This window comes from Scyliorhinus torazame, chromosome 14, assembly GCF_047496885.1.
Source record: "Scyliorhinus torazame isolate Kashiwa2021f chromosome 14, sScyTor2.1, whole genome shotgun sequence".
Taxonomy (NCBI): domain Eukaryota; kingdom Metazoa; phylum Chordata; class Chondrichthyes; order Carcharhiniformes; family Scyliorhinidae; genus Scyliorhinus; species Scyliorhinus torazame.
The window spans coordinates 224,935,940-225,415,511 of NC_092720.1; the positions used below are offsets into that span (position 1 = coordinate 224,935,940).

At 48.5% G+C, this 479,572-nt stretch overlaps 1 protein-coding gene across 1 annotated transcript; it reads right to left on the reverse strand.

The window, feature by feature from the left end:
• Positions 1-202,269: 202,269 nt before the first annotated feature.
• LOC140389188 (hemicentin-1-like) lies at positions 202,270-454,313 on the reverse strand. The gene is made up of 4 exons (XM_072473350.1): positions 454,058-454,313; positions 352,868-353,173; positions 261,452-261,715; positions 202,270-202,343 (listed from the first exon to the last, which is right to left on the reverse strand). Exons 1-4 carry the CDS (start codon positions 454,116-454,118, stop codon positions 202,270-202,272), a joined length of 705 nt encoding a protein of 234 aa, XP_072329451.1. The 5' UTR covers positions 454,119-454,313.
• Between the last annotated feature and the right edge of the window lie 25,259 nt (positions 454,314-479,572).

The window sequence follows — 479,572 nt, forward strand, 5'->3', positions numbered from 1 at the left end:
GTGCTAATGGCCACAGAAACCCAGGGAAACCGGGTGCTAACGGCCACAGAAACCCAGGGAAACCGGGTGCTAACGGCCACAGAAACCCAGGGAAACCGGGTGCTAATGGCCACAGAAACCCAGGGAACAGAGTGCTAATGGCCACAGAAACCCAGGGAAACCGGGTGCTAACGGCCACAGAAACCCAGGGAAACCGGGTGCTAATGGCCACAGAAACCCAGGGAAACCGGGTGCTAACGGCCACAGAAACCCAGGGAAACCGGGTGCTAATGGCCACAGAAACCCAGGGAACAGAGTGCTAACGGCCACAGACACCCAGGGAAACCGGGTGCTAATGGCCACAGAAACCCAGGGAACAGAGTGCTAATGGCCACAGAAACCCAGGGAAACCGGGTGCTAATAGCCACAGAAACCCAGGGAAACCGGGTGCTAATGGCCACAGAAACCCAGGGAAACCGGGTGCTAATGGCCACAGAAACCCAGGGAAACCGGGTGCTAATGGCCACAGAAACCCAGGGAAACCGGGTGCTAATGGCCACAGAAACCCAGGGAAACCGGGTGCTAATGGCCACAGAAACCCAGGGAAACCGGGAGCGAATGGCCACAGAAACCCAGGGAAACCGGGTGCTAATGGCCACAGAAACCCAGGGGACAGAGTGCTAATGGCCACAGAAACCCAGGGAAACCAGGTGCTAATGGCCACTGAAACCCAGGGAACAGAGTGCTTATGGCCACAGAAACCCAGGGAAACTGGGTGCTAATGGCCACAGAAACCCAGGGAACAGAGTGCTAATGGCCACAGAAACCCAGGGAAACCAGGTGCTAATGGCCACTGCAACCCAGGGAACAGAGTGCTTATGGCCACAGAAACCCAGGGAAACTGGGTGCTAATGGCCACAGAAACCAAGGGAACAGAGTGCTAATGGCCACAGAAACCCAGGGAAACCAGGTGCTAATGGCCACTGAAACCCAGGGAACAGAGTGCTTATGGCCACAGAAACCCAGGGAAACTGGGTGCTAATGGCCACAGAAACCAAGGGAACAGAGTGCTAATGGCCACAGAAACCCAGGGAAACCAGGTGCTAATGGCCACAGAAACCAAGGGAACAGAGTGCTAATGGCCACAGAAACCCAGGGAACAGAGTGCTAATGGCCACAGAAACCCAGGGAACAGAGTGCTAATGGCCACAGAAACCAAGGGAACAGAGTGCTAATGGCCACAGAAACCCAGGGAAACCGGGTGCTAATGGCCACAGAAACCCAGGGAAACCGGGTGCTAATGGCCACAGAAACCCAGGGAAACCGGGTGCTAATGGCCACAGAAAACCAGGGAAACCGGGTGCTAATGGCCACAGAAACCCAGGGAAACCGGGTGCTAATGGCCACAGAAACCCAGGGAAACCGGGTGCTAATGGCCACAGAAACCCAGGGAACAGAGTGCTAATGGCCACAGAAACCAAGGGGCAAGAGTGCTAATGGCCACAGAAACCCAGGGAAACCGGGTGCTAATGGCCACAGAAACCCAGGGAAACCGGGTGCTAATGGCCACAGAAACCCAGGGAAACCGGGTGCTAATGGCCACAGAAACCCAGGGAAACCGGGTGCTAATGGCCACAGAAACCCAGGGAAACCGGGTGCTAATGACCACAGAAAACCAGGGAAACCGGGTGCTAACGGCCACAGAAACCCAGGGAAACCGGGTGCTAATGGCCACAGAAACCCAGGGAACAGAGTGCTAATGGCCACGGAAACCAAGGGGCAAGAGTGCTAATGGCCACAGAAACCCAGGGAAACCGGGTGCTAATGGCCACTGAAACCCAGGGAAACCGGGTGCTAACGGCCACAGAAACCCAGGGAACAGAGTGCTTATGGCCACAGAAACCCAGGGAAACCGGGTGCTAATGGCCACAGAAACCAAGGGAACAGAGTGCTAATGGCCACAGAAACCCAGGGAAACCGGGTGCTAACGGCCACAGAAACCCAGGGAAACCGGGTGCTAACGGCCACAGAAATCCAGGGAAACCGGGTGCTAATGGCCACAGAAACCCAGGGAACAGAGTGCTAATGGCCACAGAAACCCAGGGAAACCGGGTGCTAACGGCCACAGAAACCCAGGGAAACCGGGTGCTAATGGCCACAGAAACCCAGGGAAACCGGGTGCTAACGGCCACAGAAACCCAGGGAAACCGGGTGCTAATGGCCACAGAAACCCAGGGAACAGAGTGCTAACGGCCACAGAAACCCAGGGAACAGAGTGCTAATGGCCACAGAAACCCAGGGAAACCGGGTGCTAACGGCCACAGAAACCCAGGGAAACCGGGTGCTAATGGCCACAGAAACCCAGGGAAACCGGGTGCCAATGGCCACAGAAACCCAGGGAAACCGGGTGCTAATGGCCACAGAAACCCAGGGAAAAGGGGTGCTAACGGCCACAGAAACCCAGGGAAACCGGGTGCTAATGGCCACAGAAACCAAGGGAAACCGGGTGCTAATGGCCACAGTAACCAAGGGAACAGAGTGCTAATGGCCACAGAAACCCAGGGAAACCGGGTGCTAATGGCCACAGAAACCAAGGGAAACCGGGTGCTAATGGCCACAGAAACCCCGGGAAACCGGGTGCTAATGGTCACAGAAACCCAGGGAAACCGGGTGCTAATGGCCACAGAAACCCAGGGAAACTGGGTGCTAATGGCCACAGAAACCCAGGGAAACCGGGTGCTAATGGCCACAGAAACCCAGGGAAACCGGGTGCTAACGGCCACAGAAACCCAGGGAAACCGGGTGCTAATGGTCACAGAAACCCAGGGAAACCAGGTGCTAATGGTCACAGAAACCCAGGGAAACCAGGTGCTCATGGCCACAGAAACCAAGGGAACAGAGTGCTAATGGCCACAGAAACCAAGGGAACAGAGTGCTAATGGCCACAGAAACCAAGGGAAATGGGGTGCTAATGGCCTCAGAAACCATGGGAAATGGGGTGCTAATGGCCACAGAAACCAAGGGAACAGAGTGTTAATGGCCACAGAAACCAAGGGAACAGAGTGCTAATGGCCACAGAAACCAAGGGAACAGAGTGCTAATGGCCACAGAAACCAAGGGAACAGAGTGCTAATGGCCACAGAAACCAAGGGAACAGAGTGCTAATGGCCACAGAAACCAAGGGAACAGAGTGCTAATGGCCACAGAAACCCAGGGAAACCGGGTGCTAATGGCCACAGAAACCCCGGGAACAGAGTGCTAATGGCCACAGAAACCAAGGGAACAGAGTGTTAATGGCCACAGAAACCAAGGGAACAGAGTGCTAATGGCCACAGAAACCAAGGGAACAGAGTGCTAATGGCCACAGAAACCAAGGGAACAGAGTGCTAATGGCCACAGAAACCAAGGGAACAGAGTGCTAATGGCCACAGAAACCCAGGGAAACCGGGTGCTAACGGCCACAGAAACCCAGGGAAACCGGGTGCTAATGGCCACAGAAACCCAGGGAAAAGGGGTGCTAATGGCCACAGAAACCCAGGGAAACCGGGTGCTAATGGCCACAGAAACCCAGGGAAAAGGGGTGCTAATGGCCACAGAAACCCAGGGAAACCGGGTGCTAATGGCCACAGAAACCCAGGGAAACCGGGTGCTAATGGCCACAGAAACCCCGGGAAACCGGGTGCTAATAGCCACAGAAACCCAGGGAAACCGGGTGCTAATGGCCACAGAAACCCAGGGAACAGAGTGCTAATGGCCACAGAAACCCAGGGAAACCGGGTGCTAATGGCCACAGAATCCCAGGGAAACCGAGTGCTAATGGCCACAGAAACCCAGGGAAACCGGGTGCTAATGGCCACAGAAACCCAGGGAACCGGGTGCTAACGGCCACAGAAACCCAGGGAAACCGGGTGCTAATGGCCACAGAAACCCAGGGAAACCGGGAGCGAATGGCCACAGAAACCCAGGGAATCCGGGTGCTAATGGCCACAGAAACCCAGGGAATCCGGGTGCTAATGGCCACAGAAACCCAGGGAAACCGGGTGCTAATGGCCACAGAAACCCAGGGAAACCAGGTGCTAATGGCCACAGAAACCCAGGGAATCCGGGTGCTAATGGCCACAGAAACCCAGGGAATCCGGGTGCTAATGGCCACAGAAACCCAGGGAATCCGGGTGCTAATGGCCACAGAAACCCAGGGAAACCGGGTGCTAATGGCCACAGAAACCCAGGGAATCCGGGTGCTAATGGCCACAGAATCCCAGGGAAACCGGGTGCTAATAGCCACAGAAACCCAGGGAAACCGGGTACTAACGGCCACAGTAACCAAGGGAACAGAGTGCTAATGGCCACAGAAACCAAGGGAAACCGGGTGCTAATGGCCACAGAAACCCAGGGAAACCGGGTGCTAATGGCCACAGTAACCAAGGGAACAGAGTGCTAATGGCCACAGAAACCAAGGGAAACCGGGTGCTAATGGCCACAGAAACCCAGGGATACCGGGTGCTAATGGCCACAGAAACCCAGGGAACAGAGTGCTAATGGCCACAGAAACCCAGGGAACAGAGTGCTAATGGCCACAGAAACCCAGGGAAACCGGGTGCTAATGGCCACAGAAACCAAGGGAAACCGGGTACTAATGGCCACAGAAACCCAGGGAAACCGGGTGCTAATGGCCACAGAAACCCAGGGATACCGGGTGCTAATGGCCACAGAAACCCAGGGAACAGAGTGCTAATGGCCACAGAAACCCAGGGAACAGAGTGCTAATGGCCACAGAAACCCAGGGAAACCGGATGCTAATAGCCACAGAAACCCAGGGAAACCGGGTGCTAATGGCCACAGAAACCCAGGGAAATCGGGTGCTAATGGCCACAGAAACCCAGGGAAACCGGGTGCTAATGGCCACAGAAACCCAGGGAAACCGGGTGCTAACGGCCACAGAAACCCAGGGAAGCCGGGTGCTAATGGTCACAGAATCCCAGGGAAACCAGGTGCTAATGGCCACAGAAACCCAGGGAAACCGGGTGCTAATGGTCACAGAAACCCAGGGAAACCAGGTGCTAATGGTCACAGAAACCCAGGGAAACCGGGTGCTAATGGCCACTGAAACCCAGGGAAACCGGGTGCTAACGGCCACAGAAACCCAGGGAAACCAGGTGCTAATGGCCACAGAAACCAAGGGAACAGAGTGCTAATGGCCACAGAAACCAAGGGAACAGAGTGCTAATGGCCACAGAAACCAAGGGAAATGGGGTGCTAATGGCCACAGAAACCATGGGAAATGGGGTGCTAATGGCCACAGAAACCAAGGGAACAGAGTGTTAATGGCCACAGAAACCAAGGGAACAGAGTGCTAATGGCCACAGAAACCAAGGGAACAGAGTGCTAATGGCCACAGAAACCAAGGGAACAGAGTGCTAATGGCCACAGAAACCAAGGGAACAGAGTGCTAATGGCCACAGAAACCAAGGGAACAGAGTGCTAATGGCCACAGAAACCCAGGGAAACCGGGTGCTAATGGCCACAGAAACCCCGGGAACAGAGTGCTAATGGCCACAGAAACCAAGGGAACAGAGTGTTAATGGCCACAGAAACCAAGGGAACAGAGTGCTAATGGCCACAGAAACCAAGGGAACAGAGTGCTAATGGCCACAGAAACCAAGGGAACAGAGTGCTAATGGCCACAGAAACCCAGGGAACAGAGTGCTAATGGCAGTCCCCAGAGAAAACAAAAGGTGTGAGTGACCAAACTTCAGAGAAACTAACATCAGAGGGTAAACTGTGACAGATGTAGATGTGGGGGGGGGAGGGGAAGGGGTAGCACAGAGGAGAAAGGGCAACAAAAGGTGGATAAGATATGGTGGGTTAAATATAAATAAAGAAAGACAAGAAAGAAAGAAATGGTAAATAAGAGTTAAAATGAAATGGGATGAAAACAAAGGGGTCGAGGTGGGGTCGAGCTAATTATCTGAATTGTTGAATTTGATGTTGAGACAGGAAGGCTGTAGCCTGCCTCACGGGAAGATGAGATGTTGTTCGATGAGGTGATGATAGTATTCTATGAGCCTTGTTGATCACAGGCTGCATGGAAAGTTTACATCCAGGATCCCTCTGCACCTCGCCGTTCTGCCATTCTCGATGTCAGCGATATTCTGTTTCTTTATACTTCCTCGCAAGGTGAACAACTTTACATTTCCTCACACTATATTACACCTGTCAGGTTTCTGCCCACTCCCTCAGCCCATCAGCCCCTTCCTGCACACTCTTTGTCTTGGTCACATTTACATTCCCACCTCTATTTGTGTCAGTTACAAATTTCTTCACTGCCCCCATCCACGTCATTGTATCAATTGTAAAAAGCTGAGACTGTGGGACATTGCTCATCGATCCTGCTAATCACAAAGACACACATTTATTCATTCTCGCCTGCCTGACAAACTGCAATCCAGGTGGAAATGTTACCCGCAAAAATAGACATTTTGCAATCTTCTGTTGTGACACTGATGTTTTCTGGAAATGTAAATGTATTAGGGCTACAGGCTCACGGTATCCACAGCACGTTTTACTCTTCCAAAGAGTTCCATTGCAAGGGTTGAGCATTATTCCCTTTAACGGATTCTTTCCAATTACCTTGAGGTTGCCGAAGTGCCCAGCTAGAACCTGTTCAAAGGTCAATTCTGATACACTCCCCCCACCCCCCTTAGTCAGGCTAACTTGTCCAGAAGTGCTGGTTTTCTGCATCCCTCACCCCTTGGACAAAGGGGTTATATTGGAGGAAGCAGACCAGAATCCAAAGACTGATGGAAAATTAACTACAACACACCGACAAGATCATTATCCAGCCTTTTTCACCCCAGGAGGGTGCGAACCTGAATCTGGAGACCAAGCAGATTCCTTGGGATACATTGCTTAGAGATTGTAATTTCCACAGTCAGCTGCTCCACACACACCAGGAGATAGATGGTCCGCACAGGTTATTCCCTTGACTGGTTTAGAGCAAGTGGAATGACAACTCACTCGCTTGGGTTCCTCTTTACAAACATAACGCACTTTAAACTGAAGTCATAATGTCACCTGTCCTAAAGAACAACTGCTAGAATGTGTTCATCTGACTGGAACTAATGTGTTCATCTGACAGGAACTAATGTGTTCAACTGACAGGAACTAATGTGTTCATCCGACTGGAACTAATGTGTTCATCTGACTGGAACTAATGTGTTCATCTGACAGGAACTAATGTGTTCAACTGACAGGAACTAATGTGTTCATCTGACAGGAACTAATGTGTTCATCTGACAGGAACTAATGTGTTCAACTGACAGGAACTAATGTGTTCATCTGACAGGAACTAATGTGTTCATCTGACAGGAACTAATGTGTTCATCTGACTGGAACTAATGTGTTCATCTGACAGGAACTAATGTGTTCAACTGACAGGAACTAATGTGTTCATCTGACAGGAACTAATGTGTTCATCTGACAGGAACTAATGTGTTCATCTGACAGGAACTAATGTGTTCATCTGACTGGAACTAATGTGTTCATCTGACAGGAACTAATGTGTTCATCTGACAGGAACTAATGTGTTCAACTGACAGGAACTAATGTGTTCATCTGACAGGAACTAATGTGTTCATCTGACAGGAACTAATGTGTTCATCTGACAGGAACTAATGTGTTCATCTGACTGGAACTAATGTGTTCATCTGACAGGAACTAATGTGTTCATCTGACAGGAACTAATGTGTTCAACTGACAGGAACTAATGTGTTCATCTGACAGGAACTAATGTGTTCATCTGACTGGAACTAATGTGTTCATCTGACAGGAACTAATGTGTTCATCTGACTGGAACTAATGTGTTCATCTGACTGGAACAAATGTGTTCATCTGACTGGAACTAATGTGTTCATCTGACAGGAACTAATGTGTTCATCTGACTGGAACTAATGTGTTCATCTGACAGGAACTAATGTGTTCACCTGACAGGAACTAATGTGTTCACCTGACTGGAACTAATGTGTTCATCTGACTGGAACTAATGTGTTCATCTGACTGGAACTAATGTGTTCATCTGACAGGAACTAATGTGTTCATCTGACTGGAACTAATGTGTTCATCTGACAGGAACTAATGTGTTCATCTGACTGGAACTAATGTGTTCATCTGACAGGAACTAATGTGTTCATCTGACTGGAACTAATGTGTTCACCTGACAGGAACTAATGTGTTCATCTGACTGGAACTAATGTGTTCATCTGACTGGAACTAATGTGTTCATCTGACTGGAACTAATGTGTTCATCTGACAGGAACTAATGTGTTCATCTGACTGGAACTAATGTGTTCATCTGACAGGAACTAATGTGTTCATCTGACTGGAACTAATGTGTTCATCTGACTGGAACTAATGTGTTCATCTGACTGGAACGAATGTGTTCATCTGACAGGAACTAATGTGTTCATCTGACTGGAACTAATGTGTTCATCTGACAGGAACTAATGTGTTCATCTGACTGGAACTAATGTGTTCATCTGACAGTAACTAATGTGTTCATCTGACTGGAACTAATGTGTTCATCTGACTGGAACTAATGTGTTCATCTGACTGGAACGAATGTGTTCATCTGACAGGAACTAATGTGTTCATCTGACTGGAACTAATGTGTTCATCTGACTGGAACTAATGTGTTCATCTGACTGGAACGAATGTGTTCATCTGACAGGAACTAATGTGTACATCTGACTGGAACGAATGTGTTCATCTGACAGGAACTAATGTGTTCATCTGACTGGAACGAATGTGTTCATCTGACTGGAACTAATGTGTTCATCTGACTGGAACGAATGTGTTCATCTGACAGGAACTAATGTGATCATCTGACAGGAACTAATGTGTTCATCTGACAGGAACTAATGTGTTCATCTGACAGGAACTAATGTGATCATCTGACTGGAACTAATGTGTTCATCTGACAGGAACTAATGTGTTCATCTGACAGGAACTAATGTGTTCATCTGACAGGAACTAATGTGTTCATCTGACTGGAACTAATGTGTTCATCTGACAGGAACTAATGTGTTCATCTGACAGGAACTAATGTGTTCATCTGACAGGAACTAATGTGTTCATCTGACAGGAACTAATGTGTTCATCTGACTGGAACTAATGTGTGCATCTGACAGGAACTAATGTGTTCATCTGATTGGAACTAATGTGATCATCTGACAGGAACTAATGTGTTCATCTGACTGGAACTAATGTGTTCATCTGACAGGAACTAATGTGTTCATCTGACAGGAACTAATGTGTTCATCTGACTGGAACTAATGTGTTCATCTGACAGGAACTAATGTGTTCATCTGACAGGAACTAATGTGTTCATCTGACAGGAACTAATGTGTTCATCTGACTGGAACTAATGAGATCATCTGACTGGAACTAATGTGTTCATCTGACAGGAACTAATGTGTTCATCTGACTGGAACTAATGAGATCATCTGACAGGAACTAATGTGTTCATCTGACTGGAACTAATGTGTTCATCTGACAGGAACTAATGTGTTCATCTGACAGGAACTAATGTGTTCAACTGACAGGAACTAATGTGTTCATCTGACTGGAACTAATGTGTTCATCTGACAGGAACTAATGTGTTCATCTGACAGGAACTAATGTGTTCATCTGACAGGAACTAATGTGTTCATCTGACAGGAACTAATGTGTTCAACTGACAGGAACTAATGTGTTCATCTGACTGGAACTAATGTGTTCATCTGACAGGAACTAATGTGTTCATCTGACTGGAACTAATGTGTTCATCTGACAGGAACTAATGTGTTCAACTGACAGGAACTAATGTGTTCATCTGACAGGAACTAATGTGTTCATCTGACAGGAACTAATGTGTTCATCTGACAGGAACTAATGTGTTCATCTGACTGGAACTAATGTGTTCATCTGACTGGAACTAATGAGATCATCTGACAGGAACTAATGTGTTCATCTGACTGGAACTAATGTGTTCATCTGACTGGAACTAATGTGTTCATCTGACAGGAACTAATGTGTTCAACTGACAGGAACTAATGTGTTCATCTGACAGGAACTAATGTGTTCATCTGACAGGAACTAATGTGTTCATCTGACAGGAACTAATGTGTTCATCTGACTGGAACTAATGAGATCATCTGACAGGAACTAATGTGTTCATCTGACTGGAACTAATGTGTTCATCTGACTGGAACTAATGAGATCATCTGACAGGAACTAATGTGTTCATCTGACTGGAACTAATGTGTTCATCTGACAGGAACTAATGTGTTCATCTGACTGGAACTAATGTGTTCACCTGACAGGAACTAATGTGATCATCTGACAGGAACTAATGTGTTCATCTGACAGAAACTAATGTGTTCATCTGATAGGAACTAATGTGTTCATTTCATTGAAACTAACGTGTTCATCTGACTGGAACTAATGTGTTCATCTGACTGGAACTAATGTGTTCATCTGAGAGGAACTAATGTGTTCATCTGACTGGAACTAATGTGTTCATCTGACTGGAACTAATGTGTTCATCTGACAGGAACTAATGTGTTCATCTGACAGGAACTAATGTGTTCATTTCAGTGAAACTAACGTGTTCATCTGACAGGAACTAATGTGTTCATCTGACTGGAACTAATGTGTTCATCTGACAGGAACTAATGTGTTCATCTGACAGGAACTAATGTGTTCATCTGACAGGAACTAATGTGTTCATTTCATTGAAACTAACGTGTTCATCTGACAGGAACTAATGTGTTCATCTGACTGGAACTAATGTGTTCATCTGACTGGAACTAATGTGTTCATCTGACTGGAACTAATGTGTTCATCTGACAGGAACTAATGTGTTCATCTGACTGGAACTAATGTATTCATCTGACTGGAACTAATGTGTTCATCTGACAGGAACGAATGTGTTCATCTGACAGGAACTAATGTGTTCATCTGACAGAAACTAATGTGTTCATCTGACAGAAACTAATGTGTTCATCTGACAGGAACTAATGTGTTCATCTGACTGGAACTAATGTGTTCATCTGACAGAAACTAATGTGTTCATCTGACAGGAACTAAAGTGTTCATATGACTGGAACTAATGTGATCATCTGACTGGAACTAATGTGTTCATCTGACTGGAACGAATGTGTTCATCTGACTGGAACGAATGTGTTCATCTGACTGGAACTAATGTGTTCATCTGACAGGAACTAATGTGTTCATCTGACAGGAACTAATGTGTTCATCTGACTGGAACTAATGTGTTCATCTGACTGGAACTAATGTGTTCATCTGACAGGAACTAATGTGTTCATCTGACTGGAACTAATGTGTTCATCTGACTGGAACTAATGTGTTCATCTGACTGGAACTAATGTGTTCATCTGACAGGAACTAATGTGTTCATCTGACTGGAACTAATGTGTTCATCTGACAGGAGCTAATGTGTTCAACTGACAGGAACTAATGTGTTCAACTGACAGGAACTAATGAGTTCATCTGACAGGAACTAATGTGTTCATCTGACTGGAACTAATGTGTTCATCTGACAGGAACTAATGTGTTCATTTCATTGAAACTAACGTGTTCATCTGACAGGAACTAATGTGTTCATTTCATTGAAACTAACGTGTTCATCTGACAGGAACTAATGTGTTCATCTGACTGGAACTAATGTGTTCATCGGACAGGAACTAATGTGTTCATCTGACTGGAACTAATGTGTTCATCTGACAGGAACTAATGTTTTCATCTGACAGGAACTAATGTGTTCATCTGACAGGAACTAATGTGTTCATCTGACAGGAACTAATGTGTTCATTTCATTGAAACTAACGTGTTTATCTGACAGGAACTAATGTGTTCATCTGACAGGAACTAATGTGTTCACCTGACTGGAACTAATGTGTTCATCGGACAGGAACTAATGTGTTCAACTGACAGGAACTAATGTGTTCATCTGACAGGAACTAATGTGTTCATCTGACAGGAACTAATGTGTTCATCGGACAGGAACTAATGTGTTCATCTGACTGGAACTAATGTGTTCATCTGACAGGAACTAATGTGTTCATCTGACAGGAACTAATGTGTTCATTTCATTGAAACTAACGTGTTCATCTGACAGGAACGAATGTGTTCATCTGACTGGAACGAATGTTTTCATCTGACTGGAACTAATGTGTTCATCTGACAGGAACAAATGTGTTCATTTGACAGGAACTAATGTGTTCATTTCATTGAAACTAACGTGTTCATCTGACAGGAACTAATGTGTTCATCTGACAGGAACTAATGAGTTCATTTCATTGAAACTAACGTGTTCATCTGACAGAAACTAATGTGTTCATCTGACTGGAACTAATGTGTTCATCTGACAGAAACTAATGTGTTCATCTGACTGGAACTAATGTGTTCATCTGACAGGAACTAATGTGTTCATCTGATTGGAACGAATGTGTTCATCTGACAGGAACTAATGTGTTCATCTGACACGAACTAATGTGTTCATCTGACAGAAACTAATGTGTTCATCTGATTGGAACTAATGTGTTCATCTGACCGGAACTAATGTGTTCATCTGACACGAACTAATGTGTTCATCTGACTGGAACTAATGTGTTCATCTGACACGAACTAATGTGTTCATCTGACAGAAACTAATGTGTTCATCTGATTGGAACTAATGTGTTCATCTGACAGGAACTAATGTGTTCATCTGACACGAACTAATGTGTTCATCTGACAGAAACTAATGTGTTCATCTGATTGGAACTAATGTGTTCATCTGACCGGAACTAATGTGTTCATCTGACTGGAACTAATGTGTTCATCTGACACGAACTAATGTGTTCATCTGACTGGAACTAATGTGTTCATCTGACACGAACTAATGTGTTCATCTGACACGAACTAATGTGTTCATCTGACTGGAACGAATGTGTTCATCTGACTGGAACTAATATGTTCAACTGACAGGGACTAATGTGTTCATCTGACAGGAACTAATGTGTTCATCTGACAGGAACTAATGTGTTCATCTGATTGGAACTAATGTGTTCATCTGACTGGAACTAATATGTTCAACTGACAGGAACTAATGTGTTCATCTGACTGGAACGAATGTGTTCATCTGACTGGAACTAATATGTTCAACTGACAGGGACTAATGTGTTCATCTGACAGGAACTAATGTGTTCATCTGACAGGAACTAATGTGTTCATCTGATTGGAACTAATGTGTTCATCTGACTGGAACTAATATGTTCAACTGACAGGGACTAATGTGTTCATCTGACAGGAACTAATGTGTTCATCTGACACGAACTAATGTGTTCATCTGACTGAAACTAATGTGTTCATCTGACAGGAACTAATGTGTTCATCTGACACGAACTAATGTGTTCATCTGACTGGAACTAATGTTTTCATCTGACAGGAACTAATGTGTTCATCTGACAGGAACTAATGTCTTCATCTGACTGGAACTATTGTGTTCAACTGACAGGAACTAATGTGTTCATCTGACTGGAACTAATGTGTTCATCTGACTGGAACTAATGTGTTCATCTGATTGGAACTAATGTGTTCATCTGACTGGAACTAATGTGTTCATCTGACTGGAACTAATGTGTTCAACTGACTGGAACTAATGTGTTCATCTGACAGGAACTAATGTCTTCATCTGACTGGAACGAATGTGTTCATCTGACTGGAACTAATGTGTTCATCTGACTGGAACTAATGTGTTCATCTGACAGGAGCTAATATGTTCATCTGACTGGAACTAATGTGTTCATCTGACAGGAACTAATGTGTTCATCTGACGGGAATTAATGTGTTCATCTGACACGAACTAATGTGTTCATCTGACTGGAACTAATGTGTTCATCTGACTGGAACTAATGTGTTCATCTGACTGGAACTAATGTGTTCATCTGACACGAACTAATGTGTTCATCTGACTGGAACTAATGTGTTCATCTGACTGGAACTAATGTGTTCATCTGACAGGAACTAATGTGTTCATCTGACAGGAACTAATGTGTTCATCTGACTGGAACTAATGTGATCATCTGACAGGAACTAATGTGTTCATCTGACTGGAACTAATGTGATCATCTGACAGGAACTAATGTGTTCATCTGACACGAACTAATGTGTTCACCTGACAGGAACGAATGTGTTCATCTGACAGGAACTAATGTGTTCATCTGACAGGAACTAATGTCTTCATCTGACTGGAACTAATGTGTTCAACTGATTGGAACTAATGTGTTCATCTGACAGGAACTAATGTCTTCATCTGACTGGAACGAATGTGTTCATCTGACTGGAATTAATGAGTTCATCTGACAGGAACTAATGTGTTCATCTGACTGGAACTAATGTGTTCATCTGACTGGAACTAATGTGTTCATCTGACACGAACTAATGTGTTCATCTGACAGGAACTAATGTGTTCATCTGACACGAACTAATGTGTTCATCTGACAGGAACTAATGTGTTCATCTGACTGGAACTAATGTGTTCAACTGACAGGAACGAATGTGTTCATCTGACAGGAACTAATGTGTTCATCAGACTGGAACTAATGTCTTCATCTGACTGGAACGAATGTGTTCATCTGACACAAACTAATGTGTTCATCTGACTGGAACTAATGTGTTCATCTGACACAAACTAATGTGTTCATCTGACTGGAACTAATGTGTTCATCTGACACGAACTAATGTGTTCATCTGACAGGAGCAAATGTGTTCATCTGACTGGAACTAATGTGTTCATCTGACAGGAACTCATGTGTTCATCTGACACGAACTAATGTGTTCATCTGACAGGAACGAATGTGTTCATCTGACTGGAACTAATGTGTTCATCTGACACGAACTAATGTGTTCATCTGACAGGAACTAATGTGTTCATCTGACTGGAACTAATGTGTTCATCTGACACGAACTAATGTGTTCATCTGACAGGAACTAATGTGTTCATCTGACTGGAACTAATGTTTTCATCTGACTGGAACTAATGTGTTCATCTGACAGGAACTAATGTGTTCATCTGACTGGAACTAATGTGTTCATCTGACAGGAACAAATGTGTTCATCTGACAGGAACTAATGTGTTCATTTCATTGAAACTAATGTGTTCATCTGACAGGAACTAATGTGTTCATCTGACAGGAACTAATGTGTTCATCTGACTGGAACTAATGTGTTCATCGGACAGGAACTAATGTGTTCATCTGACTGGAACTAATGTGTTCATCTGACTGGAACTAATGTGTTCATCTGACAGGAACTAATGTGTTCAACTGACAGGAACTAATGTGTTCATCTGACAGGAACTAATGTGTTCATTTCATTGAAACTAACGTGTTCATCTGACAGGAACTAATGTGTTCAACTGACACGAACTAATGTGTTCATCTGACAGGAACTAATGTGTTCATCTGACACGAACGAATGTGTTCATCTGACAGGAACTAATGTGTTCATCGGACAGGAACTAATGTGTTCAACTGACAGGAACTAATGTGTTCATCTGACAGGAACTAATGTGTTCATCTGACAGGAACTAATGTGTTCATCTGACTGGAACGAATGTGTTCATCTGACAGGAACTAATGTGTTCATCTGACAGGAACTAATGTGTTCATCTGACTGGAACTAATGTGTTCATCTGACTGGAACTAATGTGTTCATCTGACAGGAACTAATGTGTTCATCTGACTGGAACTAATGTGTTCATCTGACTGGAACTAATGTGTTCATCTGACAGGAACTAATGTGTTCATCTGACAGGAACGAATGTGTTCATCTGACAGGAACTAATGTGTTCATCTGACTGGAACTAATGTGTTCATCTGACAGGAACTAATGTGTTCATCTGACTGGAACTAATGTGTTCATCTGACTGGAACTAATGTGTTCATCTGACAGGAACTAATGTGTTCATCTGACTGGAACTAATGTGTTCATCTGACTGGAACTAATGAGTTCATCTGACTGGAACTAATGTGTTCATCTGACTGGAACGAATGTGTTCATCTGACAGGAACTAATGTGTTCAACTGACAGGAACTAATGTGTTCATCTGACAGGAACTAATGTGCTCATCTGACTGGAACTAATGTGTTCATCTGACAGGAACTAATGTGTTCATCTGACAGGAACTAATGTGTTCATCTGACAGGAACTAATGTGTTCATTTCATTGAAACTAACGTGTTCATCTGACAGGAACAAATGTGTTCATCTGACTGGAACTAATGTGTTCATCTGACTGGAACTAATGTGTTCATCTGACAGGAACTAATGTGTTCATCTGACTGGAACTAATGTGTTCATCGGACAGGAACTAATGCGTTCATCTGACAGGAACTAATGTGTTCATCTGACTGGAACTAATGTGTTCATCGGACAGGAACTAATGTGTTCATCTGACTGGAACTAATGTGTTCATCGGACGGGAACTAATGTGTTCATCTGACAGGAACTAATGTGTTCATCTGACTGGAACTAATGTGTTCATCGGACAGGAACAAATGTGTTCATCTGACTGGAACTAATGTGTTCATCTGACACGAACTAATGTGTTCAACTGACTGGAACTAATGTGTTCATCTGACTGGAACTAATGAGTTCATCTGACAGGAACTAATGTGTTCATCTGACTGGAACTAATGTGTTCATCTGACTGGAACTAATGTGTTCATCTGACTGGAACTAATGTGTTCATCTGACTGGAACTAATGTGTTCATCTGACTGGAACTAACGTGTTCATCTGACAGGAACTAATGTGTTCATCTGACTGCAACTAATGTGTTCATTTCATTGAAACTAACGTGTTCATCTGACAGAAACTAATGTGTTCATCTGACTGGAACTAATGTGTTCATCTGACAGAAACTAATGTGTTCATCTGACTGGAACTAATGTGTTCATCTGACAGGAACTAATGTGTTCATCTGATTGGAACGAATGTGTTCATCTGATTGGAACGAATGTGTTCATCTGACAGGAACTAATGTGTTCATCTGACAGGAACTAATGTGTTCATCTGACTGGAACTAATGTGTTCATCTGATTGGAGCTAATGTGTTCATCTGACAGGAACTAATGTGTTCATCTGACACGAACTAATGTGTTCATCTGACACGAACTAATGTGTTCATCTGACAGGAACTAATGTGTTCATCTGACTGGAACTAATGTGTTCATCTGACAGGAACTAATGTGTTCATCTGACTGGAACTAATGTGTTCATCTGACTGGAACTAATGTGTTCATCTGACAGGAACTAATGTGTTCATCTGACAGGAACTAATGTGTTCATCTGACAGGAACTAATGTGTTCATCTGACTGGAACTAATGTGTTCATCTGACTGGAACTAATGTGTTCATCTGACTGGAACCAATGTGTTCATCTGACACGAACTAATGTGTTCATCTGACTGGAACCAATGTGTTCATCTGACACGAACTAATGTGTTCATCTGACTGGAACTAATGTGTTCATCTGACAGGAACTAATGTGTTCATCTGACAGGAACTTATGTGTTCATCTGACAGGAACTAATGTGTTCATCTGACTGGAACTAATGTTTTCATCTGACAGGAACTAATGTGTTCATCTGACAGGAACTAATGTCTTCATCTGACTGGAACTAATGTGTTCAACTGACTGGAACTAATGTGTTCATCTGACAGGAACTAATGTCTTCATCTGACTGGAACGAATGTGTTCATCTGACTGGAATTAATGAGTTCATCTGACAGGAACTAATGTGTTCATCTGACTGGAACTAATGTGTTCATCTGACTGGAACTAATGTGTTCATCTGACTGGAACTAATGTGTTCATCTGACTGGAACTAATGTGTTCATCTGACTGGAACTAAAGTGTTCATCTGACAGGAGCTAATATGTTCATCTGACTGGAACGAATGTGTTCATCTGACTGGAACTAATGTGTTCATCTGACTGGAACTAATGTGTTCATCTGACAGGAGCTAATATGTTCATCTGACTGGAACTAATGTGTTCATCTGACGGGAACTAATGTGTTCATCTGACGGGAATTAATGTGTTCATCTGACACGAACTAATGTGTTCATCTGACTGGAACTAATGTGTTCATCTGACAGGAACTAATGTGTTCATCTGACTGGAACTAATGTGTTCATCTGACAGGAACTAATGTGTTCATCTGACAGGAACTAATGTGTTCATCTGACTGGAACTAATTTTTTCATCTGACTGGAACTAATGTGTTCATCTGACTGGAACTAATGTGTTCAACTGACTGGAACTAATGTGTTCATCTGACTGGAACTAATGTGTTCATCTGACTGGAACTAATGTGTTCATCTGACACGAACTAATGTGTTCATCTGACTGGAACTAATGTGTTCATCTGACTGGAACTAATGTGTTCATCTGACAGGAACTAATGTGTTCATCTGACAGGAACTAATGTGTTCATCTGACAGGAACTAATGTGTTCATCTGACAGGAACTAATGTGTTCATCTGACTGGAACTAATGAGATCATCTGACAGGAACTAATGTGTTCATCTGACTGGAACTAATGTGTTCATCTGACTGGAACTAATGAGATCATCTGACAGGAACTAATGTGTTCATCTGACTGGAACTAATGTGTTCATCTGACAGGAACTAATGTGTTCATCTGACTGGAACTAATGTGTTCACCTGACAGGAACTAATGTGATCATCTGACAGGAACTAATGTGTTCATCTGACAGAAACTAATGTGTTCATCTGATAGGAACTAATGTGTTCATTTCATTGAAACTAACGTGTTCATCTGACTGGAACTAATGTGTTCATCTGACTGGAACTAATGTGTTCATCTGAGAGGAACTAATGTGTTCATCTGACTGGAACTAATGTGTTCATCTGACTGGAACTAATGTGTTCATCTGACAGGAACTAATGTGTTCATCTGACAGGAACTAATGTGTTCATTTCAGTGAAACTAACGTGTTCATCTGACAGGAACTAATGTGTTCATCTGACTGGAACTAATGTGTTCATCTGACAGGAACTAATGTGTTCATCTGACAGGAACTAATGTGTTCATCTGACAGGAACTAATGTGTTCATTTCATTGAAACTAACGTGTTCATCTGACAGGAACTAATGTGTTCATCTGACTGGAACTAATGTGTTCATCTGACTGGAACTAATGTGTTCATCTGACTGGAACTAATGTGTTCATCTGACAGGAACTAATGTGTTCATCTGACTGGAACTAATGTATTCATCTGACTGGAACTAATGTGTTCATCTGACAGGAACGAATGTGTTCATCTGACAGGAACTAATGTGTTCATCTGACAGAAACTAATGTGTTCATCTGACAGAAACTAATGTGTTCATCTGACAGGAACTAATGTGTTCATCTGACTGGAACTAATGTGTTCATCTGACAGAAACTAATGTGTTCATCTGACAGGAACTAAAGTGTTCATATGACTGGAACTAATGTGATCATCTGACTGGAACTAATGTGTTCATCTGACTGGAACGAATGTGTTCATCTGACTGGAACGAATGTGTTCATCTGACTGGAACTAATGTGTTCATCTGACAGGAACTAATGTGTTCATCTGACAGGAACTAATGTGTTCATCTGACTGGAACTAATGTGTTCATCTGACTGGAACTAATGTGTTCATCTGACAGGAACTAATGTGTTCATCTGACTGGAACTAATGTGTTCATCTGACTGGAACTAATGTGTTCATCTGACTGGAACTAATGTGTTCATCTGACAGGAACTAATGTGTTCATCTGACTGGAACTAATGTGTTCATCTGACAGGAGCTAATGTGTTCAACTGACAGGAACTAATGTGTTCAACTGACAGGAACTAATGAGTTCATCTGACAGGAACTAATGTGTTCATCTGACTGGAACTAATGTGTTCATCTGACAGGAACTAATGTGTTCATTTCATTGAAACTAACGTGTTCATCTGACAGGAACTAATGTGTTCATTTCATTGAAACTAACGTGTTCATCTGACAGGAACTAATGTGTTCATCTGACTGGAACTAATGTGTTCATCGGACAGGAACTAATGTGTTCATCTGACTGGAACTAATGTGTTCATCTGACAGGAACTAATGTTTTCATCTGACAGGAACTAATGTGTTCATCTGACAGGAACTAATGTGTTCATCTGACAGGAACTAATGTGTTCATTTCATTGAAACTAACGTGTTTATCTGACAGGAACTAATGTGTTCATCTGACAGGAACTAATGTGTTCACCTGACTGGAACTAATGTGTTCATCGGACAGGAACTAATGTGTTCAACTGACAGGAACTAATGTGTTCATCTGACAGGAACTAATGTGTTCATCTGACAGGAACTAATGTGTTCATCGGACAGGAACTAATGTGTTCATCTGACTGGAACTAATGTGTTCATCTGACAGGAACTAATGTGTTCATTTCATTGAAACTAACGTGTTCATTTCATTGAAACTAACGTGTTCATCTGACAGGAACGAATGTGTTCATCTGACTGGAACGAATGTTTTCATCTGACTGGAACTAATGTGTTCATCTGACAGGAACAAATGTGTTCATTTGACAGGAACTAATGTGTTCATTTCATTGAAACTAATGTGTTCATCTGACAGGAACTAATGAGTTCATTTCATTGAAACTAACGTGTTCATCTGACAGAAACTAATGTGTTCATCTGACTGGAACTAATGTGTTCATTTCATTGAAACTAACGTGTTCATCTGACAGAAACTAATGTGTTCATCTGACTGGAACTAATGTGTTCATCTGACAGAAACTAATGTGTTCATCTGACAGGAACTAATGTGTTCATCTGATTGGAACGAATGTGTTCATCTGACAGGAACTAATGTGTTCATCTGACACGAACTAATGTGTTCATCTGACAGAAACTAATGTGTTCATCTGATTGGAACTAATGTGTTCATCTGACCGGAACTAATGTGTTCATCTGACACGAACTAATGTGTTCATCTGACTGGAACTAATGTGTTCATCTGACACGAACTAATGTGTTCATCTGACAGAAACTAATGTGTTCATCTGATTGGAACTAATGTGTTCATCTGACAGGAACTAATGTGTTCATCTGACACGAACTAATGTGTTCATCTGACAGAAACTAATGTGTTCATCTGATTGGAACTAATGTGTTCATCTGACCGGAACTAATGTGTTCATCTGACTGGAACTAATGTGTTCATCTGACACGAACTAATGTGTTCATCTGACTGGAACTAATGTGTTCATCTGACACGAACTAATGTGTTCATCTGACACGAACTAATGTGTTCATCTGACTGGAACGAATGTGTTCATCTGACTGGAACTAATATGTTCAACTGACAGGGACTAATGTGTTCATCTGACAGGAACTAATGTGTTCATCTGACAGGAACTAATGTGTTCATCTGATTGGAACTAATGTGTTCATCTGACTGGAACTAATATGTTCAACTGACAGGAACTAATGTGTTCATCTGACTGGAACGAATGTGTTCATCTGACTGGAACTAATATGTTCAACTGACAGGGACTAATGTGTTCATCTGACAGGAACTAATGTGTTCATCTGACAGGAACTAATGTGTTCATCTGATTGGAACTAATGTGTTCATCTGACTGGAACTAATATGTTCAACTGACAGGGACTAATGTGTTCATCTGACAGGAACTAATGTGTTCATCTGACACGAACTAATGTGTTCATCTGACTGAAACTAATGTGTTCATCTGACAGGAACTAATGTGTTCATCTGACACGAACTAATGTGTTCATCTGACTGGAACTAATGTTTTCATCTGACAGGAACTAATGTGTTCATCTGACAGGAACTAATGTCTTCATCTGACTGGAACTATTGTGTTCAACTGACAGGAACTAATGTGTTCATCTGACTGGAACTAATGTGTTCATCTGACTGGAACTAATGTGTTCATCTGATTGGAACTAATGTGTTCATCTGACTGGAACTAATGTGTTCATCTGACTGGAACTAATGTGTTCAACTGACTGGAACTAATGTGTTCATCTGACAGGAACTAATGTCTTCATCTGACTGGAACGAATGTGTTCATCTGACTGGAACTAATGTGTTCATCTGACTGGAACTAATGTGTTCATCTGACAGGAGCTAATATGTTCATCTGACTGGAACTAATGTGTTCATCTGACAGGAACTAATGTGTTCATCTGACGGGAATTAATGTGTTCATCTGACACGAACTAATGTGTTCATCTGACTGGAACTAATGTGTTCATCTGACTGGAACTAATGTGTTCATCTGACTGGAACTAATGTGTTCATCTGACACGAACTAATGTGTTCATCTGACTGGAACTAATGTGTTCATCTGACTGGAACTAATGTGTTCATCTGACAGGAACTAATGTGTTCATCTGACAGGAACTAATGTGTTCATCTGACTGGAACTAATGTGATCATCTGACAGGAACTAATGTGTTCATCTGACTGGAACTAATGTGATCATCTGACAGGAACTAATGTGTTCATCTGACACGAACTAATGTGTTCACCTGACAGGAACGAATGTGTTCATCTGACAGGAACTAATGTGTTCATCTGACAGGAACTAATGTCTTCATCTGACTGGAACTAATGTGTTCAACTGATTGGAACTAATGTGTTCATCTGACAGGAACTAATGTCTTCATCTGACTGGAACGAATGTGTTCATCTGACTGGAATTAATGAGTTCATCTGACAGGAACTAATGTGTTCATCTGACTGGAACTAATGTGTTCATCTGACTGGAACTAATGTGTTCATCTGACACGAACTAATGTGTTCATCTGACAGGAACTAATGTGTTCATCTGACACGAACTAATGTGTTCATCTGACAGGAACTAATGTGTTCATCTGACTGGAACTAATGTGTTCAACTGACAGGAACGAATGTGTTCATCTGACAGGAACTAATGTGTTCATCAGACTGGAACTAATGTCTTCATCTGACTGGAACGAATGTGTTCATCTGACACAAACTAATGTGTTCATCTGACTGGAACTAACGTGTTCATCTGACACAAACTAATGTGTTCATCTGACTGGAACTAATGTGTTCATCTGACACGAACTAATGTGTTCATCTGACAGGAGCAAATGTGTTCATCTGACTGGAACTAATGTGTTCATCTGACAGGAACTCATGTGTTCATCTGACACGAACTAATGTGTTCATCTGACAGGAACGAATGTGTTCATCTGACTGGAACTAATGTGTTCATCTGACACGAACTAATGTGTTCATCTGACAGGAACTAATGTGTTCATCTGACTGGAACTAATGTGTTCATCTGACACGAACTAATGTGTTCATCTGACAGGAACTAATGTGTTCATCTGACTGGAACTAATGTTTTCATCTGACTGGAACTAATGTCTTCATCTGACAGGAACTAATGTGTTCATCTGACTGGAACTAATGTGTTCATCTGACAGGAACAAATGTGTTCATCTGACAGGAACTAATGTGTTCATTTCATTGAAACTAATGTGTTCATCTGACAGGAACTAATGTGTTCATCTGACAGGAACTAATGTGTTCATCTGACTGGAACTAATGTGTTCTTCGGACAGGAACTAATGTGTTCATCTGACTGGAACTAATGTGTTCATCTGACTGGAACTAATGTGTTCATCTGACAGGAACTAATGTGTTCAACTGACAGGAACTAATGTGTTCATCTGACAGGAACTAATGTGTTCATTTCATTGAAACTAACGTGTTCATCTAACAGGAAATAATGTGTTGAACTGACAGGAACTAATGTGTTCATCTGACAGGAACTAATGTGTTCATCGGACAGGAACTAATGTGTTCAACTGACAGGAACTAATGTGTTCATCTGACAGGAACTAATGTGTTCAACTGACACGAACTAATGTGTTCATCTGACAGGAACTAATGTGTTCATCTGACAGGAACTAATGTGTTCATCTGACAGGAACGAATGTGTTCATCTGACAGGAACTAATGTGTTCATCTGACAGGAACTAATGTGTTCATTTCATTGAAACTAACGTGTTCATCTAACAGGAAATAATGTGTTGAACTGACAGGAACTAATGTGTTCATTTCATTGAAACTAACGTGTTCATCTAACAGGAAATAATGTGTTGAACTGACAGGAACTAATGTGTTCATCTGACAGGAACTAATGTGTTCATCGGACAGGAACTAATGTGTTCAACTGACAGGAACTAATGTGTTCATCTGACAGGAACTAATGTGTTCAACTGACACGAACTAATGTGTTCATCTGACAGGAACTAATGTGTTCATCTGACAGGAACTAATGTGTTCATCTGACAGGAACGAATGTGTTCATCTGACAGGAACTAATGTGTTCATCTGACAGGAACTAATGTGTTCAACTGACACGAACTAATGTGTTCATCTGACTGGAACTAATGTGTTCATCTGACAGGAACTAATGTGTTCATCTGACTGGAACTAATGTGTTCATCTGACTGGAACTAATGTGTTCATCTGACAGGAACTAATGTGTTCATCTGACAGGAACGAATGTGTTCATCTGACAGGAACTAATGTGTTCATCTGACTGGAACTAATGTGTTCATCTGACAGGAACTAATGTGTTCATCTGACTGGAACTAATGTGTTCATCTGACTGGAACTAATGTGTTCATCTGACAGGAACTAATGTGTTCATCTGACTGGAACTAATGTGTTCATCTGACTGGAACTAATGAGTTCATCTGACTGGAACTAATGTGTTCATCTGACTGGAACGAATGTGTTCATCTGACAGGAACTAATGTGTTCAACTGACAGGAACTAATGTGTTCATCTGACAGGAACTAATGTGTTCATCTGACTGGAACTAATGTGTTCATCTGACAGGAACTAATGTGTTCAACTGACAGGAACTAATGTGTTCATCTGACAGGAACTAATGTGTTCAACTGACAGGAACTAATGTGTTCATCTGACAGGAACTAATGTGTTCATCTGACTGGAACTAATGTGTTCATCTGACAGGAACTCATGTGTTCATCTGACTGGAACGAATGTGTTCAACTGACAGGAACTAATGTGTTCATCTGACAGGAACTAATGTGCTCATCTGACTGGAACTAATGTGTTCATCTGACAGGAACTAATGTGTTCATCTGACAGGAACTAATGTGTTCATCTGACAGGAACTAATGTGTTCATTTCATTGAAACTAACGTGTTCATCTGACAGGAACAAATGTGTTCATCTGACTGGAACTAATGTGTTCATCTGACTGGAACTAATGTGTTCATCTGACAGGAACTAATGTGTTCACCTGACTGGAACTAATGTGTTCATCGGACAGGAACTAATGCGTTCATCTGACAGGAACTAATGTGTTCATCTGACTGGAACTAATGTGTTCATCGGACAGGAACTAATGTGTTCATCTGACTGGAACTAATGTGTTCATCGGACGGGAACTAATGTGTTCATCTGACAGGAACTAATGTGTTCATCTGACTGGAACTAATGTGTTCATCGGACAGGAACAAATGTGTTCATCTGACTGGAACTAATGTGTTCATCTGACACGAACTAATGTGTTCAACTGACTGGAACTAATGTGTTCATCTGACTGGAACTAATGAGTTCATCTGACAGGAACTAATGTGTTCATCTGACTGGAACTAATGTGTTCATCTGACTGGAACTAATGTGTTCATCTGACTGGAACTAATGTGTTCATCTGACTGGAACTAATGTGTTCATCTGACTGGAACTAACGTGTTCATCTGACAGGAACTAATGTGTTCATCTGACTGGAACTAATGTGTTCATTTCATTGAAACTAACGTGTTCATCTGACAGAAACTAATGTGTTCATCTGACTGGAACTAATGTGTTCATCTGACAGAAACTAATGTGTTCATCTGACTGGAACTAATGTGTTCATCTGACAGGAACTAATGTGTTCATCTGATTGGAACGAATGTGTTCATCTGATTGGAACGAATGTGTTCATCTGACAGGAACTAATGTGTTCATCTGACAGGAACTAATGTGTTCATCTGACTGGAACTAATGTGTTCATCTGATTGGAGCTAATGTGTTCATCTGACAGGAACTAATGTGTTCATCTGACACGAACTAATGTGTTCATCTGACACGAACTAATGTGTTCATCTGACAGGAACTAATGTGTTCATCTGACTGGAACTAATGTGTTCATCTGACAGGAACTAATGTGTTCATCTGACTGGAACTAATGTGTTCATCTGACTGGAACTAATGTGTTCATCTGACAGGAACTAATGTGTTCATCTGACAGGAACTAATGTGTTCATCTGACAGGAACTAATGTGTTCATCTGACTGGAACTAATGTGTTCATCTGACTGGAACTAATGTGTTCATCTGACTGGAACCAATGTGTTCATCTGACACGAACTAATGTGTTCATCTGACTGGAACCAATGTGTTCATCTGACACGAACTAATGTGTTCATCTGACTGGAACTAATGTGTTCATCTGACAGGAACTAATGTGTTCATCTGACAGGAACTAATGTGTTCATCTGACAGGAACTAATGTGTTCATCTGACTGGAACTAATGTTTTCATCTGACAGGAACTAATGTGTTCATCTGACAGGAACTAATGTCTTCATCTGACTGGAACTAATGTGTTCAACTGATTGGAACTAATGTGTTCATCTGACAGGAACTAATGTCTTCATCTGACTGGAACGAATGTGTTCATCTGACTGGAATTAATGAGTTCATCTGACAGGAACTAATGTGTTCATCTGACTGGAACTAATGTGTTCATCTGACTGGAACTAATGTGTTCATCTGACTGGAACTAATGTGTTCATCTGACTGGAACTAATGTGTTCATCTGACTGGAACTAAAGTGTTCATCTGACAGGAGCTAATATGTTCATCTGACTGGAACGAATGTGTTCATCTGACTGGAACTAATGTGTTCATCTGACTGGAACTAATGTGTTCATCTGACAGGAGCTAATATGTTCATCTGACTGGAACTAATGTGTTCATCTGACGGGAACTAATGTGTTCATCTGACGGGAATTAATGTGTTCATCTGACACGAACTAATGTGTTCATCTGACTGGAACTAATGTGTTCATCTGACAGGAACTAATGTGTTCATCTGACTGGAACTAATGTGTTCATCTGACAGGAACTAATCTGTTCATCTGACAGGAACTAATGTGTTCATCTGACTGGAACTAATTTTTTCATCTGACTGGAACTAATGTGTTCATCTGACTGGAACTAATGTGTTCAACTGACTGGAACTAATGTGTTCATCTGACTGGAACTAATGTGTTCATCTGACTGGAACTAATGTGTTCATCTGACACGAACTAATGTGTTCATCTGACTGGAACTAATGTGTTCATCTGACAGGAACTAATGTGTTCATCTGACAGGAACTAATGTGTTCATCTGACTGGAACTAATGTGTTCATCTGACTGGAACTAATGTGTTCATCTGACAGGAACTAATGTGTTCATCTGACAGGAACTAATGTGCTCATCTGACTGGAACTAATGTGATCATCTGACAGGAACTAATGTGTTCATCTGACAGGAACTAATGTGTTCATCTGACTGGAACTAATGTGTTCATCTGACACGAACTAATGTGTTCATCTGACTGGAACTAATGTGTTCATCTGACTGGAACTAATGTGTTCATCTGACAGGAACTAATGTGTTCATCTGACAGGAACTAATGTGTTCATCTGACTGGAACTAATGTGATCATCTGACAGGAACTAATGTGTTCATCTGACAGGAACTAATGTGTTCATCTGACAGGAACTAATGTGTTCATTTCATTGAAACTAACGTGTTCATCTGACAGGAACAAATGTGTTCATCTGACAGGAACTAATGTGTTCATCTGACAGGAACTAATGTGTTCATCTGACTGGAACTAATGTGTTCATCGGACAGGAACAAATGTGTTCATCTGACTGGAACTAATGTGTTCATCGGACAGGAACTAATGTGTTCATCTGACAGGAACTAATGTGTTCATCTGACAGGAACTAATGTGTTCATCTGACTGGAACTAATGTGTTCATCTGACAGGAACTAATGTGTTCATCTGACTGGAACTAATGTTTTCATCTGACTGGAACTAATGTGTTCATCTGACAGGAACTAATGTGTTCATCTGACAGGAACTAATGTGTTCATCTGACTGGAACTAATGTGTTCATCTGACAGGAACTAATGTGTTCATCTGACTGGAACTAATGTTTTCATCTGACTGGAACTAATGTGTTCATCTGACTGGAACTAATGTGTTCATCTGACAGGAACTAATGTGTTCATCTGACTGGAACTAATGTGTTCATCTGACTGGAACTAATGTGTTCATCTGACAGGAACTAATGTGTTCATCTGACAGGAACTAATGTGTTCATCTGACTGGAACTAATGTGTTCATCTGACTGGAACTAATGTGTTCATCTGACTGGAACCAATGTGTTCATCTGACACGAACTAATGTGTTCATCTGACTGGAACCAATGTGTTCATCTGACACGAACTAATGTGTTCATCTGACTGGAACTAATGTGTTCATCTGACAGGAACTAATGTGTTCATCTGACAGGAACTAATGTGTTCATCTGACAGGAACTAATGTGTTCATCTGACTGGAACTAATGTTTTCATCTGACAGGAACTAATGTGTTCATCTGACAGGAACTAATGTCTTCATCTGACTGGAACTAATGTGTTCAACTGATTGGAACTAATGTGTTCATCTGACAGGAACTAATGTCTTCATCTGACTGGAACGAATGTGTTCATCTGACTGGAATTAATGAGTTCATCTGACAGGAACTAATGTGTTCATCTGACTGGAACTAATGTGTTCATCTGACTGGAACTAATGTGTTCATCTGACTGGAATTAATGTGTTCATCTGACTGGAACTAATGTGTTCATCTGACTGGAACTAAAGTGTTCATCTGACAGGAGCTAATATGTTCATCTGACTGGAACGAATGTGTTCATCTGACTGGAACTAATGTGTTCATCTGACTGGAACTAATGTGTTCATCTGACAGGAGCTAATATGTTCATCTGACTGGAACTAATGTGTTCATCTGACAGGAACTAATGTGTTCATCTGACGGGAATTAATGTGTTCATCTGACACGAACTAATGTGTTCATCTGACTGGAACTAATGTGTTCATCTGACAGGAACTAATGTGTTCATCTGACTGGAACTAATGTGTTCATCTGACTGGAACTAATGTGTTCATCTGACAGGAACTAATGTGTTCATCTGACAGGAACTAATGTGTTCATCTGACGGGAACTAATTTTTTCATCTGACTGGAACTAATGTGTTCATCTGACTGGAACTAATGTGTTCAACTGACTGGAACTAATGTGTTCATCTGACTGGAACTAATGTGTTCATCTGACTGGAACTAATGTGTTCATCTGACACGAACTAATGTGTTCATCTGACTGGAACTAATGTGTTCATCTGACAGGAACTAATGTGTTCATCTGACAGGAACTAATGTGTTCATCTGACTGGAACTAATGTGTTCATCTGACTGGAACTAATGTGTTCATCTGACAGGAACTAATGTGTTCATCTGACAGGAACTAATGTGTTCATCTGACTGGAACTAATGTGATCATCTGACAGGAACTAATGTGTTCATCTGACAGGAACTAATGTGTTCATCTGACTGGAACTAATGTGTTCATCTGACACGAACTAATGTGTTCATCTGACTGGAACTAATGTGTTCATCTGACTGGAACTAATGTGTTCATCTGACAGGAACTAATGTGTTCATCTGACAGGAACTAATGTGTTCATCTGACTGGAACTAATGTGATCATCTGACAGGAACTAATGTGTTCATCTGACAGGAACTAATGTGTTCATCTGACAGGAACTAATGTGTTCATTTCATTGAAACTAACGTGTTCATCTGACAGGAACAAATGTGTTCATCTGACAGGAACTAATGTGTTCATCTGACAGGAACTAATGTGTTCATCTGACTGGAACTAATGTGTTCATCGGACAGGAACAAATGTGTTCATCTGACTGGAACTAATGTGTTCATCGGACAGGAACTAATGTGTTCATCTGACAGGAACTAATGTGTTCATCTGACAGGAACTAATGTGTTCATCTGACTGGAACTAATGTGTTCATCTGACAGGAACTAATGTGTTCATCTGACTGGAACTAATGTTTTCATCTGACTGGAACTAATGTGTTCATCTGACAGGAACTAATGTGTTCATCTGACAGGAACTAATGTGTTCATCTGACTGGAACTAATGTGTTCATCTGACAGGAACTAATGTGTTCATCTGACTGGAACTAATGTTTTCATCTGACTGGAACTAATGTGTTCATCTGACAGGAACTAATGTGTTCATCTGACAGGAACAAATGTGTTCATCTGTCAGGAACTAATGTGTTCATTTCATAGAAACTAATGTGTTCATCTGACTGGAACTAATGTGTTCATCGGACTGGAACTAATGTGTTCATCTGACAGGAACTAATGTGTTCATCTGACAGGAACTAATGTGTTCATCTGACTGCAACTAATGTGTTCATCTGACTGGAACTAATGTGTTCATCGGACTGGAACTAATGTGTTCATCTGACAGGAACTAATGTGTTCATCTGACTGGAACTAATGTGTTCATCTGACTGGAACTAATGTGTTCATCGGACTGGAACTAATGTGTTCATCTGACAGGAACTAATGTGTTCATCTGACTGGAACTAATGTGTTCATCTGACAGGAACTAATGTGTTCAACTGACAGGAACTAATGTGTTCATCTGACTGGAACTAATGTGTTCATCTGACTGGAACTAATGTGTTCATCTGACAGGAACTAATGTGTTCATCTGACAGGAACTAATGTGTTCATTTAATTGAAACTAACGTGTTCATCTGACAGGAAATAATGTGTTCAACTGACAGGAACTAATGTGTTCATCTGACAGGAACTAATGTGTTCATCTGACAGGAACTAATGTGTTCAACTGACAGGAACTAATGTGTTCATCTGACAGGAACTAATGCGTTCATCTGACAGGAACTAATGTGTTCATCTGACTGGAACTAATGTGTTCACCTGACAGGAACTAATGTGTTCATCTGACTGGAACTAATGTGTTCATCTGACAGGAAATAATGTGTTCATCTGACTGGAACTAATGTGTTCATCTGACTGGAACAAATGTGTTCATCTGACAGGAACTAATGTGTTCATCTGACTGGAACTAATGTGTTCAACTGATTGGAACTAATGTGTTCATCTGACAGGAACTAATGTGTTCATCTGACTGGAACTAATGTGTTCATCTGACAGGAACTAATGTGTTCATCTGACAGGAACTAATGTGTTCATCTGACAGGAACTAATGTGTTCATCTGACTGGAACGAATGTGTTCATCTGACAGGAACTAATGTGTTCATCTGACAGGAACTAATGTGTTCATCTGACTGGAACTAATGTGTTCATCTGACAGGAACTAATGTGTTCATCTGACAGGAACTAATGTGTTCATCTGACTGGAACGAATGTGTTCATCTCACAGGAACTAATGTGTTCATCTGACTGGAACTAATGTGTTCAACTGATTGGAACTAATGTGTTCATCTGACAGGAACTAATGTGTTCATCTGACAGGAACTAATGTGTTCAACTGACACGAACTAATGTGTTCATCTGACAGGAACTAATGTGTTCATCTGACTGGAACTAATGTGTTCACCTGACAGGAACTAATGTGTTCATCTGACTGGAACTAATGTGTTCATCTGACAGGAAATAATGTGTTCATCTGACTGGAACTAATGTGTTCATCTGACTGGAACGAATGTGTTCATCTGACAGGAACTAATGTGTTCATCTGACTGGAACTAATGTGTTCAACTGATTGGAACTAATGTGTTCATCTGACAGGAACTAATGTGTTCATCTGACTGGAACTAATGTGTTCATCTGACAGGAACTAATATGTTCATCTGACAGGAACTAATGTGTTCATCTGACAGGAACTAATGTGTTCATCTGACTGGAACGAATGTGTTCATCTGACAGGAACTAATGTGTTCATCTGACAGGAACTAATGTGTTCATCTGACTGGAACTAATGTGTTCATCTGACAGGAACTAATGTGTTCATCTGACAGGAACTAATGTGTTCATCTGACTGGAACGAATGTGTTCATCTCACAGGAACTAATGTGTTCATCTGACTGGAACTAATGTGTTCAACTGATTGGAACTAATGTGTTCATCTGACAGGAACTAATGTGTTCATCTGACAGGAACTAATGTGTTCATCTGACAGGAACTAATGTGTTCATCTGACAGGAACTAATGTGTTCATCTGACTGGAACGAATGTGTTCATCTGACTGGAACTAATGTGTTCATCTGACTGGAACTAATGTGTTCATCTGACAGGAACTAATGTGTTCACCTGACAGGAACTAATGTGTTCACCTGACAGGAACTAATGTGTTCAACTGACACGAACTAATGTGTTCATCTGACAGGAACTAATGTGTTCATCTGACAGGAACTAATGTGTTCATTTCATAGAAACTAATGTGTTCATCTGACAGGAACTAATGTGTTCATCTGACAGGAACTAATGTGTTCATCTGACTGGAACTAATGTGTTCATCGGACAGGAACTAATGTGTTCATCTGACTGGAACTAATGTGTTCATCTGACAGGAACTAATGTGTTCAACTGACAGGAACTAATGTGTTCATCTGACAGGAACTAATGTGTTCATTTCATTGAAACTAACGTGTTCATCTGACAGGAACTAATGTGTTCATCGGACAGGAAATAATGTGTTCAACTGACAGGAACTAATGCGTTCATCTGACAGGAACTAATGTGTTCAACTGACACGAACTAATGTGTTCATCTGACAGGAACTAATGTGTTCATCTGACAGGAACTAATGTGTTCATCTGACACGAACTAATGTGTTCATCTGACTGGAACTAATGTGTTCATCTGACAGGAACTAATGTGTTCATCTGACAGGAACTAATGTGTTCATCTGACAGGAACTAATGTGTTCATCTGATTGGAACTAATGTGTTCATCTGACTGGAACAAATGTGTTCACCTGACAGGAACTAATGTGTTCATCTGACAGGAACTAATGTGTTCATCTGACAGGAACTAATGTGTTCATCTGACACGAACTAATGTGTTCATCTGACTGGAACTAATGTGTTCATCTGACAGGAACTAATGTGTTCATATGACAGGAACTAATGTGTTCATCTGACACGAACTAATGTGTTCATCTGACTGGAACTAATGTGTTCACCTGACAGGAACTAATGTGTTCATCTGACACGAACTAATGTGTTCATCTGACTGGAACTAATGTGTTCATCTGACTGGAACTAATGTGTTCATCTGACTGGAACTAATGTGTTCATCTGACTGGAACTAATGTGTTCATCTGACTGGAACTAATGTGTTCATCTGACTGGAACGAATGTGTTCACCTGACAGGAACTAATGTGTTCATCTGACAGGAACTAATGTGTTCATCTGACTGGAACTAATGTGTTCATCTGACTGGAACGAATGTGTTCATCTGACAGGAACTAATGTGTTCATCTGACAGGAACTAATGTGTTCATCTGACAGGAACGAATGTGTTCATCTGACAGAAACTAATGTGTTCATCTGACAGGAACTAATGTGTTCAACGGATTGGAACTAATGTGTTCATCTGACAGGAACTAATGTGTTCATCTGACTGGAACTAATGTGTTCAACTGACAGGAACTAATGTGTTCATCTGACAGGAACTAATGTGTTCATCTGACTGGAACTAATGTGTTCACCTGACAGGAACTAATGTGTTCATCTGACAGGAACTAATGTGTTCATCTGACTGGAACTAATGTGTTCATCTGACAGGAAATAATGTGTTCATCTGACTGGAACTAATGTGTTCATCTGACAGGAACTAATGTGTTAATCTGACAGGAACTAATGTGTTCATCTGACTGGAACTAATGTGTTCATCTGACTGGAACGAATGTGTTCATCTGACAGGAACTAATGTGTTCATCTGACTGGAACTAATGTGTTCAACTGATTGGAACTAATGTGTTCATCTGACAGGAACTAATGTGTTCATCTGACAGGAACTAATGTGTTCATCTGACAGGAACTAATGTGTTCATCTGACAGGAACTAATGTGTTCATCTGACTGGAACGAATGTGTTCATCTGACTGGAACTAATGTGTTCATCTGACTGGAACTAATGTGTTCATCTGACAGGAACTAATGTGTTCACCTGACAGGAACTAATGTGTTCACCTGACAGGAACTAATGTGTTCACCTGACTGGAACTAATGTGTTCATCTGACTGGAACTAATGTGTTCATCTGACAGGAAATAATGTGTTCATCTGACTGGAACGAATGTGTTCATCTGACTGGAACTAATGTGTTCATCTGACAGGAACTAATGTGTTCATCTGACAGAAACTAATGTGTTCATCTGACAGAAACTAATGTGTTCATCTGACTGGAACTAATGTGTTCATCTGACTGGAACTAATGTGTTCATCTGACTGGAACTAATGTGTTCATCTGACAGGAGCTAATATGTTCATCTGACTGGAACTAATGTGTTCATCTGACAGGAACTAATGTGTTCATCTGACGGGAATTAATGTGTTCATCTGACACGAACTAATGTGTTCATCTGACTGGAACTAATGTGTTCATCTGACAGGAACTAATGTGTTCATCTGACTGGAACTAATGTGTTCATCTGACTGGAACTAATGTGTTCATCTGACAGGAACTAATGTGTTCATCTGACAGGAACTAATGTGTTCATCTGACTGGAACTAATGTGTTCATCTGACTGGAACTAATGTGTTCATCTGACTGGAACTAATGTGTTCAACTGACTGGAACTAATGTGTTCATCTGACTGGAACTAATGTGTTCATCTGACTGGAACTAATGTGTTCATCTGACACGAACTAATGTGTTCATCTGACTGGAACTAATGTGTTCATCTGACAGGAACTAATGTGTTCATCTGACACGAACTAATGTGTTCATCTGACTGGAACTAATGTGTTCATCTGACTGGAACTAATGTGTTCATCTGACAGGAACTAATGTGTTCATCTGACAGGAACTAATGTGTTCATCTGACTGGAACTAATGTGATCATCTGACAGGAACTAATGTGTTCATCTGACAGGAACTAATGTGTTCATCTGACAGGAACTATTGTGTTCATTTCATTGAAACTAACGTGTTCATCTGACAGGAACAAATGTGTTCATCTGACTGGAACTAATGTGTTCATCGGACAGGAACTAATGTGTTCATCTGACAGGAACTAATGTGTTCATCTGACTGGAACTAATGTGTTCATCGGACAGGAACAAATGTGTTCATCTGACTGGAACTAATGTGTTCATCTGACACGAACTAATGTGTTCATCTGACAGGAACTAATGTGTTCATCTGACTGGAACTAATGTGTTCATCTGACTGGAACTAATGTTTTCATCTGACTGGAACTAATGTGTTCATCTGACAGGAACTAATGTGTTCATCTGACAGGAACTAATGTGTTCATCTGACTGGAACTAATGTGTTCATCTGACAGGAACTAATGTGTTCATCTGACTGGAACTAATGTTTTCATCTGACTGGAACTAATGTGTTCATCTGACAGGAACTAATGTGTTCATCTGACCGGAACAAATGTGTTCATCTGTCAGGAACTAATGTGTTCATTTCATAGAAACTAATGTGTTCATCTGACTGGAACTAATGTGTTCATCGGACAGGAACTAATGTGTTCATCTGACTGGAACTAATGTGTTCATTTGACTGGAACTAATGTGTTCATCTGACAGGAACTAATGTGTTCAACTGACAGGAACTAATGTGTTCATCTGACAGGAACTAATGTGTTCATCTGACTGGAACTAATGTGTTTATCTGACAGGAACTAATGTGTTTATCTGACAGGAACTAATGTGTTCATCGGACAGGAAATAATGTGTTCAACTGACAGGAACTAATGTGTTCAACTGACAGGAACTAATGTGTTCATCTGACAGGAACTCATGTGTTCATCTGACAGGAACTAATGTGTTCATCGGACAGGAAATAATGTGTTCAACTGACAGGAACTAATGCGTTCATCTGACAGGAACTAATGTGTTCAACTGACACGAACTAATGTGTTCATCTGACAGGAACTAATGTGTTCATCTGACTGGAACTAATGTGTTCATCTGACTGGAACTAATGTGTTCATCTGACTGGAACGAATGTGTTCATCTGACAGGAACTAATGTGTTCATCTGACTGGAACTAATGTGTTCAACTGATTGGAACTAATGTGTTCATCTGACAGGAACTAATGTGTTCATCTGACTGGAACTAATGTGTTCATCTGACAGGAACTAATGTGTTCATCTGACAGGAACTAATGTGTTCATCTGACAGGAACTAATGTGTTCATCTGACTGGAACAAATGTGTTCATCTGACAGGAACTAATGTGTTCATCTGACAGGAACTAATGTGTTCATCTCACAGGAACTAATGTGTTCATCTGACAGGAACTAATGTGTTCATCTGACTGGAACTAATGTGTTCATCTGACAGGAACTAATGTGTTCATCTGACGGGAATTAATGTGTTCATCTGACACGAACTAATGTGTTCATCTGACTGGAACTAATGTGTTCATCTGACAGGAACTAATGTGTTCATCTGACTGGAACTAATGTGTTCATCTGACTGGAACTAATGTGTTCATCTGACAGGAACTAATGTGTTCATCTGACAGGAACTAATGTGTTCATCTGACTGGAACTAATGTGTTCATCTGACTGGAACTAATGTGTTCATCTGACTGGAACTAATGTGTTCAACTGACTGGAACTAATGTGTTCATCTGACTGGAACTAATGTGTTCATCTGACTGGAACTAATGTGTTCATCTGACACGAACTAATGTGTTCATCTGACTGGAACTAATGTGTTCATCTGACAGGAACTAATGTGTTCATCTGACACGAACTAATGTGTTCATCTGACTGGAACTAATGTGTTCATCTGACTGGAACTAATGTGTTCATCTGACAGGAACTAATGTGTTCATCTGACAGGAACTAATGTGTTCATCTGACTGGAACTAATGTGATCATCTGACAGGAACTAATGTGTTCATCTGACAGGAACTAATGTGTTCAACTGACAGGAACTAATGTGTTCATTTAATTGAAACTAACGTGTTCATCTGACAGGAACTAATGTGTTCATCGGACAGGAAATAATGTGTTCAACGGACAGGAACTAATGCGTTCATCTGACAGGAACTAATGTGTTCAACTGACACGAACTAATGTGTTCATCTGACAGGAACTAATGTGTTCATCTGACTGGAACTAATGTGTTCATCTGACTGGAACTAATGTGTTCATCTGACTGGAACGAATGTGTTCATCTGACAGGAACTAATGTGTTCATCTGACTGGAACTAATGTGTTCAACTGATTGGAACTAATGTGTTCATCTGACAGGAACTAATGTGTTCATCTGACTGGAACTAATGTGTTCATCTGACAGGAACTAATGTGTTCATCTGACAGGAACTAATGTGTTCATCTGACAGGAACTAATGTGTTCATCTGACTGGAACGAATGTGTTCATCTGACAGGAACTAATGTGTTCATCTGACAGGAACTAATGTGTTCATCTCACAGGAACTAATGTGTTCATCTGACAGGAACTAATGTGTTCATCTGACTGGAACGAATGTGTTCATCTGACAGGAACTAATGTGTTCATCTGACACGAACTAATGTGTTCATCTGACAGGAAATAATGTGTTCATCTGACTGGAACTAATGTGTTCATCTGACTGGAACGAATGTGTTCATCTGACAGGAACTAATGTGTTCATCTGACTGGAACTAATGTGTTCAACTGATTGGAACTAATGTGTTCATCTGACAGGAACTAATGTGTTCATCTGACTGGAACTAATGTGTTCATCTGACAGGAACTAATGTGTTCATCTGACAGGAACTAATGTGTTCATCTGACAGGAACTAATGTGTTCATCTGACTGGAACGAATGTGTTCATCTGACAGGAACTAATGTGTTCATCTGACAGGAACTAATGTGTTCATCTGACTGGAACTAATGTGTTCATCTGACAGGAACTAATGTGTTCATCTGACAGGAACTAATGTGTTCATCTGACTGGAACGAATGTGTTCATCTCACAGGAACTAATGTGTTCATCTGACTGGAACTAATGTGTTCATCTGACTGGAACGAATGTGTTCATCTCACAGGAACTAATGTGTTCAACTGATTGGAACTAATGTGTTCATCTGACAGGAACTAATGTGTTCATCTGACAGGAACTAATGTGTTCATCTGACAGGAACTAATGTGTTCATCTGACAGGAACTAATGTGTTCATCTGACTGGAACGAATGTGTTCATCTGACTGGAACTAATGTGTTCATCTGACTGGAACTAATGTGTTCATCTGACAGGAACTAATGTGTTCACCTGACAGGAACTAATGTGTTCACCTGACAGGAACTAATGTGTTCAACTGACACGAACTAATGTGTTCATCTGACAGGAACTAATGTGTTCATCTGACAGGAACTAATGTGTTCATCTGACACGAACTAATGTGTTCATCTGACAGGAACTAATGTGTTCATCTGACTGGAACTAATGTTTTCATCTGACTGGAACTAATGTGTTCATCTGACAGGAACTAATGTGTTCATCTGACAGGAACAAATGTGTTCATCTGACAGGAACTAATGTGTTCATTTCATAGAAACTAATGTGTTCATCTGACAGGAACTAATGTGTTCATCTGACAGGAACTAATGTGTTCATCTGACTGGAACTAATGTGTTCATCGGACAGGAACTAATGTTTTCATCTGACTGGAACTAATGTGTTCATCTGACTGGAACTAATGTGTTCATCTGACAGGAACTAATGTGTTCAACTGACAGGAACTAATGTGTTCATCTGACAGGAACTAATGTGTTCATTTCATTGAAACTAACGTGTTCATCTGACAGGACCTAATGTGTTCATCGGACAGGAAATAATGTGTTCAACTGACAGGAACTAATGCGTTCATCTGACAGGAACTAATGTGTTCAACTGACACGAACTAATGTGTTCATCTGACAGGAACTAATGTGTTCATCTGACAGGAACTAATGTGTTCATCTGACACGAACTAATGTGTTCATCTGACTGGAACTAATGTGTTCATCTGACAGGAACTAATGTGTTCATCTGACAGGAACTAATGTGTTCATCTGATTGGAACTAATGTGTTCATCTGACTGGAACGAATGTGTTCACCTGACAGGAACTAATGTGTTCATCTGACAGGAACAAATGTGTTCATCTGATTGGAACTAATGTGTTCATCTGACTGGAACGAATGTGTTCACCTGACAGGAGCTAATGTGTTCATCTGACAGGAACTAATGTGTTCATCTGACAGGAACTAATGTGTTCATCTGACACGAACTAATGTGTTCATCTGACTGGAACTAATGTGTTCATCTGACAGGAACTAATGTGTTCATCTGACAGGAACTAATGTGTTCATCTGACACGAACTAATGTGTTCATCTGACTGGAACTAATGTGTTCACCTGACAGGAACTAATGTGTTCATCTGACAGGAACTAATGTGTTCATCTGACACGATCTAATGTGTTCATCTGACTGGAACTAATGTGTTCATCTGACTGGAACTAATGTGTTCATCTGACTGGAACTAATGTGTTCATCTGACTGGAACTAATGTGTTCATCTGACTGGAACTAATGTGTTCATCTGACTGGAACGAATGTGTTCACCTGACAGGAACTAATGTGTTCATCTGACAGGAACTAATGTGTTCATCTGACTGGAACTAATGTGTTCATCTGACAGGAACTAATGTGTTCATCTGACTGGAACTAATGTGTTCATCTGACTGGAACGAATGTGTTCATCTGACAGGAACTAATGTGTTCATCTGACTGGAACGAATGTGTTCATCTGACAGGAACTAATGTGTTCATCTGACAGGAACGAATGTGTTCATCTGACAGAAACTAATGTGTTCATCTGACAGGAACTAATGTGTTCAACGGATTGGAACTAATGTGTTCATCTGACAGGAACTAATGTGTTCATCTGACTGGAACTAATGTGTTCAACTGACAGGAACTAATGTGTTCATCTGACAGGAACTAATGTGTTCATCTGACTGGAACTAATGTGTTCATCTGACTGGAACTAATGTGTTCACCTGACAGGAACTAATGTGTTCATCTGACTGGAACTAATGTGTTCATCTGACAGGAAATAATGTGTTCATCTGACTGGAACTAATGTGTTCATCTGACAGGAACTAATGTGTTAATCTGACAGGAACTAATGTGTTAATCTGACAGGAACGAATGTGTTCATCTGACAGGAACTAATGTGTTCATCTGACTGGAACTAATGTGTTCAACTGATTGGAACTAATGTGTTCATCTGACAGGAACTAATGTGTTCATCTGACTGGAACTAATGTGTTCATCTGACAGGAACTAATGTGTTCACCTGACAGGAACTAATGTGTTCACCTGACAGGAACTAATGTGTTCACCTGACTGGAACTAATGTGTTCATCTGACTGGAACTAATGTGTTCATCTGACAGGAAATAATGTGTTCATCTGACTGGAACGAATGTGTTCATCTGACTGGAACTAATGTGTTCATCTGACAGGAACTAATGTGTTCATCTGACAGAAACTAATGTGTTCATCTGACAGAAACTAATGTGTTCATCTGACTGGAACTAATGTGTTCATCTGACTGGAACTAATGTGTTCATCTGACTGGAACAAATGTGTTCATCTGACACGAACTAATGTGTTCATCTGACTGGAACTAATGTGTTCATCTGACACGAACTAATGTGTTCATCTGACAGAAACTAATGTGTTCATCTGACTGGAACTAATGTGTTCATCTGACTGGAACTAATGTGTTCATCTGACTGGAACAAATGTGTTCATCTGACACGAACTAATGTGTTCATCTGACTGGAACTAATGTGTTCATCTGACACGAACTAATGTGTTCATCTGACTGGAACTAATGTGTTCATCTGACAGGAACTAATGTGTTCATCTGACTGGAACGAATGTGTTCATCTGACAGGAACTAATGTGTTCATCTGACTGGAACTAATGTGTTCATCTGACAGGAACTAATCTGTTCATCTGACTGGAACTAATGTGTTCATCTGACTGGAACTAATGTGTTCATCTGACAGGAACTAATGTGTTCATCTGACTGGAACGAATGTGTTCTTCTGACAGGAACTAATGTGTTCATCTGATTGGAACTAATGTGTTCATCTGACTGGAACGAATGTGTTCATCTGACAGGAACTAATGTGTTCATCTGACAGGAACTAATGTGTTCATCTGACTGGAACGAATGTGTTCATCTGACAGGAACTCATGTGTTCATCTGACAGGAACTCATGTGTTCATCTGACAGGAACTAATGTGTTCATCTGACAGGAACTAATGTGTTCATCTGACAGGAACTAATGTGTTCATCTGACAGGAACTAATGTGTTCATCTGACAGGAACTAATGTGTTCATCTGACTGGAACGAATGTGTTCATCTGACAGGAACTAATGTGTTCATCTGACTGGAACGAATGTGTTCATCTGACAGAAACTAATGTGTTCATCTGACTGGAACTAATGTGTTCATCTGACTGGAACGAATGTGTTCATCTGACAGGAACTAATGTGTTCATCTGACACGAACTAATGTGTTCATCTGACTGGAACGAATGTGTTCATCTGACAGGAACTAATGTGTTCATCTGACAGGAACTAATGTGTTCATCTGACAGGAACTAATGTGTTCATCTGACAGGAACTAATGTGTTCATCTGACTGGAACTAATGTGTTCATCTGACCGGAACTAATGTGTTTATCTGACTGGAACGAATGTGTTCATCTGACTGGAACGAATGTGTTCATCTGACAGGAACTAATGTGTTCATCTGACTGGAACGAATGTGTTCATCTGACAGGAACTAATGTGTTCATCTGACTGGAACTAATGTGTTCATCTGACTGGAACTAATGTGTTCATCTGACTGGAACGAATGTGTTCATCTGACAGGAACTAATGTGTTCATCTGACAGGAACTATTGTGTTCATCTGACTGGAACTAATGTGTTCATCTGACTGGAACTAATGTGTTCATCTGACAGGAACTAATGTGTTCATCTGACAGGAACTAATGTGTTCATCTGACTGGAACTAATGTGTTCATCTGACAGGAACTAATGTGTTCATCCGACTGAAACTAATGTGTTCATCTGACTGGAACTAATGAGTTCAACTGACTGGAACTAATGTGTTCATCTGACTGGAACTAATATGTTCATCTGACAGGAACTAATGTGTTCATCTGACAGGAACTAATGTGTTCATCTGACTGGAACTAATGTGTTCATCTGACTGGAACTAATGTGTTCATCTGACTGGAACTAATGTGTTCATCTGACAGGAACTAATGTGTTCAACTGACTGGAACGAATGTGTTCATCTGACTGGAACTAATGTGTTCATCTGACTGGAACTAATGTGTTCATCTGACTGGAACTAATGTGTTCATCTGACTGGAACTAATGTGTTCATCTGACAGGAACGAATGTGTTCATCTGACTGGAACTAATGTGTTCATCTGACTGGAACTAATGTGTTCATCTGACTGGAACTAATGTGTTCATCTGACAGGAACTAATGTGTACATCTGACTGGAACTAATGTGTTCATCTGACAGGAACTAATGTGTTCATCTGACTGGAACTAATGTGTTCATCTGACTGGAACTAATGTGTTCATCTGACTGGAACTAATGTGTTCATCTGACTGGAACTAATGTGTTCATCTGACAGGAACTAATGTGTTCATCTGACAGGAACTAATGTGTTCATCTGACTGGAACTAATGTGTTCATCTGACTGGAACTAATGTGTTCATCTGACAGGAACGAATGTGTTCATCTGACTGGAACTAATGTGTTCATCTGACTGGAAGTAATGTGTTCATCTGACTGGAACTAATGTGTTCATCTGACAGGAACGAATGTGTTCATCTGACTGGAACTAATGTGTTCATCTGACTGGAACTAATGTGTTCATCTGACAGGAACTAATGTGTTCATCTGACTGGAACGAATGTGTTCATCTGACAGGAACGAATGTGTTCATCTTACAGGAACTAATGAGTTCATCTGACAGGAACTAATGTGTTCATCTGACTGGAACTAATGAGTTCATCTGACTGGAACTAATGAGTTCATCTGACTGGAACTAATGTGTTCATCTGACTGGAACTAATGTGTTCATCAGACTGGAACGAATGTGTTCATCTGACAGGAACTAATGAGTTCATCTGACTGGAACTAATGAGTTCATCTGACTGGAACTAATGTGTTCATCTGACTGGAACTAATGTGTTCATCTGACAGGAACTAATGTGTTCATCTGACAGGAACTAATGAGTTCATCTGACTGGAACTAATGTGTTCATCTGACTGGAACTAATGTGTTCATCTGACTGGAACTAATGTGTTCATCTGACAGGAACTAATGTGTTCATCTGACTGGAACGAATGTGTTCATCTGACAGGAACTAATGTGTTCATCTGACAGGAACTAATGAGTTCATCTGACTGGAACTAATGTGTTCATCTGACAGGAACTAATGTGTTCATCTGACTGGAACTAATGTGTTCATCTGACAGGAACTAATGTGTTCATCTGACTGGAACTAATGTGTTCATCTGACTGGAACTAATGTGTTCATCTGACAGGAACTAATGTGTTCATCTGACTGGAACTAATGTGTTCATCTGACTGGAACTAATGTGTTCATCTGACTGGAACTAATGTGTTCATCTGACAGGAGCTAATGTGTTCATCTGACTGGAACTAATGTGTTCATCTGACTGGAACTAATGTGTTCATCTGACACAAACTAATGTGTTCATCTGACTGGAACTAATGTGTTCATCTGACAGGAACTAATGTGTTCATCTGACTGGAACGAATGTGTTCATCTGACAGGAACTAATGTGTTCATCTGACAGGAACTAATGTGTTCATCTGACTGGAACTAATGTGTTCATCTGACTGGAACTAATGTGTTCATCTGACTGGAACTAATGTGTTCATCTGACACGAACTAATGTGTTCATCTGACTGGAACTAATGTGTTCATCTGACTGGAACTAATGTGTACAACTGACAGGAACCAATGTGTTCATCTGACTGGAACTAATGTGTACAACTGACTGGAACTAATGTGTTCATCTGACAGGAACTAATGTGTTCATCTGACAGGAACTAATGTGTTCATCTGACAGGAACTAATGTGTTCATCTGACTGGAACTAATGTGTTCATCTGACTGGAACTAATGTGTTCATCTGACTGGAACTAATGTGTTCATCTGACAGGGACTAATGTGTTCATCTGACAGGAACTAATGTGTTCATCTGACTGGAACTAATGTGTTCATCTGACTGGAACTAATGTGTTCATCTGACTGGAACTAATGTGTTCATCTGACAGGGACTAATGTGTTCATCTGACAGGAACTAATGTGTTCATCTGACTGGAACTAATGTGTTCATCTGACTGGAACTAATGTGCTCATCTGACTGGAACGAATGTGTTCATCTGACAGGAACTAATGTGTTCATCTGACTGGAACTAATGTGATCATCTGACTGGAACTAATGTGTTCATCTGACTGGAACTAATGTGTTCATCTGACTGGAACTAATGTGTTCATCTGACTGGAACGAATGTGTTCATCTGACACGAACTAATGTGTTCATCTGACTGGAACTAATGTGATCATCTGACTGGAACTAATGTGTTCATCTGACTGGAACGAATGTGTTCATCTGACTGGAACTAATGTGTTCATCTGACACGAACTAATGTGTTCATCTGACTGGAACTAATGTGTTCATCTGACTGGAACTAATGTGTTCATCTGACACGAACTAATGTGTTCATCCGAATGGAACTAATGTGATCATCTGACTGGAACTAATGTGTTCATCTGACACGAACTAATGTGTTCATCTGACTGGAACTAATGTGTTCATCTGACTGGAACTAATGTGTTCATCTGACTGGAACTAATGTGTTCATCTGACTGGAACGAATGTGTTCATCTGACACGAACTAATGTGTTCATCTGACTGGAACTAATGTGTTCATCTGACACGAACTAATGTGATCATCTGACTGGAACTAATGTGTTCATCTGACTGGAACTAATGTGTTCATCTGACTGGAACGAATGTGTTCATCTGACACGAACTAATGTGTTCATCTGACTGGAACTAATGTGTTCATCTGACTGGAACTAATGTGTTCATCTGACTGGAACTAATGTGTTCATCTGACACGAACTAATGTGATCATCTGACTGGAACTAATGTGTTCATCTGACTGGAACTAATGTGTTCATCTGACTGGAACGAATGTGATCATCTGACACAAACTAATGTGTTCATCTGACAGGAACTAATGTGTTCATCTGACACGAACTAATGTGATCATCTGACTGGAACTAATGTGTTCATCTGACTGGAACTAATGTGTTCATCTGACTGGAACTAATGTGTTCATCTGACTTGAACTAATGAGTTCATCTGACAGGAACTAATGTGTTCATCTGACTGGAACTAATGTGTTCATTTCATTGAAACTAATGTGTTCATCTGACAGGAACTAATGTGTTCATCTGACTGGAACTAATGTGTTCATCTGACTGGAACTAATGTGTTCATCTGACTGGAACTAATGTGTTCATCGGACAGGAACTAATGTGTTCATCTGACTGGAACTAATGTGTTCATCTGACTGGAACTAATGTGTTCATCTGACTGGAACTAATGTGTTCATCTGACAGGAACAAATGTGTTCATCTGACGGGAACGAATGTGTTCATCTGACAGGAACTAATGTGTTCATTTCATTGAAACTAACGTGTTCATCTGACAGGAACTAATGTGTTCATCTGACAGGAACTAATGTGTTCATCTGACAGGAACTAATGTGTTCATCTGACAGGAACAAATGTGTTCATCTGACAGGAACTAATGTGTTCATTCGACAGGAACTAATGTGTTCATTTCATTGAAACTAACATGTTCATCTGACAGGAACAAATGTGTTCATCTGACTGGAACTAATGTGTTCATCTGACTGGAACTAATGTGTTCATCTGACAGGAACTAATGTGTTCATCTGACTGGAACTAATGTGTTCATCGGACAGGAACTAATGTGTTCATCTGACAGGAATTAATGTGTTCATCTGACAGGAACTAATGTGTTCATCTGACTGGAACTAATGTGTTCATCTGACTGGAACTAATGTGTTCATCTGACAGGAACTAATGTGTTCATCTGACTGGAACTAATGTGTTCATCTGACAGGAACTAATGTGTTCATCTGACAGGAACTAATGTGTTCATCTGACAGGAACTAATGTGTTCATCTGACTGGAACTAATGTGTTCATCTGACTGGAACTAATTTGTTCATCGGACAGGAACTAATGTGTTCATCTGACTGGAACTAATGTGTTCATCGGACAGGAACTAATGTGTTCATCTGACTGGAACTAATGTGTTCATCGGACAGGAACTAATGTGTTCATCTGACAGGAACTAATGTGTTCATCTGACTGGAACTAATATGTTCATCGGACAGGAACTAATGTGTTCATCTGACTGGAACTAATGTGTTCATCTGACAGGAACTAATGTGTTCATCTGACAGGAACATATGTGTTCATCTGACAGGAACTAATGTGTTCATCTGACTGGAACTAATGTGTTCATCTGACTGGAACTAATGTGTTCATCGGACAGGAACTAATGTGTTCATCTGACTGGAACTAATGTGTTCATCTGACTGGAACTAATGTGTTCATCTGACTGGAACTGATGTGTTCATCTGACAGGAACTAATATGTTCATCTGACAGGAACTAATGTGTTCATCTGACTGGAACTAATGTGTTCATCGGACAGGAACTAATGTGTTCATCTGACTGGAACTAATATGTTCATCTGACAGGAACTAATATGTTCATCTGACAGGAACTAATGTGTTCATCTGACTGGAACTAATGTGTTCATCGGACAGGAACTAATGTGTTCATCTGACTGGAACTAATGTGTTCATCTGACAGGAACTAATATGTTCATCTGACAGGAACTAATGTGTTCATCTGACTGGAACTAATGTGTTCATCTGACTGGAACTAATGTGTTCATCGGACAGGAACTAATGTGTTCATCTGACTGGAACTAATGTGTTCATCTGACTGGAACTAATGTGTTCATCTGACTGGAACTAATGTGTTCATCTGACAGGAACTAATATGTTCATCTGACAGGAACAAATGTGTTCATCTGACAGGAACGAATGTGTTCATCTGACAGGAACTAATGTGTTCATTTCATTGAAACTAACGTGTTCATCTGACAGGAACTAATGTGTTCATCTGACTGGAACTAATATGTTCATCTGACAGGAACTAATGTGTTCATCTGACAGGAACTAATGTGTTCATCTGACAGGAACAAATGTGTTCATCTGACAGGAACGAATGTGTTCATTTCATTGAAACTAACGTGTTCATCTGACAGGAACTAATGTGTTCATCTGACAGGAACTAATGTGTTCATCTGACAGGAACTAATGTGTTCATCTGACAGGAACTAATGTGTTCATCTGACAGGAACTAATGTGTTCATCTGACAGGAACTAATGTGTTCATCTGACTGGAACTAATGTGTTCATTTCATTGAAACTAACGTGTTCATCTGACAGGAACTAATGTGTTCATCTGACTGGAACTAATGTGTTCATTTCATTGAAACTAACGTGTTCATCTGACTGGAACGAATGTGTTCATCTGACTGGAACTAATGTGTTCATTTCATTGAAACTAACGTGTTCATCTGACAGGAACTAATGTGTTCATCTGACAGGAACTAATGTGTTCATCTGACTGGAACTAATGTGTTCATCTGACAGGAACTAATGTGTTCATCTGACAGGAACTAATGTGTTCATTTCATTGAAACTAACGTGTTCATCTGACAGGAACTAATGTGTTCATCTGACAGGAACTAATCTGTTCATCTGACTGGAACTAATGTGTTCATCTGACTGGAACTAATGTGTTCATCTGACAGGAACTAATGTGTTCATCTGACTGGAACGAATGTGTTCTTCTGACAGGAACTAATGTGTTCATCTGATTGGAACTAATGTGTTCATCTGACTGGAACGAATGTGTTCATCTGACAGGAACTAATGTGTTCATCTGACAGGAACTAATGTGTTCATCTGACTGGAACGAATGTGTTCATCTGACAGGAACTCATGTGTTCATCTGACAGGAACTCATGTGTTCATCTGACAGGAACTAATGTGTTCATCTGACAGGAACTAATGTGTTCATCTGACAGGAACTAATGTGTTCATCTGACAGGAACTAATGTGTTCATCTGACAGGAACTAATGTGTTCATCTGACTGGAACGAATGTGTTCATCTGACAGGAACTAATGTGTTCATCTGACTGGAACGAATGTGTTCATCTGACAGAAACTAATGTGTTCATCTGACTGGAACTAATGTGTTCATCTGACTGGAACGAATGTGTTCATCTGACAGGAACTAATGTGTTCATCTGACACGAACTAATGTGTTCATCTGACTGGAACGAATGTGTTCATCTGACAGGAACTAATGTGTTCATCTGACAGGAACTAATGTGTTCATCTGACAGGAACTAATGTGTTCATCTGACAGGAACTAATGTGTTCATCTGACTGGAACTAATGTGTTCATCTGACCGGAACTAATGTGTTTATCTGACTGGAACGAATGTGTTCATCTGACTGGAACGAATGTGTTCATCTGACAGGAACTAATGTGTTCATCTGACTGGAACGAATGTGTTCATCTGACAGGAACTAATGTGTTCATCTGACTGGAACTAATGTGTTCATCTGACTGGAACTAATGTGTTCATCTGACTGGAACGAATGTGTTCATCTGACAGGAACTAATGTGTTCATCTGACAGGAACTATTGTGTTCATCTGACTGGAACTAATGTGTTCATCTGACTGGAACTAATGTGTTCATCTGACAGGAACTAATGTGTTCATCTGACAGGAACTAATGTGTTCATCTGACTGGAACTAATGTGTTCATCTGACAGGAACTAATGTGTTCATCCGACTGAAACTAATGTGTTCATCTGACTGGAACTAATGAGTTCAACTGACTGGAACTAATGTGTTCATCTGACTGGAACTAATATGTTCATCTGACAGGAACTAATGTGTTCATCTGACAGGAACTAATGTGTTCATCTGACTGGAACTAATGTGTTCATCTGACTGGAACTAATGTGTTCATCTGACTGGAACTAATGTGTTCATCTGACAGGAACTAATGTGTTCAACTGACTGGAACGAATGTGTTCATCTGACTGGAACTAATGTGTTCATCTGACTGGAACTAATGTGTTCATCTGACTGGAACTAATGTGTTCATCTGACTGGAACTAATGTGTTCATCTGACAGGAACGAATGTGTTCATCTGACTGGAACTAATGTGTTCATCTGACTGGAACTAATGTGTTCATCTGACTGGAACTAATGTGTTCATCTGACAGGAACTAATGTGTACATCTGACTGGAACTAATGTGTTCATCTGACAGGAACTAATGTGTTCATCTGACTGGAACTAATGTGTTCATCTGACTGGAACTAATGTGTTCATCTGACTGGAACTAATGTGTTCATCTGACTGGAACTAATGTGTTCATCTGACAGGAACTAATGTGTTCATCTGACAGGAACTAATGTGTTCATCTGACTGGAACTAATGTGTTCATCTGACTGGAACTAATGTGTTCATCTGACAGGAACGAATGTGTTCATCTGACTGGAACTAATGTGTTCATCTGACTGGAAGTAATGTGTTCATCTGACTGGAACTAATGTGTTCATCTGACAGGAACGAATGTGTTCATCTGACTGGAACTAATGTGTTCATCTGACTGGAACTAATGTGTTCATCTGACAGGAACTAATGTGTTCATCTGACTGGAACGAATGTGTTCATCTGACAGGAACGAATGTGTTCATCTTACAGGAACTAATGAGTTCATCTGACAGGAACTAATGTGTTCATCTGACTGGAACTAATGAGTTCATCTGACTGGAACTAATGAGTTCATCTGACTGGAACTAATGTGTTCATCTGACTGGAACTAATGTGTTCATCAGACTGGAACGAATGTGTTCATCTGACAGGAACTAATGAGTTCATCTGACTGGAACTAATGAGTTCATCTGACTGGAACTAATGTGTTCATCTGACTGGAACTAATGTGTTCATCTGACAGGAACTAATGTGTTCATCTGACAGGAACTAATGAGTTCATCTGACTGGAACTAATGTGTTCATCTGACTGGAACTAATGTGTTCATCTGACTGGAACTAATGTGTTCATCTGACAGGAACTAATGTGTTCATCTGACTGGAACGAATGTGTTCATCTGACAGGAACTAATGTGTTCATCTGACAGGAACTAATGAGTTCATCTGACTGGAACTAATGTGTTCATCTGACAGGAACTAATGTGTTCATCTGACTGGAACTAATGTGTTCATCTGACAGGAACTAATGTGTTCATCTGACTGGAACTAATGTGTTCATCTGACTGGAACTAATGTGTTCATCTGACAGGAACTAATGTGTTCATCTGACTGGAACTAATGTGTTCATCTGACTGGAACTAATGTGTTCATCTGACTGGAACTAATGTGTTCATCTGACAGGAGCTAATGTGTTCATCTGACTGGAACTAATGTGTTCATCTGACTGGAACTAATGTGTTCATCTGACACAAACTAATGTGTTCATCTGACTGGAACTAATGTGTTCATCTGACAGGAACTAATGTGTTCATCTGACTGGAACGAATGTGTTCATCTGACAGGAACTAATGTGTTCATCTGACAGGAACTAATGTGTTCATCTGACTGGAACTAATGTGTTCATCTGACTGGAACTAATGTGTTCATCTGACTGGAACTAATGTGTTCATCTGACACGAACTAATGTGTTCATCTGACTGGAACTAATGTGTTCATCTGACTGGAACTAATGTGTACAACTGACAGGAACCAATGTGTTCATCTGACTGGAACTAATGTGTACAACTGACTGGAACTAATGTGTTCATCTGACAGGAACTAATGTGTTCATCTGACAGGAACTAATGTGTTCATCTGACAGGAACTAATGTGTTCATCTGACTGGAACTAATGTGTTCATCTGACTGGAACTAATGTGTTCATCTGACTGGAACTAATGTGTTCATCTGACAGGGACTAATGTGTTCATCTGACAGGAACTAATGTGTTCATCTGACTGGAACTAATGTGTTCATCTGACTGGAACTAATGTGTTCATCTGACTGGAACTAATGTGTTCATCTGACAGGGACTAATGTGTTCATCTGACAGGAACTAATGTGTTCATCTGACTGGAACTAATGTGTTCATCTGACTGGAACTAATGTGCTCATCTGACTGGAACGAATGTGTTCATCTGACAGGAACTAATGTGTTCATCTGACTGGAACTAATGTGATCATCTGACTGGAACTAATGTGTTCATCTGACTGGAACTAATGTGTTCATCTGACTGGAACTAATGTGTTCATCTGACTGGAACGAATGTGTTCATCTGACACGAACTAATGTGTTCATCTGACTGGAACTAATGTGATCATCTGACTGGAACTAATGTGTTCATCTGACTGGAACGAATGTGTTCATCTGACTGGAACTAATGTGTTCATCTGACACGAACTAATGTGTTCATCTGACTGGAACTAATGTGTTCATCTGACTGGAACTAATGTGTTCATCTGACACGAACTAATGTGTTCATCCGAATGGAACTAATGTGATCATCTGACTGGAACTAATGTGTTCATCTGACACGAACTAATGTGTTCATCTGACTGGAACTAATGTGTTCATCTGACTGGAACTAATGTGTTCATCTGACTGGAACTAATGTGTTCATCTGACTGGAACGAATGTGTTCATCTGACACGAACTAATGTGTTCATCTGACTGGAACTAATGTGTTCATCTGACACGAACTAATGTGATCATCTGACTGGAACTAATGTGTTCATCTGACTGGAACTAATGTGTTCATCTGACTGGAACGAATGTGTTCATCTGACACGAACTAATGTGTTCATCTGACTGGAACTAATGTGTTCATCTGACTGGAACTAATGTGTTCATCTGACTGGAACTAATGTGTTCATCTGACACGAACTAATGTGATCATCTGACTGGAACTAATGTGTTCATCTGACTGGAACTAATGTGTTCATCTGACTGGAACGAATGTGATCATCTGACACAAACTAATGTGTTCATCTGACAGGAACTAATGTGTTCATCTGACACGAACTAATGTGATCATCTGACTGGAACTAATGTGTTCATCTGACTGGAACTAATGTGTTCATCTGACTGGAACTAATGTGTTCATCTGACTTGAACTAATGAGTTCATCTGACAGGAACTAATGTGTTCATCTGACTGGAACTAATGTGTTCATTTCATTGAAACTAATGTGTTCATCTGACAGGAACTAATGTGTTCATCTGACTGGAACTAATGTGTTCATCTGACTGGAACTAATGTGTTCATCTGACTGGAACTAATGTGTTCATCGGACAGGAACTAATGTGTTCATCTGACTGGAACTAATGTGTTCATCTGACTGGAACTAATGTGTTCATCTGACTGGAACTAATGTGTTCATCTGACAGGAACAAATGTGTTCATCTGACGGGAACGAATGTGTTCATCTGACAGGAACTAATGTGTTCATTTCATTGAAACTAACGTGTTCATCTGACAGGAACTAATGTGTTCATCTGACAGGAACTAATGTGTTCATCTGACAGGAACTAATGTGTTCATCTGACAGGAACAAATGTGTTCATCTGACAGGAACTAATGTGTTCATTCGACAGGAACTAATGTGTTCATTTCATTGAAACTAACATGTTCATCTGACAGGAACAAATGTGTTCATCTGACTGGAACTAATGTGTTCATCTGACTGGAACTAATGTGTTCATCTGACAGGAACTAATGTGTTCATCTGACTGGAACTAATGTGTTCATCGGACAGGAACTAATGTGTTCATCTGACAGGAATTAATGTGTTCATCTGACAGGAACTAATGTGTTCATCTGACTGGAACTAATGTGTTCATCTGACTGGAACTAATGTGTTCATCTGACAGGAACTAATGTGTTCATCTGACTGGAACTAATGTGTTCATCTGACAGGAACTAATGTGTTCATCTGACAGGAACTAATGTGTTCATCTGACAGGAACTAATGTGTTCATCTGACTGGAACTAATGTGTTCATCTGACTGGAACTAATTTGTTCATCGGACAGGAACTAATGTGTTCATCTGACTGGAACTAATGTGTTCATCGGACAGGAACTAATGTGTTCATCTGACTGGAACTAATGTGTTCATCGGACAGGAACTAATGTGTTCATCTGACAGGAACTAATGTGTTCATCTGACTGGAACTAATATGTTCATCGGACAGGAACTAATGTGTTCATCTGACTGGAACTAATGTGTTCATCTGACAGGAACTAATGTGTTCATCTGACAGGAACATATGTGTTCATCTGACAGGAACTAATGTGTTCATCTGACTGGAACTAATGTGTTCATCTGACTGGAACTAATGTGTTCATCGGACAGGAACTAATGTGTTCATCTGACTGGAACTAATGTGTTCATCTGACTGGAACTAATGTGTTCATCTGACTGGAACTGATGTGTTCATCTGACAGGAACTAATATGTTCATCTGACAGGAACTAATGTGTTCATCTGACTGGAACTAATGTGTTCATCGGACAGGAACTAATGTGTTCATCTGACTGGAACTAATATGTTCATCTGACAGGAACTAATATGTTCATCTGACAGGAACTAATGTGTTCATCTGACTGGAACTAATGTGTTCATCGGACAGGAACTAATGTGTTCATCTGACTGGAACTAATGTGTTCATCTGACAGGAACTAATATGTTCATCTGACAGGAACTAATGTGTTCATCTGACTGGAACTAATGTGTTCATCTGACTGGAACTAATGTGTTCATCGGACAGGAACTAATGTGTTCATCTGACTGGAACTAATGTGTTCATCTGACTGGAACTAATGTGTTCATCTGACTGGAACTAATGTGTTCATCTGACAGGAACTAATATGTTCATCTGACAGGAACAAATGTGTTCATCTGACAGGAACGAATGTGTTCATCTGACAGGAACTAATGTGTTCATTTCATTGAAACTAACGTGTTCATCTGACAGGAACTAATGTGTTCATCTGACTGGAACTAATATGTTCATCTGACAGGAACTAATGTGTTCATCTGACAGGAACTAATGTGTTCATCTGACAGGAACAAATGTGTTCATCTGACAGGAACGAATGTGTTCATTTCATTGAAACTAACGTGTTCATCTGACAGGAACTAATGTGTTCATCTGACAGGAACTAATGTGTTCATCTGACAGGAACTAATGTGTTCATCTGACTGGAACTAATGTGTTCATCTGACTGGAACTAATGTGTTCATTTCATTGAAACTAACGTGTTCATCTGACAGGAACTAATGTGTTCATCTGACTGGAACTAATGTGTTCATTTCATTGAAACTAACGTGTTCATCTGACTGGAACGAATGTGTTCATCTGACTGGAACTAATGTGTTCATTTCATTGAAACTAACGTGTTCATCTGACAGGAACTAATGTGTTCATCTGACAGGAACTAATGTGTTCATCTGACTGGAACTAATGTGTTCATCTGACAGGAACTAATGTGTTCATCTGACAGGAACTAATGTGTTCATTTCATTGAAACTAACGTGTTCATCTGACAGGAACTAATGTGTTCATCTGACAGGAACTAATGTGTTCATTTCATTGAAACTAACGTGTTCATCTGACTGGAACTAATGTGTTCATCTGACAGGAACTAACGTGTTCATCTGACAGGAACTAATGTGTTCATCTGACAGGAACTAATGTGTTCATCTGACAGGAACTAACGTGTTCATCTGACAGGAACTAATGTGTTCATCTGACACGAACTAATGTGTTCATCTGACTGGAACTAATGTGTTCATCTGACTGGAACTAATGTGTTCATCTGACTGGAACTAATATGTTCGTCTGACAGGAACTAATGTGTTCATCTGACTGGAACGAATGTGTTCATCTGACAGGAACGAATGTGTTCATCTGACAGGAACTAATGTGTTCATTTCATTGAAACTAACGTGTTCATCTGACAGGAACTAATGTGTTCATCTGACACGAACTAATGTGTTCATCTGACAGGAACTAATGTGTTCATCTGACTGGAACTAATGTGTTCATCTGACAGGAACTAATGAGTTCATCTGACAGGAACTAATGTGTTCATCTGACAGGAACTAATGTGTTCATCTGACTGGAACTAATGTGTTCATCTGACTGGAACTAATGTGTTCATCTGACAGGAACTAATGTGTTCATCTGACAGGAACTAATGTGTTCATCTGACTGGAACTAATGTGTTCATCTGACAGGAACTAATGTGTTCATCTGACTGGAACTAATGTGTTCATCCGACAGGAACTAATGTGTTCATCCGACAGGAACTAATGTGTTCATCTGACTGGAACTAATGAGTTCATCCGACAGGAACTAATGTGTTCATCTGACTGGAACTAATGTGTTCATCTGACTGGAACTAATGTGTTCATCTGACAGGAACTAATGTGTTCATCTGACTGGAACTAATGTGTTCATCCGACAGGAACTAATGTGTTCATCCGACAGGAACTAATGAGTTCATCTGACAGGAACTAATGTGTTCATCTGACTGGAACTAATGTGTTAATCTGACAGGAACGAATGTGTTCATCTGACTGGAACTAATGTGTTCATCTGACTGGAACTAATGTGTTCATCCGACAGGAACTAATGTGTTCATCCGACAGGAACTAATGTGTTAATCTGACAGGAACGAATGTGTTCATCTGACTGGAACTAATGTGTTCATCTGACTGGAACTAATGTGTTCATCTGACAGGAACTAATGTGTTCATCTGACTGGAACTAATGTGTTCATCTGACTGGAACTAATGTGTTCATCTGACAGGAACTAATGAGTTCATCTGACAGGAACTAATGTGTTCATCTGACAGGAACTAATGAGTTCATCTGACAGGAACTAATGTGTTCATCTGACTGGAACTAATGTGTTCATCTGACAGGAACTAATGTGTTCATCTGACAGGAACTAATGTGTTCATCTGACAGGAACTAATGTGTTCATCTAACTGGAACTAATGTGTTCATTTCATTGGAACTAATGTGTTCATCTGACAGGAACTAATGTGTTCATTTCATTGGAACTAATGTGTTCATCTGACAGGAACTAATGTGTTCATTTCATTGAAACTAACATGTTCATCTGACAGGAACAAATGTGTTCATCTGACTGGAACTAATGTGTTCATCTGACTGGAACTAATGTGTTCATCTGACAGGAACTAATGTGTTCATCTGACTGGAACTAATGTGTTCATCGGACAGGAACTAATGTGTTCATCTGACAGGAACTAATGTGTTCATCTGACAGGAACTAATGTGTTCATCTGACTGGAACTAATGTGTTCATCTGACTGGAACTAATGTGTTCATCTGACAGGAACTAATGTGTTCATCTGACTGGAACTAATGTGTTCATCTGACAGGAACTAATGTGTTCATCTGACAGGAGCAAATGTGTTCATCTGACAGGAACTAATGTGTTCATCTGACTGGAACTAATTTGTTCATCTGACTGGAACTAATGTGTTCATCGGACAGGAACTAATGTGTTCATCTGACTGGAACTAATATGTTCATCGGACAGGTACTAATGTGTTCATCTGACTGGAACTAATGTGTTCATCTGACAGGAACGAATGTGTTCATCTGACTGGAACTAATGTGTTCATCTGACAGGAACTAATGTGTTCATCTGACTGGAACTAATGTGTTCATCTGACAGGAACTAATGTGTTCATCTGACAGGAACTAATGTGTTCATTTCATTGAAACTAACGTGTTCATCTGACAGGAACTAATGTGTTCATCTGACAGGAACTAATGTGTTCATCTGACTGGAACTAATGTGTTCATCTGACTGGAACTAATGTGTTCATTTCATTGAAACTAACGTGTTCATCTGACTGGAACTAATGTGTTCATCTGACAGGAACTAATGTGTTCATCTGACAGGAACTAATGTGTTCATCTGACAGGAACTAATGTGTTCATCTGACTGGAACTAATGAGTTCATCTGACAGGAACTAATGTGTTCATCTGACTGGAACTTATGTGTTCATCTGACAGGAACTAATGTGTTCATCTGACAGGAACTAATGTGTTCATCTGACTGGAACTAATGAGTTCATCTGACAGGAACTGATGTGTTCATCTGACTGGAACTAATGTGTTCATCTGACTGGAACTCATGTGTTCATCTGACAGGAACTAATGTGTTCATCTGACAGGAACTAATGAGTTCATCTGACAGGAACTAATGTGTTCATCTGACTGGAACTAATGAGTTCATCTGACAGGAACTATTGTGTTCATCTGACTGGAACTAATGTGTTCATCTGACTGGAACTCATGTGTTCATCTGACAGGAACTAATGTGTTCATCTGACTGGAACTAATGAGTTCATCTGACAGGAACTAATGTGTTCATCTGACTGGAACTAATGTGTTCATCTGACTGGAACTAATGTGTTCATCTGACAGGAACTAATGTGTTCATCTGACTGGAACTAATGTGTTCATCCGACAGGAACTAATGTGTTCATCTGACAGGAACTAATGAGTTCATCTGACAGGAACTAATGTGTTCATCCGACTGGAACTAATGTGTTAATCTGACAGGAACGAATGTGTTCATCTGACTGGAACTAATGTGTTCATCTGACTGGAACTAATGTGTTCATCCGACAGGAACTAATGTGTTCATCCTTCAGGAACTAATGTGTTAATGTGACAGGAACGAATGTGTTCATCTGACTGGAACTAATGTGTTCATCTGACTGGAACTAATGTGTTCATCTGACTGGAACTAATGTGTTCATATGACAGGAACTAATGTGTTCATCTGACAGGAACTAATGTGTTCATCTGACAGGAACTAATGTGTTCATCTAACTGGAACTAATGTGTTCATTTCATTGGAACTAATGTGTTCATCTGAGAGGAACTAATGTGTTCATTTCATTGGAACTAATGTGTTCATCTGACAGGAACTAATGTGTTCATTTCATTGGAACTAATGTGTTCATCTGACAGGAACTAATGTGTTCATCTGACAGGAACTAATGTGTTCATCAGACAGGAAATAATGTGTTCATCTGACTGGAACTAATGTGTTCATCTGACAGGAACTAATGTGTTCATCTGACAGGAACTAATGTGTTCATCTGACAGGAACTAATGTGTTCATCTGACAGGAACTAATGTGTTCATCTGACTGGAACTAATGTGTTCATCTGACAGGAACTAATGTGTTCATCTGACAGGAACTAATGTGTTCATCTGACTGGAAGTAATGTGTTCATCTGACTGGAAGTAATGTGTTCATCTGACTGGAAGTAATGTGTTCATCTGACTGGAACTAATGTGTTCATCTGACAGGAACTAATATGTTCATCTGACAGGAACTAATGTGTTCATCTGACAGGAACTAATGTGTTCATCTGACAGGAACGAATGTGTTCATCTGACAGGAACTAATGTGTTCATCTGACTGGAAGTAATGTGTTCATCTGACTGGAAGTAATGTGTTCATCTGACAGGAACTAATGTGTTCATCTGACAGGAACTAATGTGTTAATCTGACTGGAACTAATGTGTTAATCTGACTGGAACTAATGTGTTCATCTGACAGGAACTAATGTGTTCATCTGACAGGAACTAATGTGTTCATCTGACTGGATCTAATGTGTTCATCTGACAGGAACTAATGTGTTCATTTCATTGGAACAAATGTGTTCATCTGACAGGAACTAATGTGTTCATCTGACAGGAACTAATGTGTTCATCAGACAGGAAATAATGTGTTCATCTGACAGGAACTAATGTGTTCATCTGACAGGAACTAATGTGTTCATCTGACAGGAACTAATGTGTTCATCTGACTGGAACTAATGTGTTCATCTGACAGGAACTAATGTGTTCATCTGACAGGAACTAATGTGTTCATTTGACTGGAACTAATGTGTTCATCTGACTGGAACTAATGTGTTTATCTGACAGGAACTAATGTGTTCATCTGACTGGATCTAATGTGTTCATCTGACAGGAACTAATGTGTTCATTTCATTGGAACAAATGTGTTCATCTGACAGGAACTAATGTGTTCATCTGACAGGAACTAATGTGTTCATCAGACAGGAAATAATGTGTTCATCTGACAGGAACTAATGTGTTCATCTGACAGGAACTAATGTGTTCATCTGACAGGAACTAATGTGTTCATCTGACTGGAACTAATGTGTTCATCTGACAGGAACTAATGTGTTCATCTGACAGGAACTAATGTGTTCATCTGACAGGAACGAATGTGTTCATCTGACTGGAACTAATGTGTTCATCTGACTGGAACTAATGTGTTCATCTGACAGGAACTAATATGTTCATCTGACAGGAACTAATGTGTTCATCTGACAGGAACGAATGTGTTCATCTGACAGGAACGAATGTGTTCATCTGACAGGAACTAATGTGTTCATCTGACTGGAAGTAATGTGTTCATCTGACTGGAAGTAATGTGTTCATCTGACAGGAACTAATGTGTTCATCTGACAGGAACTAATGTGTTAATCTGACTGGAACTAATGTGTTCATCTGACTGGATCTGATGTGTTCATCTGACAGGAACTAATGTGTTCATCTGACTGGAACTAATGTGTTCATCTGACTGGAACTAATGTGTTCATCTGATTGGAACTAATGTGTTCATATGATTGGAACTAATGTGTTCATCTGACAGGAACTAATGTGTTCATCTGACTGGAACTAATGTGTTCATCTGACAGGAACTAATGAGTTCATCTGACAGGAACTAATGTGTTCATCTGACTGGAACTAATGTGTTCATCTGACAGGAACTAATGTGTTCATCTGACTGGATCTAATGTGTTCATCTGACAGGAACTAATGTGTTCATTTCATTGGAACAAATGTGTTCATTTGACAGGAACTAATGTGTTCATCTGACAGGAACTAATGTGTTCATCAGACAGGAAATAATGTGTTCATCTGACAGGAACTAATGTGTTCATCTGACAGGAACTAATGTGTTCATCTGACTGGAACTAATGTGTTCATCTGACAGGAACTAATGTGTTCATCTGACAGGAACTAATGTGTTCATCTGACTGGAACTAATGTGTTCATCTGACAGGAACGAATGTGTTCATCTGACAGGAACTAATGTGTTCATCTGACTGGAAGTAATGTGTTCATCTGACTGGAACTAATGTGTTCATCTGACAGGAACTAATGTGTTAATCTGACTGGAACTAATGTGTTCATCTGACAGGAACTAATGTGTTCATCTGACTGGAACTAATGTGTTTATCTGACAAGAACTAATGTGTTCATCTGACTGGATCTGATGTGTTCATCTGACAGGAACTAATGTGTTCATCTGACTGGAACTAATGTGTTCATCTGACTGGAACTAATGTGTTCATCTGATTGGAACTAATGTGTTCATATGATTGGAACTAATGTGTTCATCTGACAGGAACTAATGTGTTCATCTGACTGGAACTAATGTGTTCATCTGACAGGAACTAATGAGTTCATCTGACAGGAACTAATGTGTTCATCTGACTGGAACTAATGTGTTCATCTGATTGGAACTAATGTGTTCATCTGATTGGAACTAATGTGTTCATCTGACAGGAACTAATGAGTTCATCTGACAGGAACTAATGTGTTCATCTGATTGGAACTAATGTGTTCATCTGACAGGAACTAATGAGTTCATCTGACAGGAACTAATGTGTTCATCTGACAGGAACTAATGTGTTCATCTGACTGGAACGAATGTGTTCATCTGACAGGAACTAATGTGTTCATCTGACAGGAACTAATGAGTTCATCTGACAGGAACTAATGTGTGCATGTGACAGGATCTAATGTGTTCATCTGACAGGAACTAATGTGTTCATCTGACTGGAACTAATGTGTTCATCTGACAGGAACTAATGTGTTCATCTGACAGGAACTAATGTGTTCATCTGACTGGAACTAATGTGTTCATCTGACTGGAACTAATGTGTTCATCTGATTGGAACTAATGTGTTCATATGATTGGAACTAATGTGTTCATCTGACAGGAACTAATGTGTTCATCTGACAGGAACTAATGTGTTCATCTGACTGGAACTAATGTGTTCATCTGACAGGAACTAATGTGTTCATCTGACTGGAACTAATGTGTTCATCTGATTGGAACTCATGTGTTCATCTGACAGGAACTAATGTGTTCATCTGACTGGAACTAATGTGTTCATCTGACAGGAACTAATGTGTTCATCTGACAGGAACTAATGTGTTCATCTGACTGGAACTAATGTGTTCATCTGACAGGAACTAATGTGTTCATCTGACTGGAACTAATGTGTTCATCTGACTGGAACTAATGTGTTCATCTGACTGGAACTAATGTGTTCATCTGACAGGAACTAATGTGTTCATTTCATTGGAACTAATGTGTTCATCTGACACGAACTAATGTGTTCATCTGACAGGAACGAATGTGTTCATCTGACTGGAACTAATGTGTTCATCTGACTGGAACTAATGTGTTCATCTGACTGGAACTAATGTGTTCATCTGACAGGAACTAATGTCTTCATCTGACTGGAACTATTGTGTTCATCTGACTGGAACTAATGTCTTCATCTGACAGGAACTAATGTGTTCATCTGACTGGAACTAATGTGTTCATCTGACTGGAACTAAAGTGTTCAACTGACTGGAACTAATGTGTTCATCTGACTGGAACTAATGTGTTCATCTGACTGGAACTAATGTGTTCATCTGACTGGAACTAATGTGTTCATCTGATTGGAACTAATGTGTTCATCTGACTGGAACTAATGTGTTCATCTGACTGGAACTAAAGTGTTCAACTGACTGGAACTAATGTGTTCATCTGACAGGAACTAATGTCTTCATCTGACTGGAACTAATGTGTTCATCTGACTGGAACTAATGTGTTCATCTGACTGGAACTAATGTGTTCATCTGACAGGAACTAATGTGTTCATCTGACGGGAATTAATGTGTTCATCTGACACGAACTAATGTGTTCATCTGACTGGAAATAATGTGTTCATCTGACAGGAACTAATGTGTTCATCTGACACGAACTAATGTATTCATCTGACTGGAACGAATGTGTTCATCTGACTGGAACTAATGTGTTCATCTGACAGGAGCTAATGTGTTCATCTGACTGGAACTAATGTGTTCATCTGACAGGAACTAATGTGTTCATCTGACACGAACTAATGTGTTCATCTGACTGGAACTAATGTGTTCATCTGACTGGTACTAATGTGTTCATCTGACAGGAACTAATGTGTTCATCTGACAGGAACTAATGTGTTCATCTGACTGGAACTAATGTGATCATCTGACAGGAACTAATGTGTTCATCTGACTGGAACTAATGTGATCATCTGACTGGAACTAATGTGTTCATCTGACACGAACTAATGTGTTCATCTGACAGGAACGAATGTGTTCATCTGACAGGAACTAATGTGTTCATCTGACAGGAACTAATGTGTTCATCTGACTGGAACTAATGTGTTCATCTGACAGGAACTAATGTGGTCATCTGACAGGAGCTAATGTGTTCATCTGACAGGAACTAATGTGTTCATCTGACTGGAACTAATGTGTTCATCTGACTGGAACTAATGTCTTCATCTGACTGGAACGAATGTGTTCATCTGACAGGAACTAATGTGTTCATCTGACTGGAACTAATGTGTTCATCTGACACGAACTAATGTGTTCATCTGACAGGAGCAAATGTGTTCATCTGAGTGGAACTCATGTGTTCATCTGACACGAACTAATGTGTTCATCTGACAGGAACTAATGTGTTCATCGGACTGGAACTAATGTGTTCATCTGACAGGAACTAATGTGTTCATCTGACAGGAACTAATGTGTTCATCTGACTGGAACTAATGTGTTCATCTGACTGGAACTAATGTGTTCATCTGACACGAACTAATGTGTTCATCTGACAGGAACAAATGTGTTCATCTGACTGGAACTAATGTGTTCATCTGACTGGAACTAATGTGTTCATCTGACTGGAACTAATGTCTTCATCTGACTGGAACGAATGTGTTCATCTGACACGAACTAATGTGTTCATCTGACTGGAACTAATGTGTTCATCTGACACGGACTAATGTGTTCATCTGACAGGAGCAAATGTGTTCATCTGAGTGGAACTCATGTGTTCATCTGACACTAACTAATGTGTTCATCTGACAGGAACGAATGTGTTCATCTGACAGGAACAAATGTGTTCATCTGACTGGAACTAATGTGTTCATCTGATTGGAACTAATGTGTTCATCTGACTGGTACGAATGTGTTCATCTGACTGGAACTAATGTGTTCATCTGACAGGAACGAATGTGTTCATCTGACAGGAACTAATGTGTTCATCTGACAGGAACGAATGTGTTCATCTGACAGGAACTAATGTGTTCATCTGACTGGAACTAATGTGTTCATCTGACAGGAACTAATGTGTTCATTTGACTGGAACTAATGTGTTCATCTGACTGGTACTAATGTGTTCATCTGACTGGAACTAATGTGTTCATCTGACAGGAACTAATGTGTTCATCTGACTGGAACTAATGTGTTCATCTGACTGGAACTAATCTGTTCATCTGACTGGAACTAATGTGTTCATCTGACACGAACTAATGTGTTCATCTGACTGGAACGAATGTGTTCATCTGACACGAACTAATCTGTTCATCTGACTGGAACTAATGTGTTCATCTGACACGAACTAATGTGTTCATCTGACAGGAACTAATGTGTTCAACTGACAGGAACTAATGTGTTCATCGGACAGGAACTAATGTGTTCATCTGACTGGAACTAATGTGTTCATCGGACAGGAACTAATGTGTTCATCTGACAGGAACTAATGTGTTCATCTGACTGGAACTAATGTGTTAATCGGACAGGAACAAATGTGTTCATCTGACTGGAACTAATGTGTTCATCTGACAGGAACTAATGTGTTCATCTGACTGGAACTAATGTGTTCATCTGACAGGAACTAATGTGTTCATCTGACTGGAACTAATGTGTTCATCTGACAGGAACTAATGTGTTCATCTGACTGGAACTAATGTGTTCATCTGACTGGAACTAATGTGTTCATCTGACTGGAACTAATGTGTTCATCTGACTGGAACTAATGTGTTCATCTGACAGGAACTAATGTGTTCATCTGACTGGAACTAATGTTTTCATCTGACTGGAACTAATGTGTTCATCTGACAGGAACTAATGTGTTCATCTGACAGGAACAAATGTGTTCATCTGACAGGAACTAATGTGTTCATTTCATAGAAACTAATGTGTTCATCTGACAGGAACTAATGTGTTCATCTGACAGGAACTAATGTGTTCATCTGACTGGAACTAATGTGTTCATCGGACAGGAACTAATGTGTTCATCTGACTGGAACTAATGTGTTCATCTGACTGGAACTAATGTGTTCATCTGACAGGAACTAATGTGTTCAACTGACAGGAACTAATGTGTTCATCTGACAGGAACTAATGTGTTCATTTCATTGAAACTAACGTGTTCATCTGACAGGAACTAATGTGTTCATCGGACAGGAAATAATGTGTTCAACTGACAGGAACTAATGCGTTCATCTGACAGGAACTAATGTGTTCAACTGACACGAACTAATGTGTTCATCTGACAGGAACTAATGTGTTCATCTGACAGGAACTAATGTGTTCATCTGACACGAACTAATGTGTTCATCTGACAGGAACTAATGTGTTCATCTGACTGGAACTAATGTTTTCATCTGACTGGAACTAATGTGTTCATCTGACAGGAACTAATGTGTTCATCTGACAGGAACAAATGTGTTCATCTGACAGGAACTAATGTGTTCATTTCATAGAAACTAATGTGTTCATCTGACAGGAACTAATGTGTTCATCTGACTGGAACTAATGTGTTCATCTGACTGGAACTAATGTGTTCATCTGACAGGAACTAATGTGTTCAACTGACAGGAACTAATGTGTTCATCTGACAGGAACTAATGTGTTCATTTCATTGAAACTAACGTGTTCATCTGACAGGAACTAATGTGTTCATCGGACAGGAACAAATGTGTTCATCTGACAGGAACTAATGTGTTCATCTGACTGGAACAAATGTGTTCATCTGATTGGAACTAATGTGTTCATCTGACTGGAACTAATGTGTTCATCTGACAGGAACTAATGTGTTCATCTGACTGGAACGAATGTGTTCATCTGACAGGAACTAATGTGTTCATCTGACTGGAACGAATGTGTTCATCTGACAGGAACTAATGTGTTCATCTGACTGGAACTAATGTGTTCATCTGACTGGAACTAATGTGTTCATCTGACTGGAACTAATGTGTTCATCTGACAGGAACTAATGTGTTCATCTGATTGGAACGAATGTGTTCATCTGATTGAAACTAATGTGTTCATCTGACTGGAACTAATGTGTTCATCTGACTGGAACTAATGTGTTCATCTGACTGGAACTAATGTGTTCATCTGACTGGAACTAATGTGTTCATCTGACAGGAACTAATGTGTTCATCTGACTGGAACTAATGTGATCATCTGACAGGAACTAATGTGTTCATCTGACAGGAACTAATGTGTTCATCTGACTGGAACTAATGTGTTCATCTGACAGGAACTAATGTGTTCATCTGACTGGACCTAATGTGTTCATCTGACTGAAACTAATGTGTTTATCTGACTGAAACTAATGTGTTTATCTGACTGGAACTAATGTGTTCATCTGACTGGAAGTAATGTGTTCATCTGACTGAAACTAATGTGTTTATCTGACTGGAACTAATGTGTTCATCTGACTGGAACTAATGTGTTCATCTGACAGGAACTAATGTGTTCATCTGACAGGAACTAATGTGTTTATCTGACTGGAACTAATGTGTTCATCTGACTGGAACTAATGTGTTCATCTGACAGGAACTAATGTGTTCATCTGACTGGAACTAATGTGTTCATCTGACTGGAAATAATGTGTTCATCTGACAGGAACTAATGTGTTCATCTGACAGGAACTAATGTGTTCATCTGACTGGAACTAATGTGTTCATCTGACTGGAACTAATGTGTTCATCTGACACAAACTAATGTGTTCATCTGACTGGAACTAATGTGTTCATCTGACACGAACTAATGTGTTCATCTGACTGGAACTAATGTGTTCATCTGACTGGAACCAATGTGTTCATCTGACACGAACTAATGTGTTCATCTGACAGGAACTAATGTGTTCATCTGACACGAACTAATGTGTTCATCTGACTGGAACTAATGTGTTCATCTGACACGAACTAATGTGTTCATCTGACAGGAACCAGTGTGTTCATCTGACAGGAAATAATGTGTTCATCTGACTGGAACGAATGTGTTCATCTGACACGAACTAATGTGTTCATCTGACTGGAACTAATGTGTTCAACTGACACGAACTAATGTGTTCATCTGACACGAACTAATGTGTTCATCTGACTGGAACTAATGTGTTCATCTGACTGGAAATAATGTGTTCATCTGACAGGAACTAATGTGTTCATCTGACAGGAACTAATGTGTTCATCTGACTGGAACTAATGTGTTCATCTGACAGGAAATAATGTGTTCATCTGACTGGAACGAATGTGTTCATCTGACTGGAACGAATGTGTTCATCTGACAGGAACTAATGTGTTCATCTGACAGGAACTAATGTGTTTATCTGACTGGAACTAATGTGTTCATCTGACTGGAACTAATGTGTTCATCTGACAGGAACTAATGTGTTCATCTGACAGGAACTAATGTGTTCATCAGACAGGAAATAATGTGTTCATCTGACAGGAACTAATGTGTTCATCTGACAGGAACTAATGTGTTCATCTGACTGGAACTAATGTGTTCATCTGACAGGAACTAATGTGTTCATCTGACAGGAACTAATGTGTTCATCTGACAGGAACTAATGTGTTCATCTGACTGGAAGTAATGTGTTCATCTGACAGGAAGTAATGTGTTCATCTGACTGGAACTAATGTGTTAATCTGACTGGAACTAATGTGTTCATCTGACAGGAACGAATGTGTTCATCTGACAGGAACTAATGTGTTCATCTGACAGGAACTAATGTGTTCATCAGACAGGAAATAATGTGTTCATCTGACAGGAACTAATGTGTTCATCTGACAGGAACTAATGTGTTCATCTGACTGGAACTAATGTGTTCATCTGACAGGAACTAATGTGTTCATCTGACAGGAACTAATGTGTTCATCTGACAGGAACTAATGTGTTCATCTGACTGGAAGTAATGTGTTCATCTGACTGGAAGTAATGTGTTCATCTGACAGGAACTAATGTGTTCATTTCATTGGAACAAATGTGTTCATCTGACAGGAACTAATGTGTTCATCTGACAGGAACTAATGTGTTCATCAGACAGGAAATAATGTGTTCATCTGACAGGAACTAATGTGTTCATCTGACAGGAACTAATGTGTTCATCTGACTGGAAGTAATGTGTTCATCTGACTGGAACTAATGTGTTCATCTGACAGGAACTAATGTGTTAATCTGACTGGAACTAATGTGTTCATCTGACAGGAACTAATGTGTTCATCTGACTGGAACTAATGTGTTTATCTGACAGGAACTAATGTGTTCATCTGACTGGATCTGATGTGTTCATCTGACAGGAACTAATGTGTTCATCTGACTGGAACTAATGTGTTCATCTGACTGGAACTAATGTGTTCATCTGATTGGAACTAATGTGTTCATATGATTGGAACTAATGTGTTCATCTGACAGGAACTAATGTGTTCATCTGACTGGAACTAATGTGTTCATCTGACAGGAACTAATGAGTTCATCTGACAGGAACTAATGTGTTCATCTGACTGGAACTAATGTGTTCATCTGATTGGAACTAATGTGTTCATCTGATTGGAACTAATGTGTTCATCTGACAGGAACTAATGAGTTCATCTGACAGGAACTAATGTGTTCATCTGATTGGAACTAATGTGTTCATCTGACAGGAACTAATGAGTTCATCTGACAGGAACTAATGTGTTCATCTGACAGGAACTAATGTGTTCATCTGACTGGAACGAATGTGTTCATCTGACAGGAACTAATGTGTTCATCTGACAGGAACTAATGAGTTCATCTGACAGGAACTAATGTGTGCATGTGACAGGATCTAATGTGTTCATCTGACAGGAACTAATGTGTTCATCTGACTGGAACTAATGTGTTCATCTGACAGGAACTAATGTGTTCATCTGACAGGAACTAATGTGTTCATCTGACTGGAACTAATGTGTTCATCTGACTGGAACTAATGTGTTCATCTGATTGGAACTAATGTGTTCATATGATTGGAACTAATGTGTTCATCTGACAGGAACTAATGTGTTCATCTGACAGGAACTAATGTGTTCATCTGACTGGAACTAATGTGTTCATCTGACAGGAACTAATGTGTTCATCTGACTGGAACTAATGTGTTCATCTGATTGGAACTCATGTGTTCATCTGACAGGAACTAATGTGTTCATCTGACTGGAACTAATGTGTTCATCTGACAGGAACTAATGTGTTCATCTGACAGGAACTAATGTGTTCATCTGACTGGAACTAATGTGTTCATCTGACAGGAACTAATGTGTTCATCTGACTGGAACTAATGTGTTCATCTGACTGGAACTAATGTGTTCATCTGACTGGAACTAATGTGTTCATCTGACTGGAACTAATGTGTTCATCTGACAGGAACTAATGTGTTCATTTCATTGGAACTAATGTGTTCATCTGACACGAACTAATGTGTTCATCTGACAGGAACGAATGTGTTCATCTGACTGGAACTAATGTGTTCATCTGACTGGAACTAATGTGTTCATCTGACTGGAACTAATGTGTTCATCTGACAGGAACTAATGTCTTCATCTGACTGGAACTATTGTGTTCATCTGACTGGAACTAATGTCTTCATCTGACAGGAACTAATGTGTTCATCTGACTGGAACTAATGTGTTCATCTGACTGGAACTAAAGTGTTCAACTGACTGGAACTAATGTGTTCATCTGACTGGAACTAATGTGTTCATCTGACTGGAACTAATGTGTTCATCTGACTGGAACTAATGTGTTCATCTGATTGGAACTAATGTGTTCATCTGACTGGAACTAATGTGTTCATCTGACTGGAACTAAAGTGTTCAACTGACTGGAACTAATGTGTTCATCTGACAGGAACTAATGTCTTCATCTGACTGGAACTAATGTGTTCATCTGACTGGAACTAATGTGTTCATCTGACTGGAACTAATGTGTTCATCTGACAGGAACTAATGTGTTCATCTGACGGGAATTAATGTGTTCATCTGACACGAACTAATGTGTTCATCTGACTGGAAATAACGTGTTCATCTGACAGGAACTAATGTGTTCATCTGACACGAACTAATGTATTCATCTGACTGGAACGAATGTGTTCATCTGACTGGAACTAATGTGTTCATCTGACAGGAGCTAATGTGTTCATCTGACTGGAACTAATGTGTTCATCTGACAGGAACTAATGTGTTCATCTGACACGAACTAATGTGTTCATCTGACTGGAACTAATGTGTTCATCTGACTGGTACTAATGTGTTCATCTGACAGGAACTAATGTGTTCATCTGACAGGAACTAATGTGTTCATCTGACTGGAACTAATGTGATCATCTGACAGGAACTAATGTGTTCATCTGACTGGAACTAATGTGATCATCTGACTGGAACTAATGTGTTCATCTGACACGAACTAATGTGTTCATCTGACTGGAACTAATGTGTTCATCTGACAGGAACTAATGTGTTCATCTGACAGGAACTAATGTGTTCATCTGACAGGAACTAATGTGGTCATCTGACAGGAGCTAATGTGTTCATCTGACAGGAACTAATGTGGTCATCTGACAGGAACTAATGTGGTCATCTGACAGGAGCTAATGTGTTCATCTGACAGGAACTAATGTGTTCATCTGACAGGAACTAATGTGTTCATCTGACAGGAGCTAATGTGTTCATCTGACAGGAACTAATGTGTTCATCTGACAGGAACTAATGTGTTCATCTGACAGGAACTAATGTGTTCATCTGACTGGAACTAATGTGTTCATCTGACTGGAACTAATGTGTTCATCTGACAGGAACTAATGTGTTCATCTGACAGGAACTAATGTGGTCATCTGACAGGAGCTAATGTGTTCATCTGACAGGAACTAATGTGTTCATCTGACAGGAACTAATGTGTTCATCTGACAGGAACTAATGTGGTCATCTGACAGGAGCTAATGTGTTCATCTGACAGGAACTAATGTGTTCATCTGACAGGAACTAATGTGGTCATCTGACAGGAGCTAATGTGTTCATCTGACAGGAACTAATGTGTTCATCTGACAGGAACTAATGTGTTCATCTGACAGGAACTAATGTGTTCATCTGACTGGAACTAATGTGTTCATCTGACTGGAACTAATGTCTTCATCTGACTGGAACGAATGTGTTCATCTGACAGGAACTAATGTGTTCATCTGACTGGAACTAATGTGTTCATCTGACTGGAACTAATGTGTTCATCTGACTGGAACTAATGTCTTCATCTGACTGGAACGAATGTGTTCATCTGACAGGAACTAATGTGTTCATCTGACTGGAACTAATGTCTTCATCTGACTGGAACGAATGTGTTCATCTGACAGGAACGAATGTGTTCATCTGACAGGAACTAATGTGTTCATCTGACAGGAACTAATGTGTTCATCTGACAGGAACTAATGTGGTCATCTGACAGGAGCTAATGTGTTCATCTGACAGGAACTAATGTGTTCATCTGACAGGAACTAATGTGTTCATCTGACAGGAACTAATGTGTTCATCTGACTGGAACTAATGTGTTCATCTGACTGGAACTAATGTCTTCATCTGACTGGAACGAATGTGTTCATCTGACAGGAACTAATGTGTTCATCTGACTGGAACTAATGTGTTCATCTGACACGAACTAATGTGTTCATCTGACAGGAGCAAATGTGTTCATCTGAGTGGAACTCATGTGTTCATCTGACACGAACTAATGTGTTCATCTGACAGGAACTAATGTGTTCATCGGACTGGAACTAATGTGTTCATCTGACAGGAACTAATGTGTTCATCTGACAGGAACTAATGTGTTCATCTGACTGGAACTAATGTGTTCATCTGACTGGAACTAATGTGTTCATCTGACACGAACTAATGTGTTCATCTGACAGGAACAAATGTGTTCATCTGACTGGAACTAATGTGTTCATCTGACTGGAACTAATGTGTTCATCTGACTGGAACTAATGTCTTCATCTGACTGGAACGAATGTGTTCATCTGACACGAACTAATGTGTTCATCTGACTGGAACTAATGTGTTCATCTGACACGGACTAATGTGTTCATCTGACAGGAGCAAATGTGTTCATCTGAGTGGAACTCATGTGTTCATCTGACACTAACTAATGTGTTCATCTGACAGGAACGAATGTGTTCATCTGACAGGAACAAATGTGTTCATCTGACTGGAACTAATGTGTTCATCTGATTGGAACTAATGTGTTCATCTGACTGGAACTAATGTGTTCATCTGACTGGTACGAATGTGTTCATCTGACTGGAACTAATGTGTTCATCTGACAGGAACGAATGTGTTCATCTGACAGGAACTAATGTGTTCATCTGACAGGAACGAATGTGTTCATCTGACAGGAACTAATGTGTTCATCTGACTGGAACTAATGTGTTCATCTGACAGGAACTAATGTGTTCATTTGACTGGAACTAATGTGTTCATCTGACTGGTACTAATGTGTTCATCTGACTGGAACTAATGTGTTCATCTGACAGGAACTAATGTGTTCATCTGACTGGAACTAATGTGTTCATCTGACTGGAACTAATCTGTTCATCTGACTGGAACTAATGTGTTCATCTGACACGAACTAATGTGTTCATCTGACTGGAACGAATGTGTTCATCTGACACGAACTAATCTGTTCATCTGACTGGAACTAATGTGTTCATCTGACACGAACTAATGTGTTCATCTGACAGGAACTAATGTGTTCAACTGACAGGAACTAATGTGTTCATCGGACAGGAACTAATGTGTTCATCTGACTGGAACTAATGTGTTCATCGGACAGGAACTAATGTGTTCATCTGACAGGAACTAATGTGTTCATCTGACTGGAACTAATGTGTTAATCGGACAGGAACAAATGTGTTCATCTGACTGGAACTAATGTGTTCATCTGACAGGAACTAATGTGTTCATCTGACTGGAACTAATGTGTTCATCTGACAGGAACTAATGTGTTCATCTGACTGGAACTAATGTGTTCATCTGACAGGAACTAATGTGTTCATCTGACTGGAACTAATGTGTTCATCTGACTGGAACTAATGTGTTCATCTGACTGGAACTAATGTGTTCATCTGACTGGAACTAATGTGTTCATCTGACAGGAACTAATGTGTTCATCTGACTGGAACTAATGTTTTCATCTGACTGGAACTAATGTGTTCATCTGACAGGAACTAATGTGTTCATCTGACAGGAACAAATGTGTTCATCTGACAGGAACTAATGTGTTCATTTCATAGAAACTAATGTGTTCATCTGACAGGAACTAATGTGTTCATCTGACAGGAACTAATGTGTTCATCTGACTGGAACTAATGTGTTCATCGGACAGGAACTAATGTGTTCATCTGACTGGAACTAATGTGTTCATCTGACTGGAACTAATGTGTTCATCTGACAGGAACTAATGTGTTCAACTGACAGGAACTAATGTGTTCATCTGACAGGAACTAATGTGTTCATTTCATTGAAACTAACGTGTTCATCTGACAGGAACTAATGTGTTCATCGGACAGGAAATAATGTGTTCAACTGACAGGAACTAATGCGTTCATCTGACAGGAACTAATGTGTTCAACTGACACGAACTAATGTGTTCATCTGACAGGAACTAATGTGTTCATCTGACAGGAACTAATGTGTTCATCTGACACGAACTAATGTGTTCATCTGACAGGAACTAATGTGTTCATCTGACTGGAACTAATGTTTTCATCTGACTGGAACTAATGTGTTCATCTGACAGGAACTAATGTGTTCATCTGACAGGAACAAATGTGTTCATCTGACAGGAACTAATGTGTTCATTTCATAGAAACTAATGTGTTCATCTGACAGGAACTAATGTGTTCATCTGACTGGAACTAATGTGTTCATCTGACTGGAACTAATGTGTTCATCTGACAGGAACTAATGTGTTCAACTGACAGGAACTAATGTGTTCATCTGACAGGAACTAATGTGTTCATTTCATTGAAACTAACGTGTTCATCTGACAGGAACTAATGTGTTCATCGGACAGGAACAAATGTGTTCATCTGACAGGAACTAATGTGTTCATCTGACTGGAACAAATGTGTTCATCTGATTGGAACTAATGTGTTCATCTGACTGGAACTAATGTGTTCATCTGACAGGAACTAATGTGTTCATCTGACTGGAACGAATGTGTTCATCTGACAGGAACTAATGTGTTCATCTGACTGGAACGAATGTGTTCATCTGACAGGAACTAATGTGTTCATCTGACTGGAACTAATGTGTTCATCTGACTGGAACTAATGTGTTCATCTGACTGGAACTAATGTGTTCATCTGACAGGAACTAATGTGTTCATCTGATTGGAACGAATGTGTTCATCTGATTGAAACTAATGTGTTCATCTGACTGGAACTAATGTGTTCATCTGACTGGAACTAATGTGTTCATCTGACTGGAACTAATGTGTTCATCTGACTGGAACTAATGTGTTCATCTGACAGGAACTAATGTGTTCATCTGACTGGAACTAATGTGATCATCTGACAGGAACTAATGTGTTCATCTGACAGGAACTAATGTGTTCATCTGACTGGAACTAATGTGTTCATCTGACAGGAACTAATGTGTTCATCTGACTGGAACTAATGTGTTCATCTGACTGAAACTAATGTGTTTATCTGACTGAAACTAATGTGTTTATCTGACTGGAACTAATGTGTTCATCTGACTGGAACTAATGTGTTCATCTGACTGAAACTAATGTGTTTATCTGACTGGAACTAATGTGTTCATCTGACTGGAACTAATGTGTTCATCTGACAGGAACTAATGTGTTCATCTGACAGGAACTAATGTGTTTATCTGACTGGAACTAATGTGTTCATCTGACTGGAACTAATGTGTTCATCTGACAGGAACTAATGTGTTCATCTGACTGGAACTAATGTGTTCATCTGACTGGAAATAATGTGTTCATCTGACAGGAACTAATGTGTTCATCTGACAGGAACTAATGTGTTCATCTGACTGGAACTAATGTGTTCATCTGACTGGAACTAATGTGTTCATCTGACACAAACTAATGTGTTCATCTGACTGGAACTAATGTGTTCATCTGACACGAACTAATGTGTTCATCTGACTGGAACTAATGTGTTCATCTGACTGGAACCAATGTGTTCATCTGACACGAACTAATGTGTTCATCTGACAGGAACTAATGTGTTCATCTGACACGAACTAATGTGTTCATCTGACTGGAACTAATGTGTTCATCTGACACGAACTAATGTGTTCATCTGACAGGAACCAGTGTGTTCATCTGACAGGAAATAATGTGTTCATCTGACTGGAACGAATGTGTTCATCTGACACGAACTAATGTGTTCATCTGACTGGAACTAATGTGTTCAACTGACACGAACTAATGTGTTCATCTGACACGAACTAATGTGTTCATCTGACTGGAACTAATGTGTTCATCTGACTGGAAATAATGTGTTCATCTGACAGGAACTAATGTGTTCATCTGACAGGAACTAATGTGTTCATCTGACTGGAACTAATGTGTTCATCTGACAGGAAATAATGTGTTCATCTGACTGGAATGAATGTGTTCATCTGACTGGAACGAATGTGTTCATCTGACAGGAACTAATGTGTTCATCTGACAGGAACTAATGTGTTTATCTGACTGGAACTAATGTGTTCATCTGACTGGAACTAATGTGTTCATCTGACAGGAACTAATGTGTTCATCTGACTGGAACTAATGTGTTTATCTGACTGGAACTAATGTGGTCACCTGACTGTAACTAATGTGTTCATCTGACAGGAACTAATGTGTTCATCTGACAGGAACTAATGTGTTCATCTGACAGGAACTAATGTGTTCATCTGACTGGAAGTAATGTGTTCATCTGACAGGAACTAATGTGTTCATCTGACAGGAACTAATGTGTTCATCTGACAGGAACTAATGTGTTCATCTGACTGGAAGTAATGTGTTCATCTGACAGGAACTAATGTGTTCATCTGACTGGAACTAATGTGTTCATCTGACTGGAAGTAATGTGTTCATCTGACACGAACTAATGTGTTCATCTTACTGGAACTTATGTGTTCATCTGACTGGAACTAATGTGTTCATCTGACAGGAACGAATGTGTTCATCTGACAGGAACTAATGTGTTCATCTGACAGGAACTAATGTGTTCATCTGACAGGAACTAATGTGTTCATCTGACAGGAACGAATGTGTTCATCTGACAGGAACTAATGTGTTCATCTGACAGGAACTAATGTGTTCATCTGACTGGAACTAATGTGTTCATCTGACTGGAACTAATGTGTTCATCTGACTGGAACTAATGTGTTCAACTGACAGGAACTAATGTGTTCATCTGACAGGAACTAATGTGTTCATCTGACTGGAACGAATGTGTTCATCTGACACGAACTAATGTGTTCATCTGACTGGAACAAATGTGTTCATCTGACTGGAACTAATGTGTTCATCTGACTGGAACTAATGTGTTCATCTGACTGGAACTAATCTGTTCATCTGACTGGAACTAATGTGTTCATCTGACAGGAACTAATGTGTTCATCTGACAGGAACTAATGTGTTCATCTGACTGGAACTAATGTGTTCATCTGACTGGAACTAATGTGTTCATCTGACAGGAACTAATGTGTTCATCTGACAGGAACTAATGTGTTCATCTGACAGGAACTAATGTGTTCATCTGACTGGAACTAATGTGTTCATCTGACAGGAACTAATGTGTTCATCTGACAGGAACTAATGTGTTCATCTGACTGGAACTAATGTGTTCATCTGACAGGAACTAATGTGTTCATCTGACAGGAACTAATGTGTTCATCTGACTGGAACTAATGTGTTCATCTGACAGGAACTAATGTGTTCATCTGACTGGAACGAATGTGTTCATCTGACAGGAACTAATGTGTTCATCTGACAGGAACGAATGTGTTCATCTGACAGGAATTAATGTGTTCATCTGACAGGAACAAATGTGTTCATCTGACTGGAACTAATGTGTTCATCTGACTGGAACTAATGTGTTCATCTGACACGAACTAATGTGTTCATCTGACTGGAACTAATGTGTTCATCTGACTGGAACTAATGTGTTCATCTGACTGGAACTAATGTGTTCATCTGACTGGAACGAATGTGTTCATCTGACACGAACTAATGTGTTCATCTGACTGGAACTAATGTGTTCATCTGACTGGAACTAATGTGTTCATCTGACTGGAACTAATGTGTTCATCTGACACGAACTAATGTGTTCATCTGACAGGAACTAATGTGTTCATCTGACTGGAAGTAATGTGTTCATCTGACAGGAACTAATGTGTTCATCTGACAGGAACTAATGTGTTCATCTGACTGGAAGTAATGTGTTCATCTGACAGGAACTAATGTGTTCATCTGACACGAACTAATGTGTTCATCTGACTGGAACTAATGTGTTCATCTGACACGAACTAATGTGTTCATCTGACAGGAACCAGTGTGTTCATCTGACAGGAAATAATGTGTTCATCTGACTGGAACGAATGTGTTCATCTGACACGAACTAATGTGTTCATCTGACTGGAACTAATGTGTTCATCTGACACAAACTAATGTGTTCATCTGACAGGAACTAATGTGTTCATCTGACTGGAAATAATGTGTTCATCTGACAGGAACTAATGTGTTCATCTGACAGGAACTAATGTGTTCATCTGACTGGAACTAATGTGTTCATCTGACTGGAAGTAATGTGTTCATCTGACAGGAACTAATGTGTTCATCTGACAGGAACTAATGTGTTTATCTGACTGGAACTAATGTGTTCATCTGACTGGAACTAATGTGTTCATCTGACTGGAACTAATGTGTTCATCTGACTGGAAGTAATGTGTTCATCTGACACGAACTAATGTGTTCATCTGACTGGAACTAATGTGTTCATCTGACTGGAACTAATGTGTTCATCTGACAGGAACGAATGTGTTCATCTGACAGGAACGAATGTGTTCATCTGACACGAACTAATGTGTTCATCTGACTGTAACTAATGTGTTCATCTGACTGGAACTAATGTGTTCATCTGACAGGAACTAATGTGTTCATCTGACAGGAACTAATGTGTTCATCTGACTGGAACTAATGTGTTCATCTGACTGGAACCAATGTGTTCATCTGACTGGAACTAATATGTTCATCTGACAGGAACTAATGTGTTCATCTGACTGGAACTAATGTGTTCATCTGACTGGAACTACTGTGTTCATCTGACTGGAACTAATGTGTTCATCTGACTGGAACTAATATGTTCATCTGACTGGAACTAATATGTTCATCTGACAGGAACTAATGTGTTCATCTGACTGGAACTAATGTGTTCATCTGACTGGAACGAATGTGTTCATCTGACTGGAACTAATGTGTTCAACTGACTGGAACTAATGTGTTCATCTGACTGGAACGAATGTGTTCATCTGACTGGAACTAATGTGTTCATCTGACTGGAACTAATGTGTTCATCTGACTGGAACTAATGTGTTCATCTGACTGGAACGAATGTGTTCATCTGACTGGAACTAATGTGTTCAACTGACTGGAACTAATGTGTTCATCTGACAGGAACTAATGTGTTCATCTGACTGGAACGAATGTGTTCATCTGACAGGAACTAATGTGTTCATCTGACAGGAACTAATGTGGTCATCTGACAGGAACTAATGTGTTCATCTGACAGGAACTAATGTGTTCATCTGACAGGAACTAATGTGTTCATCTGATTGGAACTAATGTGTTCATCTGACAGGAACTAATGTGTTCATCTGACTTGAACGAATGTGTTCATCTGACACGAACTAATGTGTTCATCTGACAGGAACTAATGTGTTCATCTGACTGGAACTAATGTGTTCAACTGACAGGAACGAATGTGTTCATCTGACACAAACTAATGTGTTCATCTGACTGGAACTAATGTGTTCATCTGACTGGAACTAATGTGTTCATCTGACTGGAACTAATGTGTTCATCTGACAGGAACGAATGTGTTCATCTGACACGAACTAATGTGTTCATCTGACTGGAACTAATGTGTTCATCTGACTGGAACTAATGTGTTCATCTGACTGGAACTAATGTGTTCATCTGACAGGAACTAATGTGTTCATCTGACAGGAACTAATGTGTTCATCTGACTGGAACTAATGTGTTCATCTGACAGGAACTAATGTGTTCATCTGACAGGAACTAATGTGTTCATCTGATTGGAACAAATGTGTTCATCTGACTGGAACTAATGTGTTCATCTGACAGGAACGAATGTGTTCATCTGACTGGAACGAATGTGTTCATCTGACAGGAACTAATGTGTTCATCTGACAGGAACGAATGTGTTCATCTGACAGGAACTAATGTGTTCATCTGACAGGAACAAATGTGTTCATCTGACTGGAACTAATGTGTTCATCTGACTGGAACTAATGTGTTCATCTGACTGGAACTAATGTGTTCATCTGACTGGAACTAATGTGTTCATCTGACACGAACTAATGTGTTCATCTGACTGGAACTAATGTGTTCATCTGACTGGAACTAATGTGTTCATCTGACTGGAACTAATGTGTTCATCTGACTGGAAGTAATGTGTTCATCTGACAGGAACTAATGTGTTCATCTGACTGGAACTAATGTGTTCATCTGACTGGAAGTAATGTGTTCATCTGACACGAACTAATGTGTTCATCTGACTGGAACTAATGTTTTCATCTGACAGGAACTAATATGTTCATCTGACAGGAACTAATGTGTTCATCTGACAGGAACTAATGTGTTCATCTGACAGGAACTAATGTGTTCATCTGATTGGAACAAATGTGTTCATCTGACTGGAACAAATGTGTTCATCTGACTGGAACGAATGTGTTCATCTGCCAGGAACGAATGTGTTCATCTGACAGGAACTAATGTGTTCATCTGACAGGAACAAATGTGTTCATCTGACTGGAACTAATGTGTTCATCTGCCAGGAACGAATGTGTTCATCTGACAGGAACTAATGTGTTCATCTGACAGGAACAAATGTGTTCATCTGACTGGAACTAATGTGTTCATCTGACTGGAACTAATGTGTTCATCTGACTGGAACTAATGTGTTCATCTGACTGGAACTAATGTGTTCATCTGACACGAACTAATGTGTTCAGCTGACTGGAACTAATGTGTTCATCTGACTGGAACTAATGTGTTCATCTGACTGGAACTAATGTGTTCATCTGACTGGAACTAATGTGTTCATCTGACTGGAACTAATGTGTTCATCTGACACGAACTAATGTGTTCATCTGACAGGAACTAATTTGTTCATCTGACTGGAACTAATGTGTTCATCTGACAGGAACTAATGTGTTCATCTGACTGGAAGTAATGTGTTCATCTGACAGGAACTAATGTGTTCATCTGACTGGAACTAATGTGTTCATCTGACTGGAAGTAATGTGTTCATCTGACACGAACTGATGTGTTCATCTGACTGGAACTAATGTGTTCATCTGACAGGAACTAATATGTTCATCTGACAGGAACGAATGTGTTCATCTGACAGGAACGAATGTGTTCATCTGACAGGAACTAATGTGTTCATCTGACACGAACTAATGTGTTCATCTGACAGGAACTAATGTGTTCATCTGACTGGAACTAATGTGTTCATCTGACTGGAAGTAATGTGTTCATCTGACTGGAAGTAATGTGTTCATCTGACACGAACTAATGTGTTCATCTGACTGGAACTAATGTGTTCATCTGACAGGAACTAATATGTTCATCTGACAGGAACTAATGTGTTCATCTGACAGGAACGAATGTGTTCATCTGACAGGAACTAATGTGTTCATCTGACAGGAACTAATGTGTTCATCTGACTGGAACTAATGTGTTCATCTGACTGGAACAAATGTGTTCATCTGACAGGAACTAATGTGTTCATCTGACTGGAAATAATGTGTTCATCTGACTGGAACTAATGTGTTCATCTGACTGGAACTAATGTGTTCATCTGACACGAACTAATGTGATCATCTGACTGGAACTAATGTGTTCATCTGACAGGAACTAATGTGTTCATCTGACTGGAACTAATGTGTTCATCTGACACGAACTAATGTGATCATCTGACTGGAACTAATGTGTTCATCTGACACGAACTAATGTGATCATCTGACTGGAACTAATGTGTTCATCTGACAGGAACTAATGTGTTCATCTGACTGGAACTAATGTGTTCATCTGACACGAACTAATGTGATCATCTGACTGGAACTAATGTGTTCATCTGACAGGAACTAATGTGTTCATCTGACTGGAACTAATGTGTTCATCTGACAGGAACTAATGTGTTCATCTGACTGGAACTAATGTGTTCATCTGACACGAACTAATGTGTTCATCTGACTGGAGCTAATGTGTTCATCTGACTGGAACTAATGTGTTCATCTGACTGGAACTAATGTGTTCATCTGACTTGAACTAATGAGTTCATCTGACAGGAACTAATGTGTTCATCTGACTGGAACTAATGTGTTCATCTGACTGGAACTAATGTGTTCATCCGACAGGAACTAATGTGTTCATCTGACAGGAACTAATGTGTTCATCTGACACGAACTAATGTGATCATCTGACTGGAACTAATGTGTTCATCTGACAGGAACTAATGTGTTCATCTGACTGGAACTAATGTGTTCATCTGACAGGAACTAATGTGTTCATCTGACTGGAACTAATGTGTTCATCTGACACGAACTAATGTGTTCATCTGACTGGAGCTAATGTGTTCATCTGACTGGAACTAATGTGTTCATCTGACTGGAACTAATGTGTTCATCTGACTTGAACTAATGAGTTCATCTGACAGGAACTAATGTGTTCATCTGACTGGAACTAATGTGTTCATCTGACTGGAACTAATGTGTTCATCCGACAGGAACTAATGTGTTAATCCGACAGGAACTAATGTGTTCAACTGACAGGAACTAATGTGTTCAACTGACAGGAACTAATGTGTTCATCTGACAGGAACTAATGTGTTCATCTGACTGGAAGTAATGTGTTCATCTGACAGGAACTAATGTGTTCATCTGACAGAAACTAATGTGTTCATCTGACAGGAACTAATGTGTTCATCTGACTGGAACTAATGTGTTCATCTGACTGGAACTAATGTGTTCATCTGACAGGAACTAATGTGTTCATCTGACTGGAACTAATGTGTTCATCTGACAGGAACTAATGTGTTCATCTGACTGGAACTAATGTGTTCATCTGACAGGAACTAATGTGTTCATCTGACTGGAACTAATGTGTTCATCTGAAAGGAACTAATGTGTTCATCTGACAGAAACTAATGTGTTCATCTGACAGGAACTAAAGTGTTCATCTGACTGGAACTAAAGTGTTCATCTGACTGGAACTAATGTGTTCATCTGACAGGAACTAATGTGTTCATCTGACTGGAACTAATGTGTTCATCTGACAGGAACTAATGTGTTCATCTGACAGAAACTAATGTGTTCATCTGACAGGAACTAATGTGTTCATTTGACAGGAACTAATGTGTTCATCTGACTGGAACTAATGTGTTCATCTGACTGGAACTAATGTGTTCATCTGACTGGAACTAATGTGTTCATCTGACAGTGACAGGAACTAATGTGTTCATCTGACTGGAACTAATGTGTTCATCTGATTGGAACTATTGTGTTCATCCGACAGGAACTAATGTGTTAATCTGACAGGAACTAATGTGTTCAACTGACAGGAACTAATGTGTTCAACTGACAGGAACTAATGTGTTCATCTGACTGGAACTAATGTGTTCATCTGACAGGAACTAATGTGTTCATCTGACTGGAACTAATGTGTTCATCTGACTGGAACTAATGTGTTCATCTGACTGGTACTAATGTGTTCATCTGACAGGAACTAATGTGTTCATCTGACTGGAACGAATGTGTTCATCTGACACGAACTAATGTGTTCATCTGACTGGAACTAATGTGTTCATCTGACTGGAACTAATGTGTTCATCTGACTGGAACTAATGTGTTCATCTGACTGGAACTAATGTGTTCATCTGACTGGAACTAATGTGTTCATCTGACAGGAACTAATGTGTTCATCTGACAGGAACTAATGTGTTCATCTGACAGGAACTAATGTGTTCATCTGACTGGAACTAATGTGTTCATCTAACTGGAACTAATGTGTTCATCTGACAGGAACTAATGTGTTCATCTGACAGGAACTAATGTGTTCATCTGACAGGAACTAATGTGTTCATCTGACAGGAACTAATGTGTTCATCTGACAGGAACTAATGTGTTCATCTGACTGGAACTAATGTGTTCATCTGACAGGAACTAATGTGTTCATCTGACAGGAACTAATGTGTTCATCTGACTGGAACTAATGTGTTCATCTGACAGGAACTAATGTGTTCATCTGACTGGAACGAATGTGTTCATCTGACAGGAACTAATGTGTTCATCTGACAGGAACGAATGTGTTCATCTGACAGGAATTAATGTGTTCATCTGACAGGAACAAATGTGTTCATCTGACTGGAACTAATGTGTTCATCTGACTGGAACTAATGTGTTCATCTGACTGGAACTAATGTGTTCATCTGACTGGAACGAATGTGTTCATCTGACTGGAACGAATGTGTTCATCTGACACGAACTAATGTGTTCATCTGACTGGAACTAATGTGTTCATCTGACTGGAACTAATGTGTTCATCTGACTGGATCTAATGTGTTCATCTGACACGAACTAATGTGTTCATCTGACAGGAACTAATGTGTTCATCTGACTGGAAGTAATGTGTTCATCTGACAGGAACTAATGTGTTCATCTGACAGGAACTAATGTGTTCATCTGACTGGAAGTAATGTGTTCATCTGACAGGAACTAATGTGTTCATCTGACACGAACTAATGTGTTCATCTGACTGGAACTAATGTGTTCATCTGACACGAACTAATGTGTTCATCTGACAGGAACCAGTGTGTTCATCTGACAGGAAATAATGTGTTCATCTGACTGGAACGAATGTGTTCATCTGACACGAACTAATGTGTTCATCTGACTGGAACTAATGTGTTCATCTGACACAAACTAATGTGTTCATCTGACAGGAACTAATGTGTTCATCTGACTGGAAATAATGTGTTCATCTGACAGGAACTAATGTGTTCATCTGACAGGAACTAATGTGTTCATCTGACTGGAACTAATGTGTTCATCTGACTGGAAGTAATGTGTTCATCTGACAGGAACTAATGTGTTCATCTGACAGGAACTAATGTGTTTATCTGACTGGAACTAATGTGTTCATCTGACTGGAACTAATGTGTTCATCTGACTGGAACTAATGTGTTCATCTGACTGGAAGTAATGTGTTCATCTGACACGAACTAATGTGTTCATCTGACTGGAACTAATGTGTTCATCTGACTGGAACTAATGTGTTCATCTGACAGGAACGAATGTGTTCATCTGACAGGAACGAATGTGTTCATCTGACACGAACTAATGTGTTCATCTGACTGTAACTAATGTGTTCATCTGACTGGAACTGATGTGTTCATCTGACAGGAACTAATGTGTTCATCTGACAGGAACTAATGTGTTCATCTGACTGGAACTAATGTGTTCATCTGACTGGAACTAATGTGTTCATCTGACTGGAACTAATATGTTCATCTGACAGGAACTAATGTGTTCATCTGACTGGAACTAATGTGTTCATCTGACTGGAACTAATGTGTTCATCTGACTGGAACTAATGTGTTCATCTGACTGGAACTAATATGTTCATCTGACTGGAACTAATATGTTCATCTGACAGGAACTAATGTGTTCATCTGACTGGAACTAATGTGTTCATCTGACTGGAACGAATGTGTTCATCTGACTGGAACTAATGTGTTCAACTGACTGGAACTAATGTGTTCATCTGACTGGAACGAATGTGTTCATCTGACTGGAACTAATGTGTTCATCTGACTGGAACTAATGTGTTCATCTGACTGGAACTAATGTGTTCATCTGACTGGAACGAATGTGTTCATCTGACTGGAACTAATGTGTTCAACTGACTGGAACTAATGTGTTCATCTGACAGGAACTAATGTGTTCATCTGACTGGAACGAATGTGTTCATCTGACAGGAACTAATGTGTTCATCTGACAGGAACTAATGTGGTCATCTGACAGGAACTAATGTGTTCATCTGACAGGAACTAATGTGTTCATCTGACAGGAACTAATGTGTTCATCTGATTGGAACTAATGTGTTCATCTGACAGGAACTAATGTGTTCATCTGACTTGAACGAATGTGTTCATCTGACACGAACTAATGTGTTCATCTGACAGGAACTAATGTGTTCATCTGACTGGAACTAATGTGTTCAACTGACAGGAACGAATGTGTTCATCTGACACAAACTAATGTGTTCATCTGACTGGAACTAATGTGTTCATCTGACTGGAACTAATGTGTTCATCTGACTGGAACTAATGTGTTCATCTGACAGGAACTAATGTGTTCATCTGACAGGAACTAATGTGTTCATCTGACTGGAACTAATGTGTTCATCTGACTGGAACTAATGTGTTCATCTGACTGGAACTAATGTGTTCATCTGACAGGAACGAATGTGTTCATCTGACACGAACTAATGTGTTCATCTGACTGGAACTAATGTGTTCATCTGACTGGAACTAATGTGTTCATCTGACAGGAACTAATGTGTTCATCTGACAGGAACTAATGTGTTCATCTGACAGGAACAAATGTGTTCATCTGACTGGAACGAATGTGTTCATCTGACAGGAACTAATGTGTTCATCTGACAGGAACGAATGTGTTCATCTGACAGGAACTAATGTGTTCATCTGACAGGAACAAATGTGTTCATCTGACTGGAACTAATGTGTTCATCTGACTGGAACTAATGTGTTCATCTGACTGGAACTAATGTGTTCATCTGACTGGAACTAATGTGTTCATCTGACACGAACTAATGTGTTCATCTGACTGGAACTAATGTGTTCATCTGACTGGAACTAATGTGTTCATCTGACTGGAACTAATGTGTTCATCTGAATGGAACGAATGTGTTCATCTGACACGAACTAATGTGTTCATCTGACTGGAACTAATGTGTTCATCTGACTGGAACTAATGTGTTCATCTGACTGGAACTAATGTGTTCATCTGACACGAACTAATGTGTTCATCTGACAGGAACTAATGTGTTCATCTGACAGGAACTAATGTGTTCATCTGACAGGAACTAATGTGTTCATCTGACTGGAAGTAATGTGTTCATCTGACAGGAACTAATGTGTTCATCTGACTGGAACTAATGTGTTCATCTGACTGGAAGTAATGTGTTCATCTGACACGAACTAATGTGTTCATCTGACTGGAACTAATGTGTTCATCTGACAGGAACTAATATGTTCATCTGACAGGAACTAATGTGTTCATCTGACAGGAACTAATGTGTTCATCTGACAGGAACTAATGTGTTCATCTGATTGGAACAAATGTGTTCATCTGACTGGAACAAATGTGTTCATCTGACTGGAACGAATGTGTTCATCTGCCAGGAACGAATGTGTTCATCTGACAGGAACTAATGTGTTCATCTGACAGGAACAAATGTGTTCATCTGACTGGAACTAATGTGTTCATCTGCCAGGAACGAATGTGTTCATCTGACAGGAACTAATGTGTTCATCTGACAGGAACAAATGTGTTCATCTGACTGGAACTAATGTGTTCATCTGACTGGAACTAATGTGTTCATCTGACTGGAACTAATGTGTTCATCTGACTGGAACTAATGTGTTCATCTGACACGAACTAATGTGTTCAGCTGACTGGAACTAATGTGTTCATCTGACTGGAACTAATGTGTTCATCTGACTGGAACTAATGTGTTCATCTGACTGGAACTAATGTGTTCATCTGACTGGAACTAATGTGTTCATCTGACACGAACTAATGTGTTCATCTGACAGGAACTAATTTGTTCATCTGACTGGAACTAATGTGTTCATCTGACAGGAACTAATGTGTTCATCTGACTGGAAGTAATGTGTTCATCTGACAGGAACTAATGTGTTCATCTGACTGGAACTAATGTGTTCATCTGACTGGAAGTAATGTGTTCATCTGACACGAACTAATGTGTTCATCTGACTGGAACTAATGTGTTCATCTGACAGGAACTAATATGTTCATCTGACAGGAACTAATGTGTTCATCTGACAGGAACGAATGTGTTCATCTGACAGGAACTAATGTGTTCATCTGACACGAACTAATGTGTTCATCTGACAGGAACTAATGTGTTCATCTGACTGGAACTAATGTGTTCATCTGACTGGAAGTAATGTGTTCATCTGACTGGAAGTAATGTGTTCATCTGACACAAACTAATGTGTTCATCTGACTGGAACTAATGTGTTCATCTGACAGGAACTAATATGTTCATCTGACAGGAACTAATGTGTTCATCTGACAGGAACGAATGTGTTCATCTGACAGGAACTAATGTGTTCATCTGACAGGAACTAATGTGTTCATCTGACTGGAACTAATGTGTTCATCTGACTGGAACAAATGTGTTCATCTGACAGGAACTAATGTGTTCATCTGACTGGAAATAATGTGTTCATCTGACTGGAACTAATGTGTTCATCTGACTGGAACTAATGTGTTCATCTGACACGAACTAATGTGATCATCTGACTGGAACTAATGTGTTCATCTGACAGGAACTAATGTGTTCATCTGACTGGAACTAATGTGTTCATCTGACACGAACTAATGTGATCATCTGACTGGAACTAATGTGTTCATCTGACACGAACTAATGTGATCATCTGACTGGAACTAATGTGTTCATCTGACAGGAACTAATGTGTTCATCTGACTGGAACTAATGTGTTCATCTGACACGAACTAATGTGATCATCTGACTGGAACTAATGTGTTCATCTGACAGGAACTAATGTGTTCATCTGACTGGAACTAATGTGTTCATCTGACAGGAACTAATGTGTTCATCTGACTGGAACTAATGTGTTCATCTGACACGAACTAATGTGTTCATCTGACTGGAGCTAATGTGTTCATCTGACTGGAACTAATGTGTTCATCTGACTGGAACTAATGTGTTCATCTGACTTGAACTAATGAGTTCATCTGACAGGAACTAATGTGTTCATCTGACTGGAACTAATGTGTTCATCTGACTGGAACTAATGTGTTCATCCGACAGGAACTAATGTGTTAATCCGACAGGAACTAATGTGTTCAACTGACAGGAACTAATGTGTTCAACTGACAGGAACTAATGTGTTCATCTGACAGGAACTAATGTGTTCATCTGACTGGAAGTAATGTGTTCATCTGACAGGAACTAATGTGTTCATCTGACAGAAACTAATGTGTTCATCTGACAGGAACTAATGTGTTCATCTGACTGGAACTAATGTGTTCATCTGACTGGAACTAATGTGTTCATCTGACAGGAACTAATGTGTTCATCTGACTGGAACTAATGTGTTCATCTGACAGGAACTAATGTGTTCATCTGACTGGAACTAATGTGTTCATCTGACAGGAACTAATGTGTTCATCTGACTGGAACTAATGTGTTCATCTGAAAGGAACTAATGTGTTCATCTGACAGAAACTAATGTGTTCATCTGACAGGAACTAAAGTGTTCATCTGACTGGAACTAATGTGTTCATCTTACAGGAACTAATGTGTTCATCTGACTGGAACTAATGTGTTCATCTGACAGGAACTAATGTGTTCATCTGACAGAAACTAATGTGTTCATCTGACAGGAACTAATGTGTTCATTTGACAGGAACTAATGTGTTCATCTGACTGGAACTAATGTGTTCATCTGACTGGAACTAATGTGTTCATCTGACTGGAACTAATGTGTTCATCTGACAGTGACAGGAACTAATGTGTTCATCTGACTGGAACTAATGTGTTCATCTGATTGGAACTATTGTGTTCATCCGACAGGAACTAATGTGTTAATCTGACAGGAACTAATGTGTTCAACTGACAGGAACTAATGTGTTCAACTGACAGGAACTAATGTGTTCATCTGACTGGAACTAATGTGTTCATCTGACAGGAACTAATGTGTTCATCTGACTGGAACGAATGTGTTCATCTGACTGGAACTAATGTGTTCATCTGACAGGAACTAATGTGTTCAACTGACAGGAACTAATGTGTTCAACTGACAGGAACTAATGTGTTCATCTGACTGGAACTAATGTGTTCATCTGACGGGAACTAATGTGTTCATCTGACTGGAACTAATGTGTTCATCTGACAGGAACAAATGTGTTCATCTGACAGGAACTAATGTGTTCATCTGACTGGAACGAATGTGTTCATCTGACTGGAACTAATGTGTTCATCTGACAGGAACAAATGTGTTCATCTGACAGGAACTAATGTGTTAATTTCATTGAAACTAATGTGTTCATCTGACAGGAACTAATGTGTTCATCTGACTGGAACTAATGTGTTCATCTGACTGGAACTAATGTGTTCATCTGACAGGAATTAATGTGTTCATCTGACAGGAACTAATGTGTTCAACTGACAGGAACTAATGTGTTCATCTGACAGGAACTAATGTGTTCATCTGACAGGAACTAATGTGTTCATCTGACAGGAACTAATGTGTTCATTTCATTGAAACTAACGTGTTCATCTGACAGGAACAAATGTGTTCATCTGACTGGAACTAATGTGTTCATCTGACTGGAACTAATGTGTTCATCTGACAGGAACTAATGTGTTCATCTGACTGGAACTAATGTGTTCATCGGACAGGAACTAATGTGTTCATCTGACAGGAACTAATGTGTTCATCTGACAGGAACTAATGTGTTCATCTGACTGGAACTAATGTGTTCATCTGACAGGAACTAATGTGTTCATCTGACTGGAACTAATGTGTTCATCTGACTGGAACTAATGTGTTCATCTGACAGGAACTAATGTGTTCATCTGACTGGAACTAATGTGTTCATCTGACAGGAACTAATGTGTTCATCTGACTGGAACTAATGTGTTCATCTGCCTGGAACTAATGTGTTCATCTGACTGGAACTAATGTGTTCATCTGACAGGAACTAATGTGTTCATCTGACAGGAACAAATGTGTTCATCTGACAGGAACTAATGTGTTCATCTGACTGGAACTAATGTGTTCATCTGACAGGAACTAATGTGTTCATCGGACTGGAACTAATGTGTTCATCGGACAGGAACTAATGTGTTCATCTGACTGGAACTAATGTGTTCATCTGACAGGAACTAATGTGTTCATCTGACTGGAACTAATGTGTTCATCTGACAGGAACTAATGTGTTCATCTGACAGGAACAAATGTGTTCATCTGACAGGAACTAATGTGTTCATCTGACTGGAACTAATGTGTTCATCGGACTGGAACTAATGTGTTCATCGGACAGGAACTAATGTGTTCATCGGACAGGAACTAATGTGTTCATCTGACTGGAACGAATGTGTTCATCTGACTGGAACTAATGTGTTCATCTGACTGGAACTAATGTGTTCATCTGACACGAACTAATGTGTTCATCTGACTGGAACTAATGTGTTCATCTGACTGGAACGAATGTGTTCATCTGACACGAACTAATGTGTTCATCTGACTGGAACTAATGTGTTCATCTGACTGGAACTAATGTGTTCATCTGACTGGAACTAATGTGTTCAGCTGACACGAACTAATGTGTTCATCTGACACGAACTAATGTGTTCATCTGACTGGAACTAATGTGTTCATCTGACTGGAACGAATGTGTTCATCTGACACGAACTAATGTGTTCATCTGACTGGAACTAATGTGTTCATCTGACTGGAACTAATGTGTTCATCTGACTGGAACTAATGTGTTCATCTGACACGAACTAATGTGTTCATCTGACAGGAACTAATGTGTTCATCTGACTGGAAGTAATGTGTTCATCTGACAGGAACTAATGTGTTCATCTGACAGGAACTAATGTGTTCATCTGACTGGAAGTAATGTGTTCATCTGACAGGAACTAATGTGTTCATCTGACTGGAACTAATGTGTTCATCTGACTGGAAGTAATGTGTTCATCTGACACGAACTAATGTGTTCATCTGACTGGAACTAATGTGTTCATCTGACAGGAACTAATATGTTCATCTGACAGGAACGAATGTGTTCATCTGACAGGAACTAATGTGTTCATCTGACAGGAACTAATCTGTTCATCTGATTGGAACAAATGTGTTCATCTGACTGGAACTAATGTGTTCATCTGACTGGAACTAATGTGTTCATCTGACAGGAACTAATGTGTTCATCTGACTTGAACTAATGTGTTCATCTGACAGGAACTAATGTGTTCATCTGACAGGAACTAATGTGTTCATCTGACAGGAACTAATGTGTTCATCTGACTGGAACTAATGTGTTCATCGGACAGGAACTAATGTGTTCATCTGACTGGAACTAATGTGTTCATCTGACTGGAACTAATATGTTCATCTGACAGGAACTAATGTGTTCATCTGACTGGAACTAATGTGTTCATCGGACAGGAACTAATGTGTTCATCTGACTGGAACTAATGTGTTCATCTGACTGGAACTAATGTGTTCATCTGACTGGAACTAATGTGTTCATCTGACTGGAACTAATGTGTTCATCTGACAGGAACTAATGTGTTCATCGGACAGGAACTAATGTGTTCATCTGACTGGAACTAATATGTTCATCTGACAGGAACTAATGTGTTCATCTGACTGGAACTAATGTGTTCATCTGACTGGAACTAATGTGTTCATCGGACAGGAACTAATGTGTTCATCTGACAGGAACTAATGTGTTCATCCGACTGGAACTAATGTGTTAATCTGACAGGAACGAATGTGTTCATCTGACTGGAACTAAAGTGTTCATCTGACTGGAACTAATGTGTTCATCCGACAGGAACTAATGTGTTCATCCGACAGGAACTAATGTGTTAATCTGACTGGAACGAATGTGTTCATTTCATTGGAACTAATGTGTTCATCTGACAGGAACTAATGTGTTCATTTCATTGGAACAAATGTGTTCATCTGACAGGAACTAATGTGTTCATCTGACAGGAACTAATGTGTTCATCAGACAGGAAATAATGTGTTCATCTGACAGGAACTAATGTGTTCATCTGACAGGAACTAATGTGTTCATCTGACAGGAATGAATGTGTTCATCTGACAGGAACTAATGTGTTCATCTGACTGGAAGTAATGTGTTCATCTGACTGGAAGTAATGTGTTCATCTGACAGGAACTAATGTGTTAATCTGACTGGAACTAATGTGTTCATCTGACAGGAACTAATATGTTCATCTGACAGGAACTAATGTGTTCATCTGGCAGGAACTAATGTGTTCATCTGGCAGGAACTAATGTGTTCATCTGACAGGAACGAATTTGTTCATCTGACAGGAACTAATGTGTTCAACTGACAGGAACTAATGTGTTCATCTGACAGGAACTAATGTGTTCATCTGACAGGAACTAATGTGATCATCTGACTGGAACTAATGTGTTCATCTGACTGGAACTAATGTGTTAATCTGACTGGAACTAATGTGTTCATCTGACAGGAACTAATATGTTCATCTGACAGGAACTAATGTGTTCATCTGACAGGAACTAATGTGTTCATCTGACAGGAACTAATGTGTTCATCTGACAGGAACGAATTTGTTCATCTGACAGGAACTAATGTGTTCAACTGACAGGAACTAATGTGTTCATCTGACAGGAACTAATGTGTTCATCTGACAGGAACTAATGTGATCATCTGACTGGAACTAATGTGTTCATCTGACAGGAACTAATGTGTTCACCTGACAGGAACTAATGTGTTCATCTGACTGGAACTAATGTGTTCATCTGACTGGAACTAATGTGTTCATCTGACAGGAACTAATGTGTTCATCTGACTGGAACTAATGTGTTCATCTGACTGGAACTAATGTGTTCATCTGACTGGAACTAATGTGTTCATCTGACTGGAACTAATGTGTTCATCTGACTGGAACTAATGTGTTCATCGGACAGAAACTAATGTGTTCATCTGACAGGAACTAATGCGTCCATCTGACTGGATCTAATGTGTTCATCTGACAGGAACTAATGTGTTCATCGGACAGAAACTAATGTGTTCATCTGACAGGAACTAATGCGTCCATCTGACAGGAACTAATGTGTTCATCTGACAGGAACTAATGTGTTCATCTGACAGGAACTAATGTGTTCATCTGACAGGAACTAATGCGTCCATTTGACAGGAACTAATGCGTTCATCTGACAGGAACTAATGTGTTCATCTGACTGGAACTAATGTGTTCATCTGACTGGAACTAATGTGTTCATCTGACAGGAACTAATGTGTTCATCTGACTGGAACTAATGTGTTCATCGGACAGAAACTAATGTGTTCATCTGACAGGAACTAATGTGTTCATCTGATTGGAACTAATGTGTTCATATGATTGGAACTAATGTGTTCATCTGACAGGAACTAATGTGTTCATCTGACAGGAACTAATGTGTTCATCTGACTGGAACTAATGTGTTCATCTGACAGGAACTAATGTGTTCATCTGACTGGAACTAATGTGTTCATCTGATTGGAACTCATGTGTTCATATGATTGGAACTAATGTGTTCATCTGACAGGAACTAATGTGTTCATCTGACTGGAACTAATGTGTTCATCTGACAGGAACTAATGTGTTCATCTGACTGGAACTAATGTGTTCATCTGACAGGAACTAATGTGTTCATCTGACTGGAACTAATGTGTTCATCTGACTGGAACTAATGTGTTCATCTGACTGGAACTAATGTGTTCATCTGACTGGAACTAATGTGTTCATCTGACACGAACTAATGTGTTCATCTAACAGGAACTAATGTGTTCATCTGACAGGAACTAATGTGTTCATTTCATTGGAACTAATGTGTTCATCTGACAGGAACTAATGTGTTCATCTGACAGGAACGAATGTGTTCATCTGACAGGAACTAATGTGTTCATTTCATTGGAACTAATGTGTTCATCTGACAGGAACTAATGTGTTCATCTGACAGGAACTAATGTGTTCATCTGACAGGAACTAATGTGTTCATTTCATTGGAACTAATGTGTTCATCTGACAGGAACTAATGTGTTCATCTGACAGGAACTAATGTGTTCATCTGACTGGAACTAATGTGTTCATCTGACTGGAACTAATGTGTTCATCTGACAGGAACTAATGTGTTCATTTCATTGGAACTAATGTGTTCATCTGACAGGAACTAATGTGTTCATCTGACTGGAACTAATGTGTTCATCTGACAGGAACGAATGTGTTCATCTGACTGGAACTAATGTGTTCATTTCATTGGAACTAATGTGTTCATCTGACTGGAACTAATGTGTTCATCTGACTGGAACTAATGTGTTCATCTGACAGGAACGAATGTGTTCATCTGACTGGAACTAATGTGTTCATCTGACTGGAACTAATGTGTTCATCTGACTGGAACTAATGTGTTCATCTGACAAGATCTAATGTGTTCATGTGACTGGAACTAATGTGTTCATCTGACTGGAACTAATGTGTTCATCTGACTGGAACTAATGTGTTCATCTGACTGGAACTAATGTGTTCATCTGACTGGAACTAATGTGTTCATCTGACTGGAACTAATGTGTTCATCTGACAGGAACTAATGTGTTCATTTCATTGGAACTAATGTGTTCATCTGACTGGAACTAATGTGTTCATCTGACTGGAACTAATGTGTTCATCTGACAGGAACGAATGTGTTCATCTGACTGGAACTAATGTGTTCATCTGACTGGAACTAATGTGTTCATCTGACAGGAACGAATGTGTTCATCTGACTGGAACTAATGTTTTCATCTGACTGGAACTAATGTGTTCATCTGACAGGAACGAATGTGTTCATCTGACTGGAACTAATGTATTCATCTGACAGGAATTAATGTGTTCATCTGACAGGAACTAATGTGTTCATTTCATTGGAACTAATGTGTTCATCTGACTGGAACTAATGTGTTCATGTGACTGGAACTAATGTGATCATCGTGACGAATGTGATATAAGATAGTTACTTTAGAGATATTAGTTAATGTAATGTAGTGAGATAGGCCAGTCTAATTCTGGTTAGTTCACAGACAAAGGATTTCAGACCGCATGGAAAAGCAGGAAGAGGTGTGTCCACCAAAGCAGGAGAAAAGGATGCTGGGTAATAGGGGCCAGAGGAAGGGATTGGAAGTGAGCCAATCAGAATAGATCAACAGGTCAGGAGGGATATAGGATGACCTATGGGCATCGTGTATGTGAAACTTGATGCCATTTGAATGTATCAGTACAGATTCCTTTGTTCCATATCCTCACTTGATTCCAGAAGTCTACGAAGCAGGATGTGCTTCGTGCTCCTGAGAATTGAGGAACGCTTGCAAGCTGATTAAAATAACTAATGCTGTACCTGCAAATCCATCTCGACTTTTATTGAGGCCAGACTGACGGGTAAGGAAACTTGGGATTCAACACTTGTACGTGAATGGCAATGTCCCCATGCCTTCAAATACCTCCTGGTTGTGAGCAAGGAGGGAATGGAGATTTGCGTGGAACTCAGCATCCGGGAAGTCGGATATCTCATCTGGAGAGAGAGACATAATGCGCTGTACCAGGTGAAGGACCTTACACGCCTGTGCGCCCAGTAACGAGTCTTTTGATGAGCCGACAACTTCGAAGGGGAGTGTGGCCATGTGCATCTTGTGAGTTACCTGTAGCTGGCAAGATCCTATGGACGGGATGACGTTCCCGTTATAGTCAACCATCTTGAGCCGGGATGGCGTGATGGGTGGTTTGACCTTCATGGCCTGGAATGCAGAATATGCAATCAGGTTGGCGGATGCGCCGGTGTCCAGACGGAAGGTGACGCGCGATCGGTTGACCGTTAGGGTGGCACACCAGTCATCTGCTGGATTGATGGCATTGACCTTGTTGACATCGATGACGGAAACGCGGAAGGCATCCTGGTCATCTGCATCACTCAACTGGAAGTCTTGATGCGTGGGCTGGACGGTCCTGACTTGTCTGCGAGATTGTCGGGGATATGCAGGATCCATGTGTTGAGCCGAACGACAGTGGGCAGCGTAGTGGCCCATCTTGCCACATCTGAGGCACTGTCGGTTTTTAGCAGGACGTTGCCCTTTTAAGTGTACAGCTCCACAATTGCCGCACGTCATGACGTCACGGCGTTCGTTGCGCCACTGCGCATGCGCAGTGCGATCTTGCGGTGGGCGCGCCTGCGCAGTGCGTCCCTCGTTGTGGCCGTTATTTTTGGCGCGCACCAGCGCGGGAGACCGCGAAAAGCGCGGGAAGCGGCCGCTGTCGTCCGGGCCGTGGGTCGGGAAGTAATCGACGGCCTGGATGCGTTCGACGTCGTGTGCGGCCTGGCTTGCCGATTCGACGGCTGGGGACCCCCTCCGTGCCAACCCGGACGCCTGAAATCGGGCAAAACGGCAGGTTGCATTTTCATGGAGGACACAGGCTTCCACAGCAGACGCTAAGGTGAGGCTTTTTATTTTAAGAAGCTGCTGGCGTAGGCCACTAGAGGCAACGCCAAAAACAATCTGGTCCCTGATCATGGACTCTGTGGTGCTGCCGTAACCGCAGGACTGCGCGGGTATGCGGAGGTGCGTCAAAAAGGGTTGAAAAAGCTCCTCCTTACCTTGCAGGCGTTGCTGAAAGAGGTATCTTTCAAAACTTTCATTCACTTCAACATTAAAGTGCTGGTCCAGTTTGAGGATGACCGTGTCATATTTGGATTGGTTTTCCCCTTCTTCGAACACCAGTGAGTTGAAGACATCGAGGGCGTACTGCCCTGCGTAGAAGAGGAGCAGTGCAATCGTCGTTTCATCCGAGGCACTCTGTTTTTCGTTGGCTCGGATGTACAGGTCAAATCGCTGCCTGAAGAGCTTCCAATTGGTACCAAGGTTCCCCGCGACTTGCAACGGCTGCGGTTTGTCGGTGCGGTCCATGTCCAGAATGGCAGGTTAGTCGGCAGGTATCGATCCACTCCTGTACCATGTGGTGTTGGGTGTTCTGACACACAGATGAGCCAACACAGTTGTATTTGGTACAATGCTATTTTATTTAAACTTTCTATGTACAGTTTTGTCTTGATACTCTGCACGTGGGGATTCCCTGTTTGTGATGTTAAAACAGGTCGTGTCTGTGTCCTTGTCCCCAGACCTACTGTCCACCAGGTGTCGTGTTCGTGCTTTTATATGGTTCCTGTCTTTGTGTGTGATTGGTTGTGGTGTTGTGTGCTCTGATTTGTCTGTTGGTGTGTCCACCATGATGTGTGTGTTTGAATATCATGACACCATCTACAACCGTGATGGTTCGTTTGTGTATCGGAACACCCAACACGACACCCACATTTTCCACAATCAAATGGAAAAGCGGAGAGCGGTGTCCACATCATAAAACAGCTACACAGCAAAATCGAAAGAATCTGATTCTGATTTTTACTTCGCATTACTCAATTACAGAACATCTCCTCTATCAACCGGCTTATCCCCAACTCAATTGTTGCACAACAGAGTGTTGAGGGCAACATTACCTCAATTACACTTTCCTGATCAAGAACAACTAAATCCTTTTAAAAGATTGCAACAACACAAAATGAGTCAGAAAAGATATTTTGTGGGGATTTTATGAAGAGGGTGCGAGGGAAGATTCCGGACCTGGATTCACACAGGCTGATTATGGGTGGGGATTTCAACACGGTTATTGATCCAGGCCTTGTAGCCACCTGGGTTGGCCAAGTCCCGATTTAAAATGGAGAACAGCAAAGGCTGCAGGGAAATTCAGGCAACACAGGCAGAAACCAGCAGGTGCAAGTTACTGTGTATTAAACTCTGCAAAAGCCCAGACAGCATCGATCCAAGCAGCCATCTGCATAATAATGTAGCAGCCATCTACATAGTAATGAGCGATCCCCGGGAACAATGGCAACATTTAGGACAAACAAAGCAAAGCCAGACTCCTCGGCGCCAGCAGGAGCCAACACAAAAGAGGTTAACGGACACCTCAAGACCGCCCATCGATCAGGGAACCGTTCCAGTATTGGAGAAATCGAACCAAGCCATTGGAACAAAGTCCAATCACCTAGAACCAGGTACGGGGTCCGCCCCGAAAGGCGGAAGCCCCAGGGGACTATAAAGTTAAGCTCCCAAGTTCAAATCGTTCTTCTTGACCTGGTCACTCAGCAACGCGAACCAACCCCTGACAGTGACCGGTGCAGCTGCCGCCGCTATCCAGTAAGTCCTAAGTCAACGCTCGCTACAAGATAGGCGCTCCTAGCTACCAATCCGTACCAACTTCAAATTCCGCAGACTCAGAACCCGAACGAAAGGCCATTTGTTCCCCTGACCTGGTGGGCCAGTCCGAAAGTTAAGTATAGGCCTGTTAGTTGTAGAAGTAGCTTAGAAGTAGAATTTATGCATGAGTAGCGATTACTTTGTGTAATAAATGTGCTTTGATTTGAATCTTACTAATCGGTGTATTGAGTTATTGATCATTACTCGGACTTGAACCTCGTGGCGGAATCATAAAGATACCTGGCGACTCGAGAGCAAAGGTTAGAAAACAGAGCCAATTGAACCAACCAAAAGTTAGCAACATATTACTGGCGACTCCGCCGGGACCTGATCTAGAAGTGGCTTCACCACTCCGGGAGAACCCAAAAATTTGAATTAGAAATCCAATTGGGAACAGAAAAACCACAAATGTTCAAGCAGTTCTGATCAATCCTCATAATTCAGAAGTGTATTAATGCGTGCGTAACTAACAGGGCGATAAGATAAACTTATAGATTTTTTGTTGCGACAAAACTGTCGGGAGTTTGTATTCCGGAAAATAGCGAAAGCCGTACCCGTAATTACAGCACCACCATAGTACCCATTGTTCCAAATTTAAAAGAAGCAATCAGATAAGAAACATGGCAATGCAGGCAATGCAACGCCTCATGAACCCAGAAGAATTTGTGGTCGTAGCGACCAGCAGCAGTAGAGTAGGACAGTGTCCCATTTGGGAAGTAGAAATCAGGAAGTACCTCAAAGGGAAAGGATGGCCCCTTTGCAGCGAATTCTGTAACAATGAGGAAACAGGTCCCGGGAGTGTAGGACATACTTGGTGGGAGAACCTGAGCGAGATCCACAAAAAGAGCTCAGGGAAAGCTCGTAAGCCGATAGCAATCGTGTCCTGCTTGGCACAGTTGCGAGGCACAGAGGAGGGCGTTAGGACGCACCGAAAAGAGATAGAAGGCATACATCGAATGAGCAAGGTCGATGTTAGTGAGGTAGAAAGAGAGAACTTAGAGTTAAGGAGGAAGTTGGCAGCAAAAGACGGAGAGGTGGATGATGCCAAAAGGGCACACCAGTCTTGTCTGGCGCACTTAAGCAGCTTCCAATCCCAGTACGAAAAGGCCTATCAGGACACGCAACGTGCAGTCCTGGTACGTGAAGAAACAGAAAAACAGGTAGAGGCATTACAGAGACAGTGTAGTGACCTCAAGGCAGCATTAAGAGCACTCCATGCTGCCACCACAGAGCAAAGACAAAGCTCACTAGACCACGCAAAGTGCCGGAAGTAGATTGCAAAGCTGCAATCTCTGCTTTCAGTTCAAAAAGGATTCCAGGAAACCTTTGGAGCAAAATTAGATGAGGAAGACAGCCCTGATTGGGAAGAGTTACACGAGACAGCTCAGGAACATGTGCGCAGGGAAAGCCCCAAAAGAGGAAAGCGCCCCAACCCCCCACAGAGCAGATAGTTCAGGCTCCAATTAATCCAGTCACCACCCACCGCACAGCCACATCGGACGACACGGAATTTCTGTACACCCCCCCCTTAACAGTGACCCAATTACGAGACGCATGCGAGAAAATCAAACCGTTCCTCCCCACCTCAGACCCCCACCACTTCTTTGCCAGAGTAAAGCAGCAGGCGACCATGTACGGCCTGGATGAGCGAGAGCAGGTAAAGCTCACAGTTTTAAGTTTAGACCCTTCAGTAGCAGCAGCCCTTCCCGACCCACAGAATGTAGGAGGAGGGACCCTCGCAGAAATGCATACCGCGATCCTAGACGCGATCGGATATAACCGGGGTGACCCCGTAGATGGCCTCAATAAATGTAGGCAAAAGAAAACCGAGCACCCCACAGCATTCGCTGGACGCCTGTGGATTCACTTCGCAGCAGTCTTTGGAGACGTAGACCATGCCCATTTGTCCCCAGACAACATGGCCAAATGGACCCGCACCCTTATCTCCCATGCCACAGAAACAGGACAAAAAGCTTGCGCAAATTACGATCCCTCAGAGGAGGCTCATAATGAGAAATGGATCGTAAAAAGATTGTCCCGCGACTGGGAGCAGTCTGTACAAAACAACCCCGCAGTTAAAAATCCCGAAGAAAAGCAGGCAGAAGCAGACATACAAGCCGTTAAAACACACCAGAACCCTGCATGGGTAAATGAAAGCAAGAACAGCCCCCCACAAATGTCACAGGAGTGTTACAACTGTGGACATTTGGGACACTTTGCAAGAGAATGCAATGCCCCACGAAAGCCACAGAGAGCTCAGCAGACGGGCACTCTTGACAAAACATAAATTTCTTTACCCGTCAGTCTGGCCTCAATAAAAGTCGAGATGGATTTGCAGGTACAGCATTAGTTATTTTATTTGACTTGCAAGTCTGTCTCAGTTCACAGCGGCACAAAACACATCCTGCTTTCTGCGCCTCCGGAATCGAGTGAGTCTGTAGAACAAAGAAATCTCTACTGATACATTCAAATGGCATCAGGTTTCACATACACGATTCCCACAGGTCATCCTATACCCCTCCTGACCTGGCCATACATCCTGATTGGCTCACTTCCCATCCCTTCCTCTGGCCCCCTATTACCCAGCATCCTTTTCTCCTCCTTAGCTGGACACCCCTCCCCCTTGCTTTGCCATGCGTTCTGAAATCCTTTGTCTGTGAACTAACAGAATCAGACCGGCCTATGTTTACATTACAGTAACTAATATCTCTAAAGTAACTATTTTATATCACATTCAGCATTCCCTCCTTTTATCATTTCATGATAACCGAACTATTCAACCCATAGCTACGGTCCCTCATCTAAAAAGATTCTTTGCTGCATTTCCAATTCCTGTAGTAGCCCCCTTCATCCGCTGCACTCTCGTGGATTTTAACAGCCAAGATTCTTGGGGAGTCTATCTGTTCCAGTGCACCCCGCATTCTACCCATCACGCATTTAAGGATGGCTGGGCCCACAAAGATGCAGCCAATAGCCACTGCTAGATTATGCAGCATCCACGCCGAGGGGCAGGGGACTGTGGTAGGGACTAGAGTCCTAATAGCAATTTGGCGGGGAAATGGGGGTGACAAAACATTGGTCGCTGTGCCATTTTTTAAAAAGTAGTATCCTTGCTCCGTGTACAGGTGAGCATCACAATCAGTATATCGGTTGCGTAAGGACCCCCCAGTAGCCCAGTTTATCCAGCTTTGGAACGCCCATTCGGGCCGCCTAGCAATGCGGAAAGCCCTAGTCCCAACAGTGATATGAGAGACATTCGCCCAGCCACACAGGCGCTGGAGGTCGGCGTTCAATGGAACGCCGGTGGTGTTGTAACAAACGCATTTGCGAACTTCCGGGTCGCGGCGATGCGGAGCTGAGCCGCGCGAGTCGGCAGCTCCCGCAGAAACGGACTTTTGGGCCCACTAACGGAGTCCCAACGGACCTTTAAAAAAAACCCAACCCGTGGGGAAGAACGGAGGAAGCCCCCTACAGCCCTGCATGGACCGGACCCGCAGTGAAACGGCGAGGAAAGCGGCCCTGGAGCAGCGGGAGAAGAAAGAAGAAAAAAACAAAATGGCGGCGCCCACGGACAGAGAGGAGATGAAAGAGTTCATCAAGGGCTGCTTCGAGGAGCTGCGTAAGGAGATGGTGGCGCCTATACTGGCAATGGTGGAAAAACTTGGAGCAACCCAGAAAGCCCAAGAGGTGAAGATTCAGGAGATCCAGGAAAAAGTAAGTGAGAACGACGACGAGCTCGTGGGCCTGGCGGAGAGAGTGGAGCGGCACGGGGCGCTGCACAGGACGTGGGCGGGAAGACTCGAAGACCTGGAGAACAGGTCGAGGAAAAACAACTTGAGGATCCTGGGTCTCCCAGAAGGAGTGGAGGGGGCCGATGCCGCAGCATATGTGGGCACAATGATCGGGGCGCTGATGGGCGCGGAGGCCCCCCCGAGATTGCTGGAGCTGGATGGGGCACACCGGGTGCTAGCGAGGAAGCCCAAGACAAACGAGCCGCCAACGGCGATGGTGGTGAGATTTCACCGGTTTACGGACAGAGAGAGGGTCCTGAAATGGGCCAAGAAGGAGCGGAGCAGCAAGTGGGACAATGCGGAGATCAGAATATACCCGGACTGGAGCGCGGAGGTCGCTAAGCGGAGAGCGGGTTTCAACCGGGCCAAAGCGGTGCTGCATCGGAAAGGAGTGAAATTTGGAATGTTGCAGCCAGCGCGACTGTGGGTTACACATAATGGCCAACACCACTACTTCGAAACGCCCGAAGAGGCGTGGACCTTTATACTAGCTGACAAATTGGACTCTAATTGAGGGTTGGTGTGGGAGGGGGGGTGTTTGAGGGGTGAAGTATGACGGTTGTTGTACATAGGGGTCAAACACGCGCAGGAAATGCTATATGGGCTGGGGGAGAGGGACATGGCCACGACAGGAGCTGCGCCATGGGGGGCGGGGCAGGCTTTGGGAAGCGCGGGGCTGTCTTTCCCGCGCGCGGCAAAAAAGGCGGGAAGGGGAACAAAGGAATGTACATTGATTGGAGATTCCCACACGGGGGGGTTAAAGGGATGGCGGGGAAGCCGGGGTCAGCAGGTGTCAGCTGACTTACGGGAGGGATATGGGGGGAGCAAAAAAGCTAGACGGAGATCTAGCGGGGGGGGGGGGGAGGGAGGGGAGAGGAGGGAGGGGGGGAAGTGGGGGGGGAAAGGGTTGCTGCTGCACTGGCCGAAAGAGAACGGGGCGGGGGTCCCCCAGCTGGGGGACTGGAGAGTGAGGGAGACGCGGACAAGGGACTGGCCCAGAAAAGGAGATGGCTAGTCGGCGGGGGGGGGGGGGGGGGGGGGGGGGGGGGACAGGGGGGGGGGTGGCGGGGGTGGCGGGGGCGAGAGTCCCTCCAATCCGGCTGATAACGTGGAACGTGAGGGGCCTGAATGGGCCGGTGAAGAGGGCTCGAGTGTTCGCGCACTTGAAGGGACTGAAGGCAGACGTGGCCATGCTCCAAGAGACACACCTGAAGGTGGCGGACCAGGTCAGGTTAAGAAAGGGATGGGTAGGACAGGTATTTCACTCGGGACTGGACGTGAAAAATAGAGGGGTGGCAATATTAGTGGGAAAGCGGGTGTCATTTGAGGCCAAGACTATTGTAGTGGATAATGGGAGATATGTGATGGTGAGTGGTAGGCTGCAAGGGACGTGGGTGGTGTTGGTAAATGTATACGCCCCGAACTGGGATGATGCAGGATTCATGAAGCGCATGTTGGGGCGCATTCCGGACCTGGAGGTAGGAGGCCTGATAATGGGAGGGGACTTCAATACAGTGTTGGATCCAGCACTGGACCGCTCCAAATCAAGGACTGGAAAGAGGCCGGCGGCGGCCAAGGTGCTCGGGGGGTTTATGGATCAGATGGGGGGAGTGGACCCATGGAGGTTTGCAAGGCCGCAGGCCAGGGAATTTTCTTTTTTCTCCCATGTACATAAAGCCTACTCCGGGATAGATTTCTTTGTTCTGGGCAGGGCGCTCATCCCAAGGGTGGAGGGGACGGAGTATTCGGCCATAGACGTTTCGGACCATGCCCCGCACTGGGTGGAACTGGAGCTGGGAGAGGAGAGGGACCAACGCCCGTTGTGGCGGCTGGATGTGGGACTGCTGGCGGACGAGGTGGTGTGTGGGAAGGTGAGGGGGTGTATCGAAAGGTACTTGGAGGCCAACGACAACGGGGAGGTGCGGGTGGGGGTGGTATGGGAGGCGTTGAAGGCGGTGATCAGGGGAGAGCTAATTTCCATTAGGGCTCATAGGGAGAAGACAGAGGGTATGGAAAGGGAGAGGTTAGTGGGGGAGATTTTGAGAGTGGACAGGAGATACGCAGAGGCCCCGGAGGAAAGATTACTTGGGGAAAGACGACGGCTCCAGACGGAGTTTGACCTGTTGACCACAGGGAAGGCGGAGGCACAGTGGAGGAAGGCGCAAGGGGTGACTTACGAGTACGGGGAAAAGGCTAGTTGGATGCTGGCGCACCAGCTCCGTAAGAGGGCGGCAGCGAGGGAAATAGGGGGAGTCAAAGATGGAAGGGGAGCCACGGTTCAAGGGGCAAGGGAAATAAATAAGGTATTTAAGGACTTCTATGAAGAGCTGTACAGATCCCAGCCCCAGGGGGGGAAGGGGGGATGAGGCGATTCCTGGACCAGCTGGGGTTCCCGAGGGTGGAGGAGCAGGAGGCGGTTGGTTTGGGGGCACCAATTGGGTTGGAGGAGTTGAGTAAGGGTTTGGGGAGCATGCAGGCAGGGAAGGCCCCGGGGCCGGACGGGTTCTCGGTGGAATTCTATAGAAAATATGTGGACCTGTTGGCCCCGCTACTAGTGAGGACCTTCAACGAGGCAAGAGAGGAGGGAACCCTGCCCCAGACAATGTCGGAGGCGACAATCTCCCTGATTCTAAAGCGAGACAAGGATCCACTGCAATGTGGATCGTACAGGCCGATTTCGCTCCTCAATGTGGATGCTAAGCTATTGGCGAAGATACTGGCCACTTGGATTGAGGACTGTGTCCCGGGGGTGATTCACGAAGACCAAACGGGATTCGTAAAGGGCAGGCAGTTAAATACCAATGTGCGGCGGCTCTTAAACGTGATAACGATGACATCGGAGGAGGGAGAGGCGGAGATAGTGGCAGCTATGGACGCGGAAAAAGCCTTTGACCGTGTAGAGTGGGAGTACCTCTGGGAGGTATTGCGCAGGTTTGGGTTCGGGGGAGGGTTTATTAGATGGGCTAAGCTCCTTTACAGAGCCCCGGTGGCGAGCGTAGTGACAAACCGGCGGAGCTCGGAGTACTTTCGGCTGTACCGAGGGACAAGACAGGGGTTCCCCCTGTCCCCCCTCTTGTTTGCATTGGCGATCGAACCCTTGGCCATATCACTTAGGGAGTCTCAGAAATGGAGGGGGATAGTCCGCGGGGGAGAGGAGCATCGGGTATCGCTATATGCGGATGACCTGCTGCTATACGTGGCGGACCCAATGGAGGGGATGGTGGTGGTCATGCAGATTCTGAAGGAGTTTGGAGAGTTTTCGGGCTACAAGCTTAATGTAGAGAAGAGTGAGCTTTTTGTATTACAGGCAGGGGACCAAGAAAGAGGGATAGGGGACCTACCGCTGAGGAGGGCGGAGAGGAGTTTTCGGTATCTGGGGATCCAGATAGCCAGGAGTTGGGGGGCCCTACATAAACTGAATTTGACGAGGGTGGTGGAGCAAATGGAGGAGGATTTTAAAAGATGGGACATGCTCCCGCTCTCGTTGGCGGGTAGAGTGCAGTCGGTCAAAATGGTGGTCCTTCCGAGGTTTTTGTTCGTGTTTCAGTGCCTTCCCATCGTGATCACCAAGGGCTTTTTCAAGAGAGTAGGCAGGAGTATCATGGGGTATGTGTGGGCAAATAAGACCCCGAGGGTTAGGAGAGGGTTCTTGGAACGCAGCAGGGACCGAAGAGGGTTGGCTTTGCCAAAACTAGAGAGTTTCTACTGGGCAGCAAATGTGGCGATGATCCGCAAGTGGGTTATGGAGGGAGAGGGGGCGGCATGGAAGAGGATGGAGATGGCGTCCTGTAAAGGAACGAGCCTGGGGGCGTTGGTGACGGCACCGCTGCCGCTCTCGCCGACAAAATACACCACAAGCCCGGTGGTGGCAGCAACACTAAAGATCTGGGGCCAGTGGAGACGGCACCGGGGTGCAATGGGAGCATCGGTGTGGTCCCCGATCAGGGGTAACCACCGGTTTGTCCCGGGGAAGATGGACGGGGAGTTCCAGAGCTGGCATCGGGCAGGGATTGGAAGAATGGGGGACCTGTTCATTGACGGGACGTTTGCGAGCCTGGGGGCACTGGAGGAGAAATTTGAGTTACCCCCGGGAAATGCATTTAGATATATGCAGGTGAGAGCTTTTGTGAGGCGACAGGTGAGGGAATTCCCGTTGCTCCCGGCACAAGAAGTTCAAGACAGGGTGATCTCGGGTGTATGGGTCGGGGAGGGCAAGGTGTCGGAAATACACCAGGAGTTGAAAGAAGAGGGGGAAGCGCTGGTAGAAGAGTTGAAGGGTAAATGGGAGGAGGAGCTGGGGGAGGAGATCGAGGAAGGTCTGTGGGCTGATGCCCTAGGTAGGGTTAATTCCTCCTCCTCGTGTGCCAGGCTCAGCCTGATACAATTTAAGGTGGTCCACAGAGCGCACTTGACGGGGGCGAGGTTGAGTAGGTTCTTTGGGGTAGAGGACAGATGTGGAAGGTGCTCAGGGAGCCCGGCGAACCATGTCCATATGTTTTGGTCATGCCCGGCACTGGAGGGGTTCTGGAGAGGAGTGGCGGGAGCAATATCTCAGGTGGTGAAAGTCCGGGTCAAGCCAAGCTGGGGGCTCGCAATATTTGGAGTAGTGGACGAACCGGGAGTGCAGGAGGCGAAAGAGGCTGGCATTCTGGCCTTTGCGTCCCTAGTAGCCCGGCGAAGGATCTTGCTAATGTGGAAGGATCGAAGCCCCCTGGCGTGGAGGCCTGGATAAATGATATGGCTGGGTTCATAAAGTTGGAGAGGATTAAGTTCGCCTTGAGAGGGTCTGCGCAGGGGTTCTACAGGCGATGGCAACCGTTCCTAGACTATCTCGCGGAGCGCTAGAAGAAGGTCGGTCAGCAGCAGCAGCAACCCTGGGGGGGGGGGGGGGGGGGGGAATGAGAGACTGTTTGAGGGGATGGACGAGCGGGAGATGGCATGGAGGGTGGGGGGAAACGGTACGCGCGGCCAAGAGCCAGTGTATAAAGCTATCTAAATATACCATCTTGCCTTGTATATAGCTTGCTCAGGGAGAATTTGTGTTATTTTGTTACGGGGGGGGGGGGGGGGGTTGTTTGTAAGGGGAAAAAAGTTGTGTTGTTAAAAGACCTTAATAAAAAATATTTATTAAAAAAAACGCATTTGCCAGACGCCTGGGTTAACACCTCCTGTCCGTACAGGTGGGGAACAGACATGTTATATTCGTTACCACCTCTACCAGCAAACAGCCGTACCCGTCACTGCTGAAACAATTCTCGTATGACCGGGAATCCCTATTGGGAGTGAAGTGGCTAGGTATGTACGCCCTCCACCGTCGCAGCCTATCGTACTGTGAGTGGGGATTATCCCGAGGAAGGGGAAGGCAAATAGCCGGTGGTGCTGAACCCGGATCGTAAGGAAGAGTGACCTGATCGGGCAGTGATTCGGAATACTGACAATGAACCACCGCTTGGGGAGTGCCCCAAAGCGGTGAAACAGAAAATAACCGAGACACCGCTGCGGAGTTCGGGTAGCAGACAACCCGTCCCTGGCCATACAGACGGTGGTAAATCTGGTAGAAGAGATTCATACTACCCGGGTTTTCCTCAGTTTGGCCTTTAAATGAATTAAGTGTATCTCCTGATAACCTACGTTCTAGCTGTACTTCCCTTCTCACACGCCCCGTCCTCTCTCTAGTCCCCCTCTCTCTCTCACAGCCTCTTCCTACGCTCTCCTGATGGTCTGATGTTACCTTTATCGCACCAATCTTAACACATCCAAAATCAAATTTACATGTACTCCAAAACAAGGCAATGTCCATATAATGTTCCCTTCCCATCGCCGGGACCGGTGCAATTGCTTCATGACGCCTGCATTGTCCGTTAACCTGATGACCTTCCATGAGTCGATACCATGTCCTCGTATATGGGGGCAGCGAAGAACATCACCTCTGCATAAACAAAATGTCCTTGTTGTTTGGTTGGGGTTACAAATGTAGATAATATTTCCCTTTTCCATGTCCGTCGCCGATGTCACTCCAAGCGAGGTGAGGCCGAATATCACACAGGCGGTGCGTAGCCACCCCATCATGCTCCACACCTGTAAAATAGCACTGGAGAAGGGAGGCAGGTTAGTATCCGACCTTTTACAGTGATGGAGGTGGACCCAATTTACAGTGATGTAGGTGGACCCAAGAACTTCGCCCCTCCACTTTAACTGCTGTGGGGGTGGTAAGGAGAACTTGGAAGGGCCCGTCCCATCGCGGCTCCGACCCCTTCCTAGTCCAATTTTTGACCATGACATAACTGCCGGGCTGCAATGAAAGGGAGCTAGGTAATGGGGGCGGTGGCTGGTGAGCCGCGCGGACCTGGCCATGGAGCTCCTTGAGCACCTGCGTGAGGGCGAGAACATAGGTGGTCATCTCTTCAGTCATATGGTGAAACTGAACCAGTCTGGGAACCTGCAGGCTCCAGGGAGTTCTAAGAGGCCTGCCATAAAGAATCTCGGCGGGAGAGAGCCGGGCCGGTCCCGCAGGTGTAACCCGCAGCTGGAAGAGGGCAATGGGGAGCAACTTAAGCCATGTCAGTCCCGTGTCTGCTCTTAATTTAGCCAATTTAGTTTTGAGGGTCTGATTGTGTCTGTCAACCAACCCGGCCGCCTGCGGTCTGTAAGCACAGTGTAACTGCTGGCGTATGCCCAACTGGGAGCAAAACTCCTTGTTAATTTGTCCAATAAAATGAGGCCCATTATCAGAACTTAACTGAGCTGGTATACCGTACCGGGGAATGATTTCCCTCATCAAAACTTTAACCACAGTAGCAGCTTTATTATCGATAGTCGGATACGCCTCGACCCATCTGCTGAACACATCCACAATGACCAAAACATATTTATAACATTGACACCTTTCCAACTCAATGTAATCCATTTGGAGCGTCTCAAAGGGACCACTGGGCAACGGGGTTTGCCCCTTCCCACAAGGGATACCTTTTCCGGTGTTATATTGCTGACAAATCAAACACCGATTACTGATACTTTGGGCCAACCCCTGCATTTTAGGGTGCCACCAAGTGTCCAGCAACAAATCACTAGTCCCCCGAGCCCCACAATGAGTTGCAAAGTGTACGCATTCAATGACCCATAAAGCCAGTACATCAGACATACAAGTCTGATGTGCAGGCGTGGTCCATAAAGAGGAAACAGAATTATATGTACAACCTAACGTTTCCACATTTGTTTATCACTCTCAGGAGCGTCCTCCTGTAACCTTATGACGTCTTGGATGGTTGGCATTGACTTGTCAGAAGCAGACATATTTATAGTAGATCGTTTAGTCTGACTTAAAATTTTAGGCACCATCACTTGCTGAATTTGCGCGGCTGTTCGCGCTGCACGATCTGCTCGTTCATTACCAACGTCAACTGGGGTCTTACCGTTTGTGTGGGCAGCGCATTTAATAACGGAAATCTGCGCGGGCATAAGGAGGGCCTGTAGTAGGTCATTAACTAAACCCCGGTGGGATATTTGACCACACATAATCATGTCAGGTTGTTCTGACGAAATGTCACTCAAATCGCCCCTTATTGTGGTAGTTTCCTGAATCAAGGCTAAACAGTCGTGGCCAGGTGCGTCTTCATGGACAGGGGGACCACTAAGAAAACAGGCTGGATTGATAGTGGTACGTGTTTAAATGTCAGACGTGGATTGTTCAAAAGGTATATCTCATACCTATTCTGACGAGCTGCGGTAAGATGCTGAGTCTGCAGTTGCCTCAGTAGTGTGATGACCAAGTGGGAGCTATACACCGTAATATCCTGTTGGAGAGTGAGAGCATGTAACGGCTGTGCGATGGCATTGATTGAACATAAATCCTGTACTAATCGGTACTGGTCTGGCTTCGCTGGTTTAGGCACAGCAAGTATGGGGGTGTTACATTCTGATTGGCAAGGGACCAAAATACCCTGTTTCAACAGCTCTCGGATTAATTTGTCTATAGACGGAGCAGCTTGGGATTTCAGGGGGTATTGCCGAATGGAAGGTAGCTTTACATGATCCTTAATCATCACCTTAATAGGTGTAACATTCGTCTTTCCCACTTGTGATGGGTATTCCGCCCAGACCTGTGGATTGACATATTCCAAAACATCATGTCCCCTGTGATGCTGCAGTCGAGTGTTAATCGTTTCAGGGACCTCAAAATATTTTATGGCAGTGCCGTCCGGCATGACTTGAAGTGCGTACTCTGTTGGATCCGAATGATCCACTGCCCTCCTTACCATAGGCCCCAGATCCCTGGCATGGTACTGGTCGTGGACCTGACGTGTAATATGAGGGCTTACCGAAGCTGACTCTGGCCATAAATGTGGTGGTATTGTAACAAAATCGGCTGTACCTTCTTTTCCTGTGACTGTGGCTGTAACTTTGACTGGCCATTCGGTCTCAAGTAATGGCCGGTATTTGTCCTCCAACTCCCTGTTTTGTCCGGTTCTGTCATAGGCCAGGGTAACGTGATGCAGTGACTGTTCAACGTCTAACGTCCACCACTGGGGGGTGGTAGAAATATAGCACTGTTGTCTCATCCTCCATGATTGGACCGTTACCCCTTCGTCTCCGTACTCTAGCTGTAGCTGGAAGATACACAGTAAATCTCGGGCCAACAAGTTACAGTCCAATCCAGTAGTCACTACAAACTGATGATCTGCAGACTTATTCTCGTAAGTGGCTGTCACAGGTTCAGAAATAGGATACTCACACACCTGTCCTTGGAACCCCGACAAATGCTGGCTGTGGTCGGATAGCGGTAGTCGAAGTTCTGATTGCACAGAAGACATGGCTGCTCCAGTGTCGATTACAAATGGGTGATGTTGATCTCCTATCTGCAGAGAGATAATAAGTTCCCTGTCCGATTGGAGAGTCCTTATGACTAAATTAGCTAGTCAATCCTGTGTTGGAAAAGGGTTTGCCTGGGAGAAGTCAGTGTATCTTGTCTGTCCTCCCCTTGGTGGGTACCCCCTCCTTTGGGTCGGATAATCTCCTTCTGCTGCCTGTCTTTTAAAGGGGCATTCCTGTTGCCAGTGATCTGCACGGCGGCAATTAAAACATGCATTGCTCCCTCTATATCTGCCCCGTCCTCTTCTCCCAGTAGACCAATGGCCCCTCAGAGGGGGCGGCGGTTGTAAAGCTGTTGGTACTTATGGTGGGCCATAAAAAGGAGCTGAGGGTCCCTTTGGGTGGGTTTGATATCCTCCCCCTCGCTGATCCACCCACCCAAAGTCACAATATTGGGGTATTTTCCTAATCGGCAACTGTCTCAGAGTTTCACTAAGGGGCACTCTAGCTGGTTCCTCTGGCTCTTCCAAGACTTCGACGTCCCTCCCTGTCACTAGAGGGAGCTCCTTCTCCTCAGAACCACCCCTTTCTTCTCTCTTTGTTCTCGGAATTTTCTGTTCCCCCTTATCGGTCTGAAGGGATTTAGGTGGTATGCTTGATTGTTTCTGGATAGGATCAGGCCCTTCTCTCGCTGTCTGAGATCGGGTCCTAGAGCTAATTGGGCTTATGGAACAGAGCCCCCTTCTCTCTCAGACAGTGAAGATGGTACTGAAGGGGCTGGAGGGGCTGGCATGATTTGAATCTGAGGAGCAGTGACTGGATATAAATTATGATACTCTGGTGGATCTGGAATTAGTGCAGACAATGCTACAGGTGCAGTCGGAATCCTAGCCGACGTGGTCAAATTGTGCAATTGGTCATCTTCCTCTGTCAATGCAAGGCCAGCCATTGAACTACGTAGCCCATTGTTTTGTTTTTGTTTTTTTTTCACTAATTGGAATCCCCATTTTAAGGGCATTTTCTTGCCAACTTAATAACATGATCTTATCCCTCTCATGTTGACAATATTGTCTCCATAATCTAATTAACTCTTTAGCTTTCATACTTTGGCTCTTTCTTTTTTATTATTATATATATTTTTTTTATTTGCTTATTTATAACCAATGGCAATTTTTTTTTGCTCCTTGGCAAAATTATTAAAAAGGTTCTAACTGTGTTCTTTTAAAACTTAAAATGTTTGAAAATTCAAATTGAATTACTGCAACTTGCAAGCTTCGCTCTGATCTCAACTCAGAACTAAATTTACGATTTGCTTAACACAAACTTGTATAACATTTACAACTTAATTAATTCTTTATCTTAACAATTTTTCTTTTAACAAGTTTTTCTTACATTCTCAAAAATGTTGGCTGCTATCAATGAGGGAGCAGTTAGCTGCGGTGATTTATACCGGAGCAAAGTCAACTGTCATCTCCAGATTTACACTTTTTTAAATGGTGTCAGTGAGTTTCTTTAAGTTTCTATTAATTCACAAATAAAATGAGATAAACATTATTTCAAGTAAGTAAAACTTAAGATTCTGGCAATTTCAATCAATTGCTTTCGAAAATAATAACTTTTATCAAAGAGGTGGAGAAACCCACTGGTTTCCTTTAATTAATTCAAAACGTAACTTTGCTGGAGTTCACTGACTCAAAGGAAAGGTATCCGATTACACCACAGGCTGCCTGTTAACTCAAGCTGCTGTTAACCCTTTGAGAGACTTCTGCTTTAACTAACATGCAGCATCTAGTTTGTTTGAAAATTTATCGTTTCTCGCCATTTCAGTCCAAGGATACAATTTGAGCTTAATCAACTATAGTTTTAAAAACACTCGTGGAACTGAACCATCTTCCGATGTCCCATCAGTTCATCAACAACACAATTAACCCAAAACAGAACTATCAATTATGATATCCCATCAGTTTAATTTTCTAATCCCCAGACTGACCTTTGATTTCGTTGCGACGATCTTTCCTTACCAACCACGAGTGACCAGACTAATCAGACGATAAGAAGAGGGGGAAAATCAATGCGCGGTCATTTTCCAGCTATACATTGTGGGCCCCTTTTTTCACTCTCCCTTTGTCCATAATCAGTCTAATTCTGATTTCGCGGTTGGTCAGTACCGTCTTGAGAAATCCCGGGTTTCTGGCACCAAATGACAAAACATAAATTTCTTTACCCGTCAGTCTGGCCTCAATAAAAGTCGAGATGGATTTGCAGGTACAGCATTAGTTATTTTATTTGACTTGCAAGTCTGTCTCAGTTCACAGCGGTACAAAACACATCCTGCTTTCTGCGCCTCCGGAATCGAGAGAGTCTGTAGAACAAAGAAATCTCTACTGATACATTCAAATGGCATCAAGTTTCACATACACGATTCCCATAGGTCATCCTATACCCCTCCTGACCTGGCCATACATCCTGATTGGCTCACTTCCCATCCCTTCCTCTGGCCCCCTATTACCCAGCATCCTTTTCTCCTCCGTAGCTGGACACCCCTCCCCCTTGCTTTGCCATGCGTTCTGAAATCCTTTGTCTGTGAACTAACAGACTCAGACCGGCCTATGTTTACATTACAGTAACTAATATCTCTAAAATAAAATTTTATATCACATTCGGCACTCTAAGTAAGAATAAGACAGAGCCCATACATAGTGTGAGCACCCGTTCAGATCAGACGGACCTGAACGGAACGGACTGACGGTGTTCGGGCTCCCCCAGTTGGGTCTGCGACACCCTTTGGGATAGGTCCGGCCGACCGGTAGTTGCAGCGAAAATACGGGGACAGCCCATCGAGTTTCTCTGGGACACAGGAGGATCCCGCACCACAATAAATTCCTCCACCCTGTTTCAGAAAGACACGTGGTCCACTACAGCCACTATCACCCTCAGCGGCTTCACAGGCCACTCACAGCAGGGACACATCACAGCCCCTGTACCCATTCAAATCGGCAACATCACCACCAAACACCCCGTAGTTTTAGTTGACCTGCCCCACACAGCAGAACACATTTTGGGCATAGACTTTATGAATTCCCACCACCTATCATTCGATCCAGTCAACCAATGTGTCTGGAGAATGGCAAAATCCGCTAGAGCCCCCGCAACGCTCACAATAGGTGAATACGCCAACAAAATTAGCACAGTAGGCAAATTTTGGTTTAACCCGACGACAATTAGCACGGACAAGCAGGTTAGGGCAGTGTTACAAAAGAACAGGGCAGCATTCGCGACCCACAAACACGACTGTGGCCGGATGACTGGCTCCATACAAATAACAGGACCTGACCCTAGACCCCCAAAACAGTACGGATTTCCCCAAGAGGCAGAGGGAGAAATCTCCAAAGTAATAGAAAGCTTATTAGAGCAGGGCGTACTCAGATCAGTAGCCTCCACTAATAATGCCTCGATTTGGCCAGTGAGAAAGCCCGATGGATCATGGCGACTGACCATCGATTACCGGGAACTCAACAAAGTCACCCCCGCAGCAGCCCCTACGGTAGCAACAAGTCCCGAGACCATGCTCAAGCAGGGACTCGATTCCCGCTACTTCACGGTTTCGGACATCAGTAATGGGTTCTGGTCCATTCCATTGGCAAAGGCGTGCCAGTACAAATTTGCCTTCACCTTTAAAGCACAGCAGTACACGTGGACATGCCTGCCACAAGGCTTCCACAACTCCCCCTCCATTTTCCACCGACAGCTGGCAAATGGTTTAGCAAATTTCTCTCGCCCCGAATGTCTGGTCCAGTACGTAGACGACCTACTCCTGCAGACAGACACAAAGGAAGAGCACATCGAGCTTCTGTCCGAACTCCTGGAACTCCTACAAGCAATTGGATGTAAAGTAAACCCCAAAAAGGCCCAGATTTTGGAACACAAGGCGATATATTTGGGAACAATTATCACACATGGTAAACGCGAGATCGAGCATAAAAGGATTGACTCGATCGCTAAATTGCCCCTTCCCCAGAACGTTTCAGCCCTCCGGTCGTTTTTAGGACTGGCTGGCTACTGCCGAAACCACATTGACGGTTTCGCCAGCAAGGCCCCGCCCCTCTCAGACCTCCTAAAGAAAGGAGCCCCCCTGGGAATGGCTTCCGCAGCATACGGATGCTGTGGACTCTTTAAAACAGGCGCTCATAGCCGCCCCCGCACTACAAGTTCCAGACCCGCTTTCCCCTTACGCCATAGAGGCAGCGACCACAGACCGCACCCTTTCGGCCGCGCTCCTGCAGGAACGGCACGACCAGTTAAGACCCGTGGCTTACGCGTCCAGAGTTTTAGATGCTGTGGAGCAGGGATTTTCAGCCCCCTATGACAGATTTTAAAATGCTCTGACCACACATGACGGTGTGGTGTTAAAGGACACCCTTTATGTGGTTCCTGAACAGGACAGGAATCAAGTGATTTGTTTGTTCCATGACGGTCATGGACATCAGGGAATCGATCCCACTACAGCCCACCCCAGTTTAAAGGACGATGTTTAAAGGACGATGTAACTCACTACGTTGAGAATTGCCTTAACTGTGCCCAGAAGAATCCGGACAGGTACGCAAAAAAGGCTCAGCTTAGTCACACCCGACCCGTTAATGGCCCCTGGACTAACCTCCAGATTGATTATATAGGACCATTGCCCCCTTGCAGGAATGGCTATGAATATGTACTTGTGGTGATAGACACGTTTACGAAATGGGTGGAAGCATTCCCATCCAGAACTAACACGGCAAAGACCACAGCCAAGATTTTAACCCACCACATCTTTACGAGATGGGGACTCCCCCCGCAGCATTGAATCCGACCAAGGCTCCCATTTTACGGGACATGTCATGAAGAACGTCCTCACAATATTTGGCATTGCCCACAATTTCCACATAGCAAACCACCCCCAGTCGAGTGGTATCGTGGAGCGCATGAATCGGACCCTAAAATCCACCCTCAGAAAAATGGTCCAGCAGAACAACACCACTTAGGGACTCAGTCCTCCCCTTTGCGCTGATGTTTTTGCGAAATACAGTTTCAACATCCACAGGTTACACCCCCCACACCCTCCTGACCGGACGCCCCATGAAAGGCACAGAATCTTGGACTTCCGGTTGTGGTGATGCCGAGCTAGCCGCACGCTTCGGCGGCTCCAGCTCCGACGGACCTTCGGGCTCTTTTAAGAGCCCCAACGGGAAATTTTTTGACGACGCAACCCGGTGTGGGGTGAGTGAGAAGGGAGTCCCCCCCAAACGAAGGAGGAAAAAACCGGCGGCGGCGGCTGCAGCGCGAGGAATCGTCGACCAAAGGGTCAGAAAGAGAGAAGTACAAGATGGCGGCGGAGAAAGCGCAGGCGACATGGGGGCCTGAGCATGAAATCGTGAGACGGTGCGTGGAGCTGCTGAAGAGGGAGGTGCTGACCCCGTTGCTACAGGCAATTGAGGGGCTCAAGGAGACATTAAAGACCCAGGAGACAGAGCTCCGTGTGGTGGAGCAGAAGGTGACAGATATTGAGGACGAGATCCTGGGCCTGGCGGTTAAGACACAGACGCACGATGCACTTCATAAAAAGTGTACTGAAAGGATCGAGGCCCTAGAAAATGGAGCGCGAAGGAAGAACCTTCGGATACTGGGTCTCCCTGAGGGTGTGGAAGGAGTGGACTGTGGAGCGTACGCAAGTAAGATGCTGAGCTCACTGATGGGTGCTGAGGCCCCTACGGGCCCCTTAGAGGTGGAGTGGGCAAATCGGATCCCGGCGAGAAGACCAAAAGCGGGAGAACCACCCAGGGCGATAATCGTGTGATTTTACCGCCTTAAGGATAGAGAAGAGGTCCTGAGATGGGCTAAAAAGGTGCGGAATAGCAGATGGGAGAATGTAGTGGTACGGGTGTACCAGGATTGGAGTGCGGAGGTGGCGAGAAGGAGGGCGAGCTTCAACCGAGCCAAAGAGGTGTTGCATAAAAGGAAGGTGAAGTTCGGGATGCTGCAGCCGGCAAGACTATGGGTCACGTATCAGGAGAGACACTATTATTTCGAGACGGCGGAGGAAGCATGGACCTTCATCAAAGAGGAGAAATTGGATCGGAACTGAGGGACTGATGCTGCAGGAAATGTTATTGTTAATGTTATGGTTGAAGTTAATTGAGAAGTAAACAGGGAAGGGGGGAGACATTGGGAAATGTGGGCGCCGGTGAGGGGGGAAAGACGGGACATAGTTGGAGAATGAGGAAGGGGAGGGGGAGGGGAAAGGGAGCTGCGCCATAAGAGGCGGGTCAGGTAAAGGGATGTTCCCGCGCCAGAAAGAATATGGCGGGAAGACAGGCGCAAGGCGGATGGGAGTTCCCCACACGGGGGGGGTCGAGGAGTGAGCAGGAGTAGCCGGGGTCAGTTGAAGTCAGCTGACTTACGGAAGTAATATGGGGGGAGCAATCACGCTAGAAAGAGATCTAGCGGGGAGGGGGGGGAGGGGGGGGACAACTGGGTTGCTGCTGCGGAAATCCAAAAGGAAATGGCTAAAGAGTGGGTGAGCGGGGATGGTGTGTGACGCTGGGGGAGCGAGCGGGAGCGCGGAGGCGGGATATGGGACTGGCCTAGAGAAGGTAATGGCTAGTCGACACGGCTAGCAGGTAGCCCCCTAGTGAGGCTGATCACGTGGAACGTGAGAGGCCTGAATGGACCGATAAAAAGGGCCCGAGTGCTCGCGCATTTGAAAGGACTAAGGGCAGACCTAAAGGTGGCGGACCAAGTTAGGTTAAGGAAAGGATGGGTGGGACAGGGGTTCCACTCAGGACTAGACGCAAAGAACAGAGGGGTGGCCATTTTGGTGGGGAAACGGGTAGCATTTGAAGCAAAGAACATAGTAGCAGATAGCGGAGGTAGATATGTAATGGTGAGTGGTAGGCTAGAGGGAATGGAGGTCGTGTTGGTTAATGTGTATGCCCCAAACTGGGACGATGCGGGATTTATGAGACGGATGCTGGGGCGTATACCGGACCTGGAGGTAGGAAACTTGATTTTAGGAGGGGACTTTAATACGGTGCTGGACTCGGGGCTAGATAGATCCAGCTCAAGGACCGGAAGAAGGCCGGCAGCGGCCAAGGTACTTAAGCGGTTTATGGACCAAATGGGGGGAGTGGATCCATGGCGATTTCTTAGACCTAGGGCTAGGGAGTTCTCCTTCTTCTCCCATGTCCATAAAGTGTACTCCCGGATAGATTTTTTTGTTTTGGGAAGGTCGTTGATCTCTAGGGTGGAAGAAGCGGAGCACTCAGCCATAGCGGTTTCGGATCATGCCCCACATTGGGTGGACCTGGAATTAGGAGAGGAAAGGGAGCAGAGAACACTCTGGCGATTAGATGTGGGACTGATGGCGGATGAGGGAGTATGTGGAAGAGTGCGGGGGTGTATTGAGAGATACCTGGAGGTCAATGACGACGGCGAGGTCCTTGTGGGAGTGGTATGGGAAGCACTAAAAGCGGTGGTCAGAGGAGAGCTGATCTCCATTGGGGCCCACAAAAGGAAAACAGAGGCCAAGGAAAGGGAAAGATTACTGGGGGAGATTTTAAGGGTGAATAGGGAATTTGCAGAGACCCCGGAGGAGGAATTGTACAGGGAGAGGAGACGACTCCAGACGGAGTTTGACCTTCTGACCACCAGAAAGGCGGAGGTACTGTGGAGGAAGGCACAGGGGAGGAGGTATGAATATGGGGAAAAGGCTAGTCGCCTGTTGGCTCATCAATTGCGAAAGAGGGCAGCAGCGAGGGTGATAGGAGGAATTAGAGACGAAAAGGGAGACACGGTGCGAAGAGCAGGAAAGATAAATGAGGTGTTCAAGACCTTCTATGAGGGACTGTATAGGTCTCAACCCCCAGAGGGAGAGGAGGGGATGCGGCAGTTCCTGGACCAGTTGAGGTTCCCGGAAGTGGAGGAGCAGGAGGTGGCAGGCCTGGGGGCACCGATTGAGGTGGACGAGGTTATTAAGGGACTGGGAAGCATGCAAGCAGGGAAGGCCCCAGGACCAGACGGGTTCCCGGTGGAATATTACAGAAAATATGTGGACTTGTTGGCCCCGTTGATGGTGAGGACGTTCAATGAGGCCAGGGAAGGGGGGACTCTACCCCCGACGATGTCGGAGGCGACGATATCGCTAATTTTGAAGAGGGATAAAGATCCGTTGCAGTGCGGGTCCTATAGACCTATTTCATTATTGAACGTGGACGCCAAATTGTTGGCAAAGGTACTGGCATCGAGGATAGAGGACTGTGTCCCGGGGGTGGTGCACGAAGACCAGACAGGGTTCGTAAAAGGGAGACAATTGAATGTTAACGTGCGACGACTATTAGGGGTGATAATGATGCCCCCAGTGGAGGGGGAGGCAGAGATAGTGGCGGCAATGGACGCAGAGAAGGCATTTGATAGGGTGGAGTGGGAGTATTTATGGGAAGTGTTAAGGAGGTTTGGGTTTGGGAACGGGTTTATTAGCTGGGTTAGACTTCTTTATGGGGCTCCAACGGCAAGTGTAGTTACAGGTCGACATAGATCGGAGTATTTCCGACTATATAGGGGAACAAGACAGGGATGCCCGCTGTCTCCATTGTTGTTCGCATTGGCAATTGAACCTCTGGCCATGGCGTTGAGAGACTCCAGGAAATGGAGAGGGGTGATTAGAGGGGGAGAAGAACACCGAGTCTCGTTATACGCGGATGACCTATTGTTATACGTGTCGGACACAGCGGGGGGATGATAGAGGTTATGCGAATTTTGAGGAGGTTCGGGGATTTCTCGGGGTATAGGCTAAACATGGGGAAGAGTGAATTATTTGTGATACATCCAGGGGACCAGAGTAGAGAGATAGAAGGCCTGCCTCTAAGGAAAGTGGAAATAAACTTCCGATACCTGGGGATTCAGATCGCTAGGAGTTGGGGAACCTTGCACAGACTTAATCTGACACGGTTGGTAGAACAAATGGAGGAGGACTTCAAGAGGTGGGACATGCAGCCTCTATCGCTGGCGGGCAGGGTGCAAGCAATTAAGATGATGGTCCTCCCGAGGTTCTTATTTGTATTTCAATGTCTCCCTATACTAATCACTAAGACCTTTTTTAATAAAATAGACAGGAGCATCACGAGCTTCGTGTGGGCAGGGAAAGTTCCGAGAGTAAGGAGGGGGTTCCTTCAGCGTAGTAGGGACAGAGGAGGACTGGCACTACCGAACTTGGGCGATTACTATTGGGCCGCCAATGTGGCAATGATACGTAAATGGATGATGGAGGGTGAGGGAGCGGCGTGGAAAAGACTGGAGAGAAGGTCCTGTAAAGGGACGAGTTTAGAGGCTCTGGTGATGGCGCCGCTACCGTTCTCGCCAAAGAAGTTTACCACGAACCCAGTGGTGGCGGCAACATTGAATATCTGGGGACAATGGAGGTGACAGAGAGGGGTGCGGGGTGCCCTGGTGGGGTCCCCAATCAGGAACAACCATAGGTTCGCCGCAGGAAGAATGGATGGAGGATTTCAGAGCTGGCACCAGTTGGGAATTAGGAGGGTGGGAGATTTATTTATAGATGGGACTTTTGCGAGCTTGGGAGCATTGGAGGAAAAGTATAAGTTGTCCCGGGGAAACTTCTTGAGATATATGCAGGTGAGGGCGTTTACTAGACAACAGGTGAGGGAATTTCCGTTGCTCCCGGCACAGGGGATACAGGACAGGGTGCTTTCAGGGGTGTGGGTCGGAGAGGGCAAGGTGTCAGAGATTTACCGAGAGATGAGGGAAGAGGGGGAGGAGTCGGTGGGCGAACTGAAAGGAAAGTGGGAAGAAGAACTAGGGGAGGAGATAGAGGAGGGTATGTGGGCTGATGCCCTAAGCAGGGTAAATTCCTCTTCCTCATGCGCCAGGCTTAGCCTGATTCAATTTAAGGTGCTACATAGAGCACACATAACGGGAGCAAGATTGAGCAGGTTCTTTGGAGTGGAGGACAAATGTGGGAGGTGTGGCGGGAGCCCGGCAAACCACGCACATATGTTTTGGGCGTGCCCGGCACTGGAAGGGTATTGGAAGGGAGTGACGGGAGTGATTTTGCAGGTGGTGAAGGCCCGGGTCAAACCAGGCTGGGGGTTAGCTCTATTTGGAGTTGCGGAAGAGCCGGGAGTGCAGGAGGCGAAAGAGGCCGACGTCGTGGCCTTTGCGTCCCTAGTAGCCCGGCGCAGGATCCTACTCATGTGGAAGGAGGCGAAACCCCCCGGACTGGAGGACTGGGTAAATGATATGGCGGGGTTCATTAAACTGGAGCAGATAAAGTTTGCCCTGAGAGGATCGGCTCAAGGGTTCACCAGGCGGTGGCAGCCATTTCTCGACTACCTAGGGGAACGTTAGAGGGAAGACAGATGACCAGCAGCAGCAACCCAGGGGGAGGGGGAAGGGGAAGGGGGGGGGTTTAGTTTAGTTTATGTCAAAAGATTATGGGGTTTAGTTATTTGTGTATTGTTAAAAATTGCTGTATTGTTACGTTTGCTTTGTAAGAGGGAAAAAATTGTTGTTTGGAAAATATTTTCAATAAAATATATTAAAAAAAAAAGAAAAGCACAGAATCTTTATTGGGATTAGATTTGACCATCCCCGAAGTGACGGCCCTCACACACGAGAAAGCAGTCAAACAATTAGTGGCGAATGTTAAAACGGCTCAGCTAGCAGCCGCAGTGAGATTGGGCACAAGGAAGAAACAGGGCAAGGCTTGTTTCGACAAGACAGTGCATGCGACTGAGTACAGTGTAGGACAGCAGGTCATGCTCTCCGTATATAACCCCAGCACATTCCTGTCACCGTATATCAAATAAAGTATCCCAACGGAAAGACTGCGTGGTTACATATAAACCAGCTGAAGGCATATGGAACACAGTCTAACCACGCCCACCACGTCATGCTCGACGCAGCACACCACACCCCGCCCACAGCCAACGTAACCCTACCAACCCCCAGCACGCCCACCGCACGGACTCAACCTCGACTCCACCCCCGAAATATACACTCCGCTCCGGAACGCCCACAGACAGCAGCAGCAGAGACAGCGACTGTGACTCAGACAATAGCCACAGCACGCCTCCCTCCTATCCCCAGGCAACAGGACCCACACCCAGCGATTCCAACTACGATTCGAGTGATCCTTTCATGATCACTTTCCTAAACAAACCCCACCACCCACCAGCGACCTACAATGACGACCCCGATTCCGTCCCCACAAAACGGGGACCGAGATAATTTGTACAGACTCGTCCGGAATGACGAGAGGGATCCAAAATGGCACCACGCAGCCCTATCATCCCTGATACACTCGAGAGTTTGGCACCCGGGAGAAGATGACAACTTTGAGTCTGACTCCCAAAACGAGAACCCCTTTGCGACCCTGTTCGCAACCGAGAACTGAGGTGTCCAGGTGATGTTTTAAAAGGAACCGCTTGGGAGAAACGGTGTCCTTTCTGATGGAACCTGCAGCATGTTTGATGTTGTTTGTAAGTTTGTTAAATGTTGTATGTTAGACCGGAAACATTTTCCCCCACAGCCCCACGCCAAAACCTCAGAGAACTTGTCCGCAGAGACTTGTTAATGTCCCAGACGCCAGTTCAGAGGAACTCATCTGTCGACAGATACACAGACCCCCGTTCGTAACTGCCCTTCTGGTTCGAAGGAAGAACCAATACGGCAGCCCCACCACGATGACTACATTTCTTGCCCGTTCTTGTCGGTTGCTCAGGCAGTGGAGAAACGGCATTGGGACCCGCCCTGCCTGGGAACCCCCCTCTGGTCAACTACGCTCGGGTAGGGGAGACACGGCATTGGTAGCCGTCCTACCCGGGGACTCCATCCAAATCTTACCCATCGCGGCCCATACGCACCTCATTTCAGCAAGTTTTGTTCAAAAAACGTTTGGTTTTATTTTCCGGTAATCCTTAGGTTGCCAACCCTCTGCTATTTACGTCCTGGAACATTTGGATGGTAAACCGCACCATCTGCGAGACGGCTCGCACTGGGTCAGTATTGGGAAGTGTGCCGTGTCCGAAAATTCGGTTTTTGAAAAACAAAATGAGGGAGTCACACATAGCGACCAATTATAAAGGGAGTAATTGGCACTAACGGACAGACAGACTATCGTACGAGATATTAAACAAAGATAGTTACAGACACTATGCTTGTTTCCACAGAACTCCAGAAGCTCCAGGACCGGAGAAGAGAAGAAAGAAAAGAGAAGAGAAGAGCCACGAGGACTTCCTCCACATGGATCAGCATCTTTATGGACATTTGGTTGCGCGTGAACGCGAACCCCATGATCTCAAGCCCCCCAGCCGTTAATGTTTCACTTCCCCACAGTACCCAGCGCCCAGTCACCAGCGACACCACACCATCTTGGTGTGCCAGGTTTATAACCTGGTACTCCCTGTCCGACGTGATCGAATCCCGATTGGTATTAGCGATACTCTGCTGCATCGTACAGACGATGCGTCTGAGGAAATGGAGAAGGAGAGCCTACCGCGCTCGAACCCCGGTATATAGGATCAGATCCCCTATTTTCGGATATGACCAGACCCCCGACCCCCGCGATCTATAATAAAGTACATTCACTTGCGGTTTGTTGTAAATAAAGAAATGTTCAAGAGCAATTGTACAATCCTGAGCTTGACTGCCAAGCCAGAAAATGTGTATAAAACTGCTATGATTTTGTTTGTATGGTTTAGGAAGGTAGTGTGATGAAATGTTTGAGTGAGTGTAGTTTATTAAGGATAGTTAGAGGTTCCCAGTTTATTGTTTTGTAATGCACGTCCCTGTTTGACATCGCGCCCCTCAGAATTGTCAGTTAAAACTTTTTTTGCATAGTTATGGTCAGTGTAGAGGCCATAGAAGAGTGCTCGCCGGGTCAGGGAATGAAAGACAACGCAGTTATGTGATCCTTCACGCTTCGCGTTAGGATCACAAGGAGGGTGTGTAGCCACCTGGGTTGGCCAAGTCCCGATTTAAAATGGAGAACAGCAAAGGCTGCAGGGAAATTCAGCCAACACAGGCAGAAACCAGCAGGTGCAGGTTTACTGTGTATTAAACTCTGCAAAAGCCCAGACAGCATCGATCCAAGCAGCCATCTGCATAATAATGTAGCAGCCATCTACATAGTAATGAGCGATCCCCGGGAACAATCGCAACATTTAGGACAAACAAAGCCAAGCCAGACTCCCCGGTGCCAGCAGGAGCCAACACAAAAGAGGTTAACGGACACCTCAAGACCGCCCATCGATCAGGGAACCGCTCCAGTATTGGAGAAATCGAACCAAGCAATTGGAACAAAGTCCAATCACTTGGAACCAGGTACGGGGTCCGCCCCGAAAGGCGGGAAGCCCCTGGGGACTATAATGTTAAGCCCCCAAGTTCAAATCGTTCTTCTTGACCGGGTCACTCAGCAACGCGAACCAACCCCTGACAGTGACCGGTGCAGCTGCCGCCGCTATCCAGTAAGTCTTAAGTCAACGCTCGCTACGAGATAGGTGCTCCTAGCTACCAATCCGTACCAACTTGCCTGCACCCACCTAACCCGCACATCTTTGGACTGTGGGAGGAAACCGGAGCACCCGGAGGAAACCCACGCACACACTGGGAGGACGTGCAGACTCCGCACAGCCAGTGACCCAAGCCAGAATCGAACCTGGGACCATGGATCTGTGAAGCAATTGTGCTAACCACTGTGCAGCCATGCTGCCTGCTGGAGAGCATGCTAGCATTGGAAGCATGCAAAGCTCGGTCTACAAGGGAATCCAAACTCCTCCATTATGAACAGCAAGTTAGAATGTTGCAGCCATGATTGCAGCCGTGCTGCCCTCAAGAACAAATTAATCTACACTATATCATTCTACCGTAATCCATGTACCTATCTAATAGCTGCTTGAAGGTCCCTAATGTTTCCAACTCAACTACTTCCACAGGCAGTGCATTCCATGCCCCCACTACTCTCTGGGTAAAGAACCTACCTCTGATATCCCTCCTATATCTTCCACCTTTCACCTTAAATTTATGTCCCCTTGTAATGGTTTGTTCCACCCGGGGAAAAAGTCTCTGACTGTCTACTCTATCTATTCCCCTGATCATCTTATAAACCTCTATCAAGTCGCCCCTCATCCTTCTCCGTTCTAATGAGAAAAGGCCTAGCACCCTCAACCCTTCCTCATAAGACCTACTCTCCATTCCAGGCAACATCCTGGTAAATCTCCTTTGCACCTTTTCCAAAGCTTCCACATCCTTCCTAAAATGAGGCGACCAGAACTGTACATAGTACTCCAAATGTGGCCTTACCAAAGTTTTGTACAGCTGCATCATCACCTCACGGCTCTTAAATTCAATCCCTCTGTTAATGAACGCTAGCACACCATAGGCCTTCTTCACAGCTCTATCCACTTGAGTGGCAACTTTCAAAGATGTATGAACATAGACCCCAAGATCTCTCTGCACCTCCACATTGCCAAGAACTCTACCGTTAACCCTGTATTCCGCATTCATATTTGTCCTTCCAAAATGGACAACCTCACACTTTTCAGGGTTAAACTCCATCTGCCACTTCTCAGCCCAGCTCTGCATCCTATCTATGTCTCTTTGCAGCCGACAACAGCCCTCCTTACTATCCACAACTCCACCAATCTTCGTATCGTCTGCAAATTTACTGACCCACCCTTCAACTCCCTCATCCAAGTCATTAATGAAAATCACAAACAGCAGAGGACCCAGAACTGATCCCTGTGGTACGCCACTGGTAACTGGGATCCAGGCTGAATATTTGCCATCCACCACCACTCTCTGACTTCTATCGGTTAGCCAGTTCGTTATCCAACTGGCCAAATTTCCCACTATCCCATGCCTCCTTACTTTCTGCATAAGCCTACCATGGGGAACCTTATCAAATGCCTTACTAAAATCCATGTACACTACATCCACTGCTTTACCTTCATCCACATGCTTGGTCACCTCCTCAAAGAATTCAATAAGATTTGTAAGGCAAGACCTACCCCTCACAAATCCGTGCTGACTATCCCTAATCAAGCAGTGTCTTTCCAGATGCTCAGAAATCCTATCCTTCAGTACCCTTTCCATTACTTTGCCTACCACTGAAGTAAGACTAACTGGCCTGTAATTCCCAGGGTTATCCCTAGTTCCTTTTTTGAACAGGGGCACGACATTCGCCACTCTCCAGTCCCCTGATACCACCCCTGTTGACAGTGAGGACGAAAAGATCATTGCCAACGGCTCTGCAATTTCATCTCTTGCTTCCCATAGAATCCTTGGATATATCCCGTCAGGCCCGGGGGATTTGTCTATCCTCAAGTTTTTCAAAATGCCCAACACATCTTCCTTCCTAACAAGTATTTCCTCGAGCTTACCAATCTGTTTCACACTGTCCTCTCCAACAATATGGCCCCTCTCATTTGTAAATACAGAAGAAAAGTACTCGTTCAAGACCTCTCCTATCTCTTCAGACTCAATACACAATCTCCCGCGACTGTCCTTGATCGGACCTACCCTCGCTCTAGTCATTCTCATATTTCTCACATATGTGTTGTGGGTTGGCGGGGGTGGTGGACATGGGGTATTCGGATTATGACCATGCTCCACACTGGGTGGATCTGCAGGTGAGTATGGAAAGCAAGCAGCACCCGCAATGGAGGTTGGATGTGGGGCTATTGGTGGACACAGCAGTGTGCGAGAGGCTGAGGAAGTGCACGCTGAATTACCTGCGGGTAAACGATACGGGGGAGGTCTCAGCAGCGGTGGTCTGGGAAGCGCTGAAGGCAGTGGTGAGAGGAGAACTGATCTCGATTCGCGCTCACAGGGACAGGACGGAAAGGGCAGAAACAGACCGACTGGTAAAAGAGGTTCTACGATAGGAGGTATGCGGAGGCTCCAGAGGCAGGGCTTTTAAGGGAACGCCAGAGGCTACAGGCAGGATTTGGTTTGTTAACCACAGGGAGGGCAGTGGAACAGCTCAGAAAGGCGAGGGGGGCGATCTACGAGCATGTGGAGAATGCCAGCAGGATGCTTGCACAGCAGCTCAGAAAGAGGGAGGCAGCTAGAGAAATAGGGAAAGTTATTGATGGGGATGGGAACTTAGTTGGGGACTCGGTGGGAGTGAACAAGACCTTTCGGGATTGAGGACTGTGTACCGGACGTTGTGGAGGATCAGACGGGGTTCGTTAAGGGCAGGCAGCTGGGGGTCAATGTAAGAAGGCTGCTAAACGTGATCATGATGCCCCCGGAGGGTTGGGGTGGTGGTCACGATGGACGCGCAAAAAGCCTTTGACCGGGTCAAGTGGGATTATTTATGGGAGCTGCTGGAGCGGTTTGCGTTTGGGAGGGGTTTTGTTGATTGGGTTAGGTTGCTGTATCGGGCTCCGGTAGCTAGTGTACGGACAAACAGGACAACTGGGGACTATTTGAGACTGCACCGGGGATGAGACAGGGATGCCCCCTCTCCCCACTGCTGTTTGCGCTGGCGATAGAGCCTCTGGCAATTGATCTGAGGGCCTCAAGGGGCTGGAAGGGGCTTGGGGGGGGGGGGGGGGGCGGGAGCACAGAGGCTTGCTGTATGCGGAGACCTACTGCTGTATGTCACAGACCCAAGGGAGGGGATGGAAGATATTATGGGAATTTCTGGGGAATTCGGCCGGTTTTCGGGGTATAAGCTCAATATGGGGAAGAGCGAGATGTTTGCGTTCCAGGCGACAGGTCAGGAGAGGCGATTGGGGGAGCTGCCGTTCAGAGTGGTAGGGGACAGTTTCAGGTACCTGGGTATCCAAGTGGCGAGGGATTGGGATAGGCTACATAAACTGAACTTGGCCCGGTTGGTGGATCAGATGAAGGAGGATTTCCAGAGATTGGATGCGCTCCCGTTGTCTCTGGTGGGCAGATGCAGTCGGTAAAAATGACGGTCCTCCCGAGATTCCTATTCGTCTTCCAGTGCCTCCCCAGCTTCATCCCGCGATCCTTTTTAAGCGGATCAATAAGATTATCGTGGGCTTTGTGTGGGGGGCAAGTCCCTGCGAGTGAAGAGGGCAATGCTCGAGCAGAGTTGGGGGATGGAGGGCTGGCGCTGCCGAATTTCAGCAATTACTACTGGGCGGCTAACAGCCATGGTGAGGGGGTGGCTGGTGGGGGGAGAGCCGGTGTGGGTGCGTATGGAGGTGGCTTCTTGTAAGGGCACAAGTCTGGGGGCGTTGGTAATGGCGCCTCTGTCATTCCCACCGGCGCGGTCCACCAGTCCAGTGGTGGGGGCAGCCCTGAGAGTCTGGGGGCAGTGGACATGTGGGAGCAGAGGGGGCATCGGTCTGGTCCCCAATCTGCGATAACACTGGTTTTCCCTGGGGAGGATGGACGGGGGTGTAGAAGCCAGCTACTTTCTATAGGTAAAAGATAGCTATTTAGCATTAAGCCTCGAGTCTATTAAATACCATTTCAAAACTCACTCATCACCTCAGGTCATTTCAAAACACACATTCAGCAATTCAGAACATAGCTTCAACAGAATACAGAAACAGATAGATTAAAATAGGGGCAGCAGGGTAGCCTTGTGGATAGCACAATTGCTTCACAGCTCCAGGGTCCCAGGTTCGATTCCGGCTTGGGTCACTGTCTGTGCGGAGTCTGCACGTCCTCCCCGTGTGTGCGTGGGTTTCCTCCGGATGCTCCGGTTTCCTCCCACAGTCCAAAGATGTGCAGGTTAGGTGAATTGGCCAATGATAAATTGCCCTTAGTGTCCAAAATTGCCCTTGGTGTTGGGTGGGGTTACTGGGTTATGGGGATAGGGTGGCGGTGTTGACCTTGGGTAGGGCGCTCTTTCCAAGAGCCGGTGCAGACTCGATGGGCCGAATGGCCTCCTTCTGCACTGTAAATTCTATGAAAACAGCATTCTTATTTAGCTAACAAATACATTTGCAAGATAAAGTGAGCAAGGACAGGGCAGGCTCCATGGCAACAGTGCAGTAACCTAAAGACCCTATTGTCCTCAGCAAGAATCCAGTTCAAGCAGCTTGCGATAAGGGAGCAGAATCACATTCCATAGCTCATACAATACATTTTAGGTTAATGTTGCCTATAAATGAGTGGCAACTAACCCTCAAATCAAATGTTTTGACTCTCACCCAGACCAATTATGATTATATTGGGGTGAAATTCGATGGCTGAAGACAGATATGATACAGTAGAACTGCGGTTTCATTCGGCCATTTATCTCCAGATCTCTCTCTCTCAGGAATCATGTATACTTTGATGTGGAGATGCCGGTGTTGGACTGGAGTGAGAACAGTACGAAGTCTTACAACACCAGGTTAAAGTCCAACAGGTTTGTTTGGAATCACTAGCTTTCGGAGCGCTGCTCCTTCCTCAGGTGAATGAAGAGGTCTGTTCCAGAAACACATATATAGACAAATTCAAAGATGCCAAACAATGCTTGGAATGCGAGCATTAGCAGGTGATTAAATCTTTACAGATCCAGAGATGGGGTAACCCCAGGTTAAAGAGGTGTGAATTGTCTCAAGCCAGGACAGTTGGTAGGATTTCGCAGGCCAGATGGTGGGGGATGAATGTAATGTGACATGAATCCCAGGTCCCGGTTGAGGCCGCACTCATGTCGGAACTTGGCTATAAGTTTCTGCTCGGCGATTCTGCGTTGTCGCGCGTCCTGAAGGTCGCCTTGGAGAACGCTTACCCGGAGATCAGAGGCTGAATGCCCTTGACTGCTGAAGTGTTCCCCGACTGGAAGGGAACATTGCTGCCTAGTGATTGTCGCACGATGTCCGTTCATTCGTTGTCGCAGCGTCTGCATGGTCTCGCCAATGTACCACGCTTCGGGACATCCTTTCCTGCAGCGTATGAGGTAGACAACGTTGGCCGAGTCGCACGAGTATGTACCGCGTACCTGGTGGGTGGTGTTCTCACGTGTAATAGTGGTATCCATGTCGATGATCTGGCACGTCTTGCAGAGATTGCCATGGCAGGGTTGTGTGGTGTCGTGGTCACTGTTCTGAAGGCTGGGTAGTTTGCTGCAAACAATGGTTCGTTTGAGGTTGCGTGGTTGTTTGAAGGCAAGTAGTGGGGGTGTGGGGATGACCTTGGCAAGATGTTCATCGTCATCAATGACGTGTTGAAGGCTGTGAAGAAGATGACGTAGTTTCTCCGCTCCGGGGAAGTACTGGACGACGAAGGGTATTCTGTCGGTTGTGTCCCATGTTTGTCTTCTGAGGAGGTCGGTCTGAAAGCGAGTGACATCGAAACAAACCTGTTGGACTTTAACCTGGTGTTGTAAGACTTCGTACCATCTATACTTTGACTTACTATTCGCTGTCTCCCTGTCCTTCATATTTCATTTTCTGACCTTGCCTTTGAAAGTTATTGCGAGCTGTTTGCCTGAGCAAGAAAATCATTTCTGTGATTGTTTGAAAGTTGAATTGTCTACAGACTGCCTCTCTGTGAGTCCTGGACCGGCCCGACTGATTCGAGAATTAGACTTTTAAATGACTCTCAATTATAATCAATAGAGACAAATAAAATTATTCTAATTTGTAACTGAGAAGTTTTAACTTAAATTTTTACTGAGTTGTAGTAATCGCAAGGTGCTGCTGAAACCGCATGGTAAATCTATCAGGGGGGTTCTGAATTTGGCGGAGAAGGGGGATTGAGAGGATGGGGGACTTGTTTATAGAAGGAAGCTTCCTCAGTATGAGGGCGCTGGAGGAGAAGTTTGCTTTGCCGGGGGGGAAATGAATTCCGATATTTACAGGGACTTTCTGCGGAGACAGGTACCAATCTTCCCATTCCTGCCGCTAAGGGGGATTCAGGACAGGGTGGTCTCTCGAGGATGGATAGGAGAGGGGAGCATCTCGGACATATATAAGGAGCTTATGGGATTGGAGGAGACGCAGACCGAGGAGCTGAAGCGGAAGTGGGAGGAGGAGCTGGGGGGAGAGGTAGAGGAGGGCCTTTGGGCAGACGCGTTGGGTAGGGTCAATGCGACCGCGACCTGTGCCAGGCTCAGCCTGATCCAATTTAAGGTTGTTCACCGGGCTCACATGACAGCGGACCGGGTGAGCAGATTCTTTGGGGTGGAGGATAGGTGTGCGAAGTGTGCGGGGGGCCAGCGAACCATGTCCATATGTTTTGGGCATGCCCAAGACTGAGGGGGTTTGCTGACACCATGTGCACGGTATTATGCATGAGGGTGGCAACGAGTCCAGAGGTGGCGATTTTTGGGGTGTCGCAGGATCCGGGAATCCAGGAGGAGAAAGAGGCAGATGTTCTGACCTTTGCTTCCCTGGTAGACCGGCGGTGTTTACTACTGGCATGGAGGGACTCAAAGCCCCCGAAATCGGAGACCTGGCTTTCAGACATGGCTGGCTTCCTCTGCCTGGAGAAAATTAAGTCCGCCATGAGAGGGTCTCTGTTGGGGTTCGCCCGGAGGTGACAACCATTCGTCGATTTTCTCGCAGAGAATTAATCGTCAGCAGAAGGTGGGGGGGAGGGGGAGAGGGTTAGGTTAGCGTAGGTTCGGGGGGTAAGCAATGGCAGGACCTGTGGGCGAGGGAGGCGGAATTTACACTATGTTAATATTCTCCTTGTTATGTACATTGTTGATTTTGTTGCTGTTGCAATGCCAAAGAAATACCTCAATAAAATGTTTATTAAAAAAAAGGAAAGATGTTTTGATCAACAGCAGCAGACTGGGCTGATGTGTGACGGCAAGAACACTGGTGTGGGAAGGGAGAACAGGTGTGGGAAGTAATTTCTGTGTGAAAGGGTCTACGGCTGAATGCAAACATTCTGTGCGGGAAATGCGCTTGGGCAGAGAATAGCTTACCTCCAGCTAAACCGCGGCAGGCGCCGTTTCTGTGCCAAAATCGCGATTCTCTGTCACCTCGAAAAAGGCGTTTATGCTTTTCACTCTGTACGTAACGGAAACACTGTCTGCACATTTCCAGCGAGCCTCCACAATGCTCCCACTCCAATGGGCTGCGTGCTTTTAAAAATGGTGAAACCGGCGTGAGGGCTGCTGAGGGAGAGAGAAGGGGTACGGAGAGAGTCCAACATCGCCATAGTTTCCTGACAGTCGTGCTGCTGGCCGGGGGGGGGGGGGGGGGGGGGGCTTCTGCCAGGGCTGGGGGAGTAGCGGGGGTTGGCCAGGAGGTGGACTGTGGGTTCGGGGTGGACGGGCAGGAAACACCATTGCCGCAGCCGGAAAGGCAGCCATGCAGCTGTCCCCCCCAACGCCACCCCCCCCCCCCAGGTGCCCTCTGTCCCCAGCTGACCCATCCGCTATACGGGTGCGCTCCAGCACAACCAGTGCCATCTTGATGGCTGGGATGAGTGTGTGTGGGAATATGGGCCAGGGTTTAGAGAACACCAAAGTGTATCATGGAGTTCACCTGACCCACAACTTTTCATAGATTTTGGTTCTGGGGAGAACAAGGGCCCACTTTACAGGTGTGATGCAACAGAGATCTAAAGTATTATTAAATAAAAACAATGTTTATTCTATGAATCCAGTTCACATTTTATAAACACACAGTAATATACAGTACTCTATAGGTAACCCTTAGTAACTTTCCGAACAACATCCATCAGCCAAAACACTTTTTAACAAAGACAGTTGGTTTGAATTCCCCACAGAGAACAGTTATCACTTTTAAATTATCAAGTGATCTAAACACCTTGATTAACATACAGAGAGAGACCAATATACATCTGCTTGGTTTGAATACAGCTCTCCAATTGAAAACAAAACTAAAACACAGAGCTAAAAAGAGCTTCAAAATGAACGTTGAAAAGCTGAACCCAGCTCCACCCACACAATGACATCACTGCAGCCACTTGAGAAGACAAACATTTCTTAAAGTGACATTCCTATGACACCTCCCCCCCCAAGAAAAAAACCCATCAACTTTAAGATGATTTCATTTTTCACCTTTTCTTTTAAGCAACATTGACAGTAAATATACTTTTTTGTTTAATAAAACAAAACATGCAAATATTTATAATAACATAGTCCATTTTAGTTTTTCTTCCTGCAACTGGAATCCCTCTTGATTGACAGTCTCTTTGGACAAGATGTCTCTGCACGATCCGTCCATTCCTCTCCGCCTCGGCATTTCTCTTTAAGGTCAAATCATTTAGTTCAATCCGAGCACAGAGCCCCTTGTAATTCTCCAACACAGGAGCAGTGGTTATCACAGCCTTCAGGCCATCAAATGCCTGTTGACACTCCGCTGTCCACTGAAATGTGCTCAGCTTCTTCAGCAAGCCCGTCAGTGGAGCGACCGCGCTGCTAAAATCTGCACTGATTTACGGTAAAAACCACTCATGCCAAGAAATCGCTTTATTTCCATTTGTGTCGAAGGTATCGGAAACTCCCCAATAACTTTTGTTTTCACATCCCGTGGGACCATTCGACCCTGTCCGATTGTATGGCCAAGGAAAGTGACTTGGGCTTTACCAAATTCACTCTTGGCTAGGTTTACCACCAAACCCGGACCAGCCTCCCCGAACAGGCGCCGGAATGTGGCGACTAGGGGCTTTTCACAGTAACTTCATTTGAAGCCGACTTGTGACAATAAGCGATTTTCATTTCATTTCATTTCAAACCCGCCTCCTGAAGTCGATCGAATAACTCCATCAGATGCTTCAAATGCTCTTTCCATGTCTGACTAAAAATTACCAGATCGTCGATGTACACCGCACAATTGGGTAATCCTGAAACAACTGTGTTAGTTAATCGTTGAAATGTGGCTGGAGCATTTTTCATGCCAAATGGCATAACTTTGAACTGGTATATACCATCTGGAGTCACAAAAGCTGAAATCTCCTTCGCCCTTTCGGATAAAGGTATCTGCCAGTAACCTTTAAGTAAATCCAGTTTGGAAATAAAAGCTGATTGTCCCACTTTCTCAATGCAATCCTCCAAACGTGGGATAGGATAAGAGTCCGTTCTTGTAACTGCATTAACCTTTCTGTAGTCCACACACAACCATTGGGTACCGTCTGGTTTAGGTACCATCACTATGGGTGAGCTCCATTGGCTGCAACCCACTTCAATTATGCCATTTTTAAGCATACTCTCAATTTCCTTGTTAACCTGTCCCAATTTTAAAGGGTTAAGTCTGTATGGATGTTGTTTGATTGGAACAGCATTTCCCACATCTACATCATGTATAGCCATTTTAGTACATCCCAATTTATCTCCACAAACTTGCCCATGTGATATCACTAACTCTTTGAAGTCAGTTTGTTTTTCCTCTGGAAGGTAACTCAACAATTTATCCCAATTTTTAAGAACATCCTCGTTTTCCAATTTAATTTGAGGTATGTCAAATTCAAAGTCATCTGGATTTAGTTCTTCACTTTGAGTTAGAATCATTAAAACCTCCTTTTTCTCTCCGTCCCTTTCAAAGTACCTTTTAAGCATTTTCACATGACACACTCGGTGAGTCTTCTTTCTATCTGACGTTCTTACCACTTAATTCACCTCACTTAATTTCCTTTCAATCTGATAAGGTCCACAAAACCTAGCTTTTAAAGGTTCACTCACCACTGGTAACAACACTAAAACTTTATCTCCACTGGCAAAACTACAAACTTTTGCTTTCTTGTCTGCTACCCGTTTCATCACATGCTGTGCAACTTTTAAATGTTGTCCAGCCAATTCCCCTGCTATGTTTAATCGTTCCCTAAAATTTGACATGTAATCCAATTTGAGCACTGCTCACTCACTAATTTTTCCTTAATCAATTTAAATGGTCCTCTTACCTCATGACCAAAAATTAGTTCAAAAGAACTGAATTTGGTTGACTCATTAGGTGCATCCCTAATTGCAAACAGTACGAATGGAATTCCTTTATCCCAATCCTCTGGATAATTTTGACAAAACGCCCTCAACATTGTCTTTAATGTCTGATGCCACCTTTCTAACGCTCCCTGCGATTCTGGATGGTACACAGTTGATTTAAATTGTTTTATCCTAAAACTATCCATAACTTCTTTGAATAACCTTGAGGTAAAACTTGATCCGATTGTATTTCTGTGGGTAGTCCATATCTAGTAAAGAATTTAAGTAACTCCTCCACAATCTTTTTAGCTATAATATTACGTACTGGAATGGCCTCTGGAAACTGAGTAGACACATCCATTATAGTCAAAAGATATTGATTGCCACTTTTTGTTTTAGGAAACGGACCTACACAATCAATCAAGACCCTTGTAAACGGTTCCTCAAATGCTGGAATGGGTATTAAGGGCGCTGGTTTTATCACTGTTTGAGGTTTCCCTATCACTTGACATGTGTGACATGATTGACAAAATTTAACTAAATCTTTATGTAGTCCAAGCCAATAAAAATGTTTTTGTATTTTAGATGGAGTTTTCCTTATTCCTAAATGACCTCCCACTGGTACCTCATGTGCAACTCGCAACACCTCCTTTCTATACCCTACCGGCAATACTACTTGATGAACTTCTGCCCACTTTTCCTCCGCCTGCATATGTAAAGGTCTCCATTTTCTCACCAAGACATCATTTCTAAGTATACTGGTATACACTCAGATTCCTCTTCCGTGTATGCTTTCTGATACATCCGTTTTATTTCTACATCTTTCTGTTGTAACTCTACCAATTTCCCTGAACAAAAAATATCTGCCTCATCCTCCACCTGTTCTTGTTCTTTTCCAACCATCTGATCAAAAATCGTTTCTGATAATTGCACTTCAACTTCATCTTCGCTCTTTGATTTCTCCTCTTGTCTTAACCTGTGACTTTGCAACCTTGTTACGACACAATCGGGAAAAATCCCAGGATATTCGTCCTTCAACACTTCAGTTGTCTGATTTTCCACTGGCTTATCAACCACAATAGGCATCACTCCCACCTGAGATCCAGCTATATCATTACCCAAGATAAACTGTATTCCTGGACAAGATAGTTTCCCTATTACTCCTACTACCACTTCACCACTCTTCACTGGACTTTCCAACCTTACCTTATATAATGGAACACTACTCTTCTCACCCTGAATTCCACATATTACCACCTTTTCTGGCAATATTCCTCCCAAACTACATAACTCATCTCTTACCATTAAAGATTGACTAGCTCCCGTATCTCTTAAAATTGTGACTTCTTTACCTGCTCCTCCTGATACACATGAGAAAACTTTACCCACACAAGTAAATTCTTAAAAGAGATCTGGCACCTTCTTATCAATCACCTCTTGATCAGGCTGTACAATATTTTGCACCTCCTTCGCTTCCCTTGGGCTTTCCTTTACCACTTTAACAAACCCCACTGTCTTATCCTGTTTTACCACATCAGCCTTCCCAGTGCTTTTCTTCAACCACCAACACTGTGACTTTACATGGCCTAGTTTATTACAGTGAAAACATTTGAAACTTTTCATTTCACTTCCACCCTCCTGGATTTCTTTTTTAATCTGAGGTACACTCTCCTTATTATCTCCCATCGGGTCACCTTCACCTTTACTACTTGAGTATTTCTCATGTCCCCAGTTTCTATCCCTCACAGCCTGAAACTGATGTCAGAAACCAAACTTTGATTTAAGGACGAATTCATAATCATCTGCCATTTCCGCTGCTAATCTCGCAGTTTTAACCCTCTGTTCCTCCACATGAGTTTTCACTACATCAGGAATTGAAATTTTAAACTCCTCCAAAAGTATAATTTCTCTGAGAGCTTCATACGTTTGGTCTATTTTCAAAGCCCTTATCCGCCTGTCAAAATTACTCTGTTTGATCCTTTCAAACTCCATGTATGTTTGACCAGGTTCTTTCCTTAAATTGCGAAACCTTTGCCTGTAGGCTTCAGGCATTAGTTCATATGCACCTAAGATGGATTTTTCCACCTCCTCATATGTCCCAGACACCTCCTCCGGTAGTGATACAAACACTTCACTAGCCCTACCGATCAGCTTTGTTTGAATCAGTAACACCCACATGTCCTGTGGCCATTTCGTATTTTTAGCCACCTTCTCAAATGAAATGAAAAAGGCTTCTACCTCCTTCTCATCAATTCTTGGCAATGCTTGGACATATTTAAATAAATCCCCACCAGGCCTTCAACTATGATGCTCTTCCTCTTTATCCTCATCACTATCCTCCAACTGTACGTTTTCCTTTACATCCGCCAATTTTAACTGACTGTCATGTTTCATGGCCATTTTCTGAAGTTCAAACTCTCTCTCTTTTTCCCTTTCTCTCTTTTTCTATTTCCTCTACCCCTTTCTCTTTCTTGTTGTTCTGCTCGGGCTATTCTTTCTTTTTTTCCTTCATCTCTCGCCTTTTCTTTTTCCCTCATTTCGTATTCATGTTCAAGTTGTTTAATCTGTAACCGCAGTAAGTAGCTCTTCTTTTCGTGTCCTGTCAGGTAACGTTAACTGCAATGTTTTTGCCAAATCTAAAAGCCTTTGTTTAGTCTCTGTCCGTAAGGTACTGCGTGATCCATAACCCACTCCCCATTTTAACGAGAATACCCCACCTGAAAAACACCCACATTATGCTCACCCCTCACTGTCTTTCGGTTCACTAAGCCAACCCAAACACGAAAGATAGACTTTTATCCCGGACGAGCCCCCAATTTATTATGGGCCATGGTTTAGAGAACCCCAAAGTACATCGTGGAGTTCACCTGATCCACAGCGTTTAATAGATTTTGGTTGTGGGGCGCACACGGGCCCACTTTACAGGTGTGATGCAACAGAGATCTAAAAGTATGTTTAAAACTAAAACAATGTTTATTCTATGAATCCAGTTCACACTTTATAAACACACAGTAATCATCTTATCAACTACCAACACTGATACCACCACCCAAAGATACAGTACTCTATAGGCAACCCTTTGGTAGCTTTCTTAACAACATCCATAAGCCAAAACACTTTTTAACAAAGACAAAGTATGTTTGAATTCTCTACAGAGAACAGTTATCACTTTTAAATTATCAAGTGATCTAAACACCTTGTTTAACAGACAGTGAGACACCAGTATACACCTGCTTGTTTTGAATGCAGCTCTCCAAATGAAAACAAAATTAAAACACAGCCAAAAACAGCTTCCGGTTCAAAATGAAAGTAAAAAGCAGAAGCATATAGCAGCTCCACCCACACAATGACATCACTGCAGCCACTGGAGCAGCCAAACATTTCTTAAAGTGACATTCCCATGACAGTGGGGAGTGTAATGAGTGTGTGTGGCTGGGATGAGTGTGTGTGGGGAGTGTAATGTGTGTGTGAGGCTGGAATGTGTGTGTGGGGAGTGTAATATGTGTGTGCGGCTGGGATGAGTGTGTGTGGGGAGTGTAATGTGTGTGTGCGGCTGGGATGAGTGTGTGTGGGGAGTGTAATGTGTGTGTGCGGCTGGGATGAGTGTGTGTGGGGAGTGTAATATGTGTGTGTGGCTGGGATGAGTGTGTGTGGGGAGTGTAATGAGTGTGTGTGGCTGGGATGAGTGTGTGTGGGGAGTGTAATGTGTGTGTGAGGCTGGGATGAGTGTGTGTGGGGAGTGTAATGAGTGTGTGCGGCTGGGATGAGTGTGTGTGGGGAGTGTAATGTGTGTGTGAGGCTGGAATGTGTGTGTGGGGAGTGGAATGAGTGTGTGTGGGGAGTGTAATGTGTGTGTGCGGCTGGGATGAGTGTGTGTGGGGAGTGTAATGTGTGTATGAGGCTGGAATGTGTGTGTGGGGAGTGGAATGAGTGTGTGTGGGGAGTGTAATCTGTGTGTGGCTGGGATGAGTGTGTGTGGGGAGTGTAATGTGTGTGTGCGGCTGGGTTGAGTATGTGTGGGGAGTGTAATGTGTGTGGGGCTGGGATGAGTGTGTGTGGGGAGTGTAATGTGTGTGTGAGCTGGGACGAGTGTGTGTGGGGAGTGTAATGTGTGTGTGCGGCTGGGATGAGTGTGTGTGGGGAGTGTAATGTGTGTGTGCGGCTGGGATGAGTGTGTGTGGGGAGTGTAATGTGTGTGTGCGGCTGGGATGAGTGTGTGTGGGGAGTGTAATATGTGTGTGTGGGTGGGATGAGTGTGTGTGGGGAGTGTAATGTGTGTGCGGCTGGGATGAGTGTGTGTGGGGAGTGTAATGTGTGTGTGCGGCTGGGATGAGTGTGTGTGGGGAGTGTAATGTGTGTGTGCGGCTGGGATGAGTGTGTGTGGGGAGTGTAATGTGTGCGTGCGGTTGGGATGAGTGTATGTGGGGAGTGTAATGTGTGTGTGCGGCTGGGATGAGTGTGTGTGGGGAGTGTAATGTGTGTGTGCGGCTGGGATGAGTGTGTGTGGGGAGTGTAATGTGTGTGTGAGGCTGGAATGTGTGTGTGGGGAGTGGAATGAGTGTGTGTGGGGAGTGTAATCTGTGTGTGGCTGGGATGAGTGTGTGTGGGGAGTGTAATGTGTGTGTGCGGCTGGGATGAGTGTGTGTGGGGAGTGTAATGTGTGTGTGCGGCTGGGTTGAGTATGTGTGGGGAGTGTAATGTGTGTGGGGCTGGGATGAGTGTGTGTGGGGAGTGTAATGTGTGTGTGAGCTGGGACGAGTGTGTGTGGGGAGTGTAATGTGTGTGTGCGGCTGGGATGAGTGTGTGTGGGGAGTGTAATGTGTGTGTGCGGCTGGGATGAGTGTGTGTGGGGAGTGTAATGTGTGTGTGCGGTTGGGATGAGTGTATGTGGGGAGTGTAATGTGTGTGTGCGGCTGGGATGAGTGTGTGTGGGGAGTGTAATGTGTGTGTGCGGCTGGGATGAGTGTGTGTGGGGAGTGTAATGTGTGTGTGCGGCTGGGATGAGTGTGTGTGGGGAGTGTAATGTGTGTGTGCGGCTGGGATGAGTGTGTGTGGGGAGTGTAATGTGCGTGTGCGGCTGGGATGAGCGTGTGTGGGGAGTGTAATGTGTGTGTGCGGCTGGGATGAGTGTGTGTGGTTTGTAATGTGTGTGTGCGGCTGGGATGAGTGTGTGTGGGGAGTGTAATGTGTGTGTGCGGCTGGGATGAGTGCGTGTGGGGAGTATAATGTGCGTGTGCGGCTGGGATGAGTGTGTGTGGGAGTGTAATGTGCGTGCGCGGCTGGGATGAGTGTGTGGGGAGTGTAATGTGTATGTGCGGCTGGGATGAGTGTGTGTGGGGAGTGTAATGTGTGTGTGCGGCTGGGATGAGTGTGTGTGGGGAGTGTAATGTGCGTGTGCGGCTGGGATGAGTGTGTGTGGGAGTGTAATGTGCGTGCGCGGCTGGGATGAGTGTGTGGGGAGTGTAATGTGTATGTGCGGCTGGGATGAGTGTGTGTGGGAGGGTAATGTGTGAATGTGTGTGTGCGGCTGGGATGAGTGTGTGTGGGGAGTGTAATGTGTGTGTGTGGCTGGGATGAGTGTGTGTGGGAGGGTAATGTGTGTGCGCGGCTGGGATGAGTGTGTGTGGGGAGTGTAATGTGTGTGTGGGGCTGGGATGAGTGTGTGTGGGGAGTGTAATGTGTGTGTGCGGCTGGGATGAGTGTGTGTGGGGAGTGTAATGTGTGTGTGCGGCTGGGATGAGTGTGTGTGGGAGGGTAATGTGTGAATGTGTGTGTGCGGCTGGGATGAGTGTGTGTGGGGAGTGTAATGTGTGTGTGCGGCTGGGATGAGTGTGTGTGGGGAGTGTAATGTGTGTGTGTGGCTGGGATGAGTGTGTGTGTGGGGAGTGTAATGTGTGTGTGCGGCTGGGATGAGTGTGTGTGGGGAGTGTAATGTGCGTGTGCGGCTGGGATGAGTGTGTGTGGGAGTGTAATGTGCGTGCGCAGCTGGGATGAGTGTGTGTGTGGGGAGTGTAACGTGTGTGTGCGGCTGGGATGAGTGTGTGTGGGGAGTGTAACGTGTATGTGCGGCTGGGATGAGTGTGTGTGGGGAGTGTAATGTGTGTGTGCGGCTGGGATGAGTGTGTGTGGGGAGTGTAATGTGTGTGTGCGGCTGGGATGAGTGTGTGTGGGGAGTGTAATGTGTGTGTGTGGCTGGGATGAGTGTGTGTGGGGAGTGTAATGTGTGTGTGCGGCTGGGATGAGTGTGTGTGGGGAGTGTAATGTGTGTGTGCGGCTGGGATGAGTGTGTGTGGGGAGTGTAATGTGTGTGTGCGGCTGGGATGAGTGTGTGGGGAGTGTAATGTGTGTGTGCGGCTGGGATGAGTGTGTGTGGGGAGTGTAATGTGTGTGTGCGGCTGGGATGAGTGTGTGTGGGGAGTGTAATGTGTGTGTGCGGCTGGGATGAGTGTGTGTGTGGAGTGTAATGTGCGTGCGCGGCTGGGATGAGTGTGTGGGGAGTGTAATGTGTATGTGCGGCTGGGATGAGTGTGTGTGGGGAGTGTAATGTGTGTGTGCGGCTGGGATGAGTGTGTGTGGGGAGTGTAATGTGTGTGTGCGGCTGGGATGAGTGTGTGTGGGGAGTATAATGTGCGTGTGCGGCTGGGATGAGTGTGTGTGGGAGTGTAATGTGCGTGCGCGGCTGGGATGAGTGTGTGGGGAGTGTAATGTGTATGTGCGGCTGGGATGAGTGTGTGTGGGAGGGTAATGTGTGAATGTGTGTGTGCGGCTGGGATGAGTGTGTGTGGGGAGTGTAATGTGTGTGTGCGGCTGGGATGAGTGTGTGTGGGGAGTGTAATGTGTGTGTGCGGCTGGGATGAGTGTGTGTGGGAGGGTAATGTGTGAATGTGTGTGTCTGGCTGGGATGAGTGTGTCTGGGGAGTGTAATGTGTGTGTGCGGCTGGGATGAGTGTGTGTCGTTTGTAACGTGTGTGTGCGGCTGGGATGAGTGTGTGTGGGGAGTGTAACGTGTGTGTGCGGCTGGGGTGAGTGTGTGTGGGGAGTGTAATGTGCGTGTGCGGCTGGGATGAGTGTGTATGGGAGTGTAATGTGCGTGCGCGGCTGGGATGAGTGTGTGGGGAGTGTAATGTGTCTGTGCGGCTGGGATGAGTGTGTGTGGGGAGTGTAATGTGTGTGTGCGGCTGGGATGAGTGTGTGTTGGGAGTGTAATGGGTGTGTGGGGAGTGCCAAAATCGCACTCGCCGATTGGCTGGGTATTCCGATCGGCGATACCGAAATCGCACTTGCCGATCGAGTTGCCAGTTGAAGATAGAGCAGATAAACACGTGGCTAAACAGCTGGTGTAGGAGGGAGGGTTTCCGTTATCTGGACCACTGGGAGCTCTTCCGGGGCAGGTGTGACCTGTATAAGAAGGATGGGTTGCATCTAAACCGGAGAGGCATAAATATCCTGGCCGCGAGGTTTGCTAGTGTCACACGGGAGGGTTTAAACTAGTCTGGCAGGAGGGTGGGCACGGGAGCAATAGGTCAGAAGGTGAGAGCATTGAGGGAGAACTAGGGAATAGGGACAGTGTGGCTCTGAGGCAGAGCAGACGGGGAGAAGTTGCTGAACACAGCGGGTCTGGTGGCCTGAAGTGCATATGTTTAATGCAAGAAGTATTACGGGTAAGGCAGATGAACTTAGAGCTTGGATTAGTACTTGGAACTATGATGTTGTTGCCATTACAGAGACCTGGTTGAGGGAAGGGCAGGATTGGAAGCTAAACGTTCCAAGATTTAGATGTTTCAGGCGGGATAGAGGGGGATGTAAAAGGGGTGGCGGAGTTGCGCTACTTGTTCGGGAGAATATCACAGCTATACTGCGAGAGGACACCTCAGGGGGCAGTGAGGCTATATGGGTAGAGATCAGGAATACGAAGGGTGCAGTCACACTGTTGGGGGTATACTACAGGCCTCCCAACAGCCAGCGGGAGATAGAGGAGCAGATAGGTAGACAGATTTTGGAAAAGAGTAAAAACAACAGGGTTGTGGTGATGGGAGACTTCAACTTCCCCAATATTGACTGGGACTCACTTAGTGCCAGGGGCTTAGACGGGGCGGAGTTTGTAAGGAGCATCCAGGAGGGCTTCTTAAAACAATATGTGGACAGTCCAACTAGGGAAGGGGTGGTACTGGACCTGGTATTGGGGAATGAGCCCGGCCAGGTGGTAGATGTTTCAGTCGGGGAGCATTTCGGGAACAGTGACCACAATTCAGTAAGTTTTAAAGTGCTGGTGGACAAGGATAAGAGTGGTCCGAGGATGAATGTGCTAAATTGGGGGAAGGCTAATTATAACAATATTAGGCGGGAACTGAAGAACCTAGATTGGGGGCAGATGTTTGAGGGCAAATCAACATCTGACATGTGGGAGGCTTTCAAGTGTCAGTTGAAAGGAATTCAGGACCGGCATGTTCCTGTCAGGAAGAAGGATAAATACTGCAATTTTCGGGAACCTTGGATAACGAGAGATATTGTAGGCCTCGTCAAAAGAAAAAGGAGGCATTTGTCTGGGCTAAAAGGCTGGGAACAGACGAAGCCTGTGTGGAATATAAGGAAAGTAGGAAGGAACTTAAGCAAGGAGTCAAGAGGGCTAGAAGGGGTCACGAAAAGTCATTGGCAAATAGGGTTAAGGAAAATCCCAAGGCTTTTTACACGTACATAAAAAGCAAGAGGGTAGCCAGGGAAAGGGTTGGCCCACTGAAGGATAGGCAAGGGAATCTATGTGTGGAGCCAGAGGAAATGGGTGATGTACTAAATGAATACTTTGCATCAGTATTCACCAAAGAGAAGGAATTGGTAGATGTTGAGTCTGGAAAAGGGGGTGTAGATAGCCTGGGTCACATTGTGATCCAAAAAGACGAGGTGTTGGGTGTCTTAAAAAATATCAAGGTAGATAAGTCCCCAGGGCCGGATGGGATCTACCCCAGAATACTGAAGGAGGCTGGAGAGGAAATTGCTGAGGCCTTGACAGAAATCTTTGGATCCTCGCTGTCTTCAGGGGATGTCCCGGAGGACTGGAGAATAGCCAATGTTGTTCCTCTGTTTAAGAATGGTAGCAAGGATAATCCAGGGAACTACAGGCCGGTGAGCCTTACTTCAGTGGTCGGGAAATTACTGGAGAGAATTCTTCGAGATAGGATCTACTCCCATTTGGAAGCAAATGGACGTATTAGTGAGAGGCAGCACGGTTTTGTGAAGGGGAGGTCGTGTCTCACTAACTTGATAGAGTTTTTCGAGGAGGTCATAAAGATGATTGATGCAGGTAGGGCAGTGGATGATGTCCATATGAAATGAAATGACCCCAGCCTCCGCTGTCCTTGCTGCAGCCGCTCTGCTTTCAGACCCCAGCCTCCGCTGTCCTTGCTGCAGCCGCTCTGCTTTCAGGCCCCAGCCTCCGCTGTCCTTGCTGCAGCCGCTCTGCTTTCAGGCCCCAGCCTCCGCTGTCCTTGCTGCAGCCGCCACACTTTCAGACCCCAGCCTCCGCTGTCCTTGCTGCAGCCGCCACACTTTCAGACCCCAGCCTCCGCTGTCCTTGCTGCAGCCGCCATACTTTCAGACCCCAGCCTCCGCTGTCCTTGCTGCAGCCGCTCTGCTTTCAGACCCCAGCCTCCGCTGTCCTTGCTGCAGCCGCCACACTTTCAGACCCCAGCCTCCGCTGTCCTTGCTGCAGCCGCTCTGCTTTCAGACCCCAGCCTCCGCTGTCCTTGCTGCAGCCGCTCTGCTTTCAGACCCCAGCCTCCGCTGTCCTTGCTGCAGCCGCTCTGCTTTCAGACCCCAGTCTCCGCTGTCCTTGCTGCAGCCGCTCTGCTTTCAGACCCCAGCCTCCGCTGTCCTTGCTGCAGCCGCTCTGCTTTCAGGCCCCAGCCTCCGCTGTCCTTGCTGCAGCCGCTCTGCTTTCAGACCCCAGCCTCCGCTGTCCTTGCTGCAGCCGCCACACTTTCAGACCCCAGCCTCCGCTGTCCTTGCTGCAGCCGCTCTGCTTTCAGACTCCAGCCTCCGCTGTCCTTGCTGTAGCCGCTCTGCTTTCAGACCCCAACCTCCGCTGTCCTTGCTGCAGCCGCTCTGCTTTCAGACTCCAGCCTCCGCTGTCCTTGCTGCAGCCGCTCTGCTTTCAGGCCCCAGCCTCCGCTGTCCTTGCTGCAGCCGCTCTGCTTTCAGACCCCAGCCTCCGCTGTCCTTGCTGCAGCCGCTCTGCTTTCAGACCCCAGCCTCCGCTGTCCTTGCTGCAGCCGCTCTGCTTTCAGACCCCAGCCTCCGCTGTCCTTGCTGCAGCCGCTCTGCTTTCAGACCCCAGCCTCCGCTGTCCTTGCTGCAGCCGCTCTGCTTTCAGGCCCCAGCCTCCGCTGTCCTTGCTGCAGCCGCTCTCCTTTCAGACTCCAGCCTCCGCTGTCCTTGCTGCAGCCGCTCTGCTTTCAGACCCCAGCCTCCCCTGTCCTTGCTGCAGCCGCCACACTTTCAGACCCCAGCCTCCGCTGTCCTTGCTGCAGCCGCTCTGCTTTCAGACTCCAGCCTCCGCTGTCCCTGCTGCAGCCGCCACACTTTCAGACCGCAGCCTCCGCTGTCCTTGCTGCAGCCGCTCTGCTTTCAGACCCCAGCCTCCGCTGTCCTTGCTGCAGCCGCTCTGCTTTCAGACCCCAGCCTCCGCTGTCCTTGCTGCAGCCGCTCTGCTTTCAGTCCCCAGCCTCCGCTGTCCTTGCTGCAGCCACTCTGCTTTCAGACCCCAGCCTCCGCTGTCCTTGCTGCAGCCGCTCTGCTTTCAGACTCCAGCCTCCGCTGTCCCTGCTGCAGCCGCTCTGCTTTCAGAGCCCAGCCTCCGCTGTCTTTGCTGCAGCCGCTCTGCTTTCAGACCCCAGCCTCCGCTGTCCTTGCTGCAGCCGCTCTGCTTTCAGGCCCCAGCCTCCGCTGTCCTTGCTGCAGCCGCTCTGCTTTCAGACCCCAGCCTCCGCTGTCCTTGCTGCAGCCGCCACACTTTCAGACCCCAGCCTCCGCTGTCCTTGCTGCAGCCGCTCTGCTGTCAGACCCCAGCCTCCGCTGTCCTTGCTGCGGCCGCTCTGCTTTCAGGCCGCAGCCTCCGCTGTCCTTGCTGCGGCCGCTCTGCTTTCAGACCACAGCCTCCGCTGTCCTTGCTGCAGCCGCCACGCTTTCAGACCCCAGCCTCCGCTGTCCTTGCTGCAGCCGCTCTGCTTTCGGACCCCAGCCTCCGCTGTCCTTGCTGCAGCCGCTCAGCTTTCAGACTCCAGCCTCCGCTGTCCTTGCTGCAGCCGCTCTGCTTTCAGACCCCAGCCTCCGCTGTCCTTGCTGCAGCCGCTCTGCTTTCAGACTCCAGCCTCCGCTGTCCTTGCTGCAGCCGCCACACTTTCAGACCCCAGCCTCCACTGTCCTTGCTGCAGCCGCCACGCTTTCAGACCCTAGCCTCCGCTGTCCTTGCTGCAGCCGCTCTGCTTTCAGACCCTAGCCTCCGCTGTCCTTGCTGCAGCCGCCACACTTTCAGGCCCCAGCCTCCGCTGTCCTTGCTGCAGCCGCTCTGCTTTCAGACCCCAGCCTCCGCTGTCCTTGCTGCAGCCGCTCTGCTTTCAGACCCCAGCCTCCGCTGTCCGTGCTGCAGCCGCTCTGCTTTCAGGCCCAGCCTCCGCTGTCCTTGCTGCAGCCGCCACACTTTCAGACCCCAGCCTCCGCTGTCCTTGCTGCAGCCGCCACACTTTCAGGCCCCAGCCTCCGCTGTCCTTGCTGCAGCCGCCACACTTTCAGACCCCAGCCTCCGCTGTCCTTGCTGCAGCCGCTCTGCTTTCAGACCCCAGCCTCCGCTGTCCTTGCTGCAGCCGCTCTGCTTTCAGGCCCCAGCCTCCGCTGTCCTTGCTGCAGCCGCCACACTTTCAGACCCCAGCCTCCGCTGTCCATGCTGCAGCCGCTCTGCTTTCAGATCCCAGCCTCCGCTGTCCTTGCTGCAGCCGCTCTGCTTTCAGACCCCAGCCTCCGCTGTCCTTGCTGCAGCCGCTCTGCTTTCAGACCCCAGCCTCCGCTGTCCTTGCTGCAGCCGCCACACTTTCAGACCCCAGCCTCCGCTGTCCTTGCTGCAGCCGCTCTGCTTTCAGACCCCAGCCTCCGCTGTCCTTGCTGCAGCCGCTCTGCTTTCAGGCCCCAGCCTCCGCTGTCCTTGCTGCAGCCGCCACACTTTCAGACCCCAGCCTCCGCTGTCCTTGCTGCAGCCGCTCTGCTTTCAGACCCCAGACTCCGCTGTCCTTGCTGCATCCGCCACACTTTCAGACCTCAGCCTCCGCTGTCCTTGCTGCAGCCGCCACACTTTCAGACCCCAGCCTCCGCTGTCCTTGCTGCAGCCGCCACACTTTCAGACCCCAGCCTCCGCTGTCCTTGCTGCAGCCGCTCTGCTTTCAGACCCCAGCCTCCGCTGTCCTTGCTGCAGCCGCCACACTTTCAGACCCCAGCCTCCGCTGTCCTTGCTGCAGCCGCTCTGCTTTCAGACTCCAGCCTCCCCTGTCCTTGCTGCAGCTGCTCTGCTTTCAGACTCCAGCCTCCGCTGTACTTGCTGCAGCCGCTCTGCTTTCAGACCCCAGCCTCCGCTGTCCTTGCTGCAGCCGCCACACTTTCAGACCCCAGCCTCCGCTGTCCTTGCTGCAGCCGCTCTGCTTTCAGACTCCAGCCTCCCCTGTCCTTGCTGCAGCCGCTCTGCTTTCAGACTCCAGCCTCCGCTGTCCTTGCTGCAGCCGCCACACTTTCAGACCCCAGCCTCCGCTGTCCTTGCTGCAGCCGCCACGCTTTCAGACCCCAGCCTCCGCTGTCCTTGCTGCAGCCGCCACACTTTCAGACCCCAGCCTCCGCTGTCCTTGCTGCAGCCGCTCTGCTTTCAGACCCCAGCCTCCGCTGTCCTTGCTGCAGCCGCCACACTTTCAGGCCCCAGCCTCCGCTGTCCTTGCTGCAGCCGCTCTGCTTTCAGACCCCAGCCTCCGCTGTCCTTGCTGCAGCCGCCACACTTTCAGACCCCAGCCTCCGCTGTCCTTGCTGCAGCCGCTCTGCTTTCAGACCCCAGCCTCCGCTGTCCTTGCTGCAGCCGCTCTGCTTTCAGACCCCAGCCTCCGCTGTCCTTGCTGCAGCCGCTCTGCTTTCAGACCCCAGCCTCCGCTGTCCTTGCTGCAGCCGCCACACTTTCAGACCCCAGCCTCCGCTGTCCTTGCTGCAGCCGCTCTGCTTTCAGGCCCCAGCCTCCGCTGTCCTTGCTGCAGCCGCTCTGCTTTCAGACTCCAGTCTCCGATGTCCTTGCTGCAGCCGCCACACTTTCAGACCCCAGCCTCCGCTGTCCTTGCTGCAGCCGCTCTGCTTTCAGACTCCAGCCTCCCCTGTCCTTGCTGCAGCCGCTCTGCTTTCAGACCCCAGCCTCCGCTGTCCTTGCTGCAGCCGCTCTGCTTTCAGACCCCAGCCTCCGCTGTCCTTGCTGCAGCCGCTCTGCATTCAGACCCCAGCCTCCGCTGTCCTTGCTGCAGCCGCCACACTTTCAGACCCCAGCCTCCGCTGTCCTTGCTGCAGCCGCTCTGCTTTCAGACCCCAGCCTCCGCTGTCCTTGCTGCAGCCGCTCTGCTTTCAGACTCCAGCCTCCGCTGTCCTTGCTGCAGCCGCTCTGCTTTCAGGCCCCAGCCTCCGCTGTCCTTGCTGCAGCCGCTCTGCTTTCAGACCCCAGCCTCTGCTGTCCTTGCTGCAGCCGCTCTGCTTTCAGGCCCCAGCCTCCGCTGTCCTTGCTGCAGCCGCTCTGCTTTCAGACCCCAGCCTCTGCTGTCCTTGCTGCAGCCGCTCTGCTTTCAGGCCCCAGCCTCCGCTGTCCTTGCTGCAGCCGCTCTGCTTTCAGACCCCAGCCTCCGCTGTCCTTGCTGCAGCCGCTCTGCTTTCAGGCCCCAGCCTCCGCTGTCCTTGCTGCAGCCGCTCTGCTTTCAGACCCCAGCCTCCGCTGTCCTTGCTGCAGCCGCTCTGCTTTCAGACCCCAGCCTCCGCTGTCCTTGCTGCAGCCGCCACACTTTCAGGCCCCAGCCTCCGCTGTCCTTGCTGCAGCCGCTCTGCTTTCAGACCCCAGCCTCCGCCGTCCTTGCTGCAGCCGCCACACTTTCAGACCCCAGCCTCCGCTGTCCTTGCTGCAGCCGCTCTGCTTTCAGACCCCAGCCTCCGCTGTCCTTGCTGCAGCCGCTCTGCTTTCAGACCCCAGCCTCCACTGTCCTTGCTGCAGCCGCTCTGCTTTCAGACCCCAGCCTCCGCTGTCCTTGCTGCAGCCGCTCTGCTTTCAGACTCCAGCCTCCGCTGTCCTTGCTGCAGCCGCTCTGCTTTCAGACCCCAGTCTCCGCTGTCCTTGCTGCAGCAGCCACACTTTCAGACCCCAGCCTCCGCTGTCCTTGCTGCAGCCGCTCTGCTTTCAGACCCCAGCCTCCGCTGTCCTTGCTGCAGCCGCTCTGCTTTCAGACCCCAGCCTCCACTGTCCTTGCTGCAGCCGCTCTGCTTTCAGACCCCAGCCTCCGCTGTCCTTGCTGCAGCCGCTCTGCTTTCAGACCCCAGCCCCCGCTGTCCTTGCTGCAGCCGCTCTGCTTTCAGACTCCAGCCTCCGCTGTCCTTGCTGCAGCCGCTCTGCTTTCAGACCCCAGCCTCCGCTGTCCTTGCTGCAGCCGCTCTGCTTTCAGACCCCAGCCTCCGCTGTCCTTGCTGCAGCCGCTCTGCTTTCAGACCCCAGCCTCCGCTGTCCTTGCTGCAGCCGCCACACTTTCAGACCCCAGCCTCCGCTGTCCTTGCTGCAGCCGCTCTGCTTTCAGACTCCAGCCTCCGCTGTCCTTGCTGCAGCCGCTCTGCTTTCAGACCCCAGCGTCCGCTGTCCTTGCTGCAGCCGCCACACTTTCAGACCACAGCCTCCGCTGTCCTTGCTGCAGCCGCTCTGCTTTCAGACTCCAGCCTCCGCTGTCCTTGCTGCAGCCGCTCTGCTTTCAGACCCCAGCCTCCGCTGTCCTTGCTGCAGCCGCTCTGCTTTCAGACCCCAGCCTCCGCTGTCCTTGCTGCAGCCGCTCTGCTTTCAGGCCCCAGCCTCCGCTGTCCTTGCTGCAGCCGCTCTGCTTTCAGACCCCAGCCTCCGCTGTCCTTGCTGCAGCCGCTCTGCTTTCAGACCCCAGCCTCCGCTGTCCTTGCTGCAGCCGCTCTGCTTTCAGACCCCAGCCTCCGCTGTCCTTGCTGCAGCCGCCACACTTTCAGACCCCAGCCTCCGCTGTCCTTGCTGCAGCCGCCACACTTTCAGACCCCAGCCTCCGCTGTCCTTGCTGCAGCCGCTGTGCTTTCAGACCCCAGCCTCCGCTGTCCTTGCTGCAGCCGCTCTGCTTTCAGACCCCAGCCTCCGCTGTCCTTGCTGCAGCCGCTCTGCTTTCAGACCCCAGCCTCCGCTGTCCATGCTGCGGCCGCTCTGCTTTCAGACCCCAGCCTCCGCTGTCCTTGCTGCAGCCGCCACACTTTCAGACCCCAGCCTCCGCTGTCCTTGCTGCAGCCGCTCTGCTTTCAGACCCCAGCCTCCGCTGTCCTTGCTGCAGCCGCTCTGCTTTCAGACCCCAGCCTCCGCTGTCCTTGCTGCAGCCGCTCTGCTTTCAGACCCCAGCCTCCGCTGTCCTTGCTGCAGCCGCCACACTTTCAGACCCCAGCCTCCGCTGTCCTTGCTGCAGCCGCCACACTTTCAGACCCCAGCCTCCGCTGTCCTTGCTGCAGCCGCTGTGCTTTCAGACCCCAGCCTCCGCTGTCCTTGCTGCAGCCGCTCTGCTTTCAGACTCCAGCCTCCGCTGTCCTTGCTGCAGCCGCTCTGCTTTCAGGCCCCAGCCTCCGCTGTCCTTGCTGCAGCCGCTCTGCTTTCAGACCCCAGCCTCTGCTGTCCTTGCTGCAGCCGCTCTGCTTTCAGGCCCCAGCCTCCGCTGTCCTTGCTGCAGCCGCTCTGCTTTCAGACCCCAGCCTCTGCTGTCCTTGCTGCAGCCGCTCTGCTTTCAGGCCCCAGCCTCCGCTGTCCTTGCTGCAGCCGCTCTGCTTTCAGACCCCAGCCTCCGCTGTCCTTGCTGCAGCCGCTCTGCTTTCAGGCCCCAGCCTCCGCTGTCCTTGCTGCAGCCGCTCTGCTTTCAGACCCCAGCCTCCGCTGTCCTTGCTGCAGCCGCTCTGCTTTCAGACCCCAGCCTCCGCTGTCCTTGCTGCAGCCGCCACACTTTCAGGCCCCAGCCTCCGCTGTCCTTGCTGCAGCCGCTCTGCTTTCAGACCCCAGCCTCCGCCGTCCTTGCTGCAGCCGCCACACTTTCAGACCCCAGCCTCCGCTGTCCTTGCTGCAGCCGCTCTGCTTTCAGACCCCAGCCTCCGCTGTCCTTGCTGCAGCCGCTCTGCTTTCAGACCCCAGCCTCCACTGTCCTTGCTGCAGCCGCTCTGCTTTCAGACCCCAGCCTCCGCTGTCCTTGCTGCAGCCGCTCTGCTTTCAGACTCCAGCCTCCGCTGTCCTTGCTGCAGCCGCTCTGCTTTCAGACCCCAGTCTCCGCTGTCCTTGCTGCAGCCGCCACACTTTCAGACCCCAGCCTCCGCTGTCCTTGCTGCAGCCGCTCTGCTTTCAGACCCCAGCCTCCGCTGTCCTTGCTGCAGCCGCTCTGCTTTCAGACCCCAGCCTCCACTGTCCTTGCTGCAGCCGCTCTGCTTTCAGACCCCAGCCTCCGCTGTCCTTGCTGCAGCCGCTCTGCTTTCAGACCCCAGCCTCCGCTGTCCTTGCTGCAGCCGCTCTGCTTTCAGACTCCAGCCTCCGCTGTCCTTGCTGCAGCCGCTCTGCTTTCAGACCCCAGCCTCCGCTGTCCTTGCTGCAGCCGCTCTGCTTTCAGACCCCAGCCTCCGCTGTCCTTGCTGCAGCCGCTCTGCTTTCAGACCCCAGCCTCCGCTGTCCTTGCTGCAGCCGCCACACTTTCAGACCCCAGCCTCCGCTGTCCTTGCTGCAGCCGCTCTGCTTTCAGACTCCAGCCTCCGCTGTCCTTGCTGCAGCCGCTCTGCTTTCAGACCCCAGCGTCCGCTGTCCTTGCTGCAGCCGCCACACTTTCAGACCACAGACTCCGCTGTCCTTGCTGCAGCCGCTCTGCTTTCAGACTCCAGCCTCCGCTGTCCTTGCTGCAGCCGCTCTGCTTTCAGACCCCAGCCTCCGCTGTCCTTGCTGCAGCCGCTCTGCTTTCAGACCCCAGCCTCCGCTGTCCTTGCTGCAGCCGCTCTGCTTTCAGGCCCCAGCCTCCGCTGTCCTTGCTGCAGCCGCTCTGCTTTCAGACCCCAGCCTCCGCTGTCCTTGCTGCAGCCGCTCTGCTTTCAGACCCCAGCCTCCGCTGTCCTTGCTGCAGCCGCTCTGCTTTCAGACCCCAGCCTCCGCTGTCCTTGCTGCAGCCGCCACACTTTCAGACCCCAGCCTCCGCTGTCCTTGCTGCAGCCGCCACACTTTCAGACCCCAGCCTCCGCTGTCCTTGCTGCAGCCGCTGTGCTTTCAGACCCCAGCCTCCGCTGTCCTTGCTGCAGCCGCTCTGCTTTCAGACCCCAGCCTCCGCTGTCCTTGCTGCAGCCGCTCTGCTTTCAGACCCCAGCCTCCGCTGTCCATGCTGCGGCCGCTCTGCTTTCAGACCCCAGCCTCCGCTGTCCTTGCTGCAGCCGCCACACTTTCAGACCCCAGCCTCCGCTGTCCTTGCTGCAGCTGCTCTGCTTTCAGACCCCAGCCTCCGCTGTCCTTGCTGCAGCCGCTCTGCTTTCAGACCCCAGCCTCCGCTGTCCTTGCTGCAGCCGCTCTGCTTTCAGACCCCAGCCTCCGCTGTCCTTGCTGCAGCCGCCACACTTTCAGACCCCAGCCTCCGCTGTCCTTGCTGCAGCCGCCACACTTTCAGACCCCAGCCTCCGCTGTCCTTGCTGCAGCCGCTGTGCTTTCAGACCCCAGCCTCCGCTGTCCTTGCTGCAGCCGCTCTGCTTTCAGGCCCCAGCCTCCGCTGTCCTTGCTGCAGCCGCTCTGCTTTCAGACCCCAGCCTCCGCTGTCCTTGCTGCAGCCGCTCTGCTTTCAGACCCCAGCCTCCGCTGTCCTTGCTGCAGCCGCTCTGCTTTCAGACCCCAGCCTCCGCTGTCCTTGCTGCAGCCGCTCTGCTTTCAGGCCCCAGCCTCCGCTGTCCTTGCTGCAGCCGCTCTGCTTTCAGACCCCAGCCTCCGCTGTCCTTGCTGCAGCCGCTCTGCTTTCAGATCCCAGCCTCCGCTGTCCTTGCTGCAGCCGCTCTGCTTTCAGACCCCAGCCTCCGCTGTCCTTGCTGCAGCCGCTCTGCTTTCAGACCCCAGCCTCCGCTGTCCTTGCTGCAGCCGCTCTGCTTTCAGACCCCAGCCTCCGCTGTCCTTGCTGCAGCCGCCACACTTTCAGACCCCAGCCTCCGCTGTCCTTGCTGCAGCCGCTCTGCTTTCAGACCCCAGCCTCCGCTGTCCTTGCTGCAGCCGCTCTGCTTTCAGACCCCAGCCTCCGCTGTCCTTGCTGCAGCCGCCACACTTTCAGACCCCAGCCTCCGCTGTCCTTGCTGCAGCCGCCACACTTTCAGACCCCAGCCTCCGCTGTCCTTGCTGCAGCCGCTCTGCTTTCAGACACCAGCCTCCGCTGTCCTTGCTGCAGCCGCCACACTTTCAGACCCCAGCCTCCGCTGTCCTTGCTGCAGCCGCTCTGCTTTCAGACCCCAGCCTCCGCTGTCCTTGCTGCAGCTGCTCTGCTTTCAGACCCCAGCCTCTGCTGTCCTTGCTGCAGCCGCTCTGCTTTCAGGCCCCAGCCTCCGCTGTCCTTGCTGCAGCCGCTCTGCTTTCAGACCCCAGCCTGCGCTGTCCTTGCTGCAGCCGCTCTGCTTTCAGACCCCAGCCTCCGCTGTCCTTGCTGCAGCCGCTCTGCTTTCAGACCCCAGCCTCCGCTGTCCTTGCTGCAGCCGCCACACTTTCAGACCACAGCCTCCGCTGTCCTTGCTGCAGCCGCTCTGCTTTCAGGCCCCAGCCTCCCCTGTCCTTGCTGCAGCCGCTCTGGTTTCAGACCCCAGCCTCCGCTGTCCTTGCTACAGCCGCCACACTTTCAGACCCCAGCCTCCGCTGTCCTTGCTGCAGCCGCTCTGCTTTCAGACCCCAGCCTCCGCTGTCCTTGCTGCAGCCGCTCTGCTTTCAGACCCCAGCCTCCGCTGTCCTTGCTGCAGCCGCCACACTTTCAGACCCCAGCCTCCGCTGTCCTTGCTGCAGCCGCTCTGCTTTCAGACCCCAGCCTCCGCTGTCCTTGCTGCAGCCGCTCTGCTTTCAGACTCCAGCCTCCGCTGTCCTTGCTGCAGCCGCCACACTTTCAGACCCCAGCCTCCGCTGTCCTTGCTGCAGCCGCTCTGCTTTCAGGCCCCAGCCTCCGCTGTCCTTACTGCAGCCGCCACACTTTCAGACCCCAGCCTCCGCTGTCCTTGCTGCAGCCGCCACACTTTCAGACCCCAGCCTCCGCTGTCCATGCTGCAGCCGCTCTGCTTTCAGACCCCAGCCTCCGCTGTCCTTGCTGCAGCCGCTCTGCTTTCAGACCCCAGCCTCCGCTGTCCTTGCTGCAGTCGCCACGCTTTCAGACCCTAGCCTCCGCTGTCCTTGCTGCAGCCGCTCTGCTTTCAGACCCCAGCCTCCGCTGTCCTTGCTGCAGCCGCTCTGCTTTCAGGCCCCAGCCTCCGCTGTCCTTGCTGCAGCCGCTCTGCTTTCAGACTCCAGCCTCCGCTGTCCTTGCTGCAGCCGCTCTGCTTTCAGACCCCAGCCTCCGCTGTCCTTGCTGCAGCCGCCACACTTTCAGACCCCAGCCTCCGCTGTCTTTGCTGCAGCCGCTCTGCTTTCAGACCCCAGCCTCCGCTGTCCTTGCTGCAGCCGCTCTGCTTTCAGACCCCAGCCTCCGCTGTCCTTGCTGCAGCCGCCACACTTTCAGGCCCCAGCCTCCGCTGTCCTTGCTGCAGCCGCCACACTTTCAGACCCCAGCCTCCGCTGTCCTTGCTGCAGCCGCTCTGCTTTCAGACCCCAGCCTCCGCTGTCCTTGCTGCAGCCGCTCTGCTTTCAGACCCCAGCCTCCGCTGTCCTTGCTGCAGCCGCTCTGCTTTCAGACCCCAGCCTCCGCTGTCCTTGCTGCAGCCGCCACACTTTCAGACCCCAGCCTCCGCTGTCCTTGCTGCAGCCGCCACACTTTCAGACCCCAGCCTCCGCTGTCCTTGCTGCAGCCGCTCTGCTTTCAGACCCCAGCCTCCGCTGTCCTTGCTGCAGCCGCCACACTTTCAGACTCCAGCCTCCGCTGTCCTTGCTGCAGCCGCTGTGCTTCCAGACCCCAGCCTCCGCTCTCCTTGCTGCAGCCGCTCTGCTTTCAGACCCCAGCCTCCGCTGTCCTTGCTGCAGCCGCTCTGCTTTCAGACCTCAGCCTCCGCTGTCCTTGCTGCAGCCGCTCTGCTTTCAGACCCCAGCCTCCGCTGTCCTTGCTGCAGCCGCCACACTTTCAGACCCCAGCCTCCGCTGTCCTTGCTGCAGCCGCTCTGCTTTCAGACCCCAGCCTCCGCTGTCCTTGCTGCAGCCGATCTGCTTTCAGACCCCAGCCTCCGCTGTCCTTGCTGCAGCCGCTCTGCTTTCAGACCCCAGCCTCCGCTGTCCTTGCTGCAGCCGCTCTGCTTTCAGACCCCAGCCTCCGCTGTCCTTGCTGCAGCCGCTCTGCTTTCAGACCCCAGCCTCCGCTGTCCTTGCTGCAGCCGCTCTGCTTTCAGACCCCAGCCTCCGCTGTCCTTGCTGCAGCCGCTCTGCTTTCAGACCCCAGCCTCCGCTGTCCTTGCTGCAGCCGCTCTGCTTTCAGACCCCAGCCTCCGCTGTCCTTGCTGCAGCCGCCACACTTTCAGACCACAGCCTCCGCTGTCCTTGCTGCAGCCGCTCTGCTTTCAGACCCCAGCCTCCGCTGTCCTTGCTGCAGCCGCTCTGCTTTCAGACCCCAGCCTCCGCTGTCCTTGCTGCAGCCGCTCTGCTTTCAGACCCCAGCCTCCGCTGTCCTTGCTGCAGCCGCCACACTTTCAGACCACAGCCTCCGCTGTCCTTGCTGCAGCCGCCACACTTTCAGACCACAGCCTCCGCTGTCCTTGCTGCAGCCGCCACACTTTCAGACCCCAGCCTCCGCTGTCTTTGCTGCAGCCGCTCTGCTTTCAGACCCCAGCCTCCGCTGTCCTTGCTGCAGCCGCTCTGCTTTCAGACCCCAGCCTCCGCTGTCCTTGCTGCAGCCGCCACACTTTCAGACCACAGCCTCCGCTGTCCTTGCTGCAGCCGCTCTGCTTTCAGACCCCAGCCTCCGCTGTCCTTGCTGCAGCCGCTACACTTTCAGACCCCAGCCTCCGCTGTCCTTGCTGCAGCCGCTACACATTCAGACCACAGCCTCCGCTGTCCTTGCTGCAGCCGCTCTGCTTTCAGACCCCAGCCTCCGCTGTCCTTGCTGCAGCCGCCACACTTTAGGACCACAGCCTCCGCTGTCCTTGCTGCAGCCGCTCTGCTTTCAGACCCCAGCCTCCGCTGTCCTTGCTGCAGCCGCTCTGCTTTCAGACCCCAGCCTCCGCTGTCCTTGCTGCAGCTGCCACACTTTCAGACCACAGCCTCCGCTGTCCTTGCTGCAGCCGCTCTGCTTTCAGACCCCAGCCTCCGCTGTCCTTGCTGCAGCCGCTCTGCTTTCAGACCCCAGCCTCCGCTGTCCTTGCTGCAGCCGCTCTGCTTTCAGACCCCAGCCTCCGCTGTCCTTGCTGCAGCCGCCACACTTTCAGACCACAGCCTCCGCTGTCCTTGCTGCAGCCGCTCTGCTTTCAGACCCCAGCCTCCGCTGTCTTTGCTGCAGCCGCTCTGCTTTCAGACCCCAGCCTCCGCTGTCCTTGCTGCAGCCGCCACACTTTCAGACCCCAGCCTCCGCTGTCCTTGCTGCAGCCGCTCTGCTTTCAGACCCCAGCCTCCGCTGTCCTTGCTGCAGCCGCTCTGCTTTCAGACCCCAGCCTCCGCTGTCCTTGCTGCAGCCGCTCTGCTTTCAGACCCCAGCCTCCGCTGTCCTTGCTGCAGCCGCTCTGCTTTCAGACCCCAGCCTCCGCTGTCCATGCTGCAGCCGCTCTGCTTTCAGGCCCCAGCCTCCGCTGTCCTTGCTGCAGCCGCTCTGCTTTCAGACCCCAGCCTCCGCTGTCCTTGCTGCAGCCGCTCTGCTTTCAGACCCCAGCCTCCGCTGTCCTTGCTGCAGCCGCCACACTTTCAGACCCCAGCCTCCGCTGTCCTTGCTGCAGCCGCTCTGCTTTCAGACCCCAGCCTTCGCTGTCCTTGCTGCAGCCGCCACACTTTCAGACCACAGCCTCCGCTGTCCTTGCTGCAGCCGCTCTGCTTTCAGACCCCAGCCTCCGCTGTCCTTGCTGCAGCCGCTCTGCTTTCAGGCCCCAGCCTCCGCTGTCCTTGCTGCAGCCGCCACACTTTCAGACCCCAGCCTCCGCTGTCCTTGCTGCAGCCGCTCTGCTTTCAGGCCCCAGCCTCCGCTGTCCTTGCTGCAGCCGCTCTGCTTTCAGACCCCAGCCTCCGCTGTCCTTGCTGCAGCCGCTCTGCTTTCAGACCCCAGTCTCCGCTGTCCTTGCTGCAGCCTCTCTGCTTTCAGACCCCAGCCTCCGCTGTCCTTGCTGCAGCCGCCACACTTTCAGACCACAGCCTCCGCTGTCCTTGCTACAGCCGCTCTGCTTTCAGACCCCAGCCTCCGCTGTCCTTGCTGCAGCCGCCACATTTTCAGACCCCAGCCTCCGCTGTCCTTGCTGCAGCCGCTCTGCTTTCAGACCCCAGCCTCCGCTGTCCTTGCTGCAGCCGCTCTGCTTTCAGACCCCAGCCTCCGCTGTCCTTGCTGCAGCCGCCACACTTTCAGACTCCAGCCTCCGCTGTCCTTGCTGCAGCCGCTCTGCTTTCAGACCCCAGCCTCCGCTGTCCTTGCTGCAGCCGCTCTGCTTTCAGACCCCAGCCTCCGCTGTCCTTGCTGCAGCCGCTCTGCTTTCAGACTCCAGCCTCCGCTGTCCTTGCTGCAGCCGCTCTGCTTTCAGACCCCAGCCTCCGCTGTCCTTGCTGCAGCCTCTCTGCTTTCAGACCCCAGCCTCCACTGTCCTTGCTGCAGCCGCTCTGCTTTCAGACCCCAGCCTCCGCTGTCCTTGCTGCAGCCGCCACACTTTCAGACCCCAGCCTCCGCTGTCCTTGCTGCAGCCGCTCTGCTTTCAGACCCCAGCCTCCGCTGTCCTTGCTGCAGCCGCTCTGCTTTCAGACTCCAGCCTCCGCTGTCCTTGCTGCAGCCGCTCTGCTTTCAGACCCCAGCCTCCGCGGTCCTTGCTGCAGCCGCCACATTTTCAGACCCCAGCCTCCGCTGTCCTTGCTGCAGCCGCTCTGCTTTCAGACCCCAGCCTCCGCTGTCCTTGCTGCAGCCGCCACGCTTTCAGACCCCAGCCTCCGCTGTCCTTGCTGCAGCCGCCACACTTTCAGACCCCAGCCTCCGCTGTCCTTGCTGCAGCCGCTCTGCTTTCAGACCCCAGCCTCCGCTGTCCTTGCTGCAGCCGCTCTGCTTTCAGACCTCAGCCTCCGCTGTCCTTGCTGCAGCCGCTCTGCTTTCAGACCCCAGCCTCCGCTGTCCTTGCTGCAGCCGCCACACTTTCAGACCCCAGCCTCCGCTGTCCTTGCTGCAGCCGCTCTGCTTTCAGACCCCAGCCTCCGCTGTCCTTGCTGCAGCCGCCACACTTTCAGACCCCAGCCTCCGCTGTCCTTGCTGCAGCCGCTCTGCTTTCAGACCCCAGCCTCCGCTGTCCTTGCTGCAGCCGCTCTGCTTTCAGACCCCAGCCTCCGCTGTCCTTGCTGCAGCCGCTCTGCTTTCAGACCCCAGCCTCCGCTGTCCTTGCTGCAGCCGCTCTGCTTTCAGACCCCAGCCTCCGCTGTCCTTGCTGCAGCCGCTCTGCTTTCAGACCCCAGCCTCCGCTGTCCTTGCTGCAGCCGCCACACTTTCAGACCCCAGCCTCCGCTGTCCTTGCTGCAGCCGCTCTGCTTTCAGACCCCAGCCTCCGCTGTCTTTGCTGCAGCCTCTCTGCTTTCAGACCCCAGCCTCCGCTGTCCTTGCTGCAGCCGCCACACTTTCAGACCCCAGCCTCCGCTGTCCTTGCTGCAGCCGCCACACTTTCAGGCCCCAGCCTCCGCTGTCCTTGCTGCAGCCGCCACACTTTCAGACCCCAGCCTCCGCTGTCCTTGCTGCAGCCGCTCTGCTTTCAGACCCCAGCCTCCGCTGTCCTTGCTGCAGCCGCCACACTTTCAGACCACAGCCTCCGCTGTCCTTGCTGCAGCCGCTCTGCTTTCAGACCCCAGCCTCCGCTGTCCTTGCTGCAGCCGCCACACTTTCAGACCACAGCCTCCGCTGTCCTTGCTGCAGCCACTCTGCTTTCAGACCCCAGCCTCCGCTGTCCTTGCTGCAGCCGCTCTGCTTTCAGACCCCAGCCTCCGCTGTCCTTGCTGCAGCCGCCCTGCTTTCAGACCCCAGCCTCCGCTGTCCTTGCTGCAGCCTCTCTGCTTTCAGACCCCAGCCTCCACTGTCCTTGCTGCAGCCGCTCTGCTGTCAGTCCCCAGCCTCCGCTGTCCTTGCTGCAGCCGCCACACTTTCAGACCCCAGCCTCCGCTGTCCTTGCTGCAGCCGCTCTGCTTTCAGACCCCAGCCTCCGCTGTCCTTGCTGCAGCCGCTCTGCTTTCAGACTCCAGCCTCCGCTGTCCTTGCTGCAGCCGCTCTGCTTTCAGACCCCAGCCTCCGCTGTCCTTGCTGCAGCCGCTCTGCTTTCAGACCCCAGCCTCCGCTGTCCTTGCTGCAGCCGCCACACTTTCAGACCCCAGCCTCCGCTGTCCTTGCTGCAGCCGCTCTGCTTTCAGACCCCAGCCTCCGCTGTCCTTGCTGCAGCCGCTCTGCTTTCAGACCCCAGCCTCCGCTGTCCTTGCTGCAGCCGCCACATTTTCAGACCCCAGCCTCCGCTGTCCTTGCTGCAGCCGATCTGCTTTCAGACCCCAGCCTCCGCTGTCCTTGCTGCAGCCGCCACGCTTTCAGACCCCAGCCTCCGCTGTCCTTGCTGCAGCCGCCACACTTTCAGACCCCAGCCTCCGCTGTCCTTGCTGCAGCCACTCTGCTTTCAGACCCCAGCCTCCGCTGTCCTTGCTGCAGCCGCTCTGCTTTCAGACCTCAGCCTCCGCTGTCCTTGCTGCAGCCGCTCTGCTTTCAGACCCCAGCCTCCGCTGTCCTTGCTGCAGCCGCCACACTTTCAGACCCCAGCCTCCGCTGTCCTTGCTGCAGCCGCTCTGCTTTCAGACCCCAGCCTCCGCTGTCCTTGCTGCAGCCGCCACACTTTCAGACCCCAGCCTCCGCTGTCCTTGCTGCAGCCGCTCTGCTTTCAGACCCCAGCCTCCGCTGTCCTTGCTGCAGCCGCTCTGCTTTCAGACCCCAGCCTCCGCTGTCCTTGCTGCAGCCGCTCTGCTTTCAGACCCCAGCCTCCGCTGTCCTTGCTGCAGCCGCTCTGCTTTCAGACCCCAGCCTCCGCCGTCCTTGCTGCAGCCGCCACACTTTCAGACCACAGCCTCCGCTGTCCTTGCTGCAGCCGCTCTGCTTTCAGACCCCAGCCTCCGCTGTCCTTGCTGCAGCCGCTCTGCTTTCAGACCCCAGCCTCCGCTGTCCTTGCTGCAGCCGCTCTGCTTTCAGACCCCAGCCTCCGCTGTCCTTGCTGCAGCCGCCACACTTTCAGACCACAGCCTCCGCTGTCCTTGCTGCAGCCGCCACACTTTCATACCACAGCCTCCGCTGTCTTTGCTGCAGCCTCTCTGCTTTCAGACCCCAGCCTCCGCTGTCCTTGCTGCAGCCGCCACACTTTCAGACCCCAGCCTCCGCTGTCCTTGCTGCAGCCGCCACACTTTCAGGCCCCAGCCTCCGCTGTCCTTGCTGCAGCCGCTCTGCTTTCAGACCCCAGCCTCCGCTGTCCTTGCTGCAGCCGCTCTGCTTTCAGACCCCATCCTCCGCTGTCCTTGCTGCAGCCGCCACACTTTCAGACCACAGCCTCCGCTGTCCTTGCTGCAGCCGCTCTGCTTTCAGACCCCAGCCTCCGCTGTCCTTGCTGCAGCCGCCACACTTTCAGACCACAGCCTCCGCTGTCCTTGCTGCAGCCGCTCTGCTTTCAGACCCCAGCCTCCGCTGTCCTTGCTGCAGCCGCTCTGCTTTCAGGCCCCAGCCTCCGCTGTCCTTGCTGCAGCCGCCCTGCTTTCAGACCCCAGCCTCCGCTGTCCTTGCTGCAGCCGCTCTGCTTTCAGACCCCAGCCTCCGCTGTCCTTGCTGCAGCCGCTCTGCTTTCAGACCCCTGCCTCCGCTGTCCTTGCTGCAGCCGCTCTGCTTTCAGACCCCAGCCTCCGCTGTCCTTGCTGCAGCCGCTCTGCTTTCAGACCCCAGCCTCCGCTGTCCTTGCTGCAGCCGCTCTGCTTTCAGACCCCAGCCTCCGCTGTCCTTGCTGCAGCCGCTCTGCTTTCAGACCCCAGCCTCCGCTGTCTTTGCTGCAGCCGCTCTGCTTTCAGACCCAAGCCTCCGCTGTCCTTGCTGCAGCCGCTCTGCTTTCAGACCCCAGCCTCCGCTGTCCTTGCTGCAGCCGCTCTGCTTTCAGACCCCAGCCTCCGCTGTCCTTGCTGCAGCCGCTCTGCTTTCAGACCCCAGCCTCCGCTGTCCTTGCTGCAGCCGCCACACTTTCAGACCACAGCCTCCGCTGTCCTTGCTGCAGCCGCTCTGCTTTCAGACCCCAGCCTCCGCTGTCCTTGCTGCAGCTGCTCTGCTTTCAGACCCCAGCCTGCGCTGTCCTTGCTGCAGCCGCTCTGCTTTCAGACTCCAGCCTCCGCTGTCCTTGCTGCAGCCGCTCTGCTTTCAGACCCCAGCCTCCGCTGTCCTTGCTGCAGCCGCCACATTTTCAGACCCCAGCCTCCGCTGTCCCTGCTGCAGCCGCTCTGCTTTCAGACCCCAGCCTCCGCTGTCCTTGCTGCAGCCGCCACACTTTCAGACCCCAGCCTCCGCTGTCCTTGCTGCAGCCGCCACACTTTCAGACCCCAGCCTCCGCTGTCCTTGCTGCAGCCGCTCTGCTTTCAGACCCCAGCCTCCGCTGTCCTTGCTGCAGCCGCTCTGCTTTCAGACCCCAGCCTCCGCTGTCCTTGCTGCAGCCGCTCTGCTTTCAGACCCCAGCCTCCGCTGTCCTTGCTGCAGCCGCTCTGCTTTCAGACCTCAGCCTCCGCTGTCCTTGCTGCAGCCGCTCTGCTTTCAGACCTCAGCCTCCGCTGTCCTTGCTGCAGCCGCTCTGCTTTCAGACCCCAGCCTCCGCTGTCCTTGCTGCAGCCGCCACACTTTCAGACCCCAGCCTCCGCTGTCCATGCTGCAGCCGCTCTGCTTTCAGACCCCAGCCTCCGCTGTCCTTGCTGCAGCCGCTCTGCTTTCAGACCCCAGCCTCCGCTGTCCTTGCTGCAGTCGCCACGCTTTCAGACCCTAGCCTCCGCTGTCCTTGCTGCAGCCGCTCTGCTTTCAGACCCCAGCCTCCGCTGTCCTTGCTGCAGCCGCTCTGCTTTCAGGCCCCAGCCTCCGCTGTCCTTGCTGCAGCCGCTCTGCTTTCAGACTCCAGCCTCCGCTGTCCTTGCTGCAGCCGCTCTGCTTTCAGACCCCAGCCTCCGCTGTCCTTGCTGCAGCCGCCACACTTTCAGACCCCAGCCTCCGCTGTCCTTGCTGCAGCCGCTCTGCTTTCAGACCCCAGCCTCCGCTGTCCTTGCTGCAGCCGCTCTGCTTTCAGACCCCAGCCTCCGCTGTCCTTGCTGCAGCCGCCACACTTTCAGGCCCCAGCCTCCGCTGTCCTTGCTGCAGCCGCCACACTTTCAGACCCCAGCCTCCGCTGTCCTTGCTGCAGCCGCTCTGCTTTCAGACCCCAGCCTCCGCTGTCCTTGCTGCAGCCGCTCTGCTTTCAGACCCCAGCCTCCGCTGTCCTTGCTGCAGCCGCTCTGCTTTCAGACCCCAGCCTCCGCTGTCCTTGCTGCAGCCGCCACACTTTCAGACCCCAGCCTCCGCTGTCCTTGCTGCAGCCGCCACACTTTCAGACCCCAGCCTCCACTGTCCTTGCTGCAGCCGCTCTGCTTTCAGACCCCAGCCTCCGCTGTCCTTGCTGCAGCCGCCACACTTTCAGACTCCAGCCTCCGCTGTCCTTGCTGCAGCCGCTGTGCTTCCAGACCCCAGCCTCCGCTCTCCTTGCTGCAGCCGCTCTGCTTTCAGACCCCAGCCTCCGCTGTCCTTGCTGCAGCCGCTCTGCTTTCAGACCTCAGCCTCCGCTGTCCTTGCTGCAGCCGCTCTGCTTTCAGACCCCAGCCTCCGCTGTCCTTGCTGCAGCCGCCACACTTTCAGACCCCAGCCTCCGCTGTCCTTGCTGCAGCCGCTCTGCTTTCAGACCCCAGCCTCCGCTGTCCTTGCTGCAGCCGATCTGTTTTCAGACCCCAGCCTCCGCTGTCCTTGCTGCAGCCGCTCTGCTTTCAGACCCCAGCCTCCGCTGTCCTTGCTGCAGCCGCTCTGCTTTCAGACCCCAGCCTCCGCTGTCCTTGCTGCAGCCGCTCTGCTTTCAGACCCCAGCCTCCGCTGTCCTTGCTGCAGCCGCTCTGCTTTCAGACCCCAGCTTCCGCTGTCCTTGCTGCAGCCGCTCTGCTTTCAGACCCCAGCCTCCGCTGTCCTTGCTGCAGCCGCTCTGCTTTCAGACCCCAGCCTCCGCTGTCCTTGCTGCAGCCGCCACACTTTCAGACCACAGCCTCCGCTGTCCTTGCTGCAGCCGCTCTGCTTTCAGACCCCAGCCTCCGCTGTCCTTGCTGCAGCCACTCTGCTTTCAGACCCCAGCCTCCGCTGTCCTTGCTGCAGCCGCTCTGCTTTCAGACCCCAGCCTCCGCTGTCCTTGCTGCAGCCGCCACACTTTCAGACCACAGCCTCCGCTGTCCTTGCTGCAGCCGCCACACTTTCAGACCACAGCCTCCGCTGTCCTTGCTGCAGCCGCCACACTTTCAGACCCCAGCCTCCGCTGTCTTTGCTGCAGCCGCTCTGCTTTCAGACCCCAGCCTCCGCTGTCCTTGCTGCAGCCGCTCTGCTTTCAGACCCCAGCCTCCGCTGTCCTTGCTGCAGCCGCCACACTTTCAGACCACAGCCTCCGCTGTCCTTGCTGCAGCCGCTCTGCTTTCAGACCCCAGCCTCCGCTGTCCTTGCTGCAGCCGCTACACTTTCAGACCCCAGCCTCCGCTGTCCTTGCTGCAGCCGCTACACATTCAGACCACAGCCTCCGCTGTCCTTGCTGCAGCCGCTCTGCTTTCAGACCCCAGCCTCCGCTGTCCTTGCTGCAGCCGCCACACTTTAGGACCACAGCCTCCGCTGTCCTTGCTGCAGCCGCTCGGCTTTCAGACCCCAGCCTCCGCTGTCCTTGCTGCAGCCGCTCTGCTTTCAGACCCCAGCCTCCGCTGTCCTTGCTGCAGCTGCCACACTTTCAGACCACAGCCTCCGCTGTCCTTGCTGCAGCCGCTCTGCTTTCAGACCCCAGCCTCCGCTGTCCTTGCTGGAGCCGCTCTGCTTTCAGACCCCAGCCTCCGCTGTCCTTGCTGCAGCCGCTCTGCTTTCAGACCCCAGCCTCCGCTGTCCTTGCTGCAGCCGCCACACTTTCAGACCACAGCCTCCGCTGTCCTTGCTGCAGCCGCTCTGCTTTCAGACCCCAGCCTCCGCTGTCTTTGCTGCAGCCGCTCTGCTTTCAGACCCCAGCCTCCGCTGTCCTTGCTGCAGCCGCCACACTTTCAGACCCCAGCCTCCGCTGTCCTTGCTGCAGCCGCTCTGCTTTCAGACCCCAGCCTCCGCTGTCCTTGCTGCAGCCGCTCTGCTTTCAGACCCCAGCCTCCGCTGTCCTTGCTGCAGCCGCTCTGCTTTCAGACCCCAGCCTCCGCTGTCCTTGCTGCAGCCGCTCTGCTTTCAGACCCCAGCCTCCGCTGTCCTTGCTGCAGCCGCTCTGCTTTCAGGCCCCAGCCTCCGCTGTCCTTGCTGCAGCCGCTCTGCTTTCAGACCCCAGCCTCCGCTGTCCTTGCTGCAGCCGCTCTGCTTTCAGACCCCAGCCTCCGCTGTCCTTGCTGCAGCCGCCACACTTTCAGACCCCAGCCTCCGCTGTCCTTGCTGCAGCCGCTCTGCTTTCAGACCCCAGCCTTCGCTGTCCTTGCTGCAGCCGCCACACTTTCAGACCACAGCCTCCGCTGTCCTTGCTGCAGCCGCTCTGCTTTCAGACCCCAGCCTCCGCTGTCCTTGCTGCAGCCGCTCTGCTTTCAGGCCCCAGCCTCCGCTGTCCTTGCTGCAGCCGCCACACTTTCAGACCCCAGCCTCCGCTGTCCTTGCTGCAGCCGCTCTGCTTTCAGGCCCCAGCCTCCGCTGTCCTTGCTGCAGCCGCTCTGCTTTCAGACCCCAGCCTCCGCTGTCCTTGCTGCAGCCGCTCTGCTTTCAGACCCCAGTCTCCGCTGTCCTTGCTGCAGCCGCTCTGCTTTCAGACCCCAGCCTCCGCTGTCCTTGCTGCAGCCGCCACACTTTCAGACCACAGCCTCCGCTGTCCTTGCTACAGCCGCTCTGCTTTCAGACCCCAGCCTCCGCTGTCCTTGCTGCAGCCGCCACATTTTCAGACCCCAGCCTCCGCTGTCCTTGCTGCAGCCGCTCTGCTTTCAGACCCCAGCCTCCGCTGTCCTTGCTGCAGCCGCTCTGCTTTCAGACCTCAGCCTCCGCTGTCCTTGCTGCAGCCGCCACACTTTCAGACTCCAGCCTCCGCTGTCCTTGCTGCAGCCGCTCTGCTTTCAGACCCCAGCCTCCGCTGTCCTTGCTGCAGCCGCTCTGCTTTCAGACCCCAGCCTCCGCTGTCCTTGCTGCAGCCGCTCTGCTTTCAGACTCCAGCCTCCGCTGTCCTTGCTGCAGCCGCTCTGCTTTCAGACCCCAGCCTCCGCTGTCCTTGCTGCAGCCTCTCTGCTTTCAGACCCCAGCCTCCACTGTCCTTGCTGCAGCCGCTCTGCTTTCAGACCCCAGCCTCCGCTGTCCTTGCTGCAGCCGCCACACTTTCAGACCCCAGCCTCCGCTGTCCTTGCTGCAGCCGCTCTGCTTTCAGACCCCAGCCTCCGCTGTCCTTGCTGCAGCCGCTCTGCTTTCAGACTCCAGCCTCCGCTGTCCTTGCTGCAGCCGCTCTGCTTTCAGACCCCAGCCTCCGCGGTCCTTGCTGCAGCCGCCACATTTTCAGACCCCAGCCTCCGCTGTCCTTGCTGCAGCCGCTCTGCTTTCAGACCCCAGCCTCCGCTGTCCTTGCTGCAGCCGCCACGCTTTCAGACCCCAGCCTCCGCTGTCCTTGCTGCAGCCGCCACACTTTCAGACCCCAGCCTCCGCTGTCCTTGCTGCAGCCGCTCTGCTTTCAGACCCCAGCCTCCGCTGTCCTTGCTGCAGCCGCTCTGCTTTCAGACCTCAGCCTCCGCTGTCCTTGCTGCAGCCGCTCTGCTTTCAGACCCCAGCCTCCGCTGTCCTTGCTGCAGCCGCCACACTTTCAGACCCCAGCCTCCGCTGTCCTTGCTGCAGCCGCTCTGCTTTCAGACCCCAGCCTCCGCTGTCCTTGCTGCAGCCGCCACACTTTCAGACCCCAGCCTCCGCTGTCCTTGCTGCAGCCGCTCTGCTTTCAGACCCCAGCCTCCGCTGTCCTTGCTGCAGCCGCTCTGCTTTCAGACCCCAGCCTCCGCTGTCCTTGCTGCAGCCGCTCTGCTTTCAGACCCCAGCCTCCGCTGTCCTTGCTGCAGCCGCTCTGCTTTCAGACCCCAGCCTCCGCTGTCCTTGCTGCAGCCGCTCTGCTTTCAGACCCCAGCCTCCGCTGTCCTTGCTGCAGCCGCCACACTTTCAGACCCCAGCCTCCGCTGTCCTTGCTGCAGCCGCTCTGCTTTCAGACGCCAGCCTCCGCTGTCTTTGCTGCAGCCTCTCTGCTTTCAGACCCCAGCCTCCGCTGTCCTTGCTGCAGCCGCCACACTTTCAGACCCCAGCCTCCGCTGTCCTTGCTGCAGCCGCCACACTTTCAGGCCCCAGCCTCCGCTGTCCTTGCTGCAGCCGCCACACTTTCAGACCCCAGCCTCCGCTGTCCTTGCTGCAGCCGCTCTGCTTTCAGACCCCAGCCTCCGCTGTCCTTGCTGCAGCCGCCACACTTTCAGACCACAGCCTCCGCTGTCCTTGCTGCAGCCGCTCTGCTTTCAGACCCCAGCCTCCGCTGTCCTTGCTGCAGCCGCCACACTTTCAGACCACAGCCTCCGCTGTCCTTGCTGCAGCCACTCTGCTTTCAGACCTCAGCCTCCGCTGTCCTTGCTGCAGCCGCTCTGCTTTCAGACCCCAGACTCCGCTGTCCTTGCTGCAGCCGCCCTGCTTTCAGACCCCAGCCTCCGCTGTCCTTGCTGCAGCCTCTCTGCTTTCAGACCCCAGCCTCCACTGTCCTTGCTGCAGCCGCTCTGCTGTCAGTCCCCAGCCTCCGCTGTCCTTGCTGCAGCCGCCACACTTTCAGACCCCAGCCTCCGCTGTCCTTGCTGCAGCCGCTCTGCTTTCAGACCCCAGCCTCCGCTGTCCTTGCTGCAGCCGCCACACTTTCAGACCCCAGCCTCCGCTGTCCTTGCTGCAGCCGCTCTGCTTTCAGACCCCAGCCTCCGCTGTCCTTGCTGCAGCCGCTCTGCTTTCAGACCCCAGCCTCCGCTGTCCTTGCTGCAGCCGCCACATTTTCAGACCCCAGCCTCCGCTGTCCTTGCTGCAGCCGATCTGCTTTCAGACCCCAGCCTCCGCTGTCCTTGCTGCAGCCGCCACGCTTTCAGACCCCAGCCTCCGCTGTCCTTGCTGCAGCCGCCACACTTTCAGACCCCAGCCTCCGCTGTCCTTGCTGCAGCCGCTCTGCTTTGAGACCCCAGCCTCCGCTGTCCTTGCTGCAGCCGCTCTGCTTTCAGACCTCAGCCTCCGCTGTCCTTGCTGCAGCCGCTCTGCTTTCAGACCCCAGCCTCCGCTGTCCTTGCTGCAGCCGCCACACTTTCAGACCCCAGCCTCCGCTGTCCTTGCTGCAGCCGCTCTGCTTTCAGACCCCAGCCTCCGCTGTCCTTGCTGCAGCCGCCACACTTTCAGACCCCAGCCTCCGCTGTCCTTGCTGCAGCCGCTCTGCTTTCAGACCCCAGCCTCCGCTGTCCTTGCTGCAGCCGCTCTGCTTTCAGACCCCAGCCTCCGCTGTCCTTGCTGCAGCCGCTCTGCTTTCAGACCCCAGCCTCCGCTGTCCTTGCTGCAGCCGCTCTGCTTTCAGACCCCAGCCTCCGCCGTCCTTGCTGCAGCCGCCACACTTTCAGACCACAGCCTCCGCTGTCCTTGCTGCAGCCGCTCTGCTTTCAGACCCCAGCCTCCGCTGTCCTTGCTGCAGCCGCTCTGCTTTCAGACCCCAGCCTCCGCTGTCCTTGCTGCAGCCGCTCTGCTTTCAGACCCCAGCCTCCGCTGTCCTTGCTGCAGCCGCCACACTTTCAGACCACAGCCTCCGCTGTCCTTGCTGCAGCCGCCACACTTTCATACCACAGCCTCCGCTGTCTTTGCTGCAGCCTCTCTGCTTTCAGACCCCAGCCTCCGCTGTCCTTGCTGCAGCCGCCACACTTTCAGACCCCAGCCTCCGCTGTCCTTGCTGCAGCCGCCACACTTTCAGGCCCCAGCCTCCGCTGTCCTTGCTGCAGCCGCTCTGCTTTCAGACCCCAGCCTCCGCTGTCCTTGCTGCAGCCGCTCTGCTTTCAGACCCCATCCTCCGCTGTCCTTGCTGCAGCCGCCACACTTTCAGACCACAGCCTCCGCTGTCCTTGCTGCAGCCGCTCTGCTTTCAGACCCCAGCCTCCGCTGTCCTTGCTGCAGCCGCCACACTTTCAGACCACAGCCTCCGCTGTCCTTGCTGCAGCCGCTCTGCTTTCAGACCCCAGCCTCCGCTGTCCTTGCTGCAGCCGCTCTGCTTTCAGACCCCAGCCTCCGCTGTCCTTGCTGCAGCCGCCCTGCTTTCAGACCCCAGCCTCCGCTGTCCTTGCTGCAGCCGCTCTGCTTTCAGACCCCAGCCTCCGCTGTCCTTGCTGCAGCCGCTCTGCTTTCAGACCCCAGCCTCCGCTGTCCTTGCTGCAGCCGCTCTGCTTTCAGACCCCAGCCTCCGCTGTCCTTGCTGCAGCCGCTCTGCTTTCAGACCCCAGCCTCCGCTGTCCTTGCTGCAGCCGCTCTGCTTTCAGACCCCAGCCTCCGCTGTCCTTGCTGCAGCCGCTCTGCTTTCAGACCCCAGCCTCCGCTGTCTTTGCTGCAGCCGCTCTGCTTTCAGACCCCAGCCTCCGCTGTCCTTGCTGCAGCCGCTCTGCTTTCAGACCCCAGCCTCCGCTGTCCTTGCTGCAGCCGCTCTGCTTTCAGACCCCAGCCTCCGCTGTCCTTGCTGCAGCCGCTCTGCTTTCAGACCCCAGCCTCCGCTGTCCTTGCTGCAGCCGCCACACTTTCAGACCACAGCCTCCGCTGTCCTTGCTGCAGCCGCTCTGCTTTCAGACCCCAGCCTCCACTGTCCTTGCTGCAGCCGCTCTGCTTTCAGACCCCAGCCTGCGCTGTCCTTGCTGCAGCCGCTCTGCTTTCAGACTCCAGCCTCCGCTGTCCTTGCTGCAGCCGCTCTGCTTTCAGACCCCAGCCTCCGCTGTCCTTGCTGCAGCCGCCACATTTTCAGACCCCAGCCTCCGCTGTCCCTGCTGCAGCCGCTCTGCTTTCAGACCCCAGCCTCCGCTGTCCTTGCTGCAGCCGCCACACTTTCAGACCCCAGCCTCCGCTGTCCTTGCTGCAGCCGCCACACTTTCAGACCCCAGCCTCCGCTGTCCTTGCTGCAGCCGCTCTGCTTTCAGACCCCAGCCTCCGCTGTCCTTGCTGCAGCCGCTCTGCTTTCAGACCCCAGCCTCCGCTGTCCTTGCTGCAGCCGCTCTGCTTTCAGACCCCAGCCTCCGCTGTCCTTGCTGCAGCCGCTCTGCTTTCAGACCTCAGCCTCCGCTGTCCTTGCTGCAGCCGCTCTGCTTTCAGACCTCAGCCTCCGCTGTCCTTGCTGCAGCCGCTCTGCTTTCAGACCCCAGCCTCCGCTGTCCTTGCTGCAGCCGCCACACTTTCAGGCCCCAGCCTCCGCTGTTCTTGCTGCAGCCGCTCTGCTTTCAGATCCCAGCCTCCGCTGTCCTTGCTGCAGCCGCTCTGCTTTCAGGCCCCAGCCTCCGCTGTCCTTGCTGCAGCCGCTCTGCTTTCAGGCCCCAGCCTCCGCTGTCCTTGCTGCAGCCGCTCTGCTTTCAGGCCCCAGCCTCCGCTGTCCTTGCTGCAGCCGCTCTGCTTTCAGACTCCAGCCTCCGCTGTCCTTGCTGCAGCCGCTGCTTTCAGACCCCAGCCTCCGCTGTCCTTGCTGCAGCCACTCTGCTTTCAGACCCCAGCCTCCGCTGTCCTTGCTGCAACCGCTCTGCTTTCAGACCCCAGCCTCCGCTGTCCTTGCTGCAGCCGCTCTGCTTTCAGACTCCAGCCTCCGCTGTCCTTGCTGCAGCCGCCACACTTTCAGACCCCAGCCTCCGCTGTCCTTGCTGCAGCCGCTCTGCTTTCAGACCCCAGCCTCCGCTGTCCTTGCTGCAGCCGCTCTGCTTTCAGACCCCAGCCTCCGCTGTCCTTGCTGCAGCCGCTCTGCTTTCAGACCCCAGCCTCCGCTGTCCTTGCTGCAGCCGCTCTGCTTTCAGACCCCAGCCTCCGCTGTCCTTGCTGCAGCCGCTCTGCTTTCAGACCCCAGCCTCCGCTGTCCTTGCTGCAGCCGCTCTGCTTTCAGACCCCAGCCTCCGCTGTCCTTGCTGCAGCCGCTCTGCTTTCAGACCCCAGCCTCCGCTGTCCTTGCTGCAGCTGCTCTGCTTTCAGACCCCAGCCTCCGCTGTCCTTGCTGCAGCCGCCACACTTTCAGACCCCAGCCTCCGCTGTCCTTGCTGCAGCCGCTCTGCTTTCAGACCCCAGCCTCCGCTGTCCTTGCTGCAGCCGCCACACTTTCAGGCCCCAGCCTCCGCTGTTCTTGCTGCAGCCGCTCTGCTTTCAGACCCCAGCCTCCGCTGTCCTTGCTGCAGCCGCCACACTTTCAGACCCCAGCCTCCGCTGTCCTTGCTGCAGCCGCCACACTTTCAGACCCCAGCCTCCGCTGTCCTTGCTGCAGCCGCTCTGCTTTCAGACCCCAGCCTCCGCTGTCCTTGCTGCAGCCGCTCTGCTTTCAGACCCCAGCCTCCGCTGTCCTTGCTGCAGCCGCTCTGCTTTCAGACCCCAGCCTCCGCTGTCCTTGCTGCAGCCGCCACACTTTCAGACCCCAGCCTCCGCTGTCCTTGCTGCAGCCGCTCTGCTTTCAGACCTCAGCCTCCGCTGTCCTTGCTGCAGCCGCTCTGCTTTCAGACCCCAGCCTCCGCTGTCCTTGCTGCAGCCGCTCTGCTTTCAGACCCCAGCCTCCGCTGTCCTTGCTGCAGCCGCTCTGCTTTCAGACCCCAGCCTCCACTGCCCTTGCTGCAGCCGCTCTGCTTTCAGACCCCAGCCTCCGCTGTCCTTGCTGCAGCCGCCACGCTTTCAGACCCCAGCCTCCGCTGTCCTTGCTGCAGCCGCTCTGCTTTCAGACCCCAGCCTCCGCTGTCCTTGCTGCAGCCGCTGTGCTTTCAGACCCCAGCCTCCGCTGTCCTTGCTGCAGCCGCTCTGCTTTCAGACCCCAGCCTCCGCTGTCCTTGCTGCAGCCGCCACACTTTCAGACCCCAGCCTCCGCTGTCCTTGCTGCAGCCGCTCTGCTTTCAGACCCCAGCCTCCGCTGTCCTTGCTGCAGCCGCCACACTTTCAGACCCCAGCCTCCGCTGTCCTTGCTGCAGCCGCTCAGCTTTCAGACCCCAGCCTCCGCTGTCCTTGCTGCAGCCGCTCTGCTTTCAGACCCCAGCCTCCGCTGTCCTTGCTGCAGCCGCTCTGCTTTCAGACCCCAGTCTCCGCTGTCCTTGCTGCAGCCGCTCTGCTTTCAGACCCCAGCCTCCGCTGTCCTTGCTGCAGCCGCCACACTTTCAGATCCCAGCCTCCGCTGTCCTTGCTGCAGCCGCTCTGCTTTCAGACCCCAGCCTCCGCTGTCCTTGCTGCAGCCGCCCTGCTTTCAGACCCCTGCCTCCGCTGTCCTTGCTGCAGCCGCTCTGCTTTCAGACCCCAGCCTCCGCTGTCCTTGCTGCAGCCGCTCTGCTTTCAGACCCCAGCCTCCGCTGTCCTTGCTGCAGCCGCTCTGCTTTCAGACCCCAGCCTCCGCTGTCCTTGCTGCAGCCGCTCTGCTTTCAGACCCCAGCCTCCGCTGTCCTTGCTGCAGCCGCTCTGCTTTTAGACCCCAGCCTCCGCTGTCCTTGCTGCAGCCGCTCTGCTTTCAGACCCCAGCCTCCGCTGTCTTTGCTGCAGCCGCTCTGCTTTCAGACCCCAGCCTCCGCTGTCCTTGCTGCAGCCGCTCTGCTTTCAGACCCCAGCCTCCGCTGTCCTTGCTGCAGCCGCTCTGCTTTCAGACCCCAGCCTCCGCTGTCCTTGCTGCAGCCGCTCTGCTTTCAGACCCCAGCCTCCGCTGTCCTTGCTGCAGCCGCTCTGCTTTCAGACCCCAGCCTCCACTGTCCTTGCTGCAGCCGCTCTGCTTTCAGACCCCAGCCTCCGCTGTCCTTGCTGCAGCCGCCACGCTTTCAGACCCCAGCCTCCGCTGTCCTTGCTGCAGCCGCTCTGCTTTCAGACCCCAGCCTCCGCTGTCCTTGCTGCAGCCGCTCTGCTTTCAGACCCCAGCCTCCGCTGTCCTTGCTGCAGCCGCTCTGCTTTCAGACCCCAGCCTCCGCTGTCCTTGCTGCAGCCGCCACACTTTCAGACCCCAGCCTCCGCTGTCCTTGCTGCAGCCGCTCTGCTTTCAGACCCCAGCCTCCGCTGTCCTTGCTGCAGCCGCCACACTTTCAGACCCCAGCCTCCGCTGTCCTTGCTGCAGCCGCTCAGCTTTCAGACCCCAGCCTCCGCTGTCCTTGCTGCAGCCGCTGTGCTTTCAGACCCCAGCCTCCGCTGTCCTTGCTGCAGCCGCTCTGCTTTCAGACCCCAGCCTCCACTGTCCTTGCTGCAGCCGCTCTGCTTTCAGACCCCATCCTCCGCTGTCCTTGCTGCAGCCGCCACGCTTTCAGACCCCAGCCTCCGCTGTCCTTGCTGCAGCCGCTCTGCTTTCAGACCCCAGCCTCCGCTGTCCTTGCTGCAGCCGCTCTGCTTTCAGACCCCAGCCTCCGCTGTCCTTGCTGCAGCCGCTCTGCTTTCAGACCCCAGCCTCCGCTGTCCTTGCTGCAGCCGCCACACTTTCAGACCCCAGCCTCCGCTGTCCTTGCTGCAGCCGCTCTGCTTTCAGACCCCAGCCTCCGCTGTCCTTGCTGCAGCCGCCACACTTTCAGACCCCAGCCTCCGCTGTCCTTGCTGCAGCCGCTCTGCTTTCAGACCCCAGCCTCCGCTGTCCTTGCTGCAGCCGCTCTGCTTTCAGACCCCAGCCTCCACTGTCCTTGCTGCAGCCGCTCTGCTTTCAGACCCCATCCTCCGCTGTCCTTGCTGCAGCTGCCACGCTTTCAGACCCCAGCCTCCGCTGTCCTTGCTGCAGCCGCTCTGCTTTCAGACCCCAGCCTCCGCTGTCCTTGCTGCAGCCGCTCTGCTTTCAGACCCCAGCCTCCGCTGTCCTTGCTGCAGCCGCTCTGCTTTCAGACCCCAGCCTCCGCTGTCCTTGCTGCAGCCGCCACACTTTCAGACCCCAGCCTCCGCTGTCCTTGCTGCAGCCGCTCTGCTTTCAGACCCCAGCCTCCGCTGTCCTTGCTGCAGCCGCCACACTTTCAGACCCCAGCCTCCGCTGTCCTTGCTGCAGCCGCTCTGCTTTCAGACCCCAGCCTCCGCTGTCCTTGCTGCAGCCGCTCTGCTTTCAGACCCCAGTCTCCGCTGTCCTTGCTGCAGCCGCTCTGCTTTCAGACCCCAGCCTCCGCTGTCCTTGCTGCAGCCGCCACACTTTCAGATCCCAGCCTCCGCTGTCCTTGCTGCAGCCGCTCTGCTTTCAGACCCCAGCCTCCGCTATCCTTGCTGCAGCCGCTCTGCTTTCAGACCCCAGCCTCCGCTGTCCTTGCTGCAGCCGCCACACTTTCAGACCCCAGCCTCCGCTGTCCTTGCTGCAGCCGCTCTGCTTTCAGATCCCAGCCTCCGCTGTCCTTGCTGCAGCCGCTCTGCTTTCAGACCCCAGCCTCCGCTGTCCTTGCTGCAGCCGCTCTGCTTTCAGACCCCAGCCTCCGCTGTCCTTGCTGCAGCCGCTCTGCTTTCAGACCCCAGCCTCCGCTGTCCTTGCTGCGGCCGCTCTGCTTTCAGGCCGCAGCCTCCGCTGTCCTTGCTGCAGCCGCTCTGCTTTCAGACCCCAGCCTCCGCTGTCCTTGCTGCAGCCGCTCTGCTTTCAGACCCCAGCCTCCGCTGTCCTTGCTGCAGCCGCTCTGCTTTCAGACCCCAGCCTCCGCTGTCCTTGCTGCAGCCGCTCTGCTTTCAGACCCCAGTCTCCGCTGTCCTTGCTGCAGCCGCCACACTTTCAGACCCCAGCCTCCGCTGTCCTTGCTGCAGCCGCTCTGCTTTCACATCCCAGCCCCCGCTGTCCTTGCTGCAGCCGCCACACTTTCAGACCCCAGCCTCCGCTGTCCTTGCTGCAGCCGCTCTGCTTTCAGACCCCAGCCTCCGCTGTCCTTGCTGCAGCCGCTCTGCTTTCAGACCCCAGCCTCCGCTGTCCTTGCTGCAGCCGCTCTGCTTTCAGACCCCAGCCTCCGCTGTCCTTGCTGCAGCCGCTCTGCTTTCAGACCCCAGCCTCCGCTGTCCTTGCTGCAGCCGCTCTGCTTTCAGACCCCAGCTTCCGCTGTCCTTGCTGCAGCCGCTCTGCTTTCAGACCCCAGCCTCCGCTGTCCTTGCTGCAGCCGCTCTGCTTTCAGACCCCAGCCTCCGCTGTCCTTGCTGCAGCCGCTCTGCTTTCAGACCCCAGCCTCCGCTGTCCTTGCTGCAGCCGCTCTGCTTTCAGACCCCAGCCTCCGCTGTCCTTGCTGCAGCCGCCACACTTTCAGACCCCAGCCTCCGCTGTCCTTGCTGCAGCCGCCACACTTTCAGACCCCAGCCTCCGCTGTCCTTGCTGCAGCCGCTGTGCTTTCAGACCCCAGCCTCCGCTGTCCTTGCTGCAGCCGCTCTGCTTTCAGACCCCAGCCTCCGCTGTCCTTGCTGCAGCCGCTCTGCTTTCAGACCCCAGCCTCCGCTGTCCATGCTGCGGCCGCTCTGCTTTCAGACCCCAGCCTCCGCTGTCCTTGCTGCAGCCGCCACACTTTCAGACCCCAGCCTCCGCTGTCCTTGCTGCAGCCGCTCTGCTTTCAGACCCCAGCCTCCGCTGTCCTTGCTGCAGCCGCTCTGCTTTCAGACCCCAGCCTCCGCTGTCCTTGCTGCAGCCGCTCTGCTTTCAGACCCCAGCCTCCGCTGTCCTTGCTGCAGCCGCCACACTTTCAGACCCCAGCCTCCGCTGTCCTTGCTGCAGCCGCCACACTTTCAGACCCCAGCCTCCGCTGTCCTTGCTGCAGCCGCTGTGCTTTCAGACCCCAGCCTCCGCTGTCCTTGCTGCAGCCGCTCTGCTTTCAGGCCCCAGCCTCCGCTGTCCTTGCTGCAGCCGCTCTGCTTTCAGACCCCAGCCTCCGCTGTCCTTGCTGCAGCCGCTCTGCTTTCAGACCCCAGCCTCCGCTGTCCTTGCTGCAGCCGCTCTGCTTTCAGACCCCAGCCTCCGCTGTCCTTGCTGCAGCCGCCACACTTTCAGACCCCAGCCTCCGCTGTCCTTGCTGCAGCCGCTCTGCTTTCAGACCCCAGCCTCCGCTGTCCTTGCTGCAGCCGCCACACTTTCAGACCCCAGCCTCCGCTGTCCTTGCTGCAGCCGCTCTGCTTTCAGACCCCAGCCTCCGCTGTCCTTGCTGCAGCCGCTCTGCTTTCAGACCCCAGCCTCCACTGTCCTTGCTGCAGCCGCTCTGCTTTCAGACCCCATCCTCCGCTGTCCTTGCTGCAGCTGCCACGCTTTCAGACCCCAGCCTCCGCTGTCCTTGCTGCAGCCGCTCTGCTTTCAGACCCCAGCCTCCGCTGTCCTTGCTGCAGCCGCTCTGCTTTCAGACCCCAGCCTCCGCTGTCCTTGCTGCAGCCGCTCTGCTTTCAGACCCCAGCCTCCGCTGTCCTTGCTGCAGCCGCCACACTTTCAGACCCCAGCCTCCGCTGTCCTTGCTGCAGCCGCTCTGCTTTCAGACCCCAGCCTCCGCTGTCCTTGCTGCAGCCGCCACACTTTCAGACCCCAGCCTCCGCTGTCCTTGCTGCAGCCGCTCTGCTTTCAGACCCCAGCCTCCGCTGTCCTTGCTGCAGCCGCTCTGCTTTCAGACCCCAGTCTCCGCTGTCCTTGCTGCAGCCGCTCTGCTTTCAGACCCCAGCCTCCGCTGTCCTTGCTGCAGCCGCCACACTTTCAGATCCCAGCCTCCGCTGTCCTTGCTGCAGCCGCTCTGCTTTCAGACCCCAGCCTCCGCTATCCTTGCTGCAGCCGCTCTGCTTTCAGACCCCAGCCTCCGCTGTCCTTGCTGCAGCCGCCACACTTTCAGACCCCAGCCTCCGCTGTCCTTGCTGCAGCCGCTCTGCTTTCAGATCCCAGCCTCCGCTGTCCTTGCTGCAGCCGCTCTGCTTTCAGACCCCAGCCTCCGCTGTCCTTGCTGCAGCCGCTCTGCTTTCAGACCCCAGCCTCCGCTGTCCTTGCTGCAGCCGCTCTGCTTTCAGACCCCAGCCTCCGCTGTCCTTGCTGCGGCCGCTCTGCTTTCAGGCCGCAGCCTCCGCTGTCCTTGCTGCAGCCGCTCTGCTTTCAGACCCCAGCCTCCGCTGTCCTTGCTGCAGCCGCTCTGCTTTCAGACCCCAGCCTCCGCTGTCCTTGCTGCAGCCGCTCTGCTTTCAGACCCCAGCCTCCGCTGTCCTTGCTGCAGCCGCTCTGCTTTCAGACCCCAGTCTCCGCTGTCCTTGCTGCAGCCGCCACACTTTCAGACCCCAGCCTCCGCTGTCCTTGCTGCAGCCGCTCTGCTTTCACATCCCAGCCCCCGCTGTCCTTGCTGCAGCCGCCACACTTTCAGACCCCAGCCTCCGCTGTCCTTGCTGCAGCCGCTCTGCTTTCAGACCCCAGCCTCCGCTGTCCTTGCTGCAGCCGCTCTGCTTTCAGACCCCAGCCTCCGCTGTCCTTGCTGCAGCCGCTCTGCTTTCAGACCCCAGCCTCCGCTGTCCTTGCTGCAGCCGCTCTGCTTTCAGACCCCAGCCTCCGCTGTCCTTGCTGCAGCCGCTCTGCTTTCAGACCCCAGCTTCCGCTGTCCTTGCTGCAGCCGCTCTGCTTTCAGACCCCAGCCTCCGCTGTCCTTGCTGCAGCCGCTCTGCTTTCAGACCCCAGCCTCCGCTGTCCTTGCTGCAGCCGCTCTGCTTTCAGACCCCAGCCTCCGCTGTCCTTGCTGCAGCCGCTCTGCTTTCAGACCCCAGCCTCCGCTGTCCTTGCTGCAGCCGCCACACTTTCAGACCCCAGCCTCCGCTGTCCTTGCTGCAGCCGCCACACTTTCAGACCCCAGCCTCCGCTGTCCTTGCTGCAGCCGCTGTGCTTTCAGACCCCAGCCTCCGCTGTCCTTGCTGCAGCCGCTCTGCTTTCAGACCCCAGCCTCCGCTGTCCTTGCTGCAGCCGCTCTGCTTTCAGACCCCAGCCTCCGCTGTCCATGCTGCGGCCGCTCTGCTTTCAGACCCCAGCCTCCGCTGTCCTTGCTGCAGCCGCCACACTTTCAGACCCCAGCCTCCGCTGTCCTTGCTGCAGCCGCTCTGCTTTCAGACCCCAGCCTCCGCTGTCCTTGCTGCAGCCGCTCTGCTTTCAGACCCCAGCCTCCGCTGTCCTTGCTGCAGCCGCTCTGCTTTCAGACCCCAGCCTCCGCTGTCCTTGCTGCAGCCGCCACACTTTCAGACCCCAGCCTCCGCTGTCCTTGCTGCAGCCGCCACACTTTCAGACCCCAGCCTCCGCTGTCCTTGCTGCAGCCGCTGTGCTTTCAGACCCCAGCCTCCGCTGTCCTTGCTGCAGCCGCTCTGCTTTCAGGCCCCAGCCTCCGCTGTCCTTGCTGCAGCCGCTCTGCTTTCAGACCCCAGCCTCCGCTGTCCTTGCTGCAGCCGCTCTGCTTTCAGACCCCAGCCTCCGCTGTCCTTGCTGCAGCCGCTCTGCTTTCAGACCCCAGCCTCCGCTGTCCTTGCTGCAGCCGCTCTGCTTTCAGGCCCCAGCCTCCGCTGTCCTTGCTGCAGCCGCTCTGCTTTCAGACCCCAGCCTCCGCTGTCCTTGCTGCAGCCGCTCTGCTTTCAGATCCCAGCCTCCGCTGTCCTTGCTGCAGCCGCCAAACTTTCAGACCCCAGCCTCCGCTGTCCTTGCTGCAGCCGCTCTGCTTTCAGACCCCAGCCTCCGCTGTCCTTGCTGCAGCCGCTCTGCTTTCAGACCCCAGCCTCCGCTGTCCTTGCTGCAGCCGCTCTGCTTTCAGACCCCAGCGTCCGCTGTCCTTGCTGCAGCCGCCACACTTTCAGACCCCAGCCTCCGCTGTCCTTGCTGCAGCCGCCACACTTTCAGACCCCAGCCTCCGCTGTCCTTGCTGCAGCCGCTCTGCTTTCAGACCCCAGCCTCCGCTGTCCTTGCTGCAGCCGCTCTGCTTTCAGACCCCAGCCTCCGCTGTCCTTGCTGCAGCCGCTCTGCTTTCAGACCCCAGCCTCCGCTGTCCTTGCTGCAGCCGCTCTGCTTTCAGACCCCAGCCTCCGCTGTCCTTGCTGCAGCCGCCACACTTTCAGACCCCAGCCTCCGCTGTCCTTGCTGCAGCCGCTCTGCTTTCAGACCCCAGCCTCCGCTGTCCTTGCTGCAGCCGCTCTGCTTTCAGACCCCAGCCTCCGCTGTCCTTGCTGCAGCCGCCACACTTTCAGACCCCAGCCTCCGCTGTCCTTGCTGCAGCCGCCACACTTTCAGACCCCAGCCTCCGCTGTCCTTGCTGCAGCCGCTCTGCTTTCAGACCCCAGCCTCCGCTGTCCTTGCTGCAGCCGCCACACTTTCAGACCCCAGCCTCCGCTGTCCTTGCTGCAGCCGCTCTGCTTTCAGACCCCAGCCTCCGCTGTCCTTGCTGCAGCCGCTCTGCTTTCAGACCCCAGCCTCCGCTGTCCTTGCTGCAGCCGCCACACTTTCAGACCCCAGCCTCCGCTGTCCTTGCTGCAGCCGCCACACTTTCAGACCCCAGCCTCCGCTGTCCTTGCTGCAGCCGCTGTGCTTTCAGACCCCAGCCTCCGCTGTCCTTGCTGCAGCCGCTCTGCTTTCAGGCCCCAGCCTCCGCTGTCCTTGCTGCAGCCGCTCTGCTTTCAGACCCCAGCCTCCGCTGTCCTTGCTGCAGCCGCTCTGCTTTCAGACCCCAGCCTCCGCTGTCCTTGCTGCAGCAGCTCTGCTTTCAGACCCCAGCCTCCGCTGTCCTTGCTGCAGCCGCTCTGCTTTCAGGCCCCAGCCTCCGCTGTCCTTGCTGCAGCCGCTCTGCTTTCAGACCCCAGCCTCCGCTGTCCTTGCTGCAGCCGCTCTGCTTTCAGATCCCAGCCTCCGCTGTCCTTGCTGCAGCCGCCACACTTTCAGACCCCAGCCTCCGCTGTCCTTGCTGCAGCCGCTCTGCTTTCAGACCCCAGCCTCCGCTGTCCTTGCTGCAGCCGCTCTGCTTTCAGACCCCAGCCTCCGCTGTCCTTGCTGCAGCCGCTCTGCTTTCAGACCCCAGCCTCCGCTGTCCTTGCTGCAGCCGCCACACTTTCAGACCCCAGCCTCCGCTGTCCTTGCTGCAGCCGCCACACTTTCAGACCCCAGCCTCCGCTGTCCTTGCTGCAGCCGCTCTGCTTTCAGACCCCAGCCTCCGCTGTCCTTGCTGCAGCCGCTCTGCTTTCAGACCCCAGCCTCCGCTGTCCTTGCTGCAGCCGCTCTGCTTTCAGACCCCAGCCTCCGCTGTCCTTGCTGCAGCCGCTCTGCTTTCAGACCCCAGCCTCCGCTGTCCTTGCTGCAGCCGCCACACTTTCAGACCCCAGCCTCCGCTGTCCTTGCTGCAGCCGCTCTGCTTTCAGACCCCAGCCTCCGCTGTCCTTGCTGCAGCCGCCACACTTTCAGACCCCAGCCTCCGCTGTCCTTGCTGCAGCCGCCACACTTTCAGACCCCAGCCTCCGCTGTCCTTGCTGCAGCCGCTCTGCTTTCAGACCCCAGCCTCCGCTGTCCTTGCTGCAGCCGCCACACTTTCAGACCCCAGCCTCCGCTGTCCTTGCTGCAGCCGCTCTGCTTTCAGACCCCAGCCTCCGCTGTCCTTGCTGCAGCTGCTCTGCTTTCAGACCCCAGCCTCCGCTGTCCTTGCTGCAGCCGCTCTGCTTTCAGGCCCCAGCCTCCGCTGTCCTTGCTGCAGCCGCTCTGCTTTCAGACCCCAGCCTGCGCTGTCCTTGCTGCAGCCGCTCTGCTTTCAGACCCCAGCCTCCGCTGTCCTTGCTGCAGCCGCCACACTTTCAGACCACAGCCTCCGCTGTCCTTGCTGCAGCCGCTCTGCTTTCAGGCCCCAGCCTCCCCTGTCCTTGCTGCAGCCGCTCTGGTTTCAGACCCCAGCCTCCGCTGTCCTTGCTACAACCGCCACACTTTCAGACCCCAGCCTCCGCTGTCCTTGCTGCAGCCGCTCTGCTTTCAGACCCCAGCCTCCGCTGTCCTTGCTGCAGCCGCTCTGCTTTCAGACCCCAGCCTCCGCTGTCCTTGCTGCAGCCGCCACACTTTCAGACCCCAGCCTCCGCTGTCCTTGCTGCAGCCGCTCTGCTTTCAGACCCCAGCCTCCGCTGTCCTTGCTGCAGCCGCTCTGCTTTCAGACTCCAGCCTCCGCTGTCCTTGCTGCAGCCGCTCTGCTTTCAGACCCCAGCCTCCGCTGTCCTTGCTGCAGCCGCTCTGCTTTCAGACTCCAGCCTCCGCTGTCCTTGCTGCAGCCGCCACACTTTCAGACCCCAGCCTCCGCTGTCCATGCTGCAGCCGCTCTGCTTTCAGACCCCAGCCTCCGCTGTCCTTGCTGCAGCCGCTCTGCTTTCAGGCCCCAGCCTCCGCTGTCCTTACTGCAGCCGCCACACTTTCAGACCCCAGCCTCCGCTGTCCTTGCTGCAGCCGCCACACTTTCAGACCCCAGCCTCCGCTGTCCATGCTGCAGCCGCTCTGCTTTCAGACCCCAGCCTCCGCTGTCCTTGCTGCAGCCGCTCTGCTTTCAGACCCCAGCCTCCGCTGTCCTTGCTGCAGCCGCCACGCTTTCAGACCCTAGCCTCCGCTGTCCTTGCTGCAGCCGCTCTGCTTTCAGACCCCAGCCTCCGCTGTCCTTGCTGCAGCCGCTCTGCTTTCAGGCCCCAGCCTCCGCTGTCCTTGCTGCAGCCGCTCTGCTTTCAGACTCCAGCCTCCGCTGTCCTTGCTGCAGCCGCTCTGCTTTCAGACCCCAGCCTCCGCTGTCCTTGCTGCAGCCGCCACACTTTCAGACCCCAGCCTCCGCTGTCCTTGCTGCAGCCGCTCTGCTTTCAGACCCCAGCCTCCGCTGTCCTTGCTGCAGCCGCTCTGCTTTCAGACCCCAGCCTCCGCTGTCCTTGCTGCAGCCGCCACACTTTCAGGCCCCAGCCTCCGCTGTCCTTGCTGCAGCCGCCACACTTTCAGACCCCAGCCTCCGCTGTCCTTGCTGCAGCCGCTCTGCTTTCAGACCCCAGCCTCCGCTGTCCTTGCTGCAGCCGCTCTGCTTTCAGACCCCAGCCTCCGCTGTCCTTGCTGCAGCCGCTCTGCTTTCAGACCCCAGCCTCCGCTGTCCTTGCTGCAGCCGCCACACTTTCAGACCCCAGCCTCCGCTGTCCTTGCTGCAGCCGCCACACTTTCAGACCCCAGCCTCCGCTGTCCTTGCTGCAGCCGCTCTGCTTTCAGACCCCAGCCTCCGCTGTCCTTGCTGCAGCCGCCACACTTTCAGACTCCAGCCTCCGCTGTCCTTGCTGCAGCCGCTGTGCTTCCAGACCCCAGCCTCCGCTCTCCTTGCTGCAGCCGCTCTGCTTTCAGACCCCAGCCTCCGCTGTCCTTGCTGCAGCCGCTCTGCTTTCAGACCTCAGCCTCCGCTGTCCTTGCTGCAGCCGCTCTGCTTTCAGACCCCAGCCTCCGCTGTCCTTGCTGCAGCCGCCACACTTTCAGACCCCAGCCTCCGCTGTCCTTGCTGCAGCCGCTCTGCTTTCAGACCCCAGCCTCCGCTGTCCTTGCTGCAGCCGCTCTGCTTTCAGACCCCAGCCTCCGCTGTCCTTGCTGCAGCCGCTCTGCTTTCAGACCCCAGCCTCCGCTGTCCTTGCTGCAGCCGCTCTGCTTTCAGACCCCAGCCTCCGCTGTCCTTGCTGCAGCCGCTCTGCTTTCAGACCCCAGCCTCCGCTGTCCTTGCTGCACCCGCTCTGCTTTCAGACCCCAGCCTCCGCTGTCCTTGCTGCAGCCGGTCTGCTTTCAGACCCCAGCCTCCGCTGTCCTTGCTGCAGCCGCTCTGCTTTCAGACCCCAGCCTCCGCTGTCCTTGCTGCAGCCGCCACACTTTCAGACCACAGCCTCCGCTGTCCTTGCTGCAGCCGCTCTGCTTTCAGACCCCAGCCTCCGCTGTCCTTGCTGCAGCCGCTCTGCTTTCAGACCCCAGCCTCCGCTGTCCTTGCTGCAGCCGCTCTGCTTTCAGACCCCAGCCTCCGCTGTCCTTGCTGCAGCCGCCACACTTTCAGACCACAGCCTCCGCTGTCCTTGCTGCAGCCGCCACACTTTCAGACCACAGCCTCCGCTGTCCTTGCTGCAGCCGCCACACTTTCAGACCCCAGCCTCCGCTGTCTTTGCTGCAGCCGCTCTGCTTTCAGACCCCAGCCTCCGCTGTCCTTGCTGAAGCCGCTCTGCTTTCAGACCCCAGCCTCCGCTGTCCTTGCTGCAGCCGCCACACTTTCAGACCACAGCCTCCGCTGTCCTTGCTGCAGCCGCTCTGCTTTCAGACCCCAGCCTCCGCTGTCCTTGCTGCAGCCGCTACACTTTCAGACCCCAGCCTCCGCTGTCCTTGCTGCAGCCGCTACACTTTCAGACCACAGCCTCCGCTGTCCTTGCTGCAGCCGCTCTGCTTTCAGACCCCAGCCTCCGCTGTCCTTGCTGCAGCCGCCACACTTTCAGACCACAGCCTCCGCTGTCCTTGCAGCAGCCGCTCTGCTTTCAGACCCCAGCCTCCGCTGTCCTTGCTGCAGCCGCTCTGCTTTCAGACCCCAGCCTCCGCTGTCCTTGCTGCAGCTGCCACACTTTCAGACCACAGCCTCCGCTGTCCTTGCTGCAGCCGCTCTGCTTTCAGACCCCAGCCTCCGCTGTCCTTGCTGCAGCCGCTCTGCTTTCAGACCCCAGCCTCCGCTGTCCTTGCTGCAGCCGCTCTGCTTTCAGACCCCAGCCTCCGCTGTCCTTGCTGCAGCCGCCACACTTTCAGACCACAGCCTCCGCTGTCCTTGCTGCAGCCGCTCTGCTTTCAGACCCCAGCCTCCGCTGTCTTTGCTGCAGCCGCTCTGCTTTCAGACCCCAGCCTCCGCTGTCCTTGCTGCAGCCGCCACACTTTCAGACCCCAGCCTCCGCTGTCCTTGCTGCAGCCGCTCTGCTTTCAGACCCCAGCCTCCGCTGTCCTTGCTGCAGCCGCTCTGCTTTCAGACCCCAGCCTCCGCTGTCCTTGCTGCAGCCGCTCTGCTTTCAGACCCCAGCCTCCGCTGTCCTTGCTGCAGCCGCTCTGCTTTCAGACCCCAGCCTCCGCTGTCCTTGCTGCAGCCGCTCTGCTTTCAGGCCCCAGCCTCCGCTGTCCTTGCTGCAGCCGCTCTGCTTTCAGACCCCAGCCTCCGCTGTCCTTGCTGCAGCCGCTCTGCTTTCAGACCCCAGCCTCCGCTGTCCTTGCTGCAGCCGCCACACTTTCAGACCCCAGCCTCCGCTGTCCTTGCTGCAGCCGCTCTGCTTTCAGACCCCAGCCTTCGCTGTCCTTGCTGCAGCCGCCACACTTTCAGACCACAGCCTCCGCTGTCCTTGCTGCAGCCGCTCTGCTTTCAGACCCCAGCCTCCGCTGTCCTTGCTGCAGCCGCTCTGCTTTCAGGCCCCAGCCTCCGCTGTCCTTGCTGCAGCCGCCACACTTTCAGACCCCAGCCTCCGCTGTCCTTGCTGCAGCCGCTCTGCTTTCAGGCCCCAGCCTCCGCTGTCCTTGCTGCAGCCGCTCTGCTTTCAGACCCCAGCCTCCGCTGTCCTTGCTGCAGCCGCTCTGCTTTCAGACCCCAGTCTCCGCTGTCCTTGCTGCAGCCGCTCTGCTTTCAGACCCCAGCCTCCGCTGTCCTTGCTGCAGCCGCCACACTTTCAGACCACAGCCTCCGCTGTCCTTGCTACAGCCGCTCTGCTTTCAGACCCCAGCCTCCGCTGTCCTTGCTGCAGCCGCCACATTTTCAGACCCCAGCCTCCGCTGTCCTTGCTGCAGCCGCTCTGCTTTCAGACCCCAGCCTCCGCTGTCCTTGCTGCAGCCGCTCTGCTTTCAGACCCCAGCCTCCGCTGTCCTTGCTGCAGCCGCCACACTTTCAGACTCCAGCCTCCGCTGTCCTTGCTGCAGCCGCTCTGCTTTCAGACCCCAGCCTCCGCTGTCCTTGCTGCAGCCGCTCTGCTTTCAGACCCCAGCCTCCGCTGTCCTTGCTGCAGCCGCTCTGCTTTCAGACTCCAGCCTCCGCTGTCCTTGCTGCAGCCGCTCTGCTTTCAGACCCCAGCCTCCGCTGTCCTTGCTGCAGCCTCTCTGCTTTCAGACCCCAGCCTCCACTGTCCTTGCTGCAGCCGCTCTGCTTTCAGACCCCAGCCTCCGCTGTCCTTGCTGCAGCCGCCACACTTTCAGACCCCAGCCTCCGCTGTCCTTGCTGCAGCCGCTCTGCTTTCAGACCCCAGCCTCCGCTGTCCTTGCTGCAGCCGCTCTGCTTTCAGACTCCAGCCTCCGCTGTCCTTGCTGCAGCCGCTCTGCTTTCAGACCCCAGCCTCCGCTGTCCTTGCTGCAGCCGCCACATTTTCAGACCCCAGCCTCCGCTGTCCTTGCTGCAGCCGCTCTGCTTTCAGACCCCAGCCTCCGCTGTCCTTGCTGCAGCCGCCACGCTTTCAGACCCCAGCCTCCGCTGTCCTTGCTGCAGCCGCCACACTTTCAGACCCCAGCCTCCGCTGTCCTTGCTGCAGCCGCTCTGCTTTCAGACCCCAGCCTCCGCTGTCCTTGCTGCAGCCGCTCTGCTTTCAGACCTCAGCCTCCGCTGTCCTTGCTGCAGCCGCTCTGCTTTCAGACCCCAGCCTCCGCTGTCCTTGCTGCAGCCGCCACACTTTCAGACCCCAGCCTCCGCTGTCCTTGCTGCAGCCGCTCTTCTTTCAGACCCCAGCCTCCGCTGTCCTTCCTGCAGCCGCCACACTTTCAGACCACAGCCTCCGCTGTCCTTGCTGCAGCCGCTCTGCTTTCAGACCCCAGCCTCCGCTGTCCTTGCTGCAGCCGCTCTGCTTTCAGACCCCAGCCTCCGCTGTCCTTGCTGCAGCCGCTCTGCTTTCAGACCCCAGCCTCCGCTGTCCTTGCTGCAGCCGCTCTGCTTTCAGACCCCAGCCTCCGCTGTCCTTGCTGCAGCCGCTCTGCTTTCAGACCCCAGCCTCCGCTGTCCTTGCTGCAGCCGCTCTGCTTTCAGACCCCAGCCTCCGCTGTCCTTGCTGCAGCCGCCACACTTTCAGACTCCAGCCTCCGCTGTCCTTGCTGCAGCCGCTCTGCTTTCAGACCCCAGCCTCCGCTGTCCTTGCTGCAGCCGCTCTGCTTTCAGACCCCAGCCTCCGCTGTCCTTGCTGCAGCCGCTCTGCTTTCAGACTCCAGCCTCCGCTGTCCTTGCTGCAGCCGCTCTGCTTTCAGACCCCAGCCTCCGCTGTCCTTGCTGCAGCCTCTCTGCTTTCAGACCCCAGCCTCCACTGTCCTTGCTGCAGCCGCTCTGCTTTCAGACCCCAGCCTCCGCTGTCCTTGCTGCAGCCGCCACACTTTCAGACCCCAGCCTCCGCTGTCCTTGCTGCAGCCGCTCTGCTTTCAGACCCCAGCCTCCGCTGTCCTTGCTGCAGCCGCTCTGCTTTCAGACTCCAGCCTCCGCTGTCCTTGCTGCAGCCGCTCTGCTTTCAGACCCCAGCCTCCGCTGTCCTTGCTGCAGCCGCCACATTTTCAGACCCCAGCCTCCGCTGTCCTTGCTGCAGCCGCTCTGCTTTCAGACCCCAGCCTCCGCTGTCCTTGCTGCAGCCGCCACGCTTTCAGACCCCAGCCTCCGCTGTCCTTGCTGCAGCCGCCACACTTTCAGACCCCAGCCTCCGCTGTCCTTGCTGCAGCCGCTCTGCTTTCAGACCCCAGCCTCCGCTGTCCTTGCTGCAGCCGCTCTGCTTTCAGACCTCAGCCTCCGCTGTCCTTGCTGCAGCCGCTCTGCTTTCAGACCCCAGCCTCCGCTGTCCTTGCTGCAGCCGCCACACTTTCAGACCCCAGCCTCCGCTGTCCTTGCTGCAGCCGCTCTTCTTTCAGACCCCAGCCTCCGCTGTCCTTCCTGCAGCCGCCACACTTTCAGACCACAGCCTCCGCTGTCCTTGCTGCAGCCGCTCTGCTTTCAGACCCCAGCCTCCGCTGTCCTTGCTGCAGCCGCTCTGCTTTCAGACCCCAGCCTCCGCTGTCCTTGCTGCAGCCGCTCTGCTTTCAGACCCCAGCCTCCGCTGTCCTTGCTGCAGCCGCTCTGCTTTCAGACCCCAGCCTCCGCTGTCCTTGCTGCAGCCGCTCTGCTTTCAGACCCCAGCCTCCGCTGTCCTTGCTGCAGCCGCCACACTTTCAGACCCCAGCCTCCGCTGTCCTTGCTGCAGCCGCTCTGCTTTCAGACCCCAGCCTCCGCTGTCTTTGCTGCAGCCTCTCTGCTTTCAGACCCCAGCCTCCGCTGTCCTTGCTGCAGCCGCCACACTTTCAGACCCCAGCCTCCGCTGTCCTTGCTGCAGCCGCCACACTTTCAGGCCCCAGCCTCCGCTGTCCTTGCTGCAGCCGCCACACTTTCAGACCCCAGCCTCCGCTGTCCTTGCTGCAGCCGCTCTGCTTTCAGACCCCAGCCTCCGCTGTCCTTGCTGCAGCCGCCACACTTTCAGACCACAGCCTCCGCTGTCCTTGCTGCAGCCGCTCTGCTTTCAGACCCCAGCCTCCGCTGTCCTTGCTGCAGCCGCCACACTTTCAGACCACAGCCTCCGCTGTCCTTGCTGCAGCCACTCTGCTTTCAGACCCCAGCCTCCGCTGTCCTTGCTGCAGCCGCTCTGCTTTCAGACCCCAGCCTCCGCTGTCCTTGCTGCAGCCGCCCTGCTTTCAGACCCCAGCCTCCGCTGTCCTTGCTGCAGCCTCTCTGCTTTCAGACCCCAGCCTCCACTGTCCTTGCTGCAGCCGCTCTGCTGTCAGACCCCAGCCTCCGCTGTCCTTGCTGCAGCCGCCACACTTTCAGACCCCAGCCTCCGCTGTCCTTGCTGCAGCCGCTCTGCTTTCAGACCCCAGCCTCCGCTGTCCTTGCTGCAGCCGCTCTGCTTTCAGACTCCAGCCTCCGCTGTCCTTGCTGCAGCCGCTCTGCTTTCAGACCCCAGCCTCCGCTGTCCTTGCTGCAGCCGCTCTGCTTTCAGACCCCAGCCTCCGCTGTCCTTGCTGCAGCCGCCACACTTTCAGACCCCAGCCTCCGCTGTCCTTGCTGCAGCCGCTCTGCTTTCAGACCCCAGCCTCCGCTGTCCTTGCTGCAGCCGCTCTGCTTTCAGACCCCAGCCTCCGCTGTCCTTGCTGCAGCCGCCACATTTTCAGACCCCAGCCTCCGCTGTCCTTGCTGCAGCCGATCTGCTTTCAGACCCCAGCCTCCGCTGTCCTTGCTGCAGCCGCCACGCTTTCAGACCCCAGCCTCCGCTGTCCTTGCTGCAGCCGCCACACTTTCAGACCCCAGCCTCCGCTGTCCTTGCTGCAGCCGCTCTGCTTTCAGACCCCAGCCTCCGCTGTCCTTGCTGCAGCCGCTCTGCTTTCAGACCTCAGCCTCCGCTGTCCTTGCTGCAGCCGCTCTGCTTTCAGACCCCAGCCTCCGCTGTCCTTGCTGCAGCCGCCACACTTTCAGACCCCAGCCTCCGCTGTCCTTGCTGCAGCCGCTCTGCTTTCAGACCCCAGCCTCCGCTGTCCTTGCTGCAGCCGCCACACTTTCAGACCTCAGCCTCCGCTGTCCTTGCTGCAGCCGCTCTGCTTTCAGACCCCAGCCTCCGCTGTCCTTGCTGCAGCCGCTCTGCTTTCAGACCCCAGCCTCCGCTGTCCTTGCTGCAGCCGCTCTGCTTTCAGACCCCAGCCTCCGCTGTCCTTGCTGCAGCCGCTCTGCTTTCAGACCCCAGCCTCCGCCGTCCTTGCTGCAGCCGCCACACTTTCAGACCACAGCCTCCGCTGTCCTTGCTGCAGCCGCTCTGCTTTCAGACCCCAGCCTCCGCTGTCCTTGCTGCAGCCGCTCTGCTTTCAGACCCCAGCCTCCGCTGTCCTTGCTGCAGCCGCTCTGCTTTCAGACCCCAGCCTCCGCTGTCCTTGCTGCAGCCGCCACAGTTTCAGACCACAGCCTCCGCTGTCCTTGCTGCAGCCGCCACACTTTCATACCACAGCCTCCGCTGTCTTTGCTGCAGCCTCTCTGCTTTCAGACCCCAGCCTCCGCTGTCCTTGCTGCAGCCGCCACACTTTCAGACCCCAGCCTCCGCTGTCCTTGCTGCAGCCGCCACACTTTCAGGCCCCAGCCTCCGCTGTCCTTGCTGCAGCCGCTCTGCTTTCAGACCCCAGCCTCCGCTGTCCTTGCTGCAGCCGCTCTGCTTTCAGACCCCATCCTCCGCTGTCCTTGCTGCAGCCGCCACACTTTCAGACCACAGCCTCCGCTGTCCTTGCTGCAGCCGCTCTGCTTTCAGACCCCAGCCTCCGCTGTCCTTGCTGCAGCCGCCACACTTTCAGACCACAGCCTCCGCTGTCCTTGCTGCAGCCGCTCTGCTTTCAGACCCCAGCCTCCGCTGTCCTTGCTGCAGCCGCTCTGCTTTCAGACCCCAGCCTCCGCTGTCCTTGCTGCAGCCGCCCTGCTTTCAGACCCCAGCCTCCGCTGTCCTTGCTGCAGCCGCTCTGCTTTCAGACCCCAGCCTCCGCTGTCCTTGCTGCAGCCGCTCTGCTTTCAGACCCCAGCCTCCGCTGTCCTTGCTGCAGCCGCTCTGCTTTCAGACCCCAGCCTCCGCTGTCCTTGCTGCAGCCGCTCTGCTTTCAGATCCCAGCCTCCGCTGTCCTTGCTGCAGCCGCTCTGCTTTCAGACCCCAGCCTCCGCTGTCCTTGCTGCAGCCGCTCTGCTTTCAGACCCCAGCCTCCGCTGTCTTTGCTGCAGCCGCTCTGCTTTCAGACCCCAGCCTCCGCTGTCCTTGCTGCAGCCGCTCTGCTTTCAGACCCCAGCCTCCGCTGTCCTTGCTGCAGCCGCTCTGCTTTCAGACCCCAGCCTCCGCTGTCCTTGCTGCAGCCGCTCTGCTTTCAGACCCCAGCCTCCGCTGTCCTTGCTGCAGCCGCCACACTTTCAGACCACAGCCTCCGCTGTCCTTGCTGCAGCCGCTCTGCTTTCAGACCCCAGCCTCCGCTGTCCTTGCTGCAGCCGCTCTGCTTTCAGACTCCAGCCTCCGCTGTCCTTGCTGCAGCCGCTCTGCTTTCAGACCCCAGCCTCCGCTGTCCTTGCTGCAGCCGCCACATTTTCAGACCCCAGCCTCCGCTGTCCCTGCTGCAGCCGCTCTGCTTTCAGACCCCAGCCTCCGCTGTCCTTGCTGCAGCCGCCACACTTTCAGACCCCAGCCTCCGCTGTCCTTGCTGCAGCCGCCACACTTTCAGACCCCAGCCTCCGCTGTCCTTGCTGCAGCCGCTCTGCTTTCAGACCCCAGCCTCCGCTGTCCTTGCTGCAGCCGCTCTGCTTTCAGACCCCAGCCTCCGCTGTCCTTGCTGCAGCCGCTCTGCTTTCAGACCCCAGCCTCCGCTGTCCTTGCTGCAGCCGCTCTGCTTTCAGACCTCAGCCTCCGCTGTCATTGCTGCAGCCGCTCTGCTTTCAGACCTCAGCCTCCGCTGTCCTTGCTGCAGCCGCTCTGCTTTCAGACCCCAGCCTCCGCTGTCCTTGCTGCAGCCGCCACACTTTCAGGCCCCAGCCTCCGCTGTTCTTGCTGCAGCCGCTCTGCTTTCAGATCCCAGCCTCCGCTGTCCTTGCTGCAGCCGCTCTGCTTTCAGGCCCCAGCCTCCGCTGTCCTTGCTGCAGCCGCTCTGCTTTCAGGCCCCAGCCTCCGCTGTCCTTGCTGCAGCCGCTCTGCTTTCAGGCCCCAGCCTCCGCTGTCCTTGCTGCAGCCGCTCTGCTTTCAGACTCCAGCCTCCGCTGTCCTTGCTGCAGCCGCTGCTTTCAGACCCCAGCCTCCGCTGTCCTTGCTGCAGCCGCTCTGCTTTCAGACCCCAGCCTCCGCTGTCCTTGCTGCAGCCGCTCTGCTTTCAGACCCCAGCCTCCGCTGTCCTTGCTGCAGCCGCTCTGCTTTCAGACTCCAGCCTCCGCTGTCCTTGCTGCAGCCGCCACACTTTCAGACCCCAGCCTCCGCTGTCCTTGCTGCAGCCGCTCTGCTTTCAGACCCCAGCCTCCGCTGTCCTTGCTGCAGCCGCTCTGCTTTCAGACCCCAGCCTCCGCTGTCCTTGCTGCAGCCGCTCTGCTTTCAGACCCCAGCCTCCGCTGTCCTTGCTGCAGCCGCTCTGCTTTCAGACCCCAGCCTCCGCTGTCCTTGCTGCAGCCGCTCTGCTTTCAGACCCCAGCCTCCGCTGTCCTTGCTGCAGCCGCTCTGCTTTCAGACCCCAGCCTCCGCTGTCCTTGCTGCAGCCGCTCTGCTTTCAGACCCCAGCCTCCGCTGTCCTTGCTGCAGCCGCTCTGCTTTCAGACCCCAGCCTCCGCTGTCCTTGCTGCAGCCGCCACACTTTCAGACCCCAGCCTCCGCTGTCCTTGCTGCAGCCGCTCTGCTTTCAGACCCCAGCCTCCGCTGTCCTTGCTGCAGCCGCCACACTTTCAGGCCCCTGCCTCCGCTGTTCTTGCTGCAGCCGCTCTGCTTTCAGATCCCAGCCTCCGCTGTCCTTGCTGCAGCCGCTCTGCTTTCAGACCCCAGCCTCCGCTGTCCTTGCTGCAGCCGCCACGCTTTCAGGCCCCAGCCTCCGCTGTCCTTGCTGCAGCCGCTCTGCTTTCAGACCCCAGCCTCCGCTGTCCTTGCTGCCGCCGCCACACTTTCAGACCCCAGCCTCCGCTGTCCTTGCTGCAGCCGCTGCTTTCAGACCCCAGCCTCCGCTGTCCTTGCTGCAGCCGCTCTGCTTTCAGACCCCAGCCTCCGCTGTCCTTGCTGCAGCCGCTCTGCTTTCAGACCCCAGCCTCCGCTGTCCTTGCTGCAGCCGCCACACTTTCAGACCCCAGCCTCCGCTGTCCTTGCTGCAGCCGCTCTGCTTTCAGACCTCAGCCTCCGCTGTCCTTGCTGCAGCCGCTCTGCTTTCAGACCTCAGCCTCCGCTGTCCTTGCTGCAGCCGCTCTGCTTTCAGACCCCAGCCTCCGCTGTCCTTGCTGCAGCCGCCACACTTTCAGGCCCCAGCCTCCGCTGTTCTTGCTGCAGCCGCTCTGCTTTCAGATCCCAGCCTCCGCTGTCCTTGCTGCAGCCGCTCTGCTTTCAGGCCCCAGCCTCCGCTGTCCTTGCTGCAGCCGCTCTGCTTTCAGGCCCCAGCCTCCGCTGTCCTTGCTGCAGCCGCTCTGCTTTCAGGCCCCAGCCTCCGCTGTCCTTGCTGCAGCCGCTCTGCTTTCAGACTCCAGCCTCCGCTGTCCTTGCTGCAGCCGCTGCTTTCAGACCCCAGCCTCCGCTGTCCTTGCTGCAGCCGCTCTGCTTTCAGACCCCAGCCTCCGCTGTCCTTGCTGCAGCCGCTCTGCTTTCAGACCCCAGCCTCCGCTGTCCTTGCTGCAGCCGCTCTGCTTTCAGACTCCAGCCTCCGCTGTCCTTGCTGCAGCCGCCACACTTTCAGACCCCAGCCTCCGCTGTCCTTGCTGCAGCCGCTCTGCTTTCAGACCCCAGCCTCCGCTGTCCTTGCTGCAGCCGCTCTGCTTTCAAACCCCAGCCTCCGCTGTCCTTGCTGCAGCCGCTCTGCTTTCAGACCCCAGCCTCCGGTGTCCTTGCTGCAGCCGCTCTGCTTTCAGACCCCAGCCTCCGCTGTCCTTGCTGCAGCCGCTCTGCTTTCAGACCCCAGCCTCCGCTGTCCTTGCTGCAGCCGCTCTGCTTTCAGACCCCAGCCTCCGCTGTCCTTGCTGCAGCCGCTCTGCTTTCAGACCCCAGCCTCCGCTGTCCTTGCTGCAGCCGCTCTGCTTTCAGACCCCAGCCTCCGCTGTCCTTGCTGCAGCCGCCACACTTTCAGACCCCAGCCTCCGCTGTCCTTGCTGCAGCCGCTCTGCTTTCAGACCCCAGCCTCCGCTGTCCTTGCTGCAGCCGCCACACTTTCAGGCCCCAGCCTCCGCTGTTCTTGCTGCAGCCGCTCTGCTTTCAGATCCCAGCCTCCGCTGTCCTTGCTGCAGCCGCTCTGCTTTCAGACCCCAGCCTCCGCTGTCCTTGCTGCAGCCGCCACGCTTTCAGGCCCCAGCCTCCGCTGTCCTTGCTGCAGCCGCTCTGCTTTCAGACCTCAGCCTCCGCTGTCCTTGCTGCAGCCGCCACACTTTCAGACCCCAGCCTCCGCTGTCCTTGCTGCAGCCGCTGCTTTCAGACCCCAGCCTCCGCTGTCCTTGCTGCAGCCGCTCTGCTTTCAGACCCCAGCCTCCGCTGTCCTTGCTGCAGCCGCTCTGCTTTCAGACCCCAGCCTCCGCTGTCCTTGCTGCAGCCGCTCTGCTTTCAGACCCCAGCCTCCGCTGTCCTTGCTGCAGCCACTCTGCTTTCAGACCCCAGCCTCCGCTGTCCTTGCTGCAGCCGCTCTGCTTTCAGACCCCAGCCTCCGCTGTCCTTGCTGCAGCCGCTCTGCTTTCAGAACCCAGCCTCCGCTGTCCTTGCTGCAGCCGCCACACTTTCAGACCCCAGCCTCCGCTGTCCTTGCTGCAGCCGCCACACTTTCAGACCCCAGCCTCCGCTGTCCTTGCTGCAGCCGCTCTGCTTTCAGACCCCAGCCTCCGCTGTCCTTGCTGCAGCCGCTCTGCTTTCAGACCCCAGCCTCCGCTGTCCTTGCTGCAGCCGCTCTGCTTTCAGACCCCAGCCTCCGCTGTCCTTGCTGCAGCCGCTCTGCTTTCAGACCCCAGCCTCCGCTGTCCTTGCTGCAGCCGGCACGCTTTCAGACCCCAGCCTCCGCTGTCCTTGCTGCAGCCGCTCTGCTTTCAGACCCCAGCCTCCGCTGTCCTTGCTGCAGCCGCTCTGCTTTCAGACCCCAGCCTCCGCTGTCCTTGCTGCAGCCGCTCTGCTTTCAGACCCCAGCCTCCGCTGTCCTTGCTGCAGCCGCTCTGCTTTCAGACCCCAGCCTCCACTGTCCTTGCTGCAGCCGCTCTGCTTTCAGACCCCAGCCTCCGCTGTCCTTGCTGCAGCCGCCACGCTTTCAGACCCCAGCCTCCGCTGTCCTTGCTGCAGCCGCTCTGCTTTCAGACCCCAGCCTCCGCTGTCCTTGCTGCAGCCGCTCTGCTTTCAGACCCCAGCCTCCGCTGTCCTTGCTGCAGCCGCTCTGCTTTCAGACCCCAGCCTCCGCTGTCCTTGCTGCAGCCGCCACACTTTCAGACCACAGCCTCCGCTGTCCTTGCTGCAGCCGCTCTGCTTTCAGACCCCAGCCTCCGCTGTCCTTGCTGCAGCCGCCACACTTTCAGACCCCAGCCTCCGCTGTCCTTGCTGCAGTCGCTCAGCTTTCAGACCCCAGCCTCCGCTGTCCTTGCTGCAGCCGCTCTGCTTTCAGACCCCAGCCTCCGCTGTCCTTGCTGCAGCCGCTCTGCTTTCAGACCCCAGTCTCCGCTGTCCTTGCTGCAGCCGCTCTGCTTTCAGACCCCAGCCTCCGCTGTCCTTGCTGCAGCCGCCACACTTTCAGATCCCAGTCTCCGCTGTCCTTGCTGCAGCCGCTCTGCTTTCAGACCCCAGCCTCCGCTATCCTTGCTGCAGCCGCTCTGCTTTCAGACCCCAGCCTCCGCTGTCCTTGCTGCAGCCGCCACACTTTCAGACCCCAGCCTCCGCTGTCCTTGCTGCAGCCGCTCTGCTTTCAGATCCCAGCCTCCGCTGTCCTTGCTGCAGCCGCTCTGCTTTCAGACCCCAGCCTCCGCTGTCCTTGCTGCAGCCGCTCTGCTTTCAGACCCCAGCCTCCGCTGTCCTTGCTGCAGCCGCTCTGCTTTCAGACCCCAGCCTCCGCTGTCCTTGCTGCGGCCGCTCTGCTTTCAGGCCGCAGCCTCCGCTGTCCTTGCTGCAGCCGCTCTGCTTTCAGACCCCAGCCTCCGCTGTCCTTGCTGCAGCCGCTCTGCTTTCAGACCCCAGCCTCCGCTGTCCTTGCTGCAGCCGCTCTGCTTTCACATCCCAGCCTCCGCTGTCCTTGCTGCAGCCGCCACACTTTCAGACCCCAGCCTCCGCTGTCCTTGCTGCAGCCGCTCTGCTTTCAGACCCCAGCCTCCGCTGTCCTTGCTGCAGCCGCTCTGCTTTCAGACCCCAGCCTCCGCTGTCCTTGCTGCAGCCGCTCTGCTTTCAGACCCCAGCCTCCGCTGTCCTTGCTGCAGCCGCTCTGCTTTCAGACCCCAGCCTCCGCTGTCCTTGCTGCAGCCGCTCTGCTTTCAGACCCCAGCTTCCGCTGTCCTTGCTGCAGCCGCTCTGCTTTCAGACCCCAGCCTCCGCTGTCCTTGCTGCAGCCGCTCTGCTTTCAGACCCCAGCCTCCGCTGTCCTTGCTGCAGCCGCTCTGCTTTCAGACCCCAGCCTCCGCTGTCCTTGCTGCAGCCGCCACAATTTCAGACCCCAGCCTCCGATGTCCTTGCTGCAGCCGCTCTGCTTTCAGACCCCAGCCTCCGCTGTCCTTGCTGCAGCCGCTCTGCTTTCAGACCCCAGCCTCCGCTGTCCTTGCTGCAGCCGCCACACTTTCAGACCACAGCCTCCGCTGTCCTTGCTGCAGCCGCTCTGCTTTCAGACCCCAGCCTCCGCTGTCCTTGCTGCAGCCGCTCTGCTTTCAGACCCCAGCCTCCGCTGTCCTTGCTGCAGCCGCTCTGCTTTCAGACCCCAGCCTCCGCTGTCCTTGCTGCAGCCGCCACACTTTCAGACCACAGCCTCCGCTGTCCTTGCTGCAGCCGCCAGACTTTCAGACCACAGCCTCCGCTGTCCTTGCTGCAGCCGCCACACTTTCAGACCCCAGCCTCCGCTGTCCTTGCTGCAGCCGCTCTGCTTTCAGACCCCAGCCTCCGCTGTCCTTGCTGCAGCCGCCACACTTTCAGACCCCAGCCTCCCCTGTCCTTGCTGCAGCCGCTCTGCTTTCAGACCCCAGCCTCCGCTGTCCTTGCTGCAGCCGCTCTGCTTTCAGACCCCAGCCTCCGCTGTCCTTGCTGCAGCCGCCACACTTTCAGACCCCAGCCTCCGCTGTCCTTGCTACAGCCGCTCTGCTTTCAGACCCCAGCCTCCGCTGTCCTTGCTGCAGCCGCTACACTTTCAGACCCCAGCCTCCGCTGTCCTTGCTGCAGCCGCTCTGCTTTCAGGCCCCAGACTCCGCTGTCCTTGCTGCAGCCGCCACACTTTCAGACCCCAGCCTCCGCTGTCCTTGCTGCAGCCGCTCTGCTTTCAGACCCCAGCCTCCGCTGTCCTGGCTGCAGCTGGAATCCCCAATACTGAACTGTCTCCTGACAGAATTGCAGTTTGTCCATTGAGACCCTCTGCCCTCATTCTGCTGCCGATTTATTGATAGCCTCAATGGGGGCTCTAGTTTGCCAACACAACATCCTTTTGTTTTGGCTTATATGGGTTGAAGTGTGTATACTTCAACGCAAGATGCATCAGGAATAAGGTGGGTGAACTTAAGGCATGGATCGGTACTTGGGACTACGATGTGGTGGCCATCACGGAAACTTGGATAGAAGAGGGGCAGAAATGGTTGTTGGAGGTCCCTGGTTATAGATGTTTCAATAAGAGAGGGTGGTAAAAGAGGTGGGGGTGTGGCATTATTAATTAGAGATAGTATAACAGCTGCAGAAAGGCAGTTCGAGGAGTATCAGCCTACTGAGGTAGTATGGGTTGAAGTCAGAAATAGGAAAGGAGCAGTCACCTTGTTAGGAGTTTTCGATAGGCCCCCCAATAGTAGCAGAGATGTGGAGGAACAGATTGGGAAACAGATTTTGGAAAGGTGCAGAAGTCACAGGGTAGTAGTCATGGGCGACTTTAACTTCCCAAATATTGAGTGGAAACTCTTTAGATCAAATAGTTTGGATGGGGTGGTGTTTGTGCAGTGTGTCCAGGAAGCTTTTCTAACACAGTATGTAGATTGTCCGACCAGAGGAGGGGCAATATTGGATTTAGTACTGGGTAATGAACCAGGGCAAGTGATAGATTTGTTAGTGGGGGAGCATTTTGGAGATAGTGACCACAATTCTGTGACTTTCACTTTAGTAATGGAGAGGGATAGGTACGTGCAACAGGGCAAGGTTTACAATTGGGGGAAGGGTAAATACGATGTTGTCAGACAAGAATTGAAGTGCATAAGTTCGGAACATAGGCTGGCAGGGAAGGACATAAGTGAAATGTGGAACTTGTTCAAGGAACAGGTGCTACGTGTCCTTGATATGTATGTCCCTGTCAGGCAGGGAAGAGATGGTCGAGTGAGGGAACCATGGTTGACAAGAGAGGTTGAATGTCTTGTTAAGAGGAAAAAGGTGACTTATGTAAGGCTGAGGAAACAAGGTTCAGACAGGGCATTGGAGGGATACAAGATAGCCAGGAGGGAACTGAAGAAAGGGATTAGGAGAGCTAAGAGAGGGCATGAACAATCTTTGGCGGGTAGGATCAAGGAAAACACCAAGGCCTTTTACACATATGTGAGAAATATGAGAATGACTAGAGCGAGGGTAGGTCCGATCAAGGACACTAGCGGGAGATTGTGTATTGAGTCTGAAGAGATAGGAGAGGTCTTGAATGAGTACTTTTCTTCTGTATTTACAAATGAGAGGGGCGATATTGTTGGAGAGGACAGTGTGAAACAGATTGAGGAAATACTTGTTAGGAAGGAAGATGTGTTGGGCATTTTGAAAAACTTGAGGATAGACAAGTCCCCCGTGCCTGACGGGATATATCCAAGGATTCTATGGGAAGCAAGAGATGAAATTGCAGAGCCGTTGGCAATGATCTTTTCGTCCTCACTGTCAACAGGGGTGGTACCAGGGGATTGGAGAGTGGCGAATGTCGTGCCCCTGTTCAAAAAAGGGAATAGGGATAACCCTGGGAATTACAGGCCAGTTAGTCTTACTTCGGTGGTAGGCAAAGTAATGGAAAGGGTACTGAAGGATAGGATTTCTGAGCATCTGGAAAGACACTGCTTGATTAGGGATAGTCAGCACAGATTTGTGAGGGGTAGGTCTTGCCTTACAAGTCTTATTGAATTCTTTGAAGAGGTGACCACACATGTGGATGAAGGTAAAGCAGTGGATGTAGTGTACATGGATTTTAGTAAGGCATTTGATAAGGTTCCCCATGGTAGGCTTATGCAGAAAGTAAGGAGGCATGGGATAGTGGGAAATTTGGCCAATTGGATAACGAACTGGTTAACCGATAGAAGCCAGAGAGTGGTGGTGGATGGCAAATATTCAGCCTGGAACCCAGTTACCAGTGGCATACCGCAGGGATCAGTTCTGGGTCCTCTGCTGTTTGTGATTTTCATTAATGACTTGGATGAGGGAGTTGAAGGGTGGGTCAGTAAATTTGCAGACGATACGAAGATTGGTGGAGTTGTGGATAGTGAGGAGGGCTGTTGTCGGCTGCAAAGAGACATAGATAGGATGCAGAGCTGGGCTGAGAAGTGGCAGATGGAGTTTAACCCTGAAAAGTGTGAGGTTGTCCATTTTGGAAGGACAAATATGAATGCGGAATATAGGGTTAACGGTAGAGTTCTTGGCAATGTGGAGGAGCAGAGAGATCTTGGGGTCTATGTTCATACATCTTTGAAAGTTGCCACTCAAGTGGATAGAGCTGTGAAGAAGGCCTATGGTGTGCTAGCGTTCATTAACAGAGGGATTGAATTTAAGAGCCGTAAGGTGATGATGCAGCTGTACAAAACTTTGGTAAGGCCACATTTGGAGTACTGTGTACAGTTCTGGTCACCTCATTTTAGGAAGGATGTGGAAGCTTTGGAAAAGGTGCAAAGGAGATTTACCAGGATGTTGCCTGGAATGGAGAGTAGGTCTTACGAGGAAAGGTTGAGGGTGCTAGGCCTTTTCTCATTAGAGCGGAGAAGGATGAGGGGCGACTTGATAAAGGTTTATAAGATGATCAGGGGAATAGATAGAGTAGACAGTCAGAGACTTTTTCCCCGGGTGGAACAAACCATTACAAGGGGACATAAATTTAAGGTGAATGGTGGAAGATATAGGAGGGATATAAGAGGTAGGTTCTTTACCCGAGAGTAGTGGGGGCATGGAATGCACTGCCTGTGGAAGTAGTTGAGTCGGAAACATTAGGGACCTTCAAGCGGCTATTGGATAGGTACATGGATTACGGTAGAATGATGGGGTGTAGATTTATTTGTTCTTAATCTCGGACAAAGGTTCGGCACAACATGGTGGGCCGAAGGGCCTGTTCTGTGCTGTATTTTTCTATGATTTCTATGTTCTATATTCTATCCCTTTTTATGCTTCCGGTACCAACCTGTATAGTCTGAAGCTGGGAGGGCAGCTTTCGTCTGTAACTGCACCCTCTGCACTGGGGCAGAATGTACTTTTCCAACATGATTTTCATGCTGGGACGATAGATGTGCCAGTACCTGGGCCAGGATTAACGGGAGTAATAATAAATGATGGCTCTTTCGGGACGGCTGTTGTCTGTCGAATCTGGTGGGCATTGCTCCTCTTCCCAGGTCATTCAGCCTCGAACTGGCAATTCTTTCCATCTATTTCAATATAAATCTCATGGGCTACTTGTTTGTCTTTGGCTTCTTTGATCATTTCTCCTATTTGCTTTGCTCAAGGTTCATTAACTTTTAGTAGGATTTTGTGTATCTTTACAATTCTACTGCAGGGGTTAATGTTCAGCTGCCAGCAATAGAACACAGGCACAGAATGATCAGGCGCAGCCTCTCAATTTATTATGTTTAGCAACTAATGAGTTTGTATTTGAGTTACCCTCGTGAGTGCAGTGAATTACCGCTCCTAATTTGCAGAGTGTCTGTCTGCCTAATATGTTTTTGAAATAATCATAGTATCTACCAGTGGGACATTGTCAATCTCCATGTGCGTTAGGCGTGATAATTGTTCCGCCATGGAAATACCGGCTGCTGCCACAGTGACAATAGACGATTCACTGGGGGTTATTTCCACAGAGAATGGTACAGAGGCCACAGTACCGCTGGTATCGACCAGAAGGTCCAGATAATGATCTCCTATTTTTACCATTGATATGGGTTCTTCCCTCATTGATTTGGACAGTCTGGTCATGGTCGCCTGCACCACCTTTTCTCCGTGGAACCCCTATTAGTTTTGATTGGGGTTGGGGTCAGAGTACGTAAAAGGAGCTGGGGAGGAGGCATGTTGCTAGGTGGGGGACATCCTTCCTGGGGGTTAAAGTGACAATCGCAAGCCCAATGTCCTTTTGCCCCACATCTTCCATTGATCCTGTATCTATCTCTCCTGTGCCTTTATTCTCTGTCTCTACCTCCTCCATTATAACCTCCTCTCCCTCTCTTGTCTGTTGACCAGGACCCTGCCTCTCTTTCCTTGGTAGAACTGCCATGTGACTTTAGGCTTTTGATCTTTGGGGGCTATGAACAGTCCATCTCGGTCCATGTTTACCATTGAGGTAATTACAACTGTCCATAGCTGCGTCTGCCACGTGAGATTAACCAATTTGTAACTTTGCACAAGTTCTGGCAGCGTGCAATTCAGCAATGTCTGAACAGCTAAGGGTCCATTTCCAGCCAATGAAACACCAGAATGTTCTTCTCTACAAAATTGGGCATTCCTATCTCTGCAAACACTGTGTCACTTCCCCTGTCACTATGCTCCTTGGCCCCTTTTATGATAGATTCTTTTCACTTATCTGCTAACCAGTGTTCGACGGACTCATTTCCTTCATTCAGAAGGAGACCCCAGTCCCCATTTCTGCTTGTGGGACTGCAATCCCATCCTTCAAAGCTGGCCAAGATGCACCATAAGAGTATTTTCATTTCAGTCCATCTCCAATGATTGATTTTGTAGCCTATTCTGAGAGATGTATATTTTTCTTTGGACAATTTAGAACCGAACTGTGTGCTGAAATGGTTTAATATTCCTCCAGAACCTAAAGGGGCAGCAAGTGGGCGGAGAATTGGAACGTCATTCCGTCATTTCACGTCATCTAAAAACGTATTTTGTTCTTTCCTTTAATTTTACTCCAATCTCTTTCTTGTTCTTTAAACTGATTTCAATTTCCAATGTTCGCTACTTACCCAGTGCTTGAAGAAATTTTACTAGTTTTCTTCCTGAAATGAATTGGATTGCAGCCGGGTTTATCTCGGAGGAGCTGGCCTGGGCGGCTTCAATGGCGGGATCTCAAACTCGAATCCGATCTTCCAAATTTGAAACAATCTGAATTTCCTTTTGAACAGGAACCCATTTGTTACGTTTCTGAACTTAATCTTCTATTTACTTTCCTCCTTTGTTTTTGGGAGGGGGTCAGCTGCGGTATCCAGAACGCAGCTAGGGGGAGCGGTTATCCCCAGATATTTCAGAGAAAGCTAATTGAGCTTTCCTGCTCTTCACTGTTCTTTCCTTTGTGTTCCTTCGGGGGAACGATAGAACCTTCTACCTTAGTCCGTTCTTTACGAATGATTTTATCCTCTTTTCTGTTTTCTTACTAATTTTCTTACTAATTTTAACTCCCTCATCTGTCTTCTTTGTAGGGTTCACCTTCTTTCTCACTCTGGGTGTTTCTACCGAGGCTTCGGGACGACCTGTGAAGGGGCGTCCGAGTTTATTGCCCATGGCACATATATACAACACGGAAATCATTCACAAATATTACAACGAGCGATGACATTTGCCTTTCGCGACCCTCAAAATCTGTGTTTCAATTTAGCACCTCCACTGTGCTTTCTCTAGTGCACCTTTTTCTTCTCATACAATTATCTTAACAGATCACTCGTCCTGGCCCAGTAAGAAGGCTGCCGAGCGCTGTATACCTTACAGCTGAGATGCACCGGTGGCGCTCCCCAATACAGCTGAGAAAGTCCTATTTCATCTTACTTTTTTTGTCTCTTTGGATCCCGTTAAATTCGGGCTCCTGCCGAGACGACGCCAATTGTCACGGAAATAAGTTGTTCGACGGAGTCTTCGAGCTTCGTTTCAGGAATTTATTGCCACGATATCGTGGAGAGGCTGAAATGGTTATTAATCATTCATCAGAGCTCAGAATACAGCAGATGGTTCAATTCAAATAACAGCTTTACGTGCAAAACAATCTCTGGACTGCATGTTTATATTAAACAACCTGGGAGTGCGACGATAGACTCTTGCATCATTATCTCTGAACCAACAACATTTTGCAGTTGTCCCGGCATCATTCGCCAGAACAACGTGGCAGCACAATAGGACGAATCTAAAAGTAGTTGACCAGTACTTTGACTTTTACCCATCCTACTGAGATATGGCTAGCAGCAGTCAAACAATTCCAGCATCGCTTTAGCAAGTGTTTTTCCTTCATAAGTGCAACTAACATTAATATATTCTCTAAGCGGTCCAAAGCAATTAATAATTCCTCACATAAATTACCTTCTACACATTAGTGAATACAATACTGCTGGTCAGGAGATCACATTAGTACTTGTCAGAATAATACATTTGTATCTGTGCGGAAAACACAATACTGTTGGTCAGGTGATCACATTAGTACTCGTCAGAATAATACATTCGTATCTGTGCGGAATACACAATACTGCTGGTCAGGTGACCACATTAGTACTTGTCAGAATAATACATTTTTTATCTGTCAGGAATAAACAATACTGCTGGTCAGGTAGTCCCATTAGTACTTGTCAGAATAATACATTTGTATCTGTCAGGAATACACAATACTGCTGGTCAGGTGATCACATTAGTACTTGTCAGGATAATACATTTGTATCTGTCAGGAATACACAATACTGCTGGTCAGGCGACCACATTAGTACTTGTCAGAATAATACATTTGTATCTGTCAGGAATACACAATACTGCTGGTCAGGTGATCACATTAGTACTTGTCAGAATAATACATTTGTATCTGTCAGGAAAACACAATACTGCTGGTCAGGTGACCACATTAGTACTTGTCAGAATAATACATTTGTATCTGTCAGGAATAAACAATAATGCTGGTCAGGTGACCACATTAGTACTTGTCAGAATAATACATTTGTATCTGTGTGGAATACACAATACTGCTGGTCAGGTGACCACATTAGTACTTGTCAGAATAATACATTTGTATCTGTGCGGAATACACAATACTGCTGGTCAGGTGACCACATTAGTACTTGTCAGAATAATACATTTATATCTGTGTGGAATACACAATACTGCTGGTCAGGTGAACACATTAGTACTTGTCAGAATAATCCATTTGTATCTGTCAGGGGAACACAATACTGCTGGTCAGGTGATCACATTAGTACTTGTCAGAATAATACATTTGTATCTGTCAGGAATACACAATACTGCTGGTCAGGTGATCACATTAGTACTTGTCAGAATAATACATTTGTATCTGTGTGGAATACACAATACTGCTGGTCAGGTGACCACATTAGTACTTGTCAGAATAATACATTTGTATCTGTGTGGAATACACAATACTGCTGGTCAGGTGACCACATTAGTACTTGTCAGAATAATACATTTGTATCTGTCAGGAATACACGATACTGCTGGTCAGGTGATCACATTAGTACTTGTCAGAATAATACATTTGTATCTGTCAGGAATACACAATACTGCTGGTCAGGTGACCACATTAGTACTTGTCAGAATAATCCATTTGTATATGTCAGGAATTCACAATACTGCTGGTCAGGTGATCACATTAGTACTTGTCAGAATAATACATTTGTATCTGTCAGGAATACACGATACTGCTGGTCAGGTGACCACATTAGTACTTGTCAGAATAATACATTTGTATCTGTCAGGGGAACACAATACTGCTGGTCAGGTGATCACATTAATACTTGTCAGAATAATACGTTTGTATCTGTCAGGAATACACGATACTGCTGGTCAGGTGACCACATTAGTACTTGTCAGAATAATGCATTTGTATCTGTCAGGGGAACACAATACTGCTGGTCAGGTGACCACATTAGTACTTGTCAGAATAATCCATTTGTATATGTCAGGAATTCACAATACTGCTGGTCAGGTGATTACATTAATACTTGTCAGAATAATACGTTTGTATCTGTCAGGAATACACAATACTGCTGGTCACGTGATCACATTGGTACTTGTCAGAATAATACATTTGTATCTGTCAGGAATTCACAATACTGCTGGTCAGGTGATCACATTAGTACTTGTCAGAATAATACATTTGTATCTGTCAGGAATACACAATACTGCTGGTCAGGTGTTCACATTAGTACTTGTTAGAATAATACATTTGTATCTGTCAGGAATACACAATACTGCTGGTCAGGTGATCACATTAGTACTTGTCAGAATAATACATTTGTATCTGTCAGGAATACACAATACTGCTGGTCAGGTGATCACATTAGTACTTGTCAGAATAATACATTTGTATCTGTGTGGAATACACAATACTGCTGGTCAGGTGACCACATTAGTACTTGTCAGAATAATACATTTGTATCTGTCAGGAATACACAATACTGCTGGTCAGGTGATCACATTAGTACTTGTCAGAATAATACATTTGTATCTGTGTGGAATACACAATACTGCTGGTCAGGTGACCACATTAGTACTTGTCAGAATAATACATTTATATCTGTCAGGAATACACAATACTGCTGGTCAGGTGACCACATTAGTACTTGTCAGAATAATACATTTGTATCTGTCAGGAATACACAATACTGCAGGTCAGGTGATCACATTAGTACTTGTCAGAATAATACATGTGTATCTGTCAGGATACACAATACTGCTGGTCAGGTGATCACATTAGTACTTGTCAGAATAATACATTTGAATCTGTGTGGAATACACAATACTGCTGGTCAGGTGACCACATTAGTACTTGTCAGAATAATACATTTGTATCTGTCAGGAATACACGATACTGCTGGTCAGGTGACCACATTAGTACTTGTCAGAATAATACATTTGTATCTGTCAGGAATACACAATACTGCTGGTCAGGTGATCACATTAGTACTTGTCAGGATAATACGTTTGTATCTGTCAGGAATACACAATACTGCTGGTCAGGCGACCACATTAGTACTTGTCAGAATAATACATTTGTATCTGTCAGGAATACACAATACTGCTGGTCAGGTGATCACATTAGTACTTGTCAGAATAATACATTTGTATCTGTCAGGAAAACACAATACTGCTGGTCAGGTGACCACATTAGTACTTGTCAGAATAATACATTTGTATCTGTCAGGAATACACAATACTGCTGGTCAGGTGATCACATTAGTACTTGTTAGAATAATACATTTGTATCTGTCAGGAATACACAATACTGCTGGTCAGGTGACCACATTAGTACTTGTCAGAATAATGCATTGTATCTGTCAGGAATACACAATACTGCTGGTCAGGTGATCACATTAGTACGTGTCAGAATAATACATTTGTATCTGTGTGCAATATACAATACTGCTGGTCAGGTGATCACATTAGTACTTGTCACAATAATACATTTGTATCTGTCAGGAATACACAATACTGCTGGTCAGGTGATCACATTAGTACTTGTCACAATAATACATTTGTATCTGTCAGGAATTCACAATACTGCTGGTCAGGTGACCACATTAGTACTTGTCAGAATAATACATTTGTATCTGTGTGAAATACACAATACTGCTGGTCAGGTGACCACATTAGTACTTGTCAGAATAATACATTTGTATCTGTGCGGAATACACAATACTGCTGGTCAGGTGACCACATTAGTACTTGTCAGAATAATACATTTATATCTGTGTGGAATACACAATACTGCTGGTCAGGTGAACACATTAGTACTTGTCAGAATAATCCATTTGTATCTGTCAGGGGAACACAATACTGCTGGTCAGGTGATCACATTAGTACTTGTCAGAATAATCCATTTGTATCTGTCAGGAATACACAATGCTGCTGGTCAGGTGATCACATTAGTACTTGTCAGAATAATACATTTGTATCTGTCAGGAATACACAATACTGCTGGTCAGGTGACCACATTAGTACTTGTCAGAATAATACATTTGTATCTGTGTGGAATACACAATACTGCTGGTCAGGTGACCACATTAGTACTTGTCAGAATAATACATTTGTATCTGTCAGGAATACACGATACTGCTGGTCAGGTGATCACATTAGTACTTGTCAGAATAATACATTTGTATCTGTCAGGAATACACAATACTGCTGGTCAGGTGACCACATTAGTACTTGTCAGAATAATCCATTTGTATATGTCAGGAATTCACAATACTGCTGGTCAGGTGATCACATTAGTACTTGTCAGAATAATACATTTGTATCTGTCAGGAATACACGATACTGCTGGTCAGGTGACCACATTAGTACTTGTCAGAATAATACATTTGTATCTGTCAGGGGAACACAATACTGCTGGTCAGGTGATCACATTAATACTTGTCAGAATAATACGTTTGTATCTGTCAGGAATACACGATACTGCTGGTCAGGTGACCACATTAGTACTTGTCAGAATAATGCATTTGTATCTGTCAGGGGAACACAATACTGCTGGTCAGGTGACCACATTAGTACTTGTCAGAATAATCCATTTGTATATGTCAGGAATTCACAATACTGCTGGTCAGGTGATTACATTAATACTTGTCAGAATAATACATTTGTATATGTCAGGAATTCACAATACTGCTGGTCACGTGATCACATTGGTACTTGTCAGAATAATACATTTGTATCTGTCAGGAATTCACAATACTGCTGGTCAGGTGATCACATTAGTACTTGTCAGAATAATACATTTGTATCTGTCAGGAATACACAATACTGCTGGTCAGGTGTTCACATTAGTACTTGTTAGAATAATACATTTGTATCTGTCAGGAATACACAATACTGCTGGTCAGGTGATCACATTAGTACTTGTCAGAATAATACATTTGTATCTGTCAGGAATACACAATACTGCTGGTCAGGTGATCACATTAGTACTTGTCAGAATAATACATTTGTATCTGTGTGGAATACACAATACTGCTGGTCAGGTGACCACATTAGTACTTGTCAGAATAATACATTTGTATCTGTCAGGAATACACAATACTGCTGGTCAGGTGATCACATTAGTACTTGTCAGAATAATACATTTGTATCTGTGTGGAATACACAATACTGCTGGTCAGGTGACCACATTAGTACTTGTCAGAATAATACATTTATATCTGTCAGGAATACACAATACTGCTGGTCAGGTGACCACATTAGTACTTGTCAGAATAATACATTTGTATCTGTCAGGAATACACAATACTGCAGGTCAGGTGATCACATTAGTACTTGTCAGAATAATACATGTGTATCTGTCAGGATACACAATACTGCTGGTCAGGTGATCACATTAGTACTTGTCAGAATAATACATTTGAATCTGTGTGGAATACACAATACTGCTGGTCAGGTGACCACATTAGTACTTGTCAGAATAATACATTTGTATCTGTCAGGAATACACGATACTGCTGGTCAGGTGACCACATTAGTACTTGTCAGAATAATACATTTGTATCTGTCAGGAATACACAATACTGCTGGTCAGGTGATCACATTAGTACTTGTCAGGATAATACGTTTGTATCTGTCAGGAATACACAATACTGCTGGTCAGGCGGCCACATTAGTACTTGTCAGAATAATACATTTGTATCTGTCAGGAATACACAATACTGCTGGTCAGGTGATCACATTAGTACTTGTCAGAATAATACATTTGTATCTGTCAGGAAAACACAATACTGCTGGTCAGGTGACCACATTAGTACTTGTCAGAATAATACATTTGTATCTGTCAGGAATACACAATACTGCTGGTCAGGTGATCACATTAGTACTTGTTAGAATAATACATTTGTATCTGTCAGGAATACACAATACTGCTGGTCAGGTGACCACATTAGTACTTGTCAGAATAATGCATTGTATCTGTCAGGAATACACAATACTGCTGGTCAGGTGATCACATTAGTACGTGTCAGAATAATACATTTGTATCTGTGTGCAATATACAATACTGCTGGTCAGGTGATCACATTAGTACTTGTCACAATAATACATTTGTATCTGTCAGGAATACACAATACTGCTGGTCAGGTGATCACATTAGTACTTGTCACAATAATACATTTGTATCTGTCAGGAATACACAATACTGCTGGTCAGGTGACCACATTAGTACTTGTCAGAATAATACATTTGTATCTGTGTGGAATACACAATACTGCTGGTCAGGTGACCACATTAGTACTTGTCAGAATAATACATTTGTATCTGTGCGGAATACACAATACTGCTGGTCAGGTGACCACATTAGTACTTGTCAGAATAATACATTTATATCTGTGTGGAAAACACAATACTGCTGGTCAGGTGAACACATTAGTACTTGTCAGAATAATCCATTTGTATCTGTCAGGGGAACACAATACTGCTGGTCAGGTGATCACATTAGTACTTGTCAGAATAATCCATTTGTATCTGTCAGGAATACACAATGCTGCTGGTCAGGTGATCACATTAGTACTTGTCAGAATAATACATTTGTATCTGTCAGGAATACACAATACTGCTGGTCAGGTGACCACATTAGTACTTGTCAGAATAATACATTTGTATCTGTGTGGAATACACAATACTGCTGGTCAGGTGACCACATTAGTACTTGTCAGAATAATACATTTGTATCTGTCAGGAATACACGATACTGCTGGTCAGGTGATCACATTAGTACTTGTCAGAATAATACATTTGTATCTGTCAGGAATACACAATACTGCTGGTCAGGTGACCACATTAGTACTTGTCAGAATAATCCATTTGTATATGTCAGGAATTCACAATACTGCTGGTCAGGTGATCACATTAGTACTTGTCAGAATAATACATTTGTATCTGTCAGGAATACACGATACTGCTGGTCAGGTGACCACATTAGTACTTGTCAGAATAATACATTTGTATCAGTCAGGGGAACACAATACTGCTGGTCAGGTGATCACATTAATACTTGTCAGAATAATACGTTTGTATCTGTCAGGAATACACGATACTGCTGGTCAGGTGACCACATTAGTACTTGTCAGAATAATGCATTTGTATCTGTCAGGGGAACACAATACTGCTGGTCAGGTGACCACATTAGTACTTGTCAGAATAATCCATTTGTATATGTCAGGAATTCACAATACTGCTGGTCAGGTGATTACATTAATACTTGTCAGAATAATACATTTGTATATGTCAGGAATTCACAATACTGCTGGTCACGTGATCACATTGGTACTTGTCAGAATAATACATTTGTATCTGTCAGGAATTCACAATACTGCTGGTCAGGTGATCACATTAGTACTTGTCAGAATAATACATTTGTATCTGTCAGGAATACACAATACTGCTGGTCAGGTGTTCACATTAGTACTTGTTTGAATAATACATTTGTATCTGTCAGGAATACACAATACTGCTGGTCAGGTGATCACATTAGTACTTGTCAGAATAATACATTTGTATCTGTCAGGAATACACAATACTGCTGGTCAGGTGATCACATTAGTACTTGTCAGAATAATACATTTGTATCTGTGTGGAATACACAATACTGCTGGTCAGGTGACCACATTAGTACTTGTCAGAATAATACATTTGTATCTGTCAGGAATACACAATACTGCTGGTCAGGTGATCACATTGGTACTTGTCAGAATAATACATTTGTATCTGTGTGGAATACACAATACTGCTGGTCAGGTGACCACATTAGTACTTGTCAGAATAATACATTTATATCTGTCAGGAATACACAATACTGCTGGTCAGGTGACCACATTAGTACTTGTCAGAATAATACATTTGTATCTGTCAGGAATACACAATACTGCAGGTCAGGTGATCACATTAGTACTTGTCAGAATAATACATGTGTATCTGTCAGGATACACAATACTGCTGGTCAGGTGATCACATTAGTACTTGTCAGAATAATACATTTGAATCTGTGTGGAATACACAATACTGCTGGTCAGGTGACCACATTAGTACTTGTCAGAATAATACATTTGTATCTGTCAGGAATACACGATACTGCTGGTCAGGTGACCACATTAGTACTTGTCAGAATAATACATTTGTATCTGTCAGGAATACACAATACTGCTGGTCAGGTGCTCACATTAGTACTTGTCAGGATAATACGTTTGTATCTGTCAGGAATACACAATACTGCTGGTCAGGTGATCACATTAGTACTTGTCAGAATAATACATTTGTATCTGTCAGGAATACACAATACTGCTGGTCAGGTGATCACATTAGTACTTGTCAGAATAATACATTTGTATCTGTGTGGAATACACAATACTGCTGGTCAGGTGACCACATTAGTACTTGTCAGAATAATACATTTGTATCTGTCAGGAATACACAATACTGCTGGTCAGGTGATCACATTAGTACTTGTCAGAATAATACATTTGTATCTGTGTGGAATACTCAATACTGCTGGTCAGGTGATCACATTAGTACTTGTCAGGATAATACATTTGTATCTGTCAGGATACACAGTACTGCTGGTCAGGTGATCACATTAGTACTTGTCAGAATAATGCATTTGTATCTGTCAGGAATACACAATACTGCTGGTCAGGTGATCACATTAGTACTTGTCACAATAATACATTTGTATCTGTCAGAAATTCACAATACTGCTGGTCAGGTGATCACATTAGTACTTGTCAGAATAATACATTTGTATCTGTCAGGAATACACAATACTGCTGGTCACGTGATCACATTAGTACTTGTCACAATAATACATTTGTATCTGTCAGGAATACACAATACTGCTGGTCAGGTGATCACATTAGTACTTGTCAGAATAATGCATTTGTATCTGTCAGGGGAACACAATACTGCTGGTCAGGTGATCACATTAGTACTTGTTAGAATAATACATTTGTATCTGTCAGGAATACACAATACTGCTGGTCAAGTGATCACATTAGTACTTGTCATAATAATACATTTGTATCTGTGCGGAATATACAATACTGCTGGTCAGGTGATCACATTAGTACTTGTCAGAATAATACATTTGTATCTGTCAGGAATACACAATACTGCTGGTCAGGTGATCACATTAGTACTTGTCATAATAATACATTTGTATCTGTGCGGAATACACAATACTGCTGGTCAGGTGATCACATTAGTACTTGTCAGAATAATACATTTCTATCTGTCAGGAATACACAATACTGCTGGTCAGGTGATCACATTAGTACTTGTCAGGATAATACATTTGTATCTGTCAGGAATACACAATACTGCTGGTCAGGTGATCACATTAGTACTTGTCAGAATAATACATTTGTATCTGTCAGGAATACACAATACTGCTGGTCAGGTGATCACATTAGTACTTGTCAGAATAATACATTTGTATCTGTGTGGAATACACAATACTGCTGGTCAGGTGACCACATTAGTACTTGTCAGAATAATACATTTATATCTGTCAGGAATACACAATACTGCTGGTCAGGTGATCACATTAGTACTTGTCACAATAATACATTTGTATCTGTCAGAAATTCACAATACTGCTGGTCAGGTGATCACATTAGTACTTGTCAGAATAATACATTTGTATCTGTCAGGAATACACAATACTGCTGGTCACGTGATCACATTAGTACTTGTCACAATAATACATTTGTATCTGTCAGGAATACACAATACTGCTGGTCAGGTGATCACATTAGTACTTGTCAGAATAATACATTTGTATCTGTCAGGAATACACAACACTGCTGGTCAGGTGATCACATTAGTACTTGTCAGAATAATACATTTGTATCTGTCAGGAATACACAATACTGCTGGTCAGGTGATCACATTAGTACTTGTCAGAATAATGCATTTGTATCTGTCAGGGGAACACAATACTGCTGGTCAGGTGATCACATTAGTACTTGTTAGAATAATACATTTGTATCTGTCAGGAATACACAATACTGCTGGTCAAGTGATCACATTAGTACTTGTCATAATAATACATTTGTATCTGTGCGGAATATACAATACTGCTGGTCAGGTGATCACATTAGTACTTGTCAGAATAATACATTTGTATCTGTCAGGAATACACAATACTGCTGGTCAGGTGATCACATTAGTACTTGTCATAATAATACATTTGTATCTGTGCGGAATACACAATACTGCTGGTCAGGTGATCACATTAGTACTTGTCAGAATAATACATTTCTATCTGTCAGGAATACACAATACTGCTGGTCAGGTGATCACATTAGTACTTGTCAGGATAATACATTTGTATCTGTCAGGAATACACAATACTGCTGGTCAGGTGATCACATTAGTACTTGTCAGAATAATACATTTGTATCTGTCAGGAATACACAATACTGCTGGTCAGGTGATCACATTAGTACTTGTCAGAATAATACATTTGTATCTGTGTGGAATACACAATACTGCTGGTCAGGTGACCACATTAGTACTTGTCAGAATAATACATTTATATCTGTCAGGAATACACAATACTGCTGGTCAGGTGACCACATTAGTACTTGTCAGAATAATACATTTGTATCTGTCAGGAATACACAATACTGCTGGTCAGGTGATCACATTAGTACTTGTCAGAATAATACATGTGTATCTGTCAGGATACACAATACTGCTGGTCAGGTGATCACATTAGTACTTGTCAGAATAATACATTTGAATCTGTGTGGAATACACAATACTGCTGGTCAGGTGACCTCATTAGTACTTGTCAGAATAATACATTTGTATCTGTCAGGAATACACGATACTGCTGGTCAGGTGACCACATTAGTACTTGTCAGAATAATACATTTGTATCTGTCAGGAATACACAATACTGCTGGTCAGGCGATCACATTAGTACTTGTCAGGATAATACGTTTGTATCTGTCAGGAATACACAATACTGCTGGTCAGGTGATCACATTAGTACTTGTCAGAATAATACATTTGTATCTGTCAGGAATACACAATACTGCTGGTCAGGTGATCACATTAGTACTTGTCAGAATAATACATTTGTATCTGTGTGGAATACACAATACTGCTGGTCAGGTGACCACATTAGTACTTGTCAGAATAATACATTTGTATCTGTCAGGAATACACAATACTGCTGGTCAGGTGATCACATTAGTACTTGTCAGAATAATACATTTGTATCTGTGTGGAATACACAATACTGCTGGTCAGGTGATCACATTAGTACTTGTCAGGATAATACATTTGTATCTGTGTGTAATACACAATAATGCTGGTCAGCTGATCACATTAGTACTTGTCAGAATAACGCATTTGTATCTGTCAGGAATACACAATACTGCTGGTCAGGTGATCACATTAGTACTTGTCAGAATAATACATTTGTATCTGTCAGGAATACACAATACTGCTGGTCAGGTGATCACATTAGTACTTGTCACAATAATACATTTGTATCTGTCAGGAATACACAATACTGCTGGTCAGGTGATCACATTAGTACTTGTCAGAATAATGCATTTGTATCTGTCAGGGGAACACAATACTGCTGGTCAGGTGATCACATTAGTACTTGTTAGAATAATACATTTGTATCTGTCAGGAATACACAATACTGCTGGTCAAGTGATCACATTAGTACTTGTCAGAATAATACATTTGTATCTGTGCGGAATATACAATACTGCTGGTCAGGTGATCACATTAGTACTTGTCAGAATAATACATTTGTATCTGTGCGGAATATACAATACTGCTGGTCAGGTGATCACATTAGTACTTGTCAGAATAATACATTTGTATCTGTGCGGAATATACAATACTGCTGGTCAGGTGATCACATTAGTACTTGTCAGAATAATACATTTGTATCTGTCAGGAATACACAATACTGCTGGTCAGGTGATCACAATAGTACTTGTCAGAATAATACATTTGTATCTGTCAGGGGAACACAATGCTGCTGGTCAGATGATCACATTAGTACTTGTTAGAATAATACATTGCGATCTGTCAGGAATACACAATACTGCTGGTCAGGTGACCACATTAGTACTTGTCATAATAATACATTTGTATCTGTGCGGAATATACAATACTGCTGGTCAGGTGATCACATTAGTACTTGTCATAATAATACATTTGTATCTGTGCGGAATACACAATACTGCTGGTCAGGTGATCACATTGGTACTTGTCAGAATAATACATTTCTATCTGTCAGGAATACACAATACTGCTGGTCAGGTGACCACATTAGTACTTGTCAGAATAATACATTTATATCTGTCAGGAATACACAATACTTCTTGTCAGGTGACCACATTAGTACTTGTCAGGATAATACATTTGTATCTGTCAGGAATACACAATACTGCTGGTCAGGTGATCACATTAGTACTTGTCAGAATAATCCATTCGTATCTGTCAGGAATACACAATACTGCTGGTCAGGTGATCACAATAGTACTTGTCAGAATAATCCATTTGTATCTGTCAGGAATACATAATACTGCTGGTCAGGTGATCACATTAGTACTTGTCAGAATAATACATTTGTATCTGTCAGGAATTCACAATACTGCTGGTCAGGTGATCACATTAGTACTTGTCAGAATAATACATTTGTATCTGTGTGGAATGCACAATACTGCTGGTCAGGTGATCACATTAGTACTTGTCAGAATAATACATTTGTATCTGTGCGGAACACACAATACTGCTGGTCAGGTGATCACATTAGTACTTGTCGGAATAATACATTTGTATCGGTCAGGAATACACAATACTGCTGGTCAGGTGATCACATTAGTACTTGTCGGAATAATACAGTTGTATCTGTCAGGATTACACAATACTGCTGGTCAGGTGATCACATTAGTACTTGTCAGAATAATACATTTATATCTGACAGGAATACACAATACTGCTGGTCAGGTGATCACATTAGTACTTGTCAGAATAATACATTTGTATCTGTGCGGAATACACAATGCTGCTGGTCAGGTGATCACATTAGTACTTGTCAGAATAATACATTTGTATCTGTGCGGAATACACAATACTGCTGGTCAGGTGATCACATTAGTACTTGTCAGAATAATACATTTGTATCTGTCAGGAATACACAATACTGCTGGTCAGGTGTTCACATTAGTACTTGTCGGAGTAATACATTTGTATCTGTCAGGAATACACAATACTGCTGGTCAGGTGATCACATTAGTACTTGTCAGAATAATACATTTGTATCTGTCAGGAATACACAATCCTGCTGGTCAGGTGATCACATTAGTACTTGTCAGAATAATACATTTGTATCTGTGTGTAATACACAATAATGCTGGTCAGCTGATCACATTAGTACTTGTCAGAATAACGCATTTGTATCTGTCAGGAATACACAATACTGCTGGTCAGGTGATCACATTAGTACTTGTCAGAATAATACATTTGTATCTGTCAGGAATACACAATACTGCTGGTCAGGTGATCACATTAGTACTTGTCAGAATAATGCATTTGTATCTGTCAGGGGAACACAATACTACTGGTCAGGTGATCACATTAGTACTTGTCAGAATAATGCATTTGTATCTGTGCGGAATACACAATACTGCTGGTCAGGTGATCACATTAGTACTTGTCAGAATAATACATTTGTATCTTTGTGGAATACACAATACTGCTGGTCAGGTGATCACATTAGTACTTGTCAGAATAATACATTTGTATCTGTGCGGAATACACAATACTGCTGGTCAGGTGATCACATTAGTACTTGTTAGAATAATACATTTGTATCTGTCAGGAATACACAATACTGCTGGTCAGGTGATCACATTAGTACTTGTTAGAATAATACATTTGTATCTGTCAGGAATACACAATACTGCTGGTCAGGTGACCACATTAGTACTTGTCATAATAATACATTTGTATCTGTGCGGAATACACAATACTGCTGGTCAGGTGATCACATTAGTACTTGTCAGAATAATACATTTGTATCTGTCAGGAATACACAATACTGCTGGTCAGGTGATCACATTAGTACTTGTCAGGATAATACATTTGTATCTGTCAGGAATACACAAGACTGTTGGTCAGGTGATCACATTAGTACTTGTCAGGATAATACATTTGTATCTGTCAGGAATACACAATACTGCTGGTCAGGTGATCACATTAGTACTTGTCAGGATAATACATTTGTATCTGTCAGGAATACACAATACTGCTGGTCAGGTGACCACATTAGTACTTGTCAGAATAATACATTTGTATCTGTCAGGAATACACAATACTTCTTGTCAGGTGACCACATTAGTACTTGTCAGGATAATACATTTGTATCTGTCAGGAATACACAATACTGCTGGTCAGGTGATCACATTAGTACTTGTCAGAATAATCCATTCGTATCTCTCAGGAATACACAATGCTGCTGGTCAGGTGATCACATTAGTACTTGTCAGAATGATCCATTTGTATCTGTCAGGAATACACAATACTGCTGGTCAGGTGATCACATTAGTACTTGTCAGAATAATACATTTGTATCTGTCAGGAATTCACAATACTGCTGGTCAGGTGTTCACATTAGTACTTGTCAGAATAATACATTTGTATCTGTGTGGAATGCACAATACTGCTGGTCAGGTGATCACATTATTACTCGTCAGAATAATACATTTGTATCTGTCAGGAATGCACAATACTGCTGGTCAGGTGATCACATTAGTACTTGTCAGAATAATCCATTTGTATCTGTCAGGAATACACAATACTGCTGGTCAGGTGATCACATTAGTACTCGTTAGAATAATACATTCGTATCTGTGCGGAATACACAATACTGCTGGTAAGGTGACCACATTAGTACTTGTCAGAATAATACATTTGTATCTGTGTGGAATACACATTACTGCTGGTCAGGTGATCACATTAGTACTCGTTAGAATAATACATTTGTATCTGTGCGGATTACACAATACTGCTGGTCAGGTGACCACATTAGTACTTGTCAGAATAATACATTTGTATCTGTGCGGAATGCACAATACTGCTGGTCAGGTGATCACATTAGTACTTGTCAGAATAATACATTTATATCTCTCAGGAATACACAATACTTCTGGTCAGGTGACCACATTAGTACTTGTCAGAATATTACATTTGTATCTGTCAGGAATACACAATACTGCTGGTCAGGTGATCACATTAGTACGTGTCAGGATAATACATTTGTATCTGTCAGGGATACACAATACTGCTGGTCAGGTGACCACATTAGTACTTGTCAGAATATTACATTTGTATCTGTGCGGAATACACAATACTGCTGGTCAGGTGATCACATTAGTACTTGTCAGAATAATACATTTATATCTCTCAGGAATACACAATACTTCTGGTCAGGTGACCACATTAGTACTTGTCAGAATATTACATTTGTATCTGTGCGGAATACACAATACTGCTGGTCAGGTGATCACATTAGTACTTGTCAGAATAATACATTTATATCTCTCAGGAATACACAATACTTCTGGTCAGGTGACCACATTAGTACTTGTTAGAATAAGACATTTGTATCTGTCAGGAATACACAATACTTCTGGTCAGGTGACCACATTAGTACTTGTTAGAATAATACATTTGTATCTGTCAGGAATACACAATACTGCTGATCAGGTGACCACATTAGTACTTGTCAGGATAATACATTTGTATCTGTCAGGAATACACAATACTGCTGGTCAGGTGATCACATTAGTACTTGTCAGAATAATACATTTGTATCTGTCAGGGATACACAATACTGCTGGTCAGGTGATCACATTAGTACTTGTCAGAATAATACATTTATATCTCTCAGGAATACACAATACTTCTGGTCAGGTGACCACATTAGTACTTGTTAGAATAATACATTTGAATCTGTGTGGAATACACAATACTGCTGGTCAGGTGATCACATTAGTACTTGTCAGAATAATACATGTCTATCTATCAGGATACACAATAATGCTGGTCAGGTGACCACATTAGTACTTGTCAGAATAATACATTTCTATCTGTCAGGAATACACAATACTGCTGGTCAGGTGACCACATTAGTACTTGTCAGAATAATACATTTGTATCTGTCAGGAATACACAATACTTCTTGTCAGGTGACCACATTAGTACTTGTCAGGATAATACATTTGTATCTGTCAGGAATACACAATACTGCTGGTCAGGTGATCACATTAGTACTTGTCAGAATAATCCATTCGTATCTGTCAGGAATACACAATGCTGCTGGTCAGGTGATCACATTAGTACTTGTCAGAATAATCCATTTGTATCTGTCAGGAATACACAATACTGCTGGTCAGGTGATCACATTAGTACTTGTCAGAATAATACATTTGTATCTGTCAGGAATTCACAATACTGCTGGTCAGGTGTTCACATTAGTACTTGTCAGAATAATACATTTGTATCTGTGTGGAATGCACAATACTGCTGGTCAGGTGATCACATTATTACTCGTCAGAATAATACATTTGTATCTGTCAGGAATGCACAATACTGCTGGTCAGGTGATCACATTAGTACTTGTCAGAATAATCCATTTGTATCTGTCAGGAATACACAATACTGCTGGTCAGGTGATCACATTAGTACTCGTTAGAATAATACATTCGTATCTGTGCGGAATACACAATACTGCTGGTAAGGTGACCACATTAGTACTTGTCAGAATAATACATTTGTATCTGTGTGGAATACACATTACTGCTGGTCAGGTGATCACATTAGTACTTGTCAGAATAATACATTTGTATCTGTCAGGAATACACAATCCTGCTGGTCAGGTGATCACATTAGTACTTGTCAGAATAATACATTTGTATCTGTGTGTAATACACAATAATGCTGGTCAGCTGATCACATTAGTACTTGTCAGAATAACGCATTTGTATCTGTCAGGAATACACAATACTGCTGGTCAGGTGATCACATTAGTACTTGTCAGAATAATACATTTGTATCTGTCAGGAATACACAATACTGCTGGTCAGGTGATCACATTAGTACTTGTCAGAATAATGCATTTGTATCTGTCAGGGGAACACAATACTACTGGTCAGGTGATCACATTAGTACTTGTCAGAATAATGCATTTGTATCTGTGCGGAATACACAATACTGCTGGTCAGGTGATCACATTAGTACTTGTCAGAATAATACATTTGTATCTGTGTGGAATACACAATACTGCTGGTCAGGTGATCACATTAGTACTTGTCAGAATAATACATTTGTATCTGTGCGGAATACACAATACTGCTGGTCAGGTGATCACATTAGTACTTGTTAGAATAATACATTTGTATCTGTCAGGAATACACAATACTGCTGGTCAGGTGATCACATTAGTACTTGTTAGAATAATACATTTGTATCTGTCAGGAATACACAATACTGCTGGTCAGGTGACCACATTAGTACTTGTCATAATAATACATTTGTATCTGTGCGGAATACACAATACTGCTGGTCAGGTGATCACATTAGTACTTGTCAGAATAATACATTTGTATCTGTCAGGAATACACAATACTGCTGGTCAGGTGATCACATGAGTACTTGTCAGGATAATACATTTGTATCTGTCAGGAATACACAAGACTGTTGGTCAGGTGATCACATTAGTACTTGTCAGGATAATACATTTGTATCTGTCAGGAATACACAATACTGCTGGTCAGGTGATCACATTAGTACTTGTCAGGATAATACATTTGTATCTGTCAGGAATACACAATACTGCTGGTCAGGTGACCACATTAGTACTTGTCAGAATAATACATTTGTATCTGTCAGGAATACACAATACTTCTTGTCAGATGACCACATTAGTACTTGTCAGGATAATACATTTGTATCTGTCAGGAATACACAATACTGCTGGTCAGGTGATCACATTAGTACTTGTCAGAATAATACATTTGTATCTGTGTGGAATGCACAATACTGCTGGTCAGGTGATCACATTATTACTCGTCAGAATAATACATTTGTATCTGTCAGGAATGCACAATACTGCTGGTCAGGTGATCACATTAGTACTTGTCAGAATAATCCATTTGTATCTGTCAGGAATACACAATACTGCTGGTCAGGTGATCACATTAGTACTCGTTAGAATAATACATTCGTATCTGTGCGGAATACACAATACTGCTGGTAAGGTGACCACATTAGTACTTGTCAGAATAATACATTTGTATCTGTGTGGAATACACATTACTGCTGGTCAGGTGATCACATTAGTACTCGTTAGAATAATACATTTGTATCTGTGCGGAATGCACAATACTGCTGGTCAGGTGACCACATTAGTACTTGTCAGAATATTACATTTGTATCTGTGCGGAATACACAATACTGCTGGTCAGGTGATCACATTAGTACTTGTCAGAATAATACATTTATATCTCTCAGGAATACACAATACTTCTGGTCAGGTGACCACATTAGTACTTGTCAGAATAATCCATTCGTATCTGTCAGGAATACACAATACTGCTGGTCAGGTGATCACATTAGTACTTGTCAGAATAATCCATTCGTATCTGTCAGGAATACACAATACTGCTGGTCAGGTGATCACATTAGTACTTGTCAGAATAATACATTTGTATCTGTCAGGAATTCACAATACTGCTGGTCAGGTGTTCACATTAGTACTTGTCAGAATAATACATTTGTATCTGTGTGGAATGCACAATACTGCTGGTCAGGTGATCACATTATTACTCGTCAGAATAATACATTTGTATCTGTCAGGAATGCACAATACTGCTGGTCAGGTGATCACATTAGTACTTGTCAGAATAATCCATTTGTATCTGTCAGGAATACACAATACTGCTGGTCAGGTGATCACATTAGTACTCGTTAGAATAATACATTCGTATCTGTGCGGAATACACAATACTGCTGGTAAGGTGACCACATTAGTACTTGTCAGAATAATACATTTGTATCTGTGTGGAATACACATTACTGCTGGTCAGGTGATCACATTAGTACTCGTTAGAATAATACATTTGTATCTGTGCGGAATGCACAATACTGCTGGTCAGGTGACCACATTAGTACTTGTCAGAATATTACATTTGTATCTGTGCGGAATACACAATACTGCTGGTCAGGTGATCACATTAGTACTTGTCAGAATAATACATTTATATCTCTCAGGAATACACAATACTTCTGGTCAGGTGACCACATTAGTACTTGTCAGAATATTACATTTGTATCTGTGCGGAATACACAATACTGCTGGTCAGGTGATCACATTAGTACTTGTCAGAATAATACATTTGTATCTGTGTGGAATACACATTACTGCTGGTCAGGTGATCACATTAGTACTCGTTAGAATAATACATTTGTATCTGTGCGGAATGCACAATACTGCTGGCCAGGTGATCACATTAGTACTTGTCAGAATAATACATTTGTATCTGTGCGGAATGCACAATACTGCTGGTCAGGTGACCACATTAGTACTTGTCAGAATATTACATTTGTATCTGTGCGGAATACACAATACTGCTGGTCAGGTGATCACATTAGTAATTGTCAGAATAATACATTTATATCTCTCAGGAATACACAATACTTCTGGTCAGGTGACCACATTAGTACTTGTCAGAATATTACATTTGTATCTGTGCGGAATACACAATACTGCTGGTCAGGTGATCACATTAGTACTTGTCAGAATAATACATTTATATCTCTCAGGAATACACAATACTTCTGGTCAGGTGACCACATTAGTACTTGTTAGAATAATACATTTGTATCTGTCAGGGATACACAATACTGCTGGTCAGGTGATCACATTAGTACTTGTCAGAATAATACATTTATATCTCTCAGGAATACACAATACTTCTGGTCAGGTGACCACATTAGTACTTGTTAGAATAATACATTTGTATCTGTCAGGAATACACAATACTTCTGGTCAGGTGACCACATTAGTACTTGTTAGAATAATACATTTGTATCTGTCAGGAATACACAATACTGCTGATCAGGTGACCACATTAGTACTTGTCAGGATAATACATTTGTATCTGTCAGGAATACACAATACTGCTGGTCAGGTGATCACATTAGTACTTGTCAGAATAATACATTTGTATCTGTCAGGGATACACAATACTGCTGGTCAGGTGATCACATTAGTACTTGTCAGAATAATACATTTATATTTCTCAGGAATACACAATACTTCTGGTCAGGTGACCACATTAGTACTTGTTAGAATAATACATTTGAATCTGTGTGGAATACACAATACTGCTGGTCAGGTGATCACATTAGTACTTGTCAGAATAATACATGTCTATCTATCAGGATACACAATAATGCTGGTCAGGTGACCACATTAGTACTTGTCAGAATAATACATTTCTATCTGTCAGGAATACACAATACTGCTGGTCAGGTGACCACATTAGTACTTGTCAGAATAATACATTTGTATCTGTCAGGAATACACAATACTTCTTGTCAGGTGACCACATTAGTACTTGTCAGGATAATACATTTGTATCTGTCAGGAATACACAATACTGCTGGTCAGGTGATCACATTAGTACTTGTCAGAATAATCCATTCGTATCTGTCAGGAATACACAATGCTGCTGGTCAGGTGATCACATTAGTACTTGTCAGAATAATCCATTTGTATCTGTCAGGAATACACAATACTGCTGGTCAGGTGATCACATTAGTACTTGTCAGAATAATACATTTGTATCTGTCAGGAATTCACAATACTGCTGGTCAGGTGTTCACATTAGTACTTGTTAGAATAATACATTTGTATCTGTCAGGGATACACAATACTGCTGGTCAGGTGATCACATTAGTACTTGTCAGAATAATACATTTATATCTCTCAGGAATACACAATACTTCTGGTCAGGTGACCACATTAGTACTTGTTAGAATAATACATTTGTATCTGTCAGGAATACACAATACTTCTGGTCAGGTGACCACATTAGTACTTGTTAGAATAATACATTTGTATCTGTCAGGAATACACAATACTGCTGATCAGGTGACCACATTAGTACTTGTCAGGATAATACATTTGTATCTGTCAGGAATACACAATACTGCTGGTCAGGTGATCACATTAGTACTTGTCAGAATAATACATTTGTATCTGTCAGGGATACACAATACTGCTGGTCAGGTGATCACATTAGTACTTGTCAGAATAATACATTTATATCTCTCAGGAATACACAATACTTCTGGTCAGGTGACCACATTAGTACTTGTTAGAATAATACATTTGAATCTGTGTGGAATACACAATACTGCTGGTCAGGTGATCACATTAGTACTTGTCAGAATAATACATGTCTATCTATCAGGATACACAATAATGCTGGTCAGGTGACCACATTAGTACTTGTCAGAATAATACATTTCTATCTGTCAGGAATACACAATACTGCTGGTCAGGTGACCACATTAGTACTTGTCAGAATAATACATTTGTATCTGTCAGGAATACACAATACTTCTTGTCAGGTGACCACATTAGTACTTGTCAGGATAATACATTTGTATCTGTCAGGAATACACAATACTGCTGGTCAGGTGATCACATTAGTACTTGTCAGAATAATCCATTCGTATCTGTCAGGAATACACAATGCTGCTGGTCAGGTGATCACATTAGTACTTGTCAGAATAATCCATTTGTATCTGTCAGGAATACACAATACTGCTGGTCAGGTGATCACATTAGTACTTGTCAGAATAATACATTTGTATCTGTCAGGAATTCACAATACTGCTGGTCAGGTGTTCACATTAGTACTTGTCAGAATAATACATTTGTATCTGTGTTGAATGCACAATACTGCTGGTCAGGTGATCACATTATTACTCGTCAGAATAATACATTTGTATCTGTCAGGAATGCACAATACTGCTGGTCAGGTGATCACATTAGTACTTGTCAGAATAATACATTTGTATCTGTCAGGAATGCACAATACTGCTGGTCAGGTGATCACATTAGTACTTGTCAGAATAATACATTTGTATCTGTCAGGAATGCACAATACTGCTGGTCAGGTGATCACATTAGTACTTGTCAGAATAATCCATTTGTATCTGTCAGGAATACACAATACTGCTGGTCAGGTGATCACATTAGTACTCGTTAGAATAATACATTCGTATCTGTGCGGAATACACAATACTGCTGGTAAGGTGACCACATTAGTACTTGTCAGAATAATACATTTGTATCTGTGTGGAATACACATTACTGCTGGTCAGGTGATCACATTAGTACTTGTCAGAATAATACATTTGTATCTGTCAGGAATACACAATCCTGCTGGTCAGGTGATCACATTAGTACTTGTCAGAATAATACATTTGTATCTGTGTGTAATACACAATAATGCTGGTCAGCTGATCACATTAGTACTTGTCAGAATAACGCATTTGTATCTGTCAGGAATACACAATACTGCTGGTCAGGTGATCACATTAGTACTTGTCAGAATAATACATTTGTATCTGTCAGGAATACACAATACTGCTGGTCAGGTGATCACATTAGTACTTGTCAGAATAATGCATTTGTATCTGTCAGGGGAACACAATACTACTGGTCAGGTGATCACATTAGTACTTGTCAGAATAATGCAATTGTATCTGTGCGGAATACACAATACTGCTGGTCAGGTGATCACATTAGTACTTGTCAGAATAATACATTTGTATCTGTGTGGAATACACAATACTGCTGGTCAGGTGATCACATTAGTACTTGTCAGAATAATACATTTGTATCTGTGCGGAATACACAATACTGCTGGTCAGGTGATCACATTAGTACTTGTTAGAATAATACATTTGTATCTGTCAGGAATACACAATACTGCTGGTCAGGTGATCACATTAGTACTTGTTAGAATAATACATTTGTATCTGTCAGGAATACACAATACTGCTGGTCAGGTGACTACATTAGTACTTGTCATAATAATACATTTGTATCTGTGCGGAATACACAATACTGCTGGTCAGGTGATCACATTAGTACTTGTCAGAATAATACATTTGTATCTGTCAGGAATACACAATACTGCTGGTCAGGTGATCACATTAGTACTTGTCAGGATAATACATTTGTATCTGTCAGGAATACACAAGACTGTTGGTCAGGTGATCACATTAGTACTTGTCAGGATAATACATTTGTATCTGTCAGGAATACACAATACTGCTGGTCAGGTGATCACATTAGTACTTGTCAGGATAATACATTTGTATCTGTCAGGAATACACAATACTGCTGGTCAGGTGACCACATTAGTACTTGTCAGAATAATACATTTGTATCTGTCAGGAATACACAATACTTCTTGTCAGGTGACCACATTAGTACTTGTCAGGATAATACATTTGTATCTGTCAGGAATACACAATACTGCTGGTCAGGTGATCACATTAGTACTTGTCAGAATAATCCATTCGTATCTGTCAGGAATACACAATGCTGCTGGTCAGGTGATCACATTAGTACTTGTCAGAATAATCCATTTGTATCTGTCAGGAATACACAATACTGCTGGTCAGGTGATCACATTAGTACTTGTCAGAATAATACATTTGTATCTGTCAGGAATTCACAATACTGCTGGTCAGGTGTTCACATTAGTACTTGTCAGAATAATACATTTGTATCTGTGTGGAATGCACAATACTGCTGGTCAGGTGATCACATTATTACTCGTCAGAATAATACATTTGTATCTGTCAGGAATGCACAATACTGCTGGTCAGGTGATCACATTAGTACTTGTCAGAATAATCCATTTGTATCTGTCAGGAATACACAATACTGCTGGTCAGGTGATCACATTAGTACTCGTTAGAATAATACATTCGTATCTGTGCGGAATATACAATACTGCTGGTAAGGTGACCACATTAGTACTTGTCAGAATAATACATTTGTATCTGTGTGGAATACACATTACTGCTGGTCAGGTGATCACATTAGTACTCGTTAGAATAATACATTTGTATCTGTGCGGATTACACAATACTGCTGGTCAGGTGACCACATTAGTACTTGTCAGAATAATACATTTGTATCTGTGCGGAATGCACAATACTGCTGGCCAGGTGATCACATTAGTACGTGTCAGGATAATACATTTGTATCTGTCAGGGATACACAATACTGCTGGTCAGGTGACCACATTAGTACTTGTCAGAATATTACATTTGTATCTGTGCGGAACACACAATACTGCTGGTCAGGTGATCACATTAGTACTTGTCAGAATAATACATTTATATCTCTCAGGAATACACAATACTTCTGGTCAGGTGACCACATTAGTACTTGTCAGAATATTACATTTGTATCTGTGCGGAATACACAATACTGCTGGTCAGGTGATCACATTAGTACTTTTCAGAATAATACATTTATATCTCTCAGGAATACACAATACTTCTGGTCAGGTGACCACATTAGTACTTGTTAGAATAATACATTTGTATCTGTCAGGGATACACAATACTGCTGGTCAGGTGATCACATTAGTACTTGTCAGAATAATACATTTATATCTCTCAGGAATACACAATACTTCTGGTCAGGTGACCACATTAGTACTTGTTAGAATAATACATTTGTATCTGTCAGGAATACACAATACTTCTGGTCAGGTGACCACATTAGTACTTGTTAGAATAATACATTTGTATCTGTCAGGAATACACAATACTGCTGATCAGGTGACCACATTAGTACTTGTCAGGATAATACATTTGTATCTGTCAGGAATACACAATACTGCTGGTCAGGTGATCACATTAGTACTTGTCAGAATAATACATTTGTATCTGTCAGGGATACACAATACTGCTGGTCAGGTGATCACATTAGTACTTGTCAGAATAATACATTTATATCTCTCAGGAATACACAATACTTCTGGTCAGGTGACCACATTAGTACTTGTTAGAATAATACATTTGAATCTGTGTGGAATACACAATACTGCTGGTCAGGTGATCACATTAGTTCTTGTCAGAATAATACATGTCTATCTATCAGGATACACAATAATGCTGGTCAGGTGACCACATTAGTACTTGTCAGAATAATACATTTCTATCTGTCAGGAATACACAATACTGCTGGTCAGGTGACCACATTAGTACTTGTCAGAATAATACATTTGTATCTGTCAGGAATACACAATACTTCTTGTCAGGTGACCACATTAGTACTTGTCAGGATAATACATTTGTATCTGTCAGGAATACACAATACTGCTGGTCAGGTGATCACATTAGTACTTGTCAGAATAATCCATTCGTATCTGTCAGGAATACACAATGCTGCTGGTCAGGTGATCACATTAGTACTTGTCAGAATAATCCATTTGTATCTGTCAGGAATACACAATACTGCTGGTCAGGTGATCACATTAGTACTTGTCAGAATAATACATTTGTATCTGTCAGGAATTCACAATACTGCTGGTCAGGTGTTCACATTAGTACTTGTCAGAATAATACATTTGTATCTGTCAGGAATACACAATACTGCTGGTCAGGTGATCACATTAGTACTTGTCAGAATAATACATTTGTATCTGTGTGGAATGCACAATACTGCTGGTCAGGTGATCACATTATTACTCGTCAGAATAATACATTTGTATCTGTCAGGAATGCACAATACTGCTGGTCAGGTGATCACATTAGTACTTGTCAGAATAATCCATTTGTATCTGTCAGGAATACACAATACTGCTGGTCAGGTGATCACATTAGTACTCGTTAGAATAATACATTCGTATCTGTGCGGAATACACAATACTGCTGGTAAGGTGACCACATTAGTACTTGTCAGAATAATACATTTGTATCTGTGTGGAATACACATTACTGCTGGTCAGGTGATCACATTAGTACTCGTTAGAATAATACATTTGTATCTGTGCGGATTACACAATACTGCTGGTCAGGTGACCACATTAGTACTTGTCAGAATAATACATTTGTATCTGTGCGGAATGCACAATACTGCTGGCCAGGTGATCACATTAGTACGTGTCAGGATAATACATTTGTATCTGTCAGGGATACACAATACTGCTGGTCAGGTGACCACATTAGTACTTGTCAGAATATTACATTTGTATCTGTGCGGAATACACAATACTGCAGGTCAGGTGATCACATAAGTACTTGTCAGAATAATACATTTATATCTCTCAGGAATACACAATACTTCTGGTCAGGTGACCACATTAGTACTTGTCAGAATATTACATTTGTATCTGTGCGGAATACACAATACTGCTGGTCAGGTGATCACATTAGTACTTGTCAGAATAATACATTTATATCTCTCAGGAATACACAATACTTCTGGTCAGGTGACCACATTAGTACTTGTTAGAATAATACATTTGTATCTGTCAGGGATACACAATACTGCTGGTCAGGTGATCACATTAGTACTTGTCAGAATAATACATTTATATCTCTCAGGAATACACAATACTTATGGTCAGGTGACCACATTAGTACTTGTTAGAATAATACATTTGTATCTGTCAGGAATACACAATACTTCTGGTCAGGTGACCACATTAGTACTTGTTAGAATAATACATTTGTATCTGTCAGGAATACACAATACTGCTGATCAGGTGACCACATTAGTACTTGTCAGGATAATACATTTGTATCTGTCAGGAATACACAATACTGCTGGTCAGGTGATCACATTAGTACTTGTCAGAATAATACATTTGTATCTGTCAGGGATACACAATACTGCTGGTCAGGTGATCACATTAGTACTTGTCAGAATAATACATTTATATCTCTCAGGAATACACAATACTTTTGGTCAGGTGACCACATTAGTACTTGTTAGAATAATACATTTGAATCTGTGTGGAATACACAATACTGCTGGTCAGGTGAACACATTAGTACTTGTCAGAATAATACATGTCTATCTATCAGGATACACAATAATGCTGGTCAGGTGACCACATTAGTACTTGTCAGAATAATACATTTCTATCTGTCAGGAATACACAATACTGCTGGTCAGGTGATCACATTAGTACTTGTCAGGATAATACATTTGTATCTGTCAGGAATACACAATACTTCTGGTCAGGTGACTACATTAGTACTTGTTAGAATAATACATTTCTATCTGTCAGGAATACACATTACTGCTGGTCAGGTGATCACATTAGTACTTGTCAGAATAATACATTTGTATCTGTCAGGAATTCACAATACTGCTGGTCAGGTGATCACATTAGTACTTGTTAGAATAATACATTTGTATCTGTGTGGAATACGCAATACTGCTGGTCAGGTGATCACATTAGTACTTGTCAGAATAATACATTTGTATCTGTCAGGAATTCACAATACTGCTGGTCAGGTGATCACATTAGTACTTGTCAGAATAATACATTTGTATCTGTGTGGAATGCACAATACTGCTGGTCAGGTGATCACATTAGTACTTGTCAGAATAATACATTTATATCTGTAAGGAATACACAATACTGCTGGTCAGGTGATCACATTAGTACTTGTCAGAATAATACATTTGTATCTGTCAGGAATACACAATACTGCTGGTCACGTGATCACATTAGTACTTGTCAGAATAATACATTTGTATCTGTCAGGAATACACAATACTGCTGGTCAGGTGTTCACATTAGTACTTGTCAGAATAATACATTTGTATCTGTCAGGAATACACAATACTGCTGGTCAGGTGATCACATTAGTACTTGTTGGAATAATACATTTGTATCTGTCAGGAATAGACAATACTGCTGTTCAGGTGATCACATTAGTACTTGTCAGAATAATACATTTGTATCTGTGCGGAATACACAATACTGCTGGTCAGGTGATCACATTAGTACTTGTCAGAATAATACATTTGTATCTGTCAGGAATACACAATACTGCTGGTCAGGTGATCACATTAGTACTTGTCAGAATAATACATTTGTATCTGTGCGGAATACACAATACTGCTGGTCAGGTGATCACATTAGTACTTGTCAGAATAATACATTCATATCTCTCAGGAATACACAACACTGCTGGTCAGGTGACCACATTAGTACTTGTTAGAATAATAAATTTGAATCTGTGTGGAATTCACAATACTGCTGGTCAGGTGATCACATTAGTACTTGTCAGAATAATACATTTGTATCTGTGTGGAATTCACAATACTGCTGGTCAGGTGATCACATTAGTACTTGTCAGAATAATACATTTATATCTCTCAGGAATACACAATACTTCTGGTCAGGTGACCACATTAGTACTTGTTAGAATAATACATTTGAATCTGTGTGGAATTCACAATACTGCTGGTCAGGTGATCACATTAGTACTTGTCACAACAATACATTTGTATCTGTCTGGAGTGCACAATACTGCTGGTCAGGTGTTCACATTAGTACTTATCAGAATAATACATTTGTATCTGTCAGGAATACACAAAACTGCTGGTCAGGTGATCACATTAGTACTTGTTAGAATAATACATTTGTATCTGTGCGGAATACACAATACTGCTGGTCAGGTGATCACATTAGTACTTGTCGGAGTAATACATTTGTATCTGTGCGGAATACACAATACTGCTGGTCAGGTGATCACATTAGTACTTGTCAGAATAATACATTTGTATCTGTGCGGAATACACAATACTGCTGGTCAGGTGATCACATTAGTACTTGTCACAACAATACATTTGTATCTGTCAGGAGTGCACAATACTGCTGGTCAGGTGTTCACATTAGTACTTATCAGAATAATACATTTGTATCTGTCAGGAATACACAAAACTGCTGGTCAGGTGATCACATTAGTACTTGTTAGAATAATACATTTGTATCTGTCAGGAATACACAATACTGCTGGTCAGGTGATCACATTAGTACTTGTCAGAATAATACATTTGTATCTGTGTGGAATACTCAATACTGCTGGTCAGGTGATCACATTAGTACTTGTTAGAATAATACATTTGTATCTGTCAGGAATACACAATACTGCTGGTCAGGTGATCACATTAGTACTCGTCAGAATAATACATTTGTATCTGTGTGGAATACACAATACTGCTGGTCAGGTGATCACATTAGTACTCGTCAGAATAATACATTCGTATCTGTGCGGAATACACAATACTGCTGGTAAGGTGACCACATTAGTACTTGTCAGAATAATACATTTGTATCTGTGTGGAATACACAATACTGCTGGTCAGGTGATCACATTAGTACTCGTCAGAATAATACATTCGTATCTGTGCGGAATACACAATACTGCTGGTAAGGTGACCACATTAGTACTTGTCAGAATAATACATTTGTATCTGCCAGGAATACACAATACTTCTGGTCAGGTGACCACATTAGTACTTGTTAGAATAATACATTTGAATCTGTGTGGAATACACAATACTGCTGGTCAGGTGATCACATTAGTTCTTGTCAGAATAATACATGTCTATCTATCAGGATACACAATAATGCTGGTCAGGTGACCACATTAGTACTTGTCAGAATAATACATTTCTATCTGTCAGGAATACACAATACTGCTGGTCAGGTGACCACATTAGTACTTGTCAGAATAATACATTTGTATCTGTCAGGAATACACAATACTTCTTGTCAGGTGACCACATTAGTACTTGTCAGGATAATACATTTGTATCTGTCAGGAATACACAATACTGCTGGTCAGGTGATCACATTAGTACTTGTCAGAATAATCCATTCGTATCTGTCAGGAATACACAATGCTGCTGGTCAGGTGATCACATTAGTACTTGTCAGAATAATCCATTTGTATCTGTCAGGAATACACAATACTGCTGGTCAGGTGATCACATTAGTACTTGTCAGAATAATACATTTGTATCTGTCAGGAATTCACAATACTGCTGGTCAGGTGTTCACATTAGTACTTGTCAGAATAATACATTTGTATCTGTCAGGAATACACAATACTGCTGGTCAGGTGATCACATTAGTACTTGTCAGAATAATACATTTGTATCTGTGTGGAATGCACAATACTGCTGGTCAGGTGATCACATTATTACTCGTCAGAATAATACATTTGTATCTGTCAGGAATGCACAATACTGCTGGTCAGGTGATCACATTAGTACTTGTCAGAATAATCCATTTGTATCTGTCAGGAATACACAATACTGCTGGTCAGGTGATCACATTAGTACTCGTTAGAATAATACATTCGTATCTGTGCGGAATACACAATACTGCTGGTAAGGTGACCACATTAGTACTTGTCAGAATAATACATTTGTATCTGTGTGGAATACACATTACTGCTGGTCAGGTGATCACATTAGTACTCGTTAGAATAATACATTTGTATCTGTGCGGATTACACAATACTGCTGGTCAGGTGACCACATTAGTACTTGTCAGAATAATACATTTGTATCTGTGCGGAATGCACAATACTGCTGGCCAGGTGATCACATTAGTACGTGTCAGGATAATACATTTGTATCTGTCAGGGATACACAATACTGCTGGTCAGGTGACCACATTAGTACTTGTCAGAATATTACATTTGTATCTGTGCGGAATACACAATACTGCTGGTCAGGTGATCACATAAGTACTTGTCAGAATAATACATTTATATCTCTCAGGAATACACAATACTTCTGGTCAGGTGACCACATTAGTACTTGTCAGAATATTACATTTGTATCTGTGCGGAATACACAATACTGCTGGTCAGGTGATCACATTAGTACTTGTCAGAATAATACATTTATATCTCTCAGGAATACACAATACTTCTGGTCAGGTGACCACATTAGTACTTGTTAGAATAATACATTTGTATCTGTCAGGGATACACAATACTGCTGGTCAGGTGATCACATTAGTACTTGTCAGAATAATACATTTATATCTCTCAGGAATACACAATACTTATGGTCAGGTGACCACATTAGTACTTGTTAGAATAATACATTTGTATCTGTCAGGAATACACAATACTTCTGGTCAGGTGACCACATTAGTACTTGTTAGAATAATACATTTGTATCTGTCAGGAATACACAATACTGCTGATCAGGTGACCACATTAGTACTTGTCAGGATAATACATTTGTATCTGTCAGGAATACACAATACTGCTGGTCAGGTGATCACATTAGTACTTGTCAGAATAATACATTTGTATCTGTCAGGGATACACAATACTGCTGGTCAGGTGATCACATTAGTACTTGTCAGAATAATACATTTATATCTCTCAGGAATACACAATACTTTTGGTCAGGTGACCACATTAGTACTTGTTAGAATAATACATTTGAATCTGTGTGGAATACACAATACTGCTGGTCAGGTGAACACATTAGTACTTGTCAGAATAATACATGTCTATCTATCAGGATACACAATAATGCTGGTCAGGTGACCACATTAGTACTTGTCAGAATAATACATTTCTATCTGTCAGGAATACACAATACTGCTGGTCAGGTGATCACATTAGTACTTGTCAGGATAATACATTTGTATCTGTCAGGAATACACAATACTTCTGGTCAGGTGACTACATTAGTACTTGTTAGAATAATACATTTCTATCTGTCAGGAATACACATTACTGCTGGTCAGGTGATCACATTAGTACTTGTCAGAATAATACATTTGTATCTGTCAGGAATTCACAATACTGCTGGTCAGGTGATCACATTAGTACTTGTTAGAATAATACATTTGTATCTGTGTGGAATACGCAATACTGCTGGTCAGGTGATCACATTAGTACTTGTCAGAATAATACATTTGTATCTGTCAGGAATTCACAATACTGCTGGTCAGGTGATCACATTAGTACTTGTCAGAATAATACATTTGTATCTGTGTGGAATGCACAATACTGCTGGTCAGGTGATCACATTAGTACTTGTCAGAATAATACATTTATATCTGTAAGGAATACACAATACTGCTGGTCAGGTGATCACATTAGTACTTGTCAGAATAATACATTTGTATCTGTCAGGAATACACAATACTGCTGGTCACGTGATCACATTAGTACTTGTCAGAATAATACATTTGTATCTGTCAGGAATACACAATACTGCTGGTCGGGTGTTCACATTAGTACTTGTCAGAATAATACATTTGTATCTGTCAGGAATACACAATACTGCTGGTCAGGTGATCACATTAGTACTTGTTGGAATAATACATTTGTATCTGTCAGGAATAGACAATACTGCTGTTCAGGTGATCACATTAGTACTTGTCAGAATAATACATTTGTATCTGTGCGGAATACACAATACTGCTGGTCAGGTGATCACATTAGTACTTGTCAGAATAATACATTTGTATCTGTCAGGAATACACAATACTGCTGGTCAGGTGATCACATTAGTACTTGTCAGAATAATACATTTGTATCTGTGCGGAATACACAATACTGCTGGTCAGGTGATCACATTAGTACTTGTCAGAATAATACATTCATATCTCTCAGGAATACACAACACTGCTGGTCAGGTGACCACATTAGTACTTGTTAGAATAATAAATTTGAATCTGTGTGGAATTCACAATACTGCTGGTCAGGTGATCACATTAGTACTTGTCAGAATAATACATTTGTATCTGTGTGGAATTCACAATACTGCTGGTCAGGTGATCACATTAGTACTTGTCAGAATAATACATTTATATCTCTCAGGAATACACAATACTTCTGGTCAGGTGACCACATTAGTACTTGTTAGAATAATACATTTGAATCTGTGTGGAATTCACAATACTGCTGGTCAGGTGATCACATTAGTACTTGTCACAACAATACATTTGTATCTGTCTGGAGTGCACAATACTGCTGGTCAGGTGTTCACATTAGTACTTATCAGAATAATACATTTGTATCTGTCAGGAATACACAAAACTGCTGGTCAGGTGATCACATTAGTACTTGTTAGAATAATACATTTGTATCTGTGCGGAATACACAATACTGCTGGTCAGGTGATCACATTAGTACTTGTCGGAGTAATACATTTGTATCTGTGCGGAATACACAATACTGCTGGTCAGGTGATCACATTAGTACTTGTCAGAATAATACATTTGTATCTGTGCGGAATACACAATACTGCTGGTCAGGTGATCACATTAGTACTTGTCACAACAATACATTTGTATCTGTCAGGAGTGCACAATACTGCTGGTCAGGTGTTCACATTAGTACTTATCAGAATAATACATTTGTATCTGTCAGGAATACACAAAACTGCTGGTCAGGTGATCACATTAGTACTTGTTAGAATAATACATTTGTATCTGTCAGGAATACACAATACTGCTGGTCAGGTGATCACATTAGTACTTGTCAGAATAATACATTTGTATCTGTGTGGAATACTCAATACTGCTGGTCAGGTGATCACATTAGTACTTGTTAGAATAATACATTTGTATCTGTCAGGAATACACAATACTGCTGGTCAGGTGATCACATTAGTACTCGTCAGAATAATACATTTGTATCTGTGTGGAATACACAATACTGCTGGTCAGGTGATCACATTAGTACTCGTCAGAATAATACATTCGTATCTGTGCGGAATACACAATACTGCTGGTAAGGTGACCACATTAGTACTTGTCAGAATAATACATTTGTATCTGCCAGGAATACACAATACTGCTGGTCAGGTGATCACATTAGTACTCGTCAGAATAATACATTTGTATCTGTCAGTAATACACAATACTGCTGGTCAGGTGATCACATTAGTACTTGTCACAATAATACATTTGTATCTGTCAGGAATACACAATACTGCTGGTCAGGTGACCACATTAGTACTTGCCAGAATAATACATTTGTATCTGTCAGGAATACACAATGCTGCTGGTCAGGTGATCACATTAGTACTTGTCAGAATAATACATTTGTATCTGTCAGGGGAACACAATGCTGCTGGTCAGGTGATCACATTAGTACTTGCCAGAATAATACATTTGTATCTGTCAGGAATACACAATACTGCTGGTCACGTGACCACATTAGTACTTGTCAGGATAATACATTTGTATCTGTGCGGAATACACAATACTGCTGGTCAGGTGATCACATTGTACGTGTCAGGATAATACATTTGTATCTGTCAGGGATACACAATACTGCTGGTCAGGTGATCACATTAGTACTTGTCAGAATAATACATTTGTATCTGTCAGGAATACACAATACTTCTGGTCAGGTGACCACATTAGTACTTGTTAGAATAATCCATTTGTATCTGTCAGGAATACACAATACTGCTGGTCAGGTGACCACATTAGTACTTGTCAGGATAATACATTTGTATCTGTCAGGAATACACAATACTGCTGGTCAGGTGATCACATTAGTACTTGTCAGAATAATACATTTGTATCTGTGCGGAATACACAATACTGCTGGTCAGGTGATCACGTTAGTACTTGTCAGAATAATACATTTGTATCTGTGCGGAATACACAATACTGCTGGTCAGGTGATCACGTTAGTACTTGTCACAATAATACATTTGTATCTGTCAGGAATACACAATACTGCTGGTCAGGTGATCACATTAGTACTTGTCAGAATAATACATTTGTATCTGTGCGGAATACACAATACTGCTGGTCAGGTGATCACATTAGTACTTGTCAGAATAATACATTTATATCTCTCAGGAATACACAACACTGCTGGTCAGGTGACCACATTAGTACTTGTTAGAATAATACATTTGAATCTGTGTGGAATTCACAATACTGCTGGTCAGGTGATCACATTAGTACTTGTCAGAATAATACATTTGTATCTGTGTGGAATTCACAATACTGCTGGTCAGGTGATCACATTAGTACTTGTCAGAATAATACATTTATATCTCTCAGGAATACACAATACTTCTGGTCAGGTGACCACATTAGTACTTGTTAGAATAATACATTTGAATCTGTGTGGAATTCACAATACTGCTGGTCAGGTGATCACATTAGTACTTGTCAGAATAATACATTTCCATCTGTCAGGATACACAATAATGCTGGTCAGGTGACCACATTAGTACTTGTCAGAATAATACATTTGAATCTGTCAGGAATACACTATACTTCTGGTCAGGTGACTACATTAGTACTTGTCAGGATAATACATTTGTATCTGTCAGGAATTCACAATACTGCTGGTCAGGTGATCACATTAGTACTTGTCAGAATAATGCATTTGTATCTGTGCGGAATACACAATACTGCTGGTCAGGTGATCACATTAGTACTTGTCACAACAATACATTTGTATCTGTCAGGAGTGCACAATACTGCTGGTCAGGTGTTCACATTAGTACTTGTCAGAATAATACATTTGTATCTGTCAGGAATACACAAAACTGCTGGTCAGGTGATCACATTAGTACTTGTTAGAATAATACATTTGTATCTGTCAGGAATACACAATACTGCTGGTCAGGTGATCACATTAGTACTTGTCAGAATAATACATTTGTATCTGTGTGGAATACACAATACTGCTGGTCAGGTGATCACATTAGTACTTGTTAGAATAATACATTTGTATCTGTCAGGAATACACAATACTGCTGGTCAGGTGATCACATTAGTACTCGTCAGAATAATACATTTGTATCTGTGTGGAATACACAATACTGCTGGTCAGGTGATCACATTAGTACTCGTCAGAATAATACATTCGTATCTGTGCGGAATACGCAATACTGCTGGTAAGGTGACCACATTAGTACTTGTCAGAATAATACATTTGTATCTGCCAGGAATACACAATACTGCTGGTCAGGTGATCACATTAGTACTCGTCAGAATAATACATTTGTATCTGTCAGTAATACACAATACTGCTGGTCAGGTGATCACATTAGTACTTGTCACAATAATACATTTGTATCTGTCAGGAATACACAATACTGCTGGTCAGGTGACCACATTAGTACTTGCCAGAATAATACATTTGTATCTGTCAGGAATACACAATGCTGCTGGTCAGGTGATCACATTAGTACTTGTCAGAATAATACATTTGTATCTGTCAGGGGAACACAATGCTGCTGGTCAGGTGATCACATTAGTACTTGCCAGAATAATACATTTGTATCTGTCAGGAATACACAATACTGCTGGTCAGGTGACCACATTAGTACTTGTCAGGATAATACATTTGTATCTGTGCGGAATACACAATACTGCTGGTCAGGTGATCACATTGTACGTGTCAGGATAATACATTTGTATCTGTCAGGGATACACAATACTGCTGGTCAGGTGATCACATTAGTACTTGTCAGAATAATACATTTGTATCTGTCAGGAATACACAATACTTCTGGTCAGGTGACCACATTAGTACTTGTTAGAATAATCCATTTGTATCTGTCAGGAATACACAATACTGCTGGTCAGGTGACCACATTAGTACTTGTCAGGATAATACATTTGTATCTGTCAGGAATACACAATACTGCTGGTCAGGTGATCACATTAGTACTTGTCAGAATAATACATTTGTATCTGTGCGGATTACACAATACTGCTGGTCAGGTGATCACGTTAGTACTTGTCAGAATAATACATTTGTATCTGTGCGGAATACACAATACTGCTGGTCAGGTGATCACGTTAGTACTTGTCACAATAATACATTTGTATCTCTCAGGAATACACAATACTGCTGGTCAGGTGATCACATTAGTACTTGTCAGAATAATACATTTGTATCTGTCAGGAATACACAATACTGCTGGTCAGGTGATTACATTAGTACTTGTCAGAATAATACATTTGTATCTGTGCGGAATACACAATACTGCTGGTCAGGTGATCACATTAGTACTTGTCAGAATAATACATTTGTATCTGTCAGGAATACACAATACTGCTGGTCAGGTGATCACATTAGTACTTGTCAGAATAATACATTTGTATCTGTCAGGAATACACAATACTGCTGGTCAGGTGACCACATTAGTACTTGTCAGAATAATACATTTGTATCTGTGCGGAATACACAATACTGCTGGTCAGGTGATCACATTAGTACTTGTCAGAATAATACATTTGTATCTGTCAGGAATACACAATACTGCTGGTCAGGTGATTACATTAGTACTTGTTAGAATAATACATTTGTATCTGTCAGGAATACACAATACTGCTGGTCAGATGATCACATTAGTACTCGTCAGAATAATACATTAGTATCTGTCAGGAATTCACAATACTGCTGGTCAGGTGCTCACATTAGTACTTGTCAGGATAGTACATTTGTATCTGTCAGGAATACACAATACTGCTGGTCAGGTGATCACATTAGTACTTGTCAGAATAATACATTTGTATCTGTCAGGAATACACAATACTGCTGGTCAGGTGATCACATTAGTACTCGTCAGAATAATACATTTGTATCTGTGTGGAATACACAATACTGCTGGTCAGGTGATCACATTAGTACTTGTTAGAATAATACATTTGTATCTGTCAGGAATACACAATACTGCTGGTCAGGTGATCACATTAGTACTTGTTAGAATAATACATTTGTATCTGTCAGGAATACACAATACTGCTGCTCAGGTGATCACATTAGTACTTGTCAGGATAATACATTTGTATCTGTCAGGAATACACAATACTGCTGGTCAGGTGACCACATTAGTACTTGTCAGAATAATACATTGGTATCTGTCAGGAATACACAATACTGCTGGTCAGGTGATCACATTTGTACTCGTCAGAATAAGACTTTCGTATCTGTGCGGAATACGCAATACTGCTGGTAAGGTGACCACATTAGTACTTGTCACAATAATACATTTGTATCTGTCAGGAATACACAATACTGCTGGTCAGGTGATCACATTAGTACTCATCAGAATAATACAATTGTATCTGCCAGGAATACACAATACTGCTGGTCAGGTGATCACATTAGTACTTGTCACAATAATACATTTGTATCTGTCAGGAATACACAATACTGCTGGTCAGGTGATCACATTAGTACTTGTCAGAATAATACATTTGTATCTGTCAGGAATACACAATACTGCTGGTCAGGTGATCACATTAGTACTTGTCAGAATAATACATTTGTATCTGTCAGGAATACACAATACTGCTGGTCAGGTGATCACATTAGTACTTGTCAGAATAATACATTTTATCTGTCAGGAATACACAATACTGCTGGTCAGGTAATCACATTTGTACTTGTCAGAATAATACATTTGTATCTGTGCGGAATACACAATACTGCTGGTCAGGTGATCACATTAGTACTTGTCAGAATAATACATTTGTATCTGTCAGGAATACACAATACTGCTGGTCAGGTGATTACATTAGTACTTGTTAGAATAATACATTTGTATCTGTCAGGAATACACAATACTGCTGGTCAGATGATCACATTAGTACTCGTCAGAATAATACATTAGTATCTGTCAGGAATTCACAATACTGCTGGTCAGGTGCTCACATTAGTACTTGTCAGGATAGTACATTTGTATCTGTCAGGAATACACAATACTGCTGGTCAGGTGATCACATTAGTACTTGTCAGAATAATACATTTGTATCTGTCAGGAATACACAATACTGCTGGTCAGGTGATCACATTAGTACTCGTCAGAATAATACATTTGTATCTGTGTGGAATACACAATACTGCTGGTCAGGTGATCACATTAGTACTTGTTAGAATAATACATTTGTATCTGTCAGGAATACACAATACTGCTGCTCAGGTGATCACATTAGTACTTGTCAGGATAATACATTTGTATCTGTCAGGAATACACAATACTGCTGGTCAGGTGACCACATTAGTACTTGTCAGAATAATACATTGGTATCTGTCAGGAATACACAATACTGCTGGTCAGGTGATCACATTTGTACTCGTCAGAATAAGACTTTCGTATCTGTGCGGAATACGCAATACTGCTGGTAAGGTGACCACATTAGTACTTGTCACAATAATACATTTGTATCTGTCAGGAATACACAATACTGCTGGTCAGGTGATCACATTAGTACTCATCAGAATAATACAATTGTATCTGCCAGGAATACACAATACTGCTGGTCAGGTGATCACATTAGTACTTGTCACAATAATACATTTGTATCTGTCAGGAATACACAATACTGCTGGTCAGGTGATCACATTAGTACTTGTCAGAATAATACATTTGTATCTGTCAGGAATACACAATACTGCTGGTCAGGTGATCACATTAGTACTTGTCAGAATAATACATTTGTATCTGTCAGGAATACACAATACTGCTGGTCAGGTGATCACATTAGTACTTGTCAGAATAATACATTTTATCTGTCAGGAATACACAATACTGCTGGTCAGGTAATCACATTTGTACTTGTCAGAATAATACATTTGTATCTGTCAGGAATACACAATACTGCTGGTCAGGTGATCACATTAGTACTTGTCAGAATAATACATTTGTATCTGTCAGGAATACACAATACTGCTGGTCAGGTGATCACATTAGTACTTGTCAGAATAATACATTCGTATCTGTCAGGAATACACAATACTGCTGGTCAGGTGACCACATTAGTACTTGTCATAATAATACATTTGTATCTGTGCGGAATACACAATACTGCTGGTCAGGTGATCACATTAGTACTTGTCAGAATAATACATTTGTATCTGTGCGGATTACACAATACTGCTGGTCAGGTGATCACATTAGGACTTGTCAGAATAATCCATTTGTATCTGTCAGGAATACACAATACTGCTGGTAAGGTGATCACATTAGTACTCGTTAGAATAATACATTTGTATCTGTGCGGAATACACAATACTGCTGGTCAGGTGATCACATTAGTACTTGTCAGAATAATACAATTGTATCTGTCAGGAATACACAATACTGCTGGTCACGTGATCACATTAGTACTTGTCACAATAATACATTTGTATCTGTCAGGAATACACAATACTGCTGGTCAGGTGATCACATTCGGACTTGTCAGAATAATCCATTTGTATCTGTCAGGAATACACAATACTGCTGGTAAGGTGATCACATTAGTACTCGTTAGAATAATACATTTGTATCTGTGCGGAATACACAATACTGCAGGTCAGGTGATCACATTATTACTTGTCAGAATAATACATTTGTATCTGTCAGGAATACACAATACTGCTGGTCAGGTGACCACATTAGTACTTGTCAGAATAATACATTTGTATCTGTCAGGAATACACAATACTGCTGGTCAGGTGATCACATTAGTACTTGTTAGAATAATACAATCGTATCTGTGCGGAATCCACAAAACTGCTGGTAAGGTGACCACATTAGTACTTGTCAGAATAATACATTTGTATCTGTCAGGAATACACAATACTGCTGGTCAGGTGATCACATTAGTACTTGTCAGAATAAGACATTTGTATCTGTCAGGAATACACAATACTGCTGGTCAGGTGACCACATTAGTACGTGTCAGAATAATACATTTGTATCTGTCAGGAATACACAATACTGCTGGTCAGGTGATCACATTAGTACTTGTCACAATAATACATTTGTATCTGTCAGGAATACACAATACTGCTGGTCAGGTGACCACATTAGTACTTGTCAGGATAATACATTTGTATCTGTGCGGAATACACAATACTGCTGGTCAGGTGATCACATTAGTACTTGTCAGAATAATACATTTGTATCTGTCAGGAATACACAATACTGCTGGTCAGGTGACCACATTAGTACTTGTCAGAATAATACATTTGTATCTGTGCGGAATACACAATACTGCTGGTCAGGTGATCACATTAGTACTTGTCACAATAATACATTTGTATCTGTCAGGAATACACAATACTGCTGGTCAGGTGATCACATTAGTACTTGTCAGAATAATACATTTGTATCTGTGCGGATTACACAATACTGCTGGTCAGGTGATCACATTAGTACTTGTCAGGATAATGCATTTGTATCTGTCAGGAATACACAATACTGCTGGTCAGGTGATCACATTAGTACGTGTCAGGATAATACATTTGTATCTGTCAGGAATACACAATACTTCTGGTCAGGTGACCACATTAGTACTTGTTAGAATAATGCATTTGTATCTGTCAGGAATACACAATACTGCTGGTCAGGTGATCACATTAGTACTTGTCAGAATAATACATTTGTATCTGTCAGGAATACACAATACTTCTGGTCAGGTGACCACATTAGTACTTGTTAGAATAATCCATTTGTATCTGTCAGGAATACACAATACTGCTGGTCAGGTGACCACATTAGTACTTGTCAGGATAATACATTTGTATCTGTCAGGAATACACAATACTGCTGGTCAGGTGATCACATTAGTACTTGTCACAATAATACATTTGTATCTGTCAGGAATACACAATACTGCTGGTCAGGTGACCACATTAGTACTTGTCAGGATAATACATTTGTATCTGTGCGGAATACACAATACTGCTGGTCAGGTGATCACATTAGTACGTGTCAGAATAATACATTTGTATCTGTCAGGAATACACAATACTGCTGGTCAGGTGATCACATTATTACTTGTCAGAATAATACATTTGTATCTGTCAGGAATACACAATACTGCTGGTCAGGTGACCACATTAGTACATGTCAGGATAATACATTTGTATCTGTGCGGAATACACAATACTTCTGGTCAGGTGACCACATTAGTACTTGTCAGAATAATCCATTTGTATCTGTCAGGAATTCACAATATTGCTGGTCAGGTGATCACATTAGTACTTGTCACACTAATACATTTGTATCTGTCAGGAATACACAATACTGCTGGTCAGGTGATCACATTAGTACTTGTCAGAATAATACATTTGTATCTGTCAGGAATACACAATACTGCTGGTCAGGTGATCACATTAGTACTTGTCAGAATAATACATTAGTATCTGTCAGGAATTCACAATACTGCTGGTCAGGTGCTCACATTAGTACTTGTCAGGATAATACATTTGTATCTGTCAGGAATACACAATACTGCTGGTCAGGTGATCACATTAGTACTTGTCACAATAATACATTTGTATCTGTCAGGAATACACAATACTGCTGGTCAGGTGATCACATTAGTACTCGTCAGAATAATACATTTGTATCTGTGCGGAATACACAATACTGCTGGTCAGGTGATCACATTAGTACTCGTCAGAATAATACAATCGTATCTGTGCGGAATACGCAATACTGCTGGTAAGGTGACCACATTAGTACTTGTCACAATAATACATTTGTATCTGTGTGGAATCCACAATACTGCTGGTCAGGTGATCACATTAGTACTCGTCAGAATAATACAATCGTATCTGTGCGGAATACACAATACTGCTGGTAAGGTGACCACATTAGTACTTGTCACAATAATACATTTGTATCTGCCAGGAATACACAATACTGCTGGTCAGGTGATCACATTAGTACTTGTCAGAATAATACATTTGTATCTGTCAGGAATACACAATACTGCTGGTCAGGTGACCACATTAGTACTTGTCAGAATAATACATTTGTATCTGTCAGGAATACACAATACTGCTGGTCAGGTGACCACATTAGTACTTGTCAGAATAATACATTTTATCTGTCAGGAATACACAATACTGCTGGTCAGGTGAGCACATTAGTACTTGTCAGAATAATCCATTTTATCTGTCAGGAATACACAATACTGCTGGTCAGGTAATCACATTTGTACTTGTCAGAATAATACATTTGTATCTGTCAGGAATACACAATACTGCTGGTCAGGTGATCACATTAGTACTTGTCAGAATAATCCATTTGTATCTGTCAGGAATACACAATACTGCTGGTCAGGTGATCACATTAGTACTCGTTAGAATAATACATTCGTATCTGTGCGGAATACACAATACTGCTGGTAAGGTGACCACATTAGTACTTGTCAGAATAATACATTTGTATCTGGGTGGAATACACAATACTGCAGGTCAGGTGATCACATTATTACTTGTCAGAATAATACATTTGTATCTGTCAGGAATACACAATACTGCTGGTCAGGTGATCACATTAGTACTTGTCAGAATAATACATTTGTATCTGTCAGGAATACACAATACTGCTGGTCAGGTGATCACATTAGTACTTGTTAGAATAATACATTTGTATCTGTCAGGAATACACAATACTGCTGGTCAGGTGACCACATTAGTACTTGGCAGAATAATACATTTGTATCTGTCAGGAATACACAATACTGCTGGTCAGGTGATCACATTAGTACTTGTTAGAATAATACATTTGTATCTGTCAGGAATACACAATACTGCTGGTCAGGTGATCACATTAGTACTTGTTAGAATAATACATTTGTATCTGTCAGGAATACACAATACTGCTGGTCAGGTGACCACATTAGTACTTGGCAGAATAATACATTTGTATCTGTGCGGAATACGCAATACTGCTGGTAAGGTGATCACATTTGTACTTGTCAGAATAATACATTTGTATCTGCCAGGAATACACAATACTGCTGGTCAGGTGATCACATTAGTACTTGTCATAATAATACATTTGTATCTGTCAGGCGTAAAGAATACTGCTGTATATATAAATGTTGGTGAATATATAAATGTTCATCAATGAACATATTGAGGTGAATATATAAATGTACATCAATGAACATATTGAGGTGAATATATAAATGTTCATCAATGAACATATTGAGGTGAATATATAAATGTTCATCAATGAACATATTGAGGTGAATATATAAATGTTCATCAATGAACATATTGAGGTGAATATATAAATGTTCATCAATGAACATGTTGAGGTGAATATATAAATGTTCATCAATGAACATATTGAGGTGAATATATAAATGTTCATCAATGAACATGTTGAGGTGAATATATAAATGTTCATCAATGAACATATTGAGGTGAATATATAAATGTTCATCAATGAACATGTTGAGGTGAATATATAAATGTTCATCAATGAACATATTGAGGTGAATATATAAATGTTCATCAATGAACATGTTGAGGTGAATATATAAATGTTCATCAATGAACATGTTGAGGTGAATATATAAATGTTCATCAATGAACATATTGAGGTGAATAAATAAATGTTCACCAATGAACATGTTGAGGTGAATATATAAATGTTCATCAATGAACATGTTGAGGTGAATATATAAATGTTCATCAATGAACATATTGAGGTGAATAAATAAATGTTCACCAATGAACATGTTGAGGTGAATATATAAATGTTCATCAATGAACATGTTGAGGTGAATATATAAATGTTCATCAATGAACATGTTGAGGTGAATATATAAATGTTCATCAATGAACATGTTGAGGTGAATATATAAATGTTCACCAATGAACATGTTGAGGTGAATATATAAATGTTCATCAATGAACATGTTGAGGTGAATATATAAATGTTCATCAATGAACATATTGAGGTGAATATATAAATGTTCATCAATGAACATATTGAGGTGAATATACAAATGTTCATCAATGAACATATTGAGGTGAATATAGAACATAGAACATAGAACAATACAGCGCAGTACAGTCCCATTGGCCCACGATGTTGCACCGAAACAAAAGCTATCTAACCTACACTATGCCATTATCATCCATATGTTTATCCAATAAACTTTTAAATGCCCTCAATGTTGGCGAGTTCACTACTGTCGCAGGTAGGGCATTCCACGGCCTCACTACTCTTTGCGTAAAGAACCTACCTCTGACCTCTGTCCTATATCTATTACCCCTCAGTTTAAAGCTATGTCCCCTGGTGCCAGCCATTTCCATCCGCGGGAGAAGGCTCTCACTGTCCACCCTATCCAACCCCCTGATCATTTTGTATGCCTCTATTAAGTCTCCTCTTAACCTTCTTCTCTCCAACGAAAACAACCTCAAGTCCATCAGCCTTTCCTCATAAGATTTTCCCTCCATACCAGGCAACATCCTGGTAAATCCACTCTGCACCAGCTCCAAAGCCTCCACGTCCTTCCTATAATGCGGTGACCAGAACTGTACGCAATACTCCAAATGCGGCCGTACCAGAGTTCTGTACAGCTGCAACATGACCTCCCGACTCCGGAACTCAATCCCTCCACCAATAAAGGCCAACACTCCATAGGCCTTCTTCACAACCCTATCAACCTGGGTGGCAACTTTCAGGGATCTATGTACATGGACACCTAGATCCCTCTGCTCATTCACACTTTCAAGAACTTTACCATTAGCCAAATATTCCGCATTCCTGTTATTCCTGTTCATCACATATATAAATGTTCATCACAGAACATATTGAGGTGAATATATAAATGTTCACCAATGAATATGTTGAAGTGAATATATAAATGTTCATCAATGAACATATTGAGGTGAATATATAAATGTTCATCAATGAACATATTGAGGTGAATATACAAATGTTCATCAATGAACATATTGAGGTGAATATATAAATGTTCATCAATGAACATATTGAGGTGAATATATAAATGCTCATCAATGAACATATTGAGGTGAATATATAAATGTACATCAATGAACATATTGAGGTGAATATATAAATGTTCATCAATGAACATATTGAGGTGAATATATAAATGCTCATCAATGAACATATTGAGGTGAATATATAAATGTTCATCAATGAACATATTGAGGTGAATATATAAATGCTCATCAATGAACATATTGAGGTGAATATATAAATGTTCATCAATGAACATATTGAGGTGAATATATAAATGCTCATCAATGAACATATTGAGGTGAATATATAAATGTTCATCAATGAACATATTGAGGTGAATATATAAATGCTCATCAATGAACATATTGAGGTGAATATATAAATGTTCATCAATGAACATATTGAGGTGAATATATAAATGCTCATCAATGAACATATTGAGGTGAATATATAAATATACATCAATGAACATATTGAGGTGAATATATAAATGTTCATCACAGAACATATTGAGGTGAATACATAAATGCTCTGTCATGACCAGTAAATCCTTTTGAGGCAATTCGGTGAGCATATTTGGGGTGAATATATGGAATTATGGCGATGTTCTCCTCTCTGTGACAGTCCCTCTTTCATATCCACTCTCTGCCAGTATTGCTGTCTTTGACTCACTCATTGTCTCACGTGCCTCCAGATCACAGAGGTGTAGTTATGGAAATCCCAGCAGTTGACCTTTGGGAAAGGTCAGAATTGAACTGATCTTTAATGTGCGTTGTATCAGAAAGTGCAGAAGTACAGCAGACGAATGACTTGTCCCTTCACATGCTCAAAGGATTTTCAGGGAAAGATTCCTGGCAGTGGGAATTCTGTCTCCTACTTCCTTGATCCAAGTCCATTGGCAAAGTAGAATTTCACCCTGAAAAATGTGAGCTGATACACTTTATAAGGAGTAATTTAACAAGGAGGTGTACTCTGATCGGTCTGACACTGGGAAGTTCCAAGGAACAATGGGATCTTGGCATGTTTGTCCACAGATCTCTGAAGGTAGCATGGCAGGTTTATAGGGTGGTGAAAAAGGCATTTGGGACACTCGGCTTTACCAATGCAGGCATTAATTTCAAAAGCAAGGAGGTCATGTTGGAGTTGTGTAGAAGCTTGTTGAGGCCACAGCTGGAGTACTGTGTGCAATCCAGCTCGCCACATTTTCGGAAGGATGTGATTGCGCTGGAAGTAACACGCGGCCAGAAGTGAGGTGGTAAGGTGGATACAGAACTGGCTCGGTCACAGAGGGTAGCAGTAGAAAGGTGTTTTTCTGAATGGAAGGTTGTGACTAGTGGTGTTCCACAGGGATCGGTGCTGGGGCCTCTGCTGTTTGTGGTGTACATAAACAATTTGGAGTAATATGTAGCTGGTCTGATTAGTAAGTTCGCGGATGACACCAAGGTGGGTGGAGGGCAGATAGTGTTGAGGATTGTCAGAGGATACAGCAGGACATAGATAGGTTGGAGACTTGGGCGGAGAGATGGCAAATGGAGTTTAATCCGGACAAATGTGAGGTAATTCATTTTGGTCTAACATAGAGGGGAAATATATCGTAAATGGTAAAACTCTCAGGAATACAGAAAGTCAGAGAGATCTGGGCGTGCAGGTCCACAGATCTTTGAAGGTGGCATCACAAGTGGACAAGAAAGCATACGGAATGCTTGTCTTCATTGGACGGGGCATCGAGTATAAAAACTGGCAAGTCATGCTGCAGTTGTATAGAACCTTGGTACGGCCGCACTTGGAATATTGCGCACATTTCTGGTCGTCACACTACCAGAAGGATGTGGATGCTTTGGAGAGGGTACAGAGGAGCTTTACCAGGATGTTGCCTGGTCTGGAGGGTGTTAGCTATGCGGAGAGGCTGAATAGACTCGGACTGTTTTCATTAGAAAGACGGAGGTTGAGGGGTGACCTGATAGAGGTCTACAAAATTATGAGGGGCATGGATAGAGTGGATGGGCAGGCACTCTTTCCCAGGGTGGAGGGGTCAGTCACCAAGGGGGCAGAGGTTAAAGGTACGTGGGGCAAAGTTTCGAGGAGATGTGTGAGGCAGGTTTTTTACACAGAGGGTGGTGAGGCCTGGAACGCGTGGCCAGGGGAGGTTGTGGAGCAGATACATTAACGGTGTTCAAAAGGCATCTTGACAAACACATGTGTTGCTAACTTTGCCTTAGTTTAATTGCTCTGTTTTATTACCTTTGCTCTTGAGTCGCCAGGTATCTTTATGATACCGCCACGTGGTTCAAGTCCGAGTAATGATCAATAATCCAACACACCGCTTAGTAAGAGTTAAATCAAAGCACATTTATTATACACAGTAATCGCTACTCATGCACAAATTCTACGTCTAAGCTACTTCTACAACCAATACTTAACTTCGGACTGGCCCACCAGGTCAGGGAAACGAATGGCCTTTCGTTCGGGTTCTGAGTCCGCGGGATTCGAAGTTGGTACAGATTGGTAGCGAGGAGCGCCTATCTCGTAGCGAGCGTTGAATTAAGACTTACAGTTTTGAGCGGCTGTTGAAGAGTGAAGAGCGAGTGAAGAGAGCGCCTTGAACTTGGGGCTCAATTCTTATAGTCCCCAGGGGCTTCCCGCCTTTCGGGGCGGCCCCTGTACCTGGTCCCAAGTGACTGGACTTTGTCCCAATCACTTGGTTCGATTTTCTCCAATACTGGAGCGGTTCCCTGATCGATGGGCGGTCCTGAGGTGCTCGTTCACCTCCCTTTGTGTAGGCTTCTGCTGGCGCCGAGGAGTCTGGTTTGGCTTTGTGTGTCCCAAATGTTGCTCATTGTTCCCGGGGATTGCTCATTAATATGCAGATGGCTGGTGTTTTGTTATGCTGATGGTTGCTGGTATCGATCTTGTCTGGCCTTTCCAGAGGTAAATACACACTCAACCTGCAGCTGCTTGTTTGTGTCCTGTTGGCTGACTTTCCCATCAGCCTTTGCCGTTCGCCATTTTGAATCGGGAGTTAGCCATTTTAAGTGGCTACACATGAATAGGATGGGTATAGAGGGGTGCGGCACAGGGAAGTGCTGGAGATTTTGGCCAAGGGTGGTATCATGACCAGTACGGGCTTAGAGGGCCGAAGGGCCTGTAGTATTCTTTATTCTTTGTTGGAGTGGATGCAGAGGAGATTCATCAGAATGTTGCTGGGATGGAACATTTCAGTTATGAAGAGAGGTTGGGGTTTGGGTTGTTTTCTCTGGAGGAGAGAAGACTGAGGGGCGACCTGATCGAGGTGGACAAGATTCTGAGGGGCATGGACAGGGAGGATAGGGAGCAGCTGGTCCCCTCAGTTGAAGGGTCAGTACCGAGGGGGACACAAGTTCAAGGTGAGGGGTGGGAGGTTCAGGGGGGATTTGATGAAAAGTTGTTTTCCCCAGAAGGTGGAGAGGGTCTGGAATGCTCTGTCTGGGAGGGGGGGGGGAGGCGGGTCTGGAACGCTCTGTCTGGGAGGGGGGGGGAGAGGGTCTGGAACGCTCTGTCTGGGAGGGGGGAGAGAGGGTCTGGAACGCTCTGTCTGTAAGGGGGGGGAGGGTCTGGAACACTCTGTCTGGGAGGGGGGAGGCGGGTCTGGAATGCTCTGTCTGGGAGGGGGGGAGAGGCGGGTCTGGAACGCTCTGTCTGGGAGGGGGGGGGGAGGCGGGTCTGGAACGCTCTGTCTGGGAGGGGGGGAGAGGGTCTGGAGCGCTCTGTCTGGGGGGGGGGGAGGGTCTGGAACGCTCTGTCTGGGGGGGGGGAGAGGGTCTGGAACGCTCTGTCTGGGAGGGGGGGAGAGGCGGGTCTGGAACGCTCTGTCTGGGAGGGGGGGGGAAGCGGGTCTGGAATGCTCTGTCTGGGAGGGGGGGAGAGGCAGGTCTGGAACGCACTGTCTGGGAGGGGGGAGAGGGTCTGGAACGCTCTGTCTGGGAGGGGGGGAGAGGGTCTGGAACGCTCTGTCTGGGAGGGGGGGAGAGGGTCTGGAACGCTCTGTCTGGGAGGGGGGGGAGGGTCTGGAACTTTCTGTCTGGGAGAAGGGAGAGGGTCTGGAACGCTCTGTCTGGGAGGGGGGAGAGGGTCTGGAACGCTCTGTCTGGGAGGGGGGGAGAGGCGGGTCTGGAATGCTCTGTCTGGGAGGGGGGGGGAGGGTCTGTAACGCTCTGTCTGGGAGGGGGGGGAAGAGGGTCGGGAACGCTCTGTCTGGGAGGGGGGGAGAGGCGGGTCTGGAACGCGCTGTCTGGGAGGGGGAGAGGGTCTGGAACGCTCTGTCTGGGAGGGGGGAGAGGCGGGTCTGGAACGCTCTGTCTGGGAGGGGGGTGAGGGTCTGGAATGCTCTGTCTGGGAGGGGGGTGAGGGTCTGGAACGCTCTGTCTGGGAGGGGGGGAGGCGGGTCTGGAACGCTCTGTCTGGGAGGGGGGGAGAGGGTCTGGAACGCTCTGTCTGGGAGGGGGGGAGAGGGTCTGGAACGCTCTGTCTGGGAGGGGGGGTGAGGGTCTGGAACGCTCTGTCTGGGAGGGGGGGGGGAGGGTCTGGAACGCTCTGTCTGGGAGGGGGGGGGAGGGTCTGGAACGCTCTGTCTGGGAGGGGGGAGAGGGTCTGGAACGCTCTGTCTGGGAGGGGGGGAGAGGGTCTGGAACGCTCTGTCTGGGAGAAGGGAGAGGGTCTGGAACGCTCTGTCTGGGAGGGGGGGTGAGGGTCAGGAACGCTCTGTCTGGGAGGGGGGGGGAGGGTCTGGAACGCTCTGTCTGGGAGGGGGGGAGAGGGTCTGGAACGCTCTGTCTGGGAGGGGGGGAGGGTCTGGAACGCTCTGTCTGGGAGGGGGGGGAGAGGCGGGTCTGGAACGCACTGTCTGGGAGGGAGGGGGAGAGGCGAGTCTGGAACGCTCTGTCTGGGAGTGGGGGAGAGGGTCTGGAACGCTCTGTCTGGGAGGGGGGGAGAGGGTCTGGAACGCTCTGTCTGGGAGGGGGGGAGAGGCGGGTCTGGAACGCTCTGTCTGGGAGGGGGGGGAGGGTCTGGGACGCGCTGCCTGGGAGGGGGGGGAGAGGCGGGTCTGGAACGCTCTGTCTGGGAGGGGGGGGAGGGTCTGGGACGCGCTGCCTGGGAGGGGGGGGAGAGGCGGGTCTGGAACGCTCTGTCTGGGAGGGGGGAGAGGGTCTGGAACGCTCTGTCTGGGAGGGGGGGGAGAGGCGGGTCTGGAACGCTCTGTCTGGGAGGGGGGGGAGAGGGTCTGGAACGCTCTGTCTGGGAGGGGGGAGGCGGGTCTGGAACGCTCTGTCTGGGAGGGGGGGAGGGTCTGGAACGCTCTGTCTGGGAGGGGGGGAGAGGCGGGTCTGGAATGCTCTGTCTGGGAGGGGGGGGGAGGGTCTGTAACGCTCTGTCTGGGAGGGGGGGGGGAAGAGGGTCTGGAACGCTCTGTCTGGGAGGGGGGGAGAGGCGGGTCTGGAACGCGCTGTCTGGGAGGGGGAGAGGGTCTGGAACGCTCTGTCTGGGAGGGGGGAGAGGCGGGTCTGGAATGCTCTGTCTGGGAGGGGGGGAGAGGCAGGTCTGGAACGCACTGTCTGGGAGGGGGGAGAGGGTCTGGAACGCTCTGTCTGGGAGGGGGGGAGAGGGTCTGGAACGCTCTGTCTGGGAGGGGGGGAGAGGGTCTGGAACGCTCTGTCTGGGAGGGGGGGGAGGGTCTGGAACTTTCTGTCTGGGAGGGGGGGAGAGGCGGGTCTGGAACGCTCTGTCTGGGAGGGGGGGGAGAGGCGGGTCTGGAACGCTCTGTCTGGGAGGGGGGGGGAGAGGGTCTGGAACGCTCTGTCTGGGAGGGGGGAGGCGGGTCTGGAACGCTCTGTCTGGGAGGGGGGGAGGGTCTGGAACGCTCTGTCTGGGAGGGGGGGAGAGGCGGGTCTGGAATGCTCTGTCTGGGAGGGGGGGGGAGGGTCTGTAACGCTCTGTCTGGGAGGGGGGGGGGAAGAGGGTCTGGAACGCTCTGTCTGGGAGGGGGGGAGAGGCGGGTCTGGAACGCGCTGTCTGGGAGGGGGAGAGGGTCTGGAATGCTCTGTCTGGGAGGGGGGTGAGGGTCTGGAACGCTCTGTCTGGGAGGGGGGGAGGCGGGTCTGGAACGCTCTGTCTGGGAGGGGGGGAGAGGGTCTGGAACGCTCTGTCTGGGAGGGGGGGAGAGGGTCTGGAACGCTCTGTCTGGGAGGGGGGTGAGGGTCTGGAACGCTCTGTCTGGGAGGGGGGGGGGAGGGTCTGGAACGCTCTGTCTGGGAGGGGGGGGGTGAGGGTCAGGAACGCTCTGTCTGGGAGGGGGGGGGGAGGGTCTGGAACGCTCTGTCTGGGAGGGGGGAGAGGGTCTGGAACGCTCTGTCTGGGAGGGGGGGAGGGTCTGGAACGCTCTGTCTGGGAGGGGGGGGGAGAGGCGGGTCTGGAACGCACTGTCTGGGAGGGGGGGGAGAGGGTCTGGAACGCGCTGTCTGGGAGGGGGGGGGAGGCGGGTCTGGAACGCTCTGTCTGGGAGGGGGGGAGAGGGTCTGGAACGCTCTGTCTGGGAGGGGGGGAGAGGCGGGTCTGGAACGCTCTGTCTGGGAGGGGGGGGAGGGTCTGGGACGCGCTGCCTGGGAGGGGGGGGAGAGGCGGGTCTGGAACGCTCTGTCTGGGAGGGGGGGGAGGGTCTGGGACGCGCTGCCTGGGAGGGGGGGGAGAGGCGGGTCTGGAACGCTCTGTCTGGGAGGGGGGAGAGGGTCTGGAATGCTCTGTCTGGGAGGGGGGGGGAGAGTGTCTGGAACGCTCTGTCTGGGAGGGGGGGGGGAGAGGGTCTGGAACGCTCTGTCTGGGAGGGGGGGAGGGTCTGGAATGCTCTGTCTGGGAGGGGGGGGAGAGTGTCTGGAACGCTCTGTCTGGGAGGGGGGAGGCGGGTCTGGAACGCTCTGTCTGGGAGGGGGGGAGGGTCTGGAACGCTCTGTCTGGGAGGGGGGGAGAGGCGGGTCTGGAACGCTCTGTCTGGGAGGGGGGGGGAGGGTCTGTAACGCTCTGTCTGGGAGGGGGGGGGGAAGAGGGTCTGGAACGCTCTGTCTGGGAGGGGGGGAGAGGCGGGTCTGGAACGCTCTGTCTGGGAGGGGGGGGAGGGTCTGGAATGCTCTGTCTGGGAGGGGGGTGAGGGTCTGGAACGCTCTGTCTGGGAGGGGGGGAGGCGGGTCTGGAACGCTCTGTCTGGGAGGGGGGGAGAGGGTCTGGAACGCTCTGTCTGGGAGGGGGGAGAGGGTCTGGAACGCTCTGTCTGGGAGGGGGGGAGAGGGTCTGGAACGCTCTGTCTGGGAGGGGGGGTGAGGGTCTGGAACGCTCTGTCTGGGAGGGGGGGGGAGGGTCTGGAACGCTCTGTCTGGGAGGGGGGGGGAGGGTCTGGAACGCTCTGTCTGGGAGGGGGGAGAGGGTCTGGAACGCTCTGTCTGGGAGGGGGGGAGAGGGTCTGGAACGCTCTGTCTGGGAGAAGGGAGAGGGTCTGGAACGCTCTGTCTGGGAGGGGGGGGGAGGGTCTGGAACGCTCTGTCTGGGAGGGGGGGGGAGGGTCTGGAACGCTCTGTCTGGGAGGGGGGGAGAGGGTCTGGAACGCTCTGTCTGGGAGGGGGGGGGAGAGGCGAGTCTGGAACGCTCTGTCTGGGAGTGGGGGAGAGGGTCTGGAACGCGCTGTCTGGGAGGGGGGGGAGGCGGGTCTGGAACGCTCTGTCTGGGAGGGGGGGAGGGTCTGGGACGCGCTGCCTGGGAGGGGGGGGAGAGGCGGGTCTGGAACGCTCTGTCTGGGAGGGGGGGGAGGGTCTGGGACGCGCTGCCTGGGAGGGGGGGGAGAGGCGGGTCTGGAACGCTCTGTCTGGGAGGGGGGGGAGGGTCTGGGACGCGCTGCCTGGGAGGGGGGGGAGAGGCGGGTCTGGAACGCTCTGTCTGGGAGGGGGGGGAGGGTCTGTGACGCGCTGCCTGGGAGGGGGGGGAGAGGCGGGTCTGGAACGCTCTGTCTGGGAGGGGGGAGAGGGTCTGGAACGCTCTGTCTGGGAGGGGGGGGAGGGTCTGGAACACTCTGTCTGGGAGGGGGGGAGAGGGTCTGGAACGCGCTGTCTGGGAGGGGGGGAGAGGCGGGTCTGGAACGCTCTGTCTGGGAGGGGGGGAGAGGGTCTGGAACGCTCTGTCTGGGAGGGGGGGAGAGGGTCTGGAACGCTCTGTCTGGGGGGGGAAGAGGGTCTAGAACGCTCTGTCTGGGAGGGGGGGAGAGGGTCTGGAACGCTCTGTCTGGGAGGGGGGAGAGGCGGGTCTGGAACGCTCTGTCTGGGAGGGGGGAGAGGCGGGTCTGGAACGCTCTGTCTGGGAGAGGGGGGGAGAGGGTCTGGAACGCTCTGTCTGGGAGGGGGGGAGAGGGTCTGGAACGCTCTGTCTGGGAGGGGGGTGAGGGTCTGGAACGCTCTGTCTGGGAGGGGGGGGGAGAGGGTCTGGAACGCTCTGTCTGGGAGGGGGGGAGAGGGTCTGGAACGCTCTGTCTGGGAGGGGGGAGAGGGTCTGGAACGCTCTGTCTGGGAGGGGGGGTGAGGGTCTGCAACGCTCTGTCTGGGAGGGGGGGGAGGGTCTGGAACGCTCGGTCTGGGAGGGGGGGGGGAGGGTCTGGAACGCTCTGTCTGGGAGGGGGGAGAGGGTCTGGAACGCTCTGTCTGGGAGGGGGGGGTGAGGGTCAGGAACGCTCTGTCTGGGAGGGGGGGGAGGGTCTGGAACGCTCTGTCTGGGAGGGGGGGGAGGGTCTGGAATGCTCTGTCTGGGAGGGGGGGAGAGGGTCTGGAACACTCTGTGTGGGAGGGGGGAGAGGGTCTGGAACGCTCTGTCTGGGAGGGGGGAGAGGGTCTGGAACACTCTGTGTGGGAGGGGGGAGAGGGTCTGGAACGCTCTGTCTGGGAGGGGGGATGCGGGTCTGGAACGCTCTGTCTGGGAGGGGGGGGAGGCGGGTCTGGAACGCTCTGTCTGGGAGGGGGGATGCGGGTCTGGAACGCTCTGTCTGGGAGGGGGTGAGAGGGTCTGGAACGCTCTGTCTGGGAGGGGGGGAGAGGCGGGTCTGGAACGCTCTGTCTGGGAGGGGGGAGAGGGTCTGGAACGCTCTGTCTGGGAGGGGGGGAGAGGGTCTGGAACGCTCTGTCTGGGAGGGGGGGGGAGGGTCTGGAACGCTCTGTCTGGGAGGGGGGGAGAGGGTCTGGAACGCTCTGTCTGGGAGGGGGGGGGAGGGTCAGGAACGCTCTGTCTTGGAGGGGGGGGGAGGGTCTGGAACACTCTGTCTGGGAGGGGGGTAGAGGGTCTGGAACGCTCTGTCTGGGAGTGGGGGGAGGGTCTGGAACGCTCTGTCTGGGAGGGGGGGGAGAGGCGGGTCTGGAACGCTCTGTCTGGGAGGGGGGGGGAGAGGCGAGTCTGGAACGCTCTGTCTGGGAGGGGGGGGGAGAGGCGAGTCTGGAACGCTCTGTCTGGGAGGGGGGAGAGGCGAGTCTGGAACGCTCTGTCTGGGAGGGGGGGGGGAGAGGGTCTGGAACGCGCTGTCTGGGAGGGGGGGAGAGGGTCTGGAACGCTCTGTCTGGGAGGGGGGGAGAGGGTCTGGAACGCTCTGTCTGGGAGGGGGGGGAGAGGGTCTGGAACGCTCTGTCTGGGAGGGGGGGGGAGGCGGGTCTGGAACGCTCTGTCTGGGAGGGGGGGGGAGAGGGTCTGGAACGCTCTGTCTGGGAGGGGGGGGGAGAGGGTCTGGAACGCTCTGTCTGGGAGGGGGGGGGAGAGGGTCTGGAACGCTCTGTCTGGGAGGGGGGGGAGAGGGTCTGGAACGCTCTGTCTGGGAGGGGGGGGAGAGGGTCTCCAACGCTCTGTCTGGGAGGGGGGTGGGAGAGGCGGGTCTGGAACGCTCTGTCTGGGAGGGGGGGGGAGAGGGTCTGGAACGCTCTGTCTTGGGGGGGGGGTCTGGAACGCTCTGTCTGGGAGGGTGGGAGAGGCGGGTCTGGAACGCTCTGTCTGGGAGGGGGGGGAGGGTCTAGAACGCTCTGTCTGGGAGGGGGGGAGAGGGTCTGGAACGCTCTGTCTGGGGGGGGAGAGGGTCTGGAACGCTCTGTCTGGGAGGGGGGGAGGGTCTAGAACGCTCTGTCTGGGAGGGGGGCAGAGGGTCTGGAACGCTCTGTCTGGGAGGGGGGGGAGGGTCTGGAACGCTCTGTCTGGGAGGGGGGGGTCTGGAACGCTCTGTCTGGGAGGGGGGGGGAGGGTCTGGAACGGTCTGTCTGGGAGGGGGGAGGGGGTCTGGAACGCTCTGTCTGGGAGGGGGGGAGAGGGTCTGGAACGCTCTGTCTGGGAGGGGGGGGAGGGTCTGGAACGCTCTGTCTGGGAGGGGGGGGTCTGGAACGCTCTGTCTGGGAGGGGGGGGAGGGTCTGGAACGGTCTGTCTGGGAGGGGGGGAGAGGGTCTGGAACGCTCTGTCTGGGAGGGGGGGAGAGGGTCTGGAACGCTCTGTCTGGGAGGGGGGGGAGGCGGGTCTGGAAAGCTCTGTCTGGGAGGGGGGGGGAGGGTCTGGAAAGCTCTGTCTGGGAGGGGGGGGAGGGTCTGGAACGCTCTGTCTGGGAGGAGGGGGAGGGTCTGGAACGCTCTGTCTGGGAGGGGGGGGAGAGGGTCTGGAACGCTCTGTCTGGGAGGGGGGGAGGGTCTGGAGCGCTCTGTCTGGGAGGGGGGGAGGGTCTGGAACGCTCTGTCTGGGAGGGGGGGGGAGGGGGTCTGGAACGCTCTGTCTGGGGGGGGTCTGGAACGCTCTGTCTGGGAGGGGGGGGTCTGGAACGCTCTGTCTGGGAGGGGTGGGTCTGGAACGCTCTGTCTGGGAGGGGGGAGGCGGGTCTGGAATGCTCTGTCTGGGAGGGGGGGGGAGAGGGTCTGGAACGCTCTTTCTGGGAGGGGGGGGGGAGAGGGTCTGGAACGCTCTGTCTGGGAGGGGGGGGAGGGTCTGGAACGCTCTGTCTGGGAGGGGGGGGGTCTTGAACGCTCTGTCTGGGAGGGGGGGTGAGGGTCTGGAACGCTCTGTCTGGGGGGGGTCTGGAACGCTCAGTCTGGGAGGGGGGAGGCGGGTCTGGAACGCTCTGTCTGGGAGGGGGGGAGGGGGTCTTGAACGCTCTGTCTGGGAGGGGGGGAGAGGGTCTGGAACGCTCTGTCTGGGGGGGGTCTGGAACGCTCAGTCTGGGAGGGGGGAGGCGGGTCTGGAACGCTCTGTCTGGGAGGAGGGGGAGGGTCTGGAACGCTCTGTCTGGGAGGGGGGGGAGAGGGTCTGGAACGCTCTGTCTGGGAGGGGGGGGGAGGGTCTGGAGCGCTCTGTCTGGGAGAGGGGGTCTGGAACGCTCTGTCTGGGAGGGGGGGGAGGGTCTGGAACGCTCTGTCTGGGAGGGGGGGGAGGGTCTGGAGCGCTCTGTCTGGGAGGGGGGGGAGGGTCTGGAACGCTCTGTCTGGGAGGGGGGGGGAGGGGGTCTGGAACGCTCTGTCTGGGGGGGGGTCTGGAACGCTCTGTCTGGGAGGGGGGGGGTCTGGAACGCTCTGTCTGGGAGGGGGGTCTGGAACGCTCTGTCTGGGAGGGGGGGAGGCGGGTCTGGAACGCTCTGTCTGGGAGGGGGGGGAGAGGGTCTGGAACGCTCTGTCTGGGAGGGGGGGGGAGAGGGTCTGGAACGCCCTGTCTGGGGGGGGTGGAGGGTCTGGAGCGCTCTGTCTGGGAGGGGGGGGAGAGGGTCTGGAACGCTCTGTCTGGGAGGGGGGAGAGGGGGTCTGGAACGCTCTGTCTGGGGGGGGGGGGAGAGGGTCTGGAACGCTCTGTCTGGGAGGGAGGGGGGGGAGGGTCTGGAGCGCTCTGTCTGGGAGGGGGGGGAGAGGGTCTGGAACGCTCTGTCTGGGGGGGGAGAGGCGGGTCTGGAACGCTCTGTCTGGGAGGGGGGGGAGAGGGTCTGGAACGCTCTGTCTGGGAGGGGGGGGAGAGGGTCTGGAACGCTCTGTCTGGGAGGGGGGGGGGGAGAGGGTCTGGAACGCTCTGTCTGGGAGGGGGGGGAGAGGGTCTGGAACGCTCTGTCTGGGAGGGGGGGGAGAGGGTCTGGAACGCTCAGTCTGGGAGGGGGGGAGGCGGGTCTGGAACGCTCTGTCTGGGAGGGGGGGGAGAGGGTCTGGAACGCTCTGTCTGGGAGGGGGGGGAGGGTCTGGAGCGCTCTGTCTGGGAGAGGGGGTCTGGAACGCTCTGTCTGGGAGGGGGGAAGAGGGTCTGGAACGCTCTGTCTGGGAGGGGGAGAGGGTCTGGAACGCTCTGTCTGGGAGGGGGGGGGGGTGAGGCTTGGCCGTCACAACATTGAAGGCGATGGACCAAGTGCTGGAAATGGGATCAGGTGTTGTTTATGTGTCCCGCAGGCTCGATTGACTCTCTCTCTCTCTCTCACTCACTCACTCACTCTCTCACTCGCTCACTCTCTCACTCGCTCACTCGCTCACTCACTCTCTCACTCTCTCACTCGCTCACTCGCTCACTCACTCTCTCACTCGCTCACTCGCTCGCTCGCTCACTCGCTCACTCGCTCACTCACTCGCTCACTCTCTCACTCGCTCACTCGCTCGCTCGCTCACTCGCTCGCTCACTCTCTCTCTCTCTCACTCACTCACTCACTCTCTCACTCGCTCACTCTCTCACTCGCTCACTCGCTCACTCACTCTCTCACTCTCTCACTCGCTCACTCGCTCACTCACTCTCTCACTCGCTCACTCGCTCGCTCGCTCACTCGCTCACTCGCTCACTCACTCGCTCACTCTCTCACTCTCTCACTCGCTCACTCGCTCGCTCACTCGCTCACTCACTCACTCACTCACTCACTCGCTCGCTCACTCACTCACTCACTCGCTCGCTCGCTCACTCTCTCACTCTCTCACTCGCTCACTCGCTCACTCACTCACTCACTCACTCACTCGCTCGCTCACTCACTCACTCACTCGCTCGCTCGCTCACTCACTCACTCACTCACTCACAGGAATACCTACTGCTCACCAGGATTTACACCCAATTACAGTGAATTTTATTGACCCGTTGACCTGACAGTGAGCACACAGTGCATTACATTGCAACAAAACTGTATTTTACACACAGAAAACTGGAAATACTCACCACTGACCGTCAACTGGAAGAAACTGTTGGCTTCACCATAAAGGCTGTTTGCAAAACAGGCGTAGATGCCAGAATCTGATTTTTGTGCCTTATCAATGATCAAAGTTGCGTTATTATCAATCAATCTGTATCGATCATCAAGAGAAACCTTTCCGATTACAAGCCACATTATAGATTTCACTGTTCCCGGCACTGAGCAGGTCAGAGCAATAATACTGTTCTCGCTGGAGGAATTACAGGATATTTGGGGGAACACTGCAGTTCCTAGATAGAGAGAGAGAGAACAGATAGTTTTCATATGACTGAAAGAATAGGTAACTCACATGGACGTTTCGAGATGAACAGGCTGGATCTGAAGCTGAATCGTGGAGAATAATAAGGTGCCTGGACTCAATAATAATACCGAGCATTCAATAAAACTGCTCAGAGAACACAGTCCTGCGATCTCACTCCAGGAACACAAACCAGCGATCTCACTTCAGGGAACACAAACCAGCGATCTCACTCCCAGAACACAAACCAGCGATCTCACTCCCAGAACACAAACCAGGGATCTCACTCCCAGAACGCAAACCAGCGATCTCACTCCAGGAACACAAAGCAGCGATCTCACACCAGAGAACACAAACCAGCGATCTCACTCCCAGAACACTAACCAGGGATCTCACTCCCAGAACGCAAACCAGCGATCTCCCTCAAGGAACACAAACCTGCGATCTCACTCCCAGAACACAAACCAGCGATCTCACTCCAGGAACACAAAGCAGCGATCACACTCCAGGGAACACAAACCAGCGATCTCACTCCCAGAACACTAACCAGGGATCTCACTCCCAGTACGCAAACCAGCGATCTCACTCTAGGAACACAAACCAGCGATCTCACTCCCAGACCACAAACCAGCAATCCCACTCCCAGAACACAAACCAGCGATCTCACTCCCAGAACACAAACCAGGGATCTCACTCCCAGAACACAAACCAGGGATCTCACTCCTAGAACGCAAACCAGCGATCTCAATCCCAGAACACAAACCAGCGATCTGACTCCCAGAACACAAACCAGCGATCTCACTCCCAGATCACAAACCAGCGATCTCACTCCCAGAACGCAAACCAGCGATCTCACTCCAGAGAACACAAACCAGCGATCTCACTCCCAGAACACAAACCAGCGATCTCACTCCAGGAACACAAACCAGCGATCTCACTCCCAGAAAACAAACCAGCGATCTCACTCCAGGAACAGAAACCAGGGATCTCACTCCCAGAACACAAACCAGCGTCTCACTCCCAGAACACATACCAGCGATCTCACTCCCAGAACACAAACCAGAGATGTCACTCCCAGAACACAAACCAGCGATCTCACTCCAGAGAACACAAACCAGCGATCTCACTCCCAGAAAACAAACCAGCGATCTCACTCCCAGAACACAAACCAGCGTCTCACTCCCAGAACACAAACCAGCGATCACACTCCCAGAACACAAACCAGAGATGTCACTCCCAGAACATAAACCAGCGATCTCACTCCAGAGAACACAAACCAGCGATCTCACTCCCAGAACACAAACCAGCGATCTCACTCCAAGGAACACCAACCAGCGATCTCACTCCAGAGACAACAAACCAGCGATCTCACTCCAGAGAACACAAACCAGCGATCTCACTCCAGGAACACAAACCAGCGATCTCACTCCCAGAACACTAACCAGGGATCTCACTCCCAGACGCAAACCAGCGATCTCACTCAAGGAACACAAACCAGCGATCTTACTCCCAGAACACAAACCAGGGATCTCACTCCCAGAACACGAACCAGGGATCTCACTCCCAGAACGCAAACCAGCGATCTCACTCAAGGAACACAAACTAGCGATCTCACTCCCAGAACACAAACCAGCGATCTCACTCCCAGACAACAAAACAGCGATCCCACTCCCAGAACACAAACCAGCGATCTCACTCCCAGAACACAAACCAGGGATTTCACTCCCAGAACACAAACCAGGGATCTCACTCCCAGAACGCAAACCAGCGATCTCACTCCCAGAACACAAACCAGCGATCTCACTCCCAGAACACAAACCAGCGATCTAACTCCCAGATCACAAACCAGCGATCTCACTCCCAGAACACAAACCAGCGATCTCACTCCCAGAACACTAACAGAGGGATCTCACTCCCAGAACGCAAACCAGCGATCTCACTCAAGGAACACGAACCAGCAATCTCACTCCCAGAACACAAACCAGCGATCTCACTCCCAGACCACAAACCAGCGATCCCATTCCCAGAACACAAACCAGCGATCTCACTCCCAGAACACAAACCAGGGATCTCACTCCCAGAACACAAACCAGGGATCTCACTCCCAGAACACAAACCAGGGATCTCACTCCCAGAACGCAAACCAGCGATCTCACTCCCAGAACACAAACCAGCGATCTCACTCCCAGAACACAAACCAGCGATCTCACTCCCAGATCACAAACCAGCGATCTCACTCCAGAGAACACAAACCAGCGATCTCACTCCCAGAACACAAACCAGCGATCTCACTCCAAGGAACACCAACCAGCGATCTCACTCCAGAGAACACAATCCAGCGATCTCACTCCAGAGAACACAAACCAGCGATCTCACTCCCAGAACACAAACCAACGATCTCACTCCAGAACACAAACCAGCGACCTCACTCTAGAGAACACAAACCAGCGATCTCACTCCCAGAACACAAACCAGCGATCTCAGACCCAGAACATAAACCAGCAATCTCACTCCCAGAACACAAACCAGCGATCTCACTCCCAGAACACAAACCAGCGATCTCACTCCAAGGAACACAAACCAGGGATCTCACTCCCAGAACACAAACCAGCGATCTCACTCCCAGAACACAAACCAGCGATCTCACTCCCAGAACACAAACCAGCGATCTCTCTCCAAGGAACACAAACCAGCGATCTCACTCCAGAGAACACAAACCAGCGATCGCAATCCAAGGAACACAAATTAGCGATCTCACTCCCAGAACACAAATCAGCGATCTCACTCCGGAGAACACAAACCAGCGATCTCACTCCCAGAACACAAACCAGCGATCTCACTCCCAGAAAACAAACCAGCGATCTCACTCCCAGAACACAAACCAGCGATCTCACTCCCAGAACACAAACCAGCGATCTCACTCCCAGAACACAAACCAGCGATCTCACTCCCAGAACACAAACCAGCGATCTCTCTCCAGAGAACACAAACCAGCGATCACACTCCAGAGAACACAAACCAGCGATAACACTCCAGAGAACACAAACCAGCGATCTCACTCCCAGAACACAAACCAGCGATCTCACTCCCAGAACACAAACCAGCGATCTCACTCCCAGAACACAAACCAGCGATCTCACTCCCAGAACACTAACCAGGGATCTCACTCCCAGAACACAAACCAGCGATCTCACTCAAGGAACACGAACCAGCAATCTCACTCCCAGAACACAAACCAGCGATCTCACTCCCAGACCACAAACCAACGATCCCATTCCCAGAACACAAACCAGCGATCTCACTCCCAGAACACAAACCAGGGATCTCACTCCCAGAACACAAACCAGCGATCTCACTCCCAGAACGCAAACCAGCGATCTCACTCCCAGAACACAAACCAGTGATCTCACTCCCAGAACACAAACCAGCGATCTCACTCCCAGGTCACAAACCAGCGATGTCACTCCCAGAACACAAACCAGCGATCTCACTCCAGAGAACACAAACCAGCGATCTCACTCCCAGAACACAAACCAGCGATCTCACTCCAAGGAACACCAACCAGCGATCTCACTCCAGAGAACACAATCCAGCGATCTCACTCCAGAGAACACAAACCAGCGATCTCACTCCCAGAACACAAACCAACGATCTCACTCCCAGAACACAAACCAGGGATCTCACTCCCAGAACACAAACCAGGGATCTCGCTCCCAGAACGCAAACCAGCGATCTCACTCCCAGAACACAAACCAGCGATCTCACTCCCAGAACACAAACCAGCGATCTCACCCCCAGATCACAAACTAGCGATCTCACTCCCAGAACACAAACCAGCGATGTCACTCCCAGAACACAAACCAGGGATCTCACTCCCAGAACACAAACCAGCGATGTCACTCCCAGAACACAAACCAGCGATCTCACTCCAGAGAACACAATCCAGCGATCTCACTCCAGAGAACACAAACCAGCGATCTCACTCCTAGAACACAAACCAGCGATCTCAGACCCAGAACATAAACCAGCGATCTCACTCCCAGAACACAAACCAGTGATCTCACTCCAGAACACAAACCAGCGACCTCACTCTAGAGAACACAAACCAGCGATCTCAGACCCAGAACACAAAGCAGCGATCTCACTCCAAGGAACACAAACCAGCGATCTCACTCCCATAACACAATCCAGCGATCTCACTCCCAGAACACAAACCAGCGATCTCACTCCCAGAACGCAAACCAGCGATCTCACTCCCAGAACACAAACCGGCGATCCACCTCCCAGAACACAAACCAGCGATCTCACTCCAGAAACACAAACCAGCGATCTCACTCCCAGAACACAAACCAGCGATCACACTCCAAAGAACACAACTCAGCGATTTCACTTCCAGAACACAAACCAGCGATCTCTCTCCAAGGAACACAAACCAGCGATCTCACTCCAGAGAACACAAACCAGCGATCGCAATCCAAGGAACACAAATTAGCGATCTCACTCCCAGAATACAAACCAGCGATCTCACTCCGGAGAACACAAACCAGCGATCTCACTCCCAGAACACAAACCAGCGATGTCACTCCCAGAACACAAACCAGGGATCTCACTCGCAGAACACAAACCAGCGATGTCACTCCCAGAACACAAACCAGCGATCGCACTCCAAGGAACACCAACCAGAGATCTCAGACCCAGAACATAAACCAGCGATCTCACTCCCAGAACACAAACCAGCGATCTCACTCCAGAACACAAACCAGCGACCTCACTCTAGAGAACACAAACCAGCGATCTCACACCCAGAACACAAACCAGCGATCTCACTCAAAGGAACACAAATCAGCGATCTCACTCCCAGAGCACAAACCAGCGATCTCACTCCCAGAAGGCAAACCAGCGATCTCACTCCCAGAAAACAAACCAGCGATCCCACTCCCAGAACACAAACCAGCGATGTCACTCAAAGGAACACAAATCAGCGATCTCACTCCCAGAGCACAAACCAGCGATCTCACTCCCAGATCACAAACCAGCGATCTCACTCCCAGAACACAAACCAGCGATGTCACTCCCAGAACACAAACCAGGGATCTCACTCCCAGAACACAAACCAGCGATGTCACTCCCAGAACACAAACCAGCGATCTCACTCCAGAGAACACAAACCAGCGATTTCACTCCCAGAACACAAACCAGCGATCTCACTCCAAGGAACACCAACCAGCGATCTCACTCCCAGAACACAAACCAGCGATCTCACTCCCAGAACACAAACCAGCGATCTCACTCCCAGAACGCAAACCAGCGATCTCACTCCCAGAACACAAACCAGCGATCCCACTCCCAGAACACAAACCAGCGATCTCACTCCAGAAACATAAACCAGCGATCTCACTCCCAGAACACAAACCAGCGATCTCACTCCAGAGAACACAAATCAGCGCTCACACTCCCAGAACACAAACCAGCGATCTCTCTCCAAGGAACACAAACCAGTGATCTCACTCCAGAGAACACAAACCAGCGAACGCAATCCAAGGAACACAAATTAGCGATCTCACTCCCAGTACACAAACCAGCGATCTCACTCCGGAGAACACAAACCAGCGATCTCACTCCCAGAACACAAACCAGCGATCTCACTCCCAGAACACAAACCAGCGATCTCACTCCCAGAACACAAACCAGCGATCTCACTCCCAGAACACAAACCAGCGATCTCACTCCCAGAACACAAACAAGCGATCTCACTCCCAGAACACAAACCAGCGATCACACTCCAGAGAACACAAACCAGCGATAATACTCCAGAGAACGCAAACCAGCGATCTCACTCAAGGACACAAACCAGCGATCTCACTCCCAGAACACAAACCAGCGATCTCACTCCCAGAACACTAACCAGGGATCTCACGCCCAGAACGCAAACCAGCGATCTCACTCAAGGAACACAAGCCAGCTATCTCACTCCCAGAACACAAACCAGCGATCTCACTCCCAGACCACAAACCAGCGATCCCACTCCCAGAACACAAACCAGCGATCTCACTCCAGAGAACACAAACCAGCGATCTCACTCCCAGAACACAAACCAGCGATCTCACTCCAAGGAACACCAACCAGCGATCTCACTCCAGAGAACACAATCCGGCGATCTCACTCCAGAGAACACAAACCAGCGATCTCACTCCAGGAACACAAACCAGCGATCTCACTCCCAGAACACTAACCAGGGATCTCACTCCCAGAACGCAAACCAGCGATCTCACTCAAGGAACACAAACCAGCGATCTCACTCCCAGAACACAAACCAGCGATCTCACTCCCAGACCACAAAACAGCGATCCCACTCCCAGAACACAAACCAGCGATCTCACTCCAGAGAACACAAACCAGCGATCTCACTCCCAGAACACAAACCAGCGATCTCACTCCAAGGAACACCAACCAGCGATCTCACTCCAGAGAGCACAATCCAGCGATCTCACTCCAGAGAACACAAACCAGCGATCTCACTCCCAGAACACAAACCAGCGATCTCAGACCCAGTACATAAACCAGCGATCTCACTCCCAGAACACAAACCAGCGATCTCACTCCAGAACACAAACCAGCGACCTCACTCTAGAGAACACAAACCAGCGATCTCACACCCAGAACACAAACCAGCGATCTCACTCCAAGGAACACAAACCAGCGATCTCACTCCCAGAACACAAACCAGCGACCTCACTCCCAGAACACAAACCAGCGATCTCACTCCCAGAACGCAAACCAGCGATCTCACTCCCAGAACACAAACCAGCGATCCCACTCCCAGAACACAAACCTGCGATCTCACTCCAGAAACACAAACCAGCGATCTCACTCCCAGAACACAAACCAGCGATCTCACTCCAGAGAACACAAATCAGCGATCACACTCCCAGAACACAAACCAGCGATCTCTCTCCAAGGAACACAAACCAGCGATCCCACTCCAGAGAACACAAACCAGCGAACGCAATCCAAGGAACACAAATTAGCGATCTCACTCCCAGAACACAAACCAGCGATCTCACTCCGGAGAACACAAACCAGCGATCTCACTCCCAGAACACAAACCAGCGATCTCACTCCCAGAACACAAACCAGCGATCTCACTCCCAGAACACATACCAGCGATCTCACTCCCAGAACACAAACCAGCGATCTCACTCCCAGAACACAAACAAGCGATCTCACTCCCAGAACACAAACCAGCGATCACACTCCAGAGAACACAAACCAGCGATAATACTCCAGAGAACACAAACCAGCGATTTCACTCAAGGAACACAAACCAGCGATCTCACTCCCAGAACACAAACCAGCGATCTCACTCCAGAGAACACAATCCAGCGATCTCACTCCAGAGAACACAAACCAGCGATCTCACTCCCAGAACACAAACCAGCGATCTCAGACCCAGAACATAAACCAGCGATCTCACTCCCAGAACACAAACCAGCGATCTCACTCCAGAACACAAACCAGCGACCTCACTCTAGAGAACACAAACCAGCGATCTCACACCCAGAACACAAACCAGCGATCTCACTCCAAGGAACACATACCAGCGATCTCACTCCCAGAACACAAACCAGCGATCTCACTCCCTGAACACAAACCAGCGATCTCACTCCCAGAACGCAAACCAGCGATCCCACTCCCAGAACACAAACCAGCGATCTCACTCCAGAAACACAAACCAGCGATTTCACTTCCAGAACACAAACCAGCGATCTCTCTCCAAGGAACACAAACCAGCGATCTCACTCCAGAGAACACAGACCAGCAATCGCAATCCAAGGAACACAAATTAGCAATCTCACTCCCAGAACACAAACCAGCAATCTCACTCCCAGAACACAAACCAGGGATCTCACTCGCAGAACACAAACCAGCGATGTCACTCCCAGAACACAAACCAGCGATCTCACTCCAAGAAACACCAACCAGCGATTTCACTCCAGAGAACACAATCCAGCGATCTCACTCCAGAGAACCCAAACAGCGATCTCACTCCCAGAACACGAACCAGCGGTCTCAGACCCAGAACATAAACCAGCGATCTCACTCCCAGAACACAAACCAGCGATCTCTCTCCAAGGAACACAAACCAGCGATCTCACTCCAGAGAACACAGACCAGCAATCGCAATCCAAGGAACACAAATTAGCAATCTCACTCCCAGAACACAAACCAGCAATCTCACTCCCAGAACACAAACCAGGGATCTCACTCGCAGAACACAAACCAGCGATGTCACTCCCAGAACACAAACCAGCGATCTCACTCCAAGAAACACCAACCAGCGATTTCACTCCAGAGAACACAATCCAGCGATCTCACTCCAGAGAACCCAAACAGCGATCTCACTCCCAGAACACGAACCAGCGGTCTCAGACCCAGAACATAAACCAGCGATCTCACTCCCAGAACACAAACCAGCGATCTCACACCAGAACACAAACCAGCGACCTCACTCTAGAGAACACAAACCAGCGATGTCACTCCCAGAACACAAACCAGGGATCTCACTCCCAGAACACAAACCAGCGATGTCACTCCCAGAACGCAAACCAGCGATCTCACTCCCAGAACACAAACCAGCGATCCCACTCCCAGAACACAAACCTGCGATCTCACTCCAGAAACACAAACCAGCGATCTCACTCCCAGAACACAAACCAGCGATCTCACTCCAGAGAACACAAATCAGCGATCACACTCCCAGAACACAAACCAGCGATCTCTCTCCAAGGAACACAAACCAGCGATCCCACTCCAGAGAACACAAACCAGCGAACGCAATCCAAGGAACACAAATTAGCGATCTCACTCCCAGAACACAAACCAGCGATCTCACTCCGGAGAACACAAACCAGCGATCTCACTCCCAGAACACAAACCAGCGATCTCACTCCCAGAACACAAACCAGCGATCTCACTCCCAGAACACATACCAGCGATCTCACTCCCAGAACACAAACCAGCGATCTCACTCCCAGAACACAAACAAGCGATCTCACTCCCAGAACACAAACCAGCGATCACACTCCAGAGAACACAAACCAGCGATAATACTCCAGAGAACACAAACCAGCGATTTCACTCAAGGAACACAAACCAGCGATCTCACTCCCAGAACACAAACCAGCGATCTCACTCCAGAGAACACAATCCAGCGATCTCACTCCAGAGAACACAAACCAGCGATCTCACTCCCAGAACACAAACCAGCGATCTCAGACCCAGAACATAAACCAGCGATCTCACTCCCAGAACACAAACCAGCGATCTCACTCCAGAACACAAACCAGCGACCTCACTCTAGAGAACACAAACCAGCGATCTCACACCCAGAACACAAACCAGCGATCTCACTCCAAGGAACACATACCAGCGATCTCACTCCCAGAACACAAACCAGCGATCTCACTCCCTGAACACAAACCAGCGATCTCACTCCCAGAACGCAAACCAGCGATCCCACTCCCAGAACACAAACCAGCGATCTCACTCCAGAAACACAAACCAGCGATTTCACTTCCAGAACACAAACCAGCGATCTCTCTCCAAGGAACACAAACCAGCGATCTCACTCCAGAAACACAAACCAGCGATTTCACTTCCAGAACACAAACCAGCGATCTCTCTCCAAGGAACACAAACCAGCGATCTCACTCCAGAGAACACAGACCAGCAATCGCAATCCAAGGAACACAAATTAGCAATCTCACTCCCAGAACACAAACCAGCAATCTCACTCCCAGAACACAAACCAGGGATCTCACTCGCAGAACACAAACCAGCGATGTCACTCCCAGAACACAAACCAGCGATCTCACTCCAAGAAACACCAACCAGCGATTTCACTCCAGAGAACACAATCCAGCGATCTCACTCCAGAGAACCCAAACAGCGATCTCACTCCCAGAACACGAACCAGCGGTCTCAGACCCAGAACATAAACCAGCGATCTCACTCCCAGAACACAAACCAGCGATCTCACACCAGAACACAAACCAGCGACCTCACTCTAGAGAACACAAACCAGCGATGTCACTCCCAGAACACAAACCAGGGATCTCACTCCCAGAACACAAACCAGCGATGTCACTCCCAGAACACAAACCAGCGATCTCACTTCAGAGAACACAAACCAGCGATCTCACTCCCAGAACACAAACCAGCGATCTCACTCCAAGGAACACCAACCAGCGATCTCACTCCAGAGAACACAATCCAGCGATCTCACTCCAGAGAACACAAACCAGCGATCTCACTCCCAGAACACAAACCAGCGATCTCAGACCCAGTACATAAACCAGCGATCTCACTCCCAGAACACAAACCAGCGATCTCACTCCAGAACACAAACCAGCGACCTCACTCTAGAGAACACAAACCAGCGATCTCACACCCAGAACACAAACCAGCGACCTCACTCCAAGGAACACAAACCAGCGATCTCACTCCCAGAACACAAACCAGCGATCTCACTCCTAGAGCACAAACCATCGATCGCACTCCCAGAACGCAAACCAGCGATCTCAATCCCAGAACACAAACCAGCGATCCCACTCCCAGAACACAAACCAGCGATCTCACTCCAGAAACACAAACCAGCGATCTCACTCCCAGAACACAAACCAGCGATCTCACTCCAGAGAACACAAATCAGCGATCACACTCCCAGAACACAAACCAGCGATCTCTCTCCAAGGAACACAAACCAGCGATCTCACTCCAGAGAACAAAACCAGCGATCGCAATCCAAGGAACACAAACCAGCGATCTCACTCCCAGAACACAAACCAGGGATTTCACTCCCAGAACACAAACCAGGGATCTCACTCCCAGAACGCAAACCAGCGATCTCACTCCCAGAACACAAACCAGCGATCTCACTCCCAGAACACAAACCAGCGATCTCACTCCCAGATCACAAACCAGCGATCTCACTCCCAGAACACAAACCAGCGATCTCACTCCCAGAACACTAACAGAGGGATCTCACTCCCAGAACGCAAACCAGCGATCTCACTCAAGGAACACGAACCAGCAATCTCACTCCCAGAACACAAACCAGCGATCTCACTCCCAGACCACAAACCAGCGATCCCATTCCCAGAACACAAACCAGCGATCTCACTCCCAGAACACAAACCAGGGATCTCACTCCCAGAACACAAACCAGGGATCTCACTCCCAGAACACAAACCAGGGATCTCACTCCCAGAACGCAAACCAGCGATCTCACTCCCAGAACACAAACCAGCGATCTCACTCCCAGAACACAAACCAGCGATCTCACTCCCAGATCACAAACCAGCGATCTCACTCCAGAGAACACAAACCAGCGATCTCACTCCCAGAACACAAACCAGCGATCTCACTCCAAGGAACACCAACCAGCGATCTCACTCCAGAGAACACAATCCAGCGATGTCACTCCAGAGAACACAAACCAGCGATCTCACTCCCAGAACACAAACCAACGATCTCACTCCAGAACACAAACCAGCGACCTCACTCTAGAGAACACAAACCAGCGATCTCACTCCCAGAACACAAACCAGCGATCTCAGACCCAGAACATAAACCAGCGATCTCACTCCCAGAACACAAACCAGCGATCTCACTCCCAGAACACAAACCAGCGATCTCACTCCAAGGAACACAAACCAGCGATCTCACTCCCAGAACACAAACCAGCGATCTCACTCCCAGAACACAAACCAGCGATCTCACTCCCAGAACACAAACCAGCGATCTCTCTCCAAGGAACACAAACCAGCGATCTCACTCCAGAGAACACAAACCAGCGATCGCAATCCAAGGAACACAAATTAGCGATCTCACTCCCAGAACACAAATCAGCGATCTCACTCCGGAGAACACAAACCAGCGATCTCACTCCCAGAACACAAACCAGCGATCTCACTCCCAGAAAACAAACCAGCGATCTCACTCCCAGAACACAAACCAGCGATCTCACTCCCAGAACACAAACCAGCGATCTCACTCCCAGAACACAAACCAGCGATCTCACTCCCAGAACACAAACCAGCGATCTCTCTCCAGAGAACACAAACCAGCGATCACACTCCAGAGAACACAAACCAGCGATAACACTCCAGAGAACACAAACCAGCAATCTCACTCCCAGAACACAAACCAGCGATCTCACTCCCAGAACACAAACCAGCGATCTCACTCCCAGAACACAAACCAGCGATCTCACTCCCAGAACACTAACCAGGGATCTCACTCCCAGAACACAAACCAGCGATCTCACTCAAGGAACACGAACCAGCAATCTCACTCCCAGAACACAAACCAGCGATCTCACTCCCAGACCACAAACCAACGATCCCATTCCCAGAACACAAACCAGCGATCTCACTCCCAGAACACAAACCAGGGATCTCACTCCCAGAACACAAACCAGCGATCTCACTCCCAGAACGCAAACCAGCGATCTCACTCCCAGAACACAAACCAGTGATCTCACTCCCAGAACACAAACCAGCGATCTCACTCCCAGGTCACAAACCAGCGATGTCACTCCCAGAACACAAACCAGCGATCTCACTCCAGAGAACACAAACCAGCGATCTCACTCCCAGAACACAAACCAGCGATCTCACTCCAAGGAACACCAACCAGCGATCTCACTCCAGAGAACACAATCCAGCGATCTCACTCCAGAGAACACAAACCAGCGATCTCACTCCCAGAACACAAACCAACGATCTCACTCCCAGAACACAAACCAGGGATCTCACTCCCAGAACACAAACCAGGGATCTCGCTCCCAGAACGCAAACCAGCGATCTCACTCCCAGAACACAAACCAGCGATCTCACTCCCAGAACACAAACCAGCGATCTCACCCCCAGATCACAAACTAGCGATCTCACTCCCAGAACACAAACCAGCGATGTCACTCCCAGAACACAAACCAGGGATCTCACTCCCAGAACACAAACCAGCGATGTCACTCCCAGAACACAAACCAGCGATCTCACTCCAGAGAACACAATCCAGCGATCTCACTCCAGAGAACACAAACCAGCGATCTCACTCCTAGAACACAAACCAGCGATCTCAGACCCAGAACATAAACCAGCGATCTCACTCCCAGAACACAAACCAGTGATCTCACTCCAGAACACAAACCAGCGACCTCACTCTAGAGAACACAAACCAGCGATCTCAGACCCAGAACACAAAGCAGCGATCTCACTCCAAGGAACACAAACCAGCGATCTCACTCCCATAACACAATCCAGCGATCTCACTCCCAGAACACAAACCAGCGATCTCACTCCCAGAACGCAAACCAGCGATCTCACTCCCAGAACACAAACCGGCGATCCACCTCCCAGAACACAAACCAGCGATCTCACTCCAGAAACACAAACCAGCGATCTCACTCCCAGAACACAAACCAGCGATCACACTCCAAAGAACACAACTCAGCGATTTCACTTCCAGAACACAAACCAGCGATCTCTCTCCAAGGAACACAAACCAGCGATCTCACTCCAGAGAACACAAACCAGCGATCGCAATCCAAGGAACACAAATTAGCGATCTCACTCCCAGAATACAAACCAGCGATCTCACTCCGGAGAACACAAACCAGCGATCTCACTCCCAGAACACAAACCAGCGATGTCACTCCCAGAACACAAACCAGGGATCTCACTCGCAGAACACAAACCAGCGATGTCACTCCCAGAACACAAACCAGCGATCGCACTCCAAGGAACACCAACCAGAGATCTCAGACCCAGAACATAAACCAGCGATCTCACTCCCAGAACACAAACCAGCGATCTCACTCCAGAACACAAACCAGCGACCTCACTCTAGAGAACACAAACCAGCGATCTCACACCCAGAACACAAACCAGCGATCTCACTCAAAGGAACACAAATCAGCGATCTCACTCCCAGAGCACAAACCAGCGATCTCACTCCCAGAAGGCAAACCAGCGATCTCACTCCCAGAAAACAAACCAGCGATCCCACTCCCAGAACACAAACCAGCGATGTCACTCAAAGGAACACAAATCAGCGATCTCACTCCCAGAGCACAAACCAGCGATCTCACTCCCAGATCACAAACCAGCGATCTCACTCCCAGAACACAAACCAGCGATGTCACTCCCAGAACACAAACCAGGGATCTCACTCCCAGAACACAAACCAGCGATGTCACTCCCAGAACACAAACCAGCGATCTCACTCCAGAGAACACAAACCAGCGATTTCACTCCCAGAACACAAACCAGCGATCTCACTCCAAGGAACACCAACCAGCGATCTCACTCCAGAGAACACAATCCAGCGATCTCACTCCAGAGAACACAAACCAGCGATCTCACTCCCAGAACACAAACCAGCGAACTCAGACCCAGAACATAAACCAGCGATCTCACTCCCAGAACACAAACCAGCGATCTCACTCCCAGAACACAAACCAGCGATCTCACTCCAGAACACAAACCAGCGACCTCACTCTAGAGAACACAAACCAGCGATCTCACACCCAGAACACAAACCAGCGATCTCACTCCAAGGAACACAAACCAGCGATCTCACTCCCAGAACACAAACCAGCGATCTCACTCCCAGAACACAAACCAGCGATCTCACTCCCAGAACGCAAACCAGCGATCTCACTCCCAGAACACAAACCAGCGATCCCACTCCCAGAACACAAACCAGCGATCTCACTCCAGAAACATAAACCAGCGATCTCACTCCCAGAACACAAACCAGCGATCTCACTCCAGAGAACACAAATCAGCGCTCACACTCCCAGAACACAAACCAGCGATCTCTCTCCAAGGAACACAAACCAGTGATCTCACTCCAGAGAACACAAACCAGCGAACGCAATCCAAGGAACACAAATTAGCGATCTCACTCCCAGTACACAAACCAGCGATCTCACTCCGGAGAACACAAACCAGCGATCTCACTCCCAGAACACAAACCAGCGATCTCACTCCCAGAACACAAACCAGCGATCTCACTCCCAGAACACAAACCAGCGATCTCATTCCCAGAACACAAACCAGCGATCTCACTCCCAGAACACAAACAAGCGATCTCACTCCCAGAACACAAACCAGCGATCACACTCCAGAGAACACAAACCAGCGATAATACTCCAGAGAACGCAAACCAGCGATCTCACTCAAGGACACAAACCAGCGATCTCACTCCCAGAACACAAACCAGCGATCTCACTCCCAGAACACTAACCAGGGATCTCACGCCCAGAACGCAAACCAGCGATCTCACTCAAGGAACACAAGCCAGCTATCTCACTCCCAGAACACAAACCAGCGATCTCACTCCCAGACCACAAACCAGCGATCCCACTCCCAGAACACAAACCAGCGATCTCACTCCAGAGAACACAAACCAGCGATCTCACTCCCAGAACACAAACCAGCGATCTCACTCCAAGGAACACCAACCAGCGATCTCACTCCAGAGAACACAATCCAGCGATCTCACTCCAGAGAACACAAACCAGCGATCTCACTCCAGGAACACAAACCAGCGATCTCACTCCCAGAACACTAACCAGGGATCTCACTCCCAGAACGCAAACCAGCGATCTCACTCAAGGAACACAAACCAGCGATCTCACTCCCAGAACACAAACCAGCGATCTCACTCCCAGACCACAAAACAGCGATCCCACTCCCAGAACACAAACCAGCGATCTCACTCCAGAGAACACAAACCAGCGATCTCACTCCCAGAACACAAACCAGCGATCTCACTCCAAGGAACACCAACCAGCGATCTCACTCCAGAGAGCACAATCCAGCGATCTTACTCCAGAGAACACAAACCAGCGATCTCACTCCCAGAACACAAACCAGCGATCTCAGACCCAGTACATAAACCAGCGATCTCACTCCCAGAACACAAACCAGCGATCTCACTCCAGAACACAAACCAGCGACCTCACTCTAGAGAACACAAACCAGCGATCTCACACCCAGAACACAAACCAGCGATCTCACTCCAAGGAACACAAACCAGCGATCTCACTCCCAGAACACAAACCAGCGATCTCACTCCCAGAACACAAACCAGCGATCTCACTCCCAGAACGCAAACCAGCGATCTCACTCCCAGAACACAAACCAGCGATCCCACTCCCAGAACACAAACCTGCGATCTCACTCCAGAAACACAAACCAGCGATCTCACTCCCAGAACACAAACCAGCGATCTCACTCCAGAGAACACAAATCAGCGATCACACTCCCAGAACACAAACCAGCGATCTCTCTCCAAGGAACACAAACCAGCGATCTCACTCCAGAGAACACAAACCAGCGAACGCAATCCAAGGAACACAAATTAGCGATCTCACTCCCAGAACACAAACCAGCGATCTCACTCCGGAGAACACAAACCAGCGATCTCACTCCCAGAACACAAACCAGCGATCTCACTCCCAGAACACAAACCAGCGATCTCACTCCCAGAACACATACCAGCGATCTCACTCCCAGAACACAAACCAGCGATCTCACTCCCAGAACACAAACAAGCGATCTCACTCCCAGAACACAAACCAGCGATCACACTCCAGAGAACACAAACCAGCGATAATACTCCAGAGAACACAAACCAGCGATTTCACTCAAGGAACACAAACCAGCGATCTCACTCCCAGAACACAAACCAGCGATCTCACTCCAGAGAACACAATCCAGCGATCTCACTCCAGAGAACACAAACCAGCGATCTCACTCCCAGAACACAAACCAGCGATCTCAGACCCAGAACATAAACCAGCGATCTCACTCCCAGAACACAAACCAGCGATCTCACTCCAGAACACAAACCAGCGACCTCACTCTAGAGAACACAAACCAGCGATCTCACACCCAGAACACAAACCAGCGATCTCACTCCAAGGAACACATACCAGCGATCTCACTCCCAGAACACAAACCAGCGATCTCACTCCCTGAACACAAACCAGCGATCTCACTCCCAGAACGCAAACCAGCGATCTCACTCCCAGAACACAAACCAGCGATCCCACTCCCAGAACACAAACCAGCGATCTCACTCCAGAAACACAAACCAGCGATTTCACTTCCAGAACACAAACCAGCGATCTCTCTCCAAGGAACACAAACCAGCGATCTCACTCCAGAGAACACAGACCAGCAATCGCAATCCAAGGAACACAAATTAGCAATCTCACTCCCAGAACACAAACCAGCAATCTCACTCCCAGAACACAAACCAGGGATCTCACTCGCAGAACACAAACCAGCGATGTCACTCCCAGAACACAAACCAGCGATCTCACTCCAAGAAACACCAACCAGCGATTTCACTCCAGAGAACACAATCCAGCGATCTCACTCCAGAGAACCCAAACAGCGATCTCACTCCCAGAACACGAACCAGCGGTCTCAGACCCAGAACATAAACCAGCGATCTCACTCCCAGAACACAAACCAGCGATCTCACACCAGAACACAAACCAGCGACCTCACTCTAGAGAACACAAACCAGCGATGTCACTCCCAGAACACAAACCAGGGATCTCACTCCCAGAACACAAACCAGCGATGTCACTCCCAGAACACAAACCAGCGATCTCACTTCAGAGAACACAAACCAGCGATCTCACTCCCAGAACACAAACCAGCGATCTCACTCCAAGGAACACCAACCAGCGATCTCACTCCAGAGAACACAATCCAGCGATCTCACTCCAGAGAACACAAACCAGCGATCTCACTCCCAGAACACAAACCAGCGATCTCAGACCCAGTACATAAACCAGCGATCTCACTCCCAGAACACAAACCAGCGATCTCACTCCAGAACACAAACCAGCGACCTCACTCTAGAGAACACAAACCAGCGATCTCACACCCAGAACACAAACCAGCGACCTCACTCCAAGGAACACAAACCAGCGATCTCACTCCCAGAACACAAACCAGCGATCTCACTCCCAGAGCACAAACCAGCGATCGCACTCCCAGAACGCAAACCAGCGATCTCAATCCCAGAACACAAACCAGCGATCCCACTCCCAGAACACAAACCAGCGATCTCACTCCAGAAACACAAACCAGCGATCTCACTCCCAGAACACAAACCAGCGATCTCACTCCAGAGAACACAAATCAGCGATCACACTCCCAGAACACAAACCAGCGATCTCTCTCCAAGGAACACAAACCAGCGATCTCACTCCAGAGAACAAAACCAGCGATCGCAATCCAAGGAACACAAATTAGCGATCTCACTCCCAGAACACAAACCAGCGATCTCACTCCGGAGAACACAAACCAGCGATCTCACTCCCAGAACACAAACCAGCGATCTCACTCCCAGAACACAAACCAGCGATCTCACTCCCAGAACACAAACCAGCGATCTCACTCCCAGAACACAAACCAGCGATCTCACTCCCAGAACACAAACAAGCGATCTCACTCCCAGAACACAAACCAGCGATCACACTCCAGAGAACACAAACCAGCGATAATACTCCAGAGAACACAAACCAGCGATCTCACTCAAGGAACACAAACCAGCGATCGCACTCCCAGAACACAAACCAGCGATCTCACTCCCAGAACACTAACCAGGGATCTCACTTCCAGAACGCAAACCAGCGATCTCACTCAAGGAACACAAGCCAGCAATCTCACTCCCAGACCACAAACCAGCGATCCCACTCCCAGAACACAAACCAGCGATCTCACTCCCAGAACACAAACCAGGGATCTCACTCCCAGAACACAAACCAGGGATCTCACTCACAGAACGCAAACCAGCGATCTCACTCCCAGAACACAAACCAGCGATCTCACTCCCAGAACACAAACCAGCGATCTCACTCCCAGATCACAAACTAGCGATCTCACTCCCAGAACACAAACCAGCGATGTCAACCCAGAACACAAACCAGGGATCTCACTCCCAGAACACAAACCAGCGATGTCACTCCCAGAACACAAACCAGCGATCTCACTCCAGAGAACACAATCCAGCGATCTCACTCCAGAGAACACAAACCAGCGATCTCACTCCCAGAACACAAACCAGCGATCTCACTCCAGAACACAAACCAGCGATCTCACTCCAGAACACAAACCAGCGACCTCACTCTAGAGAACACAAACCAGCGATCTCACACCCAGAACACAAACCAGCGATCTCACTCCAAGGAACACAAACCAGCGATCTCACTCCCAGAACACAAACCAGCGATTTCACTTCCAGAACACAAACCAGCGATCTCTCTCCAAGGAACACAAACCAGCGATCTCACTCCAGAGAACACAGACCAGCAATCGCAATCCAAGGAACACAAATTAGCGATCTCACTCCCAGAACACAAACCAGCAATCTCACTCCGGAGAACACAAACCAGCGATCTCACTCCCAGAACACAAACCAGCGATGTCACTCCGAGAACACAAACCAGGGATCTCACTCGCAGAACACAAACCAGCGATGTCACTCCCAGAACACAAACCAGCGATCTCACTCCAAGGAACACCAACCAGCGATTTCACTCCAGAGAACACAATCCAGCGATCTCACTCCCGAGAACACAAACCAGCGATCTCACTCCCAGAACACGAACCAGCGATCTCAGACCCAGAACATAAACCAGCGATCTCACTCCCAGAACACAAACCAGCGATCTCACTCCAGAACACAAACCAGCGACCTCACTCTCGAGAACACAAACCAGCGATCTCACACCCAGAACACAAACCAGCGATCTCACTCAAAGGAACACAAATCAGCGATCTCACTACCAGAACACAAACCAGCGATCTCACTCCCAGAGCACAAACCAGCGATCTCACTCCCAGAACGCAAACCAGCGATCTCACTCCCAGAAAACAAACCATCGAACCCACTCCCAGAACACAAACCAGCGATCTCACTCCAGAAACACAAATCAGCGATCTCACTCCCAGAACACAAATCAGCGATTTCACTCCCAGAACACAAACCAGCGATCTCTCTCCAAGGAACACAAACCAGCGATCTCACGCCAGAGAACACAAACCAGCGATCAAACCAGCGACCTCACTCCAAGGAACACAAACCAGCGATCTCACTCCCAGAACACAAACCAGCAATCTCACTCCAGAGAACACAAACCAGCGATCTCACTCCAGAGAACACAAACCAGCGATATCACTCCAGAGAACACAAAACAGCGATCTCACTCCAGAGACCATAAACCAGTGATGTCAATGCAGGGAACACAAACCAGCGATCTCACTCCCAGAACACGAACCAGCGATCTCACTTCAGAGAACACAAACCAGCGATCTCACTCCAGAGAACACAAAACAGCGATCTCAGTCCTGGGAACACAATCCACCGATCTCACTCCAGAGAACACAAACCAGCGATCTCACTCCCAGAACACAGACCAGCGATCTCACTCCAGAGAACACAAACCAGCGATCTCACTCCCAGAACACAAACCAGCGATCTCACTCCAGGAACACAAACCAGCGATCTCACTCCAGGGAAGACAAACCAGCGATCTCACTCCCAGAACACAAACCAGCTATCTCACTTCCAGAACACAAACCAGCGATCTCACTCCCAGAACACAAACCAGGGATCTCACTCCAGGGAACACAAACCAGGGATCTCACTCCTAGAACACAAACCAGGGATCTCACTCCCAGAACACAAACCAGCGATCTCACTCCCAGAACACAAACCAGCGATCTCACTCACAGAACACAAACCAGCGATCTCACTCCCAGAACACAAACCAGCGATCTCACTCCCAGAACACAAACCAGCGATCTCACTCCCAGAACACAAACCAGCGATATCACTCACAGAACACAAACCAGCGATCTCACTCCCAGAACACAAACCAGCGATCTCACTCCCAGAACACAAACCAGGGATCTCACTCCAGGGAACACAAACCAGGGATCTCACTCCTAGAACACAAACCAGGGATCTCACTCCCAGACAACAAACCAGCGATCTCACTCACAGAACACAAACCAGCGATCTCACTCCCAGGACACAAACCAGCGATCTCACTCCCAGAACACAAACCAGCGACCTCACTCACAGAACACAAACCAGCGATCTCACTCCCAGAACACAAACCAGCGATCTCACTCAAGGGAACACAAACCAGCGATCTCACTCCCAGAACACAAACCAGCGATCTCACTCCAGAGAACACAAACCAGCGATCTCACTCCCAGAACACAAACCAGCGATCTCACTCCAGAGAAGACAAACCAGCGATCTCACTCCAGAGAACACAAACCAGCGATATCACTCCAGAGAACACAAACCAGCGATCTCACTCCCAGAACACAAACCAGCGATCTCACTCCAGAGAAGACAAACCAGCGATCTCACTACAGAGAACACAAACCAGCGATATCACTCCAGAGAACACAAAACAGCGATCTCACTCCAGAGACCATAAACCAGTGATGTCACTGCAGGGAACACAAACCAGCGATCTCACTCCCAGAACACGAACCAGCGATCTCACTCCTGAGAACACAAACCAGCGATCTCACTCCCAGAGCACAAACCAGCGATCTCACTCCCAGAACACGAACCAGCGATCTCACTCCAGAGAATACAAACCAGCGATCTCAGTCCTGGGAACACAATCCACCGATCTCACTCCAGAGAGCACAAACCAGCGATCTCACTCCCAGAACACAAACCAGCGATCTCACTCCAGAGAACACAAACCAGCGATCTCACTCTCAGAACACAAACCAGCGATCTCACTCCCAGAACACAAACCAGCTATCTCACTTCCAGAACACAAACCAGCGATCTCACTCCCAGAACACAAACCAGTGATCTCACTCCAGGGAACACAAACCAGGGATCTCACTCCCAGAACACAAACCAGGGATCTCACTCCCAGAACACAAAACAGCGATCTCACTCCCAGACAACAAACCAGCGATCTCACTCCCAGAACACAAACCAGCGATCTCACTCCCAGAACACAAACCAGCGATCTCACTCCCTGAACACAAACCAGGGATCTCACTTCCAGAACACAAACCATCGATCTCACTCCAGAAAACACAAACCATCGATCTCACTCCCAGAACACAACCCAGCGATCTCACTCCAAGGAACAGAAACCAGCGATCTCACTCCCAGAACACAAGCCAGCGATCTCACTCTAGGGAACACAAACCAGCGATCTCACTCCCAGAACACAAACCAGCGATCTCACTCCCAGAACACAAACCAGTGATCTCACTCCCAGAACACAAAAAAGCAATCTCATTCCCAGAACACAAACCAGCGATCTCACTCCCAAGAACACAAACCAGAAATCTCTCTCCAGGGAACACAAACCAGCTATCTCACTCCCAGAACACAACCCAGCGATCTCACTCCAAGGAACACAAACCAGCGATCTCACACCCAGAACACAAACCAGCAAACTCACTCTCAGAACACAAACCAGCGATCTCACTCCCAGAACATAAACCAGCGATCTCACACCCAGAACATAAACCAGCGATCTCACTCCCTGTACACAAACCAGAGATCTCACTCCCAGAACACAAACCAGCGATCTCACTCCCAGAACACAAACCAGCGATCTCACTCCCAGAACACAAACCAGCGATCTCACTCCCAGAACACAAACCAGCGATCTCACTCCCAGAACACAAACCAGCGATCTCACTCCCAGAACACAAACCAGCGATCTCACTCCCAGAACACAAACCAGCTATCTCACTTGCAGAACACAAACCAGCGATCTCACTCCCAGAACACAAACCAGGGATCTCACTCCAGGGAACACAAACCAGGGATCTCACTCCTAGAACACAAACCAGGGATCTCACTCCCAGAACACAAACCAGCGATCTCACTCCCAGACAACAAACCAGCGATCTCACTCACAGAACACGAACCAGCGATCTCACTCCAGAGAACACAAAACAGCGATCTCAGTCCTGGGAACACAATCCACCGATCTCACTCCAGAGAACACAAACCAGCGATCTCACTCCCAGAACACAAACCAGCGATCTCACTCCAGAGAACACAAACCAGCGATCTCACTCCCAGAACACAAACCAGCGATCTCACTCCAGGAACATAAACCAGCTATCTCACTCCAGGGAACACAAACCAGCGATCTCACTCTCAGAACACAAACCAGCGATCTCACTCCCAGAACACAAACCAGCTATCTCACTTCCAGAACACAAACCAGCGATCTCACTCCCAGAACACAAACCAGCGATCTCACTCCAGGGAACACAAACCAGCGTCTCACTCCCAGACAACAAACCAGCGATCTCACTCCCAGAACACAAACCAGCGATCTCACTTCCTGAACACAAACCAGGGATCTCACTTCCAGAACACAAACCATCGATCTCACTCCAGAAAACACAAACCATCGATCTCAATCCCAGAACACAACCCAGCGATCTCACTCCAAGGAACAGAAACCAGCGATCTCACTCCCAGAACACAAGCCAGCGATCTCACTCTAGGGAACACAAACCAGCGATCTCACTCCAGCGAACACAAACCAGCGATCTCACTCCCAGAACACAAGCCAGCGATCTCACTCTAGGGAACACAAACCAGCGATCTCACTCTAGGGAACACAAACCAGCAATCTCACTTCAATGAACACAAACCAGCGATCTCACTCCCAGAACACAAACCAGCGATCTCACTCCCAGAACACAAACCAGTGATCTCACTCCCAGAACACAAAAAAGCGATCTCATTCCCAGAACACAAACCAGCGATCTCACTCCCAAGAACACAAACCAGAAATCTCACTCCAGGGAACACAAACCAGCTATCTCACTACCAGAACACAACCCAGCGATCTCACTCCAAGGAACACAAACCAGCGATCTCACACCCAGAACATAAACCAGCAATCTCACTCTCAGAACACAAACCAGCGATCTCACTCCAAGGAACACAAACCAGCGATATCACTCCCAGAACACAAACCAGCGATCTCACTCCAGAGAACACAAACCAGCGATATCACTCCAGAGAACACAAAGCAGCGATCTCACTCCAGAGACCATAAACCAGTGATGTCAATGCAGGGAACACAAACCAGCGATCTCACTCCCAGAACACGAACCAGCGATCTCACTCCAGAGAACATAAACCAGCGATCTCACTCCAGAGAACACAAAACAGCGATCTCAGTCCTGGGAACACAATCCACCGATCTCACTCCAGAGAACACAAACCAGCGATCTCACTCCCAGAACACAAACCAGCGATCTCACTCCAGAGAACACAAACCAGCGATCTCACTCCCAGAACACAAACCAGCGATCTCACTCCAGGAACACAAACCAGCGATCTCACTCCAGGGAAGTCAAACCAGCGATCTCACTCCCAGAACACAAACCAGCGATCTCACTCCAGGGAACACAAACCAGCGATCTCACTCTCAGAACACAAACCAGCGATCTCCCTCCCAGAACACAAACCAGCTATCTCACTTCCAGAACACAAACCAGCGATCTCACTCCCAGAACACAAACCAGGGATCTCACTCCAGGGAACACAAACCAGGGATCTCACTCCTAGAACACAAACCAGGGATCTCACTCCCAGACAACAAACCAGCGATCTCACTCACAGAACACAAACCAGTGATCTCACTCTAGGGAACACAAACCAGCGATCTCACTCCCAGAACACAAACCAGCGATCTCACTCCAGAGAACACAAACCAGCGATCTCACTCCCAGAACACAAACCAGCGATCTCACTCCAGAGAAGACAAACCAGCGTCTCACTCCCAGAACACAAACCAGCGATCTCACTCCAGAGAAGACAAACCAGCGATCTCACTACAGAGAACACAAACCAGCGATATCACTCCAGAGAACACAAAACAGCGATCTCACTCCAGAGACCATAAACCAGTGATGTCACTGCAGGGAACACAAACCAGTGATCTCACTCCCAGAACACGAACCAGCGATCTCACTTCCAGAGAACACAAACCAGCGATGTCACTCCAGAGTACACAAAACAGCGATCTCAGTCCTGGGAACACAATCCACCGATCTCACTCCAGAGAACACAAACCAGCGATCTCACTCCCAGAACACAAACCAGCGATCTCACTCCAGAGAACACAAACCAGCGATCTCACTCCCAGAACACAAACCAGCGATCTCACTCCAGAGAACACAAACCAGGGATCTCACTCCCAGAATACAAACCAGCGATCTCACTCCCAGAACACAAACCAGCGATCTTACTCCAGGGAACACAAACCAGCGATCTCACTCCCAGAACACAAACCAGCGATCTCACTCCCAGAACACAAACCAGCGATCTCACTCCAGAGAACACAAACCAGGGATCTCACTCCCAGAACACAAACCAGCGATCTCACTCCAGGAACACAAACCAGCGATCTTACTCCAGGGAACACAAACCAGCGATCTCACTCTCAGGACACAAACCAGCGATCTCACTCCCAGAACACAAACCAGCGATCTCACTCCCAGAGCACAAACCAGGGATCTCACTCCAGGGAACACAAACCAGGGATCTCACTCCCAGAACACAAACCAGGGATCTCACTCCCAGAACACAAACCAGCGATCTCACTCCCAGACAACAAACCAGCGATCTCACTCCCAGAACACAAACCAGCGATCTCACTTCCAGAACACAAACCAGCGATCTCACTCCCAGAACACAAACCAGCGATCTCACTCCCAGAGCACAAACCAGGAATCTCACTCCCTGAACACAAACCAGGGATCTCACTCCCAGAACACAAACCATCGATCTCACTCCCAGAACACAACCCAGCGATCTCACTCTAGGGAACACAAACCAGCGATCTCACTCCAGCGAACACAAACCAGCGATCTCACTTCAATGAACACAAACCAGCGATCTCACTCCCAGAACACAAAAAAGCGATCTCATTCCCAGAACACAAACCAGCGATCTCACTCCCAAGAACACAAACCAGAAATCTCACTCCAGGGAACACAAACCAGCTATCTCACTCCCAGAACACAACCCAGCGATCTCACTCCCAGAACACAAACCAGCGATCTCACTCCCAGACCACAAAACAGCGATCCCACTCCCAGAACACAAACCAGCGATCTCACTCCAGAGAACACAAACCAGCGATCTCACTCCCAGAACACAAACCAGCGATCTCACTCCAAGGAACACCAACCAGCGATCTCACTCCAGAGAGCACAATCCAGCGATCTTACTCCAGAGAACACAAACCAGCGATCTCACTCCCAGAACACAAACCAGCGATCTCAGACCCAGTACATAAACCAGCGATCTCACTCCCAGAACACAAACCAGCGATCTCACTCCAGAACACAAACCAGCGACCTCACTCTAGAGAACACAAACCAGCGATCTCACACCCAGAACACAAACCAGCGATCTCACTCCAAGGAACACAAACCAGCGATCTCACTCCCAGAACACAAACCAGCGATCTCACTCCCAGAACACAAACCAGCGATCTCACTCCCAGAACGCAAACCAGCGATCTCAGTCCCAGAACACAAACCAGCGATCCCACTCCCAGAACACAAACCTGCGATCTCACTCCAGAAACACAAACCAGCGATCTCACTCCCAGAACACAAACCAGCGATCTCACTCCAGAGAACACAAATCAGCGATCACACTCCCAGAACACAAACCAGCGATCTCTCTCCAAGGAACACAAACCAGCGATCTCACTCCAGAGAACACAAACCAGCGAACGCAATCCAAGGAACACAAATTAGCGATCTCACTCCCAGAACACAAACCAGCGATCTCACTCCGGAGAACACAAACCAGCGATCTCACTCCCAGAACACAAACCAGCGATCTCACTCCCAGAACACAAACCAGCGATCTCACTCCCAGAACACATACCAGCGATCTCACTCCCAGAACACAAACCAGCGATCTCACTCCCAGAACACAAACAAGCGATCTCACTCCCAGAACACAAACCAGCGATCACACTCCAGAGAACACAAACCAGCGATAATACTCCAGAGAACACAAACCAGCGATTTCACTCAAGGAACACAAACCAGCGATCTCACTCCCAGAACACAAACCAGCGATCTCACTCCAGAGAACACAATCCAGCGATCTCACTCCAGAGAACACAAACCAGCGATCTCACTCCCAGAACACAAACCAGCGATCTCAGACCCAGAACATAAACCAGCGATCTCACTCCCAGAACACAAACCAGCGATCTCACTCCAGAACACAAACCAGCGACCTCACTCTAGAGAACACAAACCAGCGATCTCACACCCAGAACACAAACCAGCGATCTCACTCCAAGGAACACATACCAGCGATCTCACTCCCAGAACACAAACCAGCGATCTCACTCCCTGAACACAAACCAGCGATCTCACTCCCAGAACGCAAACCAGCGATCTCACTCCCAGAACACAAACCAGCGATCCCACTCCCAGAACACAAACCAGCGATCTCACTCCAGAAACACAAACCAGCGATTTCACTTCCAGAACACAAACCAGCGATCTCTCTCCAAGGAACACAAACCAGCGATCTCACTCCAGAGAACACAGACCAGCAATCGCAATCCAAGGAACACAAATTAGCAATCTCACTCCCAGAACACAAACCAGCAATCTCACTCCCAGAACACAAACCAGGGATCTCACTCGCAGAACACAAACCAGCGATGTCACTCCCAGAACACAAACCAGCGATCTCACTCCAAGAAACACCAACCAGCGATTTCACTCCAGAGAACACAATCCAGCGATCTCACTCCAGAGAACCCAAACAGCGATCTCACTCCCAGAACACGAACCAGCGGTCTCAGACCCAGAACATAAACCAGCGATCTCACTCCCAGAACACAAACCAGCGATCTCACACCAGAACACAAACCAGCGACCTCACTCTAGAGAACACAAACCAGCGATGTCACTCCCAGAACACAAACCAGGGATCTCACTCCCAGAACACAAACCAGCGATGTCACTCCCAGAACACAAACCAGCGATCTCACTTCAGAGAACACAAACCAGCGATCTCACTCCCAGAACACAAACCAGCGATCTCACTCCAAGGAACACCAACCAGCGATCTCACTCCAGAGAACACAATCCAGCGATCTCACTCCAGAGAACACAAACCAGCGATCTCACTCCCAGAACACAAACCAGCGATCTCAGACCCAGTACATAAACCAGCGATCTCACTCCCAGAACACAAACCAGCGATCTCACTCCAGAACACAAACCAGCGACCTCACTCTAGAGAACACAAACCAGCGATCTCACACCCAGAACACAAACCAGCGACCTCACTCCAAGGAACACAAACCAGCGATCTCACTCCCAGAACACAAACCAGCGATCTCACTCCCAGAGCACAAACCAGCGATCGCACTCCCAGAACGCAAACCAGCGATCTCAATCCCAGAACACAAACCAGCGATCCCACTCCCAGAACACAAACCAGCGATCTCACTCCAGAAACACAAACCAGCGATCTCACTCCCAGAACACAAACCAGCGATCTCACTCCAGAGAACACAAATCAGCGATCACACTCCCAGAACACAAACCAGCGATCTCTCTCCAAGGAACACAAACCAGCGATCTCACTCCAGAGAACAAAACCAGCGATCGCAATCCAAGGAACACAAATTAGCGATCTCACTCCCAGAACACAAACCAGCGATCTCACTCCGGAGAACACAAACCAGCGATCTCACTCCCAGAACACAAACCAGCGATCTCACTCCCAGAACACAAACCAGCGATCTCACTCCCAGAACACAAACCAGCGATCTCACTCCCAGAACACAAACCAGCGATCTCACTCCCAGAACACAAACAAGCGATCTCACTCCCAGAACACAAACCAGCGATCACACTCCAGAGAACACAAACCAGCGATAATACTCCAGAGAACACAAACCAGCGATCTCACTCAAGGAACACAAACCAGCGATCGCACTCCCAGAACACAAACCAGCGATCTCACTCCCAGAACACTAACCAGGGATCTCACTTCCAGAACGCAAACCAGCGATCTCACTCAAGGAACACAAGCCAGCAATCTCACTCCCAGACCACAAACCAGCGATCCCACTCCCAGAACACAAACCAGCGATCTCACTCCCAGAACACAAACCAGGGATCTCACTCCCAGAACACAAACCAGGGATCTCACTCACAGAACGCAAACCAGCGATCTCACTCCCAGAACACAAACCAGCGATCTCACTCCCAGAACACAAACCAGCGATCTCACTCCCAGATCACAAACTAGCGATCTCACTCCCAGAACACAAACCAGCGATGTCAACCCAGAACACAAACCAGGGATCTCACTCCCAGAACACAAACCAGCGATGTCACTCCCAGAACACAAACCAGCGATCTCACTCCAGAGAACACAATCCAGCGATCTCACTCCAGAGAACACAAACCAGCGATCTCACTCCCAGAACACAAACCAGCGATCTCACTCCAGAACACAAACCAGCGATCTCACTCCAGAACACAAACCAGCGACCTCACTCTAGAGAACACAAACCAGCGATCTCACACCCAGAACACAAACCAGCGATCTCACTCCAAGGAACACAAACCAGCGATCTCACTCCCAGAACACAAACCAGCGATTTCACTTCCAGAACACAAACCAGCGATCTCTCTCCAAGGAACACAAACCAGCGATCTCACTCCAGAGAACACAGACCAGCAATCGCAATCCAAGGAACACAAATTAGCGATCTCACTCCCAGAACACAAACCAGCAATCTCACTCCGGAGAACACAAACCAGCGATCTCACTCCCAGAACACAAACCAGCGATGTCACTCCGAGAACACAAACCAGGGATCTCACTCGCAGAACACAAACCAGCGATGTCACTCCCAGAACACAAACCAGCGATCTCACTCCAAGGAACACCAACCAGCGATTTCACTCCAGAGAACACAATCCAGCGATCTCACTCCCGAGAACACAAACCAGCGATCTCACTCCCAGAACACGAACCAGCGATCTCAGACCCAGAACATAAACCAGCGATCTCACTCCCAGAACACAAACCAGCGATCTCACTCCAGAACACAAACCAGCGACCTCACTCTCGAGAACACAAACCAGCGATCTCACACCCAGAACACAAACCAGCGATCTCACTCAAAGGAACACAAATCAGCGATCTCACTACCAGAACACAAACCAGCGATCTCACTCCCAGAGCACAAACCAGCGATCTCACTCCCAGAACGCAAACCAGCGATCTCACTCCCAGAAAACAAACCATCGAACCCACTCCCAGAACACAAACCAGCGATCTCACTCCAGAAACACAAACCAGCGATCTCACTCCCAGAACACAAATCAGCGATTTCACTCCCAGAACACAAACCAGCGATCTCTCTCCAAGGAACACAAACCAGCGATCTCACGCCAGAGAACACAAACCAGCGATCAAACCAGCGACCTCACTCCAAGGAACACAAACCAGCGATCTCACTCCCAGAACACAAACCAGCAATCTCACTCCAGAGAACACAAACCAGCGATCTCACTCCAGAGAACACAAACCAGCGATATCACTCCAGAGAACACAAAACAGCGATCTCACTCCAGAGACCATAAACCAGTGATGTCAATGCAGGGAACACAAACCAGCGATCTCACTCCCAGAACACGAACCAGCGATCTCACTTCAGAGAACACAAACCAGCGATCTCACTCCAGAGAACACAAAACAGCGATCTCAGTCCTGGGAACACAATCCACCGATCTCACTCCAGAGAACACAAACCAGCGATCTCACTCCCAGAACACAGACCAGCGATCTCACTCCAGAGAACACAAACCAGCGATCTCACTCCCAGAACACAAACCAGCGATCTCACTCCAGGAACACAAACCAGCGATCTCACTCCAGGGAAGACAAACCAGCGATCTCACTCCCAGAACACAAACCAGCTATCTCACTTCCAGAACACAAACCAGCGATCTCACTCCCAGAACACAAACCAGGGATCTCACTCCAGGGAACACAAACCAGGGATCTCACTCCTAGAACACAAACCAGGGATCTCACTCCCAGAACACAAACCAGCGATCTCACTCCCAGAACACAAACCAGCGATCTCACTCACAGAACACAAACCAGCGATCTCACTCCCAGAACACAAACCAGCGATCTCACTCCCAGAACACAAACCAGCGATCTCACTCCCAGAACACAAACCAGCGATATCACTCACAGAACACAAACCAGCGATCTCACTCCCAGAACACAAACCAGCGATCTCACTCCCAGAACACAAACCAGGGATCTCACTCCAGGGAACACAAACCAGGGATCTCACTCCTAGAACACAAACCAGGGATCTCACTCCCAGACAACAAACCAGCGATCTCACTCACAGAACACAAACCAGCGATCTCACTCCCAGAACACAAACCAGCGATCTCACTCCCAGAACACAAACCAGCGACCTCACTCACAGAACACAAACCAGCGATCTCACTCCCAGAACACAAACCAGCGATCTCACTCAAGGGAACACAAACCAGCGATCTCACTCCCAGAACACAAACCAGCGATCTCACTCCAGAGAACACAAACCAGCGATCTCACTCCCAGAACACAAACCAGCGATCTCACTCCAGAGAAGACAAACCAGCGATCTCACTCCAGAGAACACAAACCAGCGATATCACTCCAGAGAACACAAACCAGCGATCTCACTCCCAGAACACAAACCAGCGATCTCACTCCAGAGAAGACAAACCAGCGATCTCACTACAGAGAACACAAACCAGCGATATCACTCCAGAGAACACAAAACAGCGATCTCACTCCAGAGACCATAAACCAGTGATGTCACTGCAGGGAACACAAACCAGCGATCTCACTCCCAGAACACGAACCAGCGATCTCACTCCTGAGAACACAAACCAGCGATCTCACTCCCAGAGCACAAACCAGCGATCTCACTCCCAGAACACGAACCAGCGATCTCACTCCAGAGAATACAAACCAGCGATCTCAGTCCTGGGAACACAATCCACCGATCTCACTCCAGAGAGCACAAACCAGCGATCTCACTCCCAGAACACAAACCAGCGATCTCACTCCAGAGAACACAAACCAGCGATCTCACTCTCAGAACACAAACCAGCGATCTCACTCCCAGAACACAAACCAGCTATCTCACTTCCAGAACACAAACCAGCGATCTCACTCCCAGAACACAAACCAGTGATCTCACTCCAGGGAACACAAACCAGGGATCTCACTCCCAGAACACAAACCAGGGATCTCACTCCCAGAACACAAAACAGCGATCTCACTCCCAGACAACAAACCAGCGATCTCACTCCCAGAACACAAACCAGCGATCTCACTCCCAGAACACAAACCAGCGATCTCACTCCCTGAACACAAACCAGGGATCTCACTTCCAGAACACAAACCATCGATCTCACTCCAGAAAACACAAACCATCGATCTCACTCCCAGAACACAACCCAGCGATCTCACTCCAAGGAACAGAAACCAGCGATCTCACTCCCAGAACACAAGCCAGCGATCTCACTCTAGGGAACACAAACCAGCGATCTCACTCCCAGAACACAAACCAGCGATCTCACTCCCAGAACACAAACCAGTGATCTCACTCCCAGAACACAAAAAAGCAATCTCATTCCCAGAACACAAACCAGCGATCTCACTCCCAAGAACACAAACCAGAAATCTCTCTCCAGGGAACACAAACCAGCTATCTCACTCCCAGAACACAACCCAGCGATCTCACTCCAAGGAACACAAACCAGCGATCTCACACCCAGAACACAAACCAGCAAACTCACTCTCAGAACACAAACCAGCGATCTCACTCCCAGAACATAAACCAGCGATCTCACACCCAGAACATAAACCAGCGATCTCACTCCCAGAACACAAACCAGCGATCTCACTCCCAGAACACAAACCAGCGATCTCACTCCCAGAACACAAACCAGCGATCTCACTCCCAGAACACAAACCAGCGATCTCACTCCCAGAACACAAACCAGCGATCTCACTCCCAGAACACAAACCAGCTATCTCACTTGCAGAACACAAACCAGCGATCTCACTCCCAGAACACAAACCAGGGATCTCACTCCAGGGAACACAAACCAGGGATCTCACTCCTAGAACACAAACCAGGGATCTCACTCCCAGAACACAAACCAGCGATCTCACTCCCAGACAACAAACCAGCGATCTCACTCACAGAACACGAACCAGCGATCTCACTCCAGAGAACACAAAACAGCGATCTCAGTCCTGGGAACACAATCCACCGATCTCACTCCAGAGAACACAAACCAGCGATCTCACTCCCAGAACACAAACCAGCGATCTCACTCCAGAGAACACAAACCAGCGATCTCACTCCCAGAACACAAACCAGCGATCTCACTCCAGGAACATAAACCAGCTATCTCACTCCAGGGAACACAAACCAGCGATCTCACTCTCAGAACACAAACCAGCGATCTCACTCCCAGAACACAAACCAGCTATCTCACTTCCAGAACACAAACCAGCGATCTCACTCCCAGAACACAAACCAGCGATCTCACTCCAGGGAACACAAACCAGCGTCTCACTCCCAGACAACAAACCAGCGATCTCACTCCCAGAACACAAACCAGCGATCTCACTTCCTGAACACAAACCAGGGATCTCACTTCCAGAACACAAACCATCGATCTCACTCCAGAAAACACAAACCATCGATCTCAATCCCAGAACACAACCCAGCGATCTCACTCCAAGGAACAGAAACCAGCGATCTCACTCCCAGAACACAAGCCAGCGATCTCACTCTAGGGAACACAAACCAGCGATCTCACTCCAGCGAACACAAACCAGCGATCTCACTCCCAGAACACAAGCCAGCGATCTCACTCTAGGGAACACAAACCAGCGATCTCACTCTAGGGAACACAAACCAGCAATCTCACTTCAATGAACACAAACCAGCGATCTCACTCCCAGAACACAAACCAGCGATCTCACTCCCAGAACACAAACCAGTGATCTCACTCCCAGAACACAAAAAAGCGATCTCATTCCCAGAACACAAACCAGCGATCTCACTCCCAAGAACACAAACCAGAAATCTCACTCCAGGGAACACAAACCAGCTATCTCACTACCAGAACACAACCCAGCGATCTCACTCCAAGGAACACAAACCAGCGATCTCACACCCAGAACATAAACCAGCAATCTCACTCTCAGAACACAAACCAGCGATCTCACTCCAAGGAACACAAACCAGCGATATCACTCCCAGAACACAAACCAGCGATCTCACTCCAGAGAACACAAACCAGCGATATCACTCCAGAGAACACAAAGCAGCGATCTCACTCCAGAGACCATAAACCAGTGATGTCAATGCAGGGAACCCAAACCAGCGATCTCACTCCCAGAACACGAACCAGCGATCTCACTCCAGAGAACATAAACCAGCGATCTCACTCCAGAGAACACAAAACAGCGATCTCAGTCCTGGGAACACAATCCACCGATCTCACTCCAGAGAACACAAACCAGCGATCTCACTCCCAGAACACAAACCAGCGATCTCACTCCAGAGAACACAAACCAGCGATCTCACTCCCAGAACACAAACCAGCGATCTCACTCCAGGAACACAAACCAGCGATCTCACTCCAGGGAAGTCAAACCAGCGATCTCACTCCCAGAACACAAACCAGCGATCTCACTCCAGGGAACACAAACCAGCGATCTCACTCTCAGAACACAAACCAGCGATCTCCCTCCCAGAACACAAACCAGCTATCTCACTTCCAGAACACAAACCAGCGATCTCACTCCCAGAACACAAACCAGGGATCTCACTCCAGGGAACACAAACCAGGGATCTCACTCCTAGAACACAAACCAGGGATCTCACTCCCAGACAACAAACCAGCGATCTCACTCACAGAACACAAACCAGTGATCTCACTCTAGGGAACACAAACCAGCGATCTCACTCCCAGAACACAAACCAGCGATCTCACTCCAGAGAACACAAACCAGCGATCTCACTCCCAGAACACAAACCAGCGATCTCACTCCAGAGAAGACAAACCAGCGTCTCACTCCCAGAACACAAACCAGCGATCTCACTCCAGAGAAGACAAACCAGCGATCTCACTACAGAGAACACAAACCAGCGATATCACTCCAGAGAACACAAAACAGCGATCTCACTCCAGAGACCATAAACCAGTGATGTCACTGCAGGGAACACAAACCAGTGATCTCACTCCCAGAACACGAACCAGCGATCTCACTTCCAGAGAACACAAACCAGCGATGTCACTCCAGAGTACACAAAACAGCGATCTCAGTCCTGGGAACACAATCCACCGATCTCACTCCAGAGAACACAAACCAGCGATCTCACTCCCAGAACACAAACCAGCGATCTCACTCCAGAGAACACAAACCAGCGATCTCACTCCCAGAACACAAACCAGCGATCTCACTCCAGAGAACACAAACCAGGGATCTCACTCCCAGAATACAAACCAGCGATCTCACTCCCAGAACACAAACCAGCGATCTTACTCCAGGGAACACAAACCAGCGATCTCACTCCCAGAACACAAACCAGCGATCTCACTCCCAGAACACAAACCAGCGATCTCACTCCAGAGAACACAAACCAGGGATCTCACTCCCAGAACACAAACCAGCGATCTCACTCCAGGAACACAAACCAGCGATCTTACTCCAGGGAACACAAACCAGCGATCTCACTCTCAGGACACAAACCAGCGATCTCACTCCCAGAACACAAACCAGCGATCTCACTCCCAGAGCACAAACCAGGGATCTCACTCCAGGGAACACAAACCAGGGATCTCACTCCCAGAACACAAACCAGGGATCTCACTCCCAGAACACAAACCAGCGATCTCACTCCCAGACAACAAACCAGCGATCTCACTCCCAGAACACAAACCAGCGATCTCACTTCCAGAACACAAACCAGCGATCTCACTCCCAGAACACAAACCAGCGATCTCACTCCCAGAGCACAAACCAGGAATCTCACTCCCTGAACACAAACCAGGGATCTCACTCCCAGAACACAAACCATCGATCTCACTCCCAGAACACAACCCAGCGATCTCACTCTAGGGAACACAAACCAGCGATCTCACTCCAGCGAACACAAACCAGCGATCTCACTTCAATGAACACAAACCAGCGATCTCACTCCCAGAACACAAAAAAGCGATCTCATTCCCAGAACACAAACCAGCGATCTCACTCCCAAGAACACAAACCAGAAATCTCACTCCAGGGAACACAAACCAGCTATCTCACTCCCAGAACACAACCCAGCGATCTCACTCCAAGGAACACAAACCAGCGATCTCACACCCAGAACACAAACCAGCAATCTCACTCTCAGAACACAAACCAGCGATCTCACTCCAAGGAACACAAACCAGCGATATCACTCCCAGAACACAAACCAGCGATCTCACTCCAGAGAACACAAACCAGCGATATCACTCCAGAGAACACAAAACAGCGATCTCACTCCAGAGACCATAAACCAGTGATGTCAATGCAGGGAACACAAACCAGCGATCTCACTCCCAGAACACGAACCAGCGATCTCACTCCAGAGAACACAAACCAGCGATCTCACTCCAGAGAACACAAAACAGCGATCTCAGTCCTGGGAACACAATCCACCGATCTCACTCCAGAGAACACAAACCAGCGATCTCACTCCCAGAACTCAAACCAGCGATCTCACTCCAGAGAACACAAACCAGCGATCTCACTCCCAGAACACAAACCAGCGATCTCACTCCAGGAACACAAACCAGCGATCTCACTCCCAGAACACAAACCAGCGATCTCACTCCAGGGAAGACAAACCAGCGACCTCACTCCCAGAACACAAACCAGCGATCTCACTCCCAGAACACAAACCAGCGATCTCACTCCCAGAACACAAACCAGCGATCTCACTCCAAGGAACACAAACCAGCGATATCACTCCCAGAACACAAACCAGCGATCTCACTCCAGAGAACACAAACCAGCGATATCACTCCAGAGAACACAAAACAGCGATCTCACTCCAGAGACCATAAACCAGTGATGTCAATGCAGGGAACACAAACCAGCGATCTCACTCCCAGAACACGAACCAGCGATCTCACTCCAGAGAACACAAACCAGCGATCTCACTCCAGAGAACACAAAACAGCGATCTCAGTCCTGGGAACACAATCCACCGATCTCACTCCAGAGAACACAAACCAGCGATCTCACTCCCAGAACACAAACCAGCGATCTCACTCCAGAGAACACAAACCAGCGATCTCACTCCCAGAACACAAACCAGCGATCTCACTCCAGGAACACAAACCACGATCTCACTCTCAGAACACAAACCAGCGATCTCCCTCCCAGAACACAAACCAGCTATCTCACTTCCAGAACACAAACCAGCGATCTCACTCCCAGAACACAAACCAGGGATCTCACTCCAGGGAACACAAACCAGGGGTCTCACTCCTAGAACACAAACCAGGGATCTCACTCCCAGAACACAAACCAGCGATCTCACTCCCAGACAACAAACCAGCTATCTCACTCCCTGAACACAAACCAGGGATCTCACTCCAGGGAACACAAACCAGGGGTCTCACTCCTAGAACACAAACCAGGGATCTCACTCCCAGAACACAAACCAGCGATCTCACTCCCAGACAACAAACCAGCGATCTCACTCACAGAACATAAACCAGTGAACTCACTCGAGGGAACACAAACCAGTGATCTCACTCTAGGGAACACAAACCAGCGATCTCACTCCCAGAACACAAACCAGCGATCTCACTCCAGAGAACACAAACCAGCGATCTCACTCCCAGAACACAAACCAGCGATCTCACTACAGAGAACACAAACCAGCGATATCACTCCAGAGAACACAAAACAGCGATCTCACTCCAGAGACCATAAACCAGTGATGTCACTGCAGGGAACACAAACCAGCGATCTCACTCCCAGAACACGAACCAGCGATCTCACTCCAGAGAACACAAACCAGCGATGTCACTCCAGAGAACACAAAACAGCGATCTCAGTCCTGGGAACACAATCCACCGATCTCACTCCAGAGAACACAAACCAGCGATCTCACTCCAGGGAAGACAAACCAGCGACCTCACTCCCAGAACACAAACCAGCGATCTCACTCCCAGAACACAAACCAGCGATCTCACTCCCAGAACACAAACCAGCGATCTCACTCCAAGGAACACAAACCAGCGATATCACTCCCAGAACACAAACCAGCGATCTCACTCCAGAGAACACAAACCAGCGATATCACTCCAGAGAACACAAAACAGCGATCTCACTCCAGAGACCATAAACCAGTGATGTCAATGCAGGGAACACAAACCAGCGATCTCACTCCCAGAACACGAACCAGCGATCTCACTCCAGAGAACACAAACCAGCGATCTCACTCCAGAGAACACAAAACAGCGATCTCAGTCCTGGGAACACAATCCACCGATCTCACTCCAGAGAACACAAACCAGCGATCTCACTCCCAGAACACAAACCAGCGATCTCACTCCAGAGAACACAAACCAGCGATCTCACTCCCAGAACACAAACCAGCGATCTCACTCCAGGAACACAAACCAGCGATCTCACTCTCAGAACACAAACCAGCGATCTCCCTCCCAGAACACAAACCAGCTATCTCACTTCCAGAACACAAACCAGCGATCTCACTCCCAGAACACAAACCAGGGATCTCACTCCAGGGAACACAAACCAGTGGTCTCACTCCTAGAACACAAACCAGGGATCTCACTCCCAGAACACAAACCAGCGATCTCACTCCCAGACAACAAACCAGCTATCTCACTCCCTGAACACAAACCAGGGATCTCACTCCAGGGAACACAAACCAGGGGTCTCACTCCTAGAACACAAACCAGGGATCTCACTCCCAGAACACAAACCAGCAATCTCACTCCCAGACAACAAACCAGCGATCTCACTCACAGAACATAAACCAGTGATCTCACTCGAGGGAACACAAACCAGTGATCTCACTCTAGGGAACACAAACCAGCGATCTCACTCCCAGAACACAAACCAGCGATCTCACTCCAGAGAACACAAACCAGCGATCTCACTCCCAGAACACAAACCAGCGATCTCACTACAGAGAACACAAACCAGCGATATCACTCCAGAGAACACAAAACAGCGATCTCACTCCAGAGACCATAAACCAGTGATGTCACTGCAGGGAACACAAACCAGCGATCTCACTCCCAGAACACGAACCAGCGATCTCACTCCAGAGAACACAAACCAGCGATGTCACTCCAGAGAACACAAAACAGCGATCTCAGTCCTGGGAACACAATCCACCGATCTCACTCCAGAGAACACAAACCAGCGATCTCACTCCCAGAACACAAACCAGCGATCTCACTCCCAGAACACAAACCAGCGATCTCACTCCAGAGAACACAAACCAGCGATCTCACTCCCAGAACACAAACCAGCGATCTCACTCCAGAGAACACAAACCAGGGATCTCACTCCCAGAACACAAACCAGCGATCTCACTCCCAGAACACAAACCAGGGATCTCACTCCAGGGAACACAAACCAGGGGTCTCACTCCTAGAACACAAACCAGGGATCTCACTCCCAGAACACAAACCAGCGATCTCACTCCCAGACAACAAACCAGCTATCTCACTCCCTGAACACAAACCAGGGATCTCACTCCAGGGAACACAAATCAGGGGTCTCATTCCTAGAACACAAACCAGGGATCTCACTCCCAGAACACAAACCAGCGATCTCACTCCCAGACAACAAACCAGCGATCTCACTCACAGAACATAAACCAGTGATCTCACTCGAGGGAACACAAACCAGTGATCTCACTCTAGGGAACACAAACCAGCGATCTCACTCCCAGAACACAAACCAGCGATCTCACTCCAGAGAACACAAACCAGCGATCTCACTCCCAGAACACAAACCAGCGATCTCACTCCAGAGGAGACAAACCAGCGATCTCACTACAGAGAACACAAACCAGCGATATCAGTCCAGAGAACACAAAACAGCGATCTCACTCCAGAGACCATAAACCAGTGATGTCACTGCAGGGAACACAAACCAGCGATCTCACTCCCAGAACACGAACGAGCGATCTCACTCCAGAGAACACAAACCAGTGATGTCACTCCAGAGAACACAAAACAGCGATCTCAGTCCTGGGAACACAATCCACCGATCTCACTCCAGAGAACACAAACCAGCGATCTCACTCCCAGAACACAAACCAGCGATCTCACTCCAGAGAACACAAACCAGGGATCTCACTCCCAGAACACAAACCAGCGATCTCACTCCAGGAACACAAACCAGCGATCTCACTCCAGGGAACACAAACCAGCGATCTCACTCCCAGAACACAAACCAGCGATCTCACTCCCAGAACACAAACCAGCGATCTCACTCCAGGAACACAAACCAGCGATCTCACTCCAGGGAACACAAACCAGCGATCTCACTCTCAGAACACAAACCAGTGATCTCACTCCCAGAACACAAACCAGCTATCTCACTTCCAGAACACAAACCAGCGATCTCACTCCCAGAACACAAACCAGCGATCTCACTCCAGGGAACACAAACCAGGGATCTCACTCCCAGAACACAAACCAGGGATCTCACTCCCAGAACACAAACCAGCGATCTCACTCCCAGACAACAAACCAGCGATCTCACTCCCAGAACACAAACCAGCGATCTCACTTCCAGAACACAAACCATCGATCTCACTCCAGAAAACACAAACCATCGATCTCACTCCCAGAACACAACCCAGCGATCTCACTCCAAGGAACAGAAACCAGCGATCTCACTCCCAGAACACAAGCCAGCGATCTCACTCTAGGGAACACAAACCAGCGATCTCACTCCAGCGAACACAAACCAGCGATCTCACTTCAATGAACACAAACCAGCGATCTCACTCCCAGAACACAAACCAGCGATCTCACTCCCAGAACAGAAACCAGTGATCTCACTCCCAGAACACAAAAAAGCGATCTCATTCCCAGAACACAAACCAGCGATCTCACTCCCAAGAACACAAACCAGAAATCTCACTCCAGGGAACACAAACCAGCTATCTCACTCCCAGAACACAACCCAGCGATCTCACTCCAAGGAACACAAACCAGCGATCTCACACCCAGAACACAAACCAGCAATCTCACTCTCAGAACACAAACCAGCGATCTCACTCCAAGGAACACAAACCAGCGATCTCACTCCCAGAACACAAACCAGCGATCTCACTCCAGAGAACACAAACCAGCGATCTCACTCCAGAGAACACAAACCAGCGATATCACTCCAGAGAACACAAAACAGCGATCTCACTCCAGAGACCATAAACCAGTGATGTCACTGCAGGGAATACAAACCAGCGATCTCACTCCCAGAACACGAACCAGCGATCTCACTCCTGAGAACACAAACCAGCGATCTCACTCCAGAGAACACAAAACAGCGATCTCAGTCCTGGGAACACAATCCACCGATCTCACTCCAGAGAACACAAACCAGCGATCTCACTCCCAGAACACAAACCAGCGATCTCACTCCAGAGAACACAAACCAGCGATCTCACTCCCAGAACACAAACCAGCGATCTCCCTCCCAGAACACAAACCAGCTATCTCACTTCCAGAACACAAACCAGGGATCTCACTCCCAGAACACAAACCAGCGATCTCACTCCCAGACAACAAACCAGCGATCTCACTCACAGAACACAAACCAGTGATCTCACTCTAGGGAACACAAACCAGCGATCTCACTCCCAGAACACAAACCAGCGATCTCACTCCAGAGAACACAAACCAGCGATCTCACTCCCAGAACACAAACCAGCGATCTCACTCCAGAGAAGACAAACCAGCAATCTCACTCCAGAGAACACAAACCAGCGATATCACTCCAGAGAACACAAAACAGCGATCTCACTCCAGAGACCATAAACCAGTGATGTCACTGCAGGGAACACAAACCAGCGATCTCACCCCCAGAACACGAACCAGCGATCTCACTCCAGAGAACACAAACCAGCGATCTCACTCCCAGAACACAAACCAGCGATCTCACTCCAGAGAACTCAAACCAGCGATCTCACTCCCAGAACACAAACCAGCGATCTCACTCCAGGAACACAAACCAGCGATCTCACTCCAGGGAACACAAACCAGCGACCTCACTCTCAGAACACAAACCAGCGATCTCACTCCCAGAACACAAACCAGCGATCTCACTCCAGGGAACACAAACCAGGGATCTCACTCCCAGAACACAAACCAGGGATCTCACTCCCAGAACACAAACCAGCGATCTCACTCCCAGACAACAAACCAGCGATCTCACTCCCAGAACACAAACCAGCGATCTCACTCCCTGAACACAAACCAGGGATCTCACTTCCAGAACACAAACCATCGATCTCACTCCAGAAAACACAAACCATCGATCTCACTCCCAGAACACAACCCAGCGATCTCACTCCAAGGAACAGAAACCAGCGAACTCACTCCCAGAACACAAGCCAGCGATCTCACTCTAGGGAACACAAACCAGCGATCTCACTCCAGCGAACACAAACCAGCAATCTCACTTCAATGAACACAAACCAGCGATCTCACTCCCAGAACACAAACCAGCGATCTCACTCCCAGAACACAAACCAGCGAACTCACTCCCAGAACACAAGCCAGCGATCTCACTCTAGGGAACACAAACCAGCGATCTCACTCCAGCGAACACAAACCAGAAATCTCACTTCAATGAACACAAACCAGCGATCTCACTCCCAGAACACAAACCAGCGATCTCACTCCCAAGAACACAAATCAGAAATCTCACTCCAGGGAACACAAACCAGCTATCTCACTCCCAGAACACAACCCAGCGATCTCACTCCAAGGAACACAAACCAGCGATCTCACACCCAGAACACATACCAGCAATCTCACTCTCAGAACACAAACCAGCGATCTCACTCCAAGGAACACAAACCAGCGATCTCACTCCCAGAACACAAACCAGCGATCTCACTCCAGAGAACACAAACCAGCGATATCACTCCAGAGAACACAAAACAGCGATCTCACTCCAGAGACCATAAACCAGTGATGTCACTGCAGGGAATACAAACCAGCGATCTCACTCCCAGAACACGAACCAGCGATCTCACTCCTGAGAACACAAACCAGCGATCTCACTCCAGAGAACACAAAACAGCGATCTCAGTCCTGGGAACACAATCCACCGATCTCACTCCAGAGAACACAAACCAGCGATCTCACTCCCAGAACACAAACCAGCGATCTCACTCCAGAGAACACAAACCAGGGATCTCACTCCCAGAACACAAACCAGCGATCTCACTCCAGGAACACAAACCAGCGATCTCACTCCAGGAACACAAACCAGCGATCTCACTCCAGGGACACAAACCAGCGATCTCACTCCCAGAACACAAACCAGCGATCTCACTCCAGGGAACACAAACCAGCGATCTCACTCTCAGAACACAAACCAGCGTCTCACTCCCAGAACACAAACCAGCGATCTCACTCCCAGAACACAAACCAGCGATCTCCCTCCCAGAACACAAACCAGCTATCTCACTTCCAGAACACAATCCAGCGATCTCACTCCCAGAACACAAACCAGGGATCTCACTCGAGGGAACACAAACCAGCGATCTCACTCCCAGAACACAAACCAGCGATCTCACTCCAGAGAACACAAACCAGCGATCTCACTCCCAGAACACAAACCAGCGATCTCACTCCAGAGAACACAAACCAGCGATCTCACTCCCAGAACACAAACCAGCGATCTCACTCCAGAGAAGACAAACCAGCGATCTCACTCCCAGAACACAAACCAGCGATCTCACTCCCAGAACACAAACCAGCGATCTCACTCCAGGAACACAAACCAGCGATCTCACTCCAGGGAACACAAACCAGCTATCTCACTTCCAGAACACAAACCAGCGATCTCACTCCCAGAACACAAACCAGCGATCTCACTCCAGAGAACACAAACCAGCGATCTCACTCCCAGAACACAAACCAGCGATCTCACTCCAGAGAATACAAACCAGCGATATCACTCCAGAGAATACAAACCAGCGATATCACTCCAGAGAACACAAATCAGCGATCTCACTCCAGAGACCATAAACCAGTGATGTCACTGCAGGGAACACAAACCAGCGATCTCACTCCCAGAACACGAACCAGCGATCTCACTCCAGAGAACACAAACCAGCGATCTCACTCCAGAGAACACAATACAGCGATCTCAGTCCTGGGAACACAATCCACCGATCTCACTCCAGAGAACACAAACCAGCTATCTCACTCCCAGAACACAAACCAGCGATCTCACTCCAGAGAACACAAACCAGCGACCTCACTCCCAGAACACAAACCAGCGATCTCACTCCAGGAACACAAACCAGCGATCTCACTCCAGGGAACACAAACCAGCGATCTCACTCTCAGAACACAAACCAGCGATCTCACTCCCAGAACACAAACCAGCTATCTCACTTCCAGAACACAAACCAGCGATCTCACTCGCAGAACACAAACCAGGGATCTCACTCCCAGAACACAAACCAGGGATCTCACTCCCAGAACACAAACCAGCGATCTCACTCCCAGACAACAAACCAGCGATCTCACTCCCAGAACACAAACCAGCGATCTCACTCCCTGAACACAAACCAGGGATCTCACTTCCAGAACACAAACCATCGATCTCACTCCAGAAAACACAAACCATCGATCTCACTCCCAGAACACAACCCAGCGATCTCACTCCAAGGAACAGAAACCAGCGATCTCACTCCCAGAACACAAGACAGCGATCTCACTCTAGGGAACACAAACCAGCGATCTCACTCCAGCGAACACAAACCAGCGATCTCACTTCAATGAACACAAACCAACGATCTCACTCCCAGAACACAAACCAGCGATCTCACTCCCAGAACACAAACCAGTGATCTCACTCCCAGAACACAAAAAAGCGATCTCATTCCCAGAATACAAACCAGCGATCTCACTCCCAAGAACACAAACCAGAAATCTCACTCCAGGGAACACAAACCAGCTATCTCACTCCCAGAACACAACCCAGCGATCTCACTCCAAGGAACACAAACCAGCGATCTCACACCCAGAACACAAACCAGCAATCTCACTCTCAGAACACATACCAGCGATCTCACTCCAAGGAACACAAACCAGCGATCTCACTCCCAGAACACAAAAAAGCGATCTCACCCCCAGAACACAAACCAGCGATCTCACTCCCAGAACACAAACCAGCGATCTCACTCCGGGAACACAAACCAGCGATCTCACTACGGGAACACAAACCAGCGATCTCACTCCCAGAACACAAACCAGCGATCTCACTCCAGAAAAAACAAACCAGCGATCTCACTCCAGGAACACAAACCAGCGATCTCACTCCAGGGAACACAAACCAGCGATCTCACTCCCAGAACACAAACCAGCGATCTCCCTCCCAGAACACAAACCAGATATCTCACTCCCTGAACACAAACCAGCGATCTCACTCCCAGAACACAAACCAGCGATCTCACTCCAGAGAACACAAACCAGCGATCTCACTCCCAGAACACAAACCAGCGATCTCACTCCCAGACCACAAACTAGCGATCTAACTCCAGAGACCACAAACCAATGATGTCACTGCAGGGAACACAAACCAGCGATCTCACTCCCAGAACACGAACCAGCGATCTCACTCCAGAGAACACAAACCAGCGATCTCACTCCAGAGAACATAAACCAGCGATCTCAGTCCTGGGAACACAATCCAGCGATCTCACTCCCAGAACACAAACCAGCGATCTCACTCCAGAGAACACAAACCAGCGATCTCACTCCCATAACACAAACCAGCGATCTCACTCCAGGAACACAAACCAGCGATCTCACTCCAGGGAACACAAACCAGCGATCTCACTCCCAGAACACAAACCAGCGATCTCCCTCCCAGAACACAAACCAGCGATCTCACTCCAGAGAACACAAACCAGCGATCTCACTCCCAGAACACAAACCAGTGAGCTCACTCCAGGGATCACAAACCAGCGATCTCACTCCCAGAACGCAAACCAGCGATCTCACTCCAGTGAACACAAACCAGCGATCTCACTCCCAGAACACAAACCAGCGATCTCACTCCCAGAACACAAGCCAGCGATCTCAATCCTGGGAACACAATCAAGCGATCTCACTCACAGAACACAAACCAGCGATCTCACTCCAGGAACACAAACGAGCGATCTCACTCCAGAGAACACAAACCAGCGATGTCACTCCCTGAACACAAACCAGCGATCTCACTCCAGGAAAACAAACCAGCGATCTCACTCCAGGGAACACAAACCAGCGATCTCACTCCCAGAACACAAACCAGTGATCTCACTCCCAGAACACATAGCAGCGATCGCACTCCAGGAACACAAACCAGCGATCTCACTCCCAGACAACACAAACCAGCGATCTCATTCCAGAGAAACACAACCCAGCGATCTCACTCGAAAGAACACAAACCAGGGATCTCACTCCCAGAACACAAACCAGGGATCTCACTCCCAGAACACAAACCAGCGATCTCACTCCCAGAACACATACCAGCGATCGCACTCCAGGAACACAAACCAGCGATCTCACTCCCAGACAACACAAACCAGCGATCTCATTCCAGAGAAACACAACCCAGCGATCTCACTCGAGAGAACACAAACCAGGGATCTCACTCCCAGAACACAAACCAGGGATCTCACTCCCAGAACACAAACCAGCGATCTTACTCCCAGAACACAAACCAGCGATCTCACTCCCAGAACACAAACCAGCGATCTCACTCCCTGAACACAAACCAGGGATCTCACTCCCAGAACACAAACCAACGATCTCACTCCAGAAAACACAAACCAGCGATCTCACTCCCAGAACACAACCCAGCGATCTCACTCCAAGGAACAGAAAACAGCGATCTCACTCCCAGAACACAAACCAGCGATCTCACTCCAGAGAACACAAACCAGCGATCTCACTCCCAGAACGCAAAATAACGATCTCACTACCAGAACACAAACCAGCGATCTCACTCCCAGAACACAAACCAGAAATCTCACTCCAGGGAACACAAACCAGCGATCTCACTCCCAGAACACAACCCAGCGATCTCACTCCAAGGAACACAAACCAGCGATCTCACACCCAGAACACAAACCAGCGATCTCACTCTCAGAACACAAACCAGCCATCTCACTCCAAGGAACACAAACCAGCGATCTCACTCCCAGAACACAAAAAACGATCTCACCCCCAGAACACAAACCAGCGATCTCACTCCCAGAACACAATCCAGCGATCTCACTCCGGGAACACAAACCAGCGATCTCACTCTGGGAACACAAACCAGCAATCTCACTCCCAGAACACAAACCAGCGATCTCACTCCAGAAAACACAAACCAGCGATCTCACTCCCAGAACACAAACCTGCTATCTCATTCCAGCGAACACAAACCAGCGATCTCACTTCAATGAACGCAAACCAGCGATCTCACTCCAGTGAACACAAACCAGCGATCTCACTCCCAGAACACAAACCAGCGATCTCACTCCCAGAACACAAGCCAGCGATCTCAGTCCTGGGAACACAATCAAGCGATCTCACTCCCAGACAACACAAACCAGCGATCTCATTCCAGAGAAACACAACCCAGCGATCTCACTCGAAAGAACACAAACCAGGGATCTCACTCCCAGAACACAAACCAGGGATCTCACTCCCAGAACACAAACCAGCGATCTCACTCCCAGAACACATTCCAGCGATCGCACTCCAGGAACACAAACCAGCGATCTCACTCCCAGACAACACAAACCAGCGATCTCGTTCCAGAGAAACACAACCCAGCGATCTCACTCGAGAGAACACAAACCAGGGATCTCACTCCCAGAACACAAACCAGGGATCTCACTCCCAGAACACAAACCAGCGATCTTACTCCCAGAACACAAACCAGCGATCTCACTCCCAGAATACAAACCAGCGATCTCACTCCCTGAACACAAACCAGGGATCTCACTCCCAGAACACAAACCAACGATCTCACTCCAGAAAACACAAACCAGCGATCTCACTCCCAGAACACAACCCAGCGATCTCACTCCAAGGAACAGAAACCAGCGATCTCACTCCCAGAACACAAACCAGCGATCTCACTCCAGAGAACACAAACCAGCGATCTCACTCCAGCGAACACAAACCAGCGATCTCACTTCAATGAACACAAACCAGCGATCTCACTCCCAGAACTCAAACCAGCGATCTCACTCCCAGAACACAAACCAGCGATCTCACTCCCAGAACACAAACCAGTGATCTCACTCCCAGAATGCAAAATAACGATCTCACTACCAGAACACAAACCAGCGATCTCACTCCCAGAACACAAACCAGAAATCTCACTCCAGGGAACACAAACCAGCGATCTCACTCCCAGAACACAACCCAGCGATCTCACTCCAAGGAACACAAACCAGCGATCTCACACCCAGAACACAAACCAGCGATCTCACTCTCAGAACACAAACCAGCGATCTCACTCCAAGGAACACAAACCAGCGATCTCACTCCAAGGAACACAAACCAGCGATCTCACTCCCAGAAAACAAAAAAGCGATCTCACCCCCAGAACACAAACCAGCGATCTCACTCCCAGAACACAAACCAGCGATCTCACTCCGGGAACACAAACCAGCGATCTCACTCCGGGAACACAAACCAGCGATCTCAATCCCAGAACACAAACCAGCGATCTCACTCCAGAAAACACAAAGCAGCGATCTCACTCACAGAACACAAACCAGCGATCTCACTCCAGCGAACACAAACCAGCGATCTCACTTCAATGAACGCAAACCAGCGATCTCACTCAAGTGAACACAAACCAGCGATCTCACTCCCAGAACACAAACCAGCGATCTCACTGCCAGAACACAAGCCAGCGATCTCAGTCCTGGGAACACAATCAAGCGATCTCACTCCCAGAACACAAACCAGCGATCTCACTCCAGGAACACAAACCAGCGATTTCACTCCAGGGAACACAAACCAGCGATCTCACTCCAGGAACACAAACCAGCGATCTCACTCCAGGGAACACAAACAAGCGATCTCACTCCAGGGAACACAAACCAGCGATCTCACTCCCAGAACACAAACCAGTGATGTCACTCCCAGAACACAATCAAGCGATCTCACTCCCAGAACACAAACCAGCGATCTCACTCCAGGGAACACAAACCAGCGATCTCACTCCCAGTACACAAACCAGCGATCTCACTCCAGGGAACACAAACCAGCGATCTCACTCCAGGAACACAAACCAGCGATCTCACTCCAGGGAACACAAACCAGCGATCTCACTCCCAGTACACAAACCAGCGATCTCACTCCCAGAACACATACCAGCGATCTAACTCCCAGAACACAAACCAGCGATCTCACTCCCAGAACACAAACCAGTGATCTCACTCCCAGAACGCAAAAAAACGATCTCACTCCCAGAACACAAACCAGCGATCTCACTCCCAGAACACAAACCAGAAATCTCACTCCAGGGAACACAAACCAGCGATCTCACTCCCAGAACACAACCCAGCGATCTCACTCCAAGGAACACAAACCAGCGATCTCACACCCAGAAGACAAACCAGCGATCTCACTCGCAGAACACAAACCAGCGATCTCACTCCAAGCAACACAAACTAGCGATCTCACTCCCAGAACACAAAAAAGCGATCTCACTCCCAGAACACAAACCAGCGATCTCACTCCGGGAACACAAACCAGCGATCTCACTCCGGGAACACAAACCAGCGATCTCACTCCCAGAACACAAACCAGCGATCTCACTCCAGAAAACACAAACCAGTGATCTCACTCCCAGAACACAAACCAGCGATCTCACTGCAGCGAACACAAACCAGCGATCTCACTTCAATGAACGCAAACCAGCGATCTCACTCCAGTGAACACAAACCAGCGATCTCACTCCAAGAACACAAGCCAGCGATCTCAGTCCTGGGAACACAATCAAGCGATCTCACTCCCAGAACACAAACCAGCGATCTCACTCCAGGAACACAAACCAGTGATCTCACTCCAGGGAACACAAACCAGCGATCTCACTCCAGGAACACAAACCAGCGATCTCACTGCCAGAACACAAGCCAGCGATCTCAGTCCTGGGAACACAATCAAGCGATCTCACTCCCAGAACACAAACCAGCGATCTCACTCCAGGAACACAAACCAGCGATTTCACTCCAGGGAACACAAACCAGCGATCTCACTCCAGGAACACAAACCAGCGATCTCACTCCAGGGAACACAAACAAGCGATCTCACTCCAGGGAACACAAACCAGCGATCTCACTCCCAGAACACAAACCAGTGATGTCACTCCCAGAACACAATCAAGCGATCTCACTCCCAGAACACAAACCAGCGATCTCACTCCAGGGAACACAAACCAGCGATCTCACTCCCAGTACACAAACCAGCGATCTCACTCCAGGGAACACAAACCAGCGATCTCACTCCAGGAACACAAACCAGCGATCTCACTCCAGGGAACACAAACCAGCGATCTCACTCCCAGAACACAAACCAGCGATCTCACTCCCAGAACACATACCAGCGATCTAACTCCCAGAACACAAACCAGCGATCTCACTCCCAGAACACAAACCAGTGATCTCACTCCCAGAACGCAAAAAAACGATCTCACTCCCAGAACACAAACCAGCGATCTCACTCCCAGAACACAAACCAGCGATCTCACTCCCAGAGCACAAACCAGAAATCTCACTCCAGGGAACACAAACCAGCGATCTCACTCCCAGAACACAACCCAGCGATCTCACTCCAAGGAACACAAACCAGCGATCTCACACCCAGAACACAAACCAGCGATCTCACTCTCAGAACACAAACCAGCGATCTCACTCCAGAGAACACAACCCAGCGATATCACTCCAGAGAACACAAAACAACGATCTCACTCCAGAGACCATAAACCAGTGATGTCACTGCAGGGAATACAAACCAGCGATCTCACTCCCAGAACACGAACCAGCGATCTCACTCCTGAGAACACAAACCAGCGATCTCACTCCAGAGAACACAAAACAGCGATCTCACTCCAGGGAACACAAACCAGCGATCTCACTCTCAGAACACAAACCAGCGATCTCCCTCCCAGAACACAAACCAGCGATCTCACTCCCAGAACACAAACCAGCGGTCTCACTCCCAGAACACAATCCAGCGATCTCACTCCCAGAACACAAACCAGGGATCTCACTCCAGGGAACACAAACCAGCGATCTCAGTCCTGGGAACACAATCCACCGATCTCACTCCAGAGAACACAAACCAGCGATCTCACTCCCAGAACACAAACCAGCGATCTCACTCCCAGAACACAAACCAGCGATCTCACTCCAGGAACACAAACCAGCGATCTCACTCCAGGGAACACAAACCAGCGATCTCACTCTCAGAACACAAACCAGCGATCTCCCTCCCAGAACACAAACCAGCTATCTCACTTCCAGAACACAATCCAGCGATCTCACTCCCAGAACACAAACCAGGGATCTCACTCCAGGGAACACAAACCAGGGATCTCACTCCTAGAACACAAACCAGGGATCTCACTCCCAGAACACAAACCAGCGATCTCACTCCAAGGAACACAAACCAGCGATCTCACACCCAGAACACAAACCAGCGATCTCACTCTCAGAACACAAACCAGCCATCTCACTCCAAGGAACACAAACCAGCGATCTCACTCCCAGAACACAAAAAAGCGATCTCACCCCCAGAACACAAACCAGCGATCTCACTCCCAGAACTCAATCCAGCGATCTCACTCCGGGAACACAAACCAGCGATCTCACTCTGGGAACACAAACCAGCAATCTCACTCCCAGAACACAAACCAGCGATCTCACTCCAGAAAACACAAACCAGCGATCTCACTCCCAGAACACAAACCTGCGATCTCACTCCAGCGAACACAAACCAGCGATCTCACTTCAATGAACGCAAACCAGCGATCTCACTCCAGTGAACACAAACCAGCGATCTCACTCCCAGAACACAAACCAGCGATCTCACTCCCAGAACACAAGCCAGCGATCTCAGTCCTGGGAACACAATCAAGCGATCTCACTCCCAGACAACACAAACCAGCGATCTCATTCCAGAGAAACACAACCCAGCGATCTCACTCGAAAGAACACAAACCAGGGATCTCACTCCCAGAACACAAACCAGGGATCTCACTCCCAGAACACAAACCAGCGATCTTACTCCCAGAACACAAACCAGCGATCTCACTCCCAGAACACAAACCAGCGATCTCACTCCCTGAACACAAACCAGGGATCTCACTCCCAGAACACAAACCAACGATCTCACTCCAGAAAACACAAACCAGCGATCTCACTCCCAGAACACAACCCAGCGATCTCACTCCAAGGAACAGAAACCAGCGATCTCACTCCCAGAACACAAACCAGCGATCTCACTCCAGAGAACACAAACCAGCGATCTCACTCCAGCGAACACAAACCAGCGATCTCACTTCAATGAACACAAACCAGCGATCTCACTCCCAGAACACAAACCAGCGATCTCACTCCCAGAACACAAACCAGCGATCTCACTCCCAGAACACAAACCAGTGATCTCACTCCCAGAATGCAAAATAACGATCTCACTACCAGAACACAAACCAGCGATCTCACTCCCAGAACACAAACCAGAAATCTCACTCCAGGGAACACAAACCAGCGATCTCACTCCCACAACACAACCCAGCGATCTCACTCCTAGGAACACAAACCAGCGATCTCACACCCAGAACACAAACCAGCGATCTCACTCTCAGAACACAAACCAGCGATCTCACTCCAAGGAACACAAACCAGCGATCTCACTCCCAGAAAACAAAAAAGCGATCTCACCCCCAGAACACAAACCAGCGATCTCACTCCCAGAACACAAACCAGCGATCTCACTCCGGGAACACAAACCAGCGATCTCACTCCGGGAACACAAACCAGCGATCTCAATCCCAGAACACAAACCAGCGATCTCACTCCAGGGAACACAAACCAGCGATCTCACTCCAGGAACACAAACCAGCGATCTCACTCCAGGGAACACAAACCAGCGATCTCACTCCCAGAACACAAACCAGCGATCTCACTCCCAGAACACATACCAGCGATCTAACTCCCAGAACACAAACCAGCGATCTCACTCCCAGAACACAAACCAGTGATCTCACTCCCAGAACGCAAAAAAACGATCTCACTCCCAGAACACAAACCAGCGATCTCACTCCCAGAACACAAACCAGCGATCTCACTCCCAGAGCACAAACCAGAAATCTCACTCCAGGGAACACAAACCAGCGATCTCACTCCCAGAACACAACCCAGCGATCTCACTCCAAGGAACACAAACCAGCGATCTCACACCCAGAACACAAACCAGCGATCTCACTCTCAGAACACAAACCAGCGATCTCACTCCAGAGAACACAACCCAGCGATATCACTCCAGAGAACACAAAACAGCGATCTCACTCCAGAGACCATAAACCAGTGATGTCACTGCAGGGAATACAAACCAGCGATCTCACTCCCAGAACACGAACCAGCGATCTCACTCCTGAGAACACAAACCAGCGATCTCACTCCAGAGAACACAAAACAGCGATCTCACTCCAGGGAACACAAACCAGCGATCTCACTCTCAGAACACAAACCAGCGATCTCCCTCCCAGAACACAAACCAGCGATCTCACTCCCAGAACACAAACCAGCGGTCTCACTCCCAGAACACAATCCAGCGATCTCACTCCCAGAACACAAACCAGGGATCTCACTCCAGGGAACACAAACCAGCGATCTCAGTCCTGGGAACACAATCCACCGATCTCACTCCAGAGAACACAAACCAGCGATCTCACTCCCAGAACACAAACCAGCGATCTCACTCCAGAGAACACAAACCAGCGATCTCACTCCCAGAACACAAACCAGCGATCTCACTCCAGGAACACAAACCAGCGATCTCACTCCAGGGAACACAAACCAGCGATCTCACTCTCAGAACACAAACCAGCGATCTCCCTCCCAGAACACAAACCAGCTATCTCACTTCCAGAACACAATCCAGCGATCTCACTCCCAGAACACAAACCAGGGATCTCACTCCAGGGAACACAAACCAGGGATCTCACTCCTAGAACACAAACCAGGGATCTCACTCCCAGAACACAAACCAGCGATCTCACTCCAAGGAACACAAACCAGCGATCTCACACCCAGAACACAAACCAGCGATCTCACTCTCAGAACACAAACCAGCCATCTCACTCCAAGGAACACAAACCAGCGATCTCACTCCCAGAACACAAAAAAGCGATCTCACCCCCAGAACACAAACCAGCGATCTCACTCCCAGAACACAATCCAGCGATCTCACTCCGGGAACACAAACCAGCGATCTCACTCTGGGAACACAAACCAGCAATCTCACTCCCAGAACACAAACCAGCGATCTCACTCCAGAAAACACAAACCAGCGATCTCACTCCCAGAACACAAACCTGCGATCTCACTCCAGCGAACACAAACCAGCGATCTCACTTCAATGAACGCAAACCAGCGATCTCACTCCAGTGAACACAAACCAGCGATCTCACTCCCAGAACACAAACCAGCGATCGCACTCCCAGAACACAAGCCAGCGATCTCAGTCCTGGGAACACAATCAAGCGATCTCACTCCCAGACAACACAACCCAGCGATCTCACTCGAAAGAACACAAACCAGGGATCTCACTCCCAGAACACAAACCAGGGATCTCACTCCCAGAACACAAACCAGCGATCTCACTCCCAGAACACATTCCAGCGATCGCACTCCAGGAACACAAACCAGCGATCTCACTCCCAGACAACACAAACCAGCGATCTCGTTCCAGAGAAACACAACCCAGCGATCTCACTCGAGAGAAGACAAACCAGGGATCTCACTCCCAGAACACAAACCAGGGATCTCACTCCCAGAACACAAACCAGCGATCTTACTCCCAGAACACAAACCAGCGATCTCACTCCCAGAACACAAACCAGCGATCTCACTCCCTGAACACAAACCAGGGATCTCACTCCCAGAACACAAACCAACGATCTCACTCCAGAAAACACAAACCAGCGATCTCACTCCCAGAACACAACCCAGCGATCTCACTCCAAGGAACAGAAACCAGCGATCTCACTCCCAGAACACAAACCAGCGATCTCACTCCAGAGAACACAAACCAGCGATCTCACTCCAGCGAACACAAACCAGCGATCTCACTTCAATGAACACAAACCAGCGATCTCACTCCCAGAACACAAACCAGCGATCTCACTCCCAGAACACAAACCAGCGATCTCACTCCCAGAACACAAACCAGTGATCTCACTCCCAGAATGCAAAATAACGATCTCACTACCAGAACACAAACCAGCGATCTCACTCCCAGAACACAAACCAGAAATCTCACTCCAGGGAACACAAACCAGCGATCTCACTCCCAGAACACAACCCAGCGATCTCACTCCTAGGAACACAAACCAGCGATCTCACACCCAGAACACAAACCAGCGATCTCACTCTCAGAACACAAACCAGCGATCTCACTCCAAGGAACACAAACCAGCGATCTCACTCCCAGAAAACAAAAAAGCGATCTCACCCCCAGAACACAAACCAGCGATCTCACTCCCAGAACACAAACCAGCGATCTCACTCCGGGAACACAAACCAGCGATCTCACTCCGGGAACACAAACCAGCGATCTCAATCCCAGAACACAAACCAGCGATCTCACTCCAGAAAACACAAAGCAGCGATCTCACTCACAGAACACAAACCAGCGATCTCACTCCAGCGAACACAAACCAGCGATCTCACTTCAATGAACGCAAACCAGCGATCTCACTCAAGTGAACACAAACCAGCGATCTCACTCCCAGAACACAAACCAGCGATCTCACTGCCAGAACACAAGCCAGCGATCTCAGTCCTGGGAACACAATCAAGCGATCTCACTCCCAGAACACAAACCAGCGATCTCACTCCAGGAACACAAACCAGCGATTTCACTCCAGGGAACACAAACCAGCGATCTCACTCCAGGAACACAAACCAGCGATCTCACTCCAGGGAACACAAACAAGCGATCTCACTCCAGGGAACACAAACCAGCGATCTCACTCCCAGAACACAAACCAGTGATGTCACTCCCAGAACACAATCAAGCGATCTCACTCCCAGAACACAAACCAGCGATCTCACTCCAGGGAACACAAACCAGCGATCTCACTCCCAGTACACAAACCAGCGATCTCACTCTAGGGAACACAAACCAGCGATCTCACTCCAGGAACACAAACCAGCGATCTCACTCCAGGGAACACAAACCAGCGATCTCACTCCCAGTACACAAACCAGCGATCTCACTCCCAGAACACATACCAGCGATCTAACTCCCAGAACACAAACCAGCGATCTCACTCCCAGAACACAAACCAGTGATCTCACTCCCAGAACGCAAAAAAACGATCTCACTCCCAGAACACAAACCAGCGATCTCACTCCCAGAACACAAACCAGAAATCTCACTCCAGGGAACACAAACCAGCGATCTCACTCCCAGAACACAACCCAGCGATCTCACTCCAAGGAACACAAACCAGCGATCTCACACCCAGAAGACAAACCAGCGATCTCACTCGCAGAACACAAACCAGCGATCTCACTCCAAGCAACACAAACTAGCGATCTCACTCCCAGAACACAAAAAAGCGATCTCACTCCCAGAACACAAACCAGCGATCTCACTCCGGGAACACAAACCAGCGATCTCACTCCGGGAACACAAACCAGCGATCTCACTCCCAGAACACAAACCAGCGATCTCACTCCAGAAAACACAAACCAGTGATCTCACTCCCAGAACACAAACCAGCGATCTCACTGCAGCGAACACAAACCAGCGATCTCACTTCAATGAACGCAAACCAGCGATCTCACTCCAGTGAACACAAACCAGCGATCTCACTCCCAGAACACAAACCAGCGATCTCACTCCCAGAACACAAGCCAGCGATCTCAGTCCTGGGAACACAATCAAGCGATCTCACTCCCAGAACACAAACCAGCGATCTCACTCCAGGAACACAAACCAGCGATCTCACTCCAGGGAACACAAACCAGCGATCTCACTCCAGGAACACAAACCAGCGATCTCACTGCCAGAACACAAGCCAGCGATCTCAGTCCTGGGAACACAATCAAGCGATCTCACTCCCAGAACACAAACCAGCGATCTCACTCCAGGAACACAAACCAGCGATTTCACTCCAGGGAACACAAACCAGCGATCTCACTCCAGGAACACAAACCAGCGATCTCACTCCAGGGAACACAAACAAGCGATCTCACTCCAGGGAACACAAACCAGCGATCTCACTCCCAGAACACAAACCAGTGATGTCACTCCCAGAACACAATCAAGCGATCTCACTCCCAGAACACAAACCAGCGATCTCACTCCAGGGAACACAAACCAGCGATCTCACTCCCAGTACACAAACCAGCGATCTCACTCCCAGAACACAAACCAGCGATCTCACTCCCAGTACACATACCAGCGATCTAACTCCCAGAACACAAACCAGCGATCTCACTCCCAGAACACAAACCAGTGATCTCACTCCCAGAACGCAAAAAAACGATCTCACTCCCAGAACACAAACCAGCGATCTCACTCCCAGAGCACAAACCAGAAATCTCACTCCAGGGAACACAAACCAGCGATCTCACTCCCAGAACACAACCCAGCGATCTCACTCCAAGGAACACAAACCAGCGATCTCACACCCAGAACACAAACCAGCGATCTCACTCTCAGAACACAAACCAGCGATCTCACTCCAGAGAACACAACCCAGCGATATCACTCCAGAGACCATAAACCAGTGATGTCACTGCAGGGAATACAAACCAGCGATCTCACTCCCAGAACACGAACCAGCGATCTCACTCCTGAGAACACAAACCAGCGATCTCACTCCAGAGAACACAAAACAGCGATCTCAGTCCTGGGAACACAATCCACCGATCTCACTCCAGAGAACACAAACCAGCGATCTCACTCCCAGAACACAAACCAGCGATCTCACTCCGGAGAACACAAACCAGCGATCTCACTCCCAGAACACAAACCAGCGATCTCACTCCAGGAACACAAACCAGCGATCTCACTCCAGGGAACACAAACCAGCGATCTCACTCTCAGAACACAAACCAGCGATCTCACTCCCAGAACACAAACCAGCTATCTCACTTCCAGAACACAATCCAGCGATCTCACTCCCAGAACACAAACCAGGGATCTCACTCCAGGGAACACAAACCAGGGATCTCACTCCTAGAACACAAACCAGGGATCTCACTCCCAGAACACAAACCAGCGATCTCACTCCCAGACAACAAACCAGCGATCTCACTCCCAGAACACAAACCAGTGATCTCACTCGAGGGAACACAAACCAGTGATCTCACTCGAGGGAACACAAACCAGTGATCTCACTCGAGGGAACACAAACCAGCGATCTCACTCCCAGAACACAAACCAGCGATCTCACTCCAGAGAACACAAACCAGCGATCTCACTCCCAGAACACAAACCAGCGATCTCACTCCAGAGAAGACAAACCAGCGATCTCACTCCAGAGAACACAAACCAGCGCTATCACTCCAGAGAACACAAAACAGCGATCTCACTCCAGAGGCCATAAACCAGTGATGTCACTGCAGGGAACACAAACCAGCGATCTCACTCCAGAGAACACAAACCAGCGATCTCACTCCAGAAAACACAAAACAGCGATCTCAGTCCTGGGAACACAATCCACCGATCTCACTCCAGAGAACACAAACCAGCGATCTCACTCCCAGAACACAAACCAGCGATCTCACTCCAGAGAACACAAACCAGCGACCTCACTCCCAGAACACAAACCAGCGATCTCACTCCAGGAACACAAACCAGCGATCTCACTCCAGGGAACACAAACCAGCGATCTCACTCTCAGAACACAAACCAGCGATCTCACTCCAGGGAACACAAACCAGCGATCTCACTCCCAGAACACAAACCAGCTATCTCACTTCCAGAACACAAACCAGCGATCTCACTCCCAGAACACAAACCAGCGATCTCACTCCAGAGAACACAAACCAGCGATCTCACTCCCAGAACACAAACCAGCGATCTCACTCCAGAGAAGACAAACCAGCGATCTCACTCCAGAGAACACAAACCAGCGTCTCACTCCAGAGAACACAAACCAGCGATCTCACTCCCAGAACACAAGCCAGCGATCTCACTCCAGAGAACACAAACCAGCGATCTCACTCCAGAGAATACAAACCAGCGATCTCACTCCAGAGAATACAAACCAGCGATATCACTCCAGAGAACACAAAACAGCGATCTCACTCCAGAGACCATAAACCAGTGATGTCACTGCAGGGAACACAAACCAGCGATCTCACTCCCAGAACACGAACCAGCGATCTCACTCCAGAGAACACAAACCAGCGATCTCACTCCAGAGAACACAAAACAGCGATCTCACTCCCAGAACACAAACCAGCGATCTCACTCCAGGAACACAAACCAGCGATCTCACTCCAGGGAACACAAACCAGCGATCTCACTCCAGGAACACAAACCAGCGATCTCACTGCCAGAACACAAGCCAGCGATCTCAGTCCTGGGAACACAATCAAGCGATCTCACTCCCAGAACACAAACCAGCGATCTCACTCCAGGAACACAAACCAGCGATTTCACTCCAGGGAACACAAACCAGCGATCTCACTCCAGGAACACAAACCAGCGATCTCACTCCAGGGAACACAAACAAGCGATCTCACTCCAGGGAACACAAACCAGCGATCTCACTCCCAGAACACAAACCAGTGATGTCACTCCCAGAACACAATCAAGCGATCTCACTCCCAGAACACAAACCAGCGATCTCACTCCAGGGAACACAAACCAGCGATCTCACTCCCAGTACACAAACCAGCGATCTCACTCCCAGAACACAAACCAGCGATCTCACTCCCAGTACACATACCAGCGATCTAACTCCCAGAACACAAACCAGCGATCTCACTCCCAGAACACAAACCAGTGATCTCACTCCCAGAACGCAAAAAAACGATCTCACTCCCAGAACACAAACCAGCGATCTCACTCCCAGAGCACAAACCAGAAATCTCACTCCAGGGAACACAAACCAGCGATCTCACTCCCAGAACACAACCCAGCGATCTCACTCCAAGGAACACAAACCAGCGATCTCACACCCAGAACACAAACCAGCGATCTCACTCTCAGAACACAAACCAGCGATCTCACTCCAGAGAACACAACCCAGCGATATCACTCCAGAGACCATAAACCAGTGATGTCACTGCAGGGAATACAAACCAGCGATCTCACTCCCAGAACACGAACCAGCGATCTCACTCCTGAGAACACAAACCAGCGATCTCACTCCAGAGAACACAAAACAGCGATCTCAGTCCTGGGAACACAATCCACCGATCTCACTCCAGAGAACACAAACCAGCGATCTCACTCCCAGAACACAAACCAGCGATCTCACTCCGGAGAACACAAACCAGCGATCTCACTCCCAGAACACAAACCAGCGATCTCACTCCAGGAACACAAACCAGCGATCTCACTCCAGGGAACACAAACCAGCGATCTCACTCTCAGAACACAAACCAGCGATCTCACTCCCAGAACACAAACCAGCTATCTCACTTCCAGAACACAATCCAGCGATCTCACTCCCAGAACACAAACCAGGGATCTCACTCCAGGGAACACAAACCAGGGATCTCACTCCTAGAACACAAACCAGGGATCTCACTCCCAGAACACAAACCAGCGATCTCACTCCCAGACAACAAACCAGCGATCTCACTCCCAGAACACAAACCAGTGATCTCACTCGAGGGAACACAAACCAGTGATCTCACTCGAGGGAACACAAACCAGTGATCTCACTCGAGGGAACACAAACCAGCGATCTCACTCCCAGAACACAAACCAGCGATCTCACTCCAGAGAACACAAACCAGCGATCTCACTCCCAGAACACAAACCAGCGATCTCACTCCAGAGAAGACAAACCAGCGATCTCACTCCAGAGAACACAAACCAGCGCTATCACTCCAGAGAACACAAAACAGCGATCTCACTCCAGAGGCCATAAACCAGTGATGTCACTGCAGGGAACACAAACCAGCGATCTCACTCCAGAGAACACAAACCAGCGATCTCACTCCAGAAAACACAAAACAGCGATCTCAGTCCTGGGAACACAATCCACCGATCTCACTCCAGAGAACACAAACCAGCGATCTCACTCCCAGAACACAAACCAGCGATCTCACTCCAGAGAACACAAACCAGCGACCTCACTCCCAGAACACAAACCAGCGATCTCACTCCAGGAACACAAACCAGCGATCTCACTCCAGGGAACACAAACCAGCGATCTCACTCTCAGAACACAAACCAGCGATCTCACTCCAGGGAACACAAACCAGCGATCTCACTCCCAGAACACAAACCAGCTATCTCACTTCCAGAACACAAACCAGCGATCTCACTCCCAGAACACAAACCAGCGATCTCACTCCAGAGAACACAAACCAGCGATCTCACTCCCAGAACACAAACCAGCGATCTCACTCCAGAGAAGACAAACCAGCGATCTCACTCCAGAGAACACAAACCAGCGTCTCACTCCAGAGAACACAAACCAGCGATCTCACTCCCAGAACACAAGCCAGCGATCTCACTCCAGAGAACACAAACCAGCGATCTCACTCCAGAGAATACAAACCAGCGATCTCACTCCAGAGAATACAAACCAGCGATATCACTCCAGAGAACACAAAACAGCGATCTCACTCCAGAGACCATAAACCAGTGATGTCACTGCAGGGAACACAAACCAGCGATCTCACTCCCAGAACACGAACCAGCGATCTCACTCCAGAGAACACAAACCAGCGATCTCACTCCAGAGAACACAAAACAGCGATCTCACTCCCAGTACACGAACCAGCGATCTCACTCCAGAGAACACAAACCAGCGATCTCACTCCAGAGAACACAAAACAGCGATCTCAGTCCTGGGAACACAATCCACCGATCTCACTCCAGAGAACACAAACCAGCGATCTCACTCCCAGAACACAAACCAGCGATCTCACTCCAGAGAACACAAACCAGCGACCTCACTCCCAGAACACAAACCAGCGATCTCACTCCAGGAACACAAACCAGCGATCTCACTCCAGGGAACACAAACCAGCGATCTCACTCTCAGAACACAAACCAGCGATCTCACTCCCAGAACACAAACCAGCTATCTCACTTCCAGAACACAAACCAGCGATCTCACTCCCAGAACACAAACCAGCGATCTCACTCCAGGGAACACAAACCAGGGATCTCACTCCCAGAACACAAACCAGGGATCTCACTCCCAGAACACAAACCAGCGATCTCACTCCCAGACAACAAACCAGCGATCTCACTCCCAGAACACAAACCAGCGATCTCACTCCCTGAACACAAACCAGGGATCTCACTTCCAGAACACAAACCATCGATCTCACTCCAGAAAACACAAACCATCGATCTCACTCCCAGAACACAACCCAGTGATCTCACTCCAAGGAACAGAAACCAGCGATCTCACTCCCAGAACACAAGACAGCGATCTCACTCTAGGGAACACAAACCAGCGATCTCACTCTAGGGAACACAAACCAGCGATCTCACTCCAGCGAACACAAACCAGCGATCTCACTTCAATGAACACAAACCAACGATCTCACTCCCAGAACACAAACCAGCGATCTCACTCCCAGAACACAAACCAGTGATCTCACTCCCAGAACACAAAAAAGCGATCTCATTCCCAGAATACAAACCAGCGATCTCACTCCCAAGAACACAAACCAGAAATCTCACTCCAGGGAACACAAACCAGCTATCTCACTCCCAGAACACAACCCAGCGATCTCACTCCAAGGAACACAAACCAGCGATCTCACACCCAGAACACAAACCAGCAATCTCACTCTCAGAACACAAACCAGCGATCTCACTCCAAGGAACACAAACCAGCGATCTCACTCCCAGAACACAAAAAAGCGATCTCACCCCCAGAACACAAACCAGCGATCTCACTCCCAGAACACAAACCAGCGATCTCACTCCGGGAACACAAACCAGCGATCTCACTACGGGAACACAAACCAGCGATCTCACTCCCAGAACACAAACCAGCGATCTCACTCCAGAAACAACAAACCAGCGATCTCACTCCAGGAACACAAACCAGCGATCTCACTCCAGGGAACACAAACCAGCGATCTCACTCCCAGAACACAAACCAGCGATCTCCCTCCCAGAACACAAACCAGCTATCTCACTCCCTGAACACAAACCAGCGATCTCACTCCCAGAACACAAACCAGCGATCTCACTCCAGAGAACACAAACCAGCGATCTCACTCCCAGAACACAAACCAGCGATCTCACTCCCAGACCACAAACTAGCGATCTAACTCCAGAGACCACAAACCAATGATGTCACTGCAGGGAACACAAACCAGCGATCTCACTCCCAGAACACGAACCAGCGATCTCACTCCAGAGAACACAAACCAGCGATCTCACTCCAGAGAACATAAACCAGCGATCTCAGTCCTGGGAACACAATCCAGCGATCTCACTCCCAGAACACAAACCAGCGATCTCACTCCAGAGAACACAAACCAGCGATCTCACTCCCATAACACAAACCAGCGATCTCACTCCAGGAACACAAACCAGCGATCTCACTCCAGGGAACACAAACCAGCGATCTCACTCCCAGAACACAAACCAGCGATCTCCCTCGCAGAACACAAACCAGCGATCTCACTCCAGAGAACACAAACCAGCGATCTCACTCCCAGAACACAAACCAGTGAGCTCACTCCAGGGATCACAAACCAGCGATCTCACTCCCAGAACGCAAACCAGCGATCTCACTCCAGTGAACACAAACCAGCGATCTCACTCCCAGAACACAAACCAGCGATGTCACTCCCAGAACACAAGCCAGCGATCTCAATCCTGGGAACACAATCAAGCGATCTCACTCCCAGAACACAAACCAGCGATCTCACTCCAGGAACACAAACCAGCGATCTCACTCCCAGAACACGAACCAGCGATCTCACTCCAGAGAACACAAACCAGCGATCTCACTCCAGAGAACACAAAACAGCGATCTCAGTCCTGGGAACACAATCCACCGATCTCACTCCAGAGAACACAAACCAGCGATCTCACTCCCAGAACACAAACCAGCGATCTCACTCCAGAGAACACAAACCAGCGACCTCACTCCCAGAACACAAACCAGCGATCTCACTCCAGGAACACAAACCAGCGATCTCACTCCAGAGAACACAAACCAGCGATCTCACTCCCAGAACACAAACCAGCGATCTCACTCCAGAGAACACAAACCAGAGACCTCACTCCCAGAACACAAACCAGCGATCTCACTCCAGGAACACAAACCAGCGATCTCACTCCAGGAACACAAACCAGCGATCTCACTCTCAGAACACAAACCAGCGATCTCACTCCCAGAACACAAACCAGCTATCTCACTTCCAGAACACAAACCAGCGATCTCACTCCCAGAACACAAACCAGCGATCTCACTCCAGGGAACACAAACCAGGGATCTCACTCCCAGAACACGAACCAGCGATCTCACTCCAGAGAACACAAACCAGCGATCTCACTCCAGAAAACACAAAACAGCGATCTCAGTCCTGGGAACACAATCCACTGATCTCACTCCCTGAACACAAACCAGGGATCTCACTTCCAGAACACAAACCATCGATCTCACTCCAGAAAACACAAACCATCGATCTCACTCCCAGAACACAACCCAGCGATCTCACTCCAAGGAACAGAAACCAGCGATCTCACTCCCAGAACACAAGACAGCGATCTCACTCTAGGGAACACAAACCAGCGATCTCACTCCAGCGAACACAAACCAGCGATCTCACTTCAATGAACACAAACCAACGATCTCACTCCCAGAACACAAACCAGCGATCTCACTCCCAGAACACAAACCAGTGATCTCACTCCCAGAACACAAAAAAGCGATCTCATTCCCAGAATACAAACCAGCGATCTCACTCCCAAGAACACAAACCAGAAATCTCACTCCAGGGAACACAAACCAGCTATCTCACTCCCAGAACACAACCCAGCGATCTCACTCCAAGGAACACAAACCAGCGATCTCACACCCAGAACACAAACCAGCAATCTCACTCTCAGAACACAAACCAGTGATCTCACTCCAAGGAACACAAACCAGCGATCTCACTCCCAGAACACAAAAAAGCGATCTCACCCCCAGAACACAAACCAGCGATCTCACTCCCAGAACACAAACCAGCGATCTCACTCCGGGAACACAAACCAGCGATCTCACTACGGGAACACAAACCAGCGATCTCACTCCCAGAACACAAACCAGCGATCTCACTCCAGAAAAAACAAACCAGCGATCTCACTCCAGGAACACAAACCAGCGATCTCACTCCAGGGAACACAAACCAGCGATCTCACTCCCAGAACACAAACCAGCGATCTCCCTCCCAGAACACAAACCAGCTATCTCACTCCCTGAACACAAACCAGCGATCTCACTCCCAGAACACAAACCAGCGATCTCACTCCAGAGAACACAAACCAGCGATCTCACTCCCAGAACACAAACCAGCGATCTCACTCCCAGACCACAAACTAGCGATCTAACTCCAGAGACCACAAACCAATGATGTCACTGCAGGGAACACAAACCAGCGATCTCACTCCCAGAACACGAACCAGCGATCTCACTCCAGAGAACACAAACCAGCGATCTCACTCCAGAGAACATAAACCAGCGATCTCAGTCCTGGGAACACAATCCAGCGATCTCACTCCCAGAACACAAACCAGCGATCTCACTCCAGAGAACACAAACCAGCGATCTCACTCCCATAACACAAACCAGCGATCTCACTCCAGGAACACAAACCAGCGATCTCACTCCAGGGAACACAAACCAGCGATCTCACTCCCAGAACACAAACCAGCGATCTCCCTCCCAGAACACAAACCAGCGATCTCACTCCAGAGAACACAAACCAGCGATCTCACTCCCAGAACACAAACCAGTGAGCTCACTCCAGGGATCACAAACCAGCGATCTCACTCCCAGAACGCAAACCAGCGATCTCACTCCAGTGAACACAAACCAGCGATCTCACTCCCAGAACACAAACCAGCGATCTCACTCCCAGAACACAAGCCAGCGATCTCAATCCTGGGAACACAATCAAGCGATCTCACTCCCAGAACACAAACCAGCGATCTCACTCCAGGAACACAAACGAGCGATCTCACTCCAGAGAACACAAACCAGCGATGTCACTCCCTGAACACAAACCAGCGATCTCACTCCAGGAAAACAAACCAGCGATCTCACTCCAGGGAACACAAACCAGCGATCTCACTCCCAGAACACAAACCAGTGATCTCACTCCCAGAACACATAGCAGCGATCGCACTCCAGGAACACAAACCAGCGATCTCACTCCCAGACAACACAAACCAGCGATCTCATTCCAGAGAAACACAACCCAGCGATCTCACTCGAAAGAACACAAACCAGGGATCTCACTCCCAGAACACAAACCAGGGATCTCACTCCCAGAACACAAACCAGCGATCTCACTCCCAGAACACATACCAGCGATCGCACTCCAGGAACACAAACCAGCGATCTCACTCCCAGACAACACAAACCAGCGATTTCATTCCAGAGAAACACAACCCAGCGATCTCACTCGAGAGAACACAAACCAGGGATCTCACTCCCAGAACACAAACCAGGGATCTCACTCCCAGAACACAAACCAGCGATCTTACTCCCAGAACACAAACCAGCGATCTCACTCCCAGAACACAAACCAGCGATCTCACTCCCTGAACACAAACCAGGGATCTCACTCCCAGAACACAAACCAACGATCTCACTCCAGAAAACACAAACCAGCGATCTCACTCCCAGAACACAACCCAGCGATCTCACTCCAAGGAACAGAAAACAGCGATCTCACTCCCAGAACACAAACCAGCGATCTCACTCCAGAGAACACAAACCAGCGATCTCACTCCCAGAACGCAAAATAACGATCTCACTACCAGAACACAAACCAGCGATCTCACTCCCAGAACACAAACCAGAAATCTCACTCCAGGGAACACAAACCAGCGATCTCACTCCCAGAACAGAACCCAGCGATCTCACTCCAAGGAACACAAACCAGCGATCTCACACCCAGAACACAAACCAGCGATCTCACTCTCAGAACACAAACCAGCCATCTCACTCCAAGGAACACAAACCAGCGATCTCACTCCCAGAACACAAAAAAGCGATCTCACCCCCAGAACACAAACCAGCGATCTCACTCCCAGAACACAATCCAGCGATCTCACTCCGGGAACACAAACCAGCGATCTCACTCTGGGAACACAAACCAGCAATCTCACTCCCAGAACACAAACCAGCGATCTCACTCCAGAAAACACAAACCAGCGATCTCACTCCCAGAACACAAACCTGCGATCTCACTCCAGCGAACACAAACCAGCGATCTCACTTCAATGAACGCAAACCAGCGATCTCACTCCAGTGAACACAAACCAGCGATCTCACTCCCAGAACACAAACCAGCGATCTCACTCCCAGAACACAAGCCAGCGATCTCAGTCCTGGGAACACAATCAAGCGATCTCACTCCCAGACAACACAAACCAGCGATCTCATTCCAGAGAAACACAACCCAGCGATCTCACTCGAAAGAACACAAACCAGGGATCTCACTCCCAGAACACAAACCAGGGATCTCACTCCCAGAACACAAACCAGCGATCTCACTCCCAGAACACATTCCAGCGATCGCACTCCAGGAACACAAACCAGCGATCTCACTCCCAGACAACACAAACCAGCGATCTCGTTCCAGAGAAACACAACCCAGCGATCTCACTCGAGAGAACACAAACCAGGGATCTCACTCCCAGAACACAAACCAGGGATCTCACTCCCAGAACACAAACCAGCGATCTTACTCCCAGAACACAAACCAGCGATCTCACTCCCAGAACACAAACCAGCGATCTCACTCCCTGAACACAAACCAGGGATCTCACTCCCAGAACACAAACCAACGATCTCACTCCAGAAAACACAAACCAGCGATCTCACTCCCAGAACACAACCCAGCGATCTCACTCCAAGGAACAGAAACCAGCGATCTCACTCCCAGAACACAAACCAGCGATCTCACTCCAGAGAACACAAACCAGCGATCTCACTCCAGCGAACACAAACCAGCGATCTCACTTCAATGAACACAAACCAGCGATCTCACTCCCAGAATACAAACCAGCGATCTCACTCCCAGAACACAAACCAGCGATCTCACTCCCAGAACACAAACCAGTGATCTCACTCCCAGAATGCAAAATAACGATCTCACTACCAGAACACAAACCAACGATCTCACTCCCAGAACACAAACCAGAAATCTCACTCCAGGGAACACAAACCAGCGATCTCACTCCCAGAACACAACCCAGCGATCTCACTCCAAGGAACACAAACCAGCGATCTCACACCCAGAACACAAACCAGCGATCTCACTCTCAGAACACAAACCAGCCATCTCACTCCAAGCAACACAAACCAGCGATCTCACTCCCAGAACACAAACCAGCGATCTCACTCCCAGAACACAAACCAGCGATCTCACTCCCAGAAAACAAAAAAGCGATCTCACCCCCAGAACACAAACCAGCGATCTCACTCCCAGAACACAAACCAGCGATCTCACTCCGGGAACACAAACCAGCGATCTCACTCCGGGAACACAAACCAGCGATCTCAATCCCAGAACACAAACCAGCGATCTCACTCCAGAAAACACAAAGCAGCGATCTCACTCACAGAACACAAACCAGCGATCTCACTCCAGCGAACACAAACCAGCGATCTCACTTCAATGAACGCAAACCAGCGATCTCACTCAAGTGAACACAAACCAGCGATCTCACTCCCAGAACACAAACCAGCGATCTCACTGCCAGAACACAAGTCAGCGATCTCAGTCCTGGGAACACAATCAAGCGATCTCACTCCCAGAACACAAACCAGCGATCTCACTCCAGGAACACAAACCAGCGATTTCACTCCAGGGAACACAAACCAGCGATCTCACTCCAGGAACACAAACCAGCGATCTCACTCCAGGGAACACAAACAAGCGATCTCACTCCAGGGAACACAAACCAGCGATCTCACTCCCAGAACACAAACCAGTGATGTCACTCCCAGAACACAATCAAGCGATCTCACTCCCAGAACACAAACCAGCGATCTCACTCCAGGGAACACAAACCAGCGATCTCACTCCCAGTACACAAACCAGCGATCTCACTCCAGGGAACACAAACCAGCGATCTCACTCCAGGAACACAAACCAGCGATCTCACTCCAGGGAACACAAACCAGCGATCTCACTCCCAGTACACAAACCAGCGATCTCACTCCCAGAACACAAACCAGTGATCTCACTCCCAGAACGCAAAAAAACGATCTCACTCCCAGAACACAAACCGGCGATCTCACTCCCAGAACACAAACCAGAAATCTCACTCCAGGGAACACAAACCAGCGATCTCACTCCCAGAACACAACCCAGCGATCTCACTCCAAGGAACACAAACCAGCGATCTCACACCCAGAAGACAAACCAGCGATCTCACTCGCAGAACACAAACCAGCGATCTCACTCCAAGCAACACAAACTAGCGATCTCACTCCCAGAACACAAAAAAGCGATCTCACTCCCAGAACACAAACCAGCGATCTCACTCCGGGAACACAAACCAGCGATCTCACTCCGGGAACACAAACCAGCGATCTCACTCCCAGAACACAAACCAGCGATCTCACTCCAGAAAACACAAACCAGTGATCTCACTCCCAGAACACAAACCAGCGATCTCACTGCAGCGAACACAAACCAGCGATCTCACTTCAATGAACGCAAACCAGCGATCTCACTCCAGTGAACACAAACCAGCGATCTCACTCCAGAGAACACAAACCAGAGACCTCACTCCCAGAACACAAACCAGCGATCTCACTCCAGGAACACAAACCAGCGATCTCACTCCAGGAACACAAACCAGCGATCTCACTCTCAGAACACAAACCAGCGATCTCACTCCCAGAACACAAACCAGCTATCTCACTTCCAGAACACAAACCAGCGATCTCACTCCCAGAACACAAACCAGCGATCTCACTCCAGGGAACACAAACCAGGGATCTCACTCCCAGAACACGAACCAGCGATCTCACTCCAGAGAACACAAACCAGCGATCTCACTCCAGAAAACACAAAACAGCGATCTCAGTCCTGGGAACACAATCCACTGATCTCACTCCCTGAACACAAACCAGGGATCTCACTTCCAGAACACAAACCATCGATCTCACTCCAGAAAACACAAACCATCGATCTCACTCCCAGAACACAACCCAGCGATCTCACTCCAAGGAACAGAAACCAGCGATCTCACTCCCAGAACACAAGACAGCGATCTCACTCTAGGGAACACAAACCAGCGATCTCACTCCAGCGAACACAAACCAGCGATCTCACTTCAATGAACACAAACCAACGATCTCACTCCCAGAACACAAACCAGCGATCTCACTCCCAGAACACAAACCAGTGATCTCACTCCCAGAACACAAAAAAGCGATCTCATTCCCAGAATACAAACCAGCGATCTCACTCCCAAGAACACAAACCAGAAATCTCACTCCAGGGAACACAAACCAGCTATCTCACTCCCAGAACACAACCCAGCGATCTCACTCCAAGGAACACAAACCAGCGATCTCACACCCAGAACACAAACCAGCAATCTCACTCTCAGAACACAAACCAGTGATCTCACTCCAAGGAACACAAACCAGCGATCTCACTCCCAGAACACAAAAAAGCGATCTCACCCCCAGAACACAAACCAGCGATTTCACTCCCAGAACACAAACCAGCGATCTCACTCCGGGAACACAAACCAGCGATCTCACTACGGGAACACAAACCAGCGATCTCACTCCCAGAACACAAACCAGCGATCTCACTCCAGAAAAAACAAACCAGCGATCTCACTCCAGGAACACAAACCAGCGATCTCACTCCAGGGAACACAAACCAGCGATCTCACTCCCAGAACACAAACCAGCGATCTCCCTCCCAGAACACAAACCAGCTATCTCACTCCCTGAACACAAACCAGCGATCTCACTCCCAGAACACAAACCAGCGATCTCACTCCAGAGAACACAAACCAGCGATCTCACTCCCAGAACACAAACCAGCGATCTCACTCCCAGACCACAAACTAGCGATCTAACTCCAGAGACCACAAACCAATGATGTCACTGCAGGGAACACAAACCAGCGATCTCACTCCCAGAACACGAACCAGCGATCTCACTCCAGAGAACACAAACCAGCGATCTCACTCCAGAGAACATAAACCAGCGATCTCAGTCCTGGGAACACAATCCAGCGATCTCACTCCCAGAACACAAACCAGCGATCTCACTCCAGAGAACACAAACCAGCGATCTCACTCCCATAACACAAACCAGCGATCTCACTCCAGGAACACAAACCAGCGATCTCACTCCAGGGAACACAAACCAGCGATCTCACTCCCAGAACACAAACCAGCGATCTCCCTCCCAGAACACAAACCAGCGATCTCACTCCAGAGAACACAAACCAGCGATCTCACTCCCAGAACACAAACCAGTGAGCTCACTCCAGGGATCACAAACCAGCGATCTCACTCCCAGAACGCAAACCAGCGATCTCACTCCAGTGAACACAAACCAGCGATCTCACTCCCAGAACACAAGCCAGCGATCTCAATCCTGGGAACACAATCAAGCGATCTCACTCCCAGAACACAAACCAGCGATCTCACTCCAGGAACACAAACGAGCGATCTCACTCCAGAGAACACAAACCAGCGATGTCACTCCCTGAACACAAACCAGCGATCTCACTCCAGGAAAACAAACCAGCGATCTCACTCCAGGGAACACAAACCAGCGATCTCACTCCCAGAACACAAACCAGTGATCTCACTCCCAGAACACATAGCAGCGATCGCACTCCAGGAACACAAACCAGCGATCTCACTCCCAGACAACACAAACCAGCGATCTCATTCCAGAGAAACACAACCCAGCGATCTCACTCGAAAGAACACAAACCAGGGATCTCACTCCCAGAACACAAACCAGGGATCTCACTCCCAGAACACAAACCAGCGATCTCACTCCCAGAACACATACCAGCGATCGCACTCCAGGAACACAAACCAGCGATCTCACTCCCAGACAACACAAACCAGCGATTTCATTCCAGAGAAACACAACCCAGCGATCTCACTCGAGAGAACACAAACCAGGGATCTCACTCCCAGAACACAAACCAGGGATCTCACTCCCAGAACACAAACCAGCGATCTTACTCCCAGAACACAAACCAGCGATCTCACTCCCAGAACACAAACCAGCGATCTCACTCCCTGAACACAAACCAGGGATCTCACTCCCAGAACACAAACCAACGATCTCACTCCAGAAAACACAAACCAGCGATCTCACTCCCAGAACACAACCCAGCGATCTCACTCCAAGGAACAGAAAACAGCGATCTCACTCCCAGAACACAAACCAGCGATCTCACTCCAGAGAACACAAACCAGCGATCTCACTCCCAGAACGCAAAATAACGATCTCACTACCAGAACACAAACCAGCGATCTCACTCCCAGAACACAAACCAGAAATCTCACTCCAGGGAACACAAACCAGCGATCTCACTCCCAGAACAGAACCCAGCGATCTCACTCCAAGGAACACAAACCAGCGATCTCACACCCAGAACACAAACCAGCGATCTCACTCTCAGAACACAAACCAGCCATCTCACTCCAAGGAACACAAACCAGCGATCTCACTCCCAGAACACAAAAAAGCGATCTCACCCCCAGAACACAAACCAGCGATCTCACTCCCAGAACACAATCCAGCGATCTCACTCCGGGAACACAAACCAGCGATCTCACTCTGGGAACACAAACCAGCAATCTCACTCCCAGAACACAAACCAGCGATCTCACTCCAGAAAACACAAACCAGCGATCTCACTCCCAGAACACAAACCTGCGATCTCACTCCAGCGAACACAAACCAGCGATCTCACTTCAATGAACGCAAACCAGCGATCTCACTCCAGTGAACACAAACCAGCGATCTCACTCCCAGAACACAAACCAGCGATCTCACTCCCAGAACACAAGCCAGCGATCTCAGTCCTGGGAACACAATCAAGCGATCTCACTCCCAGACAACACAAACCAGCGATCTCATTCCAGAGAAACACAACCCAGCGATCTCACTCGAAAGAACACAAACCAGGGATCTCACTCCCAGAACACAAACCAGGGATCTCACTCCCAGAACACAAACCAGCGATCTCACTCCCAGAACACATTCCAGCGATCGCACTCCAGGAACACAAACCAGCGATCTCACTCCCAGACAACACAAACCAGCGATCTCGTTCCAGAGAAACACAACCCAGCGATCTCACTCGAGAGAACACAAACCAGGGATCTCACTCCCAGAACACAAACCAGGGATCTCACTCCCAGAACACAAACCAGCGATCTTACTCCCAGAACACAAACCAGCGATCTCACTCCCAGAACACAAACCAGCGATCTCACTCCCTGAACACAAACCAGGGATCTCACTCCCAGAACACAAACCAACGATCTCACTCCAGAAAACACAAACCAGCGATCTCACTCCCAGAACACAACCCAGCGATCTCACTCCAAGGAACAGAAACCAGCGATCTCACTCCCAGAACACAAACCAGCGATCTCACTCCAGAGAACACAAACCAGCGATCTCACTCCAGCGAACACAAACCAGCGATCTCACTTCAATGAACACAAACCAGCGATCTCACTCCCAGAATACAAACCAGCGATCTCACTCCCAGAACACAAACCAGCGATCTCACTCCCAGAACACAAACCAGTGATCTCACTCCCAGAATGCAAAATAACGATCTCACTACCAGAACACAAACCAACGATCTCACTCCCAGAACACAAACCAGAAATCTCACTCCAGGGAACACAAACCAGCGATCTCACTCCCAGAACACAACCCAGCGATCTCACTCCAAGGAACACAAACCAGCGATCTCACACCCAGAACACAAACCAGCGATCTCACTCTCAGAACACAAACCAGCCATCTCACTCCAAGCAACACAAACCAGCGATCTCACTCCCAGAACACAAACCAGCGATCTCACTCCCAGAACACAAACCAGCGATCTCACTCCCAGAAAACAAAAAAGCGATCTCACCCCCAGAACACAAACCAGCGATCTCACTCCCAGAACACAAACCAGCGATCTCACTCCGGGAACACAAACCAGCGATCTCACTCCGGGAACACAAACCAGCGATCTCAATCCCAGAACACAAACCAGCGATCTCACTCCAGAAAACACAAAGCAGCGATCTCACTCACAGAACACAAACCAGCGATCTCACTCCAGCGAACACAAACCAGCGATCTCACTTCAATGAACGCAAACCAGCGATCTCACTCAAGTGAACACAAACCAGCGATCTCACTCCCAGAACACAAACCAGCGATCTCACTGCCAGAACACAAGTCAGCGATCTCAGTCCTGGGAACACAATCAAGCGATCTCACTCCCAGAACACAAACCAGCGATCTCACTCCAGGAACACAAACCAGCGATTTCACTCCAGGGAACACAAACCAGCGATCTCACTCCAGGAACACAAACCAGCGATCTCACTCCAGGGAACACAAACAAGCGATCTCACTCCAGGGAACACAAACCAGCGATCTCACTCCCAGAACACAAACCAGTGATGTCACTCCCAGAACACAATCAAGCGATCTCACTCCCAGAACACAAACCAGCGATCTCACTCCAGGGAACACAAACCAGCGATCTCACTCCCAGTACACAAACCAGCGATCTCACTCCAGGGAACACAAACCAGCGATCTCACTCCAGGAACACAAACCAGCGATCTCACTCCAGGGAACACAAACCAGCGATCTCACTCCCAGTACACAAACCAGCGATCTCACTCCCAGAACACAAACCAGTGATCTCACTCCCAGAACGCAAAAAAACGATCTCACTCCCAGAACACAAACCGGCGATCTCACTCCCAGAACACAAACCAGAAATCTCACTCCAGGGAACACAAACCAGCGATCTCACTCCCAGAACACAACCCAGCGATCTCACTCCAAGGAACACAAACCAGCGATCTCACACCCAGAAGACAAACCAGCGATCTCACTCGCAGAACACAAACCAGCGATCTCACTCCAAGCAACACAAACTAGCGATCTCACTCCCAGAACACAAAAAAGCGATCTCACTCCCAGAACACAAACCAGCGATCTCACTCCGGGAACACAAACCAGCGATCTCACTCCGGGAACACAAACCAGCGATCTCACTCCCAGAACACAAACCAGCGATCTCACTCCAGAAAACACAAACCAGTGATCTCACTCCCAGAACACAAACCAGCGATCTCACTGCAGCGAACACAAACCAGCGATCTCACTTCAATGAACGCAAACCAGCGATCTCACTCCAGTGAACACAAACCAGCGATCTCACTCCCAGAACACAAACCAGCGATCTCACTCCCAGAACACAAACCAGCGATCTCACTCCAGGAACACAAACCAGCGATCTCACTCCAGGGAACACAGACCAGCGATCTCACTCCAGGAACACAAACCAGCGATCTCACTGCCAGAACACAAGCCAGCGATCTCAGTCCTGGGAACACAATCAAGCGATCTCACTCCCAGAACACAAACCAGCGATCTCACTCCAGGAACACAAACCAGCGATTTCACTCCAGGGAACACAAACCAGCGATCTCACTCCAGGAACACAAACCAGCGATCTCACTCCAGGGAACACAAACAAGCGATCTCACTCCAGGGAACACAAACCAGCGATCTCAATCCCAGAACACAAACCAGTGATGTCACTCCCAGAACACAATCAAGCGATCTCACTCCCAGAACACAAACCAGCGATCTCACTCCAGGGAACACAAACCAGCGATCTCACTCCCAGTACACAAACCAGCGATCTCACTCCAGGGAACACAAACCAGCGATCTCACTCCAGGAACACAAACCAGCGATCTCACTCCAGGGAACACAAACCAGCGATCTCACTCCCAGAACACAAACCAGCGATCTCACTCCCAGAACACATACCAGCGATCTAACTCCCAGAACACAAACCAGCGATCTCACTCCCAGAACACAAACCAGTGATCTCACTCCCAGACGCAAAAAAACGATCTCACTCCCAGAACACAAACCAGCGATCTCACTCCCAGAACACAAACCAGCGATCTCACTCCCAGAGCACAAACCAGAAATCTCACTCCAGGGAACACAAACCAGCGATCTCACTCCCAGAACACAACCCAGCGATCTCACTCCAAGGAACACAAACCAGCGATCTCACACCCAGAACACAACCAGCGATCTCACACCCAGAACACAAACCAGCGATCTCACACCCAGAACACAAACCAGCGATCTCACACCCAGAACACAAACCAGCGATCTCACTCCCAGAACACAAACCAGCGATCTCACTCCAAGCAACACAAACTAGCGATCTCACTCCCAGAACACAAAAAAGCGATCTCACCCCCAGAACACAAACCAGCGATCTCACTCCCAGAACACAAACCAGCGATCTCACTCCGGGAACACAAACCAGCGATCTCACTCCAGGAACACAAACCAGCGATCTCACTCCCAGAACACAAACCAGCGATCTCACTCCAGAAAACACAAACCAGTGATCTCACTCCCAGAACACAAACCACCGATCTCACTGCAGCGAACACAAACCAGCGATCTCACTTCAATGAACGCAAACCAGCGATCTCACACCCAGAACACAAACCAGCGATCTCACACCCAGAACACAAACCAGCGATCTCACACCCAGAACACAAACCAGCGATCTCACACCCAGAACACAAACCAGCGATCTCACTCCCAGAACACAAACCAGCGATCTCACTCCAAGCAACACAAACTAGCGATCTCACTCCCAGAACACAAAAAAGCGATCTCACCCCCAGAACACAAACCAGCGATCTCACTCCCAGAACACAAACCAGCGATCTCACTCAGGGAACACAAACCAGCGATCTCACTCCAGGAACACAAACCAGCGATCTCACTACCAGAACACAAACCAGCGATCTCACTCCAGAAAACACAAACCAGTGATCTCACTCCCAGAACACAAACCACCGATCTCACTGCAGCGAACACAAACCAGCGATCTCACTTCAATGAACGCAAACCAGCGATCTCACTCCAGTGAACACAAACCAGCGATCTCACTCCCAGAACACAAACCAGCGATCTCACTCCCAGAACACAAGCCAGCGATCTCAGTCCTGGGAACACAATCAAGCGATCTCACTCCCAGAACACAAACCAGTGATCTCACTCCAGGAACACAAACCAGCGATCTCACTCCAGGGAACACAAACCAGCGATCTCACTCCAGGAACACAAACCAGCGATCTTACTCCAGGGAACACAAACCAGCGATCTCACTCCCAGAACACAAACCAGCGATGTCACTCCCAGAACACAATCAAGCGATCTCACTCCCAGAACACAAACCAGCGATCTCTCTCCAGGAACACAAAAGAGCGATCTCACTCCAGGGAACACAAACCAGCGATCTCACTCCCAGAACACAAACCAGCGATCTCACTCCAGGGAACACAAACCAGCGATCTCACTCCAGGAACACAAACCAGCGATCTCACTCCAGAGAACACAAACCAGCGATGTCACTCCAAGAACACAAACCAGCGATCTCACTCCAGGAACACAAACCAGCGATCTCACTCCAGGGAACACAAACCAGCGATCTCACTCCCAGAACACAAACCAGCGATCTCACTCCCAGAACACATACCAGCGATCTCACTCCAGGAACACAAACCAGCGATCTCACTCCCAGACACAAACCAGCGATCTCACTCCAGAAAACACAAACCAGCGATCTCATTCCCGAGAAACACAACCCAGCGATCTCACTCCAGAGAACACAAACCAGGGATCTCACTCCCTGAACACAAACCAGGGATCTCACTCCCAGAACAAAAACCAGCGATCTCACTCCCAGAACACAAACCAGCGATCTCACTCGCAGAACACAAACCAGCGATCTCACTCCCTCAACACAAACCAGGGATCTCACTCCCAGAACACAAACCAGCGACTCACTCCAGAAAACACAAACCAGCGATCTCACTCCCAGGACACAAACCAGCGATCTCACTCCAGAGAACACAAACCAGCGATCTCACTCCAGCGAACACAAACCAGCGATCTCACTTCAATGAACACAAACCAGCGATCTCACTCCCAGAACACAAACCAGCGATCTCACTCCCAGAACACAAACCAGTGATCTGACTCCCAGAACAGAAAAAAACGATCTCACTCCCAGAACACAAACCAGCGATCTCACTCCCAGAACACAAACCATTAATCTCACTCCAGGGAACACAAACCAGCGATCTCACTCCCAGAACACAACCCAGCGATCTCAATCCAAGGAACACAAACCAGTGATCTGACTCCCAGAACAGAAAAAAACGATCTCACTCCCAGAACACAAACCAGCGATCTCACTCCCAGAACACAAACCATTAATCTCACTCCAGGGAACACAAACCAGCGATCTCACTCCCAGAACACAACCCAGCGATCTCACTCCAAGGAACACAAACCAGGGATCTCACACCCAGAACACAAACCAGCGATCTCACTCCCAGAGCACAAAACAGCGATCTCACCCCCAGAAGACAAACCAGCGATCTCACTCCCAGGACACAAACCAGCGATTTCACTCCGGGAACACAAACCAGCGATCTCACTCCGGGAACACAAACCAGCGATCTCACTCCCAGAATACAAACCAGCGATCTCACTCCAGCGAACACAAACCATCGACCTCACTTCAATGAACACAAACCAGCGATCTCACTCCAGCGAACACAAACCAGCGATCTCACTTCAATGAACACAAACCAGCGATCTCACTCCCAGAACACAAACCAGCGATCTCACTCCCAGAACACAAACCAGTGATCTCACTCACAGAACACAAAAAGGCGATCTCACTCCCAGAACACAAACAAGCGATCTCACTCCAGAGAACACAAACCAGCGATCTCACTCCCAGAACACAAACCAGCGATCTCACTCCCAGAACACAAACCAGCGATCTCACTCCAGAGAATACAAACCAGCGATCTCACTCCAGCGAACACAAACCAGCGATCTCACTTCAATGAACACAAACCAGCGATCTCACTCCCAGAACACAAACCAGCGATCTCACTCCCAGAACACAAACCAGTGATCTCACTCCCAGAACACAAAAAAACGATCTCACTCCCAGAACACAAACCAGCGATCTCACTCCCAGAACACAAACCAGAAATCTCACTCCAGGGAACACAAACCAGCGATCTCACTTCCAGAACACAACCCAGCGATCTCACTCCAAGGAACACAAACCAGCGATCTCACACCCAGAACACAAACCAGCGATCTCACACCAAGGAACACAAACCAGCGATCTCACTCCCAGAACACAAAAAAGCGATCTCACCCCCAGAACACAAACCAGCGATCTCACCCCCAGAACACAAACCAGCGATTTCACTCCGGGAACACAAACCAGCGATCTCACTCCGGGAACACAAACCAGCGATCTCACTCCCAGAACACAGTCGATTTCGGCGGGAGAACAGCTGGTGAGTGGTGAGTCAGTTTCAGCGGGAGCATTGCGGAAGGAGGTTGCTGGGAGGTAAGTCAACCTTTAAAAGCACTTGTCTTTGCAGGGGCAGGCCAGTCGATTTCGGCGGGAGTGGAGCTGGCTGGTTAGTCAATTTCAGCAGGAGCTGAGAATTTTTTCTTTTTTTTTATTTTAAATTAGTTTTTTAGGCGGGAACAGGAAGTCGACCCGCGGACGTCTGGGAAGACCCTCACCAATAAATTCTGGTGGAGAGGAAACCCGAGACACTACACGTGTAGTGTCTCCCACCCGCCCTCCTCCTCTAACCTAATAATAAAACCCATTGGTCTGAGGTAAGTACCATATTTTATTATATTATTATTATTTTTTAGCCAGATCTTGGTAGAAAGTTAGAGGGATGGCAGGGAAGGGAGTGCAATGTTCCTCCTGCAGGATGTTTGAGGTGAGGGATGCAGTTAGTGTCCCTGCTGATTTTACCTGCAGGAAGTGCTGCCATCTCCAGCTCCTCCAAGACCGAGTTAGGGAACTGGAGCTGGAGTTGGAAGAACTTCGGATCATTCGGGAGGCAGAAGGGGTCATAGATAGCAGCTTCAGGGAATTAGTTACACCAAAGATTGGAGATAGATGGGTAACTGTAAGAGGGACTGGGAAGAAGCAGTTAGTGGAGGGATCCCCTGCGGTCGTTCCCCTGAGAAACAAGTATACCGCTTTGGATACTTGTGGGGGGGGACGACTTACCAGGGGTAAGCCATGGGGTACGGGCCTCTGGCACAGAGTCTGTCCCTGTTGCTCAGAAGGGAAGGGGGGAGAGGAGCAGAGCATTAGTAATTGGGGACTCTATAGTCAGGGGCACAGATAGGAGATTTTGTGGGAGCGTGAGAGACTCACGTTTGGTATGTTGCCTCCCAGGTGCAAGGGTACGTGATGTCTCGGATCGTGTTTTCCGGGTCCTTAGGGGGGAGGGGGAGCAGCCCCAAGTCGTGGTCCACATTGGCACTAACGACATAGGTAGGAAAGGGGACAAGGATGTCAGGCAGGCTTTCAGGGAGCTCGGATGGAAGCTCAGAACTAGAACAAACAGAGTTGTTATCTCTGGGTTGTTGCCCGTGCCACGTGATAGTGAGATGAGGAATAGGGAGAGAGAGCATTTAAACACGTGGCTACAGGGATGGTGCAGGCGGGAGGGTTTCAGATTTTTGGATAACTGGGGCTCTTTCTGGGGAAGGTGGGACCTCTACAGACAGGATGGTCTACATCTGAACCTGAGGGGCACAAATATCCTGGGGGGGAGATTTGTTAGTGCTCTTTGGGGGGGTTTAAACTAATGCAGCAGGGGCATGGGAACCTGGATTGTAGTTTTAGGGTAAGGGAGAATGAGAGTATAGAGGTCAGGAGCACAGATTTGACGTCGCAGGAGGGGGCCAGAGTTCAGGTAGGTGGTTTGAAGTGTGTCTACTTCAATGCCAGGAGTATACGAAACAAGGTAGGGGAACTGGCAGCGTGGGTTGGTACCTGGGACTTCGATGTTGTGGCCATTTCGGAGACATGGATAGAGCAGGGACAGGAATGGATGTTGCAGGTTCCGGGGTTTAGGTGTTTTAGTAAGCTCAGAGAAGGAGGCAAAAGAGGGGGAGGTGTGGCGCTGCTAGTCAAGAGCAGTATTACGGTGGCGGAGAGGATGCTAGATGGGGACTCTTCTTCCGAGGTAGTATTGGCTGAAGTTAGAAACAGGAAAGGAGAGGTCACCCTGTTGGGAGTTTTTTATAGGCCTCCTAATAGTTCTAGGGATGTAGAGGAAAGGATGGCGAAGATGATTCTGGATATGAGCGAAAGTAACAGGGTAGTTATTATGGGAGACTTTAACTTTCCAAATATTGACTGGAAAATATATAGTTCGAGTACAATAGATGGGTCGTTTTTTGTACAGTGTGTGCAGGAGGGTTTCCTGAAACAATATGTTGACAGGCCAACAAGAGGCGAGGCCACGTTGGATTTGGTTTTGGGTAATGAACCAGGCCAGGTGTTGGATTTGGAGGTAGGAGAGCACTTTGGGGACAGTGACCACAATTCGGTGACGTTTACGTTAATAATGGAAAGGGATAAGTATACACCGCAGGGCAAGAGTTATAGCTGGGGGAAGGGCAATTATGATGCCATTAGACGTGACTTGGGGGGGATAAGGTGGAGAAGTAGGCTGCAAGTGTTGGGCACACTGGATAAGTGGGGCTTGTTCAAGGATCAGCTACTGCGTGTTCTTGATAAGTATGTACCGGTCAGACAGGGAGGAAGGCGTCGAGCGAGGGAACCGTGGTTTACCAAGGAAGTGGAATCTCTTGTTAAGAGGAAGAAGGAGGCCTATGTGAAGATGAGGTGTGAAGTTTCGGTTGGGGCGATGGATAGTTACAAGGTAGCGAGGAAGGATCTAAAGAGAGAGCTAAGACGAGCAAGGAGGGGACATGAGAAGTATTTGGCAGGAAGGATCAAGGAAAACCCAAAAGCTTTCTATAGGTATGTCAGGAATAAGCGAATGACTAGGGAAAGAGTAGGACCAGTCAAGGACAGGGATGGGAAATTGTGTGTGGAGTCTGAAGAGATAGGCGAGATACTAAATGAATATTTTTCGTCAGTATTCACTCAGGAAAAAGATAATGTTGTGGAGGAGAATGCTGAGCCCCAGGCTAATAGAATAGATGGCATTGAGGTACGTAGGGAAGAGGTGTTGGCAATTCTGGACAGGCTGAAAATAGATAAGTCCCCGGGACCTGATGGGATTTATCCTAGGATTCTATGGGAGGCCAGGGAAGAGATTGCTGGACCTTTGGCTTTGATTTTTATGTCATCATTGGCTACAGGAATAGTGCCAGAGGACTGGAGGACAGCAAATGTGGTCCCTTTGTTCAAAAAGGGGAGCAGAGACAACCCCGGCAACTATAGACCGGTGAGCCTCACGTCTGTAGTGGGTAAAGTCTTGGAGGGGATTATAAGGGACAAGATTTATAATCATCTAGATAGGAATAATATGATCAGGGATAGTCAGCATGGCTTTGTGAAGTGTAGGTCATGCCTCACAAACCTTATTGAGTTCTTTGAGAAGGTGACTGAACAGGTAGACGAGGGTCGAGCAGTTGATGTGGTGTATATGGATTTCAGCAAAGCGTTTGATAAGGTTCCCCACGGTAGGCTATTGCAAAAAATACGGAGGCTGGGGATTGAGGGTGATTTAGAGATGTGGATCAGAAATTGGCTAGCTGAAAGAAGACAGAGGGTGGTGGTTGATGGGAAATGTTCAGAATGGAGTACAGTCACAAGTGGAGTACCACAAGGATCTGTTCCGGGGCCGTTGCTGTTTGTCATTTTTATCAATGACCTAGAGGAAGGCGCAGAAGGGTGGGTGAGTAAATTTGCAGACGATACTAAAGTCGGTGGTGTTGTCGATAGTGTGGAAGGATGTAGCAGGTTACAGAGGGATATAGATAAGCTGCAGAGCTGGGCTGAGAGGTGGCAAATGGAGTTTAATGTAGAGAAGTGTGAGGTGATTCACTTTGGAAGGAATAACAGGAATGCGGAATATTTGGCTAATGGTAAAGTTCTTGAAAGTGTGGCTGAGCAGAGGGATCTAGGTGTCCATGTACATAGATCCCTGAAAGTTGCCACCCAGGTTGATAGGGTTGTGAAGAAGGCCTATGGAGTGTTGGCCTTTATTGGTAGAGGGATTGAGTTCCGGAGTCGGGAGGTCATGTTGCAGCTGTACAGAACTCTGGCCCGGCCGCATTTGGAGTATTGCGTACAGTTCTGGTCACCGCATTATAGGAAGGACGTGGAGGCTTTGGAGCGGGTGCAGAGGAGATTTACCAGGATGTTGCCTGGTATGGAGGGAAAATCTTATGAGGAAAGGCTGACGGACTTGAGGTTGTTTTCGTTGGAGAGAAGAAGGTTAAGAGGAGACTTAATAGAGGCATACAAAATGATCAGGGGGTTGGATAGGGTGGACAGTGAGAGCCTTCTCCCGCGGATGGATATGGCTGGCACGAGGGGACATAACTTTAAACTGAGGGGTAATAGATATAGGACAGAGGTCAGAGGTAGGTTCTTTACGCAAAGAGTAGTGAGGCCGTGGAATGCCCTACCTGCTACAGTAGTGAACTCGCCAACATTGAGGGCATTTAAAAGTTTTTTGGCTAAACATATGGATGATAATGGCATAGTGTAGGTTAGATGGCTTTTGTTTCGGTGCAACATCGTGGGCCGAAGGGCCTGTACTGCGCTGTATTGTTCTATGTTCTATGTTCCACAGCGGGACAGGGTAAATACCGACCCCATCACTGCCCCTCCACAGCGGGCAGGGTAAACACCGACCCCATCACTGCCCCTCCACAGCGGGACAGGGTAAACACCGACCCCATCACTGCCCCTCCACAGCGGGACAGGGTAAACACCGACTCCATCACTGCCCGTCCACAGCGGGCAGGGTAAACACCGACTCCATCACTGCCCCTCCACAGCGGGCAGGGTAAACACCGACCCCATCACTGCCCCTCCACAGCGGGCAGGGTAAACACCGACCCCATCACTGCCCCTCCACAGCGGGCAGGGTACACACCGACCCCATCACTGCCCCTCCACAGCGGGCAGGGTAAACACCGACCCCATCACTGCCCCTCCACAGCGGGCAGGGTAAACACCGACCCCATCACTGCCCCTCCACAGCGGGACAGGGTAAACACCGACCCCATCACTGTCCCTCCACAGCGGGCAGGGTAAACACCGACCCCATCACTGCCCCTCCACAGCGGGCAGGGTACACACCGACCCCATCACTGCCCCTCCACAGCGGGCAGGGTAAACACCGACCCCATCACTGCCCCTCCACAGCGGGCAGGGTAAACACCGACCCCATCACTGCCCCTCCACAGCGGACAGGGTAAACACCGACTCCATCACTGCCCCTCCACAGCGGGCAGGGTAAACACCGACTCCATCACTGCCCCTCCACAGCGGGCAGGGTAAACAACGACCCCATCACTGCCCCTCCACAGCGGGCAGGGTAAACACCGACTCCATCACTGCCCCTCCACAGCGGGCAGGGTAAACACCGACCCCATCACTGCCCCTCCACAGCGGGACAGGGTAAACACCGACCCCATCACTGCCCCTCCACAGCGGGCAGGGTAAACACCGACCCCATCACTGCCCCTCCACAGAGGGCAGGGTAAACACCGACCCCATCACTGCCCCTCCACAGCGGGCAGGGTAAACACCGACCCCATCACTGCCCCTCCACAGCGGGCAGGGTAAACACCGACCCCATCACTGCCCCTCCACAGCGGGCAGGGTAAACACCGACCCCATCACTGCCCCTCCACAGCGGGCAGGGTAAACACCGACCCCATCACTGCCCCTCCACAGAGGGCAGGGTAAACACCGACCCCATCACTGCCCCTCCACAGCGGACAGGGTAAACACCGACCCCATCACTGCCCCTCCACAGCGGGCAGGGTAAACACCGACCCCATCACTGCCCCTCCACAGCGGGCAGGGTAAACACCGACCCCATCACTGCCCCTCCACAGCGGGCAGGGTAAACACCGACCCCATCACTGCCCCTCCACAGCGGGACAGGGTAAACACCGACCCCATCACTGCCCCTCCTCAGCGGGCAGGGTAAACACCGACCCCATCACTGCCCCTCCACAGCGGGACAGGGTAAACACCGACCCCATCACTGCCCCTCCACAGCGGGACAGGGTAAACACCGACCCCATCACTGCCACTCCACAGCGGGCAGGGTAAACACCGACTCCATCACTGCCCCTCCACAGCGGGCAGGGTAAACACCGACTCCATCACTGCCCCTCCACAGCGGGCAGGGTAAACACCGACCCCATCACTGCCCCTCCACAGCGGGCAGGGTAAACACCGACCCCATCACTGCCCCTCCACAGCGGGCAGGGTAAACACCGACCCCATCACTGCCCCTCCACAGCGGGCAGGGTAAACACCGACCCCATCACTGCCCCTCCACAGCGGGCAGGGTAAACACCGACCCCATCACTGCCCCTCCACAGCGGGCAGGGTACACACCGACTCCATCACTGCCCCTCCACAGCGGGCAGGGTAAACACCGACCCCATCACTGCCCCTCCACAGCGGGCAGGGTAAACACCGACCCCATCACTGCCCCTCCACAGCGGGCAGGGTACACACCGACCCCATCACTGCCCCTCGTCAGCGGGCAGGGTAAACACCGACTCCATCACTGCCCCTCCACAGCTGGCAGGGTAAACACCGACCCCATCACTGCCCCTCCACAGCGGGCAGGGTACACACCGACTCCATCACTGCCCCTCCACAGCGGGCAGGGTAAACACCGACCCCATCACTGCCCCTCCACAGCGCACAGGGTACACACGACTCCATCACTGCCCCTCCACAGCGGGCAGGGTAAACACCGACTCCATCACTGCCCCTCCATAGCGGGACAGGGTAAACACCGACCCCATCACTGCCCCTCCACAGCGGGCAGGGTAAACACCGACCCCATCACTGCCCCTCCACAGCGGGACAGGGTAAACACCGACCCCATCACTGCCCCTCCACAGCGGGCAGGGTAAACACCGACCCCATCACTGCCCCTCCTCAGCGGGCAGGGTAAACACCGACTCCATCACTGCCCCTCCACAGCGGGCAGGGTACACACCGACCCCATCACTGCCCCTCCTCAGCGGGCAGGGTAAACACCGACCCCATCACTGCCCCTCCACAGCGGGACAGGGTAAACACCGACCCCATCACTGCCCCTCCACAGCGGGACAGGGTAAACACCGACCCCATCACTGCCACTCCACAGCGGGCAGGGTAAACACCGACTCCATCACTGCCCCTCCACAGCGGGCAGGGTAAACACCGACTCCATCACTGCCCCTCCACGGCGGGCAGGGTAAACACCGACCCCATCACTGCCCCTCCACAGCGGGCAGGGTAAACACCGACCCCATCACTGCCACTCCACAGCGGGCAGGGTAAACACCGACCCCATCACTGCCCCTCCACAGCGGGCAGGGTAAACACCGACTCCATCACTGCCCCTCCACAGCGGGCAGGGTAAACACCGACCCCATCACTGCCCCTCCACAGCGGGACAGGGTAAACACCGACCCCATCACTGCCCCTCCACAGCGGGCAGGGTACACACCGACTCCATCACTGCCCCTCCACAGCGGGACAGGGTAAACACTGACCCCATCACTGCCCCTCCACAGCGGGACATGGTAAACACCGACTCCATCACTGCCCCTCCACAGCGGGCAGGGTAAACACCGACCCCATCACTGTCCCTCCACAGCGGGCAGGGTAAACACCGACCCCATCACTGCACCTCCACAGCGGGACAGGGTAAACACCGACTCCATCACTGCCCCTCCACAGCGGGACAGGGTAAACACCGACCCCATCACTGCCCCTCCACAGCGGGCAGGGTAAACACCGACCCCATCACTGCCCCTCCACAGCGGGACAGGGTAAACACCGACCCCATCACTGCCCCTCCACAGCGGGCAGGGTAAACACCGACTCCATCACTGCCCCTCCACAGCGGGCAGGGTAAACCCCGACCCCATCACTGCCCCTCCACAGCGGGTAGGGTACACACTGACTCCATTAGTGCCCCTCCACAGCGGGCAGGATAAACACCGACCCCATCACTGCCCCTCCACAGCGGGACAGGGTAAACACCGACCCCATCACTGCCCCTCCACAGCGGGCAGGGTAAACACTGACCCCATCACTGCCCCTCCACAGCGGACAGGGTAAACACTGACCCCATCACTGCCCCTCCACAGCGGGCAGGGTAAACACCGACCCCATCACTGCCCCTCCACAGCGGGCAGGGTAAACACCGACCCCATCACTGCCCCTCCACAGCGGGACAGGGTACACACCGACCCCATCACTGCCCCTCCACAGCGGGACAGGGTAAACACCGACCCCATCACTGCCCCTCCACAGCGGGACAGGGTAAACACCGACTCCATCACTGTCCCTCCACAGCGGGACAGGGTAAACACCGACCCCATTGCTGCCCCTCCACAGCGGGCAGGGTAAACACCGACCCCATCACTGCCCCTCCACAGCGGGACAGGGTAAACACCGACCCCATCACTGCCCCTCCACAGCGGGACAGGGTAAACACCGACTCCATCACTGCCCCTCCACAGCGGGACAGGGTAAACACCGACCCCATTGCTGCCCCTCCACAGCGGGCAGGGTAAACACCGACCCCATCACTGCCCCTCCACAGCGGGACAGGGTAAACACCGCCTCCATCACTGCCCCTCCACAGCGGGACAGGGTAAACACCGACCCCATCACTGCCCCTCCACAGCGGGACAGGTTAAACACCGACTCCATCACTGCCCCTCCACAGCGGGCAGGGTAAACACCGACCCCATCACTGTCCCTCCACAGCGGGCAGGGTAAACACCGACCCCATCACTGCCCCTCCACAGCGGGACAGGGTAAACACCGACCCCATCACTGCCCCTCCACAGCGGGCAGGGTAAACACCGACTCCATCACTGCCCCTCCACAGCGGGCAGGGTAAACACCGACCCCATTACTGCCCCTCCACAGCGGGACAGGGTAAACACCGACCCCATCACTGCCCCTCCACAGCGGGACAGGGGAGGTCGTGTCTCACTAACTTGACAGAGTTTTTCGAGGAGGTCACTAAGATGATTGATGCAGGTAGGGCAGTAGATGTTGTCTATATGGACTTCAGTAAGGCCTTTGACAAGGTCCCTCATGGTAGACTAGTACAAAAGGTGAAGTCACACGGGATCAGGGGTGAGCTGGCAAGGTGGATACAGAATCTGGCTAGGTCATAGAAGGCAGAGAGTAGCAATGGAGGGATGCTTTTCTAATTGGAGGGCTGTGACCAGTGGTGTTCCACAGGGATCAATGCTGGGACCTTTGCTGTTTGTAGTATACATGATTTTGGGGAAAATGTAACTGGTCTGATTAGTAAGTTTGCAGACGACACAAAGGTTGGTGGAATTGCGGATAGCGATGAGGACTGTCGGAGGATACAGCAGGATTTAGATCGTTTGGAGACTTGGGCAGAGAGATGGCAGATGGAGTTTAATCCGGACAAATGTGAGGTAATGCATTTTGGAAGGTCTCATGCAGGTAGGGAATATACAGTGAATAATAATAGCTTATTATCACAAGTAGGCTTCAATGAAGTTGCTGTGAAAAGCCCCTAGTCGCCACATTCTGGCGCCTGTTCGGGGAGGCCGGTACGGGAATTGAACCCGTGCTGCTGGCCTTGTTCTGCATTGCAAGCCAGCTATTTAGCCCACTGTGCTAAAACAGCCCCTTCTGAATGATAGAACCCTCAAGAGACAGTCAAAGAGATCTAGGAGTACAGGTCCACAGGTCACTGAAAGGGGCAACACAGGTGGAGAAGGTAGTCAAGAAGGCATACGGCATGCTGGCCTTCATTGGCCGGGGCATTGAGTATAAGAATTGGCAAGTCATGTTGCAGCTGTATAGAACCTTAGTTAGGCCACACTTGGAGTATAGTGTTCAATTCTGGTCGCCACACTACCAGAAGGATGTGGAGGCTTTAGAGAGGGTGCAGAAGAGATTCACCAGAATGTTGCCTGGTATGGAGGGCATTAGCTATGAGGAGCGGTTGAATAAATTTGGTTTGTTCTCACTGAAACGATGGAGGTTGAGGGGCGACCTGATAGAGGTCTACAAAATTATGAGGGGCATAGACAGAATGGATAGTCAGAGACCTTTTCCCCAGGGTAGAGGGGTCAATTACTAGGGGGCATAGGTTTAAGGTGAGAGGGGCAAGGTTTAGAGTAGATGTACGAGGCAAGTTTTTACGCAGAGGGTAGTGGGTGCCTGGAACTCGCTACCGGAGGAGGTGGTGGAAGCAGGGACGATAGGGACATTTAAGGGGCATCTTGACAAATACATGAATAGGATGGGAATAGAGGGATACGGACCCAGGAAGTGTAGAAGATTGTAGTTTAGTCGGGCAGCATGGTCGGCACGGGCTTGGAGGGCCGAAGGGCCTGTTCCTGTGCTGTACATTTCTTTGTTCTTTGTTCTTTGGATTTTTGGATAAGGAATCTGACAATTTAGAGAGCTTGGAGGGGTGGAGAGATTTGGTGGTTCTGGTGTTTACAAAGACAGGTTAAGGACCCGTTTCAGTTAGGATTATACCCCTGGGTGTTGTAAACTACTTCAGCACAGGAGACATAAAGGGCGGGGGGGAGATCGCACCCATTATATGAACAAATATAATCAAATAGACAGATTTACTGTGCTTACTGAACACGCTGAGTATTACTTGCATTACGATCATGTCGAGACGTCGGTTAATGAATTTGTAGTTCCCAGCATCGGATTCCTGCACATTTTTCAGTTGAAAACTCATCTGGGTTGCATTACAGGTGACTCGGTTTCGGTATTGGCGGTTGATGCGATGGGAGGGAGTACTGCCCCTCAGGAAAAATTCGATGATGTCTGCATTTATGTGGTTCTCAAAAAGCCACCCGGCTATTTGAAAGCTCTGTGGATTTTGTGGTCCAGGGAATATAACATCGCTCCCTGCAGCAACCTCCAGCTTGGTCAGATCTGAAATAGAAGGAAAGTACATTATTTAGAAGCATTGCGGACACAAGACCAACAGGTTTACTGGCCCAAAGTCAGTACGAAACACCAGTGCACACTGGACATGTCTCGGGAGTTGCGATTGGGCCAATATGGATTGTTAGTGATTTTTCACAGTGCTCAACAAAGGTTTATACCAACAAAAAGGAAGGACGGTAGAAAGAGGGAAAATCGACCGTGGATATCTAAGGAAATAAGGGAGAGTATCAAATTGAAGGAAAAAGCATACAAAGTGGTAAAGATTAGTGGGAGACTAGAGGACGGGGAAACCTTTAGGGGGAACAGAAAGCTACTAAAAAAGCTATAAAGAAGAGTAAGATAGATTATGAGAGTAAACTTGCTCAGAATATAAAAAGATAGTAAAAGTTTCTACAAATACATAAAACAAAAAAGAGTGGCTAAGGTAAATATTGGTCCTTTAGAGGATGGGAAGGGAGATTTAATAATGGGAGATGAGGAAATGGCTGAGGAACTGAACAGGTTTTTTGGGTCGGTCTTCACAGTGGAAGACACAAATAACATGCCAGTGACTGATGGAAATGAAGCTATGACAGGTGAGGACCTTGAGAGGATTGTTATCACCAAGGAGGTAGTGAGGGGCAAGCTAATGGGGTTAAAGGTCGACAAGTCTCCTGGACCTGATGGAATGCATCCCAGAGTGCTAAAAGAGATGGCTAGGGAAATTGTAAATGCACTAGTGATAATTTACCCAAATTCACTAGACTCTGGGGTGGTCCCGGCGGATTGGAAATTAGCAAACGTGACACCACTGTTTAAAAAAGGAGGTAGGCAGAAAGCGGGCAATTATAGGCCAGTGAGCTTAACTTCGGTAGTAGGGAAGATGCTGGAATCTATCATCAAGGAAGAAATAGCGAGGCATCTGGATGGAAATTGTCCCATTGGGCAGACGCAGCATGGGTTCATAAAGGGAAATTCGTGCATAACTAATTTAGTGGAATATTTTGAGGACATTACCAGTGCGGTAGATAACGGGGAGCCAATGGATGTGGTATATCTGGATTTCCAGAAAGCCTTTGACAAGGTGCCACACAAAAGGTTGCTGCATAAGATAAAGATGCATGGCATTAAGGGAAAAGTAGTAGCATGGATAGAGGATTGGTTAATGAATAGAAAGCAAAGAGTGGGGATTAATGGGTGTTTCTCTGGTTGGCAATCAGTAGCTAGTGGTGTCCCTCAGGGATCAGTGTTGGGCCCACAATTGTTCACAATTTACACAGATGATTTGGAGTTGGGGACCAAGGGCAATGTGTCCAAGTTTGCAGACGACACTAAGATGAGTGGTAAAGCAAAAAGTGCAGAGGATACTGGAAGTCTGCAGAGGGATTTGGATCGACTAAGTGAATGGGCTAGGGTCTGGCAGATGGAACAATGTTGACAAATGTGAGGTTATCCATTTTGGTAGGAATAACAGCAAAAGGGATTATTATTTAAATGATAAAATATTAAAACATGCTGCTGTGCAGAGAGACCTGGGTGTGCTAGTGCATGAGTCGCAGAAAGTTGGTTTTCAGGTGCAACAGGTGATTAAGAAGGCAAATTGGAATGTTGTCCTTCATTGCTGGAGGGATGGAGTTTAAGACGAGGGAGGTTATGCTGCAATTGTATAAGGTGTTAGTGAGGCCACACCCGGAGTATTGTGTTCAGGTTTGGTCTCCTTACTTGAGAAAGGACGTACTGGCACTGGAGGGAGTGCAGAGGAGATTCACTAGGTTAATCCCAGAGCTGAAGGGGTTGGATTACGAGGAGAGGTTGAGTAGACTGGGACTGTACTCGTTGGAATTTAGACGGATGAGGGGGGATCTTATAGAAACATATAAGATTATGAAGGGAATAGATAGGATAGATGCGGGCAGGTTGTTTCCACTGGTGGGTGAAAGCAGAGCTAGGGGGCATAGCCTCAAAATAAGGGGAAGTAGATTTAGGACTGAGTTTAGGAGGAACTTCTTCACCCAAAGGGTTGTGAATCTATGGAATTCCTTGCCCAGTGAAGCAGTAGAGGCTCCTTCATTAAATGTTTTTAAGATAAAGATAGATAGTTTTTTGAAGAATAAAGGGATTAAGGGTTATGGTGTTCGGGCCGGAAAGTGGAGCTGAGTCCACAAAAGATCAGCCATGATCTCATTGAATGGTGGAGCAGGCTCGAGGGGCCCGATGGCCGACTCCTGCTCCTAGTTCTTATGTTCTATGTTCTTATTCCAGGGTGGAAGGGGAAAGGACGTTTTCTCTTGTGGAATAGATCAAGAGGGCACTGACTAAACATGAGCCTTCCAGAACGAGATGGAGAGAACTTTGTTTTCTCACAGGGTGATCCGACTTTGAAACAATGCCTCAGGAGGGCGTGGAGGTGGAGCACATTGAATATCCCTATTGGGGGGACTGGAACAGAGGGCCCGAGTTGTCGATGTTCACAGGTCATTAGAGGTGGCAGGACAGATGGGAGGACAGTTAATTAAACATCTCGGGGGATTCTCCATTTCACAGATTAAGCGCGGGATTCTCTGATTGTCGACGGCACAATCGCATTCGGTGATTGGACGGTGAATCCCTTTTTATCACCAAATCGGGGGCGGCGCCATTTTTCAGATGCTCCTCCCCCTCCGAAAGGGCTTCATTGGTGAGTGCGGTGCCGTCGTGGCGGTCTCCGGACGTCACCTGAAGGCCCTCCCCCCGATGCTCCGTCCCTGGTGGGTCGAGTTCCCGATGCCGCGGGACATGTGTGCTATGAATTTTATTCAACCTCGCGTGCCGGCTGCGGAGTGTGTCAAGCAGGGGGGGAGGGAGCCGATCCCTGGCCAGCGGGGCATCGGCAAACGCTGGGGGCACTGGTGGCGGGTGGTCGGGGGGGGCTGAGGAAGGTGACAGTGGAGCACTATCTGGCAGGTCGTGTCCGCTCGCAGTCGGTGCTATGTTGTACGGCGCGACCGCTGCAGGTGTCACCGTGCGCATACGTGGCCAAGTAGGCGACAATTCACCGGCCGTTGTTGGCACGGAGGCCAGGAGTTTTACCAGACGTCGCTGACAGAACCTCACCGGTGGCGGAATCGGTGAGGGTTTGGCGCTGATTTTAGCATCGTGAAACGCCCGAGATCCCACGCCAGGGTTGGCCCGGAGGTGCAGAACGGAGAATCCGGCCCAGGATCTGACGCCGGGATCAGTGTATTTACACAATTCTAAAATTGGTGTCACTCCTGGAGCAATTCATCAACCGTTAATGGGTTAGCGTCACCGTCACACGGAGCAATTCATCAACCGTTAATGGGTTAGCGTCACCGTCACACGGGGCAATTCATCAACCGTTAATGGGTTAGCGTCACCGTCACACGGAGCAATTCATCAACCGTTAATGGGTTAGCGTCACCGTCACACGCAGCAATTCATCAACCGTTAATGGGTTAGCGTCACCGTCACACGCAGCAATTCATCAACCGTTAATGGGCCAGCGTCACCGTCACACGGAGCAATTCATCAACCGTTAATGGGCCAGCATCACCGTCACACGCAGCAATTCATCAACCGTTAATGGGCCAGCGTCACCGTCACACGGAGCAATTCATCAACCGTTAATGGGCCAGCATCACCGTCACACGCAGCAATTCATCAACCGTTAATGGGTTAGCGTCACCATCACACGGAGCAATTCATCAACCGTTAATGGGTTAGTGTCACCGTCACACGGAGCAATTCATCAACCGTTAGTGGGTTAGTGTCACCGTCACACGCAGCAATTCATCAACCGTTAATGGGTTAGCGTCACCGCCACACGCAGCAATTCATCAACCGTTAATGGGTTAGTGTCACCGTCACACGCAGCAATTCATCAACCGTTAATGGGTTAGCGTCACCGTCACACGCAGCAATTCATCAACCGTTAATGGGTTAGCGTCACCATCACACGCAGCAATTCATCAACCGTTAATGGGTTAGCGTCACCGCCACACGCAGCAATTCATCAACCGTTAATGGGTTAGCGTCACCGCCACACGCAGCAATTCATCAACCGTTAATGGGTTAGTGTCACCGTCACACGGAGCAATTCATCAACCGTTAATGGGCCAGTGTCACCGTCACACGGAGCAATTCATCAACCGTTAATGGGTTAGTGTCACCGTCACACGGAGTAATTCATCAACCGTTAATGGGTTAGTGTCACCGTCACACGGAGTAATTCATCAACCGTTAATGGGCCAGCGTCACCGCCACACGCAGCAATTCATCAACCGTTAATGGGTTAGTGTCACCGTCACACGGAGCAATTCATCAACCGTTAATGGGTTAGTGTCACCGCCACACGGAGCAATTCATCAACCGTTAATGGGCCAGCGTCACCGTCACACGCAGCAATTCATCAACCGTTAATGGGTTAGTGTCACCGTCACACGCAGCAATTCATCAACCGTTAATGGGTTAGTGTCACCGTCACACGGAGCAATTCATCAACCGTTAATGGGTTAGCAACACCGTCACACGCAGCAATTCATCAACCGTTAATGGGTTAGTGTCACCGTCACACGGAGCAATTCATCAACCGTTAATGGGTTAGCGTCACCGTCACACGGAGCAATTCATCAACCGTTAATGGGCCAGTGTCACCGTCACACGGAGCAATTCATCAACCGTTAATGGGTTAGCGTCACCGTCACACGGAGCAATTCATCAACCGTTATTGGGTTAGTGTCACCGTCACACGGAGCAATTCATCAACCGTTAATGGGTTAGCGTCACCGTCACACGCAGCAATTCATCAACCGTTAATGGGCCAGCGTCACCGTCACACGGGGCAATTCATCAACCGTTAATGGGTTAGCGTCACCGTCACACGGAGCAATTCATCAACCGTTAATGGGTTAGCGTCACCGTCACACGCAGCAATTCATCAACCGTTAATGGGCCAGCGTCACCGTCACACGGAGCAATTCATCAACCGTTATTGGGTTAGCGTCACCGTCACACGGAGCAATTCATCAACCGTTAATGGGCCAGTGTCACCGTCACACGGAGCAATTCATCAACCGTTAATGGGTTAGCGTCACCGTCACACGCAGCAATTCATCAACCGTTAATGGGTTAGTGTCACCGTCACACGGAGCAATTCATCAACCGTTAATGGGTTAGCGTCACCGTCACACGGAGCAATTCATCAACCGTTAATGGGTTAGTGTCACCGTCACACGGAGCAATTCATCAACCGTTAATGGGTTAGTGTCACCGTCACACGGAGCAATTCATCAACCGTTAATGGGACAGTGTCACCGTCACACGCAGCAATTCATCAACCGTTAATGGGTTAGCGTCACCGTCACACGCAGCAATTCATCAACCGTTAATGGGTTAGCGTCACCGTCACACGCAGCAATTCATCAACCGTTAATGGGTTAGCGTCACCGTCACACGCAGCAATTCATCAACCGTTAATGGGTTAGTGTCACCGTCACACGGAGCAATTCATCAACCGTTATTGGGTTAGCGTCACCGTCACACGGAGCAATTCATCAACCGTTATTGGGTTAGCGTCACCGTCACACGGAGCAATTCATCAACCGTTAATGGGTTAGCGTCACCGTCACACGCAGCAATTCATCAACCGTTAATGGGTTAGTGTCACCGTCACACGGAGCAATTCATCAACCGTTAATGGGTTAGTGTCACCGTCACACGCAGCAATTCATCAACCGTTAATGGGTTAGTGTCACCGTCACACGCAGCAATTCATCAACCGTTAATGGGTTAGCGTCACCGTCACACGGAGCAATTCATCAACCGTTAATGGGTTAGCGTCACCGTCACACGGAGCAATTCATCAACCGTTAATGGGTTAGTGTCACCGTCACACGCAGCAATTCATCAACCGTTAATGGGTTAGCGTCACCGTCACACGGAGCAATTCATCAACCGTTAATGGGTTAGTGTCACCGTCACACGGAGCAATTCATCAACCGTTAATGGGTTAGTGTCACCGTCACACGCAGCAATTCATCAACCATTAATGGGTTAGCGTCACCGTCTCACGCAGCAATTCATCAACCGTTAATGGGCCAGCGTCACCGTCTCACGCAGCAATTCATCAACCGTTAATGGGTTAGCGTCACCGTCACACGGAGCAATTCATCAACCGTTAATGGGTTAGCGTCACCGTCACACGGAGCAATTCATCAACCGTTAATGGGTTAGTGTCACCGTCACACGGAGCAATTCATCAACCGTTAATGGGTTAGCGTCACCGTCACACGCAGCAATTCATCAACCGTTAATGGGTTAGCGTCACCGCCACACGCAGCAATTCATCAACCGTTAATGGGTTAGCGTCACCGTCACACGGAGCAAATCATCAACCGTTAATGGGTTAGCGTCACCGTCACACGCAGCAATTCATCAACCGTTAATGGGACAGTGTCACCGCCACACGGAGCAATTCATCAACCGTTAATAGGTTAGCGTCACCGTCACACGGAGCAATTCATCAACCGTTAATGGGTTAGCGTCACCGTCACACGGAGCAATTCATCAACCGTTAATGGGCCACTGTCACCGTCACACGGAGCAATTCATCAACCATTAATGGGTTAGCGTCACCATCACACGGAGCAATTCATCAACCGTTAATGGGTTAGCGTCACCATCACACGGAGCAATTCATCAACCGTTAATGGGTTAGCGTCACCATCACACGGAGCAATTCATCAACCGTTAATGGGCCAGTGTCACCGTCACACGGAGCAATTCATCAACCGTTAATGGGTTAGCGTCACCGTCACACGGAGCAATTCATCAACCGTTAATGGGTTAGTGTCACCATCACACGCAGCAATTCATCAACCGTTAATGGGTTAGCGTCACCGTCACACGGAGCAATTCATCAACCGTTAATGGGCCAGTGTCACCGTCACACGGAGCAATTCATCAACCGTTAATGGGCCAGCGTCACCGTCACACGGAGCAATTCATCAACCGTTAATGGGCCAGCGTCACCGTCACACGGAGCAATTCATCAACCGTTAATGGGTTAGCGTCACCGTCACACGGAGCAATTCATCAACCGTTAATGGGCCAGCGTCACCGTCACACGGAGCAATTCATCAACCGTTAATGGGACAGTGTCACCGTCACACGGAGCAATTCATCAACCGTTAATGGGTTAGCGTCACCGTCACACGGAGCAATTCATCAACCGTTAATGGGTTAGCGTCACCGTCACACGGAGCAATTCATCAACCGTTAATGGGTTAGTGTCACCGTCACACGCAGCAATTCATCAACCGTTAATGGGCCAGCGTCACCGTCACACGGAGCAATTCATCAACCGTTAATGGGTTAGCGTCACCGTCACACGGAGCAATTCATCAACCGTTAATGGGTTAGCGTCACCGTCACACGGAGCAATTCATCAACCGTTAATAGGTTAGTGTCACCGTCACACGCAGCAATTCATCAACCGTTAATGGGCCAGCGTCACCGTCACACGCAGCAATTCATCAACCGTTAATGGGTTAGTGTCACCGTCACACGGAGCAATTCATCAACCGTTAATGGGCCAGCGTCACCGTCACACGCAGCAATTCATCAACCGTTAATGGGTTAGTGTCACCGTCACACGCAGCAATTCATCAACCGTTAATGGGCCAGTGTCACCGTCACACGCAGCAATTCATCAACCGTTAATGGGTTAGCGTCACCGTCACACGCAGCAATTCATCAACCGTTAATGGGTTAGTGTCACCGTCACACGGAGCAATTCATCAACCGTTAATGGGTTAGTGTCACCGTCACACGGAGCAATTCATCAACCGTTAATGGGCCAGTGTCACCGTCACACGCAGCAATTCATCAACCGTTAATGGGTTAGCGTCACCGTCACACGGAGCAATTCATCAACCGTTAATGGGTTAGCGTCACCGTCACACGCAGCAATTCATCAACCGTTAATGGGTTAGTGTCACCGTCACACGGAGCAATTCATCAACCGTTAATGGGTTAGCGTCACCGTCACACGGAGCAATTCATCAACCGTTAATGGGTTAGTGTCACCATCACACGCAGCAATTCATCAACCGTTAATGGGTTAGGGTCACCGTCACACGCAGCAATTCATCAACCGTTAATGGGTTAGGGTCACCGTCACACGCAGCAATTCATCAACCGTTAATGGGTTAGTGTCACCGTCACACGGAGCAATTCATCAACCGTTAATGGGCCAGTGTCACCGTCACACGCAGCAATTCATCAACCGTTAATGGGTTAGCGTCACCGTCACACGGAGCAATTCATCAACCGTTAATGGGTTAGTGTCACCGTCACACGCAGCAATTCATCAACCGTTAATGGGTTAGTGTCACCGTCACACGGAGCAATTCATCAACCGTTAATGGGCCACTGTCACCGTCACACGGAGCAATTCATCAACCGTTAATGGGACAGTGTCACCGTCACACGGAGCAATTCATCAACCGTTAATGGGTTAGCGTCACCGTCACACGCAGCAATTCATCAACCGTTAATGGGTTAGGGTCACCGTCACACGCAGCAATTCATCAACCGTTAATGGGTTAGCGTCACCGTCACACGGAGCAATTCATCAACCGTTAATGGGACAGTGTCACCGTCACACGGAGCAATTCATCAACCGTTAATGGGTTAGCGTCACCGTCACACGGAGCAATTCATCAACCGTTAATGGGCCACTGTCACCGTCACACGCAGCAATTCATCAACCGTTAATGGGTTAGCGTCACCATCACACGGAGCAATTCATCAACCGTTAATGGGTTAGTGTCACCGTCACACGCAGCAATTCATCAACCGTTAATGGGTTAGCGTCACCGTCACACGGAGCAATTCATCAACCGTTAATGGGTTAGCGTCACCGTCACACGCAGCAATTCATCAACCGTTAATGGGTTAGCGTCACCGTCACACGGAGCAATTCATCAACCGTTAATGGGCCAGTGTCACCGTCACACGGAGCAATTCATCAACCGTTAATGGGTTAGCGTCACCATCACACGGAGCAATTCATCAACCGTTAATGGGTTAGCGTCACCGTCACACGCAGCAATTCATCAACCGTTAATGGGCCAGTGTCACCGTCACACGGGGCAATTCATCAACCGTTAATGGGTTAGGGTCACCGTCACACGGAGCAATTCATCAACCGTTAATGGGTTAGCGTCACCGTCACACGGAGCAATTCATCAACCGTTAATGGGTTAGCGTCACCGTCACACGCAGCAATTCATCAACCGTTAATGGGTTAGTGTCACCGTCACACGCAGCAATTCATCAACCGTTAATGGGTTAGCGTCACCTTCACACGGAGCAATTCATCAACCGTTAATGGGTTAGCGTCACCGTCACACGCAGCAATTCATCAACCGTTATTGGGTTAGCGTCACCGTCACACGGAGCAATTCATCAACCGTTAATGGGTTAGCGTCACCGTCACACGCAGCAATTCATCAACCGTTAATGGGTTAGTGTCACCGTCACACGCAGCAATTCATCAACCGTTAATGAGTTAGCGTCACCGTCACACGCAGCAATTCATCAACCGTTAATGGGTTAGCGTCACCGTCACACGCAGCAATTCATCAACCGTTAATGGGTTAGCGACACCGTCACACGGGGCAATTCATCAACCGTTAATGGGTTAGCGTCACCGTCACACGGAGCAATTCATCAACCGTTAATGGGTTAGTGTCACCGTCACACGGAGCAATTCATCAACCGTTAATGGGTTAGTGTCACCGTCACACGGAGCAATTCATCAACCGTTAATGGGTTAGCGTCACCGTCACACGCAGCAATTCATCAACCGTTAATGGGTTAGTGTCACCGTCACACGGAGCAATTCATCAACCGTTAATGGGCCAGTGTCACCGTCACACGCAGCAATTCATCAACCGTTAATGGGTTAGTGTCACCGTCACACGGAGCAATTCATCAACCGTTAATGGGCCAGTGTCACCGCCACATGCAGCAATTCATCAACCGTTAATGGGTTAGCGTCACCGTCACACGCAGCAATTCATCAACCGTTAATGGGTTAGCGTCACCGTCACACGCAGCAATTCATCAACCGTTAATGGATTAGCGTCACCGTCACACGGAGCAATTCATCAACCGTTAATGGGTTAGCGACACCGTCACACGGGGCAATTCATCAACCGTTAATGGGTTAGCGTCACCGTCACACGGAGCAATTCATCAACCGTTAATGGGTTAGTGTCACCATCACACGGAGCAATTCATCAACCGTTAATGGGTTAGTGTCACCGTCACACGGAGCAATTCATCAACCGTTAATGGGTTAGCGTCACCGTCACACGGAGCAATTCATCAACCGTTAATGGGTTAGCGTCACCGTCACACGGAGCAATTCATCAACCGTTAATGGGTTAGCGACACCGTCACACGGGGCAATTCATCAACCGTTAATGGGTTAGCGTCACCGTCACACGGAGCAATTCATCAACCGTTAATGGGTTAGTGTCACCGTCACACGGAGCAATTCATCAACCGTTAATGGGTTAGCGTCACCGTCACACGCAGCAATTCATCAACCGTTAATGGGTTAGCGTCACCATCACACGGAGCAATTCATCAACCGTTAATGGGTTAGTGTCACCGTCACACGGAGCAATTCATCAACCGTTAATGGGCCAGTGTCACCGCCACATGCAGCAATTCATCAACCGTTAATGGGTTAGCGTCACCATCACACGGAGCAATTCATCAACCGTTAATGGGTTAGTGTCACCGTCACACGGAGCAATTCATCAACCGTTAATGGGTTAGCGTCACCGTCACACGGAGCAATTCATCAACCGTTAATGGGTTAGCGACACCATCACACGCAGTAATTCATCAACCGTTAATGGGTTAGCGTCACCGTCACACGGAGCAATTCATCAACCGTTAATGGGTTAGTGTCACCGTCACACGGAGCAATTCATCAACCGTTAATGGGTTAGCGTCACCGTCACACGGAGCAATTCATCAACCGTTAATGGGTTAGCGTCACCGTCACACGGAGCATTTCATCAACCGTTAATGGGTTAGTGTCACCGTCACACGGAGCAATTCATCAACCGTTAATGGGTTAGCGTCACCGTCACACGGGGCAATTCATCAACCGTTAATGGGTTAGTGTCACCGTTACACGCAGCAATTCATCAACCGTTAATGGGTTAGTGTCACCGTCACACGCAGCAATTCATCAACCGTTAATGGGTTAGCGTCACCGTCACACGGAGCAATTCATCAACCGTTAATGGGCCAGTGTCACCATCACACGCAGCAATTCATCAACCGTTAATGGGTTAGCGTCACCGTCACACGGGGCAATTCATCAACCGTTAATGGGTTAGTGTCACCGTTACACGCAGCAATTCATCAACCGTTAATGGGTTAGCGTCACCGTCACACGGGGCAATTCATCAACCGTTAATGGGCCAGCGTCACCGTCACACGCAGCAATTCATCAACCGTTAATGGGTTAGCGTCACCGTCACACGCAGCAATTCATCAACCGTTAATGGGCCAGTGTCACCGTCACACGGGGCAATTCATCAACCGTTAATGGGTTAGCGTCACCGTCACACGGGGCAATTCATCAACCGTTAATGGGTTAGCGTCACCGTCACACGCAGCAATTCATCAACCGTTAATGGGTTAGCGTCACCGCCACACGCAGCAATTCATCAACCGTTAATGGGTTAGTGTCACCGTCACACGGAGCAATTCATCAACCGTTAATGGGTTAGTGTCACCGTCACACGGAGCAATTCATCAACCGTTAATGGGTTAGTGTCACCGTCACACGGAGCAATTCATCAACCGTTAATGGGTTAGTGTCACCGTCACACGGAGCAATTCATCAACCATTAATGGGTTAGTGTCAACGTTACACGCAGCAATTCATCAACCGTTAATGGGCCAGCGTCACCGTCACACGCAGCAATTCATCAACCGTTAATGGGTTAGCGTCACCGTCACACGGAGCAATTCATCAACCGTTAATGGGTTAGTGTCACCGTCACACGGAGCAATTCATCAACCGTTAATGGGTTAGCGTCACCGTCACACGGAGCAATTCATCAACCGTTAATGGGTTAGCGTCACCGTCACACGCAGCAATTCATCAACCGTTAATGGGCCAGCGTCACCGTCACACGGAGCAATTCATCAACCGTTAATGGGTTAGTGTCACCGTCACACGGAGCAATTCATCAACCGTTAATGGGTTAGTGTCACCGTCACACGCAGCAATTCATCAACCGTTAATGGGTTAGCGTCACCGTCACACGGAGCAATTCATCAACCGTTAATGGGTTAGTGTCACCGTCACACGGAGCAATTCATCAACCGTTAATGGGCCAGCGTCACCGTCACACGCAGCAATTCATCAACCGTTAATGGGCCAGTGTCACCGTCACACGGAGCAATTCATCAACCGTTAATGGGTTAGCGTCACCGTCACACGGAGCAATTCATCAACCGTTAATGGGCCAGTGTCACCGTCACACGGAGCAATTCATCAACCGTTAATGGGTTAGCGTCACCGTCACACGCAGCAATTCATCAACCGTTAATGGGTTAGCATCACCGTCACACGCAGCAATTCATCAACCGTTAATGGGTTAGCGTCACCGTCACACGGAGCAATTCATCAACCGTTAATGGGTTAGTGTCACCGTCACACGGAGCAATTCATCAACCGTTAATGGGCCAGCGTCACCGTCACACGCAGCAATTCATCAACCGTTAATGGGCCAGTGTCACCGTCACACGGAGCAATTCATCAACCGTTAATGGGTTAGCGTCACCGCCACACGGAGCAATTCATCAACCGTTAATGGGCCAGTGTCACCGTCACACGGAGCAATTCATCAACCGTTAATGGGTTAGCGTCACCGTCACACGCAGCAATTCATCAACCGTTAATGGGTTAGCGTCACCGTCACACGCAGCAATTCATCAACCGTTAATGGGTTAGCATCACCGTCACACGCAGCAATTCATCAACCGTTAATGGGACAGTGTCACCGTCACACGCAGCAATTCATCAACCGTTAATGGGTTAGCGTCACCGTCACACGGAGCAATTCATCAACCGTTAATGGGTTAGTGTCACCGTCACACGCAGCAATTCATCAACCGTTAATGGGTTAGCGTCACCGTCACACGCAGCAATTCATCAACCGTTAATGGGTTAGTGTCACCGTCACACGCAGCAATTCATCAACCGTTAATGGGTTAGCGTCACCGTCACACGCAGCAATTCATCAACCGTTAATGGGTTAGTGTCACCGTCACACGCAGCAATTCATCAACCGTTAATGGGTTAGTGTCACCGTCACACGCAGCAATTCATCAACCGTTAATGGGCCAGTGTCACCGTCACACGCAGCAATTCATCAACCGTTAATGGGTTAGCGTCACCATCACACGCAGCAATTCATCAACCGTTAATGGGTTAGTGTCACCGTCACACGCAGCAATTCATCAACCGTTAATGGGTTAGCGTCACCGTCACACGCAGCAATTCATCAACCGTTAATGGGTTAGCATCACCGTCACACGGAGCAATTCATCAACCGTTAATGGGCCAGTGTCACCGTCACACGGAGCAATTCATCAACCGTTAATGGGTTAGCGTCACCGTCACACGCAGCAATTCATCAACCGTTAATGGGTTAGCATCACCGTCACACGCAGCAATTCATCAACCGTTAATGGGTTAGCGTCACCGTCACACGGAGCAATTCATCAACCGTTAATGGGTTAGCGTCACCGTCACACGGAGCAATTCATCAACCGTTAATGGGTTAGCGTCACCGTCACACGCAGCAATTCATCAACCGTTAATGGGTTAGCGTCACCATCACACGCAGCAATTCATCAACCGTTAATGGGTTAGTGTCACCGTCACACGCAGCAATTCATCAACCGTTAATGGGTTAGCGTCACCGTCACACGGGGCAATTCATCAACCGTTAATGGGTTAGTGTCACCGTCACACGGAGCAATTCATCAACCGTTAATGGGTTAGCGTCACCGTCACACGCAGCAATTCATCAACCGTTAATGGATTAGCGTCACCGTCACATGGAGCAATTCATCAACCGTTAATGGGCCAGCGTCACCGTCACACGGAGCAATTCATCAACCGTTAATGGGTTAGTGTCACCGTCACACGCAGCAATTCATCAACCGTTAATGGGTTAGCGTCACCGTCACACGCAGCAATTCATCAACCGTTAATGGGTTAGTGTCACCGTCACACGCAGCAATTCATCAACCGTTAATGGGTTAGCGTCACCGTCACACGCAGCAATTCATCAACCGTTAATGGGTTAGCGTCACCGTCACACGCAGCAATTCATCAACCGTTAATGGGTTAGCGTCACCGTCACACGGAGCAATTCATCAACCGTTAATGGGCCAGTGTCACCGTCACACGGAGCAATTCATCAACCGTTAATGGGTTAGCGTCACCGTCACACGGAGCAATTCATCAACCGTTAATGGGTTAGCGTCACCGCCACACGGAGCAATTCATCAACCGTTAATGGGTTAGTGTCACCGTCACACGCAGCAATTCATCAACCGTTAATGGGCCAGCGTCACCGTCACACGGAGCAATTCATCAACCGTTAATGGGTTAGCGTCACCGTCACACGCAGCAATTCATCAACCGTTAATGGGTTAGTGTCACCGTCACACGGAGCAATTCATCAACCGATAATGGATTAGCGTCACCGTCACACGGAGCAATTCATCAACCGTTAATGGGTTAGCGTCACCGTCACACGGAGCAATTCATCAACCGTTAATGGGTTAGCGTCACCGCCACACGGAGCAATTCATCAACCGTTAATGGGTTAGCGTCACCGTCACACGGGGCAATTCATCAACCGTTAATGGGTTAGTGTCACCGTCACACGCAGCAATTCATCAACCGTTAATGGGTTAGCGTCACCGTCACACGCAGCAATTCATCAACCGTTAATGGGTTAGCGTCACCGTCACACGGAGCAATTCATCAACCGTTAATGGGTTAGCGTCACCGTCACACGCAGCAATTCATCAACCGTTAATGGGTTAGCGTCACCGTCACACGGAGCAATTCATCAACCGTTAATGGGTTAGCGTCACCGTCACACGCAGCAATTCATCAACCGTTAATGGGTTAGCGTCACCGTCACACGGAGCAATTCATCAACCGTTAATAGGTTAGCGTCACCGTCACACGGAGCAATTCATCAACCGTTAATGGGTTAGTGTCACCGTCACACGGAGCAATTCATCAACCGTTAATGGGTTAGCGTCACCGTCACACGGAGCAATTCATCAACCGTTAATAGGTTAGCGTCACCGTCACACGGAGCAATTCATCAACCGTTAATGGGTTAGTGTCACCGTCACACGGAGCAATTCATCAACCGTTAATGGGTTAGCGTCACCGTCACACGGAGCAATTCATCAACCGTTAATGGGTTAGTGTCACCGTCACACGGAGCAATTCATCAACCGTTAATGGGTTAGTGTCACCATCACACGCAGCAATTCATCAACCGTTAATGGGCCAGTGTCACCGTCACACGGAGCAATTCATCAACCGTTAATGGGTTAGCGTCACCGTCACACGGAGCAATTCATCAACCGTTAATGGGTTAGCATCACCGCCACACGCAGCAATTCATCAACCGTTAATGGGTTAGCGTCACCGTCAGACGGAGCAATTCATCAACCGTTAATGGGTTAGCGTCACCGTCACACGCAGCAATTCATCAACCGTTAATGGGCCAGTGTCACCGTCACACGGAGCAATTCATCAACCGTTAATGGGTTAGTGTCACCGTCACACGGAGCAATTCATCAACCGTTAATGGGTTAGTGTCACCGTCACACGCAGCAATTCATCAACCGTTAATGGGTTAGCGTCACCGTCACACGGAGCAATTCATCAACCGTTAATGGGTTAGTGTCACCGTCACACGCAGCAATTCATCAACCGTTAATGGGTTAGTGTCACCGTCACACGCAGCAATTCATCAACCGTTAATGGGTTAGCGTCACCGTCACACGGAGCAATTCATCAACCGTTAATGGGTTAGCGTCACCGTCACACGGAGCAATTCATCAACCGTTAATGGGTTAGTGTCACCGTCACACGCAGCAATTCATCAACCGTTAATGGGTTAGCGTCACCGTCACACGCAGCAATTCATCAACCGTTAATGGGTTAGCGTCACCGTCACACGGAGCAAATCATCAACCGTTAATGGGCCAGTGTCACCGTCACACGGAGCAATTCATCAACCGTTAATGGGTTAGCGTCACCGTCACACGGAGCAATTCATCAACCGTTAATGGGCCAGTGTCACCGTCACACGGAGCAATTCATCAACCGTTAATGGGTTAGTGTCACCGTCACACGCAGCAATTCATCAACCGTTAATGGGTTAGTGTCACCGTCACACGGAGCAATTCATCAACCGTTAATGGGTTAGCGTCACCGTCACACGGAGCAATTCATCAACCGTTAATGGGTTAGCGTCACCGTCACACGGAGCAATTCATCAACCGTTAATGGGTTAGCGTCACCGTCACACGGAGCAATTCATCAACCGTTAATGGGTTAGCGTCACCGTCACACGGAGCAATTCATCAACCGTTAATGGGTTAGCGTCACCGTCACACGGAGTAATTCATCAACCGTTAATGGGCCAGTGTCACCGTCACACGGAGCAATTCATCAACCGTTAATGGGTTAGCGTCACCGCCACACGGAGCAATTCATCAACCGTTAATGGGTTAGCGTCACCGTCACACGGAGCAAATCATCAACCGTTAATGGGTTAGCGTCAATGTCACACGGAGCAATTCATCAACCGTTAATGGGTTAGCGTCACCGTCACACGGAGCAATTCATCAACCGTTAATGGGTTAGCGTCACCGTCACACGGAGCAATTCATCAACCGTTAATGGGTTAGCGTCACCGTCACACGCAGCAATTCATCAACCGTTAATGGGTTAGCGTCACCGTCACACGGGGCAATTCATCAACCGTTAATGGGTTAGCGTCACCGTCACACGCAGCAATTCATCAACCGTTAATGGGCCAGTGTCACCGTCACACGGAGCAATTCATCAACCGTTAATGGGTTAGCGTCACCGTCACACGCAGCAATTCATCAACCGTTAATGGGTTAGCGTCACCGTCACACGCAGCAATTCATCAACCGTTAATGGGTTAGCGTCACCGTCACACGCAGCAATTCATCAACCGTTAATGGGTTAGTGTCACCGTCACACGCAGCAATTCATCAACCGTTAATGGGTTAGTGTCACCGTCACACGCAGCAATTCATCAACCGTTAATGGGCCAGTGTCACCGTCACACGGAGCAATTCATCAACCGTTAATGGGTTAGCGTCACCGTCACACGGAGCAATACATCAACCGTTAATGGGTTAGTGTCACCGTCACACGGAGCAATTCATCAACCGTTAATGGGTTAGCGTCACCGTCAGACGGAGCAATTCATCAACCGTTAATGGGTTAGCGTCACCGTCACACGCAGCAATTCATCAACCGTTAATGGGTTAGTGTCACCGTCACACGCAGCAATTCATCAACCGTTAATGGGTTAGTGTCACCGTCACACGCAGCAATTCATCAACCGTTAATGGGCCAGTGTCACCGTCACACGGAGCAATTCATCAACCGTTAATGGGTTAGCGTCACCGTCACACGGAGCAATTCATCAACCGTTAATGGGCCAGTGTCACCGTCACACGCAGCAATTCATCAACCGTTAATGGGTTAGTGTCACCGTCACACGGAGCAATTCATCAACCGTTAATGGGCCAGCGTCACCGTCACACGGAGCAATTCATCAACCGTTAATGGGCCAGCGTCACCGTCACACGGAGCAATTCATCAACCGTTAATGGGTTAGCGTCACCGTCACACGCAGCAATTCATCAACCGTTAATGGGTTAGCGTCACCGTCACACGCAGCAATTCATCAACCGTTAATGGGTTAGCGTCACCGTCACACGCAGCAATTCATCAACCGTTAATGGGTTAGTGTCACCGTCACACGGAGCAATTCATCAACCGTTAATGGGTTAGTGTCACCGTCACACGGAGCAATTCATCAACCGTTAATGGGTTAGCGTCACCGCCACACGGAGCAATTCATCAACCGTTAATGGATTAGCGTCACCGTCACACGCAGCAATTCATCAACCGTTAATGGGTTAGCGTCACCGTCACACGGGGCAATTCATCAACCGTTAATGGGTTAGCGTCACCGTCACACGCAGCAATTCATCAACCGTTAATGGGTTAGTGTCACCGTCACACGCAGCAATTCATCAACCGTTAATGAGTTAGTGTCACCGTCACACGCAGCAATTCATCAACCGTTAATGGGTTAGCGTCACCGTCACACGCAGCAATTCATCAACCGTTAATGGGTTAGTGTCACCGTCACACGCAGCAATTCATCAACCGTTAATGGGTTAGTGTCACCGTCACACGCAGCAATTCATCAACCGTTAATGAGTTAGCGTCACCGTCACACGCAGCAATTCATCAACCGTTAATGGGCCAGCGTCACCGTCACACGGAGCAATTCATCAACCGTTAATGGGTTAGCGTCACCGTCACACGGAGCAATTCATCAACCGTTAATGGGTTAGCGTCACCGTCACACGGAGCAATTCATCAACCGTTAATGGGTTAGTGTCACCGTCACACGCAGCAATTCATCAACCGTTAATGGGTTAGCGTCACCGTCACACGCAGCAATTCATCAACCGTTAATGGGCCAGTGTCACCGTCACACGCAGCAATTCATCAACCGTTAATGGGTTAGCGTCACCGTCACACGCAGCAATTCATCAACCGTTAATGGGTTAGCGTCACCGTCACACGGAGCAATTCATCAACCGTTAATGGGTTAGCGTCACCGTCACACGGAGCAATTCATCAACCGTTAATGGGTTAGTGTCACCGTCACACGCAGCAATTCATCAACCGTTAATGGGTTAGCGTCACCGTCACACGCAGCAATTCATCAACCGTTAATGGGCCAGTGTCACCGTCACACGCAGCAATTCATCAACCGTTAATGGGCCAGTGTCACCGTCACACGCAGCAATTCATCAACCGTTAATGGGCCAGCGTCACCGTCACACGGGGCAATTCATCAACCATTAATGGGTTAGTGTCACCGTCACACGCAGCAATTCATCAACCGTTAATGGGTTAGCGTCACCGTCACACGCAGCAATTCATCAACCGTTAATGGGTTAGCGTTACCGTCACACGGAGCAATTCATCAACCGTTAATGGGTTAGCGTTACCGTCACACGGAGCAATTCATCAACCGTTAATGGGCCAGTGTCACCGTCACACGGAGCAATTCATCAACCGTTAATGGGTTAGCGTCACCGTCACACGGAGCAATTCATCAACCGTTAATGGATTAGTGTCACCGTCATACGGAGCAATTCATCAACCGTTAATGGATTAGTGTCACCGTCACACGGAGCAATTCATCAACCGTTAATGGGTTAGCGTCACCGTCACACGGAGCAATTCATCAACCGTTAATGGATTAGTGTCACCGTCATACGGAGCAATTCATCAACCGTTAATGGGTTAGTGTCACCGTCACACGGAGCAATTCATCAACCGTTAATGGGTTAGTGTCACCGTCACACGCAGCAATTCATCAACCGTTAATGGGTTAGCGTTACCGTCACACGGAGCAATTCATCAACCGTTAATGGGTTAGCGTCACCTTCACACGGAGCAATTCATCAACCGTTAATGGGCCAGTGTCACCGTCACACGCAGCAATTCATCAACCGTTAATGGGTTAGTGTCACCGTCACACGGAGCAATTCATCAACCGTTAATGGGTTAGCGTCACCGTCACACGGAGCAATTCATCAACCGTTAATGAGTTAGCGTCACCGTCACACGGGGCAATTCATCAACCGTTAATGGGTTAGCGTCACCGTCACACGGAGCAATTCATCAACCGTTAATGGGTTAGCGTCACCGTCACACGGAGCAATTCATCAACCGTTAATGGGTTAGCGTCACCGTCACACGGAGCAATTCATCAACCGTTAATGGGTTAGCGTCACCGTCACACGCAGCAATTCATCAACCGTTAATGGGTTAGCGTCACCGTCACACGGAGCAATTCATCAACCGTTAATGGGTTAGCGTCACCGTCACACGGAGCAATTCATCAACCGTTAATGGGTTAGCGTCACCGTCACACGCAGCAATTCATCAACCGTTAATGGGTTAGCGTCACCGTCACACGGAGCAATTCATCAACCGTTAATGGGTTAGCGTCACCGTCACACGGAGCAATTCATCAACCGTTAATGGGTTAGCGTCACCGTCACACGGGGCAATTCATCAACCGTTAATGGGCCAGTGTCACCGTCACACGCAGCAATTCATCAACCGTTAATGGGTTAGTGTCACCGTCACACGGAGCAATTCATCAACCGTTAATGGGTTAGCGTCACCGTCACACGGAGCAATTCATCAACCGTTAATGGGTTAGCGTCACCGTCACACGCAGCAATTCATCAACCGTTAATGGATTAGCGTCACCGTCACACGGAGCAATTCATCAACCGTTAATGGGTTAGCGTCACCGTCACACGCAGCAATTCATCAACCGTTAATGGGTTAGCGTCACCGTCACACGGAGCAATTCATCAACCGTTAATGGGTTAGTGTCACCGTCACACGGAGCAATCCATCAACCGTTAATGGGTTAGCGTCACCGTCATACGCAGCAATTCATCAACCGTTAATGGGTTAGCGTCACCGTCACACGGAGCAATTCATCAACCGTTAATGGGTTAGTGTCACCGTCACACGGAGCAATTCATCAACCGTTAATGGGTTAGTGTCACCGTCACACGGAGCAATTAATCAACCGTTAATGGGTTAGTGTCACCGTCACACGGGGCAATTCATCAACCGTTAATGGGTTAGCGTCACCGTCACACGGAGCAATTCATCAACCGTTAATGGGTTAGCGTCACCGTCACACGGAGCAATTCATCAACCGTTAATGGGTTAGCGTCACCGTCACACGCAGCAATTCATCAACCGTTAATGGGTTAGTGTCACCGTCACACGGAGCAATTCATCAACCGTTAATGGGTTAGCGTCACCGTCACACGGAGCAATTCATCAACCGTTAATGGGTTAGCGTCACCGTCACACGCAGCAATTCATCAACCGTTAATGGGTTAGCGTCACCGTCACACGCAGCAATTCATCAACCGTTAATGGGTTAGTGTCACCGTCACACGCAGCAATTCATCAACCGTTAATGGGTTAGCGTCACCGTCACACGGAGCAATTCATCAACCGTTAATGGGTTAGCGTCACCGTCACACGCAGCAATTCATCAACCGTTAATGGGTTAGCGTCACCGTCACACGCAGCAATTCATCAACCGTTAATGGGTTAGTGTCACCGTCACACGGAGCAATTCATCAACCGTTAATGGGTTAGCGTCACCGTCACACGGAGCAATTCATCAACCGTTAATGGGTTAGCGTCACCGTCACACGGGGCAATTCATCAACCGTTAATGGATTAGTGTCACCGTCACACGCAGCAATTCATCAACCGTTAATGGGTTAGCGTCACCGTCACACGGAGCAATTCATCAACCGTTAATGGGTTAGCGTCACCGTCACACGCAGCAATTCATCAACCGTTAATGGATTAGCGTCACCGTCACACGGAGCAATTCATCAACCGTTAGTGGGTTAGCGTCACCGTCACACGGAGCAATTCATCAACCGTTAATGGGTTAGCGTCACCGTCACACGGAGCAATTCATCAACCGTTAATGGGCCAGCGTCACCGTCACACGGAGCAATTCATCAACCGTTAATGGGTTAGCGTCACCGTCACACGGAGTAATTCATCAACCGTTAATGGGCCAGTGTCACCGTCACACGCAGCAATTCATCAACCGTTAATGGGTTAGCGTCACCGTCACACGGAGCAATTCATCAACCGTTAATGGGTTAGCGTCACCGTCACACGGAGCAATTCATCAACCGTTAATGGGTTAGCGTCACCGTCACACGGAGTAATTCATCAACCGTTAATGGGTTAGCGTCACCGTCACACGCAGCAATTCATCAACCGTTAATGGGCCAGCGTCACCGTCACACGCAGCAATTCATCAACCGTTAATGGGTTAGCGTCACCGTCTCACGGGGCAATTCATCAACCGTTAATGGGCCAGCGTCACCGTCACACGCAGCAATTCATCAACCGTTAATGGGTTAGCGTCACCGTCTCACGGGGCAATTCATCAACCGTTAATGGGTTAGCGTCACCGTCACACGGAGCAATTCATCAACCGTTAATGGGTTAGTGTCACCGTCTCACGGGGCAATTCATCAACCGTTATTGGGTTAGTGTCACCGTCACACGGAGCAATTCATCAACCGTTAATGGGCCAGTGTCACCGTCACACGGAGCAATTCATCAACCGTTATTGGGTTAGTGTCACCGTCTCACGGGGCAATTCATCAACCGTTAATGGGTTAGCGTCACCGTCACACGCAGCAATTCATCAACCGTTAATGGGTTAGCGTCACCGTCTCACGGGGCAATTCATCAACCGTTAATGGGTTAGCGTCACCGTCTCACGGGGCAATTCATCAACCGTTAATGGGTTAGCGTCACCGTCACACGCAGCAATTCATCAACCGTTAATGGGCCAGTGTCACCGTCACACGCAGCAATTCATCAACCGTTAATGGGCCAGTGTCACCGTCACACGCAGCAATTCATCAACCGTTAATGGGTTAGCGTCACCGTCACACGCAGCAATTCATCAACCGTTAATGGGTTAGCGTTACCGTCACACGGAGCAATTCATCAACCGTTAATGGGTTAGCGTTACCGTCACACGCAGCAATTCATCAACCGTTAATGGGTTAGCGTCACCGTCACACGGAGCAATTCATCAACCGTTAATGGGTTAGCGTCACCGTCACACGGAGCAATTCATCAACCGTTAATGGGTTAGTGTCACCGTCACACGCAGCAATTCATCAACCGTTAATGGGTTAGCGTTACCGTCACACGGAGCAATTCATCAACCGTTAATGGGTTAGCGTCACCTTCACACGGAGCAATTCATCAACCGTTAATGGGTTAGTGTCACCGTCACACGCAGCAATTCATCAACCGTTAATGGGTTAGTGTCACCGTCACACGGAGCAATTCATCAACCGTTAATGGGTTAGCGTCACCGTCACACGGAGCAATTCATCAACCGTTAATGGGTTAGCGTCACCATCACACGGAGCAATTCATCAACCGTTAATGGGTTAGTGTCACCGTCACACGCAGCAATTCATCAACCGTTAATGGGCCAGTGTCACCGTCACACGCAGCAATTCATCAACCGTTAATGGGTTAGTGTCACCGTCACACGGAGCAATTCATCAACCGTTAATGGGTTAGCGTCACCGTCACACGGAGCAATTCATCAACCGTTAATGGGTTAGCGTCACCGTCACACGGAGCAATTCATCAACCGTTAATGAGTTAGCGTCACCGTCACACGGGGCAATTCATCAACCGTTAATGGGTTAGCGTCACCGTCACACGGAGCAATTCATCAACCGTTAATGGGTTAGCGTCACCGTCACACGGAGCAATTCATCAACCGTTAATGGGTTAGCGTCACCGTCACACGCAGCAATTCATCAACCGTTAATGGGTTAGCGTCACCGTCACACGCAGCAATTCATCAACCGTTAATGGGTTAGCGTCACCGTCACACGGAGCAATTCATCAACCGTTAATGGGTTAGCGTCACCGTCACACGGAGCAATTCATCAACCGTTAATGGGTTAGCGTCACCGTCACACGGGGCAATTCATCAACCGTTAATGGGCCAGTGTCACCGTCACACGCAGCAATTCATCAACCGTTAATGGGTTAGTGTCACCGTCACACGGAGCAATTCATCAACCGTTAATGGGTTAGCGTCACCGTCACACGGAGCAATTCATCAACCGTTAATGGGTTAGCGTCACCGTCAGACGGAGCAATTCATCAACCGTTAATGGGTTAGCGTCACCGTCACACGCAGCAATTCATCAACCGTTAATGGATTAGCGTCACCGTCACACGGAGCAATTCATCAACCGTTAATGGGTTAGCGTCACCGTCACACGCAGCAATTCATCAACCGTTAATGGGTTAGCGTCACCGTCACACGGAGCAATTCATCAACCGTTAATGGGTTAGTGTCACCGTCACACGGAGCAATCCATCAACCGTTAATGGGTTAGCGTCACCGTCATACGCAGCAATTCATCAACCGTTAATGGGTTAGCGTCACCGTCACACGGAGCAATTCATCAACCGTTAATGGGTTAGTGTCACCGTCACACGGAGCAATTCATCAACCGTTAATGGGTTAGTGTCACCGTCACACGGAGCAATTCATCAACCGTTAATGGGTTAGTGTCACCGTCACACGGGGCAATTCATCAACCGTTAATGGGTTAGCGTCACCGTCACACGGAGCAATTCATCAACCGTTAATGGGTTAGCGTCACCGTCACACGGAGCAATTCATCAACCGTTAATGGGTTAGCGTCACCGTCACACGCAGCAATTCATCAACCGTTAATGGGTTAGTGTCACCGTCACACGGAGCAATTCATCAACCGTTAATGGGTTAGCGTCACCGTCACACGGAGCAATTCATCAACCGTTAATGGGTTAGCGTCACCGTCACACGCAGCAATTCATCAACCGTTAATGGGTTAGCGTCACCGTCACACGCAGCAATTCATCAACCGTTAATGGGTTAGTGTCACCGTCACACGCAGCAATTCATCAACCGTTAATGGGTTAGCGTCACCGTCACACGCAGCAATTCATCAACCGTTAATGGGTTAGCGTCACCGTCACACGCAGCAATTCATCAACCGTTAATGGGTTAGTGTCACCGTCACACGGAGCAATTCATCAACCGTTAATGGGTTAGCGTCACCGTCACACGGAGCAATTCATCAACCGTTAATGGGTTAGCGTCACCGTCACACGGGGCAATTCATCAACCGTTAATGGATTAGTGTCACCGTCACACGCAGCAATTCATCAACCGTTAATGGGTTAGCGTCACCGTCACACGGAGCAATTCATCAACCGTTAATGGGTTAGCGTCACCGTCACACGCAGCAATTCATCAACCGTTAATGGGTTAGTGTCACCGTCACACGGAGCAATTCATCAACCGTTAATGGGTTAGCGTCACCGTCACACGCAGCAATTCATCAACCGTTAATGGGTTAGTGTCACCGTCACACGCAGCAATTCATCAACCGTTAATGGATTAGCGTCACCGTCACACGGAGCAATTCATCAACCGTTAGTGGGTTAGCGTCACCGTCACACGGAGCAATTCATCAACCGTTAATGGGTTAGCGTCACCGTCACACGGAGCAATTCATCAACCGTTAATGGGCCAGCGTCACCGTCACACGGAGCAATTCATCAACCGTTAATGGGTTAGCGTCACCGTCACACGGAGTAATTCATCAACCGTTAATGGGCCAGTGTCACCGTCACACGCAGCAATTCATCAACCGTTAATGGGTTAGCGTCACCGTCACACGGAGCAATTCATCAACCGTTAATGGGTTAGCGTCACCGTCACACGGAGCAATTCATCAACCGTTAATGGGTTAGCGTCACCGTCACACGCAGCAATTCATCAACCGTTAATGGGCCAGTGTCACCGTCACACGGAGTAATTCATCAACCGTTAATGGGTTAGCGTCACCGTCACACGCAGCAATTCATCAACCGTTAATGGGCCAGCGTCACCGTCACACGCAGCAATTCATCAACCGTTAATGGGTTAGCGTCACCGTCTCACGGGGCAATTCATCAACCGTTAATGGGCCAGCGTCACCGTCACACGCAGCAATTCATCAACCGTTAATGGGTTAGCGTCACCGTCTCACGGGGCAATTCATCAACCGTTAATGGGTTAGCGTCACCGTCACACGGAGCAATTCATCAACCGTTAATGGGTTAGTGTCACCGTCTCACGGGGCAATTCATCAACCGTTAATGGGCCAGTGTCACCGTCACACGGAGCAATTCATCAACCGTTATTGGGTTAGTGTCACCGTCTCACGGGGCAATTCATCAACCGTTAATGGGTTAGCGTCACCGTCACACGCAGCAATTCATCAACCGTTAATGGGTTAGCGTCACCGTCTCACGGGGCAATTCATCAACCGTTAATGGGTTAGCGTCACCGTCTCACGGGGCAATTCATCAACCGTTAATGGGTTAGCGTCACCGTCACACGGAGCAATTCATCAACCGTTAATGGGTTAGCGTCACCGTCACACGGAGCAATTCATCAACCGTTAATGGGTTAGCGTCACCGTCACACGGAGCAATTCATCAACCGTTAATGGGTTAGCGTCACCGTCACACGGAGCAATTCATCAACCGTTAATGGGTTAGCGTCACCGTCACACGCAGCAATTCTTCAACTGTTAATGGGTTAGTGTCACCGTCACACGCAGCAATTCATCAACCGTTAATGGGTTAGTGTCACCGTCACACGGAGCAATTCATCAACCGTTAATGGGCCAGTGTCACCGTCACACGGAGCAATTCATCAACCGTTAATGGGTTAGCGTCACCGTCACACGCAGCAATTCATCAACCGTTAATGGGTTAGCGTCACCGTCACACGGAGCAATTCATCAACCGTTAATGGGACAGTGTCACCGTCACACGGAGCAAATCATCAACCGTTAATGGGTTAGGGTCACCGTCAGACGCAGCAATTCATCAACCGTTAATGGGTTAGTGTCACCGTCACACGGAGCAATTCATCAACCGTTAATGAGTTAGCGTCACCGCCACACGCAGCAATTCATCAACCGTTAATGGGTTAGTGTCACCGTCACACGCAGCAATTCATCAACCGTTAATGGGTTAGCGTCACCGTCACACGCAGCAATTCATCAACCGTTAATGGGTTAGCGTCACCGTCACACGGAGCAATTCATCAACCGTTAATGGGTTAGCGTCACCGTCACACGGAGCAATTCATCAACCGTTAATGGGTTAGCGTCACCGTCACACGCAGCAATTCATCAACCGTTAATGGGTTAGCGTCACCGTCACACGGAGCAATTCATCAACCGTTAATGGGTTAGTGTCACCGTCACACGGAGCAATTCATCAACCGTTAATGGGTTAGTGTCACCGTCACACGGTGCAATTCATCAACCGTTAATGGGTTAGTGTCACCGTCACACGCAGCAATTCATCAACCGTTAATGGGTTAGTGTCACCGTCACACGCAGCAATTCATCAACCGTTAATGGGTTAGCGTCACCGTCACACGGAGCAATTCATCAACCGTTAATGGGTTAGCGTCACCGTCACACGGAGCAATTCATCAACCGTTAATGGGTTAGCGTCACCGTCACACGGAGCAATTCATCAACCGTTAATGGGTTAGCGTCACCGTCACACGGAGCAATTCATCAACCGTTAATGGGCCAGTGTCACCGTCACACGGAGCAATTCATCAACCGTTAATGGGTTAGCGTCACCGTCACACGCAGCAATTCATCAACCGTTAATGGGTTAGCGTCACCGTCACACGGAGCAATTCATCAACCGTTAATGGGTTAGCGTCACCGTCACACGGAGCAATTCATCAACCGTTAATGGGTTAGCGTCACCGTCACACGGAGCAATTCATCAACCGTTAATGGGTTAGCGTCACCGTCACACGGAGCAATTCATCAACCGTTAATGGGCCAGTGTCACCGTCACACGGAGCAATTCATCAACCGTTAATGGGTTAGTGTCACCGTCTCACGGGGCAATTCATCAACCGTTAATGGGTTAGCGTCACCGTCTCACGGGGCAATTCATCAACCGTTAATGGGTTAGCGTCACCGTCTCACGGGGCAATTCATCAACCGTTAATGGGTTAGCGTCACCGTCACACGGAGCAATTCATCAACCGTTAATGGGTTAGCGTCACCGTCACACGCAGCAATTCATCAACCGTTAATGGGTTAGTGTCACCGTCACACGCAGCAATTCATCAACCGTTAATGGGTTAGCGTCACCGTCACACGCAGCAATTCATCAACCGTTAATGGGTTAGCGTCACCGTCACACGGAGCAATTCATCAACCGTTAATGGGTTAGCGTCACCGTCACACGGAGCAATTCATCAACCGTTAATGGGTTAGCGTCACCGTCACACGGAGCAATTCATCAACCGTTAATGGGTTAGCGTCACCGTCACACGCAGCAATTCTTCAACTGTTAATGGGTTAGTGTCACCGTCACACGCAGCAATTCATCAACCGTTAATGGGTTAGTGTCACCGTCACACGGAGCAATTCATCAACCGTTAATGGGCCAGTGTCACCGTCACACGGAGCAATTCATCAACCGTTAATGGGTTAGCGTCACCGTCACACGCAGCAATTCATCAACCGTTAATGGGTTAGCGTCACCGTCACACGGAGCAATTCATCAACCGTTAATGGGACAGTGTCACCGTCACACGGAGCAAATCATCAACCGTTAATGGGTTAGGGTCACCGTCAGACGCAGCAATTCATCAACCGTTAATGGGTTAGTGTCACCGTCACACGGAGCAATTCATCAACCGTTAATGGGTTAGCGTCACCGTCACACGCAGCAATTCATCAACCGTTAATGGGTTAGCGTCACCGCCACACGGAGCAATTCATCAACCGTTAATGGGTTAGCGTCACCGTCAGACGCAGCAATTCATCAACCGTTAATGGGTTAGCGTCACCGTCACACGGAGCAATTCATCAACCGTTAATGGGCCAGTGTCACCGTCACACGGAGCAATTCATCAACCGTTAATGGGTTAGTGTCACCGCCACACGGAGCAATTCATCAACCGTTAATGGGTTAGTGTCACCGTCACACGGAGCAATTCATCAACCGTTAATGGGTTAGCGTCACCGTCACACGCAGCAAATCATCAACCGTTAATGGGTTAGCGTCACCGTCACACGCAGCAATTCATCAACCGTTAATGGGTTAGTGTCACCGTCACACGGAGCAATTCATCAACCGTTAATGGGTTAGCGTCACCGTCACACAGAGCAATTCATCAACCGTTAATGGGTTAGCGTCACCGTCACACGCAGCAAATCATCAACCGTTAATGGGCCAGCGTCACCGTCACACGCAGCAATTCATCAACCGTTAATGGGTTAGCGTCACCGTCACACGCAGCAAATCATCAACCGTTAATGGGCCAGCGTCACCGTCACACGCAGCAATTCATCAACCGTTAATGGGTTAGCGTCACCGTCAGACGCAGCAATTCATCAACCGTTAATGGGCCACTGTCACCGTCACACGCAGCAATTCATCAACCGTTAATGGGTTAGCGTCACCGTCACACGCAGCAATTCATCAACCGTTAATGGGTTAGTGTCACCGTCACACGGAGCAATTCATCAACCGTTAATGGGCCAGTGTCACCGTCACACGCAGCAATTCATCAACCGTTAATGGGTTAGTGTCACCGTCACACGGAGCAATTCATCAACCGTTAATGGGTTAGCGTCACCGTCACACGGAGCAATTCATCAACCGTTAATGGGTTAGTGTCACCGTCACACGCAGCAATTCATCAACCGTTAATGGGTTAGCGTCACCGTCACACGGAGCAATTCATCAACCGTTAATGGGTTAGCGTCACCGCCACACGCAGCAATTCATCAACCGTTAATGGGTTAGCGTCACCGTCACACGCAGCAATTCATCAACCGTTAATGGGTTAGCGTCACCGTCACACGGAGCAATTCATCAACCGTTAATGGGTTAGTGTCACCGTCACACGCAGCAATTCATCAACCGTTAATGGGTTAGTGTCACCGTCACACGCAGCAATTCATCAACCGTTAATGGGTTAGTGTCACCGTCACACGCAGCAATTCATCAACCGTTAATGGGTTAGTGTCACCGTCACACGGAGCAATTCATCAACCGTTAATGGGTTAGCGTCACCGTCACACGGAGCAATTCATCAACCGTTAATGGGTTAGCGTCACCGTCACACGGAGCAATTCATCAACCGTTAATGAGTTAGCGTCACCGTCACACGCAGCAATTCATCAACCGTTAATGGGTTAGCGTCACCGTCACACGGAGCAATTCATCAACCGTTAATGGGTTAGTGTCACCGTCACACGGAGCAATTCATCAACCGTTAATGGGTTAGCGTCACCGTCACACGGAGCAATTCATCAACCGTTAATGGGCCAGTGTCACCGTCACACGGAGCAATTCATCAACCGTTAATGGGTTAGCGTCACCGTCACACGGAGCAATTCATCAACCGTTAATGGGTTAGTGTCACCGTCACACGCAGCAATTCATCAACCGTTAATGGGTTAGCGTCACCGTCACACGGAGCAATTCATCAACCGTTAATGGGTTAGCGTCACCGTCACACGGAGTAATTCATCAACCGTTAATGGGACAGTGTCACCGTCACACGGAGTAATTCATCAACCGTTAATGGGTTAGCGTCACCGTCACACGGAGCAATTCATCAACCGTTAATGGGTTAGCGTCACCGTCACACGGAGCAATTCATCAACCGTTAATGGATTAGCGTCACCGTCACACGGAGCAATTCATCAACCGTTAATGGGTTAGTGTCACCGTCACACGCAGCAATTCATCAACCGTTAATGGGTTAGCGTCACCGTCAGACGCAGCAATTCATCAACCGTTAATGGGTTAGCGTCACCGTCACACGGAGCAATTCATCAACCGTTAATGGGTTAGCGTCACCGTCACACGGAGCAATTCATCAACCGTTAATGGGTTAGCGTCACCGTCACACGCAGCAATTCATCAACCGTTAATGGGTTAGCGTCACCGTCACACGCAGCAATTCATCAACCGTTAATGGGTTAGCGTCACCGTCACACGCAGCAATTCATCAACCGTTAATGGGCCAGTGTCACCGTCACACGGAGCAATTCATCAACCGTTAATGGGTTAGTGTCACCGTCACACGCAGCAATTCATCAACCGTTAATGAGTTAGCGTCACCGTCACACGCAGCAATTCATCAACCGTTAATGGGTTAGTGTCACCGTCACACGGAGCAATTCATCAACCGTTAATGGGTTAGCGTCACCGTCACACGCAGCAATTCATCACCCGTTAATGGGTTAGTGTCACCGTCACACGCAGCAATTCATCAACCGTTAATGGGTTAGTGTCACCGTCACACGCAGCAATTCATCAACCGTTAATGGGTTAGCGTCACCGTCACACGCAGCAATTCATCAACCGTTAATGGGTTAGCGTCACCGTCACACGGAGCAATTCATCAACCGTTAATGGGTTAGCGTCACCGTCACACGCAGCAATTCATCAACCGTTAATGGGTTAGTGTCACCGTCACACGGAGCAATTCATCAACCGTTAATGGGTTAGCGTCACCGTCACACGCAGCAATTCATCAACCGTTAATGGGTTAGTGTCACCGTCACACGCAGCAATTCATCAACCGTTAATGGGTTAGCGTCACCGTCACACGGAGCAATTCATCAACCGTTAATGAGTTAGCGTCACCGTCACACGCAGCAATTCATCAACCGTTAATGGGTTAGCGTCACCGTCACACGGAGCAATTCATCAACCGTTAATGGGTTAGTGTCACCGTCACACGGGGCAATTCATCAACCGTTAATGGGTTAGCGTCACCGTCACACGGAGCAATTCATCAACCGTTAATGAGTTAGCGTCACCGTCACACGCAGCAATTCATCAACCGTTAATGGGTTAGCGTCACCGCCACACGGAGCAATTCATCAACCGTTAATGGGTTAGCGTCACCGCCACACGGAGCAATTCATCAACCGTTAATGGGTTAGCGTCACCGTCACACGGAGCAATTCATCAACCGTTAATGGGCCAGTGTCACCGTCACACGCAGCAATTCATCAACCGTTAATGGGTTAGCGTCACCGTCACACGGAGCAATTCATCAACCGTTAATGAGTTAGCGTCACCGTCACACGCAGCAATTCATCAACCGTTAATGGGTTAGCGTCACCGTCACACGGAGCAATTCATCAACCGTTAATGAGTTAGCGTCACCGTCACACGCAGCAATTCATCAACCGTTAATGGGTTAGTGTCACCGTCACACGCAGCAATTCATCAACCGTTAATGGGTTAGCGTCACCATCACACGGAGCAATTCATCAACCGTTAATGGGTTAGCGTCACCGTCACACGCAGCAATTCATCAACCGTTAATGGGTTAGCGTCACCATCACACGGAGCAATTCATCAACCGTTAATGGGTTAGCGTCACCGTCACACGGAGCAATTCATCAACCGTTAATGGGTTAGTGTCACCGTCACACGGAGCAATTCATCAACCGTTAATGGGTTAGCGTCACCATCACACGGATCAATTCATCAACCGATAATGGGTTAGCATCACCGCCACATGCAGCAATTCATCAACCGTTAATGGGTTAGCGTCACCATCACACGGAGCAATTCATCAACCGTTAATGGGTTTGTGTCACCGTCACACGGAGCAATTCATCAACCGTTAATGGGTTAGCGTCACCATCACACGGATCAATTCATCAACCGATAATGGGTTAGCATCACCGCCACATGCAGCAATTCATCAACCGTTAATGGGTTAGCGTCACCGTCACACGGAGCAATTCATCAACCGTTAATGGGTTAGTGTCACCGCCACATGCAGCAATTCATCAACCGTTAATGGGTTAGTGTCACCGTCACACGGAGCAATTCATCAACTGTTAATGGGTTAGTGTCACCGTCACACGCAGCAATTCATCAACCGTTAATGGGTTCGCGTCACCGTCACACGCAGCAATTCATCAACCGTTAATGGGTTAGCGTCAACGTCACTCGGAGCAATTTATCAACCGTTAATGGGACAGTGTCACCGTCACACGCAGCAATTCATCAACCGTTAATAGGTTAGCGTCACCGTCACACGGGGCAATTCATCAACCGTTAATGGGTTAGTGTCACCGTCACACGCAGCAATTCATCAACCGTTAATGGGTTAGCGTCACCGTCACACGGAGCAATTCATCAACCGTTAATGGGTTAGTGTCACCGTCACACGCAGCAATTCATCAACCGTTAATGGGTTAGCGTCACCGCCACACGGAGCAATTTATCAACCGTTAATGGGTTAGTGTCACCGTCACACGCAGCAATTCATCAACCGTTAATGGGTTAGCGTCACCGCCACACGGAGCAATTCATCAACCGTTAATGGGTTAGCGTCAACGTCACTCGGAGCAATTCATCAACCGTTAATGGATTAGCGTCACCGTCACACGCAGCAATTCATCAACCGTTAATGGATTAGCGTCAACGTCACTCGGAGCAATTCATCAACCGTTAATGGGCCAGCGTCACCGTCACACGGAGCAATTCATCAACCGTTAATGGGTTAGTGTCACCGTCACACGCAGCAATTCATCAACCGTTAATGGGTTAGCGTCACCGTCACACGCAGCAATTCATCAACCGTTAATGGGTTAGTGTCACCGTCACACGGAGCAATTCATCAACCGTTAATGGGTTAGCGTCACCGTCACACGCAGCAATTCATCAACCGTTAATGGGTTAGCGTCACCGTCACACGGAGCAATTCATCAACCGTTAATGGGTTAGTGTCACCGTCACACGGAGCAATTCATCAACCGTTAATGGGCCAGTGTCACCGTCACACGCAGCAATTCATCAACCGATAATGGGTTAGCGTCACCGTCACACGCAGCAATTCATCAACCGTTAATGGGCCAGTGTCACCGTCACACGCAGCAATTCATCAACCGTTAATGGGTTAGCGTCACCGTCACACGGAGCAATTCATCAACCGTTAATGGGTTAGTGTCACCGTCACACGGAGCAATTCATCAACCGTTAATGGGCCAGTGTCACCGTCACACGCAGCAATTCATCAACCGTTAATGGGCCAGTGTCACCGTCACACGCAGCAATTCATCAACCGTTAATGGGTTAGCGTCACCGTCACACGGAGCAATTCATCAACCGTTAATGGGTTAGTGTCACCGTCACACGGAGCAATTCATCAACCGTTAATGGGTTAGCGTCACCGTCACACGGAGCAATTCATCAACCGTTAATGGGTTAGCGTCACCGTCACACGCAGCAATTCATCAACCGTTAATGGGTTAGCGTCACCGTCACACGGAGCAATTCATCAACCGTTAATGGGTTAGCGTCACCGTCACACGCAGCAATTCATCAACCGTTAATGGGCCAGCGTCACCGTCACACGGAGCAATTCATCAACCGTTAATGGGTTAGTGTCACCGTCACACGCAGCAATTCATCAACCGTTAATGGATTAGCGTCACCGTCACACGGAGCAATTCATCAACCGTTAATGGATTAGCGTCACCGTCACACGCAGCAATTCATCAACCGTTAATGGGTTAGCGTCACCGTCACACGGAGCAATTCATCAACCGTTAATGGGTTAGCAACACTGTCACACGGAGCAATTCATCAACCGTTAATGGGCCAGTGTCACCGTCACACGCAGCAATTCATCAACCGTTAATGGGTTAGCGTCACCGTCACACGGAGCAATTCATCAACCGTTAATGGGTTAGCGTCACCGTCACACGCAGCAATTCATCAACCGTTAATGGGTTAGCGTCACCGTCACACGGAGCAATTCATCAACCGTTAATGGGTTAGTGTCACCGTCACACGGAGCAATTCATCAACCGTTAATGGGTTAGCGTCACCGTCACACGCAGCAATTCATCAACCGTTAATGGGTTAGCGTCACCATCACACGCAGCAATTCATCAACCGTTAATGGGTTAGTGTCACCGTCACACGCAGCAATACATCAACCGTTAATGGGTTAGCGTCACCGTCACACGCAGCAATTCATCAACCGTTAATGGGTTAGCATCACCGTCACACGCAGCAATTCATCAACCGTTAATGGGTTAGTGTCACCGTCACACGGAGCAATTCATCAACCGTTAATGGATTAGCGTCACCGTCACACGCAGCAATTCATCAACCGTTAATGGGTTAGTGTCACCGTCACACGCAGCAATTCATCAACCGTTAATGGATTAGCGTCACCGTCACACGGAGCAATTCATCACCCGTTAATGGGTTAGCGTCACCGTCACACGCAGTAATTCATCAACCGTTAATGGGTTAGTGTCACCGTCACACGCAGCAATTCATCAACCGTTAATGGGTTAGCGTCACCGTCACACGGAGCAATTCATCAACCGTTAATGGGTTAGTGTCACCGTCACACGCAGCAATTCATCAACCGTTAATGGGTTAGTGTCACCGTCACACGGAGCAATTCATCAACCGTTAATGGGTTAGCGTCACCGTCACACGGAGCAATTCATCAACCGTTAATGGGTTAGCGTCACCGTCACACGCAGCAATTCATCAACCGTTAATGGGTTAGTGTCACCGTCACACGCAGCAATTCATCAACCGTTAATGGGTTAGTGTCACCGTCACACGGAGCAATTCATCAACCGTTAATGGGTTAGCGTCACCGTCACACGGAGCAATTCATCAACCGTTAATGGGTTAGCGTCACCGTCACACGCAGCAATTCATCAACCGTTAATGGGTTAGTGTCACCGTCACACGGAGCAATTCATCAACCGTTAATGGGTTAGCGTCACCGTCACACGGAGCAATTCATCAACCGTTATTGGGTTAGCGTCAACGTCACACGGAGCAATTCATCAACCGTTATTGGGTTAGTGTCACCGTCACACGGAGCAATTCATCAACCGTTAATGGGTTAGCGTCACCGTCACACGGAGCAATTCATCAACCGTTAATGGGTTAGCGTCACCGTCACACGCAGCAATTCATCAACCGTTAATGGGTTAGTGTCACCGTCACACGGAGCAATTCATCACCCGTTAATGGGTTAGCGTCACCGTCACACGCAGTAATTCATCAACCGTTAATGGGTTAGTGTCACCGTCACACGCAGCAATTCATCAACCGTTAATGGGTTAGCGTCACCGTCACACGGAGCAATTCATCAACCGTTAATGGGTTAGTGTCACCGTCACACGCAGCAATTCATCAACCGTTAATGGGTTAGTGTCACCGTCACACGGAGCAATTCATCAACCGTTAATGGGTTAGCGTCACCGTCACACGCAGCAATTCATCAACCGTTAATGGGTTAGTGTCACCGTCACACGCAGCAATTCATCAACCGTTAATGGGTTAGTGTCACCGTCACACGGAGCAATTCATCAACCGTTAATGGGTTAGCGTCACCGTCACACGCAGCAATTCATCAACCGTTAATGGGTTAGCGTCACCGTCACACGGAGCAATTCATCAACCGTTAATGGGTTAGCGTCACCGTCACACGGAGCAATTCATCAACCGTTAATGGGTTAGCGTCACCGTCACACGCAGCAATTCATCAACCGTTAATGGGTTAGCGTCACCGTCACACGGAGCAATTCATCAACCGTTAATGGGTTAGTGTCACCGTCACACGGAGCAATTCATCACCCGTTAATGGGTTAGCGTCACCGTCACACGCAGTAATTCATCAACCGTTAATGGGTTAGTGTCACCGTCACACGGAGCAATTCATCAACCGTTAATGGGTTAGTGTCACCGTCACACGCAGCAATTCATCAACCGTTAATGGGTTAGTGTCACCGTCACACGGAGCAATTCATCAACCGTTAATGGGTTAGCGTCACCGTCACACGCAGCAATTCATCAACCGTTAATGGGTTAGCGACACCGTCACACGGGGCAATTCATCAACCGTTAATGGGTTAGCGTCACCGTCACACGGAGCAATTCATCAACCGTTAATGGGTTAGTGTCACCGTCACACGGAGCAATTCATCACCCGTTAATGGGTTAGCGTCACCGTCACACGCAGTAATTCATCAACCGTTAATGGGTTAGTGTCACCGTCACACGGAGCAATTCATCAACCGTTAATGGGTTAGTGTCACCGTCACACGCAGCAATTCATCAACCGTTAATGGGTTAGTGTCACCGTCACACGGAGCAATTCATCAACCGTTAATGGGTTAGCGTCACCGTCACACGCAGCAATTCATCAACCGTTAATGGGTTAGTGTCACCGTCACACGCAGCAATTCATCAACCGTTAATGGGCCAGCGTCACCGTCACACGGAGCAATTCATCAACCGTTAATGGGTTAGCGTCACCGTCACACGCAGCAATTCATCAACCGTTAATGGGTTAGCGTCACCGTCACACGGAGCAATTCATCAACCGTTAATGGGTTAGCGTCACCGTCACACGCAGCAATTCATCAACCGTTAATGGGTTAGTGTCACCGTCACACGCAGCAATTCATCAACCGTTAATGGGTTAGTGTCACCGTCACACGGAGCAATTCATCAACCGTTAATGGGTTAGCGTCACCGTCACACGGAGCAATTCATCAACCGTTATTGGGTTAGCGTCAACGTCACACGGAGCAATTCATCAACCGTTATTGGGTTAGTGTCACCGTCACACGGAGCAATTCATCAACCGTTAATGGGTTAGCGTCACCGTCACACGCAGCAATTCATCAACCGTTAATGGGTTAGCGTCACCGTCACACGCAGCAATTCATCAACCGTTAATGGGTTAGCGTCACCGTCACACGGAGCAATTCATCAACCGTTAATGGGTTAGCGTCACCGTCACACGCAGCAATTCATCAACCGTTAATGGGTTAGTGTCACCGTCACACGGAGCAATTCATCAACCGTTAATGGGTTAGCGTCACCGTCACACGGAGCAATTCATCAACCGTTAATGGGTTAGCGTCACCGTCACACGCAGCAATTCATCAACCGTTAATGGGTTAGCGTCACCGTCACACGGAGCAATTCATCAACCGTTAATGGGTTAGTGTCACCGTCACACGCAGCAATTCATCAACCGTTAATGGGTTAGTGTCACCGTCACACGGAGCAATTCATCAACCGTTAATGGGTTAGTGTCACCGTCACACGGAGCAATTCATCAACCGTTAATGGGTTAGCGTCACCGTCACACGGAGCAATTCATCAACCGTTAATGGGCCAGCGTCACCGTCACACGGAGCAATTCATCAACCGTTAATGGGCCAGCGTCACCGTCACACGGAGCAAATCATCAACCGTTAATGGGTTAGCGTCACCGTCACACGCAGCAATTCATCAACCGTTAATGGATTAGCGTCACCGTCACACGGAGCAATTCATCAACCGTTAATGGGTTAGCGTCACCGTCACACGCAGCAATTCATCAACCGTTAATGGGTTAGCGTCACCGTCACACGGAGCAATTCATCAACCGTTAATGGGTTAGCGTCACCGTCACACGCAGCAATTCATCAACCGTTAATGGGTTAGCGTCACCGCCACACGGGGCAATTCATCAACCGTTAATGGGTTAGCGTCACCGTCACACGGAGCAATTCATCAACCGTTATTGGGTTAGCGTCACCGTCACACGGAGCAAATCATCAACCGTTAATGGGTTAGCGTCACCGTCACACGGAGCAATTCATCAACCGTTAATGGGCCAGCGTCACCGTCAGACGCAGCAATTCATCAACCGTTAATGGGCCAGCGTCACCGTCACACGCAGCAATTCATCAACCGTTAATGGGTTAGCGTCACCGTCACACGGAGCAATTCATCAACCGTTAATGGGCCAGTGTCACCGTCACACGGAGCAATTCATCAACCGTTAATGGGTTAGCGTCACCGTCACACGGAGCAATTCATCAACCGTTAATGGGTTAGCGTCACCGTCACACGGAGCAATTCATCAACCGTTAATGGGTTAGTGTCACCGTCACACGGAGCAATTCATCAACCGTTAATGGGTTAGCGTCACCGTCACACGCAGCAATTCATCAACCGTTAATGGGTTAGTGTCACCGTCACACGGAGCAATTCATCAACCGTTATTGGGTTAGCGTCACCGTCACACGGAGCAATTCATCAACCGTTAATGGGCCAGCGTCACCGTCAGACGCAGCAATTCATCAACCGTTAATGGGCCAGCGTCACCGTCACACGCAGCAATTCATCAACCGATAATGGGTTAGCGTCACCGTCACACGGAGCAATTCATCAACCGTTATTGGGTTAGTGTCACCGTCACACGGAGCAATTCATCAACCGTTAATGGGTTAGCGTCACCGTCACACGGGGCAATTCATCAACCGTTAATGGGTTAGTGTCACCGTCACACGGAGCAATTCATCAACCGTTAATGGGTTAGCGTCACCGTCACACGGAGCAATTCATCAACCGTTAATGGGTTAGCGTCACCGTCACACGCAGCAATTCATCAACCGTTAATGGGTTAGCGTCACCGTCACACGGGGCAATTCATCAACCGTTATTGGGTTAGCGTCACCGTCACACGCAGCAATTCATCAACCGTTAATGGGTTAGCGTCACCGTCACACGCAGCAATTCATCAACCGTTAATGGGTTAGCGACACCGTCACACGGAGCAATTCATCAACCGTTAATGGGTTAGTGTCACCGTCACACGCAGCAATACATCAACCGTTAATGGGTTAGTGTCACCGTCACACGGAGCAATTCATCAACCGTTAATGGGTTAGCGTCACCGTCACACGGAGCAATTCATCAACCGTTAATGGGTTAGCGTCACCGTCACACGCAGCAATTCATCAACCGTTAATGGGTTAGCGTCACCGTCACACGGGGCAATTCATCAACCGTTAATGGGTTAGTGTCACCGTCACACGGAGCAATTCATCAACCGTTAATGGGTTAGCGTCACCGTCACACGGGGCAATTCATCAACCGTTAATGGGTTAGCGTCACCGTCACACGGGGCAATTCATCAACCGTTAATGGGTTAGTGTCACCGTCACACGGAGCAATACATCAACCGTTAATGGGTTAGCGTCACCGTCACACGGGGCAATTCATCAACCGTTAATGGGTTAGCGTCACCGTCACACGGGGCAATTCATCAACCGTTAATGGGTTAGCGTCACCGTCACACGGGGCAATTCATCAACCGTTAATGGGTTAGCGTCACCGTCACACGCAGCAATTCATCAACCGTTAATGGGTTAGTGTCACCGTCACACGGAGCAATTCATCAACCGTTAATGGGTTAGTGTCACCGTCACACGGAGCAATTCATCAACCGTTAATGGGTTAGCGTCACCGTCACACGGAGCAATTCATCAACCGTTAATGGGTTAGCGTCACCGTCACACGGAGCAATTCATCAACCGTTAATGGGTTAGCGTCACCGTCACACGGGGCAATTCATCAACCGTTAATGGGTTAGCGTCACCGTCACACGGGGCAATTCATCAACCGTTAATGGGTTAGCGTCACCGTCACACGGAGCAATTCGTCAACCGTTAATGGGTTAGTGTCACCGTCACACGGAGCAATTCATCAACCGTTAATGGGTTAGCGTCACCGTCACACGGGGCAATTCATCAACCGTTAATGGGTTAGCAACACCGTCACACGCAGCAATTCATCAACCGTTAATGGGTTAGCGTCACCGTCACACGGGGCAATTCATCAACCGTTAATGGGTTAGCGTCACCGTCACACGCAGCAATTCATCAACCGTTAATGGGTTAGTGTCACCGTCACACGGAGCAATTAATCAACCGTTAATGGGCCAGTGTCACCGTCACACGGAGTAATTCATCAACCGTTAATGGGTTAGCGTCACCGTCACACGCAGTAATTCATCAACCGTTAATGGGCCAGTGTCACCGTCACACGGAGCAATTCATCAACCGTTAATGGATTAGTGTCACCGTCACACGCAGCAATTCATCAACCGTTAATGGGCCAGTGTCACCGTCACACGCAGCAATTCATCAACCGTTAATGGGTTAGTGTCACCGTCACACGGAGCAATTCATCAACCGTTAATGGGTTAGTGTCACCGTCACACGGAGCAATTCATCAACCGTTAATGGGCCTGTGTCACTGTCACACGGAGCAATTCATCAACCGTTAATGGGTTAGCGTCACCGTCACACGCAGTAATTCATCAACCGTTAATGGGTTAGTGTCACCGTCACACGGAGCAATTCATCAACCGTTAATGGATTAGTGACACCGTCACACGCAGCAATTCAGCAACCGTTAATGGGTTAGTGTCACCGTCACACGCAGCAATTCATCAACCGTTAATGGGTTAGTGTCACCGTCACACGGAGCAATTCATCAACCGTTAATGGGTTAGCGTCACCGTCACACGGGGCAATTCATCAACCGTTAATGGGTTAGCGTCACCGTCACACGCAGCAATTCATCAACCGTTAATGGGTTAGTGTCACCGTCACACGGAGCAATTCATCAACCGTTAATGGATTAGTGTCACCGTCACACGCAGCAATTCATCAACCGTTAATGGGTTAGCGTCACCGTCACACGGAGCAATTCATCAACCGTTAATGGGTTAGTGTCACCGTCACACGGAGCAATTCATCAACCGTTAATGGGCCTGTGTCACTGTCACACGGAGCAATTCATCAACCGTTAATGGGTTAGCGTCACCGTCACACGGAGCAATTCATCAACCGTTAATGGGTTAGCGTCACCGTCACACGGAGCAATTCATCAACCGTTAATGGGTTAGCGTCACCGCCACACGGAGCAATTCATCAACCGTTAATGGGCCTGTGTCACTGTCACACGGAGCAATTCATCAACCGTTAATGGGTTAGCGTCACCGTCACACGCAGTAATTCATCAACCGTTAATGGGTTAGTGTCACCGTCACACGGAGCAATTCATCAACCGTTAATGGATTAGTGTCACCGTCACACGCAGCAATTCATCAACCGTTAATGGGTTAGCGTCACCGTCACACGGAGCAATTCATCAACCGTTAATGGGCCAGTGTCACCGTCACACGGAGCAATTCATCAACCGTTAATGGGTTAGCGTCACCGTCACACGCAGTAATTCATCAACCGTTAATGGGTTAGTGTCACCGCCACACGCAGCAATTCATCAACCGTTAATGGGTTAGTGTCACCGCCACACGCAGCAATTCATCAACCGTTAATGAGTTAGCGTCACCGTCACACGGAGCAATTCATCAACCGTTAATGGGTTAGCGTCACCGTCACACGGAGCAATTCATCAACCGTTAATGGGCCAGCGTCACCGTCACACGCAGCAATACATCAACCGTTAATGGATTAGTGTCACCGTCACACGGAGCAATTCATCAACCGTTAATGGGTTAGCGTCACCGTCACACGGGGCAATTCATCAACCGTTAATGGGTTAGTGTCACCGTCACACGGAGCAATTCATCAACCGTTAATGGGCCAGCGTCACCGTCACACGGAGCAATTCATCAACCGTTAATGGGTTAGCGTCACCGTCACACGGAGCAATTCATCAACCGTTAATGGGCCAGCGTCACCGTCACACGGAGCAATTCATCAACCGTTAATGGGTTAGCGTCACCGTCACACGGAGCAAATCATCAACCGTTAATGGGTTAGCGTCACCGTCACACGCAGCAATTCATCAACCGTTAATGGGCCAGTGTCACCGTCACACGGAGCAATTCATCAACCGTTATTGGGTTAGCGTCACCGTCACACGCAGCAATTCATCAACCGTTAATGGGTTAGCGTCACCGTCACACGGAGCAATTCATCAACCGTTAATGGGTTAGCGTCACCGTCACACGCAGCAATTCATCAACCGTTAATGGGTTAGCGTCACCGTCACACGCAGCAATTTATCAACCGTTAATGGGTTAGTGTCACCGTCACACGCAGCAATTCATCAACCGTTAATGGGTTAGCGTCACCGTCACACGCAGCAATTCATCAACCGTTAATGGGTTAGCGTCACCTTCACACGGAGCAATTCATCAACCGTTAATGGGTTAGCGTCACCGTCACACGGAGCAATTCATCAACCGTTAATGGGTTAGCGTCACCGTCACACGCAGCAATTTATCAACCGTTAATGGGTTAGTGTCACCGTCACACGCAGCAATTCATCAACCGTTAATGGGTTAGCGTCACCGTCACACGCAGCAATTCATCAACCGTTAATGGGTTAGCGTCACCGTCACACGCAGCAATTCATCAACCGTTAATGGGTTAGCGTCACCGTCACACGCAGCAATTTATCAACCGTTAATGGGTTAGTGTCACCGTCACACGCAGCAATTCATCAACCGTTAATGGGCCAGTGTCACCGTCACACGCAGCAATTCATCAACCGTTAATGGGTTAGCGTCACCGTCACACGGAGCAATTCATCAACCGTTAATGGGCCAGTGTCACCGTCACACGGAGCAATTCATCAACCGTTAATGGGTTAGTGTCACCGTCACACGGAGCAATTCATCAACCGTTAATGGGTTAGCGTCACCGTCACACGCAGTAATTCATCAACCGTTAATGGGCCAGTGTCACCGTCACACGGGGCAATTCATCAACCGTTAATGGGCCAGTGTCACCGTCACACGGGGCAATTCATCAACCATTAATGGGCCAGTGTCACCGTCACACGGAGCAAATCATCAACCGTTAATGGGTTAGCGTCACCGTCACACGCAGTAATTCATCAACCGTTAATGGGCCAGTGTCACCGTCACACGGAGCAATTCATCAACCGTTAATGGGTTAGCGTCACCGTCACACGCAGCAATTCATCAACCGTTAATGGGCCAGTGTCACCGTCACACGGAGCAATTCATCAACCGTTAATGGGCCAGTGTCACCGTCACACGCAGCAATTCATCAACCGTTAATGGGCCAGTGTCACCGTCACACGCAGCAATTCATCAACCGTTAATGGGTTAGCGTCACCGTCACACGGAGCAATTCATCAACCGTTAATGGGTTAGCGTCACCGTCACACGCAACAATTCATCAACCGTTAATGGGTTAGCGTCACCGTCACACGCAACAATTCATCAACCGTTAATGGGTTAGCGACACCGTCACACGCAGCAATTCATCAACCATTAATGGGTTAGTGTCACCGTCACACGCAGCAATTCATCAACCGTTAATGGGTTAGCGTCACCGTCACACGGAGCAATTCATCAACCGTTAATGGGTTAGCGTCACCGTCACACGCAGCAATTCATCAACCATTAATGGGTTAGCGTCACCGTCACACGCAGCAATTCATCAACCGTTAATGAGTTAGCGTCACCGTCACACGGAGCAATTCATCAACCGTTAATGGGTTAGCGTCACCGTCACACGGAGCAATTCATCAACCGTTAATGGGTTAGCGTCACCGTCACACGCAACAATTCATCAACCGTTAATGGGTTAGCGTCACCGTCACACGCAGCAATTCATCAACCGTTAATGGGCCAGCGTCACCGTCACACGCAGCAATTCATCAACCGTTAATGGGCCAGCGTCACCGTCACACGGAGCAATTCATCAACCGTTAATGGGTTAGCGTCACCGTCACACGGAGCAATTCATCAACCGTTAGTGGGCCAGTGTCACCGTCACACGGAGCAATTCACCAACCGTTAATGGGTTAGCGTCACCGTCACACGCAACAATTCATCAACCGTTAATGGGTTAGCGTCACCGTCACACGCAGCAATTCATCAACCGTTAATGGGTTAGCGTCACCGTCACACGCAACAATTCATCAACCGTTAATGGGTTAGCGTCACCGTCACACGCAACAATTCATCAACCGTTAATGGGTTAGCGTCACCGTCACACGCAGCAATTCATCAACCGTTAATGGGTTAGTGTCACCGTCACACGGAGCAAATCATCAACCGTTAATGGGTTACCGTCACCATCACACGCAGCAATTCATCAACCGTTAATGGGTTAGCGTCACCGTCACACGGAGCAATTCATCAACCGTTAATGGGTTAGCGTCACCGTCACACGGAGCAATTCATCAACCGTTAATGGGTTAGTGTCACCGTCACACGGAGCAATTCATCAACCGTTAATGGGTTAGCGTCACCGTCACACGCAGCAATTCATCAACCGTTAATGGGTTAGTGTCACCGTCACACGGAGCAAATCATCAACCGTTAATGGGTTACCGTCACCATCACACGCAGCAATTCATCAACCGTTAATGGGTTAGCGTCACCGTCACACGGAGCAATTCATCAACCGTTAATGGGTTAGCGTCACCGTCACACGGAGTAATTCATCAACCGTTAATGGGTTAGCGTCACCGTCACACGCAGCAATTCATCAACCGTTAATGGGTTAGCGTCACCGTCACACGGAGCAAATCATCAACCGTTAATGGGTTACCGTCACCATCACACGCAGCAATTCATCAACCGTTAATGGGTTAGCGTCACCGTCACACGGAGCAATTCATCAACCGTTAATGGGTTAGTGTCACCGTCACACGCAGCAATTCATCAACCGTTAATGGGTTAGCGTCACCGTCACACGGAGCAATTCATCAACCGTTAATGGGTTAGCGTCACCGTCACACGGAGCAATTCATCAACCGTTAATGGGTTAGTGTCACCGTCACACGGAGCAATTCATCAACCGTTAATGGGTTAGCGTCACCGTCACACGCAGCAATTCATCAACCGTTAATGGGTTAGCGTCACCGTCACACGCAGCAATTCATCAACCGTTAATGGGTTAGTGTCACCGTCACACGGAGCAATTCATCAACCGTTAATGGGTTAGCGTCACCGTCACACGGAGCAATTCATCAACCGTTAATGGGTTAGCGTCACCGTCACACGGAGTAATTCATCAACCGTTAATGGGTTAGCGTCACCGTCACACGCAGCAATTCATCAACCGTTAATGGGTTAGCGTCACCGTCACACGGAGCAAATCATCAACCGTTAATGGGTTACCGTCACCATCACACGCAGCAATTCATCAACCGTTAATGGGTTAGCGTCACCGTCACACGGAGCAAATCATCAACCGTTAATGGGTTAGTGTCACCGTCACACGCAGCAATTCATCAACCGTTAATGGGTTAGCGTCACCGTCACACGCAGCAATTCATCAACCGTTAATGGGTTAGCGTCACCGTCACACGGGGCAATTCATCAACCGTTAATGGGTTAGTGTCACCGTCACACGCAGCAATTCATCAACCGTTAATGGGCCAGTGTCACCGTCACACGCAGCAATTCATCAACCGTTAATGGGTTAGCGTCACCGTCACACGGAGCAAATCATCAACCGTTAATGGGTTAGTGTCACCGTCACACGCAGCAATTCATCAACCGTTAATGGGCCAGTGTCACCGTCACACGCAGCAATTCATCAACCGTTAATGGGTTAGCGTCACCGTCACACGGAGCAATTCATCAACCGTTAATGGGTTAGCGTCACCGTCACACGGAGTAATTCATCAACCGTTAATGGGTTAGCGTCACCGTCACACGGAGCAATTCATCAACCGTTAATGGGTTAGCGTCACCGTCACACGCAGCAATTCATCAACCGTTAATGGGTTAGCGTCACCGTCACACGCAGCAATTCATCAACCGTTAATGGGTTAGCGTCACCGTCACACGCAGCAATTCATCAACCGTTAATGGGTTAGCGTCACCGTCACACGCAGCAATTCATCAACCGTTAATGGGTTAGTGTCACCGTCACACGGAGCAATTCATCAACCGTTAATGGGCCAGCGTCACCGTCACACGGAGCAATTCATCAACCGTTAATGGGTTAGCGTCACCGTCACACGGAGCAATTCATCAACCGTTAATGGGTTAGCGTCACCGTCACACGGAGCAATTCATCAACCGTTAATGGGTTAGTGTCACCGTCACACGCAGCAATTCATCAACCGTTAATGGGTTAGCGTCACCGTCACACGGAGCAATTCATCAACCGTTAATGAGTTAGCGTCACCGTCACACGGAGCAATTCATCAACCGTTAATGGGTTAGTGTCACCGTCACACGGAGCAATTCATCAACCGTTAATGGGTTAGTGTCACCGTCACACGGAGCAATTCATCAACCGTTAATGGGTTAGCGTCACCGTCACACGGAGCAATTCATCAACCGTTAATGGGTTAGTGTCACCGTCACACGGAGCAATTCATCAACCGTTAATGGGTTAGCGTCACCGTCACACGGAGCAATTCATCAACCGTTAATGGGTTAGTGTCACCGTCACACGGAGCAATTCATCAACCGTTAATGGGTTAGCGTTACCGTCACACGCAGCAATTCATCAACCGTTAATGGGTTAGTGTCACCGTCACACGCAGCAATTCATCAACCGTTAATGGGTTAGCGTCACCGTCACACACAGCAATTCATCAACCGTTAATGGGTTAGCGTCACCGTCACACGCAGCAATTCATCAACCGTTAATGGGTTAGCGTCACCGTCACACGCAGCAATTCATCAACCGTTAATGGGTTAGTGTCACCGTCACACGGAGCAATTCATCAACCGTTAATGGGTTAGCGTCACCGTCACACGCAGCAATTCATCAACCGTTAATGGGCCAGTGTCACCGTCACACGCAGCAATTCATCAACCGTTAATGGGTTAGTGTCACCGTCACACGCAGCAATTCATCAACCGTTAATGGGTTAGCGTCACCGTCACACGGAGCAATTCATCAACCGTTAATGGGTTAGCGTCACCGTCACACGCAGCAATTCATCAACCATTAATGGGTTAGCGTCACCGTCACACGCAACAATTCATCAACCGTTAATGGGCCAGCGTCACCGTCACACGCAGCAATTCATCAACCGTTAATGGGTTAGTGTCACCGTCACACGCAGCAATTCATCAACCGTTAATGGATTAGCGTCACCGTCACACGGAGCAATTCATCAACCGTTAATGGGTTAGCATCACCGTCACACGCAGCAATTCATCAACCGTTAATGAGTTAGTGTCACCGTCACACGGAGCAATTCATCAACCGTTAATGGGTTAGCGTCACCGTCACACGGAGCAATTCATCAACCGTTAATGGGTTAGCGTCACCGCCACACGGAGCAATTCATCAACCGTTAATGAGTTAGTGTCACCGTCACACGGAGCAATTCATCAACCGTTAATGGGTTAGTGTCACCGTCACACGCAGCAATTCATCAACCGTTAATGGGTTAGTGTCACCGTCACACGCAGCAATTCATCAACCGTTAATGGATTAGCGTCACCATCACACGGAGCAATTCATCAACCGTTAATGGGCCAGTGTCACCGTCACACGGAGCAATTCATCAACCGTTAATGGGTTAGCGTCACCGTCACACGCAGCAATTCATCAACCGTTAATGGGTTAGCGTCACCGTCACACGCAGCAATTCATCAACCGTTAATGGATTAGCGTCACCGTCACACGGAGTAATTCATCAACCGTTAATGGGTTAGCGACACCGTCACACGGAGCAATTCATCAACCGTTAATGGATTAGCGTCACCGTCACACGGAGCAAATCATCAACCGTTAATGGGTTAGCGTCACCGTCACACGGAGCAATTCATCAACCGTTAATGAGCCAGTGTCACCGTCACACGCAGCAATTCATCAACCGTTAATGGGTTAGCGTCACCATCACACGGAGCAATTCATCAACCGTTAATGGGTTAGCGTCACCATCACACGCAGCAATTCATCAACCGTTAATGGGTTAGTGTCACCGCCACACGGAGCAATTCATCAACCGTTAATGGGTTAGCGTCACCGTCACACGGGGCAATTCATCAACCGTTAATGGGTTAGCGTCACCGTCACACGCAGCAATTCATCAACCGTTAATGAGTTAGTGTCACCGTCACACGCAGCAATTCATCAACCGTTAATGGGTTAGCGTCACCATCACACGGAGCAATTCATCAACCGTTAATGGGTTAGCGTCACCATCACACGCAGCAATTCATCAACCGTTAATGGGTTAGTGTCACCGCCACACGGAGCAATTCATCAACCGTTAATGGGTTAGCGTCACCGTCACACGGAGCAATTCATCAACCGTTAATGGGTTAGCGTCACCGTCACACGCAGCAATTCATCAACCGTTAATGGGTTAGCGTCACCGTCACACGCAGCAATTCATCAACCGTTAATGGGACAGTGTCACCGTCACACGGAGCAATTCATCAACCGTTAATGGGACAGTGTCACCGTCACACGCAGCAATTCATCAACCGTTAATGGGTTAGCATCACCGTCACACGCAGCAATTCATCAACCGTTAATGGGTTAGCGTCACCGTCACACGGAGCAATTCATCAACCGTTAATGGGCTAGCGTCACCGTCACACGGAGCAATTCATCAACCGTTAATGGGTTAGCGTCACCGTCACACGCAGCAATTCATCAACCGTAAATGGGTTAGCGTCACCGTCACACGGAGCAATTCATCAACCGTTAATGGGTTAGTGTCACCGTCACACGGAGCAATTCATCAACCGTTAATGGGCCAGCATCACCGTCACACGCAGCAAATCATCAACCGTTAATGGGTTAGCGTCACCGTCACACGGAGCAATTCATCAACCGTTAATGGGTTAGCGTCACCGTCACACGCAGCAATTCATCAACCGTTAATGGGTTAGCGTCACCGTCACACGGAGCAATTCATCAACCGTTAATGGGTTAGCGTCACCGTCACACGGAGCAATTCATCAACCGTTAATGGGTTAGCGTCACCGTCACACGGAGCAATTCATCAACCGTTAATGGGTTAGTGTCACCGTCACACGCAGCAATTCATCAACCGTTAATGGGTTAGTGTCACCGTCACACGGAGCAATTCATCAACCGTTAATGGGTTAGCGTCACCGTCACACGCAGCAATTCATCAACCGTTAATGGGTTAGTGTCACCGTCACACGCAGCAATTCATCAACCGTTAATGGGTTAGTGTCACCGTCACACGCAGCAATTCATCACCCGTTAATGGGCCAGTGTCACCGCCACACGCAGCAATTCATCAACCGTTAATGGGTTAGTGTCACCGTCACACGGAGCAATTCATCAACCGTTAATGGGTTAGTGTCACCATCACACGGAGCAATTCATCAACCGTTAATGGGTTAGTGTCACCGTCACACGCAGCAATTCATCAACCGTTAATGGGTTAGCGTCACCGTCACACGGAGCAATTCATCAACCGTTAATGGGTTAGCGTCACCGTCACACGCAGCAATTCATCAACCGTTAATGGGTTAGTGTCACCGTCACACGCAGCAATTCATCAACCGTTAATGGGTTAGCGTCACCGTCACACGGAGCAATTCATCAACCGTTAATGGGCCAGTGTCACCGTCACACGCAGCAATTCATCAACCGTTAATGGGTTAGTGTCACCGTCACACGCAGCAATTCATCAACCGTTAATGGGTTAGCGTCACCGTCACACGCAGCAATTCATCAACCGTTAATGGGTTAGTGTCACCGTCACACGCAGCAATTCATCAACCGTTAATGGGTTAGCGTCACCGTCACACGGAGCAATTCATCAACCGTTAATGGGCCAGTGTCACCGTCACACGCAGCAATTCATCAACCGTTAATGGGTTAGCGTCACCGTCACTCGGAGCAATTCATCAACCGTTAATGGGTTAGTGTCACCGTCACACGGAGCAATTCATCAACCGTTAATGGGCCAGTGTCACTGTCACACGCAGCAATTCATCAACCGTTAATGAGCCAGTGTCACCGTCACACGGAGCAATTCATCAACCGTTAATGGGTTAGCGTCACCGTCACACGCAGTAATTCATCAACCGTTAATGGGTTAGCGTCACCGTCACACGGAGCAATTCATCAACCGTTAATGGGTTAGTGTTACCGTCACACGCAGCAATTCATCAACCGTTAATGGGTTAGTGTCACCGTCACACGGAGCAATTCATCAACCGTTAATGGGTTAGCGTCACCGTCACACGGGGCAATTCATCAACCGTTAATGGGTTAGCGTCACCGTCACACGGAGCAATTCATCAACCGTTAATGGGTTAGTGTCACCGTCACACGCAGCAATTCATCAACCGTTAATGGGTTAGTGTCACCGTCACACGGGGCAATTCATCAACCGTTATTGGGTTAGTGTCACCGTCACACGCAGCAATTCATCAACCGTTAATGGGTTAGCGTCACCGTCACACGCAGCAATTCATCAACCGTTAATGGGTTAGTGTCACCGTCACACGGAGCAATTCATCAACCGTTAATGGGCCAGCGTCACCGTCACACGCAGCAATTCATCAACCGTTAATGGGTTAGCGTCACCGTCACACGCAGCAATTCATCAACCGTTAATGGGTTAGTGTCACCGTCACACGGAGCAATTCATCAACCGTTAATGGGTTAGCGTCACCGTCACACGCAGCAATTCATCAACCGTTAATGGGCCAGCGTCACCGTCACACGCAGCAATTCATCAACCGTTAATGGGCCAGCGTCACCGTCACACGCAGCAATTCATCAACCGTTAATGGGTTAGTGTCACCGTCACACGGAGCAATTCATCAACCGTTAATGGGTTAGTGTCACCGTCACACGGAGCAATTCATCAACCGTTAATGGGTTAGTGTCACCGTCACACGCAGTAATTCATCAACCGTTAATGGGTTAGCGTCACCGTCACACGCAGCAATTCATCAACCGTTAATGGGTTAGCGTCACCGTCACACGCAGCAATTCATCAACCGTTAATGGGTTAGTGTCACCGTCACACGGAGCAATTCATCAACCGTTAATGGGTTAGCGTCACCGTCACACGCAGCAATTCATCAACCGTTAATGGGCCAGCGTCACCGTCACACGCAGCAATTCATCAACCGTTAATGGGTTAGTGTCACCGTCACACGGAGCAATTCATCAACCGTTAATGGGTTAGTGTCACCGTCACACGGAGCAATTCATCAACCGTTAATGGGTTAGTGTCACCGTCACACGCAGTAATTCATCAACCGTTAATGGGTTAGCGTCACTGTCACACGCAGCAATTCATCAACCGTTAATGGGTTAGCGTCACCGTCACACGCAGCAATTCATCAACCGTTAATGGGTTAGTGTCACCGTCACACGGAGCAATTCATCAACCGTTAATGGGTTAGCGTCACCGTCACACGCAGCAATTCATCAACCGTTAATGGATTAGCGTCACCGCCACACGCAGCAATTCATCAACCGTTAATGGGTTAGTGTCACCGTCACACGGAGCAATTCATCAACCGTTAATGGGTTAGCGTCACCGCCACACGGAGCAATTCATCAACCGTTAATGGGTTAGCGTCACCGTCACACGGAGCAATTCATCAACCGTTAATGGGTTAGCGTCACCATCACACGGAGCAATTCATCAACCGTTAATGGGACAGTGTCACCGTCACACGCAGCAATTCATCAACCGTTAATGGGTTAGTGTCACCATCACACGCAGCAATTCATCAACCGTTAATGGGTTAGCGTCACCGTCACACGGAGCAATTCATCAACCGTTATTGGGTTAGCGTCACCGTCACACGGAGCAATTCATCAACCGTTAATGGGTTAGTGTCACAGTCACACGCAGCAATTCATCAACCGTTAATGGGCCAGTGTCACCGTCACACGGAGCAATTCATCAACCGTTAATGGGTTAGCGTCACCGTCACACGCAGCAATTCATCAACCGTTAATGGGTTAGTGTCACCGTCACACGGAGCAATTCATCAACCGTTAATGGGTTAGCGTCACCGTCACACGCAGCAATTCATCAACCGTTAATGGGCCAGCGTCACCGTCACACGGAGCAATTCATCAACCGTTAATGGATTAGCGTCACCGTCACACGCAGCAATTCATCAACCGTTAATGGGTTAGTGTCACCGTCACACGCAGCAATTCATCAACCGTTAATGGGTTAGGGTCACCGTCACACGGAGCAATTCATCAACCGTTAATGGGTTAGCGTCACCGTCACACGCAGCAATTCATCAACCGTTAATGGGTTAGCGTCACCGTCACACGGAGCAATTCATCAACCGTTAATGGGTTAGCGTCACCGTCACACGCAGCAATTCATCAACCGTTAATGGGCCAGTGTCACCGTCACACGGAGCAATTCATCAACCGTTAATGAGCCAGTGTCACCGTCACACGGAGCAATTCATCAACCGTTAATGGATTAGCGTCACCGTCACACGCAGCAATTCATCAACCGTTAATGGGTTAGTGTCACCGTCACACGCAGCAATTCATCAACCGTTAATGGGTTAGCGTCACCGTCACACGGGGCAATTCATCAACCGTTAATGGGTTAGCGTCACCGTCACACGGAGCAATTCATCAACCGTTAATGGGCCAGTGTCACCGTCACACGGAGCAATTCATCAACCGTTAATGGGTTAGCGTCACCGTCACACGCAGCAATTCATCAACCGTTAATGGGTTAGCGTCACCGTCACACGGAGCAATTCATCAACCGTTAATGGGTTAGCGTCACCGTCACACGGGGCAATTCATCAACCGTTAATGGGTTAGCGTCACCGTCACACGCAGCAATTCATCAACCGTTAATGGGTTAGTGTCACCGTCACACGGAGCAATTCATCAACCGTTAATGGGTTAGCGTCACCGTCACACGCAGCAATTCATCAACCGTTAATGGGTTAGCGTCACCGTCACACGGAGCAATTCATCAACCGTTAATGGGTTAGTGTCACCGTCACACGGAGCAATTCATCAACCGTTAATGGGTTAGCGTCACCGTCACACGGAGCAATTCATCAACCGTTAATGGGTTAGTGTCACCGTCACACGGAGCAATTCATCAACCGTTAATGGGTTAGCGTCACCGTCACACGGGGCAATTCATCAACCGTTAATGGGTTAGCGTCACCGTCACACGCAGCAATTCATCAACCGTTAATGGATTAGCGTCACCGTCACACGCAGCAATTCATCAACCGTTAATGGGTTAGTGTCACCGTCAGACGCAGCAATTCATCAACCGTTAATGGGTTAGCGTCACCGTCACACGGAGCAATTCATCAACCGTTAATGGGTTAGCGTCACCGCCACACGCAGCAATTCATCAACCGTTAATGGATTAGCGTCACCGTCACACGGAGCAATTCATCAACCGTTAATGGGTTAGTGTCACCGTCACACGCAGCAATTCATCAACCGTTAATGGGTTAGCGTCACCGTCACACGCAGCAATTCATCAACCGTTAATGGGTTAGCGTCACCGTCACACGGAGCAATTCATCAACCGTTAATGAGTTAGCGTCACCGTCACACGGAGCAATTCATCAACCGTTAATGGGTTAGTGTCACCGTCACACGGAGCATTTCATCAACCGTTAATGGGTTAGCGTCACCGTCACACGGAGCAATTCATCAACCGTTAATGGGTTAGCGTCACCGTCACACGGAGCAATTCATCAACCGTTAATGGGTTAGTGTCACCGTCACACGCAGCAATTCATCAACCGTTAATGGGTTAGCGTCACCGTCACACGGAGCAATACATCAACCGTTAATGGGTTAGCGTCACCGTCACACGGAGCATTTCATCAACCGTTAATGGGTTAGCGTCACCGTCACACGGAGCAATTCATCAACCGTTAATGGGTTAGCGTCACCGTCACACGGAGCAATTCATCAACCGTTAATGGGTTAGTGTCACCGTCACACGCAGCAATTCATCAACCGTTAATGGGTTAGCGTCACCGTCACACGCAGCAATTCATCAACCGTTAATGGGTTAGTGTCACCGTCACACGCAGCAATTCATCAACCGTTAATGGGTTAGCGTCACCGTCACACGCAGCAATTCATCAACCGTTAATGGGTTAGCGTCACCGTCACACGGAGCAATTCATCAACCGTTAATGGGTTAGCGTCACCGTCACACGCAGCAATTCATCAACCGTTAATGGGTTAGCGTCACCGCCACACGGAGCAATTCATCAACCGTTAATGGGTTAGCGTCACCGTCACACGGAGCAATTCATCAACCGTTAATGGGTTACCGTCACCGTCACACGGAGCAATTCATCAACCGTTAATGGGCCAGTGTCACCGTCACACGCAGCAATTCATCAATCGTTAATGGGTTAGCGTCACCGTCACACGCAGCAATTCATCAACCGTTAATGGGTTAGTGTCACCGTCACACGCAGCAATTCATCAATCGTTAATGGGTTAGTGTCACCGTCACACGGAGCAATTCATCACCCGTTAATGGGTTAGCGTCACCGTCACACGGAGCAATTCATCAACCGTTAATGGGTTAGCGTCACCGTCACACGGAGCAATTCATCAACCGTTAATGGGTTAGTGTCACCGTCACACGGAGCAATTCATCAACCGTTAATGGGTTAGTGTCACCGTCACACGCAGCAATTCATCAACCGTTAATGGGTTAGCGTCACCGTCACACGGAGCAATTCATCAACCGTTAATGGGTTAGCGTCACCGCCACACGCAGCAATTCATCAACCGTTAATGGGTTAGCGTCACCGTCACACGGAGCAATTCATCAACCGTTAATGGGTTAGTGTCACCGTCACACGGAGCAATTCATCAACCGTTAATGGGTTAGTGTCACCGCCACACGCAGCAATTCATCAACCGTTAATGGGTTAGCGTCACCGTCACACGGAGCAATTCATCAACCGTTAATGGGTTAGCGTCACCGTCACACGCAGCAATTCATCAACCGTTAATGGGCCAGTGTCACCGTCACACGGAGCAATTCATCAACCGTTAATGGGTTAGCGTCACCGTCACACGGAGCAATTCATCAACCGTTAATGGGTTAGTGTCACCGTCACACGGAGCAATTCATCAACCGTTAATGGGTTAGTGTCACCGTCACACGGAGCAATTCATCAACCGTTAATGGGTTAGTGTCACCGTCACACGGAGCAATTCATCAACCGTTAATGGGTTAGCGTCACCGTCACACGCAGCAATTCATCAACCGTTAATGAGTTAGCGTCACCGTCACACGCAGCAATTCATCAACCGTTAATGGGTTAGCGTCACCGTCACACGCAGCAATTCATCAACCGTTAATGGGTTAGCGTCACCGTCACACGGAGCAATTCAACAACCGTTAATGGGTTAGTGTCACCGTCACACGGAGCAATTCAACAACCGTTAATGGGTTAGCGTCACCGTCACACGGAGCAATTCATCAACCGTTAATGGGTTAGTGTCACCGTCACACGGAGCAATTCAACAACCGTTAATGGGTTAGTGTCACCGTCACACGGAGCAATTCATCAACCGTTAATGGGCCAGCGTCACCGTCACACGGAGCAATTCATCAACCGTTAATGGGTTAGTGTCACCGTCACACGCAGCAATTCATCAACCGTTAATGGGTTAGCGTCACCGTCACACGGAGCAATTCATCAACCGTTAATGGGTTAGCGTCACCGCCACACGGAGCAATTCATCAACCGTTAATGGGTTAGTGTCACCGTCACACGGAGCAATTCAACAACTGTTAATGGGTTAGCGTCACCGTCACACGGAGCAATTCATCAACCGTTAATGGGTTAGCGTCACCGTCACACGGAGCAATTCATCAACCGTTAATGGGTTAGTGTCACCGTCACACGGAGCAATTCATCAACCGTTAATGGGTTAGTGTCACCGTCACACGGAGCAATTCATCAACCGTTAATGGGTTAGCGTCACCGTCACACGGAGCAATTCATCAACCGTTAATGGGTTAGCGTCACCGTCACACGGAGCAATTCATCAACCGTTAATGGGTTAGCGTCACCGTCACACGGAGCAATTCATCAACCGTTAATGGGTTAGTGTCACCGTCACACGGAGCAATTCATCAACCGTTAATGGGTTAGCGTCACCGTCACACGGAGCAATTCATCAACCGTTAATGGGCCAGTGTCACCGTCACACGGAGCAATTCATCAACCGTTAATGGGTTAGCGTCACCGCCACACGCAGCAATTCATCAACCGTTAATGAGTTAGCGTCACCATCACACGCAGCAATTCATCAACCGTTAATGAGTTAGCGTCACCGTCAGACGCAGCAATTCATCAACCGTTAATGAGTTAGCGTCACCGTCAGACGCAGCAATTCATCAACCGTTAATGAGTTAGCGTCACAGTCACACGCAGCAATTCATCAACCGTTAATGGGTTAGCATCACCGTCACACGCAGCAATTCATCAACCGTTAATGAGTTAGCGTCACCGTCACACGGAGCAATTCATCAACCGTTAATGAGTTAGCGTCACCGTCACACGCAGCAATTCATCAACCGTTAATGGGTTAGCGTCACCGTCACACGGAGCAATTCATCAACCGTTAATGGGTTAGCGTCACCGTCACACGCAGCAATTCATCAACCGTTAATGAGTTAGCGTCACCGTCACACGCAGCAATTCATCAACCGTTAATGGGTTAGCGTCACCGTCACACGGAGCAATTCATCAACCGTTAATGGGTTAGTGTCACCGTCAGACGCAGCAATTCATCAACCGTTAATGGGTTAGCGTCACCGTCAGACGCAGCAATTCATCAACCGTTAATGAGTTAGCGTCACCGTCACACGCAGCAATTCATCAACCGTTAATGGGTTAGCGTCACCATCACACGGAGCAATTCATCAACCGTTAATGGGTTAGCGTCACCATCACACGGAGCAATTCATCAACCGTTAATGGGTTAGCGTCACCATCACACGGAGCAATTCATCAACCGTTAATGGGTTAGTGTCACCATCACACGGAGCAATTCATCAACCGTTAATGGGTTAGCGTCACCGTCACACGGAGCAATTCATCAACCGTTATTGGGTTAGCGTCACCGCCACACGGAGCAATTCATCAACCGTTAATGGGTTAGTGTCACCATCACACGGAGCAATTCATCAACCGTTAATGGGTTAGCGTCACCATCACACGGAGCAATTCATCAACCGTTAATGGGTTAGCGTCACCGTCACACGGAGCAATTCATCAACCGTTAATGGGTTAGCGTCACCGTCACACGCAGCAATTCATCAACCGTTAATGGGTTAGCGTCACCGTCACACGCAGCAATTCATCAACCGTTAATGGGTTAGGGTCACCGTCACACGCAGCAATTCATCAACCGTTAATGGGTTAGCGTCACCGTCACACGCAGCAATTCATCAACCGTTAATGGGTTAGCGTCACCGTCACACGCAGCAATTCATCAACCGTTAATGGGTTAGTGTCACTGTCACACGGAGCAATTCATCAACCGTTAATGGGTTAGCGTCACCGTCACACGGAGCAATTCATCAACCGTTAATGGGCCAGTGTCACCGTCACACGGAGCAATTCATCAACCGTTAATGGGTTAGTGTCACCATCACACGGAGCAATTCATCAACCGTTAATGGGTTAGCGTCACCGTCACACGGAGCAATTCATCAACCGTTAATGGGTTAGTGTCACCGTCACACGGAGCAATTCATCAACCGTTAATGGATTAGCGTCACCGTCACACGGAGCAATTCATCAACCGTTAATGGGCCAGTGTCACCGTCACACGGAGCAATTCATCAACCGTTAATGGGCCAGTGTCACCGTCACACGGAGCAATTCATCAACCGTTAATGGGTTAGCGTCACCATCACACGGAGCAATTCATCAACCGTTAATGGGTTAGTGTCACCGTCACACGGAGCAATTCATCAACCGTTAATGGGCCAGCGTCACCGTCACACGGAGCAATTCATCAACCGTTAATGGGTTAGCGTCACCGTCACACGGAGCAATTCATCAACCGTTAATGGGTTAGTGTCACCGTCACACGCAGCAATTCATCAACCGTTAATGGTTTAGTGTCACCGTCACACGGAGCAATTCATCAACCGTTAGTGGGTTAGCGTCACCGTCACACGGAGCAATTCATCAACCGTTAATGGGTTAGTGTCACCGTCACACGGAGCAATTCATCAACCGTTATTGGGTTAGCGTCACCGTCACACGCAGCAATTCATCAACCGTTAATGGGTTAGTGTCACCGTCACACGGAGCAATTCATCAACCGTTAGTGGGTTAGCGTCACCGTCACACGGAGCAATTCATCAACCGTTAATGGGTTAGTGTCACCGTCACACGCAGCAATTCATCAACCGTTAATGGGTTAGCGTCACCGTCACACGGAGCAATTCATCAACCGTTAATGGGTTAGTGTCACCGTCACACGGGGCAATTCATCAACCGTTAATGGGTTAGCGTCACCGTCATACGCAGCAATTCATCAACCGTTAATGGGTTAGTGTCACCGTCACACGCAGCAATTCATCAACCGTTAATGGGTTAGTGTCACCGTCACACGCAGCAATTCATCAACCGTTAATGGGTTAGTGTCACCGTCACACGGAGCAATTCATCAACCGTTAATGGGTTAGCGTCACCGTCACACGGAGCAATTCATCAACCGTTAATGGGTTAGCGTCACCGTCACACGGAGCAATTCATCAACCGTTAATGGGTTAGTGTCACCGTCACACGCAGCAATTCATCAACCGTTAATGGGTTAGCGTCACCGTCACACGGAGCAATTCATCAACCGTTAATGGGCCAGTGTCACCGTCACACGGAGCAATTCATCAACCGTTAATGGGTTAGCGTCACCGTCACACGCAGCAATTCATCAACCGTTAATGGGTTAGTGTCACCGTCACACGGAGCAATTCATCAACCGTTAATGGGTTAGCGTCACAGTCAGACACAGCAATTCATCAACCGTTAATGAGTTAGCGTCACCGTCACACGCAGCAATTCATCAACCGTTAGTGGGTTAGCGTCACCGTCACACGGAGCAATTCATCAACCGTTAATGGGCCAGTGTCACCGTCACACGCAGCAATTCATCAACCGTTAATGGGTTAGCGTCACCGTCACACGGAGCAATTCATCAACCGTTAATGGGTTAGCGTCACCGTCACACGGAGCAATTCATCAACCGTTAATGGGCCAGTGTCACCGTCACACGGAGCAATTCATCAACCGTTAATGGGTTAGCGTCACCGTCACACGGAGCAATTCATCAACCGTTAATGGGTTAGCGTCACCGTCACACGGAGCAATTCATCAACCGTTAATGGGTTAGCGTCACCGTCACACGCAGCAATTCATCAACCGTTAATGAGTTAGCGTCACCGTCACACGCAGCAATTCATCAACCGTTAATGGGTTAGCGTCACCGTCACACGCAGCAATTCATCAACCGTTAATGGGCCAGTGTCACCGTCACACGGAGCAATTCATCAACCGTTAATGGGTTAGTGTCACCGTCACACGCAGCAATTCATCAACCGTTAATGGGTTAGCGTCACCGTCACACGGAGCAATTCATCAACCGTTAATGGGTTAGCGTCACCGTCACACGGAGCAATTCATCAACCGTTAATGGGTTAGTGTCACCGTCACACGCAGCAATTCATCAACCGTTAATGGGTTAGCGTCACCGTCACACGCAGCAATTCATCAACCGTTAATGGGTTAGTGTCACCGTCACACGGAGCAATTCATCAACCGTTAATGGGTTAGCGTCACCGTCATACGCAGCAATTCATCAACCGTTAATGGGTTAGTGTCACCGTCACACGGAGCAATTCATCAACCGTTAATGGGTTAGCGTCACCGTCATACGCAGCAATTCATCAACCGTTAATGGGTTAGCGTCACCGTCATACGCAGCAATTCATCAACCGTTAATGGGTTAGTGTCACCGTCACACGGGGCAATTCATCAACCGTTAATGGGTTAGCGTCACCGTCACACGCAGCAATTCATCAACCGTTAATGGGTTAGTGTCACCGTCACACGGAGCAATTCATCAACCGTTAATGGGTTAGTGTCACCGTCACACGGAGCAATTCATCAACCGTTAATGGGTTAGCGTCACCGTCACACGGAGCAATTCATCAACCGTTAATGGGTTAGCGTCACCGTCACACGGAGCAATTCATCAACCGTTAATGGGTTAGCGTCACCGTCACACGGAGCAATTCATCAACCGTTAATGGGTTAGTGTCACCGTCACACGGAGCAATTCATCAACCGTTAATGGGACAGCGTCACCGTCACACGGAGCAATTCATCAACCGTTAATGGGTTAGTGTCACCGTCACACGCAGCAATTCATCAACCGTTAATGGGTTAGTGTCACCGTCACACGGAGCAATTCATCAACCGTTAATGGGTTAGCGTCACCGTCACACGCAGCAATTCATCAACCGTTAATGGGTTAGTGTCACCGTCACACGGAGCAATTCATCAACCGTTAATGGGTTAGCGTCACCGTCACACGCAGCAATTCATCAACCGTTAATGGGTTAGCGTCACCGTCACACGGAGCAATTCATCAACCGTTAATGGGTTAGCGTCACCGTCATACGCAGCAATTCATCAACCGTTAATGGGTTAGTGTCACCGTCACACGCAGCAATTCATCAACCGTTAATGGGTTAGCGTCACCGTCACACGCAGCAATTCATCAACCGTTAATGGGTTAGCGTCACCGTCACACGGAGCAATTCATCAACCGTTAATGGGTTAGCGTCACCGTCACACGGAGCAATTCATCAACCGTTAATGGGCCAGCGTCACCGTCACACGGAGCAATTCATCAACCGTTAATGGGTTAGCGTCACCGTCACACGCAGCAATTCATCAACCGTTAATGGGTTAGCGTCACCGTCACACGCAGCAATTCATCAACCGTTAATGGGTTAGTGTCACCGTCACACGGAGCAATTCATCAACCGTTAATGGGTTAGTGTCACCGTCACACGGAGCAATTCATCAACCGTTATTGGGTTAGCGTCACCGTCACACGGGGCAATTCATCAACCGTTAATGGGTTAGCGTCACCGTCACACGGGGCAATTCATCAACCGATAATGGGTTAGTGTCACCGCCACACGCAGCAATTCATCAACCGTTAATGGGCCAGCGTCACCGTCACACGGAGCAATTCATCAACCGTTAATGGGTTAGTGTCACCGTCACACGGAGCAATTCATCAACCGTTATTGGGTTAGCGTCACCGTCACACGCAGCAATTCATCAACCGTTAATGGGCCAGTGTCACCGTCACACGGGGCAATTCATCAACCGTTAATGGGTTAGCGTCACCGTCACACGGGGCAATTCATCAACCGTTAATGGGTTAGTGTCACCGTCACACGGAGCAATTCATCAACCGTTAATGGGTTAGCGTCACCGTCACACGGGGCAATTCATCAACCGTTAATGGGTTAGCGTCACCGTCACACGGGGCAATTCATCAACCGTTAATGGGTTAGTGTCACCGCCACACGCAGCAATTCATCAACCGTTAATGGGTTAGTGTCACCGTCACACGCAGCAATTCATCAACAGTTAATGGGTTAGCGTCACCGTCACACGCAGCAATTCATCAACCGTTAATGGGTTAGCGTCACCGTCACACGGAGCAATTCATCAACCGTTAATGGGTTAGCGTCACCGTCACACGCAGCAATTCATCAACCGTTAATGGATTAGCGTCACCGTCACACGGGGCAATTCATCAACCGTTAATGGGTTAGTGTCACCGTCACACGGGGCAATTCATCAACCGTTAATGGGTTAGCGTCACCGTCACACGCAGAAATTCATCAACCGTTAATGGATTAGCGTCACCGTCACACGCAGCAATTCATCAACCGTTAATGAGTTAGCGTCACCGTCACACGCAGCAATTCATCAACCGTTAATGGGCCAGTGTCACCGTCACACGGAGCAATTCATCAACCGTTAATGGGTTAGCATCACCGTCACACGGAGCAATTCATCAACCGTTAATGGGTTAGTGTCACCGTCACACGCAGCAATTCATCAACCGTTAATGGGCCAGTGTCACCGTCACACGGAGCAATTCATCAACCGTTAATGGGTTAGCATCACCGTCACACGGAGCAATTCATCAACCGTTAATGGGTTAGTGTCAACGTCACACGGAGCAAATCATCAACCGTTAATGGGTTAGCGTCACCGTCACACGGAGCAATTCATCAACCGTTAATGGGCCAGCGTCACCGTCACACGGAGCAATTCATCAACCGTTAATGGGTTAGCGTCACCGTCACACGCAGCAATTCATCAACCGTTAATGGGTTAGCGTTAGCGTCACCGTCACTCGGAGCAATTCATCAACCGTTAATGGGTTAGTGTCACCGTCACACGGAGCAATTCATCAACCGTTAATGGGTTAGCGTCACCGTCACACGGAGCAATTCATCAACCGTTAATGGGTTAGCGTCACCGTCACACGGAGCAATTCATCACCCGTTAATGGGCCAGCGTCACCGTCACACGCAGCAATTCATCAACCGTTAATGGGTTAGCGTCACCGTCACACGGAGCAATTCATCAACCGTTAATGGGTTAGCGTCACCGTCACACGGAGCAATTCATCAACCGTTAATGGGTTAGCGTCACCGTCACACGGAGCAATTCATCAACCGTTAATGAGTTAGCGTCACCATCACACGCAGCAATTCATCAACCGTTAATGGGTTAGCGTCACCGTCACACGCAGCAATTCATCAACCGTTAATGGGTTAGCGTCACCGTCACACGCAGCAATTCATCAACCGTTAATGGGTTAGTGTCACCGTCACACGGAGCAATTCATCAACCGTTAATGGGTTAGTGTCACCGTCACACGCAGCAATTCATCAACCGTTAATGGGTTAGTGTCACCGTCACACGGAGCAATTCATCAACCGTTAATGGGTTAGTGTCACCGTCACACGGAGCAATTCATCAACCGTTAATGGGTTAGCGTCACCGTCACACGGAGCAAATCATCAACCGTTAATGGGTTAGCGTCACCGTCACACGCAGCAATTCATCAACCGTTAATGGGTTAGTGTCACCGTCACACGGAGCAATTCATCAACCGTTAATGGGTTAGCGTCACCGTCACACGGAGCAATTCATCAACCGTTAATGGGTTAGCGTCACCGTCACACGCAGCAATTCATCAACCGTTAATGGGTTAGTGTCACCGTCACACGCAGCAATTCATCAACCGTTAATGGGTTAGTGTCACCGTCACACGCAGCAATTCATCAACCGTTAATGGGTTAGTGTCACCGTCACACGGAGCAATTCATCAACCGTTAATGGGTTAGCGTCACCGTCACACGCAGCAATTCATCAACCGTTAATGGGTTAGTGTCACCGTCACACGGAGCAAATCATCAACCGTTAATGGGTTAGCGTCACCGTCACACGCAGCAATTCATCAACCGTTAATGGGTTAGCGTCACCGTCACACGCAGCAATTCATCAACCGTTAATGGGTTAGCGTCACCGTCACACGCAGCAATTCATCAACCGTTAATGGGTTAGCGTCACCGTCACACGGAGCAATTCATCAACCGTTAATGGGTTAGTGTCACCATCACACGCAGCAATTCATCAACCGTTAATGGGTTAGCGTCACCGTCACACGGAGCAATTCATCAACCGTTAATGGGTTAGTGTCACCGTCACACGCAGCAATTCATCAACCGTTAATGGGTTAGCGTCACCGTCACACGGAGCAATTCATCAACCGTTAATGGGTTAGCGTCACCGTCACACGCAGCAATTCATCAACCGTTAATGGGTTAGCGTCACCGTCACACGGAGCAATTCATCAACCGTTAATGGGTTAGCGTCACCGTCACACGGAGCAATTCATCAACCGTTAATGGGTTAGCGTCACCGTCACACGGGGCAATTCATCAACCGTTAATGGGCCAGTGTCACCGTCACACGCAGCAATTCATCAACCGTTAATGGGTTAGCGTCACCGTCACACGGGGCAATACATCAACCGTTAATGGGTTAGCGTCACCGTCACACGCAGCAATTCATCAACCGTTAATGGGTTAGCGTCACCGTCACACGGAGCAATTCATCAACCGTTAATGGGTTAGCGTCACCGTCACACGCAGCAATTCATCAACCGTTAATGGGTTAGTGTCACCGTCACACGCAGCAATTCATCAACCGTTAATGGGTTAGCGTCACCGTCACACGCAGCAATTCATCAACCGTTAATGGGTTAGCGTCACCGTCACACGCAGCAATTCATCAACCGTTAATGGGTTAGTGTCACCGTCACACGGAGCAATTCATCAACCGTTAATGGGTTAGCGTCACCGTCACACGGAGCAATTCATCAACCGTTAATGGGCCAGTGTCACCGTCACACGGAGCAATTCATCAACCGTTAATGGGCCAGCGTCACCGTCACACGGGGCAATTCATCAACCGTTAATGGGTTAGTGTCACCGTCACACGGGGCAATTCATCAACCGTTAATGGGCCAGTGTCACCGTCACACGGAGCAATTCATCAACCGTTAATGGGCCAGCGTCACCGTCACACGGAGCAATTCATCAACCGTTAATGGGTTAGTGTCACCGTCACACGGAGCAATTCATCAACCGTTAATGGGTTAGTGTCACCGTCACACGGGGCAATTCATCAACCGTTAATGGGCCAGCGTCACCGTCACACGGAGCAATTCATCAACCGTTAATGGGCCAGTGTCACCGTCACACGGAGCAATTCATCAACCGTTAATGGGCCAGTGTCACCGTCACACGGAGCAATTCATCAACCGTTAATGGGCCAGCGTCACCGTCACACGGAGCAATTCATCAACCGTTAATGGGCCAGTGTCACCGTCACACGGAGCAATTCATCAACCGTTAATGGGTTAGTGTCACCGTCACACGGAGCAATTCATCAACCGTTAATGGGTTAGTGTCACCGTCACACGGGGCAATTCATCAACCGTTAATGGGCCAGTGTCACCGTCACACGGAGCAATTCATCAACCGTTAATGGGCCAGTGTCACCGTCACACGGAGCAATTCATCAACCGTTAATGGGCCAGTGTCACCGTCACACGCAGCAATTCATCAACCGTTAATGGATTAGTGTCACCGTCACACGGGGCAATTCATCAACCGTTAATGGGCCAGTGTCACCGTCACACGGAGCAATTCATCAACCGTTAATGGGCCAGTGTCACCGTCACACGCAGCAATTCATCAACCGTTAATGGGCCAGTGTCACCGTCACACGGAGCAATTCATCAACCGTTAGTGGGCCAGCGTCACCGTCACACGGAGCAATTCATCAACCGTTAATGGGTTAGCGTCACCGTCACACGGAGCAATTCATCAACCGTTAATGGGTTAGCGTCACCGTCACACGCAGCAATTCATCAACCGTTAATGGGTTAGCGTCACCGTCACACGGAGCAATTCATCAACCGTTAATGGGTTAGTGTCACCGTCACACGGAGCAATTCATCAACCGTTAATGGGTTAGGATCACCGTCACACGGAGCAATTCATCAACCGTTAATGGGCCAGCGTCACCGTCACACGGAGCAATTCATCAACCGTTAATGGGTTAGCGTCACCGTCACACGGAGCAATTCATCAACCGTTAATGGGCCAGCGTCACCGTCACACGGAGCAATTCATCAACCGTTAATGGGCCAGCGTCACCGTCACACGGAGCAATTCATCAACCGTTAATGGGCCAGCATCACCGTCACACGCAGCAATTCATCAACCGTTAATGGGCCAGCGTCACCGTCACACGCAGCAATTCATCAACCGTTAATGGGTTAGTGTCACCGTCACACGGAGCAATTCATCAACCGTTAATGGGCCAGCGTCACCGTCACACGGGGCAATTCATCAACCGTTAATGGGCCAGCGTCACCGTCACACGCAGCAATTCATCAACCGTTAATGGGTTAGCGTCACCGTCACACGCAGCAATTCATCAACCGTTAATGGGCCAGTGTCACCGTCACACGGAGCAATTCATCAACCGTTAATGGGTTAGCGTCACCGTCACACGGAGTAATTCATCAACCGTTCATGGGTTAGCGTCACCGTCACACGGAGCAATTCATCAACCGTTAATGGGTTAGCGTCACCGTCACACGGAGCAATTCATCAACCGTTAATGGGTTAGTGTCACCGTCACACACAGCAATTCATCAACCGTTAATGGGTTAGTGTCACCGTCACACGCAGCAATTCATCAACCGTTAATGGGGTAGTGTCACCGTCACACGCAGCAATTCATCAACCGTTAATGGGGTAGTGTCACCGCCACACGCAGCAATTCATCAACCGTTAATGGGGTAGTGTCACCGTCACACGCAGTAATTCATCAACCGTTAATGGGTTAGTGTCACCGCCACACGCAGTAATTCATCAACCGTTAATGGGTTAGTGTCACCGCCACACGCAGCAATTCATCAACCGTTAATGGGTTAGCGTCACCTTCACACGCAGCAATTCATCAACCGTTAATGGGTTAGTGTCACCGTCACACGGGGCAATTCATCAACCGTTAATGGGTTAGCGTCACCTTCACACGCAGCAATTCATCAACCGTTAATGGGCCAGTGTCACCGTCACACGGAGCAATTCATCAACCGTTAATGGGTTAGTGTCACCGTCACACGGGGCAATTCATCAACCGTTAATGGGTTAGCGTCACCTTCACACGCAGCAATTCATCAACCGTTAATGGGCCAGTGTCACCGTCACACGGAGCAATTCATCAACCGTTAATGGGTTAGTGTCACCGTCACACGGAGCAATTCATCAACCGTTAATGGGTTAGCGTCACCTTCACACGCAGCAATTCATCAACCGTTAATGGGTTAGCGTCACCGTCACACGGAGCAATTCATCAACCGTTAATGGGCCAGTGTCACCGTCACACGGAGCAATTCATCAACCGTTAATGGGCCAGTGTCACCGTCACACGCAGCAATTCATCAACCGTTAATGGGCCAGTGTCACCGTCACACGGAGCAATTCATCAACCGTTAATGGGTTAGTGTCACCGTCACACGGAGCAATTCATCAACCGTTAATGGATTAGCGTCACCGTCACACGGGGCAATTCATCAACCGTTAATGGGCCAGTGTCACCGTCACACGCAACAATTCATCAACCGTTAATGGGTTAGCGTCACCGTCACACGCAACAATTCATCAACCGTTAATGGGTTAGCGTCACCGTCACACGCAGCAAATCATCAACCGTTAATGGGTTAGCGTCACCGTCACACGGAGCAATTCATCAACCGTTAATGGGTTAGTGTCACCGTCACACGGAGCAATACATCAACCGTTAATGAGTTAGCGTCACCGTCATACGCAGCAATTCATCAACCGTTAATGGGTTAGCGTCACCGTCACACGGAGCAATTCATCAACCGTTAATGGGTTAGCGTCACCGTCACACGCAGCAATTCATCAACCGTTAATGGGTTAGTGTCACCGTCACACGGAGCAAATCATCAACCGTTAATGGGTTAGTGTCACCGTCACACGGAGCAATTCATCAACCGTTAATGGGTTAGTGTCACCGTCACACGCAGCAATTCATCAACCGTTAATGGGTTAGCGTCACCGTCACACGCAGCAATTCATCAACCGTTAATGGGTTAGCGTCACCGTCACACGGAGTAATTCATCAACCGTTAATGGGTTAGCGTCACCGTCACACGGAGTAATTCATCAACCGTTAATGGGTTAGCGTCACCGTCACACGGAGCAATTCATCAACCGTTAATGGGTTAGCGTCACCGTCACACGGAGTAATTCATCAACCGTTAATGGGTTAGCGTCACCGTCACACGGAGCAAATCATCAACCGTTAATGGGTTAGCGTCACCGTCACACGGAGTAATTCATCAACCGTTAATGGGTTAGTGTCACCGTCACACGGAGTAATTCATCAACCGTTAATGGGTTAGCGTCACCGTCACACGCAGCAATTCATCAACCGTTAATGGGTTAGCGTCACCGTCACACGGAGCAATTCATCAACCGTTAATGGGTTAGCGTCACCGTCAGACGCAGCAATTCATCAACCGTTAATGGGTTAGCGTCACCGTCACACGGGGCAATTCATCAACCGTTAATGGGTTAGTGTCACCGTCACACGGAGCAATTCATCAACCGTTAATGGGCCAGTGTCACTGTCACACGGAGCAATTCATCAACCGTTAATGGGTTAGTGTCACCGTCACACGGAGCAAATCATCAACCGTTAATGGGTTAGCGTCACCGTCACACGGAGCAATTCATCAACCGTTAATGGGTTAGCGTCACCGTCAGACGCAGCAATTCATCAACCGTTAATGGGTTAGCGTCACCGTCACACGGAGCAATTCATCAACCGTTAATGGGTTAGCGTCACCGTCACACGGGGCAATTCATCAACCGTTAATGGGCCAGTGTCACTGTCACACGGAGCAATTCATCAACCGTTAATGGGTTAGCGTCACCGTCACACGGGGCAATTCATCAACCGTTAATGGGTTAGCGTCACCGTCACACGGAGCAATTCATCAACCGTTAATGGGTTAGCGTCACCGTCACACGGAGCAATTCATCAACCGTTAATGGGCCAGTGTCACCGTCACACGGAGCAATTCATCAACCGTTAATGAGTTAGCGTCACCGTCACACGCAGCAATTCATCAACCGTTAATGGGTTAGCGTCACCGTCACACGCAGCAATTCATCAACCGTTAATGGGCCAGTGTCACCGTCACACGCAGCAATTCATCAACCGTTAATGGGTTAGCGTCACCGTCACACGGAGCAATTCATCAACCGTTAATGAGTTAGCGTCACCGTCACACGCAGCAATTCATCAACCGTTAATGGGTTAGCGTCACCGTCACACGGAGCAATTCATCAACCGTTAATGGGTTAGTGTCACCGTCACACGCAGCAATTCATCAACCGTTAATGGGCCAGTGTCACCGTCACACGCAGCAATTCATCAACCGTTAATGGGCCAGTGTCACCGTCACACGCAGCAATTCATCAACCGTTAATGGGTTAGCGTCACCGTCACACGCAGCAATTCATCAACCGTTAATGGGTTAGTGTCACCGTCACACGGAGCAATTCATCAACCGTTAATGGGTTAGCGTCACCGTCACACGGAGCAATTCATCAACCGTTAATGGGCCAGTGTCACCGTCACACGGGGCAATTCATCAACCGTTAATGGGTTAGTGTCACCGTCACACGCAGCAATTCATCAACCGTTAATGGGTTAGCGTCACCGTCACACGGAGCAATTCATCAACCGTTAATGGGCCAGTGTCACCGTCAGACGCAGCAATTCATCAACCGTTAATGGGTTAGCGTCACCGTCACACGGAGCAATTCATCAACCGTTAATGGGTTAGTGTCACCGTCACACGCAGCAATTCATCAACCGTTAATGGGTTAGCGTCACCGTCACACGCAGCAATTCATCAACCGTTAATGGGTTAGCGTCACCGTCACACGGAGCAAATCATCAACCGTTAATGGGTTAGCGTCACCGTCACACGGAGCAAATCATCAACCGTTAATGGGTTAGCGTCACCGTCACACGCAGCAATTCATCAACCGTTAATGGGTTAGCGTCACCGTCAGACGCAGCAATTCATCAACCGTTAATGGGTTAGTGTCACCGTCACACGGAGCAATTCATCAACCGTTAATGGGTTAGCGTCACCGTCACACGGAGCAAATCATCAACCGTTAATGGGTTAGCGTCACCGTCACACGCAGCAATTCATCAACCGTTAATGGGTTAGTGTCACCGTCACACGGAGCAAATCATCAACCGTTAATGGGTTAGCGTCACCGTCACACGCAGCAATTCATCAACCGTTAATGGGTTAGCGTCACCGTCATACGCAGCAATTCATCAACCGTTAATGGGTTAGCGTCACCGTCACACGGAGCAAATCATCAACCGTTAATGGGTTAGCGTCACCGTCACACGGGGCAATTCATCAACCGTTAATGGGTTAGCGTCACCGTCACACGCAGCAATTCATCAACCGTTAATGGGTTAGTGTCACCGTCACACGGGGCAATTCATCAACCGTTAATGGGTTAGCGTCACCGTCACACGGAGCAATTCATCAACCGTTAATGAGTTAGCGTCACCGTCACACGGAGCAATTCATCAACCGTTAATGGGCCAGTGTCACCGTCACACGGAGCAATTCATCAACCGTTAATGGGTTAGCGTCACCGTCACACGGAGCAATTCATCAACCGTTAATGGGTTAGCGTCACCGTCACACGCAGCAATTCATCAACCGTTAATGGGTTAGCGTCACCGTCACACGCAGCAATTCATCAACCGTTAATGGGTTAGTGTCACCGTCACACGGAGCAATTCATCAACCGTTAATGGGTTAGTGTCACCGTCACACGGAGCAATTCATCAACCGTTAATGGGTTAGTGTCACCGTCACACGGGGCAATTCATCAACCGTTAATGGGTTAGTGTCACCGTCACACGGAGCAATTCATCAACCGTTAATGGGTTAGCGTCACCGTCACACGCAGCAATTCATCAACCGTTAATGGGCCAGCGTCACCGTCACACGGAGCAATTCATCAACCGTTAATGGGTTAGCGTCACCGTCACACGCAGCAATTCATCAACCGTTAATGGGCCAGCGTCACCGTCACACGGGGCAATTCATCAACCGTTAATGGGTTAGCGTCACCGTCACACGCAGCAATTCATCAACCGTTAATGGGACAGTGTCACCGTCACACGGAGCAATTCATCAACCGTTAATGGGTTAGCGTCACCGTCACACGCAGCAATTCATCAACCGTTAATGGATTAGCGTCACCGTCACACGGGGCAATTCATCAACCGTTAATGGGTTAGCGTCACCGTCACACGGAGCAATTCATCAACCGTTAATGGGTTAGCGTCACCGTCACACGCAGCAATTCATCAACCGTTATTGGGTTAGCGTCACCGTCACACGGGGCAATTCATCAACCGTTAATGGGTTAGCGTCACCGTCACACGGAGCAATTCATCAACCGTTAATGGGTTAGTGTCACCGTCACACGCAGCAATTCATCAACCGTTAATGGGTTAGCGTCACCGTCACACGCAGCAATTCATCAACCGTTAATGGGTTAGCGTCACCGTCACACGCAGCAATTCATCAACCGTTAATGGGTTAGCGTCACCGTCACACGCAGCAATTCATCAACCGTTAATGGGTTAGTGTCACCGTCACACGCAGCAATTCATCAACCGTTAATGGGTTAGTGTCACCGTCACACGCAGCAATTCATCAACCGTTAATGGGTTAGTGTCACCGTCACACGCAGCAATTCATCAACCGTTAATGGGTTAGCGTCACCGTCACACGGAGCAATTCATCAACCGTTAATGGGCCAGCGTCACCGTCACACGCAGCAATTCATCAACCGTTATTGGGTTAGCGTCACCGTCACACGGAGCAATTCATCAACCGTTAATGGGTTAGTGTCACCGTCACACGGAGCAATTCATCAACCGTTAATGGGTTAGCGTCACCGTCACACGGAGCAATTCATCAACCGTTAATGGGTTAGTGTCACCGTCACACGCAGCAATTCATCAACCGTTAATGGGTTAGCGTCACCGTCACACGGAGCAATTCATCAACCGTTAATGGGTTAGCGTCACCGTCACACGGAGCAATTCATCAACCGTTAATGGGTTAGCGTCACCGTCACACGCGGCAATTCATCAACCGTTAATGGGTTAGCGTCACCGTCACACGGAGCAATTCATCAACCGTTAATGGGTTAGTGTCACCGTCACACGCAGCAATTCATCAACCGTTAATGGATTAGCGTCACCGTCACACGGAGCAATTCATCAACCGTTAATGGGCCAGTGTCACCGTCACACGGAGCAATTCATCAACCGTTAATGGGTTAGCGTCACCGTCACACGGAGCAATTCATCAACCGTTAATGGGTTAGTGTCACCGTCATACGCAGCAATTCATCAACCGTTAATGGGTTAGCGTCACCTTCACACGGAGCAATTCATCAACCGTTAATGGGTTAGCGTCACCGTCATACGCAGCAATTCATCAACCGTTAATGGGCCAGTGTCACCGTCACACGCAACAATTCATCAACCGTTAATGGGTTAGCGTCACCGTCACACAGAGCAAATCATCAACCGTTAATGGGTTAGCGTCACCATCATACGCAGCAATTCATCAACCGTTAATGGGTTAGCGTCACCGTCACACGGAGCAAATCATCAACCGTTAATGGGTTAGCGTCACCGTCACACGCAGCAATTCATCAACCGTTAATGGGTTAGTGTCACCGTCACACGCAGCAATTCATCAACCGTTAATGGGTTAGCGTCACCGTCACACGGAGCAATTCATCAACCGTTAATGGGTTAGTGTCACCGTCACACGGAGCAATTCATCAACCGTTAATGGGTTAGTGTCACCGTCACACGGAGCAATTCATCAACCGTTAATGGGTTAGCGTCACCGTCAGACGCAGCAATTCATCAACCGTTAATGGGTTAGCGTCACCGTCAGACGCAGCAATTCATCAACCGTTAATGGGTTAGTGTCACCGTCACACGGAGCAATTCATCAACCGTTAATGGGTTAGCGTCACCGTCACACGGAGCAAATCATCAACCGTTAATGGGTTAGCGTCACCGTCACACGGGGCAATTCATCAACCGTTAATGGGCCAGTGTCACTGTCACACGGAGCAATTCATCAACCGTTAATGGGTTAGCGTCACCGTCACACGGAGCAATTCATCAACCGTTAATGGGCCAGTGTCACCGTCACACGGAGCAATTCATCAACCGTTAATGAGTTAGCGTCACCGTCACACGGAGCAATTCATCAACCGTTAATGGGCCAGTGTCACCGTCACACGCAGCAATTCATCAACCGTTAATGGGTTAGCGTCACCGTCACACGGAGCAATTCATCAACCATTAATGGGCCAGTGTCACCGTCAGACGGGGCAATTCATCAACCGTTAATGGGTTAGCGTCACCGTCACACGGAGCAATTCATCAACCGTTAATGGGCCAGTGTCACCGTCACACGGGGCAATTCATCAACCGTTAATGGGTTAGTGTCACCGTCACACGCAGCAATTCATCAACCGTTAATGGGTTAGCGTCACCGTCACACGGAGCAATTCATCAACCGTTAATGGGTTAGTGTCACCGTCACACGGAGCAATTCATCAACCGTTAATGGGCCAGTGTCACCGTCAGACGGAGCAATTCATCAACCGTTAATGGGTTAGTGTCACCGTCACACGCAGCAATTCATCAACCGTTAATGGGTTAGCGTCACCGTCACACGCAGCAATTCATCAACCGTTAATGGGTTAGCGTCGCCGTCACACGGAGCAATTCATCAACCGTTAATGGGTTAGCGTCACCGTCACACGGAGCAATTCATCAACCGTTAATGGGCCAGCGTCACCGTCACACGGAGCAATTCATCAACCGTTAATGGGTTAGCGTCACCGTCACACGGAGCAATTCATCAACCGTTAATGGGTTAGCATCACCGTCACACGGAGCAAATCATCAACCGTTAATGGGTTAGCGTCACCGTCACACGGAGCAAATCATCAACCGTTAATGGGTTAGCGTCACCGTCACACGCAGCAATTCATCAACCGTTAATGGGTTAGCATCACCGTCACACGGAGCAAATCATCAACCGTTAATGGGTTAGCGTCACCGTCACACGGAGCAAATCATCAACCGTTAATGGGTTAGCGTCACCGTCACACGCAGCAATTCATCAACCGTTAATGGGTTAGCGTCACCGTCACACGCAGCAATTCATCAACCGTTAATGGGTTAGCGTCACCGTCACACGGAGCAATTCATCAACCGTTAATGGGTTAGCGTCACCGTCACACGGAGCAATTCATCAACCGTTAATGGGTTAGCGTCACCGTCACACGGAGCAATTCATCAACCGTTAATGGGTTAGTGTCACCGTCACACGCAGCAATTCATCAACCGTTAATGGGTTAGCGTCACCGTCACACGGAGCAATTCATCAACCGTTAATGGGTTAGCGTCACCGTCACACGGAGCAATTCATCAACCGTTAATGAGTTAGCGTCACCGTCACACGCAGCAATTCATCAACCGTTAATGGGTTAGCGTCACCGTCACACGCAGCAATTCATCAACCGTTAATGGGCCAGTGTCACCGTCACACGGAGCAATTCATCAACCGTTAATGGGTTAGTGTCACCGTCACACGGAGCAATTCATCAACCGTTAATGGGTTAGCGTCACCGTCACACGGAGCAATTCATCAACCGTTAATGGGTTAGTGTCACCGTCACACGGAGCAATTCATCAACCGTTAATGGGTTAGCGTCACCGTCACACGGAGCAATTCATCAACCGTTAATGGGTTAGCGTCACCGTCACACGCAGCAATTCATCAACCGTTAATGGGCCAGTGTCACCGTCACACGGAGCAATTCATCAACCGTTAATGGGTTAGTGTCACCGCCACACGCAGCAATTCATCAACCGTTAATGGGCCAGTGTCACCGTCACACGCAGCAATTCATCAACCGTTAATGGGTTAGCGTCACCGTCACACGCAGCAATTCATCAACCGTTAATGGGTTAGCGTCACCGTCACACGCAGCAATTCATCAACCGTTAATGGGTTAGCGTCACCGTCACACGCAGCAATTCATCAACCGTTAATGGGTTAGCGTCACCGTCACACGCAGCAATTCATCAACCGTTAATGGGTTAGTGTCACCGTCACACGGGGCAATTCATCAACCGTTAATGGGTTAGCGTCACCGTCACACGGAGCAATTCATCAACCGTTAATGGGTTAGCGTCACCGTCACACGGAGCAATTCATCAACCGTTAATGGGTTAGTGTCACCGTCACACGCAGCAATTCATCAACCGTTAATGGGTTAGCGTCACCGTCACACGGAGCAATTCATCAACCGTTAATGGGTTAGCGTCACCGTCACACGGGGCAATTCATCAACCGTTAATGGGCCAGCGTCACCGTCACACGGAGCAATTCATCAACCGTTAATGGGCCAGTGTCACCGTCACACGGAGCAATTCATCAACCGTTAATGGGTTAGTGTCACCGTCACACGCAGCAATTCATCAACCGTTAATGGGTTAGTGTCACCGTCACACGGGGCAATTCATCAACCGTTAATGGGTTAGCGTCACCGTCACACGGAGCAATTCATCAACCGTTAATGGGTTAGTGTCACCGTCACACACAGCAATTCATCAACCGTTAATGGGTTAGCGTCACCGTCACACGGAGCAATTCATCAACCGTTAATGGGCCAGTGTCACCGTCACACGGAGCAATTCATCAACCGTTAATGGGTTAGTGTCACCGTCACACGGAGCAATTCATCAACCGTTAATGGGTTAGCGTCACCGTCACACGGAGCAATTCATCAACCGTTAATGGGTTAGCGTCACCGTCACACGGAGCAATTCATCAACCGTTAATGGGTTAGCGTCACCGTCACACGGGGCAATTCATCAACCGTTAATGGGTTAGTGTCACCGTCACACGGAGCAATTCATCAACCGTTAATGGGTTAGCGTCACCGTCACACGGAGCAATTCATCAACCGTTAATGGGTTAGCGTCACCGTCACACGGGGCAATTCATCAACCGTTAATGGGTTAGTGTCACCGTCACACGGAGCAATTCATCAACCGTTAATGGGTTAGCGTCACCGTCACACGCAGCAATTCATCAACCGTTAATGGGCCAGCGTCACCGTCACACGGAGCAATTCATCAACCGTTAATGGGCCAGTGTCACCGTCACACGGAGCAATTCATCAACCGTTAATGGGTTAGTGTCACCGTCACACGCAGCAATTCATCAACCGTTAATGGGTTAGCGTCACCGTCACACGGAGCAATTCATCAACCGTTAATGGGTTAGCGTCACCGTCACACGGAGCAATTCATCAACCGTTAATGGGTTAGCGTCACCGTCACACGGAGCAATTCATCAACCGTTAATGGGTTAGCGTCACCGTCACACGGGGCAATTCATCAACCGTTAATGGGTTAGCGTCACCGTCACACGCAGCAATTCATCAACCGTTAATGGGTTAGTGTCACCGTCACACGGGGCAATTCATCAACCGTTAATGGGTTAGCGTCACCGTCACACGGAGCAATTCATCAACCGTTAATGGGCCAGTGTCACCGTCACACGCAGCAATTCATCAACCGTTAATGGGTTAGCGTCACCGTCACACGGAGCAATTCATCAACCGTTAATGGGCCAGCGTCACCGTCACACGCAGCAATTCATCAACCGTTAATGGGTTAGCGTCACCGTCACACGGAGCAATTCATCAACCGTTAATGGGTTAGCGTCACCGTCACACGCAGCAATTCATCAACCGTTAATGGGTTAGTGTCACCGTCACACGGGGCAATTCATCAACCGTTAATGGGTTAGCGTCACCGTCACACGGAGCAATTCATCAACCGTTAATGAGTTAGCGTCACCGTCACACGGAGCAATTCATCAACCGTTAATGGGTTAGCGTCACCGTCACACGCAGCAATTCATCAACCGTTAATGGGTTAGTGTCACCGTCACACGGAGCAATTCATCAACCGTTAATGGGTTAGCGTCACCTTCACACGGAGCAATTCATCAACCGTTAATGGGTTAGCGTCACCGTCACACGGAGCAATTCATCAACCGTTAATGGGTTAGCGTCACCGCCACACGCAGCAATTCATCAACCGTTAATGGGTTAGCGTCACCGTCACACGGGGCAATTCATCAACCGTTAATGGGTTAGCGTCACCGTCACACGGAGCAATTCATCAACCGTTAATGGGTTAGCGTCACCGTCACACGCAGCAATTCATCAACCGTTAATGGGTTAGTGTCACCGTCACACGGAGCAATTCATCAACCGTTAATGGGTTAGTGTCACCGTCACACGGAGCAATTCATCAACCGTTAATGGGTTAGCGTCACCGTCACACGCAGCAATTCATCAACCGTTAATGGGTTAGTGTCACCGTCACACGGAGCAATTCATCAACCGTTAATGGGTTAGCGTCACCTTCACACGGAGCAATTCATCAACCGTTAATGGGTTAGTGTCACCGTCACACGGAGCAATTCATCAACCGTTAATGGGTTAGTGTCACCGTCACACGCAGCAATTCATCAACCGTTAATGGGTTAGCGTCACCGTCACACGGAGCAATTCATCAACCGTTAATGGGTTAGCGTCACCGTCACACGCAGCAATTCATCAACCGTTAATGGGTTAGCGTCACCGTCACACGCAGCAATTCATCAACCGTTAATGGGCCAGTGTCACCGTCACACGGAGCAATTCATCAACCGTTAATGGGCCAGTGTCACCGTCACACGGAGCAATTCATCAACCGTTAATGGGTTAGTGTCACCGTCACACGGAGCAATTCATCAACCGTTAATGGGTTAGCGTCACCTTCACACGCAGCAATTCATCAACCGTTAATGGGTTAGCGTCACCGTCACACGCAGCAATTCATCAACCGTTAATGGGTTAGTGTCACCGTCACACGGAGCAATTCATCAACCGTTAATGGGTTAGCGTCACCGTCACACGGGGCAATTCATCAACCGTTAATGGGTTAGCGTCACCGTCACACGGAGCAATTCATCAACCGTTAATGGGTTAGTGTCACCGTCACACGGGGCAATTCATCAACCGTTAATGGGTTAGTGTCACCGTCACACGGAGCAATTCATCAACCGTTAATGGGTTAGCGTCACCGTCACACGGAGCAATTCATCAACCGTTAATGGGTTAGCGTCACCGTCACACGGAGCAATTCATCAACCGTTAATGGGTTAGCGACACCGTCACACGGGGCAATTCATCAACCGTTAATGGGCCAGCGTCACCGTCACACGCAGCAATTCCTCAACCGTTAATGGGCCAGCGTCACCGTCACACGGGGCAATTCATCAACCGTTAATGGGTTAGCGTCACCGTCACACGGAGCAATTCATCAACCGTTAATGGGCCAGTGTCACCATCACACGCAGCAATTCATCAACCGTTAATGGGTTAGCGTCACCGTCACACGCAGCAATTCATCAACCGTTAATGGGTTAGTGTCACCGTCACACGGAGCAATTCATCAACCGTTAATGGGCCAGTGTCACCGTCACACGCAGCAATTCATCAACCGTTAATGGGTTAGCGTCACCGTCACACGCAGCAATTCATCAACCGTTAATGGGTTAGTGTCACCGTCACACGGAGCAATTCATCAACCGTTAATGGGTTAGCGTCACCGTCACACGGGGCAATTCATCAACCGTTAATGGGTTAGCGTCACCGTCACACGGAGCAATTCATCAACCGTTAATGGGTTAGCGTCACCTTCACACGCAGCAATTCATCAACCGTTAATGGGTTAGCGTCACCGTCACACGCAGCAATTCATCAACCGTTAATGGGTTAGCGTCACCTTCACACGGAGCAATTCATCAACCGTTAATGGGCCAGCGTCACCGTCACACGCAGCAATTCATCAACCGTTAATGGGTTAGTGTCACCGTCACACGGGGCAATTCATCAACCGTTAATGGGTTAGTGTCACCGTCACACGGAGCAATTCATCAACCGTTAATGGGTTAGCGTCACCGTCACACGGAGCAATTCATCAACCGTTAATGGGTTAGCGTCACCGTCACACGGAGCAATTCATCACCCGTTAATGGGTTAGCGTCACCGTCACACGCAGCAATTCATCAACCGTTAATGGGCCAGCGTCACCGTCACACGCAGCAATTCATCAACCGTTAATGGGTTAGCGTCACCGTCACACGGGGCAATTCATCAACCGTTAATGGGCCAGTGTCACTGTCACACGGAGCAATTCATCAACCGTTAATGGGTTAGCGTCACCGTCACACGGGGCAATTCATCAACCGTTAATGGGCCAGTGTCACTGTCACACGGAGCAATTCATCAACCGTTAATGGGCCAGTGTCACCGTCACACGGGGCAATTCATCAACCGTTAATGGGTTAGTGTCACCGTCACACGGAGCAATTCATCAACCGTTAATGGGTTAGCGTCACCGTCACACGGAGCAATTCATCAACCGTTAATGGGTTAGCGTCACCGTCACACGGAGCAATTCATCACCCGTTAATGGGTTAGCGTCACCGTCACACGCAGCAATTCATCAACCGTTAATGGGCCAGCGTCACCGTCACACGCAGCAATTCATCAACCGTTAATGGGTTAGCGTCACCGTCACACGGGGCAATTCATCAACCGTTAATGGGCCAGTGTCACTGTCACACGGAGCAATTCATCAACCGTTAATGGGTTAGCGTCACCGTCACACGGGGCAATTCATCAACCGTTAATGGGTTAGCGTCACCGTCACACGGAGCAATTCATCAACCGTTAATGGGTTAGCGTCACCGTCACACGGGGCAATTCATCAACCGTTAATGGGCCAGTGTCACTGTCACACGGAGCAATTCATCAACCGTTAATGGGTTAGCGTCACCGTCACACGGGGCAATTCATCAACCGTTAATGGGTTAGCGTCACCGTCACACGCAGCAATTCATCAACCGTTAATGGGCCAGTGTCACTGTCACACGGAGCAATTCATCAACCGTTAATGGGTTAGCGTCACCGTCACACGCAGCAATTCATCAACCGTTAATGGGCCAGTGTCACTGTCACACGGAGCAATTCATCAACCGTTAATGGGTTAGCGTCACCGTCACACGGGGCAATTCATCAACCGTTAATGGGTTAGCGTCACCGTCACACGGGGCAATTCATCAACCGTTAATGGGCCAGTGTCACTGTCACACGGAGCAATTCATCAACCGTTAATGGGTTAGCGTCACCGTCACACGGAGCAATTCATCAACCGTTAATGGGTTAGCGTCACCGTCACACGCAGCAATTCATCAACCGTTAATGAGTTAGCGTCACCGTCACACGCAGCAATTCATCAACCGTTAATGGGTTAGCGTCACCGTCACACGCAGCAATTCATCAACCGTTAATGGGCCAGTGTCACCGTCACACGCAGCAATTCATCAACCGTTAATGGGTTAGCGTCACCGTCACACGGAGCAATTCATCAACCATTAATGGGCCAGCGTCACCGTCACACGGAGCAATTCATCAACCGTTAATGGGTTAGTGTCACCGTCAGACGGGGCAATTCATCAACCGTTAATGGGTTAGCGTCACCGTCACACGGAGCAATTCATCAACCGTTAATGGGTTAGCGTCACCGTCACACGCAGCAATTCATCAACCGTTAATGAGTTAGCGTCACCGTCACACGCAGCAATTCATCAACCGTTAGTGGGTTAGCGTCACCGTCACACGGGGCAATTCATCAACCGTTAATGGGTTAGCGTCACCGTCACACGGAGCAATTCATCAACCGTTAATGGGCCAGTGTCACCGTCAGACGCAGCAATTCATCAACCGTTAATGGGTTAGCGTCACCGTCACACGGAGCAATTCATCAACCGTTAATGGGTTAGTGTCACCGTCACACGCAGCAATTCATCAACCGTTAATGGGTTAGCGTCACCGTCACACGCAGCAATTCATCAACCGTTAATGGGTTAGCGTCACCGTCACACGGAGCAAATCATCAACCGTTAATGGGTTAGCGTCACCGTCACACGGAGCAAATCATCAACCGTTAATGGGTTAGCGTCACCGTCACACGCAGCAATTCATCAACCGTTAATGGGTTAGCGTCACCGTCAGACGCAGCAATTCATCAACCGTTAATGGGTTAGTGTCACCGTCACACGGAGCAATTCATCAACCGTTAATGGGTTAGCGTCACCGTCACACGGAGCAAATCATCAACCGTTAATGGGTTAGCGTCACCGTCACACGCAGCAATTCATCAACCGTTAATGGGTTAGTGTCACCGTCACACGGAGCAAATCATCAACCGTTAATGGGTTAGCGTCACCGTCACACGCAGCAATTCATCAACCGTTAATGGGTTAGCGTCACCGTCATACGCAGCAATTCATCAACCGTTAATGGGTTAGCGTCACCGTCACACGGAGCAAATCATCAACCGTTAATGGGTTAGCGTCACCGTCACACGGGGCAATTCATCAACCGTTAATGGGTTAGCGTCACCGTCACACGCAGCAATTCATCAACCGTTAATGGGTTAGTGTCACCGTCACACGGGGCAATTCATCAACCGTTAATGGGTTAGCGTCACCGTCACACGGAGCAATTCATCAACCGTTAATGAGTTAGCGTCACCGTCACACGGAGCAATTCATCAACCGTTAATGGGCCAGTGTCACCGTCACACGGAGCAATTCATCAACCGTTAATGGGTTAGCGTCACCGTCACACGGAGCAATTCATCAACCGTTAATGGGTTAGCGTCACCGTCACACGCAGCAATTCATCAACCGTTAATGGGTTAGCGTCACCGTCACACGCAGCAATTCATCAACCGTTAATGGGCCAGCGTCACCGTCACACGGGGCAATTCATCAACCGTTAATGGGTTAGCGTCACCGTCACACGCAGCAATTCATCAACCGTTAATGGGTTAGCGTCACCGTCACACGCAGCAATTCATCAACCGTTATTGGGTTAGCGTCACCGTCACACGGGGCAATTCATCAACCGTTAATGGGTTAGCGTCACCGTCACACGCAGCAATTCATCAACCGTTAATGGGTTAGCGTCACCGTCACACGCAGCAATTCATCAACCGTTAATGGGTTAGCGTCACCGTCACACGGAGCAATTCATCAACCGTTAATGGGTTAGCGTCACCGTCACACGCAGCAATTCATCAACCGTTAATGGGTTAGTGTCACCGTCACACGCAGCAATTCATCAACCGTTAATGGGTTAGTGTCACCGTCACACGCAGCAATTCATCAACCGTTAATGGGTTAGTGTCACCGTCACACGCAGCAATTCATCAACCGTTAATGGGTTAGCGTCACCGTCACACGGAGCAATTCATCAACCGTTAATGGGCCAGCGTCACCGTCACACGCAGCAATTCATCAACCGTTATTGGGTTAGCGTCACCGTCACACGGAGCAATTCATCAACCGTTAATGGGTTAGTGTCACCGTCACACGGAGCAAATCATCAACCGTTAATGGGTTAGCGTCACCGTCACACGGAGCAATTCATCAACCGTTAATGGGTTAGCGTCACCGTCACACGCGGCAATTCATCAACCGTTAATGGGTTAGCGTCACCGTCACACGGAGCAATTCATCAACCGTTATTGGGTTAGCGTCACCGTCACACGCAGCAATTCATCAACCGTTAATGGGTTAGCGTCACCGTCACACGGAGCAATTCATCAACCGTTAATGGGTTAGCGTCACCGTCACACGGAGCAATTCATCAACCGTTAATGGGTTAGCGTCACCGTCACACGGAGCAATTCATCAACCGTTAATGGGTTAGCGTCACCGTCACACGGAGCAATTCATCAACCGTTAATGGGTTAGTGTCACCGTCATACGCAGCAATTCATCAACCGTTAATGGGTTAGCGTCACCTTCACACGGAGCAATTCATCAACCGTTAATGGGTTAGCGTCACCGTCATACGCAGCAATTCATCAACCGTTAATGGGTTAGCGTCACCTTCACACGGAGCAATTCATCAACCGTTAATGGGTTAGCGTCACCGTCATACGCAGCAATTCATCAACCGTTAATGGGCCAGTGTCACCGTCACACGCAACAATTCATCAACCGTTAATGGGTTAGCGTCACCGTCACACAGAGCAAATCATCAACCGTTAATGGGTTAGCGTCACCATCATACGCAGCAATTCATCAACCGTTAATGGGTTAGCGTCACCGTCACACGGAGCAAATCATCAACCGTTAATGGGTTAGTGTCACCGTCACACGCAGCAATTCATCAACCGTTAATGGGTTAGCGTCACCATCATACGCAGCAATTCATCAACCGTTAATGGGTTAGCGTCACCGTCACACGCAGCAATTCATCAACCGTTAATGGGTTAGTGTCACCGTCACACGCAGCAATTCATCAACCGTTAATGGGTTAGCGTCACCGTCACACGGAGCAATTCATCAACCGTTAATGGGTTAGCGTCACCGTCAGACGCAGCAATTCATCAACCGTTAATGGGTTAGCGTCACCGTCACACGGAGCAAATCATCAACCGTTAATGGGTTAGTGTCACCGTCACACGGAGCAATACATCAACCGTTAATGGGTTAGTGTCACCGTCACACGGAGCAATTCATCAACCGTTAATGGGCCAGTGTCACTGTCACACGGAGCAATTCATCAACCGTTAATGGGTTAGCGTCACCGTCACACGGAGCAATTCATCAACCGTTAATGGGCCAGTGTCACCGTCACACGGAGCAATTCATCAACCGTTAATGGATTAGCGTCACCGTCACACGGAGCAATTCATCAACCGTTAATGGGCCAGTGTCACCGTCACACGCAGCAATTCATCAACCGTTAATGGGTTAGCGTCACCGTCACACGGAGCAATTCATCAACCATTAATGGGCCAGTGTCACCGTCAGACGGGGCAATTCATCAACCGTTAATGGGTTAGCGTCACCGTCACACGGAGCAATTCATCAACCGTTAATGGGCCAGTGTCACCGTCACACGGGGCAATTCATCAACCGTTAATGGGTTAGTGTCACCGTCACACGCAGCAATTCATCAACCGTTAATGGGTTAGCGTCACCGTCACACGGAGCAATTCATCAACCGTTAATGGGTTAGTGTCACCGTCACACGGAGCAATTCATCAACCGTTAATGGGCCAGTGTCACCGTCAGACGCAGCAATTCATCAACCGTTAATGGGTTAGCGTCACCGTCACACGGAGCAATTCATCAACCGTTAATGGGTTAGCGTCACCGTCACACGCAGCAATTCATCAACCGTTAATGGGTTAGCGTCACCGTCACACGGAGCAATTCATCAACCGTTAATGGGTTAGTGTCACCGTCACACGGAGCAAATCATCAACCGTTAATGGGTTAGCGTCACCGTCACACGGAGCAAATCATCAACCGTTAATGGGTTAGCGTCACCGTCACACGCAGCAATTCATCAACCGTTAATGGGTTAGCGTCACCGTCACACGCAGCAATTCATCAACCGTTAATGGGTTAGCGTCACCGTCAAACGGAGCAATTCATCAACCGTTAATGGGTTAGCGTCACCGTCACACGGAGCAATTCATCAACCGTTAATGGGTTAGCGTCACCGTCACACGGAGCAATTCATCAACCGTTAATGGGTTAGTGTCACCGTCACACGCAGCAATTCATCAACCGTTAATGGGTTAGCGTCACCGTCACACGGAGCAATTCATCAACCGTTAATGGGTTAGTGTCACCGTCACACGGAGCAATTCATCAACCGTTAATGGGTTAGCGTCACCGTCACACGGAGCAATTCATCAACCGTTAATGGGTTAGCGTCACCGTCACACGCAGCAATTCATCAACCGTTAATGGGCCAGTGTCACCGTCACACGGAGCAATTCATCAACCGTTAATGGGTTAGTGTCACCGTCACACGCAGCAATTCATCAACCGTTAATGGGTTAGCGTCACCGTCACACGGAGCAATTCATCAACCGTTAATGGGTTAGCGTCACCGTCACACGGGGCAATTCATCAACCGTTAATGGGCCAGCGTCACCGTCACACGGAGCAATTCATCAACCGTTAATGGGCCAGTGTCACCGTCACACGGAGCAATTCATCAACCGTTAATGGGTTAGTGTCACCGTCACACGCAGCAATTCATCAACCGTTAATGGGTTAGCGTCACCGTCACACGGAGCAATTCATCAACCGTTAATGGGTTAGCGTCACCGTCACACGGAGCAATTCATCAACCGTTAATGGGTTAGCGTCACCGTCACACGGAGCAATTCATCAACCGTTAATGGGTTAGCGTCACCGTCACACGGGGCAATTCATCAACCGTTAATGGGTTAGGGTCACCGTCACACGGAGCAATTCATCAACCGTTAATGGGTTAGCGTCACCGCCACACGGAGCAATTCATCAACCGTTAATGGGTTAGCGTCACCGTCACACGGGGCAATTCATCAACCGTTAATGGGTTAGTGTCACCGTCACACGGAGCAATTCATCAACCGTTAATGGGTTAGCGTCACCGTCACACGCAGCAATTCATCAACCGTTAATGGGTTAGCGTCACCGTCACACGGAGCAATTCATCAACCGTTAATGGGTTAGCGTCACCGTCACACGGAGCAATTCATCAACCGTTAATGGGTTAGTGTCACCGTCACACGCAGCAATTCATCAACCGTTAATGGGTTAGTGTCACCGTCACACGGGGCAATTCATCAACCGTTAATGGGTTAGCGTCACCGTCACACGGAGCAATTCATCAACCGTTAATGGGTTAGCGTCACCGTCACACGGAGCAATTCATCAACCGTTAATGGGTTAGCGTCACCGTCACACGCAGCAATTCATCAACCGTTAATGGGTTAGTGTCACCGTCACACGGAGCAATTCATCAACCGTTAATGGGCCAGCGTCACCGTCACACGGAGCAATTCATCAACCGTTAATGAGTTAGCGTCACCGTCACACGGAGCAATTCATCAACCGTTAATGGGCCAGTGTCACCGTCACACGGAGCAATTCATCAACCGTTAATGGGTTAGTGTCACCGTCACACGGAGCAATTCATCAACCGTTAATGGGTTAGCGTCACCGTCACACGCAGCAATTCATCAACCGTTAATGGGTTAGCGTCACCTTCACACGGAGCAATTCATCAACCGTTAATGGGTTAGTGTCACCGTCACACGGAGCAATTCATCAACCGTTAATGGGTTAGTGTCACCGTCACACGCAGCAATTCATCAACCGTTAATGGGTTAGCGTCACCGTCACACGGAGCAATTCATCAACCGTTAATGGGTTAGCGTCACCGTCACACGCAGCAATTCATCAACCGTTAATGGGTTAGCGTCACCGTCACACGGAGCAATTCATCAACCGTTAATGGGTTAGCGTCACCGTCACACGCAGCAATTCATCAACCGTTAATGGGCCAGTGTCACCGTCACACGGAGCAATTCATCAACCGTTAATGGGCCAGTGTCACCGTCACACGGAGCAATTCATCAACCGTTAATGGGCCAGTGTCACCGTCACACGGAGCAATTCATCAACCGTTAATGGGTTAGTGTCACCGTCACACGCAGCAATTCATCAACCGTTAATGGGTTAGCGTCACCGTCACACGGGGCAATTCATCAACCGTTAATGGGTTAGCGTCACCGTCACACGGAGCAATTCATCAACCGTTAATGGGTTAGTGTCACCGTCACACGGGGCAATTCATCAACCGTTAATGGGTTAGCGTCACCGTCACACGGAGCAATTCATCACCCGTTAATGGGTTAGCGTCACCGTCACACGCAGCAATTCATCAACCGTTAATGGGTTAGTGTCACCGTCACACGCAGCAATTCATCAACCGTTAATGGGCCAGCGTCACCGTCACACGGGGCAATTCATCAACCGTTAATGGGTTAGCGTCACCGTCACACGGAGCAATTCATCAACCGTTAATGGGCCAGTGTCACCGTCACACGCAGCAATTCATCAACCGTTAATGGGTTAGCGTCACCGTCACACGCAGCAATTCATCAACCGTTAATGGGTTAGTGTCACCGTCACACGGAGCAATTCATCAACCGTTAATGGGCCAGTGTCACCGTCACACGCAGCAATTCATCAACCGTTAATGGGTTAGCGTCACCGTCACACGCAGCAATTCATCAACCGTTAATGGGCCAGCGTCACCGTCACACGCAGCAATTCATCAACCGTTAATGGGTTAGTGTCACCGTCACACGGAGCAATTCATCAACCGTTAATGGGTTAGTGTCACCGTCACACGGAGCAATTCATCAACCGTTAATGGGTTAGCGTCACCGTCACACGGGGCAATTCATCAACCGTTAATGGGTTAGCGTCACCGTCACACGGAGCAATTCATCAACCGTTAATGGGTTAGCGTCACCTTCACACGCAGCAATTCATCAACCGTTAATGGGTTAGCGTCACCGTCACACGGAGCAATTCATCAACCGTTAATGGGTTAGCGTCACCGTCACACGGAGCAATTCATCAACCGTTAATGGATTAGCGTCACCGTCACACGGAGCAATTCATCAACCGTTAATGGGCCAGTGTCACCGTCACACGGAGCAATTCATCAACCGTTAATGGGCCAGTGTCACCGTCACACGCAGCAATTCATCAACCGTTAATGGGTTAGCGTCACCTTCACACGGAGCAATTCATCAACCGTTAATGGGTTAGCGTCACCGTCACACGGTGCAATTCATCAACCGTTAATGGGTTAGTGTCACCGTCACACGGAGCAATTCATCAACCGTTAATGGGCCAGTGTCACCGTCACACGCAGCAATTCATCAACCGTTAATGGGTTAGCGTCACCGTCACACGCAGCAATTCATCAACCGTTAATGGGTTAGCGTCACCTTCACACGGAGCAATTCATCAACCGTTAATGGGCCAGCGTCACCGTCACACGCAGCAATTCATCAACCGTTAATGGGTTAGTGTCACCGTCACACGGAGCAATTCATCAACCGTTAATGGGCCAGCGTCACCGTCACACGGGGCAATTCATCAACCGTTAATGGGTTAGCGTCACCGTCACACGGAGCAATTCATCAACCGTTAATGGGTTAGCGTCACCTTCACACGCAGCAATTCATCAACCGTTAATGGGTTAGCGTCACCGTCACACGCAGCAATTCATCAACCGTTAATGGGTTAGCGTCACCTTCACACGCAGCAATTCATCAACCGTTAATGGGTTAGTGTCACCGTCACACGGAGCAATTCATCAACCGTTAATGGGTTAGTGTCACCGTCACACGCAGCAATTCATCAACCGTTAATGGGTTAGTGTCACCGTCACACGGAGCAATTCATCAACCGTTAATGGGCCAGTGTCACCGTCACACGGGGCAATTCATCAACCGTTAATGGGTTAGTGTCACCGTCACACGGAGCAATTCATCAACCGTTAATGGGTTAGCGTCACCGTCACACGGAGCAATTCATCAACCGTTAATGGGTTAGCGTCACCGTCACACGGAGCAATTCATCAACCGTTAATGGGTTAGCGTCACCGTCACACGCAGCAATTCATCAACCGTTAATGGGCCAGCGTCACCGTCACACGCAGCAATTCCTCAACCGTTAATGGGCCAGCGTCACCGTCACACGGAGCAATTCATCAACCGTTAATGGGTTAGCGTCACCGTCACACGGAGCAATTCATCAACCGTTAATGGGCCAGTGTCACCATCACACGCAGCAATTCATCAACCGTTAATGGGTTAGCGTCACCGTCACACGCAGCAATTCATCAACCGTTAATGGGTTAGCGTCACCGTCACACGCAGCAATTCATCAACCGTTAATGGGTTAGCGTCACCGTCACACGCAGCAATTCATCAACCGTTAATGGGTTAGCGTCACCGTCACACGCAGCAATTCATCAACCGTTAATGGGTTAGCGTCACCGTCACACGGAGCAATTCATCAACCGTTAATGGGTTAGCGTCACCGTCACACGGAGCAATTCATCACCCGTTAATGGGTTAGCGTCACCGTCACACGCAGCAATTCATCAACCGTTAATGGGCCAGCGTCACCGTCACACGCAGCAATTCCTCAACCGTTAATGGGCCAGCGTCACCGTCACACGGAGCAATTCATCAACCGTTAATGGGTTAGCGTCACCGTCACACGGAGCAATTCATCAACCGTTAATGGGCCAGTGTCACCATCACACGCAGCAATTCATCAACCGTTAATGGGTTAGCGTCACCGTCACACGCAGCAATTCATCAACCGTTAATGGGCCAGCGTCACCGTCACACGGGGCAATTCATCAACCGTTAATGGGTTAGCGTCGCCGTCACACGCAGCAATTCATCAACCGTTAATGGGCCAGCGTCACCGTCACACGCAGCAATTCATCAACCGTTAATGGGTTAGCGTCACCGTCACACGCAGCAATTCATCAACCGTTAATGGGCCAGCGTCACCGTCACACGGAGCAATTCATCAACCGTTAATGGGCCAGCGTCACCGTCACACGCAGCAATTCATCAACCGTTAATGGGTTAGTGTCACCGTCACACGCAGCAATTCATCAACCGTTAATGGGATAGTGTCACCGTCACACGCAGCAATTCATCAACCGTTAATGGGTTAGTGTCACCGTCACACGGAGCAATTCATCAACCGTTAATGGGTTAGCGTCACCGTCACACGCAGCAATTCATCAACCGTTAATGGGTTAGCGTCACCGTCACACGGAGCAATTCATCAACCGTTAATGGGTTATCGTCACCGTCACACGGAGCAATTCATCAACCGTTAATGGGTTATCGTCACCGTCACACGGAGCAATTCATCAACCGTTAATGGGTTATCGTCACCGTCACACGGAGCAATTCATCAACCGTTAATGGGTTAGTGTCACCGTCACACGCAGCAATTCATCAACCGTTAATGGGTTAGCGTCACCGTCACACGGAGCAATTCATCAACCGTTAATGGGTTAGTGTCACCGTCACACGGAGCAATTCATCAACCGTTAATGGGCCAGCGTCACCGTCACACGCAGCAATTCATCAACCGTTAATGGGTTAGCGTCACCGTCACACGGAGCAATTCATCAACCGTTAATGGGTTAGCGTCACCGTCACACGCAGCAATTCATCAACCGTTAGTGGGTTAGCGTCACCGTCACACGGAGCAATTCATCAACCGTTAATGGGTTAGCGTCACCGTCACACGGAGCAATTCATCAACCGTTAATGGGTTAGCGTCACCGTCACACGCAGCAATTCATCAACCGTTAATGGGTTAGCGTCACCGTCACACGGAGCAATTCATCAACCGTTAATGGGTTAGCGTCACCGTCACACGCAGCAATTCATCAACCGTTAATGGGTTAGCGTCACCGTCACACGGAGCAATTCATCAACCGTTAATGGGTTAGCGTCACCGTCACACGGAGCAATTCATCAACCGTTAATGGGTTAGCGTCACCGTCACACGCAGCAATTCATCAACCGTTAATGGGTTAGCGTCACCGTCACACGGAGCAATTCATCAACCGTTAATGGGTTAGCGTCACCGTCACACGGAGCAATTCATCAACCGTTAATGGGTTAGCGTCACCGTCACACGCAGCAATTCATCAACCGTTAATGAGTTAGCGTCACCGTCACACGCAGCAATTCATCAACCGTTAATGGGTTAGCGTCACCGTCACACGCAGCAATTCATCAACCGTTAATGGGTTAGTGTCACCGTCACACGCAGCAATTCATCAACCGTTAATGGGCCAGTGTCACCGTCACACGCAGCAATTCATCAACCGTTAATGGGTTAGCGTCACCATCACACGGAGCAATTCATCAACCGTTAATGGGATAGTGTCACCGTCACACGCAGCAATTCATCAACCGTTAATGGGTTAGTGTCACCGTCACACGGAGCAATTCATCAACCGTTAATGGGCCAGCGTCACCGTCACACGCAGCAATTCATCAACCGTTAATGGGTTATCGTCACCGTCACACGCAGCAATTCATCAACCGTTAATGGGTTAGCGTCACCGTCACACGGAGCAATTCATCAACCGTTAATGGGATAGTGTCACCGTCACACGCAGCAATTCATCAACCGTTAATGGGTTAGTGTCACCGTCACACGGAGCAATTCATCAACCGTTAATGGGCCAGCGTCACCGTCACACGCAGCAATTCATCAACCGTTAATGGGCCAGTGTCACCGTCACACGCAGCAATTCATCAACCGTTAATGGGTTAGCGTCACCGTCACACGGAGCAATTCATCAACCGTTAATGGGTTATCGTCACCGTCACACGGAGCAATTCATCAACCGTTAATGGGTTAGCGTCACCGTCACACGGAGCAATTCATCAACCGTTAATGGGCCAGCGTCACCGTCACACGGAGCAATTCATCAACCGTTATTGGGTTAGCGTCACCGTCACACGGAGCAATTCATCAACCGTTAATGGGTTAGTGTCACCGTCACACGGAGCAATTCATCAACCGTTAATGGGCCAGCGTCACCGTCACACGGAGCAATTCATCAACCGTTAATGGGTTAGCGTCACCGTCACACGGAGCAATTCATCAACCGTTAATGGGTTAGCGTCACCGTCACACGCAGCAATTCATCAACCGTTAATGGGCCAGTGTCACCGTCACACGCAGCAATTCATCAACCGTTAATGGGTTAGTGTCACCGTCACACGCAGCAATTCATCAACCGTTAATGGGTTAGCGTCACCGTCACACGCAGCAATTCATCAACCGTTAATGGGTTAGTGTCACCGTCACACGCAGCAATTCATCAACCGTTAATGGGTTAGTGTCACCGTCACATGCAGCAATTCATCAACCGTTAATGGGTTAGCGTCACCGTCACACGGAGCAATTCATCAACCGTTAATGGGTTAGCGTCACCGTCACACGGAGCAATTCATCAACCGTTAATGGGCCAGCGTCACCGTCACACGGAGCAATTCATCAACCGTTAATGGGTTAGCGTCACCGTCACACGGAGCAATTCATCAACCGTTAATGAGTTAGCGTCACCGTCACACGCAGCAATTCATCAACCGTTAATGGGTTAGTGTCACCGTCACACGCAGCAATTCATCAACCGTTAATGGGTTAGTGTCACCGTCACACGCAGCAATTCATCAACCGTTAATGGGTTAGTGTCACCGTCACACGCAGCAATTCATCAACCGTTAATGGGTTAGTGTCACCGTCACACGCAGCAATTCATCAACCGTTAATGGGTTAGTGTCACCGTCACACGCAGCAATTCATCAACCGTTAATGGGTTAGTGTCACCGTCACACGCAGCAATTCATCAACCGTTAATGGGTTAGCGTCACCGTCACACGCAGCAATTCATCAACCGTTAATGAGTTAGCGTCACCGTCACACGGAGCAATTCATCAACCGTTAATGGGTTAGCGTCACCGTCACACGCAGCAATTCATCAACCGTTAATGAGTTAGCGTCACCGTCACACGGAGCAATTCATCAACCGTTAATGGGTTAGCGTCACCGTCACACGCAGCAATTCATCAACCGTTAATGGGTTAGCGTCACCGTCACACGCAGCAATTCATCAACCGTTAATGGGTTAGTGTCACCGTCACACGGGGCAATTCATCAACCGTTAATGGGTTAGCGTCACCGTCACACGCAGCAATTCATCAACCGTTAATGGGTTAGCGTCACCGTCACACGCAGCAATTCATCAACCGTTAATGGGTTAGCGTCACCGTCACACGCAGCAATTCATCAACCGTTAATGGGCCAGTGTCACCGTCACACGCAACAATTCATCAACCGTTAATGGGTTAGTGTCACCGTCACACGCAGCAATTCATCAACCGTTAATGGGCCAGTGTCACCGTCACACGCAGCAATTCATCAACCGTTAATGGGCCAGTGTCACCGTCACACGCAGCAATTCATCAACCGTTAATGGGTTAGTGTCACCGTCACACGCAGCAATTCATCAACCGTTAATGGGCCAGTGTCACCGTCACACGCAGCAATTCATCAACCGTTAATGGGTTAGCGTCACCGTCACACGCAGCAATTCATCAACCGTTAATGGGTTAGTGTCACCGTCACACGGGGCAATTCATCAACCGTTAATGGGTTAGTGTCACCGTCACACGCAGCAATTCATCAACCGTTAATGGGTTAGTGTCACCGTCACACGGGGCAATTCATCAACCGTTAATGGGTTAGCGTCACCGTCACACGCAGCAATTCATCAACCGTTAATGGGTTAGCGTCACCGTCACACGCAGCAATTCATCAACCGATAATGGGTTAGTGTCACCGTCACACGGGGCAATTCATCAACCGTTAATGGGTTAGCGTCACCGTCACACGCAGCAATTCATCAACCGTTAATGGGTTAGTGTCACCGTCACACGCAGCAATTCATCAACCGTTAATGGGCCAGTGTCACCGTCACACGCAGCAATTCATCAACCGTTAATGGGCCAGTGTCACCGTCACACGCAGCAATTCATCAACCGTTAATGGGTTAGCGTCACCGTCATACGCAGCAATTCATCAACCGTTAATGGGTTAGCGTCACCGTCACACGCAGCAATTCATCAACCGTTAATGGGTTAGCGTCACCGTCACACGCAGCAATTCATCAACCGTTAATGGGCCAGTGTCACCGTCACACGCAGCAATTCATCAACCGTTAATGGGTTAGTGTCACCGTCACACGGAGCAATTCATCAACCGTTAATGGATTAGCGTCACCGTCACACGGAGCAATTCATCAACCGTTAATGGGTTAGTGTCACCGTCACACGGAGCAATTCATCAACCGTTAATGGGTTAGCGTCACCGTCACACGGAGCAATTCATCAACCGTTAATGGGTTAGCGTCACCGTCACACGCAGCAATTCATCAACCGTTAATGGGTTAGTGTCACCGTCACACGGAGCAATTCATCAACCGTTAATGGGTTAGTGTCACCGTCACACGCAGCAATTCATCAACCGTTAATGGGTTAGCGTCACCGTCACACGGAGCAATTCATCAACCGTTAATGGGCCAGTGTCACCGTCACACGGAGCAATTCATCAACCGTTAATGGGTTAGCGTCACCGTCACACGGAGCAATTCATCAACCGTTAATGGGTTAGCGTCACCATCACACGCAGCAATTCATCAACCGTTAATGGGTTAGCGTCACCGTCACACGGAGCAATTCATCAACCGTTAATGGGTTAGTGTCACCGTCACACGGAGCAATTCATCAACCGTTAATGGGTTAGTGTCACCGTCACACGCAGCAATTCATCAACCGTTAATGGGTTAGCGTCACCGTCACACGGAGCAATTCATCAACCGTTAATGGGTTAGTGTCACCGTCACACGCAGCAATTCATCAACCGTTAATGGGTTAGCGTCACCGTCATACGCAGCAATTCATCAACCGTTAATGGGTTAGTGTCACCGTCACACGCAGCAATTCATCAACCGTTAATGGGCCAGTGTCACTGTCACACGGAGCAATTCATCAACCGTTAATGGGTTAGCGTCACCGTCACACGCGGCAATTCATCAACCGTTAATGGGTTAGCGTCACCGTCACACGGTGCAAGCGCACGATAGTGAGTTCCAGATCCCAGCAAGTTCACGATAGCGAGTTACTGATCCAGACAAACTCACGATAGCGAGTTCAAGATCCTGACCAGCTCATGAAAGCGAGTTCCAGATTGCGGCCTGCTCACAATAGTGAGTTCCAGGTCCTGGCAAGTTCACGATAGCATGTTCCAGATCCCAGCAAGCTCACGATAGCGAGATCCAGATCCCAGCAAGCTCACAGTAGCGAGTTCCATTTCCCAGCAAGCTCAATATTGCGTGTCCCAGATCCCGGCAAGCTTACAATAACGAGTTCCAGATCCCGGCAAGTTCACAATAATGAGTTCAAGATCCTGACAAGCTCACTAGAGCGAGTTCCAGATTGTGGCCTGCTCAGGATAGTGAGTTCCAGATCCCAGCAAGCTCACGATTGCGTGTCCCAGATCGCGGCAAGTTCACAATAGAGAGTTCCAGATCCCAGCAAGCTCACGATAGTGAGTTCCAGATTCCGGCAAGCTCGCAATAACGAGTTCAAGATCCTGACAAGCTCACGAGAGCGAGTTCCAGATTGCGTCCTGCTCACGATAGTGAGTTTCATATCCTGGCACGTTCACGATAGCATGTTCCAGATCCCAGCAAGCTCACGATTGCGTGTCCCAGATCGCGGCAAGTTCACAATAGAGAGTTCCAGATCCCAGCAAGCTCACGATAGTGAGTTCCAGATTCCGGCAAGCTCGCAATAACGAGTTCAAGATCCTGACAAGCTCACGAGAGCGAGTTCCAGATTGCGTCCTGCTCACGATAGTGAGTTTCATATCCTGGCACGTTCACGATAGCATGTTCCAGATCCCAGCAAGCTCAAGATCCAGATTCCAGCAAGCTCATGATCGCAAGTACCAGTTCACAGCAGGCTCACGATAGTGAGTTCCAGATCCCAGCAAGCTCAAGATCCAGATTCCAGCAAGCTCATGATCGCGAGTACCAGTTCACAGCAAGTTCACGATAGCGAGTTCCAGATCCCGGCAAGCTCACGATAGCGAGTTCCAGATCGACAGCGAGTTCCAGATCGATAGCGAGTTCCAGATCCCGGCAAGCTCACGATAGCGAGTTCCAGATCCCAGCAAGGTCATGATAGTGAGTTCCAGATCCCAGCAAGGTCACGATAGCGAATTCCAGATCCCAGCAAGCTCACGATAGCGAATTCCAGATCCCAGCAAGCTCACGATAGCGAGTTCCAGATCCCAGCAAGCTCACGATAGCGAGTTCCAGATCCCAGCAAGCTCACGATAGCGAGTTCCTGATCCTGACCTGCTCACGAGAGTGAGTTCCAGATCCCAGCAAGCTCACAATAATGAGTTCAAGATCCTGACAAGCTCACGAGAGCGAGTTCCAGATTGCGGCCTGCTCACGATAGCGAGTTCCAGATCCCAGCAAGCTCACGATAGCGAATTCCAGATCCCTGCAAGCTCATGATAACCAGTTCCACATCACGGAAAGCTCACGATAGCGAGTTCCAGATTGCGTCCTGCTCACGATAGTGAGTTTCAGATCCTGGCACGTTCACGACAGCATGTTCCAGATCCCAGCAAGCTCAAGATCCAGATTCCAGCAAGCTCATGATCGCGAGTACCAGTTCACAGCAGGCTCACGATAGTGAGTTCCAGATCCCAACAAGCTCACGATAGCGAGTTCCAGATCCCGGCAAGCTCACGACAGCGAGTTCCAGATCCCGGCAAGTTCAGGATAGCGAGTTACAGATCCCGGCAAGCTCACGACAGCGAGTTCCAGATCCCGGCAAGCTCACGACAGCGAGTTCCAGATCCCAGCAAATTCACGAGAGCGAGTTCCAGATCCCATAAAACTCACGAAAGCGAGTTCCAGATCCCAGAAAACTCACGAAAGCGAGTTCCAGATCCCGGCAAGCTCACGATAGCGAATTCCAGATCTCAGAAAGCTCATGATAACGAGTTCCAGATCCCTGCAAGCTCACGAGAGCGAGTTCCAGATCCCAGCAAGCTCATGATCGCGAGTACCAGTTTACGGCAAGCTCATGATAGAGAGATCCAGATCCCAGCAAGCTCACGACAGCGAGTTCCAGATCCCAGCAAGCTCACGACAGCGAGTTCCAGATTGCGTCCTGCTCACGACAGCGAGTTCCAGATCCTGGCACGTTCACGACAGCGAGTTCCAGATTGCGGCCTGCTCACGATAGTGAGTTCCAGATCCCAGCAAGCTCACAATAGTGAGTTCCAGATCCCAGCAAGCTCACGACAGCGAGTTCCAGATCCCAGCAAGCTCACGATAGCGAGTTCCAGATCCCAGCAAGCTCACGAGAGCGAGTTCTGGATCCCAGAAAACTCACGAAAGCGCGTCCCAGATCCCGGCAAGTTCACGACAGCGAGTTCCAGATCCGAGCAAGTTCACGAGAGCGAGTTCCAGATTGCGGCCTGCTCACGATAGTGAGTTCCAGATCCCAGCAAGCTCACAATAGTGAGTTCCAGATCCCAGCAAGCTCACGACAGCGAGTTCCAGATCCCAGCAAGCTCACGAGAGCGAGTTCTGGATCCCAGAAAACTCACGAAAGCGCGTCCCAGATCCCGGCAAGTTCACGACAGCGAGTTCCAGATCCCAGCAAGTTCACGAGAGCGAGTTCCAGATTGCGGCCTGCTCACGATGGTGAGTTCCAGATCCCAGCAAGCTCACGATAGTGAGTTCCAGATCCCAGCAAGCTCACGAGAGCGAGTTCTGGATCCCAGAAAACTCACGAAAGCGCGTCCCAGATCCCGGCAAGTTCACGACAGCGAGTTCCAGATCCGAGCAAGTTCACGAGAGCGAGTTCCAGATTGCGGCCTGCTCACGATAGTGAGTTCCAGATCCCAGCAAGCTCACAATAGTGAGTTCCAGATCCCAGCAAGCTCACGACAGCGAGTTCCAGATCCCAGCAAGCTCACGAGAGCGAGTTCTGGATCCCAGAAAACTCACGAAAGCGCGTCCCAGATCCCGGCAAGTTCACGACAGCGAGTTCCAGATCCCAGCAAGTTCACGAGAGCGAGTTCCAGATTGCGGCCTGCTCACGATAGTGAGTTCCAGATCCCAGCAAGCTCACGATAGTGAGTTCCAGATCCCAGCAAGCTCACGAGAGCGAGTTCTGGATCCCAGAAAACTCACGAAAGCGCGTCCCAGATCCCGGCAAGTTCACGACAGCGAGTTCCAGATCCCAGCATGTTCACGAGAGCGAGTTCCAGATTGCGGCCTGCTCACGATAGTGAGTTCCAGATCCCAGCAAGCTCACGATAGTGAGTTCCAGATCCCAGCAAGCTCACGAGAGTGAGTTCTGGATCCCAGAAAACTCACGAAAGCGCGTCCCAGATCACAGCAAGCTCACGATAGCGAATTCCAGGTCTCAAAAAGCTCATGATAATGAGTTCCAGATCCCTGCAAGCTCACGGGAGCGAGTTCCAGATTGCGGCCTGCTCACAACAGTGAGTTCCAGATCCCAGCAAGCCCACGATAGCGAGTTCCAGATCCCAGCAAGCTCACGATAGCGAGTTCCAGAACCTGCCAAGTTCACAATAGCGTGTTCCAGAACCCGGCAAGCTCACGAAAGCGAGATCCAGATCGCAGCAAGCTCACAATAACGAGTTCAAGATCCTGAAAAGCTCACGAGAGTCAGTTCCAGATTGCGGCCTGCTCACGATAGTGAGTTCCAGATCCTGGCAAGCTCACGATAGTGAGTTCCAGATCCTGGCAAGCTCACGATAGCGAGTTCCAGATCCCAGCAAGCGCACGATAGTGTGTTCCAAATCGCCTGGAATGTTGCCAGGGCTGGGGGCTGGTAGCTTTTGAGATGTTTGCGAATTTGGGGTGTGTTTCTTGGAACAGGGAAGACAGAGGGATGACATGATTGTGGTATTCAGGATTGTGAGGGTTAGAGATAGGTGGACAGGAGGATGCTCTTTCCCTTGGTAGAGAGTTCAAACACCAGAGACTCAAGCTGATGACAGAAAGATGAGAGGGGACATGAGGAAACATATTTTTACGCAGAAGGTAGTGATTGTCTGGAATGTGCTGCCCGAGTTGGTGGTGGAGGTAGAGACCCTGAACTCTTCTAAAAGGTATCTGGATCTGCACCTGAACTGCAGGACTGTAGGCCGTGTGCAGAAAGGCGGAATTAGAAAGGGACAGCACGGACAAACAGGTGGAATGGCCCCTTCTGGCTGTGTCATTGCTTCTCTGGTTCTAACAGCAAAAGAATCTAGAAGCAGAGGATTATGAGTTTGGTGGAGAAGAAAAGGTGGCAGAAGGAAAGTGGTTTTTATGCTGTGAGTGTTCAGGGTCTGGAATTTACCGCCTGAGAGTGAGGCGGAGGCAGATTTCATTGTGGTTTTCAAAAAGGACTTCGATAAGCACCTGAAGTTAAAGGGCTACAGGGAAAGGATGGGGGAATGGGACTAGCTGGTGTGCTCTTACACAGAAGCAGCGCAGAGTCAAAGGAGCTCATTCTGTGCTGGAGCCAATCGATGATTCAAACAGAGAGGCAGCAGCACGGCAGCACAGTGGTTAGCACAGTCGCTTCACAGCTCCAGGGTCCCAGGTTCGATTCCCGGCTTGGGTCACTGTCTGTGAGGAGTCTGCACATTCTCCCCGTGTGCGAGTGTGTTCCTCCCACAGTCTACAGTCCAAAGATGTGCGGGTTAGGTCGATTGGCCATGCTAAATTGCCTTTAGTGTCCAAAAAGGTTCGGTGGGGTTACTGGGTTATGGGGATAGGGTGGAGGCGTGGGCTTGGGTGGGGTGTTGTTTCCAAGGGCCGGTGCAGACTCGATGGGCCGAATGGCCTCCTTCTGCACTGTAAATTCTATGATTCAAACAGAGACTGCATTTCAAACTTACTTCCTGGCCCAGAAACATTGTGGAACATCCTGAGGTTGGGAAAGTTGTTGAATGGATTTCTTTCCTCCATCTTTACGAACCATTTCCAGTCAGTGGAAACGGGAGAGTTAGCATCCCGTCTGCCTGAACTGTTCCCAGGGTCAGTGGGCCATTAGGTTTCCCCACTACAACCCTGTGTCTGTGGGGGGACACTCCAGGATGGCTCAGAACTCCCTGCGCCAATCTCCTATACAGAACTCCAAAACCCCAAAGCTCCCTCAACACCGTTCCCATCTAACACTCCCAGGACAGGAGCAACAAGGGGTCACAGCACATTGTTTCGAGATCGACAGTCACCTACCTTCATCCCTCGATAGAGGCAACTGGAACTGTCACCAAACCTCACAACTTGGTTTATATTCCAGGTGTTTTTAACCAAAGACCCTCCTCGAATAGAAATACAGCAATAGCAGCCTTATATTCACAAAGATAAACGAGTTTTACCTAGTGACTGACTCAGGAGATTCTGTGTTGTGAGAAACACGAGGAAAAAATAAATCTTCATTTCACTCCAGACATCAGGAGAAGATGAAAGATCACATCATCAGTAATCTTGAGGAAGAGGGGGCGGGTGGAGGAGCGATATCCTGTCAGAGACGACAGCTCAGAGTACCAATCATTTTATTCTCTCATCAAAGTTCTGCTCGAGCTGACTCGCAACTGACCCATACCGAGAGAGCGAGAGTCTGCCGTAATCACCGGCACCTAGAGACAAAAATAATGTGGATCATTCACATACAGCTCAGAGACACACAATGTGGATCATTCACACACAGCTCAGAGAGACACAATGTGGATCATTCACACACAGCTCAGAGACACACAATGTGGATCATTCACACACAGCTCAGAGACACACAATGTGGATCATTCACACACAGCTCAGAGAGACACAATGTGGATCATTCACACACAGCTCAGAGACACACAATGTGGATCATTCACACACAGCTCAGAGACACACAATGTGGATCATTCACACACAGCTCAGAGAGACACAATGTGGATCATTCACTCACAGCTCAGAGAGACACAATGTGGATCATTCACACACAGCTCAGAGACACACAATGTGGATCATTCACACACAGCTCAGAGAGACACAATGTGGATCATTCACACACATCTCAGAGACACACAATGTGGATCATTTACACACAGCTCAGAGAGACACACAATGTGGATCATTCACACACAGCTCAGAGACACACAATGTGGATCATTCACATACAGCTCAGAGAGACACACAATGTGGATCATTCACACACAGCTCAGAGACACACAATGTGGATCATTCACACACAGCTCAGAGAGAGACAGAAAGTGGATCATTCACACACAGCTCAGAGAGACACACAATGTGGATCATTCACACAGAGCTCAGAGAGACACAATGTGGATCATTCACACACAGCTCAGAGAGACACAATGTGGATCATTCACTCACAGCTCAGAGAGACACAATGTGGATCATTCACACACAGCTCAGAGACACACAATGTGGATCATTCACACACAGCTCAGAGAGACACAATGTGGATCATTCACACACATCTCAGAGACACACAATGTGGATCATTCACACACAGCTCAGAGAGACACAATGTGGATCATTCACACACATCTCAGAGACACACAATGTGGATCATTTACACACAGCTCAGAGAGACACACAATGTGGATCATTCACACACAGCTCAGAGACACACAATGTGGATCATTCACATACAGCTCAGAGAGACACACAATGTGGATCATTCACACACAGCTCAGAGACACACAATGTGGATCATTCACACACAGCTCAGAGAGAGACAGAAAGTGGATCATTCACACACAGCTCAGAGAGACACACAATGTGGATCATTCACACAGAGCTCAGAGAGACACAATGTGGATCATTCACACACAGCTCAGAGACACACAATGTGGATCATTCACACACAGCTCAGAGACACACAATGTGGATCATTCACACACAGCTCAGAGAGACACACAATGTGGATCATTCACACAGAGCTCAGAGAGACACAATGTGGATCATTCACACACAGCTCAGAGAGAGACACAATGTGGATCATTCACACACAGCTCAGAGACACACAATGTGGATCATTCACACACATCTCAGAGACACACAATGTGGATCATTTACACACAGCTCAGAGAGACACACAATGTGGATCATTCACACACAGCTCAGAGACACACAATGTGGATCATTCACATACAGCTCAGAGAGACACACAATGTGGATCATTCACACACAGCTCAGAGACACACAATGTGGATCATTCACACACAGCTCAGAGACAGAAAGTGGATCATTCACACACAGCTCAGAGAGACACACAATGTGGATCATTCACACACAGCTCAGAGAGACACAATGTAGATCATTCACACACAGCTCAGAGACACACAATGCAGAACTTTCACACACAGCTCAGAGAGACACAATGTGGATCATTCACACACAGCTCAGAGACACACAATGTGGTTCATTCACACACAGCTCAGAGACACACACAATGTGGATCATTCACACACAGCTCAGAGACACACACAATGTGGATCATTCACACACAGCTCAGAGAGACACACAATGTGGATCATTCACACACAGCTCAGAGAGACACACAATGTGGATCATTCACACACAGCTCAGAGACACACAATGTGGATCATTCACACGCAGCTCAGAGAGACACAATGTGGATCATTCACATACAGCTCAGAGAGACACAATGTGGATCATTCACACACAGCTCAGAGACACACAATGTGGATCATTCACACACAGCTCAGAGAGACACACAATGTGGATCATTCACACACAGCTCAGAGAGACACAAAATGTGGATCATTCAGACACAGCTCAGAGAGACACCCAATGTGGATCATTCACACACAGCTCAGAGACACACAATGTGGATCATTCACATACAGCTCAGAGAGACACAATGTGGATCATTCACACACAGCTCAGAGAGACACACAATGTGGATCATTCACACACAGCTCAGAGACAAACAATGTGGATCATTCACACACAGCTCAGAGAGAGAGACAATGTGGATCATTCACACACAGCTCAGAGAGACACAATGTTGATCATTCACACAAAGCTCAGAGAGACACAATGTGGATCATTCACACACAGCTCAGAGACACACAATGTGGATCATTCACAAACAGCTCAGAGAGACACAATGTTGATCATTCACACACAGCTCAGAGACACACAATGTGGATCATTCACACAGCTCAGAGAGACACAATGTTGATCATTCACACACAGCTCAGAGACACACAATGTTGATCATTCACACACAGCTCAGAGACACACAATGTTGATCATTCACACACAGCTCAGAGACACACAATGTGGATCATTCACACACAGCTCAGAGACACACAATGTGGATCATTCACACACAGCTCAGAGAGAAACACAATGTGGATCATTCACACACAGCTCAGAAACACACAATGTGGATCATTCACACACAGCTCAGAGAGACACAATGTGGATCATTCACACACAGCTCAGAGACACACACTGTGGATCATTCACACAGAGCTCAGAGAGACACAATGTGGATCATTCACATACAGCTCAGAGAGAGACACAATGAGGATCATTCACACACAGCTCAGAGAGACACACAATGTGGATCATTCACACACAGCTCAGAGACACACAATGTGGATCACTCACACACAGCTCAGAGAGACACACAATGTGGATCATTCACACAGAGCTCAGAGACACACAATGAGGATCATTCACACACAGCTCATAGATACACAATGTGGATCATTCACACACAGCTCAGAGACACAATGTGGATCATTCACACACAGCTCAGAGAGACACACAATGTGGATCATGCACACACAGCTCAGAGAGACACAATGTGGATCATTCACACACAGTTCAGAGACAAACAATGTGGATCATTCACACACAGCTCAGAGACACACAATGTGGATCATTCACACACAGCTCAGAGAGACAGACAATGTGGATCATTCACACACAGCTCAGAGACACACAATGTGTATCATTCACACACAGCTCAGAGAGACACAATGTGGATCATTCACACACAGCTCAGAGAGACACAATGTGGATCATTCACACACAGCTCAAAGACACACAATGTGGACCATTCACACACAGCTCAGAGAGACACACAATGTGGATCATTCACATACAGCTCAGAGAGCCACAAAATGTGGATCATTCACACACAGCTCAGAGACACACAATGTACATCATTCACACACAGCTCAGAGACACACAATGTGCATCATTCACACACAGCTCAGAGAGACACAATGTGGATCATTCACACACAGCTCAGAGAGACACACAATGTGGATCATTCACACACAGCTCAGAGAGAAACACAATGTGGATTATTCACACACAGCTCAGAGAGACACACAATGTGGATCATTCACACACAGCTCAGAGAGACACACTGAATCATTCACACACAGCTCAGAGAGAAACACAATGTGAATCATTCACACACAGATCAGCGAGACACACAATGTGGATCATTCACACACAGCTCAGAGAGACACAATGTGGATCATTCACACACAGCTCAGAGACACACAATGTGGATCATTCACACACAGCTCAGAGACACACAATGTGGATCATTCACACACAGCTCAGAGACACACAATGTGGATCATTCACACACAGCTCAGAGAGACACAATGTGGATCATTCACACACAGCTCAGAGACACACAATGTGGATCATTCACACACAGCTCAGAAACACACAATGTGGATCATTCACACACAGCTCAGAGAGAAACACAATGTGGATCATTCACACACAGCTCAGAGACACACAATGTGGATCATTCACACACAGCTCAGAGACACACAATGTGCATCATTCACACACAGCTCAGAGACACACAATGTGGATCATTCACACACAGCTCAGAGAGACACAATGTGGATCATTCACACACAGCTCAGAGACACACAATGTGGATCATTCACACACAGCTCAGAGAGACACACAATGTGGATCATTCACACACAGCTCAGCGAGACACACAATGTGGATCATTCACACACAGCTCAGAGAGACACAATGTGGATCATTCACACACAGCTCAGAGACACACAATGTGGATCATTCACACACAGCTCAGAGACACAAAATGTGCATCATTCACACACAGCTCAGAGACACACAATGTGGATCATTCACACACAGCTGAGAGACACACAATGTGGATCATTCACACACAGCTGAGAGACACACAATGTGGATCATTCACACACAGCTCAGAGAGACACAATGTGGATGATTCACACACAGCTCAGAGACACACAATGTGGATCTTTCACACACAGCTCAGAGACCCACAATGTGGATCATTCACACACAGCTCAGCGAGACACACAATGTGGATGATTCACACTCAGCTCAGAGACACACAATGTGGATGATGCACACACAGCTCAGAGACATAATGTGGATCATTCACACACAGCTCAGAGACTCACAATGTGGATCATTCACACACAGCTCAGAGACACACAGTGTGGATCATTCGCACATAGCTCAGAGAGACACACAATGTGGATCATTCACACACAGCTCAGAGAGACACAATGTGGATCATTCACACACAGCTCAGAGACACACAATGTGGATCATTCACACACAGCTCAGAGAGACAAAATGTGGATCATTCACACACAGCTCAGAGACACACAATGTGGATCATTCACACACAGCTCAGAGAGACACAATGTGGATCATTCACACACAGCTCAGAGACACACAATGTGGATCATTCACACACAGCTCAGAGACACACAATGTGGATGATGCACACACAGCTCAGAGACATAATGTGGATCATTCACACACAGCTCAGAGAGACACAATGTGGATCATTCACACACAGCTCAGAGACACACAGTGTGGATCATTCGCACATAGCTCAGAGAGACACAATGTGGATCATTCACACACAGCTCAGAGACACACAATGTGGATCATTCACACACAGCTCAGCGAGACACACAATGTGGATCATTCACACACAGCGCAGAGAGACACACAATGTGGATCATTCACACACAGCTCAGATATACACAATGTGGATCATTCACACACAGCTCAGAGAGAGAGACAATGTGGATCATTCACACACAGCTCTGAGAGACACAATGTGGATCATTCACACAGAGCTCAGAGACACAATGTGGATCATTCACACACAGCTCAGAGAGACACACAATGTAGATCATTCACATACAGCTCAGCGAGACACACAATGTGGATCATTCACACACAGCTCAGAGACACACACAATGTGGACCATTCACACACAGCTCAGAGACACACAATGTGGATCATTCACACACAGCACAGAGAGACACACTGTGAATCATTCACACACAGCTCAGAGAGACACACAATGTGAATCATTCACACACAGCTCAGAAACACACAATGTGGATCATTCACACACAGCTCAGAGACACACACAATGTGGATCATTCACACACAGCGCAGAGAGACACACAATGTGGATCATTCACACACAGCTCAGATATACACAATGTGGATCATTCACACACAGCTCAGAGAGAGAGACAATGTGGATCATTCACACACAGCTCTGAGAGACACAATGTGGATCATTCACACAGAGCTCAGAGACACAATGTGGATCATTCACACACAGCTCAGAGAGACACACAATGTAGATCATTCACATACAGCTCAGCGAGACACACAATGTGGATCATTCACACACAGCTCAGAGACACACACAATGTGGATCATTCACACACAGCTCAGAGACACACAATGTGGATCATTCACACACAGCACAGAGAGACACACTGTGAATCATTCACACACAGCTCAGAGAGACACACAATGTGGATCATTAACACACAGCTCAGAGACACACAATGTGGGTCATTCACACACAGCTCAGAGAGAAACACAATGTGGATCATCCACACACAGCTCAGAGACACACAATGTGGATCATTCGCACACAGCTCAGAGACACACAATGTGGATCATTCACACACAGCTCAGAAACACACAATGTGGATCATTCACACACAGCTCAGAGAGAAACACAATGTGGATCATCCACACACAGCTCAGAGACACACAATGTGGATCATTCGCACACAGCTCAGAGACACACAATGTGGATCATTCACACACAGCTCAGAGAGACACAATGTGGATCATTCACACACAGCTCAGAGAGACACAATGTGGATCATTCACACACAGCTCAGAGACACACAATGTGGATCATTCGCACACAGCTCAGAGACACACAATGTGGATCATTCACACACAGCTCAGAGAGACACAATGTGGATCATTCACACACAGCTCAGAGACACACAATGTGGATCATTCACACACAGCTCAGAGACACACAATGTGGATCATTCACACACAGCTCAGAGACACACAATGTGGATCATTCACACACAGCTCAGAGACACACAATGTGCATCATTCACACACAGCTCAGAGACACACAATGTGGATCATTCACACACAGCTCAGAGAGACACAATGTGGATCATTCACACACAGCTCAGAGACACACAATGTGGATCATTCACACACAGCTCAGAGAGACACACAATGTGGATCATTCACACACAGCTCAGCGAGACACACAATGTGGATCATTCACACACAGCTCAGAGAGACACAATGTGGATCATTCACACACAGCTCAGAGACACACAATGTGGATCATTCACACACAGCTCAGAGACACACAATGTGCATCATTCACACACAGCTCAGAGACACACAATGTGGATCATTCACACACAGCTGAGAGACACACAATGTGGATCATTCACACACAGCTCAGAGACACACAATGTGGATCATTCACACACAGCTCAGAGAGACACAATGTGGATGATTCACACACAGCTCAGAGACACACAATGTGGATCTTTCACACACAGCTCAGAGAGACACAATGTGGATCATTCACACACAGCTCAGCGAGACACACAATGTGGATGATTCACACACAGCTCAGAGACACACAATGTGGATGATGCACACACAGCTCAGAGACATAATGTGGATCATTCAAACACAGCTCAGAGACTCACAATGTGGATCATTCACACACAGCTCAGAGACACACAGTGTGGATCATTCGCACATAGCTCAGAGAGACACACAATGTGGATGATTCACACACAGCTCAGAGACACACAATGTGGATGATGCACACACAGCTCAGAGACATAATGTGGATCATTCAAACACAGCTCAGAGACTCACAATGTGGATCATTCACACACAGCTCAGAGACACACAGTGTGGATCATTCGCACATAGCTCAGAGAGACACACAATGTGGATCATTCACACACAGCTCAGAGAGACACAATGTGGATCATTCACACACAGCTCAGAGACACACAATGTGGATCATTCACACACAGCTCAGAGAGACACAATGTGGATCATTCACACACAGCTCAGAGACACACAATGTGGATCATTCACACACAGCTCAGAGAGACACAATGTGGATCATTCACACACAGCTCAGAGACACACAATGTGGATCATTCAAACACAGCTCAGAGACTCACAATGTGGATCATTCACACACAGCTCAGAGACACACAGTGTGGATCATTCGCACATAGCTCAGAGAGACACACAATGTGGATCATTCACACACAGCTCAGAGAGACACAATGTGGATCATTCACACACAGCTCAGAGACACACAATGTGGATCATTCACACACAGCTCAGAGAGACACAATGTGGATCATTCACACACAGCTCAGAGACACACAATGTGGATCATTCACACACAGCTCAGAGACACACAATGTGGATGATGCACACACAGCTCAGAGACATAATGTGGATCATTCACACACAGCTCAGAGACTCACAATGTGGATCATTCACACACAGCTCAGAGACACACAATGTGGATCATTCACACACAGCTCAGAGACACACAATGTGGATCATTCACACACAGCACAGAGAGACACACAATGTGGATCATTCACACACAGCTCAGAGAGACACAATGTGGATCATTCACACACAGCTCAGAGACACACAATGTGGATCATTCACACACAGCTCAGAGAGACACAATGTGGATCATTCACACACAGCTCAGAGAGACACAATGTGGATCATTCACACACAGCTGAAAGACACACAATGTGGATCATTCACACACAGCTCAGAGAGACACAATGTGGATCATTCACACACAGCTCAGAGAGACACAATGTGGATCATTCACACACACCTGAAAGACACACAATGTGGATCATTCACACACAGCTCAGAGTGACACAATGTGGATCATTCACACACAGCTCAGCGAGACACACAATGTGGATCATTCACAGACAGCTCAGAAACACACAATGTGGATCATTCACACACAGCTCAGAGACACACAATGTGGATCATTCACACACAGCTCAGAGAGACACAATGTGGATCATTCACACACAGCTCAGAGAGACACAATGTGGATCATTCACACACAGCTGAAAGACACACAATGTGGATCATTCACACACAGCTCAGAGAGACACAATGTGGATCATTCACACACAGCTCAGCGAGACACACAATGTGGATCATTCACAGACAGCTCAGAAACACACAATGTGGATCATTCACACACAGCTCAGAGACACACAATATGGATCATTCACACACAGCTCAGCGAGACACACAATGTGGATCATTCACACACAGCTCAGAGTGACACAATGTGGATCATTCACACAGCTCAGAGACACACAATGTGGATCATTCACACACAGCTCAGAGAGACACAAAGTGGATCATTCACACACAGCTCAGAGACACATAATGTGGATCATTCACACACAGCTCAGAGAGATACACAATGTGGATCATTCACACACAGCTCAGAGACACAATGTGGATCATTCACACACAGCTCAGAGAGACACACAATGTGGATCATTCACACACAGCTCAGAGACACAATGTGGATCATTCACACACAGCTCAGAGAGACACAATGTCGATCATTCACACACAGCTCAGAGAGACACACAATGTGGATCATTCACACACAGCTCAGAGACACACAATGTGGATCATTCACACACAGTTCAGAGACACACAATGTGGATCATTCACACACAGCTCAGAGACACACAATGTGGATCATTCACACACAGCTCAGAGAGACACAATGTGGATCATTCACACACAGCTCAGAGAGACACAATGTCGATCATTCACACACAGCTCAGAGAGACACACAATGTGGATCATTCACACACAGCTCAGAGACACACAATGTGGATCATTCACACACAGTTCAGAGACACACAATGTGGATCATTCACACACAGCTCAGAGACACACAATGTGGATCATTCACACACAGCTCAGAGACACACAATGTGGATCATTCACACACAGCTCAGAGACACAAAATGTGCATCATTCACACACAGCTCAGAGACACACAATGTGGATCATTCACACACAGCTGAGAGACACACAATGTGGATCATTCACACACAGCTCAGAGACACACAATGTGGATCATTCACACACAGCTCAGAGAGACACAATGTGGATGATTCACACACAGCTCAGAGACACACAATGTGGATCTTTCACACACAGCTCAGAGACCCACAATGTGGATCATTCACACACAGCTCAGCGAGACACACAATGTGGATGATTCACACTCAGCTCAGAGACACACAATGTGGATGATGCACACACAGCTCAGAGACATAATGTGGATCATTCACACACAGCTCAGAGACTCACAATGTGGATCATTCACACACCGCTCAGAGACACACAGTGTGGATCATTCGCACATAGCTCAGAGAGACACACAATGTGGATCATTCACACACAGCTCAGAGAGACACAATGTGGATCATTCACACACAGCTCAGAGACACACAATGTGGATCATTCACACACAGCTCAGAGAGACAAAATGTGGATCATTCACACACAGCTCAGAGACACACAATGTGGATCATTCACACACAGCTCAGAGAGACACAATGTGGATCATTCACACACAGCTCAGAGACACACAATGTGGATCATTCACACACAGCTCAGAGACACACAATGTGGATGATGTACACACAGCTCAGAGACATAATGTGGATCATACACACACAGCTCAGACAGACACAATGTGGATCATTCACACACAGCTCAGAGACACACAGTGTGGATCATTCGCACATAGCTCAGAGAGACACAATGTGGATCATTCACACACAGCTCAGAGACACACAATGTGGATCATTCACACACAGCCAGCGAGACACACAATGTGGATCATTCACACACAGCGCAGAGAGACACACAATGTGGATCATTCACACACAGCTCAGATATACACAATGTGGATCATTCACACACAGCTCAGAGAGAGAGACAATGTGGATCATTCACACACAGCTCTGAGAGACACAATGTGGATCATTCACACAGAGCTCAGAGACACAATGTGGATCATTCACACACAGCTCAGAGAGACACACAATGTAGATCATTCACATACAGCTCAGCGAGACACACAATGTGGATCATTCACACACAGCTCAGAGACACACACAATGTGGATCATTCACACACAGCTCAGAGACACACAATGTGGATCATTCACACACAGCACAGAGAGACACACTGTGAATCATTCACACACAGCTCAGAGAGACACACAATGTGAATCATTCACACACAGATCAGCGAGACACACAATGTGGATCATTCACACACAGCTCAGAAACACACAATGTGGATCATTCACACACAGCTCAGAGAGAAACACAATGTGGATCATCCACACACAGCTCAGAGAGACACAATGTGGATCATTCACACACAGCTCAGAGACACACAATGTGGATCATTCGCACACAGCTCAGAGACACACAATGTGGATCATTCACACACAGCTCAGAGAGACACAATGTGGATCATTCACACACAGCTCAGAGACACACAATGTGGATCATTCACACACAGCTCAGAGACACACAATGTGGATCATTCACACACAGCTCAGAGACACACAATGTGCATCATTCACACACAGCTCAGAGACACACAATGTGGATCATTCACACACAGCTCAGAGAGACACAATGTGGATCATTCACACACAGCTCAGAGACACACAATGTGGATCATTCACACACAGCTCAGAGAGACACACAATGTGGATCATTCACACACAGCTCAGCGAGACACACAATGTGGATCATTCACACACAGCTCAGAGAGACACAATGTGGATCATTCACACACAGCTCAGAGACACACAATGTGGATCATTCACACACAGCTCAGAGACACACAATGTGCATCATTCACACACAGCTCAGAGACACACAATGTGGATCATTCACACACAGCTGAGAGACACACAATGTGGATCATTCACACACAGCTCAGAGACACACAATGTGGATCATTCACACACAGCTCAGAGAGACACAATGTGGATGATTCACACACAGCTCAGAGACACACAATGTGGATCTTTCACAGACAGCTCAGAGACCCACAATGTGGATCATTCACACACAGCTCAGCGAGACACACAATGTGGATGATTCACACACAGCTCAGAGACACACAATGTGGATGATGCACACACAGCTCAGAGACATAATGTGGATCATTCAAACACAGCTCAGAGACTCACAATGTGGATCATTCACACACAGCTCAGAGACACACAGTGTGGATCATTCGCACATAGCTCAGAGAGACACACAATGTGGATCATTCACACACAGCTCAGAGAGACACAATGTGGATCATTCACACACAGCTCAGAGACACACAATGTGGATCATTCACACACAGCTCAGAGAGACACAATGTGGATCATTCACACACAGCTCAGAGACACACAATGTGGATCATTCACACACAGCTCAGAGAGACACAATGTGGATCATTCACACACAGCTCAGAGACACACAATGTGGATCATTCACACACAGCTCAGAGACACACAATGTGGATGATGCACACACAGCTCAGAGACATAATGTGGATCATTCACACACAGCTCAGAGACTCACAATGTGGATCATTCACACACAGCTCAGAGAGACACAATGTGGATCATTCACACACAGCTCAGAGACACACAATGTGGATCATTCACACACAGCTCAGAGAGACACAATGTGGATCATTCACACACAGCTCAGAGACACACAATGTGGATCATTCACACACAGCTCAGAGAGACACAATGTGGATCATTCACACACAGCTCAGAGAGACACAATGTGGATCATTCACACACAGCTGAAAGACACACAATGTGGATCATTCACACACAGCTCAGAGAGACACAATGTGGATCATTCACACACAGCTCAGCGAGACACACAATGTGGATCATTCACAGACAGCCCAGAGACACACAATGTGGATCATTCACACACAGCTCAGCGAGACACACAATGTGGATCATTCACACACAGCTCAGAGTGACACAATGTGGATCATTCACACAGCTCAGAGACACACAATGTGGATCATTCACACACAGCTCAGAGAGACACAAAGTGGATCATTCACACACAGCTCAGAGACACATAATGTGGATCATTCACACACAGCTCAGAGAGATACACAATGTGGATCATTCACACACAGCTCAGAGACACAATGTGGATCATTCACACACAGCTCAGAGAGACACACAATGTGGATCATTCACACACAGCTCAGAGAGACACAATGTGGATCATTCACACACAGCTCAGAGACACACAATCTGGATCATTCACACACAGCTCAGAGAGACACAATGTGGATCATTCACACACAGCTCAGAGACACAATGTGGATCATTCACACACAGCTCAGAGACACAATGTGGATCATTCACACACAGCTCAGAGAGACACAATGTCGATCATTCACACACAGCTCAGAGAGACACACAATGTGGATCATTCACACACAGCTCAGAGACACACAATGTGGATCATTCACACACAGTTCAGAGACACACAATGTGGATCATTCACACACAGCTCAGAGACACACAATGTGGATCATTCACACACAGCTCAGAGAGACACAATGTGGATCATTAACACACAGCTCAGAGACACACAATGTGGATCATTCACAAACAGCTCAGAGAGACACAATGTCGATCATTCACACACAGCTCAGAGAGACACAATGTGGATCATTCACACACAGCTCAGCGAGACACCCAATGTGGATCATTCACACACAGCTCAGAGAGACACAATGTTGGTCATTCACACACAGCTCAGAGACACACACAATGTGGATCATTCACACACAGCTCAGAGACACACAATGTGGATTATTCACACACAGCTCTGAGAGACACACAATGTGGATCATTCACACACAGCTCAGAGACACACAATGTGGATCATTCACACACAGCTCAGAGAGACACACAATGTGGATCATTCACACACAGGTCAGAGAGACACAATGTGGATCATTCACACACAGCTCAGAGACACACAATGTGGCTCATTCACACACAGCTCAGCGAGACACAATGTGGATCATTCACACACAGCTCAGAGACACACACAATGTGGATCATTCACACACAGCTCAAAGAGACACAATGTGGATCTTTCACACACAGCTCAGAGACACAATGTGGATCATTCACACACAGCTCAGAGAGACACACAATGTGGATCATTAACACACAGCTCAGAGACACACAATGTGGATCATTCACACACAGCTCAGAGACACACAATGTGGATTATTCACACACAGCTCAGAGAGACACACAATGTGGATCATTCACACACAGCTCAGAGACACACAATGTGGATCATTCACGCACAGCTCAGAGACACACAATGTGGATCATTCACACACAGCTCAGAGACACACACAATGTGGATCATTAACACACAGCTCAGAGACACACAATGTGGATCATTCACACACAGCTCAGAGACACACAATGTGGATCATTCACACACAGCTCAGAGACACAATGTGGATCATTCACACACAGCTCAGAGAGACACACAATGTGGATCATTAACACACAGCTCAGAGACACACAATGTGGATCATTCACACACAGCTCAGAGACACACAATGTGGATCATTCACACACAGCTCAGAGAGACACAATGTGGATCATTCACACACAGCTCAGAGAGACACAATGTGGATCATTCACACACAGCTGAAAGACACACAATGTGGATCATTCACACACAGCTCAGAGAGACACAATGTGGATCATTCACACACAGCTCAGCGAGACACACAATGTGGATCATTCACAGACAGCCCAGAGACACACAATGTGGATCATTCACACAGCTCAGAGACACACAATATGGATCATTCACACACAGCTCAGCGAGACACACAATGTGGATCATTCACACACAGCTCAGAGTGACACAATGTGGATCATTCACACAGCTCAGAGACACACAATGTGGATCATTCACACACAGCTCAGAGAGACACAAAGTGGATCATTCACACACAGCTCAGAGACACATAATGTGGATCATTCACACACAGCTCAGAGAGATACACAATGTGGATCATTCACACGCAGCTCAGAGACACAATGTGGATCATTCACACACAGCTCAGAGAGACACACAATGTGGATCATTCACACACAGCTCAGAGACACAATGTGGATCATTCACACACAGCTCAGAGACACAATGTGGATCATTCACACACAGCTCAGAGAGACACAATGTCGATCATTCACACACAGCTCAGAGAGACACACAATGTGGATCATTCACACACAGCTCAGAGACACACAATGTGGATCATTCACACACAGTTCAGAGACACACAATGTGGATCATTCACACACAGCTCAGAGACTCACAATGTGGATCATTCACACACAGCTCAGAGAGACACAATGTGGATCATTCACACACAGCTCAGAGACACACAATGTGGATCATTCACACACAGCTCAGAGACACAAAATGTGCATCATTCACACACAGCTCAGAGACACACAATGTGGATCATTCACACACAGCTGAGAGACACACAATGTGGATCATTCACACACAGCTCAGAGACACACAATGTGGATGATTCACACACAGCTCAGAGAGACACAATGTGGATGATTCACACACAGCTCAGAGACACACAATGTGGATCTTTCACACACAGCTCAGAGACCCACAATGTGGATCATTCACACACAGCTCAGCGAGACACACAATGTGGATGATTCACACTCAGCTCAGAGACACACAATGTGGATGATGCACACACAGCTCAGAGACATAATGTGGATCATTCACACACAGCTCAGAGACTCACAATGTGGATCATTCACACACCGCTCAGAGACACACAGTGTGGATCATTCGCACATAGCTCAGAGAGACACACAATGTGGATCATTCACACACAGCTCAGAGAGACACAATGTGGATCATTCACACACAGCTCAGAGACACACAATGTGGATCATTCACACACAGCTCAGAGAGACAAAATGTGGATCATTCACACACAGCTCAGAGACACACAATGTGGATCATTCACACACAGCTCAGAGAGACACAATGTGGATCATTCACACACAGCTCAGAGACACACAATGTGGATCATTCACACACAGCTCAGAGAGACACAATGTGGATCATTCACACACAGCTCAGAGACACACAGTGTGGATCATTCGCACATAGCTCAGAGAGACACAATGTGGATCATTCACACACAGCTCAGAGACACACAATGTGGATCATTCACACACAGCTCAGCGAGACACACAATGTGGATCATTCACACACAGCGCAGAGAGACACACAATGTGGATCATTCACACACAGCTCAGATATACACAATGTGGATCATTCACACACAGCTCAGAGAGAGAGACAATGTGGATCATTCACACACAGCTCTGAGAGACACAATGTGGATCATTCACACAGAGCTCAGAGACACAATGTGGATCATTCACACACAGCTCAGAGAGACACAATGTGGATCATTCACACAGAGCTCAGAGACACACAATGTGGATCATTCACACACAGCTCAGCGAGACACACAATGTGGATCATTCACACACAGCTCAGAGACACACACAATGTGGATCATTCACACACAGCTCAGAGACACACAATGTGGATCATTCACACACAGCACAGAGAGACACACTGTGAATCATTCACACACAGCTCAGAGAGACACACAATGTGAATCATTCACACACAGATCAGCGAGACACACAATGTGGATCATTCACACACAGCTCAGAAACACACAATGTGGATCATTCACACACAGCTCAGAGAGAAACACAATGTGGATCATCCACACACAGCTCAGAGAGACACAATGTGGATCATTCACACACAGCTCAGAGACACACAATGTGGATCATTCGCACACAGCTCAGAGACACACAATGTGGATCATTCACACACAGCTCAGAGAGACACAATGTGGATCATTCACACACAGCTCAGAGACACACAATGTGGATCATTCACACACAGCTCAGAGAGACACAATGTGGATCATTCACACACAGCTCAGAGACACACAATGTGGATCATTCACACACAGCTCAGAGACACACAATGTGCATCATTCACACACAGCTCAGAGACACACAATGTGGATCATTCACACACAGCTCAGAGAGACACAATGTGGATCATTCACACACAGCTCAGAGACACACAATGTGGATCATTCACACACAGCTCAGAGAGACACACAATGTGGATCATTCACACACAGCTCAGCGAGACACACAATGTGGATCATTCACACACAGCTCAGAGAGACACAATGTGGATCATTCACACACAGCTCAGAGACACACAATGTGGATCATTCACACACAGCTCAGAGACACACAATGTGCATCATTCACACACAGCTCAGAGACACACAATGTGGATCATTCACACACAGCTGAGAGACACACAATGTGGATCATTCACACACAGCTCAGAGACACACAATGTGGATCATTCACACACAGCTCAGAGAGACACAATGTGGATGATTCACACACAGCTCAGAGACACACAATGTGGATCTTTCACAGACAGCTCAGAGACCCACAATGTGGATCATTCACACACAGCTCAGCGAGACACACAATGTGGATGATTCACACACAGCTCAGAGACACACAATGTGGATGATGCACACACAGCTCAGAGACATAATGTGGATCATTCAAACACAGCTCAGAGACTCACAATGTGGATCATTCACACACAGCTCAGAGACACACAGTGTGGATCATTCGCACATAGCTCAGAGAGACACACAATGTGGATCATTCACACACAGCTCAGAGAGACACAATGTGGATCATTCACACACAGCTCAGAGACACACAATGTGGATCATTCACACACAGCTCAGAGAGACACAATGTGGATCATTCACACACAGCTCAGAGACACACAATGTGGATCATTCACACACAGCTCAGAGAGACACAATGTGGATCATTCACACACAGCTCAGAGACACACAATGTGGATCATTCACACACAGCTCAGAGACACACAATGTGGATCATTCACACACAGCTCAGAGACACACAATGTGGATGATGCACACACAGCTCAGAGACACAATGTGGATCATTCACACACAGCTCAGAGACACACAATGTGGATCATTCACACACAGCTCAGAGAGACACAATGTGGATCATTCACACACAGCTCAGAGACACACAATGTGGATCATTCACACACAGCTCAGAGAGACACAATGTGGATCATTCACACACAGCTCAGAGAGACACAATGTGGATCATTCACACACAGCTGAAAGACACACAATGTGGATCATTCACACACAGCTCAGAGAGACACAATGTGGATCATTCACACACAGCTCAGCGAGACACACAATGTGGATCATTCACAGACAGCCCAGAGACACACAATGTGGATCATTCACACAGCTCAGAGACACACAATATGGATCATTCACACACAGCTCAGCGAGACACACAATGTGGATCATTCACACACAGCTCAGAGTGACACAATGTGGATCATTCACACAGCTCAGAGACACACAATGTGGATCATTCACACACAGCTCAGAGAGACACAAAGTGGATCATTCACACACAGCTCAGAGACACATAATGTGGATCATTCACACACAGCTCAGAGAGATACACAATGTGGATCATTCACACACAGCTCAGAGACACAATGTGGATCATTCACACACAGCTCAGAGAGACACACAATGTGGATCATTCACACACAGCTCAGAGACACAATGTGGATCATTCACACACAGCTCAGAGACACAATGTGGATCATTCACACACAGCTCAGAGAGACACAATGTCGATCATTCACACACAGCTCAGAGAGACACACAATGTGGATCATTCACACACAGCTCAGAGACACACAATGTGGATCATTCACACACAGTTCAGAGACACACAATGTGGATCATTCACACACAGCTCAGAGACACACAATGTGGATCTTTCACACACAGCTCAGAGAGACACAATGTGGATCATTAACACACAGCTCAGAGACACACAATGTGGATCATTCACAAACAGCTCAGAGAGACACAATGTCGATCATTCACACACAGCTCAGAGAGACACAATGTGGATCATTCACACACAGCTCAGCGAGACACCCAATGTGGATCATTCACACACAGCTCAGAGAGACACAATGTTGGTCATTCACACACAGCTCAGAGACACACACAATGTGGATCATTCACACACAGCTCAGTGACACACAATGTGGATTATTCACACACAGCTCTGAGAGACACACAATGTGGATCATTCACACACAGCTCAGAGACACACAATGTGGATCATTCACACACAGCTCAGAGAGACACACAATGTGGATCATTCACACACAGGTCAGAGAGACACAATGTGGATCATTCACACACAGCTCAGAGACACACAATGTGGCTCATTCACACACAGCTCAGCGAGACACAATGTGGATCATTCACACACAGCTCAGAGACACACACAATGTGGATCATTCACACACAGCTCAAAGAGACACAATGTGGATCTTTCACACACAGCTCAGAGACACAATGTGGATCATTCACACACAGCTCAGAGAGACACACAATGTGGATCATTAACACACAGCTCAGAGACACACAATGTGGATCATTCACACACAGCTCAGAGACACACAATGTGGATCATTCACACACAGCTCAGAGAGACACAAAGTGAATCATTCACACACAGCTCAGAGAGACACAATGTGGATCATTCACACACAGCTCAGAGACACACAATGTGTATCATTCACACACAGCTCAGAGAGACACACAATGTGGATCATTCACACACAGCTCTGAGACACACAATGTGGATCATTCACACGCAGCTCAGACACACACAATGTGGATCATTCACACACAGCTCAGAGACACACAATGTGGATCATTCACACACAGTTCAGAGACACACAATGTGGATCAGTCACACACAGCTCAGCGACACACAATGTGGATCATTCACACACAGCTCAGAGAGACACAATGTGGATCATTAACACACAGCTCAGAGACACACAATGTGGATCATTCACACACAGCTCAGAGAGACACAATGTCGATCATTCACACACAGCTCAGAGAGACACAATGTGGATCATTCACACACAGCTCAGCGAGACACCCAATGTGGATCATTCACACACAGCTCAGAGAGACACAATGTTTTTCATTCACACACAGCTCAGAGACACACACAATGTGGATCATTCACACACAGCTCAGAGACACACAATGTGGATTATTCACACACAGCTCAGAGAGACACAATGTGGATCATTCACACACAGCTCAGAGACACACAATGTGGATCATTCACACACAGCTCAGAGAGACACACAATGTGGATCATTCACACACAGCTCAGAGACACACAATGTGGCTCATTCACACACAGCTCAGCGAGACACAATGTGGATCATTCACACACAGCTCAGAAACACACACAATGTGGATCATTCACACACAGCTCAGAGAGACACAATGTGGATCATTCACACACAGCTCAGAGAGACACAATGTGGATCATTCACACACAGCTCAGACACACACAATGTGGATCATTCACACACAGCTCAGAGACACACAATGTGGATCATTCACACACAGCTCAGAGACACACAATGTGGATCATTCACACACAGCTCAGAGACACAATGTGGATCATTCACACACAGCTCAGAGAGACACACAATGTGGATCATTAACACACAGCTCAGAGACACACAATGTGGATCATTCACACACAGCTCAGAGACACACAATGTGGATGATTCACACACAGCTCAGAGAGACACACAACGTGGATCATTCACACACAGCTCAGAGACACACAATGTGGATCATTCACACACAGCTCAGAGAGACACAATGTGGATCATTCACACACAGCTCAGAGACACACAATGTGGATCATTCACACACAGCTCAGAGACACAATGTCGATCATTCACACACAGCTCAGAGAGACACAATGTGGATCATTCACACACAGCTCAGAGAGACACAATGTGGAACATTCACACACAGTTCAGAGAGAGACAATGTGGATCATTCACATACAGCTCAGAGAGACACAGTGTGCATCATTCACAAACAGCTCAGAAACACACAATGTGGATCATTCACACACAGTTCAGAGACACACACAATGTGGATCTTTAACACACAGCTCAGAGACACACAATGTGGATCATTCACCCACAGCTCAGAGACACACAATGTGGATCATTCACACACAGCTCAGAGACACACAATGTGGATCATTCACACACAGCTCAGAGACACAATGTGGATCATTCACACACAGCTCAGAGACACAATGTGGATCATTCACACACAGCTCAGAGAGACACAATGTGGATCATTCACACACAGCTCAGAGAGACACAATGTGGATCATTCACACACAGCTCAGAGAGACACACAAGGTGGATCATTAACACACAGCTCAGAGACACACAATGTGGATCATTCACACACAGCTCAGAGAGACACAATGTGGATCATTCACACACAGCTCAGAGAGACACACAGTGTGGATCATTCACACACAGCTAAGAGACACACAATGTGGATCATTCACACACAGCTCAGAGACACAATGTGGATCATTCACACACAGCTCAGAGAGACACACAAGGTGGATCATTAACACACAGCTCAGAGACACACAATGTGGATCATTCACACACAGCTCAGAGAGACACACAATGTGGATCATTCACACACAGCTCAGAGACACACAATGTGGATCATTCACACACAGCTCAGAGAGACACACAATGTGGATCATTCACACACAGCTCAGAGACACACAATGTGGATCATTAGCACACAGCTCAGAGACACACAATGTGGATCATTCACAGACAGCCCAGAGACACACAATGTGGATCATTCACACACAGCTCAGAGAGACACACAATGTGGATCATTCACACACAGCTCAGAGACACACAATGTGGATCATTCACACACAGCTCAGAGAGAGACACAATGTGGATCATTCACACACAGCTCAGAGAGACACAATGTGGATCATTCACACACAGCTCAGAGACACACAATGTGGATCATTCACACACAGCTCAGAGAGACACAATGTGGATCATTCACACACAGCTCAGCGAGACACACAATGTGGATCATTCACAGACAGCCCAGAGACACACAATGTGGATCATTCACACAGCTCAGAGAGACACAATGTGGATCATTCACACACAGCTCAGAGGCACACAATGTGGATTATTCACACACAGCTCAGAGAGACACACAATGTGGATCATTCACACACAGCTCAGAGAGACACAAAGTGGATCATTCACACACAGCTCAGAGACACACAATGTGGATCATTCACACACAGCTCAGAGAGATAAACAATGTGGATCATTCACACACAGCTCAGAGACACAATGTGGATCATTCACACACAGCTCAGAGAGACACACAATGTGGATCATTCACACACAGCTCTGAGACACACAATGTGGATCATTCACACGCAGCTCAGACACACACAATATGGATCATTCACACACAGCTCAGAGACACACAATGTGGATCATTCACACACAGCTCAGAGACACACAATGTGGATCATTCACACACAGCTCAGAGACACAATGTGGATCATTCACACACAGCTCAGAGACACAATGTGGATCATTCACACACAGCTCAGAGAGACACACAATGTGGGTCATTCACACACAGCTCTGAGACACACAATGTGGATCATTCACACACAGTTCAGAGACACACAATGTGGTTCATTCACACACAGCTCAGAGACACACAATGTGGATCATTGACACACAGCTCAGAGAGACACAATGTGGATCATTAACACACAGCTCAGAGACACACAATGTGGATCATTCACACACAGCTCAGAGAGACACAATGTCGATCATTCACACACAGCTCAGAGAGACACAATGTGGATCATTCACACACAGCTCAGCGAGACACCCAATGTGGATCATTCACACACAGCTCAGAGAGACACAATGTTGGTCATTCACACACAGCTCAGAGACACACACAATGTGGATCATTCACACACAGCTCAGAGACACACAATGTGGATTATTCACACACAGCTCTGAGAGACACACAATGTGGATCATTCACACACAGCTCAGAGACACACAATGTGGATCATTCACACACAGCTCAGAGAGACACACAATGTGGATCATTCACACACAGGTCAGAGAGACACAATGTGGATCATTCACACACAGCTCAGAGACACACAATGTGGCTCATTCACACACAGCTCAGCGAGACACAATGTGGATCATTCACACACAGCTCAGAGACACACACAATGTGGATCATTCACACACAGCTCAGAGAGACACAATGTGGATCATTCACACACAGCTCAGACACACACAATGTGGATCATTCACACACAGCTCAGAGACACACAATGTGGATCATTCACACACAGCTCAGAGACACAATGTGGATCATTCACACACAGCTCAGAGAGACACACAATGTGGATCATTAACACACAGCTCAGAGACACACAATGTGGATCATTCACACACAGCTCAGAGACACACAATGTGGATTATTCACACACAGCTCAGAGAGACACAATGTGGATCATTCACACACAGCTCAGAGACACACAATGTGGATCATTCACACACAGCTCAGAGACACAATGTGGATCATTCACACACAGCTCAGAGACACAATGTGGATCATTCACACACAGCTCAGAGAGACACAATGTGGATCATTCACACACAGCTCAGCGAGACACCCAATGTGGATCATTCACACACAGCTCAGAGAGAAACACAATGTGGATCATTCACACACAGCTCAGAGAGACACAATGTGGATCATTCACACACAGCTCAGAGACACACAATGTGGATCATTCACACACAGCTCAGAGACACAATGTGGATCATTCACACACAGCTCAGAGAGACACACAATGTGGATCATTAACACACAGCTCAGAGACACACAATGTGGATCATTCACACACAGCTCAGAGACACACAATGTGGATGATTCACACACAGCTCAGAGAGACACACAACGTGGATCATTCACACACAGCTCAGAGACACACAATGTGGATCATTCACACACAGCTCAGAGAGACACAATGTGGATCATTCACACACAGCTCAGAGACACACAATGTGGATCATTCACACACAGCTCAGAGACACAATGTCGATCATTCACACACAGCTCAGAGAGACACAATGTGGATCATTCACACACAGCTCAGAGAGACACAATGTGGAACATTCACACACAGCTCAGAGAGAGACAATGTGGATCATTCACATACAGCTCAGAGAGACACAGTGTGCATCATTCACAAACAGCTCAGAAACACACAATGTGGATCATTCACACACAGTTCAGAGACACACACAATGTGGATCTTTAACACACAGCTCAGAGACACACAATGTGGATCATTCACCCACAGCTCAGAGACACACAATGTGGATCATTCACACACAGCTCAGAGACACACAATGTGGATCATTCACATACAGCTCAGAATCACACAATGTGGATCATTCACACACAGCTCAGAGAGACACAATGTGGATCATTCACACAAAGCTCAGAGTCACTCAATGTGGATCATTCACATACAGCTCAGAATCACACAATGTGCAATTCTGGTTGCCGCATTATAGGAAGGATGTGGAAGTATTGGAAAGGGTGCAGAGGAGATTTACCAGAACGTTGCCTGGTATGGAGGGAAGATCATATGAGTGAAGGCTGAGGGACTTGTGGCTGTTTTCGTTCACACACTCCCTTCGGGAGATCTATTCAGAGTTTCAGCAGAGTAACAGATTTGCCTCTTTCTGTGGGTTAACCTAGAGCATAGGTTAATAATAAAGTATTATCAGGTCCGGAATCACCTAAATCCTTCACAAGGGTTTCTCTCTTGGGGATTATTTGGGGTTTTCTCTATTGGGGATTATTTGGGTTTTTTCTCTATCGCGGATTATTTGGGGTTTCTCTATTGAAATGAAATGAAATGAAAATTGCTTACTTTCCAGAGAGATCTAGGTGTACAGGTCCACAGGTCACTGAAAGGGGCAACACAGGTGGAGAAGGTAGTCACGAAAGCGTACGGCATGCTTGCCTTCATTGGCCGGGGCATTGAGTATAAGAATTGACAAGTCATGTTGCAGCTGTATAGAACCTTAGTTAGGCCACACTTGGAGTATAGTGTTCAATTCTGGTCGCCACACTACCAG

Coding starts and splice junctions, on each gene's coding strand:
- LOC140389188 (XM_072473350.1), bottom strand. CDS start 454,118: ATGAAGATTTATTTTTTCCTCGTGTTTCTCACAACACAGAATCTCCTG. Junction 353,174..454,057: donor TCTCCTGAGTCAGTCACTAG/GTAAAACTCGTT, acceptor CTTCTATTTCAG/ATCTGACCAAGCTGGAGGTT. Junction 261,716..352,867: donor AGTAATACTCAGCGTGTTCA/GTAAGCACAGTA, acceptor CTCTCTATCTAG/GAACTGCAGTGTTCCCCCAA.